The sequence below is a fragment of the Ambystoma mexicanum genome, chromosome 11 (genome assembly GCF_040938575.1).
Source record: "Ambystoma mexicanum isolate Mex_15411 chromosome 11, UKY_AmexF1_1, whole genome shotgun sequence".
Classification (NCBI taxonomy): domain Eukaryota; kingdom Metazoa; phylum Chordata; class Amphibia; order Caudata; family Ambystomatidae; genus Ambystoma; species Ambystoma mexicanum.
Genome location: NC_090934.1, coordinates 946935248 through 947511963, shown reverse-complemented (window position 1 = coordinate 947511963; position 576716 = coordinate 946935248). Strand labels below are relative to the sequence as shown.

Here is a 576716-nt window from a genome sequence, read left to right as displayed (position 1 = left end):
AGATTGCGGCATGTGCCAATATATATATATATATTTCTGAGGCTTGTGGAATCTGCTTAGATCACATGCTGTGCATAGGCCGACATCTAGTGGAAGCTGCGGAGTATTACAGTTTGTTTTTCGAAACTCGAAAATGGGCGTCGACACAGGGCGTGCCAGTAATACTATCCCTAGTGTGACGTCCACTGTACCCAAGATCCCTCACGCGTCTAGGATCCTCAGATTGTTTTTTTCCGCCATACTGGTCGGAAGCATCTTGCGGAGTCCCCTGGCCTTAGCCATACTTTTGCTAAAATTTAAAAAATATTAATCTATTGACATCCTTCCCCACCCCAACGTCGAACTTCGACACTCGACGCCGGCTGGAGAAGAAATCGACCGTCGGCTGCTGCACAACGGATTTGGGCCTCGGAAGGCCGCTGGCCTCGGCCCGGGCCTGGTAGGCCGCTGGCCTCGGCCCTGCAAGTAGGGAGAGTGGGGGGTGGTTCATACTCTACACTCTTGGTATATAGGTACACCTTATACATTTCCTACACTTAACAGCCCGCTGCCTCAAGGTGCGTATGGAGGGTACCCCTTTTCAATTCTGCCCCAAGTGCAACCGCAAATACCCTTGGGTCGACAGGCACGCCACGTGCAATCTCTGCTTGCCGAGGGACCACCCCGAAGCGAACTGCAGAGCGTGTAGTAGGTTTAAACATAAGACACTTAAGGACCGTTTGACGAAGCGTTGGGCCCACCACGCCAGGCAGGCGGCCATGGCAGCGGAGGGTGCCTTCAGCGATGGCAGCGACGCCGTACTTTCGGACGGCGAGGGCATTACGGCGTCGAAAGACAGGCGAGCGCAGGTCCCCGACCTCGGAAGGTCGTCCGGCAGGGCGGCTATGGGGAAGACCCCCGGCAACGCAAGCGCTTCACATACTACAGACACTAAACACACTAAGTCCAACCGAGACTCAACGACGTCGAGTTCTCGGAAAGAGGCACAGACAGAACGGTCCGATTCGGTGTCCTCTGGGCGCTCTCGATCAAGATCGCCGCATGACTCCAGGCAATCATCTACTCTTGCCAAGAGTGCCTCGCTCCCTAGGCTAACAGAAGTTCGATCGTCGGAAGACGAAGACGACTTCCACCCCCAGGCCGCGCTCCAGGAGGCGGAGCCCGCAATTAAAGACGGCGAGGCCCCACGTTCGAAGGACAGGGACACCTCTCCCGATCCTCGACGCCAGGCGTCGAAAAACTCCGGAGCCACTAAGGGGCAGGGAAAACATTTTTCTACGCACGTGGAGGGGGGAAAACAGCAGAAGAAACTACCTTTACATTCTTCCACACCTGTGAAACACTCCACCCCTCCTAAACAGACAGACAAGCCCAGGTCTGCTGATAGTTCCACAACCAGCAAAGATAAACCCCATAGACTTGCTGAGAGAGTCATTCCCAGTTCCAAAAAATGGTCCAGTGAAGACATAGATAGAGTCATGTCAAGAATGTCTTCTTTGGCTGATTTTTATGATAAAAATCCAGAACATTTCCTCTCGTATGATCCTCAAGGGGCCACACCCTCAGGCTCTACTGATCCTATCCCCCCGAGTAAGAAAGCCCGGTTTGAAACCCCGATGAGGTCTGAACCCTTCGAGGTACAACCTTACGCAACACCATACTCACGGTATCAAGGAGAGGCTTCCTTTTGTGGAGACCAAGAATTTGGTATGATAGAAGAACAAACCGGGACGGGCTACTATGGGGATGATGAGGACCAGGAAGAAGAAGAGGATGACCCGGAAACATACAGAGTAGATTCCCCGGTAGGGAACGAAGCCCCGGTTACCGACTCCCCGGTCGATAACCAGCCCCTCCTAAATGAGGTTCTCGCTCGCGCAGCAGAACATTTCCACATTGACACCCACGGTGTACAGGAGGAAAGGGACTTTGCAGAAGAGTTAGTGGGAGAAAGGAGGCCGGTTGCCCAGACCATCCCTATCCTTAAATCCATTCAGCGGAGAATAGATCCGTCCCTGGTGAACCCAAACCTCACCAGAGCAGTCAATCCCAGGGTTGAAAAACTTTTCAGGGCAGCTCAGTCTGACCCTCTCTATATAAGAGGACATCTGAAGCCAGACTCCCTAGTTGTTACCAACACTCGTAAGAGGGCTGGAACACCCTTGTCTTCGTCAGAAGCTCCTCCCGACAAGGAGAGCAAGAAACTATACGGTTTCGGCAGGAAGGTAGCCTCAACGTCCGCCTATCAAGCAAGGATTGCTAACTCCACCACCCTGTTGGCCAGCTACAACTGCCATCAGTGGGAAGAAGTCGCGGCTCTCATAGCCTCTGCTCCTGAACCGTTAAAGGGCCAATTAGCTCGGATTTCCGCAGAGGGTAGAGCCGTGTCTGGTTGCATTTTGAAAGCAACCTTTGACGCCGCGGATAACGCGGGCAGATTGATAGCAGAAGGTACTGTTATCAAGAGACATGCGTGGTTAAGGTAGTCTGGTTTTAAGGCAGAAACTCAGGCATCATTGTTAGACAAACCGGTGGAAGCCGATCTGTTGTTTGGTAAGGCGGTCGAAGACGCACTGAAAAATGCCAAGGACGAATACGAGACACTCAAATCCCTTGGCCAGTTAACCAATAAACCCCCTAACCAGAGAGGGAATAGTAATTTTCGTCGCCCACGCGGCCAAAATTCCCAGAGAGGATCTAACTATTCCCAGGGGCAGGGTACACAGTGGAACAACAACCAACAGTCTACCCGGGGTTACAGCAGAGGTAATAGGAGAGGTCGTGGTAAAGGCAGAGGCAGCCCCAGCAAGGGAGGCGGCACGCCTCCACCAAAGCAGTGATGCTCAGTTCAGGGTCCCTTCTCACGCAACCCCAGTAGGGGGATGCATTTCAAACTTCACCCAAGCTTGGGAAGGGATCACATCAGACAGATGGGTGCTGTCAACAGTATCCACGGGATATTGTATAGAGCTACTGCAGCGTCCCCGGAACCATCCTCCACGACAAAGAGTACACTCCTTAGAACATCAGAAGATTCTCCTCGAGGAGATCGCCATTCTTCTACAAAAGGACGCGATAGAACTCGTCCCGGGACACCAGGTAAACAAGGGTATTTATTCAACTTACTTCCTTGTGCCAAAGAAAGACTTGACAATGCGCCCAGTATTGGACTTACGGCCTGCCAACAAGTATGTCAAGCCCCAAAAATTTCGTATGACCACGCTACAAGAGGTAATCCCCCTCCTAAAAAAGGGGGATTACATGGCAACTTTGGATATGAAAGATGCTTATTTTCATATTTCCATGTTCCCAGCGCACAGAAAGTACTTGCGCTTCAAGGTGGACAGTCGGCACTACCAATTCAAGGTACTGCCCTTCGGGATAGCTTCAGCACCAAGGGTATTCACCAAGGTACTGCCGGTGGCGGCTGCACACCTACGCAGGGAGGCAATCCCAGTGTACCCTTATCTGGACGACTGGCTCATAACGGGGGAAACCCCAGGAATTTGCAGGACAAACATTCAAAGGACTATCGACCTCCTCCACGAGTTAGGCTTCTCAATCAACGAGAAGAAGTCAAGCCTGGTGCCAAGCACCTCAAAACAATTCCTAGGAGCAATCCTGGATACCCAGCAGGGGTTGACCTTTCCTTCATAAGAAAGAATCGGAATATACTACTGCAAATTCCACATTATCAGTCCGGTCAACAAATAACGGTACGCAAAGCAATGCGTTTACTGGGCATGATGGCGTCATGCATTTATCTGGTCCCCCACGCGTGCCTGCGCATGCGTCCCATGCAGGAATGGTTGGCGAAACAGTGGTCTCAGGCAAGTGGTCAGTGGGACGATCTAGTGGTCGTTTCGCCAACACTGGTTCAAAGCCTTCACTGGTGGACAAGAGAAAATCTCGCACAGGGGAAACCCTTTTACGATCCCGAGGTACAGGCAGTAGTCACTACAGATGCATGTCTGACGGGGTGGGGAGCTCACCATCTCCACCACCCAGCTCAGGGTCTCTGGTCTCACTCAGTGGCCAAGGACCACATCAACCTGCTAGAGCTTCTGGCAGTATTCAGAGCGCTTCAGGCGTTCGAGCCCCACCTACTAAACCTGTCAGTGCAAATCCGGACGGACAGCACTACAGCCATGTTCTACCTGAACAAGCAAGGAGGGACTCGCTCGCCAAATCTGTCAAAGCTTGCCCAGAAAATCTGGATATGGGCACTCAGACGGAACATCTTCCTGTCATCACAACATGTTCCAGGGGAGCTCAATTCCCTAGCAGATGCTCTGAGCAGAGACTCCCTCCCAGAGGAACACGAATGGGTCCTTCACAGAGAGGTCGTAGAAGATCTCTTCTCTCAGTGGGGTTTCCCCACTATAGACTTATTCGCCACAAGCGAAATCAGACAATGCCCAGGATTTGCATCCAGGTTCCCCCAACCAGACTCCCATGGGAACGCCCTGTGGATGAACTGGTCAGGGATGTTTGCGTACGCTTTTCCACCAACTCCTCTCATCAGGAAAGTGGTGAACAAGATGAACAGAGAATCGATGACGCTCGTCCTAGTTGCTCCCATGTGGGCAAGACAACCCTGGTTCCCACACCTACGCAGGATGGCGGTGTGCGAGCCCATCAAACTTCCAGCCTGGTACAACCTACTGTCCCAGCACCAAGGTCAAACAGTGCACCAGCAACCCAACTCAATGAACCTGGCCGCATGGCTCCTGAGGTCATAGAGTTTGGACACCTCAATTTGCCACAGAGGTGTATGGACATCCTAAAGGAATCTAGGAAACCAAACACAAGGCACTGTTACTTTGACAAGTGGAAGAGGTTCGTTATCTGGTGCCAGAGTAGACAAATCAACCCAGTTGATTGCACTCCTTCCACTATTGTTACATACATGCTCCACCTGCTAGATGCAGGATTGGTTTTTAACTCACTGAAAGTACACCTGGCAGCCCTCTCGGCTTACACCACTTCCCATAGCAAGGTGTTGTGGTGGAAAGTACCAGTAGTTAAAGCCTTCATGGAAGGAGTAAAGAGACTTCACCCTCCTATTTCAAACCCACCGCCAGGGTGGGACCTTAATGTGGTGCTAGCCAAGCTCATGGGCCCCCCTTTCGAACCCATGCATAAAAGCAGTCTCAAACACCTGACTTATAAAACGGCCTTCTTAGTAGCTATTACTTCTATAAGAAGGGTCAGTGAAATTCAGGCTCTGTCAGTGCAGGATCCCTTCTTTACTATCCATAAAGACAAACTGGTTTTACGCACACACCCTAGGTTCTCACCTAAATTTATATCCAAATTCCATGTAAACCAGTCCATCGAGCTTCCGGCTTTCTTCCAGAACCCGCAAAGCTCGGCTGAGGTGAAACTACACACCCTAGATGTGCGTAGGGCGGTCCTCTACTATGTAAATAAAACAAGACCGCTAAGGAAAACAGATCAACTGTTTGTCTCCGTAGCTACAGGCAGAGAGGGGGATTGCGTCTCTAAAGGTGCCATCTCGAAGTGGATTATTAACTGTATCCAGCTGTGTTACTCACTCTCTGGAAAGACTCTGCCTTTTACGCCAAGGGCCCACTCTACTAGAGGCATTGGGGCCACTCTGGCTTTCATTGCAAATGTTCCCCTTGACACCATTTGCAAAGCAGCTACTTGGAGCTCTATTCACACTTTTACTCAGCATTACTGCATTGACACCCATTCCAAGGCAGATACACAAGTGGGACAAGCGGTTCTAAGACACTTATTTGCTCATGGCCCTTCTCACATCCCACCTCCTTCTTCTGGTACTGCTCGCTAATCTATGCACAGCATGTGATCTAAGCAGATTCCACAAGCCTCAGAAGGGATACATTACTCACCGTAATCGTATTTCTGATGCTTGTATCTGCTTAGATTCACATGCGACCCACCCTTCCTCCCCTCCGAGAGAAGGCGCATGATTGCTTGTAGTCTTACCTTTCTGTCTATCTGCTTGGATTATCTTTACTCACGCTACTCCTCATGCTACCTCATGTCAGAAAAAATACAATCTGAGGATCCTAGACGCGAGAGGGATCTTGGGTACAGTGGACGTCACACTAGGGATAGTATTACTGGCACGCCCTGTGTCGACGCCCATTTTCGAGTTTCGAAAAACAAACTGTAATACTCCACAGCTTCCACTAGATGTCGGCCTATGCACAGCATGTGAATCTAAGCAGATACAAGCATCAGAAATACGATTACGGTGAGTAATGTATCCCATATATATATAAGTGAATGAACTATGGACAATTCCACTACGCATTTTAGCAGAGCTGGGCCAGAAAAGGAAGGCTTTTCCAGTGTGTCCCAGTTGAAAAAGCAATCGACTTAAAGAAGTGAATCAAAGAAGGGCGAGGCTGGAACAGCCCCAAGAAGCCAAAGCCGCTCTGGGCCGGAATGATCAGACGTTAGCTACAAATGTGTGAAAGAACAAACTCCTGTTGAAAAGACGTCAGAGGTTCATTAAATAATAGTATTTTAAATGCACCAAAAGCTCAAAACCATGGTCTTCAGTCGCATGGAGGGCTGAAATGGACAATCGTGATGTGCTACGCCTACGCAAGGAGATAGAGTATGCTATACTCCCTTTTATTCTCAGGCATTAAGAACAAACTCAAGGCCAATCTTCAAAGGGCTAATTGACTGGCAGACAGCAGTGTGATGATGGAAAGAATACTAACTGGTGTGAAGCTATGGTCAAGACCAACCCACCAGCACCTGGAGGCCAGCTTGCGTACCGCTGGCGTATGTGGAAAAGTACTGGCGGATGTAAGGGTGCACCAATTATAGAGGGCCACGTAGTAAAGAGCCCTATAGTTTGTGTAACCAATGGGACGTTGTGTATTTGATGACATTCATAGTGACCTGTTTGAGGGGAGGGCTTAGTTGCCCCACCTGATACTAGAGATCCTATCACTCTCTTAGACAAGTATAGAATTTATACCTAGATGGTCCCTTAAACCCAATCACTTTCTACAATAGGTTTTTTAATTTTCCACGTAGGATGACGTTAGTAACCACGTAGAATGATGTCAGCAACAACAAGTTTTTGCTATATAAGATGCTTTTTTATAAGATTGAGAGAGAGCGAGACGATCGAACGAATTGTCGATGTTCGTTGTAACTCCCTGTTTTAGACAATTGCATATAAAACACCTTTGATTTGCCAACTTCCTGAGTTAGTTTGATTATTGATAATTGAGTATCTTCTGCATCCCCATCCATCTCAAAGTATTGCTACCTCATCTTAAAGGGCTGGGTCGAGAACCCTGCTTTACATGGTAGCAGAGAGATGATGTTTAAAGAACCGTCGACCTAGTAAGCTTTGGGGTCCGGGTAATATCAGACGTCCTCCGCCATTTAGCTGAAAGGACATGAAGCTCCCTGTAGATAGCAGTAATTAATTTAAAGAATCTTGCAAGTGCAAGTGGGACGGGTCCCTCAGATTCATACGGAATCCCGTCCGGGTTTCTACAGGAAGTTGAGCCGACGGAAGGCTGAAGTGACTGGTTGAGGAGGCGACGATCCCGAGAGTCGGAAGTTGAAAATGCGAATGGTGAGCAGACTGAGTAAGGTGGCAAAACCCGAATGGGCAGTGAGTGGAGAGAGTGATAAGGGAAAATAAGTAACTGAGGGTGCTTGGGGTGATTAGCGCAAGACGATGAGCGTCAAGTTGTTAAGTAATTGACTTGAGATGACGAACATCAAGTTAATAGATGGATAGTTTCAGACAATGACTGTTGAGGTATTAAGTAAATTGACTTGAGACGAGGATCGTCAAGCAATTAAAGAACTGTGAGACAAGGAGCGTCACAGTTAGGTTAAGCCCAGAATCCTGCGTCATAGGGACATTAGAAGGGGTTGTATCCAAAGTCCCGAAAGTGGATGACGTAGACCACGGACAATTTAAAGATTGTCTAAAGGAAACGACTTACACTCTGTCAGAGTATTTTATCAGGGGCAAGGATAATCACAAAGAACATGAGTAGGGAGTAGTCACGAGGAGCTTAGACTGAGATATACATAGGCCGGCCAAGTCTTTCAGTTCGTCTGTTTCTTTTATGTATTGTATAATGTGTATGTGATAAAGGGATTGTGAAAAATGTAAGAGATGTGGAAAGAAAACACAGAGATTTGGAAATTAATTATTTATTTTATTAATTGAACTGATGATGTTTAGTGAATAAGTAGATTGAAATAGAACGTGATATAAAAGGCTTGGAGCTGCGACGGTTGGTGCACGCTCATATTGTGTTATTTTTCGGAAACATATTTATAAAGTGTAAAAACAACGGTAAGTATTGACAGTCAAGTGAGATGAGTCAAAATGGAGGATATTACTCTACTTATACATCTATGCAAGCAGTTGCCAAAACACACACAATCTTAAACAGTACAGTGCGGAATTGGTTAAGGGCATGGCAGATGATATGTTCATGCCATAGCCACAAGGGGGGGGATCACTATCAAAGGCAGTTTTAAAACACATGACGACATATTTCTACACAGCATACACGGGACAAAATTTAGAAAAGAGGCTAGCGAGCTTAGAACTCTGGAAAATGTATCAGAAGGAAAGAGAACAGCCACCTCCTGAAGACTGGATGCTTAACCAGTGCAAAGAAGGGGGGGAGGAGCCTTCTGCTCCCCCGTTGCGCCTGAAGTAAATGGCGATAGTATGAAGGATGATGGACTGTACCCATTAAGAGAGCTTAAGGCAGCAATAGGGTACAGCAATCCGGCATTTGAGTCGCCTGCGCATAGCAGCAACGAGAGTCTAGAAAAGACTCCAGAAAGAGATGTGATCCCTAAGGTCCCACGGGACAAGGAGAGAAGTGACTGACCAAGTACATCCTTAGACATAGGGCGGGAAATAAAGAGATGGAAAGCAGAGAAAGATAAGACTGACGAGATAGTGCTCATACAGAAGGAATGGATGGGTGGTTAGACTTTGCTCAAACTTGATGGAAAGAGCATTGAGGAAGTAAGGCAAAGGGAAGATCGAGCTGAGCAAGATAAAAAGACAGAGAATGAGAGGAACGATTGAAAGGAGATGAGGCTAGAAGAAAGGATAGACAAAGACAGGAACAGCTGTATCAAGAGGAGCAGCTCAGAAAGCAGGAAAGAGCAGAAGAGCAAAGGAAATATGATAACAAGCAGAGAGCAATTAAAGAACAGGACAACCTAGAAAGAAACAGAGAGAAATAGGAAGAGCAGAAATTAAGAGATAAAAGAATGCAAAGACACAGAGATGAAGAAATACATAGGGCAAACGAGAGAAGAGAGGTGAAAAGACAGGAAGAGGAAAGGGTAAGAGAAGAAGCAAGGAAATGAAGAGAACTTGACGAAGAAAAAGAATGGAGGAGAAGGCAAGAGGCACGCAACATTGATCACATAGAGGAAGAATTCATGGAGCCTCATCCAGTAGTAGCATGGAAAGACATAGAATAATTCTTCCCGACACATCAGCCAATACCAGGTCCGTTTAGAGCAAATCTAGAGGATGCGTTCAATATTAGAAGCATGGGGGGACAAAATCGATAAGGTCTATCATGAGATGAAAGCCCAGAAAGAAAGGTGATCGACTTGAAAGTATGCAGTTGCACAGCAAGGAGGGAAGTTTGTACAATCTCGAGCATAGAGCGTTGTCTTTGGGCAGGCTAACTCTCAATAGAGATGAGAAGTAGGGAAGTCACACGAGTTGGGGACTGGATATGTCAGATGAGGACACAGAAACCTTCTGTGGGGAGGAGCGAGATAATGCATGTGGTCCTGAAGGATGTTCTCCGACGGACAGAGAAGTAAGATGGTCAGATCTAGACCTACATTTCAGATGTCAGAACCTCTGGTGTGGCTAGATCTACCCAGAGGGCGATCCATAGTGAGAGGGAGGACTCGTCACCTTATGTGAGCAGGTTAAGCTCGCTACCGGGAAGAAGGCGGTGCAGAACCATTGTCCCTTCTATGGACAGACGATGGGGGCTAAATGTGAATTTGGGATCTTGCAGTTTCCTTTGTTAGAAAAGGGAGGGGCCAGACCACAGTATATACCAAGGCCACAGATGGATAAGGATAATTTAAGGTGTAAACTTCTGAGTTTAACTTCCAGTGTTGAGAAATTGATACATGAATTGGAGAAAATGACAGGAGGAAACACGTTAGCCATAGGAGACATTAAAGGTCTTCTAGCCGCTATCTATGGGGAAAGAGCTGACGTTTGGTCGAGAGCTTTATACGCAAGTGTCACTGCGCAGAACACTACTCACGATGGAGCACTGTTTAATAATTGTAGAGCGGCAGTCTGGAAAGTGCTTAGAGTGCAATATCCATATACGTCAGATATGGGAGCTATAATGGCACAAAAGATGAAGGAAGGGGAAGATCTTCTTGTTTACATTCAGAATTTGCAGGAGGAATGGAGTTTGGAAACTTGGGAACCGTGGGGGAAATCTATACCTGTATTCTACCATATATTATGCCAAGGGCTGCCAGATCAAGTGCAGAAACGGCTCAAGAAGTTGGTGGGTATGGAGGCAAAACCATGGTCAGAAATACAGCTGACTATTGCGCATTATTGCCGATTGCTGCAGGAGAAAAAACAAAGGAAAGATGATGGTAGGAAAGATGAAGAAGCAAAGTTAGTGCAGAAGAAACTGCCAAAATACACCATAGATGGGGCGATGTTGACTAGCTGAAAAGGGCCAAGTTTGCAGCAAAAAGCAGGCATGCCACAGGGGAATAACGAAGGGCAGTTTGATCAAGGTAATAATGGGTTCGTACCATGTGGTGGGGAGGTTACCGAGGAAGAGGCTTCCAGAATAATCAAGGAGGCTTTCAGAATAATCAGGGAAATTTCCAGAATAATCAAAGTGGGTTTCAGGATACGCAGAAGGATAGCCAAGGCATGCAGGGAGGGCAAGTTAGGATTCTTCCTCCTGTATGGTGGACATGCAGAACGACAGGGCATATAGCGCGCATGTGTGAGAGTCAAGGGTATGTGCAAAATGGGCGGTTCTCAAGAGGGGGGACCACTTATCCGCCTGCATATAGCCAGCAAAGTAGGGACAGGTTTGCCCAAAATCAGACAGTGCAGCAAGCACAAGCGCCGAGAATACAACAGGCTTTGCAACTACAGCAAGCACCATTGAACCCGCCACAAGGACAGTCACAGCACGCACCCATGCAGATACAGCAAGGCCCAAACACGGGACAGCTAATGACTCCCAGGATAGGAGGTGTCACCGTTGAGGGAGGGAATACTTTCACGGGCACAGGAATAAGCATGTACCCACAATAGGACAGCTCACTGGGTGACTTGATGTGTTCAGTGCTATCTGTGACTCCCAATCCTCAAGAGGAACCAAGGGGTGACATCACTATAGGAGGCAAATCGTTTTATTTTTTGGTAGATACAGGTGCAACACGTTCATGTATACGAGAGGGGAAATTTACAATATCTGGAAATGCCATAAGTGCTCAAGGTTTCATAGGAGCTACAAGTAGAGTTCCTTTCACTGAAAGATTGCCAGTCTCTATAAGAGAATGTGATATGTCTGTGCCATTATTGTATTGAAGGCAGACACCAGTTAATATACTAGGTTTAGATTTAATGACAAAGTTAAACATGATGATTTTGTTTACTGATGAAGGCATAGTGTGTTCAACGCCAGGAATGCATTATTCAAACGTGAGTGAATTTATCATGGCATTTACATGGCAAATGGCCATACTAGGGGTACCGTTAGAACCAGAGGTCTTTCACTATGGGGTACGCATTTTGTTAACATGGCTACCTGGTTTAGTGGGTAAGACTGTGAGAATACCTGATGAGTTTTTATTCAGGCGAGGGATACCTATGGATGAAGCGGGGGGTGAGTCTATCCCTTAGAGTGACAAGCAGCTATAGTGCCAGGAGAAATAGCTTTGCTTGATGGAGTTGATAATGAAGGCAGAAGATGGAGCACAGTCATTGCCATTGGAGAGGGATACAGACTGACTGACGTCACTGACGAGGATATGTTTAGGGATCACTAGTCAGATGACGAAGTAGTATTTGAAATAAGTATCACTTATTGGGTGAGGGTAAGACGTGAGGTTCCTCAGAGGATGATGATAGCATGGCAACGCCCTGCATTTTTTTATGAAGACATGGCATAAGTGCCAGTTTCATCATGGACTACAGACCCGTATGATGTAGGCCTAATAAAAGGGGTTGGAGAAGTTAAGATTAAACTGAAGCCAGGAGCAATTTTGCTCCGAGCACAACAGTATCCCATGTCTCGAGAGGTAGACGAGGGTATTTTCAAGATGATATCCTCCATGATGGACCAAGGCATCTTAGTGACGCCAGAGTCACCATGTAATACCGCAGTGTATCCGATTAAAAAATCTAAAGGGGGGTTGTGGTGTTTAATTCAGGACATGCGCCCAATTAATCAGATTGTAGAAGCCCAGTTTCTCTAGTTCCTAATCCGGTGAACATCTTGTGTAGTATCCCTGTTGAGGCACGATATTTCACTGTGATTGACTTGAAAAATGCATTTTTCTCAATTCCATTGCAAAAGGATTCTCAAGATCTGACGTCAATTCTCGTTCAGACAGACTAAGTTAAAAAGCACAAGATCCATGATGTTTTTTGTTGAAAATGTTTTGTTGGCTATTTTGGAAAAACCTAAGGGTACTTTGACGTCTCAAAGGGCTTCAGCCAATGAGGATGTCATATCGAATCCAGCGATCAAAATAGTCAGATTTAGAATAGTGAATCCTGCCATGTTTGTAGCAGAACCACTGATGGGAGACGAACATGCACATGATTGTTTGAATTATGAGGAATTCTATAATGAGATCCGAGAGTGAAGGATTATGTTTTAGCAGCTGGAGAAATCCTTTTTATTGACTGTTCTTCAAAAATTGATCAAAATGATGGGCAAAGATATCCAGGTGCCGCTGTGGTAAAGCACAGGGCCAATGGGGAGTTTGAAGTATTGATAAGTGCACGACTACCATCTCACTTTTCAGCACAGGCTGCAGAATTAGTGGCTCTGATGTTCACACTTGAGAAAAACGCAGACCAGGAAGTGATTGTGTTCAGTGACTCTGCCTATGTGACATCGACAGTACACGCAGGGTTAGCACGTTGGAAAAGCAGGGGCTACCTCCGAGCGGATGGCACTCCAGTGCAGCATGCCACTTTATTGGACAGACTTATTAGAGCACTACAGCTCCGAATAGCCATCGCGGTCATCAAATGTGTAGCTCACACTAAGAGAACAGACTGTATTTCACAGGAAAATCAAGCCGCAGATGAAGAAGCAAAACGAGTTTTCAGAAGATAAACTTTAATGCACCTGATGTTAATGAAAGAATGGTGGTGATGGTGATGACAGTTTGTCTAAAACTCAATTGATGGAAATTCAAGGGGAAGCACCATCACAGAATGAGAAAGATCTTTGGTCCCGTAGGGGGTGTTCTTTAACCCCTTCCGAAGTATTATGGCGACAGGGAAGCACTGGCAAACCAGTGATGCTTGTAGCCTTATTAAGGGTGTAGCTGGAAACAGTGCTACCCTGGGCATGTCACTAGAGAAAGCTTCACAGCTACTATTGCGGAGGACTGGTTTGTACCAAACCTGCTAGAACACGTTACATCTTATATATTGAACTGCATCGTATGTCAAAAGTTTACTGCTGGGCACACACTGCGTACAGTTAGAGTAGTTATCCTGCGACCTAATAGTCCCTTTCAGCATTTAGACATCGACTATGTTGATATGCTGCAAGTATGTAGTGGATATAGGTATATGATAGTGGTGGTGTGCCCCTTTTCGAGATGGATCGAAGCAGGTCCATGTACACACGCTGAAGCCACTTGCGCTGCAAAGTTTTTAGTTTGATAAGTCTTTCCTAGATGGGGAGTATGTGAGGTGCTGCGATCCGACAATGGGCCCCATTGTGTTAATGAAGTATTTCAACAGATCAGCTTATTGCTTAGCATAAAAACATATGTTTTCTTCTGCTTATCACCCGCAAGCGAACCGGGTATGTGAGAGACTCAACGTTCTTCTCAAAGAACGAATCGCTAAACACAAATTGTCACTGAAGAAGGGATGGCTGTATTGCCTGCCCCTTGCATTATATGCATTAAGAAATCAACCTGGGTTGGACCAACACCACACACCACATGAGTTAGCAACAGAGAGGCGAATGAGTACGCCCCTGTCTCCTCCATCGAAGAGTAGAAGTGATGCCCAGACGACTGCAGAATTGTTAGGAAATTAGTTATGTAGGTATTTGACATGAATGACCGCTAGTATCTCTGTCATTTCAGATCAACTCAAGCGTAAGGCGTGTTGGTCTCAGGACACAGATGAAGAGCATTCAACATCCGGATGTAAAGAACTATTACCTATACCCACATTATTTATTGGAGACCCAGTCCTAGCACGCAACTTCACATGGAACAGGCACAAGCCCCTCTTAGTGGTCCCTTTGTAGTTGAGACTATCACTCCCTCATCAGTAAAAGTCCAAGAAAGGCGTACCTGGATACACCTGGGTGATGTGAAGCTGTATGGTGGTGAGACCGATCCACTCCCACCCGTTTATTCAGAAGCAAGACAAGATGAAGTAGTTCAGCAGGTGCAGACTCGATCGATGACGAGGAAGAAGGATGCTAAGATTGCTGATTAAATAAATGCAGGCATGCATTTGGACTGTGGCTCACCCCGGACACACTTTATGGATATTTTAGCAGGAGTGCAAATGTAAAAGGTTCTCGAGCCAAAGGAATCTTTGAATTGCACTTTAGAAAGTGTTAATGTGCTAAAAATGCCAAATCTTGACTTTGAGTTCGACGATTGGAAAAAGGAGCAGTTTCCTGATTCATTCCTCACTGAATTTCTCTTTGGTTAGACTCATGGTTCTATCTAATGTCGATACACATAGACTACTTATCACTATCTTTGTTTACATACTTCAAGTCTATTCTGCTCTTGTTTGGCGTAATACTAACATTTGCGTGTTTCTGCAAGATCCTTAGAATCACCCTGCTATTAGAAGGTTACTTATGGAGATAATGGAGCAGATCTGGCAGCTACCTGAGCATTTGACAAAGCTGCCTGATTAAAAAGGTTGTTCCCTCCTTAAAAGTAGTATACAGGCACAATGTGGACTGTTGAGAATAATGCAGTTCTAGAAAGTGAGCAAACTCGACGACCTGTGGAGAAATGCCAATGATGGGGTCTCATGTATTGGTGTATAATATATACATGCTCAACATTTATCATTGTTTTTCTTATTTTGCTAATCCACACTGTCTACTTTGTTGGTCCCAAAAATGTAGGAGTCCCTTTGATTCTTCCCACTCCAGTGACTTATGCAGAAGTATCTGTTCCAAAGAGACCAAGGCCATATGTAATTATCACCAGTAACACATGTTAATACGCCCATTTCTCTGACAAGTGTTCCTATGATTCCCCCGGTAGGATGGTCCGTTTTTGATATACTCCATGACCTTTATGCACAAGCTCATTTTGCAAGAAAGAGACCCAAACAGTACAGCACATTTGGGGAATGACATGTGGTATCAGCACGTGAAAGAGGTGGGAAAAAGTACCTCTGAGGAGAGTTGCTTTGTGTGTGCTCCCGTACCTTATGCTATGGGGAAGTCCAAGATATTCATAGCTATAGAAATAGAAGTCCAGACAGCTCATTGCCTGACTCACCTTGCACTTTGCCATACAAGAGGTCAGTTCCAGGGTCGAACAGCTTCCTTTGTTATGGGTGACTGAATGGTCAGCTCCAGAAGAAGATGATTATGTTCATGATTTGGAGAAAAGAGCAAGAGCACACACCAAAGATCATGTGATAAGATACAAACAGCCTGGAATGAAGGGAGCAGGAACCTGGTGGGAAATATATAAAAAGCTCAATTGCCAAGGAAAGAATGATGAAGAAATACAAAGATGCAAGGAGAGAGGCCAGATGTAAATCTGGGGAACAGTACTTTCTCCAGATGGATGGGAAGAATGCATAGTTGCATGCAGAGCTGTGGCAGTAACAGGACATCACAAACCAGTTATAGATTGTGTGGAAAAGGGATGCAAACCTCTCTGGCCGCAAGCTTGCAAAGTTGATGACATGGGTGGAAGACAAAGGAGGCCCGTTGCAGATAGTGTCTCTGGCTTGTGCAGAGCTATGCTTCAGAAACAATGGCACAAGAAAAGTCAGAGATAATTTGCAGTGTTGTCGAATCTTCGATGTACCAGGAATGAAGATTGGAACAGTAGTGATAATGGACCACTACTGGGCCTGTGGATCCAGAGCACATATGAAGCTACCCAACGACTTTGCGGGGGGCGGGGGCTATGTCCAATAGTACTTGTCCATGTTCCAGCGTTGGTGATTCCGAAGAGTGACCTGAACATTGGAGAGTTTCCAAAAGAAGATGCTCACCTGAGAAAAAGGCGATCAGTTGGATTCCTCAATCGAACAAAAAGAGAGAACAACTTTTCAGCTAAATCAATAGAAGCTTTCAATGACATTCCGTATCAACACAGGTTGTTCAGCCAGACTTCAGCGATATTCCTGACAATCTTCATGCCAGGCATCTAGACGATGGCGAAGGCCAGATGGTTACAGTTAACCAGATGGGAGCTCCGGCAGACGATCAACACTACCATAAAGGGATTCAACGCTATCAAGGAAGTGCTGAGAGCCATAAGACAGATTACTCTTCAGAATAGATATGTCCTGGACATGATTACAGCTATGGATAGAGGTGTTTGTGCCAAAATCAGAGAATCATGTTGCACATTCATACCTTCTCACGATAAAGAGAATGGGACCTTGCCAGAGGCCATAACGATGCTGACGAAATTGCACATCAAGATGGAAGATGAAGTGGGAGATATTGCAGATGACAGCTGGTCTGCATCAATCTTCTCATGGGTTCAACAATGGATGGCGAACATCTTCAAGTTCCTTGGAGCCTTGTTGGTGATGATCATGTTTGGATTCTGTGCGATCAGTATAAAAATCACACAGTGCAAGAAGACAGCAAAGAAAGCAACAGGAATGAAGATCATGATCAATGGCGAGACAGGGTTTGGACACAAAGAGCCGACAGATGAAGAAATCACAGACTATATAAAGGCCAGTATTCATGCACCTGAGGTAACAAAGTTCCTGCATCCGAGAAACCACAAGAAGTATGTGGGAAGATGGATCTTGGAGATTGGTCAATTAATCAACCAGTGTGGGGAGTGTAGAGGAGGAGCCAAGTGCCTCTACCGGAAGTCACGCCCCATTTTGCATATATTTTTGCAGCCGTAAATTGCGACATGCGCAACACCAGTGATGGTACCTATACCGCGAAGAGTACTTGAAACAAGGTATCCAATGAGAAAACCCTACATGATGTATCCGCAGAGAAATTACAGTCTTCAGAAGGAGATACCGGATGAGTGAAAGAGAAGACTGGTGACGTCACATGAAGCAGAAATGACGCACCCAGAAGAGATGCCAATGAAGAAGGTGAATGAATCTGATGGCGAAGTAAAGAATTGAGCAACATTTCATGAGCAAAATGAAGATTGCACGTGCGGAGAGCACTGAAGAAAATGCAATGTCGTTTCATAATTGTACAGATACAGTAACGCGAGCAGACTAAGCAATCATAAGGCTGGCTATACGAAGTGAATAGACTAAAGGCGGTGCCGCAAATATATATATAAGTGTGTATAAAATCTGGATGTTCCACGACACATTTTAGCAAACTTGGACCCTGTGAATAGAAGGGCTGAAAGTGTAGTGCAGTTGAAGAAAACACCTGACTGCGAAGGAAGATTCGAGAATGTTTGTCTTGCCCAGTATCAAGGGTTGGGGCAGCCAAGAAACTGGTTATCTGTTTGAGACAATACAATAAACGTGAGAACCGAGCCGAGCTCCTGTTGTGGTGTGATGGAAAAACACTAGAAGAGTGTTACGCTCACCTGGACCCCACAGGGGTGTCGATTGGACCCGGACAGCTCCGGTCTCCTTCAACGTGATGCATAGTGCAGAGATGACTGTCTGGACTGGCCCGCCTAGTCTTGTCTGCTGGACCCGAAGAAGTATTTTCCTGCAAGTAGAGACCGGGATTAACCACCTGTGGGTTTTAGTGATGGCCTCCCATCTGTTCTCGCTCTCCCCCACTAATCACCTCCGATATCCCCTTAGTAACCTCACCTTATGTTCGTAAAAGATGAGCTCTCCATCCTGCGTGTCTTGCAGGGGCACGTAGATACCATTTACTTCACTGGTTTGAAGGCGTTGGGAGAGTTCCGGTAAGTATTGACTCTGAAGTCCCTGGCGGGATTGGTAAGTATCAAGTTCAAAGAGTTCAATGTGCCCGATGTTCACTCTTGTCCCCTTCCTTCCTTAAGTTGCAACTGAGTTCGTGAGAAGAAGGTCTCGTAGCTGCTGCTGGCGTTCAGGTAAGAGTCTGTGTTACCCAACGCTGTCCGGTAACTATTGCATGCGTTAACGTGTTGTTTTTCTCCCTCTTTACAGATGCGGCATATGAAAATGTGGAGAGTTATGGAATAATACCGCCGGTGGTAAGTCTATAGTGGTGAGAGGTTGTATTTGTTGATTCCCTTGGCTCACCTTGTTTTTTCTTGTGTCCCCTAGGTGTCGGATTACGGCAAAGAAATGATCGAGACAGTGCCAGATCGAAAGATGCTGTGAGAACTGGTGAGTATGGAGCCGTGCTGGAGCTGGCGAAGCGACGCGTGCAGGACTGATGTACTTTCCAGGTCCGGAGATGAAATGGTTCCGGAATTAGGTAAGGAATTTAAAATAAGTTTGTTTTCTAACCTTGTCCTTTTCTTCTTCTTTATTCTAGGAGCTCCGGATTCGAGGCAGGCGTGGCAGAAGACTGGATGCTGGCTGCAGGCACGCGGGCGTGGCAGAAGACTGGATGATGGCTGCAGGCATGGTGAGCGTCACGCTGCTGGATGCAGAATAACGCGAAGCATGTGCTGCTGTTCGGGTGTGGTTTAAATAGCCTCCAAAGTAGTTCCAGGTAAGAAGTTCCCTAGAGCCACGCCCGATTAAAAAATAGTCCCTGTAACAAAATAGTCCCATCCAGGCCTCATGTAGGCTTGGACTCTTTTGCAGCATGGTCTGCATCAGGTAAGTAAAGTCTATGAGCCTGGCACCTATGGCACCAGGACTGAACCCAGACAGCCCCTAGCCGGGGCTGCTGAGGTTTAAACAAATGTCTGGATGCCTGGTCCCGGAGCTGAGGGCCTTGGTCCTGATGCCCGGGAGTAGGCATCATGACAGCACTCCCCCCCAAGGCCCCACCCAAAGTTGTTCTTCCCCCTGGCCCCGGTTTGTCTGGGAAGTTCCGATGGAATCTTTTCACCAACCGAGGTGCATGAACATGGTCATTAGGCTCCCATGATCTTTCTTGTGGTCCGTAGCCCTTCCAATCGATCAAATAAAAAAGTTTTGATTTAATCATCTTGGAGTCCAGGATATTTTTTACCTCAAATTCAGGTTCTCCATCTATCAAGATGGGGTCAGGTGGTTTGGTTAATCTTGTCCCTGGTTGAACTGGTTTTAGAAGTGAAAAATGAAAGACAGGATGAATTTGCATATTAGTGGGTAATTCCAATTTGACGGCCACCGGGTTGATAATGGCCTTAATGGTGTAAGGTCCCAAATATCTAGGATTAAAAGTCTGAGTTCCCTTCAGAGGTATATGTTTTGTAGCCAGCCAAACTTGATCCCCAATCTGGTATTGTGGAGTTTCACCTCTATGTTGATCAGCATTTTTCTTGTATTTCTCTTTTGCTTGTTTCAAATGTTCTGTGGCTTCCTTAAAGGCTTGTGTAATAGTAGAGTGCAAATGACTAACTGCAGGCATTTCTAAGTGCTGAGGCGAATCGAGTTCTGAGGTTCGAGGGTGATGTCCATATATGGTATAAAAAGGGCTTTGTCCGGTTCCTGAATGTACAGAGTTATTGTATGTGTACTCGGAAATCCATAAAATATCTTTCTAATTGCTTTCGGTCTGGTGTAGCATGCAGCGTAGGTACTGTTCAAGGGTCTGGTTGGTCCTTTCCGTCTGACCATCGGTCTGGAGATGGTGACTTGTTGATACCCTCACGTCGATTTGTGCCAGTTGACATTTCTTCCAAAAATGCGAGATGAATTGACTACCTCGGTCAGAAACCAATACGGAAGGGAATCCGTGTAATCGAACAATGTTTTCGAGGAACTCCTTGGCCAGAATCGAAGCAGAAGGTAACCCCTTTAAAGGAATAAAGTGGGCCATCTTGGAAAAAAGATCGACAATAACTAGGATGGTGTTAAATCCATTACATGGAGGTAGATCTGTAATAAAGTCTAAAGACAAGGTGTGCCATGGTGTAGGTGGAATATCCAAAGGTTGTAAAAGACCAGCAGGTTTTTTCTTCTGGCTTTTGTTTTGGGCGCAAATGCCACAAGACATCACAAATGACTTTACATATTTTCGCCAAGTGGGCCACCAGAACTGTCTCTCAATTTTCGCTTCAGTTTTTGCGATACCTGGGTGCCCTTACATCAGGGTGTCATGGTAATTGGAGATGACTAGTTCTTGTATTTCCTTGTGTGGTAGAAATAGTCGTCCTTGATAGTAAGGTAGGTCATTGACGACTGAGTAGTCCGGGCCTTTCTTTACCCAGTCCTGCAGGGTTGCTGGATCGAGGAGTTGTTGGATTTTTGAATAAATATCTTCTAGTGTTTGTAGAGTAGATATGCCAAGAATTCTTTGCTCGGGAATTATTGGCACCGGTTCCGGGTTTGCATATGCTTCTCCCATCCCTATTCGGGATAAGGCATCTGCTTTGCCATTTTTGCAGCCTGGTCGATAAGTGATCACGAAATCGAATTCGGCAAAGAACAATGCCCATCGAAGTTGTCACGATGATTGGGCTTTGGCTGTTTTTAAATACTGCAGGTTCCCGTGATCGGTGATTATGGTAATAGTATGCCTGGCACCAAGAAGATAGTGCCGCCAAGCCTTAAAGGCGGATTTGATGGCTAATAGCTCTTTATCGGTAACCGCATAGTTTAACTCAGGTGCTGAGAACTTTCTGGACCAAAACGCTACTGGGTGAAGTTGACCGGTTTCAGGATCCTTCTGGGATAGTACAGCTCCCATGGCTAAACTGGATGCATCAGTTTCTACTATGTATGGAAGCACAGGGCGTGGATGCTTTAAGACAGGTGCTGATGTGAATTTCACTTTCAGCTCTTGGAAGGCCTTTTCAGCCTCTTCGGGCCACAAGAAGCGTTTGTTTTTTCGCAAAAGTGCTGTGATGGGGTGTACAACATGGGAGAAGTCCGGAATGAATCTGCGGTAGAAATTAGCAAATCCGAGCATGCTTTGTACCCCTTTGACTGAACTGGGTGATGGCCACTTGAGAATTGTGTCCACCTTTCGAGAGTCCATTCGGACTCCTTTTGGAGTCAGGATAAATCCAAGAAATTCAACTTCCGTAGCGTGAAAAACACATTTTTCCAATTTTGCATATAACTTGTGCTGGTGTAGTTTCTCAAGGACTGCACGCACGTGCTTAACATGGTCTGATTCTGAGGAGGAGTACACTAGAATATCATCTATGTATACGACAACACAGACGTCAATGAGTTCACGAAGGACATCGTTCATAAAATACTGGAAGGCTGCTGGTGCATTGCACAACCTGAAGGGCATCACCTGATATTCGAATAATCCGTACTTAGTGCGAAAGGCAGTCTTCCATTCGTCGCCTTTCTTGACACGTACCAGATGATATGCCCCTCAGAGATCTAACTTAGTGTAGATACAAGCATCCTTTACTTGCTCTAGTAATTTGGGGATCAGAGGCAATGGGTATCGTTTTTTTACCGTAATCTGATTTAATGCGCGGTAATCTATACACGTTCTAAGGTCACCTTCCTTTTTTGGCACGAAGAATAAAGCTGAGGATGCAGGAGACTTGGAAGGACGAATAAAGCCATTAGCAAGGTATTGGTCCAAGTATTGCCGTAGGTGACGATTTTCAGGTTCCGTGAGGGCGTAGATTCTACTGCATGGGGTTGTGCACCGGGTAGGAGGTCGATTTGACAATCGTATGATCTGTGAGGAGGTAATGTATTGGCCTGTTCTTTTTGAAAAACATCCTGAAATTCTTGGTATTCCTGAGGTAACTGCACGATTGGGTTGACGACTGTAGCCAGGCCTTTGTTCAAAGTTTTCTCCGGGTAAAAGGTGTGTGCACAATCCGGGAAGGTTATTCTCTTCTCTCGCCAATCTATACAAGGATTATGTGTTTCCAACCATGACATCCCCAGTATTATCTTGAACTGTGGGGCTTTGATTAGATCAAACACAATAGTCTCTCGATGCCCATCTTGACTGAACAGTGTCATCTCTGTAGTGGAATGAGTTACAGGCCCCGAGGCAATCTCAGTTCCATCAACTGTGGTGATGACATCCGAACTGGTCTTTTTGCAAAGAGGTAGATTCATCCTTGACACCAATTCGTGGTCCATACAGTTTCCTACGGCCCGCTATCTATTTATGCCCTTACTGCGTGCATACATGATGGCTGCATGGGATCAAGTAGGACCATTGGGATGATCAGATGCGAGGTCTGAGTGTCCTTCTTTAAGCTCGGCAAGCGGACCTCTATGCTTGTCGGGCATAGTTGTTTCCGGAATCAGGCTCTATGTGGCTTTTATCAGCAACTCCTACCACCTTCTTGGGTGGTTTTGTAGGGCAATCCCGTAGAAAATGTCCTGAGATTCCACAGTACAGACACAACTGCATCTGTCGTCTTCTTTCTCTTTCCTTTTGAGTCAAGGGTCCTTTAACCCCCCCGATCTGCATAGGTTCAGATGCATCTGTTCCTTTGGGGGCAACGTTGGGTTTAACCAATACAGGGTTCTCGAACTTAGCTCGATGAGTCTTTCGGTTCTGAAGTCGGTGGTCTAGCTGGACCACTAAGTCTATAAATTCTGTGCAATCCTGAGGTGGGTTCACAACTTGAGCCAAGACATCTTTGAGTTCTCCTCGAAGTCCACGATGAAACAATGTAATTCGTTTTTCCTCTGGCCACCCGGTTTCCACCACCAACCTATTGAAGGTTGCAATATAGGTTAGCAGATCCTGGTTACCTTGTCGTAAGGATAAAAGTTCATTGTCCAGGGCTTGACCCTGTGAGTGTCTGGTGAATAGTTTTTCCATGCTCCTTTGAAAACCCTGAAAATCCTGGAGAAGAGGATCATCCTGGTTGACTAATGGAATGGACCAATCTGCTGCGCTGCCACTAAGATATGACAATACAAAGGCTACTTTGGCTTGGTCATTTGGAAATGCTCCCGGTTTGCATAAAAAGTGCAAGCGGCATTGGGTCATAAACACGCGAGCCTTTTGGGGTCCCCAGCAAAGCGTTCGGGTGGAGCTAACGGAATATTTCCTGGTAAAACCACTTGCACTGGATTGCTTTATGAAACAGGGGTTGGGTTTCCCCCATATCCAGGTAGGGGCGTTTGCCCAGCTTGGTTTTGCAGTAGTTGCCTAGCCAGATCATCCGTGCGCTCCTTTGAGACAATCAGTTCTCTCCATAGGGCATTAGTCTCTTGGCGAGCGGCATGTACTTCCGCCCTAAATTCCCCCAATAATTGGGCCAGTTGGTCGGTTTCCGAGGTTTCCATAACACCCGGGTGGGTATTTGTTGAGAGGCTTCGCATTCTGTTACGCTCACCTGGACCCCACAGGGGTGTCGATTGGACCCGGACAGCTGCGGCCTCCTTCAACGTGATGCGTAGTGCAGAGATGACTGTCTGGACTGGCCCGCCTAGTCTTGTCTGCTGGACCCGAAGAAGTATTTTCCTGCAAGTAGAGACCGGGATTAACCACCTGTGGGTTTTAGTGATGGCCTCCCATCTGTTCTCGCTCTCCCCCACTAATCACCTCCGATATCCCCTTAGTAACCTCACCTTATGTTCGGAAAAGATGAGCTCTCCATCCTGCGTGTCTTGCAGGGGTGCGTAGATACCAGTTACTTCACTGGTTTGAAGGCATTGGGAGAGTTCCGGTAAGTATTGACCCTGAAGCCCTTGGCGGGATTGGTAAGTATCAAGTTCAAAGAGTTCAATGTGCCCGATGTTCACTCTTGTCCCCTTCCTTCCTGAAGTTGCAACTGAGTTCGTGAGAAGAAGGTCTCGTAGCTGCTGCTGGTGTTCAGGTAAGAGTCTGTGTTACCCAACGCTGTCCGGTAACTATTGCATGCGTTAACGTGTTGTTTTTCTCCCTCTTTACAGATGCGGCATATGAAAATGTGGAGTTATGGAATAATACCGCCGGTGGTAAGTCTATGGTGGTAAGAGGTTGTATTTGTTGATTCCCTTGGCTCACCTTGTTTTTTTCTTGTGTCCCCTAGGTGTCGGATTACGGCGAAGAAATGATGGAGACAGTGCCAGATCGAAAGATGCTGTGAGAACTGGTGAGTATGGCGCCGTGCTGGAGCTGGCGAAGCGACGCATGCAGGACTGATGTACTTTCCAGGTCCGGAGATGAAATGGTTCCGGAATTAGGTGAGGAATTTGAAATAAGTTCGTTTTCTAACCTTGTCCTTTTCTTCTTCTTTATTCTAGGAGCTCCGGATTCGAGGCGGGCGTGGCAGAAGACTGGATGCTGGCTGCAGGCACGCGGGCGTGGCAGAAGACTGGATGCTGGCTGCAGGCACGGTGAGCGTCACGCTGCTGGATGCAGAATAACACGAAGCATGTGCTGCTGTTCGGGTGTGGTTTAAATAGCCTCCAAAGTAGTTCCAGGTAAGAAGTTTCCTAGAGCCACGCCCGAGTAAAAAATAGTCCCTGTAACAAAATAGTCCCATCCAGGCCTCATGTAGGCTTGGACTCTTTTGCAGCATGGTCTGCATCAGGTAAGTAAAGTCTATGAGCCTGGCGCCTATGGCACCAGGACTGATTTCTATGATGAGCCTGGCGCCTAAGGCGCCAGGACTGAACCCAGACAGCCCCTAGCCGGGGCTGCTGAGGTTTAAACAAATGTCTGGATGCCTGCTCCCGGAGCTGAGGGCCTTGGTCCTGATGCCCGGGGGTAGGCATCATGACAAAGAGCCAGGTTTTATTCATTTAATAGTATTAAATAAATAGACTTTGGGGAAGCTACACCGAGACCAGAAGATAAGGCCATGCTCACACTCCCTTTTATTCTCAGGCACAGTGATCCTTGCAAGGCCGAGTTCAAATAACTAATTGAATGGCAGACAGCAGGAGTGATGATGGTTGTTGAGCTAATTGGGTGGGGAGGCATGGCCAAGACAACCCTCCAGCACCTGGGGTTCCAGCTTGCGTGCTACTAATGCGTGAAATATTCTAGAAGGGTACAATCATACCAACCAATTGTAGAGGGCCATGTAGCAGAGAGCCCTATAGTTTGAAAACCAATGAAACGTTGTGTATTAGTATGACACAGAAGATGACTTGCACTAGGGGTGGCCATAGCTGTCCACCTGACCTCAGAGACCCAATCACAGTCCAGTCCCCCATAGAAAGTATACGTAGATGTTCTGCTTAAGCCTATCACATCCCCTAGTAGGTTTTCTTATCTTGCCACGTAGTATGGCGTCAATTGTACAAGTTTTTACTATAAATGTGTGTTTTTTCATGTGAATCATTGAAAGAGAGAGAATACTTGTGCGGCGTCCGTTGTACTCCCTGTTTTAGACAACTGCAATTAAAAACAGTTGTGTTTTGCCAACTTCCTGAGTCGGTCTGATTATTGATGTATGAGTAAGATCTGCATCCCCATCTGTCTCAGATAGTTACCTCATTTTAAAGGGCCTATGGGTTCACCAGCAACAAAATCCCTTTACCGCTGCCATTGGAATAGATTTCGAAGCTTGTACAGGGAAAAGAAACTAGGTGCTTTCTCATGTAAATTTCCCCAGGTTGATTTTTCCTACTTCATTTGACCCATTCTGGGTTGCAAGTAGCCACAGTGAAGGGCTATTTAGCAGCCCTTTCAATCTTCAAAAGATCTCCGGATGAGGGATCATATTTCAAAGTACCGATTGTGACATAATTTCTGAAAGGCTTAACAAATGTGTTCCCGCCTATTCCCTTCATCGTGTCATCATGGGATCTAAACCTGGTACTAAGAGGTCTTATGGGAGCTCTCTTTTAGCCCTTATATTCGTGCCCTGTAAGGATGCTCACCATAAAAAACTGCCTTTTTAGTGGTGATCACATCTGCCCATAGGGTAAGTGAGCTACAGGCTCTATCTTTCAAACAACCTTTCACAACCTTCTCCAAGAATAAGGTAGTTTTAAGGATTAAGTCATCTTTCTTGCCTAAGGTTGTGTCAGAGTGTCATTTTGCACGACGTATATCACTACCATCTTTTTATCCTCCTCCTCATCCGTCAGTTTCTATATCACAAGGACTGCAAATATTCACTAAGATGATCAGCTTTTTATTGGTTATGCTGGTCATAGGTTAGGATTAGCTGTCACAAAACAAACCATCTCTAAATGGATTGTTATGTGCATAACCGAGTGTTACTCATTTGCTGGCAAGGATTCACCCGAAGGTCTAAGAGCGCATTCTACTAGAGGAGTGGCTGCTTCATCGGCTCTTGAAAGTGGTGTACCATTGAGGGACATTTGCAGAACGGCAACATGGAAGTCCCTGCACACATTTAGTAAATTCTACTGTGTAGATTCTTTTTCAGGAGAGGAAGCCAAATTTGGCAAAGCTGTCCTCCACAACATTAACAAATAAAGTAAATTCTTAGCACCCTCTGCCAAACTCAAACTGCTTTGGGAGTCTATCAGAGATGAGGAATACGTGGGATAACACAATCCATTCGAAGAAAAAGTTACTTAACCCTGGTAACGTTGTTTCGACTGGATGTTCCACCCACGTATTCCTCATCGCCCTCCGATCCATACCCTCTTGCCTAGAACTTCTGTGTCTTACACCTTCCTTTCTCGCGACGTCAAGACTATCTCCTCCTGGAACACAGCATGCTACTTAAGGAGGGGAAAAACTAAGAACTGAGGTAACGGTCAGTGCGCGTGTCAATATATATCTGCGTCAACGCCAGGAAGTACACTACGGAGGCCATCTAGGACCAACATTTTACCCTGCATGACGCTCGACCCAGTGAAAGAAAATTCCAAAGCAAGCTGCAAGCAGACTTGAATATCAAAGATGAGCAATACCTGGGAGGAACATCCAGCTGAAAGAATGTTACCAGGGGTAAGTAACTTGTTCTTCTGCCTAATAGTACCCCTACAGCATCCTTGCATCTTGATTTAGGCCGGACCAGTATGAAGCATATTATGAAAATAAGACCGGTTTACTACTGTATAAGACTTTGACCCAGCTCAGCCTTGATTACATATTGTTGTGCCATTTAAAACTGATTAGCCTGTGAGGGGGCATGCTCTTTTGTCTGATTTTGCAATGTCAAAGATGTTTGCATAGACTTAGCTTTTGAAACATTATGGTCGCAGACAGAATTAATTAATATTGAATCTAGTAGGTTACTCAGGAACATCAGAATTTAATACTACAGTAATTATTAATACGTTGATAAATACCAAAACTGGTAAATAATACTGCAACTGCAAAATGTTCCTTGGAATTGAACATTATTTTGAACAGATCCAACCCCCACAGTCAAGTGGATTGTATTTGAAATTCAGGCTGGTCATTTTACTGACTGCCACTTTTACAAATAACTCTGGGAATTGAAATAACAAGCACTGTTTATTCTGTAAAACCTGTAGTAAAAGCGTGGCCCACTTTTTAATTCAATGTCCCCTTTATGTGAACATAAAGAGATCAAATTTAAGAATTTGCTTGCTAAATTACAATGTAATAAATGTAATGGACGTTATTATGTAAGTATAGGATGTAATCTATACCAGTTTCAAACTACATATGGAGAGCATGGATTTTAAGAAGTCCGATTTTAAAACTGGAACATAATCCTGTTTTCCAGGAATAATAACTTCCTTTGTACCAAAATGGAAACATCAATTATTGACTTTTCAAATATTTTGGATATGCTGTTAAATATTTATATTGTATATTAACTGCACTATTCCTAAAATGTTTGGCTTGCTGTAAAGTTGGAATTACTCGATGTGATTTTTGATTCATAATGGTATGCTTATTGTTGTATGCTTGAACGCATTTATGTTTTTATTGAGCCAAATCTGAATAAAGCTGTGCATGATGATGAACATAATTAACTCTTCTAAGTGAATATTCCCTTCTGCCACTGTGTTAATAGTAGCCACCAGGATAGCTTGAGTCCTAGGGGTATATAAAATGATTTAGGCTGTAACTGCAGCGTTTAATGCATCTCACAAAATAGCCATGGAAGTAGAGCTCACATATAATTGAATAACTTCCACAAATCACTGCAAAACTTCCCCAAATCACTTAGTGAAACATCTCTCAGAATATTAATTTTTTAGAAGGCCAAGATCAAATTGCCATGTAGGGGTCTTACGTTGGATGTAGCTAGAGAAACAAATATAAATCAAAGCGTGCTCTGCAAGAGCAAAGGGAACAATATCCAATGTCACCACATCTGACATCAATTTAGCCAAGATTAAAAAATAGTGCAGGAATACTTTAATTGTTTCATTAAAATAGTCATATGATGATGTACCAGTGTGCTGCTATCAGAATAAATCTTTATAGTGCAGTGACGATATTGTTAATACAACCCCATACTACATAGGGTCTTTAAGATTGTTATGAAACAATGTATCCACCATAGTGTCTAAAGGCAAATTGTGTACCAGGAACTACTACCATTTCGACCAATACGTGTTCAGATGTGCTTGGATTATCTGCATTATGCCCATTTACTAACTTGTCTGTTGACAATTGTTCCCCGTTGCCCACTTTCTTGATGCATGCTAGAACTCAAACAACCCTTTGGCACAATCTTGGGCTATGATTTGGGATGTCTGAGTGGAAGAGGAGGCCTTATATCCAAGCCTTCTGTGTTTGCCCTAAACTGACATGCTCACCTGAGGTCCTATTAGGTTTAGTATCTCTAGAATTGTAGCCCAAGTGGGCATTAGGGATCAATATATTTTATGGATGCCTACTCTACCTACTCCATTACGCGCTCAGAGTCAGGTGGAACCATCAGGCCACTGAAGACAAGATTACAGTGATTCAAGCTGAGGTTAACATTCTGCAAGAGGGTTTGATGAAGACCACTGAAGCAAAGCAAAACGATGTTTATTTATTGTTTGGAGCACATGTGTCTCAAACAGAAACATTTACAGAGCTTCAAACTGGGGGTTGTACAGCCCTGCCTCTAGATAGCTGACACATGACCTGGGGGGTGGTCGGGTAGAAGCAGTACATAGACCTGGGATGGGAGGGACGATAGGGGTTAGTTGACAGTAAGTGTAATGGTGGTAAGTAGCAAGAATGGGGCAAGAGTGAGGGTGCTTCTTCAAGGTACAAAAGGTGGCGCGTGAGTTCTGATTTGAATGTGTTAGTGTTGATGTTATTTCTAATATCAGGAGGGAGTTATAGTGGATGAGTAAGGAAGTAAAAGGAACAGAAGCGAGAGGGTGCTGTCATGATTCCTGCCCCCAGACCCCTGGCATATCAGGCTGGAGCAAGGTCACGATCACCTAGTCTGCCTCTAAGGGCCTCTCCATCTCCCCAGAGACCTACCTGGACTCAGACTTGGTGCCTTTGGCACCAAGCCCACACACAGTCCTGAGATCCACTTAGCATTGGACTTGCAATGTATTATGGGCCAATGGATGCCCCCATGTAATTCAGTTCCTTGAACTGGATGAGCAGTCTAGTCTTTCGGGTGTGGCTCAGCCCAGGGATAGTTGGGATACCTACAGAATATTTAAACCACACCCAGCCTGAGAAACATGCTTTGTGTTTCCCTGTACCTGCAGCGTGACACTCACCGTGCTCAGATCTCCTAAAGAGGCCCACTTCTTTCTTCAGCGCCAGCGCACCTGCAAGAACAAGAACATTGTTAGCAATACTCACCTTGAAGAGCATCCAACTTCTGTCCGGCTCTTCCCAGTCTTGCGGATTCCTACGGCAGAGTCATCTCTATCTCGGCACGCCGCGCCCTACGAAAAAGGGAGAAGAATAGAAGAAAAGACATTAGTAAGCATTCAGCAATACGAATTTGCAAAGAGAGTTTGATCCTTACCTGAACTCCCTTCGATCGGACAACTTCTGCTCCGGAGCATTCCGCCAATCTGAAAAAGGGGAAAAGACACATCAGGTTACCGCAGAAACATTTAAGAGGCGCCGCACATCGCGCTTTCTCATCGCCGCTCATCTCCTCAGCTCGCTTCCATGCTGGGTTACTGCAGCACCTGAAAGGACACGGAAAAGTCGAACATTGGTTAGTGCGAAGGAAGCCAATAAGCATCACGCTCCGCAATCCTACTTACCTCAGCAGCGCGTCAGCATCCTCAAGACCTTCACCACCTAAGGAAAGAAAGACACAGTATTAAAGGGACTAGAGCCATCAGAACTTTCGTAAGGCTCATTCCATTTACCGGCCGGGCTGAAGTCGCAGCAAGCCCCGTCCGCCGGGCCCGTGCCAGTGAAGCAACTAGGTACCCTCCAGCCCGCATCACCCAATGCACCCCTGCACCGAAGGCAGGACGGAGAGCGCCCCACATCAAAAAAACAAGGTGAGGAGAGAACCGGGGGAAGGTTGGGACCCACGGAAGAAAGGGGGCCAGACAAGCAAGACCAATACAGAATTGACCTCTGGTAATATTGTGTTTCAGGCCCAGTGCTTGGTTGAGCAAAGTCCAGGAAAGGGTTTGAAGTGGTTGGAAGTCTGGACCGGCTGAGTAGCGTCCCCGTGGATATCAGGTGAGCGTTACAGGTGCACAGGGCAGGTGGGGGACAGATTGATAAAGGATAGTGCCAGAATATAGTGTTCAAGGAGGAGAGTAGTGGGACATTGATGAGAAGAGGCAGTGGTTTAGGAGCAAGGCCATGAATAGATTTGTGGGTGAGAAAGAAATGTTTGAGGGCTCAGGTGTGCATGGAAATCCAGCTGCCATGAGGATAGAGGGGAGAGGTAGGGGAGGGTGTGTGTATGGAAAGGTTAGCGATTTTGTATAGGAGAGAAAAGGAGCAGTATGGTATGTTAAAGAGGAGATAAAGCAGTAGTTTAGGCGGCTGAGAATCAGGGTGCATATAAGTGAGGAGACAGTGGTTCTTGAATTAAGGAGATTGATCTCGATGGCAGTTGCTCTGGAGGTGATGAAGTGCTGGAGCTTGAGATAGTTGGCAAAGATGATCTGAAGGTTTTGGTTTTAGGAGACGGTGTGAGGAGGGCAGGGGGAAAGAAATCGGAAGGAGGAAAAGGAAGGGTGTTACCAGCATGCAGGTCAGTGACTTTGGTTTTGTAAGAGTTGAGAATAATAGAGTGAAAAGCCGTCAATGAATGGGTGGCAGAGATAGACAGTTGGAAATTCTGAATGAGAGGTCAGGAGTAGAGGAGGGAAGAAAAAAAATATTTGTGTATTGTCTGAGAATTTTGGGAGTTAAGCTTCATGGCGACTTTCACCAAATAATGATTCTGTAGCAAGGTAATGAGATTCCAAGGCTGCAATATGAACTGGAACATTTATAAAATCATTTATACACAAAGATCGGGGAGCCCCTCTACCGAGAACAAACACTTCCAAATAACCTGTTTTCTGGGTAGGTTCCCAATCGGGAGTGGAGGAGGGACGACCGGGTCTACAACCACGTTGTAGCTCACTGTATCTTTCACAGAGGAGAAATATTAATTTGCATACCAGTCTGGTTCAACCCAACAGGACAGTCAAGCACCAAAGGCAATTCTCCTCTGAACAAGAGTACCAACAGCACATGTGAAGGGGGCCGTGAGCTGAATCGTAGTTGTAGATCCTCTTCAGTGGGAGAAATTCCATAGAACAGGGTATTTGACTAATCTTTGTTCTCAGTAGAGGGGCTTCCACTCCCTTGTTTAATTTGTAAAACTTGGGGTTTCACCCTAACTAACCCAGAGCAATTCAGACGTGGACCTCTTGCTCACTGTGCCTCAGAGAGGCTCAGCTTCATCTCACTGAGGAGGTCGAACAAGGCCGAAAATACACATCTGGGGGTTGCTAATGGTACTTTGTTCAGAGGAGAATTGCTTAGCATTTTGGTGCCGGGCGGTCCTTGTGGATGGGACCAGACAGATATATGCAAATGGTTATTTCTCCTCTGTGAAGGGTGCATTGAGCTAAAACGTGGTTGCATTATTATTCCTATTACTATGGTATTTATTGGGTGTGGACCTAGCTTTGAGAAGGAACGGAGCACTTTACAGAGGTAGGTCTCCTGAGTGGGAGAAATTCCATAGAACTGGGTACTTGACCCATGTTCATTCTCAGTAGAGGGGCTCCCACACCCTTGTTTAATTTAGAAAATCACTCTAGAAGAAAAGAGCCTCCACTTGACTGGTGTCTCAGACAGCAAGCAGAGTAATGTGATTATTTAGGAATGTCAAGTGATTAAGGAATGTGTTAAGATACTCCTAATTTGCTGGCTAACTAGGTATTAGCATAATTGACCTAAAACAGTTGACCTAAAACATTTGATTGAATTTCATTGACCTTTTTTTCGGTCAAATTTAATTAAATATATATTTGTGGGTGGGTAAGGGTATAGATTAGGTTTAGGGGAAGTGGGCGGGGGATTTGTGGGGGGTTTCCCCAGCTTTTTAGACCAAAAAAAGGGTCAAATAAATTAGATCAAACGTGATTAGGTCAAATGTTTTAGGTCAAATAGACCCAAACTGGCTAACTATTCTATTAACTTTAATGCTGATAGTAAATTGGTACATCACGATTAAATGAGGCTGAATATTCAGCATTCGAAATCCAAAAGAAGCTTGGTATATATTCAAACCTTCAACATTCCAAAGATGACCCTACAGGGTGGTGAAACAGGAAGGACTGATTCAACCTTAGGACTTTTCTTACATCATCTGCCTAGATAAAGCAATGAGATCTTTGGGCAAATCCTGAGTTGAGCAGTGATTTTTATTAGTGCAGACTGTTGGGCCTTGTTGTTCACTATAGCTTCCTGAAAGGCTAATTATTTTATTTAAAGGAGAGACTAAGGTTCTACATAACTGATCAGTAGCTCTATCACATCTGACTAAATGTTTAGGGTGTTGATGGTTGGGGGCAAAGGAGCTGGATTTGGTGGGTTAAATTGGTGGAAGGTGCAGAGTTGTTTTTTCCTCTATCCCTTTCTGCTTTGGGAAAAATGTCCTGTCTTTTTAATGTCTTCTTGCTTTTTGGGCTTCAGTGGATGCAACAATGGTGCACTAGGGCAGAGGGTGGCTTTACAAAGATGTGCAGGTGGGAGTTTCAATGGTGGCAGGAAGGTGAGGTGGAGGGATGGGACATTTCTTATGAGGACTTTTCTCAGTCTTTATCTTCTTCTTAAGTAATGCAGTCTGGTTTTACCCTACTCTAAGATGTTCTCTTTTTCTGCTGGATAATTACACTTTGGAATAGCAGTAACCCAGACACTTTTCATTAACAATGGGAGATTTTTTTAGGATAACATTGTTTATTTGGATGATATTGGGACAAGTTATACATGTATCTATTTCTAGCCCTCTTGCAGTGGAAATATAAAAATGGTCTTAACAGCTGCACAAACGTTTTTACACCTGTTTTCAGGGTTAGTGGGGTGGGAGTTGTAGGCCCTGGGCTGCAGTGTGGGTGTTCAGGGATGCTGGATTGCACCCTCAAAATTGAACCACAAAATGTTGCAGGCCACTGAAATTTTGAACCAGTTAATGTTGTGGCCATGGACATATATATATAGAAATACAAAATAAAGCATATAGACAACTCATTCACACAAAATACTATGATGAACTTAGTGATTACACACTGGAGTACGTAAAAGTCCTCGAACAAATGGTCAGGTGCATACCCAAAGATATCGGTGAACATATTGGAAAGTCTCTCATACCTGGCAAACCAACTCCTGGGACATTCAAGAAGCTGCTGAAGATTCACAAACTATATAATCCACACTTCCTGATCATCTCTGGCAATACTTAATTAACCTAACTGATACCCAGAAACCTTGAGTCTATCATGAAACCTCTGCCAGTGGGCACAAAATGTGTTGTACAGGCACACCACATTTACCCAGTACGATTCAGGAGTTATGGTTTGTACCACCTAAAGTGTTCCTGGCAACATTTTATGTCCCCTCACTCTAATCCAAAATTCCACATGAAGATAGAATAGCAACTTGCCAAAGATTTCTGCAAACGACCACCAAGATAGACAAGGAAAGCACTTCCTACAAAACGCTGGAATGGCCATGGACGTGAAAATGGTGACTCAATATGGGGGAGACCATGATGAAGAGTTCTTACAACAACAATATCATAAACCTAGATTGACAACATTTTCATGATTTGGACAGAAGGAGAAGATTCTCTGAAATAATTCCATGAATCAATCAATAGCTTCCACTTCCACATTAAAATCACCATGATCCATTCTAAGACGACAATACACTTTCTGGATACCATTATCTCTGTGAGAAGGAGTAGCCAGCTCGAAACACCTGCATACAGGAACACTCATGGGCAGGAACAAGTCATTTAGCATTTGGTTTTACATTTGAAAACCTTAAGCTTATATCAGGTAACAGCGTAAAAACAAAAACACACACTTTCAATTAGGAAGCAAGAAAAAGCAACAAAATAAGAAAAGAAAAAAAGAAAAAATTAGAAAGATGAAAGAATGAGAAATCTATACAAATGTATAAGTATACCCTTAATGAGAAAAGAAAAAAAGTATCATCTTCTCCATTGATAAAATCAAAATCAAGAGTCTTCATGCAATATTTCTTTCAGATATCCTAAGACAGTGACAGTCATAGTAATGCTTTCCCCGTACAAGATGGATGCCCACCATTCGTCAGCCCTTCTAGTTGTAAGTTTCTTACACAAATTACCCATCCATCTTTCTCTCTGAGAGTTCAAACGGGGGCAAGACATGATTAGGTGCTGTAGGGTTTCCTTTTGACCTTCACACCATCGACATGCATAAACTCTCTGTTCTTTTGGTTTTCTTGCTTCCAGTACTTCCTTAGTAGCTATTAAGTTCATCCTCAGTCTCACAAACTCCCTTCTACGGATGCTGCAGGGGAATTTTTCAGGTACTCCTGAGGATTTCCTCTTGCCCTATGGTTAGGGTCTTTCTGACCATATAACTTTAAAGATCTAACGTTCTTTCTGGTATAAATCCAATCCAAATCCAGCAGTTTTCTTGCACTTTAACTGGCTTTGTCGTTAGAATTTCTTCTGAGGTGTTCAGTTCTTCCAGGATGGCAAGCCAGGAGTTTTTCCAGCTATTTAGCCCATGGTCCGATTCTTGCGTAGAGCCTGATTCAAAACCCTAGGTCCTCCCTCTCGACTGTTCAGGAGACATTTACGGAAGAAGGCCACAGTTTTCCAATGAAAGATTGACCAGAGTGAATTCAGGCCAACTTCTTCTCTTGTTAAGTCAATGGGAGTACAAGCAGGAAGAGCCAACACCTGTCTCCAGTAGATTCCCTCCAGTTTTGTCCAGAGGTCTTTTGGTAATAATAGCATTGTTTCAGAACCATAAGTGATGATAGGCACGACTTTCATAGTGTAAAAGTCAATGGGCCTCATTACAAATCTCCCAGTATGGAAACAACGGTGGAGGTAAACCCGCCGCTACTGTTGTTTCCATGCCGGGCGATCACAACTCCTGCAGGCGGGAGGTGATGTTCCCGACCAGGTCTGACCTGGCAGGTTTAACACCGCCCGCCTGCAGGCGGACGAGGAAACACCGGCAGCATTACGAGATGCTGCCGGTGTTTCCATGATCCCCATTCCCATTGAGTCCCATAGGACGCAATGGGAATGGGGATTAACACCATTGCGCCTCCGTGATTCCCGGAGTGTAATGCCCCGATAATTCCGGGAATCACAGAGGCGGAATGGTAATACAAGTCCGGCGGTAACCAGGCGGTTTTACCGCCGCGGTTACCGCCGGACTCGTAATGAGGCCCAATGACTGGTTGAAGTGTGAACTTACAAAATCATCTCACAATTATTTTGGCCTGGGAAGTAAGATTTCTCATTTGTAATCTTAGTCTGTTCTCGTGGGGGGCCTCCACTGCACTGTTGCTGATACAAATCTCCAAATACACAAGGCTTGGTACTTCTACAATGTTTTCACCTTTGAGGAACCATGCTTGTTTCCCAGATGGTTTATGCGCGTTTCTCCCCGAAAATGTCAAGATTTTAGTTTTTGCAACATTGACTTTTAGGCTGTTGTCCTGCATATATCTCTCTAGAGCATCCAGCTGCCTCTGTATGCCGATTCTAGTTTGATCAAGCAAGATCAGGTCGTCTGCATGAAGCAGACGACCCACTGCAGTCCCGGCCAGTCTAGGTGGAAACATATTTGCCTTCTCGAAGGCTAATGGTGTGTCTGAAATAAAAGGATTGAAAAGAATAGGGGCTAATATGCAGCCTTGTTTAAGTTCTTTTGATGTTGCTATCGGTTCAGTAAGGGTTCCTTTTTTATCCAATTTTACACACATGGTGGTATTAGTGTGCAGGACAATCAATGCTTCTCTCAAGTCTTCAGGACATTTCAATTTTTTTAGCTTTGACCATAATTTGGATCTCTCAATTACGTTAAGTGCTTTTGCAAGATCGACTCATGCCATATAGACCTTCGTCTTGGCTTTCACTTTCACATTTTCCTTAATGAGATTTATCAAAAAGAGATTTAAGGCAGTTCCTATCCCAGTTTCAAAGCCCACTTGCCACTCATCAAATTGGCCAATGTTCATCCTCCAAGAATCGAAAGCCCTCAGGATCAAGGCACCAAAGATCTTACCCATAACGTCAAGAAGGGTGATAAGCCAATAATTCGATGGATCAGACCTATCGCTCCTCTTGAATATGGGCACAACAATCAAAGTGCTCCAAGAGGGAGGGATCTTCTTGGTTTTCTTTATTGTAGTGAACAAGCTGTGCATAACCTCAGTCCATCCATCCAGGTCCTTTCTAAGATCGTAGTTAGACAGGCCGTCAGACCCTGGGGCCCTTGAATTACTGGCTGATACAATCAGATCCTTGATTTCGGCTTTATCCGTCGAGAATGACCATGGAATGTTGGATAGACAAAGCTGAAGCCCTGTGGTATAATCAGATTTAAACATGGTCTCAAAATGCTTCTTCCATAAAACTGGAGATACTCCATTTAGCATTAAAGAATTTTGTGGGGCGTTCATGTTGCTTACATTTTCCATATTCCAGTGGTGTTTTTTGTAACAATTAAGCTTACCATTTTTTGGGCATCTCTTTGGAGTAAAAGCCAAGATCTGTCATTTACAGCCAAGCAATGGGGTACCAATGCATTTGCTACAATACATAGTCAAAGAACAAGCAACTCGCTGCACTGCACACATCATTTCTGCAAAAAGGCATTTTCAGCCTGACAGATTGACAGGGAGTTTTATCGTTAATTTAACTACATTAAATGAAACATATTTATATTGCGCTGACAACCTGGGGAGGTATCTAAGCGCATTACCAAGACCCTTAGGTTTAGGGATAAAACAAAAAATAGACGACAGAGGAGCAATAATGTAACATCATAGGTTAGTACTGCAGTGAAGAGGTTAAAATGGATAAAGATAGATACCGCTCAGTTCTTGAAGTGAAAGGTTTTGAGTTTTCTTCTATAAGAGAGTAAAGTATTACTTGTATGAATCTCTTAAGGGCAGTGAATTCTACAGCAATGCAGCTATAACCTGAAAGGAAAGAGCCAAGGCCCCTTGAACATATCCAGAGATGCCCCTTGAAAGGTTTGTGTGCACTCAGAACTAAAACATGAGGCCCTGAGAGGGAGGGGCAGCTTTTGTCCTCCTCCCACAGGGTCTTCGAATATGCTCCAGTAGCATTGGGGTATATTATACGTTCTTCCTTTTCCAGCACTCTTCTTGCCTTTCTAGGGATGCTGGTGGGGTGAGATGCCCTTTCAGAGCAGGCTGGGCGTTCATGGATGCTGGATTGCACCCCCGATTTCGACTCACAACCTTTTGCAGGTCACTCAACTTTTGAACTAGTAATCTGTGAAATGTTGCAGGCCACATTTTGGTCGATTGCACACCCTTACGTTTAAGGAGGTAAAAAACCTTGTGCATGTGCTGCAGAGTCCAAATTGACATTTGATCACCGTAAATAGTTTCTGACAAACCTGGTGGAATTGGTGATCTCTTCTTCTTTGATATTCTTCAGCTGAAAAAATATTCATGATATATGTTTCCATATTTTTTTCCAAAATGTTGTCCTTGATATTTGTTCTAGCAGTTTCTAAAATCATTAATTGCATCTTTCATGGTCTATTTTGGGATATGCTATTTTAAGACACACAAGCAACCAATCATTTTCACAAAAGTACATACCCTTACTTGATATTTTTGCTTTACTACTGGCATAACAAATGAAACCACTTAACCATAATTGATTTTTCCAGCTATTTTAATAGTCATTCCCTTTGAAGGCATTTGCTCTGTTTGGGTATTGCTTCCAGACCAAATAAATGACATGGGTTTTTGTTTTATAAAAAAAAGATGCCTATTGTTGTGTACGTGGTACACGAAGCGCGCATGCGCGGCCCAGCGGGCCGGCGCATGCGCGTTGGTTAATAAAGGCGGTGCCCGGCAGTTCACGCCGGAGCACCGGAACGAGCAGACGTCTCCGGCGTGTGTTCTTGCGCGCCCGCCTACGCGCGCTGGTACCCTGACCCTGGGAGGCCCGCACACCACCACGGGGCTTCCCCCAGGGTACAACACTGGCGACGAGGAGGTACGGACGGCTTCCGTGCTCCGACAGCCTCGGAGAGACGGAAAGCTCTTCCGTATTACGGACCCGCGGAGTGCCGGCGGCCATTTTGATTTCGCTCGCTCCTCTCTTCACACGTAGCGGCAGTGGTTGCGGCCCGAAAGGGTGCTCGTGCGCCACCTACCAGCTGTGTTTGGAGGACACAGACAATTTTTGGAAACCCCACAGTCCTGCAGGCGCAGGGCTGTGGCATTTAAGAAAGAAGTGGGTTTCTACACCCCAACACTACTACGAGCCCAGGACAAGCCGCCCTTCTCTCTAAGAAAGATAACTGTGAGTACGTGACGCAGAAATGGGTGAAGAGACTGACGATGAGGGTGCCGCTGCCCCAATCCCACGCAGATCTCACAGCTCCCTAGCCCCCATGCCTGAATTCGATACTACTGTCCCCCCTTCCAAGCTGGGCCCGAAGTGGCTACTATGGGTCAAGAGGCTAGATATGTTCTTCAGGGCATCGGGGGTGAACGACGATGACACCAAAATCGCGACTATGATCTACTCGGCAGGCTCAGAAGTCCACAAGATCTACGACTCCCTCGTCATCCCTGTGGTCACGTATGACGCAGTCAAGCAGGCACTCAAAGACCACTTTCTCCCCATGGCTAACGTGGATTTCGATAGATTTGTCATGGGCGCCGAAAGACAACTAGACGACGAGCCCCTAGACAAATCCTGTGCCCGTCTGAGACACCTGGCGACCTCCTGCAGATGGGTCGATGAGGAAGAAATGGTCCGCAACCAGCTACTGCAGGGGTGCAGCTCCGGCAAACTTCGAAGGCAAGTACTGAGAGAACCTGGTCTGACCCTCCAGCAAATTTTGGACCTGGGAAGAGCACATGAGCTGGCGGAAGCCAGAGGTGCGAAAATGGACGCTGCCACGCGACCGAAGAATGACGAAGACGCATTTGCTGTGGGACGGTCAGCAGCGGGAAGGTCAAAATGGGCGTCGAGAAGGCCTGATACCCCGCCCACGCCAGGCAACGCCTCATCGTGCTCCTACTGTGGGTATGACCTCCCCCACGGAGGTGAATGCCCGGCAAAGTTGAGAACGTGCGGCCGGTGCGGCACACCGGGGCACTATGCTAGGATGTGCCGGGCTGCCGCCCCTGTTGCGGCGGGAAGAGGACCGGAGAGAGTTGGACGAGGAGGTGCTCGCAGAGTGAGAGGCATCTCTTCGATCGATCAGGGTCTGCAAGACCTGGACATCGCAGAAGAGGAGGAGGAGGAGGAAGAGATTTTCCTCATCTCCAGCATTGTAAAAGGTCCTGGCACGAGGCGCCAACCCACATGCACTGTCAACATCGATGACGTCCCCACCCCCATTCTCATAGACACTGGGGCTTCGGTCTGTGTGCTAACCACCAAACATTATGAGGCCCTGCCAGGCCCGCCGGAGCTGTCAGCGTCCATGGCGCGAATATATGCGTTCGGTGGGGAAACACCCCTACCCATCCAAGGTGTGTTCGTAGCCCCGGTTTCTCATGGACAAAACACCATCAAAGCAAGGTTCTTTGTCACCAGCGTCAGCCCACATTCCCTGTTGAGCTGTGCGGCATCAGAAGCACTCGACATTGTCCACTTCACGTTTGGAGTATACCACGCCGATCTGAAAAGCATGCTACACAGGTTTGAAACTCTCTTCAAGGGCATTGGAAAGCTGAACGCAGAGCCCATTCGCCTACACATCGACAAGTCCGTAAGGCCGACAGCCCTCAAACATCGCCGGATTCCTTTTCACTTAAGAGCCCAAGTGGAGGAGGAGTTGCAACAGCTGGTCGACCGGGACATCATTGAAAGAGTGGAAGGCCCCACCCCGTGGGTTTCGCCCATCGTAGTAGCCCCAAAGCCGAAACAGCCAAGGGCAGTACGCATCTGCGTGGACATGAGACTCCCAAATGCCGCCATCAAAAGGGAGCGTCACCTCACACCCACTCTAGATGGCATCGTCGGAGAACTCCAAGGTGCCAAAGTCTTCTTCAAACTGGACCTCAGGTCTGGGTACCACCAGTTAGAGCTGCACCCCGAGTCGAGGTACATTACAACATTCACTACTCGCGAGGGGTTGTACCAGTACAAGAGACTAAACTTCGGAATCTCGTCCGCGGCGGAGGTCTTCCAAAATGCCATCAGAGGAGCCCTGTCCGGACTGAAAGGTGTCATTAACATGTCCGATGACATCTTAGTCTTCGCCAGGTCGGAAATTGAACACCTCAAACGGCTAGAGAACACTTTTGAGAGACTACAGGCGGTGGGTCTGACCCTGCACCAAGAAAAGTGCAAATTCCTAAAGGACCGACTGGAATTCTTTGGGTTCACCTTCCATGCGGGGGGCATATCCCCGGACCCTGGAAAAGTAAAAGACATAAGAGATGCGCCTCCACCCACATCACCGGCGGAGGTCCGGAGCTTTTTAGGGATGGTCAACTACTGCGGCCGTTTCATCAAGGACCTGGCCTCTCTGTCGGAACCACTGAGGGCACTTACCAGGAACGATGTGGCTTGGCAGTGGACTGAGATTGAACAACGATCCTTCAAAGCCATCAAAGAGGCCCTGTCAGAGCAGGAGACAATGGCCTATTTCAACCCCAGCCGGGAATCGGAGATTGTGGTCGATGCTAGCCCGGTGGGACTGGGGGCAGTCCTCATGCAGGCTGACGAACGAGGGGTCATGAGGCCCATAGCATATGCCAGCAAAGCCCTCACCGACACAGAAAGGAGATATTCCCAGATAGAAAGGGAAGCCCTCGCCATCCTGTGGGGGTGCAAACACTTTAGAATTTACATCCTCGGCAAACCTGTCGTCGTGATAACGGACCACAAACCCCTGATTCCTATCCTGTCAGGAACGTCATCCAAGCCGCCTCCCCGCATCGAAAGATGGATGCTATCCCTCATTGAATACGGCGTCAAGCTAGCATAACGCCCAGGCACCCATAACCCAGCTGACTACCTTTCTCGTCACCCAGGCACGAGGGATATCCAGAGTCCCGTGGAGATAACAGACGCCGGGGACGCCGTACATCTCGTCATTGAATCAGCCCTGCCAGTGGCCTTATCGAGACAGGACATTGCGGATGACTCAAACTCCGACGAGGCGTTCCTAAGAGTGAAAAGGGCGGTGGCCACAGGAGAGTGGCGGGACATCCTTTTGAACAATGCCAGGAGGAACCCAGAGGTACAAAGGGACCTACAACTGCTGTGGAAAGCTCGACACGAGCTCTTGGTGTCCACGGACGGCCTGTTGCTGCGAGGGCACCAGAGCGTGATCCCCAGGTCGTTGGTCATGAGAGTCCTCCAGTTGGCCCACACAGGGCACCAAGGCATGGCCAAGATGAAGGCACGCCTCAGGCTGAAGGTCTGGTTTCCCGATCTGGAGCACAGGGTGGCCGAGTTCGTGAGGACCTGCATTCCCTGCCAGGCCACGAGTCCTGTAGAAAGAGGCCCACCCATTCAGGCCATGGAACGGAGCGACGTGCCATGGGGAACGGTGCATGCAGATTTCGGCTCGACCGGAAGAGGCCTGTATTTCCTGGTGGTCACAGACCAGTGGTCGAGGTATCCGGAAGTGGAACTCGTGGAATCCACCGCCAGTGATCACACCATCCTGGCGATGGACAAAATTTTCGCCACCCATGGGTTCCCATTTGAGATCTGCTCAGACAATGGAGCGCCGTTCCAAGGACAGCAGTTTGCCAGATACTGCGAGGAACGAGGCATCAAGCACCGGAAGGTAACCCCGCTATGGCCAAGGGCCAATGGAGTGGTTGAGCGATTCATGCGGATACTAAACAAAATTTTTCGTATTTCTGTCAATGGGGGGGAGGACCTACGACACAACCTAATTGACTTCCTTCGTGAGTACCGGTCCACCCCACATCGATCGACCGGAATCGCACCCGCCGAGGCGCTGTTCAGGCGAATACCCAGAGGGCTGATACCCGAAGCGGGAGACCGACGTCCAGGAGTGATCGATAGCGCACGGGTGACAGCAGATAGAGCAGCGAGAAACGAGAACGAAACAACAAGGCGGAGGCTGCCGGAAAAAGAGATAGCGGTAGGAGACACCGTCCTAGCCCGGAACAGGAAACCGGAAGGAAAACTCTCGATGACTTACGAAACCCAACCAATGAGAGTAACTCATGTCAAAGGGTCAATGGTCACAGCTGCGAATGCGCGAGGCACGGTAACCAGAAACGTATCCTTCTTCAAGCGCATAGGACCCGTGGCAGCGGAGGAAGAAACCAATCCTGACCAAAGACAAGCAGTGGAGGTGCCGCATGAAGGCGGTGAGCCGCCCGAGGACCCCGGGGGACCAGAGAACCTTGAGAGAGGTTCGCCCAGGTACCCGCGCAGGGAAGGACGTCGTCCACCGCAAAGATTCCAAGATTTCATCATGGACTCAGCAGCATGAGTAACAAAACCTGTTAAGTACAGTTTGATTTGAGCCACGTTGGCTCCCCTGTTTAATGTGTTTGTTGTTTGGGGGGAAAAGGAGGGATGTTGTGTACGTGGTACACGAAGCGTGCATGCGCGGCCCAGCGGGCCGGCGCTTGCGCGTTGGTTAATAAAGGCGGTGCCCGGCAGTTCGCGCCGACGTCTCCGGCGTGTGTTCTTGCGCGCCCGCCTACGCGGGCTGGTACCCTGACCCTGGGAGGCCCGCACACCACCACGGGGCTTCCCCCAGGGTACAACACCTATATGGCTTGTTTGAGGAGTCCCATTCAAAGGCCAGACACCATTCCATTCAGTGATGGTAATTTTCGTGATCATCCTAAATTGCATGGCGGGGATCAGTTCTAGCTGTTTCTAAAATCATTAATTACATCTTTCATGGTCTATTTTGGGATATGCTATTTTAAGACACACAAGCAACCAATCATTTTCACAAAAGTACATACCCTTACTTGATATTTTTGCTTTACTACTGGCATAACAAATGAAACCACTTAACCATAATTGATTTTTGCAGCTATTTTAATAGTCAATCCCTTTGAAGGCATTTGCTCTGTTTGGGTATTGCTTCCAACTGACCAAATAAATGACATGGGTTTTTGTTTTATAAAAAAAAAGATGCCTATATGGCTTGTTTGAGGAGTCCCATTCAAAGGCCAGACACCATTCCATTCAGTGATGGTAATTTTCGTGATCATCCTAAATTGCATGGCGGGGATCAGTTTGCACTTAAGTGCAAAAGTTCCCCTTCATGCCATTTGAAACTTTTCCAATACATAGTGGAAAAGTAATAAGAAAAGCATAGGAGACATAATTTTTCCAAGTCCCCAGGTTTGGAAAATAGGTGTAAAGACAGGCTTTAAACATTAACACCAGTTTTTACACCTTTTATCGGATGTGGAGGATTTTCTTTTTGTTTTGAAGAGCAGTGGGGACGCGAAACAGCGTAGCCCTGCCCATCATGTTTCAAAGCAGCACATGGTAATGCAAACATATATTTTCATACCCACGTTAAACCAATGGATTCCTTGGCATTCGTTTTTTTTTTCTCGGACAGTTGATGGTAAACCCATGCAATCCACATTGTTTACCAAATTGCCCCAGTTACATTTTGAAAGATGCTTTTGCGTTTTACATTTTCATCTGCAAGATCTCAAAGATATGTGCCACCCACAACCAAGGTCATATTCATAACTCTGAAAAAAGGCTGGCATGTGATTTAGGGGTCGATTCATGCAGCAAACGTGCGCCGAAAATCCCAGCGCAAGCAGGCGCAAGGTAGCGCAAGCGCGAGAAACGCAGCGCACGCGCACGTGTGCGATGCAAGGAAGACGCTGCGCGTGTTTCCCGCTGTCCGTGCGCCCAATCCAGCCATGGCGCACTCAGGCATACACGGCGTGCGCTACGCGCACAGCAAAAGCGCACATAGCGCGGCGCACACAACCAAAGTGGGCGGAACAGTGGGTGTAACACGCGGAATGGGGAATAACGCGTGAAAAAGAAGGTGTAACTGGGGAAGTACTGCAGGGAACTACACGGAACGCCCACACGCACGCGAACAACCCGTATTCATGGATTCGAATACGGGAAACCCGCGCACGGCAAAAGACGCACACAGGCGTCAACGCGTCCGCCACACGAAGGCAGGCGGAAGCATCCCCGCGCACAGTATAAAAGTGCGTGCAAACAACAAACACGTATTTACAGCTACGATGAATGCCCCATTTGTCGCAGCACTGATCGTGGGACACCGCAGGAGGAGGAGAATAGCCAGGGCACGCATTTTCGCACCATGGACAAGCCTTTTTGGGATGCCTGACGACCAGGTCTATGGCAGGTATAGGTTTCCACCCCACATCATCCTAGACCTGGTCAGGGAGTGGGAAGATGACCTTACATCCCCCACCCTTTGCTCCCAAGCATTGAGCCCCTTCGAGAAGCTGCTCAATGTCCTGCATTTTTTGGCCACTGGGTCATTTCAGCGGACTACTGCCATAGTGGGGGGGGTCTCACAGGCCACGCAGTCACGCTGCCTACACCAGGTACTGGCAATCATGACAGCGCGCCCCTCAGTCCGCAGGCACATATACATGCCCAGAACACCCGCAGAAAGGCAGGCCGTTGTCCTTGGTTTTTTCAGGGTGGCACACTTCCCCAAAGTGCTCGGTGCCATAGATTGCACCCATGTGGCCCTACGTCCACCTAGGGCCACTGAGCACATCTACCGAAACCGCAAGCACTAGCATTCCATCAATGTACAGGTGGTATGCGATGCAAAGGGAATCATCACCTCTGTCTATGCAAACTACCCTGGCTCCACCCATGACAGTTTCATATACAGAATGTCCGCCCTGAGCCGGGCCCTGGAAGCTGGGCAGCATGGCGACACATGGCTCCTAGGTGAGTACAAATGCCCTTGCACATGCATGCATGTCACACACACACACACAAATAAACAAACCCCAATAATCACAACCATTTACACCTCCCCAGGGGACAGTGCCTACCCTCTGAGCAACCACATGATGACGTCAATCCGGAACCCCACCACACTACCCCAGGTAAGATACAACGCTGCCCATATTGCAACCAGGGCCATAGTGGAGCGCACATTCGGAGTGCTCAAGTCACGTTTCCGCTCCCTTGACCGCTCTGGCGGGCAGCTACTCTATGCACCACCAGTAGTGTGCAGGATCATTGTGGCAGCATGTGTCCTGCACAATGTTGCAACACGGCAGGGCGTCCCGGTGGACATGGTGGTGCCCCCACATCCCCAACCACAGGCACAGGCGCTGCCCATGGGAGGGGACAGGGCACGTGGCGAGGAAGCCCGGACCCAGCTTGTGGCCATCCATCTTTCTCTCTGAGAGTTCAAACGGGGGCAAGACATGATTAGGTGCTGTAGGGTTTCCTTTTGACCTTCACACCATCGACATGCATAAACTCTCTGTTCTTTTGGTTTTCTTGCTTCCAGTACTTCCTTAGTAGATATTAAGTTCATCCTCAGTCTCATAAACTCCCTTCTACGGATGCTGCAGGGGAATTTTTCAGGTACTCCTGAGGATTTCCTCTTGCCCTATGGTTAGGGTCTTTCTGACCATATAACTTTAAAGATCTAACGTTCTTTCTGGTATAAATCCAATCCAAATCCAGCAGTTTTCTTGCACTTTAACTGGCTTTGTCGTTAGGATTTCTTCTGAGGTGTTCAGTTCTTCCAGGATGGCAAGCCAGGAGTTTTTCCAGCTATTTAGCCCATGGTCCGATTCTTGCGTAGAGCCTGATTCAAAACCCTAGGTCCTCCCTCTCGACTGTTCAGGAGACATTTACGGAAGAAGGCCACAGTTTTCCAATGAAAGATTGACCAGAGTGAATTCAGGCCAACTTCTTCTCTTGTTAAGTCAATGGGAGTACAAGCAGGAAGAGCCAACACCTGCCTCCAGTAGATTCCCTCCAGTTTTGTCCAGAGGTCTTTTGGTAATAATAGCATTGTTTCAGAACCATAAGTGATGATAGGCACGACTTTCATAGTGTAAAAGTCAATGGGCCTCATTACAAATCTCCCAGTATGGAAACAACGGTGGAGGTAAACCCGCCGCTACCGTTGTTTCCATGCCGGGCGATCACAACTCCTGCAGGCGGGAGGTGATGTTCCCGACCAGGTCTGACCTGGCAGGTTTAACACCGCCCGCCTGCAGGCGGACGAGGAAACACCGGCAGGATTACGAGATGCTGCCGGTGTTTCCATGATCCCCATTCCCATTGAGTCCCATAGGACGCAATGGGAATGGGGATTAACACCATTCCGCCTCCGTGATTCCCGGAAAACCGGGGTTGTAATGCCCCGATAATTCCGGGAATCACGGAGGCGGAATGGTAATACGAGTCCGGCGGTAACCAGGTGGTTTTACCGCCGCGGTTACCGCCGGACTCGTAATGAGGTCCAATGACTGGTTGAAGTGTGAACTTACAAAATCTTCTCACAATTATTTTGGCCTGGGAAGTAAGATTTCTCATTTGTAATCTTAGTCTGTTCTCGTGGGGGGCCTCCACTGCACTGTTGCTGATACAAATCTCCAAATACACAAGGCTTGGTACTTCTACAATGTTTTCACCTTTGAGGAACCATGCTTGTTTCCCAGATGGTTTATGCGCGTTTCTCCCCGAAAATGTCATGATTTTAGTTTTTGCAACATTGACTTTTAGGCTGTTGTCCTGCATATATCTCTCTAGAGCATCCAGCTGCCTCTGTATGCCGATTATAGTTTGATCAAGCAAGATCAGGTCGTCTGCATGAAGCAGACGACCTACTGCAGTCCCGGCCAGTCTAGGTGGAAACATATTTGCCTTCTCGAAGGCTAATGGTGTGTCTGAAATAAAAGGATTGAAAAGAATAGGGGCTAATATGCAGCCTTGTTTAAGTTCTTTTGATGTTGCTATCGGTTCAGTAAGGGTTCCTTTTTTATCCAATTTGACACACATGGTGGTATTAGTGCGCAGGACAATCAATGCTTCTCTCAAGTCTTCAGGACATTTCAATTTTTTTAGCTTTGACCATAATTTGGATCTCTCAATTACGTTAAGTGCTTTTGCAAGATCGACTCATGCCATATAGACCTTCGTCTTGGGTTTCACTTTCACATTTTCCTTAATGAGATTTATCAAAAAGAGATTTAAGGCAGTTCCTATCCCAGTTTCAAAGCCCACTTGCCACTCATCAAATTGGCCAATGTTCATCCTCCAAGAATCGAAAGCCCTCAGGATCAAGGCACCAAAGATCTTACCCATAACGTCAAGAAGGGTGATAAGCCAATAATTCGATGGATCAGACCTATCGCTCCTCTTGAATATGGGCACAACAATCAAAGTGCTCCAAGAGGGAGGGATCTTCTTGGTTTTCTTTATTGTAGTGAACAAGCTGTGCATAACCTCAGTCCATCCATCCAGGTCCTTTCTAAGATCGTAGTTAGACAGGCCGTCAGACCCTGGGGCCCTTGAATTACTGGCGGATACAATCAGATCCTTGATTTCGGCTTTATCCGTCGAGAATGACCATGGAATGTTGGATAGACAAAGCCGAAGCCCTGTGGTATAATCAGATTTAAACATGGTCTCAAAATGCTTCTTCCATAAAACTGGAGATACTCCATTTAGCATTAAAGAATTTTGTGGGGCGTTCATGTTGCTTAAATTTTCCATATTCCAGTGGTGTTTTTTGTAACAATTAAGCTTACCATTTTTTGGGCATCTCTTTGGAGTAAAAGCCAAGATCTGTCATTTACAGCCAAGCAATGGGGTACCAATGCATTTGCTACAATACATAGTCAAAGAACAAGCAACTCGCTGCACTGCACACATCATTTCTGCAAAAAGGCATTTTCAGCCTGACAGATTGACAGGGAGTTTTATCGTTAATTTAACTAAATTAAATGAAACGTATTTATATTGCGCTGACAACCTGGGGATGTATCTAAGCGCATTACCAAGACCCTTAGGTTTAGGGATAAAACAAAAAATAGACGACAGAGGGGCAAGAATGTAACATCATAGGTTAGTACTGCAGTGAAGAGGTTAAAATGGATAAAGATAGATACCGCTCAGTTCTTGAAGTGAAAGGTTTTGAGTTTTCTTCTATAAGAGAGTAAAGTATTACTTGTATGAATCTCTTAAGGGCAGTGAATTCTACAGCAATGCAGCTATAACCTGAAAGGAAAGAGCCAAGGCCCCTTGAACATATCCAGAGATGCCCCTTGAAAGGTTTGTGTGCACTCAGAACTAAAACATGAGGCCCTGAGAGGGAGGGGCAGCTCTTGTCCTCCTCCCACAGGGTCTTCGAACATGCTCCAGTGGCATTGGGGTATATTATACGTTCTTCCTTTTCCAGCACTCTTCTTGCCTTTCTAGGGATGCTGGTGGGGTGAGATGCCCTTTCAGAGCAGACTGGGCGTTCATGGATGCTGGATTGCACCCCCGATTTCGATTCACAACCTTTTGCAGGTCACTCAACTTTTGAACTAGTAATCTGTGAAATGTTGCAGGCCACATTTTGGTCGATTGCACACCCTTACGTTTAAGGAGGTAAAAAACCTTGTGCATGTGCTGCAGAGTCCAAATTGACATTTGATCACCGTAAATAGTTTCTGACAAACCTGGTGGAATTGGTGATCTCTTCTTCTTTGATATTCTTCAGCTGAAAAAATATTCATGATATATGTTTCCATATTTTTTTCCAAAATGTTGTCCTTGATATTTGTTCTAGCTGTTTCTAAAATCATTAATTACATCTTTCATGGTCTATTTTGGGATATGCTATTTTAAGACACACAAGCAACCAATCATTTTCACAAAAGTACATACCCTTACTTGATATTTTTGCTTTACTACTGGCATAACAAATGAAACCACTTAACCATAATTGATTTTTGCAGCTATTTTAATAGTCATTCCCTTTGAAGGCATTTGCTCTGTTTGGGTATTGCTTCCAACTGACCAAATAAATGACATGGGTTTTTGTTTTATAAAAAAAAAGATGCCTATATGGCTTGTTTGAGGAGTCCCATTCAAAGGCCAGACACCATTCCATTCAGTGATGGTAATTTTCGTGATCATCCTAAATTGCATGGCGGGGATCAGTTTGCACTTAAGTGCAAAAGTTCCCCTTCATGCCATTTGAAACTTTTCCAATACATAGTGGAAAAGTAATAAGAAAAGCATAGGAGGCATAATTTTTCCAAGTCCCCAGGTTTGGAAAATAGGTGTAAAGACAGGCTTTAAACATTAACACCAGTTTTTACACCTTTTATCGGATGTGGAGGATTTTCTTTTTGTTTTGAAGAGCAGTGGGGACGCGAAACAGCGTAGCCCTGCCCATCATGTTTCAAAGCAGCACATGGTAATGCAAACATATATTTTCATACCCACGTTAAACCAATGGATTCCTTGGCATTCGTTTTTTTTTTCTCGGACAGTTGATGGTAAACCCATGCAATCCACATTGTTTACCAAATTACCCCAGTTACATTTTGAAAGATGCTTTTGCGTTTTACATTTTCATCTGCAAGATCTCAAAGATATGTGCCACCCACAACCAAGGTCATATTCATAACTCTGAAAAAAGGCTGGCATGTGATTTAGGGGTCGATTCATGCAGCAAACGTGCGCCGAAAATCCCAGCGCAAGCAGGCGCAAGGTAGCGCAAGCGCGAGAAACGCAGCGCACGCGCACGTGTGCGATGCAAGGAAGACGCTGCGCGTTTTTCCCGCTGTCCGTGCGCCCAATCCAGCCATGGCACACGCAGGCATACACGGCGTGCGCTACGCGCACAGCAAAAGCGCACATAGCGCGGCGCACACAACCAAAGTGGGCGGAACAGTGGGCGTAACACGCGGAATGGGGAATAACGCGTGAAAAAGAAGGTGTAACTGGGGAAGTACTGCAGGGAACTACACGGAACGCCCACACGCACGCGAACAACCCGTATTCATGGATTCGAATACGGGAAACCCGCGCACGGCAAAAGACGCACACAGGCGTCAACGCGTCCGCCACACGAAGGCAGGCGGAAGCGTCCCCGCGCACAGTATAAACGTGCGCGCAAACAACAAACACGTATATACAGCTACGATGAATGCCCCATTTGTCGCAGCACTGATCGTGGGACACCGCAGGAGGAGAAGAATAGCCAGGGCACGCATTTTCACACCATGGACAAGCCTTTTTGGGATGCCTGACGACCAGGTCTATGGCAGGTATAGGTTTCCACCCCACATCATCCTAGACCTGGTCAGGGAGTGGGAAGATGACCTTACACCCCCCACCCTTTGCTCCCAAGCATTGAGCCCCTTGGAGAAGCTGCTCAATGTCCTGCATTTTTTGGCCACTGGGTCATTTCAGCGGACTACTGCCATAGTGGGGGGGGTCTCACAGGCCACGCAGTCACGCTGCCTACACCAGGTACTGGCAATCATGACAGCGCGCCCCTCAGTCCGCAGGCACATATACATGCCCAGAACACCCGCAGAAAGGCAGGCCGTTGTCCTGGGTTTTTTCAGAGTGGCACACTTCCCCAAAGTGCTCGGTGCCATAGATTGCACCCATGTGGCCCTACGTCCACCTAGGGCCACTGAGCACATCTACCGAAACCGCAAGCACTAGCATTCCATCAATGTACAGGTGGTATGCGATGCAAAGGGAATCATCACCTCTGTCTATGCAAACTACCCTGGCTCCACCCATGACAATTTCATATACAGAATGTCCGCCCTGAGCCGGGCCCTGGAAGCTGGGCAGCATGGCGACACATGGCTTCTAGGTGAGTACAAATGCCCTTGCACATGCATGCATGTCACACACACACACACAAATAAACAAACCCCAATAATCACAACCATTTACACCTCCCCAGGGGACAGTGCCTACCCTCTGAGCAACCACATGATGACGTCAATCCGGAACCCCACCACACTACTCCAGGTAAGATACAACGCCGCCCATATTGCAACCAGGGCCATAGTGGAGCGCACATTCGGAGTGCTCAAGTCACGTTTCCGCTCCCTTGACCGCTCTGGCGGGCAGCTACTCTATGCACCACCAGTAGTGTGCAGGATCATTGTGGCAGCATGTGTCCTGCACAATGTTGCAACATGGCAGGGCGTCCCGGTGGACATGGTGGTGCCCCCACATCCCCAACCACAGGCACAGGCGCTGCCCATGGGAGGGGACATGGCACGTGGCGAGGAAGCCCGGACCCAGCTTGTGGCCACATTTTTCACCTAAACTCCCACCCCTGCGGAGTGCACACAGGCCTGGCACATACCAGGTGACAATCGATGATGACAAAGAGACAGTCAACTGTCACAACCCTACCACCCTGAGATAGTTGCCATGGAAGTGCCACATTGTCTGCATCCCTAGCTACTTAAACACAAGCTATCCTGTGTGACCAAAAGGCACACATATGACATGACATGATATGGCCTATACACAAGTATTTCAAGGTGCGATGAGGCAGGGAGGGGGGAACAAGGGAAGACAGACAACAGTACTACTAGGCCAGGTGTCATTTAGATTGTGCAAGTGCAGGGGTAGGGGGAAGGGAAAAGTGCAAGGGGAAGGGGGGGGGGGAGTGCAGTACAGGGTAAGTAGACCAAAAAACAAATACATAGGCCAGCTGGTGGCAACTGCAAAGGTAAGTGCAGACAAGTGCTGGGAAGGGGGGGCTGTAGGGATAGAGAGACAGTACCGCAGTGCAGGGGTTGCCAGGGAGGCAGTGCAAGTGGAGAGTGGCTGGGCCAGGGACCGAGGTCGGTGAGAGTGGCCCAGTTGCAGATCCAGTGCAGTTCCAGTGAAGAATTTTGCAAGGGAGAGGCAGAGAGAAAGCAGAAGCAAAGAGGAAGGTCTTGAGGTGCTTCCCGAACCGGAGATGGTTCTCCTCAAGTTCCAGTGAGGCAGGAAGGCTGTTCCAGAGGGAGGGCCCTGCCGCGGAGAGAGATCTACCCCCAGCTAGTTGCTTTGAGAAGCGGATGACCCTGACATGCAAGGTGTGAATCACACACACCTGCAAAACAGGCCATGGCCATCACTGTTATGTCACTCAAACCCTCCCAAACCACAACATGACATGGCAAGCAATACTCATACACCAACACAGTAACAATAAGGTACACATTGCCATGTCCAAAATGTACAGTGCCATCAGACAATGATGCCTGACCTGGAATCAGATGAAATGACTGACCAACAACCTCCCACCCAAAATAAGTCATTTCCAAATGCATTACAAGAGTTGTAGACGTAACATAACAATGGATGACTGTCTACATGCACATTGTGCATTGCAAAATCAACACTGCAGCTTCTGTGTGCTGTGTCCTACTCCTGCAACACACTGCTCAGCGCACAGCACAGTGAACAGCCATTGTGTGTGATGCACACCCTGAGCATCACATCTAAGCGACAGACCACATCAAAAAGCAAATTAGGCATGTACAGGATCCATAATTGGTCACAGAACATGTGCTGCAGGGACACAGTGGGCACCAGAAGGCAAACAGTGTACACGTGGATATGCAAGGGTGGTAGTACATGTACTGCATCAGAGTGCAAGTGTGTGGGTCAGCAAGGACATGCACTCAACATATGCATGTGCAATCAAGTGACCATCAGTGTTCTCTACACATCACATGTGAACATTCACCATGTGTACACCCCAGCATGTCAAACCACAACTATCCCCTCGCACCTGAAAGGTAAACACAACACATGAACAGGCATTGATCAGCAGAACACAACATGTACATAGGATACCACCATTACAATGTCAGGGTTCCCATCACACTGCAGGGCAAGGCAACTATCAACAACAACCCCCCCCTCACAAATGACCATGGCCCACTGAACAACTGCACCTGGGTCATAGAGCCTTCAACCCTCAATTCCACCTGGCCACAGGATCACCTTTACCCTTCGTCACCATCTCCCACCTTGTGTGTAAAAAGGTGCCTGCACCCTCAGAATCCACACTCATTTCCAAAATCACAAAATCCAAGGCATAAAAACGAACCAGAACACCCTCCAGTAGATGACTTGACGTAGCAGTACCTCACAAAGGCCAAGTACTACCACAATGATGCAACAACCAAGGTAGCACAGTAAAACAATGTCACAACAGGACGTGAACCATGTGTGGTACATAACATAGAATGATACACCATGAACGGATGTGTACTGTCACAGGTCCCGTGTACAGGCGCGGGAATGTCACGAAACAACCACCCCCACCATGTCCCGGGTGCCTGCAAGGTCAAACGCACACAGGCCCCTGAGACCCTGGTGGGGAAGGAGGTTCAGGGATATGCAGTCGGCACACTGGATAACTGGAATGAGTGGCAGGAGAGGGGAGGAGGAATGACTCATGAAAGTAGGGAATGCACGAAAATGTACTACCTGCATGAACACATACACAATCCAAACAAACTTGGACATCATTGTCATGGCCTTCTGTAGTCCAGGCTTAGGAGTGGCACGAAACAACCACCCCCTCTAGGGTTTTGGCGCCTGCAAGTTTGGGGCTTACACAGGCATCCGCAACCCCAGCGGGGAAAGAGGGTTAGGGAACGTTGTTTGGATAGGTACTGGAAGCAGGAACACCGGGTAGAGGGTACAGGGTTCAAAATTGCATAGGATTCCGGGTGATTAGGGGGAAAAAAACATACCAAATTGAATTACACATACATCCATGCATTAGTGCACTCCCCAGCAAGCCTATGCAGAGCAGTCTGAAAGAAAAACAACAAGACACTTAGCTCTGGTTTTGAGTGCTGGCCTCCTGCCTGCGCACTCTCAGGTCCGGTTACAGGAGCACTGTAATGCTGCAAAGAGGGCCACAGTCAACAACCTGTACGTGCCAATTACACAAAAACACACCACCAAACATGCCCCATAGCAACAAACTACTCTACAAACAGACAATCTGGTGTAGATGCTTCGTACCCATATATAACATTACCCCTGTGATGGGTCATACACAGTCAATGCAGTAAGTCAGCCGCCGGTGGGTGCGTGGCAAATGGAACACCAATGTGTCACAATTCACACAACATGCAATGTTCCCTGGGTAAGCAGACATACCCATATAGCAAGCCATGACTTCAGAGCAAGTTGTGTACCACAATGACCGAAACAAAGTTGGCAGTGCATTTATCATAATGTACATGGAAATGAAATGCACTGCACCCAAGTATGTCCCTTGCTGTATGTCCCTGTGAGCTGCCCCTTTCCATGTCTCGGAAGGCTACATGGTTGATACAAGTGCCTCGATGGACCTTGGTGTACCGGAGGGTATGTGCCACTGCCCCTGCAGGTGTCCCAGACAACCTTACAATCAACAGCCATCAGTCCACCAACACATCTGAGCTGCATTGTGTGCTTCAACACCAATATTCGTCCAAGCTCACCCTCAGTGCTGTGACTAAGACTGCATGTGCAACTCGCCTGGTGCAAGCTTTGCTGTGTTGTGGCCCCCCTGTGCTGCTCACCTTGCCTGGAGTTCCTTGGAACACGTCAGCAGTTCTAGGATGTAGGTCTGCAATCCCTGTGCCTCTGCTTGTGCACACATGTGCATGTGGGCACCAACAAACGTGTCCAGAATTCCGTCGTCCAATGGGCCATGTCTGCTGGCAAAGGTGCTCTGGAGGCTCATCCCCCTGCAGAAAGGGCATGAAACACATGATTAATGCTTCAAAGTCATCTGTGTGTGTCTCTTCAGGCATCTCATTACTTGACCATGTCAGAGAGTCACATCATAAATCACACCATCAGTCTGTCTTTCACATCCAAAGTGTGGAACACTATCTACAGCATGAATTGCAACAAGCATGTGTACAGTAAAAATAAGAAACATACTACACAATGCATAGCAATGAATGTACACATTAATCATGAAACACCCCATCTAGCAAAAGCTGAACAGTGGACAATAACACCTAAATCATCCCCACTAGGGGTGTAAACACAAGTCACACAGCACCAGACATGCCACAGATATGACAGTCCAAAGCCCTTGTGTAAAAGGTTGTGACACCGAACCATCCTTGCGAGCCCATGGATAAGGGAGGCAGGAGTGGCATATGTGAGTCAAGGACCCCAAGCAGCAAACACATACACAAGACAAGCCTGAAGGGCCCAGCTGGAACAGACAGTGGATGCCTTCAAAAGCCACAAAGCACTGCACCGTCACATGAAAGCACAATAGACAAGCAATTTTAAACTGTATTAACTAATTACACTAACTATGGAAAACCTACATTACCTAATTAAACTAACTATCAAACAGAAACTTAACTAACTAAACTAAAAGAAAAATCAAAAATGGCCACATCCGACCCGGGGGGGAGGGGAGGCACCCAGGAGGGGGGAGGTACAGGGTGCTGCTCAACATCCACATGCGATGATGCTGAGCCAAAAAAAAAACCTCCATGGGCTCAACGCCTGCACAGCCCGACCTATGTGGGAGATAGATGGTCGTCCGAGTCTGGCTCATCCTGTAAAGGAGGACGTGGCACAGTAGCCTGGCCACGCCTAGCCGCAGCTTGCCCCTCGTCGGCAGCAAGTCTGCCGGACGGGTGAGCCTGGTTCTGTGTGGCGATGTGACGTAGGTCTGCATGCAGAACCTCACGTGATACACGTGCTTCCTCTTGCAAGGTAGCACGTGTAACACGGAGTTCCTCCTGCAAGGCCTGGCTGGACAACCGCTGCACCTCCCGGCAAGCCTGTAGCTCAGCCGAGATGGTACGCTCAAGCTGTGCAAACCTCTCCTCTGCCTGCTGCCTCTGGGACATCATAAGGACACCCAGAGTGGATCTGAGGGAAGCATACTCCTCCCTCAGGGCATCAATGTGCGCCTCTGCGTGAGCAGCAATTGCTTGACGCAGAGACGACATTTCAGCCTGGCGTGCCCTGTCTGAGGCCGCCATGCCCAGCCTGAGCGAGCGGGCCGTGGACCGTGCCGCCTGCTGCTGGAGAAGCACCTGCCTAGCAGGGGGGAGCACAGATCGGGCCACACGCTCCAGGCTCTCAGCGATGTTCTCCATTGCTGCCCCTGCCGTTCTGAATTGGCAGTCATGTCTTGCTCCCACTCAGTATACTGCGTTTGCGCACGGCGACCGCGTTGCCGGGCTTGACCCCTGCGGGACCCAAGGACCGGGGGTCCTCGCTGTGTTGGCACCGCCCGCGGCTGCACGACTACATGCCCCCGTCGACGTGATGTCCCAGGCACATCAGTGACTGGTGTGGAGGGTGACCCTGCGTCCCGATCCACCACGGGCGGAGGAACCAAGACTGTCTGATCCCTCAGTGCAGGTGTCGCAGACAGAGGAGTGTTCACATCAGAATCACTCACCCCTGACACATGGACTTGATGCTCATCCAACTCAACATGGACGTCAGAGTCGTCATCAAGGCTGGACTCATAGGCAGCCAGAGACAAGATGGACTGTAGCACTTGGGGGTTTTCGTGGCCTACCACCCCACGACCCCCACTAGTGCCGGGTTGATGTAGTGGTAACAACCCTGTGTCTGGCATGACAACACCATCCACTGCCTCCATTGCGTCATCACCTGAAAAATAGAGAGAAAAAAGGTCACTACACATGTCAGAAGCACACAACACACACACACACCGACAGCAAACGCATCAGGCAGACATGTGACATACAACATATAACCTGGCATGCATGCTGGGTCAACTTTGAATTGCTTCTGTGATCAGACCTGTTGAAAGGTGGCAGTTTCCATGGAAGTGGGTCTATGCAGTGCAGAAAATGTGTACGCCACTCACTACCTACATGTACAAGGACTCCATGGTGTGTGCCAGGAAATGTGAAGGCAGTCCAATGTCAAATTCAGACATCACGTGCATTGTGCATTCAATGTGTACCATATCTAGAAGCCAAGCACCCCTCCACCCCAGTACCAAAGCAGGGATGCCTAGCATGGTATCAAAAGGCTGACCATACACCTGTGTATTGACAGGCAGTGTTGACTGGCATCAACAGCTTAAGGTGATTCAAGTGACAACACTGCAAATGATGCTGTGACAGTAAGCAGGACACATGATGAAAACTCTGGATTCCGCCCATGTGTGAAGAAGACACAACAACAGTTGGACAGAGTCATTGGCCATTGAACAGGCTGAGGCCTGTGAGCCACACAGATTGTCAGACCCTAAACATGTGTGCAACGCAGGACTGAGCCACAGTTGACATGGGAAGGCTGATGAGATGGCAGGCAATGTATGTAACCAAGGACTTGTATTACAGTGATCATCCAGTCAAGGACACATAGGGGCATGCGTGCAATGCACATGGAGCATGAATGGGCACTCATGTCCCTGCGGGACATCTGACCTATGCACAGTACAAGTGAGATACCCTGCATCAAGTACTAAGGCTGTACCACATGGCATATGTTTGGCAGATTCTACGCTGGAAGTTAGCATCTACACAGGACGCATGAACAAGAAAGTACACATTGGCAAGATTGAAGAACACCAGTGCAAAGGTGGAACTGGGGTGCAGAGTGGCAGAGGAGGGGCAAGGGAGCATGCCTACATGGAGTCCCCGCATGCAGGCAGAGGAGACATGCATGACGGAAGCATTGCATTACTTGCACATCAGAACCATGTACACGTCACATGTAGTGGCAATCATGCACAACACATCCCACAAGTGAAACACACACGTCCTCAACAAACACGCATCAACACTCACTGGACTGGGCATCAAAGTCCAGCATCTCTCCCACTCCTTCGACCAATTCAGGTGGTATGAACTCCGCAACTAGTGCCTCATGCGGAGTGAGCTCTTCCTCCTCTGGTGCAGGCCCACCGCCAGTCACCAGAGTCAAGTTGTAATTAGAGGCACGCTTAGCCTTAGTGCTGCGTTTGATGTCATTCCAACGCTTTTTGCACTCTTGCGCCGTGCGCACCTCATGGCCGAATGAACTGACATGTTCCGCAACATGCTTCCAGTGGGTGTCACGTTGGGCAGCCGTAGTCTGACTATTGGCACCCACTAGCATGTCACGGCTGTGGCCCCGCACGTAGTCCACGAGGAAGTCCAGTTCCTGCTTGCAGAAAGGCTTCTTCCTCGACGTGCAGGAGGTCGTGGCTGTGTGTGGGGTCCCAGCCTGTGCTGCAGGTGCAACCTTCCTCCTCTTGGACTGTGGCGCAGACCCTGGCTGGCTAATGCCGCCCTGACTAGTATGGCCAGTGGGTTTGGTGGATTGAGCCAAGGGAGTGGCAGGTGGAGGGACGACCAAAGGCCTGACTTGTGTCAGTGGCAGCTGGATGCCCACTAATGGACCCTGGGCAGCAACATCAGCTGTGGCAGAGTCATTGACCGCAACGGTCCTGGTTGGCAGACTCACAACCGAGGTGTTGTTGGGTGCATCTGCCCCTGCACTTGCCAACACCCGGCTGTTCGGGGCAGCAGATGACATGACTGCCCCAGGGACACGTGTCTTGGTCTGAGCAGCCCGGCCTGCCCCTATGGTTTCCCTCCTGGCCTGTTGGAGATCTACCAAGGGTTCCTCAAGTGCCAACGCAGCCTGTGCTGGCAGACCCTGAGCCTGGGTGGCGGTGTCCACAGCTGCACCTGCAGCTACCACTACCCTTGGACCCGTGGCAGTCGATGGAACGGACTGCCCGGTCACACGGGCGCCAGTGCCAGATGCAGAAGCTGCATCCCCCGGAACCACCGGGGGTGGTGGCATGACCGCACCGACACTTGGCACAACATTGTGCTCAAGTGCCGCACCCCTGCCTCTTCCCCCTCTGTGGCCGCCCTGGACACGCTGGAGTCCCCCTACTCCCTGGTCACCACGGCCACGTCCCCGACCACGCCCGCCACGAGGAGGACGCCCAGCTGAGGCGCCCCTCACCTTTGGTGGCCTCCCAACCATGGCACAGATGTAGTAGTGCCGGCACAGATGGAGTGGTGCCAATGGGAGGTGTACACCACAATTGACCTGGGCAATTGGTGTGAAGGGGGTGGGAAGCAAGATGTTAACAGCCCCCCTGCATCTGCAAGGCTGTATGTGACCCCGGTGATGTAGTGACGGGTCACGCAACGCTCAGGCACCCCAAAACTGCAGTAAAACCGTGCACGCAACCCTGCAGCCTACGTGCATGGATTCAACCTCCTGCAGTACGCGGTGGCACCCAGTAACACGAATAACGCGTACGCGTGGGACACGCAGGCTACTATGACATCGAAAATGGGTGCGATACACAGGGGCACCCGCAGTGGGAAAAAGAGCGTGTGCGACTCACCGTCTGACTAGCGCGATGCAGAAAAACACGCGTAGCCAATACCCCCGCCAAAAGACGAGATACGTCCTTGATAGCTGTGAAGTTGTGATGGCGCGCGAAACAACAGGAAGCAGCAACACACGTCGGTCTCCACGAAAGGCACGTACAGCGAACTGCTGGGCCCGCTCACCTTTAACCCGTGCTGAGGGAAACGCCCGCGCGCGTCACGTCACTTACGCGCATGGGCCCTTTCCTCGGATTACACGCGGACGTGCAGTTTTTCACGCGCGCTGAAATGCCCATGCACGCCTGTGCGCGTCACGTCACAGGGGCGCTTGCGCTTGAGGGGCCTTCTGTCCAATGAAATTGCGTATGCGTGCAGACGCGCTTACGCGCTAAGGGCATTTCCTCGAATTACACGCTGACGTGCAGAATTTTCACTTGCCAAATCACTCCGTTTCAAGCTGGCCACGCGTAAGCACACGGAAGACCACGCTCCTGCCTAGAAGGCCAAATTACTGCCCCCCAGAGCCCCGAGCACGCTCCCACCTGCCATCTGCTGCTGCCTGACTGCCTGCTGCCCACGTGCCCTGCCATTTGCTGCCTGCACATCAGCCAGGGGTGCTGTTGCTGTGACCACCCCTGCCGGAACCGAAGACTCCCGACTGGGATTCCATCGCTCCACAGCCCAGCCCCAGGACCCAGTTGCCCACCCACTCCTGCCTCTGGGGTTGTCATGTCGGGCACTGCAACATCTGGCACCACTGACAACCCCCGGCCAGAGAGGCAGAGGGGCACCAGCTTCAGTGCCAGGGAAGTTGGTGTCCTGGTGGAGCAAGTCCTGGGGCAGTATGATGCCCTCTTCGGAAGTTCCTGCGCCGACAAGGAAGGACGGACTCGGATCTGGACTGCCATTGTGGCTGCCATCAACGCGGAGGGGGTGGCAGTCCGCGACTTACAACATGTCAAGAAGCGCTGGGAGGACTTCAGGTCCAGGACCCTGAACAAGGCTCGGTGCCTCTTGAAGGCAGCGGATGCTAAGGGGCACCGGGGCCACTTGTCGGAAGATCAGATGAGGGTCCTGGAACGCATATCCCCAGCGCTCCACGTCCAGGTCCTTGAGAGGCAGACCCGTCTGGAGTCGAGCGGTAAGTGTACATGCATCATGATTGTGAGCTGTGCGTGTGGTGATGTTTCAGTAGTGTGCAGGTTGCACATCTGTTTGTATGGGGTCGAGTATGGGTGGGGGTGTACAGGGCCGTGAGGCTAACACATGCGAGGGCTGTAATGTGTGAGACATGGATGGTGCTTGTGTGTGTAGGCTTGCATGCCAAATGCAGTTGTGTGGGCACACATGTTTGGATGAATGTGTATGTAAGTTGACATGTTCGTGATGTCACGCATGTATGTTGTTTTCAGCTGCATGTATCAGCACTGTGTACATGTGCATTTGTGTGTATTTGACAAGGGTGCAACAGTGATGCAACATGGATGCATGTGACAGCGGGATGTGGAAGCCTGATTGGCAGATGTGACATGGATGCCCATCTGAACACTGTGACACTTGGCAGAGGTGTACACATGCATGCAAGTGTGGTGGTGTGTGTACATGTGTAGTGCACTCCCTGTGTTGCATGTGATGTCTGGCTCAGCTTTGCCTGCTCATGCTGTATGTGTATGGATGGTGCTGGCAGTTGCGATATGGCTGTGGTATGGCTCATGTGTGCGAGTTGAAATGACATGTGTGTTGGGGATTGTGATGGCATGTCTGAGGTTTGCCAATGCCACTCATGTACAACTGTCATGTGTGTATGTGTCCATTGTACAGTGCCCTGATGCCTGTGTTTTATTTCTCCCTGTCTGCAGCGTCAACTGATGAAGAGGGGGGAGAAGGTGCTGTGGAGCACAGCGGCGGGGATCCCACCGCCAGCCGGAGACGCAAGGCCCGGCTCCCCTCCCATGTTGTGATCTCGTCGGGGAGTGAGGAGTCCGGTGCCGCGTCCCAGGCCGAAGCTGCCGGGGGGAGGTCCAAGAGGCGGAGGTTGGAGTTGGACTCCTCGGCAGCAGAAGGGGCAGCTGGGACCCCACAGGGCCCAATGGGTGAATTTATTTTTAAATGTCTTTATTGGCATTTGTGAGTAAGCTTGTACAAGGATAAGATTCTGAAAGCAGTTACATTCAAAATGCAATAACTGGCGTAAATGTGATATGGTGATCAGCTTATAACCAACGACAAAACTATTAATAAAGAACAAACAAACTAAGGAAGAAAGGGAAAAGAAGAGAAAAGAAATAACAATAACAGTAACAGTGACTGTCCCAACTCTCGGTGTGGTTTCTTAATCAATGTCGCCAGGTTCGGGGAGTGGGTCCGGAGGCGGGTATCGGCTTTGCTCCCTCAGTACAGTTGCTGGGTGGAGCCCTTGGGTGTGGTGGGCTAATCTGTAGTGTCTGTTGCTTTCTAGGATGCAAGGGGGGTGGGTTCAAGGAGGTTTGTAGCTCGTTGCAAAGACCATGTCTCTAAGGAGGGCTTTCCAGGCCTCCAGCACATTGCTCACATCGTCGCCGCCACATTTGTTTCCCTCCTCCCAGGCTACAGTCTCAGCCGTAGTCCATCTTTCCATTTCCCTGATCCAGGGGTCATACCTGGGGCCCGCTGGGGCCTTCCAGGCCATGGCAATTGTTCTCTTAACTAGAAGGCAGGCCATATCCATAAGCTTCGTCAAGTGTTTGATTTTACCAAGTCTCGGATAGGTGCCCAGTAGGCACTCCTTGGGTGTCCACTCGTAAGTTTCTAGGCCAGCATTCCTGCAGGTCCGTTCAGCGGCCTGCCAGAGTTTCTGAGATTTGGAACAGGTCCAAAACATGTGAATCATGTCCGCCAGGTCTGAGGAGCACCAGGGGCACCTTGAGTCCGCTTTGTTGTTGAACGTGGATATCCGGTGAGGGGTCATATACGTTCTGTAGAGTACGTTCAGTTGGATCAGTCTAAACCTGGCGTTTCTGGATACCTCCTTTGGATATATCAGGGCTCTCGCCCATTCGGCCTCTGTGATTTCAGTCCGGAGGTCTGCCTCCCATTTTACCTTCAGCCGGGCGCTCTTTGGGTTGGGTCGATCGTTCAGTTGAGTGTACAACCTGGACGTCGGTCTCCATCCGTCACCAACGTCATACATTTCTCTCAGGAGGGGGTGAGTTTCTGGTTCCTCAGGCCATGCGACCCAGTTCTTTCTGGCCACATGTCTCACTTTTTGGTACCAGAGGAAATGGCCCAGTGGTAGTCCATCTCCTTCTCGAAGCGACTCGAAGTCCCTGAAGAGGCCATCATGAAACATGTCCCCCCATGTGTAGAGACCATGGTTCTCCCATCTCCTCATAGTTGCCAGGTCGGTGGAGGTTTTGCAGACATCCGTCATCATGGGGGTGTCGGGTGTATAAGAGCGTTGCAGGCCCGCCATGGATCTCACCTTGTTCCATACCCGCCTTCCAACCTCTAGTATAGTGGGTGGGTTGGGGGGTCCAAGTCGGGGGTTCCAGAGTAGCTCCTTGGGATACAGCGGTGAAGAGGAGTGGGATAGAAGTTCTAGCTCAGCTGAAGGTTCATCTGAGAGCCATTTTGCCAGGTGTGTCGACTGAGCCGCCAGAAAGTATCTCTGGAAGTCGGGGAGCTGAATGCCGCCCTCTGCGTAAGGGAGTGTGAGGGTATTCAGTGTGAGTCGGTGCCGGGCTCGTCCCCAGAGGAAGTCCCTGATCAGAGAGTCGAGTGTCCTGAAAAAGGGTGGGGGAATGTAATACACCACGTTGGTGAAATAGTAGAGGAACCTGGGGAGGATTATCATTTTAGCTATCGCCGCCCTCCCCATCATGGAGAGCGGGAGCTTTGACCAGAACTGTATGGATCTCCGCACTCCGCCCATTGCGGCCTCCGTGTTGGCTTTGTGGGTGGATATTGGTGAATGTGTGATGTTGAGGCCTAGGTATCGAAAAGTGTCCACCTGCCAACGGATCCCGATCTCAGGAAGCTCCTCCTCAGGTTTATTTTTCAGTCTTGCTAGTGGGAACGCGCAAGACTTCTGCCTGCTAAATCTTATCCCCGAGTATCTTGCAAAGTTGTCCAGAACATCCAATACAATCGGGGCATTCTCCAAGGGGTCGCGCAGGTATAGGAGGACGTCGTCGGCATATAACGAGATGATGTTGTCTGATCCTCCAATGCTGATGCCAGCGTCAAAGAACTGCTTCCTGAAGTATATTGCCACCGGCTCCAGGCCTAGAATGTACAGCATTGGAGACAGTGGGCATCCCTGTCTGGTACCCCTCTGGATGGGCCAGGCCCTCGATATCATGACACCCGTTTTAACTCTTGCCAATGGGTCGCTGTACAGGACCTCTATCCAGCGGATGAAGTGTTCGCCAAGTCCGAACTCCCTCAGGGTTTCGATCAGCCACTCCCAGTAAATAGAGTCAAAGGCTTTTATGGCATCCAGTGAGAGTACTGCTAGATCTTCCTCGCTTTCGGACGTCTGTGAAATGATATGTTGGAGCCTCCTGAGATTGGCGGAGGTGTTACGCCCCGGAACGAAGCCATTCTGGTCCTCATGTACCAGGGAACCGATCACCCTCGAGAGCCTTTTGGCCAATATGGTCGTCAATATTTTGCCGTCGTAGTTTAGGAGCGCCAGTGGGCGATATGAGTCACATCTATCGGCTGGTTTGCCTGGCTTGAGCATCGGGACGATGAGGGTTTCTCTCATAGTGTTAGGGAGAGTGCCCGACTCGTATGCCTCCGTATATACTGCGTGTAGTATAGGAGAGGTGATCTCCTCGTAGGCCTTGTAGAATTCTGGGATGAGTCCATCTGTGCCAGGAGCCTTGCCTGTGGAGAGGGATCTGATTGCATCTGTGATGTCCTCCACCGTAATAGGCTCCCCAAGTTTGTCCTGTTGTTCCTGGCTCAGCCTAGGCAGTCCCACCTCAGCCAGCGTATCCTTTATATCTGCTATGGGGACCTTCGTCTCATGAGTGTATAGGTCGTTATAGAATTCCGTGAAGGTATCATTAATCTCTTGTCGTGTTCTGCAGGTCTTTTCGTTCGTATCTTTGATCTCCTTGAGGGCCTGTCTCGGGTGCTCTTTCCTGCATAGCCATGCGAGTATTCTGCCCGGTTTGTCAGCTTCCCTGTGGGCCTTCGAGGTGCGCACAGAGAAGTCAAACTTCGAGAGTCTTTCCCATGCCTCCCTGCAATCCTCTCTGATCAGTTTCAGTTCAGCCTCCCTTTCGGTGGTTGGTGGGGCGCCACTTTCAAGTCGCTTTATTCTCTCCTCCACGACCTCCAGTTCTCTCCTCAGTTGTCGCCTGATCCCGCCCGCCTCGGCGATTATCTCCCCCCTTGTCACTACTTTCAGCGCCTCCCAAAGCGTGCTCCACTTCTCGACCGAACCCTTATTTATCGCTAAATATTCTTCCAGCTTTTCTCTTAGGGTTTCCTTGAATGCTGGGTCGGTCAAGGCATCTGATGGCATGCGCCACGTCGGGATGGGGGGGCGGGGGCCCTTGAGGGAGAGCTGCAACAGCAAGGGGGAGTGATCAGATATTGTTCTGCCCATGTATTCTGCCAATTCAACTTGCGGGGTTAGTTCGTTGGCGATGAAGAAGTAGTCCAGTCTCGTGTGGAGGCTATGGGGAGCCGAGTAGAATGAATATGATCTATCCGAGGGGTGGAGGTCTCTCCAAATGTCCGTCAGGTGTAGGTCTGCCACCATCCTGGGGAGGGCCCCAGGAGAGGCGCTATGGGGCATGCGTGGAGCTGTCGATCTGTCCAGTTCCGGGTTCATAATAGAGTTGAAGTCCCCCCCCCATATGAACGTATACTCTCGGTAGTGCAGCAATTTTGCGCATAGGTCCTTGATGTGTGAGGGTATATTGTGCTGGGGAAAATACGAGTTTACTATACACAGGGGAGTGTTCTCAAGCATGCCCCACACTATTGCATACCTGCCCTCTTTATCCAGCTCCGTTCCCATTTGTTGAAATGGTGTGTCCGGGCTCACCCATGTATAGACTCCTCTTGCGTACTTTGAGAAGGATGCGCCGCTACCCTGGCCTCCCCAGTATTTCAGGATTTTGTCTGTGGCCTCCAAGGTGAGATGTGTTTCTTGCAGGAGGGCCAATGATATTTTTTTCCTCTTTAGATAAGAAAAAATCCGGTTTCTTCTTATGTATGTTCCCATCCCTCTAACGTTCCATGTAATTAGCTTGAGTCTTGCTGCCATTGCATAAGTGGGTTCCTCGATGAGGGGAGTGCCACCCCTTCTCCCAGTGTTGCATGAGCCGTATTGTAGGGTGGGTGATGAGCCATTTGTGTGGGGTGGGTAGGCCCGCCTAGGCCCAGGAAATCTTTATTCATCCGGGTTGGGACAGTCATAACAATAACAACTTGGAACAAGTAACTAAAACTAATGCACCCAGCTTCAGCCACCGGGGTGGAGTGCTCGGGGGCCCTCGCGCCGTCCGACCTAGTCCAGGTCTCTGGCGCGAGTGGTTGTGTGCAGGAAAGAGGTCTGCACTGGTCAACGGTGGGTCCGTGGTCTGTGTCCATGGGCGGGAGGTCGAGTGAGCCCGCAGTCATTTAGCGTTCTGATGTGGTAGTTTTTCTTCAGTATTGGTATAGCCTCGGTTCGGTTTGGAGTATAATACCAAAGAAATGGGTGCTCCAGCCGCGTTAGTATGCGGTCAGCTTTTTGGGCGTGCTAAGTGCGTTCCTCTAGCGTGGTTTCTTTGGGAGCCTCAGCAAGGTTATTGTGTTCCATCCACATAGTGGCCGCTTCTGGTGATTCCAAGAATATTGCCCGCCCATTGTGGATTACTTTTAGTCGTGATGGATAGAGCAGCATGTATTTTATGTTCAGTGTCCTCAGCTGGGCCTTGATGGGGACAAAGGAATTCCTTGCTCTCTGCACCGATTGGGTATAGTCGGGGTAGATGGTAATCTTTGAGTCACCCCGCTCGATTATACCTCCTTCCCTCGAGAATTTCAGGATCACCTCTCGGTCGCGGAAATTGAGGACCTTGGCGATGATGGGGCGGGGGTAGGATCCAGGCGGGGGGCGCTTCTGGAGGGATCTATGAGCTCTTTCAATGGCGAATCCCTGCGAGAGTTTCGACACCCCTACTTCCTGCTGTATCAGGGACTCCACATAAGCCGTCGGGTCCATGGTCTCCGACCCCTCCGGTACGCCCAGGATCCTGATATTGTTCCGTCTGGCCCGACCCTCTGCTTCTTCGGATCTCGCCTCCAAGAAGTGCACTTTCCGTTTGAGGTCCGCTACCTCTTTCTGTAGAGACGTCGTCTCATCTGAGATGTCCTTCTGGGAGGATTCGACTATGGTGACGCGCTCCGTTAAGTTGCGGGCATCTTGCCTGATAAGTTGTATGTCCGTCTTAACCTCCCCGATTTTCGTATCGATGAATGTCCTCAGGGCCGCGATCGCCTCAAGCACTTGATTATGTCTGGTCTCATCCCCAGGGGCATCTTGTGCTGGTGAGGTCTTCGGTGTGGATTGAGCAGCAGGCTTGGATGTTACAAAGGGGTCCAGAGTAGCGTGCTTGGCTTTGTTCCTCGCGGCAGCCATCTTGCCTCTTTGATGCCGTCGCCACCCTCTCCCCCGTGTCTATCGGCCGCGTAGCGATCTTCCTCCTGGCCCTTCTTGGCTGCTGCACCGGGTCCTGACGGTGCCCTCGAGTGGCCCGAGCCGGGGTGCACTCGACTGCAGGGAGGGACTGCTCGAGTCAGCGAGTCGCTGGCTCCCGGATTCAGTGCGAGCCGCTGGGTTATCAACGTGAGGCGGCCGCCATCTTGTGTGCCTCGCCCGGGAAGAAGGGGGAGCCAGCGCCGGGTCGCGGTAGAAGCTTCTCAGGCCCCGATTTTCGTCGGGGTTGGGTGGAAGACAAGGTCTCCCGCTTCGGCCGCCGGTGGATCTCCTCGGATGCGGTGTCTGTGGGCTGAATCACCTTGAAAAGGATCGGACTGCTGCGGCCCAGACGGAGCTCAGGGAACTCGCGTCCTCACTCCGTGGACATCAGGCCACGCCCCCGGGCCCAATGGGTGAAGATGGCACAGAGTCATCCAGGTTGGTGGGGGTTTGGTGGAGGAGGAGGCCGTGCAATCAACAGAGACGGGGTCTGGATGTGGGGATTCCACTGGTGCTAGTGGTGCAGTGCAGGACCAGGGACAGGAGGCAGCACAGGCCGCCGCGGAGGTGCCTGTGTGCAATCCTGTCCCTGATCCTGTCCCTGCATCATCTTGCACCAGCAGGGATGCCTACGTCCAGACCCGTTTTCAGGCAGGGGATGAGCTCACGACAACTGGCCTTCCTCTGCCTGGGGACGTGGCTATCCGGGTCCGGATTGAGCCTGTCCTGACTGGTGTGGCGTTGCGTCAACGGGCCATGCGAGGTGACCTGCAGTCTTTTCATGAGGAGACTGCACATCATCTCGAATGGCTCGTTGACCGCGTCGGCCTACTGGGACAGGTCACCCAAGCCGGATTCCTCCGTTTGATGGGGCTTGCTGCGACCCCCTCCTCAACTGAACCCCCTATGCGCCAGTCGTCCTCCGTGCCATCTTCCCACCCATCAGTCACCTGGGTGCCCTGTGGAGCTGCCTCTGGCGGTGCGGCCAGGCTGGTGGAGGAGGCATCCCTGCCACAGTCGGGAGTCGGACGTCCAGCAGGGGTGGCCACATCAACGACTGCACCCCAGCCAGCGGAGGATGTGCAGGCAGCAGGAGGCAGTGCACGGGCAGAGGCACAGCAGCAGCAGCAACGTGGTGGGAGCCATGAAGGCTCAGGGCCTTCAACATCGGAGGAGCAGGCATCGGCCTGAGGGCAGGAGGACCCAGGACAGAAAGTGTCTTCCGTGTGGCAGCGGTTGGGCCACGCCATAGATGCGGAGCGGCAGCGGGCGGAAGAGGCACGGCTCACGATGGTCAGGGCGGAGAACTCCATGCGGAAGGCCCTGAGGCGGGTCGAGTGCCTTGAGGCAATCCGCAGGGGGTTGGAGGTGGACAAGTCGACGGGACATTGAGCAGGAGTTCGATGATGCCCTGGCCCAGGACATCCAAAAGTGAGCCGTCGGACTAGCCTGCTGCCCTTGTACATAGTTATGTAGTTAGTGTTAGGTTTCCTTTGTTTTTGAATTTTTTTTGGACCTTTTGGACAATGGGCCACATTTTTGTATATAGTTTTTTTTTATTAGTTAGTGTTGTTAGATAGGTTTCATTTCTTTTGTTGGGATAATGGACCCTGGCTTGTTCATCTGTACATAGTTCACTGTTGGATTTTCTTTTTATTTTGCAATTTACCCATGGAGCAATGGCTTTCAATTATAATTTTCCATTGGATTTTCTTTTGTGGAATGTGACTTTGGACACCATTCCTTTGGATTATGATTTTTGGTTTTGCTTTTTTTCACGGACATGCTTCTTTTCATTTTTTTACATTCCCATTTCTGTTTGTTTATTTTTGATTCAATTTATGTTTCCTTTAATACATATTTTTGATCAAACTTCAATGTGTAGTATCATCTTATTGGTTTCATGCATATCATGATATGGGTTTTGAGATTCACTGACACCCATTGGGTGTATGTGAGGGGCATGTGTTTGTTTCCAAACTTGCAATTGGTGTTCTATCATGTTATTGCCATTTCTAAGTGGGTGGATGCAATACTCGGGTGGGTGTTTTGCATTTGGAGGCTGACCATAGAGACCAGGGATCTAGATTGTGATGACATGTTGGCTGGGGAACATGAGTTGGGGGTGCAGGGGAACATGAGTTGGACACGAGTTGGGGCCTGCTGGCAGGTGCCCCACAGTGCTGGGGCGTGGGGGTGCAGGGGAACATGAGTTGGACATGAGTGGGGGCCTGCTGGCAGGTGCCCCACAGTGCTGGGGGGTGGGGGTGCAGGGGAACATGAGTTGGACATGAGTGGGGGCCTGCTGGCAGGTGCCCCACAGTGCTGGGGGGTGGGGGTGCAGGGGAACATGAGTTGGACATGAGTGGGGGCCTGCTGGCAGGTGCCCCACAGTGCTGGTGGGTGGGGGTGCAGGGGAACATGAGTTGGACATGAGTGGGGGCCTGCTGGCAGGTGCCCCACAGTGCTGGGGGGTGGGGGTGGTGGTAGACATGGGCGGGGGCCTGGTGGAGGCTGCCCCTGCACTGCTGTGGGGTGGGGGTGATAGGGGACATGAGTGGGGGCCTGGTGGAGGCTGCCCCTGGTGGCTGGGGGTAGGGGTGATGGGAGACATGGGTGGGGGCCTGGTGGAGGCTGCCCCTGCACTGCTGGGGTGTGGGGGTGATGGGAGACATGGGTGGGGGCCTCGTGGAGGGTGCCCCTGCACTGCTGGGGGGTGGGGGTGGTGGTAGACATGGGTGGGGGCCTGGTGGAGGCTGCCCCTGCACTGCTGGGGGGGTGGGGGTGATAGGGGACATGGGTGGGGGCCTGGTGGAGGCTGCCCCTGGTGGCTGGGGGGTGGGGGTGATGGGAGACATGAGTGGGGGCCTGGTGGAGGCTGCCCCTGCACTGCTGGGGGGTGGGGGTGGTGGTAGACATGGGTGGGGGCCTGGTGGAGGGTGCACCACAGTGCTGGGGGGTGGGGGTGCAGGGGAACATGAGTTGCACATGAGTTGGGGCCTGCTGGCAGGTGCCCCACAGTGCTGGGGGGTGGGGGTGCGGGGGAACATGAGTTGGACATGAGTGGGGGCCTGCTGGCAGGTGCCCCACAGTGCTGGGGGGTGGGGGTGATGGGAGACATGGGTGGGGGCCTGGTGGAGGCTGCCCCTGCACTGCTGGGGGGTGGGGGTGATGGGAGACATGAGTGGGGGCCTGGTGGAGGCTGCCCCTGCACTGCTGGGGGGTGGGGGTGGTGGAGACATGGGTGGGGGCCTGGTGGAGGCTGCCCCTGCACTGCTGGGGGGTGGGGGTGATGGGAGACATGAGTGGGGGCCTGGTGGAGGCTGCCCCTGCACTGCTGGGGGGTGGGGGTGGTGGAGACATGGGTGGGGGCCTGGTGGAGGCTGCCCCTGGTGGCTGGGGGTGCAGGGGGACATGCGTTGGTGGGCAGTAGTGCAAGGTGACATGTGGGTTGGCTGAAGGGCATGGCCATGGTGGATGGGGTGCCTGCAGGACATGTGCAGGGTATGCCCCTGTGGTGTGGGCCACCTGCAGGGGCCGTGGAGGGTGTAGAGGGAACACCTGGGAGGACCCACACGTGCAATTCACGTGTGGTGCTCCCCGCGCACCCCTGTAATACACGTACCCTGATGGAATCGCGTGTGATACTTTCCGCGCACCCCTGAAATACACGTACCCTGCTGATTTTGCGTGTGATACTTCCCGTGCACCCCTGGAATACACTTACCCTGCTGTTTTTGTGTGTGATACTTCCCGCGCACCCCTGGAATACACGTACCCTGATGGAATCGCGTGTGATACTTCCTGCGCACCCCTGGAATACACGTACCCTGCTGATGTCGCGTGTGAAACTTCCCGCGCACCCCGAAATACACGTAGCCAGGACATTTGCGTGTGGAACTTCCCGCGCACCCCTGATATACACGTACCCTGCTGATATCGCGTGTGAAACTTCCCGCGCACCCCAAGATACACGTAGCCAGGACATTCGCGTGTGGAACTTCCAGCGCACCCCTGGAATACACGTACCCTGCTGATATTGCATGTGAAACTTCCCGCGCACCCCGAAATACACGTAGCCAGGACATTCGTGTGTGGAACTTCCCGCGCACCCCTGATATACACGTACCCTGCTGATGTCGCGTGTGAAACTTCCCGCGCACCCCGAAATACATGTAGCCAGGACATTCGTGTGTGGAACTTACCGCGCACCCCTGATATACACGTACCCTGCTGATGTCGCGTGTGAAACTTCCCGCGCACCCCGAAATACACGTACCCAGGACATTCGCGTGTGGAACTTCCCGCGCACCCCTGATATACACGTACCCTGCTGATGTCGCGTGTGAAACTTCCCGCGCACCCCGAAATACACGTACCCAGGACATTCGCATGTGGAACTTCCCGCGCACCCCTGATATACACGTACCCTGCTGATATCGCGTGTGAAACTTCCCGCGCACCCCAAGATACACGTAGCCAGGACATTCGCGTGTGGAACTTCCAGCGCACCCCTGGAATACACGTACCCTGCTGATATCGCGTGTGAAACTTCCCGCGCACCCCAAGATACACGTAGCCAGGACATTCGCATGTGGAACTTCCAGCGCACCCCTGGAATACACGTACCCTGCTGATATTGCGTGTGAAACTTCCCGCGCACCCTGAAATACACGTAGCCAGGACATTCGCGTGTGGAACTTCCAGCGCACCCCTGAAATACACGTACCCAGCTGAAATGACGTGAGGTACTTCCCGCGCACCCCAGTGATACACGTAGCCCGCTTGCCGTGCTGGTACAGGGTTAGCGCAGCCCTTTGCGCTGGATTGGGGATTTTGATGGCTTTTCCCTGCGCGAGAGGCGTTCTTGGGGGCGTAACTGGCACTGCTGCAGGGTCGCTGCGCCACTGTGCGCCACGGCTGGTTTTGGTAGCTGGAATCCATGAATACGCTGTGCGCGGAAATGGATTTTAGCGCACGCGGCTGGCGCAGGGATTCGCACGCGCACACTGTGCGTCAGCCGCATGCGCCACTTGTGCGCTAAATTCTATGAATTACCCCCTTAGAGTCAGAGACAAATACTCCACCTGTAGAGAGCGTATCATGTTTCTGTGCAGGGCTGGGGAAGGGAGCGTAAAGTCCATTCCGCCTCATACCCCAACTCAGTCCAGAAAATATTCCAGTAGCTTTGCCTGCATTTAATTTTGAAGCGGGAAGAGAGGCTCGAATGCCTATGGATTCTGCCTGCTTTTTAGCCAAGTGAAAAACAGGTTTAATCTGTAGCGGTTAGCTTTAATGCTGCCCACCATGTATGTACATGGCAGCCGGCATTACCACTAGTTTCCAATAGTTACGGATGGACAAATACGCAGCACCCCAACTCAGGACCATGCAGATTCCCAGGAACCTTAACACCACTAACTTAAAACAGTCGCAATTGCACTTAGAAGAAAGTGGACACGCAAGCGCAAATATCCTAGGTACTCTATGTGCCACTTACCCCTCATGTAAAATTAGGGTCAAAGTTTATATAGCACTGCAAACATATTGATTTTCCTAAACCTGGACATTGACTTACTTATTTTGTATACATAAAATCAACCCACAAAAGCGAGGATGTTCTGAACAAGATGTGTGCTGAAGTGTTACTCGGTCCTCTTGTCTAGCTGTTGGATATACGTTTGCATTTTGTAAGGTGCTTTAAACTCGTTTCTTGTAAACATCAACAATCTTATTAAGCGAACCTCATATGCCCTGTCTAAAAACATGAAGAGCATCAATGGCCAATTTGAGGATACAAAAGACCAAGGGAGTAGATATTTATTTTGTAAGATGTATACGCTCAGAAACCATGAATGAGTCTTTGTTGGGGTATGGGAGTATCACCCCTAGCAGGAGTTATTCTGTTTGTGTTACACTATAGAAAACGAGCCTGCCCTGCTTCCTTTTTGTGCCCAGTGTTCTTGCAGTAATAGAAGTGGGCTAACTCTTCTACTTATAGGAAGCAGATGCCATGAAAGAGTTAAGGGGTACCCCCCTGCAGGTAAGAAGAGGAAGATTGCCTTTGCAACCACATCTTATGCACAAAGACCTATAGGATTTCAATGCATCCTGTTGCAAGGAAGGTGGAGACACAGCAGAGATAAGTTCAGGAACATGTGAATCACCCTTGAACCAACCTCAGTGGAGGGTCAACTTCCAAATATCACAGGTTACAGGTGGAATCTTCCTCCCATCTGCCGGTCCAGTATCATGCTAGTGATCTGGTTGAGAGACCACCAGAATACATTTAACAGGTTACACTACAAACATCCCTACCCTATGCATAAGGACAATGAAACTTAGAAATACATATTGTCACTTGTTGGTTTTGTAGCATGTGTTGTGTGTTGACTAGTTTCAGTAGTGAAATGTCCTGTATATTTTATTTTGCAAGACTTTAGTGTTGTCAAGACTAATTCTATAGTCTGACTAGTTAGTTTGAAGGTAGAAAAACCTATACAGAAGGAAGAATAACACACTGCCCCTTTACTACTTTGTTCGTAGTACAATATGTTCCCACCTTTTGTTGAAAGAAACAGCACCGGAGCTTTTACAAGTAAAGCCCAGATGAATGGTACAGCGTTTTCATCTGTGTTCCTCTGTGTTAAACCACTGTTTAAAAACGATTGTGGGTGGTGACTTTCCTTAATTCATTGGTGGATATGATCACAGCATTTTGTGATGCTGGAGTGACACGCTTCACGTCCTCCATACTCAAGTGGTCATTGTAGAGCCCCATATGGATGCCGCTCACAACAGCACTTTTAGAGCTGCATGTCATGTCGCTCAATTGGGAACGGGTTTTTCCAAACATTTCTCTTTTCAAACATTTATTTTTTAACTCCAAACATTTAATTTAGTACCAGACACTGATCAGGTGGCTGGTACTAAATTAAAGGTTGTGCCAGAATATTCAGGCATATGGTAAAATTAAGAGGTGACTGAGGGGATCATTGAAAAACCCTGAGACTGAAAATTCCCTAACAATTGGAAGGAAATCTATTGTCATATACTGGCTGCATTTGAGAATCGTAGCCATTTTGTATGCCTTGCACTTGATATCATGATCTACCGTGGGCTGTAGAACAGTTAAAGTGCATCAGAGTTTCTAGATGGTTTTCACTGAAGAAGATGAGGATGTCCTCTCTGAAGTTTGCAGGTGTGGCGTCGGTTCCCCTCATGAGTCGGAGCCTGATAGACAACAGTGCAAATGATAGCGCACACAACATAGTTCTGATTTGGTTCTGGTAAATTCACTTTCCAGGAGCTTGCTGTAGTCTAGTCATTGTGGGATGTCGCTGTATATGGGGAAGTGTTTGTGATCTGCCATTGGTTTCTTTAGTAAGACTGTGTATATTGCATATTTGTTTAGTTGGTTTAGTTGTGGAGCTAAAGGGTGGAGAAATAAAGCATCCAGAGCCTGCCCATCGGAGGTCTGGTTAAATCTTTAGAGGATTACTTTGAAGGCTAATCATAGGCAAGGCTCTAAAAGCAGGTGAGAGATGTCGGTTTAGTTTGCGTCCAGTACTTTGTCATGATCCAAAGGAAGAATGGGTAAAAAAAGGACATTGGGCCTCATTATAAGATTGCAGGTCCGGTAACTACGGTATCGGTAAGCATGCCGGTACTGTAGTTCCCAGACCAGCAAACTATGAGTTCTGCTTGCGGGTGCCATTGCGGCCGCAAGGACTGGTCTGGCGGCTGTATTGGCACCTGCTGTTAAGGAAAGCGTCACAAGGGCGCTGCGTACCTGTTTGTCCGGTTGAGGGCCTTGAGGAAGATGCCAGACTGTCAGAAAGTCCTGTAGAGATGATGTGGATGATGCGGGAAACCATCCCAACTCCTGCCCGAATGGAACCGGGTTGGAGGTGAACCAGCTCCCAATGCCACGGCTGCGCTTTCCCCTGATTTACGTGACGTCAGGACAGTGCAAGCACTGACAGGGGAAGCGTATTCTGTAGACAGTTCAGGGTTCCACTGTAGCCATTCAGGGTTCCACTGTAGAGAACAGAATCTGGATGATGCAGGGACCGTCGACCAGATGTGGTAAAGTGTAGAACCCAAAGCGCAGTGTAACAAGGCAGAAGGAGGCAGAGCAGGCAGTTAGGCAGGGATGTTAAAGATGGAACAGAATAATACCAAGGGCCAGCTCTGAAAGATGGAATTGGAGGGGAACCACCCCAAGACAGGATAAGTATCTGGGACAGGGGCAACCAGGAGGGGAGCCCTTCCCCAGGACAAGGTGGAAGGAGGAAGTCAGGACAGCACAGCCAACAGGAAGAATAACCCAGGAAACCAGGAATCAGGCAACAGGTAAGACAGGAGCACTAGGAACCGGCGTGGACACGATCTGAATCAAACCGCGTTGATAGGGCTACCAACACCTGGGAGGTTTGAAACGCAAGCCGTGCTGTCTCCTAGGCATTGGTATGCCCAGAGAGAGGCTTGGACCGCAGGTCCGTTCACACGAGCGCCCCGTGCACTGCGCATGTGCGGAGAGCGGGACACGGCCGCCCGCGCATGCGTAGTCAAGTGCACACGGATAACCCGGAAGCACCCGGGACCAAAGACAACCCAGGAGCCCCCAAACGGAAGCGCGGGTACATCCGCCAGGATGGGGCACACTGTCTCTGGCAGGAGGACCCCAAACCCAAGGTAAGCGGCGTGACACTATGCCACCTCCCAGAAAGACCCGGGGCCCCAGGCTTCCACGGATAATGAAGGAAAAAATCACAGACAAGACGGGGTGCATGCACATGACAGCCCGGCTCCCAGGTGCGATCATAAGCAGGGTACCCTTTCCAATCTACCAAAAACTGGTGCACACCCCGACGAATCCGTGAATCACATATTTCCTGTACTTCAAACTCAGGGACCCCCCTCACCTGAACGGAGGAGGGACGAGGACAGGAGCGCCCAAAGACATCCTTCACAAACAGTTTCAAAAGGGAGATATGAAATACTGGATGCACTCGCCAAGATTGGGGTAACACTAACCAAAAAGCCACTGAGGACAAGCATTTGGAAATCTTGAAAGGCCCATAGAATCGGGGTGCTAGTTTAGTGGGCAAATTACATACTGGCAAGTTCTTGGATGACAACCAAACTAAATCACCTACTTGGAAATCTGGTCTGCGGTCCGCCTGCCTTTTCATGCGCTCTCGTGCCTCTGCCAGGGTACTGCGTGCCAAGTCGTGTTGCTTCTGGATGTTGATGACCAACTGATCGGCAGACGGGACAGCGCTGGGTAGTACAGGACGAAAAGGAACCAGTTTAGGATATTGTCCGGCAGAGCAGTAAAAGGGACTGACACCGGTGGCGGCATGAGTGGCATTGTTATAGGAAACCTCAGCCAGATCTAGATGCTTCTTTCAGTTGGATTGAGTGGCATTGGCATAGCAACGCAGGTACTGCTCCAGGGTCTGGTTAGTTCTCTCTGTCTGACCGTTGGTGTGCGGCTGATAACCAGAACTCAAAGCCCTGTGGATTCCAAGATGACTGCACAACTGATGCCAAATGAAGAGAGAAACTGGGATCCACGATCAGAGATGATCTTCTCTGGCAACCCATGTAACCGGTAGATGTTATGTAAAAACGCCAGAGACATCTGGGAGGAGGTGGGAATCTTATGAAACGGAATAAAGTGCACATACTTGGAGAAACAGTCCACTACCACAATGATGCAAGTGTAGCCCTCCGAAGGTGGAAGCTCGACAATGAAATCTGTGGCAATGGTGTGCCATGGGTAGGGGTGGTGTTTCGATAGAAATAGTCCCAAAGGCTTTCTCCTGGGTGTCTTGGTCTGAGCGCAGATAGGACAACTCTCCACGTATTGTTTAGCCTCCTTTGCCCAACCGTGCCACCAGAATTGTCTGGAGACCAGCTCCTGTGTAGCCTTGATGCCATGATGGCCCCCAACTTGCGAATCATGGAATCCGTGTAGTATGTTCAACCGAAGGGAGCTTGTGGGCATTTACAATCGATTAAAAAAGAACAGGAAACTATTGCGTTCTGTGATTTGTGGTAGTTTCATAAGGTTACCTCGATCTGGGTCGACCAGAGTTTCTTTGAAGATCTTCTGCAGGTGAGGAGAAATTGTCAGTAGAAAATGTTTCGGAGAAATCAATGGGGTGTTTAAAATGGTATCTTCATCTTCTTTCTCCAGAGAGCGGGATAAGGCATCAGCCTTCAGATTCTGAGCACTGGGAATGTAAGTAATGCTGAAGTCGTAATGGGAAAAGAACAAAGCCCATCGGGCTTGTCGAGCGGTGCGACACTGCAAAGATCGCAAAAACTGTAAATTGCGATGATCCGTACGTACTTCTACGGGGAAACGTCCACCGAGCAAATGGTGCCTCCATTCCTCAAATGCCATTTTGATGCCCAGAAGCTCCCTTTCAATAACTGCGTAATTCACTGGGAGTGAGTTTTCGTGAAAAATAGGCCAGAGGGTGTTCTTCGCCGGATACAGGATGTTTCTGTAGGAGAACGTCACCAACAGCGAAGTTGGAGGCGTCAGCCTCAACGATGTATGGCATCTCATCGTTGGGATGACGTAGAACGGGAGCTGTACTGAAAGCCGTTTTCAAAGAGTCAAAAGCTGAGGAAGCCTGTAGATCCCAAAGGAATGGTATCTTGACACTGGTCAAATGCGTTAATGGGGCCGCGACACGTGAAAAATGTGGAATGAAGCACCGATAAAAATTGGCGGACCTCAAGAATCGCTGAAGAGACTTTAAATCGTGAGGTTGTTTCCAGTTTCGGATTGCTTGAACCTTATCGGAGTCCATGTGTATGCCTGCATTGCTGATCACGTATCCCAAGAATTCTATATCTTTCTGATGAAAAGAACATTTCTCGGCCTTGGCGAACAGTTAATTTTGCGACAGACGTTGAAGTACCTCTCGGACATGTGAGACATGTTCCTCCTGATCATTGGAAAAGACAAGGATATCATCCAGGTAGACTCAGACCTAGCTACCAATCAAGTCGCTTAAGATGTGGTCCATAAACTGTTGGAAGACGGCCGGGGCATTACACAACCCGAAGGGCATTACCCTGTATTCGTAATGCCCAAATGGAGTCTTAAAGCCCGTCTTCCACTCATCACCCTCTTTAATCCTGACCAGATGGTAGGCTCCGCGGGGATCTAATTTGGTGAAGAATTTGGCTGATCGTAAGGACTCCATGATGTTCCGAATCGATGGTAACGGGTATCTGTCCTTAAGGGAGATGTCATTCAGTTGGCGATAATCGATACATGGCCGTATGGTGCCTTCTTTCTTCTTCACAAAAAATAGCGGGAATCCCGCTGGGGATTTGGAAGGCACAATGTATCCTTTCTTAACACAATCATCTAGATAGTCCCGAAGTACTTGTCTTTCGGACTGTGTCAAGGCATATACCTTCCCATGGGGAATCACCGCACCTGGAATCAGATCAACGGAACAATCAAAGGATCTGTGAGGTGGAAGGGGTATGTCTCTGGGCTCTGAAAATCCAGTACTTAGGTCTGCATACACGTGGAATCTGAGACAAAGAACACAGACCAGATGAGTCCCTTCCAGATGTAAGAGGTGTTGAGGTTGGTGAATCCAAAGACGTTCCGGAACTGCAATAATTCTGAAGGCAAAGAGCAGAGGTAAATACTAGAGTACGGGTCTCCCAATTGATTGTGGGATTGTGTCGCAGGAGCCATGGTAATCCCAACACCACCTGATATGAAGGCGACTTGATTACGTCAAGAGCTATTCTTTCCACATGTCCCTCAATTCGTAGTAGCATGCCGACAGTATGTAATCGTATTGGGCCTGAAGCTAAAGGAGTACCATCAATAACTTCCACAGGCATTGCGGTTCTTCTGGAAAGCAATGGTATCCCGCTGTTGGTGGCGAAATCCTCATCAATATAATTACCTGAAGCCCCACAATCCAATAACCCATGGATATCGACTGCCTTATCAAGCCACTTCAACTTGATTTTCAAGACCATCAAGACAGCTGGCTGCATAGGTGGGAGCGAAGAACTGGAACAGGAAAGGTCTGGAAGCATGAAAGGAACTGTCATAGCCTTTCCGGTACACGACAGGTCTCCTAGTTTCCCCCTTTCTTGATAGGATGCAGAGAGCAGATACCCAGATAGTGACCAGCAGCTCTGCAGTATAAGCACAGTCGCCGACTTCTCCTGCGCTTCTTCTCTTCTTCAGATAAAGGACCTCTTACTGCACCCAATTGCATAGGCTCAGGAGTAGAATCTGAAGGTGCTGGCATACTAGTCGGTATATTTGGCGGTCTGGGATACGCCTTCTCAAACCGACGTCTCTCACCTCTTCTCTCGGCCAATCTCTGGTCAATCCTCAATACTTGTTCAATAAGCTTCTGGAGATTTTCGGGTCCTGGAATGTGTAACAACTCGTCCTTGTATTCCTCTCTTAATCCCCTGCGGAACAAGGTCTTCTGTGTTATCCCAGGCCATTGGGAATCAGTTGCCAGTTGGCGGAAACGACCAATATACGTGATTATATCGTTATTGGCCTGTTGAATATCCATCAGTTGGTTTTGCGCTGCAGAGGCCAGATTAGGAGACTGAAATACTTCCAGGAAAGCCTTTTCAAAGGCCACGAAATCACTGAGTATGGGACTATTAGTAACAACCAGGGATGTAGCCCAAGCAAGAGCATTTCCAGACAGATTGCCAAGTATGTAACCAATCTTAGCCTTATCATTGTTGAAATGTGTTGACCGATAGAGGAAATGTATCCGACAATGATTACAGAATTCACCCACACGTCTGGGGTCACAATCAAACTTGATCGGTGCTGTGCGAGCCATGGTGCTTTTGGACTGAGGAGCAGCTCCAATGTTCTGCGTCACCATTTGGCGTAATGTTACATTCTCCTAGTGAAGTGCAGTCATCTCAGCACGAAGGGCTTGAATCTCATTACGAAGACCCTAATCCTCTTCCATTTCAGAGTCTGAAAGCATGCATTTTAATCTGTTAAGGAAAGCGTCACGAGGGCGCTGCGTACCTGTTTGTCTGGCTGAGGGCCTCGAGGAAGATGCCAGACTGTCAGAAAGTCCTGTAGAGATGATGTGGATGATGCGGGAAACCAGCCCAACTCCTGCCCGAATGGGAACCGGGTTGGAAGTTAACCAGCTCCCAACGCCACGGGTGCACTTTCCCCTGATTTACATGACGTCAGGACAGTGCAAGCACTGACAGGGGAAGCGTGTCCTGCAGACAGTTCAAGGTTCCACTGTAGACAGTTCAGGGCTCCACTGTAGACAGTTCAGGGTTCCACTGTAGACAACAGGATCCGGATGATGGAGGAACCGTCGACCAGATGTGGTAAAGTGTAGAACCCAAAAGGCAGTGTAACAAGGCAGACAGAGGCAGAGCAGGCAGGAAGGGGATGTTAAATATGGAACATAATAATTCCAAGTGTCAGCTCTGAAAGATGGAATTGGAGGGGAACCACCCCAAGACAGCATAAGTATCTGGGACAGTGGTAACCAGGAGGGGAACCTAACCCCAGGACAAGAAGGAAGGAGGAAGTCAGGACAGCACAGCCAACAGGAAAAATAACCCAGGAAACCAGGAAGAACAGGAATCACTTGAAACACTTGTGTATAGGCGCGTTACAAATGCCATGTCATATCAATCAGGCAACAGGTAAGGCAGGAGCACTAGGAACCGGCGTGGACACGATCTGAATCAAACCGCATTGAGACGCGGTTTGATAGAATGGCCGGGCTCCTTAAATAGGGCTACCAACACCTGGGAGGCTTGAAACGCAAGCTGTTCTGTCTCCCAGGCGTTGGTATGCCCAGAGAGAGGCCCGGACCGCAGGTCCGTTCACCCCGAGCGCCCAGTGCACTGCGCATGCGCGGAAAGCGGGACACAGCAGCCCGCACATGCGCAGTCCAGTGCGCACGGAGAACCCGGAAGCACCCGGGACCAAAGACAACCCAGGACCCCTCAAACGGAAGCGTAGGTACATCCGCCAGGATGGGGTATGCTGTCTCTGGGAGGAGGATCCCAAACCCAAGGTAAGCAGCATGACACCCGCGAGCAGAGCATGTCGGATGCACCAGCACCGTTCATTACGGTGCCGGTGCATCCGGCTTCCCCATACCCATTGAGCCCTATAGGGCTCAAATGGCAATGGGGAAGAATATTTTCCGGCGCCCAGGAATGGCCAAATACCGGGTCCAGCAAGGCCATAAAGACCCAGTAATTGTCCATTCCTGGGTGCCGTAAAAAAAAAAAATACCGCCGGCAGCGGTGCCTGTACTACAGGCACCGCTACCGACAGCCTCGGAATGAGGCCCATAACTGCTTAACGTGTTGTGATGTGGGTTAAGGGGAATGTTTGCTGCCAATGGCTCCCTGATTTCTGATATATTTTCATGGCTAAATGATTGGAAGACTGATTCTAGAATCCGACAGTGGCAAGGATGGCAAAAGAGCTCCTGACCAACTTTCTGAAAGTTTCAGATAAGATATGCCCAGCTATTATGTGGCCTGCAGTTCAGGATTTAAAGAGACATTACTCATAAAAGTCCTAAGGGTTACTGAAAGGAATAGAATGAAAGGAGAGTGTATTTTGTGATGGCAAACTTACAGAAATGGTGAGACAAAATCATTCAGACATGTCAGGTATCAAAACCCGGATGAGTACATGAATACAGCAGTGGATGCTCAGTTGTTTGAGCTTGAAGCTGCTCAACTGAAAGAGGCTCATTGCAGTTTTTCAGAATATGAGCAGTCTTGTTGAAAGAACAGCCTCTGGATTTTGGGATTCCCAGAAGGGGTAGAGAGCAGGAATGTCTTTGAATTTCCAGAGAAATTTGTGTCTTAGATGGTACGGCTTCCTGGATGTTGGATTAGGTCAGAGACTAAGATAACTCTGTCAAAAAACAGATAGACGCGTCATCCATGGTGCCGGCCCCTCCTCCATATCACCGAAATTAGAGAAGCGTAGCAGTCCTGACAACTGGGCCCCTACCCCGCCATACTGCAGACACAAAAAGTGTTATTCACTGAGACGACCCTATCGGCCTTACCGATCGAAGAAGAGATAAGCCTACAAGATCTGTCATACATGGACATGTTGTAACCGAAGAATGACAAAAGCAAGTGATGTCACTGTAGTATTTTTATAATAGAGAAACACTGTGGTATATTTATATTAATATTAATTATAATTATATTAATTATATTAATTACTGGGGTTTATTTACAAATATAAGGAGCCCCCGGTTGGAGCAGCTTCTCATTTCACAGCGCGTCGCGTATGATTCTGAAACGCATACCGTTCCAGAATCATACACGGATTCCAGAATTGTACATAAACAACACGCGCATCATAACAGGGGATAACTATGTACATGCAGAGCATTGCATATTATAACATCTCCCTTTCATAAAGAATAACATGACATATTTTGTACCTAATAGGAAAACATGTTAATATGAACTGTAGTTAGAAAATGAAAAATTATAAACTATAAACATGTGACACAGATTGTGTTATAACAAACAGTTTGTAAACTTCCAAACTTGAACAGATATCTTGCATAGAAAAAGGATATGGTCACTGGAACAACGACTTCACTTGATTCGGAACCCAAACGCCATAGAGTCAATAATACACAAATTCCTGCATGCGGTTCCGAACAATTCTTCTGTTCCTTGATGAAGATACATCATTATTCTCAATAAACTAATCCTCAGTACAGTCTCTGTCTTGTGCAATCATATTGTCATCCCTTGAAGACACACATTTATTCCCTGGATTTTCTGTAGTGTTATTTTTACTTGTACATACAATGTCATTACAAGACCACTTCTTGCCATCCTCTAGAATGACTAACTTTCTTGAACATTTCATCACTTTTTGGGGATCTCGGAACTTTGACTCCCGTTTCAATACCCTCCTTGGTTCCTTAATTCTAATCCAATCTCTTTGTTGAATCTTGCTTTCTGTCACATGGTTTTGCTTGTCATAGTATTTCTTGTATTCTTCTTGTTTTTTCTTAACTCTCTTTACAAGTTTTTCCATATTTATATCCTTGTTTTTTTCATAATCAACCAAGCAGCTCTGAGCCTATTTGTGGCCAACCTTCCCCTCATCAAAGTGAAAGGTTTAGCCTCTGTTGTAGAATGTGGGGTAACTTGGTATGTGTTTAATGCTTCCTTGAGTGTATCTTTCCATGGTAACTTATTGATGATTGCCAGTTGAATGATTCCTTTTATAAAACGGTTCATCCTTTCCATTAATCCGTTACCCATTGGATGATACAGTGCTGTGGTTCTGTGTTGGATAGCTCGCTCTTTTAAAACATTCTGCATCTCTTCCGATAGAAATTGCACTCCGTTGTCTGATATTAATTCTTGTGGATCACCTTCTCTGCTGAAAATTTCTTCCAGAAACATCATTACTTTCAGAATAGTAACTGTGTCCTCCACTATTCCACATTCTACCCATTTAGAGGTATAGTCCACCAATACTATGAAATATATCTTGTGAGACTCCAGCATTTCATATGGACCAGATATGTCGATAGCCAGTTTAGTCCATACTGACATAGGTATTTCGACAGGTTGCAACAGTGTAGTGTGGGTCATTTTACCTTTATCACTTACAGCACATGCTGAACATTCTTTTACCATATCTTCTAATTCACTACACATATTGGGCCACCAATAAGCCTCTCTCACTCTTCCTTAAGTAAGGCTTCTCCCTACGTGACCCTCATGAGCAATCTCCATCATTCTCCCCCTTAGTTTTAAAGGTGGTACTATTCGATTTCCACGGTAAACACACGTGTTATCACTGGAAATTTCATCCTTGATCTTTTCTCATAGTTTGATACACTCATCCACGTTTATCCACCCATTCTCAACTGCTCTTCTCAACTGACTTTGTTCGATATCTTCCTCCACCGCCTTGACCCATTCATCCTTGGAGAACCCAGGATGAATATGTGCTATAATACACTCCATGTCTTGATCTTCAGATAATTCTTCATTATCTGCGTGAACGTTTTCATCCGCATTACATGGTACATGAGAAAAACAGTCAGCTACTACATTGGTCTTTCCAGGGGTGTATTTCCCTTGAACATTATATTGCATGATGATCAAAATCCACCTTCTTATACGCGGAGATGTTAGATGAGGATTCTTCGAATTTAACGCATGAATGAGTGGTTTATGATCTGTTTTGAGATCTACAGGAATGCCCCAAATAAGTCCTTTAAAATGTTCCAAAATCCATTTGACTCCTAATGCTTCTCGCTCAATTGTAGAATAGTTCCTCTCTGCTCCTCTTAACATTCTGGAGGCAAAAGCAATCGGAACAACCACACCTCCTTGTACTTGCTCCAATACTCCCCCTAGACCGACACTACTGGCATCAACGTGAATCATAGTCTTGGCACTGTAATCAAACATCTTAAGAGTAGGTGCCTTATTGATTGACATCTTGATATCATTGAACTCCTTGCAATCTTCCGACCATGCAAACCCTGTTCCTTTGCACATCAAACTTCTCATTTGTTTTGTCTTGTCAGCATAATGATCTACAATTTTGAATAATATTCCGCTAGATCCGAAAAACTTCTCAGCTGGTCTTTGTTAACTAGATCTGGAATCTTCAAAATGGTGTCCACCAAACTTTTTGGGGGTTTTATGCCATCAAAATGTATGCGATGGCCCAGATAGGTTACTTCTTTCTTTTTAATCTTACATTTTTAAATTTTAAGAGTGAGTCCTTTTTGTTGAATAACCTGCAAAACGCCCAACACTTTTGCGTCATGTTCATCTTCCGACATAGCAGACACCAGTATGTCATCTTGGAAATAGTATACCCCTTGGAGTCCATTAAACAGGTGCTGCATTAACCTCTGGAACACAGCTGCAGCTGATGCCAGCCCAAATGACATCCTCTTATACCTGAAAGCTCCCAGCGGAGTAATGAAAGATGTAAGATGTCTGGATTCCTCCTCCAATACCACTTGATGATAAGCGGAAGACAGATCTAAGGTTGTAAAAAACTTTGCTGGTTGCATTGTGGTGAGCATTTCCCCAATGTTGGGTAACGGGTGTCGATCAACCCAAATGCTATTGTTTAAGTCTCTCAAATTGATGCACGTTCTGATTGACCCATTTGGTTTTTGTACAATCACAATAGGTGATAACCATTCCGAGCTCTCAAAGGTTCTATTATATCTTGCTCGCATAGTCTCATTAACTCCTTTTGCAATGTACCCATGGTGCCAATCGGAATGTTTCTTACTTTGTGGACAACTGGTTTGGCACCTCTCTTGAGTACAATGCAATTTTTGAATCCTTTTAACATTCCAATATTATCATTGAATACCTTTGGGAAACTTCTAGCTAAATTCTCTGAAGAGTCACAACTGTTTTCAGAAATACTTAATATGGGTACACTTTCACCTGGATGTATTCTGATTGTCAATGTCGCTTGTTCCCACCATCCGACAATAGAAAATCCATTCTCAGTGACATACAGCCTGCAAAAAGTTCTCCTATCCTCAAAGTCTGAATGTACCCATGTTTAACCTATAATGTTGATAGGTGTCTTGCCGTAGCCAGTTGCTCTTACTTTCGTGAGTTGCAAATCCTCCATTTTCCCTTTCAAAACCTGGATAAACGTTTCCACATCCACCATCGTATACGGGGATCCAGTATCCACAGTTACTTGCAATGGTATTCCATTGATACACATGGATACCCATGGGCCCACACTACCATCTGTCGGCGTGAAAGCCAAAATATGTACCTCTTCTTCAACACCATCTGTAATTGCTAATAAATTACTTGGACCTGGACCACCAACGTCCTGTAATGCTTTGATGCTCAACACACTATTTCTCCCAAAACGACCACCATTTCTCTGTAGAGTGCTCATAGGCTGTGAAAATGATCTGCCTCTTCCTCTGGTATTCCGGCACACTTTACCAAAATGTCCAACTTGGCCACATTTGTAGCATTCCACATAATTAGCAGGACAATCTTTTTCTACATTTGCATGTCTGTACCACCCACATTTGTAACATCTACCTTGTGACCTGTACGTTGTTCCTCTATCTTTCCTGGATTTCATACCAAAATCATTCTTTGTAATTTTTTTTACAATGGCTATTAAAGCCTCCTCGTCTTTGTCATGCTCTTCTACATGTGAATCCTGTACTGACTTTACTTCACAAAATTCTGGCTTATTTTGTACTTCCTTCATACATTTCTCTCCTAATTCTATTGATCTTGATATCTCAATGGCTTGTTCCAACGTGGGATCTTTCGCTTGCCACAAACGCTGCTGAATGCGAGGATCTGCCACATGTAAGACTGGTTGATCTCTCATATATTCATTTGCCACTCCAGTGAAATTGCATGTTGATATAAGACCAATAAGACCACGTAATGCAGCCATGTAATTGTCCACACTCTCCCCTTTGTTTTGTTTCCTTGAGAAAAATCTGTATCGCTCCAAAACAATATTGGTTTTATTACCAAAATGTCTGGTAACTTTGTCATTGCAGTTTCATATTTTCTCGCAGTGCTGAAAGAAGAGTAACCAGAGCAATCACCATCATCTACCAAATCTGGCAATTTCCTAAAAATCCTCAAAGCTTCTGCACCCACACAATTCAACAGTGTGGCCTCTCTCTGTCATCATTAAGCTTGGCCCCTCCAATTGCCCGCAGGTACACTTGAAAACTATCTTGCCATTGTTCCCAGGAACATATTGGGTTGCCAGGATGTGCCAAAAATTGTATAGGAGCTGGAATATTTTGCATTGTGCAGTATAATATAACTGTCCTCCACGAGAGAAAAATGTTTTCCTTTATTTTTTTTATTTTTTTTAAATGGAGATGGCATGTTCAGAGAGTTCTGCAATTTTCACCTCCAAAAGCAACCTGGTGATGTAATTAAGGCTGCTGGATATGAATAATGTCTTTCTCCAAAGTTGCTTTGTTGGTTTGTTCCAAACGTAGCATAAATATATTTGTAATCGGTCATCTCTGTAATGTTATAACCTCATGCATGCAAGTCTGTGATATAACAACTCATAACAACACAATGGCCCTCATTACGAGGTTGGAGGTAACCATGCCGCATTTAGTGGCATGGTTGCCTCCTTACCGCATACCGGGCCCGGGTTCCTCAAATGAGGACTTACCAGGCCATCCCAACCTTGGCAGACCCGGTAGTTCCTCGTCTGAGGAACCCGGACCCGGTCCGTCCCCATTACCATTCGAGCCCCCATAGGGCTCAATGGGAATGGGGAAGGAGCTAACAACGGGCCTGTTTTTAATGGGCCCGTTGTTAGCTCCCTGGTCTCCTTGTGGGACCCGGTAAGGACGCCTGGTTTTACCAGGCGCCCATTGCGGGTCCCGCGAGGAGGACTCGTAATAGGGCGGAATGGGTTTACCAGCACCGGCACCATTACCGGTGCCGGTAAACCCATTCCGCCAACTTCGTAATGAGGGCCAATGTCTTCCTTAATTAAATGTTTCGTCCGTTTGTTATGACTTTGTTTTGTTCATTTGTTATTACTTTGCATTTACTCCTTTTCCTTTATCATGAAACGTGGGTGGGTAAGCAGTCATTACATTAAATTCAACACGGAGTAGCAACCGGTCGAATTGTCAATATCCAAATAAATGTTTTGGTATGAGTTACGTGTAGCAATTCGTAAACTACATTGTCATGGCAATGTAACGATGCAACCCCAAGATGGCGGCACGTATTTCACGTAGACAGGTGCTTTACTCAGTACCATTGGCCCTTCAGCTCGCGCACATCAGTATGATGCTCTTTGACTGTTATAGAAGGTATTTCACACCATCTGCTTCTAAATCCTGACGATAAATGTTACCTTGTGTCTCTTGTTCACTTTAACACTTGGATGTGTTTATGAGTACACTTCAGCAGACCTGAAAACTTTGTTCCACCCACCGCGGCCAGGGACTCCTTCTAAAGGAAACTTCCTCGTTGCCAATTGTAGTATTTTTTATAATAGAGAAACGTGGTGGTATATTTATATTAATAACTGGGGCTTATTTACAAATATAAGGAGCCCCCGTTTGGAGCAGCTTCTCATTTCACAGCGTTCGCGTATGATTCTGAAACACATACCGTTCCAGAATCATACACGGATTCCAGAATTGTACATAAACAACATGCGCATCATAACAGTGGATAACTATGTACATGCAGAGCATTGCATATTATAACAGTCATCCCACTTCTGACACATGTAAACGCATGAGACACAGAGCAGAGATGCATACATCACAAAGTTACACGAACATTAGGTCAACCTGCATTTATACATGAAGAACGTACATTGCACTCAATAGACGCTAGAAACACGTACTCCAATATATCCGCTGTAACACAGGATGCATAAAAACACATATAATGTTTGCTTAATGCAGAAGAGCAACAGTGAAAAGCAGACGTTTTGGATAAAATTAACGGCACTGACACACTCAAATGAATGGGAGCGCTTGAAGGACCATCAAAGCTGCAGGAAAGGCAAACCTGCTGAATTTGATAAACAAGCACAGAAATGAGCAGATGTAACGCTCACCTGATTCCCACGGAGGCGCTGACCCAAACTGGACTGCTACAGTTGCTTCTATGACTATGATGAGGCGTAGAACTCGGAAGACGCTCTGGGCAGGACCTCCGAATATTGACTGTCTGGCTTGTAAGGTGAGTTTTCTGCAGGTGGAAGAAAAAGGGGTAATTACAAGCTGGTTGGATAAGTTCTCCCACCAATCTTCTGCTTTTCCCACTTCTTGGTTCTCGACTGGTCTCCACGAACTCTCACCTTTGGTTTAGTAAAGCCGAGCTCTCCATCCTGCTTCTGGTGCAGGGGCGCGTGGAATCCAGTTACGTCACTGGATGATTTCAGTGTTTAGGCTCAGTGTCCTTTTGTGGCTTGTAATAGTCCTTCAGGTGCCGAGGAGCTGTTGGCGATACCACCACTGCTGTGCAAGAAGAGGCTCGTGAGTATAGAAGATCTGAGGCCGCTTCTGAAGGAGCACCCTTTTATAATGTCCTTTTCTGTCTTTCAGGTGCCGAGATGCTGTGGGCGATGCCGCCGCTGTTGCACGTGCGGTGGCACGTATGTATAACTGAATTGTGGCCGTTTCCAAATGGGCGCCTCTGATAATGTCTTTTCCTTCCTTTCAGGTGCCGAAATGCTGAGGGCGATGCTGCCGCTGCTGCGCGTGAAGAAGCGCGTAAGTATTACTGAATTGTGGCCACTTCAAAATGGGCACCTCTAATAATGTCTTTTCCTTTCTTTCAGATGCCGAAATACTGAGGGCGATGCTGCCGCTGCTGCGCGTGAAGAAGCGCGTAAGTATAACTGAGTTGCAAACCCTTCGGCTCGGACACCACTAACAATGTCTTTTGTCTTCCAGGTGCTGGGATGCTGCCGAAGCGAAGGCCGCGGTGAACTCCGGTGTGATCACGGATGGATAAGGTAAGCGAGCGCAGCTGCGAGCGTGTTGCCCATTTTCTAACCTTATGTCTTTATTTGCAGGTTGTCGGAGACTGGACTCTTGTGGCTGAATTCTGGTGAGTAGATGTTCCTGTGCCTTTTCTTCATCCACAGGTTGCTGCTCGAGAAGCTGAGGGTGTGTCTGGACCTGGAATGCAAGAGCCGACTCGGTGAGCGTCCTGCTGCTGTTGCAGAATAACGCGAAGCACGTGAATTCTATCGGGCGTGGTTTAAATAGTGGAGAAGTGCTTTGGTGCGTATTCTTCCTCCAGCCTCACCCAGGTAAGAAAAGAGTTCCTGTAACAGAGGATTGGTCCCTCCCAGCCAGTGGCTGGGACTTCACCCAGCTTGGATTGTTCTAGGTGAGTATGCAGCATGGTCTGCCACAGGTAAGTCCACCCAATCACTACTGCACACTTTAAGAATATGAGCCCGGCGCCCATGGCGCCGGGACTGTGGTTCCTTATGAGCCTGGCGCCAGAGGCGCCAGGACATGGTCCAAAGGGCCCCTGTAGGGGTCTGCTGGAACCGGGGGTGTGGATGATGAGCCTGCTTCCGGGGACGCTGGGCCAGTCTTGGCTCCTCGGGAGTAGCGCTCATGACAGCACCCCCCCTCAAGGCCCCTCCCAAACTTGTCCTCCCCGGGGGTTTTGGTTTATCGTGAAAGGTTCGGTGGAATTTCCTGACTAGACGAGGAGCATGGACGTAGTCATAGGGTTCCCAGGATCTTTCCTGGGGTCCGTAGCCTTTCCAGTCGATTAGGTAGAATAGTTTTGATTTGATGATCTTGGAGTCCAAAATGTTTTTAACTTCAAATTCGGGCTCTCCATTCACCTGAATGGGTTCTGGAGGTCTGGTCAGTCTGGTTCCAGGTTGCATGGGTTTCAAAAGAGATACGTGAAACACAGGATGTATTCTCATATGGGTTGGCAAATCTAATTTAACGGCCACTGGATTAATTATGGCCGTAATTGAATATGGTCCCAGGTATTTGGGGTTGAAGGTGCAAGGTCCTTTTAGCGATAAATGTTTGGTGGACAACCAGACTTGATCCCCAACCTGGTATTGAGGGGCATCACTTTGGTGTTGGTCTGCTCCTTTTTTGTACCTTTCTTTAGCTTGTTGTAGATGTGCAGTCGCTTCCTTGAAAGCTTGGGTAATAACAGAGTGCAACTGATCTACGGCGGGTGTTCCAAGATCTTGAGGTGGGTCGAGGTTGGAGGTTCGAGGATGAATTCCATACAAGATGTAGAAGGGACTCTTCCCGGTTCCCGAATGAACTGAATTGTTGTATGCATATTCAGCTATCCAAAGGATGTCCTTCCAGTTGCTTTCAGACTGTTGTAGCATGCATCGTAAATATTGTTCGAGAGTCTGGTTTGTTGTCTCGGTTTGCCCGTCGGTCTGGGGGTGATGGCTGGTTGAAAGTCTTACATCGATTTGAGCTGACCGACAACAACTACGCCAAAAGTGAGAAATAAACTGGCTTCCTCTATCAGAGATTAGTACCGACGGGAAGCCGTGTAACCGGACAATGTTTTCAAGGAATTCTCTGGCTAGTACTGAAGCTGAAGGTAAGCCTTTTAGCGGAATGAAGTGGGCCATTTTAGAAAACAAATCCACAATAACGAGAATAGTGTTGTACCCGGAACAAGAGGGTAAGTCTGTGATGAAGTCCATGGAAAGGTATGCCAGGGACACGGTGGAATGTCTAATGGTTGCAGAAGACCAGCCGGCCTTTTCTCTTGACCCTTGTTTTGAGCACACACACCACAGGACATCACAAATTCTTTTATGTCTTTTCTCCATGAAGGCCACCAGAAGCGTCTCTTCACTTTTTCTGTGGTTTTGGCGATGCCAGGGTGACCCTCCATTAATGAATCATGATAACAGGAGATTACCTGTTTTTGTAAATCGGCGTGTGGTAGGAATAATCGTCCTTGGAAATAAGGCAAGTCATTGTTTACGGTGAAGTTCTCTCCTCTTTGTAACCAGCTCTGTAAGTCTGATGGGGTCACAAGTTGTTTAGTTTTTGCCTCAATATCCTCGATGGATTGCGAAGAAATCAGACCCAAAATCCTTTGTTCAGGAATTATTGGTACAGGTTCGGGATTGACAACGTTATCTCCCATTCCAATTCGGGAAAGAGCATCCGCTTTGCCGTTCTTGTTGCCCGGGCGGTAAGTGATCACGAAGTCAAATTCAGCAAAGAATAGAGCCCAGCAAAGCTGTCTGGAGGATTGAGCTTTGGCGGTTTTCAGATACTGTAGATTTCGATGATCGGTGATCACCGTAACGGTGTGTTTGGCCCCGAGGAGATAATGCCGCCAGGCCTTAAAGGCGGATTTAATAGCTAAAAGCTCTTTGTCCGTGATGGTGTAATTAATCTCAGGCGCCGAGAACTTTCGAGACCAAAACGCCACAGGATGCAGTTGGTTAGTCTCTGGATCCCTTTGTGATAGAACTGCTCCCATTGCTAAGCTGGAGGCGTCGGTTTCAACGATGTAAGGGAGATCCGGGCGTGGGTGTTTCAGTATTGGCGCCGAGGTGAACTTGGCCTTTAGCTTTTGGAAGGCTTGTTCAGCTTCTGCAGACCATTCAAAGCGCTTATTTTTTCTTAAGAGGGATGTGATGGGTTGTACCACTCGTGAAAACTCTGGAATAAATCTGCGGTAAAAATTGGCAAAGCCTAGCATGCTTTGAACGCCTTTCATGGAAGTAGGAGATGGCCATTTGAGGATTGCGTCAACTTTTCTCGAGTCCATGTGGACTCCTTTGGGTGTCAGAATAAATCCCAGAAATTCGACCTCGGTGACATGAAAGGCACATTTCTCGAGCTTGGCAAAGAGTTTATGTTGGCGAAGTTTTTCAAGGACCGCCCTAACATGATTTCGATGATCAGCTTCCGAAGATGAGTACACAAGAATGTCATCTATGTAGACGACAACACAGACATCAATGAGCTCTCTGAGGACGTCATTCATGAAATATTGGAAGGCGGCCGGCGCATTGCATAGTCCGAAGGGCATCACTTGGTATTCAAATAGCCCATACTTAGTGCAAAATGCCGTCTTCCATTCATCACCTTCCTTGATCCGTACCAAATGATAAGTTCCCCGGAGATCAAGCTTGGTATAAATACAGGCGTTTTTCACCTGGTCGAGGAGTTCCGGGATCAGAGGTAAGGGGTATCTGTTTTTTACTGTTATCTGATTCAGAGCACGGTAATCAATACAGGTTCTGAGGTCACCTTCTTTTTTTGGTACGAAGAACAGAGCCGAGGATGCAGGAGACTTTGACGGACGGATAAAGCCATTGGCCAGGTACTGGTCTAAATACTGTCGCAGATGAAGGTTCTCAGGCTCGGTGAGGGCGTAAATCCTACTGCAAGGGGGAGTTGCACCGGGTAGCAGATCTATCTGACAATCGTATGATCTGTGAGGTGGCAAGGTGTTAGCCTGTTCCTTTTGAAAAACATCTTGGAACTCTCGATACTCTTGAGGTAATTGTGGACCGTCAGTCGTTGCTGACGCTAGGCCAATGCTGGGTCGTGGATAGCAGGTTGGTGCACACTCAGGGAACATTATCGTCTTTGCTAGCCAATCAATCTGAGGGTTGTGTTTCTCCAACCAAGGGATTCCTAGGATTACTTGGAATTGAGGAGCCTTGATCACGTCGAACACAATTACCTCCCGATGCCCGTCTTGGCCTAGTAACGTCACTTCAGCAGTGGTATGGGTTACCGGTCCGGAGGCGATTTCGGTCCCATCCACCGTGGTAATGACGTCTTTAACCGCCTTTGGACAAAGAGGTAGGTTCATCCTGGAAGCCAATTCGCGGTCCATGTAATTTCCTATTGCTCCACTATCAATGTATGCCTTAATAGCATGCAAACGTTCTGGTTGCTTTGGGTTTACGAGGACCATAGGCATTATGAAGTGCGAGGTCAAAGAACTTGTTTTTAAGCTCGGCAAGCGGACCTCTACACTTGTCGGGCGAGGTCGTTTCCCAGCTCAGGCTTTTCAGAGTTCTTGTCAGAAGCTCCTACTGTCTTCTTAGGTGGTTTTACCGGGCAATCTCGAAGAAAATGTCCAGAGTTTCCACAATAGAGGCACAATTGCATTTGTCGTCTTCTGTCACGCTCTTTCTGGGTTAAGGGACTCTTTACGGCCCCAATCTGCATAGGTTCAACGGTGTCGACCCCTTTGGCGTTTCTTTGTGTTTTCGTGAATACTCGGGTTTCAAACCTGGATCGGTCCGCCTTTCTGTTTTGGAGCCTATGATCCAATTGGACCACCAAATCAATATATTCCGAACAGTCCTGAGGAGGATTCACGACCTGGGCAAGGACGTCTTTAAGTTCACCACGCAGACCTCTGTGAAATAGCGTGATCCTTTTATCCTTGGGCCATCTAGTTTCCACGATTAACCTATTAAAAGATGCAATGTAGGCTAAGAGGTCCTGGTTGCCCTGTCGCAGGGAGAGGAGTTTGTTGTCCAGGGCCTGCCCTTGGGAATGTCTTGCAAAAAGTCTCTCCATACTCGCCTGGAAGGCTGAGAAGTTCCGAAGAATTGGGTCATCCTGTGTAACCAGAGGGATCGACCAATCAGCGGCGCTGCCGCTAAGTTACGAAAGTACAAAGGCTACCCTGGTCTGGTCAGTTGGAAAGGCTGCGGGTCTACAAAGAAAGTGCAGTCGGCATTGATTTATAAACACTGCAAATCTTTTAGGGTCACCAGAAAAGCGTTCAGGTGGTGCCAATGGCACATTTCCAGGTAGGTTGATTTGAACGGGATTGGTTGAAGTAACTGGGGTATAATTCCCCCCTGAGTTAGGTAGAGGAGTTTGCCCCGCTTGACTCTGTAATAACTGTCTGGCGAGATCGTCAGTTCGTTCTTTTGACATTATCAATTCCCTCTTAAGGGCGTTAGTTTCCTGGCGAGCAGCATGGACTTCAGCTCTTAATTCCCCCAACAACTGGGCCAATTGGTCTGTGTCGGAAGTTTCCATAGCGCCTGGGTAGGAGATTATGGGTAGGCTTCGCGTTCTGTAACGCTCACCTGATTCCCACGGAGGCGCTGACCCAAACTGGACTGCTACAGTTGCTTCTATGACTATGATGAGGCGTAGAACTCAGAAGACGCTCTGGGCAGGACCTCCGAATATTGACTGTCTGGCTTGTAAGGTGAGTTTTCTGCAGGTGGAAGAAAAAGGGGTAATTACAAGCTGGTTGGATAAGTTCTCCCACCAATCTTCTGCTTTTCCCACTTCTTGGTTCTCGACTGGTCTCCACAAACTCTCACCTTTGGTTTAGTAAAGCCGAGCTCTCCATCCTGCTTCTGGTGCAGGGGCGCGTGGAATCCAGTTACGTCACTGGATGATTTCAGTGTTTAGGCTCAGTGTCCTTTTGTGGCTTGTAATAGTCCTTCAGGTGCCGAGGAGCTGTTGACGACACCACCACTGCTGTGCAAGAAGAGGCTCGTGAGTATAGAAGATCTGAGGCCGCTTCTGAAGGAGCACCCTTTTATAATGTCCTTTTCTGTCTTTCAGGTGCCGAGATGCTGTGGGCGATGCCGCCGCTGTTGCACGTGCGGTGGCACGTAAGTATAACTGAATTGTGGCCGTTTCCAAATGGGCGCCTCTGATAATGTCTTTTCCTTCCTTTCAGGTGCCGAAATGCTGAGGGCGATGCTGCCGCTGCTGCGCGTGAAGAAGCGCGTAAGTATTACTGAATTGTGGCCACTTCAAAATGGGCACCTCTAATAATGTCTTTTCCTTTCTTTCAGATGCCGAAATGCTGAGGGCGATGCTGCCGTTGCTGCGCGTGAAGAAGCGCGTAAGTATAACTGAGTTGCGAACCCTTCGGCTCGGACACCACTAACAATGTCTTTTGTCTTCCAGGTGCTAGGATGCTGCCGAAGCGAAGGCCGCGGTGAACTCCGGTGTGATCACGGATGGATAAGGTAAGCGAGCGCAGCTGCGAGCGTGTTGCCCGTTTTCTAACCTTATGTCTTTATTTGCAGGTTGTCGGAGACTGGACTCTTGTGGCTGAATTCTGGTGAGTAGATGTTCCTGTGCCTTTTCTTCATCCACAGGTTGCTGCTCGAGAAGCTGAGGGTGTGTCTGGACCTGGAATGCAGGAGCCGACTCGGTGAGCGTCCTGCTGCTGTTGCAGAATAACGCGAAGCACGTGAATTCTATCGGGCGTGGTTTAAATAGTGGAGAAGTGCTTTGGTGCGTATTCTTCCTCCAGCCTCACCCCGGTAAGAAAAGAGTTCCTGTAACAGAGGATTGGTCCCTCCCAGCCAGTGGCTGGGACTTCACCCAGCTTGGATTGTTCTAGGTGAGTATGCAGCATGGTCTGCCACAGGTAAGTCCACCCAATCACTACTGCACACTTTAAGAATATGAGCCCGGCGCCCATGGCGCCGGGACTGTGGTTCCTTATGAGCCTGGCGCCAGAGGCACCAGGACATGGTCCAAAGGGCCCCTGTAGGGGTCTGCTGGAACCGGGGGTGTGGATGATGAGCCTGCTTCCGGGGACGCTGGGCCAGTCTTGGCTCCTCGGGAGTAGCGCTCATGACAGCAGATTGAACAGTAGCTGCCCAGTGCACCAAGGTTACCGAGAACTTAGGGAGGGTCTGAATGTTGCAGAGAAGGTACCAGATAAGGATTCCCAAGGCGCAAGGGGTATACTCCCAAATTAATTAAAAGTCAGAACAAACACAATCAACTATCACAAGCCAGGTGCAGGATAATCCGAAGTCAGAAGGCTCCATGAAAAATAAGCTCAAGAATGACCCCAGTGGTAGAGGAGACCATAACACCTGCATGAATATTAGCTAAAATACTCATAAATACAGGGTAACAGCATTCTTAACGCGGTCTTCTCACATGTGACCCATAATTCAAGAACACTGTCTATTCATTAGCACCGGAACCAGAGAAACCAAGACCTTCATCCCCTCCGAATTCTCAGAATAAAAAATAGAAGATAGGACCCAGTTCAAAGCTAAAAGCCCTGACTCATAGCCTAGGAAATCAGAGATGGTGGGTTACAATGGGGAAAGGCGGCACCTGGATGTCCTCCCTCTGCCATAAAATATTGCTCATGTGCTGATGACCTGCCAGACCATCAAGGTTGGCGAAGCCAAAGATAAGCAATCATTGCTCTCAAATGATGTTTTTTAACAAAGTTGCATTAGCCAATCAAGTAGTATAGAGATGACCTATACTCACCCATATCAATTTAGAGGTGGTCCCGGGTGGAATCATCAGATAACCAATCGGAATATAGACCCATACAGATTATAAACTTATATGATACCTTCAACCCAATCCCACCTTCCCGTAGGTTTTACTAACTCAGATAACGTTGTGATGTCAGAAGTGACGTATTTTTGCCTTTTAGAAGTTAGAGACCCCTGAGACTTGTGTGCTTAACTGCTTCCCCTGTTTTACAATTGTTCAATAAAACAGGCCTTTGTCACTTACTCTGACTCTCCGTTTTTGGGACCGGGGTTTCCCGGCCTACTTGGTCTGCGCATGGCTGAAATTTTGGGCCCTACATTACAACTCATTGTCAGATTTCGGCACTATCCAATTGAAGAATTGTTATTAAAGAAGATCTGATGATTCAATAGTTATTTTTTTTTGCCGGAATACTGCCAAGACATCATGGAAAAGCAGAGGGATGGTTTGTAGTATGTGGAGTCTGCCTGGCAAAAAACATCTCAATTACTAAATCATCTTCCTTGCAATCTTGTAAACTGTTTGTGAGAGGGTTACTCACAGCGTTAAAGACTTTCAAAGTCAGAGCTGTGGCTTTTGAGCTCTGCATTTTTGGAGACCCAAACCAGCAAGTATGGAGCAAAGTCAGAAGCTACCCCTTCTACATCTACTCCTACGTTACTATCTAAAGAAATCTCTAAATCTAAAGTAAAGGACCCCAAGGATAGATATGTAGTAACCTGCCTCGGATATTTGTGTCACAAAGTTTGACAGAGGGATTCCTGTTAGAAATATGTTTGTTTTGTTCACCAGTCTGATTTCTTATTTTAAAATCTCTTGATTGAGTCAAGTTACACTGACCATTTCTGATATTCTTTACAATGTCTATCTACCTACGTTTGCTGACTAGGCCATGATGCGTTAATTACATTGAAACGAGATTTGGGAACTCCAGTGGGATCAATTTCAATCAAGAGTCAGGAGTGCTTGTAGGGCTGTTCTGGCTGTAGCTGTAGCAGAGCATGGTTAATGGCTCTGCTATTGTAAAACCAAAGTTTGACAAAGGGATTCCTGATAAGAATATGTTCTGTTCACCACTGTAATTTCTTCTTTTAAAATCTCTTGATTGAGCCAAGTTACACTGCCGGAATACTGCCAAGACATCATGGACAAGCAGAGGGATGGTTTGTGATATGTGGAGTCTGCCTGGCAAAAACATCTCAATTACTATATCATCTTCCTTGCAATCTTGTAAACTGATTGTGAGAGGGTTATTCACAGCTTTAAAGACTTTCAAAGTCAGAGCTGTGGCTTTTGAGCTCTGCATTTTTGGGGACCCAAACCAGCAAGTATGGAGCAAAGTCAGAAGCCACCCCTTCTACATCTACTCCTACGTTACTATCTGAAGAAATCTCTAGATCTAAAGTAAAGGACCCCAAGGATAGATATGTAGTAACCTGCCTCTGATATTTGTGTCACAAAGTTTGACAGAGGGATTCTGTTAGAAATATATTTGTTCTGTTCACCAGTCTAATTTCTTATTTTAAAATCTCTTGAGTGAGCCAAGTTACATTGACCATTTCTGATATTCTTTACAATGTCTATCTACCTACATTTGCTGACTAAGCCATGCTGCATTAATTACATTGAAATGAGATTTGGGAACTCTAGTGGGATCAATTTCAATCAAAAGGCAGGAGTGCTAGTAGCGCTGTTCTGGCTGCAGCTGTAGCAGAGCACGGTTAATGGCTCTGCTATTGTAAGACCAAAGTTTGACAGAGGGATTCCTGATAGGAATATGTTTGTTCTGTTCACCACTCTAATTTCTTCTTTTAAAATCTCTTGATTGAGCCAAGGTACACAGACCATTTCTGATATTCTTTTAAATGTGTATCTACCTATGTTTGCTGACTAGGCCATGCTGCGTTAATTACATTGAAACGGGATTTGGGAACTCCAGTGGGATCAATTTCCCATCAAAAGCCAGGAGTGCTTGTGGCCCTGTTCCGGTTGTAGCTGTAGCAGAGCATGGTTAATGGCTCTGCAATTGTAAGACCAACAAAACTCAAACCCACCATCTCATTGTAACCTGCTAGCTCTTGATGCATATGGATAGAAGGCCTTAAACTCTCCAAGTGGTCTGCAGTCCACCATGATATCAAGTGAGAAAGTTGGTCCGGTGCATGGGGAAGTCCTGCGAGATGCTGAGGCAGGGGGAAGTCTGGTTGCGGAGCTTTGGACATAGCATGACCTGCCTGTCTGTTCCCAACAATGCAGAGATCAAAACACACTGTGGCAATTGTTTCTTCAGCGTGGATTTGCAGAAATGGTGTGCGAAGGAAAGTGTCATGCAGCTAATCATTGGACCATTCCTCCTCAAGGTTGCTTTATTCATGTGTGAAATAGTAAGGTGATGACAAAGCGGTGTGTCAGGCTTGTTAATTTCAGATTTTTCACAAATTGTTCTAGCCTAAGTGGATACCATAGAGCCCTCCTATAATAATAGGTGGCAGATGTTACTTTGAAGGAGAGGTTTGATTTGAAAGGCACATATGACATTACTTATGTCATGGTGTGTCAGTATGCTGTTGTATTGCTAGAAATCACCCCTCCCCCTAGTAACTTGTCTTTGATGATAAAAAAAAGGAGTATTGTTCCCCTCCCTGTGGTAGTCAGACTGTAGTATGTTGGAACAGAGAGTGTGAATTATGGCAATGCAAAGAGGATGGCAAAAACAAGTAAAGAGTTTGCAGTCGGAGAGAACAGATGCAGCAGGGGGAATGATGTTTTACTGGTAGTAAAGATGAATTTTAGTCCAAAATAGGGGACCTTAATTCTAGAGAGAAGCAATGTAAAAATGTAGGTGTTCTGATAACATATGCATTGTGGGTCCAAGGCAGCTTCGTAATAAACGGATCTGTGTGATTTAGTCGAAATAAATTGGTTAAGGCAGATTTTTTTTTTTTTTTTTATTGTGACATTTCAACGCAAATGTATGCACGGGAGACCCCCCAGAACCCTGCCCACTTCCACATTTTGCATTATCCTAATCCACCCCCCAAACCCACATTTGCATTGAAATTTGTTGAAAGAAATCCAACAAATTGTCCTTCGATTAATTCTGCTGCGGCAGAAACTACCTATCCCTAATAGATAGGTATTTCAATGTAGCGTTGGGACTCTCTCTCTCGTCTCCCTGGGATGCACACCCTAGCCCAGGCGACCAAAACCCATGGTGAGTACTACTGATTAGTAACCCCAACAGTTTAACCACTATTTTTATGCTGAGGTGGTTTCCCTGAATGCAGGTTCACTGACTCCCTCAGGAAATCCCTAGCTGTCCCTGCTCTAGCCTTGCTAAGTATTCTACAGGGAGTTGGGAATAGTGCCTGTGCTTACTCTGTTGGATCCTCCGAAGACCAGTCACACTTACTCTCATCGTGCCCTTCTACTGTGCCTCTTTCTCCTGTTCTCGACTTCTGTCCCTTCAATTTTTCCTTCAGCATTCCTCCTGCTTCTTCCCTTTTGTTAACTCTTCTCCTCTCACTTTCCTACTACCACTCCTCCTCCTCCTCTACTACTACTCCTCCTCTCACCATACTGCTACTCCTCTCATACAGATACTACTCCTCCAACATGTCTACTGCCCCTGCCACTACCATCACTATTTTCCTCCCACCACGTCTCTCCTCCTCCCATTACGCCCCTCGGACTACTACCATTACTCTCATCCTCTTGCTACTACTCTCCTCCCACTACTACCACTACTCTCTTCCCACTTCTCCCACTCCACTAGACATACCCCCTCCTTGCACCTAGTACCATTCAATTTGCATTCACTCATTTCATTAACTTTTATTCACCTGCCATACACACACAGACACTTACTCTACAGTACCCTAGCACTAACTAAGCCAATAACTCACCTCTCTCCAATAAATGCCTCCACACTTCGCTGTGCCTTCCTTCCGCCTGCTGTTCTCTTGGTCCAGCTCCACCTCCACTGCTGACCTCACCCGGATAACTCACACTTCCTGTTTCCATGCCCTTGCTTTCATTTCCCTCCCTCTGCACTGACTGGTCAGCTTTCCCTACCCAATCCTGATCTAGCTCCCACTCCTGGGAGGGAGCTGCATGTGCAAGGGGAAGTCTTTACAAGGAGGATAAGCCCAGTGCTTAAGGCATTACATTAAAATAAAAGCTTTTAATAGGAGCTAAACCCTGCACACTTTCTCCACACAGGCTTGCCGCATAACAAATGTCCTGGCAGCCTGGTACAGGCAATGTTTGAGTATGTGTTTCAGGGATCCCTGGTAAAGCAAGTTCTCGAAGGCTGGCCCGGATCTGCACTAACAATCCTTTTGTGATCTAGGGAGATGTTTCTGGCAGCCCTTCTCTGTTTCCCTGAACTTTGAGTAGGGCCGGAGCTTTCTCCAGCGATTCTCTCTCTCCCTTGTCGAGCAGCTCATCATTGACTCGGCTGTACTTAGGTCTCTTCGGTGCCGCAGCTGCCCCTACTGTCCAACACTGCTGTGACGTCTGGTAAGCAGTTGATCTTCGTGTTTGGAGTTTCTCTTCCATGTTGGTAATCTTTGCAAATTTAAGAAAACACTGGCATGCATTTTGGCAACAAGGTACGACATGAAACAAAGGTTTACTGACAACATATAAAATAGCACCAGGGGAAGGAGTAAGGGTAGGGTCGCCGCCAAGTTGTCATCCCCATCAGTGCCAAAACTGGCTCTGGACTGCTTTGTGTTGAGCCTCCCCTCTTGACAATACCAGGATATTGGCCTCGTCACAGCATGTCTATTTATTGTACTACAGGTCAAATTCCGGAATGATAATTATGACAATGCCAAGCCACATCCCAAAAGTGGCCTTCTCAAAGAGTAGGAGATATACAAAATGTAATGTATTTTGTAACACAAGGCAAGGAAATGAGATAGACAAACTTGTAAGGTAAAATATGAACAGCCTGATACCAAGACATAATGGAAATGTTGCGTAAATATTCCTTGTTCGTATAATGATGAGTTGTAATTTGTTTCCATGAGGAAAAGGGCCAAATATCAATATGGAGATGTAAAGATTGTGCGGTTCTATGGCTGGCATGCTGCTTAAGGAGGCAGATATTAAAGCATATAAAAGATAACTCATGGGGAATCTAGCATCAAAGCCCCAACCCAGATAAAGGCATTAATAATCCTTCATCCAGAATGTATCTCTCTCTTTTATCAACTGGCACTTTAAAGGTGTGAGTAGCCTAAGATGGCTGCACGATAAGGCATCTAAAATGGAGATGCAGATTAATAATAATCTTATCTCAGAACTAGGTTAAATAGCAAAGGTTATGATCCCTCTAAAGAGATCCAACCTCAAATCATATTCACTTCTTTGAAAGGTCGAAAGGGTCTGGATGAAAGCCCAGCAACGGGGCCTGTCCTCAATAAAGTTAAAATTGCATGCTGAAACACATGAAGTGTGTGGGCGTGGGGGATTACTGCAGACTACCGATCTTCTAAGGATGGTGATGCAGAGTAGCCCCTTGGTGCTGGCTAATGAAATTGACCACTAGCATTTAATGGAATTTTATGATGCTATGACTCTTGGCATGTCCTCTGCAATACTGTACAAAATGTGGGAACTCTCACGTAAGTTTTCAAGTTACTTTCACCTGTGAGTGTATTGAGTGAAGCAGATTGCGGAATGAGTGTGCAGTTCGAGGCATTTTGGTGGGCATGCTTGGTTCGGGACACAGTTTCCTCACGGACTCCTTTGACGGTTGCACTTACCAGACTGAAGAGGAACAGGACAGCTCAGAGCACTGCGGAGAGTGCGACACAATTATGCAGTTTTGTGTCTGGAGGAGAGAGCGAAGGTGGGGGTGGTCTCATACTTGCTTTGCACTTGCATATTATATAATTTGCGAAGTAAGACCTTCCCAGGAAATAGTATTAACAGCACTATTTATCGTTTCTGCGTTTAATACATCACAGCTGCAAGGCTCTCCCATTGGTGAACTGAACTCAACCGCTGAAGTGTTGAAAGCACTGGGTAGTCCTCCACTCCACAAAGAGTTGACAAACTGGCTAATATTGATCTACAGCCTGTCCACCAGAACATCAACACTATGCCACAGCCAAATTCCAAAGCTTGCAACAATAAGACTGCCAACAAGATGACCCTAGGGACAAAAATCACAGACTTGTATCCAACGGCTGGCACTAGCACGGATAATAGGAGGCCTAATAAATCACATACTCAGGAAGATGTGGAAATAAACCTCATTAATGACTTGAGCTTACTGCAATTTGATGCGTCAATCAATAATGTTAATGATCCTTCCCCTGATTTACCAGTGGCAAAACCGTGCACTCCTGGTATTTCTGCAGAAGGTTCTGATGCATTACAATATTTTATAACAGAACAGAATTCTATGGATGAGGCAGCCTCCTCATCTCCTAGCAATCATTTGTTGTCCTTTACGTCACATCACACTTTACGTGACCTTGATGATAAAATCAAGCTTAATGATCAATCCCTCTATTTCTGCACTTAACATGGTACTGAGCTCATTTGTGAATGTGTAGGGTAACATCAGTACCGATGTCAAATCTCACACCATTGCGTTAAGTGAAATAAAACTGCTACTGAAAACTCGGGAAGCCATGTTTTTCTTGAAAACGAATTGTATGGTTGCAGATATTAAACAAATCACAGTTAAAGTGTGTGAAACACCGACAACCACAACAGAACTATAGAGAGCTGCCACCAAGTCCAACGATAAATCTTTGGCTACAACTTTAGCAGTTACAAGTACTAATCATTAGTCATCTTATTTTAACAACAGAAACCACAGTACAAGTTTAGAAAACGATCAGAAATCAGATCGAGGAAAGGTCTGCTCTAGGAAGTACTCTAGGTAGTTCATACGTTCATTACACCTCATAGAGGAGGCAGCAGCTGAGGTGATTCAGCCTGGGCAAAATGAGACCATTGCTAATGTCCTGGAAGGCAAAGACGTCCATAATAGGTTGAATACTAGGAAAAAGACAACTAAGCAGGAAGGTCGCAAGATACAGACACTGAACCAGCGATCATACTCACTTGAAAAAGAAGGTCCTGAAAATCATGAGCTCAGAAAGGCTTTTTGGAGGGACTGACATTTCCTCTGAATCCCTATCAGTTCAGACACAAACCTATTCTGTACACAGTTTTTGAGTCAACAAGAGGTGCTTTCTCTATCCATATTATGGCATGAAAATAAAACCCAGGGAAGACCGGACACCCCAGCCAAGAACAATAATACTGATAGTCAAAAACCACAAGAAGAATACAGACACACAAATCAACTTTTGCTAGAATTTGGGTTCAAAGCAGTCATCAAACAGTCAATAAACGTTCAAACATATTAAAACGATTTCATGAAATCCCTTGTTTGCGACCGATTGTGTCTAATTAATTCATTTTATTGATGCGAGTAGTACCGATATTGTTACCCTTAGGATTCCTTCTAAAGAGTTTTTCAAAATGTTGCTGGATGAAGTTGTAGCTTTTAGGCAAATGGGATATGACCTTGCCCCATATTATGAAAAAGGTTTTTCCTACTCTTTGTCCAATCCTCTTGACCAACAGTCAGCCTTTAAGTCTGCAGCTACTGAATTGCAAAAATTCGATGTTATGGCCTTTCCTTGGCTCAGTGGATTGTTTAATTGTTTAACTCAAGAGTCACAGCCAAATCTTTGGAAGTGGATTGGTCGTGGCTACCAAACTGGAACTGGTCTTTTGGAAACACTTTACACAAAGAAACAAAACAATGTTACTATTATCTCATGATATGTGAGAGTATATAATGATATAATATTATAATCTTGTAACTAATAAGAAGACGTGTCAGAATCTAACTAATCTAACTAGCTTTTCTATCCTATTTTTATAGGATGTTTGGTCATCAGAAATTGGCAGTACGACCTAAGTGGGTAGGCCGTAGGGCGGACTTATTATCGCTGATAAAAAACAGCTTGGCAATTAATTTGGAATTAATCTCAAATAACCACTATGGGGTTTTGGCTGTCCAGATCCAGGTGTATGAGCATCTTGATAAGAAACATTATTTTAATTAATATCTATTGGAACCCCTCACATTCCAATTGAGAGGTTTTTACTGAGAAGGTATCACCTATTCTTTAAATGTTTACACATGTCCTAATTAATTGGGATATGCTAGTGGCAGGGGACTTCAATTGCCCTTGTAAAATGAACTTAGTAGGTGCTAAAAATCCATATGGTGAGAAGTGGACAAATCTGCTTCACGGATGGGGTGTCCAAATGCTAAGTGGTAATATAAAGGGTGATATACTGAGAAAAAACACATGCACAAGACATAGAGAACATTCTGGCTCCTACATCAATTACATTTGTATGACTGCACTTATTTTTAGACAATGCGTAAACTTTTGTATTCAGGAAACAGATCTAATCGATCATGACATGTTGGTCAAATGTTTAAATTTTATGTTGCCGGGCAATGCATACTCTAAATTAGTAAACCTACCAGTATCTCTTAAACTGAATCGCATTATTTGGCATGTAACAAATACAAACGCTCTTAACTGCTGTCTTAAATGATTTTTCAATTCTACCATTTTAGCTGACAAAATGGAGGAATTTACCTCGGCCAAATTCTCTGATTTCATTCTAAATAATATAAAAGAGCTCTCAATTAAAATGGGTAATTATAAAAATAAGAACTTATCAATACGATGAGTCCTATGAAATGAAAAAGCGAGAACTCTGGTTAGAACTGAGATATGTGTTTTTGGGCAACAGGGTAGTGGTAGCTTCTCTGTGCTGCTCTGTCATCACTGGGAGTGAAAGGGTTCTGTTCCCCCCTCTACACCCCACTCAGTTGATTTGGTGACTCCACCTTACTACATAACACCTGAGACACACTCGGTCGATGTTTGAGACTTCCAGCCCCAAGAATGGTGAAGATTCACCTGTCTGAAAATAGACCAGTGACGGCGGTGTTTCCAAGCCGTCTCCCAGTTCCAGCCAGAGTGCAGGCAAGACTGTGACGTGTCCAGGGGGCTGTGGGTGAACGGCTCGCCCTCCCTACGTGACTTACAAGGGAATCTCCAGCTCCAGACCTTTGGAGCCCCCCCAGCCCGGCAGAAGCCCCCTCTCCCAGGATCCCACGAACGGAGACGGTGGGTGAGACCCCCTGGGGTGCTGAGACAGTGAAGGACCTGCACCACTTCTGAGGGCCGATGCCGGTGGATTGTGGACCCTCCGGGCAGAGACACGGCTGGAGGAGCGGCGGGTGAGTGATAAGGCACCCCCACTCTACTGGCAGACTGGCAGACCCGCCCCCACTCAGGTCCACGAGAAGATGGGCCGGAGCAGGCTAGTACCATCCGAGCCCTGTCGGGGTAAAGTGTGAAGACCCAGGCCACCCAAGAACTGTAAAGCGGCCGTGGCAGGGCCTCAGCGAAGTGATAGGAGCAGGCCCAATGCCCACGCCTGAGGTAAGAGGGCCTACCAATACCCCCTTCACGCATGTGTAGGAGAGGACCTAGTCCCATTTTGGGAATTCGGGGATCGACGATGTGGAACACTGGCAGAAGTGGCCCCGGAGGGACAGTGGCACAGGAACAGGGGTACCGCAGTGCATTGTCTGGAAGAAGTTGGTTGACCTAGCACGGTCAGGGGAGGGGCAGAGGGAGCGCTGCACCTCGCTCCTCACACACCTGAGCTGGGGAGAGAATGTTTTACCTCTGCATGAAAGCAGAGGTTTGTTGGTGATCCCGACAAGGCCCCCGGGCATACCCCGGGGTAAATGCAGGTGGAGGAAGACATCTACGTGCAAAGGTGTAACTATAGAAAGCCTGGTTAACGTATCAGATGAAGTAACCCCACCACATTAGGTCTCCACAGAACTCCAGCAGGTCCAGAACCCAGGTGTGAGCTTACCCTGGCCCCCCTTAAGAAGTAGTGCCTGAAACCCCTTTGGCCGGCTCAGATGAGCTGGAGGGAGGCCCTGCAGAAATTTGGTTTCCAAGAAAACCCGAGAGACCAGGAGATGTGACCTCCCACGAGATGGTAGATCAGGCGGATGATACCATGTCGATGAAAAAGGACATTGCTGCGCTGATGCAAGAGATCAGAGATATGCGGGCCGACAAAGGTCACAAACTGGATAAGTTGGAACATAGAGTGGACAAGATGGAAGATAGAATACAGGGTTTGGAATTCAACCAATCCTCTGGATATATTGGAAGCACAGATTGATACCAGACTGTCTGCCCTTGAGAAGAGGGACGAGGAGAAAGCCATCAAAATGGAGGATTTTGGGTACAGGGAGCAGAGGAACAACCTTAGGTTTTTTGGTCTTCTGGAGGTGGAGGGGGAGTCGGAGCGAGACATTTGTCGCGCTGTCAAAGGCATTGTCCGCTTATTGTTTGAGGATGGGGTGACAAACGAGGAGCCCACCATAGCCAGAGCCCACAAGGCTGGAGGTAGAGCTGGTGGGCCGCACTCCATCCTTGATGGCCTCCACTACTACGCATAAAAAGTAAACAACTTAGAAGAAGCCAGGAAGTCCACCTCTATCACCTATAATAATGTAGTGATTACGATTTTTTCAGGACCTCTACTCGTTCACCCTGTCCAGAATGCAGATGTGTGCCCCGCTGATGCAGTGGCTAAGACAGAAGGGCATACGGTATCGTTGGGGCATCCCCTTTTTACTAACTTTTGAGTACATGGGTCATCAATCTAAGTTGGTCTCTGAGGAAGACATCAAAGGAGCGATCCAGGAACATGTGAACATGCCGAGCATACAGAGACAGCTTCTGAAGAAGCCACTGAAGGGAGAGCAGGGAAGGGGCCATCGAGGGACAGGCGACGTGTCCTTGGCTCGAGGAAATGTAAGAAATTGAACACACCCGCCTCCCCATAGGGGCCCTTAATATAATCTTTGGATTGTTCTTGTCATTAAAAATCCCATGGAGTATTTAGGAGGTTTGGCTGGGGGGGGATCAGGCGGGTTAGTGGTTCGGTCAGGTACCAGAACCGGTAGTGATTCCTGGCTGGAGGCCTGGGGAGGCGGATGTTAACAGGGTAGTTGGCGAAGGGAGTTGGGAGGGTTGCGGGGGAGAAGGTGTGGAAGGGGGGTTTAGTGGAGTTACAGGGTTTTTTGACCAAGGAGGGTCAACAAGTTGGTACCGGGTTGAGTCGGGTAGTCAACAAGAGCAAGAAAATTGTAGAGAGTAGAGACATATATGATGAGGTTGGTCCCCGGGGATGGCTAATTCCCTGATAGCATTGACAATTGAGTCCCTGAACACGAGGGGTATCAACTCCCCAACGAAAAGGCCTATTGTGCTACGTGAATATTCCCCGGGCATAACTTGACCTGTTCTTCCCACAAGAAACACATTGGCTGAGGAGGAGGGAGCCTGGTTTTAGGTCCACAATGATAGAGGGAGTCCATTATGCACCATTCACGGCAAAGAAGTGCGGAGTGGCGGTCATACTATCCCGGCAAATAGCTTTAGGGTGGAGAGGGAGCTCCAGGATCTGGCGGGCAGGTTCTTGTTCTTGAGGGGCACGTTTCATGGGAAAGCACTGACTGTGGGCAAGGTGTACACTCCAAATGACGGACAGGTAGCCTTTTGGGAAGGGGTAAAGGACAGACTGATATCTTTCTGGCAGAAATGGGTCATGGCTCTGTACGCCACGCCGTTCGCACGAGTACAGGTCAATGGTTGTCTTACAGAAGCATTTCTCCTGTCAAGGGGTACGAGGCAGGGTTGCCTGTTGTCCCCACTGCTGTATGCTTTAACCCTGGAGCCCTTAGCTATCACTATTTGCCAACACTCTGGGATCTGTGGTATCAAGAGTGGGGAAGTGGAATTTAAGATTTCTTTGTTTGCCGACAATATTCTCTGTTATTTGAGCGACATGGAATCATTGCTCCCAAAGTTGTTGGCGCTCATTCGACAATTTGGTATTTTCTCAGGTTTGAAGATGGACACCCCTAAATCGTCCATAATAACATTGAAAGGGCGGGATCCTGTTTAGAGGGTAGAAGGCGGATAGACCAGATAGGTGTGGAGGAGGAAGCTATCCGATACCTAGGAATAGTGTTGCCACGAGAGCTGGGTAGGTTAGCAAAAGATAATTTCGGTCCCCTGATGATGGCTGTTAAGCGGGACTTGCAGAGGTGGGGTTTGATGGTCCTATTGGTATCCGGTAATATTATCCCCATATATATGGTTGCCACATATATTCGCCGGGAAAAGGCCATGGCAACTTTATATATGGTGACCATATATATGGGGTCAAGGGAAGCGGGGTGAAGGGGGTGTCCCCTGCTCCCCTTTAAAAAAAAAAAGGTTTTGGGGATTGCGGGGTTGTCCCCCGCATGTTCAATGTGATAATGTCCCTGCACTCCACAGCCATTTTTTGGCGACATTTTTGTCAGACGACATTTTTGCAGGGACATTATCACATGGAATCATCCTATCGTGGTACAGGCGGATGACGGCGGTGAAGCAGAATGTTCTACCCCGGTTCATGTATCTTTTTGTGGCCCTTCCAACAATTCTACAGGGCTGCAACTTTAAGGATCTACATTCTAAGTTGTCAAGGTTTGTTTGGCAGAACGGATGCCCCAGAATTGCAAGGACCACCCTCTCTCTTCCAAGGGCACAGGGGGGTTTTGGTTACCCGGACGTTTTCCTGTACTACCTAGCAGCCCGAGTCTTAGTGGAGCACATGAGAGACGATCTGGGTATGTTTTGACGTACCTGGAGGACATAGATACCCATTCGAGGAAAGTACGCAACCTGCTATGGGTTCCCCCAGGATGCTACCTAGTGGGCTGCAAAATCATCCCACATTAAGGGTCCTTTGGCACCTGTGGAAACAGGGAGACTTCATGGTAAAATTGTCGTATTGGCCTTCTCCCATTATGTCAATCTGGGGTCCAGTGCTGGACCTTGGATCTAGAGGCTTCAGGAAGGCACAGGCCTGGTTGGATGCAGGATTGAAGAGAGCGGGGAGCTTTTTGGAGAAGGGAGTTTCCTGGATTATGAGTCGATCACTGAAGTCATGGTTAGGGACTCGATTCCAGTGTTCGACTACCTTCGGCTCAAAGGAGTCCTTACGGATCAGAAGTGGGGGTCTAACCTGGGGAGGTCGTTTACGCCTTCGATAGACGACTCAAGCTCCCAGAAAGGTATTATGTTGAGGCTTTGTGGGGCGTTGATCATTGCGGATAGGGAAAGTAGGCAGAACTACAAGAAATACTGGGATTGACTGAACAGCGAGGAGGTCTCAGAAGAACAGTGGGCTAGAATTTTTAAAATCTCATTCCAAGGGATCCTATTTAATGCATCATTCAAACATAATGTTAAGATGCTTCACAGTTGGCACTGAGACCCTCTGAAGATTTCAAAGATGCTTGTGGGGGCCTCCCCGATGTGCCCGAAGGGATGTGGGGAGGTGGGGCCATTGGCCCACATGTGGTGGCAATGTCCAAAATTGCAGCGTTTTTGGCAGGATCTATTGAAATGGATTGCAGAAGTAACAGGAGAGCTTCTTCCGCTGTATCCCCTCCAGATGCTATTGGGGTTGCCTCCACCAGATAAAGACCTGTTTATAAACAGCCCTACTCGACCATAAAAATCAAATGGATGATGCAAGAGACTCAGGTAAACCTGCTCTACTCCTACTCCTAGAGCTCTCTGCAGCATTTGATCTTGTTGATCACAATGTCCTTTGCCACCACCTCACCTCGACAGCCAACTTGTCACCCAATGCCACCGCCTGGATCACATTCTTCTTACAAGGTAGGACCATACAAGTCTTCTCCGACCTAGCCTCCACTTCACATACCGTCATCCTATGCAGCGTGCCACAAGGTTCTTGCAACTCGCCCGCCTTCTGCAATATTTTGCAAGACCCCTCTTCCACATCCTGAACTCATTAGGTATCTCCTACACTAACTACGTGGACGATACTCAAGTACATCGAAAAAAGGGGCTCCTGGTTATGGTCCTGTTCTACCCAGGTGGGTGAATACTTAAAACAAACAAGTGAACAGGGTCACTGCACCCACACAACTACACTCCTGTTGGTTTTCACACACTAGACTTGATTGTTTTACTTAAGAGATTTTATCCATAACATAAAATATTTCAGGACACTTATCAATTCACAAAAACAGTATCTGCACGTTATACAATGGTGTTAACCCAAGATGCCTTAGATCACAATACATCGACACTACCAAACAAGCCTGGATGGCCATGAACGGTCTGTGCCTGACCAGTGACAAGATCGAGCTTCTCCTGATAGGGTCCACTGAAACCCTTAAGAATCTCAATACTCAATTCAGCCACTTCACCATTGATAACATCAAAATCCCAGGCTCAGAATCAGTGAAAACCCTTGGAGTATACCTGGACGCAAACCTTTCCATAACTAGAGAAGTCAATGCCATCACCTCTGCCACGGCATAACACCCCAAACTTTAAAACGCATCTAGACCATTCTTATCCAAGGACAATTGCATTACCATTGTCCCCCCGAACCTGTCCCAAAGAATACGCTTGGTGGCAACCACAAGACCGATCAGAACTCCTTATTTGAACATGCTCACAGTGCCCAAAATCAAGCGAGTCAGAGCAGGAGCCGCCAATTTCCCCTACCTAGCTGCCCTGCAATGGAATGCCCTTCCACCACCCTTAACAGCTGAAAACTCACACATGGCCTTGTTAAGGATTTCAATCAGGCGACACGCACACTGTGGTCTCGGCCTAGTATGTAGCGCCTAACTGAGATTCTTTTCTCCTTATTTATGTGGATTCAATTTTGGGATGATACACCACTCATATCACACCTCCTTTTCAAATACCCCGGGTCACAATGGACCATGAACCAGGCTGATTGGTCAAATGCAATATTTATTTATTCATTTAAAATTCAAAATAAATCACACACTTTTAATATAGGGCAGCAATCACCAATGGAGTGATAGTTACAAATGAGAATTTGAGCAATGCACTGGGTTTGACTTTTTAGTGGAGTAGTTACACAGCAGAGCTGAATAGGAGCACTTTTAATTTAGGACAGATAGCACATAAGTTAGGATTTCCCCCTGCAAAGTTCCCTCAACCCACAAATAATCAATTCTGAATGGATATAAGGAAGCAGCGGGTGATCAGGAATAAGATGCTGAAAACAGAATCCAAATCTGACCTTCCCTGCCCAAATAAGAATGAAAAATGGATTTGGAACCCTTGCAATGTTAAAAAGGACACTTGGAGATGGATGAATAGAATAATGAATATGTGCAAAAATCTTGAAACAAATACAGTTCTTCACTAAAGCAACAATGTAAAGGTACTAACAATCACAAGCAATTGTTTTTAGGTAGGGAGATAGATATATATGACATGTATACTATGGAAGTGAAGGTACGTCTCTAGCTGGTAAATTGAATGAGTTATGCAAGATCTAAGAAAGTGCACTTTGAGTAAATGAAGGCACGAAAAAGAAAGAAAATCAGTTGTGACAAGAATAGTTTTACTCTACACTAGATTATTCAGGCTAGGCCACCAAAAAGGGACATAGTGAGCTCCAGGGTTAATTTACGAGTTCAACCCTCTCGTCCCTGCGCCCACCCTGGTGGAACCAGTCCGATCACTCGAAATAGGATTAATGGCTTAGGATTCCACAAGAGAAATTACTAAAGAGCTGGTGCTAGCACTAGAAATCAAGGGCAGGGTTGCAAGAATGATTGTGACAGTTTGAACAAGGTATCAGGATAAGGATAGGGTGACTTAGAGAGTGGGAGGAGAATGAAGACCAGATAGGCTATGGGTTTAGATGGGGTGGCAACTGATACTCACAATCCACATTTTAGTTTCTGAATTTTGGACAGTCAACGGTTCTGGTCACTACACAGCAGGGCGCCTGGCAAACAGCTGGACAGTTCTGGTTACCGGGTAGGACTTCTGGACTGGCAATTCTGGTCACTGGATACCATAGGTCATCAGGGTAGCAGGATTGCAGCAGCATGCAGCGAGTGACAGGAAGCCAAGCTGGATCAGGATGCCAAAGGTACCACAGTTTTCCCATTGTTAATGGGAAATGTAGTAGTTTTTTTAAATATTGGAGGCCTTGCTTGTAATGGGATCAGCACTGCTTGGGTTTTGCAGTGGGTCCTGGAGTAGGATCAGCAATGCTTGGCCTTGTAGTTGGAGTCAGGATCAGTAAGATGACGGGTACAGGAATGCAGCGCAGGAAATCAGGAAGAGTGTGTGTCTAGAGTCTTGTCAGGGACCCTTATTTATAGTGCATAATGACATCATCAAAGTATAGGCTGGGCAGAGTTAACCAAGCACGCCCCTGAACTATTTGGATTGGGTAGGGGTGCTAGTCTCCACCTTGCTCTGAACTGGTTGGATTTCCAAGGGAATAAAGTCAGGTTTATGAGGTGAATTTTACAATGTCCAAAAACTCCCACATTTACTTTACTTAAAATCCGATTTTCCCAAAAACATACATTTACACCATTGCAATCGCTTGGCAAATTATATACACAGGTTACATATTTTGTGCAGCACATATCCGTCCAATCCCCCAGTCTGTGAGACCTTGTTTCGTCCTTCTGACACATTTTGGTAATTTTGAACATGAAAGATTCGGCCTAAAATTCTACAACTTTATACACAGATGCGGGTTATCCCAAGGAGTGTTTGTACAACATGTTATGTTTGTAACATTGATACTTTTCGATTTATCCTCAATACTTTGCCCTTTCTGTCCCCGAGGTATCAGTGACTTCTACCACGTTTCTAACGAAAGCACAAGAAAATCACTTTTAAATTGCAACATTTTTACAATTTCTCAAATTCTTGCTGCAAAGATAGAAGTCTTTAAAGTTTATTCCTGAAATAGTCTTTGGAACCAAATTGCAGTGCCTTTGTTCCTGGTTCCATGTTTTTTCTTTAACTTCAACTGCTGCCAACTGTCATTTCCTTCAGAGCATGGTGGGGGTTTCTAACTTAATTGAAGTTATATTGCCCTCTTCACACCTCAGACTTCCTTCCCTGGGAGCTTCATTGTTTGGATCCCAGCAGAGACAAAAGCCTGTTCAACCCCGTAATTATCAGGGGATTGTCAGTATCTGCTGAGAGAGAGCCCTCCTTTTGGTGCCACCCCTCCAAGCAGAAAACCTGTTTTTCAACTTGCAGCTCCAGCCACCATATTTTTAACCTTTTAATTTCTGATCTTAGATCCAGAATTAAAGCAAGCCGGTTGCATAAAATAACCCGTGTTATATAGTCTCACCATCAACAAATTCCTTCATATTGCCAAAGGCTGGCAGGCTTTCATTCAACAGTGTACTGTTCCAACACAGGGGCATTTGTTATTCTTTATTTTACAAAAGCCCATTTTTTACACGTGGTGCAGCTGGCCTTTTCTTCTTGAATACAACTTTTCATCTCCAGCAGCTTGACACACTATTTTGCAGCTATAGTTATTCTCTTGAATGCTGGAGTTGGTCTGCAGCACAGATACGTTGACACAGATATGGCTTAGCTAGTTAGTCTCTCTCTGAACAGCTGAGTTTTGGATACTTTTGCAAAGAAAATGAACGTGTTTCCTGTGTAAGTAAAAGTAAAGTTCCTGGTTGTTTTTTTTTTTTTAGAGTTGGTTTGACTGGGCTTGTCAATTCAGAATCAATGCTGGTTTCGCTGAGGCACAGTGAAACACACAGGGCTTGGTAGGGCTTTTTAATCACAGTGGCTTTAAGAAACAAAGGGAATTAGCGTCACAGGAGCATTTTTTTTAATGGTGAAAAAGGGTTTCTTTTCAATGGAGATTTCGGCTTTTGCAGCAAGCAACGCTACTTTTTCCACTTTCTTCCTTTTATTTATGTCGGAACACACTGGCAATCTCCTTCAATGTGTACCCTTTGTTCCATCCGGCCCGATGTGTGCTTGGCAGGAAGGTGCAGCCATTTTTTTTGTTGCTGCAAAATGCAGTTTTGAGCCATGGCGCTCACTTGAGCCAGCGCAACCATTTTGTGGTCTCTGAGCAACTGCAGTTTTCTGTGGTGGGGCAATGCTGTTGAGTGGGTCAATATATCCCACACATCCCCCCGACTTCTCCTGGACTTCCAAGTCGAGGGAGAGTCGGGCGAGTGGGATTTCTCCATGGGACACCACAGGATCAGGCAGGTAGGAGTCCTTCTTCCATCAGAGAACGGTGTGGCCAGATCCTCTGGTTCTCTCTGATCAGAAAGTGGAACGACACCCCCTGCTTTCCCTGGTATCTTCCTTTCATAGTGTTGAGCGACACCCCCCGGATCTCTTTTGGTTTCTCCTTTCCAGGTTGTCGGGGAGGTCCTCCTTGGACTTTAGATAGGCGGAACCGGTACAAATCTATGACAGAGAACACAAACCGGTTACAACAATTTCCCACTCACTGCCCACCAATTGGGTTACACAGGCATTCAATAATAATAATTGATAATGAAGAAATTAATCTGTTACATAATCATATTTATGTTATGCTATGTTAACAAATTTATATTGCGCACCTGGTACCCGAAGGCTAATGGGCGCAGACTAACAAACACAAAACATACAAAAAATAAGCAGAATAATTATCTAGACCTAGTAACCCTAAAGGGGTTTAGGCAAAGAGCAATGTTTTCAGTTTCTTTTTAAAGAGTTCAGTTGAGGCCAGCGTTCTTAATGCCGTGGGAAGGGCATTCCATGCGATGGGTGCTGCAACTTCAAATGATCCCTGCCTTGTTTTGTTATTCTTATGCCTAGGAACACTAAGTGTGTTGGAATAGTCGGATCTAAGAGACCTACCCTTATCCTTCGCGACTATAGCCTCCTGCAAATATGAAGGCATTTTTCCAACAATACATTTTTGGGGGATGAGCAGAAGCCTAAAATGAATTCTTTTTCCCACCGGCAGCCAATGAAGACTCCTTCTGGCATCTGATACATGATCTCTTTTACTCAAACCCTTAACTATTCTCGCAGCCCCATTATAACTCCAATCGACTCCCTTCTGGTTCTTCTTTTCCTTATTCTCATGTTTCCGATGTCTCCTCTGTTTGATTCTCTCTGGGCTCCTCAATTTGTTGCAAAGTGTGCCTAGGGTGACAACTCCTTAGCTGATTAATATTTCTCTTCTGTCAATTTGCCTTTGGGGATGCAGATTCTGTAGGCGACAGGTGAGATTTTGTCTACAATTTCAAAAGGTCCTCGCCAGCTAGGCAAAAATGTGTACTCTTTGGTCTGGTTCCTTTGGAAATTGTACAAGTAGACCCTGTCTCCTACTTGGTATTCCTTTTTGGCTGTTTTTAGATCATACCGAGTCTTAATCCCCTCTGCAGATCTTTCTAGATTCCGCTGAGTGTACGCAACAGCATGTTGAAGGTGTTTTCTTAGGTACTCAACATACTCATGAGTTGTAGAGGCGTTAATCAGTGTCTTCTCCCGTGTTCTATAGAGCAGATGCTGAGGTAGCACCATCCTTCGTCCAGTCATCAGCTGAAATGGAGACATCTTAGTTGCAGAAGAAGGTGTAGATCTGATGGCCATCAGGACAAGCGGTAATCGGATGTCCCATCTAGCCCAGAATCTTCCACAAACTTTTTTAGAATGCTCACAATAGTTTTATTGTAGAGGACGGCGGTATGCAATGTGAAGTTTCCTTTTTATCCCAAGTATCTCCCACATCTTTGTCATCACTTCGCTGGTGAAGTGACTACCTCAGTCTGACTCGATCCTTTGGGGTAGGCCAAAATGCGAGAAGATGTGATTGATCATCAGGGCAGCTGCTGTTTATGCCTTGCAATTTGGGGCTGGGAGACATTCCACCCATTTTGTAAACAAGCATGTCACGGTTTACATGTACTTGCTCCCCCTAGAGGAGCGAATCACGGGCCCAATGAAATCTACTTGTAAATCTGACCAAGGCAGTGTCATCCCCCTCTTCTGGAGGGGAGCTCGGTGTGTGAGTGAAGTTGGCTGAAATTGTGCACACACAAGACACCCCTTCAAGTATTGGTCGAGGTCCTGCCCCATGTGTGGCCAGTATGCAACCTCTCGCAAGATTTCTAAAGTAATGTGAAAGCCTGGATGACCGGCTGTGGCCACATCATGGGTGTGACTTAGCAACAGGCTTCGGAATGAGGTAGGGACCACCCACAGGTCACAGCCAGATATGGATCTCCTTACCAACAAACCAACTTGGATTCAGAACATTTTTGGACATTTCATCAACACTCTGAGGTCCTCTTTCCCAATGTAATCGGTATCCGTCAGGGGGAAATTCTCCGGGTCCTCAATGGTAGGAGCACGAATCCACGTAAACTGTGGGGATTCCCTCGCACTAGTCTTCTTTATAGACTTTGTGCAAGGAATTCAGGTACGCCTGCATGTTGTCCTGGATTGTAAAACTTTAGTCCTCGAGACAGTTTTCTCAATCATGCAAGTCAGCCAGACCTTGCGCGAGGGGACTCTTCTTGTTTTGGCCATATCTGACCTCCACAGGAAAGTCTTGCATTACAGAATCCAGGAAGTAATTCTCGAATTACTTACATTTCCGGCCCGGATTCTGTCGCTTTGGAGATATTGCAAAGGCTGGCGGGGAGTCTCCACTATGATGTGTTCCCCCTGGATAAACGGTCAGTAAGTTTTTCAATGCCCACACCATTGCCAGGAGTGCCTTCTCACAATCGTTGAATTTTTCCTCCACAGAGGATAATGTCTTGCTTGCATAGGAGATGACTTTATTGACCATGTCATGCTTTTGATATAATACTGCTGTCAAGCATGTATTAGAGAACCTGAAGAACTCCTTGTTTTTGACAGGGTAAGCTAGACAAGGCGCTTGTGAGAGGCTTCTTTTGAGTTGCTTTACTGCCTCAGCTTGTTCTGCACCCCACTCCCACTTGACCCCCCCTTCAACAGATGGATCAGGGGTCTTGTGATCTCTGCGTAATCCTCAATGAACTTCCTACTGTAATTAGTCAGTCCAAGGATGCTTCTTAGCTCATGCTTAGTTGTGGGGTCTTTCAGTTTTAGGAGTCCTTCCACTTTCTTTTCCTGGGGACAGAGACCCTCAGGAGTTAGTTCCCAGGAAGTTGACATGGGTTCTGCACCACTGTGCCTTTCGAAAGGAGAGTTTTGCTCCGGCAACCCTCAACTGTGTCAGAACATAACGGATTTCCACTATGTGTTCCTCCACAGTTAAGCTTTTTATTAAGACATCATCCACATAGGCCAGGATACCCCTTTCACCCAAGTCGGGCATGGTCTTATGTAGGAAGATGTTGAATTCATTGCCGGAGTTGATGTATGCGAAGGGAATCCAGGTCCAGTTGTACTGCTGCCCCCCGAAGGTAAAGGCCAGCTTTTATTGATCCTCCCTACTGACAGGCACGGTCCAGTACCCATTGGTCAGGTCAATGGCAGTGTATAACTTTGACCCCTGGATCGCGGGCCAGCCCATGGTCAATGTAGGGGAGAGGCCATCGGGACAGGTGGATCAGTTTATTTAGCTCCCTAAGGTCGGCACAGAGTCTCCATTAGCCATTTGTTTTAAAATCCCCAGCACCGGATTATTAAAGGTGCTGTGGACAGGCCAAATCATCCCACGGGACTCAAGGTTTTTGATTATTTCTGTGAGGGACTATTGCTTCTCAAACACTGGAGTCATTCCAGGGTCCGTGGCAATTGTTGTATGGATTTCGGTGCGACCATAGTCATACCATAGTCATACTAGTCCACCGCAAAGAGATCTTGAAAATCTAAGAAAACCTGATTCAACTTTTGCTTTTGTTCCGGATTCTGACTTGCTCTTCAACCATTTGCCTTAAGACTGGAAAGACCTCCGGTTTTGCTAACTCAGCGGCCTCCTCCAGTTGGGTGGAGAGGTCCCTGGTGAGAGTATTGAACCGGACAGAGGGTTTCAGGTAGGCGAGGCTGTAATTGGGGACCTGGAAGCTCACCTCATCCTGCCTGATGTCACAAGTCACCTCTTCCTCCCAGTAAGGGCAGGAAAAGTACACCTGGAAATTCCCCCCTTGCCGGGTGAAGATCCTGTCTGGTGGTAAATCAGTGTCACTATCACTGTCAAAACAGTTATTGGGGATTGGTCCTATAAGTTCATTACCTAGATCGATGGAAAAAGGTCATCATCAACCACCATTCCAATAATGGTGCCTGCGCCCAGAGTGATACTCCTAAGGTCGCTATTATCCATCAATATTTGAATGGTTTTGCGTTCTACATTGACAAATGGTGTTGGGTTTAACCCCAACCCCTGCTGTTGTAAATGGGAATCGAGGTGTACATATGGGTCCGGATTTTGCAGTTTCTCTCCTCTTTTAATTTTTTATTCAAGTGGAAATAGTCGGGTTCGTCCTGGGATGGTGACCTCCTCTCCAATTTGAATCTCATCTGCCTACGGCAGCAGATGGACTGACCGAAATGCTTTTTTTGAATCATCAAAATCCATGGGATCACCTCCTAGTAGGGACCAGGCTTTGTAATTGATCAGGTCCAAATTAATGGCAAACCGATTGAGAATGTCACTGCCTAAATCGAATGCAGCAGGGACATCTCGCACAACCCAAGAATTATGTACTATGCTTTTGTTTCCGATAGAGATTTTGAGCATACACCCGCAAGGCAGGAGATGTTTGGAATTTGGAGTTTCCAGGCCCATTTCCCACTTATCAATCAATTTAAATGTGGGAATGGCTGGATCTTTTGGGAGCTGTCGGAACATGGCTTCGCTGATGAAGCTTTTACCTTTGTTCATGCACACTTGTGCGAGAACAGATTCCTTCCCCTCATTTGACTGAATAGGGATGAATAACTGTTCTCTAATTTTCTGAATGTCAGCTAAACTTTGAGCTGGTTTCTCATCACTTTTGGCTATGGAATTGGGATTTTCAGATTGTGAATTGGTATAAAGGTATTTCCTTCCAGTGTGGAATGCCACTTGAGACTGGATGGAAGGTTGATTTTCAGGAAAGGAGAGGAGTTCCCTTCACCAGTTTGTTGTCGTACAGAAATTACTGTCACGTCAGGTATTTGGTTATTCTAGAAATTAAACTCAATATGATCAAGTTTTCATTCAACCATGTGGCATGTGCCATTTAAACTAACATGGTTGACACTCTGTTTCAATTTTATTGGCCTGTTAGTCTGAGTCCAGAGGACCTTGTTCACACAGTCTATTAGGGGGGACAACCTTCGCAAGATGTCATTCCCTAGTAGACAGGGTGTGCCCTCTGGAGTCACGACTATGACAGGGTGTTTCACCTTATGTCGCCCAATTTTCATTTCCAAATCCGCAGTCCCCTCAACAGGAATTTCATTCCCATCCAAGTTCTGGAGTTGTCCAGGAGGACGGGTGAGAGGGATCTGGTATCTCTCCCCACTTCCTGAATTTATCTTATCAAAAGTCCTTTTTGACAGAAGAGTGGCTTGGGATCCAGTGTCCACCAGTGCCAAAATTGTTCATTGCCCCTGCACCTGGACCGTGGCATAAAGTCTACCCTCCTTTTCCTGCAGGGGGCAAAGGTGATGTGCATTTTGGGCAAGTTGGGTGGTCAATTTCCGTATTTTGGACTCCGCGACAGGGTGTTAGGACACCACCTTCACTTACCGTTGGGCGGTCCTTGGGGGGCTGCCTTGGCGCCAGGCGCCGCTGGGGATTGTATCCTCGCTACCGTTGGTGGGGGCTGCAGGGATATGGGGCATCTTCTCGCCGGGCCCTGACTGGCGCGCATGCACAGTCGAGCAACGGCGCGAGGCTTGCGTTACAGGCCTCGCTTCCGGCTTCCACGCATGCGCAGTCGGGTGACGGCGCGAGGCTTGCGTTGCAAGCCTCGCTTTCACACCAGGGGCACGTTCCAGGAGGCGTTGCCTGTCTAGCCTCGCTTTTGTGAGGATTTCCTCATTAGCGGTCGGGTCGGAAGCCAGTCGCGTCTCAACACGGCTTGGTTCCCGACCCACCGCTTCGCTCCTGAAGTTTCTGCCTGCCAGAACCTTGTCCTTACCTGTCTGCCTGTTTGTGTCCTTCCCCGTAGCCTCTGGATAGGCCCTGTTCTGCCTCTGTACCTCCCTTCCTTGATCTGCCTTGTTCCTCCTGTCCCTGCCTCCTTTCTGCCCTGTTCCCTTTGCTAGTTCTCCCCTTTGGTTCCCTGCCTGGGTCCTGTCCCCTCCTCTGTTGACCAACCAAGGGGCCCTCCATTTTTCACTGCCTGATCCCGTCTGCTTCCTCCTGGCCAGTACCTTCCCTGGTTGGATCATTCGTCCTTCCTGTTGCCAGCATCAGTTTTCCTCCAACTATTGCATCAGAAGCTGGACCAATTTCTACCTGCTCAAGTGGACATTTGGACGGCCTTCCCTATCAGTGCTTGCACTGTTCTGGCGCCACATTAATCCCCGGGGAAGTGCCTTGACTGTGGCGTCAGGAGTTAGTTCCCCTTCAACCCTGTGCCCGTAGGGCGGGAGTGGAGCTGGCTTCTGGCGTTACCATTCTTCGGACCAACGTCAATTGACTGCCTGGCATCTCCACAACGCGCATCCTCTGGAAGATCAGGTACGCCACATCCCAGGGACACACATCTTGACAGATTGAGACGCCTTACTACCAGCCCAGAACTGGAGATGGACGACGTCCAGGAACTCCGAGAAGAAATGAGGGCCCTGAGACTAGAGATGACTGCACTACGTCAAGAGAATGTGGCTTTGCGGCAGATGGTCGCTCAAGGAACCGGCAGTCCATCCCAAGCAGAGGCTGCCGTGGCCCATACAGTGCCACAGAAATTTGACGGCGATCCGAGGCGTGTGGCAGAATTCTGTAATCAGTGTAAGATACATTTCCTGTTTCGTTCCTCCCAATTCAGCCAAGATAAGGCTAAGATCGGCTACATCCTCGGAAACCTGACCGGGAACGCCTTGGCCTGGGTAACACCCTTGGTCGCTGCTAACAGTCCTATCCTAAGTGATTTCGGTGCCTTCGAGAAGGTGTTCTTGGAGGTTTTTCAGTCACCTAATCTGGCGGCCACAGCACAGAACCAATTGGTGGATCTGAAACAAGGATCAAGCGACATTATTACGTACATTAGTTGTTTTCGCCAGATTACTGCTGATTCACTATGGCCAGAAATAACCCAGAAGACATTATTCCGACGAGGATTAAGAGAAGAGTATAAGGATGAATTACTGCACATACCGGAACCCGATACCTTACAAGCTCTTCTGGACCAAGTCCTCCGGATTAATCACCGACTGACGGAACGCAAGGGTGAGAGGCGGCGATACGAAAGAACAATCCCAAGACCACAGTCAATACCGATTGGGATACCAGGTACCATTGAGACCGGTCCGGAACCGATGCAACTGGGTGCCATGAGAGGGCCACTGACTGAAGCTGAGAAGAAGCGCAGAAGAGATCAACGTCTGTGTTTGTATTGTGGGGGTGATGGACACTTCCTGGGTACCTGTCCTCGGCGACCCTTGAGAAAGTCGGAAAACTAAAGGACCTGTCGTGTATTGGGAAAGTTACGACGGGCCTTACATCCGCAACAGTCCTTCCTGACTCTGAGGTCATCCTGCAACCCATGCAGCCCGCGGTCTTGATGGTATTAAATCTCAAGGTGGCCTGGCAGAGTAAGTCTGTGGACACATTCGGTCTCGTGGATTGTGGGGCCTCTGGAAACTATCTGGATGGGGATTTCACGATGAGGAACAGCATACCCCTTCACACCAAAGAACATGCCTCATTAGTAGAAGTAATAGACGGAACTCCACTGGCTTCGGGACCTATTCGTCAACACTCAGGTCCTCTACAACTCCGGATCAACGGCACCAGGAACTCATATCGTTGGATGTAATAAGGTCTCCAACATATCCCATTGTTCTTGGATTACCTTGGTTGCTGAAGCATAATCCTAAAATCGACTGGGGAACACGGACTCTGACGTTTGACTCCGCTCTCTGTGCCAGAGATTGCGCTACTACAAGGAACATCCCAAGATCCCTGACAGCCACTGTAAACATGGAAGGTAACGGAATACCTAGGGTTTGCTTATTGGAATCCGTCCCATCTGAATACGTGGCATTCCGCGATGTGTTCTCGGAACCTGGGGATATACCACTACCTCCCCATAGGTCTTGTGACTGTTCCATCAAACTTTTACCTGATTCAGTCATCCCACATGGGAAGGTGTATTCTTTAACCCCTAAGGAGAGAGAAGCATTACAGGAATATCTGGAAGAATGTTTACGTAAGGGATATATTGCTCCCTCCAAGTCCCCGGCTGGATTCCTGCTGTTTTTCTTTAAGAAGAAGGAAGGATCCCTACGCCCCTGTGTGGATTACAGACAACTGAACGACATCACACGGAAGGACAGGTACCCCCTTCCTTTGATCCGAGACATCATTGAATCCCTTCGCTCAGCTTGTATCTTCTCCAAACTGGATCTCCGAGGAGCGTACCATTTGGTTCGAATAAAACCCGGAGATGAATGGAAGACGGCCTTTAAGACACCAAAGGGCATTACGAATACCGGGTTATGCCGTTCGGCCTGTGTAATGCTCCAGCTGTCTTCCAACGATTCATGGATGAGATCTTTGCAGACCTGATCGGAGTCACCGTATGGGTTTACCTGGATGACATCTTGATTTTCTCCTCGTGCCAAGAGGACCACGTCTCTCATGTGAAGGAAGTACTCAGTCGACTGTCCTCAAACCATCTTTATGCCAAAGCAGAGAAATGCCTATTCCATCAAGACAATATCGAGTTCCTCGGTTATGTAATCAATGACTCCGGAATTCAGATGGATCCCGCTAAGGTACAAGCTATACTGGACTGGAGGCAACCCCATGACGTGAAGTCCTTACAACGTTTCTTGGGTTTTGTCAACTTTTATCGACGGTTCATCCCTCATTTTTCCCAGTTGTCGGTTCCTCTAACACATTTAACAAGAGCAAGGTGCCATTTGTTTGGAAAACCGAGGCCACGACCGCATTCAGACGCCTTGAGGAAGCTTTTAGCACTTCTCCTATCCTACACCATCCAGATGAACTAAAACCATTCATTGTTGAGGCCGATGTGTCCAATTTCACCATTGGGTCCGTTCTATTACAAAAGGATCAAGGATCGGGAACGGAATTCCCAGTGGCGTACTACTCCCGCAAGTTAAGTGCCAGCGAACGTAACTATGCAGTTGTCGAGAAGGAGCTCCTGGCTATTAAGGCGGCATTCGAGGAATGGCAACATCATTTATTCGGCGGAAGGTATTCAGTAGAGGTCCGCACTGATCACTGCAGCTTGCAATATCTCCATTCCTTACAGTGTCAGACTTCTCGCCAGGCTAGGTGGGCCTTCTTTTTCTCACACTACGATTTCACCATTACTTATATACCTAGTTCCCAGAATCAGAAAGCGGACGCACTTTCCCGCTCGCTTGAGGATAACGTCGAACATGACTATTCGGATCAATCTTTAATTTCCTCAAAGCATTTCTTGTCTTACATCTCACCTTTCCTGGATTCCATAGCTCAAGGGACCTTGGCTAGCCCTGAACGGAGAACCCTGCTAAAACAACCACAAATTAAGGAAAAGGACGGTATGCTGTAATATGAAAACCGGTTGTTCATTCCCACCGCTTCATTACGGACTGCTATCCTACAAGGATTCCATGATTCCAAGCTCGGAGGACATCGGGGAATACGGGCCACCCAGGAACTGATAGCAAGGCAATTCTTGTGGCCAGGGTGGGCCAACCAGATCAGACAGTATGTGGACAGCTGCCCAATCTGTGCCCAGATTAAGATACCACGAAGAAAACCCCTGGGACTATTGAAACCCCTTGAAAGCCCACCATATCCTTGGCATACCATAGCCACAGACTTCATCGTCGATCTTCCTCCATCTGAAGGCAATACTTGCATCATGGTCGTCATAGACTGTTTTACCAAGATGGCACATTTCATTCCGTTTTCAGGAATCCCTACTGCGGTCCAAATGGCCCAGGCTTTCCTTCACAATATCTATCGTTTGCATGGACTTCCTGAAAAGATCATCTCCGACCGTGGATCACAGTATATATCATCCTTTTGGAGTCAACTATGCCACCATCTCGACGTCCAACGAGCCCTTAGTTCTGGCTACCACCCACAGACCAATGGCCAGACAGAGCGTACCAACCAAACGCTAGAACAGTACTTACGCTGCTATGCTAATACCACTCAAACCAATTGGTCAGCCCATCTGGACCAAGCCGAGGTGGCATACAACAACGCTGTACATTCGGCTACCGGAATGAGTCCTTACCAATGTTCGTACGGATTTCATCCCAAACTTTTCCCGTTTGGACCAGTCCAGTCCAGTACCGTGCCTTCCGCTGATGAACTCGTATCCAGGATCTAGAAAACACATGCCCAGGCTACTAGGGTTGTTGCCGAGGCTCGTGAGCGCATGAGGGATCAGGCAGACAGACTACGGAGTCCCGAACCCGCTCTTTTGGTGGGGAATTGGGTTTGGCTCTCTTCTAAGAACCTACCAGTCCGTAACTTGCCCACTAAACTTGCTCCCCGTTACTTTGGGCCTTTTCTGATCACGAAACGGATCTCATCAGTGGCATTTCAGTTGCAGTTGCCGTCGTCTTGGCGGATACATCCTGTTTTTCATGTTTCTTTATTGAAACCTTACCTCCGAGATCCCTATGGTCGTTCAGGGTCTCGTCCCTCTGCTATTGATGTGGATGGCGTGCCAGAATTCGAGGTTCAGGAGATTTGTGATTCGCGGATCCGGCGGGGTGTGTTTCAATTTTTGGTGGACTGGAAGGACTATCCTGCTTCTGATCGTACCTGGGAGCCTCGGAGGAATGTACACGCACCCCGTCTGGTCCGCAAATTCTTTCTTCGCCATCCCTGGAAACCTGGGGCTCCTGGCCTTTCTGGGAGGGGGCATAGTGTTAGGACACCACCTTCACTTACCGTTGGGCGGTCCTTGGGGCTGCCTTGGCGCCAGGCGCCGCTGGGGATTGTATCCTCGCTACCGTTGGTGGGGGCTGCAGGGATATGGGGCATCTTCTCGCCGGGCCCTGACTGGCGCGCATGCACGGTCGAGCAACGGCGCGAGGCTTGCGTTGCAGGCCTCGCTTCCGGCTTCCGCGCATGTGCAGTCGGGTGACGGCGCGAGGCTTCGCTTTCGCACCGGGGGCACGTTCCAGGAGGCGTTGCCTGTCTGGCCTCGCTTTCGCGAGGACTTCCTCATTAGCGGTCGGGTCGGGAGCCAGTCGCGTCTCAACGTGGCTTGGTTCCCGACCCACTGCTTCGCTCCTGAAGTTTCTGCCTGCCAGAACCTTGTCCTTACCTGTCTGCCTGTTTGTGTCCTTCCCCGTAGCCTCTGGGTAGGCCCTGTTCTGCCTCTGTACCTCCCTGTCTTGATCTGCCTTGTTCCTCCTGTCCCTGCCTCCTTTCTGCCCTGTTCCCTTTGCTAGTTCTCCCCTTTGGTTCCCTGCCTGGGCCCTGTCCCCTCCTCTGTTGACCAACCAAGGGGCCCTCCGTTTTTCACTGCCTGATCCCGTCTGCTTCCTCCTGGCCAGTACCTTCCCTGGTTGGATCATTCGTCCTTCCTGTTGCCAGCATCAGTTTTCCTCCAACTACTGCATCAGAAGCTGGACCAATTTCTACCTGCTCAAGTGGACATTTGGACGGCCTTCCCTATCAGTGCTTGCACTGTTCTGGCGCCACATTAATCCCCGGGGAAGTGCCTTGACTGTGGCGTCAGGAGTTAGTTCCCCTTCAACCCTGTGCCCGTAGGGCGGGAGTGGAGCTGGCTTCTGGCGTTACCATTCTTCGGACCAACGTCAATTGACAGCCTGGCATCTCCACAACGCGCATCCTCTGGAAGATCAGGTACGCCACGTCCCAGGGACGCACATCTTGACACAGGGGTAGTTTGGGAATCTGAAAGAAAGATTTTGCACTCTGAGATTTGAGGAGTTTCAGGCTCCTCCTTTTCTGCTTCTGGGCTGCACCCCCCCCCCCCTTTTTGGAGAGAGCCACCAGAATTGCTTTGGGAAGTTTCAGAACCCTCTTTTAATATTATGTCGTCTTGATGCTCATTTTGGGTTTCTAGGATCGGCGATTCAGAGTCAGTCCCCACTCCCCCCCAGTCTTCATCTAGATCTCTTGGGACCCATTTTTCTTTGGGAGGAGTCCCCCCGACTCTGAAGGAGAAGATCTTTTTCTCAGGATCCTCTAAGGACTCTTCCCCTTCAAATTGAAGGACACTAACCTCCTCCACAAACTGGGTCTTTTTAAGTTCTTTATTTCTCCTACCCACCCTCCTTGGGTAGCAGGTTTTTGGGGGCAGGAGATTTTTGTTTCCGGTTCCTGGGTGTCCAGGGGCTTTTCACGAGTAAGGAAGGAAGCTTCCTCTAGGGCTTTACACACCCCTCCCCCTGTGCTTCCTCCTCTGGAACCGGTGAGTTGTCAGGGTTCTCGCCCCGTCATTGTTCTGGGGTGCCAGATCCTTGGTTTGTGGGGTTCTGAGCCGCCATGTTTGTCTGAGGGTTCTGTTGCATTCTCAACATGCGACCCAGATCGTGGGTTAGGTTCTGGACCTGGCGCTCCAGTTGGGATACCTGTTCCTGCTGGTATGGGGGTTTCTGGTCAACCCTAGGTGGATCACAGGAATGGTAGCTTTCCCTTCTCCCATAGTACCATGGATATTGCGAATTTCGGTAACCCTCCACCCTTGGCCTCCCCTCTCACGGATTGGGTTTTCTAGGTCCCTGAAAGCTGTAAATGAAAGGAAGGTTGTCCTGCAGGTTGGGGTTTTGTGGGTATCGGGAAAGAAACTTAACCAAACATTTGGGGAATTCCTGCCCTCCTGAGGGAAGTTAGGACGGAAGTGTCCCAGGGCAGCACTTAGCTGGTTGGATCCCCCCTGGGCCGGGGGAGTCCATACAACCCCAGGATGGGTCTGTTGCCCTTGTATCGGGGCTGAAATAATCAGGGGAGTTAGGGGCCCCATTAGTGGGATTACCTCCCTGACTGCCACCTGTTTGTGACTGGCCAGAAGGCCTTCTGGGTATTTGATTTTGCTGACTTTGGGCAGGAGTGTTTTTAGGCTTACCCATCTCTAGGTCTAAAATGGGGGCAACCTTTACCTCTGCCACCTTAGCAGCAGCAGGGGTGTTGGCTGGCTTGGGGTTTTTGTTCAGATTTTTATTTTCTGCAGGTTTTTGGACCTCATAAATGTGGGTCGCCTGCTCTATGACCCAGTCCAGAGTTCTTTTCTTGTGGAAGTCCCTCACCAGCTGGGTCATAATATACTTGGGGAGTGTATGAAAGATGGTGGTTACAAACTCCCTTCTATTTGTGCGCACCCTCTTAGTTGTCTGTGCAAAGGCGCGCTTGAGCTCATGCACAAACTCTCGTGGGGCCTGGTCTTCCCCGCACTGCAGATTGTAGCTGCTTTGCGAGCCCCCAGTGGGTTTCTGTGGGCAGAAAAGTGTTTCAAGATGGCCGCCCTGTAGGTGGGCCATCTTGAGTGGTTCTGCTCCTCCAGTCCCGCAAAGAAAATGGAGTATTTAGGGGAAAATGTCCATTTTACAAACTCTATACAGTTTTTGTTGTCTTTCATATGAAAAGTGTCCATCATCTGCTCATAGAGCTCCAGGTGTTCCCAAACAGAATATTTCACATTTTTATGGTAGGGGGTTATGACACTCCTAAGGGCCTTAATTTGCCTAATGGGGTCTTTGGTCATAACTCGCTTGAGTTGTTTGCCTTCTTTGGCTTAGTCACCCGAGTCCACTCGTTCTCAGACTCCGAGGCGCTACTAGTTGAGGCCCCTTCATGATCATCTAGGCTCTCCCAGATTCTCTGAGCTTGAGAGGGGCTCACAGAATGGTGGGGCCTAGTTTCCCCACACCTGTGGGGCACAGGAGAGTAGTCTTCTTGACTTCTCCCTACTCCCAGGGTTGGCAAAGTATTCACGCCACTGCCCTAATTGGGTAGAGGTCTTCAGGATGCTCTTTTTGGGCCTCATTTCATCGGGTTTTTAATTAAATTGGACCAACTAGTCCCTTGGAAAGTATTGTTTCGGTGGATATAAATCCCTGACCCTCCCCTCATAGGAGACTTCCTTGTCAGAGACATCAGCCTGAATGTTATCTATACAGGGACGCCCGTCCATCAATTTCTAGGGGGCACTGATCTGTTATTTTCATCATGCTTGGTCTCTAGAATTCTGCCGGCCTGATGGTTTCATGTGAACCGGTAGACATGAAGCTGGTAGTGTTCACAGTATCAAATGGGTTGGAGTCCTTAGCATAGCGGTCCTTATACTATGATCAGGGGTTACCCTGTCCCTCTCTACCTGTTCGGGGTCCCTCCAGTTAAGATTAAATCTAGCACCCTCTTTCTCAAACCTTACTAGTTTCTCCTTTTCAGCCCCTGCTTCTAGATAAGAAGCAAAGATCTGAGCTTTTTGTTCAGCGATCAAGGTTTACTGGCCTCTATGACCCGCTCTTGCGCGGCCACTTGTTTATTGAGCTCATCATTCTTTTCGAAGAGAGCCTCATTGTCTTGCTGCACTTCCTGTATGGTCTGGGAATACTGAGACAATTTCTGCTGCAGAAGACTCACCTCCTGAGTTTTAGCAAATTTGGTCTGGGTGTTCTCTTCCAGAGCACCCTCTACCTGTCTGGTGTGCTCCAGTAGCTTCCCATACTCTGTTTTCAGTTCATTTAGCTCCTGAAGGGCTAACTCTATTCCCTTTAAGTCGGTTTTTAACTTGCTCATTTCCTGGCCTAAGGCGTCTTTCTCTTGATTTAGGATGCCCCTCTGTTCAGCCAGGCCATCTCTTTGTTTTTTGATGGCATTGGATTTCTGGTGCTCCTGATCAAATTCTGCTTGAGAGTGGAGGTCTCTCATGATTAATTTATTATTTTCCTCTTTCAATTTGTCTGTCTGGTCTGATAGGGTAACCATCTGCTCTGCGCAGGCTCTATTAAAATGTATTTGTTGATTTATTTTCTCTTTTCCTTTCACTCCTCTTTAAATGCATCTAATTGGGTCTCTTGATCTGCATTATTGTGCTGTTGGAGAGCCAAATCCTCTTTTCATTTTATAATGTAGTTTGCAGATTCTACCTCCAACTCTTGGCTCTTTTGTAATGTTTGTTGTGTTCCGGTTAAACTTAAATCAATCTGGATTTTATTTAATAGTTCAGATTGATTCTGCGCTATAGTTGCATTTTCCTCCTGCTTTTCCCGAATCACTCCCGTGTGGAGATACAGGTAGGCCGTGATTCTGGCAATTTTGACATGCTCCTCTTTAATTTTTGGGGTCATATATAGCTCGCTCAGAGGTTGGTGTAACAGGCCACCGTCCTGCCATGTATCCAGGTCCATGGTGGTGACCTGTTGGGTTATTTCTTGTAGCCAGACTTTTTCATCCTGTTCTGGCCACTCACCTCTGACAAATAACTTGTGCAGAATGTGTTCCCTAGCCATATTAATTTCTACTACTGTCATTTTGGACATGTTCTTTATTTATTTATGTATGGGTAACCTGTATTCTATTGCTTTTTTTATTTTTTTGGGGTTGATTTAGCCTTAATTTTAGACACAGGCCTGGTACTTAGAGTATTTGTTTTGGGAGGCGCTTGTACAGTGTAACCCAGTATTCCAACCACACAAAGTATTACTCCCTTGCACGTTAGTCTGCTGTGTCTGTCAAGGGTGGCAACCAAAAACCCAAATCCCGTATTACGAGCCCCCAGGTTTGTTAAGGATTTCATACAGGCGACACGCACACTGTGGTCTCGGCCTAGTATGTAGCGCCTAACTGAGATGCTTTTCTCCTTATTTTTCTGGATTCAATTTTGGGATGATACACCACTCATATCACACCCCCTTTTCAAATACCCCATGTCACAATGGACCATAAACCAGGCTGGTTGGTCAAATGCAATATTTATTTATTTATTTAAATTGCTAAAGAAATCACACACTTTTAATATAGGGCAGCAATCACCAATGGAGTGATAGTTAGAAATGAGAATGTGAGCAAACCACTGGGTTTGACTTTTTAGTGGAGTAGTTACACAGCACAGCAGAATCGGAGCACTTTTAATTTAGGACAGATAGCACTCAAGTTAGGATTTCCCCCTGCAAAGTTCCCTCAACCCATAAATAGTCAATTCTGAATGGATATAAGAAAGCAGCAGGTGATCAGGAATAAGAAGCTGAAAACGGAATCCAAATCCCCCCTTCCGTCCCCAAATAAGAGTGAAAAACGCATTTGGAACCATTTAAAAGGACACTCGGAGGTGAATAGAATAATGAATGTGTGTAAAAATCTTGAAACAAATACAGTTCTTCACTAAAGCTACAATGTAAAGGTACTAAAAACCACACGCAATGAATTAGCAAGAGCATACAGTTCGAAAAATGAATTTAAAACAGTTGACAATCAAAATGACACGTTGGAAACTGCAAATATTTCCATTTTCCGTGTGAATTTACTAAAACGGTTTCTTTGAAAAACGGGTGAAATATTGCGGTTTCTAGGTAGGCGGATAGATATATATCACAGGTATACTATGGAAGTGAAAGTAAGACTCTCGCTGGTAAATTGAATGAGTTATGCAAGATCTAAGAAGGTGCACTTTGAGTAATTGAAGGTGCGAAAAGGAAGGAAAATCAGTTGTGACAAGAATAGTTTTACTCGACACTAGAGTGTTCAGGCTAGGCCACCAAGAAGGAACACAGTAAGCTCCAGGGTTGATTCACGCGTTCAACCCTCTCGCCCCTGCGCCCACCCTGGTGGAACCAGTCTGATCACTCGAAATAGGATTAATGGTTTAGGATTTCACAAGACAAATTACTAAAGAGATGGTACTAGCACTAGAAATCAAGGGCAGGGTTGCAAGAATAATTTTGACATTTTGAACAAGGTATCAGGATAAGGATAGCGTGACTTAGAGAGTGGGTTGAGAACAAAGACCAGATAGTCTATGGCTTTAGATGGGGTGGCAATTGATACTCACAGTCCACCTTTTAGTTTTTGGATTTTGTACAGTCAACGGTTCTGGTCACTACACAGCAGGGCACCTGGCAAACAGCTGGGCAGTTCTGGTTACCGGGTAGCACTTCTGGACTGGCAATTCTGGTCACTGGATACCATAGGTCATCAGGGTAGCAGGATTGCAGCAGCATGCAGTGAGTGGCAGTAAGCCAAGCTGGATCAGGATGCCAAATGTACCACAGTTTTCCCCCTGTTAATGGGAAATTTAGTGTTTTTTTATATTGGAGGCCTTGCTGGTAGTGGGATCAGCACTGCTTGAGTTTTGCAGTGGCCCTGGAGTAGGATCAGCAATGCTTGGCCTTGTAGTTGGAGTCGGGATCATGAAGATGACGGGTACAAGAACGCAATGCAGGAAATCAGGAAGAGTGTGTGTCTAAAGTCTAGTCAGGGACCCTTATTTATAGTGCATAATGACATCATCAAAGTATAGGCTGGGCAGGGTTAACCAAGCATGCCCCTAAACTACTTGGATTGGACAGGGGTGCTAGTCTCCGCCTTGCTCTCAACTGGTTGGATTTCCAAGGGAATGATGTCAGGTTTATGAAGTGTGTTTTACAATGTCCAAAAACTCCCACATTTACTTTACTTAAAATCCGATTTTGCCAAAAACATATTTCGAGTGGATTGTGTCTTCCAACGTATTCCTCATCTTTGATGTATTCCATCCAGCTTTGCTGCTTTTCGGAATTTTTTTCAGCAGAGGGTGCTGTGCGTCGATGTCTTCGAGTCGATGGTCCCTCGAAGGCCTCCGTCGAGGGTGACGTCATCGGGTGTATAAGTAGCAAGGGCGGTGCCCTTTGTCCTCAGTTCCGTTTTTCCGCAGTGTACGTTGCTTCGGAGAATCAGCGCGCCTCGACTTCTGTGAGAATAGCAAATATAACGAATATGTCTTCGTCATCGACGCCGACCACGACCCCGAAATCGGGTTTCAAAAAATGTAAATCGTGCGGCTCGAAAATGTCGATTACCGACCTGCACCGAGAATGTTTATGGTGCCTTGGAGAGGGCCACGACATGGAAGCCTGCATGAAGTGTCAATCGATGACGGGAAAAGCCTTGCGAGAGAGGAGGGGAAAACTGCAGGTAGGTCGAAAATCCGACCGAAAATCCTCTAGCGTTGAGTCGAGGTCCCGTGAGGAGAAATCTCCTCGATGCGAAAGGCATCGGTCGGGGTCCCGAAGTGATTCCCATCACTCGTCGTCTTCGTCAAAAAAATCGAAGAAACGACGCCATAGATCCCCCTCCACTTCTTCTTCGGACGAATCTACAAAAATGATGAAATGTCCCACAAAACATTCATCATCCGAAGAATGGGAAGCTTTTAGGATGAAAATGTTGGAGGTTTTTGACAAAGCGAAGCCTCGGTCCGCGCCTTCCTCGGAAGCTGGCCGGGAGCACCATCGCTCCGACACTCACGCGCCCTCGAGCCTGGGTGGTCGAAAGAGGAAGGCTAGAGAACCTTCTAGGACACCGAGCGGCCGCTCGAGTCGAGTCGACCGATCGAGGTCACCGACGCCGTCCGTGACGATCATACCTCAAAGGGCAAGTCCTTGAAAAGTGCCTCGACGCCCTCGAAGTCGACGCCCTTGAAGTCGGATAATATGTCGAAGTTGTCGATGCCTTTGTCGACATCGACGCCGAAGCCCTCGACGCCGAAACCTCCAGCTCGACAAGATCAGCTGGAAAGAGACAAAGAAAAGACAAAAGCACCTGGGTCACATTCAGGACCCAGTAGCACTCCTCCTATACCAACACCAGAAAAGGTTTTTAAGCCTTTACCTAGAAAGGAGTTCTTCAAATCCTTGACCTCAATTTTTGAGGAACAAGAGAAGTCTGATGAAGAAAATGTTCCCTTTGGCCTTGAATATGGTACTCCAAATGTTCCTGAATGCCTGATTTCAGAGGAAAGCAGGATGAAGGATTTAGTAGAAACATTACACAATGCAAGTGGTATTGATACGTCCCCAGAGAACGAATTTGGCAGACCAGAGCCAGGTGAACATGCTCATCCATCATATCGTCAATTAATGAATAAGGTTGTGGATTATTTGGGCTGGGCCAAACCTACAGTCCAATTTGTTCAAGATGATTTTACAGACATATTGGACCATGGTCCTACTGAAGACCCAATTCTACCTTTCCATGTAGCCTTAAAAAATAGGGTGGCCAAAAATTGGGAGATACCGAATTCTATTCCTCCAGTGAATAAATCCCTTACCTCAAAATACCGCCCTGCCAGTAGCGACCCCAGCGATCTGTCTAAGCATCCCTCTCCAGAAAGTTTAGTTATACAGGCAGCCACAGCTTCAAACAAACTTGCGTACCCGTCTATCCCTCCAGACAGGGACGATAAGCGTGTGGATTGCTGGGCAAGGAAGGTATTTTCAGCCGGGAGCATGGCATTAAACTCAGCCAACTCCACCTGTGCCTTGGCAAAGTTTTCGTACACTCTTTGGGAATGTATTGCAATGGCGGCGGAGCATATACCAGAAGGGGAAGAAAGGGAAGCATTCCTAGCCATTGTTAGGGATGGAAAGGAAGCTATGCAGGAATACCTTGAATCTGGTTTGGACACTGTTGATAGTGTGAGCAGGTCCATGGCCACTAGCACAGTAATGCATAGATTTGCATGGCTAAGGAAGTCAAGTTTTGCACCGGACGTGCAGAACAGTCTCCTGAACATGTCCTTTGATGGGTCTCACCTTTTTGGCAACAAGGCTGACGAGAGCCTTGAGAGGTTGCAGACCTCAAAAGCAGCGGCCAAATCTTTAGGAGCTGCTATTAGGCAACCTCAGCCTTTTTGTGCGCAAGGGCAATCATGGAGGGGACGATCCTATCGTTATTACACCTCATACGGGAAGACGAGAGGAATGGCCAGTCAAAGGGGCCAAAGAAAGGCCACTCGCAGTGGACGAGCAAGACGTGCGAAGCCAGCTCCAGCTACAGCCTCTTTGCCATCAGCGGCTGCAGCAGCCGCCACAAAACCACTTTGAGGACTTGCATCACAAGAGACCGGTGGGAGGCAGGCTGTCACAGCATCTGCAAGAATGGCGAGCCATTACTTCAGATGTTTGGGCCTTAGAAATAATAGCCCAAGGTTACTGCCTTCCTTTTCTAACGCAACCTCAAAGCAATCCACCAGGGAGACACCCATTGAAGTCTTCGGATCCGCTCCTACAGCAGGAAATTCTAACCCTGCTGGAGAAAGGTGCTATAGAACCAGTACCTGCAGCGGAAAGGAACAAGGGATGGTACTCCCCATATTTTTTTATCCCCAAAAAGGACGGAGGATTGAGACCCATCTTGGACTTGAGAAACTTAAACAAGTTCCTCAGGAAGGATAAGTTCAAGATGGTTACCCTTTCTCAGATCCTTCAGGCCCTCCAACTTCAGGACTGGTTGGTGTCATTGGACCTCTAGGATGTTTATTTTCATGTGCCGATTCATCTCAAGCACAGGAAATACCTGAGGTTCGTAGTTGGCGACTCACACTATCAGTTTCGAGTCCTGCCATTCGGGCAGACCTCCGCCCCGAGGTTCTTCACCAAGTTAATGGTAGTGGTGGCAGCGCACCTCAGGAGAGGGGGGATTCATGTCTACCCCTACCTGGACGATTGGTTGATCAGGGCACGTTCTGCCGAACAAGCACTGGATCATCTGAAAGTCACCTGCCACTTCCTCCACAAACTGGGCTTCTCCCTCAATTTCAAGAAGTCCCAAATGACACCTTCCCAACAGCTTCAGTACATAGGAGCTGTATTGGACACATCCTTGGGAAAGAGCTCGCCTCCCAAGTCGAGGGCTCAAGACATTCTTCAGATGGTTTCCAAATTCCAGAATGCCCAAAATATCCAGGCTTACGACTTTTTAAGGTTGCTCGGCCTCATGGCATCCTGCATCTTCCTGGTGCCAGAGGCACGCTTGAGAATGAGATCCCTTCAGTGGGCGTTAAAGACTCAATGGTCCCAGTTCTCAGGTCAAATGACGGATCTTCTCCAGATTCCGAACAAGGTTCGACAGGACCTTGCATGGTGAACTTGTACAGAGAACATCCTAAAAGGGGAACCTTTTTGGCAACCATGGCCGGAGATCACAGTAGTGACGGACGCCTCACTCAACGGGTGGGGAGCTCACGCCAACGATCTGACAATCAGCGCTTGTTGGTCTCCATCGGAGTCCAAACTGCACATCAATCTTTTGGAGCTGAGAGCAATCAGACTAGTGCTGAAGGCTTTCCTACCATCTGTCAGAGGGAAGAATGTCCTGATAATGACAGACAACATAGTGGCCATGCATTATCTAAACAAAAAAGGAGGTGTAGGGTCACTACCTCTGTGCAGAGAGGCAATGCAACTCTGGTATTGGGCAAATTCAAGAAGGAATCTTTTTAACGGCAGTTCATCTAGCCGGGGAAGAGAATATGATGGCAGATGCTCTGAGCAGGCAGAGCACAGTGTCCCACGAATGGGAACTGGCTCAGGAAGTCATTCTAGAGATCTTCGCCCTTTGGGGAACCCCTCAGGTAGACTTATTTGCGACCGGTACCAACCGAAAGTGCAAAAAGTATTGCTCAAGGGAATTTCCCCCGAGAGGAGTCCTAGGGGACGCGTTTGTGGGGGAGTGGAACTTCCCACTACTGTATGCATTCCCTCCAATCCCCGTCATTCCTCAGGGCATCAGGAGGTTGAGACAGTTCGGGAGCCGTATGATCCTAATTGCCTCGGATTGGGCTAGGAGAACGTGGTACCCGGACCTTCTAGACATGTCCATCTGTCCTCCAATACGTCTTCCTCAGAGAGAGAACCTTCTCTCTCAAATGGAAGATCAGGTTCTCCACCCAAAGGTCAAAATGCTCAACCTTCATGCTTGGTATCTGAAAGGCTGAGATACAGGGATTGGAACCTTCCAGATGACGTTATGGAGGTGATGCTTTCGGCAAGAAGACCAGCTACAAAGTCTCTATACCGTTGACGTTGGAAAATGTTTTGCAACTGGTGCAGAGAAAGGAATGTCGATCCTTTTCTATGTTCTATCCCGGAAGTACTATCTTTCCTTCTGAACCTAGCGCATAGAGGTCTAAATATTGGAACAATAAAAGGTTACCTTGCAGCGCTTTCCATCTTCAAGCGCTCGTCGGAAGAATGCTCCTATTTCAAAATTCCTTTGATAACACAATTCTTAAAAGGACTCACTAATGTGTTTCCTCCTCACCCATTTCAAGTACCGATTTGGGATCTCAATTTGGTCTTAAAATTCTCGATGTGTGCTCCTTTTGAACCGCTGTACACGTGTCCATTGAGATTGCTAACATGGAAAACTGCCTTTCTAGTTGCCTTAACATCTGCAAGAAGAGTGAGCGAATTGCAGGCACTGTCTTCTGGGCCACCCTATACTGTGTTCCATAAGGACAGAGTTGTTTTGAAGGTCAAACCCTCTTTTTTGCCAAAAGTGATATCTGAGTTTCACTTAAATCAAAAAATTGTGTTACAGACTTTCTATCCTCCACCCCTTTCTAGTAAGGAGGAGGAAAGACTCCACAGATTGGATCCAAAAAGAGCTTTAAGCTTTTATATCGCTAGACTATCTAGGCTTAGATTGGTTAACCAACTGTTTATTGGCTACACGGGAAAAAGATTGGGTCAATCAGTAACAAAACAGACCATATCCCGTTGGATTGTCCTTTGCATTTCAGAATGCTACAGACTGGCGGGGAAAGTCCCACCAGAAGGTTTAAGGGCTCATTCCACCAGGGGCATTGCTTCGTCTGCAGCCCTGCAAAGAGGTGTTCCTATAAAGTCCATTTGTGAAGCAGCGACTTGGTCATCGCTGCATACTTTTTCAAAATTCTACAACCTAGATGCTTCCCAATCTGAAGGTTTGAATTTTGGCAGAGCAGTCCTGTACTCGGCCATATTAAAAAAATATATATATATCTAATCCCTCCTCCATAAGGATTGTCCTTACTGCTTTGGGAGGACACAATCCACTCGAAGAACAAGTTACTTACCAACTGGTAATGTTCTTTCGATTGGATGTTCCTCCAACGTATTCCTCATCGCCCTCCCAGCCTACACCTCTGTAGATTTTTCCGGGTTATTGCCCTCTCAAATCTCGCAAGGCTGATACCTGTCTGCCGGCACAATCTACACAGTACAAGATCGAAGATAAAAAGGGGAAAAACAGAACTGAGGCCAACGGGCGCCGCGTGTGCTACTTATACACCCAATGACGTCACCCTCGACAGAGGCCTTCGAGGGACCATCAACTCGACGACATCGACGCACGGCGCCCTCTGCCGAAAACATTTCCAAAGAGCAGCAAAGCTGGATGGAATACATCAAAGATGAGGAATACGTTGGAGAAACATCCAATCGAAAGAACGTTACCAGCTGGTAAGTAACTTGTTCATTTACACCATTGCAATCTTTTGGCAAATTATATACATGGGTTACATATTTTGTGCAGCACATAGCCGTCCAATCCTCCAGTCTGTGGGACCTTGTTTCGCCCTTCTGACACATTTTGGTAATTTTGAGCATGAAAGATTTGGCCTAAAATTCCACAACTTTATACACAGATGCGGATTATCCCAAGGAATGCCTGTACACAATTGTATGTTTGCAACATTGATACTTTTCGATTTATCCTCAATACATTGCCCTTTCTGTCCCCAAGGTATCAGTGACTTCTAGCACGTCTCTAAAGAAAGCACAAGAAAATCACTTTTAAACTGCAACATTTTCACAATTTTTCAAAGTCTTGCTGCAAAGACAGAAGTCTTTAAAGTTTATTCCTGAAATAGTCTTTGGGACCAAATGGCAGTCTCTTTGTTCCTGGTTCCATTTTTTTTTCTTTAACTTCAACTGCTGCCAACTGTCATTCCTTCAGAGCACGGTGGGGGTTTCACCCTTGATTGAAGTGATATTGCCCTCTTCACACCTCAGACTTCCTTCCCTGGGAGCTTCATTGTTTGGGTCCCAGCAGAGACAAAAGTCTGTTCAACCCTGTAATTATCAGGGGGTTGTCAGTATCTGCTGAGAGAGAGCCATCCTTTTGGTGCCTTTTAATTTCTGATCTTAGATCCAGAATTAAAGCAAACTGGTTGCATAAAATAACCCATTTTATATAGTCTCACCATCAACAAACCCCTTCATATTGCCAAAGACTGGCAGGCTTTCATTCACCAGTGTACTGTTCCAACACACAGGCACTTGTTTTTCTTTATTTTGCAAAAGCCCATTTTATTTACACGTGGTGTAGCTGGCCTTTCCTTCTTGAATACAACTTTTCATCTCCAGCAGCTTGACACACTGTCTGTAGCTATAGTTATTCTCTTTAATGCTGCAGTTGGTCTGCAGCACAGATACATTGACACAGATATGGCTCAGCTAGTTAGAGTCTCTCTCTGAACAGCTGACTTTTGGATACTTTTGCAAAGAAAATGAACGCGTTCCCAATGTAAGTAAAAGTAAAGTTACTGGTTGATTTTCTTTTTAGAGTTGGTTTGACTGGGCTTGTCAATTCAGAATCATGCCTGGTTTTGCTGAGGCACAGTGAACCACACAGGGCCTGGTAGGTCTTTTTTAATCACAGTGGCTTTAAGAAAAAGATGGACTTAGCATCACAGCAGCATTTTTTTATTAATGGTGAAAAAGGTTTTCTTTTCAATGGAGATTTTGGGTTTTGCAGCAAGCAATGCTGCTTTTTCCACTTTTTTCCTTTTATTTATGTCGGAAAACACACTGGCAATCTCCTTCAATGTGCCCCTTTGTTCCATCCGGCCTGATGTGCGCTTTGAAGGACGGTGCAGCCATTTTTGTTGTTGCTGCAAAACACAGTTTTGAGCCATGGTGCTCACAGGAGCCAGTGCAACCATTCTGTGGTCTCTGCGCAATTGCAGCTTGGTGATGTGGGGCAATGCTGTTGAGTTGGTCAATATATCCCACAGCCTTCCGCAGAGCAGTCAAGACGTTACTGTTCATCTAACCATCCATCTATGCAATGCTGTTATAATCTCCTGCCTGTAATATATATTGCCTGCCTATAATGTATATGCATCTAACCTGTACCTACCCCGAAGGCCACTCATATGCCTTGTGTAACTAAGCTTGATGCCCAAGGGATGTTTGCGTGCTATATAAATATAAACAAGAAAATAAATAAATACCCCAGAATGTGGGAAGCTATGCTTAGGGCTTGCCCGGTGGCAGTGGCACAGAAATGGAAAAGCTTCAACCTTCCAGGTTATGAAGATTGGACATGCAAATTGAGAGAAATGTTCATGATGGAAATGTTGACGGCCCTAGTTCATGGCCAAGTGGGATCTTTCAGGGAGGAATGGGGACCAGTTTTGCAGAAGTGGGGCTAGAATGAGCGTTGATTCTTGGGGAAGAGGCTGGAGGGTTTTAGGGGAGGAGAAGGGAATAGGAGGGGTGAATTGGGCAAGGAGACATTAGACCGGGAGTTATAGGAGGGACCCATTTAGGCGAGCTTTGTTTGGTAGGGATGGGGATGGATAGACCTTCCGGGGTATTTTAGACAGTTATGAAAACAATAGCTCTCCACTGTTTGCATCAGAGCGATGTCTAACCCGTGTCACCGGGGTTATTAAGTGGTTAAAATTATTATGTTTTCGGTGGGGGTTAGAGTGAGTTGAAAAAAAGTTGTTTGGTAATTAGAAGTTGGAAGAAGATTGTGTACGGTTTTGATGTCTACCTCAATAAACACATCATTAAAAAATTAATTGAGATATGTTAAAAATCCATAATTTCCATACAATACAAAGATTACAGAGACGCCCTTATTAGGTCAACGCTGTAAGAATTGGCTTAAAAGTCGTCGCCATCTTTTCCTGCAGAAGAATGAAGAAGTAATGTTATAAATCATTCTAAGGAAAAAATCCTGCAATTTCTGGAACCTTATCAATAAGATAGGACAGAATCAAGCTGTAACCCAACCTCTGTGGAAGCATGGCCAAAGCACTTTTTAGAATTGTATAAGCTCTCAAATTAACAGTGTGATCTCCCTTTGATAACATCAAAGTGGGCTTTCAACTTTATTTGGAAGATATTGCATAGCATATTAGAACATTGTCTAATTCTATAGCAGCAGGGCCAAATGGGCTTAGCAATTATGTTTTTAAAAATGCCCCAGATTTATGGGCATCTATTTTGTTTGTTCTACTCAACAAGACCATGAGAGAAAGACCCTCCTTCGCTGTTTGCTGTGTGCATTGACCTGTCATTGATGATTGATACGGTAAACAGATCTCTTCTCTGGAATGAGCTTAAGAATTTTACCTAGCATTCATGTTCATCTGAATTCGGACACAACAGGGCACCCCATCTAAGGAGTTTCCCACATTAAGAGGTCTTTATGTATCTGATGCCGGGGACTGCTTGTCTAGAGCTTCTTTTATTGCCCCTCGTTTGGAACCTCTGAGGGTCTGCTAGATAGCTTATGTGGATGATGTTATTGTTTTGAATCACACTCACATGGGCCTACACCATTTGATCATTTCCTTCCACCTATAAACAAATGATTTTATGATTAATTCTATTAAAACAAAAATAATTTGACTTTCTAAAACTAATAAGAGAACATATGGGTTTACCTTGAAAATTGGTACGTGCTCGCTGCAAACTGTTAATGAATGAAAATCTCTGGGCCTTGATCTTGAAGAAATTCCTAATAAAAATGCCATTATGACAAAGTTGAAGGAGAAGCCAATACTATTTAGCTCCTAAATGAAACGCATCAACAGGACATATGACAGATGTTCAATAGTTCCACTGGTTAAAGTGCAAAGTAATTCCATCCCCAATGTATGAGTTGAAAGTTGTACATCTGGCAGGTGATCTGAGACTTTGTAAAATAGAAGGTCTTATATGGAGAAAAAAAACTTTAGCTATGCCTAATTGGGTTCCAATTCACATTACTAGGTATGAATATGTCTTCTGTCCTTAAAAGGTTGGCTCGAATGGAAAAATATGCAAATCTATAAAAATATCGAACCCCCGCAGCACTTCATTTGTAGATCTTAAAATAATAATCCATGAGCACAGGATCGGGGTGATTAGAAATTATGTAAATACATGTAAATCTAGATTATTGTCAATTTGCCTACCATCAAAAGCACTGGTGAAACGTTATACTGAAGTGAAAAGAAAGCTCTTTGAAAAGAACTGGTATGAAACAATTAACAGTGATAAATATTAATTGTTTCAGAATTGCACTTTGGGAGAGAAAAGTTTGGAATCTTTCCACGATATTTCCCAAAATTCCAAACGCATACTGGAGAATACATTTTCTCTGTTTCAGGATGAATTTGTTGCCCACTGGAGAAATTAATAGTATTTGCAAAAAACCAATCACACTGACTGCTACGTGCTTCTATTGTAAACATGGAGAACCACTCATAACAGGTAAGTACGATAGAGGGGGGTATCATATTGTTCTCTTGCGAGAATCTCACTTATTGTCTGAAGATAGCAAGAATTCTCAAGTTGCTTTGCTTCTAAATCTCCAGGTGGGAGGAGGGCTACATTATTTCAAGACGGTCTTTGCTTCTCAGTGTGCTGGTGATACTTAATGAAGAAGCTAGGATTGTATTGCAAAGGTTGAAGTAAGTAAGTGTATAGGTAGAGTACATGGTGCCATTACAAAATCTAATAAGTTCTTTGAAAACGATCCTAAAGCATCAAGAAAAGGAGATCTTTAGGGGAAGGTGGAGCTCAATACCTTTTTGGATAGAAAACTGTGTAAAGTAAATAATGCTTACCATGCATAAAGCTAAACCCATCATACACGTCAATGCATGGTTTTCTCCAGACCTCCAGGCCCTATGTTCCAACAAATGACATGCCAAAGCTGTGTGGAAAAAAAATCCAGATAATCACAACAAACTAGCCTTTCATAAGATTGCAAAAAAATACAAACACGCAGGGATGTCATTTGGGGGTCGCAATTGTGACCCCCTGAGGTCTCCCTTGCTACCCCTGTGGTCTCCCTTGCTACCCCTAAAAAAAAACAGTTTTTCTTTTTTCTTTTTTTTATGTAAGCTCCTGGGCTGGCTGTGGCCAGCACCATGAGGCTCTTTGTTTCTGGAGTTACTGGCTTTCTTGTTAAGGCCTCTTAAAAAAAACAGGGAGTTGTACAAGTGTAACACTTTGAGAAGTGACCCTAAATAAGAAAGAATATGAATAACAAATAATTTGTCTTTCTGGAATTCTATACAATAATTGGTAGACTCATTAAAGGTTTATTTCAGGCACCCTTCAGGGGGTGAGTCACTAATTGAGTCTGTTCTTACACACCTCAACTCAGCCTTTCATCCTTCTGAGGTCGATAAATGAGTACCAACACAGGTTGGGTGATATTGTATGTATATTTGTTCTATATAAAGCGCTTAAGCGTAAGTGCTTTATAATAACACATCATTATCATTTGACTTTGGACGTCTGCTTCCATTCACAGTAACTTGGTAATAAGAGCCTATACACACTATTAACGATACAGATGGTGATCCATTCTTGTATGAAATGTATATCACATTAAAGTGATATTGTAACTATATTTTTTCGTTGTGTACTTAGGAACAAGGCTAAGTGATGCCCTTTCTTGTTTTGTCAAGGGGTGAAAGGTTGTGTTCCATGGCTTCCTGTGATGTCACTTCGGGGTTGGGTAGAATGATATCACTTCTTGTGATGTCATCAGAGGTCAAGGGTCTTGTGAAGTCACTTCCGCCACTCCCGGCATTTTGGTGAAATGACATCCCTGCAAACACGCCATCATCTCAGCCAAATCACTAGTTTACAGCACGAGAATAAAGATTTTCCATAATAACTTACTAGAAAGTCTTAATTCTATTAAAGACTCGGAGGCGAGCATTATGCTTCTCTTTCTTTTATTTGACAATAAAGAAAAGAGCTCAGCAGCAAGATATTTGTGCACCAAAAGTGAGTGTGCCATGAGTAATGTGCAGAAAAACAGGTGCACCAAATATATATAATAAACAGCAATATAACAGTAATATACCAGTAATATTTTACCATAAAAGGTAAGAGTCTCTGAAGAAAACTACATTTTCCAGGGAGCTTGTCTCCAGTTCATTTTGAGTCCATCAACACGTGACCTAGTCCACCAATAGTAGTTCAGATCCCCTGCATAAACAGTCCTAAACATGATGACACTTCCTCTTTCTGGGCTGCGAACTTAGCTGTCCATAGTAGGAGATAATTGTAGCTAACTTGAAGAAGAAGAACTTGTGTCGGGCCGTGATCAGGTGGACTTGTCTGCAGGCGCTGTCAAGAAAAAGGAACATTTTAGTCTCTTGTATATGACAACCCTAGATCCCTTATCAGGGTGGGAGAAAATCTTGGGAGTTTTAGGGTACATGTAAATTTCAGAACATTAATCTTTTCATTACATTTTTAATTAACATCAGGTAACGTTGTTATTTTCTCGCCAGGTGGGATAATGCTCGCCTCCGAGTCTTTAATAGAATTAAGACTTTCTAGTAAGTTATTATGGAAAATCTTTATTCTATGTCAAGACCGGAGGCTCCATTTATGCTTGTTTAAAACTTACTTACCACAATAGATGCCGGCTGATCTACTGGCTTTAGGTAGAATTGTTTGAAAACTGATTCACTTGCCCAGTCTGCCATCCTCATGATGTCTTCTAGGCGAACTCCAGCCTGAAATGCTTTAGAGGCCATGGCTCCTCTAACTGAGTGGGCTCCGAAATGCTTGGTGTCTATCCCTGCTTGAGCTAGCGTCCACCGGACCCAACGTGCTAACGTCGGTGCTGATACTGCTTTGTGCGGTTTACGCAGAGCGATCAGTAGCTGCCCGTTAGGGGGGGGGGTTCTGAGTGGAGCTGTCTTTTCTTCGTAGACTTTCAAGCATTTAACCAAGCAGAGCTTCGGTTGATCTCTAAAGGCGGGATAGGAAATCACCATGGAATTGCACTTTGTTCTTCTATGAATATGGAATACAATGCCATCAGGAGAAAAGGTTCTGCCTGCTAGATCTAGAGCTCGGATGTCTGAGACTCTCCTGCAGGAGACCAAGCAGAGTAGAGTAGTGAGTTTGCCAGATAGGGCTGTACGCGATAGTTCTTTGTTATTAGGCCATGCCAGAAAAAGGTTCAGTTCTTTATTAATGTCCCAAAGCTTGTCATAGCGAGCTGGAGGTGGGACGGTAAGCCTTACACCCTTGAGCAACCTGCAGACGAGGTGGTGTTCTCCTGCTGGTACTCCTTGGATAAGGTCATGACCTGCGGAAATTGCTGAACGGTAGGCGTTCACAGACCTGTAGGCGAGCCCTTTTTCCGGTAGGGATGCTAGAAAATTCAAAATCTCTTCTATAGGTGCTGAAATTGTATGTAATCCTTTCTCATAACACCAGGAGCTCCAGATGCTCCAAGAGTTGGAGTATCTCTTCCGGGTACTAGGAGCCCAGCTCTCTTCGATAAGGTTGATCGCTTTGTGAGACATGCCTGGGACTCTCCATCTTGACCTGAAATCCTCCAGGCTGCTAAGGTCAGAGATCTGTTGAGGAGGAGAGGATGACGTTGACCTGATGGATCTAATAGGAGATCCGGAAACTGGGGTAGTAGGATTGGAGAATCCGTAGAAAGTTCCAGAAGAACTGGATACCAAGTCTGAGATGTCCAGACCAGCGCTATAAGGATCAGATTTGCACGCTCCTGACGGGCCTTCGCTAGGGTCCTCGCTATCATAGTGAAAGGAGGAAAGGCATACAGTATTCCCTGGGACCATGACTGTAGGAATGCGTCTGTTGCAGCTGCTGCTGGGTCCGGCCTCCAGCTGTAGAACGCTGGTAGTTGGGAGTTGAGTCTGGAAGCAAAGAGGTCTATGGACATCGGACCCCAGATCTCCTGAAGGCGGAGGAAAATCTCTCTGTTGATTCTCCAATCGCTGTAATCTGTCGAGTGGCGTGAGTACCAGTCCGCTACTGCATTTGAGAGGCCGGGAAGGTACTCCGCTGTAACTGAAATCTGGTGATCCAGACAGAAATGCCAGAAGTCTTTGGCTAATTCTGCTAGGGGTCTCGACTTGGTGCCGCCCAGATGGTTGATGTATCTTACCGCTGAGATGTTGTCCATCTTTAGTAAAATACAGCAACTCGCTTTGTCTTTGGCAAAAGAGCGCACTGCAAAGGAACCTGCAAGAAGCTCTAGACAATTGATATGAAGGTCCAGCTCCTGTGGGGACCAAGTCCCTCCCGTGGCTATGGGACCGCATCTCGCTCCCCAACCGGAGCGACTGGCATCCGACTCGATAATAATATCTGGAGCGGAGCCGAAGATGGCTCTGCCGTTCCAGGCTTCCATGTGAGAGAGCCACCAGTTGAGCTCTGTCCTCGCTTGAGGAGACAGTGTCAGGAGTTGAGAATAAGAAAGGTTTCTCCTTAAGTGTTGGCCTTTTAATCTTTGCAGCTCTCGATAGTGAAGAGGGCCGGGAAATATTGCTTGGATGGAAGATGAAAGTAGCCCTATCACTCTTGCTAGTTCTCAAAGGGAGAACATGTTCTTCTGTAAGAGTCTGCGTATTTCTCTTTTGGTAGAGTGAATCTTGGCTGATGGGAGTCGAAGCTGTGAATTCTGTGTATCCACTATGAATCCTAGAAATTCCATATTTCTGGATGGAAGTAGAACTGACTTCTCACAGTTTATAAGAAAACCTAGGCTGTGCAGCAAGTTTATTGCCAGTTGGGTTTGTTTCTGAACTAACTCCTGTGATTGAGCCATGAAAATAATGTTGTCTAGATAAATTATGAGACGAACACCTTTCTCTCTTAATCGAGCTACTACAGGTCTTAAGAGTTTGGTGAATACCCAAGGCGCTGAAGAGAGTCCGAATGGGAGACTTGTGAATTCCCAATCTCGGTTTCTCCAGGAGAATCTGAGGTAACTGATGTGTGTTTGATGAATCAGTACTGCGAGGTAAGCGTCTTTTAAGTCTAGGCGCATAAGCCAGTCGTTCGGTCTGAGAAGATCTCTGAGCATGTGTATACCTTCCATTTTTAAATGGCGGTAAAGGATGAACTCGTTGAGTGCTCTGAGGTTTATGACTGGGCGCACTTTTTGCTTTTCTGTGTTCTCTTCCTCCCAGGAGGGGAGGTCCCTCTGAAATGCTCCTCCATAGTATCTAGACGATTTTGTATGGGAATGAGCATATCCGTTACAGCTTTCTTAACACTGGTCTCCACAGAGGATCCCAGAACCTTCTGAAAACTATTAGCCATTGCCACTTCATCTATGTAGCAGTGATCTCCCTCAGCCTCAGTCCAAGCCTGATCTGATTGAGGCGAGTACTGTTCTGCCGTTATAAAATAAATGCACCTTACACACTTTTTTTTCTTTTCTGGGCTTCCGAACGCCTTCTCTCACTGCCCAGTAATGTTATTTCAGTTCAGCTTTGTAATTGTTCTTAAATGCTGAATAGAGAATTTCTTTGCTATATGCGCGGTGAAAAATCAGTGAGAAGAAACGGTCGCTCTTGTCTGAGGAGAGATTCCGTCACTCGACCTGCAAGAACCGTTATATTATAACGGGCATGCGCTCTCGAGCGCCGGAATGTAGAAGAAAGGACCCGGAGAGCAGGAGCTCCCCTGGCGGCCTGCATGCGGTGCAGCGTGGTCCGACTCTGCCGCGCCGGATCCCCAGTACCTCAGGAGCGCAACGACGTTGTGGCGAAGCCGGCACGAGCCGCCGGCGAATCCGCTGGATGAGCGGAATAAATAACTGATCAGTTGTGACCGTGTGAAGCGGTCTCCGAGGTCAGAGCACTGACGTCAGAGCCCAACATAAAAGTACAAATTATTATTATTATACATATTTTTTTTTAAATCAATATTGAAAGTAAAATTCGTATAAGTCTATAACTATGCAGTAAACATATTATGACATTTTGTAACGTTATCTTCTAAATTATAAAATCATGACGTAAGCAGTGCTAAACATGAAGTACTTATCTCTTGCTCTGAGCAGCAAAGAAAGAGGAAGTGTCATCTTGTTTAGGACTGTTTATGCAGGGGATATGAACTACTATTGGTGGACTAGGTCACGTGTTGATGGACTCAAAATGAACTGGAGACAAGCTACCTGGGAAATGTAGTTTTCTTCAGAGACTCTTACCTTTTATGTTAAGATATTACGGTTATATTACTGTTATATTGCTATATTTATTATATATATTTGGTGCACCTGTTTTTCTGCACATTACTCATGGCACACTCACTTTTGGTGCACAAATATCTTGCTGCTGAGCTCTTTTCTTTATTGTCAAATAAAAGAAAGAGAAGCATAATGGGAGCCTCCGGTCTTGACATAGATTCGCTATCGCTGCCACCAACAATCAGGAAATATTCTGCATCCTTAGAGAATGAGAAACACCAGCCTCCCCCTTCCATCATTGAGAAAGACGAGCCATGGTTTACCAGTATCCAATCGGCCATGAAGGCCAAAATTCACCTTTTACAGGACAAAATCACCCTGAAACAAAACCTCATCAAGGTTAAAGTTCCCATTTCAGGTACCGCCTCACCTCCCCATGCTAAGAGTCCATCCTCCAATCTATTTCACTTCAGGGAAATCACAGTAGAAGAAACAACTAATATCATCTGGAAGTTGAAACCATCTAGATGTAAAGCCGACACCTGCCCTGCAACTATTCTCTAGGACTGCTCAGACATCTTAGCCTCATTCATCAAATATTTCTTCAATGTCTCCTTCTCAGCAAATTATGTCCCCTCTAGCTTGAAAGAATCCTGGGCCCTCCCATTACTAAAAAAAAAAACACTTAGATCCTACAGCCCTTAACAACTACCTCCCAATTACTACAGTACTGTTCCTGCTAAAGAGGCTGGACCGAGCAGCTTACAACCAGAATCAAATCAAGTCTTCCTCGAATCAAATCAAATACGAGGGAAATGCCAATCTGGCTTTAGACCCAGCCATGGAACCGAATCGGCCCTGCTAGACTTGAAAAATCAATTAGATCGTTTCAGAGATGAAGACAAGGAAGCATTACTCCTTCCCCTTGAACTATCGGCTGCTTTTGACTTGGTGGGCCACAGAACCTTTTGCCACCACCTCACAACAGCAGCTAACTTCTCCAATGATGCTATGACCTGGATTTCCTCCTTCCACAAAGGCAGATCTTCAAGAATTTTCTCAGACCTGGCTAACGCTCCACCCAAACTCATTCCTTGCGAAGTCCCAGGGACTTGCGTCTCCCCACCTTGTACAATATTTTCACCAAACCCCTGTTCGGCCTCCAAATTACGCGATGACATGCAAATCCTTCTACCGTTATCTGGCTCACACGAAAAAGACTCCACGCTGATCAACAAAATCTACTTCACCATCCCGTCTTGGATGGCCATGAACAATTTATGTCTAAATGATAACACAGAGATCCTGATAGTAAGATCGTCTAGGATGGTAAAAAAACTACCCACATCCTATTCATCATTCTTGATCGATGGCATCAAAATCACGGTGTCAGCCTCGGTAAAAACAATGGCAGTGCACCTCAATGCTACCTTAACAATTAAATGCCATTGCCTCATTGACTGCGTACAAGGCAATACCTTATACCGTCGAGCTGTCTGGCCACTGCGAAATCGATAATCGGAGTGAGACTCAACTACTGCAATGTACTCTTTGCAGGCACTGCCAAGAAAAACATTTGGAAAATGCAGATACTTTAAAACGACGTATTACGGTCGGTGCTTAGCATCTCCAAAAAAGACCACATCTCTGCAGCAAGAAAACAGGTGGACTGGCTCCCCATAAAAGAAATGATTAACTTAAAAATCCTTACCATCACCCACAAATGCCATCACAACACAGCACCTGAATATCTGGTCCAAAGAATTGTAAAGGCTATCCCTACAAAACTGGTAAGAGCTCCCTACGCCCATCGGATTATGCCACCGAAAAACAAGCCTCCCAGAGGAGTGGGGTTGAGCTTCCCGTCTGTAGCTGCATCCCAATGGAACCCCCTCCCACCTGTGCTACGAGCAGAGACTTCACATTGGGCCTTCAGAAAAACATTAAAAACCTTCCTCTTTACCTGACAGTGACTTGACAATTTCTGGACCCTAGAAGCAACAAGTCCCTCACTTCTCTTTTCTTTGCACTTCTCTCTATCCTTTGTAAAAATCCGCTTTCTTATGTCTTATTTATATGTTCTTCCTCTGGCAAGTATATGTATCATGTAACATATTCGCAGCAGCACATTCATACCCACGGGCTTAGGCGCTTTACAAATGCAAATAAATAAAAATAAATAAATAAATGCTGGCATTTTTGATGAAAACACCAATGTGGAGTTACAAAATGTGCTGCGTCAATGGAATGTAAACAATGTTTGGTGCACCTGTCATCCCTATGAGTGGGACACTCTTTTTATCCTCACTCCCTTCATGCCTTCAGGAAATATATTGTCATATTGAGTATAAACTAGCTTCGGAGACAACGAGTCAAAATTATGGGTGGAAAGATTATTCAGCCTACGAAATAAAGTGGCTAGAATAGGGTCCCTTAAACTACAGGTTAAGAATGCTGAGACTGGTGATATGAGGGACAGGAATGCGCTGTGTGTAAAAGACCCTCACCCATGCCTTGGCTTCCTTTTTTACCACATTGTGCGATATTGGGGTTCTCTCTGAAAATGCTCTTTTTCTGTACCCTACCTCTGTGCCTTTTTGTGCCAGATTGGTGAGGTTAAACACTAATCTTTTTTTTCCAATTTGTCTTTTTACTGAAATCTCGATGAGCAATTTACAGATCAACATTCAAGCACGTCAAATATTATAAGTGGTGCATCGAACTTTTATTTCTGAATATGTCAAACCGAACTAGACCACCTCAAAGAATATGAAGAGAAAATACGAGAAAAGGAGAACAAAAAAATACATTTTGAAATATTTCACAGAAATGAGAGCCGTGTTATTGCACTGAACACCCTGCACATTTGACCCCCACGTGTCTCCTCCTGTGAGACTCCAGCCTGCTCCCCGCCAATTGATCTTGATCATTACAGCCCCATCGCCCCCACTCTTGGCCACCCCATGGTCAACTCAGGGAGAAATATTTCATGAGTTGCGGCTGAAAGAACATGTGCTCTTTATCCCAGATAAAATCCAGGAAAGGGGACCAGGTCCGGGAGAATTTTGACATTTGTCTGATAGGAGCGCTTATCATTTCTCCATCGCTATAGTTTCCCCTATTTTCACCCACCAGTATGAAATCCATGGGCCTTCTGGGCTCTTCCAGAAGTCAGCATGATTAAATCTTGCGACCATCAACAGGTGTGATATGAGGTCTGCTTTAGGGTCGTGCCATCCTCTAGGACCTCCTCCAGGAGCAAAGTTAGCGGACATATTTGGAGCAGAGTGACTGTGATGTCTTTCATTTTGGAGTAAATCTCCTGCAAATAAGTCTGCATAGTCGGGCAGTGCCACCACATATGCGCTAAGTCTCAAAGTTGTCCGCAACCGTGCCAACAGCGGTCTGAGTAATCTGGGCAGATTGCATGCACTCTTTGAGGGGTCATATACCATCTAAAACTTATTTTAAGGGCTCCTTCTTTAGTTAGGGTGCAACAGGTGTTCCTATGCACTTGGGCTTCTGGAATGTCCATACCTTGCTCCCTTTCCTAGCGCATCATGCATTGGAGCTTTTCCCCTGACAAAGCATATTCTAGTAGGCGATAGCAGGTGGAAACCTTACACAACTCTTGCCCCTCTACAATTTCTAGCTCTATCCCTGTCAGGGAGTGACACCCAGCCTGTTTACTTGAGTTGTGGGATACCCAGTACTAAAGCTGTGCATAGCGATAGTGCTCTACCTGTGTCAAACTAAATCTCTCTTTGCTTTTAGTGAAAGTGAGCGGCACCCCTTCTTTATGCAGGTCTCTCAATCTCAAGGTTCCTTGGGATTCCCACTTTGTAAATGCTCTGCTTTCCATATCCAGTGAGAGCGCCAGGTTATGGATTGCCGGAGAAAGGGGGCCCAACCCCGACAAAGCCCCGCTGAGCACATGCCCTATCCCAAAGTTGTAAATCAGGGCACGTGGTTTGTAGGAGGCCTTGCTGAAAGGGTCTAGCCTCTCTGTGGAGGAAGGGGAGGTGAGCCAACTGGAAAGGTGTACAGGCCTGCTCTATCTCCTTCCATTTCGGGGTCCTCTCCTCTGATGCCCAATCCAGCATCAGGGTGATCGGAGTAGCCCGAAAATATCTCTGAATGGACAGTACTCCAAGCCAACCCAAGCCCTTAGACCTGAGAAGAAGCTTGCAAGGAATTATCGGGGGTCTCCAATGCCAGATGAATTGCTCTAAAGCCTTCTGTAAATCAAGTAGGTCTCTCTCTGGGATAAGGATGGGCAATGCCTGGAAGATGTAGAGGAGCTTTGGAAGTAAGGTCTTTTTGACCGCATTGATCTTACCCAACCACAAGTTTTCTTGCATGTCCCACTGCTGCACACTCTCTTTGGCTAGGGATGTTGGCCTTCAGGAGAGAGTTGTAATTTGACGTGATGTGGACACCCAGGTATGTGAATTCTCTACTAGCCCAACGAAAGGGGAAGCTATTCTTCAGGGTGTTTAAGACTTCAGAGGGTATGGTGATAGACAGTCCCACAGATTTCCCATGATTGATAGTGAACCCTGATACCAAGGCAAATTGATCCAATAGCTCCAGAAGTACTGACAAGGAAGATCGAGAATCCCAGAGGAAGCATAAAACATCATCGGCATACAGTGCCACCTTGTGGGTACTCCCTCTAATGGTGAACCCTGAGATGCAGGGTTTGAGGCAAATCCTTTGCACCACTGGTTCCATTGCTAGTGCAAACACCAGGAGGGGTGTAAGGGGGCAGCCATGTCTTGTACCCTTGCCCTTGGGAAGCAGCAGAGACCACAGAGCTTACTTTGAGTCGAGAGGTGGGGATCTGAAAATCGCTATGACCAGTTTGGAGAAAGTCGGGCCAAAACCGTAAGCAGTAGTTTTAAATAGTCCCAAGCCATGCAATCAAGCAGAAGGTGTGCGTCTAGTGAGAGGAGAAATAATCTCCCTGGGATCTGGGGGGCCAAGGTGATAAGGTCCACCCACGCCAAATGTTGTCATGGGATCCGCTATTTTTTATAAAGCACGTCTGATCACTATTAATTATATGTGGCAGAACCTAACCTATCAGGGAGGCAAACATTTTACTGTATGGCTTGGCGTCGTTATTTAAGAGGGGTATGGGGTGGTAAAAAGTGCTATATAAAATCAAAGCTGTGTTGGTGTGTGTCTCTATGTGGGGGGTAGTGGGATAGGAGGTTGGGGGGTGCTTTCCTCCCCCAGGAGAGTCACTTCACCATTGCCTCTTCTGCTTGTTCCCTTATTCATCTGAAATGAAACTGCTGCTCCTTCACGGATGAGTTTTTCTGCGTTTGCCAGTGTGTGTGTGTTCTAACCCTTCTCTCAACCCCCTGTAATGTTTTGAGTCCTCTTCTGCCAAAATTGCTCGCTCCTACCGTCACTGCCTTCTGCGCAGATCATGTGTTGGGCTTGGTGTATCAGAGTGTTTGTTAGAAATGCACAGCTATCCCCATGCACCCATCAGTGTCCCAGACAATAGCAATGAATCATTAGAGTGGTCATTGTCTGGGATAAAAAGCTGATTATCCTTTTTTTTAAAAAATACTCTTCTTATTGACATTTTGTAATAAGAACACGCCGTCAACATAACAGTGTGACGGTTTCAGCAACTTAACCCCCCCCCAAACAACACATTGCAGTATATTGGTGCAGTACACTTCGTCCTCTCGTTTCTCTTGTCCTTGTGCCACTGAGTGTGCGCTGTTTGCGGCTGTTGATTCTACTAATTGTAACGTTGCCGTGGGCAAGCTGTGGTGGAAGGGCATGTGCTGACCTTAGTTGTTCTCCCTTCTTGGCGGGCTCGTGTGAGGAGGTATTGTGTGTAGGGACCCCAGATGTCTTTCAGTTGGACTGTGGGTGCGCTAGCCGCCCATATTCTGTCTCCATTTCGTTGCAGTATAGAATGTCCGCCCGCCATTGCCCCATTTTGGGAACCTGTGTGCTGCCCCACACCATTGCCACACGTCTTTTTGCTAGGATTAGTAATAGCCCTGCTAATTTCCTAGTATGTTTTAGTATACCCCAGCAGTGCAATCATTGATGTTGGTTCTACGTCCTCCCCCACTATCGAAGACCTGTGACCAGAACTGTCTCACCCTTGGGCCTCCCCATGCCATGTGTAGAAAGTCTGCCAGAGATGTTGTACATCGCTGGCAATGTGCAGAAGTATGTGGGAAGAACTTATGTATCATGGCTGGAGTGTAGTAGCACTGATGTAGGCATTTAAAATGGATGAGCTTATACCTGGTATTCAGTCAAACAACTTTATTCGGCCGAAAAAGGCCATCAAAGTACAACCTACAAATACAGTTATAAAACTAAAAATAGACACTAATACATAATAACAAAAACACAGCAAAGAAGGGACAACTGAGCATTGCAAAAGACCGCCCCCCTAATGATGGCCTCCAAACGGATTAGTAAACCAGTGGTGAGGTCCCGCCCGCCCCTAACCCCTGGTAATTCCTAGACCGCCTCAGACCCAAGGTGGTCAGGTTTGCCCCTGACAGGGGCTTGTTGCCAAGGGTGTCCACAGAGTGCCACATGTGGGCGTGAATGGGAGATGAACCTGCTGTGATGCCACTTTTCCATGACTGCCCGTGGCCATTACACTTTTCCAAGACGGCCCTTGCCATTTGGCTGTCCCCAAAGACTAATTTAATAGTATCCAACTTTCCTGAGCAGTTGGGCAGTCTGATACACTCCAACAAAAAGCCCCCGGACACAAACCCACATTCCCCCACTGTCCGCAGCCAATGAAGACATTTGTTCCGAAGGGCATCCCTTGGTTCTCTTGAATCGTTGGATAGTTTTGGGACACCATGGAGGAACACCCTATAGCTACTGCAACCTTTACGTAAATGGTGCCCAGAAATAGGCTTAAACAGGCAGGCGTTGGGGCATCGGCCTCCCTCCCCACTGGGCGTGATGGGCCCTGGGCTCTCCTAACGGGTTTCCGCAATGGTGAGGGCTCGGTCCCCAAGTCTGTACATCCGGTGCTGGACTCCCTTTGTTCGGGGGATGCTGGGGGGAGGGCCGCCTCTGGACGGCTCCTCAGAGAAGGGGGAGGCCTAGCCACATAGGCATGGGGCAGTCCAGGGTACGAGGAGTGTGTTCCTTTTACAAAGCCAAGAGTCGGTCACCCTGGGCCGACCCCTGAAGAACCCATTCTTTCCCTTCCCACGCCTCCTTCCCCCTTGTCCCCCAACAACCCCTTAATTAGGACAAGAAGAAGGTTTTTGACCTTAGCCAGCTCAGGGAGCAGGAGGTGACAGGGACAACTTAGCGGCTTGGTGGAGTCGATGGAGGGTGGAACTGAAGGGGAGTGTTCTCCTTTATTGGGGGGTTTGGAAGACTGAAGAGGGCTAAGACAAAACAGAGCTAGCCCCAAGCATATGCTGGCTCCCAAGGCTAGATGGAAAGCCGGACTTCACCTCCACGCCCGGCCCCAAACCATCAACAGCCACACCTCCGACATCCAAAGTCATGGGCACGGGAGGCGGACATGAGTATACTTCGGGAAGAACCAGTGACGGGTGCAGAACTTGGGTAACAGGACCTGGGCCAGAAGTTGGGTGAAGGGGGGCCAGTTCCAGAAAGGGAGTGCTGCAGGGGGCCAAGGGTGGGACCAGCAGGTTCAGCGGCACAAGGGCAGGACCACCAGCCGGACCACTGGTCAACTTCAATATGCCCATTGAGATTCTCTCACAGCCATTAGCCAGGTTATTCAGAAGATCAGCAAAGGCAACACAGTCAAAGCCCCCACCGGGAGTAAGCAGGTTTATGGGAGATGCAGGACCCTCCCGGGCGGAACATGCCGAGCTGTTGGTTGAGGGAGGGGGCAACATGGTGCCGCAAGTCCCAGGGGGCCGAGATAAAGGGCCTGCCAACAGGCTGTAGATAGGGGCGTGTAGAGGTATAGGCTCCCCAGAGGCTCCTTCTAAGACACTCTTTATCCCACAGGCAATGGCCAAAGGTGCTCCACTCCAACAGAGGCTCCCGTTACACGCTCCGTTTCCCTGCGCAGCCCCCAGAGCCGTGCACTGCAAGCCCCTTTTCATTCTTCTTCCCACAATAGGTTTGCGATCAGCCTGAGGGACCGGGGTACCTTGAAGTTTCGAAAGAAGGGTAGATTGCAGCAGATGGTGGGGGGAGAAAGGGGAAGAGATTTCTCCTTCGTCCGAGGCTCCTAGAGTGGGGTCCCTAGGAGGGCCAACCATCATGTGAATTGGATAGTGGAAAGCCCTGCGTGACCGTCCCAAGAAGAACAGAAAGGTTCCAAGAGGTCTAGGGCATTCAAAGTTTGTTTCGTTGTTGTACAGCTCCCCCAACACTGAGGCTCACCTGAGGCTCACCACAAAGTGAAGTCCAATCCAATCCAGGCCAGTCCAGTCCCGTGGGTCAGGTCCCCCACGGAGCCGCTAACACCCCCAGCGGGCGCCCTTTCCCCGCAGGCTTCACCCGTTCGGGCTGGGGTCCGCGGCGGAAGTAGGTGAGGGGGGGCGTGGCCAGAAGTACAGCGTCTCTCCAGGGACAATGGAAGCAGCAGCAGGCCGCCAACACCCCGCGCCCTTTCCCCGCGGGCTTCACCCGTTCGGGCTGGGGTCCGCGGCGGAAGTAGGTGAGGGGGGCGTGGCCAGAAGTACAGCGTCCCTCCAAGGACAATGGAAGCGGCAGCGGGCCGCCAACACCCCGCGGGCTTCACCCATTCGGGCTGGGGTCCGCGGCAGAAGTAGGTGAGGGGGGCGTGGCCAGAAGTACAGCGTCCCTCCAGGGACAATGGAAGTGGCAGCGGGCCGCCAACACCTGGTATTAAGAGCCGCCCTCCTAATTTCCCTACAGCAATATTCCCATGTCTCGTCTGTCACCACGCTTCCGAACATTTGTTCCCATTTGGCACGGCACGAGACATCTCCCCCGGTTCTGGAGTCCATGCATTTATTATACAAAGTGGACACCACTTTATTGTCTTCATTTCTTGAAAGTATGTAGGCTAGTATGGGGGGCGTTACGGGTTCAGCAGGCTGTTCATCAGGATTTTAACATTGGGCGAGGTGTAGAGCAGCTGAATCATAGCGATATATCCCTCCCCCACCCCCATTCTGCAGAGTACCGTGGATTCGCTTTTGTGGCATCTAGCAGTGCTGCTACTACGGACTCATCCTGTCGGATAGCTGCCTTTAGCCCAAACATTCTGCGGAGCCCGCAGGAGGTGGATCTACCCGGAATGAACCCAGACTGGTCCGCCTTGACGCACCTGTGCATTAGCGGGGCCGGCCTAGATGCTAACATTTTGGCCAACACCTTATTTTATCCATGTTTATAAGTGATATTGGGCGGTAAGAGGAGCATACCTCTGGGGATCTTTTCTGGCTTCAGGAGAACCACCACCACTGCTTCCCGCAGCGAGTTCGGCAGGTGGCCGGACTCTAGACTTTGTGGATACACCTCTAGTAGGTGAGGGGCTAGTTAAGCAGCAAAACATTTGTAGAATTCTGCTGTGTAGCCATCTGGGCCCGGGGCCTTCCCGAGGATCTATTAGAAATCCCATCTGTCACCCCTTTTATCTTCCTTTGGACAGCGTTGTTGCAAGCAGGAATGCCGCCCCAGTCAAAGTGCCATTTTGGTGTTCCTCTGCCCCTTACTATGATGCCAAAAAAGATCGTTTAATTGCCAATTTGGCAACGTTCTCTTATTGCACTCTTAGCGACATTGAGAAAGGCCTCATAACCATCCAGATTGTGCACAAAGCATGCACACCCCTGGCTTTAGAGCATGTTCACTGGCATCTCTTGTTGAGAGTCTGCTCTTGCAATGAAAGCAGAGTCGGATTATGGGTGCAGCATGTCTACTCAAATGTGGTTTAAGCGCCTGCGTGCCTATGCTATAGTAGATGTGCCACTCTGAGGCTACTACGGTGGTGATTTGGCACAGTATACATTAATTTACATTTCTGTTCCTGTGATCTCTGTGCAAACAGCAGGCCACATTTTGGAACCCTAAAAGGTTCTCTCAGATTCTCGAATTTGTTAGGTTAATGAAATGTAATCTAATGCGTTGGTCAATCGAAAGATTGTGGAAGCAAGCGCTCATAAAAAAGTCAGTACGTGATTATGAAATAATGTTTTAGTTCCTGCATCAGGTGAACTGAAGGATAACTCAAGTGTCAAATATACGTTGAGATCTTTGGCCTGATGTCAAGGCTTTGTTCTTGAATGTAACCCGTGGATTGGCTGGCACTGGAGGAGGAGAAAGCCAAGGCAGAGGTGTGCATCTGAGCACTCGCCTCTCCAGCACTGATGGCCTACAGCCAGCACACCCCTCTATAAAACCACAGGTGGACTGCTCTCGCCTCACACACACACACTCCAGGGTGGCACTGCATGTAAGCAAAGTCTGGCGATCATGGCTTTGGGCGAGTGCATCCTGGTGCAACTCTGCCTCCTTCTGGGAGTGGTCCTTCTGCAGAACTCTGGTAAGGAACTATCCAGCCTTTGTATTTACCTGTGTGCAGTAGCAGTCAAGGACAGTCTTCAAACACACCTATCTCACTGTCAGACATCACTGGCATTTTTCTTTCCCCAGTAGCAAAATTAAAGAAATGTACCCTTTGTCGTACTTCTCTTCTTCTACTTCTTGCATCAGTGCCAATTGTTTCTTAAGATCACAGCCCATAAAATAGTTCACCGTGACTTACACCTCATGAATCTTTTGATTTTCATTACAGATGATTTGCAAACGATGTATGTATGCCTTCGTGTGCAGCAGCATCACTTTCTAAGTAGCAATGAGAGCCATTCAAATTATTTACAGCACCCATTTTAATTAATTGGTGTAATGGGCAGCTTCCTTCATTCGATTTCATTCTCGTGTTTCGTTTACATTAGAAATAATTTTCTAAATTCCATCTCTAATGTTCACATAGTGTAGTATGGCATCTGGAGAGTCGAGGGATCTCACACACTACATCTACAATACACTCCCGACCACAAAATATTCCACATCCGCACGTAAGGTCCTGCCTACAATGCTTCTGTGCAAGCCCACAGAGCTACAATCCCACCCTCCCCTCTCTCTCTCGCTCGCTCTCTCTCTGTCTCTCCTTCTCTCACTCTGTCTCTCACACACTCTCTCAAACAGACTCTCCTCTGCAAAGCCAGTTCAGTCAGTGGTCGAGGATCATGGGATTTGCAGTCCAAAATATCTGGAGACCCCATACTGAATAGCCACCCACTGTTACTCAATCTAGAACACTGTCACGGTTTATTGTCTTACTTTATAAAACTAGTGATCACAAATACAGTGAAAGTCATATAAACAAGAAGGGGTGCGGTAGCTAGGCATCATTTAATTTCAAAAGTGAACAGCGTAGACGTTCCAAAAGTTTAGATGAGACATCAGATAGCTCATGCAAGATTCATGGGGACTTTCAAGGCACTATCTAGTGAAACATAAAGCAGTTTCCTACTTGCAGGCTATCATTAACAGTCAATCAAGCAATCAAATACGCTTTCATTTCACATCAAAAAAGCATGTAAAATCAAAGTAATAAATATACTGCTTTCACCACATCAAAATGTATGATGGCTTAATTAACAATGTCGCTTAAATAATACTGACTACACACGATTTAAGAACTTTCCTCTACGCTTTCAAGCTTTGTAAAACATTGGGAAACAGCCAAAACAACAGTAGAGTAGCATAAATATTTATAAAATCTCACAGCAACTAGAACAGTTGACAATTGTTGGGGGGATTTTAAAGTTCAATAGATGGAAAGATCACGGGGAATGAGGATGAGAATGAAGAGGTGGCATATGAGATCCCAGAGCCCTTGATGATATAACCCACTACATGTGATGGGGATTTTATTCTGTGCCAGATAGTAAAGGAAAGAGGGTCTGGGACAATGAATGGCAGGAACAAACTTGAAAAGCTGGAGCTTTATACGTTTACCAATGGCAGACATCGTAGTACTCTCGATTTCTTATTTATACCTATTGATTGCTGGACGTTTGTAGAAGCATTTGAAGTGTTAAACAATTTTGAAAGGGATCATGACCCTCTTTCCTCTCTGTGGATATGGCCAGCCCGAGTGAAAAGAAACATATACAATTTAAGTCTAACAATTAGAGTTAAACCCCTAATAGATCTTGGCTAAACCAAGAGTGCAAAGAGAAGAGAAGAATGCTTATCGGTGCCTTGAAGGAAAGTTCTAGTTCACCTTGCCCAAAGAAGATACGATATTTAAGAAGGGAATACAAGAGAGCTTTAAGTGCACAGAAGCGTGAACGTACTGATGGAAATTGGGAGATGTTTGTAGCTGCTGCAAAAATAAACTAAAATAAATTATACTGGGAAATCGTTGCAGATAGTAGTCAATGCCATGCGGGTCGATAACTGAGGCAGTTTATTAAATAAATAAATAAAAATTACTCATGTGACAGGGAAAGAGTGGATTTCATTTTGTAATCATTTGTATTGCCCTAAGAGCATTTTGTTCTTGCAGAATATGAATGCCGCTAAGGAGTATAAAGTTGAGTCTGGTATTAGAAACGTAATGTTAGCCTTGGACAAAAGCACCTTGGTAAAAGTAAAGGCCTTGATGGGGTTCCTGTTGATTTATTCAAGTCTTTCATGGATCTTTAGATTCCCCTACTTGCCGTGGCATTCAATGCGCGATTATGCTGATGCTGATTATAAAAAAGCTGATGAAGCAAATCCTAAGTCCTATCGCTCAGTCACCTTGTTAGATGGTACTTCGAAATTCTTCTCCAGAATAATCCACAATAGGGTGCTGGGCGGAGTTATTGAGCATTTACTGATGGCAATACACATCTGGGCTGTAGGGAGGGTGTGGATGCGGCCTTCAGGTTGTTAACCTCTTCTTGATAGTGTCGAGACATCTCCATGGAATCAGTGTGCATATCTACGTGGCCTTTACAGATCTGTCATCTACTTTGAACCACGTGGACAGACACACCTTATGGGTCAGACCTGGGCATACCTACCTTTCTTCTCACTATACTGATAGCATTACATACTGTAGCCGTGGCCTGAGTGAGATTTCTGTACTTGGGTGAAATCCTGGAAGAATTTAGGGTGAACAAGGGGGTGCGCCAGTACTGTGTCCTAACCCCCTTCTTGTTCCACCTGTATCTGAATTCCCTAAACGAGCACCTTGAACAGTGTGCACTGGATGCCCCATGCATGGGGGCAGACCTAGACCTATACCTGCCCTAAACTACCCAGACAGTGTGCACTCGAAGCTGAGAAGCCCTGCAAGCTTTGGCTGATGCATATACTCAGTACATGGACCAACGAGGGCTTAAAGTCAACATCAATACATCCAATATTATATGTGTATTTAGGCATAAGTCCACCTGAAAAACAATAATATTAAACAGGTATCTTTTAGCAGAATGTGCCAAATATTATTAAGGAATTTGTTTGAATAGGACCCTTACATGGACAAAGCATATTTATAAGCAGAAGACGAAAATTCTCCAAGTTAATGGCGGAATTTCTCAGTTAACAAACAACATACGACGAGAAGCTATTGAACACCTGATGCCCCTTTACAAAGCAAAGACAGTTTGTTGAACCAAACAATTTACAAAAAGGCAAAAATGTGTTTTCCTATCGAATCCTGGGTGTTCCACGTAATACATGATGAAACTGTGTACACACTGAGCTGAGGCTGATATATATATATATATATATTACATGGCCTGCGGTAGCGGCCGTGTAGTTATGGTTAAGTTGCTCATCTCATAAGAAGAGCACTTTTTGGGCGGCTTATAACTTCGCTGCCCCTGGACGAATCCTCACCAAACTTTGCAAAAAAGTTATATGGCCCATTCTGAATTCTTTTGCAAAGTTTGGTGAGGTTTGGTCAAGGGGGGGGGGGACAAAGTTATAGGGGAGGGTCCCAAAACGTATTTTTTCCCATAGACATAATGGGAAAAAACATTGCTCACGCCTACAGCCCAAACTGCTGGACGGATTTTCACCAAATTTGCGGCAGGAGCTGCGGCTTGGTCCCGAAAGCGTGCTTTTGTTAATTTGGTGTAAATCCGTCCAGTAGTTTTTTTTAAAACGACCAAAATGTAAGGGAAAACTATTTGTGATATCTATGTCCGGTCCACGGACTCACTTCCCTGTTCGGTCCGCGGACTGGCCTCTGATTGGCTGTACTGTCCGCGGACTGGCCAGAAAAGTTTGCAGACTTTCACGTGGCCCGCGGACATCGGGACGCGGTCGCTGATTGGGTGGTGGGAAAACATGAATTGCGTCGGTTTTCCTGAAACGCTCGCGATCTTGGATTTGCGGACTTCTTTGGGGTCCGCGAACAGCGAGGTGAAAACATTTTTTAAAAGCAGCATTTCACATGTCAAACTCAACAAACAATCTCTGGGGATGTGGGGCGGATGAGGATTGGATTGGATATGGCCATAAGAAGCAATAAAACGGGTTGTTTCACCTCCCGAAAGTCGGCGAACACTCCAGTTGTCCTGGGGCAGTCCTGTGGTGTTTGCGGACACATCAGATGTCCTAGGACATCTGTTAGGACATCTGTTCATATTTCTGCATTACAGGGTTGGGGAAAAGCAGTTTTTGGATGGCTTATAACTTTTGCGCCACTCAATGAAACTGCATGTAATTTTGCAATTTTATTCTAGAACTAATCCTGAATGGTTTTGCAACGTTTTGTGGGATTCTGTCAAGAGGGGGCAAAATTAGAAGGGGGGTCCCAAAATAGTGTAAAGGCATATAAATGTGGTGTCATTTGACAAATCTGCGCAACATTTGGCATAACGTATTTGGATCTAGATATAAATGGTTTTCTAAAGTTTGGTGGGATTTTCTCAAGTGGGGTCTAAGTTATATGGCTATTGTATGTACATACATTTTGACACTTTAAAAAAAATAAAACGGGCGGATTTCGAGCAAACTCGTGAGGAGCATTGGCAAGGACATTAAAGCATGGTTTTGCAATGTGCCCGTGTTTTATTTTTTGACAAGTGTAATAATGTAGGTACAAAAAATAGTTATATGCCTTTGGTGACTGAGGTATATGGCCGTGGGCAGTAGTCAGATTGTCTGGATCATGGCATAAGGTCATGACGCGGACAATCTGGCTACTGGCCATTACCGCTAGGGATGAAAAATGGTGTTAAAGTGGCTATGTCTACCCCGGACTGGCTACTTGGTAAAGTTATTCGAAGGTAGAATAGGTTTGAAAGGGAAAAAAGTGCTTGTGGTAATTGTTCATAGGGTTTTGCAGGCTGCCATGGCAAGGGAAGAGTGGCTGTGTATGGAGCCCCGCCTTCTCTTTCTATGTTGGCTGTCTTGGAAAAGGATTTTCCTTCCTTCTTACAGCGGGACGCCACAGGCGTCCCGCTATAGGAAGAAAAATCTATGTTTTAGCACCTTGGGTTCCCACTTTGGGAACCAGGGGTGCTAATGGCCTTTATCCCCCATTTCAGGGGCTGCAATGGACGATAATGGTCCGTGGCCCTCCTTATTTATTTCTTCATTTATAATGCACCAATGCCCTCAGACATCAGGCTGTGTGGTTACAGTATTTGTCGAGGAAGTTGAAGTGGAGGAAGACAGCTTACTACTTGCTGAGAAAGGAATAACCTTCTGAGAGCATTGCAGTCATTGGATTTGGTCTGGCGGCGCATTGAAGTGGTCCCGTAGGAGAACTGTCCAGGTAGTCTGCGAATGAGTAAAACACTCAGTGCATTTCACTTTGGTAGCTTTAGCCTTTGGTACACTCCCAACAGTAGCAAAGAACTGGCACACCCATGATTCGACCTTGGTGCTAGAAGTAGGCACTTCTTCTACCTCGTCTTCTTGGTCCTCTTCATTGTCTTTGAAAGTACTGCGCTTTTTTTGTTGTGAAGGTCCTCCTGCTGGAGGTGGTGGTGGCTCTTGGGGAGAAGGGATGGCAATAACTGATGCCATATTTAAGATAAATAGCAGTTTTGATAAAATTCTTCCAAGTATGTACTGTGTACTAGATTGGTAATGGATAATGAGTACGAAAAGGTGTAGAAGGTGTGCAAGGGAAATTTTGAAGTGGAAAGTTCCTAGATCAGTAGAAAATGCAGTTCCGAACTGTCCACGAAGGATGGATCTTATTGTGAAGTGCGGACGGGTTCTCGGACACACCATCATGCCACGCGCCAGTGTATGGTCATGTGGCCCTGTCCAGAAGGTCCGCAATGAAGTGAAGGCGAGCATCCCCAGATAGCACGATCCTCCCCACAATGAGAGACAATAATGGATTCTCCCAGGATGGGAATAAGGCCAGGACAAAGTGCGGGTGAGCTTAAATGGGAGTTTATCAATCAGAATAGGGCATGCAAAGAACTCTGCAAACTCCGAGAGCGCTCTGTCTGACAATAGCAAAGACAGGCGTATATATTTACAAAAAGCGTCATAAGAACCTACATGCTATAGGGGGCACAGGTTCGTGGGGATTGGGTGGCGACGAATAGCTATAGGTGCTGCTGCGATGTGGTTTGCCGTGGCTGGAGGACGTCACTGGTTACCCTCGTGGGTTGGGCTGGGCCTGGCAGGTCAGCTGGGCTCATCCGGACGGTGTTGTTGTGCCAACCGTGACCAGTGTCAGAGATGAATGTCCTTCCTGACTTTCTGCCCTAGGGCCACGCACAACACAGTCATTCAACATTGCAATATTATCTTCCCTGGTAAATCTTACAATAGGTTATTCTACAGGTTAATGCAACACAGGAGGAATGCACCTAGAGGGGGGTCTTGTGGCGATACATCAATACATGGTTACCATCGTCCTGTTGACCGGGTATCATAGGTCGCGGGGTTGGGTCTCAGGGCATGGGACAGGCGGTCCGCGTTATCATGTCTCGTTAGAAGTCATTATGGATGTGTTCCTGTAGTGTTGCCATAATATTGGGTGTCCTAATTTTACAGGGGCCATTAACCTAAGGTGAGCTGGTGGGTCGTGGAGCTTAAGAAAGGGCGCCTTTGGATCTGTGTTCTAAGGCCGGGGTTTACTGCTGGGTTGTAAATAATTCAGGTGGCAGGCCGTGGCCTTGGGTGCTGCGGGGGAATGTGAATGTTTGAAGCGGCTCCAGCCGAATTGGGGGAGGTGGAGCAGGGCAGCACAGGCCTCTGCTTTTTCGTCTGGCAGGCTTCATTGGGGGGAAGGGGGGATGGCTTTGCATGTGCTCACAAAGGTATTTTCCTCGTGTGTTGCAGATTTAGGTGGAACAGACATAAACATTCATATAATATACAATACTCATTCAGTCTTTTCAAAGCTCACGTTTTTGACATTGCTAGTGCCATCCATATGGCCAATTCGAACATATTACTTATACGCTAAGGTTTTAACAACTACAACATTTTGTTATATGTCTATGCATGTGCGGTAAGTGAGGTAGTAGTAAGGTTGGTGGAGCACGCAGGAACAACCCGCCAATGAGACTGGCGGCAGTGGCACATGGTGAGCTTGGACATACATATGGTGCATTTCCGTGCACCCCTTACCTGAGCTCTCAATATGGTTGCATTTGTCTTCCTTCGCACTCTAGCAGCATCAGTTCATTTATGGCGCGGGACCGTGGGGTGCAGTCTTCTTGATGAAACACATAACACGAAAAACCCCCGGGACACTTTTACTATTTGTGCATAGTTACAGGGATGTGGGTGCTTCATCCCTGATGTCATATAAACACACATTCTGCCATTTTTATGGAGTTTACTGGTTTTTAGTCAGAGGGGCCGTGGAGAGAAAAGTTTCACCATAGGTGGTTTGCTCATTAGTATTTGGGGACTCTGTTTTTGTCAGGGGACCGTTTTACAGTTCTTTTCCACCCAGGCCCTGCTGGCCGGGTCATGCTGGAAACAGCGATACACTGCGGAAGGTGAAATGTTACAGTGTTGGTATCTAACACTAGCTCATGTCCGTCTGTTCGTGGGAACGGGCTCTCAGCGGATCTGCCAGAGAGCTGCGGCCACAGGGATAATTGAAACTCTCCACGGGTGGGGGCTGCGCTGCGGTGCACAGGGCTCAAACCCTCTTTATTTCACAAAATGGTTTCCAGGGCCTAACTAAATTCAGCAGGTTTGGTCAATGTCGTCAGCCAGTGGCCCACCCACCACCTGGGCCCTGGTGGCAGGGAGGACCCCTGACGAGCCATGGACTTCACCGGGGGAGAGGATGCAAGGGAGGGGGGTCTCTTGGACCAATCCTCCCATACAGAAGTCAGCTGTTCGTAGATGTCTACGGATGCAAAATTAGTTGAAATAGTTGCAAAAAGTGTATAGAAGTGTTAAAAATGATTCTAGAAGGTGGGAAATGGCAGAGTTTTGAGGTGACACTTTGTAAATTGGACACAAATATTGTTATATTTGGTAAGTATGATATTAGTAAGTTGTAGGAAAATAGCATGCACTTGTAAAAACCCATGAAATTCACTGAAAAAACGTTGTTAAAGGGACATTATTGTTAAGTTGCACTAATAAAAACCTATGAAATTCAATGTAAAAACTTTGTTAAAGGGATGTTATGGTTAAGTTGCACTAATAAAAACCTATGGAATTCAATGAAAAAACTTTGTTAAAGGGATGTTGCGGTTAAGTTGCACTAATAAAAACCTAAGAAATTCAGTAAAAAACGTTGTTAAAGGGAGGTTATGCTTAAGTTGCACTAATAAAAACCCATGAATTTCAGTAAAAAATTCGATTTTACATTTTACTTGTAACCATAACGTCCTTTTAACAACGTTTTTTTACTGAATATATATATATATATATATACATATATATATATATATATATATATACACATACAAACCCATGGCCTTCTGGCACGCAGTGCAGACAAAAGAGGAGGCTCACCTTACACAATCACTACTGAAAGAGGTCCTTAACAAAGGTTATACATCTAAATCACGTTGATTACATTAAATTAAATGGCGTGAATTTAATTGGCAGAATGTTGTGGTTTGATCATCCAGAAAGTATCCCCAGATGGAGAAAAAAGTAATTGCAGAATGGAATGTTTGCTCTTCATAGGGAATGGGATTATCACGGGAGCCTTCAATAAGGGCTTATTTGCCTATTACCACCAAAGGAGGGCATGGCTCCATATTTACCCATCGTCACTGACAATAAGCCATTGAGTTTTTTCTGAATTGTACAAGGTTAGGTCTACTACCATTGAAACCTGATGGGGAAGGGTGGGCCAGAACTAATCCACTGGAGACTTGGTGCAGTTGCAAGCAGAGAAATATGTAGTCCTTTCTGCACTGCTTACTAATTGCCTTCAAAATCCTGAGATCTTGTTTTTTAATCCCCTCATGGAGGTAAAGTGGCATCCGTAGGTGCAGGCTAGCATTATTATTTAACAAGAGACTGGAGAGGAGTGGGCACCATCTTATCAAGTATACAATACGTTTCAATATAGTGATGTACGTTTGCAGGTGCTAGTGAGCGAAGGAACCCTTGCTCAGGGTTGATACATGACATGAGAACTACAGACTATAGGAATGTTCCTACGGTGATGGCTGAACTCTTAAAGGTAAAAACCTTGCAATGATTCACCAAATGTTTCCTTGTCTGATTATATGAAACAGCAATAGAATAATGTAACAGAAATGATAGTGGAAAAAGCTCTTTAATCAACAATCAGGCATACAATATAAGAGCCAATGCATTTCACACCTCACAGGGTCCTTCGTGGGGGCAATGACTGAGGAAACTAAGGAAGAAAGATGATACTTAGAATAGAGGATTAGTCATGGAATGTTACAGACTTGATGGTCGTGCAGAGTAAGGATACCTCCGTCCCCAAGTACCGCACAGACAACACCAGAAATACTGCCTGTGCGGTCTTTGAGGCCACAGGTGAAGTGGTTCGTAGGCCTGGACTCGGGAACCGCCGGAAAAGGACCCCTCGAACGCTGTAAGGCAATAGGTTATAGGATAAGCACAAAGCAGTTGGCAAGAGTAGAACCCCAGGGAAATGATCCTAAATGGCTTACCTAATGTGTTGGCAAAGACGTCCAATAACAGCAGGGAGGCGTAGGGAATTCCCCAAGTGATTGAGGGCAGATGGTGGGTATGCAGACAGGCAAACGCCCAGCGTGAAGGCCAGAGGCCAAGAATCCAGGACAAGAAACAAATCCGTGAGGCAAACCAGGGACAGTCCAAGGGTCAGGCAGCGAGAAAACCAACAGTTCCAAAACGAGGTAACAAAGGGCAAAGGCACTAGGAATCCAATGTAGTAAGGTAGTCCGGCAACTGGTGATCCAAAGTCAATACTTGGGCAAGGCAAAGGCAATCCGTGGTACAGGAAACGTGGTCGAGAAAAATCCGTAGAGTCAACAATGAAACGAGCGTCACGGAATCCAGGTGGAAACAGCTGTGAAGCGACGCTCATTGACTTCCGGACACTTTTATCCAAGGAAGGCGTATCACGTGATGGGGATGACAGAGATCACGTGATACGGAAGTATTGCTGCAATGGAAATGGAGAGTCACGTGACGCGTGACGCGCGGATCCTCCGAGGTCCATTCAGGGCACCCTGGTGACATGGAAGCCTCCAGTGTAGCTGCCAGGAGCGGGAGGGAAAGTAAGTGCCAGGTGTATGGGAAAACCCCCGGGTATGATGACTGAATGGGCGCCTGAATATGCGTGCAATCGGGTGTGTATGTGAGCGAGTGGGACGGCAAGAGGCCGAGGGTGGGGGCGTGGCAACCGCGGAGGGGTTGTTAGGTGTAGGAGACGTAACATGGAAACAGGGGGGAAAAAAAGAGAAATGAAGAAAAGTAAAGCCAAACCTGGCCTGTGATGACAGAAACCACCAATAAAAACACCAAAACCAATGACCTTATAAAGATAAGAAAACAAAAAGAAATTGGAAAGTGATTAAAAAAAATAGATGTAAAAAATCATCTATTATAAGAAACGGCAGCATAGCAATGTTTTGCAAAAATAACATACCTTTCACTTAATGAAGAGGTGCACCGAAATGGTCACCTGGCTGCACCAGTCCACGTAATAAGCAGAGATCCAACTCTGCAAAAAATACAAAAGGCAAAAATTGTTGCAAAGAAATTGCACAAAGGAATGAGCAGTACATGAAGGAAAGCACGACTCCCCTTTTGTAATGCATACTGTACTCACCTAATGCAGGCTTAGAGCGACATCCTCATGCCCTCAGTAAACTCGGCCTCCTTACCATAATCTGTAAATAACAGGGCATTAAGTACAGTATGAAAATGAATCGTCAACATGTTGGAAGACTGCGCTTGATGATGTCACTGCATAATGGCCATGTGATGCTGAATCTCTGATGTCATCACGTGAAGGCGTGATGACATAGAAAAGTCTGCAGTTTGTACTGTTCAAGGTAGCCCAATATAATGAACTGGAGTGTTGTAAATAAAAAGGTCATCAAAACATATAAAAGTAGAATTTGTAAATAATAATACAACATTTAAAAAGAAGAAACAAAGGATACAAATTGAAAAAATTGAGAAAATTAAAATAGAAATAAAGATTAAATGAGTGTAGCAGAGAAGGGGGAAGGAAAAAAATGTGAAATTCAAAACACGTTAAAAAAGATGGAAAAAGGGAAAAAAGTCAAAAAAGAAAAAGAAAAATACGAAAGTACGTAGATGCATAAAAACTAAACAGATCACAAAAACATATGAGGACATCAAAAAGACTAGAGTTATGCACTTTAAAAATGATAGATGATGAAACGTCAGGAGATTTAGAGAAATGGAAGATCATGAATGAAATAAACTAGCTAAAATCAAACTAAATGTTGCAAGATATGGTAGCGATAAATGTGATGCATGTGGCAGTTATAGATCATTGTGTAGGTCATACATCACTGAATCAAGATATGTGTGACAACTAGTCATTGTGAAGCCTGTACAATAACAATGAGCAGATCAAGTCTGAATGGGATACTGAACATGGTTGGCAAGGATTTTCACAAGTACCCAATGCTAGAGAAAACAGTGTAAACATTAAATCAGGATTAACATAACTATTGGTCGTAGTGAAATATTTATTTATTTATATTATTTATATTGCACAGTAAACAAAAAGCCGTTAGGCGTAGGGGTGCCTGGATAAGATAGAACATTAAGTGCAAATCAGTACTGCGACTCAGGGGGAGAGCCAGGGTCAAGAGAGAGGCAAGAATGGTTTAGTTAAACAGAGCCATTTTAGGTGCTCGTTTGAAGGCAATAAAAGAGAAACAAGCTGTCAGGTCATGGGAAATGCATTCCACATTTTGGGAACTCCATAGGGAAAGGACCCTTGGGCAACAGTGGACAACCTTGCCCATGGTGTATCCAAAGAGCAGGCATTCTTGGATCTTAACACTCTACGGGCCGGTAGCCATGTTATATAGTTTGACAGATATTTGGGGCTTAAACCATGTAGGCACTTGTTTGTGATACACTGAACTCTGAAATAGATTCTGCTGCTAATCGGGAGCCAGTGAAGAGCTGAGCGAGCTACAGACACATGATCTGATCTGCAGAGTCCCTCTACGATACAAACAGCATTGTTCTGAACAACCTACAACCACATCACTTTGCCCATTAGGAGGCTAGAGCAGTAATCAGGTTTGGCTCCTATTATGGCTTGCGCGATGGTAGCAAAATTGGTAGGATTTAAGAAAGGTCTTAGCTGGGCAAGCGATTTGAGCTGGTAAGAAGGAGTTGAACCAATACCATTAACATTAAGATTGGCATGAGAACCAAGCAAATCTCAAATCTCTAGATCGTCTGTGATTCCCAGCATAATTGTCAGCGGCCTGTGCACCAGGTGAAAAGGAATGTTGTGTGATGATGCTATATCTACTGCATAGATCACGCTTGTAATGGCCCCAATTTCAACCCCCAAAGGACCTTTCATGAAACATTGTGATACAGGGGCGAATAATCGGCAAGAGTCCCCACCCCCAACCTATACTCCTAGGTCTGAAGAGGGGGTGATGGGGCTTTTGATCCCCCGGGATGGTGGAGTGGACTGTATAAGTGAGAGAGCAGGAGCCTTTGACTAACACTTCACTTGCTCTTACCCCCTGCCCCTCTTTGTGGGGTCTGTTCTACCTCTCCCTCATCTTCCTGGAAGTCTGAGACTCAGCTTCCTCAATCGACCTCTCTCTCTCTCTAGGCCTACTCCTATGCTCTTGGCATTCCACGAGACTGAGAAGGACAACGAAGACTGGGAATTTGAAGAAGACGCTGAATATCTGGAGGTGGTTTTTAATCGCCCTGATTCACCAGAGTATGCAGTGTTGGGTCCCTCAGGAACATCCTCAAAACCAGATTGGTGGCTGACATTGCCGACTTGAGCTTCACCAGACAGAGACAACATAGATTGAGTGATCTAGCAAGTTCTTGCTGTCCAACACTGAAATCTTGGGATGTCCTAGAGTCCCTAGGAAGGGGAACGAACCCTCTAGCATAGAGGAGTACACCTTCAGTAGTCCTGTTACAGGACAAAGTTGAGGGGAAGACCATCGACCAGCTTCTGGGACCTAGTCCACCTATAATATTCCCTCATCCAAATATCGATTTCACTCAATCGATAGCCACCATGCAGGACCTGGTGCTGCTATCAGCTGATGCCCCCTCCCTCCCGTACTCTGAATGAGGATTCAAATCGTTCTGTGGCCCCCTTCTCAGATTCCGGAGGTAGCACCTCCTCAGGGAGATTAAGAGATAAGAGAAGATCGTCAAACAACCTTTGGGCCTGGGGTTGGGTTCGATCACGTCCACCTACAGAATTTAATGATGGTGGCTTTGAACATTACCATCAATCCCTTCAAAAAGCTATACGAGTCTCTAAATGAGACATTAAAGGATCAGGCTTCGCTCATAGGAACAATGCACAGCAAGCTTCCCTTCTTAGAATCCTTTGCTGGGGCTGTTCAGTCAAGATTAGATAAAGAAGCTGAACTCTCAGCACAATTGCGGTCTAGGCTTTTTGACTTGGCAAGAGGAGTGGAGTGGGAGAAAACTACCGTACTGACTGAAATCTTAGATCTACTTAAATGGACGAAGAGCCACAGGAGCAGTCACAGATCAGAAGACAGAGGAACATCTACCAAAAAAGCTTCACCTGACAGCCCAAAGACAAAACCCCTGGCAAGGGCGCTTAGAGAAGTAAGGACAATGACATTGCTTAATGAAACCTGCTACCATTTCATTCTGCGGCTTCTGATGCACCCTTGGAGAGCCAGGGTATGGTCTTTGGGAAACTATATTCTGCATTTAAAAAAACAGGTCTCCTTGAAGAAGGATGTAAACAGATGTCCAAACAACAAACGCTAAGGAAATCCAAACACCTTTCAATGCCTACAAAAGGCAAATCGAATGGCACCAGAGCTTTTCTGTGAAAACTTACACTGGTAGACGCTGATCATACGGAACCAGGTCCTCCTAAAGGCCCTGTTAAAAGGACTGTGACCCAGGGCCCAGCCTTAGAGGCTATTGATGGACCAGACCCTAAGGATGAAAACATGCTCATACTCATGAAACTGTAAGCTTACTCAGATGCTGCGAACGAAGCATCACTGGAAAATAACGATCTTACTTTTGTGGTTGAGAAACCGGGTCCTGAAAGTGGGGAAGCACAGTTGGAAGGTAGCCATCACCACGCCCCACATTCCGATATAAGAGAACAATCCTTGAATGGGTAATATGGATCCACTGTTCACCAAACCTCAATTCATAGATCAAAGCTTCTTCAAGACTGTAGCCTTTGTGAGTGAAAAACATTTGGATTGAGTGGTATTGCATCTAAATTCAATACTGGGGAAGAAAGACATCTTGGAGGCATCCCCTGATTTCTTACATCTGGGCTTCGAACTGACTGACGGGTATCTACAAAAGTCCAACATATTGCGGAATCCAGCATTCGAGCAAAGGCCCCGCAGATCGAAATTTCCTACCTCAAAGGCCTTCCAATCCAATCCTGCGCAGTACCGAAAACAACCAACAATACGAGGTAGCCGAGATTTGGATCTTCCCAGTTAAAACCAGGAACAGACAACTTCTTCATCCAAACAAGTCTCATTCGACAACACAAATGCAGCGGAAAGTAGAGTCAGGATGAGAGAAGCAAGAAATGGCACCTCTGTTCCATCAGCAGATTGGTCATGGCTAGCTGGAACATTGGCCCTGAAAAAGAACCTTTAGCTCCCTGAGTGTCTACCCTCTTATTCCTTAAGCATAGCATTGTGGAATACCAGTGGTTTTGGGCACCTCTTTATGAAAGGAGACTTGGCTACTTTAAACTGTGACATTATATGCCTCCAGGAAACGTCGCAATGCACTGAGCCGATCTGTGAAGGGTTCAAAGTATGCCTTAATTCAGCTTTGATAAGGAAAATAGGACTACCATCTGCGGGTCTATTGACTTTAGTAAAAGTTGGACCAAGTCTCAAAATTGTGGACACAAGCAATCAATCCTAGTCCCTATGTGCAGATGGTATTTCTCGATTGGGAGATGTTCCATTGTTGTTAGTGATGTTTAATGTGTATTGGAATCCGGCAGGGTTTGGGGTTGAGGTGTTTGTGGAGCTAATCATGGGTTTAATGGGCAACTGTTTGGTTGATTTAAAATCTCCCCTTTTTTTGATATGTGGAGATTTGTCAGATGCTTAGATAAATCAGGGGCTAAACTTCAGTGGGACTCCTTGCAGAAAAAAAGCAGCCCTGTGGATCTCTGAGTTGAAGGAGCGAGGCGTTTGTATGGTTAATGGCTCTCTGAGAGGTGACATTCCGGTTAGAGCAACTTGAGCGCATAGGCCTCAGAAAGCCCACTTGGATTATTATTTTGCATCAGCTGGCCTTTTTAAATACTTGCACTCTCTGAATGTCACACCTACGGCCAATAGTGATCATTCCATTCTATGCCTTTGCTTTAAAGAGCAGGAAGGGGTGGCAAATAAGAGAACGGGGAGAGCCGTTCAAACAAACCAGGGGAGAAACCGATTGCGAATTTGCGCGGATGAGGTACCAGAGATCAAACCCTGCTATAAAAATGCCCTATCCTCAAAATCTCTGGGCATTGACTACTGCTGCATCCTTTTGAGCTTCCAAGTAACCCCAACGATTGGAAGCAATTCCACATTTAAGAGGCTCCACTACCCTAATGAAGATGTGAAAATGGCAAAAGAAAATCTTACAACTGATTTGCGGGATATAGATCGTCTTGTAACGGGTGACAAGGTCGCTCTAAAATAGAAGCACAAACAGCAATGCAGAAACTGGTTGCTTACAACAAAGGCACACCGCTTTCAAGCAGATGCCGAAGTCATCATGAAAATTATAGCTAACAAGAACACGCGCAATCTTTGGGCTCTGCCCAATAATAACACCACATACCAACTGGTCGACGATGATTCCTCCCGTCCCTGAAAGGGTCTCGATTGAGCTCTTCTCTGGACTCTTCTCGTCTCCTTCAGAAACGAGCATAGTCAATACAATCTCCTCCACCATGCCCTGGTCTATTGAGTTTACACAGGAGGATATTGTTGTAGAAATACAAAAACCGAATTCCTTGCGAGTAGCGGTCCCTGACGGTTTGCATAACGAAATGCTGAAACGCAACCCTGAGGACTGAGCAGATTTTTGTTGGGTACTTTTCAACCAAGTCTTAATAGCTAGTGAGGATCCCTCCTCATGGAAGGCAGCAATAATAGTCCCTATTTATAAGAATCATGGAAGGCAGCAATAATAGTCCCTACTTATAAGAAAGGGGACAGAGACAACCCGAAAAACTATGGACCTATTGCCTTACTGGATACGCTTGGAAAGATCTTTGCGTCCATTTTGTTGGGACATCTGAAGAAGTGGATCTGGCCACCGTGCTAAAAGACAGACGGGGTTTGTCTCTGGGCTTGGCATCAGTCTAAACCTATTTTTGCTAAACATCTTGAAATTGAGGGCCTGTAGGTCAAAGCAGAAGGTTTATTTAGACTTTATTGACCTGGAGCAGACCTTCCACTCCATCAGTAGACAAAGACTTTAGGAGAAACTATCCAACTGGCATTGCCCTCGGGATTTGCTAGAGGCAATAAAGAACCTGTATTTGTCAACCTCAATTCAAATTAGGATGTCCGGTGTGGGGAGCCTAACAAGCTCCATTGACACCGCTAGAGGCCTGAAACAGGGCTGTCCCCTGGCTCCAGAATTATTTAATCTGTATCTATCGGACATGGAACAGAGCCAGCAAGAGGTTAACGCCTTTCCCCCAAAAATGTATTGCCACCAGATCCTGTGGGTCTTATACGCAGATTATTTGGTTTTGATCGAATACACTCCAGCAGGACTCCAAAGATGATTAAATCAACTCGAGAGATACCTGAAAGTGAACACTTTGAGGGCGAACATAAATAAAACCAAAATAATGGTTCTTCCAAAACCAGGTACAAGAAATAAGTCCAAGTTTACTTGGACAGTGAATTCAGAAATAATTTAAACTGTAGACTCCATGATCTACTTGGGTGTCCCCTTTAATTGTAGTGTAGTCGAAAAACCATGGGTGCAGGGTTTAAGATTAAAATGCTTGAGGCTTGCAGCCCAAATAAGGAGAATAAACAGCAAATTCACAATCAAACCGCTAGTCTGTTTTTATAGGCTTAAAGTGGCACCCATACTAATATATGGTGCTGAATCTGCCCCAAATCTGCCGGAGGAGGTTTAAGTTGAATTGGAGGGTCTCTTCTGGAGGAAGGTATTGAGCTTACCACAATCTTTACCCATTTTCTTATCCGATTTGAATTTGGCCTCCAATCTCTTAGTTCAATGATTGATTGGCGCTCGCTGAGTATGTTCTCGAAATGCATGATTGAGGGGAAGGCCCCTCCAATTCGACATTTTTTACAAAGGGGGCTGTAAAGGGGTGAATTGATAGTGGATGTCTGGAAATCCTCCTGTAGAGATCGGCTTGAGAAGCTGGATCTAACGGAGGAGGTTCTTAACACAAATCCGGACAAAGTGAAACTGCAGGTAAAACAAATGGACTAGATTACTACTCTTTCACAAAGAAGCTCCTATGGGCTACCATTGAACCTGGGACATGAAGGAAGACCACTGAACCGCCTGCCGAGATATCTAATAAAATTCCTGAGTAAACACTATAGCGATTTATTCATGAGATTACGACTAAGCATTCTCCCTACTAGAGAAGATCTAAGCAATAGGCGACAGATTCCTATCAACAAATCGTTCTGTAGATTCTGCAAGAATCAAGAAATAGTGGAAACCTCCCAACATTTATTGAATGAATGTCAAACTTTGAAGGCAGTAAGAAGGCAATACATGAGTGAAACAGCCAAGTGCTGTAAAACTTTATCATGTCAGGAGTGGTGGGATATGTTCATTTTGGGAGAAAATACCTCCATGGCGCTAGCTGCAATGACATTTATGAAGGTTGTATTGGACTTGGAAAGGGGCCGCTGAGAGGTGGGGAATTGATTACAGTCTCCTTTCTTAAGTATGGAGGTGATCTTTGAGAGACGTTAGGTACATCTTATTGATTCCGCATTCCCTCCTGGTCATTGCTGCTGTTCCTTCCTTTTTAAGAGATGTATGAGGAAATGTAATGTAATGTTGGAGATGAAATGTCTTGTTTTGGTTATGTAAGGTTTGAAATAAACCAAATATTTTTTAAAAAAAACAACTTAGACATGGCTGCTTACTTGGGCCTTCATGTTCAGTTCTTAGTCAAAAGTAACTCCTAATGTCTTGATTTTAGTTTGAGTAGGGATGGTACAGCCTGCAATGTTAAAGCTTAGATATTGTGGGCCTAACTTTCATAGCTGCGCAGGGCTACCCATTACCATCAGCTCCAATTTCGAATCATTAAGAGCCACGCCGTTTGTATGCATCCAAGTTTGGAATTGTCCATAAGTAGCATTGATGCAAAGTAAGTCAGTAGCCAGTAGCCTGCTTCGCAGCAAGGAGGATCAGGCATTCAGTATCGTCGGCATAATTAGCGTACAAAATGGGTTCCCTGTCCAGTTGTTCAAATAATGGAATTATAAGTATGTTGAACAATGTGGGCAATACACATGACCCCTGTGGGACTCCACATGTTACTGAGAATTCCTCAGCCATGGCGTCTTTAAAAAGACATTGGCCTTGCGATACAAGAGGAATGATTTTATCCATTCAGTTGCTGATGGAGAAAAAGGAGGCAGTATGCTGAAGACGATCTGCGAGTATGGCATGGTCCACCAGATGAAATGCTGCAGATAAATCCAGTGATACAAGCAATGCCAGATTGCCCTTTTCAAAAGATTTGAAGACGTTATTTTTCAAATCTAATAAGGTGGATTTGGTGCTGTTTGCACTCCTGAAACCTGATTGTTTCTCTCCTATGATCTTGTGTTTCAAGAGGAACTCCTCCTGTATCTGGGCCATCTTGTCAAGGATTTTCAAGACATAGGGCACGTGGTAATGTGCCTTTAATTACCCGGTACATTGAGGTCCAGTGAGGGCTTTTTGATCAATGGAGAAACCCATGCTTTTTAAATTTATTTTTATTTAAACTTTATTGGCATTTAAATTAACATAAGAGATAGAAAAAAAGGTTACACAGCCACATTGTAAGTCTCCTGCTTCACATAATACCTGCTAATGCTTACAACTTAACTGTTCTAATAGATATGTTTTAACTAACAACCCCTCCCCCCATCCTTTTCCCGATCCGACTAGTGTTCAACTTTTAGTCACATATTATACACTTCCCAGTTTTCTTTATGCAGATCTTCATAGTCCAGTTCCAATATAGGTATGAGTCCTCCCGTTATCCTCATATGGGGTATTCCTCCCCCTCGAATCCCTATTCCCCTTATATGCATCCATAACCTCATTTTATATATGGCGAACTAAAGTCCGCCCAGTCTGCCTCACTCGACCCGCGGTCCCCAGGAAGTGCTGCTGTTATTCTTTCCATCACATATATATTTCGGGTTACATTAACCCACTCCCTCTTTCCTGGAAGATGAAATCCTGTTCACAGTGTCACCAAGCATGCCCTTCCCACCAGGAGAAGGTTGTGTGCCAACCGTGGCACCCGAATATATATTCCCCCTCCCCTTCCTCCAACCCAAAAAGGACAAGAATGGGAGTTTTCACTCTATGAACCCCTTCCAGTTCTCTGATCCAGACCAAAACTTCATCCCAATAGGACTGGACCTCAGAGCATTCCCACCACATATGCCAATAGTCGGCTCTCAAACCACAATCATGCCAGCACATTGGGCTCACATCCTGATACATCCTTTTTTTTTAAAAGTTGTATTTATAAACTTGGCGATTTACAGTTACAACCAGGAGGAGATATCACATCAACAATGATCATATACATCAGCATCATTGGCATCAGTGCAGTCTACATCACATATAAGGGGGCTGAAGCAGCTACAGTAAACAGAGATCATTAGCAATGGCACTCACTCATTTCTTCTCGGGCTTGGTAGGAGCGGGAGTCGCCCCAACTATCATGGGGCCTGGCTGTGGCAGGAAGAGTGTGGGCATAGAAATCCTCGTTCTCTTGGGCCCAAGTCAGCGCTTTTAACCATTCGCTCTCTGTGGGGGGCTTTTATTTTTCCAATGGAGGAGTATCGTTCTTTTGGCTATCATGCAACCAACATTAGCGAAGGCCTGGTCATTTTTACCCAGGGCACCGGACCACAGACCAAACAAAGCACCTAGCACCTAGGGAATAGATCTGCCAGTGCTCTGTATCCCAGTGCCTCCCATCGGGTTTGTGTCGCCTTGTCGCGCAGTGGCAGTAGCCCTGGGAAATTCCAGATTGGGAGCCATTTGTAGAATGGGTGTACCGCCCCTACATGGCAAAAGATCAGTTGCCAGGTCTTCAGTGTGGAGGCAACTGGATCCAGCTGGGAGTTTGTACCAACGGCCTAGTACGAGGGTCTTGAGGTTGGTGCGTCCAGCCAAAGATTCTAGTTTAACATGTGGGGGAGGGTGCTCCACTATATACCAGTGTGAAGTGTATTGCACCTGGGAGGACATCCAGTATATTTCAATGTGCGGTGCCGAAAAATCCCCCCTATCATAAGGGACAGTCAATTCGGTCTATTTCTTTCGGACCGCCCCGGAGTGCCATAGGAACTGAGCGAAGAGTGAGTGCAGTTTGGTGAAGTAAGATTTACCAGGCCGGACTGGGATATTGGAGAAAACAGAGCAGTTTAGGTAACAGTGTCATTTTTATGAGTGAGAGCTTGGCCGAGGTGGACAAAGGGAGATTTTGCCACTTGCACATTTTGTTCTCGCCCACAGCTGCGGTGGTGTCATAGTTGTTTTTCAGTAGTGTTGGGCGAGTCCTGGATATGGTCACCCCCAGATATTTTATATGGTCAGCCAACCAGCGCATCGGGAAGAGGCCCCGGTATTCGGGGGTGTTGTCTGTGAGCAGAAATATTTCCGATTTGGAGAGGTTAATTGTGAACCCGGAGAATTGACCAATGTGAACTATGTCTTGTAGTATGGGATCTAGGTTAATGTGTGGATCCCGGACGTATAGCAGAACGTCATCGGCGTATAGAGAAACAATCTCTGGTCGGCTAATTAGACAGAGGCCTCGCTGTCCATGTCACTCTCTGACGAAATCTGCCATGAGCTCAATAGCCAGGGCAAATAGGATGGGGGAGAAGGGGCATTCCTGACAGGTGTCTCTGCTCAGTTGAATTTGTTCAGAGAAAAAAAGAGTTAACCAACACTCTAGCAACTGGCTGTGTGTATAGTCATGGAATATAACGTATCATGTTTGGGCCAATACCCATCTTCTCCAGGACCACCCACAAGTATTCCTAGGGCACCATGTCAAAGGCTTTTTGCGCATCGATGGTTACCGCCACTGCCTGAGACTGGGGGTCCAAACGCACCAAAACATTAAATAGTCTCCTGATGTTAAGAGAAGTGGACCTCCCAGGAATTAACTTAACCCGGCTTCATAGGGATGGATCAGATGTGGCATCAGGGGAAGTAGGCGATTAGCAAGTATTTTGGCAAAGATTTTTGTATCGCAGTTCATGAGGGACAGGGGTCTCTAGGAGCCACAGAGGTCGCTGGGTTTATCTTGCTTGAGTATTATTGTAATCACTGCTTCCCGGAGTGAAGCGGGGAGTAGCTCAACCCACAAGGATTCCTCCCACACCTTATGAAGGATGGGGCCCAACTCCTCTGCGTATTCATGATAGAATTCTGCAGTGAGCCCGTCCAGACCAGGAGCTTTTCCTTTGGGCAGGCCGGAGAGTACCCCCATAATTTCCTCTAGTGAGATGGGGGATTCCAGTGCCTCCCTGTTTTTGGGGTTGAGCTGTGACATAGGTATGCCCTCCAGTGCGCGTGTACGGCCTGGATGTCCTGGGGTGGTCCCGTAGTGTACAGGTTGTAGTAAAAATCCCAGAACGCCCTCGCCACCACAGTGTCCGCCCATACAAGTTCCCTCTTCCCATTAAGTATAGATTCCATGTGGGATCACCCTTTTAACGCCTGTACCAATTTGGCCAGAGTTCTACCAGGCCTATCCCCTTCCCCATATCTCCTGGCAGCCACGGGACGGGGGAGGTAGTGGACCTTGCGCGCTGCATGTGTTTCATATGTTTCTAGTTCCGATCAAATTTGCAGCAGAATTTTGGGCCGGGGGATTGGGCATATTCAGTTTCCAGTTTCTTGAGGGAAGTTTCAGATTTCTCCAGGTCTCTCCGTATGCACTTGTGGACCCTGGCATCCCTGGATATCGCCATCCCTCTGATGAACACCTTGAAGGCTTGCCATCTAATTCCGTGTGAAGTATCTCCTGCAATGTTACTGGTGAAAAAGTTATCAATGTCTGTTTTGATGTCTGCAAGGAAAACTATGTCTGCAAGTGCAGCAGACTTAAACCTCCGGGGGTAGGTGCCCTGCCTACCCTCCATCTGTAGTGTCAGGAATATCGGGGAGTGGTCTTAGAGCATGCAGGGTCTAATATCTGAATCTGTGACTCTCCCTATTATTGAACTGGATATTAAGAACATGTCGATTTGGGAGGACATATCGTGCACAGAAGAGTAGAAGGTATAGTCTCTTGTGTGTGTGTGCATAATACACCAGGGGTCACATAGGTGTAGTGATAGCATGAGAGAGTGTAGCTGCTGGCAGCCCTTGATTGGGGTCTAGGGGTCAGGTTAGTTTTGTCAAGTGCGTGGTTCAATATCAGATTCATGTCCCGTCCCAGATCACAGGCACACCCACATATACAGACAATAGTTGCTCCAGCGCTTCAAAGAACTCTGGGGAGTCCACATTTGGGCAGTAAGTGTTGACTAACACCATTTCCATGCCCTCCAGTACACAATGTAACACCACGTATGTCCCTTCGGGATCTATATGAGACTTTTTTACAACAAGTCTAAAGTTTTTATGCACCAAGGTTACAACGCCCCGAAATTGGGAAGAGAAGGTTGTGACATATCTGTCGGGTCCCCAGCTAGGGGGCCATGCTGCGGCAAATTGTTTCCTTGTCGTATATTTCTTGCAAGAGCAACACGTTTGTCTTGTGTCGCATAGCATACGATATGATCTTGCGAGTTTTAACAACATTCCCCAGCCCCCTAACATTCCAACTCTGAAACATTATTTGCTGTGCCATATTCTGTGTGACTTTTCAATGTGTGCCAAATATGATGTACTAACCCTCCAAGCTTTGATTAGTGAGGCCTCCCCTCCAGAGCACCCAAACGCCAACTGTTTTAAAGTTTTCCCCCAACAACTTCCAGGGGCAGTGCCAAGTGCGCCATTGCGGCCACCTGGCCTCTACCCGGTAACGCCCGAACAGATACCATACTCCCCCTTCCCCTCCCCCACTGCTATCCCCAACCTAGCAGTGCCACGACCCACCTCAACCTCCCTATCCCTCCACTTGCGGCCCAAATGGGACCTGAGGACCGCTTAACCTTAAACTCAAACATTGCAACTGCAAGGGGGTATGCCATTGCCACAACAACAAACAACAATACAGGGGTTGGACACCCAGAACTGTAGCATGAAATGGCGGCGGTTACTTTAGTGTGCCACTATCGGCTCGTAGCAGTGGAATAATCTGATAGCTGAATCCAGACCATGTGAACCAGTCATCCTCAGTTCGGTAGGTTGTCCTCCATCAGGTTAGCTGTTGTGCCTCTATAAATTTCACAGCTTCACTCGGTACAGTGAAGAAGTAGAGGCTGTCTCGAAAATTGAGCTTCAGGCGAGCTGGAAATAGCATGGCATATTGTATATTTCTCTCTCTGAGCATCTTTTTCACCCCGATGAATTGGCGTTGTTCCTGTTGCACCCCGGTGGAAAAGTCTGGGAAGATCCTGATGGTCTGGGATCCTAGCCTTACCTCCCCCTTTTCACGTGCCAGCCTGAGAAACTGATCTTTGTCTCGGAAACTCAAAATGTTCCCAATTATGGGCCTGGGGTAGTCGCCCGGCTTGGGGTGGGGGGCCAGGGCCCGGTGGGTGCGCTCAACCTCAAAGAAGGGGGAGAGGTCAGGGTTCCCCAAAAGGTCTTTAGGTAGGTTCTCAGTGGCCAGTTCCATTTTCCCTTTGAGTGCGTCTTGGGGAACTCCGACTATACAGATGTTTTTACTCTGTGAGCAGGATTCGAGGTCGTTGCACTTGTGCTTAACAAACTTCATGTCACGCATAAGGTTTGCCACTGTATCTTGAAGGGCATGCAGCCCATACTCATTAGCCCCTATCCTGGTTTCAGCCTCAGTGATGCGGGCGCACTCGTGAGCCAGTTATGACAACAGTGATGCCACGTTTGCATTCATGTTAACAAGGTTTTCATGGCTAGCCGCAAAGTTTTTCCCCATAGCCTCCATCATGTTGGTAAAATCAGGGGGCAGGGTGGAGATTGGCATGGATGGCTCACCTTGTGCAAGTGTCGGGAGGCCCCGTTTGGACCTTGGTGTTGACATGGTGAATTTGTCCATGACACCAGTTTTCCTCCCCCCTTGGCGCCCTTAGTCATGGATTGGAGTCAGGGTCCCTTAACCCTCTCCCTTCCAATGGATGCCATTGGTAGTTCAAACTGGTGGGGGAAGGTAGGGCCGGGCAAGTGTTGTAGGGCACAGCTCACTGTGAGAGAGGTCCAGCCTCTGGGGCAAGGGGTTACTTTAGTGCTGACGGGATCAGGATACATGTGAACTCCAATTCCTGCAGACGTCGTCCGTGGGCACGATGGGCAGGGCGCTGGTATGAGATTAGTTGAGATCCACAGGTCTTCACGTTGTGGTCTAGTAGGAGCAGACTGTCCCACTAGGGGTTCCTTGCGTGCTCTTCGTTGATGAACTGTGAGGTGGTTCTTCTAGGGGGGAACCGGTTCCAGTAGGGCCAGTGGAAAGAGGACCCCCCAAAAGGGGAGAGCACCCGTGGGATGCTGGAACCGTCAACCAGGCATCCTATAATGGGGCTGCCCCCGCAGTGCAATAGCCCAGATGCACTCAGCTAGCCCCCCATCACTTGAGAGGATGTCTAGCTCTTAGCTCCGGTCGGAGAACGCTTGGTTCAGGGCCGGGTGGGGAGAGGTGGTTTGAGCTGGTACTGTGATGTGGGCCGGTCTAGATGGGGCTAAGCAGGGGTGATAGAGGGGTGAGTGAACTGGCTCACCTTGTGTGTTTCAGCAGTATAGTGGGCCCGGGTCCTCCCACCATCGAAGACTGTAGATGGTGGTTGTAGCTGCGTGGATTAGCACCAGCGAGAGTGCCGCGTTGTAGGGTGCAAAGAGTGGCGCTGCAATTCATTGTGGAGCTAGCTGGTAGGCACTGAGAGGGCGCACTCGCACTGCGGTCTCGTATTTGGTGCAACTTGATGCAGACCACATCTCGTATCCACCCCCGCCTGCGGTAGCCCAGGTTCCGCACAAGCAGTGGCCTGGGGAAGCAAACAGGCCCGGTCGGGCCTCTGTTGGAGGAGTGATGTGGACCATTGAGGTGGCTGGCCCGGAGCATCAGTGGGGCCCAGGACACAAAAGTGCTGCACAGGAGAACTTTCGTTAGGCGGGAGCCGGGGCCCAGGCGAGCAGCGTCGGTGTAAAAGCACCCATCTTGTTATCGGGGTATGGAGGCCCGCACTCAAGGGCCTGTCCCTGCCAGGAACCAGCGACACGAAGAGCACGGGCCAGGGGGTGCTGGAGCCCAACCCGCATCTCAACGGGGTGCACGTGGCCGCAGGAGGCCAGGGCCGGGCGGGATTCGTTGGGTTAATCCTTTGGGCTCAGTGCTGAGTCGTGGGTCTTAGAGCCCAATGTTCTCGGCCCCTCGGCTTCACCCAGAGGTCCCGCGCTGCCCCCACGGGGTGTCCGGCAAGGCAGGAGTGTATGCCACGGGTCACAAGGCGCCGGCCTCGGAGCGTGTAGTTGGGAGATCCCCCCAGCGGTGGTGGCAGGCAGGAGGCCGCAGCTATGCCGGTAGGAGGCAGAATCCACAGTGTGTGGCGCAGGAGGAGCTCCGAGCGAGACTCTGTTGCGGCACAGCACATATAGAGACAGCACTCGGCTTGGAGGGCCCCCAGGAGGTCAAAAGTCGGGTCACCGATGCCCCACTGTTTCATGAGCCAGATGAGGAATTTTGAGGGCTGGAGCCACAGGAAAACCACCACCTTTGTCGGATAATGTTTGCTTGTGATGCGTAGCTGATAAGCTAGGCAGACATTTTCCACGCTGCTCAACAGCGCCCCCCATCCTGATACATCCTTGACAACTTCACCGGGTCACACTGCCATCTGTGTAATAGTTTTACTGCGTGTAGCTTATATTGGCAGGAGACAGAGGTTTTGAAGGCCCTCCAGCACATCCTGAGCCATGTTTGTGGATCCAGCTCCACCCCCATATGTCTTTCCCATTTTCTCCTCAACCCATCCACCGTCCACTTCCCTGTGTCCACCAGGGCCTTATACATCACCCAATCAGTCCCTTGGACTCTATAAGTGTGTCCAGTAGTTTCTCAAAGGGGTGAGCTCCCTCTGTATCTTACGTTTCCAAGCCTCCCTGGTCAAGTCCCCCTTAAGCTACAGGTACGTATCACCAGGGCCTCCTCCAATTCCAATATCGTGATAAACCTCCCTCACTTCCACATTTGTCCAATCCTTTCTAGGCCTTCCTCGTACCATTCCTGGAATGTTGAGGGGTCTGTGAATTTGTCCCGAACTCCCGGCACCCACAGATGCCCTAAAGTCGAGGGCCACGTTGTCACACCGGACATCCATTTACCCTGTCTCCAGATGTTCCACATAGTGCCCAGGATTGGGTGCTCACGTATCCTATGCATTAACTTAGCCCTGGGCACCCATAGCCATTCTCCCACCATTGCAGATCTCAAATAATGATTGTCGAGTCCCACCCATTGTTGATCTTTCTGCCCTCTGAGATGAGGGATCAATACTCTTAGCTGAGTGGCCTTGTAATATAAATATATTTCGAATGGATTGTGTCCTCCCACGTATTCCTCATTTTATGATTTTTGTATCTCGCCAGCTTTGCTGCTTCGGAAAAAAAAAAAAGATTCTCGGCAGAACCTCTGTTGAACCTGATTGGGGGCGTACATTGTGGCAAATGTGAACCTGACTCCACTGATCAGACCCAAGATCAAGGCTGCTCTTCCCTCAACGTCTGACCACACCTTTGTAACCTCCATTCGAATGGATTGTGTCCTCCCACGTATTCCTTAACTTTGATATTTCCAATATCCCAGCTTTGCTACCTCAGAAATTCTTTTTCCAGCAGGGGGTGCTGTGCGTCAATGTCTGTCAAGTCGATGTCCCTCGGAGGACTCCGTCTCGACTGTGACGTCACTGCAGGTATATGTATCACACGCAGCGCCCGTTGGTCTCAATTCCGTTTTTCTGCGCTTTCAGCTTTGGATGCATAACGCCTCGTTCCTGACAGGAATATTTGCGAAATCTTCTTTGAAATTTCTTCAAAATCATCACCATCTCGAGTTTGATGCAAAATGGCTTCATTTTTGGCCATTGTCCACTCCTCCATCCGGTTTCAAGACGTACTGTGACTGTGGTGCAAAGATGTCCGTGATGGACCCTCACCTGTGGTACCTGGGGTCGAATCATCCATCTTCGGGGTGCGAGGACTGCCTGTCTATGATGGCCAAAGCCTTGAGAGAGCGTAGAGGGAAGCTTGTGGCAGGTAAGACCCAAAAATCCCCTTCTACTCCATCTAAACAAAAAACCTCAGACGAGTCGAGGACAGTTTCTCCTCATCAAAAGAGGTCCAAACGCTCCCATTCATGAAGTGGTTCACACTATTCGTCGACTTTGAGGCATAGTAAGAAAAGGCACCATAGGACGCCATCTTCTTCATCATCTAGTTCACCCAAACTGGTCATTTGCCCCACAAAATCTAGTTCACCGGCCCAGTGGGAGGAGTTTAGCCTCTGAATGTTAAGGGTTTTCGAGAAGGCGGCCTTGCCCACCTCGACAACACCCAAAGCCGATGCTCCGGTCGAAAGACCTCAGAAGTACACGAGCTGTGCATTTTCTGACCCGGCCGCCAAGTCTCCTCGAGAGCGATCCCATCCCTCGAGTCGAGAAAAAGTCTCCTCAAAGACTAAACCACTGACGTCATCGACGTTGAAGGAGTCACACTATAACAGGACCGAAAAGTGCATCATCGACGCCATCGGCGGCGATATCAGTGGAGAAGCCGTCGACGCCTCGAGTGTCGACCTCCTCGGCGCCACATGTGCTGATTCCATCAACACAATCGTCAAAGCCATCGACGCATTTGTCGATGCCATCAACGTCGACAATTTCAACATTTTTGGCTCCTGCGACAACTAACATAATGTCAACTTCAGTTGAAAAAACGTATACTCCTCTACCACGTTCAGACTTCTTCAAATCCTTCTCTTCAATATATGAAGATGCAGAGGAGTCCTCTGATGAAGAAAGACCCTTTGGACTACAATATGGGACACCATCAGTGCCTTAGGAGCTCATATCAGGACTCACGCATGAAAAAATTACAGCTAAATACAGAGTTTCTAGCTCTGACCCTTTTTACCTCTCCAAGCACCCAACTCCAGAAAGCCTTGTCGTCAGGCAGCCCCTTGCACAGGTGGACAAAATGCCTACCCTAACATACGTTAGGATAGAGATGATAAACGTTATGATGACATGGCCAAAAAGTTTTTCCGTCCGGCATTATGGCTTTCAAATCTGGCAATGCTACGTGCACGCTAGCGAGATTCACACACACCATTTGGGAGTGTATTTCTATGGCGGCTGACCATATCCCAGAGGGGGAGGAGTGAGATGGTTTCCTTAACATCGTCAAGCATGGGAAAGACGCAATGTGCGAATCCCTCCAGACTGGTCTCGACTCTGTAGCCAGTATCAGCAGAGCTATGGCGGCTAGTACAGTGATATGCAGATTTGCTTGGTTGTGAAAATCAGGATTTGCCCCAGACGTACAATCCGGGCTTCTCAACATGCCCTTTGACAGTACGCATTTATTTGGAAACAAAGCTGATGAAAGTTTGGAGAAGCTGCAAACTTCCAAGGTGGCATCATAATCCCTTGGAGCTGCAATAAGACAAACTCCAAACCGCCCCACAGGTACGCCGTGGAAGGGTAGGTCCTTTCGTCATTACTCCATATTTGGAAGAGGCAAAGGACAGCCAGCTCAAAGAGGACAAAGACGATTCCCCCGTGGTGGACAGGGGAAGAAATACTAAGGCCGCAACTGCAGTGGCTACCTTACCTACAGCCACTGCGTCAGCCGCTCCAAAACATCTCTGAGGTCTTCATTCACAAGACTGCAGTAGGAGGCAGGTTGTCACAGCATCTGACAGAATGGCAGGCCATTACTTCAGATGCTTGGGCATTGGAAACAGTTGCCCAAGGTTACTGCAACCTTTCCTGCAAAAACCTCAGAGTCATCCACCAGGGAACAACTCTTTGAAGGTTCCAGATCCACTCCTTATGCAGGAGATTGTAACCCTGCTAGAGAAAGGTGCTATAGAAATGGGTACTTCCCATATTTTCTAATTCCCAAGAAGGACAGAGGATTGAGACCTACCTTGTACTTAAGAGACTTGAACAAGTTCCTCAGGAAGGACAAGTTCAAGATGGTAACCCTTTTCTCAGATCCTTCAGGTCCTCCAGCTTCAGGATTGAATGGTATCATTGGACCTCTTGGATGCTTACTTTCATGTGCCGATCCATCACAAGCACAGACAGTACATGAGGTTCGCTGTTGGTGGTTCTCATTATCGGTTTCGGGTTCTGTCATTTGGGCTGACCTCCGCCCCAATGGTTTTTAACAAGCTAATGGTGGTAGTGGCAGCGAGTCTCGGGAGAGGGGGATTCACGTCTACACCAACCTGGACGATTTGCTGATCAGGGCCAGTTCCCCAGAACAGGCCCTGGAACATCTCAGGTACACCTGTCACTCCCTTCACAGGCTGGGCTTGTCCCTCAACTTCAAGATGTCCCACATGATACCATCACAAAGACTCCAGTTCATCGACTCCACCAGAGGTGAGGACACAAGACATTCTAAAGATGTTGACAAAATTCCAGAATGCCCAATATCTACCGGCCTTCGATTTTCTGAGGTTGCTCGGTCTCATGCTATCCTGCATTTTTCTGGTGCCAGAGGCTCGCCTGAGAATGAGACCTCTCCAGTGGGCTCTCAGGACCCAGTGGTCACAATTTTTAGGAAGGATGTCAGATCTCCTACAAATCCCAAACAGGGTCTCACTGGATCTTCAGTAGTGTTCCTGTCGGGAGAACATGTTCAAAGGAGAACATTTTTGGCAACCATGGCCGGAGATAACAGTAGTGACGGGCGTCTCACTCACGGGATGGGGAGCCCATACCAACAATTTGACCATCACCGGTCGTTGGTCTCCATCGGACTCCAAACTACATATCAACCTTTTAGAGCTGAGGGCATCCAGACTAGCGCTGAAGGCCTTTTTGCCCTTTGTAGAGGGAATGAATGTCCTGATAATGATGGACAACACAGTGGCCATGTACTACCTCAACAAGAGAGGAGGTGTAGGGTCACTACCACTGTGCAGAGAGGCAATGCAGCTCTGGTTTTGGGCAATAGAAAAAGGAATCTCTATGCCGGCAGTTCACCTAGCCGGAGAGGAGAACACGGCAGCGGACGCTCTAAGCAGGCAGAGCACAATCTCCCACGAGTGGGAAATAGCTCACTAAATTCTTCAGGAGATCTTCACCCTTTGGGGAACCCCTCAGTTAGATCTGTTCACGACCAGTGCCAACATGAAGTGCAAACTGTACTGCTCATAGGAATTTCCCCCAAGAAGAGCTCTAGGAGACCATTCCTTCCTGTGGTAATCAGGAAGTTGAGAAGGTTCAGGAAATCCATGATTCTAGTTGCCCCGGACTGGGCCAGGAGGACGTGGCACCCGGACCTTCTGGACATGTTCATCTGCCCTTAGATGCGTCTTCCGCAACAAGAGGACCTTCTCTCGCTAGAGGAGGGTCGGGTTCTCCATCCGGATATCAGGACTCTCAGCCTTCACGCATGGTTTCTGAGTGGCTGAGATACAAGGATTGGGACCTCCCGGACGACGTAAGATAAGAATGTTGACCCTTTCTCATGTAATACACCAATGGTGTTATGCTTTCTATTACATCTGGCAAGTATGGGGCTCCAGATTGGTACCATGAAGGGGTATCTGCCAGACCTTTCTATTTTTAAGCACACTTCAGAGGAAGTCTTCTACTTTAAGATTCCTTTAGTAGTAACATGTTTAAAGGGACTGATAAATGTTTACCTGCCAATCCAGTTACTATGGTATCTCAACTTGGTGTTAAACTACTTGATGGAAGCTCCTCTCGACCCTCTACATTCTTGTCCATTAAGACTTGTAACTCTGAAAACTGTCTTTTTAGTGGCAATAACATAAGACCGAAGGATGAGTAAGCTACAGGCTTTATCCTGCAAGCCTCATCATACTGTTTTTCAAAAAGACAGAGTGCTACTAAAAGTGAAGCCTCGTTTTCTCCCCAAAATTGTTTCCCAGTTTCATATTACTCAAAAAATAACGTTACCATCTTTTTATCCTCCACATCCAGGTAAGGAAAGACGAAAGACTTCACAGACATGACCCTAGACGTGCACTAAGCTTTTACATCTCCAGATTGGCAAAATTATGGCAGGATGACGAGTTATTTGTGGTCTATTTGGGTCACAAATTAGACCTGGCCATTACCAAGCAAACTATATCCAGATGGATTATACTAACAATATCGTAGTGTTACAAACTGGCAGGTAAAGCCCCTCCAGAACATCTAAGAGCTCATTCGGCCAGAGGCATTGCAACTTTGTCTGCCTTGCAGAGGGGAGTTCCGATAAAAGATATATGTGCAGCTGCCACATGGTCGTCTGTGCACACCTTTACTGAACATTACATTTTAGACTCCTCCTCGAGCCAAGATTCTGCTTTTGAAAAAGTGGTATTGCACTCAGTGCATACATAACCACAATAATTTCTACTCGCACCTCCAAATTGCGTAAACTGCTTTGGGAGTGTATCAAAGATAAGGAATACATGCGAGGACACAATCCATTCGAAGAACAAGTTACTTACCCATGGTAACGTTCATTCAACTGGATGTTCCTCTCATGTATTCCTTATTGCCCCTCCCAACCTACCCCACAGTAGAATTTCCTTTGCAGTTGCAGTCTACATTCTCTCAAGGGCAGTAACCGTCGAACACAAGGTAAAGCTCCACTCGTTAAAACGGAACTGAGGTCAACGGGCGCTGCGCGTGTTACATATACCTGCGGTGACGTTGACGTCGAGACAGAGGCCTCCGAAGGGACATCTGTCAGAACGCCAATTCCTACTACACGTTCTCGCGTACCCGACAGACTTACGGGAGTCAAAATAGCTAGGAACAGCAACAAGCGCTTCCATTCCTCTAAAGGCTTGTTTCGAAGGCATTGGGGGTTGCCATGGCAACGATGGCCACTACTACGTCTGCAGTCACGTGTTGCTCCGGTTTCCCGGTCACGTGACTCCCGCGTTGTGGTCACGCAATTTTAAGTCCGCCCAGTTCGCTGTTTCGGTGCTTCTGATTGTTTTCCTTGGATTACTACAGTGGCGCTTGATATTTTGGATCTTGTCCCTTCTTGACCTCTGGCCTGTCTATTGGATTTTGCTCTTGTCTTGCCCTCGGTACTTCTGCTTCGAACTTCAGCTACGAACTCCTGCTACGACCCGGACTTCCTTTTGACTTCGATTCTTGTCTCATGCTTTGTTTTGTCTGATTACCTGATTCTGACCCGGAACTCTTGGATCCTTCATCCTAGGCGTACGCGTGCCGGCGGGAATAGGAGACAAGTGCTGGACTAGAGACTGCCTGTAGCACTTCTGGGATTCTTCACTCTAGACGTACGCGTGCCGGCGGGAATAGGATACGAGTGCTGGACTAGAGACTGCCTATAGCACTTCTGGGATTTCCTAAACTGTCCAGGCGTACGCGTGCCGGCGGGAATAGGACTTGTACCGGACTGAGGATTTCTTCAACACCGTGAGTCTGGGCTTCATCCTACTTTCCTCGTTGCTTCCCGTCTCACGGATATACAAGTAAGAGTCCTTATTTCCTGTTCATTTTCCAGTTATTGGTTCTTTTTGCCTTTCCTTGTCTTATATAGTTCTTGTATCTTTACAGAGGCATTCTACTTCCAATCTGTTGTCGTTTTCTTGTCGGGATGTACCTTACCCTACTGACAATCAGTGAGTTGTCAGTCTTGTGAAATTACAATTCATCGGGAAGGAACTTGCAGTCATCAGGAGTTCCAGAGGGTCCTGTTCATTCTTCAAACATCTTTCAACCAATTGACCGCTCAGACTGTTTTTATACTCAACTGAGTGTTACATTGGTGGGAAGAATATACTACTGCACTACGGGTTCAACAGCTTCTCTTCGGTCACCAGGCGCTTTACCCTGTTTAGGTTCAGTGTTCTGACAGAATCAGAAGCCAATAAAATGGACACAGCCAATGATCCTTTGGCTACCTTGGTTCAATTAGTGGCTGATTTACGTGCTGACATGCAAACTGCCCATGATGCTACTCATCGCCGCATTGATGATATTCAAGCGGGATTAAGGGTTAGCGCCATTGAACCTCCATCAGTTGCAGTGGCTTCTGGGTCTGGTACGGCTGGTGCTCAGGCCAGGGCAGACCCGGTTCCGGTAGTTATGACACAATTCCCGTTGGCTCCTCCTGAACGTTTCTTGGGCGATCCAAAAACCTTCAGAACGTTCATCAATCAATGCAGACTGCATTTTCTTTGTAGACCAACATCATTTCCCGATTCAACCACTAAGGCCGCCTTTATATTATCTAACCTAGGGGGTACTGCTGCAGTCTGGGCGAATCCTCTCTTGGAGCAAGGTAGTCATTTGTTATTTGACTGTGACGCTCTCATAGAGGCGCTTACCAGAGTTTTTGACACCCGATACAAATCTCAGGCAACTGATTTGGAGTTATTGAATTTACAGCAAGGCGATTCTACTCTCTTGACGTATCTGGCTAAGTTTAACCAATTGGTTGCTGAAACCAACTGGCCAGACGAGAAGAAGGCAGCCTTGTTTTATAAGGGTTTGTCGGATTCCCTCAAAGATGTCATTGCTACGGCACCTGTGGTCCCCGTCTCCTTTCCTGACTTTTTGGATCTAGTTCTTCAGATCGATGCCCGTAAAGCAGAAAGGAAGGGGGAAAAGAGGATTTTGCCCCCGGTCCCTGTTAGTCTGACAAGTTCGGCTTCAGGGAATGGGGAACCCATGCAAATAGGGGCGATAAGAGGACCATTATCTAGCGAAGAAAGAGAGAAGCGTAAAAGGAACAAGTTATGCTTTTATTGTGGTTCTTCTGGTCATTTTTTGAGTCTATGTCCCAAGAAACCCGCGAAGTCGGGAAACTCCAAAGCCCGACAATAGAGGGAGCCCCTATGTCGAGCATTGATCTTCCGGGCTCCAAATTCTCAGTTCCTTTCACTATTAAGGTCGTTGTTGCTTCTCCGGACGGCGAAACCTGGTCCTCTGAAGCGGTTTTGGATTCTGGGGCTACTGGAAATTATGTTGATCTCCAGTATGTGAAAGACTGGAACATTCCCCTGGTACCAAAGGAACAACCCGAGGTGGTCAACGCAGTTGATGGTACCACACTACTCTCAGGGTTGGTAACGGAGTCGACAGTGCCCCTGAATTTACTCATAGACGGCTGTCATAGCGAAGTCATTTCATTCGATGTCATTACTGCACCTCAATTTCGACTAATTCTGGGTCTACCATGGCTTCGGCTCCATAACCCCTCGGTAGATTGGGTTGCAGGGTCTGTCTCGTTTACCTCAACTTATTGTTCAGGACATTGTGGCCCAACGACTCAAGAGAAAAACAACCCCTGTCAAGCCTTATTGGAATCTGTTTCAATGGTAGGGGGTATTGTCAATACTATTTTACCCCCAGAATACAAGTCTTTCGCAGATGTCTTTGACAAAGGTGAGGCAGAAAGGTTACCGCCTCATCGTATTTATGACTGTCCCATAGACCTTAAGGAGGGAGCTAGGATCCCCTCTGGGAGGATTTACTCTCTTACTTTAAAGGAAGATGCAGTTTTGAAGGAGTATTTGGACAAGGCTTTGGCTTCTGGTTTCATTCGCCCCTCCCGTTCTCCTGCTGCATCTCCCCTGTTCTTTGTTCCGAAAAAAGAGGGGGACCTGAGACCATGTATAGATTATCGGGACCTGAATGCAGTCACAATACGGAATCAGTATCCCATACCACTGATTTCAGTACTTTTGGATCAGCTAGGCTCTTCAGTGATATACACCAAATTGGACCTCAGGGGTGCGTATAATCTAGTGAGGATAAGAGAGGGGGACGAATGGAAGACGGCATTCAAAACCAGATACGGCCTCTTTGAATATCTGGTCATGCCGTTTGGGCTATGTAATGCCCCTGCCACATTTCAACATTTCATCAATGACGTTTTTCAGGACATGATTGATCGGTTTGTGATCGTCTATTTAGACGATATCTTGATATATTCCCCTTCTCTTGAACTACACCGTCAACATGTTACTGAAGTACTACAACGTCTGCGTAAGAATAAACTATACGCAAAACTAGAGAAGTGTATTTTTCATACTACTTCAGTTGAATTCCTGGGCTATGACATTACTAACCAGGGTGTTCAGATGAGCCAAACCAAGGTCAAGGCTGTATTGGAATGGCCCGTCCCAGGTACACTAAAAGCTTTGCAGTCATTTTTGGGGTTCGCAAACTTTTATCGGCGGTTCATCAGGCACTTCTCTAGCATTGTGGCTCCACTTACTGCTATAACAAGCAATAAGCATCCGTTTCAATGGAATCCCGAAGCACAGAAATCATTTGAGACTCTCAAGGAAGCCTTTACTTCAGCTCCCGTACTTCAACATCCTAATGTCAAACAACCGTTTGTTGTAGAGGCCGATGCGTCTGACGTGGCAGTAGGGGCAGTTCTCTCCCAGTTTTGTCCTGACACAGGGATCCTCCATCCTGTCGCGTATCATTCACGCAAGCTTACTCCGTATGAGGTAAACTACACCATTACCGAACGTGAACTGCTATCTGTCCGGGAGGCTTTTACAGTTTGGAGACATCATCTCTTGGGAGCAGAGACTCCGATTCAAGTATTCACTGATCACAGAAACCTACTGGCCCTTCAATCATTGAAATGCACCACAGCGCGCCATGCACATTGGCATGAGTTCTTCTCTATGTACAACTTTGTATTGACCTACCGTCCGGGGACGTTGCACTCCAAGGCAGACGCCCTGTCAAGACTTTATGAAGACCCCGTGCATCGGCCACAGGAGGGTCGACTACTCTTGCCCAACCAGGTCGTGTGTGGCTGCACATTGCAACCATCCCTGAAGACAGCCATTCAGCAATGGGTCTCAGAAAAACATCCTGAATTGGAGGATCTTAATCTGGATATTATTCAGTCCTTGCCATACGTTCAAGGTAAAATCTATATACCTGACTCTCATACCCGCAGGATTGCCATGTCTTGGTGTCATGACTCCATGTTGGCCGCACACCCCGGTCATCGTAAGACTTTGGAGTTACTCAAGCGCTGGTGCTGGTGGCCTTTCATGTCAAAAGACATTGTGCTGTACATCGCAAACTGCGCAGTTTGCGCTCAATGTAAAACCGTCCCGGCCAAACCAATGGGTCTTCTACAACCCCTGCCAGTACCTGCTAAACCCTGGGCCATGCTTTCCATGGATTTCGTAGTGGAACTACCTTTGATTGGTGGATTTGATACTATTTGGGTGGTAGTCGACAGTTTTACTAAGTTGGCCCTTTTTGTGCCTTGTCGGGGTCTTCCATCCGCTACTACTCTGGCGGACCTGTTTTTACGCAATGTCTTCCGCTTCTTTGGTCTTCCTGAGATCATAATAACTGACAGGGGTGCGCAATTTACCTCTCGTTTTTGGAAACATCTTACACAGTCCATGGGTATTGACGAGAGGTATTCTACGGCTTACCATCCACAAACTGATGGCCAAACCGAGCGACTCAATGCCACCATGGAACAATACTTGAGATGTCTTATTCTACAACACCAAGAAACCTGGCTCTCCGTATTGCCTATGGCAGAGTTCGCTTATAATAATTCTGCGCATTCTTCTACGGGGGTCTCTCCTTTCTATGCCATGTATGGACAACACCCACGCTCTCTACCCTTGGATTTTTGTATATCCTCGGATTGTCCAGCGGTCCAATCTTGTCTTAGGGACCTGACATCGTTGCGTAAGAGCGTTATGGAACACTTAATACATGCGCAGGAACAGGCTAAGAAGTATGCCGATCGCCATCGCCAGCCAGCACCGCAGTATACTACAGGTATGCGTGTTTGGCTTTCTACCAAGAATCTCAGTATTCCAGGTCGTAAAACCCTGTTACCTCGCTTTGTGGGTCCTTATGTTGTTAAGGAGGTGATTAATCCCCTTGTGGTCAAGTTGGAATTGCCTCCTACTTGGAAAATACATCCCGTTTTCCACGTGTCTTTGGTCAAACCATGTTCTGAGCAGGTGAGGTTACCTATCCGTCCCCCCCCCCTGTTGGTACAAGGGGTGGAGGAATATGAGGTTAATGCTATTTTGGATACTAAACTATCACGTGGTGTACGTTTGTTTTTGGTAGATTGGAAGGGTTACGGTCCGGAGGATCGCACTTGGGAACCTGAGTCCAACATCCATGCACCCGTGCTATTATCCCAGTTTCTAGCATCTCAAGGTCTCGGGGGACCTTTGGGGGAGGATACTGTCAGAACGCCAATTCCTACTACACGTTCTCGCGTACCCGACAGACTTACGGGAGTCAAAATAGCTAGGAACAGCAACAAGCGCTTCCATTCCTCTAAAGGCTTGTTTCGAAGGCATTGGGGGTTGCCATGGCGACGATGGCCACTACTACGTCTGCAGTCACGTGTTGCTCCGGTTTCCCGGTCACGTGACTCCCGCGTTGTGGTCACGCAATTTTAAGTCCGCCCAGTTCGCTGTTTCGGTGCTTCTGATTGTTTTCCTTGGATTACTACAGTGGCGTTTGATATTTTGGATCTTGTCCCTTCTTGACCTCTGGCCTGTCTATTGGATTTTGCTCTTGTCTTGCCCTCGGTACTTCTGCTTCGAACTTCAGCTACGAACTCCTGCTACGACCCGGACTTCCTTTTGACTTCGATTCTTGTCTCATGCTTTGTTTTGTCTGATTACCTGATTCTGACCCGGAACTCTTGGATCCTTCATCCTAGGCGTACGCGTGCCGGCGGGAATAGGAGACAAGTGCTGGACTAGAGACTGCCTGTAGCACTTCTGGGATTCTTCACTCTAGACGTACGCGTGCCGGCGGGAATAGGATACGAGTGCTGGACTAGAGACTGCCTATAGCACTTCTGGGATTTCCTAAACTGTCCAGGCGTACGCGTGCCGGCGGGAATAGGACTTGTACCGGACTGAGAATTTCTTCAACACCGTGAGTCTGGGCTTCATCCTACTTTCCTCGTTGCTTCCCGTCTCACGGATATACAAGTAAGAGTCCTTATTTCCTGTTCATTTTCCAGTTATTGGTTCTTTTTGCCTTTCCTTGTCTTATATAGTTCTTGTATCTTTACAGAGGCATTCTACTTCCAATCTGTTGTCGTTTTCTTGTCGGGATGTACCTTACCCTACTGACAATCAGTGAGTTGTCAGTCTTGTGAAATTACAATTCATCGGGAAGGAACTTGCAGTCATCAGGAGTTCCAGAGGGTCCTGTTCATTCTTCAAACATCTTTCAACCAATTGACCGCTCAGACTGTTTTTATACTCAACTGAGTGTTACATTGGTGGGAAGAATATACTACTGCACTACGGGTTCAACAGCTTCTCTTCGGTCACCAGGCGCTTTACCCTGTTTAGGTTCAGTGTTCTGACAACATCGACTCGACAGACATCGACGCACAGCCTCCCCTGCTGGAAAAAAAATTCTGAGGCAGCAAAGCTGGGATATTGAAAATATCAAAGATAAGGAATACGTAGGAGGAACATCCAGTCGAAAGAACGTTACAATAGGTAAGTAACTTGTTCATCTGAGCCCTCTATGGACCAAAATCCCCACCTGCCTTTCTCGTTATCCCCGAGCTCCAATATTGTCCCCCCACCAGACCACACTGGATCCTTCGTTCTTCACCCCTCAGGTATTGTGTCTCCTGGAGGAATAGGACATCAATCCCAGATCTTCTAAATTCCATCGTGACAAGGGACTGCTTAGTCTGGGAGTTTAGCCCCTTCACATTTGACGTACATACCCTCAGGCTTTCCCCCTGTTTGCCTTTGAATCAGCCATACTCTCATCTTATTTTCACCCTCCTTAACTACAGGGGAGTTGCCCCACCCTATTGCACCTGACCAGCACAGGAGTCTGCGTTTATCCTTGTCGTATCAGGAAATACCAAAGCCTCCTTAACTCTCAAGAACCCCTTGCTGTCATAGTCATCGGGCCAAGGACACAAACATTAAAGGGCCACATACACAGGGGGCCCGGATGGACACAGTCCTGGCGCATTTGGCCCTAGGCTCATGAATGAAAGTAAGCAAGAACATTTTATTTGGGACAAGAATGCTTTTATTTGGGATATAACACCTCATTTTGGGTGCACGGTGCATTTAACATGGGAACTTCCATCACTAAAGCAGCCCCATGTGTACTCTTGGGTGTGACTGCTGCTGCTACTGGGTTGCTTTGCACGTGCTGACTCTCTAGGAGTGGCATGGTGTGGCTGGCAGGCCAGGCCTAGTGGGCGTGCCCACGATCGCAGCTATATAAGCTGCTCCGATCCCCGAGGCAGACGCTTTGCGTTATTCTGCACTTCCATGCAGCGTAACGCTCACCGTCGCCTGGGATTAAACTTACCTTTGGAAAACCTGTTTCCTGCTTTCATACTTACTACCTGGGGAACCTGCTCTCACCTGTGCGCATCTTTGTTGATCCTGACATTCTTCTTCAAATCTTCCGGAACGCTGACATCTTCTTCTTGGCACCGCAGTTCATCTTCAAGCCTTCCAGAACGCTGACATCTTCATACTGGCACTGCAGCTCATCTTCAAATCTTCTGGGACGCTGAAATCTTCATGTTGGCACCGCAACACGATGCGCTTCTTCAGCTACAGCAGCACCCGCAAGTAAAACGAAAGGCAAGGTTAGACACTTAAAAGACAATCAGTTTAAGGTTGCGCTACCACCGAATCTCTAGGTTTGCCTTAAACCATCACTCACTTGTTGTCAGACATTGCGGTTTCATCCATCTTCCTCCTGGTCGCATCCCGCGCCTCCACAACTGCTTTTGGGCCTCATTTCCATCTATTGGGAAGAAAGCAGAAGAGAAAACGTTATTCAGTAATTAACAGTAATATTGAGAGCAATAATACCAAGACAGAAAACGAGAAGAGGCAAAGAGAAAACAGAAAGGGAAAGAGACAAGAGGAGAAGCATAGTTGCAGCTGGACTGGACTATTACTTACCAGGGATCAGTGAAGGAACTAGATCCCATCGACAAGTGCCCGTGCCAGAAGTAGCAGGACGGAGAGCTTACCATCAATAATTAACAGGTTAGCCTTATGGGCCGGTACATGCCCACAGAAATCGTACCTTGGGTAGAAGGGTTTGAGAGGTACAATAGTCACCGATCCGCGCACTCACGTTTTCTCATATCCACGCAGGAGCAGTGTCACCAATTGCTGCCGCTCACAGCTTATCCGCATAGGGAAAGACCTGATGGGGGTGATGTAACTCCGGGTAGGGCTGCGACCATGCCCCAACGCCTCCGCAGAGACCAGGTGACCATAACACTTCCCCTTCCTCTGCTGCCCCCTCCCCTTAGGCACCCGGCCCTCTTCCAGTTACTGTCACTAGAAAAGTACTGAACCACCAGCCCGGCCTGAAACCAAGGCCACAGCTCATGACCCCTCATACCAGAGTGCCCCCACTCATGCCCCTACCCCAACTAGTATTAAAAAAATATAAACCACAGCTGCCCACAGACCCCATAATCCCCACATACCCATATGTCATAGTGAAATCCATGAACCTGAACCCCCAGCTTCTGACTCCCCCACTCCAACACCAGGCCAAATGACCCTACAAACTCATCAAGCAACTACGACCAGTTTAGTTCCACAGTGCGTAATGTGTTCAGGGCGTGCCAGCCGCGGGAGTATTCAGCTTCTGGAACTTCCTTGATCCAGCAACACGCTTCTTTCTCTGGCCCTTGATACGCCATTGTCTGTCCGCACCACTTTCACCTTGAGAGCCGAAGCCCCCTCGTCTCCCACCAGCAGCTCCCCAATCATTATGTTTATCTCTTCCTCCGAGACAAGTCTGTACTTCAGGCCCTCCAGTTCAAAGGAAATAGAGAACGGGAATCCCCACCTGTACCAATCTCATTTCTCATGCAGCCATTTCTTCAGTGGGAAACAAATTGTTCTCTTTGTGAGAGTCGGGGAGGACATGTCCTGAAAAATTGTGATCCTAGCGGCACCCATCTTTACTGGCCTTTTAGCCTTTGCTCTTTCCAAGATTCTGAGTTTATCCGGACAATTGTGAAAATGGGCCAGGACTGACCTCGGTCCTCTCCCCGAAACCCTGGCTCTGTGAACCCTCTCAATTTTAGTATTATCAATAGAGTCATCATCAAAGAGGAGCTTAGTAATGTCATGTATAATCCTCCTAAGGGTCCTATCCAATTCACCTTCCTCCTCCGGTATCCCGAAGAAGCATAGGTTATTTCTCATGATTCTTGAAATTGTCCATCTTCAAGACCATCTCCGCTTCTCTTCGGTCTATTTCTCCCAACCTTACATCCATTTGGGTCTCAAGAGTGTCCAATCGGTTATTCTCAACCGCCTGGAGTCTCTCCTCCATCTTGTCCATTCTCACGTTGATCCTATCCACCATGCCTTCAATATCTGCCCTCATACTCCTGATTTCATCGAGAAGGGAAGCCACATCTCCATTGGTTGCCATTGAGTCTTCTCCCCCATTCCCCATCCTCTGTGATTCGGGACAAGCCATGGGATCCGGTCTGCCTGTTTATGCAAATTTGACCAGCTTTGATTTGGCTTCCATGAACCCTTGAGCCCAGTTGGGGGTCTCTGATGGGGTACAACCCCTTCCTCCTAGTTTCCACCAATGGATGTAATTTGTCCGGGCCCTCCTCTGTGCACAGAGGCCCCTTCACTGGGAGATTGTCCGCATGTATACCGTCCAAAGTGAGTGCTTCTCAATGCTATGTGCAGTGAGGGTTACAGCCCACGTCCCGCGGATGAGGCGGGCACACGCCCCGTATTCGGGGTTCTCCACCGACCCCCAGATGTGGAGATGTAGCCTGGGGCACCTCCGCCCCACGATGACTCGGCACCCTTCACTATTCGGGGGCTCTGTCCTGAGCGTCACTCCAGCTCCCAGACTGTGCTCTGTCGACCAATTACGCTACCTTTACACCCTGGACACTGCAGAAGCGGGACCCATCCAGGGTCCCCTCTCCCGGGAGGCAGGCAAACGCCCCACGACTGGGGGCCCCCACCTCGCCAGCTATGCCTCCTCTTTTGGGCCCAGTTTAAAATCACCTACAGGACCCCTGGTGCAGCCCGCACCCCCACCGTCAGCATCCGTACCCATTCTCCATCTACTGGTCCAGGCCTTCCCTACACTACCAGTGGCTGCTCCAGAAGGTCACCTCTACTGCTCCGTTGCTGCCCTCAGCAGTCCATTCAGGTCCTTGAGGACATCTCTCCTCACCTTAACACAGGGCCCCGGGAGGCGGGCACACGGACCTTTATAGGGGGCCCTCAGCTCTGTGATTTTTATCTTGTGGGGTTGGCCCTTGTCCCACTTCTCGGGCCCCAGTGAGCGTTCGGGCCTGGTCACCCACACCGCAGGCTACTGCCAATGCCTAATTTAATCCTGTATGCCTGATCACAGTCACCTCAGGCAGGAAGAGTGTAAAATGCGCTCTGTGGCCCTGTGAGGCCTCGTGGTCTACCCCCACTGGATCCGGGTGCCTTTCCAACGCCCCCTGGTTCCGCTCAGGCCCTCCTCACCCAACTTCTAGGCCTAGTCTGCACCTGCCACTCCAGGCCCCTCCAATGCTACTGACAGTTGCCACCAGCAGGTCCTCCAGCCGTCTCCTCGCAGCCGTTAGCAGTCCGTTCAGGCCCTAAGGGCCATCTCACCCTTCCAGGTTGTGGGGGCGGATCAGTGAGGCCTCCCCGACCTCACCTTACCCCCTCCTGCTCCTCTCCGGGCTACCCAGTTACTGGGGTACCTGTATTTAATCCCACAGGAGGTGCAGCTACTGACCTGACTCCTATGGCAAGGCACCTATGCCCTGCGCGCCTCACATTCATTGCACTCCGGCCGGTGGGTGTCCCCTGCACATGTGACTGGCAGGCTGCCTGGAGGGCACTAGTGCCCCCGGTCCGCTCACTGTTGTGCAAGGCACTTCTGGCTTCCGTGAGGGCCTTCCTGTAGGCCGGCCCTCGGCCCCGAGTGGGCAGTCTCATTGGGGGCTGCCGGCGCCCGACTCCCAGCCGGCAGCCACAAAGGCACAGGAGCGGCGGCTTTGCTTGTCTCCTCCTTCGTGGGGCGTTCCCCGGTCCCTCTCCCAGCCTCGTGTCTGCACTGGGGTGGAGGGAGGAGAGTCCCGGGCAGAGCGGGCCTTCAAGCACCGCCTCAGAGCTTCCGTCCCCGGCCGACTGTGGAGGAAAGCACTTTTGCTTTCACTCTCTCCCGCAACACACTGGAACTGGGCCGATACCAGGTCAATCGTCTCAGTTTTTCGGGCTGGATGCACCCCAGGGGGTCACCAATCCCCTTCAGTAGGTGAATCTCACTAGGGGGGCGCAAGTTGGGGCACACCTACGTTCCCGCAGCATGGGTGATGGAGAGAAACGCTCAGCCATCCTCCATCCGCGCCCCCTGGTGGGCAGTCCAACCCATGCTTTTTTAATACAAAGTGGAACACAATTTCCTTTGAAAGAGGCATTTATGAATTTGTTAATAAGCGAGATCAGCTCTGGGGCACAAGCTTTCACTGTAAGTGCTGGGCAACAATCGCCTTTACAATTTGTAGGCTTGAGTCTTTTAATGATGTCTATGACTTGGTCTTCATCAACCAGCTAAAATTCAAATATGTAACAAAGTAGGTAAAATTAGAATGTGGTACAAAACCTGTCAAGCAGGAATGATCACATATGATTAGTGTTAGAGAAAGCAGTGTCGAAATAGGTTTTCGTTCATGCTCCCTGGGTTAAGGGTATCAAGTTTGTTTATCCAAAATGCTTTTCTTTGCACAGGCTTCCTATGAATGTCTCCAGAAAAACAGTTCTTATCAATCACCCCAGGAATCTGAAAACGTGCTTAAGCAATCGAATGACAATGCTAATTGAAGTGTTGTGCAATTGATGAATTGGGATTGTGTTTCTAATGCATTACTTGTACTATTTCCAGCAGATTCTTGCTTTCCTGGATGTCTATCCAACATAATAAAGACCACATGAACAGCAAATTCAATAAACAAAATGTTCAGAATGGCATGTGGCAACATGTCATAAGGTTATCTTTTCACCTGTCTTGGGATGGAACACAATACCCTCCCCTTATAACATTGTTGCCGTTCCTGCAATGTAAGCATGGGTATGTTCCAGCCCGGAGGGAGTTAATATTTTTATGTGGCATGTCATCATTCTCGACCAAAAGATCCTGTACATTGCTACTGCGTTTATATGCGAAAACAACGGGGCGAGGGAGTGAGGTTTTGAACAAATCTTTAGTTCTAGTGTCATTCCAAAATATATCCCAATGTTTCAATGTGCTTCTTTTAATGGAGTCGCTCTGTACGGATAACTTAGATATGAATACCAGAGCTGGCTGTGATTTGCTTTTCTCCTCCTATGTAAGGGATTATCTTGCTTTATCAGAAAAGTGTTGTTCTGCTTTGTTTTATTTTCCACAGCTTTATTTCTTACCCATTTGGTTCACATCTACTTTACCTGGTATGCCTTTGCTATGCTTTAAGTTGCAGCCTTAAGCATCTGAGCCAGGCTACAGACAGCGGCGGGTAACAGGTCTTTGCATCAAATTCTTTTCCATTTAACTTTTTTGCATCAAGGGTTTTGCCATGAAAAAATATGCATCAACTGCATGTTTTTGACGGGTAAAGGGTTATTTTTTTTGTGGTGGGTTTTAACGGGTAAAAATTGGCGGAATGGGGGGCGAACCCCCCAAAAAATAAAAACATGAATTCGATGCAAATTTTTTCGTTGCAAAAAATTCAATGGAAATGTCCCCCAATGCAAAAAATTCGATGCAGAGACCATAAACCACAGCGACACTCACTTCAGCTCATGATGTGAGGGTCGCTGTCTGCTGCTTTATGCTCCAGTGAGAAATGTGTAAAGTCGAGGGACTGGCACACATGTATAGAAGATGGTATTTGTAAATTAATAGTTTATTTACGGGTTCTTTATCTGATTATAACGTATTTAATCAGTAGGTTATCAATTATCGTTTTAAGTTGTGAATACTAGTGATTTTAAATTCTAAAATGTTTGTGTTAATTGTCCTGGATATATGGCGGTGGTTGCGTTGTACTGGTGTTGGTTCAAACTTTATTTATTGGTGTTTTTTTATGTATTTGCTTTTAAAGTATTTCCAGTAGTAACAATAAAAACTATCTGTGCTTCATTCAAATATCTAATTTCATGAATATTTAAACATGTCTTAAGTTTGTCGACAAAGACTGTCATGCAAAGGGAAAATAAAAAGAAAGTGTTACAGAGTTTATCGTTTACATTGGTTGTACTTATGCACAGATTTCCATTAGTGGCTGCCAACTATATCTTAGTTGTCTTATTTCATTCTCAAAAAGCATAAATACGATTATACAAGGCATGACACGATGTGCCTGCAAATTCTAAATAGCAGCATTGCTGAATGTCACCCATCATTCTCACCGTTACTCCCAAAAGGAATGAAAGGACTTACTTTCTGTTGTCCTGCTACCATAGCCGCGGCCATGATGAAAGGGCAGGCTCACTAATCTGCAGGAAGCGTTTGTACATTACATTTACAACATGCTTGGATGAATGGATAGATTCGGGTGAATCTCTTTCAACTTAACACGCAAGATCTTGTGAATAAATAAATCTGTTGTGCCCCTTAGTTAGGCCTCCTGCACAGCCCCAAAACACAATACACAGGAGCCATGGTCACACATAACCTTCCCTTTATTGCTCGTTCATCGTAACTGCTTTCACTGTTCCGTGGCCCCTCCCTTTCCTCCGGCTTCCCGCACAACACAGGGATTGCCCATTTCACACTGCAGGGCAGAGGCGTTGTTAGGGGAGGCGGGCGAGGGGCCTATAGCCCCGAGTCTTTTGGTTGTAGCCCCAGATAGAAGCTCAGGTGCTACAACCAAAAGGCTATAGCTAGCCCCAAATCTCGACAGTCCCGGCATTGGTTTAGCCCCTGATCTTTTCCAAACCTAGCAACACCCCTGCTGCAGGGTGTGCCTGTGATTCCCCTCTTTAGCAGCCAACCATGCCTTTGAAGTATAAAACAATATTAGGACAGTAAAAACGCTTCTGAGCATCCCTAAGATTCTGGAGAAAAATTGTGATCAACCCAACTACAGACCTTCTATTTATAAATATTTGTCAATGTGCTGAAGGGCATAATTTAAAGCATGTTTTAAACAAGCATTAGCAAAGCCAGTAGGTTTGTCCCTGTAAATGTAGAGGTTACGTTTTTTTTGTAATGCCACTATTAAGAAGCGCTTTTCTCGTATTACATTTGCCAATGCAAGGCTATTGGCTTTTCCAATTCTGTTATTGTAGGCTTGCAGCTGAAGACTATTCTGAATGCTTCCACTTCTTGTTCCAGATTGCCAACATCACCATTTGCTCTGTAGCCGTATTTACGTTTTAATTTATCTAACCAGCAGCCATTGTGTACGCTCCAGAATCCAGCCAGGTTTCAGTTGCATAACCATGAAGCTATGTTATTTGGATTAAACACTGCTGCTCTTTTCGTGTTATATTTTTCACACAGGATGGAATGCGAAGGGTTGAATGGAGAGAGGCGAATGAATGGACGGTTGTGTGATAGAGATAAGAGAATAAGCATGGTCACCATATGTTTGACACGTTTAATTTATAGTGTAATGTATGCCAATTCTGTCTACTTTTGAAAAGCTTGTTTGGTACAATACATTAACAAGAAATATCACTTGCTGCTTGAACAAAATGGATGCACACATAGCGCCTCCCCTCCCAGCAGCATGAAAACACACATCACACAAAACCCCTCCTAGAGATTAAAATAACACATAGATTCATTCACTATACTGCATCATTACTTAACATGGCGCAGCTCAAAGGCTCCACGCACAAGTAAAATGCACACTAAATAGAAACATAATGGAGCTGACACACACACACAAGCAAACAACATGAACTACAATTCCACGATGACATCTGTGAAAATACTGTTTTTGTTACGAACCAATGTGCAAATGAAAGGCCTGCTCTGCATCATGTAGTTGCAATTTATTATGGATTGGGAGTGGTGTTATTATATTAGTTAATCATACTCACAGTGTAGTAGTAATATCTTCTGCACAATGTCTGTCACTATTACAGTGCATTCACCATGATGCACTTTTCAGACATCATAGAGCAGGTGACTGATCAGTTGTTCCTCTCACATATTTCTGTAAGAGCCCTGACAGAGAGCTAAGGCTCTCTTTACTCAGACCTAAAAAAGATGTGTAGTCCAGGTGGCCTGCTGAGAAACAGCTTGGGCACTTTCTTCAACGTGCAGGGCATTCATCACAACACTCAACGATGCACCATTTTGGGCAAATAAGTTACAGACTACCCCAAAAAGTACTGGGTTCCTTCAGCATTGAGCCTGTGGTGGGAGCAAGCTCCATTCCCTGAACTCCAGGTCAATACACCACTGTGTTGCAAGGGCTCTAACTCGAACTTTAGAAAACGTTCTTGCATGTTTGTAGGGAGGTGAATTTTACATTTCGTTTACCCAAAAAATGATTTGTCCATTCTCTTTTAGAATTCTCCATCTTGTGCCATTTTGGTGGTCATGGTTTTAAGTGACCAAAAAAATAATGAAGTCCCAAAACCTACCACATATCCTAATAATCATTTCTGTTTTTGTTTCTTAGATAAACAAACCATGTAATCTAATTTTGATATCACGCGTCCAAAGCAAATGTCTTGCGGGCACATATACACAAGCTGCAAAAATAATGTTGCTTATATTTTCTGGACAAAAAATATATTTCTGAGTGCTTAAGCATATTGTTTGCAACCGGGGTATACTCATAGCTATTTTGGGGCTATGGATTTAGATGGCCAAAAATATTAGCTCGAAACCTGCAATACGACCTACACATACTTCCAAATCACTGAAAATCTTTGGCTAAAAAAATTAAGTTGCAACATTCTACATAGCACAAGGTCACACACAATACACATGATAATGTTCATGATGCCTTTGCCCACAATGTATGCCAGTATTCTTTCAATGTAACAATAAATGTTATGCTGGCTGTGCCCAGTAATGCTACTGTAAGAAAACATATCTTTTTTTTTATATTTTTTTTATTTTATACGGTTTATACAAACCTTTAAAAACAAAAAACAAAAGATAACGACAACCCCAAGAGAGGCCAATGAAACAACACGCAACCCAACTGACCTCAAATTAAACCCCATCCATATATAACTTCAATCTCCTGTGATTAATCCTTTTGCTGTTGCGAATTATCATCATTACATAGAAAATAAAAGTGATTCCTCCTTGGAGTGTCATTGAATCTAGGGTTCTGAGACCGCTGGTACCAAGTCTGTTTTTAGACGTTTATTCAGTTCGTCGAGAAATGTTATTAAAGCAAACATCAGCGGACGGTTTGATCCTTCGAATATCCCTTTCCACCAGTCATCCGCACACCTAACATATCTATGCTGGCTGTGCCAATATATGCAAGTAGCCCCATATAATTACAAACTCATGTTGTCTTTGCCTATGATACCAGTAATGTGATGTTAACAAAACATGTCCATGTTGACTGCTTCCATATATGCTACTATTGCTATGTTAAGTAAACTCATATTGGCATTCCAGAAAATGACACTGTAAGGAACCGCGTCTGTGCTGGCTGTGCCAATATATGTAATACACCCGATGTAATTACAAGCTGCCTTTGCTCATAATACCAGTCATGCACTGTAGGAAGACATGTTCATTCTGGCTACACCCGTATATGCCAATATTGTCATGTGAGAACACTTGCATTTGGTCTATCCAAAATGCACTAATGCCACTGTAAGAAAACCTGACCATCCTGGTAGTGTTAGTATATTTAAGTAGCCCCAAGTATTTAAAAACTCATACTGTTTTTTTAGGACACTGGTAATCTGGAATAAAACACACTTATGTTGGCTTATCTCATCTCTGCCAGTATTTCTATGTAAAAACACCCAAAATGCCACAGCATGCCCATGCTAGCTGCAAGTAGTGCCAGGTAATTACAAACTCATATTGCTTTTCCTAATAACACCAGTAATGTGTTGTAAGAAGATATCTGCATGCTGGCTGTACCCATACATTACAGTATTCCAACTCATCTATGCTTTCCCCATAATGCACTGTCACTGAAAGGAAAATATGTCCAGCTGGCCCAAGTTCCAGCACCAGCCAGGAGCTCATTGTTTCCCCTCTTCACCAAGCCCCACCGCAATCGAACAGCCTTCAAACACACACTTCTGTCATTCGCTCATATGAGCACACATGCATACTCCCACATGCCTATTCACAAACACACACAACCCTCCCATGCATAAAGATATGCACACATATATTCCCCAAACACCAAATAAACATACATGCAACATTTTCAGCATGTATTTGCTGATTGCCGGGACTGGGTTTGTGGACTCCCATGCCACATAATCACCCAGTTGACCCGTCTCAGCCATTGAGCCTCATTGGCCTGTACCAACTGTCAATTAGGGAAGCATTGTTTTTTATTTGTATGTTAAGTTTTCACATTATTCACAAACAAATATAATTAAAAAGACATCAAGTCTAAAAGTTTGACAAAATCGTCCAGCACAAAATTACACAATAAATATATTACAAGAAAAAAACAATTAGAGAGACATTCGGCATCATCACGAGTTGGGCAGTATCCGGGCGCATATACCGCAAGCGTTATTTGCGTTAACGCCGTGAGTTGTCGTGCAAACAACGCCCCATCACGAGTCAGTGGGCACGGCCCGGGCATTAACGCAAATGCTGTTTGGCAGTAATAGTGTCTGAAAACCTGAAAACACAGCGAACATTGCGTTAGCACCAGAGGCTAGCGCTATTAGCGCAGCATGAAATGCGTCACCAACGGAATGGGAAACAAAGCAGTGGCCATTTTGGAAATCATAATCCACCTAAAATCAGAGCCCCTGGAAGCCATCGACTGCAACAAATTGCAGATAATGTCCCAGGAGCTTGTGAGGGGCAAGTCTGCCCTGGTTAGGCTGCGCAAGCCCAGGTTCTTGGACTCTGAAGTCACAATACTGGCAGAGGAGGTGATTTCTCACCAGGATGAACTCTATGGACCCCAACAGAAAAAGATTGGGTCACATCGGCATAACTGCATCTGAGCAGACATCAGCAAGAAGGTCACTGTGGCGGGCCGTGTCCCCAGGGATGGTGAGGACTGCTGCAAGCGAATTAAGGACCTGCGGGATGACAAGAAGGCAGGCCATCCCTATTCGTGCCCAGATGCGCCTCCACCAGCACCACCACCCCGCGAAGGGCCTGACAGGACACGCCAAGGCGGAGGACCCACCCCACTGCAGCAGTGTCACACCACCTCAGTGCACACAAGCCACCAGGGGCTCACCACCTCTGCGCACACAAGTCACCAGGGGCTCACTACTTTGGTGCACACAAGCCACCAGGGCCACCTCACCAAGCCCGTCCTAAGCCACTGGGGGCTCACAGGATGTGGAAGTTGCCACGAGTGCAACCACCCCAGAAGAGGGTGCATCATCCAGTGAAGCGCAGCATGCTGTATCTGTCTTAAGACAAATACACAGTCCAGTGCAGCAAATGGTCACACCCGAAGGGACCCCTGAGCATGTGGAGACTTACAGCCACAGTTTACAGCCACAGTCCACATGTCTGTGCACGCCGCCACCGTGCACACACACCAGTGGCGGATGAGGACACACCGTCATATGTGTCATCTGATGGCAGACCCTCCATCCATGACAGCCCCACCAGACAGCCCAGCACCTCCAGCGACAGCAGCCCACAAAACCGTGCAACCCTGCCCGGCACAGCAGCCCCACAACACTGCACAGCCCTGCCTGGAACAGCAGCCCTACAACACCGCGCAGACCTGCCCGGCACAGCAGCCCCGCACGGGACACAGGAACAGGTCCCGCCAACGCTGTCATGGCATGCTTGGATGTGATGGAGGCACACCCGAGGTGGATCGAGGGCATGGCCAGCGAACAGAACTGCCACATCAAGGTCATCAGCAGTGCAATTAGGGGGCGGCCAAGACCATGCCGCGTGACAGTGCACAAACACATAAGGTCGTGGAGGCATGCACTGCGGCCCTCACAGTGTTTGGCCAGCGGGTCCGCGAACTGTGTGAGGGGCAATCTGCACATGCAGAACAGATGCGTGCGGCGAACAATCTGCTTCACCAGCAGCTGCATTTGACTGCATTAATGCCATCCACCTCAACCACCCCCACAGAGGGCTCCCTACAGGGGTCACTGAGGTGTAGGTAACTGCATCATTTGCAACGCCGCTCACCTGAAGGCGGTGCACTTGGGAAGCGTCAATGTACATGTTAGATGAACAATGCACTGTTGGCCTGAGGGCCGGGCACATGGAGCAATTTGCACTGTGTGGGGGGATGGGGAATCTGTGCTGGGGAGTTGGTGGGGGAAGTGGGGTATGTGTACTGGGGAGTAGGTGGGGGGGTATGTGTGCTGGGGAGTTGGTGGGGGAGAGGGTTAGTTCCACTTTCATTAAAGTCTGTTCAAACATGACATAAAGCAAGGACATTCATGATTGTGTACACGTGTTCTTTATTTTACAAGTGTTGTTCGTGGTATATGCCCATTCACCATGTTAGAAGAAATTGTCAATCAATGCCTGTCTGGCCAACTTCCCCTCCCTCACCCCATCCCTGTGTGCAATAGCCCCAACACCAGGCACATAGTCATTGTCACTCCCATCCCCTGGGGTTTGCCCGTCTGCGTCAGGGGGTAGTGGCACATTCCTACGGCAGCAGATGTTGTGCAGCATAGCACAAGTGAGTACAATCTTGTCAACTTTTTCTAGCAAATACATTTGTGGCCCTCAACTATGGGCCAGGCACCTGAATTGTGCCGTCAGCAATCCAAATGTCCTTTCTAGACATATGCATTTCCTACTGTGGGCATTGTTGTATGCATGCTCTGCTGGAGTTTGTGGATTCCGCACAGGGGTCATCAGCCAGGTGAGCTGCGGGTATCCTTAATCACCTGTATGGGATGAAATCAAATGAGAACATGAGGCCTAGGTCAATGGGTGTGCAAGGACTAAGCATCAATACACTATGCTCCTTGGCCCTCTTTGTGTGCAACAGGAACATGCAATGTGATTGGCTGATGATACATCCATCATCTTTCAGACCACGCATAATCTGACCTGTACATGCACCCTGTGTGATTGAGAGGGCTGTCCTGTCACAGATTACATTTGGCTGCACATGGGATGACTGAAGTTGCACCGGTGAATGATGTCCTATGTGAATGGGATTGTGTGTGACACTCATGCTCAGTACTCAGAATATGTTGTATTCATGTTCCATGGGTTTGCTCTGCAATGTGTGCCATGTCATTTGTAGCCCACGTTCTACCTACATCGCTCCCTGGGTGTGATTGGCACAGTGGTGCATCCATACCCTGAGGATGAGGTTCCCATCATGCCTGGCTGTTCAGGGCCAGTAGTGATTTGTATTTGGATGTGGCCGTCTCAGTGGATGGTGGAGATTTAGCTACAACGGCACCAGTTTTTGTTTTGTTTCTCATGCAAGTAAATGTGCATTCATGGGTCACTCTCTCAGGGATGTTCATGTTCGGGTTTCATCCTGATCATCTACAGTGGTTTAGAGGATGGGTATTGCATTCCTTTCACTTTGCATTCCTGTGTGGTGCCCTGGGTGAGGTTACTCTTGGGTGTCAGGGTGTAAAGCAGCACTGCAAAACAGACAAGGTGCAATCTGGTTGTTGTGGTCCCATGTGTTATGGTGTTTCAAGAAGTATGTGGCCATCACCTTGTGTGGGTCCAGGTGTGGTGGCCGTTTGTAGGTGACCTTGTGTGCCACACATATATTGTACTGGTGCTGTGATGGTGCCGGCTATTGCTCCTTTTAGCATGCAAGGCTTCCTGTGGCTCTGCCTCCCCCCCTTCATTTATTGTACTTTGGCATGCATTTCAGGCAGGGTTTGTACTCACCCACTATCCATGCGCGTTGTCCTCTGTGCATCTCCATGTAGGCTGGCGTTGTGCTGTTGTGCAGCACCGTGGAGTCGTGGGTGGATCCAGGGTAACGAGTGCAGCAGTGGCTGATGGTCAGGTCTGGGCTACAGGTCATCTGTATGTTCAATGAATGGAAATGTTTCCTATTCCGGTACGCTGCCTCATGGTCCGGGGGTGCAACCAGTGCAACATGTGTGCAGTCTAGGGCAGCAATCACACTGGGCACTTGTGCAATCGCATAGAACTGTGCCTTAAGTTCATTCACCTGTGCCTGGGTGGTAGGCAATGCCATGTGTTGGTTCACATGGCGCAGCAGTGCATCCAGGCACTGGCCCAGGACTGCACTAAATGTGGACTGGGCCATGCCATGCATCATAGCAACTGTGTGCTGGAAGCTGCCCATCCCAAGGTATTGCAGGACTGACACGAGCTTCACGAGTGGGGCACAGCTTTGCTGATGGCAATCCTGCTACCAATTTCCCCTTGGATTGTGTCCAGCAACTGTGTGATGGTAGCCCTGTCCAGCCTGTACTCTGCTACCAACTGGTCATCAGTCAGGGCCCAGGGGGATGGCCTGACCCTGGGGATGGCTACACGCCTTACTTGGGCTTGTCTCCTCCTCCTCCTGCTCCTCCTCCTCATCCCCCACCCCCTGTGCTCCCTGTGCCCTGGGCTGGTTGTCATTCCTCTGTAGCTCCAGGCGCAGCATGTAGAGGTCCCTGTCAAAGCTCCCTGCTCCAAATATCAACATGGTGTTGGGAAGTGTGTTTGGGGCCTGGGTGGGACTTTTGTAGGCCTCTTGTGTGCATTGTTTGCACCTGTGGCGTTATTGCTCTCACCTCCCTGCTCCTAATGGTAACATGGTGTTGGGAAGTGTGTTTGGGGCCCGGGTGGGTCTTTTGTACGCCTATTGTGTGCATTGTTTGCACCTGTGGCTTTATTGCGCTCACCTCCCTGCTCCTAATGGCAACATGGTGTTAGGAAGTGTGTTTGGGGCCTGTGTGAGTCTTCTGTAGGCCTCTTGTGTGCATTGTTTGCACCTGTGGCTTTATTGCGCTCACCTCCCTGCTCCTAATGGCAACATGGTGTTGGGAAGTGTGTTTGGGACCTGTGTGAGTCTTTTGTAGGCCTCTCGTGTGCATTGTTTGCACCTGTGGCTTTGTTACTCTCACATGTGTTATTTTACCTGCAGCAGGCGGCCGGGGGTATTTCCAGTGCTATTAGCGCTGGTTTTCCTGTGCTAGTACCGCCGATACTGTTCTTGTGATAGTTCTATGATAGCGTGTTGTGCTGTCTGCGCTATAACAGCCGGGACAATTACAGCTGGCTGTAATAGTGCCCAACTGGGAATACGGCCGGCTGGATTGCAGTCGTGATCTGGCGGAGCGGTATTGGTGGTGCTAATACCGTTGCCGTGGATTTAAGGGCTACCGCCCAACTCGTGATGAGGCCCATTGTAAGTTATGACATTTTTCACAGGCAAAGAGAGGTAGAAGGGCCGACCAGCCTCTTAAAAGAAGCATGTACTATTTCAGTGCAGAACACAGAACACTGCACAAAACAAGACTAAATGTGCTTGGAGTGGCACACACTCCTGCTCAACAATTACCTGCGTGTGGCCACCAGTCACCACATAACGGTGAGATTCCTGATTGTAGCGGGGCTGGATAGCTAAGTGAAACGGAAAGATTTAAGTTTTGTCTTTAAGTCACTTTGTTCATTTAGAGGGCGAAGAAATGCTTCTACTATGCGTTTTGAGTCACCCTCTTTAACTTTAACTGATGCTCTAGTTTTGATCAGATGGGGCAGCGGTATGCACCCATCACAGAAACATACTTGCTCGAACATCCTATAGATGAACACTCCACAGTGGCCACGTCAGCCAGCACAACACACTTGGAATGGAGTGTATCCTCCCACGTATTCCTCATCTTTGATATTCGATATTCGATATCCTGCTTCGGCAAAGAAATTTCAGCAGAGGGCCTGTGTGTCGATGCAGTCGACTCAGTGTCCCTCGAGGGCCTGTGTCTCCAGGATGATGTCATCGAAGGTATATATGGCAGGTCCAGCACCCATTGGCCGTTTTTCTGAGTAAGCTAACGCTTTGAGAAACTATGGCGCGCTTCTTTTTGTTCTTCGCGATAATGTCTTCTCCCTCGACACTTACTTCCCCGAAGGCCGCGTTCAAGAAGTGTCAGGACTGTGATTCAAAGATGTCGTTAACCAACCCACACCGAGTTTGTCTGTGGTGTCTCCGGGCGGAGCATATGAGACCTCAGCCTGCTCCAAGTGCCTGTCAATGACCGGAAAGGCTCTGAAGGAGCGAAAGGGGAAATAGGCTTTAGGTAAAAACCCCAAAAAATCCCCATCGACTACCCCGCCGAAGAAACCTTCGTCTGACTTGCCGAGAGGTGACTCTCCTCGAAGGAAGAAGGTTAAAATATCAAGGTCGAGGAGTGGCTCCCACCACTCCTCATTGTCATCGAGGTAGTCGAAAAATAGGTCACCTCCTTCGACTTTGTCCTCAGGCACCTCGCATTAGAGGGTATCTTGTCCCACGAATGGGAAGCATTTAGATCTGAAATACTAAAAATATTTAAAAAACAAAAACCCTTGGCAAGCCATGCTCCTACTGCGCCTTCCAAGTAAGCCGGTAAGGAAAGGGCTCAAACCAAATTCTGCGCGCCCACTAGCCCGGGACGAAGGCCAGATCCTCATCGAGAGCCGTCGAGGCCTCCACGTAATGACAAGTCATCGAAGGATCCTTCGAGCCCTAAGTCTAAACAAAAGTCAAGGACGTCGGCACCATTGACGCCATCGACGCCAGCTGCCCCCTCGACATCAGCGGCACCATCGATGCAAGCTGCGCCATCAACACCAGCCGCGCCATCGATGCTGGCTGCGCCCTCAATGCCAGCCGTACCATCGACGCAAACCGCGCCATCTAAACCAATGGCGCCATCAAAGCTGAAAAAGATTTTGACTCCTTGAGCGTCAAGTTCACAGTTTCTTAAGCCTTCGATGCCTATCCCAGACAAGACCTATATTGCTTTTCCAAGGAAAGGTTATTTCAATTCTCTCATCCCAATTTATGTGGAAAATGAGCCATCATACAATCATGCGCCTTTTGGTCCTCAATTTGGTAAACCAAATGTGCCTGAAAGCTTTATTTCGGAAGAGTCTAGATTGAAAGATCTTTATGATAATTTACAAACGGCCAGTGGGGTAAACACCTCATCAGAGCTGGATTTTGCTAGACCTGAAGCTGGTGAGCATGCAGATGCTTCATCTAGACAACTAATGTCTAAAGTTGTAGACTATATCGGGTGGAGTAGGCCTAGCCTACCCTTTGAACGGGATGATCTGACAGACATACTTGATAAGGGTCCACAAATGGATAATATTTTTTCAATTCATATCGCTCTCCAAAAAAAGGTGGTGGCAAATTGGGAGACGCCAGAGACTAATCCGGCAGTAAACAAAAACCTGACCAAAAAATACTGCCCTTCCAGTAGTGACCCCGACTACTTGTCTAAACACCCCACTCCAGAGAATCTGGTGGTACAGGCAGCTACCGCAACCCCCAAGCAGGCAGCCTATCCAACTATCACTCCAGATAGGGATGACAAGAGAGTAGATCGATGGGCAAGAAAAGTACTCTCTGCCGGGAGCATGGCTCTTAAATCAGCCATCTCCACATGTGCCCTAGCAAAAATCACTCTATGGGACTGTATTTCCATGGTGGCAGAGCACATTCCCGATGGGGAAGAAAGAGACAAGTTCCTGGCTATTGTTAGAGACTGCAAGGAAGCCATGTGTGAGTCTCTTCAATCTGGTCTGGATTCTGCTGACAGCATCAGCGGAGCCATGGCAACAAGCACCGTAATAGGCAGATGTGCGTGGTTGGGGAAGTCGGGATTTGCGCCGGATATGCAATCCAGACTCCTCAACATGCCTTTTGACGCGTCTCACCTTTTTGGCAACAAGGCTGATGAAAGCCTTGAGAAGTTTCAGACCTCAAAGGTGGCAGCCAAATCCTTAGGTGCCTCTATTAGGCAGCCTCAGCCTTTTCACCCCATGGACAGCCTTGGACGGGTAGATCTTTTCGGTACTACTCCTCAGTTGGAAGAGCTAGAGGAATGGCTGGACAAAGAGGCCAAAGAAGATTCCCTCATGGTGGACGAGGGAGAGGTGCGAAGCCTGCTCAAGCAGCGGCATCCTTACCACCAGCCACTGCATCAGCAGCCTCAAAACCTCTCTGGGTTCTTGAGTCACACCAGTGGGAGGCATACTGTCTCAGCATCTGAAAGAATGACGAGACATTACTTCAGATGCTTGAGCATTGGAAACCATATCCCACAGTTACTGCCTTCCTTTCATTCAGAGACCTCAGAACCATCCACCCGGGATCCACTCTTTGAGGGTTCCAGATCCGCTCCTTGTGCAGGACATTTTGACCCTGCTAGAGGAAGGCGCTATAGAACCGTTGCCTGTAGCGAAGAGGAACAAGGGATGGTACTTTCCATATTTCCTAATACTCTTGAGAACACTTTCTCAGATCCTTCAGGCCCTCCAACTTCAGGATTGGATGGTGTCATTGGACCTTCAGTAGACATATTTTCATGTGCCAATCCATCTCAAGCACAGAAAATACCTGAGGTTCGCCGTTGACGGTTCTCATTATCAGTTTCAAGTTCTGCCATTCGGGCTAACCTCCGCCCAAAGGGTTTTCACCAATCTGATGGCAGTGGTGGCAGCGAGTTTCAGGAGAGGGGGGATTCGCATCTACCCCTACCTGGATGATTGGCTGATCAGGGTGTGGTCTCCCGAACAAGTCCTGGATCATCTCAATGTCACCTGCCACTCTCTTCCCAGACTGGACTTCTCCCTCAATTACAAGAAGTCCCATATGACACCTTCTCAAAAGCTCCAGTTCATCAGAGATGTACTGAATACATCCTTGGGAAAGAACTCGCCACCCGAGGTGAGGGATCAAGACATTCTACAAATTTCAGAGTGCCCAGCATCTTCCGGCCTTCGATTTTTTGAGGTTGCACTGCCAGAGGCTCACCTGAGAATGAGATCCCTCCAATGGGCCCTCAGGACACAATGTTCCCAGTTCTCGGGAAACATGTCAGACCTACTTCAGTTTCCAAGCAGGTTCGCACAGGATCACCTGTGGTGGGCATGCGAGGATAACATTCTGAAGGGAGAACCCTTTTGGCAACCATGGCTGAGAGATAACACTAGTGACCGATGCCTCACTCACGGGGTGGAGAGCCCACGCCAACGATCTGACATTCAGCAGCGGTTGGTCTCCATCGGTGTTCAAACTACACATCAATCTTTTGGAGCTGAGGGCAATCAGACTTGCGCTGAAGGCTTTTCTGCCCTCTTTACGGTGGCCATGTACTACCTCAACACGAGAGGAGGTGTAGGGTCACTACCACTGTGCAGAGAGGCAATGAAGCTCTGGTACTGGGCAATTGAAGAAAGAATCTCTCTATCAGCAGTTCACCTAGAGAAGAGAAGAGAACATGGCGGTGGACGCTCTGAGCAGGCAGAGCACAGTCTCCCACAAGTGAGAACTAGCTCAGGAAGTCCTTCAAGAGATCTTCACCCTTTGACAAACCCCTCAAGTGGATCTCCTTGCAACCAGTGGCAACCGGAAGAGCGAACTGTACTGCTCCAGGGAATTTCCTCCAAGAGGAGCTCTAGGGGATGCGTTCGTAGTGGAGTGGGAGTATCCACTCATGTACGCATTTCCTCCAGTCTCCGTCATTCCTCATGTGATCAGGAGGTTGAGAAAGTTTGGGAAACACATGATCCTAATTCCCCTGGATTGGGCCAGGACGACGTGGTACCCGGACCTTCTGGACATGTCCATCTGCCCTCCAATACGTCTTCTCCTAATAGAGGAACTTCTCTCACGAGAGGAGGGTCGGGTTCTTCATCCAGAGGTCAAGTAACTCAGCCTTCACACATGGTTTCTGAAAGGCTGAGATAAAAGGATTGGGACCTCCTGGATGACTTAAATGGAGATTTTGCTTTCGGGCCAGAATGCCAGCAACAAAATCGTTGTACCGTTGCTGTTGGAACAAATTCTGCAGCTAGTGCGGATGTAGATGCTTTTCTTTGCAAAACACCGGAAGTGTCATCTTTTCTACTATCCTTAGCCAATCTGGGGCTCCAGGTTGGAACAACTAAGGGCTATTTAGCAGCGCTAACCATCTTTAAGCGCTCGTCAGAAGAATTTTCATATTTTGAAATCCCACTGATGATACAATTTCTAAAGGGACGGACCAATGTGTTCCCCCCATCTCCTTTGCAGGTTCCAATTTGGGACCTTAATCTGGTACTAAAATTTCTAATGTGTGCACCCTTTGAACCTTTACATTCATGCCCATTAAGGTTGTTAACAATTAAAACCATTCTCTTGGTAGCATTAACCTCAGCCCGTAGAGTGAGTGAATTGCAGGCACTATCATTCAAGCCACCCTTTACTATCTTCCACAAGGATAGGGTTGCTCTGAGGGTTATGCCTTCATTTTTACCCAAAATCATTTCTGATTTTCATGTAGGGCAGAACATTGTATTGCCCACTTTCTATCCTCCACCTCATCCTGGCAAAGAGGTGGAGAGATCACACAGATTGGATCCACACACAGCTTCGAGCTTTTACATATCTGGACTATCCAAACTTTGTATTGACTATCAGCTTTTTATAGGCTATACATGTCACAAACTGGGTCAGGCTGTGACAAAACAGACCTTATCCAGGTGGATCATTCTGGCAATTTCAGAAAGCTGCAAAGGAGGGTACCAATCACAAACAAGTGTGAGGCAGCAACATGGTCTACTATTCACACGTTCACAAAGCATTACTGTCTTCCCTCAGTCTGGATGGAAGCTTTGGGAAAGATGTCCTCCATTCGGTTCATGAAAACCATTGAAAACTAAATTCTTACTCCCGCCACCAAAACATACCCTGCTTTGGGAGTCTATCAAAGATGAGGAATACGGGGGAGGCCACAATCCATTCGAAGAACAAGTTACTTACCCCGGTAACGTTCTTTCAACTGGATGTTGCCTCCCACGTATTCCTCATAGCCCTCCCAGCCTACCCTACAGTAGAATTTCCCATGCTAATACAGCATTCGCTTCTTCAAAGTTTAGTACGGTCAAACCCGTGGTTATGCGGGTAGTTTCTACTGTAAGAAAAACAGAACAGATGTGAACGGGCTCTGCGCGTGCCATTTATACCTTCAATGACATCATCCTTGAGACGGATGCCCTTGAGGGACATAAAGTCGACTGCATCGACACACAGCTCCCTGTGCCGCAAAAGAAATTCCGAAGCAGCTTAAGCTGAATATCGAATATCAAAGATGACAAATACGTGGTAGGAACATCCACTCGAAAGAACGTTACCAGGGGTAAGTAACTTGTTCATATCTACTCCACTGACACCCATGGGACATGAATGATCCCATGCATGTAACAGACGAGGATCATGGCAAAGGGATCACTGTGATCATGGCCAGTGCAACAGCTTGAGGGTTGAACAAATAATTCAAACCAAATGACTATTTATTTTATTCTTAGTGCATAAGGCATTAGGGTTGACTGACTCATCGCTGATGAAGATGGAAATGGTGGGAAAATAGTAGAGAAACCAAGCAGACACTAAACTTCCTTTAGGAGCATTGCCTCAGTCCTTTCTCCTCTCTCTTATTCTGAGGCCGCCTCCCAAGTGGCACCGAACAGTCACTCATATTGTTCGGGATTTGAAAGTGTCCCAAGCACTTCTTTCTTGGCTCATGCTCGGGTCTCTGAATTATTCTGTGGGTCATCCTGGACTTTGCTACCAGACATCGCAGACCAGCACCCTTAGGTTGTCTAGTGCGGGCCAATGTCAGATGTGGCATCAACAGTAGAGCATCCACAGTACTTCAGTCATCCCCTCCATTAGTTCTCAGAAAATGCCCCCTCTCAACTTGCTCTCACAAGGTGACCCTGTCTAATGCTCTTGTCTCTGGTTTGACTCTGGCGCTTATTTCAGCCACTCTTTACCAGCTTGGGAGCACCCTCCTAAAGAGTTGGAGGCCTCGGGTCTCTAGTCTCCTGCTTATAGCCTCCTTACTCCAACTACAATTCCTGGTACCACTCCTTTAGTATTTCTTTCACTCTTCCCAGTCCTTCGTTTCCTTCTCTCCTCTGTTTGTCCACCTCGTCTCTTTTATGCTAGTATTTTTCCTTCTCTCTCTGCCCTCTGCCCTCATTAGCCTTCTTTCCTCTGTTCTCCTTCCTCTGTGAACAGCTGTTTGTCTTTCACCTTCCACTCCCTTTGGTGGACTCCTTCTTCAACTTCCCCTTTCCTTAGGTGTTCTACATCCTTCTCTTATTGTTGGTTTCTCTCACCCACCTCCTCTTTTAGTTTCTCGTCCTCCTCTCTGTCCTCACTTGCCCTTCCCTCTCTCACTTCTAGTAATCAGTCTTCTTCTCCTTGCCTTCTCCTTTGATGCTCCTAGGTCACTTCTTCCTCTCTTCCCTCTTTGCTTTATTTCCAACTCCTCTTCCTATCTTCTATCTATTTGACCATTGAGGTTTCAAAAACACAGCGCTCAGGAGACTGTGGACAACCAGGGGCCGCAGGTTTCCTCAACTTGGGAGTTGGGAGGGTGGGGGGGCGCTTGTACCTCGTGTCTCCACAGAAAGCAGCTTCATCAAGACAATTCTTGCAGGAGTGCAGCTCCGTCTTATTTCTGGACCAATTCCGTCCCTGCTCGTGTTCCAATCCGTCCACTAATTTCCACACCACGCATTTGGCTAGCTCTTCTTTTATCTCCAAGCTGCGATGGCGATTGTCCCTGTGAGTGTGAAATTCGTAGCAGCTGTGTGTGGGGCGGAGCAGGCTTTGTGATTGCTATGCAGCTCTGCAAACTACAGTTTCCCCATGTGAGTTGGATTGTGAAACAGACCACGCTGAATGCAACGAGGGTAGGTAATTGCCGGGATACAGAAAATTTGTCTTAACTGCCTAATGCCAGGATCATAGCCAAGGGATTGGTGCAGATTGCCTTAAATTGGATTGAGTGCTACAGGTCCCAACTAGGCAGTCAAGCCGGCACTGCAGTTCTACGTTTGGTAGTTGTGAATTGACTTAGATGGGTGGTGTGCTCTGTTGAGTCATGTATGTTTTTCGTGTAAAGCACTATTCTTAATAGGGAGCCTTACCCATCCGATGATATATTTTCTTGTCCTCTCTACATTAACACAATCTTCCCTGGTTTTCTGCAGGTTGAGCTTCCAAAGTACCTCTCAAGCCACACTAGTGTATCTGTCTCTCACTGCCGGCTGCCACTTAGTACTGACAATAAGCAGCTAATGGAGCACCCTCATTGCAAGCACATTTGCAGAATTGCCCGAATCACTCATCTTTCTACTGTATGTTCCTGTAGTTCTTGCTGCAGGTGTGGTATCTGCAGATTCATATCCTCTTTGCCAACCCAGCCTCCCATCCTTCCGAGGTCATCAAATGAGCACCAGTTTCAGTAGGGAAATATTAACCACATACAAAATGTTTTAAAGAGCTTTGGCGAATGCACTATATAAATAACAGATTATTGTTTTTCTATGTGGACCATGGTGGGGTCTTGGAGATGTGTGAGAAACCTGACATATGGGGATGGGGCAGAGGCCTTGGAAATTCCCTGTATATTGCTTCCCAGCCTCCATCTCCCAACCTCTATCTACTGACCTTGTCACCCAGCATACCCCTGCCTAAAGCCAACTCCTTGAAAGCTAACTACCATACAGAATCCAGGGCCTTCCAATCACCATGGATCCTAACACCTTCTCATGAAACTAGCCTCTCACTCTTTCTCCACTAACCACTTCCACCACTCTTCTTGTAGCATCCAGTGCCAAGAGGCCACCAGGAAGTGATAGAAGCTGCATTTAACAAGGTCCAGTTACTTCACAAAGCATCTTAAATCTTCTTTGTGTTACTAAGGTGGTACCATCATTATCTGATGCACTTTACTAATCACTTCATTTAAAATGTCATTCTCAGAACCAAAGGGATTGGTGCAGATCACCTTATATTTTCTTGAGTGCTACAGATCCAAACTAGGTAGTCAGGCTGGCAGCGCAGTTCTACGTTCGCTTGTGGTGATTTGGCTTAGATGGGTGGTGGGTGCTCCTGTTCAGTTGAGTCAATTATGTTTTTCTTGTATAGGTCTACTCCTAATAGATTCCATGCTTCTCCAATTTCCATAAGAATTGTGTTCGGCAAGATTATCTGCACTATGAAGCGTCCACTGAATTTCAATATCGAGTCCTTGGGTTTGTTTTTCAGTTTTATTTTGTATCCAATTTCACCCCTAGAAGTTGTGGCGTCTGGGGGCATTGCTGATATTCTATGCTGCAGTGTTTTGTATTTGTTTCTTCTTAACCTTGTTCTTTGCAGCTTTATAGCATATATTGTGATCGTGTAGCCCTGTATGACCCCATGCATGGCTTCATTTTGTGTTCACTGGGGAATCTCTCAACGGGGCAAATGGTATGACTCCAGCAATGAGGTTGACTTCTGGTCTGTAAGCTGCTCTGCGATAGTCACTCCCAGGCACACTGGCTGGTTCTAGTGACTCTTTTATGAGCCTCTTGTTTACCATTGCAATTTCCTTTTGGGTGATTCTTCGCAGCTGCTTTGTTTTATCCATGGATATTTCAAATAGGCAGTTATGTCTGTGGTTCTAAATTGTACCCAATTGTTTGATGCAAAGTATTGGTAGAAATCTTCCCTTTGGAATACTGCTGTCATTGCAGCAATAGTGGTTGACTGTGTTATTGTTTTTCCCTGCAGACAATGAGCCGCCATGCAGTTTGAGGTGTAGACGGCGAGTACACTTGCATATCTTTGCTTAGCATCCATGTAGTGTAAAGGACCCATGAAATCTAAGTATATGTGGTTAACCACCTGTCTCCTTCACGGCATGTGGCACGCGTGCCAGTGTTTCTTTCTACATCAGTTTCCATGGCCAGCCATCAGTGCTCGTCTGTGAGGCATCTCTGGGGAGAGTGATGTCCAGGTGACGTTAATTTGCCAGTAAAATGGGAGTCGATATAGGGATGCCAGAGGAATGACTTCCCACTCTCGGATGGGATTCATCCAATATTTCTGGTAGGACTTTTCGCTATGCTCAGTGGCCTAGGTCTAGGTTCTCCTAAGTAACCCACCTGTTTCCTGTGTTTGGTTTGGAGCTGTAATCGGGCAGTGGGGGAGCAGATAGGCTTCTGTGCCCTCTTCCAACAGTTGCACCTCACAGATGCTGGCATTTGTGTTGAGAAACTAATCTTGATTGGTGGCAATGACTCACTCATGCTTACCCCAGTCCTTTGCTGACTCCATGGGTGGGCTTCAGAGGAGGCTATCTGCCTTTTGTGTCACTCTACCCTGGAAGATAGTCAGCTTGGGATTCTTGTAATTTAGACATGAGTGTCGACAGTCAGGAGGATACTTTCCTTGTGGCACAATGAATTAGTGTGTGACACTAGTGACACTAGTACTTAAGGAAGTAGAAACCTGGGCCGCAGAAAATCAGATATTACATCATGCACATACTGGTTTTAGACCTGGGGTGAGCACAACCCACAACATTCGGGTTCTTGATCAGCTGATCCATAATACCACCAGTAGCAAGGAGATTACCCTGTATATTGCCTTCATAGACTTCAGCAGTGCTTTTGACCTGGTGGTGCGTGATATCTTGTGGACAAAACTCAGAGCCATGAATTGTCCGGCCTAGTTAATTCATATACTAATTGCACTTCATAGTAATACCTCTGAGAAGGTTCGCCTCAATGATAATGGAGAAGTGTCGACTACGATCTATACTAACATAGGGGTAAAGCAGGGTTGCGTAACGGCCCCCATGCTGTATAACTTCTATATTGCAGACTTGCTAGTGAGTATGGCTTTAAAATCCCACTGTCCACCTAAATTGGGTGATATCCCTATCTTTGGCATGCTCTATGCCGACGATTTAAATGTATTTGATCGTACACTAACGGGCATAACGAGCATGCTAAATGAGCTGGCAGTCTATACTTCCCAGTTAGGTCTGATTATCAACCTTGAGAAGACCAAAATAATGGTGATAGCTAGAAAAGGCCCTAGTCGCTCCAGTAGTGACACCAAATTGGGGACCATTGCAGTGGTAGATTCTTATCCATACCTATGGTTGGACTTTAAAGACATAATTTGGCATAAAAAACGATGAGCCAAGCTACTTACATTACAAGCATGTAAATTTGGGAAGGGATCGGCTGGCCTTAGTATGTCAGGAATCTTAAAACTCTGCCAACAGTGTTTTGTCCCTGCCATCCTTTATGGCTTCGAGGCACTGGCCATGCAGGATTTGAAGTGGTTGAATATTTTGGAGGGGCACTACTGGCGTACTGTGCTGTGATTAGGTCCTTCCTGCTCTGTACAGTATTTATGCCTGGAGTTGGGGCTTATCTCTCTGAAAGGCATGGGCCAACGCGCAAGAGGTGCTTTTTATATTAAAGCGTGTGCAGACCCCAGGTGCAAATTACTGAGGCTGGCGGGGTTAATTATGAGGTGGAGAAACACCCTTGGGGTCTCAACTTTAAAGAGCTAAATGAGTCCCTGTTTAAGGAGATTGGGTGGTCGTATGAGGTTGCGTCTGCCCTATATTCACCAGAAAAAATAGTTTGAGGTAAAATTGAACAGATGGGATTGGAGTATGAACGCTATCCATCTGGCCAAGCTGAGTGGGTATGAGGCAATATCCCATGTAACGTATAAATATCGAAAACCCCAACCTTACTTGCTTTTGTGCCCGGCACCAGAGGTGAGGCATTTCCTACTAAGGCTTCAGACTAACCAGCTCCCGGTTTTGGCAATCATTGGGGCCCATATGAAGGTACCGATTGAGGCTAGACATTGTCGGATATGCCAGGCCTTGGGAGTACTGGAAACTACCAGACATGTCTTAACTCTTTGCCCAAAACTGGGCCCAACATATATGTGTGCATTTGGGAAATGGGTACATCATTATGAGGCCACAACAGAGGAAGCCTTTTGGGATAGTTGCCTTAACCCCAAGTCTGTGGGTCTCCAACTTGCTCTTTTTAGGGTGTGGTCACATGTTAAAACCTTACTACCGGACGCATCATGATCACGGTAGGTGGGTTCACTCTTTATGCACTTCAGCGCTCACATATTGTATTTCTGTGCATATATACATTTTACTTATGCTTTGTTTCTATTTGTATATATAGAATTTAATCTTGCTTGGGTTTGGTGTATTGCTTAATTGACTAATGGTGTTGTATTGTATTATGATGTATTATTAGACCTGTTGAGGTAGTATTTGATCTTTATGATTGCTATTTGTGTTTTATGTTTTGTATGATCTATGAGATATATACGTTGTATAAAATCCTAAATGTAGGATTCAATCAAAATAAAGTATTATTGTTATATTATGCGAATAAATGACCTGTGATCAGTCTATTGGCTAAACTCAGTGCCTTATATGTAAGTCCGGAAGCCTTTTGGGATAGTTGCCTTAACCCCAAGTCTGTAGGTGTAACGCTCACCTGATTCCCGCAGAGGCGCCGGTCTTGACTGGGTGAATGCCGTATCTTCAAAGGTGATGTGTAACACACGGTTGGCTCTTTGGGCTGGACCTCTGTGCACTGTATGTCTGACTCGAAGAGTAAGATGTCTGCAGATAGAAAATATGGGATTAATGAACTGGGGTTATTGGGTGCCTCTCTCCTCTTCCCTTTCTCTTCTCCTGTAGAACCCCAAAGGTTAACACCCTCACCTTAGGTAAGTGAACGCCGAGCTCTCCATCTGCCTCGGGGCAGAGTGCCGTAACCAGTTTCTACACTGGATAAGGGTGCAGGCCTCTTGACCTCAGAGGACTGCTGTCCGTCGTTAACTGCACGAACGGTAAGTTCTGGGCACTTCAAATGTCTTAAAAGTCTTTTGTAATGATATCTCTTGTTTTGCAGGGTTCCGGCGAAGGCGGATGGCGGGCTGATGAGAGTTGAGGATCAAACCCGCGTGAGGAATCGAAGCGCCTGGAAGCACGTAAGTAAGCGCTTGTAGCCTGCTTCACGATGCGCACTAACTGTCCCTTTTATCTTGCAGGTACAAGTTCGGAGCTTTAGAGAAGCTGAAGGGTGCTGGAATACCCACTGGATTCGGCGTGGGAAGGAGTAATGGCACGTGAGTAATAAAGTTGCCCAATGTCTTTAAACGCACCTTCTTTTGTCTTTCAGATGCGGGATGCAGCGCCGAAGGCCTCCGGAGCGTGCGAAGAGCTGGTAAGCTTTTGTCTTTCAGATGCTGGAATGCAGTGCGAAGACCTCCGGAGCATGCGAAGAGTAGGTAAGCCTTTGTCTTTCAGATGCCGGAATGCAGCGCGAGGCGTTGGTGACAGCCGATGGACGAGGTAAGAGATGCGCTGCCACTGAAGACCGTAGTGCTAACCTGTTCTTTCTTTGTCTTTACAGGTGCTGCTGAAGACTGGATTCCAGGATGGTAAGCCTTTGTTCCCTTAGGCCCAGGATCAGAAGCAGAAGACACGATGAGCGTTCTGCTGCAGAGAATGCAGAATAACGCAAAGCAAGATTCATCCATCGGGTGTGGTTTAAATAGCCTCCTGTAGTGCTTAGGTGTCTCCTTCCACAGCCACGCCTAGGTAAGAAAAGAGTTCCTGCTTTCCAGAAGAGTTCCAGTGTTCTGAACCTAGGGAGTGGCTCCTGCCCCACCCAACAGGAAAAGTAGTCCCAAACAGAAGAGGATCAGGGGTTCAATTGGCAGGTAAGTAAGCAGCATGGTCTGCTGCAGGTAAGTCCACCCAAGCATTATGAGCCCGGCGCTTCCAGCGCTGGGACTGGGCATCTTTATGAGCCTGGTGCCACTGGCGCCAGGACAGGGTCCAAAAGGTCCCAATTGGGACTGGCTGGCACTCGGAACCGGGGTTATGGGTCTGCTTCCAAGGGAGTCGGGCAAGTCCTGATCTTTTGGAAGCAGAGATCATGACAGTAGGTCTCCAACTTGCTCTTTTTAGGGTGTGGTCACATGTTAAAACCCTACTACCGGACGCATCATGATCACGATAGGTGGGTTCACGCTTTATGCACTTCAGCGCTCACTTATTGTATTTCTGTGCATATATACATTTTACTTATGCTTTGTTTCTATTTGTATATATTGAATTTAATCTTGCTTGGGTTTGGTGTATTGCTTAATTGACTAATGATGTTGTATTGTATTATGATGTATTATTAGACATGTTGAGGTAGTATTTGATCTTTATGATTGCTATTTGTGTTTTATGTTTTGTATGATCTATGAGATACATACGTTGTATAAAATCCTAAATGTAGGATTCAATCAAAATAAAGTATTATTGTTATATTATGCGAATAAATGGCCTGTGATCAGTCTATTGGCTAAGCTCAGTGCCTTATATGTAAGTCCGAAAATGTTCAGTGGCCCAAGCACATTCTAGCATTTAACCCTGAAATCATTACTCGAGCTGCAAAGGCTACTAATGTTTCTATTTGCATCATAACTGCCCTCAGCCCAGACGCACTGTCATCAACTGCTTCAATCATGACTTTATGATGTCAAGTTTGATATCACTAAACAGAGTATGACAGTCTACCCTGCACTGAAAAAGAACATCTTCTTATAAGAAGGTCTGTAATTTTTCTATATGTAGCAAACCTTCTGCACGAACTTCGAATAGCACTATGTGAGCCAGCACAGCTGATCTTTCAAAGTAGTGCAATACAGCGCATCAGCCCCAAAGCTGATATTTCGAACCACAGGTACTCGAAGTACCTAGAATTGATCTTTGCACAGGGTCATTCTGCTGTCGGGAATGCTCTTCAGAGCTTGCCCAAGCGTGAACATGTGGATGTCTTCAGATGTACATTACATGAGGATGGCCTCTTGGGAATTGATGCCATTCTGTATGCCCTTGAGGGGGTGAGTGATTAGCTGTAGAAACACAGAGGCCATAGAGGGCGGGGCGTACAACGTCCTGGTGTATTGGTAGACCAGTTCAGAGGTAACAAATGCTGCTAAATCGTTACACTCACCATGAAGATGTAGTTCAGTTTTAAGCACTTTTTTAATGAAGCTTGATAAATAACTTGGCGTTATTGAGGAATAAGTCCTTCTCAGTAATATTTATCAAAACACAGCTGTCTTCCTAGGCTCCAGGGGCAGTGGCATCTGGAATGTTGTGGTGAAAAGGTGCTGCTCGCATTGATTTAGCTGAAGAGACGTAAGTTTACATTAACATTCTAAAGCTTGCATCTTTCACTTGATCAGAAGAAAGTGAGGCTTGTTTGTGGTTGGGTCAGATACTGTGCTTCCAGTGAGCAAAGGCTTATACCCCATTACATATATTTTGTGATGTGTAATATGGAGCCCAAAGGACTCTATGCAGAAGGTGTAGACTGCCTTTTTGACAGACCAGCATGGTGTAGGAAGCCTGCACGCAGATTACAGGAAATAGAGATATGAGACGGATGTATGCAGTTTTGCATGTATGTATGTGAGGGGTTAGCTGTGAGTGCGTGTAAATTGGGGTTTTCTTAGAGTATAGATGCAGTATATGTAATGAGGGGCAAAGCCAACCCCAAATGTGTTCTTACAGTGAAAATGCTGTCATATATTGTGGGGACCTACATCCTGAATATGTTTTGGAAAATGCTTTTGCATGCCTTGTGTAAATTAGTATCTTTAACTTCTTACTGTACAAAACAGATTTAATTTTTTTTTGGACTTTTTACCATATTGTCCCTGCAAAGGGTACCGAAAATGCAACGAAACCCATTATTTAAAAAATAAAAAAAATCTCAGTGGAAAACCCCCGAAACTCTTTTGGTAAATGTGTGCTCCTTCGCTGTTGTCGCACTCATGACTGGGAAATATTTACAATGCCCCATTGACAAAAATCTCCAACCACCACTGTCCAAAGGTGATGTGAGGAGGAAACAGTGATTCTTCTTGTGTGGGAAATGTTGAGAAGCGTACAACTTTAGGCACAATAGTGTTATCTCTCCTGGAATTTGCCACGGTCTTCGCCTGGGTTCCTTCCTGGGAGATCACACAGAAGAGTCTGTTCCCTTTGTTTTATTCAGAGTCCATTTGAGGCATGGTGCCAGTCATTTCAGTAGCCTCATCATCACCACCTAGCTCCACGGTCATGGGGCGTCTGGCTTTCACAACTTTAGAAAAAAAGTTGTCCCCCTTCCCTCAGTTCATCCACTCTTTACCATGCGCTGAAGTTTCCATGTGTTTTTACAACCCAATTTTTACAGCAGAATTCTTACTATGCTTTTTTTATCCACATTTTCACTGAATTACATCCGCAGCCCCACGTTAACCACTGACCACACCCTCTACATTTCCCAAACCAGCATCTGTTTAAAAAAAAAATACTCAGTGAATTTCATCAGTGAATATTCTGCACTGAAAATATGGGCAGTGAATATTCAACGATCAAATAAGTGCACAGTGCTGAACATTGTGATTTGCTTTGCGTGAGCGACTTCCACATCTTTTGCATTCTCTCATATTTTCTCTGTATTGATTTCTGCGGTCACTTCTCCTCTTAAACTCTACATTGTATTTTCTTTCATCTGCCTGGTTTTTATCATTCTCTCTGTTCTTGCTCTCGGCACCTACTTCTTCTTTGCACCCAATAAACGGATTGTTCCACTGTTTTAGTTAGCAACGGTGAGGGTTTCATTAAGAGACGATCTCATCTCTAACACGGGGCTTTTGTGTGAAAGTTTAATGTAACGTACCTGGATCAGTGCCTCTTATATAAGCAATGTTGTTTTGTTGTTATAAACGCCATATAAACATAAGACACTGAAAAAATAATAACAAACACAAATTAAGTCCGAACTAGCAGCCAAGATTTTGAAATCAGTAGCAAGAAACATACTTGCTTGCACAATGGAGCTGTGCTGCTAGTGTAGAGGTTGCGGCCATTGTGCGCTGGCAGAGGACCACGGCTCCCATTAAGGACACCCTAGCACCTGCACACAACCAGGCCCTTCTCTGCCTTTCTCTTTCTAGAACTTTCAGTGCATGGAGGTGAAGGGGTGTGCCAGGACTGACCTGGGGAGGCAATTTGAGGTGCGGAGGGCAATGGGGGAGGAGCAAGGTTCTTTTAAATGAGCGCCACTCTCAAAGATAGCCTCTTCATTTTTTTTTTAGCTTTGTTCCTGCCTTTTTTAATCCTCCCACCCACCCAGTAAGCGATTCCAATTGCAGAAGGTTGTGATGGCGGAAATACATGAGACCCCCTTGTAGAAGAGAGAAGGAGACTAAAGTGTAGAATCTGCTTAATCTCACATGGTTGTGGGTGTGTGGTGGCCTGGGTGTTAGGTGAAGTTGTCCATGGTCATGGTTTTTCCCCATGTGAACATTTGATTGTAAGCGAGATGGTATGTGGACTTATGTGGTAGTTGCTGTGATTGTTTCCGGATGTGGTCACAGCCATTGCGCCAATGAAATGATGATGCTTTGTTTTGAGTAAGGGGATCCTATTATCTTGTATATACTGTATTTATTCCTATGTCTGTTTTATCCCATGCTTTGTCTAAAGATTAGCCATGCGTCACATTTAGATAGAATTGTGAAGATTAGCCATGCATCACATTTAGAAAGAATTGTGAAGAATAGCCATGAGCCACATTTCGAGAAAAACCTTGAGAGTACTCAATTTACTAACCAGCCGACTCCTACTCCCCTCCTAAACACATCCCTTGTACCATACACAGTGGCAGAGCCCGGGGGTAGTGCAAGGGGGTGGCCACCCCCTCTGGTTCCCCCCTGGTGCCCAGTGCGTGCCCTGTATACCCCCCAGCCTCTCGTGGGTGTCATATTATCCACCCCCCAACCCCAAAAGCTGCCTCCGGTACTTACTATATACACTCATGGGCTAGCCAAACTACACACAAACACACACCCAACATAACTAACACTTGCATACAACAGCAATCCCAGGAACTGGACCTTACCCCTATGGACACAGCAAGCCAGTGTGCAAAACCATAACCTTAAACACCAGCCAATGTACACATAAAATACACAAACACACACCCAACATAACAGACATTCACATACAACAAATAACCCATGCACTGGGCCTCACCCTTACGGATACAACAAGCCAGTTCACACAAACAACCCATCTGCAATCAAACACACACAGACACCAGACACCAGTTTCTCATGGTTCTGGACCTATCCTATCACTCTACCCTCACTAACCAACCACGTCCTCTTTTTGCAGAGCCACATGAGCTCCTGGACACTGCCACTGGGTGGTAGCGATGCGCGGTATAAGTCAACATAACATAACATTGAGTGTTTTTCTGTGGAGCCGGTGATGGCCTCTTGCTTCACTTATGTGCATTGTGCATGACTCCTCAAATCGCGTCAAGTTGTTGCAAAATGGTTGATGGATTTGGTGGCTGTTTGCATTCTCGTATAGAACGTTTGACCATCGAACACGTTAATAATCTTCTTTTGAAAGCAGCTTTGCAACCCGCCCATGTCTTCTTGAAATGCAAGTTTATTGTCAATGCCAGCAGCCTCCTTGGCTACAGGAGCTACATCAGGGCAAAAAGTCTCTGCCATTCACAAACACGGCACGTTGTTGGTTGGTAGAGTATGTTTCTTCCCATCTTTTGCCTTCAGTCACATGACTAATCTGGAATTGTACTGAGAATAAGGCACTGGAGGTGTCCCAGGGATTTGGAGGAAGAGCAAAGGCAGGGCCAACTCTTGCATGATTGGAGTGAGAAAGGTGCTCCAGCACTGACAGGACAGAGGGGTGTTGCTAGGTCTGGAAAATATCCGGGGACACGCTAATGTCAGGATTGTCGGGCCTAGCTAGCCTTTTGGCTGTAGCCTCTGAATTTCTATCCGGGGCTACAACCCAAATATTCTGCGCCTCGTTTGTGTGGTAACCTCTTTTATTTCACAATTTTCTCATAACAAAAGTGTTGGGCTTGATAAAAATGTGTAATATGGGTAACATTGTAAATTCACTTGTTCACTGTGCCTTACCCGCGCATTTATTTCCTTCATTATACACCAGCAAGCATAATTGCTGTTGGCACCTGCCTGGAGCACGCGCTTGGATCTCTGCTCACCAGCCTCTTTTGCCTGCCTTTACACATGCCTCTCCCCACTGTTGCTCTCTGAGCATGCTGAAGGCACTGGAAGAGGGAGGGCGAGTGGTATAGGGTTTGGGGTGGGAGGGTGGAGGCCTGGGGTAAATGGGGAAGCAAAGTGAACTTGCTGCAAGGTATGACGACATCTCTCTGTGTTGTGACTAAAGCATGACCTCTGCTGTCACGTGTTAGTGTCCAAGTGATCACAGCACGTCGCTAGAAAAGACGGTTGTGATCACGTGTTATTGGTTAATAAAAGAGCTGTGTGGTTTTCCGATTGGGAGTTGCTAATACTCCATTGCTGGCTCTGTGTGTGTTTATTGTGTGGCATCACAGGAAAATACAAAACATACAAACAGCACAACATGGAAAGATGTTGAAATGTTAAACATGTATAATTCTGAATGCTAACACCAAATTGTCGGCAGATACTGTGTGATGGTGTTACACTCTGCCACTTGCTTTCACAGCGGTTCACCTAAGGTTTGTCCCGGCAAGAGTGCAGGAGAGAGTCACGCAGCTGTCAGGTCAGTGGATTGGTCAGAGTGCTTTCAAAGTAATCACCTTCCAGTCAACTATACAGACAGGCTAATTAATGTGTTGCATGCTTTGTCCTGCAGCCTGCCTTAGAGTCCCATAAATTACTTGCCACTGTAAAAAGCAGTAGGATCTGTCACTGAAATCTGTAGGCGGTAGGGCTGCTTCAAAAGCAGTAGCCTAGTGCCTAAATCTGTAGGGTTGGCAAGTATGGTGTGCCGGTCTCCCTGGTCGACAGGCTCTGCTTGGCTCCCCGTGATGAGGGGCTCCCTGCGCAGGTGGAGTCCTGCAACTCAGCCGGTCCTTCCCGGTGCGTGAACTGGCAGCGCTTCCTGGAGGAGGCGTGGCAGTGTTCCAGCGTTGCTGGCCGAATCGGCAGTCTTCCCATCGTCATTGCATGGATACCCGGTGAGTGGAGGAAGGGGGTCGGGCACTTAAAAAAAAAAAAGAAGACGGCAGTAGCGGAACCCGCGGTCCGCCGTCAAAATGGGCTGCAGTTGTTTGCATCCCGCGCACTCCTGCCTCGGCAGTCATCCCAGCAGTGGAGCGCAGGTAGGAGAGAGACCAGCAGCAGATGGATTTCCCACCACGGCTCTCGATCTGAAAGTGCTTATGTGGTGGGGTGAGGAGTAGGAACAAATAACAAAAAAAACAAGCACACACCTGAGGAATATAGGGGCAGCCGATCAGCGGAAAAGCGCCAACCCAGCATAGGGGCATGGTGAATACCAGCCCAAAAGCCCCAACCCTGCACCATCAGAGGGGCCCAGCACCAGTGACCACCAGCTATCGGGGTCAGCAAAAGAGACCCAGCACCATTGTCCATCTGTGTAGGGCAGCACCCAAACACAGTGTCCACCTTTGCCGTGGCCCACAGGTGGGTGCTCGTGCGGCAGGGGTTACAAGAGCTCCTGAAGGAGCGCGCCTGCACAATAGTATGATCCGCAGGGGCCCATCAAGATGCAGGATTCCATGTTTGCCAGCAGTGGCAGAGAGGCTGATGCCCAAAGGGCGTGGCTCACAACACCAGCATGCCTCAATTTCCTGACACCAAGCCCAAGCCTGAGGGGCTCTGCACTGCCCGCAGGCACGTCGTTCCACAGTCAACCAATGCCAGAATTCGACATGAAAGCAAACCTGCGTCTATCAACCCAAGTTGGACACATTGGCTGGAGAGGCTAGACATGTTCTTTGAAGTGGCCGAAATAACAAACAATGAGAAAAAGAAGACACTCCTACTGTTCTATGCAGGGTGTGAGGTCCACAAGATGAGCAGAGTGCTGGCGCCGGGTGATGGGTCGTACCGGGCGGCGGGGAGGGTACTATCCAACTACTTTGCCCCAATGGTCAATATTGAGTACGAACGGTTCCAGCTCCGACAGACTGTGAAGGAGTCCACTGAATCAATTGATATTTCTACACCTGGTTTCTACAGCTAGCAGCGACATGTGCATTTGTCGATAAAGAAGGAGAGTTGAGGGGCCAGGTAATTCAAACATGTTGGCCCAACAAGCGGCGCACGCAGATCCTGAAGGAGCCAGTAATCCCACTAGTGCGAATCTGGAACTTGCAAGAGCCCAGGAGCTGACCGAGGTGCGGTCGACCCAGATGACATGGTAATGAAAGGGGTGCAAGTGGAGGAGGTATCCGTCAGGACACAGGGATGGAAGACCGCTCCGGTGACAGGGGTCGGAAGTGGAGCCACACCCAGAAGAGCAAGGGTGAGGCGCCCCAGAGATTGTGTGAGTTCTGTGGAGGGGGGCGGGTTGCAGCATACAGGGCAGTGTCCAGCGGTGGGGGGACAGTGTGGATGGTGCCACAAGGCAGAACACTCCTCCAAGTTCTGCAGGGCCTCCCGGGCATAAATTACCCAGACCAGTGAGCCTGAGCCGTGGAGAAACAGGCGTGCCAAAATAGCCACCAACGTGGCGCTCATTGTTGAAGAGGCCAACTGTGATGCTGGAAATGCATTGGAGAGACAGGGCCTCCGTATCCTTGTCCTTTACTGCTGTTTATCGTGTGTTCTGTCGTGTTTTCTGCACAGGAGTTTATGTGGGACTCCTGGCGGTGCAGCTCTCTCTTTTGGTTTGGTGTACAGTGTGAGAACCACCCACGCCAAACTTGGTAATGCCTGAGTTCAGTTGATCGCGTAGTGTAGCCGTAGAAACCTTCCAGACAATGCAACTCCCAATAGTACAAAGGGACTATATTGGAAGGGGAATTGCCCAGAAGATTATATGAGTCGGAACACAGCTACGAAGAGAATCCTTCTGGGCAAGGATAGCAAATCAGGCAGGACAGAGGGCCAGGATACCCAGGACATCAGTTTTGGTGTTTGACGGGTAATATTCTTGTCGTAGAAAAGAAGATGAAAGGAAGTTCGTCCGATGATGCTGGTTCCAGTGACAGGGACAATCCAACCTATACCTATACCCGCCGGCACGCGGACGCCTAATAAACAATGTCCTTGAAGGATCCGAGTTTCTTGATGTGTTCCGATAGAAAAGTGGAGGGTCCGAATAACAAAGTTCCGAGAGTCACAGTTCCGAGAAATACAATAATCCGAGACGCCAAATCTTGAAATGCCAGGCAAAAGAAGGGTCGTACGTTCCGAGGTCAAGTAAACAGGTAAATCCAATACAAGGTTTAGGGGAAGTTCAATATCAATCCGTGAAACAAAACAGGGTCCAATAGGCCAAACAAGGTAAACCGTAGAGAGCTCCAAAAATAGTAAATTCAGAAGCAGCGTTCCGAATGCCGGGCGGAGATTTAAACCAATCACGTGACCCTGCGGGGAACGTTGCCATGACGTAACCGTGCACGAACGTACTCAGGCAACCAACGTTTCCACGGCAACCCCCAGCGTTGTCGGATACTCTGGAAACGCTTCGGCTCCGTGTGTTTAGGAATTGTGGTACGTGTAGTCTTGACGTAACGCTGGACGGAACGGGGAGCAGACGCTGGTTTCTTGACAGTATCCTTCCCCAAAGATGCCCTCACTCCCCGAGAGGCCAAGAATCGAGCCAAGAGGACCGGAGCATGAACATTGGATTCAGGCTCCCAAGTACGATCCTCGGGTCCATAACCCTTCCAGTCAATAAGGAAATAACGTATACCTCGGGAAACCTTAGTGTCTAGAATAGCCTTCACCTCATACTCCTCCTCCCCCCGTATATTGACCAGAGGTGGACGTACTGGGAGCCTGGTCCCCTCCGAACAGGGCTTCAGTAGAGATACATGAAAAACCGGATGGATCTTCCAAGTATTCGGTAGTTCCAGTCTCATGGCAGAACGATTGACAACATCCTTGACAGGAAAAGGACCAACATATTTGGGTTTCAAACAACTCCTCATAGGAATACGGAGTTGTTTAGTGGAAAGCCAGACCAACATACCCGGGTGGTAATCGGGCGCAGGAGACCTATGCCGGTCAGCGTACTCCTTGGAACGATCCTGAGCTTCCTTCAAACGGGAATGAACATGTTGGTGTAGAGAAGTAATATCCCTAAGACTGTCTTGGACCGCGGGATTGTCTGACAAGACTGGAAGATCCAATGGCAGAGAACGGGGATGACAACCATACAAGGCAAAGAAAGGAGTAGTACCTGTGGAAGTGTGAACGGAGTTGTTGTACGCAAATTCGGCAGTTGCCAACGCCGACAACCAGGATTCCTGATGCTGCATAGTTAGACAGCGTAGATACTGCTCAAGCGTAGCATTCAACCGTTCCGTCTGACCGTCCGTTTCCGGATGATAAGCAGTGGAATACCTCGCATCAACACCCAGGGACATAGTAAGATGCTTCCAAAAACGCGAGGTGAACTGCGAGCCTCTGTCCGATATTATGACATCAGGAAGGCCGAAACGGCGGAAAACATGGCGAAGAAACAGATCCGCCAGAACCGGTGCCGTAGGCAAACCTTGACATGGAACAAACACGGCCAGTTTGGAAAAATAATCGATTATCACCCATATGGTGTCAAAACCCTGAATGGAAGGGAGTTCGGTGATGAAATCCATAGATATCATGGTCCATGGTTTGCTTGGAACCGGAAGAGGACACAATAAACCCACAGGTTTCGTGGTTGAGGACTTACACTGGGCACAAATAGCGCAGGTGGAGACGTAATCCGAGACATCTTTCTGCATCGACGGCCACCAACACCATCTCTTGAGTTGTTCCAGAGTTTTGCGCACCCCAGAATGGGCTGACACCAAAGAATCATGACCCCACCTTAAAGCTGTTCGTCTGGAGTCGACATCTGGAAGATACAGACGACCATTAACATAAGGCATAGAGTTAATTATGGTCATATTCAGATTCTCAATCTCCGGAGGATTCCCCGAAACCCATTCTCTAATGGATTCCTTCAATGGAGTCTTCAAGGTACAGGAGCATATTACCTGATTTGGTAACAACAGTCCACCGAAATCCTTGGGAGAGGAGTCATCCCCATACCTCCAAGAAAGTGCGTCTGCTTTGGAATGTAGGGCCCCAGGACGATACGTGATCTGGAAATTGAATTGTGAAAAGAACTCATGCCACCTGGCATGCCTGGCTGTGGTGCATTTCACTGACTGCATGGCAAGAAGATTGCGATGATCAGTGTAAACTTTAACTGGAACAGCAGTACCCAGAAGATGATGTCGCCACACCTTAAATGCATCACGTACAGACAATAATTCTCGCTCAGTAACAGTGTATCTTGTTTCATATTTGGAAAGCTTCCTGGAATGAAATGCCACAGGATGAAGAAAACCTGTGTCCTTGCAATACTGAGACAACACTGCCCCAACCGCTTGATCCGAGGCATCAGCCTCCACATAGAATGGTTGCATAGATTCGGGATGCTGGAGGACTGGCGCAGAGGTGAACGCGATCTTGAGATCGTCAAAAGCTCTTTGTGCTTCCGCCGTCCACTTGAATCCATTCTTAGGACTTGTAAGGGCAGTCAAAGTGACAACAATAGCAGAGAATGAGCGAATGAAACGTCTATAAAAATTTGCAAACCCTAAAAAAGACTGCAAGGACTTGATAGATGTAGGAGCAGGCCAGTCCAAAACAGCCCTTACTTTGGAATCGCTCATACCGACTCCCTGGTTCGTGATATCGTATCCCAGGAATTCCACATGCTGGACATGGAAGATACACTTCTCTAGCTTGGCATAAAGATGATTATCTCGGAGCCTTTGTAGCACCGTGGAAACGTGTTGAACATGGGTTTCATAGTCTGGTGAGTAGATCAGAATATCATCAAGATATACAATGACATAGTGGTCGAGTAGGTCACTGAAAACATCATTGATAAAGTATTGGAATGTAGCCGGGGCATTGCTCAAACCAAAAGGCATGACCAAATACTCATACAGGCCGTACCTGGTTTTAAACGCCGTCTTCCACTCGTCACCCTTCCGTATTCTGACCAAATTATAAGCGCCCGCAAATCCAACTTGGTGAAGATGGAAGAAGAACCCAATTGATCAAGAAGAACCGAGATGAGTGGAATTGGGTATTGATTACGGATGGTGACAGCATTCAATGCACGGTAGTCGATGCAAGGGCGCAAATCGCCTTCTTTCTTTGGAACAAAAAAAAGAGGCGATGCCGCCGGAGAACGCGATGGCCTGATAAAGCCAGAAGCCAAAGATTTGTCCAGATACTCCTTGAGCACCAAATCCTCCTTGTGGGTTAAGGAATAGACACGACCAGATGGTATAACAGCATTAGGAACCAAATCAATAGGACAGTCATACTGTCGATGTGGTGGTAGAATCTCAGCACCTCTCTTGTCAAATACGTCCTTAAAGTCTCGGTACTCCCCAGGTAACACCGAGTTCTTGACTGCTCCAATGACCAGAGCGGATTCCAAGAGATGTGTACTGGGTCCCACAGATGAGGATCCTGATGTCCCACAAGAAGTAGCACAGTAATCAGAATGAAAAGAAACCGTCCCTTTAACCCAATCCACTAACGGATTGTGTTTCCTTAGCCAGGGCAACCCAAGGATTAACTTAAACTGAGGTGCTGTAATGACGTCAAAGGTTATGGTCTCGGTATGCCCAGGGGACGTAGTCATGAAAAGATCCACCGTTTGTTCCGTAACCAGACCAGATAACAAGGTTGTACCGTCAACGGCGTTGACCAACTCAGGAGAAGACTTGGGAACCAGAGGAATACCATGATCCTTAACAAACTGGGTATCGGCATAATTCCCAGTGGCCCCTGAATCCAATACAGCGTCCGCCGTGCAAGAAACAACGGAAGGAGCGCAAACACCAACCGTTATGGGAAACAACACCGTGAGATCAGAGCCCGTATTCAAGGGTCTCGACAATGGGGCTCTCTCTATTGCTGAGCTTTGGAGTTTCCCGGTTTTCGTGGTTTTCTGGGGCACTGTCGCAGGAAATGCTCCGAGGAACCACAGTAATAACATAAATTGTTCTTTCTACGGTTCTCTCTTTCCTCAGACGAGAGCGGAGCCCTGAGGGTACCTATCTGCATAGGTTCAGGCGTAGCATGGCTCTGATCAGCAGCTACTGGCGTAGGATAGGGAACCAGACTCTTTTCCCCTTTGCGTTCTGCTCTCCTGGCATCAATCTGAAGAACTAGATCAACTAACTCCGAAAAACCAGTAGGAATCACTGGGACAGTGGACAAAACATCCTTGAGAGAGTCAGAAAGCCCTTTGTAAAACAGAGCCCCTTTCTTTGCCTCGGGCCAATCCGTCTCCGCCACCAGTTGGTTAAACTTGGCTAGGTAGGACAACAGGGACAAGTCCTTCTGTTGTAAAGAGAGTAATTCCAAATCCGAGGCTTGGGATTTATATCGTGTGTCAAAGACACGGGACATAGCAGAGATGAGAGCATCACAGTCGTACAAAAGATGGCTCCCTTGTTCCAGTAATGGATTTGCCCAGACCGCTGCCGTACCCCCAAGGTAGGATAACACAAACGCCGCCTTGGTAGTGGCATCGGAGAAAGACGTAGGACGGTACAAAAAATGCAGCCTACATTGGTTGATGAAAGTGCGGAACGTCTTGGGATCCCCCATGAAACGTTCCGGAGGGGCCAAGGGAAACTGGGCCGTCATGTACACAGGTGCATTATCTTGTCGAGGAACGCCAGCTCCAAGGGCAGAACCAGAAGGAGAGGCGCTAACACCGCCACCCGCCTGCAAACCGGCCTGAAGGGCGTCGATCCGACGCTGGGTGGCATCATGAGCCGCAGTCATGTCTGCGCGTAAACCAGCAACCAACTGAACCAAAGCTGCCAATGGATCATCGGCAGTGTCCATGGTAATGGATATATGGCTTCTGAATATGTGAGAACCACCCACGCCAAACTTGGTAATGCCTGAGTTCAGTTGATCGCGTAGTGTAGCCGTAGAAACCTTCCAGACAATGCAACTCCCAATAGTACAAAGGGACTATATTGGAAGGGGAATTGCCCAGAAGATTATATGAGTCGGAACACAGCTACGAAGAGAATCCTTCTGGGCAAGGATAGCAAATCAGGCAGGACAGAGGGCCAGGATACCCAGGACATCAGTTTTGGTGTTTGACGGGTAATATTCTTGTCGTAGAAAAGAAGATGAAAGGAAGTTCGTCCGATGATGCTGGTTCCAGTGACAGGGACAATCCAACCTATACCTATACCCGCCGGCACGCGGACGCCTAATAAACAATGTCCTTGAAGGATCCGAGTTTCTTGATGTGTTCCGATAGAAAAGTGGAGGGTCCGAATAACAAAGTTCCGAGAGTCACAGTTCCAAGAAATACAATAATCCGAGACGCCAAATCTTGAAATGCCAGGCAAAAGACGGGTCGTACGTTCCGAGGTCAAGTAAACAGGTAAATCCAATACAAGGTTTAGGGGAAGTTCAATATCAATCCGTGAAACAAAACAGGGTCCAATAGGCCAAACAAGGTAAACCGTAGAGAGCTCCAAAAATAGTAAATTCAGAAGCAGCGTTCCGAATGCCGGGCGGAGATTTAAACCAATCACGTGACCCTGCGGGGAACGTTGCCATGACGTAACCGTGCACGAACGTACTCAGGCAACCAACGTTTCCACGGCAACCCCCAGCGTTGTCGGATACTCTGGAAACGCTTCGGCTCCGTGTGTTTAGGAATTGTGGTACGTGTAGTCTTGACGTAACGCTGGACGGAACGGGGAGCAGACGCTGGTTTCTTGACATACAGACCCATGGGATACCCTTATGGCACCCATGGGTGGGGGTACAACCCTGTGCCCCTAGTGTATATTTTTGGGCACCTGGGTGTGGCCCACAGAGCAGGGTATGGGCTGGTGGCAGCTCCATGCTGAATTTGACAGGTGCCCTGAGTATCCTCCATTTTGGGATACCTAGGCCCTGCCATTGGAATCAGTTGATTCCTGATAGGAAACGAGATGGCCCCTGTGGCCTCTTGATTCCTATTGCCTATTACCATGTTTTCCCAAAGTTCTGGGAAGCCCTGACTCTGTCCCTTCCCCCTGACCGGCTGGTGGGTGGAAGTTCCATATATGGTGTTGTTGTGAAGTCCAGGCCAGACTGGCAGGAGCCTTCCCAGTGACTGTATGTTGTGGGTACACCCTGTGGATGGGACCTGGGTGAATGGAGTGTGTGATGAATACGCATTCTGTGCTGTGGGTGTCTAGTATCTGGTGTTTGACACAATGACTGAGACAGCCCTGCCCGAAACTGGCATTAATGCAGTGTGGAGTGTTGAATGGCTGGGTAATTGTCCCAAAACACATAACTTGTTGTGAGTGTCTGGAGAGGAGTGAATGGCCTGAATGCACTATGCACCTGATTGGATGCCTGCCTGCATGAATGCTCTTCTGACCAATTAGTTGCCTGAGTGTGACCCAGCAGAATGAATGGGAGATCAACTAGTTTATCTGGGGGCATCTCACTGCTAGAATTCGTGTTCAGAAGCTGAAGTCCACTACGAAGAGTAACTGGAGTAAACCTGAAGCTTGACCTTGAAGCCCTGCTGGACGAGAAGAATTGCTGTTGCTCTCCTTCACAATCTGAAAGCTGCTATGTCTCCAAGGACTGACCCAGAGAGGACCTGGTAAGGCGCCCTCTTCCCGAGCTACGAGGGACCATCGTGCACCAGCTGACCTTTGCCAAAGCTCCCTGGTAGACAGACCTACGACAGGCTGCCAACCGGAGACAGGGACTGCCACGGAATCCCAAAGAGAATCGCCCGGACTGTTGTCAGCCACTGTCGACGACCACCGTTGCCGACTGGAGCCACTGTGCTCCCGTTTTCCTAAGAACTTCATTCATTTCGCATCTGCATCGCCGCCTGCTTTATCCCGCTGGAGAAAGCCCGACCGTTGACGCGCCGAGGAGCATCCGCCGGTGGGTTTCCTGCCACCTAAAGACCACAGAGGCGCCGAGGACTTGTCGCCCTTGCTGGGCCACAGCTCTTCATCATCTCTTTGCGGTCCAGAACTATCGTCACTGAAGTGCCCCGCATGCCTCTTCCTTGCAGGACGCCAACGCTCCATCGTCGACAAGCACCACTAGGAACGAAGCTGCCACTTCAGCACCGTAGTTCACCCTGTCCTCCATCGTACGTTGGACGACCCGTGACTCCTGCCTTAAAGAGAGGGCACTCAAGAAGGGCCGTCGATTTCCTGTCGGTGAACGCTACAATTCCAGGTACATTGGGGCTGTAGAACTATTGTAGAAGGAAATAAGACTCATAGAACAATATACGGACTGTGCTTGTGCTATATCTTCATCTTACAGGTTGCCCAGGTGGGGGGGATCTCCACACAGAACTGTGTCTAGTGGTACAGGGCCAGCTTTCTGCCAATTGTTCAACCATTTTGCTTTCCTTCCTCTCTCTACTGCTGGTTTCCTCTTTATTGGTCTGTGTGACATTTTGATAGTATAGTTGATGCACTTTAATGAGATCTGATAATATTTGTGGTACCACTGTAGAACTGTATATATTTACCATTGTTTATTTTCTGAGCACAAAGTGAGTTATTGTGATAGTGTACATAACCTTGAATATTAATTATATAAAGACTGTGTTTTAACCAATACAGTGTGTGGACATTCCTTTGTAAGGGCTTGGGGACTACACTGTACTTAAGAACCGGCCTGCATCACCTCCTGAGAAGCTAGGCCTTGATTGCTCGACCACAATACCAATAATAGAGAATCTTGGCTGGGCTCCTCTGTGCCATCTAGAGAGCAGAAGTACAGACACCCCCCTCCAGTCTTTACACTGGCCGGAGGAGGAGGCAGGAGAATGCAGAAACGAGGACGGAGTGGTAAGCCCTAGTTGAGTATGAATACGATATGATATATGTCATTTATAACGTGCCTGTACACAAGTGTTTCTAGGTGTAACAAGACACGTGAGGGAAGACAGAGGGAGGACTAGACAAACAATCTTACTAGGCCTTGTGTCATTCAGATCGTGCAAGCGCGAGAATGAGAAGTGCAAGGTGAGATGGAAGGGGGAGTTCAAGGGAGAGGGGAGGGGCAAACAGGACAGCAATGCTCTGAGTAAGTGCAGCCAGGGCATCGCGGTTCTGGGTAGTGCAAGGAGAACAAGGGACTGTAGGGTTACAGTTACAGCCCCTAAGTGCCTCAGAGGCAGTGCAAGGGTGACTGATTAAGAAAGTGCCTGGTATCCAGTGAGACTCTGAGGGTAGCCTTGCAACCAGTCAGTACAGCACCTTACAATTACTGTGGATTGATACTTAAATCCGTGCGCTATTCCCCAACCTATTTACAAAATTGCACAAGCTAAACATCAGCAGCGGGAGTCTCGCAATCTGAGAACCCTCCACATGGGTTCACACTGTAGTGAAAATAAATCAAATGTTGCAATACTTTCTCAGCGCTTGATACTAATATTCACAAATTACTTGTTTACACTATGCACATCCATATGCAGATAGCATAAAAATAATGATAGTCCACACTGTGTGTTCAATCCAATGTTGTCTTTATGTTGAAATTATATAGTTTGTGATTTGTGTCACCAATAGTCGACACGTGTTTCGACCGTTGTGGTCGTTCTCAAGGCTATATTGGTACAATTCGCCATAATCAAATGCACAATGATTCACAATAAAATAGACAAAACATTATATTTCATGTAATCAAAAAATATTGAAAATAAAAACATACCACACAGGTTGAAGTAGGTTTCGAGAGATGCAAGCAACCATGGAAATTCAGAATAGAGAAAAAACAAATATTTGATTATCATACACATTATCATACCTTATGAATAATATGAGAAAACTTGATGCATTCAAAATCTATTTACAATGATGAAAGTCAAAAAGGGAAAGAGGGGTGGGGACACCCAATTGCTACTATGTAGAATGGATTGAACTATATGGATTTGCATAGCGTAAACAAGTAATTTGTGAATATTACTATCATGCGCGGAGAAAGTATCGCAATATTTGATTTATTTTCAGTCAGTACAGCAGATAGGTAGGCCAGCAGGGGAGGGAGAGAGAGAGAGAAAGTAGAGCAAAAGAGTCAAGTTTTGCGATGCTTCCAGAACTTGAGGCAGTGGAGTAACTTTGTTGAAAATGTTGGGGGGACATTGAAAGTAAGCGTCCCCCACCAGGCAGTAGCCCCTCTCAGTGAGAGGCAATAAAGGACACACCCCAGGACGGAATGAGACCAGGACCAAGTGCGGGTGAAGTAAAAGGGTTTTTATATAAATTGGTATAGGGCATGCAAAGGACTCTGCAAGCTCCGAGAGCGCTCTGTCTGACAATAGCTAAGACAGTCATATTTATTACAAAAATACATCATGCATCCTGTAAGCTATAGGGGGCACAGAGTCTCAGGGATTGGGTGGCGTTGACTAAACTATAGGCGATGTATCGAAGAGCTGCTCCAGGATTGGTGGACATCTGCGTGGTGCCAACGTGGGGTGGACGGGTCAGCTGGGCTCGTAGGAGTGGAGCTGCCAGGCCGTACGCGGTCTGTGTCGATGATTGGTGGCTGCACTAACACTTTGCCCTTGTGGCCACACACACTCATCACTTTATACAATTCCAGTTGTCCTGCAAATCCTACAATATGTTAATCTAGGTCAAGTGGGAGACAAGAAAGACAGCATGCAATGTGAAGCTTCACCAATACATCAGTATACAATTACTCTTGGCCTAATGACCCGGTCTCATAAATCCAGGTGTCTTGTCAGAGGGCACGGGGTAAGCTGCCTTGTCATTCTATTCTGTTAGATGTGGTGAGGGATTGTTTTACGACATGTTAGTACAGGGGTGAATAACTGTCTCTATGGCCTGTTAACTTGGGGTGAACTGGAGTACTATTGGATCAGAAAGGGCACTTATCTGGCCCCTCAAAGGAGGTGGGATTTAGGACCAGGTAGCACATAATTCACTTGGCCAAGCCATGGCAGCCTCTGACATGGGGGAGGTAAATACTTGAAGCGGGTCCAGCAGAAATGTGGGGAGGCGAGGCTGTGCTGTTCGAAACACCAGCAAGCCCTGGCGGGAAGAGGGGGAGATGGCCTTGTAACTCCAAGCGATTCTCTATTCACTGGGCTGCACAATATACCATAAGAGGGGATAGATGTTACATTAATAGCATTAGGATGATTACATGTTTCTATCTTTTACAAATTCATATATTTCTTCATTCATAACAATGGAGGTTGGCAGTAGCACACGCAATACATAACGTTAGTTAACACATACTGATAATTCATAGGACAGACAGACGAATAACAAACGTGAGGTAGCGTCCGGTTGGATTGGGTACTCGGGAGCATGGAAGCAATATGTTCGTTTACATTTTTGTTTACAGCAAAAACTAGCTCAACATCCTTGAGGACCGTCATCCACTTTTAAAACGTATTTCACTACATTATACACAAACATTCCATGTATTGCTTTTCGCTTTATCCTTTGTACATTAGCAGCAATCATAAGTTAGCACAAGGTGGGATCTATCGAGAGCTTACATTAGACCTTCAGGGCACATGGTGTCGTGCGGCGGGCGGGGGTCATCCTCGCTTTAATAACTTTATAAGTTTTATCCCTTTCCAACACCCATTTTAGCATTTGCAAACAACCCTGTGAACTGTTGGGGTTTGGTATGTGTAGTTAGCACTTCATGTGGGGGATCTGGGCAGGGGTTCATGGAGGGAGGTCATGGACACCATATATTTTAAATGTTGGGGGTTAGATGCAGGGTTGGGGCTTGTTTGACTGGGATGGTTCTTGTTATTTTCCAGACTCCGGCTACAAGTCAGGTCACTTCTAGGGCAGTGATGTACTGCGGAAGGTAAACGATACAGTGTTTGTTCTGATACTTGTTCGTGTCTGGTTGCTCGTGAGAATGGGCCTTCAGCGGATCTGCCATGGGGTGGAGGTGCGGGGGAAGTGCATGGCTCTCTGTGCGCGGTTAGCGGGGGCCAAGCTACAGCTTTCGCATGCAAGCTATTTCGCTTGGGCTTTGGTCAGTACGTCTATAATGGAGTCTTAACGTTTTCAAAATGGCATCTATAGTAGGTTACACTACGGGGCGCGTGGCCTTACGTGTCGACCAGCAGCCACCCTGCCTCCCGGACCCAGGTGCATGGGGGGCGCGCCATAAGCCTCACGGAGGTGGGCAATGTGGGGGAGCGGGTCCTACAGAACTATCCTCCCATACAACATGACAACTGAAGGAGAGGGTTGGGGTGAAGGGAGGGCGGTGGCTCTGAGGGATCGTTTCGGCCAAATTGTTAAAATAAATTTGTTCCAATGGTAAATTTGACTGAATTCGGTCACCACCATTAGTTCGAAGCCAAAGATACCGAACATGAAGAGCAGTGGTTGCAGGGGTGACCCCCTCAGCCCATGTTCGATATTTTTGGCTTTGGCGGTTGCTGCGGTGTCCCCCGCTTCCTTAGCATTGGTGGCAGGGGAACCAACAAAAAAAAAAGAAGAAAGGGGACGCTGTAGCATCAGATCCAACCAGGGACATCATTTCACCAAAATGCCTGGGTTAGCGGAAGTGACATCACACGACCTTGACCTCTGATGACACCAAAGGAACTGATGTCATTTGACCCCACCCCGAAGTGACATCACGGGAAGCAATTAAACACGACCTGTCACCCCTTCACAAAACAGAAAGTGGCATCACATATCATTGTTCCTAAGTAAACTATGAAAAATATGGTTACTTTTTCACTAATATGATATGATATGGCATTTAAAACATGCCTATACAGAAGTGTTTCAAGGCACGGATGTGATCTTCATTTCATACAAGAATGGACCACCATATGTATCGTTAATATCAGTGTGTATAGGCCCATATTACCAAATTACTGTGCATGCAAGCAGACATCCAAGGCCAAATGATAATGATGTGTTATTATAAAGAACTTAAGCTTAAGTGCTTTATATAGAACTAATATACATACAATATCACCCAGCCTGTGTTGGTACTCCTTTATCAACCTCAGGTGGATGAAAGGCTGAGTTGGCCTTGCCGGGATTCAAACCTGCAACCTGCAGATCACACACATTCCAGCAGCGAGCACTAAACCCACTGAGCTATCTTACCAGCTATGTAAACTGAGCAATCACATGTCTGAAGGTTCTCAAAGTCAGAAGCAAATTACACACTGTAGTGGGTACCATTAAACTGGTAACTGAGTTTTAACAGCAGGCCAGTTCATCTGCAGGTCTGGTGCAAAGTTGGCTGCATGTCAAGCCTGCATGGATCTACTTTTCAGGCTTCAGAGATTGGCAAAATAGGGAAAGCAGAACACTCAACATGGCATCCCATACTCTGGGCACTCATTACCTCATACATGCAAACAAACATACTGAATAGCATGCCATGTATATAGGAAAGAGACACATTACAACAAAGCATTAATTGTGGCTCTCTTCTGCTATGGTTATTTTTGACCTGCCTTGAGGCCAGCGAGATTTATTAGTTCGGTGAGAGTGAGAGAGAGACAGAGACAGAGAAAGAGAGAGCAAGAAAGAGAGAAAGAGCGATTTAGAGGAGAGACAGGCAGTGAGAGAGTGATGGTGGGAGATAAAGTGATACAATTCAGAGAAATGTTCTGATAGGCTTTAATTAACCTGCAGACTACACTATGAGAATGCCTGGTTTACATCATCATCCGTCATTGCAAGGTACAGTTGCTATACTCATTGGGCCTGATTTTCAAAGAATTGCTCTAGACAAAACCAGGAGGTCTCCGTGAATATCTAAAATGTGCACTTGTTACAAACTACCTTCTACCTGATAAAAAAAAAAAACTACAACTAAAACACATGTGGTGATGCCTGGAGTATCTGACAGGTTGTCACACGCAAATACAATTCACAATATTTGCTCAAGAGCATCTCAGAGATGAGCTCTGGTTTTGCTGTGGGTTTGGGCTTTCTGAATAAGGAATAAAGTTGCAGGTGCAGATCTGATATGTTCATGGGCATGGCCTCGATTGTCCCTGTGCATACCTTTGAGAGTCAGGCCATTATCTTTTGAAGCAATACAAATACATTGGCTTGCTGAGTTCAACTATGCATTGAATTATCTGCGTCCTCTCATGGCATTTGCCAACATTAAATCCTTGCGTTTAAAAACGTTTTGCTTTTTTTAACTAGTATTTTGCTGTTTTCAACAGGGGTCTGTCCCCTGTTGAAAACAACAAACTGTTTCTTAAAGGAATACTACCTAAACCCATGCCCCATTCCAGAGGTTGCAGGAGGTCGGCAGAAGTTGCAACTGTGACCACAGACGTCACACTTGCAACACCCAAATGACGTCCCTGGATCCGACCCACGTTACAGAAATGGATCTGACGCTGAAGATGAAGATTACAGGAGCGGCAGCGGATGGCGAAAAGGGAAGTGGGGAGTGTTTATGGGTGTACTGGCGGTTTGAGGGGACATGGGTTTGGTTTTTTGTACCGAGGTATTTCCGCCGTGATTTTGAACGTCGGTCAAACAACCTAAATCCCTGAGGCATAACATTAAACTACTACACCACAAGAGCCCATTGCTGGCACTCTTTAAAATTCAATTGGGCCCCCACACATCTTCAGCCAGCCTGACATGCACCCAGTGACACAACATAACATTCACAAACTTAATTCCACTAGAACATACAAACAATGCATTATTTATCATTCATTCAGACACAAAAGCCAACACACATATGCTTGTACACACTCTCACTCACACACAAATGCACCCAGCACCTCCACTGACATACACTGTGTGCACACAACATTTATATGTACATTTAGAATAACACATGGAAACAGTGGTGCAACGTCCATTGAGCAGACCAGACTTTATCACCCCTTGATAACTGAAATTGTGTGCTATGTTGACTTGACCTAGCTGAACTATAAAGCCATGGCCAAAAGGAGCAGATTCACTGGAATGTCAGCAATTTGCCTGATTTTTCATTCATTGAAAGGCGGAAACCATTGGTCAATGCAGTGCAGAGGGTGACCAAGTATAATTGGTAGATTTTTAAATACCATATATCTCCAAACTTGAGTTCTGCACAGCACCTTATATGTCTACGTGCCCATAGATTTTTTCTACACGATTCTGACTGATTAAAATTAAGGTATGTTTTCCTGTGTTCAAATGGCTCCAAGCAGTGGAGTACTTATTGGGAGAGTTGCAAGGGAGAGGTCAAGCTGTCCCCCCATAGCTCTTTTAAGAGCCAGACCAGGACATTTGTCATTGGGACACCTCTCCCATTCGGCACCTCAAAGAGGGTGCCCAACGGCAAAAGTGTCCCATTGGCAGGACAATGGGCCTCATTATAAGTTTGCCGGTCCGTATAGTAACGGCGCCGGTAAGCTACCTGGGCCGTTACTACCGGACCGGCAATCTGCTCGCGGGTGCCTTTTCGCCTGCCAGATCTGACCTGGCGGGTGCCTTTTTTCGCCAGCCAGGTCTGACCTGGCGGGCGTACTGGCACCCGCGAGTAGAGCATGTCGGATGCACTGGCACCATTCACAAATGTTGCCGGTGCATCCGGCTTCCCCATCCCCATTGAGCCTCATGGGGCGCCCAGATAAAAAATTATACCGGCGGCAGCCGTGCCGGTTTTACCAGCACAGCTACCGCGAGTATCATAACGAGGCCAAATGTGTGCTGAGTAAATTCCTGCTCAGCACGCTCATTGTCTTGGCAGCAGGACACCTTACCCGTTCCGAATTGTAGAGGTGCCCTGCAGCCAAGACAATGTGCCAAGGAGCGCCGGACAGCAAAGGGTCCTCCCGTTGTTCTTTATCATTAGAGTCTTACAATGTGAGCCATTAGGCACTGGCGGGTGGGAGGGGGGGTACTATTAGCAGGGACTTTTGTCCCTTTAGAAATGTGAATGGGAGGGAGTGATCAAAAGTGATAAGGGTGCATAATGTTGCATGCTTTATGAAATAATGACTGTAGCTTTAAAACCCAAGAAGGATTTGTTAGGCTCACATTAATCTGCATGATGCTATTGTGACTTTGCATGCAGAATTGGGAGAATAAAACTAAAGCCATACTCCCATTGCTCAACATATTTCTATGACAATGTATATAGTGTATGGTTAGTTTTCTATGAAAGGCACGTTTATTATGTAATGTGGTTTGCTTCCAGTGCATTGCTATAAATAATTATATGTTATATGTATTATATAAATAATAAGCACATGAAATGTAAAGCAAAACCTTAATAAATATCTATATCAACTAAGCCTGGAAAGATGTGCACAGTCGCTTCAGTTGTTCACATCCCAGTTTCACCATTTAACCAAGTGTGTGATCCTGAGCAAATTATTTAATCACATTGTGCCTTATCTGCAGCTCTTTAAGTGACTATAGAGTTACTCCGCATATTACAAAAGTGCAATTTAGGTATTTTGCACCAGAAAGTTATTTGTCACTTGACTTATTTATGGCATCTTATTCTAAAGTCACTTCCATGGTGCCTCCAAGTATCAAAGAGTGATAATGCGACTTGCAATGTCCTTTTCTGTGAAGTCACTTCTGTTGGTGCAATACATATGCTAATTAGGAAATTTGCATGTATTTTGACTCAGAGGGCTTGAACAGAGCTCCCCAACAAACATACACAAACACTATTAATTATTATGATTTTTTTTAAAGTACCTTTGCTCTGCTTTCAAATGCTGCCCGGGCCACGTCTCATGTTACACCGACCTAGCCACTTCGCACTCACGCGCCTCCAGACAGAAACCAGGAAGCTGAATAAGCTTTCAAGTTCCTGTCTGTGTGTCGCACGAACACAAAGCCGGAAAGCGATGCTCTGTGCCGCTGGCCTCCGGAAGTGCTGCTGCTAGAGTGACAGCACTGGCGCCAGGCCCTGCAACACCCAGTTCAGCACCCTGGCTGCTGACTTTGAGTCAGGCCAGCCAGGGTGAGGGACTGAGCCATGCAGGGCATCCCAGCTCTGAATGTGTTGCAGTGCAGCTGCCAGGCATCTCAGAATTATGTAATGAGACAGCGCAAGCCTTGCTGAGCACCCCAGCCGGGCTCGCGCTGTCCAATTACATAATTGATTATTGCGGCCCCCTGCCCTCCCTCCAAAAGATGGGGGGGACAAAAAGACATGCCAGAGAAGTTGGGGGGAGGACAAAACCCCCTGTCCCCGCTATTATTACGCCCATGACTTCAGGTGGTCCAGCTCAGGTATGAGAGGGGAATGGAGGCCATTCCAGGGGGAGGCACCTGCAGAGGGGAGACATTTACCCCCCACTCTCTGTCTGGAGAAGCGTCTAACCCTTAGAGAGTTGGAGGTAGCTGAGCGAAGGGTTCGAAATGGAAGGTATTTTGGCCGAGAGCGTTGGATGGAGTGCAGGTGCTAACCCCAGAAAGCCTTGTGGATAATGCAAAGGGTCTTGAACTTGATACTTGATCCTTGCAGCCACCGGTACCCAGTGGAGAGATTTCAGGGCTGGAGAGATACAGTCCCTGGACTTGAGGCCAAGGATAAGTCTTGTAGTCATGTTCTAGATTAGTTGCAGAGGGCAGAGAGTAGAGGAAGGCAGATTGAGAAAGAGGCTGTTGCTGTAGTCCAGCCTAGAGAGAACAAGGGCTCTGAAGAAAGACAGCTTCTGGGGGAAACAGAGAAAGGGCAGAGTCCCTTTCAGGAGATGTAGCTGGTAGTGATGCAGCTGGTAGTGGGACTTTTTGGCGTCGTTCGAGATGTGAGGAGAGAAAGAGAGAGTGGAGTTGAAGATGACACAAAGGTTTTTTGCCTCGCAGGAAGGCGAAGGAAGAGGGCCAAAGGTGGCCGACCAGAGGGACATAGGGAAAGCAGGGGCAGTGGTCACAATAAGGAGGATCTCTATGACATCCAAGATGTGTTCTTCCTGTCAGAGCAGGAGCCGATATCATGACCAAGCGACCTATGGGCGGCAGAGCGAAAAAGGCAGAAGAGGGCCCAGATGGCCTGAGCCCGCCAGCGCAGGAAAGCCAGTCACCAGGGCTAGCTGCGCAAAGGAACTCTGAGCAAGGTCTTGTTGAAGTTATTGTGATTATACCCTTGGCATGGGACGTTGTGACTAACGCACGACCTGTGCTGTCACGTGTTAGTGTCCAAGTGATCACAGCACGTAGCTCGAAAGGAGGGTTGTGATCACGTATTATTGGTTAATAAAAAAGCTGTGTGGTTTCCCGCACGCCAGTTGCTGATACTCCATTGCTGGCTATGCATGTGTTTGTTGTGTGGCATGTTTGAGCACGGCTTGTCCTCCCAGGAGCCTTTAACTCTCTGTAACATTTGACAAAGAAGCAGGATTTCTTATGTTACATGCCAGCTTTATCCATTCCGTAGGGAGACACTAGTGCATTTATGGTTTTAACTTTGCATTCTGGGACTCGTAGTCCTGGATTTCCCCTTTATAAACCCAGGACCACAAGTCCCAGAATGCAAAGTTCAAACTTGGATTGGACTAGCGTTTCCCGATTGGAATAGTAACGTTGCCATGCATGTGTTATTTGTATTTGGCACCATCAGCAACACCAACAAAAGCCCATCCCTTGCTGTCCACCTCAAACCCAACATAACACAACCCCAAGAACAGATCACGCAAACGAAAGAGCTCGAAGTGCTTTGATACACAATAATATAACTACTATGCAAATAAAAAAATGTATCTAATCACACCAAATATGTATTTGTGAATTCCTTGTCAAATCGAGTCAATTCAAACTGCGACCATAAATTGATCAGATGGAAAATAAAGCAACTATTCTAACTGGGGCATGGATCTCTTGTTTTTCGGCAGTGCAAGCCAACACCTGCTACAATTCTTTGTCCGTAGGGAAGGAGATGCATCATCTACTGTATTGGCACAGAGCTCTTGACCTACCAGGTGAGTCTGCCGGCAGGCACTGCTTTTTGGGCTTCCTGTGTCGCATTGTTTGTATCCAGGGTTTTCCAGGAGACTAATCAAGGGTTTGCCCTCTGTGACAGAGAGGTCTTTTTGGGAGGGCAAAAGGGGCACTGATTGAAATAATCCAGTTCCCATTCGTCACCAAATTTAAATAATAGCACATGTCAGGATATTTAATGGCATGCTGCTGCGGCTCCAAGCCTATTGCCTGTCTGTTGTTGACAAGTACATTCTGCTCTGATGAATTCATCCTGTAATGCTGTCTGTGTTCAGTGGTATTCATAGTTTGTGCGTTCTTTACGGCACAACTCCTGTAGCATTCTCACCTTTCTGTGGGAATTATATTGAAGATTTGTAACAGCCAAAGTTTAAATGCATTTTGGAAAATGTGAATGCTGCACTGGTTCAGAAGTTAGCTCAGTGGTTTAAGCACTCATTGCAGAGATCTGTGTTCATATGCAAGATTGCATTAGCAAATTCCAGCAAGAATGACTCTGCCTTTGCTATGTCAGAAGATGATAAACCTGCATGCATATGTACTTTATTTTGTAGCACAACAGGTGCTCTTATCAGCAATGTGTCTGCATCAGATAGTGGTTGCTATAAAAACTAACATAGCATCCATCAATATGGTGAAGGTGTATAAATGAGTTTGTTGAGATGTGGAGATGTAAACCCTATGCCATCGACTCCAATCATGCACATAAATGGGGTGATTATCAAAGAATTGCGCAAATGAAAGGAGCGCAGAGAATGCACACCTTTCATTTGCGGTATTTTTTTAGAAATGCACAGGTCACCTTATTCTCAAAGGTGACCTGCACATTTCAGAAGGGGCTGTACAGTGGCACAAAGATACACTGTCCAGCCACTTTGCTTACATTAGTTGTGGCGCAAAGTGCACTGCCACACTTCAAAAACATATCAAGTCAGAAATCACCCTGCCAGGATTTGCACCTCTCCGTGCACCTGTTCTGAAAAGGCACCGGGGGAAGACCTAAGTTTCTGGGCATTTCTAAGCACAGCCTTGTTTGTGAATTCTGGAAGCGCTTTTAAATGGCCAGAAACACTCCCTTATTCGAACAAACGTGCAAAGGGGGGAAAAGGGCATCTGAATGAGTGCACTTAAAATGCGCTCATTCAGATGCCCTCTGTGAATTGGGCTGCCACTTTTATTGGTGCAAACGAGGCGATGTGCTAACTCATCTCCTCACTTCCGCCGAAAATGTTTTGGAGAATTTGTCCCAAAGCGTTAGAATGAGAGGTGATTAGGTATCCAAATTCAAGACTGTGGGGCCAAAACATTCGTGCTTGTATCCTCGCTTTGCCAGCAGACAATACAGTGATCCTGGTCAAATCATCTTATATTACTAACATTAATTACTATGCTGTTTTTTTCTGAAAAGGTTGACCTTCTCACATGCTGGTGGCATTGTTTAACCATTGTCTGATCTTTCTTTTTATGTAGGCCTTTTGAGTGGAAGGGGTTCTAGACAGAAGCGAGCAGACCAGATATTGCAAGGCTCTGGCAAGCATCTTTTAAGGTTGGCTCATTAGACAAAAAGCAACGTGGAGGGGGCCCCCAAAGGTGTCCATGTCCTGGGCCCCAAAAGTGCTTAAGATGGTCCTGCTCTGTGACGGTACACAGTCTTTTCACTGACATGTTTTTCGTCGAGAGATCTTTCAATTAAAAATATTAATTGAAATATTTTTTCATCGAAAAATTCTTTCACTGACCTTTGTGAACCAGCGTTGAATGGGAGATCGACAGTGGGATGACGGCGTGGTCATACCAGTTGAGTGAGATATGGTCTGCACAGGTGATGAGGTGGCATGCTGATGTGGTTTTCATGTTTTTTGAGGTAGGCCTTTATACAAGGTAATGTGGCAGGGTAGAGGGGTTAGCACAGGCACCTGACTATGTCCACCAAAAGCAGAGAAATCAGGCCATAGCAGGATTTTCCTGAAAAAGGGCGGGGCATGTTTTTCCCTCCTGAGAAGAAAATGGGAAAAATAAAAGGGCTGGCCAAGGTGGCAGAGTGCAGAAAGAATAGTGGTTATACAGAGATGCACTACAAAAATAATGTTGCAGTAAGATGGCCGTGATCCCTCACAAGGTCTTTCCAGCACCAAGACTTTCGTAGCTCTTCAACATCAGCTGGAGGGAGAAGGGCACAGCAGAAATCACCACCCTCTTCAGTGTAGTCGCTGCAGTACACACCATTAACCAAAGGCTCATGGTCCAGTCCACAGATGGATGAAAGGAACCAGATTGGATTGGCTGGACGAAAAATTCTTTCACTGAAGTTTTTATCGAAAATATATGTATATATGTTTGGGTGGGATAAATGGTTACATTTTGAAAACAGGGTTTTGGGGGCCCTCCAATAAAAAAAATATTTGGGAATGTTGGGTAGTATTTAAGGGCGCGAAACAGATGTTTGGGGGGATCTACAGTTAAAAATAAAAGTTGGTACACAGGGTTTCGGAGAATAGTGTTAATGATCTACATTGGATGAAACATTTTTCTGTGAAAAATTCCTTAGATGAAAAAAATACTTTGAAAAAACATGTAACCCTTTGTGACCAGATGAAGTTTGTTTGCAATGTTTCGCTAAATGCAGACAAACAGCTGACGCAAAAGAAAGCATTGGATTCTCCCAAGAATTGAGGTAGGCCGTGGGCATGAGTTGGACAGCAGAGCTTTTCCTCAGTGTACAAGACCTTAAAGAGTCATGAGACCATAGTTACTCATTATGCAGCCCCACACCAGGTTTTTAAATTTCAACTCCCATCAGCCCTAGCCAGAATAGTCAGTGATGAAGGATCGTGGGAGGTGTAGTCCAAAACATCCAGGCATTCACGTCAGCTCAGTGTCATGGTCCGATAAATGTTGTCAACAATTTGATTAACTTTAATGCTATTTTTACACAACGTTTACACTCTCCATGCTGCCAATCTGCAATGCGATTGGCCTGCAATGAATGAGTGACATCATAGAGCTCCAGACAGAAATACCTATTTTTCTTTTTTTCCCTTTTTAGTAATAAATACCGACAAAGCAGATTGATTTCCGTCTGAATTTATGTGTAAAAATCAGTAAAAACCGAAAACTAGAAGTCTTAGTTATAACATGGTTTAATGTAACAGTAGACTTGTCTGGGGTGACACATATCAGAGATCAGACATGCTCGACCAGTACAGGAAAGCTACCCCTGGTTTACACAGATCTGACACCAGGCATAAGCCTCCGGTTACACACACATCATACAGGCCCAGCCCCTAGATTTTGGAACTATACCTGACGTTACACAGATCACAAAGATTTCGGTATTGGACGCCAGATTCTTTAATTGAGTTATTTGTGGTTTAAAAATCCAACACAACGATTTCATCAGGTTTTCTCTGCTGCAGGCTTATGCCTTTGTAATAAGAGCTAACATGCAGGTCACCAAATGTATTTAGTCGTCACTCTTCCTATCAGCAGGCCCATCACTCAAGTTACATATGTCTTCCGTACCGATGGACTGAGTTATTACCTGGGTCACACAAGCCAGAGACATGCACCTCCGACCACAGAGATATTCCTCAAGCTAAAAATATGTCAGCCAACTCATGCTCGAGACAGAATAAGTGACCCCCTGTTTTGACTTACTTGTGCCAGATGGACTTCTACTAGTAGTCATTTAGACGTGCCAACTCCCACACTGAGGCATGTTTTTCTCTTCACAAATAATTTGCATAATATTGAGGGCAGATTCCTGACATGACAACTCCAGAAAGTACTCCGTTTTCTACACGATTGCTCTATGTATAGCACAGTATGGGGCTCATGCAGTTACACACGACATGCATCAGTGACATACATGGGTTCTTCCTTTTAGCTCTATTTTTCACTTCTTTTTTTAAAAAAGCATTTATTTCCAGATATTCAGAATAAATACATATAAATGGCACATCTTTACAAACAAATCATCACTAAAACAACAGAATATTAAACTTAGTAAAGCAGAACTATGTACATTAATAGTAAATACACTCTAAAAAGCCCCTCCCCTCCACCAACCCCTCTCAGGTCCATAACCATATAAAAAAAAGTCTAGTACAAAAGCATGAACTTCCTCCAAATCTTGTCAAAAAGAGAGAATTTCCTTTCCCTCCTCTATATAGTTTTCTCCATCTCCGCCAGTTCATGCATTTCATCAATCCAAACATCAATTTACGGTGCAACAGCAGATTTCCAACTAGTTAGAATCAATTTCTACCCATCATCGCACCTCGAACTAACCATTTCTTCTGACAAGTATTCAATTCCTCAAGTAATTCATCACCTCCCAATATCAGAGCCTTAAAATCAATTTTCTCTGCTAGTACCTGCTCGCAAATTACACCCAATTCCAACCAAAAACCTTGCACCCTCACTCAATCCCACATCATGTGTTCCAAAGTCCCAACTTGATGCATAGAACCCCAGCAGTCACTGGTGTCGGAAAGTCCTCTCTTCCACAATCGCTCAGGGGTCCAGTAAAACCTGTTTAAAATTTTAATCTGTCAGGACCTTTCACCTAGGCTTAAGGAGCAAAGTTTTACATTTTTACACATTCTCAACCAAAGCTCAGTCGAAATATCACATCCAATTCTCCGACTCCACTCATCTCTCAGCAAAACATTCTCCTTATATTCAGCAACAATCTGACGATATACCCTGCTGGCCAAGCCCCCTTCACCCTGTTTTGATTTAGTAGTGAAACATTCCATATTTAACCCAACGCTTATCTCTACTTCCCGAATTGGTGTCCTGAGCTTCTGATAATCCGAGTTCGAAAAACCAATGATTTTCCAATTTTCCTTAACATCCCTGGCCGTCAGCCATTTCCCATTTTTGAAAAGGTCAGCAATCCACCTTATCCCACCCAGGAACCATTCAGGCCAGAATATAGTCTTTCCATCACCCTTGATTCCGGGATTCAACCACACCGTTGCCCCTGCATTCTTAAGAGCATCAACCTTCAGAAGTTCAGAGTTTCTTCCAAGAGCTCCTTAAAAATGTGGTCGTCTGGGTCCTTCACACAATCAGGTCTCATTATAGTTGACAGTACAGCCCTTGGCGACAAAAGCCCATTGTTCACTTCTCATGGTCATGAATACCCAATCGCTGACTTGGGGGTTGTGCTTTCGCTCCATGATGGAACTCACTTGGCACAGGTTTAACATTCCGGTTTACGTTCCTAAATGCATTTCTTTGGTCATGACTTACCAGTAAGAGATATTTCCCTTCCCAACTTGCTCCTGGCTCTGAGTGTGTGCATGGCGCACAAGCGAGCATTCAAACCTGAAAACCCCATGGGCTAAGGGGAGCATTTTGGGGGCTGTATGCTTCCATCAGTCAAACCATCATCCCCAATCATAGTACAGATCGCACCCTCCTTGAAGTCCCGGGTCCAGGCTAATCTGTGGGCATTAGGTACGCTGAGCCCAAGGCTTGTCTTTAGAAATGTGAGCATCATTGATACAAAAATACATTTGAATACATTAAAGAAATCAAAGAAATCATCACAGCTGGACTGCCATACATTTATTTTTCAAACAAATATCCAGGCTGGGATGGGTGGCGGGATGGCAGATTGATAAGATACAGACAGATATCGAGAACAACTATAGTAGTGGAGGAGGTTGTGGCTGCTTTAGAGTAAGGCCCTTTGTGTGCAGTGTTCCTGGAAGTTCACCTATCAGTTGTGAACGTACATTGTGTGCATACCGTGTGCTAGGACACCACGAGAAGTGTGTTCTCTATGGCATCTGCCAAGCCATGCTTAAGCACATCCTTTGCTTGCACTGTCCATCACACTGGGTGCCTCTTGGTCTTAATAGATTATTTGCTGTATACATTAGGAGAAAGCACTGTACCTGTGAGTAAGCTGATAATTACACAAAGATATACGCCTGTGCTCACTGCAATGCGTGAAGGAATGTCACAGAAGACACTGTGGCCTGGGCATTATAATTATTTATTTATTTTATCACCACATGCCACAGGTCGCTGCCAGTAACATACTCCTGTAGTTAGTCCAGCTCGCTGGGTATTAAGCCGAAAGGCAGTAGTGAAAGGATCTGACCTCTTTGCCTGTTTATTTTTTTTTTTTGCTTGCCCTCCTTGCCCCTTTCACTAGATGGCAGTCATTATCACTATCCAATTACTTTACCTTCACTTCCCACTACTTGTATAATCACCAGCCAACCGTCAATAAACCATCTCTGATCTTTAACCATTCACTAGCTTATCATATTGATCAACAGTGTCGTATTATTTAACCGTGATGGAAGGTACTGATCTATTAATTACATTGGAGTTGAGCAGCTGAGTTGGGCAGTCATTGCAGTCTGTGCAGTTGAGAAGGCGAGACTGGCCTCGACATTACTTGTCCCCGATGCAAGAGTTTAAACAAACCACTTGCGTGCGAGTAGACTGCAGGAGCTGATACGAACACTAGCAGAGAGCTCTTAAGCCGTTAACGCTCATGGCATCGAGTGGATCCTGCACTTACCCCCAGGTGAAACTTTGGGATGAAGCTGCACCACCGCCCGCTTCCATAAGCTTTCGTGAGGTGAGCACTCCTCCCACCAGTGACCGAGAGATAAACAACGTTTTTGACACTGATAGTGCGCTTCTTGATAGAGCTTCGGTAATGCCAGAAAAAACTGAAGTAACTGCATTATCCGTGCAGGGAGAGGGAGAGTTTGTCGGCACTTTAATATCAACAGCATTTATGGAAACAAGGGTAAGTAGGGGACCCACAGACGCTATGGAGACAGCCATCACGCAGTTGACAAGGTTCTGCTTTGACATGGAGGTGGCTCTCAACTCGATGAGCTCAATAAAAATGGACGTGAGTACCGTATTTAATGGAGAACATTTAATGATAACATACCATGTTATCACAACCTTTTAACCCCTGCAGTTTATGCACGTAGGGGAACTTATGGAGAGGACTGGTATGTAATCAAATTAAACTTTTTACCTGGAATAGGACTGTGCCTTCATGTAATACATCTTTGGCTGGCCTGAATCGCCAAAATATAAGCGTTTTAATAAGCCTGATCAGATCCTTAACCGGATGAGTACTCATTTTGAACATGATTCAGATCTGAATACCTTGGAGGGCCAGCACTCGACTTTGACGGCATAACTATCGCGTGATATAGCCAAAATGAAAACAATAGCATTGCAAAGGAGACTGAGTGATTCCATAAATGGTAACCGCTCGATCCCGATTAATTCAGGCACGGTTGACCTTCTCTCAAAGCCTGGCCTCACATCTAATAGAAGGTATGCCAAAAGAGGGCGCAATAGTAGTTCCAATAAAGTTCGAACTTAACCCTCAACAGAACCCTTCTTATAATGAAAAACAAGGGGGGTTCTATGAGTCCCTCTACTGGCACAAACACGGCCCATTGACCTGTTCTTGGGTGGATGGCTCCCGGGAGAGTCACAACCAAGTCCTTAGCTCACTATCCCTTTCACAGTGGAGGGCAGTCCAGCACCGAAATGCTAGGCAATTCTCGTCTGAACAAGAGTACCAACTGCAACCTCAGACACATGTTTTGGCCTAGTCAGGCCTCATCAATGAGGTGGAGTTCTGCCTCTCTAAGAACAGTGAGCAAGGGGTCCACGTCTGGATTCTCTTGATAATTTAGGGTGAGACCTAGCGTTACTTAATATTCAAAACAAGGGGGTTTCTGTGAGTCCCTCTACTGGCACAAACACAGACCATTGACCTGTTCTTAGGTGGATGGCCCCCGGGAGAGTCTCAACCAAGTCTTTAGCTCACAGTCTCTTTTACAAAGGACAAATGTCCCTGCATATCAGTATTTGTCCTGCCAAAGGGCATCCAGCACCGAAATGCTAGGCAGTTCTCCTCTGAACAAGAGTACCAACAGCAACCCCAGACACGTGTTTCGGCCTAGTCAAATCTCATCACTGAGGTGGAGCTGTGCCTCTCTGAGCACAGTGAGCAATACACATATACAATCCGTAGGACTCTTCCAAGATCGTAGTTTCCCCCACAGTTTCTTCCTGCTGACACTGTCGAAAGCTTGCTCCAAATCGATGAACACCAAGTAGATTTTAGTTTTTGTCTTGATCGCTCTTAATTTTAACAGATTTAGCAGGCAGAGGTTGAGGTTTTTGCCAACACCCTTAACAAAACCAGATTGTCTAGGATCCAAACTTCCCCCTTCAGGCGCCCAGGACTCTAGATGGCGTAGTAGGACTGCTGGAAATATATTTCTAATAATGTCCAGGATGGTGATTGGACGATAGTTTCTAGAATCTTCCCCGTCGGCCTTCTTGAACACTGGGATAATTATTATTATTTTTAAATGTATAGAGCGTGCTACAGCCCGCAGGCATCGAGGCGCTGAACAAGAAAGTGTACGTAAGTGTATACATAGAGAACATGAGGTGCTTAGTTGCAGAATCATAACATGATTACATCTGCCGTTAGCGAGCAGGCCGAAGTCAAGCAGGAGGGCAGACAAACAGCCTGGTTTTGATGGCTTTGCGGAAGGCCAGGTGAGAGTCGATCGCCCTGAGGTACGTGGGTGTTGTTCAACTTATACTTGTCATACATGGGTGACAGCCAGAAAGCAATAAAAGCTTTTCCTCCAAAAATATATGAATGGCCTATTCCGTGGATCCTATATGCTGATGATCTGGTCATGATTGACCAGACATCAATAGGATTACAGCGAAGATTAAACCATCTTGAAATATACATTGGAAAGAACGATCTTTGAATCAACTTAAAAAAGACCAAAATAATGGTGTTAACTAATGCACAGAGTAAGCAAAAGGCAAGATTTAAGTGGTATGTGGGCAAAGACAAATTGTCCCGGGTTGATTTGTTCATTTACTTGGGTGTTCCTATTAATTGCAGTTTTAATGAGAAAGGATGGATGCTGTCATTGAGATCAAAATGTAAAATCCTGGAGGCCACCAGGGGGCGCAGGCGTGATGGCTGCCTGATCGTTTGGCTCCCCTGAAGCCCCGAGAGATTTGTGGAGTAAACTGCGATAAAAGGAACGTTATCCTCCGACAAAGGGCTGAATCCAGGTGGAGGAAATCCTGGGGACTCCAGCGATACCTTCCCGAGCTCTGGGGGTGCCCGGGTCCCCGAGATATTCGACTTGGAGCTTCCACGCTCCCCCTTCCCCCTCCAGGCCCGTGCCGCGCACGAGGTGAAGCTCCGTGGCCGGGCCCCTCCTCCCCACGGATGGGCGCTGCGCCTGGATCAATCTGAGGAAGAGACACCCTCCGCCTCTGCCGGCATCGCTGAAAGCTCGTGGGAGCCCCTCGGAGACCGGAGCCCTCGTCCGACGAGCCCACCTTCAGCTCCCGCTGCGGCAGTTTTGGACGACAGTACGCCCCGGGCCTCCGCGGCCGGACCCCGGCCTGCCGCACACACGTCTGTGTATTTCCACACGGGCCATCGCAGGAGCTCGCCCGGGCCCCCTCCTCTCCTCGCCCCTCCGGCGGTGGGGAACATCTTTGCAACAACTACCATAAGGACTCCCCCCGGCTGCTGCTGCGACACAACCCTCAGAGGCCTACACCTAATAGGCCCGGGCCGACGCGGAAGCGCACCTGGGCCCCTCTGCGGCGTGCCGGGCCCATCGTGGGGTTCACCACCCTATTTAGGGGCCTACTACTTGCCATCCACAGCGACTACCGGCGACCTTTGAACGCACCCACCGGCCCCACGTCGGAGTAACCGTGAGTACTGGCTGTCGGGGGGGGGGGGTTGGGGCCCACCTACGCCAACCTCCGACATGAACACCATGCAGAACAATATCCAGACATCAATCTAGACGAAATCAGGGGGATGAGAACGGACATGGGAGCCAAGCTGGCTGACCTCACCGCCAAGGTCTCCACGTTGGAGGACAGAATGGAGGGGTAGAGAATAACCAGGCGTCCACCGTCTTCTTGGAGACTCAGATGGAGACAAGGTTTAAAGAGATGCAGCGACGCGAGGGGGAACTCCGCCTCAAAGTGGATGACATGGAAAATCGGGAACAGAGATGTAACTTGCGATTCTTCGGCCTGACGGAGGTGGAGGGAGAGACCCAGACCGGCCTGGAGGGCAAAGTGCAGGAGATCATCAGACTTGTCTTGGGAATTGACTCCGGGGAAACCATCCTGATTGAGAGGGTTCATCGAGCTGGCGGAGGCGGTAGGGGCCCACGCTCCGTGCTTGCGAAGTTCCACTATTACAGAGACAAAGCAAAAATACTTGAAAGAGCTAGAACCCTAAGAGAGATACAATACGACAACTCCAGGGTGGCAATCTACCAGGACCTATCCGCCCTCATGCTACAAATGAGGAAAAAATGCGGTCCGATCACTAGGTGGCTGCAGGAGAAGGGGGTCCGGTACTGCTGGGGACACCCATTCTACCTATCCTTTGAATGGCAAGGGGAAAACTTTCAGCTCGTTACAGAAGAGGACATCCAGAGAGGCATCGACAAACTGATCGGGGTCCCCCCCGCGCCCTCGGGGGAGAACGGCGGATCCGACGGAGGCCCGAGCCGTGCCCCACGGGGCCCTGACCTCGGCCAGGGGAAACCCAAAGTGAAGGGCACCTGGAAATTCAGAAAAACCAGGCACCCCTCGGAGGGACATGGAGAACCCGCATGATTATCGGACAGAGGAGAAGTTAAAAGGAATGCAGTGCCGATCTGTTGTGGTTCATTCGCTCACTCGCCCTCCGTGGCCGTTTGACGAATTGAGGAGAAACATTTGTTCCACTTTTGTTGATGCCAAGGTCTGCGCGATGGATCCGAATGATTAAGAGGGAAGGGGAAAAAGTAAAGAAATGTGATGTTATTGTATTGTATTGCATTCGCCCGCTGGGCCCTCGTGGGCCCCTCCATGTTTGGGGGCGTGTTATGTTGTATTGTGATGTTGCCACAGGTGGCGAGGCTTATGCCGAAATGAGTGGTGGTGTTCTCGTTTGTCAGAAGGTGGCCAGGTGCGTCCCCCGAGACCTTTCGAAAACCCCCCCGATTCACACTGGAAGCTAGTTCATGGTTGGACCCAGCCCCTATGCGACACAAGACACGCAGCGGGAGTAGAGGGGGCTTGGGCGGTGGAGGTCTTGTAGAAGGATTGGACTCTGACTAAACCTGTAAAATGTTCCTATAGGTATAACCTGGAGGGTACGATCCACACTATTTCTCTCTCGGGGCCCGGGCAGCGGCCCTGGTGGTTCGTTGACTAAACCCGATGTATGTCGGGCGATGGGGACGGACGCCTACCAAAATGGGTAAGGGAAATGGGGAACCGGGGAGGGTGGAGGGGAGGGGCGAGGGGAAAGAAATAGGGAACGCCATGCCATGGTTCTGGGGTTCAAGTCTACGGATGATATAACGGGGGCACTCGCTGAGGCTTTACAGGGCAAGGATAGCGACGACCATGGTTGAAGGTCGGATCGGTACGCTCAACGTGAAAGGTCTCAACTCGCAAAACAAGCGGTCTCTCACAAGTAACTTATTCCGCAAACAGAAATTACTGGCCCTCTTCATACAAGAAACCCACTATAGAAGGGGGGCCGAGTCAACGATCAAAGGAAAGGAGATAGGTAGAAACTTCTGGGCCTCGCACAAATCCTCAAGGAAGGAGGGAGTGGGTATCCTCTTGGGTAAATCGCTGCATCTCACTGATGTAGAGACGAAAAGGGGCTTTGGAGGTAGATTTCTTGCGATCAAGGGGTCAGCCCAAGGCACACGAGTCACACTAGCCACCCTGTACGCGCCCAACGCCGGCCAAGTCAAGTTTATCCACAAGGTTCTTGGGGTCATGGACGGGTGGGCCGAGGGGGCCACAATCCTGGGCGGAGACTTCAATCTCATTACAGAACCCCATCTTGACTGGTGGTCAGCCAAAGGGATGGGACCAAAAGCCCCCACAAAAGATAATCTCGCCCTGAGGGACCTCCTACAAGAGTACTACTGGTTTGACGTATAGCGCAAATTCTGGCAAACCCCTGGGAGTTACACGTTCTTCTTCCCTCCCCACCAAACATATACCAGAATTGATTTGCTGCTGGTGTCGGAGGAGGGAGGGGGAGAGGTTGGAAACCCCACAGTTGAATCTGTGACCTGGTCGGATCATGAACTCCTCGTTATGGAATGGCGGTTGCAAGCCACCGTGAAATCACGTAGGTGGCGCTGTAACGACACCCTCATGAGGGACCAGGTGTTCAGGGAATTCCTTAAGAACGAAATAGAAGCCTTCTTCATATCAAACGACACAGGGGAAGTCCGAATGGTTACAGTTTGGGAGGCAGCGAAGGCCACCTTCAGGGGTCTCCTCATCGCAGAGGGTTCGAGCAAGAAGCGAGAGAGGGCCCTGATAGAATCCAGAATCCGGGAAGACCTGCGGGCCATGAGGGCACAGCTCACCAAGGGAAACATAGACCGCGAAAACCTCCTGAGTGAAATGAGAGAGAAGAGACAAGCTCTGCATACAATCCTGATTGGAGAGGTAGTTAAAAAAATGAGATACAGGAAGCAGAGATACTATGAGAGGGGCGACAGGGTTGGAACTCTTCTGGCACATAGGCTGAGGGGAAACAGGGCAGGCAGACACATAGAAAAGGTGAAGGACGGGGCGGGTAAGGCCCAGATAAAAACTGAACACATAGCCGAATCATTCGCGCCCTTCTATAAGGCCCTCTACACTAAACAAGAGGGTGAATCACTGGATGAAATTCGAAAATATCTTGAAGACTACCTCCTACCCAAGCTCACAGACCTAGAGAGGGAGACACTAGACAAGGAGATAACAGAGGAGGAGGTGGAAGAGGCCATCAAAAAGCTTAAAATAGGCAAGACCCCGGGAGAAGATGAGTACACAGCGGATTTCTATAAACAATTCCAGTCCGAACTAACCCAACCACTGACCAAATTATTTAACCAAATCAAAACCTTAGAAACCATTCCACTGACATTCCTGCAGGCCATAATCACAGTTATCCCTAAGCCGGGCAGAGAACCAGCGGAGTGTGGCTCATACAGGCCCATCTCGCTCCTGAACACAGATGCCAAGATCTTCACCAGGATCCTGGCGACACGTCTAGAAAGGTGTCTCCCCCGACTGATCCATCCCGATCAGGTAGGCTTTGTAGAAAATAGACAAGGAGCAGACAGCATGCGCAAAACCCTGCACATACTGAGCTCAAATGGAGTGAAATCTGACAGTGCCCTTCTCTTGTCTCTAGAAGCGGAGAAGGCGTTTGACAGGGTGAGCTGGGCCTTCATGGAGGGGGTTCTGTCGTCCTTGGGGATGGGACCCAGGTGGCGGGGATGGATGACGGCCCTTTACTCCCGCCCTTCCGCTAAAGTGGTGGTCAATGGAGGAGAGTCGGAGTCCTTTCCTTTAGAGAGAGGCGCAAGACAGGGATGCCCACTGTCTCCCCTCATATACGCCCTGGTGATGGATCCCTGGGCTATAGCAATCAAGACTAACGATCAGATCTAGGGTGTTAAAATAGGGGGAACTGACTACAAAATAACCCTGTTTGCCGACGATGTCCTCCTGTAACTCTCTAAACCATCCCAATCAGTCCCAGAGGTGTTGAATAGTCTAGAGCGATATGGTTCCCTGGCAGGCTATAAGGCCAACGTAGATAAATCAGTGGCTTTCCCGGCAGGCCACCTCATCAAGACCGAGAGACAATACATCGATAACCTTCCGTTTTGTAAACAAACAGAGGGACTCTCTCACCTGGGGATCCAAATTCCACCACACCTAGAAGATCTCTTTAAGGTAAACTACCCGCCCCTATGGAGGTCGATCAAACACGACCTGGGACGCTGGTCAAAATCCAGCCTCTCATGGATGGCTCGCCTCAACTCCATCAAAATGGTAATCCTCCCCAAATTCTTATATCTGTTTCAAATGCTGCCAACCCAGATACCGAACTAATTTCTCCTAGAGATCAAGCGGGCCCTTCTCCGCTATCTATGGGCCGGTAAATCCCACAGGATTGCTTATGACACTCTCACAAGACCCAAGGATGAGGGTGGAGTTAATTTCCCAGATCTAAACACTTATTATAAGGAGTCACAATTGCGCGTCCTTGTTGATCACTTGACAACTGGCCCAAAGAAACAATGGGTAACACTGGATAACACACTCTTCTCGCCGGTCACATTGGACGAGTGGCTATGGGTCCCCAAGACATCTATCCCGAGAAGGGTATTAAAACATCCAGTGTTGGGAGTGCTGTGGTCTATTTGGAAGGAGGGGGTTACCTAAGATAACTCACAACGTGGCCCTCACCTTTAAGCTGCATCTGGGCTCTGCCACTTTGGGAAGGGATCAACGAACCACTAGCCTTCCAGCAATGGTACGAGGTGGGTCTTTGTAGGGCCGGACAGCTTTGGGTGGATGGGGTGTTTATATCTCTAGGTGACCTGAAGGACGCTCTGGGCCTCCCTAACCTCTCCCCCTTTCGATACCTACAGCTTAAGGGTGCCCTTACAGAGAGCAGATGGGGTGACACACTGAGGCGGGACCTAACCGATTTTGAGAAATTCCTCATAACACACAAAGGTACCAAGGGAGTGATATCGCGGCTTTATAGCTTTTTGTTGTTCTCTACCCCACGGGACCCCCCATCTTCCCAAGTACAATGGGGGAAGGACTTAGGCACCCCCATAACGGAAAAAAGATGGACCAAGATTTGTAGGCAGGCACACCGTTCCACAACTGCACCCCAATACCGCCACCAGGCCCTGAAGTTGATACACAGATGGCACTACCCCACACAGAGGATAGCCAGAATGAGAAAAGGTTACGACCCCCACTGCTGGAAATGCCACGTTGAAAAGGGGCATTATGTCCATATGTGGTGGAAGTGCCAGGTGGCACAGACCTACTGGAGTGAGGTCCTGTCATGGATAAGAGGAGTAGACGGAATGGTGAGAACTCTGTACCCCTGGCTGGTGTTGTTCGGCATCGAGGTTTAGAGGGGCCCCAAGGTGAAATACGACCACATGTTGCAGGTCATGTTGGTCGCGGCAAGATGCTGCTGGGCCCAAAAATGGAAATCACCCCGACCTCCTGGGGAGGGGGAGTGGGTAGCGAAAACACAGGCAATCTATGATATGGAGTATCTAACCCACCTGATCGATGAATCCAAATCTAACATCGAGGCCCTATGGCTGCCATTTTTTGATAAATATGGGAAAATAGCCTGAGGCACAAGTAATCAGCTCAGACGGTCCTCTTATTGGGAACAATACTATCGGGGCAACCCCCTTGGAGTGGGAAGAGATCGATTGTTACAGGAAATGTGACTTTTATATGTTGGCCCTTGTTTTTTGAGCACCGTCTTTCTTTCGGAAGCAACCCTATGCTCGTATTGCATCTTCAGACGATGTGCTGGACCCTGTTGTTCTTATCGAACATTAAACCATGGGATGGGGGGGGGTGGGTGTGGGAGGTGGGGTCGGGGGGGGGGGAGTTGTGACCTCACTTTGATATATACCAATGCTCGCATTAATTTTGAATTATGTCATAATTGTAAAACTTCAATAAAACCAAATTTTCAACAAAAAAAATCCTGACACCCCGAGCCTTGGTGCTGCACAAGAAGTATGGTAAGTTTACAATGTGCTAGATTGTAACCTTGTGTAAACAGAAGGTGATCCTGATTTTGACCTATGGAGTTGAAGCGGCTTTGAACCTCCCGTGTCAATTTTGGGAGATTCTTGAGGGTGACTTTTGGAAAAGGGTACTCCATCTTCCTAATAGTTTACCGATGACACTAGTTAGGTACATAATAGGCATGCAATCACTCCATTCTATCATTTTATGAACATATTTGGCTTTGTTTCGTAAGTGTGTTATGCTAGATAAACTCCCTCATTTTGAGATCCTAAGAAATGGGGATAATCGGAGAAGCAAATGGCTTCTTGACACCTGGAAATTGAAGTGCAGAAATTGGTTAAATAGCTTAAATTTGTCTGTGGAGGTACTAATGATAAATCCTGAGAAGGTTCAAAATAAAATATTGAGACAAGATTGGATAAATACACAGGACAAAAGGAGTACATATAGATTATCGTTGAATTTGGTACTTGAAAGGAGAGCTATCAACCAACTGCCGGTATATGTATCTAAGTTCTCATGTCCTCATTTGCGGGATCTATTTATGCGACTACATCTAAATCTACTGCCTACCAGAGAGGTGTTAAGTGTATAGAAGCAGATAGAGAAGTCTGAATCGTATTGTAGATTCTGTCAAAAGGGAGAATTGATTGAATCTTCAAAACATCTAGTTGTATAATGCAATGGCCTAACATCTTTAAGAACTAACTATCTAGGTGACATTGGCAAACATTTTAAAACCTTGTCGGTGGAAGATTGGTGGAGTATGTTCATAATTGGGGAGAACCCCTGCATGATTTTTGTTGTGATGAACTTCCTGGATGAAATTTGTGTGTTTAAGGTGTAAATGTTTTTGACCTTTTTTTATCTTTGATGATATTGTTAGTATTTTGAGATTAACTGCTGGACCTCCTGATCGCTTTTGACCCATCACCTGATACACCATTCCCATCCACTCCCAAACTATCATTCCAGCCACACTCTCCCTCCCTTTCTCATGAGGATGCCATCCATACCATGGCGTCTTCCCTCACTTCATTGATATCCTTTGCATCTTTCCGAAAATGTTCCCCAACTGCTCTTTCCCCCAAAACACTACTAGACCAAAAATATCCATCCCCTTGGATACTCTTTTCCGGCTCTCCTCTGCCCTCTCTGTCATGACCTGGCGAAATTGCCCCTTCTGGACCTCATGGTCATTGTCACGAAGGGCTTGTACTCCTTCTAGCTTTCACGTCGTGGCACGTACTATAAATTTGTCACGCCCCTGCGGGTCCACGCGTCTCAACGCTATCTTCGGTAGTGACCCGACGTGTGTTTACTCTCTACATTGGTTTCCTTTGATCCTCTTACTTCCTTCCTTGCCTTTTATCCTTTTCCTGGATTTCCCCCTACTTACTCGTTCATCGCTATCCTGGATACCCTGGAACCACCAACTTCCCGGAACTCTGAACGCGTCCTGCAACCTGACGAGGCTCGGGCGAGCCTATTCAAGACCCGAACCATCCACAGGAATGTCCTGCGGCCGAACAAGGGAGATCCCGATCACAGGTGAGACGGGGGGAGATTTACGACACTCTCCTCCTCATTTTCCTCTTCTGAATCACTCTGCAATTAGTCTTCTTTCATCATGGAGCACTTTGTCTCGATCGACATTACCTCTGCCATGGACATCACTGAAACCTGCATCACCCAATGACACTGTCACTCTTGCTGCACTTATACAGTTTATGATATTTTCTCTCAATCCACCAAACTGTCCAAATTAGGTGGAGGGGGCTACCTCATGACCAGTATAACCTGCACATGTGCCCCTCTCCTGCAACCTGACTTTCTTTTCTCCTCATTTGAAACAATGCTTTCCAACACCTAGCTTCTACTCCTCATCACCCTACTTTGTGAGGAAGATATTGTGCTAATGGGGTTTCAATCCCCCTAAACATCTCCAGTGACCATCACCACAAACTAGACTGTACCCTTGCTGACCACTCCCAGGTTTCGCTTCCCAACCTACCATTGCTTGACCTAGACACCTGCCTTTACATCATCATCATTTCCTCATCCTTCTCCCCCACATAACTCAACATCACCCATGCCCTTTACCCACTCCATTTCCCACTTCACTGTTGTAATGACTCCCCCACTCTCCTTTGCCATCACTTATGCCACCGCTCAAATTGCATTTACACCTAACTTGACTTCCAGACTAACTGAAGTCAAGTCCTCTATCCTAGGTTTATCTCAACTCAGGCCCACTCTATTAAGCAGGCTTTTCCTGGCTTAATCTCTGCCCTAGCATCTGCTTTTAACAATCACTGCCTATCTCATGCCTGTACCATGTCTCATTCCCGACCTCAGCTTTGATCAAAGCATGAAATTTCACATTTACCACTGTTGTAAGTCCTGCTATCCCGATCTCCACATCTCATGCATGATTTGCCTGCCTACCCTCGCAATAGCACTTGGCTCTGCCATACCCACCTACTCCACAATCCCTATGTTCCACACCCTGCAAGCTCTCCTCCAGCTGTCAGGCTTCCACCTTTTCTGCCAGCAACATTAAACTACACTTCTCTTCCAAAATCAACAAAATCAAAGACCCACTCACAGCCCTCTTAACCCCTCCCTCTTCTTTGCAGCCTCTCCTGCCCCCTACTACATCTGTTCTCCAGACCTGCTCCCTTCATTTGCACAATCAACCCATCCTCTGCTGCTATAGGACCATTTGCAGCACAGATGTTGAAAGGGTTCTATGTGATATTTCCGGATATTCATGGTCGCACGCAAAAAAGACTCATTCCTTTTTGGCTAATATGGTGCATCCTTCAATATTTGGAATTATCACTATTTTGAGGGGTTTCACCCTCCGGAAAACCCCTAACCACTGATCGCCCACACGCTCACACTTTTTAGTTTATGCGGTTTCACCCGCCTACCCTCCTTTGGGTCCCCCGACCCATCCCGCCATTACTAATCCTATTCCACCTCCTCCGTCCATAACTCAGTCATAGACACACACACAAGCACAAACAAAATGCCATACTTACCCACTTGAACGATCTCAATGCAATATTATTTATTCAAAACTTTTTAATTTTCAAGAAATTAAAAATGTGATTTTCACTCAGAACCGGCCAAAGAGCCATTACATATCATCATCTTTAACTTTTCCCCTTTCTTTAATATCTGTCTAGCTCTCTGCTGACACCAGTAACGCAGCCAACAATTGGCCTGTCTCTCTCATCCCTCATTTCTCCAAAATGTTGGTACGTGCTTGTACAACAGAATCACTGACAACCTGGAGACCAATTACCTATCTGGTGTGACTCCCTTGTATCTGCTTTTTTCAGACGATACTCCACAAAAACTGCATTGATGCATGTCTCCATTTTTCTCACCACTACTCACCATTCCTGATTCTCCTCTACTAACATTCTCCATGATCTATCTGTAGCCGTTGATTCTGTCAATGACTCTATCCTCCTTCTCACTCTCTCCAACATAAGCAATCAGGTTGTGGTACTCAATGGGATTGTCTCCTTTTGAGCTGATCTTTGTCCATCTCATGGAACTCTGGAATTTGATCTTTCCTAGATTCACATTCTTGAATATTCCCTGTCATCAGACTGGGAATCCTCTGTAAATTAAACAATTATAAACACATAGGGCCTGTGTAGACTCTCACTGGTACAGTCCCTCCGCCTCCTTTGGTCCTTTTGGACCCTAACCAATGAGGTGGCAGGGTTTAAGCTCCACCCCAGTCAGCCATCTTTAGATGTTTCACTGTTGTCTTACAGAACAGGGGAATTATTTTCGGCCCTCAGAGTTTTGTTCATTTTTACCACATAAAATCATCTTTTTCTCTACTTAGACTACTTTTTTCCTTTCATTGGGACTGTGCCTTCACTGGCTTGGTGTTCCTGAGCTCAGGTCACTTTTTCTTCCATCCAAAACGTTGAGTGTTGGTCTTCTGGATGTCACCACATGGCAGAGACTGAAATGCAGGCTGCCAGGGGAAGACCTCCCTCTTCAGGGACTGCAGCAAATGTGGCCGGAGGGTAATCTTTATTAGAGACCCTCACAAATGTTCTATTTATTCCCTAAACATTCACAAAATGAATTCCTGCAAAATGTGTCAGACCTTCTCCACAAAGACTCTGGAGGACAGATGTAGAAGACTCCTGCTACATCTAGAAAAAAGGCAAATGTCATCTGAAGAAGAATCTGCAAAAATTGCACCTTCAACTTCCAACAGGCAGACTGAGAAGCAAGCTCTAAAGAGGAGAGTTTCATCAAACGGAATCTCCACCCCCCACCAAGGCAAATAAGAAGCGTGAAACATCCATTCTGGGGTCAGAAAAGGTTTCCAAAGGTCTGCAAAAGGAAGATCCTCATATAAAACCTAAAGACTTTAAATCTTCCTCTTCGTCAGCGGAGCGGTCGTCCACGGGGGCACCGCCCATACCTAAACACACCTCACCGTATACTAGCAGCCTTCCGCTGTCCAAAATGCCTGCACCGTCAACAGAAAAATCGTTGTCGACCAAGAAATTCTTTTCCTTCTCGACGAAAAGATCATTGCAGAAGGAGTCGCTGACAAAGCACTTATCCACAAAGCATGCGTCCTCGAAGCACTCGTCAACAAAGACATCATCGTCGGCGGAAACCCTGTCAATGGGCAGCGGACATCGTCGAGGACCCTTCTGTGCAAGTACTACAGTTAGAGGATGAACTAGTGACACTAGAATCACAGACTCTGCAACTAAGGTGCTTGGAAGGCACAGCACAGCTGTCCCCTATAACAGAGATGGCATAATTGCCCGACATCATCCTACAGGAGGAGTTCTCAGAGGGGCTGGAGCCACAGCCAGTGCAGCCTAAGGAGCACAGTCTACACAGGCAACCAGTCATGGAGGACACAGCAGATCCTTTCGACCCGGCTCTGATGCATTTCATGCACAGAATAATGGAAGAGGATACAGAGGGCAATACTGCTTGCTACCTAACCAGGTCAAGAGGGCATACCTTCATGAAGCAGATCTCTTTAGCAGGCTGTGCTAGAAGTAGTTCCCCCAGGGCCCGCATCCCACAAAATTCGCCACCTAGACAGCCATCAACGTCTGTCAGTAAACACCAGAGGCAGCGACCGCATTACAGTGGGTCACCCAGAACTCACAGAAGGAGACATCTCCCTCCCACCATGGTCCTCGTCTTAAAGGACTACAGAATCCAGAGCGCCATCTGTCATCATGACCGCATAATGGCCTGACGACCCTACGGATGAATCGAGGGAAGCGGATGATCCTTTTAGGTAGTTTTCAGATAAAGAGACACATCGTAAAGAACCAGAGGAGGGTTAATTAACACAAGATACACCCGACAGAGACCCAGACGATTGGGAATCAGTCATCATTACTAAAGCAGAAGAAGCGCGACTCACCAGGGGTCCTCCCCTCCGGATGATAGTGTCTCGTTTCACTCCACTATCACAAAGTCGGCTACCGTTTTTGAAAATTCAGATAGCTTCAGAAGAAAAGGCATCAGTCATTTATAAACATTGGGGCAAGAGGCGCCAGGCAGTAACCACAATCCCAATTTTGGGCACACTTTGGGAAGCAGGCTGCACTGGTGGCAATGCCAGAGAATAAATATAAAGCTCTCGAGTCCTAAGCCTGACTCCGTACTCACAGTTGCAGCGAGAAAAAGACTGCAAAACCCAGCCTCTCCTCTCACAGCTCTGCCTGAGAAGGAGCAACACAAACAAGAGGAAATGGGGAGAATGGTCTCAGAAGCAGCTTCATTGGTTGTAAGAGCTGGTAACGCCATGGCAATGATGGCCAGGTAGGACAGAGAACTTTGGCTCTGCATATCACGCTTTGTGAAGCACCTGCTAGGTGGGTTCCAGCAGGAGGCTAAGGCCATAGTTGCAGGCTGTCTCGGACCACATGATAGACACCTCAGTGGATGCAGCCCATTGCAGCTTTAGACAAATGGCACATGGCACTGTCTTGTGACATCAGGCCTGGATGAAAGCCACTAACTTTAGACCAGAAGTACAAGCTCAGATTTTAGACATACGGTTTGAAGGCCATGAACTATTTGGAAAGAAAATCGACGACCACTTGAAAGGCATCAAGTCAGACACGAACACTAATAGAGCCATCAGTTCCCTAAGAGACAAAGAGAAGGAGCGCCGCCCCTTTCGCTCCTTTCGAGGCTCCAGTTCAAAATACAGATCGTACAGTAGATCCTTTCAAGGGCATGCACCATCATCAGGCTCCTACCAAACGGGAGGCAAATACCAGCAGATTTCCACAAGGTATCAGAACCAAAGAGGCAACAGGGTGTCTAGACAGGGCAGAAGCCAGGCCAAGAAAAATGGGCTCCGGGTCTTTGATGCTGGAAATGCATTGGAGGGACAGGGCCTCCCTGTCCTTGTCCTGTAGTCCTTTTTCATTGTGTTCTGTGTTGTTTTCTGGCCCGGAGTCCATGTTGGACTCCTGACAGTACAGCTCTTCCTGTTTTTGTTTTGGTGTACAGACCCATGGGATCCCCTTATGGCACCCATGGGTGGGGGTACAACCCGGTTACCCTAGTGTATGTTTTTGGGCACCTGTGGGTGGCCCACAGAGCAGGGTATGGGCTGGTGGCAGCTCCATGCTGAATTTGACAGGTGCTTTGAGTATCCTCCATTTTGGGATACCCAGGCCCTGCCATTGGAATCAGTTGATTCCTGATAGGAAACAAGATGGCCCCTGTGGCCTCTTGCTTTCTATTGCCTGTTACCTTGTTTTCCCAAAGTCCTGGGAAGTCCTGACTCTGTCCCTTTGCCCTGACTGACTGTTGGGTGGAAGTTCCATATATGGTGTTGTTGTGAAGTCCAATCCAGACTGGCTGGAGCCTTCCCAGTGACTGTATGTTGTGGGTACACCCTGTGGGTGGGACCTGGGTGAATTGAGTGTGTGACCAATATGAACTTCTCGTTGTGGCTGTCTGGTTTCTGGTATGAGAGACAAAGACTGAAACATCCCTGCCCGAAACTGGTCTGAATGCAGTGTGTAATGTTGAATGGCTGGGTACTTGTCCCAATCCACATTCCTTGTTGTGAGTGTCTGAGAGGGAGGAGGATGGCCTGAATGCACTGTGTGCCTGATTGGCTGACTGACTGCATGAATGCCCTTCTGTATGATTGGCTACTGAGTGTGACCCAGCAGTGTGGATGAGAGACAGAATAGTATATCTGGGGACCTCTCACCAATGGAAATTGTTCAGAAGCTGTGTCTACACTTGAAGAGTTACTGGAACCGCTGATCCTCGATGCCTAGCTGGAAGAAGAAGACTTGCTGTTGCATTTGCTTCGACCTGATCTGAAAGCTGCCGAATTCGTCGAAGACTGATCTGAGAGAGGACCTGGTAAGGCACCCTCTTCCCGTGCTCCGAGGGACAATCGAGCACCGCTAACCTTCGCCGAATCTCCCTGGAAGTCAGACCCTCGAAAGGCTGCCGACGGGAGACGGGAACCGCTTAGGAGAACGAAGTGAAGTACCCGGACTTCGCCGCTGACGAAGTCCATTGCCGTCGACCAGGGTTCGCAGGTTTGTGTAACCGCTGGAGGCCCGTCGAAGTTGTGTTGCCCCAGAAGAGGGGAATGCTTGACGCGGTGCCGCCGCCGACTGGAGCCGCCCGCTCCTTTGCCTAAGAACATTTGAGTCAAAGGACTCCCTTGTCCGCACCGACAACCGCTTTATCCTGCCGAAGAGAGCCAAGGCTGCCGACACACTGATGAGAATCCGCCGGTGGGTTTCCCGCCACCTGAAGGCCACAAAGACTTCAACGACTCGACGGCCTTGCTGGGCCACAGTTCTTCTGAAACTCTTTGCGGTCCAGAACTATCAAACGCTGAGGTGCCCCGGACACCTCATCCTCGCAGGACGTCGCCGACGAGCACCGCCTGGATCGACGCCGTCGTCTCGGCACCTTCGAACTTCTCATTGATGCTGTCGACGCCAAGTTCACTTTCTTCGACGCCTCTCGACGATCCGTGACTCCTGCTTGAAAGGGGGTTACTCAAGAAGGATCCATCAATGCTTCTTCATAGAACTCTGCTCCACCAGGTACATTGGTTGGCATACAATTTGAGAGAGTGGGCATCGACATTGTCGGTCCCCTGGACCCTCCCACTTCAGGTAGACATTGGTTCATCCTGGTCTTGGTAGATCATGCCACCAGGTACCCTGAGGCTATACCCCTTCGGACTGTAACTGCCAAGGTGGTTGTCAGGGCTCTCCTGGGCATTTTCACCCGTGTTGGATTCCCTAAGGAGGTTGTCTCCGACAGAGGATCCAACTTCATGTCTAGTTACATGAAAACCATGTGGAAAGAGTGCGGGGTAACCTATAAGTTCTCCACCTCTTACAATCCCCAGACTAATGGTCTGGTTGAGAGATTTAATACAACTCTCAAGGGCATGATAGGTGCTTTGGAAGAGCCCCTAAGGAAGAAATGGGATCTCCTCCTGCCATGCCTGCTGTTTGCTTACAGAGCGGTACCACAAGAGGGTGTTGGTTTCAGCCCCTTTGAGTTACTCTTTGGACATCCAGTGAGGGGGACCCTCGCCTTGATCAGAGATGGCTTGGAAACCACCACTCCAGGTCCCGCCAAGCAAGTAGGGGACTATGTGTTAGGCCTCAGACGGAGGATGACACAGATGATGGGTCAGGCAACAGCGAATCTCAATGCCAGCCAGGAATTGAACAAGTACTGGCATGACCTTTGCATCGCAAGTGGATTGGACTCCGGGACAGGAGGTCCTCGTGATGGAGCCTACCAAGCCTAAAGCTTTGGCAGACAAGTGGATGGGACCCTTCAGGATCATCTCCAAGATGGGCAAAGTCAATTATCTGGTTGACATGGGAATGCCAGGGGTAGCCCCCCAGGTATTCCATGTTAACAGGCTCAAGCCTTTCCAAAGGCGAGCAGAAGTCGCATGTCTCTTGCTAGCTTCAGAGCAAGAAGATGATGAGAGTGAGCCCCTTCCTGATTTGCTGTTTAGCATCCCTCAGGATGGCTCAGTGGAGGGAGTACATCTCTCCCCAGATTTGACAACAGAGCAGCAGAGGGCCTGCAGGGCTTTGCTCCAGCAATACACCTCTCTATTTTCGCTGACACCAGGCCTTACACCGTGGTTTGTTTGTTTATTTTATTTATAAAGCGCTCCGGACCCGGGAGTAAATGGGCGCTGGTACATGTTACAAAGCACAATACATGGTAATTAACAGTGATACTTTTAGCAAAAGTTATATACAGAGAGTACAGGCCATGGCCAATGAAGACATAACTGGTACATGTACAATATATACAGATAGTAACTGTGTCTAACATACTAATTGACTTTGTGTCTAACATACTACATACATGGTGTAAGCACGAGATTGACACTGGTGACAGTGTGCCTGTCAAAAGCAGGAGCTACCGTATGTCAGATAATGTTAAGAACCACATCCAGGCTGAGGTCACCAAGATGTTGGATCTGGGTGTTATTGAACCCTCAACCAGTCCCTGGTACAGTCCCGTGGTCCTTGTCCCCAAGGCAGGTTCCCAGGCAGGTACCAAGGATAGGAGGTTCTGTGTGGACTACAGAGGTGTCAATGCCGTCACCATAACGTACGCGCACCCATTGCCCAGGGCTGATGAGCTCGTGGACACCATGGGTGCTGCCAAATTTGTGAGCACCTTTGACCTCACCTCAGGCTATTGGCAAATAGCTCTGACGGACCATGCCAAGGAAAAGGTGACATTCTCAACACCAGAGGGACTCTACCAGTTTAGGGTTATGCCTTTTGGGTTGAAGAATGCCCCTGCCACCTTCCAGAGATTGGTCAACCATGCGCTCAGTGGGCTGGAAGCCTTTTGTGTGGCTTACTTATACGACATTGCCGTCTACAGTTCCACTTGGGAAGAGCATTTGACACATCTGGATAAGGTGTTGCAGGCCTTGGAAAGGGCTAACCTCACTATCAAGGCCACCAAGCGCCAGATAGCTCAGGGGAAAGTCACATATCTTGAGGTAGGATGGGGTCAAATCCAACCTCTCCCCAGTAAGGTACAGGATGTACAGGACTGGGAGACTCCCACTACTCAAACCCAGGTGAGAGTCTTTTTGGGCCTCACTGGGTATTATCGCAATTTCATGGCGGACTATGGAACCATAGCTGCACCCCTGCCAGCTCTGACTTCAGCCAAACCACCTAGGAAGGTTAATTGGACTGAAGACTGTCAGAGGGCCTTTGATGGCTTGAAAGAAAGTCTGTGTAGGGCACCTGTGTTGTGTGCGCCTGACTACAGCCGACCCTTTATCGTCCAGACAGATACCTGCGACACCAGAATTGGAGCTGTCTTGTCCCAGTTATATGACAAACGGAGGGAACATCCTATCATCTTCATCAGTAGACAACTCAAGGGTAGAGAATTTAGGTGGGCTACTGTTGAGAAGGAATGTTTCAGTATAGTTTGGAGCCTTGGGTGTTTTAGGCCCTGCCTTACGGGGTCTACCTTCAAGGTCCAAACAGATCATAAGCCGCTGAAGTGGCTTATGCAGATGGAGGGTGAAACCCTGAAACTGCCCAGGTGGTCCATTTGCCTGCAAGGGCTAGACTTCACCATAGAGTATAGACCAGGGAAGAGTCACGATAATGCAGATGGCCTTTCCAGAAGGTATGTTGACTGTCTGGATGAGGATGCCTATCCCGTGGGAGATTTGGCACCCTAACCTCAGTCTGGGGGGGCGACTGTGATGCTGGAAATGCATTGGAGGGTGTCCTGTGGTCCTTTTTCATTGTGTTATGTGTTGTTTTCTGCCCAGGAGTCCATGTGGGACTCCTGGCAGTGCAGCTCTTCCTGTTTTTGGTTTGGTGTACCGACCCATGGGATCCCCTTATGGCACCCATGGGTGGGTGTACAACCCTGTACCCCTAGTGTATGTTTTTGGGCACCTGTAGGTGGCCCACAGAGCAGGGTATAGGCTGGTAACAGCTCCATGCTGAATTTGACAGGTGCTCTGAGTATCCTCCATTTTGGGATACCCAGGCCCTGCCATTGGAATCAGTTGATTCCTGATAGGAAACAAGATGGCCCCTGTGGCCTCTTGCTTTCTATTGCCTGTTACCTTGTTTTCCCAAAGTCATGGGAAGCCCTGACTCTGTCCCTTCGCCCTGACTGACGGACTGTTGGGTGGAAGTTCCATATATGGTGTTGTTGTGAAGTCCAGTCCAGACTGGCTGGAACCTTCCCACTGACTGTATGTTGTGGGTACACCCTATGGGTGGGACCTGGGTGAATTGAGTGTGTGACCAATATGCACTTCTTGTTTTGGCTGTCTGGTTTCTAGTATGAGAGACAAAGACTGAGACAGCCCTGCCCAAAACTGGCCTGAATGCAGTGTGTAATGTTGAATGGCTGGGTACTTGTCCCAATCCACATTCCTTGTTGTGAGTGTGTGAGAGGGAGGAGGATGGCCTGAATGCACTGTGTGCCTGATTGGCTGACTGACTGCATGAATGCCCTTCTGTATGATTGGCTGCTGAGTGTGACCCAGCAGTGTGGATGAGAGACAGAATAGTATATCTGGGGACCTCTCACCACTGGAAATTGTTCAGAAGCTGTGTCTACACTTGAAGAGTAACCGGAACTGCTGATCCTCGACGCCCAGCTGGAAGAAGAAGACTTGCTGTTGCATTTGCTTCGACCTGATCTGAAAGCTGCCAAATTCGTCGAAGACTGATCCGAGAGAGGACCTGGTAAGGCGCCCTCTTCTCATGCTCCGAGGGACCATCGAGCACCGCTAACCTTTGCCGAGGCTCCTTTAAGTCAGACCCTCGAAAGGCTGCTGACTGGAGACGAGCACCGCTGAGGAGAACGAAGTGAAGCACCCTGACTTCACCGCTGTCGAAGTCCATTGCCGTCGACCAGGGTTCGCAAGTTTGTGTAACCGCTGGAGGCCCGTCAAAGTTGTGTTGCCCCAGGGGACCGCTTGACGCCATGCCGCCGACGACCCGAGCCGCCCGCTTCTTTGCCTAAGAACATTTGAATCGAAGGACTCCCTTGTCCGCACCGATGACCACTTTTGCTGGGCCACAGTTCTTCTGAAACTCTTTACGGTCCAGAACTATTAAACGCCGAGGTGCCCCCCACACCTCATCCTCGCAGGACGTCGCCGACGAGCAACGCCTGGATCGACGCCGTGGTCTCGGCACCCTCGAACTCCTCATCGATGCCTGTCAACGGCAAGTTCATTTTCTTCAACGCCTCTCGACGATCCATGACTCCTGCTTGAAAGGGGGTCACTCAACTAGGATCCATTGACGCTTCTTCGAAGAACTCTGCTCCACCAGGTACATTGGGGGGGTAAAAACATTATAGGAGGAAATAAGACTATTGTGCAATATATGGACTGGGCTTGTGCTATATCTTTATTTTACAGGTTGCCCAGGTGGGGGGATCTCCACACAGAACTGTGTTTAGGTAACTGACTCTGTATTCTGCCTATTGTTTCAATCATCTTGCTTTCCCTCCTCTCTCTATTGCTGGTTTTCTTGTTATTGATCTGTGTGACATTCTAACAGTATAGTTGATGCACTTTAATGAGATCTGATAATATTGGTGGTACCACTATAGAATTGTATATATTTACCATTGTTGATTTCTGAGTACAAAGTGTGTTATTGTGATAGTGTACATACCTTTGAATATTAATTATATAAAGACTGTGTTTTTAGTAATACAGTGTGTGGACATTCTTTTGTGGGGGCTTGGGGACTACACTGTACTTAAGAACCAGCCTGCATCACCTCCTGAGAAGCTAGGCCTTCATTGCTCGACTACGTTACCAATAATAGAGAATCTTGGCTGGGGTCCTCTGTGCCTCTCCTCTACCATATAGAGAGCAAAAGTATAGACACCCCCCTCCAGTCTTTACAGGGACAACGCGCCACCTGCATTGCACCCGGCTGGGAGGAGACATATCCCAACACCTGGGACAATGGGGCACCATTACATCAGACAAGTGGGTACAACAGATGGTAAAAGGGGGCCACACCATAGACTTCATACAGCGACTTCCATTGCGACCTCCTCGAACAAGGAACAAGAAACACACACCTGATGCCACAATTACGGGCAGAGATAGACAAACTAATGCAAGAGACTGCAATAGAGCGGGTCCTGATCCAACAAACAGGGAAGGGTTTTTACTCACACTTCCTCCTTATAAGGGAAAAGAATAGACAGTGGCGCCCAATATTGGAATTAAGGGCCCTCAACAAATTTGTTAATCGCCTCAAATTCAAAATGGCTTCTCTCCAGCTGGTCCTCCCATGTCTAAAGAAGGGCGACTTCCTGGCCACATTAGATGTAGAAGACACCTCCATTTTCCCATATATCCCCCCCCAACGGCAGATCCTTTGTCTCTCTGTCAGCAAACAACACTTCCAATTCAAGATGCTACCCTTCAGTCTCACGTCAGCACAGAGAGTCTTCACAAAATGTCTAGCTCCAGTTGCCGCTCATCTCAGATGATTGGATGTACAAGTATTTTGATACCCAGATAACTGGCTTATAAAGAGGGTTTCAGAGGCAGTGGAAAGAACGGCAATCCTACTTCAAAACCTAGGGATCTCGATCAACAAAGACAAGTCCTCTCCTGTACCAGCTCAAACAGCCAGCCATCTTCCTTGAGGAAGATTTAGATACTCGAGTCCCAAGGGGTTGTCCTTCTCCAGACAGGGTGAGGACTATGCAAAGTCTCAATGCATGGTTCCAAGGGAGAACCAGCTCCACTGTAAGGCAATACAAATCCCTTCTGGGGATGATGTCCTCCTGTATCTTCCTTGTGCCCAATTGCAGACTGAAGATGAGACCACTCCAGGAGGAGCTGGACAAGCAATGGGTCCAACACAGCGGAACATGGGAGGACATTGTGCACCTCATGCCAATTGTCCACAAGACTTTGAAATGGTGGGCCAAGGACACCAATCTGCCACAGGGTATGCCTTTCCAGATACCCACTTCTACTCTACTCTTAAAGACGGATGCCTCACTGTCGGGATGGGGAGCCCACTTATGCGATCTACAGGCCAGCAGGGTGTGGTCAAAAGCAGAACCCTGCCTGCCCATAAATGTGCTGGAACTCAGGGCCATCTGATGGGCACTGAGATCTTTCTTGCCAGTTCTCATCGGACAGGCGGTGACGGTGCAGACGGACAAAACCACGTCTATGCACTACACATACAAACAAGGGGGTACGAAATCCAGCATCCTGTCGCTAGAAGCGCGAAGACTCTGGAATGGGGTCTTGCAGCACAGGATCCACATGAGGGCAGAATATCTTCCCAGTAAGGAAATCATACTGGCAGACAAGTTCAGCAAGCAATTCCTGCAACACCACTAATGGGAATTGAGGAACCAGGATCTGGACAAGCTGTTCTGCAGGAGGGGGAATTCCGAGATAGACCTATATACAACATTTGTAAACACAAAATGCAATCAGTTTGCTTCTAGATACCCAGAGACTTACTCCGTGGGGGATGCATTCTCAGTGGACTGGAGGGGGAAGTTCCTTTACAGCTTCCAACCAACACCTTTAATTCTGCGTGTGCTCTGCAGAATGAACACACCCTTGCACCATGATCATGATAGCCTTGACATGTGCACGTCAGATATGGTACACTGCACTCTTTCAACTAGCACATGAGAACCCCATCTTTCTCCAACCACATCCACACCTACTGTCGCAGCACAAGGACAAGCTGCTCCACCAAGACCCTGTCAGTCTGTCTCTCTGGGGCTGGCTCCTCAGCAGGGAAAATTCCAGGGATGATGTCATGGCCACAGGCCCCAGAACATAAAAACCACACCATCTAGTGATGGGGGCAATGGGTCACTTGACTTACTTATGTCCCTTTGGGACCTCTAAACACAGGGGCCCTGGCTGGACTCAGTCCTGGCGCCTTTGGCGCCAGGCTCATATAGAGATGTGAGCAGGAACACTTTATTTCAGTGCAGGAGTGCTTTTACTTTATTTCATTGCAGGAGTGCTTTTATTTTACAAGAATTTTCAAGGAGCTGAAAGCCTTTATTCCAGAGAACATTCTCATCTGCTGACTCATCTGGTGTGGCTCCCTAGGCCTGGTCTTCATGTGCTGACTCATCGGGTGTGGCAGGGTGTGGCAGGCAGGCTGAACCTGGTAGGCGTGGCTTCAGAAGCTCAGCTATATAAGCTGCTCCATACTTAAGGTCGGTACTTCATGTTACTGTGCACTCGCATGCAATGTGACGCTCACCGCCGCTTGGACCAGGTTACTTTCCTTTGAAACCAGGCATACTCACCTCCAGGAAACCGGTGCTTCATCGCTTCATCTGCAGACTCATCTCCTGACATCCAGTGATCTTGATCCTGACACCGCAGCACCGCACTCTGCATCCACGAACTCGGACCCTGTGAAGAAGAAGAAAGACAAGGTTAGAACATCCATCCTAGGGCCGAGACACATTTGAACCCTGTGCGCCCCCTAGTTAACAACTTACCAGCTACCGTAACGCTGCAGCTTCGTTCCTCATTCCCTCCGGCTGTTGCCTCGAACTCCGCAGCTTCTGCCGGGCCGGCAACCTCACCTGCGAGGAAAGAAAGCAAAAGAGCAAACATCAAAAGTGGAACGGACAGCAATACAAGACAACAAACTTTAAAATACAACAAAAACAGATGAGGAAAGACAAAGGCAAACAGGAACACATACCTGAAGTATAGTGGCTTAGTCGCAGCAGGATTGGACTACCACGTACAAGCGACCAGTGAAGGAACTCAGTCCAGATCATACAAGCGACCCTGCCAGAAGCAGCAGGATGGAGGGCTCACCAAAACTAATCAACAGGTGAGCTTTTCAGGGACAGCACATCCCCGGGAACCACGGTTTGGGAGAAGTGGTCTGGAAGGGGATCAGGCGCACAAGCTGGCATACTCACGCCCTCTATTCCCCACGCAGGAGCAGTCCCAAGCAGAATCACCTTTACTACCAGTCACCACATAAGCGCAGAGGGCGAAGTCGGACCCAAGCAACCTCACCGCCGGGAGGGCTGCAACCGTGCCCCAACGCCTCTGCAGAGACCAGGTGAGCGTAACAGAACGCAAAGCCTCTTTGAATCTCTGCCGGGCGTTCTGGAAACTTCTGAAACGGACCAGTTGGCCCGATTACTGGGAGAGTTACGGGCTGAAGTTCATGCCTCAAAACAGGAAACCAATGCCCTAAGGAGGGATCTAATTGTGAACCGGGAGTGGACAGATGAACTAGCAAGTCAAATGCTCCAGGCACAGGCAGGCCAGGTCCCACTGCCGGGGTATGCCCCTCCTGCCGCGTCGCCACATCCCACGTCAGCACAGGCGGTTCTTCCAGGGGGGTTCCCCTGGCCCCACCAGAATGCTTCACAGGCGATCCGAAAAAGTATGCTATCTTTATGAATCAATGTTGCCTACATTTCTTGTGCAGACCTGGGGCATTCCCCAACGATCAAGCGAGAGTGGCATTTGTACTCTCATATTTGGGAGGTAGTGCAGCGGACTGGTCAATACCCTTGGTAAACCAGTATGAACAGAGAAACTATTTGCACGGCATACTCAAGGACGGGCTCTAACAATGAACTGTTATCACTACGGCAGGGTAATTAAGACCTACTAACATATATCGCTTCCTTCAATCGTCTGATAGCACAAACTAACTGGCCAGAGTAGATAAGAACTACGCTCTTTTAGCGAGGCTTGCAAGGGGAACTTAAGGACATATTAGCACAAGCAGTAAATCCCCCGGAAAGATGTGCTGAATACATCTAGCTCGATCACAGATTGCAGGATTGGACCCCGTGAGAGTCAAACCAAATCACACAATCAGTCCGAGCCAATACAAATCGGAGGCATGTGGAGCCCACTCACCAAGGCAGAAAGGGAGAAAAGGAGACAGCAGCTTTGTTTGTACTGTGGTAAGGCAGGTTACTATCTCTGAGAATGGTCGGTGAGACCACCAGGGAAAGCAGTTGGAGCAACTGACAAGGGTGAAGAAGAACAGGACTTGGGAAACTCCAATGCCCGGCAAGCATAGGGGTCCACTTGTCGAGCAGTGAAAAGGAACCTATACAGACCTCACATCTAGTGATCCTTGTGTTCCTGGTAAACCACAAGCAACTGTCGTAAATACATGTTTTGAAGGCATACATTGACAGTGGGGCTGTGGGAAATTACATGGACCAAGATCTGGCTACCCGGATAGACCTTCCTCTCTGATGGAAGCAAGTTAAGGAAAACGTCATAGCAGTTGATGGATCTCAGCTATCATCCGGCCCAGTGATGCATTACACCGAGAAGGTCATGCTTCTGTGTCAGGACGGTCACCAAGAGGACATCAACTTCGATCTTATTGGGGCTCCTCAGTTCCAGGTGATATTGGGAATGCCCTGGCTGGTGACCCACAATCCCAAGATTGACTGGCGTAAACGAGTTCGGACCTTTCCCCAAGGCTGTGCTGAAACCTGTTATAGCAAGGGATTCTCATTAAAAGGTCTTACCAATCCAGGTTCGTCAAAGAAAGAAACCATACTGGGCCTCACCACTTCACCACCACCTGAATACCTGGATTACCAAGATGTCTTTCAAAATGAGCAAGCAAACACCCTACCTCCGCACAGACTGTATGACTGCCAAATTGATCTGGTACCTGGAGCTACAGTTCCCTGCAGCCGGATTTACGCCCTAACAGAACAGGAAAACCAGCATCTAAAAACATACCTCGATCAGTATCTGGCAAATGGCTTCATTCGTCCGTCCAAGTCCCCTGCATCCTCGCTCCCCTTTTTTCTTGCCTAGAAAGGTGGGAGACCTGAGAACTTGCATTGACTACAGAGCACTTAACCAGATCACGGTAAAAAACTGGTACCCATTACCACTTATCCCAGAGCTCTTGGATCAATTAAAAAACGCTCCGATATATACAAAACTAGATTTACGGGGGGCCTACCATCTAGTAAGAGTCAAAAAAGAAGAGAAGTGGAAGACGCCCTTTCGCACAAAATATGGCTTTTATGAATATCAGGTTATGCCCTTTCGACTATGTAATGCCCCGGCCGTGTTCCAATTTGTCATGAATTACGTGCTTTGCGAACTGTTGGATGTCTGCGCTCTTGTCTATATTGATGACATCTATTCGACCACCAAGGATGACCACGTCAACCATTTCCGGGAGGTTTTGGAGAAACTGCAGCAACACCGGCTATATGCCACATTGGAGAAATGCTTCTTTCATGTGACAGAGGTAGAATTCCTCAGCTTTATTCTCACACCACGGGGCGTACACATGGACACGCGCAAGGTAAACTCTGTCCTTAACTGGCCCTCACCGACATCCATAAATGGAGTACAGTATCGCCAGTTCATTCCCGGGTTCTCCCAGATCGTCCACCCAATCACCTCTTTACTATGGAAAAATAAACAATTTAATTTGTCTGCAGTGGCAGAGAGAGCCTTCCAAGAACTAAAACAAGCATTTACCACAGCACCAATTCTACGCCATCCTCGACCAGAACTACCATACGTGGTTGAAACTGATGCTTCCAACATAGCAATGGGAGCAGTCCTGTCACAACGAGACCCCGAAACAGGTCAGTTGTATCCCGTGGCATTCTGGTCTCGTAAGTTTTCAGGCCCTGAATTGAATTATGCAATCACTGATAAAGAACTGCTAGCAACTGTACACCTGCCGGGTAGAGAAGTTTTCCGGCTCAGACTCTGCTTCAACCTTACCAGCGACTCCCACTGCCTTTTTAGGTGGCTTTACTGGGCACTCTCGATGAAAATGGCTGGCTGACCTGCAATACAAACACAGTTATTGTTGTCTTCTCCTATCTCTTTCAGCCTTGGATAATGGCCCACGCACTCCTCTGATGTGCATGGGTTCTGACACGTCGGTGGTCTTGGAGGTATTTTCCTTGGGGCGTACAAATACCCTTGAATCGATTCTAGCACGATCAGCCTTATGGTTCTGCAGTCTGTGATCAAGCTGGACCACCAAGTCTATGTACTCGGCGCAGTCTCTGGCGGGTTAACCACTTGAGCTAAAACGTCCTTTAACTCCCCTCTCAGGCCGCGGTAAAACAGCGTTGTTCGTTTGTCGTCCGGCCAATAAGTTTCCACAACCAGTCTGTTGAAGGTCGCAATGTAAGTTAGCAGATCCTGGTTGCCTTTACACAAAGACAAAAGCTCATTGTCCAATGCCTGACCTTGGCAGCGCCGGGCAAACAGCTTCTCCATATCCAATTGGAATCTTTGGAAGTCTCTCAAGATGGGATCATCCCAACTGACCAGCGGTACCGACCAGTCAGCAGCACTGCCACTAAGATATGAAAGTACAAAGGCCACTTTGGACTGGTTGTTTGGAAAGGCTCCTGGCCTGCATAAGAAGTGTAGACGGCACTGATTCATAAAAACCGCATACCTTTTTGGATCTCCAGCGAATCGTTCTGGGGGTGCCAAAGCTATAGCTCCTGGGAGGTCCACCTGAACTGGGTTGCTTGATGCAGGGGGTACCGTTGACCCCACTCCAGGTAGCAGCGTTTGCCGCGCCTGTGACAGGAGCAACTGTCTGGCGAGATCATCGGTGCGGTCCTTTGCTAAAATCAGTTCCCTTCGTAAGGCATTGGTTTCCTGCCTAGCCGAATGTACCTCGGCCCTGAGTTCCCCCAAAAGCGGAGCTAGCTGATCCGTTTCCAAGGTTTTCATAGCGCCCAGGTAGAGAATTTGTGTAAGGCTTTGCGTTCTGTCACGCTCACCTGGTCTCCACGGGGGCGTGCTCGTGTGCGAAGGATGATGTCTGCACTGGTGTTGTTCTGCTTAATGAGGGCCTGCTTGCGTCTTCCCTTCTGTCTTGCCTCAGGAGATGTTCGTCGTTGAAACAAGATATTAGCCAACTGTGTGGAACTGGTTTTGGTTTTCACCTCCTTCCGTGTTATCCTTCTCTTTCCCTGGCTCACCTTGTCTATTATATGGGTGAGCTCTCCGTCCTGCACACTCTCTGGCAGGGGCGCGGTTACTCAGTAGTTCCAGGATCGAGTTACTTCACTGATCCGATGGAGGTTGCTGAAATGGATGGACCGGAGTAAGCAGGTAAGTCTCTATTCCAATAACTCCTTGAAATAGCTGCCTTAAGTCCTTGCATGCAAGATATCTAATGTTCGTTTTTTTGTCTTTCAGGTGCGGCACAGAAGCGGCTTTCGGATGATGGATGACTCTTCTGACAATGATGTGCAGGATTCTTGCCGGTAAGTTGAGCGCTGTGCGAGATGCGCTAATAGTTCGCTTTATTTTAGCCTTCTTGTGTGCGACTAACCTGCTTTGTCTTTTCTGTTGGGCAGGTGCAGCGCTTTTCCAGGAAGAAGATGGAAGGTCCGACTGACGGTGTCGAGATGCGGTGTGATGCAGAATGATGGAGAACTGCTCGCTGGAGTTCCTTGAGGAGGCCGAGTCAGGTGCGTCGCTACCCGAGAGTGTACCTTCTGTTCTGATCTTCCACAGATGTGGCAGCCCCTGGATAAGCGTAAAGGCGAGGTCCGGATGTTCTGCAGGTAAGGCCTTCAATGCGTGAATAACTCTTGTTCTTCTATTTTCACAGGTGCCGATGGATAGAAGACTCTGGACGGGCGTGGCAGAAAGGAAGCAAGAACTGACACGGTGAGCGTTACGCTGCAGGAGTGCAGATTAACGCGAAGCGTGTTCAGTTTGCAAGGTGCAGTTTAAATAGCCTTGCAAGTAGTTCCAGGAGAATAGTCCCCTTCATCGTATCCTGTCTCAGGAAAAGTAGTCCCAAGCCACACCCTGTACTGAATGGCTCAGCATCTCAGAGCCAAATAAAGGAACCATGTATTTAACGCTTACCATGAGCCTGGCGCCAGCAGCGCCAGGACTGAGCACAGGTGAGCCTAGCTGGGGCCTGGGAAGTCCCAAAGGAAGCCAGAGTCTGGGCTGGGCTCGCGGGTTTCAGGGTTTTGGGGGCATGCACCATGACAGTAATACCCAGGTAAATGAGGATTCCCATCCTGATGACGGGGAATATTAATAGCATGTAAATCCATGAAAGATACAATGTTGGAGAAGGATGACAGACTAAGGGAATACAAGTTAATTTCAAAACAATGGTAACACAGCTGTCAAAATATATCAACCCTCTGAGCAGATACACTCATTCAGCCCTGGTGAGGATTCGATCTGTAAAGGGAATTCCCAATAAGTCTCTGTTTTGCAGGCTTTTTGCATGGTCTCATCTTCGTCAGCGTTTCTTAATTGTCACCAACACAAAGTATTGGAACATATCTACCAACTGACTCACCCATTCATCTGCACACCCACTTAGCCATTCAGTGACTCACTCACCCTCTGAACAAGCTATCTGCCCAATTATTTATCAATAACCCACCATAAACCCACCCATCAATTACCCCAAACACTTATCTACCTACTCATCCATCCATCTCAACCATCCATTCAACGATCCTCCCAACCATCGATCCATCCGTTCACCAATTCACCCAACTCACACACCCATCCATTCAGTCTTTCCGATTTCAACCCACTCACCAATTGGGCACTCACCTATGCACCAACCACTTCCCAGCATCCACCCACTCTTTCAAACACTCATCCAATGAGCAATCTTACCATTCCCCCATTTACCTTCTCAACTATTGACCCAATCTCCTATCAAACCACATATTCTCTCATTGCCTCACTCATCCATCCAGCCACCCCTAATTCACCCACTTAGCCATCCATCCAATCACCCTTCTGCACACTCAGTCATACATTCACTCAACCACCCAATCATCTTTTGCATCACACACACACACACACACACACACACCCTCCCCCCTATTCAACCACTCATCTACTAACCCCCACACTTCCAGCATTGGATCTTTCCTAGATTTACATGCAGTAAATATTCCCTGTCGTCAGGCTGGGAATCCTCGGTTAATGTTTGATTCCAAGAAGAACTACATTTTATAGCCTAACACCCTTGTTATGGGTGCTCTTGGTCCCAAACAATGGGACCTCGAGTAACTGTAGACTAGACCCTCCTCTTCCCTTCACATTCTAACCGAGTGTTCAGTTGAGGGAGTCCTCAGTTTCAACACTGTTAGTGCAAACAAGCTATTTTCTTCTAAATATCAACCCAAAAGACTTTCTTATCAAGGAAAACCAATCTAGCCCTCAAAGAGGAAAGATTAAAAGGTGATAAGGTTGTTCTGTTCTCCGTGGGATGGAGGGCAAAAGGAGACCCCTCTTCAGGCACTTGTGGCCTTAAGAATATTTATGAATAGGACAAGCACTCCGACTGTATTTACTGTCTATACCCACATCACACTGTGGAGGACTGCACTATCTGCAGTGGTCTTAGTTCCAAGACCCTTAAAGATAGGCATTGACGACTATTATGTTGGTTAAATGAGGGAAATGATCCCGAATACCCCTCTGACGTCGAGCCGACCAGAAGCATCTGAAGCATGGCTACTCCTGCCGGAAAAAGTCCACGTTCGGAGAGGGCCGAGTCGGAGGAACGGCTGGGTAAATAGCGCAAAAGATCCTTCGTCTACGAGCTGTCACTGGGGGAAAGATCGGAAGGTACAGGTGACCTGACATTGCCCGCAAAAAAACGACTGTCACCAGCGAAGAAGTTGTCGTAGGGGGCAGGGCACCAAGGCCATAGTTCAAGATCAGGGAGCGAGAGGATAAAATCCATTCCTCATAGGACGTTGACAGCCCCTTCAAAGCTGCTTAAACGCAGCGGTAAATTGGCTAATGAGGAGCAAAGGGCGCATAAGCGACCACCGTCCATGGAAGGAGAGCAGAGATCATCGAAGGACCGAACCCCTCACCCGTCCGCTACGCCCACCGCAAATGCGGGCGACCACAAAAGCTTCTTCGTTGGCCAAAGCCATCTCAGCGACGGCATCTCAGAAACTGAGCACACCTGCGGAGGACCCTTCCTCCAAGCACAAATCCACCTAGCCCACGGACCCGCCTTCAAAGCACAAGACCACCTTGTTGATGACCTCTCCAAAATCTAGCCCGTCAATGGCGATACATCGTACCCCTTCAAAAGAGCACAAGACTACCTCGTCGACGTCATCTCAGAAGTCGGGCTCATCTACAACTAAAATACATAAGTCCCACTTACAAAAATCATGCTCGTCAACAGGGAAATCAAGCTCGTCGACTCAAAAACATACGTCATTGAAGAAGGGCTCTTAGGAGGCAGAGGCGGACACTCCCCCGGCCCATAAAAGGAGCAAAGACACCCTGTCAATGATGCCCTCAGCAACGACCCAGCTGTTGGCAGACCTGTTGACAGAGGAGCAACAGCAACAACTCCCACAAGAAGAGCAACCAACGGTCTTGGAGGACAACCCACAACCACCGGTCTCGCAGGTGTCTCCAATTCAATATACAGAGATCATGCCAGAGGACATCTTACAACATCATACCGATTCTGAGGTGCAACACCAACAATCGGACTCGAAGACAAAGCCTCATCCAAACCATCTACACCGGGGTAGCATATTCAAGGCGACCTCCACAAAGGGGGAGTTTCTCCACTGCACCAAGCAGGAGACGACTTCCATAGAAGGAGAAGCTCTCCACCGCACCAAGCACAGCAAGAGGTGACCCCAGGTCCATTCGGGGGACACTCCCCCCAACACATACAGTTCCAGCAAGGAGAAATAAGGCTGATGCTCGCTAACCTGCAGCCCCTACAGTCTATACAAGTCCTCTCATCACTACAAAGGGTCATCACCCAACTGGACACAGCACTGACAAGACCAGGGGCTCCAGCCTTGCCACCCCTACCCTCCCGTTCACAAAAGTCTCCTTCCAGGCCAACGTCGGCATCAAGGGAAAGGTCGACAAGGTCCTCGCCTTCAAGGGCTACATCCACTTCACAGACAAGGTCAATGCACTCTTCCAATGGACGATCGCAACCGCAGTCTTTCCCTCCATCACCACCACCGTCTCCGAGACTAAGGCTGATCCGGAGAAACAGAAGCAATTCTCTGGTCCACTTCCGTCATCCCGCAAGAGAACCCATACACCGTCTCAATCGGTGTTGGAGGAAGAACTAACTGGTACAGATACAGACCAACCCCAGGACAACATGTCCTCCTGGAGTAGTTCTAAGAAGGCAGGCTTGGCTCCGCTGCACCGACTTCCGGCCAGACATACAACTCAAAGTGGTAGACATGACATTCGAAGGGGAGGAGCTAATCAGTCCAAAAATTGTTGAGGCCCTAAAGGTGATAAAACGGATACCGACACGGTCAGATGGCTAACATCCCTACAGAACCAACGCAATTTTAGTCAATTCAGGATGCGTCTGGCAGAACATCAACAGCTTCCTCCTACAAGGGTTGACAGGTCAATAAGGGTTCAACGTATTACTCACAGGGGTACAAAAGATCGTACCAGGGGTATTACAAGTCAAAGGACTTCCGCCAGGCCCAGTGCCGTAAACAACCAATCGGATCCCAAAGGGGGTGGCAGGGAAACGCCCAACAATGACAATCATACAAACGGCGCACTGGGCGGGATCTCCAGAATTGCCCTGGGACGCAATAACAGACAGGTGGGTGCTCGATGTGGTCCACTACGGACACCTTTTAGAATTCAAACGAGCTCCACCCCCATACAACCAAACCCTCAACCGCAGGCGCATAAGGCGGCACTCCTGCAGGTGATCCAGCTCATGCTACAAAAAAGAGCCATAGAAAAGGTCCCCAGAAAATCAAAGGGAAAGGCAGTGTACTCCCGATACTTCATAGTCCGCAAACCGGACAGAAAATGGAGGCCCATTCTGGACCTCAGAAAGCTAAACAAGTTCATAAAACGGCAAACGTTTACAACAGGGGTCTCCAACCTTTTCGTTGGCAAGAGCTACTTGTAGTTAATAGCCAATAGGCGGGAGCTACTAAGGTGGTGATATCCATGAGTATGAGAATTTTGACCAAGATGTTTTTGGGCAGTTTATTTGCTCTTCATATAGAAAAGGAATACTGTATGTATTTATTGAGATATTAATATATCAATAACTTCAAAAACATGTTTATTTTATTATTTGTTATTAGATGCTGTTTCCTCAAAAATTGTTAAGCATATCACAAGTAGGAAACTAATCCGGATATTCAATGGAAGGCTTTACCTGCATGCTATCCACCAGTGCCCAGTAATCTGGTGTAATGCTTGAAAAAGGAACAGCACTCAGATGCTGTCAGACAGGATCAAGGTTTTGATTTCAGGAAGTTCATCTGAAAAAGTCAGATTCAAAGAGACGGGCAATCACATTGGCTGATAGTGCAGATACCTTTTTAGCCATAGTGATTGCACACCCAACATAGCAGACATACATTCAGGACAATTTTTAAACTTGCTTACAACAGACTCAGCCATGGGAGTCGCTGTGCCCTTCACAACTGCACCATCTGTAAAAGAGAATTTAAGGACACTTAGTTCCAACTATCGTTTCATAAAACATCTCACATGTTTTTTAAGTCCTGGTATTGCTTTTACATTCATGTTTAGTTTTTTAATGTAAGTGGACAAGCACCAGAATGCAGTGCATCTAGTAGTGTTCCATGTTTAATTAAATGTAAAATTGCAGCTATCGCTTACATTCCTGTTTTGGGACATCCATAGAGGTGGGCTCATCCTTATCACGCCATATTCCATCCTAAGCTTTAAAACAGTTTTGGTACTAGAGCTTTAAATCCGAGAACTCAATATCTGAAAATATAAAAAATAATTCAGTTTTACCATAAACACGCAAAGCGAGATGTACCTTTTTTATTGCAAGCTGGGACTCACACGGATTGTTATTTTTCTATGCACACACACAAACACGCGTGCTGAGAAAGCGATTACAGCTGTTTCTTTATTTTCCCCATTCTGATTGAAAGCCTACAATTACCAGCATGCAAAGTAATGCTAGCTGAAATACATCTAAAGAAACACAGTAAGACTGAAACAATCACAGACCAAGCTTTTTTTGCACATCATGCAGATGTATGCACCCATCCCCTTTCTAATCCACCATCATTTGCACCTCTTGGTGACAATGGCCACAACACACATTTCCCATTTACATTTGTTATTGATAGTTAACCCCCTGTTGGGACGCTACCCAAGCCCTTCAAGCCCAGATGTAGCCCCTCCTCTCACTGTGCATGCAGCTTTTGACTGTTTACAGGAAGAGGAGTGAGAGGGGACAGGCGAAAGGTCCCAGGGACTTCAGACATCAAAATAAACACACAGGGCTAATTTTGGTGTATGATCAAAGAGCTACTGGGAAGCCTCAGGCGAGCTACCAGTAGCTCACGAGCTACTGGTTGGAGACCACTGGTTTACAATGATCACATTACAACAGGTCATAGATGCTATGCAGCACCACAACTTCCTAGCATCCCTGGACATCCTGGACGCATATTTCAGCATACCCATTCATCTGGGCACTGAAAATTCCTCAGATTCTTCGTTGGAAATCAGCACTACCAATTCAGCGTCCTAACATTTGGACTGAAGTCAGCACCACGCACCTTTACAAAGTGCCTTGCCCAAGTGACGACCAGCCTGCAGAAACAAGGGCACCGTGTCTACCCTTCTTTGGACAGCTGGCTCGTACGATCTCCATCCAGGGAGAGAGCGCTACAGTAGTCAGCGGCGACAGTGGACTGACTGCAAACTCTGGGTTTCTCCATTAATTACAAAAAATTCTCCTTACGGCCGTCTAAGAAGCTCATTTTCATAGGGGCAGAATTCTCCACAAACAAGCCAAAAGTGCACCCATCCAGGGACAGGAGAAACACCCTCAATGCTCAGCTGCAATCCTTTAAACCGAACAAAATCAAAACAGTGCGACGATGCATGCAACTACTCAGAACAATGGCATTGTGCATCTTATTAATCCCACACTGCAAGCTGCACATGAGGCCAATGCAGAAGTTCCTCGCTGCCAGCTGGTCACAAACCAAGGGGTTATGTGGAGACAAGGTTCAGATACTTCCCCGACTGCACTCACATATCCAGTGTTGGGCAGCGAAATCCAACTTCAGCAGAGGGAAGACTTTCCAGGACCCTACTCTCACCCAGACACTGGTGACAGACACATCCCTACAGGGAGGGGGCACTCACTTGGACCAGCTACACATCAAGGGTCTGTGGATGCCCCAGGAGACATCCCTACACATAAACATGCTCAAACTGAAAGCGGTTCGTTGGGCACTCAAGTCCTTTCTCACGGTACTACAAAATCAAACAGTCAAGGTCATCACGGACAATACCACCACAATGTATTTATTACCTGTGAAAGCATGGGGGTACCAGTTCCAAAACATTTTTCAGAGAGGCACAGCTCACATGGCACTGGGCCATAGCCCACAATATCAGCATCCAGGCATTTCACCTGCCAGGGATGTACAACCAGACGGCAGACAGCCTCAGCACACAGCTATCCCAGAACCACGAATGGGAGCTCAATCAAACGTCACTCTAAATTACTCTTTCGCCGCTGGGGTCAGCCGACGGTAGATCTATTTGCCACGTTCCAGAACAAGAAATGTGCAAGGTTCACCAGCAGGACACCGCAGGAGGTATCTAAGGGAAACACGTTCACTTTTCCATGGGATGGCATATTTGCATACGCGTTCCCACCATTCCCAATCATACGGAGAACACTGATGAAAATCAAGAAGTACACCTGCAAAGTGATTCTGATCACCCTATACTGGCCTCGCCAGACCTGGTTCTCTGAAGTAATCCAATTGACAGCAGACAATCCTGTCCGACTCAGGAATCAATAAGACCTGATAACACAGGGAAAGGGGAAGATTCTGCACCACAATCTTCAATAGTTGCGCCTGACAGCGTGGCTCCTGACATCGCAGAGTTTGGAGGTCTAAACCTCCCCTAGGACTGCAGAGAGGTACTAGAGGCAGCGAGGGCTCCCTCCACCAACAAGTTGTACCACCTGAAGTGGAAGCGTTTCTGCAACTGATGCGAAGCACCAGAAGAACACCAGCAAGGAATCATAAGCCCATTTCAAATAACACCGGAACAAGTCCTCCCATATCTACTAGGCCTAACCAAACAGGGATTATCATATAACTCCATTAAGGTGCACTTGGCCGCCATCTCAAGGTACACCAGGAAGAACAAAGGCAGGTCCCTATGTGGGCCAGGGCTTGTAAAACATGTTATCAAAGGCCTCTTCAGCAATGTCCCTCCATGGACGAAACTCTCACCAGAGTGGAGCCTCAACACAGTACTGTCGGGGTTAATGCATAACCATTTGAGCCCATGGCCTCGGCTCCATTAAGTTTCCTATCCGTCTTCGGAGGATAGCTCAGGGGCAACATGCTTGTTCTGGAAACAAGGTGACACGGAGCAACACAGGTTCGATCCCTGGGTCCGCGCTTAGAAACCTCTGGGTATTAAGCGCATTATAAATGACCTATCATATCATATCCTGGAAGCTTTCATTCCTAGTGGCTACCACATCTGCAAGGAGAGTGTCCGAACAGCAGTCCCCTGCAGTCAATCACCCATACTTGAGGTTCCAAAGGGACAGGGTGCATTCATGACCAACCCGTGGTTCATTCCCAAAGTACACTCAGAATTCCCTAAAAATTCAGTCATATCCCGGCCAGCATTCTTCAGCAAGTCTTCATCACCGGCGGAAGTTGCGCTGCATTCGCTCAACCTTAAGCAAGCGTTAAAGTACTATATAGACAGAACACAGTCATTCAGGCATTTCACGCAACTGCTCGTGGCATATGAACAGGCAAGGAAATGCAATGCTATCTCCAAGCAGAGCATAGCGAGAGGGATATCGTCGGCCATAGTTTACTGCCCTAAATCCACAGGAAAGCCCCTCCGCCCCCCCCTCATGCACACTCGACAAGAGCAACAACGGCTTTGGCGGCTAGGTGGTCAAGAGTACCGATCACTGATATCTGCCAAGCAACCACCTGGGCGGTGCCACCTACATTCACAAGGCACTACTGCCTGGAGAAACAACATGCTGAGGAAGTGGGAACGGGAAGAGCAGTCCTGCAGTGCCTGTTCCAGTAAGGTAGGCTCCTCGGATATGTGATAAAGTTGGGTGCTATAGGCTTTTTGTTCCTACCAGTCACCTCCTATATCTCTGTACTGCTGCATAATCTATTCACAGAATGTGAATCTATGAAAGATCCAATGCTGGAGAAGGAGTAGTTTCTTACCTGTAACTCCTGTTCTCCAGCATTGGTATCTTTCATAGATTCACGTGTGCCCTCCTTCCACCCCATCAGGGGAAACATCCCATGCACCCCAGGGACTTCCGGTTCCACAGTGTTAGAATGTGAAGGGAAGACGAGGGTCTAGTCTACAGTTACACGAGGTCCCATTGGTTGGGACCAAAAGCACCCATAACAATGGTGTTAGGCTATCAAATGTATTTCTTCTTGCCTAGGGCAATGGGAATCAATAATTAACCGAGAATTCCCAGCCTGACGACGGGGAATATTCACAGCATGTGAATCTATGAAAGGTTCCAATGCTGGAGAACAGGAGTTACAGGTAAGAAACGACCCCTTCTGATTCACCTCAACATATTTTTACTTTTTTTTATTGTGATATTGGATCTCTATGGTAGTGGCCTTGAGAAGTGGAAATAGCCTCATGGAGCCAGTATCTGCCTTGCCAATCCTAAAGCTAAATTGAACAATCACTCAGCGGGCATGTAACAACAAAAATACACACATTCAGACAATGACTCAAACATTGCGACCGTATGCAGTGATAATGTGGGCAGCCCTGCCCTGTTGACTCTTGGATCCAGGAACTCTAGGAATACATCTGATGAATCCAGTAATGTGCATAATGTGAATGAAGCATCTGTGAATGAAGCATCTGAAGTGTCTACTACTCACGTGTCAAACGTTCATGTGGAGGGTGATTGTTCTTGACCTATTATAGACAATTCCTCCAGTTCCTTGACACATGTTGATTTGGAGGATTTATTACACTGTGAGGACACCAATTTTATTCTCTGAGGTCTCTATATTAGCCCCTGTTGTGCTTTCTGAACTAGGAAAACATGTCCGTCTGTCATTGGGGCCACCTAGTTCCTGTTCTATGTTACCACCAGCCTTTGACAACGTCTGCTTACACAATCACCTGCCCTCTCAGCCAATTAGTTCTGGGGGTGTGCTCCAAGAGAATTAAATAACACACTGTTCTTTTTCTGGTTCTCCAGACCAACAATCTAATCACTCCCTGCAAGACCCATGTGTAAAGGGTCCACTACAGTCTGGAGAGCCCAGAGATCCATTTGATCGATCAGAGTAACATTTAGTGGTGCAGTATATAGGTGTATTACTTTCAACTCCTCATAAATCCAATATTCACCAACAAGATACTTCACCCACTGACATATATTTCTTCCCTGTTCTTAACAGGATTCTCAATTTGTTGGACAAGGGTCATGATACCACCCAATTTGTGAATTGAATCTGTCATTGAAGGAGCTACAGGCAACGATTAACTTGTTGGAGGGATTCATCTTGGCTTGTGGCTATAAAATTGTCAACAGTCAGGAGGAATTTTCACCCAAAAGCCTGCATAGTAAAATCAGTGTATTGCCAGACTGGATGTGGGAGTGATAGGGGCCATCCGTCATCACTCTTACCTCCCATCATGAAGCAGGTTTTGGGTGATTGAGATGCTCACACCAAGTTATTAAAGGGTTCCAATTAGGTGCTGGATTCAGGCATGGATTCAGGTTTGATATGATATGATATGATAGTTTATTTATATAGCGCCTATACACATAGTTTTTCAAAGCGCTTTAAGGCAAGGGAGGGAACAAGGGAAAATACAATGACATTCTTACAGGCCATGAACAGTAAGGATGTGAAATTAACTATCGTACTCGGCCTGACGACATTTCAGATAGTGCAAGAGCTAAGACATAGATAAGGAAGGGAGGGGGAGAGTGGGAAGGAAATGGAAAAAGACAGGCGACTACCGTACTAGGCCTGATGACATTTCTGGTAGAGCCAGAGAAAAACAAAAGGTGAGGGAGAGGGGTGCAGAAAAGGAGGGGAGGAACAAAACGAGAGACTATCATACTAGACCTGACAACATTTCAGATAGTGCTCTGGTGGGGTGGGGGGGGTGGGAGGGAAAACAATAAGTAAGGGGAGGAGGACGAGGTTGCTATCATACTAGGTCCAGGGACAATTATGATAGAGTAAGTGCATAGAAGAGAGGGGAGGAGGGGAGGAGATAGGAGAAGGGAGAAAGGGAGAGGAGGAGAGAACAGAGAGTAAGCAGTCAAAAGAGTGGAGAAACAAGAGGGGAGAGCAAATACAATTGCAGAGGTCAGTGGTAACAAATAATGTTGCAAGCCAGGATACAAGATGAAGATGGAAACAGCATGATTCAGGGCCACCATGAGTACAAGATGAAAAGGAAGTCCAGCATGAGAGTTGAGAAAGGGTGACGCGCCAGGAATCAGTGAAGTCTGTAAAAGTCAAATCCAGAATTGGCCACAAGACGGTGATGGTGAAACCCGAATGTATCAGGACAGATTCCTACAGAAGTAGGCTGGAGGGGGGAGGGGGAGGATGGTAGAAGAATCAAGCAAAACAGGCAACAAATGCATGCGGAAAGGGGGTGCACAAGGGAACATCAAGGGGGGACCAGAGGGGGTGGGGATGGCCTTTGGGGACAGGGTGTAAACACATGTTGGTGCATGCTCACCTGCTGTCTGAGCAGGGGTTTGGGCCCTGGGTCCTTCTGGTCCGAACAGATCCAAACAGGAATTGCCCTTTTCTTCGTCTGCCCTTCGATTCAGACTTGGAATTTAATTGTGGCATAGACCCCCCTGTCCCCCAACCTCACACATTATCAAGAAATCTGTGACATTGCAGTCTCCAATTTTTCTAAAATATCTTTATTTGCGAAGAATGTGCAGAGTCTTATGGCTAGACTAGATGGAGGATTTTCTGATCAATTGTCTAAGGTGAATTGTACTGTTAATCATTCTGAGTTTGCCATCTCTGAGCCTAATAGCCCGACACCCTTTGTAGACTGTATGGTGAAGGATCATGAAATGCTTGAGATAGATTCTATAGCACCCTCAAACAAGGCTCAAGAGGAGTTATTCCAACCATCTGCATCTGCGTTTTGTCTTCCAAAAGCATTCAGTCTAAGGAGAATACAGCTGAGAGGAAAGCAAATAGGAAATCTGAGAAAAACAATGGTTAAAAAAATATATATATATGCAGTCGACAAAAATACATGGGCATAATTCTTCACTTAAATCACACGAAATCGGCCTATGGAGGATGCTATCATAGATCTGAACTCCCCAAGTAACACTATGAACTTTGACCTAAAGGTAGAGGGTAAGTCCAAGGGGATAGCTTCCATTAAAGACCAAATATTAAAGAGTTGCAACCTCCTATAGCAGAAAAGATTTCTGTGCTGATCAAGGCCCCAGTTGCACAAAAAAACAACTAGCTTCATTACCACAAATACTATCGGTTGGGTCGCTCCAAACTAAATTGACTGATTTCTTTCCAATTACTGAAAACAATCATAAAGGTTTGGGTAGTAAACCAATGTTGTCAACTTAAGCAGCTGTTCATTCCGCTCTGGCTCCTCCATTGAAAGTGCCAGCCTTGGGCAGCTCTGGGCCGATTACTACTCTCCCTTTTATGGATGCAGTGGTTTCTGTAACACTTGAAGTAACCCCCTAACAAAAGATCAGAACCTGACTAGTAAGGGGCCTTAATGTTCTAAGTATCTGGGATGAGATAACTGATCTAAAAAGCAATCGTTCTCTCAGACTAAACAGATCAAAGCTGCTGGACCTATTTAAATCAATGCTGGTGCTAAGATCTATCGACTCTGAGGATATTGAGTGGATTACCCTACCAGTAATCAATAATTCTCCAGCATTGGATCTTTCATGGATTCACATGCTTAGAATATTCCCCGTCGTCAGGCTGGGAATCCCCGGTACATTATATAGACCCTTTCCCGTGGGAAAACTTTTTCGACGCTTATGCGTCCTATCCACCTCGTTTTGTATCATGCGTGCCCGCGCCGTCAGGACGCCATGATATAAATACAGGACCCGCCCCCGCGCTCCCTCAGATTTCAACCGTCTTTCAAAGTAGTGGGATCCTCGTGGTTACTACTAGTCGAAATTAGGTTGTATTTTCGCTTCGGCGACGTTACATTCTGGAACAAATATGTCCGGAAAAGCTTTATTTCGTCCTTGTGCGACATGTGGACTCAAAAAAGTCTATGAAGGTGATGCCCACATGGATTGTATCTACTGTCTCCACCCGCACCACACGGCGGATACATGCGAGATATGCCAGGGTTTCTCCCAAAAAACCCTTAAAGACCGGAAAAGAAGGTTGGTCGACTGGCTTAACGACGGAGCGGGTGCCTATCCGGCATCAGAAGTTGGCTCCACGGCCTCCAGGAGCAAGTCGGAACCTCCCTCGAAGAAGGTGCGGCCTGTCGAAAAACGCCCTGCGGACAAGCATACGGGGAAGCATGCTGGGTCTTCCTCATCACACAAAAAGTCCTCCTCCTCCTCATCCTCTAAGACGGAGAGGCAAGCGGCATCACAATCCTCCTCAGGGGACCGTCCTAGGTCTTCCGTGAGTCGAGACTCTTCAGCAGGGAAGTCGGCAACGAAATCAACTACGAAGTCTAAAGGCTCGGTGCCGGCTACTTGCTTGTCGACCCCGGTGTCGCTGACGATGCCTATTACTATTCAGGCAGCAGCGGTGGGGATTCCTTCGTCGACGGTGACTCAATCTATGGCCTGGCAGCCAGAGGTGTGTGACCCGGCCCCCCCTGAGGTCCTACTGCAGCCAGACACGGCCTTGTCGGCGTCGTCGGTGGAAGGAGAATGTGGCATGGTTATGCAGCCGTCGGACTTGGGCTTACGGCCTTCCAATACGTCGACGACGAGTGCGAGTGGGGGTGTGGTCCCTCTATCCTCGACGTTGCTGACCGCCCAGACGGTTTTGTCTCTGGATGTGCTTAATACACTTCAGAAGCTCCTGCAGCGTCTGGATACGCAGATCCCTCAGCCGGGCACTTCATCGTCGATATTTTCTGCACCTTCCGTCGACGAACAAGCTCAAGCAGTTCGCTCGACGACCAAAAGCCCGTCGGCCTCCCAGGCGGTGAAGGATCGTCCTCGAGCGCAGGAGGAGGGTGAGCTATCGGAGTCCGATTCTATACGAGGTGACTCAGGGTCGGACATTTCCCTGTCACCGTCGAGAGACCCAACATGGAATTCGGATGTAGAGGTAGAGTCTACGAGGAGCCAGGCACAACCATCTCCTCCGGATGATGTGGGAGCCTTCCATGCAATGATGGGAAAAGCGTGTTCCGAGTTCGGCTTAATTCCTGAGGAGCAAAAGAAAGACTGTTTTCTTTTTGATCACATGGGTCAAAGGAGGAAATCGGTATTTGCCATCCCAATCCTGGACCACGTGTGGCAAGAAGGCCTCAAGACGATGCGTCATCCGTTCTCGGAACCGGCTATTAAGGGGCGTATTGAGAAAAAGTTTAAAGCTCCGGAGTCCACTCCAAAATGTCTAACGTCACAGCCTCTGTCAGACTCTGTGGTATCGGCGGCAGCGGCTAGGAAGGCCAGAGTACAGCAAAAATGTTCAACCCCACCAGAAAGCGAGGCCAGGAGGCAGGACGCCTTTGGAAAAAAGGTGCTCTCAGTCGGCGCCACGACGGTAAGAGCAGCCAACTCCTTGGCGATTGTATCACGATACGATAGGGAGATGTGGCATAAACTAGCCCCTATCCTAGAACATCTGCCGGAAGAACATCGAAAAGCAGCCATGTTGCTAGTACGTGATGGTGAGGAGGCCTCGAACCACGCAATTAATATTGCGGTGGACCTAGCAGAGTCTGGTTTCAAACAAATCAATCATGGCGTAGTACTACGTCGACAAGCGTGGCTCAAATGTACTACTTTCAGACCTGAAGTCCAGTACAAAGTCCTAGACATGCCATGTGAAGGAGAACATCTGTTTGGAGACAAGGTAGATGAAGCCTTGAAGGGGATGAAAGAAGACACGGATACCGCTAGGTCTCTCGGCGCCCTCCAGACAGGTAGAAGTTTTCGCTCTTTTCGCCCCTTCAGGGGTGCTTCCGGAAACTCCCGCTTTGGAGCCTCTAGGGACCGTGGATTTAACAGGCCCTCATACTCCTCACAAGGTTACAGACGTGCATCCCAGTCGGCACGTAGAGGCAGAGATTATCAAGCCTCCAGACGACGCGGCTCGGGTCCCTCGTCGACGAAGGACAAGCAAACCAGCAAACAATGACGGCCTTCGGAACGTCCTGGGGGGTCGAGTCTCTCATCATATCGACCAATGGAAATGCATCACCACAGATCGATGGGTTCTGGACACGATTCGCATGGGTCATGCGCTGCAATTCAAAAACAAGCCTCCAAGTCTTCCGCCAGTGTTTTCGGCCCAGCCCCACCTTCGAGTTCTAAGACAAGAGGTGGCGCTTATGCTGCAAAAAGGAGCGGTAGAACGGGTTCCTGTGGCACAGGAAGGACAAGGGGTTTATTCCCGGTTCTTCGTTGTCAAGAAGCCAAATGGAAAATGGAGGCCCATTCTCGACCTGAGGGTACTCAACAAATGGCTAAGGAGCTCAAAATTCAAAATGCTAAAGCTCCAGGAGGTTATCAGGTCAGTGCAACCCATGGATTATCTGTCGTCGCTAGACCTTCAAGACGCATATTTTCATATCCCAATATGTCCACGACACAGGAGATATTTAAGGTTCGTCGTCGGGCGAAAGCATTTTCAGTTCAAGGTCCTCCCGTTCGGTCTCAAGTCCTCCCCCAGGACGTTCACCAAGTGTTTGGCCCCTATAGCGGCCCATTTAAGGAAGGACGGTCACCATGTCTATCCCTATCTAGACGACTGGCTGGTCAGAGGTTCGTCCATGGAACAAACACGAAACAGTCTGGGGGCCACGATGTCCCTCTTACAGGAACTGGGCTTCGCGATAAACTTCAGCAAGTCCTCCGTAGAGCCTTCGAGGACCTTGGTCTTTCTAGGAGCGGAGTTTCATACGCACACAAGCCTTGTAAGACCATCCAACGAAAGAATACAGAAGCTACAAAGCAAGGCGTCGGAATGGAGATGCGGTACCAGGGTGTTGGTGCGCAAATACATGTCCCTGCTAGGGACCATGTCATCCTGCATTCCGTTGATAAACAACTGCCGTCTGTTTATGAGGCCTTGCCAGGAATTTCTAGCGGACCGTTGGGCGCAGAGCCAAGGTCGCTGGTCCGACAGACTGGTCATCGACGAACAACTGGTACAAGCACTCCGTTGGTGGAGAGTTTCTACTCATTTAACGAAAGGAATGCCTCTGGTGGAACCGGAGTTCCAGAAGACGGTGGTGACGGATGCATCGCTGAGCGGATGGGGAGCTCATCTGGATACGTTACAGGTACAAGGCCGGTGGTCGTTACAAGAGTCCTCCCTGCTAGAACTGAGAGCAGTGCGGTGGGCTCTAAAATCTTTTCTTCCTCAATTGAGAGACTCTGTGGTGCGTGTAATGACGGACAACACGACTACAATGTTTTACCTAAGGAAACAAGGAGGAACACGTTCCAGGTCCCTGTCGATGGAGGCACAGAAAATCTGGCATTGGGCCCTGCAACACAACATGCTAATCTTGGCGTTCCACTTGCCAGGTGTGAGAAATGTGGAGGCCGATGCCCTCAGCAGGGAAATGAACGAAGTTCACGAATGGGTGCTGAACGACCAGCAACTACAACATGTATTCAAGAAGTGGGGACATCCTTCCATCGATCTGTTCGCGACGAAGGACAACAGGAAATGCCCGCAGTATGCAAGCAGATGGCCTCAGCAGGGCTCACTGGGGGATGCGTTCTCCTTCCCATGGACGAACAAATTCCTGTATGCATTCCCTCCATTTCCTCTTATCTGGAGGACGTTGCAATGGATCCTCAAGTACCCATGTCGGGTGATTCTGGTGGCCTCGTATTGGGCCAGACAGGTGTGGTTTTCAGACCTGCTGCACATAGCAGCGGCGGAGCCAATGAGGTTCAGGAAGATCCCCAACCTTCTGTCTCGACAGGAGGGTACCGTTTGGCATCACGACCCGGACAGCCTCAAGTTGACGGCCTGGCTCCTGACTTCGCCGAATTTGGTCAGCTAACGATTCCGGAGGAGTGTCGTCGTATTCTGCAAGCGGCAAGAGCACCTTCCACAAACACTTCATACTCGTACAAATGGAGGAGTTTCTGTCAGTGGTGTGTGGATCAACCAGGTTTCGTTCCGCAGTCGATTACGCCGGAACAGCTCCTTCCATACTTGCTGTTCTTAGCTCAAAAGGGCTTATCGGTGTCGTCGATAAAAGTACACCTGGCCGCCATCTCCAGGTTTACACGTCAACGACATTCTGCACCATTATTCAGCGACCGCCTGATTAAGCACTTCCTTAAAGGTTTGTTTAGGAGTTTCCTTACCGAGAAGAGATTTCCTCCGGTGTGGAGCCTCAATCTGGTGTTAGCGTCTCTTATGAAACCTCCTTTTGAACCAATGTCATCATCGTCTCTAAAGTTTTTGTCGTGGAAATTGGCCTTCCTGGTGGCCATCACTTCAGCCCGACGTATTTCGGAAATCCAAGCTCTAATGGTAGACCCACCATACTTAAGATTTTTCAAGAACAAGGTGGTCCTTGCCACTAACCCACAGTTCATACCGAAAGCTCCTTCAGTGTTCCATAAACATTCCTCTATTGTCTTACCTACGTTTTTTCCAGAGCCATGCTCGGGAGCGCAGCGCACGTTACACACATTAGACGTGAAAAGGGCTCTCAAGTTTTATCTTCATCGCACGCAACCTTTCAGGGAAACGAGGCAATTGTTCGTGGCCTATGGTTTGGGTGCTAAAGGCAAAGCCATTTCAAAGCAAGGACTGTCAAGATGGGTATCGTCTACCATTTCGTACTGCCATTCCAAGGCTGGGAAGCCTCTTCTGCGACGCCCAAGAGCTCATTCAACTAGAGCGGCGGCATCGTCGACGGCGCTGTGGTCTGGAGTCCCTCTGGGGGACATCTGCATGGCGGCTACCTGGGCGGCTACACATACTTTTACCCGCCATTACTGCCTGTCACAACAACATGCCGAAGATACTCGGATGGGACAGGCGGTGCTTCGGCACCTATTCCAATAAGGTAAGCCCCGGTTGAGGGGTTAGATCTTGTTGCAATTATGATTGAATATTGTTCGTTTTCTATGTTAACAATTGCTGATGGGTACACGACCATAGGGAACGGGCATTGTGAGGAAAGTATGTGAGTTTGCATGCACGCCTCCTCTTTTCGGGATGGTACTGCTATGTAATCTATTCTAAGCATGTGAATCCATGAAAGATCCAATGCTGGAGAAGGGAATAGTTTCTTACCTGTAACTCCATTTCTCCAGCATTGGTATCTTTCATGGATTCACATGCGCCCGCCGGCCTCCCCTGGGCATGCAAACTGGTTCCTCCACTACTTTGGGGGCCGAAATCTGAGGGAGCGCGGGGGCGGGTCCTATATTTATATCATGGCGTCCTGACGGCGCGGGCACGCATGATACAAAACGAGGTGGATAGGACGCATAAGCGTCGAAAAAGTTTTCCTACGGGAAAGGGTCTATATAATGTACCGGGGATTCCCAGCCTGACGAGGGGGAATATTCTAAGCATGTGAATCCATGAAAGATAACAATGCTGGAGAAATGGAGTTACAGGTAAGAAACTATTCCCTAATCGCGTGTTATGCTGTGTTCAATCAGAGATGATCGTAAATCTTATCTTTGAACAGCGCTGTGATTTACTGTCTTTGGGTCATGAACTGCATGCTATTGATTCAATTGAAGATGGGACAAGATTTGTATCTTACTGTACACAACCTTCAAGGACGTGCAGTCAGGTAACTCTGCCTCTCTAATGGTAACTCAATGATGGCTCAGCAGCCAGGTTTGCCAAAGGAAGCCCAGGACTGGTCTTGGACTGAGGCTGCTTTAAAAACTTTTTCCGCTACTAAGCAGGGTTTGTCGCATCCCTAGCCTTCGGTCCATTGGAATTCTTTCATCAAATGCATGTGTGTTGAGCAATCTCAATAGATGGTTTTACGATGCTGAATCTTTAAACAAATGTCAGTTTCTCATGTTTCAGGAGACGATGACCTGCTCTCACTTTATTCTCAAAGGCAATTCGACTTTTACCAGCCCTGCGATCACAGCTAATCTAGGACGACCTAGTGGTGGGTTGGAAATTTCCATTGACATAAACCTACAGATAGTTACTGAATTGGTACATTCATCTCATGGTCTTTTGGCGGTTAGTGTTAAATCCTTAGAGGAAAAGTGGGCATTGCTGCTTGAAAATCTCTATTGGAATCCAGCCAAACATTTATCAGAATAATGTCATCAAAATCGATTGGAGAAATTGATGATTGCATGTCCTGGATACTTTGTTATTCATGGGGGCGACTTTAACTGTGATTGTTTTATGGGATCCAAGCATATCTCTGATACCATATAATTTTCTTTAACTTCCGTGAGTGAACAAAGAGGCATAATTTGGGATGAGTTTCTCTCTAATTGGGATCTTCAAGAGATGGAGGTAGCCCCAGGCTCTGGCACAGAGACACCTTTTCCTCAAGGATTGATTACTTCTACATTTCTTCTGTACTCAAGAGGATTTGTGAAGCAGTGAATTGATGGGATCCACGGTTTGGTGATCATCTGATTTTTGGCCTGCAAAGTTAATATAGGGATACCAGTCTATGAAATTGATCATTCACTGACTCTTTTATCCTTTGATCAAACAAGGCTATTGCTGAAATGAAGAATTACCTGATCAATTCACTCGTTCTTTAAAAAAGGAGGTTGAGCAATCAGAGCTCTTGTACAACACAAATTTGAATTCTTATGAGAGGGAGGCAACTTTGACTGAGTTGATTATGCTCTGTTTAAAGTGGACTGCCAGATCTACTATGGCTGCTCTGGAGAGTTCCTATAAACATAAATTTGATGCCAGTGTTGTTGCCTCTACAAAATTGAAAAATAAGAACATTAGAGATTTAAAGAGACAAAATCAAAAATAAATCACAAAATGCTAAAAGTTAAGCCTACTTCTGTGAGATGCTTAAGAATTCCATAAAATCCCTTAAGTATTGACAGGTATAATAGAGAAAAATCAGATAATGTTGCGACATCTCTGTGATAATAAGATGGTATCCTTTTGGTCTACTATCAATAAAGCTGTAGGTAGTTTGCAAGGTGCTATTGAATCTGTAGTATATGAGGATGGATGGGTTGAGTTCTACACTTCCAAATACAGATTGCAGAGAAAGTTCTTAGATCTGACGGACCCACCTATGGGAACCTGTATTTGAGGTAATTGCACTTGGGATGAGGAGGACATCAGATGGGCTATATCTAAATTTAATCCATCCGGAGATTCAGGACCTGACGGTATTCCTTTGCTGATTTTGAACAATGACCCAGTGTTATGGCCCTCAATCTTGAAGATCAAATGTGATCATATATTTAGGTGCAAATCTATTCCAGCATCTTGGGCACAATCACACATAATTCCCATCTTTAAAAAGGGGATCCCCAAGATGCCTCAGGCCAATAGCTCTTATTGATGCATCCTGAAAGGTATTTGCCCTGCTGGTTCTTAGGGAACTTGAAATTATTCTGCGGCAGTCAGCTATTCTTTCAAGGTCTCGGGGTGGCTTTAGGAAGAATATGGGGACACGGTTAAACACCACCATATTGGATCATCTCTTGTATAATGTAAAACACAGTCAATCTGGTCCAATTTATATGGCATCCTTGGGCATGTCATCAGTGTTTGATTCTGTCTTCAGATCTGTTCTGTGTAATAGATTAGTGAGGTTTAAAATCCCCTTAGAACTAATACAATTTATGGCTCTCTTACATAAAAATACAACATTTTGGATCAGGATCTCTAAAGAGGGAGCACTTACAAGATCTATTCCAACTTTCACCTGAGTGAAACAGGGCTGTATTTTAGCATCAACCTTGTTTAATCTGTATCGTAGCGATATTGAAGTACATCAGTGCGGCAAGGCAAGTCAAGGTGTCATTGGTTTGCCTTTGTCGATGACCTAATTTTTTTGAGAATGCAGCTTTTGGTCTCAAATTCAAACTGAATCTTTTTCTTCAATATGCATTAACCAATAATTTGCAAGTGAATGCTCTCAAATCCAAAATAGTTGTATTTCCTAAAGCTCAAAAGTTTTAAACTATATCGTGGAGCATTGGAAAAGATTGAATAGAAATTTGGGCTACAATCTTACTAATGCATCGTCTGTAAGTATGTGGAAGAATTATTTACTAGTAAAGCTCTGACCTCTAACATCACATATGAAATGCTTATATGCTAGCTTGTGTACATTTTCGCTACTTCCACTCTTAAACCATTATTTGATGAAGATTGAGCCTATTTTGTTGTATAGCTTAGATATATGCTTACTTGACTTGGGCCTGAACTATCTACAGGGACGGGTTTGGAAAGAGTTTCTTTGTCTCGCCAAATCGATGCCAAATGCTATCATGAGGCATGAATTGAGACTAATCTCTTTGCATAATAGATATCGTTGGAGGCAACTCTCTAACTTTGTAAAATGTGTAGTTCCTCCACGTAATTCTCTATATGCTCACTTGAGTTCAATGATGGTAGATGCTTGCCCTACTTCAGCTATGTATATAGAAAGAAGATCCTTTTACTTCTCAATTAAATCAACTTTACTGAAGAAGTACTCATCAATCGTCCAGGTAATGTAAAAAAAAGTTTAAATCTGGCTGGCGATGCACAGTTGACCCCATAGGGACATATAACTCATTTAGAGAATATGCTGAGTTCCCTGCGGTAAAGTGTCAAATGAACACTTACTTGATATGCTTCCCATGTAACAAGGCACTAGCTCTTTACATACAATTTTGTCTAAATCAATTTGCCACTAGAGAACATACTTACAAGGTGGACCTCTTTACTGGACCTCTTTACGATTTATATATTTCTACAGATTGTCTATTCTGTCAAAAACCAAAATGTCTTGAGACATTACGACATTAGATACTCAACTGTCTGTATTTTAGTCATAGTAGGCTTACATTTTTTAATCCTGAAATATATTTAGAGGTAAAAAATGCGCAAGATCTTCTCTGGTGTAGATTGATGTGGGGGTGAGAACACTGCTCTGATTTTATCTCAATATCGCTTTCTACATTTTATTGAGTCACAGATCAAGGGGTTGCAAAAGAATTTGATGAATGGATTTATCTAGACTTCTTCCTTTATGTGTTTCCATTTAATAGTTGATCAAATTGTTTTTATTGATATGTTCTGATAGAACACTTTTGTATTCACACTGTTCTTAATCTAATTTATGAAATTGTAATTGTGATTCTTTTGTTCCTGCTTCATTGGTTTTGAAATTTTGTAAATGTTTCAAATAAACCATATACAATAAAAAAAAGAAAGAAAATAAAAATCAGTGTTTTTTATCAGCCATCACATGAACAATAGAAATGTACACGACCAATTTATATACAGCTGTATGAGTTTGTTACAATTATTAATTCATCTTTTATGGTGTGCTTAACACTGGAGACCAGTCTCCAAGTGCAGAACGTGATGCTTTCTCTTGCTTCCAAAACAAATTACGTTGCCTCTGGGCTATCCCCTCTACCCAATAAAGGGACATTTTGGTTAGTGAAAGGTTTCCTGATCGAGGTCTCTAAGGGGAACCTCAAAGTGAAGTCATTCCATGATGGTCACAGAGTTTGTGAGACGATGTTTCATCCAGTGAAGTATATCTTGTGCAAGGGAATGAATTCTGTAGAAAATAATATAACACTAAAGAGAAAGGGCTACAAATCCAACAGATACTAATCAACTGCAATTAATTCACAGGTGGACTGGCCGATGACAACCAAGATGTATGTATCACATGGGGAAATTTCCAATACAGGAATTTCAATGGTGAAATCTTCAAATTCATGGGGACCTGTACTTACGCCTTTGCTTACGACTGCTCCTCCAACGACATGGATTTCAACATAGAACTCAAACGCTTCCCTGACAGCACTATCAGAAGCATCTTCATAAAGATCTCAGAAGTTCTCATAAGGATTCACAATTTTATCCCTTATGTAAACGATGTGCCGTAAGTTTAAAGATTTGTATTACACGTGTGATGATGTGTGATGGTGTCAGATCTGCTATCCAACACTTGCTTAGTGTAGGTATCATAAAATGATTAGCTTACCTCCAACTAAAAGCAGCTCCATGTACATATCAGGCAGGAGTTATACCAAGCTTCTGATGTTCCCTGATCAGGAATGCATGGGTTGGAGGGAAATCGAGATATTTGATTACCAGCTAGAGCTTCTGAAATTGCAATCAATCTTTTGCCTACAAACTCATCTTCATAACAGGTGAGCCTAAAGTCTATATGGGCACAGTTCTCTGACTATTCCATTGTTCTGTCCCCTCTGCTGTACCCTTCTACCATTCTGCCTCTTATCAACAGCTCGTGTCCTTCTAAACTAGTCCCATCATTACAAGCCCTACTCAGTAGGTGCTTGCCTATTCGTACATCCACTGATTGCCCTTCTCCTTCCCAAGACCTTTCTGGAGGGATGGGGCATTCCTTCAAGGACTGCCTCTCTTCCCTTCTCTTTTACATGTTCACCTCCCCCAAGCACTCACTTGCAAAGGTCCAACTCCCTCATACCTTTTTTCTTTGGTATGGCGAGGACTACCCATCTTCCTGCAATCCTCTCCACCCTAATGCCTCCTTCACTGACTGTGCTGCCCAACTCCTCTTCCATTTTTTCATCCTCATTGTGGTCTGTGATTTTAACCGCAAGGTTGCCTTTAACAGCTTATTCATTCTAGTGTTGTCCTCTCCAACTTCAGACACTCCACTTCCTTCAGCTCACTACCAGCAAACCCAACTTCTAAGTTCACACTCTTGCCATTACTGTAGCACTCAAAGACTACATCAAGCCCATCAACCCATTGATGAGGCTTGGGCTAACCACCTTGATATCTCATTCAGCCTTTCTGTTCCTGCTGGGCACTTCTAGAGCTACATTGTGACCTATCTTGAATCTTTAAAAGTGTGACTTCTCAAGCCCTGAAATTTAACATATTCAATCTTCTCAAAATTAAATTCATAGGCCCCTTGAGCATCCTTCCTAAGTTTTTGGGAAGTCCAAAGTGGCATAACAACCATAGTGACTGCCCCCAAATCTCTATAAACTGTTCTTTTACATGTTTCATATTTTATTGTGCAAAACAGAATTGTAGATGCATTGTAATAATCATACGTATAAAACGAAATAAATTGATTTTTTTTAAAAGTTTTAGTGTAGTAACTTTTTTTTTTAGCACCGTTTAATTTTATGGTACACTCAACTCCTACAAATTTCCACAATATAAAAATGGGTCTCCATTCCAGTTATACGCAAAAAGTAATGAAAACTTAAATTGCTGAGTTGAACACTATGTCAAAACTCAAAGGGAACTGGCGGACCTAACTCATACATTTATCTACTACCAGTTCCATCCCTCCTACATGACCAGTGCTTGCTGAGAAACAAATTAAGCCCTGCAATATGGTATCTCCTGTGAGGATGCCCTTCCCACGTGGCTGTTCACTGGATGGGCAACAGCAGCAGCTTCAGTAAAATCACTGGTCACTTAATGCTCCCTTTCCATGCTCGTTTACACAGCGGGACTGCCCAGAGCTACAGTTTTTGCGTAATCAAGTGTACTATTCCGCTGTATTGCAACCCTACTAGACTGCAAAAACCTCCCTGAAGCTTTCAAATCAATGCCTTCAAGGTTAACCCTTCCCATATCCTGGTAAGGCTATGAATGGAATTTGCATGTTAGAATTTCTGCTGACATGGCAATGTTCCTTTTAAAGCTAAACACCGATGGAGGGATTGCTAGTGTCACCAATAATTTCATTTCAAGCTGGGTTAAGTGCTTTCCAATCCCTTATCTGTTAATGGCACTGTTCTCTAAATGGAGAACAAGAGGTTCTGCACTAGGCCTACCGCAGAAAGCCCCAGTCCATTGATAGACCTTTGTTTGCACTTGAGGTGCCTGCCATGAAAAGGAAAATACCTGGGGGGGGAAATGGAGAATGTCCTTTTACAGGTCAAGGAAGTGTCAGTGCCTCAGAAAGAAGAAAATCATCATCAATGGTGAGGGAATAGATGCAGTTCTTTTGCCATCAATAACTGCATGCGCTACTGATTCACCTTGACTTGTGATGCTTTGTCCAGCACTGCAGCAGCCATTAACCCATTCCAAGATTGCCACTGGCTTCTTCATGCTTTCTCTGTAGCCTGACCTGGCCCCCTGACTTGGCCCCCTGAACAATTGGTTGGACTGGGAGGCGGGGCCCTTTGTTCAAAGGCCCATTTCTGGCCCCAGGCCCTCCATTGTACTCCTGCTCCTGCACCCTACTGGCCTCGCGCTGCCCGCGAGCGCTTTCATGATTGGATCAGCTGTTCTTATTCTTGGCTTCCTGCCTCGCGCTCTCCGCACGAATTCTCTACTTGGATCAGCTGTGCTGGCAAGGTTTACCGGCCCTCGCGGTCTCAGCGCGCACTTTCAACTTGATCAACTGTGTTTTGGAAAGTTTCCTGCCTCGCGCTCTCCGCGCGCCTCCCCTACTTTGATCAGCTGTGTTTGGCAAGGCATCCGGGCCTCTAGCTCCCATAGCACACCTTCATCTTGATCAGCTGTGCCTTTGAACAGCTTCCTGATTTCGCGCTCGCAACGCGCACTCATTTGAAATTGGATCAGCTGATCCTGATGACCCTGACAATGATCCTGCAGCGGAGCTACTCATAACCAGGTAAGCCTTGTGGCAATACCACAGCCCCCTTCTCGTTTTCCCTGTGAGCAGTTAATGGGCAGAATTGAGAAGTTTTGCTTTTTTCAGTGTGCACATTTTAAACGCAGCCGCTTGCCTATGAAACGCACGTGTGTAGAAGCATTTATTTTTTGCCATCAATAAATGTGTGTGCTTCTGATTCTGCATGACTTTTGATGCTTTGTCCAGCACTGCAGCAGCCATTAACCCATTCCAGGATGGCAGCTGGCTTCTTCATGCTGTCTCTGTAGCCTGGCCATTGGCTACCTCTTTTTTCTCATCTACCAATTGGTTGGACCAGGAGGTTGAAGACAACCCTTTGTTCATAGGCCCATTTCTAAGGCCATTGTCTGCTCCCTATATGCTACTGGGTCGCTTCATGATTCTACTACCACAACTTGGCCTTCCTGGGGCTGCTACCTCACTCAGCTATGAAACTCAACTACCAAGACTCTCTTACTTCCCTCACCCTGGGTTAGTTCCCTCCTTCTGTTTGCCCTTTCTTTCCCTTCTTGGACCTTCACTCTCCCCTCTGCCTGTTCCAACTGGTCTCCCTGTTATGCTCTCTAATGCTCTTGTTTCAGTACTCAGCTCTACCCTCTAATTCATACCTCATTTCCTTACCTATGGTGCCTTAGTATTTGCCTTTGAAAGTCAAATGTGGGTGTGTTTTTCATTTAACTTTGAATGTCAAATTTGGGTGCGTTTTTCATTTAACTTTGAAAGCCAAATTTGGGTGTGTTTTTCATTTAACTTTGAAACTCAAACCTGTGGTGTTTTTATTTTACTTTGGGCCAAAATTGTAACCTGCTAGTCCAGTGACTGTTTCATACTGCTGAACTAGCATAATTCTCCCATTGCCTCCTCTCTCTACTCTACCATGGCGCTATCTGTTTCTCCTATCTACTCCAACTGCTTCTCTACTAACTATCCCTCCCTTCTCACTAAGTCTGGTAAGAAGAAATTTAAAAAGGATATCTTGGCATCCAACCCGGATCTCCCCATTACTGATGCCTATTCCAGCGCCTCTGCCAGACAAACCCTCACTGACATCCTCTTTGTCGTTCCTTCGCTAGATCGATGGACACTTCATATGATCTCTGAGCTCTGTCCTGTGTCCTCCTCTCCCATTAATGGTGGCACCCGCTGGGAAGTCCTCATGGATTCTTTCGACTCCTACAGAGTCATCATTAATGTCTACCTAAATGACACTGTCATGGTGCAAGGCCTGAAGGCCAATCTCCTCCTCTTTGATAGGCGGTTCCCTTGCCTCATCAACTTCCTTTCATCTCCAGCTCTGTGATGAGCATTGACACTCTCCTCCCTGATGGCTACAAGATCCTCTCCGCCCCCAGATCCACCCGGCCCGGAGAAGGTGTAGCCCTGATCTTCCCTGGGTGGATTCCTGCCTCTGTCATCCCCCTCAGACTTACTCCTCTTCCGAATGCCTTGTGTGCAGGCTCTCTCTCTCCTAGCCACTCTACTGGCCCCCTGTTCAAATGACCGCTTTTCTCTCTGATTGGGCAGATCTCTCCTCCTCCCTCCTGGCCTTTACCACTCCTCCTACTTGGTGACCTCAACATCCATCTTGATTCTCACTGTTCCTCCTCTGTGCTTTTTCGTGAACTCTGCGATTCACTCTCGCTCTCTATCCTCCCCTCTGGCCGACTCACTCTGCTGGTCACACACTTGATGTCTTGATCTCCTCTGGTCCCCCCCCCTCTCTATTCCCCTCACCACTCCTCTCTCCTGGAGTTATCATTGCCTCCTCTTCTCTCATCTCTCCATCTCCTCCTCCCAAGTTAAGCCTACCCCAAGACTGCCCATTAAGTGTGTATCAGTCGAGGTTTTCGCTGCCACCTTCTCCCACCCTCCACCCCGAGCTGACTCACACCCTGACACAGCCCTGTCCGTTCTCTACTCCTCTATTTCTGCTACTTTTTATGCTTTTGCCCCTGTCATGAGGATCTGTTTGAAGTCCAAAGCCAAGTTCAATTTTTGGTCTGACTCTGACCTAGCTACACTTAAACGTAAGTGTAGGGCGGCTGAGAGGAAATGAAGGGCTTCTTGTTCATCCTCTGACAAACTGGCCTATTGCCTGCTCCAAAGGCAATACCAAATCTCTGTCTGCACCAAGAAGAGAGTTCACGTTCAAGCCCGTGTCTGTGCGGCATATAACAACTCGGCTGAACTTTTTAAAATCTGTAAGGAGCTGGCCAACCCTGCTGCAGTCTCCACGCCTCTTCTTGGCTCCCAGTCTGTTTGCATTGCATTTGCCTCTCACTTTATCTCTAAAACCCAAGACATCTTGTCTACCCTCTCCTCTTCCTCCCGCCTCTCCCCACGCCATCTCTGCTTGCTGACCCTTCTTCAGCTACTCCCCACCCTCTTTCTCCTCCTTTCCTCTTTTCTCCCCTGATGAGGTCGCTAGACAAGTCCGATCTATTAAAGCCTCATCAAAACAGGTCCATCCCTGTTCCTCTAAAACCATTATGGACCACATTGATACCCTCTGTAGATTTTTGTAACTTCTCCTTTGCCTCAGAATCTTTCCCCTCCCCTCTGAAGTACTCCCTTGTGGATCCTCTCCTCAAGAAACCCCCAACTGTTCCTTCTTGTCCGGCTAACTATCGCCCAATTTCCATTACTCCCTTTTTGGGTAAACTCCTGGAAAAGCTGGCCACCTCTCAGCTTAACCTTCATTCCGATTCTGTGGTCTCTCTCCATGACCACCAATCTGGTTTTGGAGCTGCCAGAAGCACGGAAACTGCTCTCCTCAACATCTGTGAAGATCTGCTCTCCAACCTTGACTCTAACATTCCAGCTGTCCTCATCCTACTTGATCTCTCCTCTGCCTTCGACACGGTCAACCATACCTGCTCAACCGTCTCTGTGACAACCTGGGTATCACCGATCAGGCTCTGGCCTGGCTGACCTCTTTCCTCTCTGATCGACCCTCCCAGGTACAACTTCGGTCCTTCCTATCATCTATCTCCTTCTCTACCTGTGGTGTTCCCCAGGGGTCTAACCTCTCGCCCTGGCTTTTCAATGTATTTGTCAAAACTCTTGCCTACTGCATTTCCATTTTCTGCTCACATTTCCAGTGTTATGCTGATGACACTCTTTCAGGTTTCCCTCGGCCACCTCCTCTTCCTTCCTCATCTCTGATTGCCTAATCGCCATTCAAAATTGGTGTGCCGCCAACGATCTTTGTCTAAATGCGAACAGTTGGTGCTGAGTCTCGAGAGTCTGCTGTGTGCTGAGAGCAGACCCTGTCCTCCCTCTACTTCCATTGAAATTTGGAATCTTTGTCCATAAGAACCTCAGCAACCCGCGGAGCGGCGCAGAGTCGGTGCTGAGTCTCGAGAGTCTGCTGTGTGCTGAGAGCAGACCCTGTCCTCTCTCTACTTCCATCGACATTTGGAATCTTTGTCCATAAGAATCTCAGCAACCCGCAGAGCGGCGCAAAGTCGGTGCTGAGCCTCGAGAGTCTCTGGAGGCTTGTGAGGCTCTCGAGGCTCTACTCACCTTCAACATGTCCCAGGAAAAGGGTAAAGAACGCAGGATGCGACAGCCGCTCACACGCCTGCAACTTCGACGTGACTACAAGACTACGAGGGAAGCCATGGTCAGAGCACTCCACAGGTAAAAGAAACAGGTAGTGAAAGTGATAAACCACAAACAAGACTTGAACGTTTTACTTTTGTTTTGATTCCCGCTGCTGTCAATCACATGAATAATCAAAGCCGTTCGGCTGTACAGAATTTGGTCACTGCGAGTGGGATGATAAACAGTAACGTTCAATCTCATAGCTCGCGCCCCACTAACCACGACCCTAATGTTGCTGAGCGACAAGAGAGCAATCATCAGCACGAATGTGAGAGTGCGTGTGGAGGGCATGAGAACAAAAATGAAATAATCCGAATATGTGAGCGAATGCTTGAGCTTGGAGTCATACTAAACACCACTACTGATAGTACGACTCTAGCCAGCGTCATTATGACACCAAAATTCAAAGAGACCCTAATTCACTAGTTTTTCCTCGATTACGTTTTCTTGCATGGGTGAAATTATGCAATCTTCAAATAGCTGAAGCACGGAAGTATGATTCTCTAAAAAGTCGAATGCAGCGCCTAACATCAGAAAGCACAGGTGCTTGGATCGAAAGCGACAATTTCTCAATAAAATGTGACTTACCAAAAGAACTCCCTTATAGTAAAAGTGTTATCAAGTCTAGCAACACTGAGTTACAGAGCGATGTCGTCGTGCCCTTGATTAACAAACAACCAGATTCACTGACTGAATGCTGGAATGACATGGGTGAAACAGGTGGCGTGTTTTCCCCAACTGGAGAAAATCAAAGTCCGCTTGTTGGTGCTAGTGTGTATGCATCAGAGCAAGCAAAAAAGTTAGACATAAACAAAGAAAGTGAATGTAAGGATCTAAGTTCAAACAAACTGCGAGATTCTATAGCAGTGGTAAACAAACTCCTAAAAGATTTGACAAAAATGAATGGCGACCTAAACTCCAAAGCATCGACAAATGACTCTTCTACATGTAGTAACGGTGAAAGTCAAAGCACTTCAAACGAGCTGAAAACAACCTCACTGCCTCATAGTCCCACTATGGAGGCGCTCAGCCCGGGGCCTAAAGGGTTGCCTGGAGCGCAAAAGCGCCGTCGTTTGAACTCAAGCCCCTTTCTGGAGGTGATGTGCTCCCAAAAGTGGAAACATGATCTAAACCAGATTCCAAAAATAAGGGAATTCGTGAGCAAAAAGAATTTGGTCAGTCCCCAACTTCATTTTGCCAATGATTCACAAGAGCAGCCTCAAGATGCCTCGTCTATATCTTCTTCATCTGACGAATCCTCGCTTGATTCATCTATAATGGATCGCCAATATCCCAAAATAAGACACCATCAAAACAAAGCACAGTGTAATCAGAACTGTAAAAAAAAAAAACCTCTCTCAAAATCTTATAAAAGAGGTACTAAATGATCTTAGGTCATATATAATGTCATCATTGACTATTGCCATAGCGCCTATGATGAAATTATATGAACAACTAAATGAAAACACAAAAGATCTATCAACACTATCTGCATTGATGAACACAAAATTGGTATGCGGTGAACCCAACAACAGCACTGCAAGATACAAAATATGGGACAATATAAGCAGAATAGATGGAGCATTGAAAGAGCTCGCTGACCAAAAAAGGAATAACAGCGAAGACAAGAGGCTGCTGGCTGAGGTTGCCAGAGAAGCTTCGGGGCTTCTCAAACAAAATCAAAGTACACATAATGCAAGCAATATGGAGTTTATTGCAAACCCGCACTACAAGGAATAAAATGCAAACAAAAACATAGCAAACATGACAAGTGACATTCATATTGTCGAAAATAACTTCATTGAGAAAGAAAATGCGATGACAACTGCTGATGCTGTAACGCCTGAAGAGGAAGTAATCGATTTGGAAGATCTCACGGACACTCAAGAAACGCATCTTGCGCCCTTGATCTCTGAGAATGCACATGCAAAGCGTGCACAGAAAATTCGATATACAAATGAAGGAGAAGTCTTGATTTCCCTAAAACCAACAATGTCCGCAAACAGTGAAGGTCTGATTGGCAATCCAGACCTCAACAAACAGCTGAAGATAAGGACAAAACATTTTCAATTTTTCAAAAGAACAGTATGACGGCAAATAAGTTGACGCAAGAAAAAAAAGAAAAAAAATCAAAAATGTACAAGGAAGAGAAACAACTTGAAAATTCCTTAGAAATCTAAAAGCAGTGAATGTATTTGTCAACTCTGAAAGATTGTGTGAGAAGCCTAAACGAGATGAACAAACAGCAAAGCAAATAGTTGAGGTTCAGGCTCCTGTGGATCAAATACAAATAGAAAATCCAAATGATCTATTGAACTTGTCCACATATGAAGATGAAATTGACTCAGGTGACACCCAGGAAGAGTGGAAAAATGAGCTCCTGGAATCTCCAGCTGTCATTCCAAAATTTGATAATAGTGCAAAAACAGAGACTTCGACAAATAATGAAAGTAATGCCCCAGTTCAAGAAAGAATCTGCAAGCTAATATTACCATTGGAGAATCACAAGTCACCAAAACCATTAGCAGAAGAGGACAAGTTTTTGACCATGGACGAGAAAAGAAAATGATTGGCAATGATAACCAAGGAAAAAGCCCCAACAACGGATAAGTGCACAACGAGATTGGATGGGTGAGAGCAATCCCTTGAATTATCAGCCATTAGTGAAATGAAACACAATTCTAACTCAATTGAACCCAAACAATTTAATCCAAAAACCCATAATTCGACAAACAAGAGCAATAAAGTCGAAGCAAATAGAGGGCCTACAAAGCAGACGCAAAATAAACCCCTCAAACAACATCTCAAAACGGCTAAATACCGATTGGTCCTTGAAAGAATTCTGACAGCTAAAGATGATTTAATTCTCAACCGGAATAACATCCTTCATTTATTACATCACGTACCTGGTCTAAGATCCATCGAATCCAGCGACATCCAAACTGTAGAATTCATAGATGAACGTCACAACGATCGAGCACATCTTCACATTGATTCTAGGCTGATATGTGACTTACTAATAAAGGCTGTCCCCTTTATTCTATCCTTGGGGTTTGATATTCATGAAGAATCAGATGAATATATTGAAAAAACGACAGCCAGACATGATGCTTCTCCCAGCCAAAGAGATAGACGCAGATGTGCTGTGTTATACAGTAAACAACTACAAATAGAGCCAAATAGGACTGCAATTGGGAACGAAAATGATACAGGATATATGCAACCATTTGCGATCGAAGTTGACAAAAGCTCAAACAAATTGATCCCGGGCGAACAAATCAAGATCACTTTTAGGTGCAAACAGAACCCAGAGAACCAAAAGGAGAACCAATCGAATGCAACTAGTTCAGCAGAACTGCCGACACAGTGGAACTGGTTAGCTTGTGTTTTGGGAGGGCAGAAGAGCTAATGCCAAAAAAAGCAAGAAAGCTGTGAGTTTAACGGTCTATCCTGGAACACCAGAGGATTTAAGCATCTATTCAGAGACTGCTCAAAATGGATAGAAGATCTAACCATCATATATGCCTTCAGGAAACATGGATGGCCAGCTGCCCAATCTCAGAGGATTTTGAGATATCAATTAATCCTGCCATAATGAGAAAAAAAGGGCGTCCATCTGCAGGGCTGATGACGATGATTAAAAAAAAATTGGGGTGGAAAACTATTTCATCAAGTAATCACTCCGCATTCATACAGCATACAATCATAAAATCTACAGGCAGTAGGACCAAAAAGGAAAATCAACTTGACTTAATAAACGCATACTGGCATCATGCCCTGGCAGGTACAACTAAATTCATAACGACAATCTGTGAAATTGTTGATGATATAAACAGTGAGCAAGAAGCACCAAACATCATTCTTTGTGGGGATCTTAACTTAGAGTGCCTAAAAACAAACAATGGTTGGAACAACACAAAGATAGGCTCCCAAAAATTGGCAGCCAGATGGTCTACTGCAATGGACGATAGAAACTTAACAATGTTAAATGGCAACATCAAGGGTGACATCCCTGCTCACACAACGTGGAGCGATAAGAAGTCGATTTCAACTATAGACGACTTCTATGTTTCGAATAATCTTACACGACTAACTAACTCGCTCGAAATTACAAAGACGCAGATGAGCGATCAGAGCCAACTTAAACTATCTCTCACATATGATGAAAGTGTAAAGGCTGATTGCTGGAATCAGAGCGTCATGGTGAAACCAAGTAGGAGTCGCTTGAAGATAAATGCCAATGAGGCAAAAGCTGTTGTAAACGCATATGCTAAACACTCAAGCAGCCATCAGTCATCAGAAGTGGGGCACTCTCATCTATTGCAGCAGTACATACACCAGAACAACAGCTTAAAAAAGGGAGTTTTTAGACCTCAGCACCAGCACTTCTTTTTACGATACAGAACTTGTAAAAAGAAGACAAAAACTGTGCAAGGAATTGAGACTACTTACAGCCTCTACCAGTAAGGAACAAAAATTACCCGAAAAAAATGCAAACAGAAATATAAAAATTGGCTAATCTCCCATAAGATAATCCTCCAGCAAAGAGATGCAGAGACAATGATGCGTAGCCTGACAAACAACAACTCGCAAGAGTTTTGGAAATTAATAAATCAGAACAGCTGTGAACAACAAGCCATACAAACCAACACGGTAACAGAAGCTCAGTGGGTGCTGCACTTTACAAAAGTTTACGAAGAAAAAGAAACCACAGCTGATCCTGCCTTTCCAAAACTAACACATTGGAACATTCAGTTCGATGAAGAGGACATTTTTCAAAGCATCATTAGGTGCAGTTCATCACGGGCACCGTGTCCTGATGGCTTGACAAATTACAACCTAAAACAGAATCCTAAAGAGTGGGCGTCCTTGTGTTTCAACCTCTTTACAACCATAGCCCGTAAAAAGACAACACCTGCTTCCTGGAAGAGTGCGATCGTTGTCCCAATATTCAAAAAAGGAAATCGGGCCGACCCGAAAAACTATAGACCTATCACACTCCTGGATGTTCTAGGCAAGATTTTTGCGACGCAATTACAGAAACACCTATTAAACTGGACAAGAACAAGTGAACATCAAGACCCCCATCAGACGGGCTTTGTGAAAGGAGTAGGATGTGGTCTAAACCTGCTCACCCTCAATGTTCTAAAAATGGCAGCCATCAGTACCGAACAGAACATATATCTTGCGTTTATAGATCTATCGCAAGCTTTTGATAGTATCGACAGAGAGCTGCTGTGGCAAAAGCTAATTGCATGGAAAGGTCTGGAAAGTTTAATCATGGCAATAAAAGAACTGCATACCAACACATCCATAAGAGTGAGATTGACCCAGAAGGGCACCTTATCAGATCCTATACATACAGGTCGAGGAGTCAAACAAGGTTTCCCCCTGGCGTCTCTAATCTTCAACCTTTTCATCTCCGACATTGGTGAAGCATATGTAGGAGTCAAAGTTTTTCCACCTAAGATCAACGGCAAAGAAATAAATTGGCTTCTCTACGCGGACGATCTCGTCCTGGTGGACCTAACACTGATTGAATTACAGCCAAATCTAAATATTCTGCAACAGTAAATATGGCAAAATGGACTATGTGTAAACACTAATAAATCGGAAATATTGATCTTGCAAAATCTACAAAAGTCCAAGATTACGTCAGCATTAAAAAAGTTCACCTGGAAAATTGGAACAGACTCCATCAAAATAGTAATTCAAACCATATACTTAGGAATGTTCATCAGCTCTAATATTAACGATGCCCCATTTGTCCAAAGAACAGAGGACAAATGTAAACAGCTTACAGTCAAAGCTTGCCTATTAAACAAAAAGTATGGGAAATTTTCCATAATACCAGTGTTGAAATGCTACAAACAGAAGGCTGTTCCAGCCTTAAGACATGGTGCTGGGGCTGCCTTTGGCTGCAAACCGGAATTCTGGTCATCACTAGAACATGAATTCTGGTCAAGAGGGTTGTGGCTGCCTAAGGGCGTACCAACTGCATGCATACGAAATGAACTGGGCTTAATATCTATTAACGCAAGAATATCATGGATTACCTTAAATGAATATTGTAAAATGAAGATGCAGCAGTCGGCGCCCCAATACGCAATTTTGCAAGATCTAGACACTGGAAATCATTTGAATATTCTCACTATATGGGCAAAACGCAGCGACAAAATCTTGACTGACATAAGCACCGATTTTCTTACTTTGGAAAAATACCCAAATAAAGTCAAAACCATGCTGTGGACCCAAGACTGGATTGACACCATCGACAACATAGAGCTATGAACTCAGTGCCCGTTGAAGCAAAAAGATACAACATGGCAGAACATTACCTTGAAAAATTCCCTGGGAAAGCTCCTAGACTTATCTATCTAAAATTCCGGCTAAAGCAGCTGCCAACGAGGGAAAAATTACATTTCTGGTCAAAAGTAAAGTCTGTAATTTCGTCATGCCGCTTGTGTAAAAATCCAAGTGAAACTCTGAAACATCTAACTTTAAAGTGCTCGGGTCTAGCTCAAGAAGGAAATCTGTACTTCTCCAAATATGTAGTTATGGGACCATCGTTAGACACAGAAGAGTGGTGTAGAAACTTGTATAGTGACTCAGATCCAAAACTAACAGTTGAATTGACCTTTTTCCTAGAAAAGATAGTAGAAAAATTAAGAAATAATCCATGAAAAACTCAATGTTGGACATACTAATTAGGTAGCTCACTATCAAGTTGTCAATGATGGTCGCAGGTTTAACAGATAAGAATGTTTTAAAAATAGACAAGATCTTGTCTATGTATTGCTCGTCTTTTTTTTTAAAGGTTTGTAACAAACCAATAAAAATATATATTTTTTTAAAAATGCGAACAGGACTGAGATCCTCCTCATCGGTACACCTTCACCATCCTTTCCCCTCACTCTCTGGCCGGCCTCACTTGGCCCTCCTACCTGCGAGGCTAAGAACCTCAGGGTCATCTTTGACTTCACACTTTCCTTCTCCGCCCACATCTCTGACGTCTCTAAAAAGTCAAACTTCTTACTGAACCTCCTCAGAGGTACTCTGCCTTTCCTCTCCTTCCCTTAGAAGCTCACTGTCTCCCAAGATCTGGTTCTCTCTAGGTTGGACTATTGTAACAGCCTCTTTCTAAATCTACCTGCCTCCACTCTCTGCCCTTTACAACTAATCCAGACCAGGACTGCGAGACGTGTCCTTGGCCTCAAGCCCTGGGATCGTATCTCTTCAGCTCTGAAATCCCTTCATTGGCTCCCAGTGGATGCAAGGATTACATTTAAAACCGTCTGCATTGTCCACAAGGCTTTCTGGGGCCTGGGTCCAAAATACCTTCAACAATAATCCCTCTGTAAATACATCCCCTCTTGAGCCATTCGCTCCTCTACCTCTAAGTCCCTTAGGGTCAGTCATTTTTCAAAGAAACGAGCTGGGGGGAGATCTCTGTCTTTGGCTGGGGCTTCCTTTTGGAACAGCCTCCTTGCCACCCTGAAACTTGAGGAGAACCATCTCCGGTTCCGGAAGCACCTCAAGACCTTCCTCTTTGCTTCTGCCTTTGCACTTCTTCTCCCCTGCTGATCTGTTTTCTCTCTTTGCACTGTGCACCTGGCCACCCTCTGTCCTCCGGGCCCAGGTACCCGCTCACCCTGCCACCCTCCTGCACATCCTCTTCACTGCAGTCTGTTTCTGTACCCATACAGTCCCCCACCCACTTTTCTTCTGCATTCATCAGATATTCCCTATAGACCTAACCTAGCCTTTGCCACTTGCTGGCTTGACTACCACTGTTTATCGACTTTATTTATTTTACTTATTAGTATTTATTTTGTCTCTCCTCTGTTCTGCACTTTCCACTCCTCCCCCCTTGCATGCACTTCCCCCCTTTTCTCTTTCCCATGCACTTGTGTGTTCTCAATGTCACTGGGCCTAGTAAGATCATTGTTTTTGTTCTCCCCTGCCCCCCCCCCCCTGTGCCTGGTCGTGCTCTGAAACACTTGTGTACGAGCGTGATATAAAATATCATCTCATATCAGTTCAATTGCCATCAAAACACTCAATTTTATGTCATTAACAGCAATGAACCTTAAGAATATGGCATGGCAAAGGGCTCTTTTAGAGCAAAGCTTTTCTTTCAGCCTGTCAATCCTGATGACATTAATCAAATCGTAAATTGTCTCAAAGCCATCAATTGTCCTGGAGATCCTTTCCCTACTGTAGTCATCAATGATTGCGTTCAACTAATAGCTTCCCTGATTATTGATATAGTGAATCTATCCTTTACAGAAGGTATTATCCCTGAGAAGCTCAAAAAAGACCAAGATCACTCATTTATTAAAGAAACCTCCTCAGAATATAGTCACATGCTCTAGTTACAGACCTTTACATAATGTCCCATTCTTGTTAAAGATTGTGTACAAGCCGGGCTCTCTACAATTGAAGTCCTATGTGGAAGAGAATACCTTGTTAGGGGGCAAGTAATCGAGCGTTAGGCACGAGAGAGGAACTGAGACAGCATGCTTGAATGTGAAAGAAAATTATTTCCAACTTTTGGAGACTGATGTATCTGCTGTCTTAATGATTCTGGACCAATTGGCTACTTGTGTTACAGTTGATCACCAAAAGATGTTGAAACGGCTTGCATCAGAAATTAATGTCACTGCTAGCACTAGGGACTGGTTCGACTCCTGTATTTATAACATGACTTACACGGTAAAGATAGATGAGTAGAATATTACTCTACCATGCAGGAATATGCAGACTCCCAGGGGTCCTGTCTCTCTCCTACCTTGTTTAACATCTATATGAAGCATGTGCATGACTTGTTACAAAGGAAACATGTGACATTTCATAGTTATGGTGATGATACTCAATTTGTGGTGTAAAATTCAAGAAAAGACGGAAGAAAATTTGAGCCACACCCAAGTACTCTTTGACATTATTGAGGTCTGGATGAAAAAAAAAAAAGAAATTCTCTTTTTTATCAATGGAGCATGTTAAAGCTAAGGTAGACATGTTGCATTCCTTTTGCAGAGTCAAGGATTTGTACTCAGATTGATATAAAAAGTCTGGGAGTTATGGTTGAAATTAATCTTTCTATGTCAGGACCTTGGTTTCCACCGGTTTATAGTCATAAAGTCGAATTAAATAATGTCAAAAGTCATAAAGTCGAAAAAATAATGTTATATTATGAAATGAAAAAATAATGTATGTTTTTTATTCGAAATGGGGGGGTTTCCCCTGACCCCCCCTTTTTTAATTTTTATTTTGTTTTGACCTTGTTTTTTACATGCGGAATCCAAAAAAACATTGAATTTTTTTTTTTGACATTAACTTTTCGACTTTTTTGTAATTCGACATTATTTTTTCGACATTATGACTGCACACCGTTTCCAGCTAATGCTGCCTGCGACAAATTCACCCTCTTCTATCTGAATCTGATTGTGCCACAATAGTTTGTACCATATTCAGTGTAAAAATAGACTATTGCGACGTCTTTCTTTTAGGGGTTAATAAGAGCTTACCTAGCCAGCTTCAAGTCCTTCAGAACACAGCAGGTAGGAATGATACATTGACCCCTCAGTGGCCTCACTGATATACTGTTCTGTGGACATTGCACTTGCTCCAGGTGGGTGCTCAAATAATTTTTAAGGCTTTAAATGAAGAGCCTAGAATTCTGTATGGTCCGGGACCTGTTTGTTTCACAGACAAGGTTGAATGGTATCATCCTCAAAATAATCTACGCTCCAGTGCTAAAGGCTTGTTAGCTACATCAATGCTTTTCTTTGGAATTCCCTGTGGGAATTGTAAAATTGACCATCTGCTAAAGTTTCAAAAGCGGGTGAAGATCATTCTCTTCCAGTATACATTAAATAATTCTGCCGCCATAGGATGTTGAGCCTTATGGCGTTAGTTAGCTTTGCAATACACTTAGAGCGGTTTTCCAGTTTCTGTATAGCTGTATAATATAATATCAGGTTTTGTGCTTGACAGTGTCTCTTTCCTCTCTCTTCCATTACCGTAAAACGAGTACAGTTGTGAGTGGCATTGGAAGAGTATATGTTTTTTTTTTTTTTTACAAAGTTCTCTTCCTTGCTCTAAGATTAGGAGATGGGGTGACCTGGATAAGAGGTACCACCACCGATTTAGGGATGCAGGACCCAGGGACATGTAGGGAGGATGCTCTAGTCGACCATACCCTTTCCTGGTTGTGTGGCAGGGACTTGCTACTGGGTGTCACCGCTGATGCACTCTGTCAGTTTAAGGTTCTCCAACATATTAAGCACACATATTGACATTGGACCAGTTGCGCAGGGCAGCGTATGTCACAGAAACATATAACTTAATATGATACAAGCCTGGCTAGTGTTTGTAAATCCCATGCACAGTCAGTCCTGTTCCTGTGCACAGGGACTCGTGAACTAGACAGAATCATGGGGCCTGCATCTCAGTATGATTCACAGCACGGCATGCGCGCACAATTTTTCCAAGCTATTGGCACAGCCTAGGCTTGCAAGTGGGAGGTGCACAGCAAATATGGTAGTCTGAAAACGGCTGTGCAATTTAAACGAACGAATTCCATTCTCTAAAACAAAGTCCATACAACTGAGCATGGTCAAATAGGAAAGATCCGGGTAGACAGGGACAGGCCCATATAAAACAGGAAGGGAGTTTTTAGAAGTGACTAGTATCAGTATTAACTTTATTCGGACATAGGGCCATCAAAGTACAACATAAACATAATACATTACAAAACTACATTTACATTGGCTTAAACTGCCATCCCACTTCCGGGATGTGAGAAAGCAATGTCACCAAATGAAGACGGCCCCAGGCCTAGTCTGTTATCAGCAACTCGGGAGGATAGCTCAGGGGCAACATGCTCGCCTTGGAAGCAAGACGACACAGTGCAACACAGGTTCGATACCCGGGTCCACGCTGAAAAACCTCTGGGTATTAAGGGCTTTATAAATAACATATCATATCATAACCCCTGCATCCGTGGGGGACCAGTCAGTTGGCCGTGTGGGCTGCCATCCCACTTTCATTATGAACCCCCCAGATCTTTTTCCCAGTGGGACTATATTAGCTCCAGAGAGCAAGGGATGCAGGGATATCGCGCCCTGAAACACTTGTGTATAGGCACGTTATAAATGCAATATCATATCATTTCATATCTTGTTTCAATGGGAGAAGCCTTATTGAGGTAGGGGAGGGAACTCATTACAGTTGTACTACATGATGACAGACATTGTCTCGTGGCCATTCCCAGTATTCCAGTGGCCATCCTTTCATCCCTTAGATCAATGCATATGGTGTCAGAGGAACACCCCCCCATTGTGATGAGACCTTCCACAGCTTATGATATCGTGTTGGACTAAGGAGCAGCATTCACAAACGGTTTGAAGTCACTGGGGATGTATGTTGATTAAGGAGTCCCAAGATTTGGGCTGGTCGCAAGTGCTGCTAGGGACTCAATGCAGGAATTTCTGCCCTGCCCCACGCAGGCCTCTTGTGTGTTCGTACATCTGGGCTCAGTTTGTTTGGGGTCTGAGGCCATTATGACTGATATTATTAGGGGCCAGTATGGGTACTGCATAGCCTGCCCCTCTGCGTTGATTACCACCCCAAGACGTGCTTCTCAAGCCCCGGTCTGCCTGCCCGTATGTGGCCTGTGATGGAGTTTGGACAAACTTGTGCTGCTGGTTAGGGATTTCAGGACAAGTGGTGGGATCAACTCGCAGCAGGGACGCCTTCTCTGGTGGAGAAATGTGGGCACTTATAATTTCCATCGAGTTTCGATCAGTGTGCTGGATGTCGTGGGGTTTCATAGAAAATGTCTCAGGGGGCCTGGTGCAGTCCTCAATACTTAATTGTCGATCCACCGTAGCTCTACCTCCCTGACATTTTTCCAAAATAGACCATAACAGCTTCTTTAAGCCTGCCAGTTCACTTAGTACCAGGTTGCATTTGCACCCCATTGAGGGGCCTTTGTTGACTTGGGCCGAGAGGGGGGTGGATGAGGCCAATATTCCAATGGGGGCTGGTGTGTTTAGAGATTTGGCATTCAACTGATGACCATTATTGACACGCATGCCCTGCGCCTCGACATTGAGGACTTTGGACTCACTTATTGATAAAGTGCGTGGAATGGGCCTGAGTTACAAGACCCCTCCACCCTGTTCCCTCTTTGTCGGGGAACCAGACACTACATCCCTGGGTGCATAATCATTTCCCCCATCATCTCCACCATCAGAGCCAAATATTATCAGATTTGGGACATCACTTCCCTCAGTGTTAAAAGAAGTAGGCATGTTTCGGGCTTCAGCAAGTTTCTGTGGCTATAGAGATAGGAGTAGCAGGCTCATAATCCCCTAAATTGACCTAACAGGGATCGGGCTCTCCTTTGCTCACTAATTCCTCCGAGATGGTGCAGTGGTTGTCCCCTTCATGTATGTCAGTGGGCTTGCCCCCCATGACATCCAAAGTACTCCCCAAAAGTGATTAATTTCCTTTATTAACTGGTATGCATCACCTGAGAACTTAATGGGGCTGTGAGGCTCCACCTTGCGATCAGTGCCTGGTACATAGGTCGGCGCCTGGCTTTACTTTTTTACAGTTAATATTTTCCTCTTGGGTTGATTGAGCATCGGGAACCTGCGTGGGGATAAGAGGGGTGGGGCAACCATATGATCCGTTTCAGTCATAGTTGACATGGTGGAATGGGTGAGTTACTACAACAGGGACGATTGCTCCACATTGATTCAGGCAGTTCAAATGTCCCCGCCCCTATCGCTTCTCCTTACTTTAGCTGCACAGAATCTCCCCCACTTTCCTTGTTTGACCGATATGCTGGAAGATCACAATCACAGGGTGCTCCCTGCCCCCCCTTCCCTGTGGGCGCCTAACAGCCTGCGGGAGCCCAACACCCACGCCCTTGTCTCGGGGGCTTCACCCTGGCGGGCCGGGACCAGAGCAGAAGAAGTTGGAGCATGTCTACAGGCAATCCCGGTATAGCAACCCTCATGGGCCAAAACACAGCAGTATCCAAAGGCTGGAGCCCTACAGTGATTGGGAATCTAGAAGGAGTAGTGATGAGAAGGAGAATAGTGTAGGTGGGTGAAGCAGAGAGGAGGAGACTGGTCTCAAGATGGCTGGAGGAGATATGAGGAGGCTAACTGGAGAAAGAGAGAATTAGGTGTTAAGAAGACGAGGAGGCAGAGACAGAGAAGTGGAAGGAGATTTGAGATATCGGGTAGAGAGAGGGAGAATATGAAGTAGTAGAAGGTGAACTTGGACCCCAGGGGGTGCTTAAATCAATAACACGTCATACTCAGGATGGGATGCAGAATAATTCTTACACCAAATAATAAGACCGACTCAGGAAGTTGGCAAAAATTCTCTCCTAACTGTTTTATTTTCAATGATCTAAAACAGGGAGTTACAACGGACATCAACCGACGTCGCATAGCATTCTCTCAACGCATTTCATAAAAAATTATTCTCATCATACCTGACGTCATACTACATGTCAAGCTAAGAAAAGCCTACAGCGGGTTGTGATTGTCTAAAGGGGAACATCTAAGTATACTTTCTGTAAAGGGACGTGTTGTGATTGGGTCTCTACAGTCAGGTAGACAACTTATGCCCACCCCTAGTGAAAGTCATCTTCAACAGTTATTAAGTACATGGTACACCATTGGCTATCAAACTATAAGTCCCTTTGTTATATGGCCCTCTACAATTGGTTGGCACGCTTGTACCCTTCTGGAACATTCCGCACACTAGCAGGACATAAACTGGTACCCCAGGTGTCAGTGGGTGGACTTGACCGTGTCTTCCCCACTCAATTAGCCCAACATGTCTCATCGCTCATGCTGTCTGCCATTCGGATTGTCTTTGAACTTGTCCTTGCAAAGTATCCTTGCTCCTGAGAATAAAAGGGAGTATAGGCACACTCTTATCATAGTTCAGGTCTGCATGCCCAAATCCTACTCCCATCCTTGATTCACGTGACAGGTGACTGTATTTTTGCCTGTTTTATCAGCATTTAAGTGTCAAACTAATAATCTTGGCACTCATGGTGTTCTTTCTTGCACCTTAACAAGAGCTGATTCAGCTTCTCACGTTCACTGTTCTTCAAGGATAGATAACCGGTTCTTGGCCGCTCCATCCTTTGACACCAGGCCACACAGCTATTTCAGGCCTTTCCTCGATCTTCAGCTGCTTTCTTACTGCGACACAGCTTTCCGATCCTTCTTTATTCACGGGTCTGAGCTTACTAAATGTGTGACACCGATGTCCAGATTCTATATAATGGCGGCACCACCTGCAGTCTATTCACTACGTATAGCTTTATGATCCTTTATGATCACTTAGTCTACTTGCGTTGCTCCATCTGTACAGTTATAAAACGGCTTGTTTTTTTCTGCAGTGCTCTTCACACATGCAATCTTCATTCCGCATATGAAAGTTTACTTGATTCTTTACTTCGTAATCAGATTCTATAAGGTGTATGCATCTTCTTCTTCGACCACGCTTCACAGTGCGTCACGCTCATTTCTTGTGATGTCACCAGCCTCTTTTTCTCTCATCTTCATATTCCTTCGGGATCTCCTCCAAGAGATTATCATCTCTACAGGGATACATCATATAGGGTTTTCTCAGTGGATACCTCTTCTCGAATACTCTCTGTGGAATAGGCACAATAACAGGTGATGTGCATGTCGCAATCTCTGGCTTCCAGCATATAGGAAGGATGGGGGCGGGACTTCCTGCGGAGGCATTCAGCTGCTCCTCTACACTCCCCCCTCTGGTTGATTCATCGACCACTCCTTCATCAGTCTTCACAGCTTGGTATCCTCTCTTGAAGAAGTGCTTCTTTGGACTCCAGATCTTCATCACTCCCTTCAAGGACCCTGTTGATTTTCCATGTTCATCAACACTCCAGGTCATGTAGCTGCACTGTCCATTTGGGCTACAATAGATCCATTGTCCCACATTCTTCTTATGGTTGTTTGGATAAAGGAACTTTGTTCCCTCAGGTGCTACAATGCTGGCCTCTATATGTTTTGATCTGAAATGAGAGAGATACTAGCAGTCATACATGTCAAATAATCACGTAACTCATTTCCTAAAATGTTTGCTGTACTCTGGGCATCACTTCTACTCCTTGATGGAGGAGTGAAAGGTGTTCTCATTTGCCTTCCTGTCACTAGTTTGTGGGGTGTGAGGTGGTGGTCCGAACCAGGCTGATTCCTTAGGGCATATAAAGCTAAGGGCAGGCAATATAGCCATCCCTTTTTCAGCGTTAGCTTGCCAATCCTTTCTTTAAGGAGGCCGGTGAATATCTCACATATCCCGTTCGCTTGCGGGTACTAAGCAGAAGAAAATGTGTGCTTAACATTCAATAATAATGCTATTTGTTCAAATACGTCATTAACAAAATGTGGCCCATTATCGGATCTCAGCACTTCACACACTCCCCATCTCGGGAAGACTTCACATACTAAAAATGTTTCTGCGCAAGTGGCGTCAGTGTGTGTACATGGACCTGCTTCAATCCACCTGGAGAAGTATCAGGTCCCAGCGCTGAAATCCTGCAGGAGCAGACGAATTGCCCACCAGATCCCCGTACTAGTACACCCAACAGGTGATCTGAACGGCTATTGAGTTGACCAGACCGGGAGAAAGGGGATATGGAGAAAATAACAAACGGTCAGGCGTCCTCTGGTTCCCTTCAACTCCAACTCGACTCTGTACTCTGGGAATCCTGTAAATACACACCATTCATTTAACATCAGACCTTAAAACTCTATACTTGGGAAAAAATAAATATACACTTCTTTCCCTTAATCCTTCTGTTACGTGACTGCCTCTGCTAGAGGCAACGTTTAATGAAGTATTACTCTCTTTATTTTGCAGTTGTAGTTCCCTCTGCTTTTTCAATAGTCTTTCTCAGCCACTGCTACTCAGTTACTTCAATACTTCAAACCTTTACAGGAAGTCTCTAAGTTCATTTGTTTCTGAGAACTTGACTTCTATAAAGATGTAGCCATTGTCAAGTCTTTTCTTTTATCTGAAAGTCTTTCAAAACTCAACTAAACTTTGTTCACAACATTTGACTTTTCTTTTAAAGAAATGTTAAACTGTGTTTCTTCTGAAAACTCTACTCCTTATCAGTCCTGAGAACGTATGAACGCTCCGTTACTCACTGTCTGTTCCTTTTGACTGCAGTTGCAGAACACACGCAATAACAGCTGACTTTCTGCTTTGAAAATAAAGAGAAAATCTTTTTCGATCCGACGCCTTAGCTGATTCTCTTCTCCACGCCAAACATTGTGTTTATTCGACTTTCGTACCGCGCCTGAATACGTGTGAGAAATGCTTCACCTCACACAAGCCACGCGTGCACACCATCCAATCACCCCAGCTGTTATTTACTCGACGCAACTCAGCTGATTCAATATGTTAATGCAGCTCTCTCGTTTCACAGGCACGCAATCTCATGCCGCTAGGTCCTCTCCTCTAATGAGACTCTATATGCGATGCAAGCAACAAAAGGCACATTGCAATGCTTTTAAAACGCACATGCTATTTAGAGCTCAGTTACTCAAACTCTTCTAAAGTTGGCACGCGCAGTGGAATTCCACAGGTGTTCCAATGATATTATTTACAATTTAAAAAGCTGAACTTCAAATTAAACAACAACGTGAAGATAACTTTCTCCTGAGTTCTTCTACAAATCTTCATACAATTTCTGTACATATAATTTCCTTTTGACAACTGTTAGAACTTGTTCATTTTTTCTGTCACTTATCTGAATAAATCCTTTGGCACTTCCTGATGGATATCTTCTTGATCTGTGATTTCTTTACTCTGATTTCTATAGTCTTCTCAGGAGGTCTTGAGCGCTGTGACCACTTCTTAACAGGTCTTGAATGAAAGGCAGTTTAGAACCTCTCCTGAGGTTCCAAACTGCACCACAATGGTCTTTAGCCAATCATTGCTGAGCAGGAGGGTCACCATCTTGGAATGGGACAATGGCAGCTGACTAAGATGATGGCTAAGGAAATAGTATGGACTCAACCTGAAACACTACTACTAATGCTCCCGATTGCCCAGTGACCTGACAAGAAGGGACACACCACCACTATCAGATACCTGTATCCACTACAAACTTGCAGCATATGAATATAATCAATATGTAAATGCTGAAAAGGACCATTCGGTCAAGGACTTACTCCTCTAATCATTCACAGTGTATGCCCAGCTGTAAACATTTGACATACGATGCAGTTCACGGCATAAAATTCAACATGTTCTAACATATTTGGAGTAAACCAATCTTCCGCAATAGTTGCAGCAAGACTTTCCCTAGTTTAGTGCGCAGGGTAGTGCAGCTGCTAACAATGCTACTGACATCACCAGCTTTCCAGTGCTATCCTGTCGCCATAATGCTTCAGTGGGGGATAAAGAACACCCCCTTTGCTTCCACAATTCCTCCTCTTCCTGTGGTGCACTTCCTTTAATCTCCATTAATTGGGTTCTACCCTTGTCAGCCTCTCAAGACATGGGGTACTGTCTTGCTCGAGGTAAAATTGCTCCTGGTTTCAACTTTATTTTGACTTTCCCTACCCCTTTTAACAGACCTACGTCATAAGGGCCTGTAGTCCATAGGACGCTTGGCAACATCTCTACGTCTTTGTCAAAAAATGCTGGATGCTGCCGCATTATCGCCATTCGCTGTGGGATTTCCCTTTTCTCTATTTTTATCCAATATGTAATGCTCATAAAGAACACCACTTCATAGTCTGTCGGATCATCTCTAAACATGTCATCATCAGTAATGTCAGCCTATACCCTTCTTCAATAGCTTTCACTGTTCTCCATGGTCTACCTCGTCATCTGCTCCTTCAAGCATTGCCATTTCCCTTCGTACTATGGCTGAATTCGTCAGGTATTCTCAGTCTTCCCCACTAAGCCATGTAGCCATGTCCTCAGAATGCTCACCGCATAAAGGAAAATCTCTGGCTCTATTGGAACGCCTTGAAGACCCACTTGCCCTGTGAATGCCAATATAAATTCGCCCACATTCATGGATTGTATTCCAGGAGTGGAACACTCAATACCTTCGTCAGTAATAGAAATTGTCATGTTAAGTTTTGTCATCAAATCTCTTCCCAAAATGTTAACTGGTGTCTATAGGGAATACAACAATGGAACAGACATGTCACACTCTCCTATATAGAGACTGGTAATTCGTCAGTAAAAGGAACTCGACTTGTAGCTCCAGAGAACCCTCGAGCATTCATGGCATTTCCTGACATTGGACATTTTCCCTCTTGTATACATGAACGAGTAGCCCCAGTGTCTACTAAAAAATAAAACGATTTGCCTCCTATCGTCACATCGACCCTTGGATCCTCTTGTGGGTCTGGTGTCACTGATAGTACTGAACACATCAAGTTGCCCTGTGAGATGTCCCATTGTGGATACATGCATACCCCTGCACCCGTGAAAGGATTTCCTCACACTACAGCAACACACCCTACTCTAGGTGTCAATAATTGTCCCATGTTTGCATACTGCTTTGTCTGCATGGGGGCGTGCTGCGACTGCACTTGCAGTGTATTAATTTGTGCTTGCTGTGGTTGCTGTGCTTGTTGTATTTGCAGTGTCTGTGTTTGGTACACTGTCTGATCTTGGGCAAACCCTTCCCTAGCTTGTGAGCTATTTGCTGGAGGATAAATTGTCCCCCCTCTTGAGAATTGACCATTCTGTACATTCCCTTGGCTCCCATATATGCGCAATGTGCCCTGTCATCCCACAAGTCCAACATACGGGCGGAGCCCTTATAATTAGTCCCCCTTGGGTGAACCCTCCTTGTGCATTCTGATTCTCATTCTGTGCGTTCTGAAACCCACCTTGATTGTTTTGGAATCCACCCCTTCCTCTGTCGCCCATGCCTCTACCTCGTGGTACAAACTCATTCCCACCTTGGTCCATCGGGAACTGATTATTCGCCTGCGACGTACCTGCTGCTTGCTGTACTCCCAGTCCTTCTCTGCTTGTCAGTACTGCCCCTTCGAAGGGATTGTGTCCTCCGATGTATTCCTTATCTTAGATAGATATCTCTTTCCAGCTTTGCTGGCCTCAGACATTTTTTCTCTAGAGGGCGCTGCGCGTCGGCGTCCGCCGAGTCGATGTCCCTCGACAGCCGCCGTATCAACGTCAACGTCATCCTGCCTATAAAGGCCGCGCGCAGCGTCCGTTGCTCAGTTCCGTTTTTCCGCGCTTACTCAGTGCCTCGGAATATCGTTGCTCAGTTTCGTAGAGAATTAATCCAATTTCCTCGAGATATTCGATCCATACTCGATGGCTTCCTCGTCGGAACCGACGACCCCTCGGTCCAGCTTTAAAAAATGCAGAGACTGTGGAAAAAAGATGTCGCTGACTGACCCTCACAGAGTTTGTCTGTGGTGTTTGGGAGCTGACCACCATTGTTCGGAGTGCGAGGACTGTATGTCCATGACAGCTAAGGCCCTGAAGGAGCGTAGGGGGAAGCTGGAAAAGGGTAAGACTTCTAAAGCTTCTTCTTCCTCGACGAAGTCGAGACATTCGTCTCCTCGTCACCATTCGCGCTCCAGGTCTCGAAGCGGGTCCCATCACTCCTCGAGATCGAAGCACTCGAAGAGGAGACGTCAAATATCCCCTTCTTCGTCCTCCTCTTCCTCTGTTTCACCTAAGAGAATCCCTTGCCCCACGAAACATAGTTCCTGGGCTGAATGGGAGGAATTCCGAAAAAATATGATGAGCGTCTACGAGAAAGCAGCCTCGACCCCCTCGAAGACTGCCGAGAGCGATGCTCTGGTCGAAAGACCCGAAGGTCCAAAACGCTGCGAGTCGCAGTACCCGGCGAAGGAAGCTTCTTGAGCGTGTCACGAACCCTCGAGTAAAGCTAAGACCTCGAATCCTTCTTCGAAGGTTCCGTCGACGCCGTCGACGAAGGTTCCGTCAACGCCGAGGTCGGTGTCTTCGATGCCGTTGTCGAAGGGACCTTCGACACACGGGTCTGTCGACTCGACGCCATCCTCAACCCCGGCGTCGACGCCAAGGAAAGTCACGGCGCACCCAGTGGCTATTCCCAGGTCTTCGATGACGATGTCGTCTAGATTGTCGACATCCTCAAGCAGAATTCCAATTCTATCGAGGACCTCGAGGCCTCCGCCTTTGTTTTCGACGCCACGTTCGAAGCCTTCGACGTCGGCGTCGACGACATCAACGTTTTCGAGGCCGATTACAACAAGTTTGGCACCCTCTTCCTTGGAGATGGGTTTCACACTCTTTGTGAGTTCAGACCAATTGAGAACAATGTCCTCAATTATGGAAGAGGGAGAACTATCTGACCAAGAAGAGACATTTGAGTTGCAGGGATCTGCAACCCCAGTTCAAGAGGAGTTATCCTCAGAGGAACGCAGATTAAAGGAACTCCATGATTCCTTACATGAGGCAAGTGGTTTAGACACTTCCCCTGAGGTGGAGTTCGCTAGGCCAGACCCGGGGGAGCATGCTGAAACCCCTTATAGAGCCTTAATGGCCAGGATCACAGAATTTATGGGGTGGTCAACACCTTCACAGGCTTTCCAACAGGATGACCTCACGAATATTCTTGATAAAGGTCCACAGGAGGATCCTGTAGTACCTTTTCATAAAGCTCTTCAAAGAAAAATCATGACGAACTGGGAAACCCCAGATGTCGTCCCGGCAGTAAATAAAAAACTGTCTACTAAATACAGGGTATCTTCTGCAGACCCGGAGTTTTTGTCCAAACACCCATCCCCAGAAAGTCTGGTGGTGCAGGCAGCATCTTCTACTGACATCAAGACTGCTTACCCTACCGCCCCACAGGACAGGGACGATAAAAAATATGATGCTATGGCTAAGAAAGTCTTTTCGGCATGTAGCATGGCGTTAAAATCTATTAATGCTACTTGCACCCTTGCTAGATTTAGCCATACACTTTGTGAGTGTGCTTCTACAGCGGCTGACTGCATCCCGGAGGGAGAAGAAAGGGAGGCGTTCCTAAATATCATACAGGACGGTAAAGACGCTATGTGCGAATCCCTCCAGACGGGCATTGATTCGGCTGACAGTATCAGCAGAGCAATGGCGGCAAGTACAACAACCAGGAGATTTGCTTGGTTGAGAAAGTCTGGTTTTGCCCCAGATGTGCAAGCCAGGCTCTTGAACATGCCATTTGATGGCTCTTCTTTGTTTGGGAAAAAGGCGGATGACAGTTTAGAAAAACTGCAAACATCAAAGGCAGCAGCAAAATCCCTAGGCGCTGCAATCCGTCAGACACCTTTTCGTCCCACAGGAACCTCTGCGAGAAAGCAAGTCCTTTTGCTTCTACTCCACATTCGGAAGAGGTAGAGGAGGACCGGCTCAAAGGGGACAAAGAAGAACTACCCGAGGTGGACGGGGTAGATATTCAAAAGCCGCAGCAACAGCAGGTGCCTCTTTACCATCGGAATCTGCATCAGCCGCCCCAAAACCATTCTGAGGACTTCCCTCACAAGACACCTGTAGGAGGCAGGTTAACTCAACATCTGGCGGAATGGCAGGCTATCACGTCAGATGCTTGGGCATTGGAGACAGTTGCACAAGGTTACTGCCTGCCACTCCTACACATACCTCAGAGTCATCCACCGGGGATCAGCTCTCAAAAAGCTCCAGATCCGCTCCTCTTGCAGGAAATTTTAGACCTGCTAGAGAAAGGTGCCATAAAACCGGTACCTGTAGCGGAGAGGAACAGGGGCTGGTACTCCCCTTACTTTCTCATTCCAAAGTAAGACGGAGGACTGATACCCATCTTGGACTTGCGAGAATTGAACAAATTCCTCAGGAAAGACAAATTCAAGATGGTAACTCTTTCTCAGATCCTTCAGGCCCTTCAGTTCCAGGACTGGTTGGTATCTCTGGACCTTCAGGACGCTTATTTCCATGTGCCAATCCATCTCAAACACAGGAAATACCTGAGGCTCGCAATTGGCAACTCTCCTTATCAATTTCGAGTGCTGCCATTTGGGCTGACCTCCGCCCCGAGGGTCTTCACCAAGTTAATGTCGATAGTGGCTGCAAGTCTAAGGAGGGAAGGGATTCACGTCTACCCCTACCTGGACGATTGGTTGATCAGAGCTGTATCTTCGGAACAAGCTCAGATCCAGCTAGATCATGTTTGCCACTCCCTTCACAGACTGGGCTTCTCCCTAAATTTAAAGAAGTCACAAATGATACCATCGCAGAGACTCCAGTTCATCGGAGCGATCCTGGACACTTCCCTGGGAAAAGCCTCGCCACCAGAGGTGAGGGCTCAAGATATTCTACAGATGGTTACCAAGTTTCAAAATGCCCAGCGTCTCCCAGCCTTCGACTTTTTTGAGGTTGCTAGGCCTCATGGCATCCTGCATTTTCCTAGTGCCAGAGGCTCGCCTGAGAATGAGATCCCTCCAGTGGGCACTGAGAACTCAGTGGTCACAATTCTCAGGGAGAATGACAGATCTTCTTCAGGTTCCCGACAGGGTGGCTCGAGACCTTCAGTGGTGGGCCTGTCAGGAGAACATTCTGAAAGGAGAGCAGTTTTGGCAACCCTGGCCGGAGATAACAGTAGTCATGGATGCCTCACTCACAGGGTGGGGAGCCCACGCCAACGACTTGACCATCAGCGGTCGTTGGTCTCCATCGGAGTCCAGACTACATATCAACCTGTTAGAGCTGAGGGCCATCAGACTTACGCTGAAGGCTTTTCTGCCATCTGTACAAGGAAAGAATGTCCTGATAATGACGGACAACACAGTGGCCATGCATTACCTCAACAAAAGAGGAGGCGTAGGATCACTACCTCTATGCAGAGAGGCGATGCAGCTCTGGTTTTGGGCAATCCAAGAAGGAATCTCTCTATCGGCAGTTCACCTAGCCGGAGAGAAGAACTTGACAGCGGACACTCTGAGCAGGCAGAGCACAGTCTCCCACGAGTGGGAACTAGCTCAGGAAGTCCTTCAAGAGATCTTCGCCCTTTGGGGAACCCCTCAGGTGGATCTGTTCGCTACCAGTGTCAACAGGAAGTGCAATCTGTTCTGTTCAAGGGAATTTCCCCCGAGAGGAGCTCTGGGAGACGCGCTCATAGTGGACTGGGAGTTTCCGCTTCTGTATGCGTTTCCACCGGTCCCTGTCATTCCTCAAATGATCAGGAGGTTGAGAAGATTCCAGAAAACCATGATCCTAATTGCCCCGGATTGGGCCAGGAGAACGTGGTACCCGGACCTTCTAGACTTGTCCATCTGCCCTCCAATTCGACTTCCACTCAGAGAGAATCTGCTCTCACAGAAGGGAGGTCAGGTTCTCCATCCAGACATCAAAACCCTCAACCTTCACGCTTGGCTTCTGAAAGGCTGAGGTACAAGGATTGGGACCTCCCTGATGATGTTATGGAGGTGTTGCTTTCGGCAAGAAGGCCAGCAACAAAATCTTTATACCGCTGCCGTTGGAACAGATTTTGCAGCTGGTGTAGAGAAAAGAATATCGATCCCTTTTCATGTGGTACACCAATGGTTTTGTCCTTCCTACTTTATTTAGCGAATTCAGGCCTTCAAGTTGGCACCATCAAGGGCTATCTCGCAGCGCTATCCATCTTTAAGCGCACTGCGGAAGAACCATCCTATTTCAAGTTACCCTTGGTAATACAGTTTTGAAAAAGGGGTTAACTAACGTTTATCCCCCAAGACCATTCCAGGTTCCCCTATGGGATTTAAACTTAGTCCTAACTTTCCTGATGGGCACACCTTTCGAACCACTCCACTCTTGTTCGTTAAGATTTCTTACCCTTAAGACTGTTTTATTAATAGCACTTACATCTGCTAGAAGGGTGAGCGAGTTACAAGCTCTTTCTTGTAAACCCCCTCATACAATCTTTCACAAAGACAAAGTTGTTCTGCAAGTGAAGCCTAATTTCCTCCCAAAGGTGGTTTCTGAATTTCATATCACTCAGAAGATTACCCTTCCATCTTTCTATCCTCCTCCTCATCCGGGAAAAGAGGAAGAGAGGTTACACAGGCTGGACCCAACAAGGGCTTTAAGTTTTTACATTAGTAGACTGGCTAGGATAAGACAAGCAGACCAGCTGTTTGTAGGCTACGCAGGTCACAAGCTGGGGTTACCGATAACTAAGCAGACCATTTCCAGATGGATCATTTTAGCCATTTTGGAATGTTATAAACTGGCAGGAAAAGAGCCCCCTCAAAATCTTAGGGCTCATTCGACCAGAGGTATCGCAGCTTCATCGGCCCTCAAAAGAGGAGTGCCGGTTAGAGACATATGTGGTGCTGCCACATGGTCGTCCGTCCATACCTTTACACGGTTTTACAACTTGGATTCCTCCTCCAGTCAAGAGACTAGGTTTGGAAGGGCAGTATTGCACTCTATTCATCAATAAGAGGAAGAATGAAGTCAGTACTCCCACCTCCAATAACAGAATACTGCTATGGGAGCCTATCTAAGATAAGGAATACGTCGGAGGGCACAATCCCTTCGAAGAACAAGTTACTTCTTACCTTGTAACGTTCTTTCGATGGGATGTTCCTCCGACGTATTCCTTATCGACCCTCCCATCCATCCCCGCAGTACTACTTCCCTTGTTGTTGCAGCTTACGCTCCTTCAGGGTGATTAGTCTAGTCCAGAAAGAATTATTGTGGGCTACAAAACGGAACTGAGCAACGGACGCTGCGCGCGGCCTTAATAGGCAGGATGACGTCGACGTCGATACGGCGGCTGTCGAGGGACATCGACTCGGCGGACGCCAACGCGCAGCACCCTCTAGAGAAAAAATTTCCGAGGCCAGCAAAGCTGGAAAGAGATATCTATCTAAGATAAGGAATACGTCGGAGGAACATCCCATCGAAAGAACGTTACAAGGTAAGAAGTAACTTGTTCTTCTATGGCATATTTTGACAATTTCTTCTGTACTAGTTTAGCTTCCTCGTTTCCTAGCTCCTTCGCTCTTCTTGTTTTTCTCCTGCAACAGCCGACAGTGATGCACTATTGTCAACTGTATTTGTGCCTATGGCTTTGCTTCCATTTCCACTTGATCTTTCATTTGCCTCTGCACTTGCTTGGGCAACCCTTGACATAAAATGTGGTAAAATAATGTCACTGTTTTTTCCCACGGTTCCCTAATTTCAAGAGTCCAGCGCTCTTGAATGTCCTGAAAGTAAGCAAGAGGGTCTTCATCTTCTTTCATTTTACGTGTGATGATTGCACCCATGTCTGACGATTCAGAATACTGTACCCTGAGAGCCCTCCAGACATCTGCTCTGCAATTATTAAACAGCGCTGCATTGTGTGCTTTGTTCTGTGCTGTCACACTCGAATAGCCTGCTCTCTTCCATATGTCATCTGATCTTTCCCCAAGAATGGCTGCTAAGAGAGCCTTAATGCCCCCTATTGCTAGCGTGTTTCCTCCTGTTATTTTTTCCAATTCATAAATCCATTTTCCCTCAAACTCGGGAGCTTGCATCTTAAATTATCCTTGTCCATCTTGGCCATGGAATATACTGTGGTCTTGCTCCTCCCCCTTTTTCCAATAAGGGAAACTGCATAAATACTAACCCGCAGTCTGCTCCCATCATCTGCTCCTACCGTCTGCCTATCCACAGTAGGGACAATGGTTTATGACCGCCTCCTCCCTGGCAACGATCTTAACCTTATCACATATGGCATCGCTCATGCCGCCTGCCATTCGTATTGTCTTTGCAATTGTCCTTCAAAGTATCCTCGCTCCTGAGAATAAAAGGGAGTATACGCACACTCTTATGATAGTTCAGGTCTGCATGCCCAAATCCTATTTCCATCCTTGTCTCTCGTGACAGGGGACTGTATCTTGGCCTGTTTTGTAGCATTTAATTGTCTTGAATTAATAATCATGGTACTCATGGTGTTCTTTCTTGCACCTTAGCAGAGGCTGATTCTTCTTCTCACGTTCACTGTTCTTCAAGGATAGATAACCGGTTCTTGGCCACTCCATCCTTTGACACCAGGCCAGACAGCTATTTCAGGCCTTTCCTCGATATTCAGCTGCTTACTTACTGCGACACAGCTTTATGATCCTTCTTTCTTCACGGGTCTGAGCTTACTAAATGTGTCACACCGATGTCCAGATTCTATATAATGGCGGCGCCGCCTGCAGTCGTTCACTACGTATAGTTAGCCTTTATGATCACTTAGTCTACTTGCGTTGCTGCATCTGTACAGGTATAAAACGGCTTGTATTTTCTGCAGTGCTGTTCACACGTGCAATCTTCATTTGGCATATGAAAGTTTACTCGATTCTTTACTTCATCGTCAGATTCTATAAGGTCTATGCATCTTCTTCTTTGACCACTCTTCCCAGTGTGTCACGCTCATTTCTTGTGTCCTTTCTAGCCTCTCTTTCTCTCATCTTCATATTCCTTCGGGGATCTCCTTCAAGAGATTATAATCTCTATGGGGATACATCATATAGGGTTTTCTCACTGGATACCTCTTCTCGAAGACTCTCCATGTACTAGGCACAATCACGGGTGTCGTGCATGTCGCGATCTCTGGCTCCCAGCATATAGGAAGATGGGGGCGGGACTTCCTGCAGAGGCATTCAGCTGCTTCTCTACATGCTACATCTGATTGAGAGGTAGTGAGACATCATTGGAAATTGGTGAGACATCAGGAGAAGGTGGTGAGTTATCAGCAGGACACAGTCATGAAATATCAGAAGGCAATGAAGAGCTTTCAGAAGAAAGAGTTGGTGAGACATCAGGTAGAGGTGATGAGATCTCAGGAGAAAGAGGTTCTGAGACACCAATAGGAGTTGGTATGGTAACAGTATGAAGAGGTAGGAACACAGGAGTAGGTGGCAAGACATCAGGAGGAGGTACTGGCGGACCAAAAGGAGGAGGTGAAACAGAAGGGGTGGTGAGACAACAAGAAGTGGGTGCCAGAGATAAAGATGAAGAAGTGAGAAGATAACAATAATATGATGATGACATATAGGTTTTAAAAGGGTGGTGGTAGGACAAAAAAGGTATACTTTGGATGAGGGAAGACTGGTCACTATGTGTGGTGTGAATTACAGGGTCACAGTGCAAACATATTTTGGATGCAGGGGCTACAACATCAGGCATGTTTTTTGATAGGTACATGATGCCGTGTATGTTTTGTTTGGTGTGCACTATTGTAAATGAATTCTGCAGTCTTATTTACAGGTCCATGTTATGATTCAAGAACTGAACATTCAAATGTGCCTCATATTACCTACAAAATTATCAATATGCGTTCCTTTTCCTCTAGGGTTGAAATGCCTTTCAGTGAGCTTGGAATCCAGATAAAAAAAGATGGAAAGTCAATAATAGTCACGGCTCAGGTGGGCTTCGTACTTACTTTCCGCCGGAATGATCGACTCGAGGTAAGAGCTTTGGAAAAAAGACTAGGATCCCATTGAACTATGAATAGCATCTCCATGACTAGGGAAACAAATGCAAAACCTTGAGTAGTCCAGGCAAACATGGAAATTGTCCTGTGTAGTGCATGTGTGATCAGGATAGTTTCATGGTGGCTGCAAGGAAAAGGTAAGGATACAATGGTTAGCCGCAAAGTTATAGGTACAAACTATTGATAGTGCCTGACCGGGGAATAAAAAGAGGTTGAGGCACCTAAATGTGTGAGGAGTATTTTCAAACTTGTTAGGGTTTAGGCAACAAAATGCTTGAGGTGCTTTGTGGGAAAATGGTTGGCAGTGGTGCATTTCGTAGCATATTGGGCCATTAACATTAGACAAGCCTGCCAGATGCACAGTGAATTAATTTGTCAAACTGGTCCAAACAGACCATAAAAACCTTTCTACACTAGCTTGTGTGCCTGTCCTACGTGACTCAGCAAACTAATCAACATTAGCATTACATTGGTGGGGAGGTAGTTGGATGATTAGTCTCTGGGGGTTTGCAGTAACAGAGATTGTGACGAATTGGGTTCTGCTTTGCAGCAGTACAAGCATAGGCGTTGCTAGGGGGGGCTGAGGGGGCTATAGCCCTGGGTGTTTTGGTTGTAGCCCCTAATAGAAGCTCATGTGTTACAAACAAAAAGGCTAGCTAGCCCCCAGTCCCGACAGTCCCATAATTAGCATAGCCCCAGATCTTTTCCAGACCTAGCTACGCCCCCGAGTACAAGGATGAGTAGGGGTAAATTGGCCCACTCATAAAGGTAGAACAGGGACAGTTAAGAGATATACCTCCTTTGCCTTTTGCGGTAACGTGGCCAAGGGAAGGCTTTGCTCTTAAGAGAAGTGTGAAGGTGAACCAGTCATGACCCAAACAACACAGTATTACAGTCCAAAATAAAGGGAATTTCCAATCATGGTTCTATAAAAATATATATACGTACACCATCTGCACGTAGAACGAATGGAAAATACTGTACAAAAACCCAACCCGAAGGAAGAACAAAGAAGCTGTCTAGGGTGGAGGGTCTCCGAAAGAGATCAAAGAGGAGGCCCCAGCCCTACAGGTTCCTGTCCCGCCACTTTGCAGGCTACACTCGGCTGACCAGAATGCACATTGCCTTCCGCAGCAGAGCTGACTCAATGGGGGGCTTTTTTTAAATGCTGCCCCTGTGCCACAGGGACTTGGCTGTCTCTGTGGCTGTCACGTGGGCATATCGTGCCTTTGAACTTGCTCTGTGCCACAAGTGTAGCAGGCGGTGCGTATCAGGCTAGAGATGCGGCAGAGCACGAGTGCACTATGCTTTTGGTATGAAGTCAACGGAAAGGGGATTAGCAGATTACCCATTTTGAAGACTGAATTACCCTCATAATTCTATTTGTTAATAACAATAAATAAAAGCCAGGGCTTTGCACTCTTGCCAGGTGGCAATTTCTCACAGAAATATAACAACTTTAATATATTAAAGACAATACACACATCTGCTACTAAGCATTTCTTTGTTTTTAAAAACATCTTTATTTATAGATTTTAAGTGAGACATGGGTGACAGCACAGATAATCTATACAGGCGTGAACGGATACCATAAAACTTTTATAAACAAAGGCACATAATGGATGAACTTGTGTGCATAGGATTGCTGTACACTGTCATGAACATTTCAACTGGCGGCGGGCAAGTCCATTCCCATTCTTCAAGTAGAGCTAGATATTTATATAGCTTGGGCTTGTGTGCTCTGTGATAGGTCTCTTGTGTGTAGTCTATAAAGGGAAGCCAGATTGCCACTGTGAAAAAACAGAGGGTGTTTCACAACCTAGTCCATGGGGATCCCGTTCCTCAGGTGGCCAAGGAAAGGCCATCGCTTTTGGATCCTGACCCTGGGGGTGGACAAGCGAGGGAGGATCACCTGGGTAGTTGGTCCTTGGGGAGTGGGGTAGAAGCACCTGATGGTGAGACATGGTATCCCCCTTTTTCCACAACCCATATAACCCTTTTCCTGGCTTATTTTATGGGAAACTACAACTCCCATAATTCCTCCCCACTTTACCTTGACAAATGTACTGCACCAAGGAAGGTGAGGAATGAGGTTAGAAGGATTAACTCTCCAGACTTGCATTGGCTCTGTCCCTGTAATGAGGTCAGGCAGAGTCAGGCACATAATCCTAACAATATACACCTGCCACTTATTAGCACTCCCTGTGAAGATAAAAGGTGGCACGCACAGGCACACTTTAAGCGAGGCTGGACACGAGAAGGAACAGCTCATCCGAGGCTGATGCAAACCAGACTGTGCAAGGCCAACAGGCTGATCAACAGTGGAGAGGATCGAGAGAAAGCCAAGCAAAGTTTCCATGCTTTGGGAAGGCAGTGAGCATTCGAAAATCAAAGTCGAGTGGGCGGAGGAAAGAAACCTTCAAGTTGCCAGAAAGCAGCATGCAACCCTCCTGGGTGAACGGCAGAGTTGGGGAGGACCAGAAGAGGCATTGGTAACGGCCTTGATCTGCAGGAAAGAGATGAAAGAAATCCAATTAACATAGCCAGTGAGTTTTCAATGGAAACAAAAGTCTGGTTGGTGTTAAAGGGAATATGACTGTAATTTGAAAGTTGAAGGTTGCACGTATGCCGATGAAACGCACATGAAGAGAACAATTGTTGAAAGACAAGGATACTAAGTAGCAGAGTAGTCCTGCAAGATGAACTCGCACATTTGAAAGCCTGTGAAATGTTTTGGGATTTTGAAAGACATTGCAAGTGGAGATCAAATGAAGCCGGGATAAGGAAAGAATGTTGAATAAGAACAGTGGAACATTTATGAACTGTGGAATATGCTAGGAGGCCTGAAGTAAAATATAAGAGCTGTGGAAAAAGGCCAAGCAGGCAAGTGAAAGAGAATAAGAACTGCAATAGGCATTGGTGCGGCAAGAGGAAATTGTGAATTGAAGAATTATTGAAAGAGAGGTTGAAGTGGTCATGCAGAGGTCTATGTAAATTCCTTGCAGTCTCAAAAGTCTTCGACAGAGAACGGATATGTGAGATAAAACATGGGGAAGGGAAGCCCCATGAAGGAGAGACAAGCTCAAGCCCGGCAGAGGGGGACCTGTGCAGAACTGTAAGAGATTGTGTGATAAAGTGAAAAAAAAAACAGGCTTGAACCCGGCAGAGGGAAGCATGTGCAGAACTGTGAGAAGTTGAAAATATATGAGCTGAGTATTGATGACAAGGCGGGTGAAGCATAAAGAAGTGATTGAACTACCAGAAATCGAAAGCCTAGGATTGAACTGTTGAATTGTACCAGTAAGCCAAAGGATGCAAGACCGACAGAACTGTGCCATCCACCCCTCCTTTGATTGTTGAGTGACTCTCTAGACCCCATGGGGTTGAACCTGGGAAGGGAGTTGATGCTGAAGCCGTTCTGACATTTCCTTTTCAAACACTATTTTCATTTTGTATTCCTTAGCACATTTGTTATTCTAAGAAGGAGTGCAAGATTAGGGTTAGGTCTTCTTAGTATAGCCCTTATTATTTTAACCAGACTGACTTGGATGTTCTTGTTATTGTTTAATGGTCGATATTACTCCCATTTTAGAGTAAGTGCCAGTTAGGAATTCTACCATCCCAATGTAAAGTGTAAATAAAGGTTTTTGAAACGTGTATCTATTGCGTCTGTGTCTACTAATGATAACATGCCTTCCTCACATATGGTGTCAGAGGTGGGATTTGACTCAATTGAAACAAATTTGGGAACCCTAAAGTTTCAGAAACTAAGTGGTAGAGCCTCAAAGCCCACTGAGCCACAAAAGGTTCTATGGGATTTGACATCTGCAGTAGTAGGGAAGTATCCATCCCTCCAGGGAAAAGGAGTATGATTCCCACTGAATTAGTTCTTATACCTCCCCCTGGATGCTACATCATACTAGCTCCCAAATCTGGTTTAGCTTGGCAATTCTGACTGGATGTACTCGCAGAAGGTATTGATCTGGATTTCAGGGGAGATGCGAAAGTACTTTTGCGTAATCATAGGGAGACATCATTTGACATACATCCTGGGGATAAAATAGCATAAGGGATTCTTGAAAGGGGTTTATTATCCCAGTTAAAAGAGGAGACAGAACAGGAAGTGACAGAGAAGGGAAGTCTAGGTTTTGGGGAGGCTGATGAGAGACTAAACATCAATACTAACCATGATGATGAACCAATTGTGCTGCCAGATTTAGCTTTTGCTCAGAGAAATGACCCAGTATGATATGATATGGCATTTATAACAAGCCTATACACAAGTGTTTCAAGGCGCGAACACAAGTGTTTCAAGGTGCCCCTTATTACTAGCAGAAGCTCTCCTATAGGTAATCCCGGAGTCTGGTGGCAGTAATAAAGGAGGTACCTTCTTTCTGTAAAACAAGGACTGCTATATTGTAGAGAAACCTCAGGGGAAGGGACATGTAAAACCCAGTTGGTAATTCCAAAAACCCATCGGAAAATAGTCCTTGAAATTGCCTACTCACATTTAACTGGGGGACATCTAGGACAAGTTAAAACTCAAGCCCATATTAGTGAAAGTTTTATTGGCCAGGAATATATGCCGACCTTAAATAATGTGTACAGACATGTGAGATATGTCAAAAGACCAGCACAAATATTCCTCCACCTGCCTCTTTAAATCCACTACCTATAATAGAAGTCCCATTCTCCCGAATAGGGATGGACATCAATGGGCCCCTTGAAACCTCTTAACTGGACAATAAGTTTGTCTTAGTGATTTTTGATTACGCTACCAGGTATCCTGAGGCCTTCCCCATGAGTTATTACTCAGTACGATCTAGCAAATACTAAAACACCTGCTACTATTTTTTTCCTGGGTCGGGTTCCCAAAAGAAACTTGAACAGATTAAGGAACACATGTTATGAGTAAGCTCATGGGAGAAGTTAAATAGTTACTACACATCACAACATCACGACATTAAGAATCTTCAAACAGACGGATTGGTAGAGCGATTTAATAAGACCCTGAAGACCATTCTAAGAAAGTTAGTTGATGAAGGCGAGAAAGATTGGGATCCCATGATTCCATGGGCCTTGTTTGCTGTGAGAAAAAACCCTCAAGTATCTACCGGATTTACCCCCTTTGAGCTATTGTATGGCAGAGAGCCAAGAGATGTCTTGGACATGCTCAGGGAAACATGGGATGGCAGGGAGGATACTCCAATAGCACTGTCTCAAACCACAAATCAGTTACGAGAACATATGAACCTAGACTGGTCTTTAGCCCATACCCACATGGAGAAAGCTCAGTGCCAACCCAAAGCTTTCATATGATAAGAAAGTAAGTCTAAGAAAATGTTCAGTAGTCAAAAAGTTCTGTTTCTCTTGCCACCTTTGCAGAATAAGTTAACCTCGAAGTGGCATGGCCCTTATGAGGTATTGGAACAGGAAGGAACATGCAATTACAAAGTAGCCCAACCAGACATACGCCAAAAGACTCATATCTATCAGGTCAACCTTCTAAAAGCGTGGAAAGAGAATCCAGAGTTCTCCCATACTCCCATATTCTCTTGTTCGGCAGCCCAAGAAATTGATAATGTAGAGTTAATGCCTCAAGAACTCCCCCATGAAAAGCAAGAAAATGTAACTGGACTTGTTTCCGCATTTCCTGGTGTATCTTGGGACTCCAGAGGCAAAGAAAAAGATCATTATTGAAGAAGAGGAGAATATATTCAAAGCTAATGTTATCGAGCCTTCTTCAAGTCATTGGTCATCTCCCATTGTATGGTGTGACAAAACCAGACCAAACTTGGAGATTTTGAATAGATTTTAGGCAGGTCAAAGCTATTTCAGCCTCTGATGCATATCCCATGCCTCTTATAGAGGACCTGCTAGACAATCTAGGAAGTGCAGTTTTCCTGTCAACATAGACTTAAGTAAGGGATCCTGGCAGGTTCCTTTACATGGCCCAGACAATGAAACAAACATCCTTTTCAACACTGATATGACTTTTCCAATTCAATGTCTTACCCTTTGGTGTACACAGTGTACCAGTGATTTTCCAAAGACTAATGAATGGGATTTTACGGCCCTATTTTGATTTCTGCAGGGCATATAGTGATGATATTATTATTTACAGCCCAACATGGGAAGACCATCTTTATCATTTCTATACCATTATGAGAGCCCAACGAAAAGCCGGGCTGACAGCTAACATACAAAAATGTAGATTAGCTCAATCGGCTGTGAAATATTAAGGCTTTTTTGTAGGAAATGGTAGTATGCAGCCTCAGCAATAAAAAGTAAAAGTCGTTCTAAATGCACCAACACTTAAGACCAAACGAGACCACTGGAGCATTTTTTGGTTTAATTGGATACTATCGCATATTTGTCTCTAATTTCTCAGAAAAAACATCTTGTCTAACTGACAAGCTAAAAAACGCTGGACCGCAAAATATTTGTTAGACTGATAAGGATAAAGTATGTTATAATAATTTAAAACACACTTTATGTCGGAATTCCATATTGAAAGTGGCAGATTTCTCAAAAACATTATACCTCAGACTAACGCCTCTCTGACTGGATTGGGGGCTGTATTATCCCAAGTATGCTACAGCTTAGAAAACCTTATATTATTTGCCTGCCACAAGCTATTTCCCAGAGATAGAAACTATTCAGTGTTAGAATTACAAGCGTTAGCTATCAAATTAACCATGCCTTTACCTTAAATATTACCTCTTGGGAAGATAATTAATTTTGGTTATTGACCATTCTCCCCTTGTCTGAATAGGTCAGCAAAAAGAATGTAACCCACATGTTATGCAATGGTTTCTGAATTTACAGCCATGATGTTTCACAGTGGAACACTGGAAAGGCAAAGATCAGAGCAAAGTGGATTTCCTTTCACGGTACTCCTGTGAAACAGATTCATTCACATCTCATAGGGGAAGGGTATGTGAAAAACCAGAGGGTGTTTCACAACCTAGTCCCCGGGGATCCCGTACTCAGGTGACCAGGGAAAGGCCATTGCTTTTGGATCCCGACCCTGGGGGTGGACAAGCAAGGGAGGATCACCTGGGTAGTGGGTCCTTGCGGAGTAGGGGAGAAGCACCCGATGGTGAGACATGGTATCCCCCTTTTTCCACAACCATTTACCCTTTTCTCTGCTTATTTTATGGGAAACTACAACTCCCATAATTCCTCCCCACTTTACCTTGACAAATGTACTGCACCAAGGAAGGTGATGAATGAGGTTAGAAGGATTAACTCTGCAGACCTGCATTGGCTCTGTCCCTGTAATGAGACCAGGCAGAGTCAGGCACTTAACCCTAACAATGTGCACCTGCCACTTATTGGCAAACCCTGTGAACATACAAAGTGGCGTGAAACAGGCACATGTTGAGCGAGGCTGGGTACGAGAAGGAACAGCTCTTCTGAGGCTGATGCAAACCAGGCTTTGGAAGGTGGAAGGCCAACGGGTTGATCAACATTTGAGAGGATCAAGAGAAAGCCAGGCAAGAAATTTGAAAATGTATGAACTGTGGAATATGCCAGGAGGGCAAAAGTAAAATATAAGAACTTTGGAAAAAAATCATGTAGGCAAGTGAAAGAGAATAAGAACTACAAGTACCAAGTGGCATTAGTGGTGCAAGAGTACATTGTGAATTGAAGGATTGTTGAAAGAGAGGTTGAAGTGGTCATGCAGAGGTCTATGTAAATTCCTTGCAGTCTCGAAAGTCTTCGACAGAGAAAGAATATGTGACATAAAACGCGGGGAAGGGAACCGCCATGAAGGAGAGATAGACTCAAGCCTGGCAGAGAGAAGCCTGTGAAGAACTGGAAGAGATTGTGTGATAAAGTGAAACAAAACAGGCTTGAGTTGAGAATATTTGAGCTCAGTATTAATGACAAGGCAGGCGAAGCATAAAGATGTGATTGAACTACCAGAAATTGAAAGCCTTAAGATTGAACTGTTGAATTGTACCAGTAAGCCAAAGTGTGCAAGACTGACAGAACTGTGCCATCTACCCATCCTTTGTTTTTTGAGTGACTCTCTAGATCCCGTGGGGTTGAATCTGGGAAAGGGAGCTGGTGCTGAAGCTATTCTGACATTTCCCTTTGAGACACTATGTTCATTTTGTATTCCCTTAGCACATTGTTTATTCTAATAAGGAGAGCAAGGTTAGGTTTTCTTAGTATAGGCCTTTTTATTTTGACCAGACTGACTTGGACATTTTTGTTATTGTTTAATGGTCGAGATTACTCCCATGTTAGAGTTAAGGCCAGTTAGAAATTATACCGTCCCAATCAAAAGTGTAAATAAAGGTTTTCGAAACCTGTATCCATTGTGTCTGTGTCTACTATTGATACCATGCCTTCCTCACATCACGCAAGAGGATTACCTCCCTTCTGTCAGGGCTGTTATTTTCTCAGAAGCCAACATCTCCCATAGCTTCCCCCACCACATGCCTAGCACTGGCTCGTCTACCACTTTCCAGTTGCTGGCTAGGGCAATCTTGGCTGCGAGAAGAAGGTGAGTGAGAAGCCTACCCTGGTGGCCAGTGATAGGATAAAACCTGTCGCCGCAATTTCCCAACAGAATGATCAAGCGGTCCAAGCGCAAGTCAATTGCTAACATGGATCTCATATGTGGGAATACCTCCTTCCAATAAGATCGGATTCAGGGCATCGCCACCACATGTGGAAGTAGGCACGGCCTTCTTTGTAGCCTCTCAACAGTTCTCAGGGTATGAGGGGGCCATGTGGTGGAGTCTACCTGGGGCGTAATACCATTAGTAGCAAAGTTTAAGTTGGCACTCCTTATCCTTGGTGCACCTAGAGGCCTTATGGTTGCATTTCCAGAAATGACACCAAGAGTCCTCACCTAAGGCCACATCCAAATCCCTCTCCCAACCTGAAATACATTGCAAACGTTCCTAGGGGTCGAAACGATCCTGTAGATTATACAGACCTCAAACTCTGTCATTAGATTTGCTCACCAAACAAGTAAGTTCTAAAGCATTTAGGTCTCTGGTACCTCTCTGCCGAATTATCAGATGACAACCCCAGTGGCGCAACTGAAGGTACCTTTATCCTTTCCTCCTCCTGTAATGTGAATTGCTTAAATTCCTCGAAAGTGAGCAGAACTGTGAGTTTACTCATGCCACTGGCGGTCGAAGCTGCAAATGTTGCTGCGTGTTTGCCCGGAGTAAACTCATGGTTGTTGACCACGGGTGTTAGGTAAGATTTCCACAGAGCTGGTAAAACTTCCTTTGCTGGTTCAACTCCAGAACTTTTTGCTTTACTAGTGGGATATTTTTCATTAATACCTCAGTGAGTGGGAACCTTTTTCCACACTCACATGTCTTTAACTGTTTTTATGGGTGTCATTTTTAAGATTCTCCATAGAGTCTTTTTAAAGTTATTATGTCTAACAACTTATTGGCAATAAGTGCCTGTTGTTGCTGGGTTGCCCTAGGGGCTCCCCATTTAACTTTCTTGTGCTAACCTTGAGTGAACTACAGTTCCCAAGGGTAGAAAGGATCTTTGGATCCCTTTTACATTTTATTCTGTAAAACCAGCACCCCCCACCTTATGTGGAGTGCTGGGGAGATACAATGCATCCCCTTTCACATTAAAACTGTAACAATTCTGTTACAGTGACAAGCTTACCTTTAATGGCTGGTGGCAGTGATACCTTTTACTAATTTGGTGCACCTTTACCGTGGGCTGTAATCACAGCTGCAGTAAAGGCACCTAAGGGTGCTCATTTTACCAAAATGGCCCCTGTCTTCTTTTTCTGCCATTGTAGTGTTTCTTGTCGTTTCTTGTTCCTTCCCCTGACATCCAGGGTGGGAAATTCCTTTGCTTGAGTTTTGCCTTTGGCGGGAGTCCCCTGGACACCCCGCCCAGGCTCCAGTCAGTCTGTAAGCACAGGAAGTGGGGGAGGAGTCCAAAACTTCCCCCTCCTTTGTCTTATGCCTTCCTTCAACTGGGCCAAATCCCAGTGGGGGGTTGGCTGTCCTGATTGGACAGCCAAACGCCCCTTTCTTGTAAAATGCGGGGAGAGAATGCAGAGGTTGTGCTGTAGTTCCTGATAAATACTGGAAACCTGGAGGCTGAAGTCATATCGGCCACTGGAACAGAAAACCGAAGAGGATGACAAAGGAAAAGCGGCGGGCATGATTTCCAGCGACCGAGAGAGCCTACTGTGTAATTGGAGCTTGCTGCAGCCCTTTCTTCCGATCGACTTGGGGTCTCCGAAAACAATGACCCGAACCCAGAGCCTGGTGAGACCTACTATACTCAAGACGACCTGCATTTTGAGCCATCCCACGGGTTGCTGCGACCTTGCGTTCTTGCAATATCCCATACCCTGGGACCTCCAGCTACTGTGCGGTGTACGGTCTTCCGAATTCCGAATCTCGCTGAAACTTCGTGGGCATCCTGGTGTATCTCCGGAGACACGAATCGAGTCCGAAAAGTCCCCTCACAAGAGTTCTGGACCTTTGTAACGATGAAAATTCATCGCGATTTTCTGTCTTCTTCTGTGCTCCTTGAAAAGGCGCCAAACCTGCAGAACCGCATTCAGCCGCGTGAGAAATCGTGCGTAGAGCCTTCTTCATTGATCCCTGCTGCAAAGTCCCTTCTGAGGTCTTGTGTTCAGTCTCCAGGACAAGGAATGCACTGACCGGGTATTTGGCTGCAGTCCCTGAAGTTCTCCTGCTGCAAGCTCTTCTTCATTGCTGAGGTACTGTGTTGGCTTGGGTATATACTTACCTTAAGCCTGTTGGGATTTCTGCGTAGCTTTGGGGTGTCTTCTGTGATTGGGAGGTCCCTCATCCAGTACACCCAGTCCTACTGCTAGAATCCTGCTGGGGTGTCTTCTCCGAAGCCCCCAGACCCTCTTCTAACCCTAGAAGTAAAGGTCTCACCTGTTTGCCCAGTTTTCCTAAGGAACTCTGACTTTTGCTACTAAAGAACTTATTCTAACACTGCCTGTTGGTCACTAGTCCTAGTGACCCCCCTTCTGCCACTGAGAACACTCATGCTCAGAAGCGTTGCTAGCGGGGGGCTAAGGGGGCTATAGCCCCTGGTCTTTTGGTTATAGTCCCAGATAGAATCTCAGGAGCTACAACCAAAAGGCTAGTCTAGCCCCGAGTCCCAACAGTTCTGACATTAGCATAGCCTCGGGTCTTTTCCAGACCTGGCAACACCCCTGCTCATGCTCTAAGGGAAAGACTTTGAAGGGATTGGGACTTCTGCCTAGAAAAGAAATCAAGTGTTTTACTTACTTGTAAAGAGTTGGTGGGTAACTGTAATTCTCAGAGTGAACAGTTACAAAAATTCTTACGGATCTTGAATGTGTGATGCACTATTCTTAAAAGTATGGTTAACATCTTTTCCTCCTTAGCCACTGTTTTGCCAGTCTAAAAGAAAGTAGATGTAAAGGTATTTTACTCTCCTGTGATTAGGTTGTGCCTCTTTACAAAAGTAATGTGTTGGTTCCACCAGATTATTCCTGTAGGGTAATTGTATGAGAGTCCTCCAACTGTTGGTACCACCAGGGTAGTCCTGTTAGGATAACTGTATGAGTGCCCCCAACTGGGTCTTGCTTCCCCTGACTTGCTGCTAGCCTGTCCTTAATAAGTCTACATTAGGTTGTTGCCTATCTAGAATAACTATTCAGTAAAGTGTGACATTGGGTTTTACTTTCCCCTTCATTGTGACGTTAAAGTAAGTGGGTTTTACTTACCTTGTGTTAGATTTGTGACATCCAAAACAAGTTACCAGAGTTACTGCTTATCTCAATCTAGGCTTCCCTGATTTCCAAATCATCTGTACTTGTATATTACATCCTTAGGTTTTACTCACCTGGTATAAACTGTGTGTTATGACAAAAGTAGTTATAGGTTTTTACTCACCTGGTATAAGTGTTTCACTATTCACCAAAAGTATATTGTCCAGTTGACTGTTTGTGATTTTTTCCAAGAGTCAATGTACAACTGGAAGGGCCTACTGTCCTTGTATTACCAAAAGTAATCTAAGAGTAACCATTGGTCTTTTACTCCCAAAGAATAGGCTTGGCCTGTACTAAATGTGTATAACAGGGTTTTGACTTCCCTAGAACTGTTAGGTGTTCCAAATGAGGTTTATACTTGGGTCTGTGTGCTTTCAAGTATAGTGTTGTGTTTTATATTGTGATTTCATATAATGTGTTAGTACGTATTTAACCCCTAGATTTATCTGGGCCTACCTGTATTTAAATAAATCCTTTATTTTTACAATACATAGTGTTTCAGTGTTTTTTTGGATCATTTGTATTACAATTTCATTTGTACTGTATTTACTGCCCTCTCTCCCTCCTAAAATAAGCCTGGCTGTTCTGTCTACGCTACCCCGAACTCAGGTGGTACAGCCTTATACTAAGAGTGGAGTCTTGTACTGCCTCAGTAGAATGGTTTTACGAAGCCCTTAGTTGGACTTCAGAAAAACTGTCCTAACAACGGGTGATAGTGGGCCCAGGCCCGTGGGACTGTTCCACCTTTTAGTTGCAAGGTTCCAGCATGCGAGTGTGTGAAGTGTCGAGGAGAGAAGTGTGGGTCTGAACGAGGTGCCGCTCAGTTTAACAAACAGCAGCTGTTTCAGGGGCATTGGGGATGCTTTCTATTCAATCGGTGCCCATCGCGGGTTCCCCCAGACTGTCCCCATGTAAAGATATGTAAGAGTTGGAAGGCCAGGTAATATCGGTTGATGTCGGTGACCCCCAATCCACCAAAATACTCTTTGCGCAGTAGGAATCTTTTAGGTACTCTCGGCTTGCGTTTTGCCAAATGTAAACCAGAAATGTTCCCTTGTAACTCCTGCAATTTTTTAATTGGGACAGTGGTAGGGAGGGCCAAGAAGTGGTAAATGAGCCTTGGAACAATGGTCATTTCAACTGCCGTTACACACCCAAGCCACAAGGTTGTTTGCTTATGCCATTGGTTCAGGTCCGATTCCACCCGCATAAGTAGAGGGAAAGTTGGCTTACTAAAGTGATTTGATGGAGATTGGGATGTTTATGCCAAGGTATTCGATATGCTCTTGCTTCCATTTAATCGGGCAGGTGTCAGCAAGCATTTCAATATCCATGGGTACCAATGCGACACCAGACCGAGGGATTTTGTGTAATTGACTGCAAACCCAGAGGTTCGGTCAAAGTCCTCAGGTTCGACCATCAAGGCCAGAATTGAGTGCTGCACCTCCGTCAAAGAGAGCAAGATGCTGTCAGCGTACAAGGATGTTTTATGCTCCTGACCCCGACAAGAGATACCCCTAATGTCTCTATCATTATGTACACGGGCTGCCAGGGGTTCGATAGAGAGTACGAACAGAAGAGGGTACAGGTGGCACCCTTGTTTTGAGCCTCTGCTGACTTTTATTAGGGGGTGGACCTGCCGTTAAGTAAAGCCCCGGTCATTGGGGCCGAGTATATGGCCAGAACCAACTGTCGGAATTTCGGTCCGAGGCCCAAATTTTCGAGGACAGCTGCAAGGTTAAGACCAGTCCAGCCGGTCCAAAGCCTTGTGAGCATTGAGGGCTAAGAGGCCGGCCTTCACCTTCTTACTGACCGCTATGTCTACCAATTTGAGGGCACTCCGGATGTTAGCCTGGAAGGATGGGCGAGGGATAAAACCAGTCTGGTTTGAATGGATCAGGGTTGGCAGAACCATCATCAACCGCGTGGCAAAGGCTTTGGAATATAGATTAGCGTCTATATTGATGGGGGTAATGGGATGAAATGAGTCGAGGAGGTGGGCTCTTTATTAGATTTCCCAATCAAAATTTGGGAGATTTCAAACATTGTGGGCACAACCGTGCCAACCTCAGGGAAAGAGTTAAAATGTTGGGTCAGGTGAGGGGACAGGATTTCACAGTAGGCCTTGTGAAAATCCGAGGTGAATCCATCTGGCCCCGGGGCCCTGTTTTTCAGGGATTTGATGGCCGCTGTGACCTGCGCAACTGATATCGGCTGTTCCAAGTTATATGACCTGAGTGGGAGGAAGGGCTGGGAAGGTGATGGACCCCAGACAGTTCCCCAGGTGTCCGTGCTCAGTAGGGAGGCCAATGCTGCATCCATGTGATATTTCTGGGCCCAGTTTAGTTTATCCTCCTATGTGAGGAGGAGCCCCCCTTCGTCATCAAGTAAGACTTGAACATTATTGCGGGCTCTAAGCTTAAACAATGAAAGGACAAATATCTTATTGGCTTTGTTCCCTCTGGTGTAGTAATACTGTTTGACCTTAAGAAGGGCCTGGATCGTACGTTCGGCTAGGTGGGCATTAAGTTTAGACCTAGCTACGTTTAGGAGGTGTCTTGCCCTGAGGGAGCCTGAGAGCTTGTGTGTGGTCTCCTGTTACAGGTTCTCTTTCTCTAGGTCCCCCCGCAAGTGGGTTCTGGCTTTCGTGTAGGAAGAGGTCAGGCTTATGATTTCCCCCCTAGCCAATGCCTTTGTGGCTTCCCACACAGTAGCTAAGGGCAAGTCTTCAGTGAGAATTCTTTTGAAGTAAGTGGTGATAGTTGTCCCAATCTCATGTTATATAGCTTCCAGGGTCTGTGGGTTGGGGAGGGAGACCAGAAATCGAGAGGGAGAGTGAGACCAGCACGTGGTCTGAAACAGAGACCGCATGAATATTACCCTCAGGGATGGAGGGGGATAGGGAGGTGTAGGCCAGGAGCATGTCAATATGGGAGTAACCCGTGTAGTCTCTGGCGTCGAATTCCGTAGGCTGCAGATAGCCACTAACCGCAGCTCACGCAGGAGACGCATGCGTGCCAGCGAGTTCCTATAATCAATCCTAGTGGCCAGGAGAGTTTTATCTAACTGGGGACAGGTGCCACATTGAAGTCCCCGCCTATGACAATGGCGCCTTCAGCAAAGACAAGCACTTTGTTTAAGAGGCCCTGCAGAAAAAAGTCCCATCAGTCACTGGGGGAATGTACAGTAATGAACATAAAAGCGTTGCCCAAGAAGCTGCCCTTGACCCCTAGATATCTCCCATTAGGATCACGCAGGATCACAGTATTAATTAAAGGAGTGGTTTTGTTGAATAGAATGGCTACACCTCTTCTGTTCGCTCCACTAGTCACGAAAAACCCTGGCGAGAAGCAGGCATATGTGAATCTCTTTTCATCAGCTTTCAAAAGGTGAATCTCCTGTAGGAAGACCACTGTGGGGGAGAAGTCGCCCAGCTTTGCCAATACCGATCCGCACTTGACAGGCGAGTTCAGGCCCTGGATGTTCCAGGTGATCATGGACAGTGTGCAATCCTGTGAATCAATAGCAGTGTTAGCCATCTGGCTCGCAAGACAAACCCATTAACCAGCTATCCGCTACGCCAATTTCCCCAAAGATCCCAGAAGTGCTGTCTGTCCTCTGTCCTGAAAAGTGTCCCATCCCAGGTTCCCACCCCCAACACCCCCAACAAAAACTTCCAACCGAACCTCAGTAACATCAGTAAATCGGGTTGTTAAGCGACCATTGAACCAGTACGGGGAACCTGTAACAGCGAGTAGCCTGTCACATATGCATTAAACTATAACCATGGCTGCATCCCCTGACTAAGAGAAGCCAGCACAGAGCCCATTAGGGTAACAGGGTCTCGCCTGTCCATGGATGTAGGTTGGCAGGAGCAGTCAGACACCTTGGCTGCCAGTCCCCAGTCCATGTGCGGTCACCCTGGGGCCTTCGACTCTTTCTTCTTCAGGCCCCTTCCTACTTTAGTTCAGGGGCCCACCCTGGCTCCTACTCTAGATGACGGATCCGGGTCCAGCTCTGCCGGCGGACCGGCTGTGTCAGGAAAGAGAATTTGTTTGGCGTCCTACATCGTTGAGACAGACCAGGAACGGTTCCGGTAGGTGAAGTGGAGGCGCGTGGTATATCATCTGTAATGCACATCTTTCTTGCAGAGCCATTCCGTTAGAGCTTGGAGTGCTTTGCGCTTCAACAAGGTTATGCCTGCTAAATCTTGGTAGAGGACCAGGGTGGATCCACGGGTTCAGGTTAAGAATGTTCTCCTTCATTTTCTAAAAGTCAACACTCGTGAGGACATCAGGGATAAAGTCGCGCCACTTGGGGCCCATCAGCCGGACTCAATGTGTTCTGTCTGGGGCATCCAAGATCTGGTGGAAAATATCTGTTATGTAGGCCTCCAGATCACGGTCAGGTATTTCAGAGGGACCCCCTTAATTTAAATATTGTTGCATCAAAAACGATTCTCTGAGTCTTTGTACTTGTCCCCCAGATAGGTCACCTTGTCCTCAAGTGCTTCCATGCTTTGGGCCCACTTGCTCCTTTTGTAGGATTGTTCGCATAGAGTGGTTTCAACTTCTTCTATTCTCCTTTCAGCTTCGGACAGGCGTTTGTCAATGGCTCACACCTTCCCTGCCATCTCCGCCAGGCTACCTTGAATGTCCTTCCAATTCTCAGTTAGCCACTGCAGCAGATCATCTTTTCTGGCCAGTTGTGAGTTGGGTACCTAGGTTGCTTCTCCCCCCGTGGACCTGAGCCACTGTTATACCCTCTTTCCTGCCCGTCCTGGATCTGCAACAGGGATGCAATGTCTGAGGATTTCTGGGGTTTCCCGGATTTTGCCATGGCACAAGGGTAGCCTCCAGGCTGCGAGCTGTAGAAGGCCATGGATTTGAGGTGTGTTGCACCAGTGAGTTAATCAGGGACCCCGAGGTGACAGCTGTTGAATGACACCGCACCCCTGAGTTTCGAGTGAGCTTTGGACGCTCGCTGGGTGAGATTCACCCAATCAGAGCGGGGTGATGGTGCAGGAATAGCAATCCGGCAGCCGGGCATGCAGTGGACCATCCTGAGCCCAGCTGGCCCTTAGGGCTGTCCGTTGAGACCCATCTCAGGGCAAGGGACGTCTCATTAGGCGTGCAAGCCTGGCCGCTTGACTCGAGCGCTTTTTGGGCTGACCCCCCGCTGCTGGAGTAGCAATGCAGACACTTCAGGATCAAGGGGTATGCAAGGCCAGCCCCTTGACTCTTGCATAAGTTGGGCTAACCAGCCTTTACTGCATCATTGACTGGAGCAAGCCCAGCAGTACAGCCAGGAATTGTGCTGGGCACCCGGGCACTCCTGGCAGGCCCCCTGCGTTGGCCTATCTCGTTCTAGAAGGGCGCACACCAGGCAGCACCCCGGCTCTGGTAGGTGTCAAAGACCTGCTTCAGGGACAGGGCTCCCGCCCCACGCTGTGCAGTGTTCGGGTGGTGGAACAGCAGAGGGCTCTCCCTCCAGGCCTCCCGGCCTTTGTACCCTGCAGGGGATTGTTGAAGGGGCCCTCTCTCCAAGCAGGACCGGACGAAGAGCAGCCTGCTTCAATGAGGTGCCACAGGCAGTGCAGATGCCTCAAATGCTGGCATCCCTCGGAGAACACAGGAGCCCGCAAGGCCTCCGTGCTAAATCTGATCCTGCATGTAATGGCCCTCAGGTGTGGGGGTGGGACAGGAGCTCAGTAGAGGCGCTCACTGTATGCAAAGGTCAGTGGGTGCATTGAGGAGCCACGTCATCTCGGGCTCGTCCCCACAGTACTCTGGGGTCACGTAGCAGCGGTGTGACATGAAAGGGAGGGAGGACCAGGTGCTTCCTTCGTCGCCGCCAGCCCCCAGGATCCATGTGATACCTTGGCGGCCTCAGCCTCCCAGGCCCCAGGTGTGCCAGCCTGAGCGCGGTTTGGGCGGAGGCCTCACTGCAGGCTTATCCGGGCCGAGCCCATCCACTGCACTCCACTAGACGAAACTCAGGCCTCAGGCTCAGAGGGGGCTCACACACGCCTGTGGTGTGTCAAAAAGTAGAACATGGTCAGTCAAAGGAATTCTCAGGCATATGTCTCCCCGTTTCTACAGGAGACACTACAGCGCCATGCTGCTGCACCGCATGTCAGGCCACGCCCCCCTACTAAAACATTTCAGCACACAAGATACTGCAGTACCCCATTTCAAAGTGAACTATGACGTATGGCTCCTGTAAGTATGGGTTACCCACAGCTCCTTGGCGGTATCATAACTCATCAGTGGGGCAGACAGGGTGTGGCATGAGGGGTCAAGGCCTACGCTCCAGGCCCTAACCTGCAGTTTTGGCCACACAGACTTGATTTACTGTGGTGTGTTGAGGCCTTTAAAGTAGTAAAACTCACTGGATATGATCTCAGGTTTTTTCAACCCTGTTGCAAAATGAACACTTAGTCATAGTTTATTCCAGGCTTCTTTAGGTTTATTCCAGCGGCATGCACTCATTCAGCTCTGTGGATGAACTGACTTTCATGGAACACACATGCCTCTGACATGCCCAGCGTTCCATGCATCCTCCCATTTGTGACATCATTCACTCAACCAAGCACACAATCCTTCAGGATACAACAACATTGCTTTCTGGTAATTGTGGACTTCTATTTATAAAACTGTTCAGGAGTACACAATGACATATGCTAACAATGTCAGGATCTACAGAACATGATATGAGAGCTCTCAGCATATTTTTAATGAACAAGAGTATGATTGAAATTCTTGCTAGACCCTTGTGACTTGTGTGGCTTACTATTTCTTAGCATGCCCTGTTAATTAAACCTGTTTTAGTTTGTTCTTGTGGCCTCAGTTTGCTCCCTCAATACCAGAAAACTAGTTATCAGAATGAACTAACACTCAATTATTACAGGCACAGTCATCCTACAAACTGTAACAAATCTGGGCTATTTGTCTCTTTTCCTCGGGGGGGTGACCCCCTTTGAGGCTAGGGAGGTGAGCCCTCTAAGCAAGACACACCCTAAGGGTCAGGGAAAGTGGGATCTCACTGGGAGTGTATCCTCTCCAGGGGACAAGGACTCCCATTCCTATAAGGAACTTAATATCAAGAATACACTGTTTGTGTATATGAGAATACAAAAGACTGATGTAACGCGGTTTTGAATCCAATAAATTGTGTCATTGGTCAACCTCCTTGGCTTTGGGTAATGCTGGACTCCCCTTGAACTTAACAGTCAAAGAGGAACGACACGCCTCTTTCAAATACGGTGGCGGTAATAAAGAGACGAGGAACCTTCAATGGAGGAGAAAGGATGCTTCGCAGAGTTGAGCCTCTGACGTGAGAATGTCATGGGCTTGGGGGGAGCCATGCCTCACCACTGAGCCAGTGGTAGCATTCAGGAAGAGAGGGAGCAAGGAAGGATGCCGGCAGGCTGGTACCGAGAGTGGCAAGCCTGCCATGACCAAAACAGGGACGGAGGTAATGTCTTTCCCTGTGGCGTGACTGCGCTGCAGCTGTGGTGGGTCTGGGGCACGGAGAACTACACAGAAACCAGTGTCACATGGAGGAATTAATCCTCTGATCTGAATACCAGGAAGGAGACTGCTGAGATGCGCTGAGTCTAGAAAGCACAAACTGGCATAGCAGAGAAGCTGAAGAGTAGACCAAACGAAAACCACCAGGCTGAGACGCAAACCCGCTGGAGCAGACCTGATAACAGAGGTACCAGGGTTGCCCAGGGTAGAGGGAGGCGAGTGGAAGGTAGAGAGCAGGGAGCCAGAACAGGGTTACGGGAGCCCTAGAAACTAGAGTCCTGAACATTGGCCACGGCCAAAGAGATCACCCAAGCTAGGGAATTGGAGGGGTCAGAAGAACCCTGTTGAAACAAGTGATATGTTACATTATCTGAGTAGAAACAAACATGGAGGGATCAAACAAGCAAAGCAGAATCCCAGAGGAAAACAACCAAACTGGTGGAAAAAGGATGAAGACAACATCCCTCTGTTAAAAGGATATAAGACTTTGGATTTATATCAAGACTTGCAACTTTTCCTAAAGAAGTTAAAGAGTGAGTTGAAGAGTCTTCTTTGTTGAACGGACATTGAACATTTTATTTGGAAATGAGAATAATATCCCGGGAGATATTATCAAAACCTGAGACGGACAAAATCTGAGTCAGAAGCGTAGTGCTCTAGTTTAATTTATGTTGTTTTTCCACAGCGGTAGGGCCAGATAGCGATTAGGGTTTTGGACTAAGGACTACTTTTTATTTTGACAAAAATACAAGTTCCCTTAACTTAGTGTTGTAGGCACGGAGATCCCTCTTAGCAATAGGGATAGTTAGGCATTTTCCTTTTTAGTTTAATGAACACACTTGAAATGTCTTCCTTGAGTCTGACTCCTACTTCTGTTTCGCCACAATACTCAGTAAACACTGTACTCCTAGGTCCTGTCTCCTTTCCTGCATACTTTTGGGACATTCCTAGGTGGCAATGCAATGTAGACCTCCCAACCACCACACCTACCGCTAAGAAGCAACTATCATACAAGTGCCACACCAGCTGCACACATATTCGGTGCACCCACGCACCTTATGACTCTCACTCTCTACTGACTTGAACTGTGGGTCCCGAGGGCGTTCAACCTACCAGTGCTTTGAGATCATGAGTAACATAGCATAATATTCCGTCCAGTGGGACGGGACCAGAGCACTTTTGTAAAAAGCATCAAATTGAAAAATGTGTCCTCCTTCTCTTTTTACGCAGGGTACCGCACGTGGCCGTAACCCCACCTTCCTTAGCTACACCCCACGCATCGCCATTCAGTCCTTTTCTCTACGCAGCCGGGGCTGGACGCACTTGCATTACTGTAAAGACATTTTTCTTCTTTCCATTGTCCTTCGCTCCTGCTCCGGTTCTGCGGTCGCGTAGTTCTCCGTCTATGCCGGATCGTTTGGGATTTGTCTCTTGTTCCTCTTGCGAATGTCATTTCGCTAGGGCGGATCCCCATTCTCTCAGTTTGGAGTGTCTGGGACCGGATCACCATTGGGACTTGTGTTTCTACTGTGACTCCCTTTCAGTCCGGGCACTTCAGTGTCGTCTTCATTGGTGAGAGGAAGTCTTCCAGCACGTCCCTCCACCGCATTTTCAACTCTTCATCGATGGGAAGAAGAGACGCACAATAAGTTGTTTACTTTTTAGGGGGACTCCTTCCCGGGTCCTCCAGGTCTGGGAGGGGCTTCAAGAGCTCTGCTACCAGGGTTTCTACTGAGGTGCCTTGCAGGCCTAATAGGCCCACCAGGGCTTTCTCTGAGGGTTCCCGTGAGGGGCCTGCGGACACCGGATTAAAATCTGAGGTTCACCAATCATGTGCTAATAGTCAGCCCAATACTTCTGAGGTGTTGGGTACCGGAGTTTGCTCTGAGGTCTCTTTGTCTGGAGCTTCCCATGCAGATACCAGGGTGGACCCTGAGGCCTTTGTTGAAGCTTTCTGTACCGAACCACGGTTCAAGGCCCATCTCGGGGGAGCTGTGCAGACCGGACTCTGTTCCGAGGTTCCTCTCTTTGAGGCTGAGGTGTGTACTAACAGAACTGAGAGACCTGTTAGGGTCTTGTCTGTAAGGTGGATACCTCAACATTCCCGTGCTCGCAGTGATACCGGTTCTGTTGAGGGGGCAATGGGAGATGTCTTTGACCGTATCTCCTCTGTTACCGGCTTTGCTGAGGTTCCTCTCTTGGAGGCTAATTCAAGGGGCCACGTCAGATGTCCAGTAAACATCCGAGGCCCCATAGTACCGGCTCTGCAGAGTATCCTTGTGTCAGGGCTAAAGTTTTGATCAAGTCTCCTGACCAGTCTGTGGAGCTGCCTGCCTCATCCACACATGTGAAGCAGTTCTCCTCAGATGTTAACAAAATGGCGGGCCTTCCAGCGTGGTCTACGGCAGCCATCTTGGATTCTTCCCTTACACCCACGCTATCAACGGCGCGGGGGCTGGGAACCTTCTGTTTGTTGGACAACCTTTTCCACAGGATAGTGTGAATCCGTTCCGCCCCTCTTATGACTGGCGCGCTCGGATGCCATTACCGCATACAGTCTTGCTTCCTCCTGCTTCTGCCCCAGTAGACCCGGTTGTTGGCGGGCCCTCTTGTCAGCTTTCCTCATTACGTTTGTGGGGGTATGCCCCTTATGAGCGGCATCTGCCCACTCCAGTGCCTAAAACTTTGCCAGAGGATGCCTTTTTTGGGACGTTTCAGAGTTTTATGAACTCTGACCCTATGAGGGAGTACTTTAAGGGTCTTTTTATGGAAATCTGCCCTCCGGTGCCGCCTCTACCTCCCGGCCCACCTCCACCTCTCCCGCCTCTGCCTCCTTTGTCTCCGGTTGACAAGGCTCCAGCAGAGAGAGATGTCAATTTGACGCCAGTTGCATCTCGACCGTCTGATCCTGACACACTGGACGACCCTCAGGCAGATCAGGATTGTGAGGAGCAGCCACGCTCTGTCAGAGCATTCCATGACCGGGTCCTGGACATGATGTCTCGCCTTGACATACCACTTCCTGAGGCACCCACTCCGCAGGAAGGGGTGCTTTCGGGAGCGCTCACATTGTCTCCACAGGAGCGCACCAGCCTGTTCTTTCAGAGGGACGTTCTGGCCGAGGCATGCAAGATCTGGGATAAACCCCACACTGGGCTGCATATTAATAAGAGAATTGACGGCCGTTACAGGCTTCACACCTCCGAGGAAGTGGCCTTGGCGTCATGTCCGCTTCCTTCCTCAACAGTGCTAGCGGCCGCCACTCTGCAACCCAAGCTGGCCTCTGCGATCTCTGCAGCTGCGGCTCATGTTCTAGCCAAGGAAGATAAATTGCTCGATTCCTTGGGCAAGAAGGTTTTTGCCAATTCGGTACTGCAATTGCGTCAGGCTAATGCACAGCTCATTTTGCCGGCGGCGAATATGAAACTGTGGAGGGATTTCCAGGAGTCAATTCCTGTGGACAGACTGGAAGACTTTAAGGGCGGTTTGTCAGACGCCAGGGTGCAGGATATGCTGGAGGCTGCTGCGCACCATGTTGATACCTCAGCTCGAGGTCTTATGCCGGGGGTAGACACCTCTCGTCAACCTTGGCTTCATGGAACAAAGTTTTCGAAGGAGGTCCAAGATAAAGTCTGGACCTGCCTTTTGACGGCAAAGAGTTGTTTCATTCCTCAACGGATGACGAGCTCACAAAGACTAAGACGAGCACTCAAACTGCCAAGTCTCTGTCGGTGCTAGTGAAGGCCCCAGTCAAAGCTCAGAGATCTGGATCCCAGTCTCGGTCCTTCTCAGGCTTCAGAGGATTCCAAGACCGCAGGTCACGCAGAGCTGATCCTCCGACAGGTAGCTCCCGTCGGAGACAGCAACAGGGTTGATTTTTCATTCGGTGTTCAGCCTCCTCTTCGGGGACAGGTAGTCTCTCCGCCGAAAACTCTGCAAAATTATATATTTTGCTGCTCGCACGAGACTCCGGTGGGAGGACGGCTTTCATCTCATCTGGAGGCGTGGCAGACCATCACCGAAGACCGGTGGGTTTTGTCCATCGCTCGGGCGGGCTTCAGCTTGCTTCCACTTTTCATTCAGTCAGAGAGCATGTCGGCCTGGTGGTTCTGGAGGCTTCTAGGCCTCATGGCCTTTTGCGTGCTTGCTCTTACCCTTGCACGTCTCAAGATGAGACGCACGCAGATGGCTCTTCGGAGCTCCTGGCTTCAGGCAGTGGACCTGGACGCCAATATGATTCCGGTTCCGCCCTACATGATGACAAATCTCCTATGGTGGTCATCTTCCAGCAATCTGTCGGTGGCTGCTCCTTTTCAGGAGCTCGGCCCTTAAACAACCATACCGACTGTGATGCTGGAAATGCATCGAAGGGACAGGGCCTCCGTATCCTTGTCCTTTACTGCCTTTTATCGTGTGTTCTGTCATGTTTTTCGCACAGGAGTCCATGTGGGACTCCTGGCGGTGCAGCTCTCTCCTTTGGTTTGGTGAACAGACCCATGGGATACCCTTATGGCACCCATGGGTGGGGGTACATCCCTGTGCCCCTAGTGTATGTTTTTGGGCACATGTGGATGGCCCACAGGCTGGTGGCAGCTCCATGCTGAATTTGATAGGTGCTCTGAGTATCCTCCATTTTGGGATACCCAGGCCCTGCCATTGGAATCAGTTGATTCCTGATAGGAAACAAGATGGCCCCCGTGGCCTCTTGCTTTCTATTGCCTGTTAACTTGTTTTCCCAAAGTCCTGGGAAGCCCTGACTCTGTCCCTTCCCCCTGACCGGCTGTTGAGTGGAAGTTCTATATGTGGTGTTGTTGTGAAGTCCAGGCCAGACTGGCTGGAGTCTTCCCAGTGACTGTATGTTGTGGGTACACCCTGTGGGTGGGACCTGGGTGAATGGAGTGTGTGACGAATACCCATTCTGTGTTGTGGGTGTCTAGTATCTGGTATTTGACACAATGACTGAGACAGCCCTGCCTGAAACTGGTATGAATGCAGTGTGGAGTGTTGAATGGCTGGGTACTTGTCCCAAAACACATAACTTGTTGTGAGTCTCTGGAGAGGAGTGAATGGCCTGAATGCAATATGCACCTGATTGGATGACTGCCTGCATGAATGCCCTTCTGACTGATTGGTTGCCTGAGTGTGACCCAGCAGAATGAATGGGAGATCAACTGGTATATCTGGGGGCCTCTCACTGCTAGAATTCGTGTTCAGAAGCTGAAGTCCACTACGACGAGTAACTGGAGTAACTGAAGCTTGACGTTGAAGCCCTGCTGGACGAGAAGAATTGCTGTTGCTCTCCTTCACAATCTGAAAGCTGCTGTGCCTCCAAGAACTGACCCAGAGAGAACCTGGTAAGGCGCCCTCTTCCCGAGCTACGAGGGACCATTGTGCACCAGCTTACCTTTGCCAAGGCTCCCTGGTAGACAGACCTTCAACAGGCTGCCGACCCTAGACGGGGACTGCTGCGGAATCCCAAGGAGAAGTACCCGGACTGTTGTCTGCCACTGTCGACGACTGCCGTCGCCGACCGGAGCCGCCGTGCTCCCGTTTGCCTAAGAACTTCATTTGATCCAAGGACGCTCTTGTCCGCATCGTCGCCACTGTATACTGCTGGAGAAGGCCTGACCATCAACGCGCTGAGGAGCATCCGCCGGTGGGTTTCCTGCCACCCAAAGACCACAGAGACACCAACGACTCGACGCCCTTGCTGGGCCACAGTTCTTCAAACTCTTTGCGGTCCAGAACTCTCGACACTGAGGTGCCCCGCACGCCTCTTCTTCCTGGCAGGACATTTACGCTTCCCCGTCAATGAGCACCGCTGGGAACGAAGCTGCCACTTCTCCGTTGTAGCTCACCCTGTTCTCCGTTGGACGTTCGACAACCCGTGACTCCTGCCTTAAAGGGAGGCACTCAAGAAGGGCCGTCGATTCCATGCCGAGGAACTCTACAACGCCAGGTACTTTGGGGTTGAAGAACTATTGGGAAGTCTATTTTGAACAATATATGAACTGGGCTTGTATCTTTATTCTACAGGTTGCCCAGGTGGGGGGATCTCCACAGAGAGCTGTGTTTAACGGTAGCGACCAGTATTCTGCCAATTGTTCAACCCTCTTGCTTTCCTTCCTCTCTCTACTGCTGATTTCCTCTTTATTGATCTGTGACATTTTGACAGTATAGTTGATTCACTTTAATGAGATCTGATAATATTTGTGGTACCACTGTAGAACTGTATATAGTTACCATTGTTGATAGTGTACATAACCTTGAATATTAATTATATAAAGACGTGGTTGTTGGGGACTACACTGTACTTAAGAACCAGCCTGCATCACCTCTTGAGAAGCTAGGCCTTGATTGCTCGACCACGTACCAATAATAGAGAATCTTGGCTGGGGTCCTCTGTGCCTCTCCTCTGCCATATAGAGATCAGAAGTACAGACACCCCCCTCCAGTCTTTACACTGGTGGCAGCAGTGGGATGCTTATGGTTTTAAGAATCAGTGTATAACCATGCCACTTACAAAATATCTGCACTTTGTTAAATTGAGGTTTAGTTCTGTACAAGATAACTGCATTGCAAGCAATGGAATCTATTGCGAATGGTATATTGACTCGGATGAGCTTAGAGGCTCTCCACAGTGCTTGTGAAGCCAGGGAGTTAGACTTAGTGGATAAGTCTAGGGCTGAGCTGATAGCTGCCCTGGTGGACTACCAGACTGATTGTGAAACTCTTGAAGGGGGGGATGCAACCAATGAGGACTCAACCCCGAGGGTTGTCGCCGAATCTGATTATGGGAATGCCACCATTCCTGCTGCCTTTGTTCCAAACCCCAGCACTTCCTTGGAGCTTGAGTTATTCAGGATGAAATTGGCCTTTGAATATCGCAAGTTGGAAATAGATGCTGAGCTTAAGAAAGAGGAGTTGGCACAGCAAGTGGAACTCAAGAATAGGGATCTTGAACTCATGTCAGCGAATCCAGTTAGAGAAAGCTTGAGTGGAGACTTCAGCTAAACCAGTTGAGAGTGTGTCAGGTCCACAGCAACCAAGTTTATGAAGGATTTGGTTGGTGTGTATACGGAGGGTTTTGATATCCTCCAATGGATTGTGCAATTCATGATGTTGATAAGAGGGATTAGGCTAAGTGTTTGTTAAGCAAAGTGCCTCAAACTGCATATGACTGTATTCTGAAACTGAGTGTGGAAGAAAGGGGTCATTATGAGGGCATGAAGTCTGCATTAATTGCCAAGTTTGGCAAGACACCTACCCAATACCTTAAACGGTTCAGGGATTTTAAGAAACGAGAGAATGTGTCTTGGATTGACTGGGTGAGTGCTGCGCACATGAAGATGATGGGGTGGATTGATGGTTACAAAGTGAAAACGTTTGTTGAATTGTCCCACCTTTTGTTTTTGAGCATTTTTAGGAAGCCTGTTCACCAGAGCTGCGTCAATATGTAGCTGACCAGAATATTTCGAACCCCTTTAAACTGGCTAGGTGGGCTGACAAGTGGGTCTCCCACCGGGTGTCCCCTAAGGACTCCAGTGGGAAGGACAAGGACAAAGAAAAGGGGACCTCTCAGAAAGCTGAGGAGTCCCTGAAGCAATCACAGTCGGGTAAACCAAAACCTTGCTCTCCTAAGACCCAAAAACCTAGTGGGGATAAGTCTGTTGAGAGTGGGAATAAGAGTAGTGGTCCGCCTGCTGCAAAGCATGGTCTCAGTGGCTCTAGTACCGTACCCCGCACTCCTGCCACTTGTTGGGATTGTGGGGCTCTGAACCACCGAAGGGGTGACCCCAAGTGTAAGGGTAAGGCACTTGGAGTCCAGGCTGTCAGCCTGACCTACCCCTACTCCGTACCTGAGGTGGAGGCCACTGTCCTCCCCTTCTCTACTGGGATCACCTTCGGTGCTCCGGTAGAGATTTCCTTAGTGTCCCTTGGGGGACCAGTACGCAGAAGTACTGGCGACTATCCCACAGAACACTCATAGGTTTTTGAGAAGTGTCCTCTTGAATGGCCAGCCTTCTACTGGTTTGAGAGACACTGGGGCAAGCATGACAGTGGTGGACAGGACCCTGCTCAAGCCAGAGGACTATGTAGGTGCTCCTCTGAGAACCACCAGGTTAGCTAGTGGGCCTCCCAAATTATCGCTTGTAGCCCTAGTCAACATTACAATTGGAGACAAGACAGCAAAGCTTCCGGTCCTGGTTCAGGACAACGTGCCTTCGAAAATGTTGTTGGGAAACGATTTGGCCGAGTTGGGGATGATCACGGATGGGCTGCTGTGGCAGTCACCCGATCGCAGGTCACACAGGGTCCGGCCGCGAGCCCGGCACCCTCACTGACGAGGAAACCCAAGGCACAAAGGAAATGGAAGAGTAAGAAGGCCACCTCTGTGAAGGGAGCCCCTGCTCTTCCTGCTGTTCTGACAGCACCCATTGGGATCCATGCTCCAGACAAGCTGGGTCCAGTGGTGAATCCCGTCTCAACTCCTGTGGGAGAAGAGCCAGAAGACTTTCTTGTGGTAGAGGCTCTCAACCTGGAGGATCATCCCGAATTTCAATGCTTGTTAGCTGAAGGGGTTAGCTGAAGGGGGACCCTCCCGGGCGGACTTCTGTAAGGGACAGAGAGAGTGCCACTCTCTCTCGAGGGCCTGAGGAAACAGGCCCTGTCCCAGGCACAAGGAGAAGTGCCTAGGACATTCTGGATTTATTGGGAGGGTGAGCTCCTTGTTAGTGAGCCCACTAAGCCTGAACCTGGTGCCCTCAAGAGGTTGGTGGTACCCCAGGTTTACAGGCCCTTCCTTCTGCATTTGGCGCATGAGGTGCCCTTAGCTGGTCATCTTGGTACCAAGAAGACTAAGCAGAGGCTCTCTGCCCATTTCTACTGGCCCCGGATGGGAGTAGAAGTGGAGTCCCATTGCAGGACCTGCCCAACTGGTCAGTTGTCTGGCAAGACTGGAGGCAGTGTCATTGCCCCACTGCAACCATTGCCAGTGGTTGGCACACCATTTGAGAGGGTGGGCATCGACATTGTCGGTCCCCTTGACCCTCCCACTTCAGGTGGACATCGGTTCATCCTGGTCTTGGTTGATCATGCCACCAGGTACCCTGAGGCTATACCCCTTTGGACTTTTACTGCGAAGGTGGTTGCCAGGGCTCTCCTGGGCATTTTCACCCATCTTGGATTCCCTAAGGAGGTTGTCTCTGACACAGGATCCAACTTCATGTCTAGTTACATGAAAACCATGTGGAAAGAGTGTGGGGTAACCTTCAAGTTCTCCACCTCTTACCATCTCCAGACCAATGGTCTGGTTGAGAGATTTAATAAAACTCTCAGAGGCATGCTAGGTGCTTTGGAAAAGCTCCTAAGGAGGAAATGGGATCTCCTCCTGCCATGCCTGCTGTTTGCTTACAGAGAGGTACCTCAAGAGGGTGTTGGTTTTAGCCCCTTTGAGTTACTCTTTGGACATCCCATGAGGGGGCCCCTTGCCTTAATCAGAGAAGGTTTGGAGGCCACTCCTGCTGGTCCCGCCAAGCAAGTGGGGGACTATGTGTTAGGCCTCAGACGGAGGATGACACAGATGATGGTCAGGCAACAGCGAATCTCAAGGCCAGCCAGGAATTGATTAAGTACTGGCATGACCTTAAAGCATCGCAAGTGGATTGGACTCCGGGACAGGAGGTCCTCGTGATGGAGTCTACCAAGCCTCGAGCTTTGGCAGATAAATGGACTGGACCCCTCAGGATAATCTCCAAGATGGGCGAAGTCAATTATCTGGTTGACATGGGAGCCCTGGGGTAGCCCCTCAGGTATTCCATGTTAACAGGCTCAAGCCTTTCCGCGGGCGTGCAGAAGTCTCATGTCTCTTGCTAGCTTCAGAGCAAGAAGAGGATGAGAGTGAGCCCCTTCCTGACTTGCTGCATAGCAACACTCAGGATGGCTCAGTGGAGGGAGTACATCTCTCTCCAGATCTGACGACAGAGCAGGAGAGGGCCTGCAGGGCTTTGCTCCGGCAGTATGCCTCTCTGTTTTCACTGACACCAGGCCTTACACTGTGGTGTAGGCACAAAAGTGACACTGGTGGCAGTGTGCCTGTCAAAAGCAGGTGCTACCGTATGTCAGATACAGTTAAGAACCACATCCAGGCTGAGGTCCCCAAGATGTTGGATCTGGGTGTTTTTGAACCCTCAACCAGTCCCTGGTCCAGTCCAGTGGTCCTTGTCCCCAAGGCAAATTCCCGGGCAGGTACCAAGGATTGGAGGTTCTGTGTGGACTACCGAGGTGTCAATGCCTTCACCAAAACCGACACGCACCCATTGTCCAGGGCTGATGAGCTCGTGGACACCATGTCATGAACTTTAGATCACGCCCCTTTTGGACCTCCTGGTCCTTGTCTCAACAGGGCTTACATTCCGTACTACTTCCAACATGCGCGTCCAGAGCGGAAGCCCTTGCTCGCTCCATGCGCTGAATGCGGCGTGATCTATTTATAGACCACGCCTTCCGCAGTTCCGTACGTCTCAATGCTATTGCAGAGTAGCCCAGACGTGTGATCGTAGCTCGCGGTATTGTTTCCTTTGTCCCAGCTATAACCCGCTCCTGTCCCTTTCCCCCTTCCTGGCTCCGAGCATTTCTAGCCTTTCCCAGACTCCCAGATTCCTGGACTACGCGCTCCCGGAACTAAACGCAACCTGGAACCAGACGAGACCCGAGCAGCGCTGTTCAAGACCAGGAGCGTTCGCAAGAAGGCAGCGATCGAAGACACCGGCAAACTCCAGACCCAGGTGAGAAGGGGGGAACTCCTTGACAGTTTGAGACGCCACCCGATCCAACCTAAAACGAGATGGAAGCCGCCGTGCAGGACTTAATGCGACGCATGCAAGAATTATCAACCGAGGTTCTTATCCCGGGATTCTGCTACAAAGGAGGGCGTCCTGTTGGGCGGTATTGTTAACAAGTATGATGGTTCGGCAAAAACACTTCGCGGATTCCTGGATTCATGCCTGGTCCCCTTTACCTTTAATCGCTATTATTTCTCGACTTGGGTTTCATTATATCCCACCTTTCCGGCAACACCTTAACTTGGGCAACACCCCTTTTTTAACTCCGGCGATGCTCTCCTAGACGACTATGATGGGTTCATACAGGCCCTTAAAGGCATGTTTGACCGGCCAGAGCAGGTCTATACTGCCCAAGAACGCTTGCTGGACTTTCAACAGGGCTCCCAAGATATGCTCACTTATGTGACCAGATTTAAACAATTGGCTAAGGAAGCAGAATGGTCCTCTGAGGCTAGTTTTACCCTGTTCAGGAGAGACCTAAACGATGAGATCAAGGATGAACTGGTCAGGGTGGCCAGACCAAATTCATTCCAGGCACTAATGGACCTGGCCTTGCAAATAGACTTCTGCATACCGAAAGGAAGGCTGAAAGAAAGAAATCCAAGGTAAACCCACCCAAGACCTCCTTTGAGAGTACAGCCAGAACGGACGCAAACCCAAGTCCAGCCCCAGAACCTGAACCCATGCAAATTGGAGCCTTTCGTGGACCCATACCACCTCAAGAAAGATTGAGAAGGATCCATACAGGTTTGTGTATGTATTGTGCTTCAGACAAACATTTGGTCAGGGAATGTCCTCTGGCACCTCCTCGGCGTTCGGGAAACGCCAGCTCCCGATCTTAAATGGAGCAGAGATTCGGGAGAGAGATGTTTGCTCCACATCAATTCCATCCTTGAACTCTCCTGGACAAAACAGTTTGGTGATACTACAGGCCTTCATGTCGCCCTCCAAAGACAAGACTTATCCCATTCTGGCCTTGGTGGACTGCGGAGCTATGGGAATTTTCATTGATCAAGACTGGGTGGTTAGTCATCATATTCCGTACGAGACACGAAACACCATGCAGCCGGTGGAAGCAATTGACGGAAGACCCCTCTCTTCAGTGCCCATAAGCCTGCAGACTAAAGAGATCCAACTTTCCATAAACCATCATCAAGAGCGGATTACATTCGACATCATTAAGTCAGCCCATTACCCCATGGTTTTGGGAATGCCCTGGTTACAAAAGCACAATCTGTATATCATTTGGACAGCAGGATCATTATTCCTGGGATCAGAGTTCTGTATGTCCCACTGCCTAACCCTGGACCCCTCCTCTGTAACTTCTAAAGAACCACCAAGAGACCAAGAAACACCACTCATGGTTTCCAATATTATACAAGTTCCGGATGGCCTATCAGGGATATGCTGATGTATTTTCTACTGCCATAGTCCAAGCCTTACGCCCTCACAGGCCCGAAGACTGTGCCACAGATACGAAACCCTCAGCTGTAATTCCCTTCGGCAGAATGTTCATTCTTTCCGAACCCGAGAAAAAGGCCCTTCGGGAATACCTAGATACTAATCTTGAAAACGGCACCATAAAACCCTCGAAATCTCCAGCGGGTGCTTCGTTGTTTTTCGTTCCCATGAAGGATACCAAGGAACTGAGACCTTGCCTCGACTATACAGGCTTAAATCAATGCACCCTCAAGGATCGGTACCCACTGCCCCTGATCTCGGATATCCTGGAAGCTGTTAGACGAGCCGTAATATTCACCAAATTGGATCCCAGGGGTGCCTACCATTTGATCCGTATCCGGGAAGGAGACGAGTGGAAGACTGCTTTTAGAACACCCTTTGGCCACAACGAGTACCTGGTCATGCCCTTTGGACTAGCCAATGCCCCAGCAGTATTCCAACTTTTTATGGATAGGGTGTTCTCTGATATGTTGTTTCTCTTCGTCATTGTCTATCTGGACGAGATATTGATTTTTTCCAAAGACCCTCTGAAGCATGAAGGACATGTTAAGGCAATTCTACAAAGACTCCGGGAACATCACCTCTTAGCCAAGCCTGAGAAATGTTTGTTTCACGTTACCTCCGTGCACTATCTGGGATTTATCCTTAGTCCAGAGGGGATTGGCATGGACCCTTCAAAAGTAAAGGCCATTCTCGCCTGGCCTATTCCCACGTCCGTGAAACAAATTCAATCCTTCCTAGGACTAGCCAATTTCTACCGAAAGTTCATAGCCACCTTTTCCGAGATTGTACAACCCATAGTGGCTCTGCTAAAGAAGGACACCCCATTTGTCTGGTCAACATTACAAGAAACTGCATTTCAGCGTTTAAAGACCGAGTTCACACAAGTTCCCATTTTGGCTCAAACCGATACAAGTCGACCCTTTTCAGTGGAAACGGATGCCTCTAATTACGCTATAGGAGCAGTGTTGAAGCAGAAGATGGAGGACGATTTGGAACACCCTGTTGCTTATCTTTCAAGAACCTTAACTCCTAGTGAAGCACACTACTCCGTCCTGGAAAAGGAACTCTTAGCCATTCGCCAAGCCTTCACTGAATGGCGACACCTACTTCTGGGAGCCAGACATCCTGTCCAAGTCCGTACTGATCATCGAAACCTTCAGATTCTACAGTCTCTGGAGTGCAGGAACAGTCGTCAGGCATGTTGGGCCTACTTTTTTGCCCAGTACCAATTCCACATTACCCATGTCCCTGGATCACAGAACCTGATCGCTGATGCCTTGTCTCGTCGTCCTGACTACGTGACCACTGAAGATAAGGCATTTCCTAAAATGTTCTCTCCCACGATCTTCGTAGCCCAAGCAGTTGATCTCCTGGAAGAAGTCCGATCGCAAACTCAATCCTCGGAAATATGGAAGGACATCTCAACATGAAATCACTGGAAATTAAGAGCCAAGGAAGGCTACTTATTCAAGGACAATGCTTTACTCATTCCTACACGGAAGTTGCAGCAAAAAATAATAAACCTTTGTCATGACACACTCCATTCCGGGCACCGAGGTATCACCAACACCCTCCGACTTATACAGAGACAGTTCTGGTGGCCTAAGATGAAGTCCGATGTACAGCAATGCATCCAGGCTTGTATAACCTGTGCCCAAAATAAACATGATAACAAAAGACCGGCGGATCTTCTTCTTCAGCCCACTCTATCCTCTAAACCATGGGAAATCATTGCTACAGACTTCATAGTGGAGTTGCCACCTTCCCGAGGATATACTACCATCATGGTCACCATAGATTTGTTTACCCATATGGCCCATTTTACGCCACTGATGAAACTACCCTCCTCTTCAGAGCTAGCTGGAATATTTCTGGAACACATATTCCGACTACATGGGCTTCCTTCCAAGATCATATCTGACCGGGGTCCCCAATAAATTTCACAATTCTGGAAACACCTCTGTCGGGTACTAGGAATCCAACGTGCCCTCTCTTCAGGATATCACCCCCAAACCAACGGAGCCACAGAACGTGCAAATCAGACCCTGGAACAATACCGCTGATGTTTCGCCACCAAGGTCCAGGATGACTGGTCTCTCCTGATACCCGTTGCGGAATTCGCTTACAACAACTCCGAACACTCAGCGCTACAGACCAGCCCCTTTTATTGTAGCCAGGGGTTCCATCCATCGGTCTTACCCTCGGTTCTTCATTACCCTACACCAGTACCTACTGTTGACTTCTGGATCGAAACTCTTATCAACATTCACCGGGAGGCTAAAGAACACTTAGAGAAAGCCAGATTACAGACCAAAAGGTATGCGGATTCCAAGAGAAGACCAGGTCCTTCCTATACGGTCGGTGACCGAGTTTGGTTGTCATCAAAACATATTCCCCCGACACTTGCGACCAAACAAGCTGGCTCCCCGCTACTATGGTCCATTTCCCTTCAAGGAGATTATCAATCCTGTCTCATATCGAATCAAGCTTCCTGACTCCTGGAAAAGAATTCATCCAGTTTTTCACACATCCCAATTGAAGCCCTACATCCAATCCTCTCGAAAATCCAGTAGACCTCCTCCTCTACTGGTTGACAACCAACTGGAATATGAGGTGTCCCGGATTTGTGACTCCAGGTATAAGCGGGGCCATCTTCAATACCTAGTGGAGTGAAAAGGATATCCTCCTAGCGAAAGGACCTGGGAACCTGTTTCAAATATCAAGGCTCCTCGGTTGCTCAGAAGATTTCACCTAATACACCCGGGCAAACCTGGAGGAAAAGGCCTTCGGAGGAGGCATGCTGTCATGAACTTCAGATCACGCCCCTTTTGGACCTCCTGGTCCTTGTCTCAACGGGGCTTACATTCCGTACTACTTCCAACATGGCCGTCCAGAGCTGAAGCCCTTGCTCGCTCCATGCGCTGAACGCGGCGTGATCTATTTATAGACCACGCCTTCTGCGGCTCCGCGCGTCTCAATGCTATTGCAGAGTAGCCCAGACGTGTGATCGTAGCTCGCGGTATTGTTTCCTTTGTCCCAGTGCTATTACCCGCTCCTGTCCCTTTCCCCCTTCCTGGCTCCAAGAATTTCTAGCCTTTCCCAGACTCCCGGATTCCTGGACTACGCGCTCCCGGAACTAAACGCAACCTGGAACCAGACGAGACCCGAGCAGCGCTGTTCAAGACCAGGAGCGTTCGCAAGAAGGCAGCGATCGAAGACACCGGCAAACTCCGGACCCAGGTGAGAAGGGGGGAACTCCTTGACACACCAAAGGTGCTGCCAAATTTGTGAGTACCTTTGACCTTACCTCAGGCTATTGGCAAATAGCTCTGACGGACCATGCCAAGGAAAAGACGGCGTTCTCAATACCAGAGGAACTCTACCAGTTTAGGGTCATGTCTTTTTGGTTGAAGAATGCCCCTGCCACTTTCCAGAGATTGGTCAATTATGCGCTCAGCGGGCTGGAGGCCTCTTGCGTAGCCTACCTAGACGACATTGCTGTCTACAGTTCCACCTGGGAAGAGCATTCGACACACCTGGATAAGGTGTTGCAGGCCTTGAAAATGGCTAACCTCACTATCAAGGCCACCAAGTGCCAGATAGCTCAGGGGAAAGTCACATATCTTGGTCATGAGGTAGGAGGGGGTCAAATCCAACCTCTCCCCAGTAAGGTACAGGATGTATGTGACTGGGAGACTCCCACTACTCAAACCCAGGTGAGAGCCTTTTTGGGCCTCACTGGGTACTATCGCAATTTCATGGCAGACTATGGAACCATAGCTGCACCCCTAACAGCTCTGACTTCACCCAAACAACCTAGGAAGGTTAATTGGACTGAAGACTGTCAGAGGGCCTTTGATGGCTTGAAAGAAAGTCTGTATAGGGCACCTGTGTTGTGTGCGCCTGACTTCAGCTGACCCTTTATCGTCCAGACGGATGCCTGCGACACTGGTATTGGAGCTGTCTTGTCCCAGTTAGATGACAAAGGAAGAGAACATCCTATCATATTCATCAGTAGACAACTCAGGGGTAGAGCACTTAGGTGGACTACTGTTGAAAAGGAATGTTTTAGTATCGTTTGGAGCCTTAGGCGTTTTAGGCCCTACCTTACAGGGTCTACCTTCAAGGTCCAAACAGATCATAAGCCCCGTAAGTGGCTTATGCAGATGAAGGATGAAAACCCGAAACTGCTCAGGTGGTCCATTAGTCTGCAAGGGCTAGACTTCACCATAGAGCACAGACCAGGGAAGAGTCATGATGGCCTTTCCCGAAGGAATGTTGACCGTCTGGATGAGGGTGTCTATCTCGTGGGAGATTAGACACCCTAACCTCAGTCTGGGGGGGGGGGACTGTGATGCTGCAAATGCATCGGAGGGACAAGTCCTCTGTATCCTTGTCCTTTACTGCTTTTTATCGTGTGTTCTGTCATGTTTTTCGTGCAGGAGTTCATGTGGGACTCCTGGATGTGCAGCTCTCTCTTTTGGTTTGGTGAACAGACCCATTGGATACCCTTTTGGCACCCATGGGTGGGGGTACAACCCTGTGCTCCTAGTGTATGTTTTTGGGCACCTGTGGGTGGCCCACAGAGCAGGGTATTGGCTGGTGGCAGCTCCATGCTGAATTTGATAGGTGCTCTGAGTATCCTCCATTTTGGCCTACCCAGGCCCTGCCATTGGAATCAGTTGATTCCTGGTAGGAAACAAGAGGGCCCCCGTGGCTTATTGCTTTCTATTGCCTGTTACCTTGTTTTCCCAAAGTCCTGGGAAGCCCTGACTCTGTCCCTTCCCCCTGACCGGCTGTTGCGTGGAAGTTTCATATATGGTGTTGTTGTGAAGTCCAGGCCAGACTGGCTGGAGCCTTCCCAGTGATTGTATGTTGTGGGTTCACCCTGTGGGTGCGACCTGGGTGAATGGAGTGTGTGACGAATACGCATTCTGTGTTGTGGGTGTCTAGTATCTGGTTTTTGACACAATGACTGAGACAGCCCTGCCCGAAACTGGTATGAATGCAGGTTGGAGTGTTGAATGGCTGGGTACTTGTCCCAATACACATAACTTGTTGTGAGTGTCTGGAGGGGAGTGAATGGCCTGAATGCACTATGCACCTGATTGGATGCCTGCCTGCATGAATGCCCTTCTGACAGATTGGTTGCCTGAGTGTGACCCAGCAGAATGAATGGGAGATCAACTAGTATATCTGGGGGCCTCTCACTGCTAGAATTTGTGTTCAGAAGCTGAAGTCCACTACGACGAGTAAATGGAGTAACTGAAGCTGGACCTTGAAGCCCTGCTGGACGATAAGAATTGCTGTTGCTCTCCTTCAAAATCTGAAAGCTGCTTTGCCTCCAAGGACTGACCCAGAGAGGAGCTGGTAAGGCGCCCTCTTCCCGAGCTACGAGGGACAATCATGCACCAGCTGACCTTTGCCAAGGCTCCCTGGTAGACAGACCTTCGACAGGCTGCCGACCCGAGACAGGGACTGCTGCGGAATCCCAAGGAGAAGCGCCCGGACTGTTGTCCGCCACTGTCGCCGACTTCCGTCGCTGTCCGGAGCCGCCGTGCTCCTGTTTGCCTAAGAACTTCATTTGATCGAAGGACGCTCTCGTCTGCATCGTCGCTGCTGTAACCTGCTGGAGAAGGCCTGACCGTCGACGCGTCGAGGAGCATCCGCCGGTGGGTTTCCTGCCACCCAAAGACCACAGAGACGCCGACGACTCAACGCCCTTGCTGGGCCACAGTTCTTCAAACTCTTTGCGGTCCAGAACTATCGACACCGAGGTTCCCCACACGCCTCTTCCTGGCAGGATGTTTACGCTTCTGTAACGCTCACCTGATTCCCGTAGAGGCGCCGGTCTTGACTGGGCGTATACCGTATCTTCAAAGGTGATGTGTAACACACGGCTGGCTCTTTGGGCTGGACCTCTGTGCACTGTATGTCTGACTCGAAGGGTAAGATGTCTGCAGATAGAAAATATGGGATTAAGGAACTGGGTTATTGAATGTCTCTCTCTTCTTCCCTTTCTCTTCTCCTGTAGAACCCCAAAGGTTAACGCTCTCACCTTAGGTAAGTGAACGCCGTGCTCTCCATCTGCCTCGGGGCAGGGTGCTGTAACCAGTTTCTTCACTGGATAAGGGGAGCAGGCCTCTTGACTTCAGAGGACTGCTGTCCGTCGTTTACTGCACGAACGGTAAGTTTCGAGTAATTCTAATGTCTTTAAAGTCTTTAGTAATGATGTTTCTTGTTTTGCAGGGTTCCGGCGATGGCGGATGACGGGCTGAAGTGAGTTGAAGATGGAGTCCGTGTGATGAATAGAAGCGCCTGGAAGCACGTAAGTAAGTGCTTGTTGCCTGCTTCACGATGCGCTCTAACTGTCTTTTTATTTTGCAGGTACAAGTTCGGAGCGGCTGCAGGGTGCCGGAATACCCACTGGGTTAGATGTGGAGAGGAGTAATGGCACGTGAGTATTAAAGTTCCCCAATGTCTTTAAACGCACCTTGTTTTGTCTTTCAGATGCGGGATGCAGCGCCGAAGGCCTCCGGAGCGTGCGAAGAGTTGGTAAGCTTTTGTCTTTCAGATGCCGGAATGCAGTGTGAAGACCTCCGGAGCGCACGAAGAGTAGGTAAGCCTTTGTCTTTCAGATGCCGGAATGCAGCGCGAGGCGTTGGTGACAGCCGATGGACCAGGTAAGTGAAGAGCTGTCACTGAAGACCGTAATGCTAACCTGTTCTTTCTTGTCTTTATAGGTGTTGCTGAAGACTGGATTCAGGATGGTAAGCCTTTTTCCTTAGGCCCAGGATCAGATGCAGAAGACACGATGAGCGTTCTGCTGCAGAGGATGCAGAATAACGCAAAGCAAGATTCATCCATCGGGTGTGGTTTAAATAGCCTCCTGTAGTGCTTAGGTGTCTCCTTCCACAGCCACGCCTAGGTAAGAAAAGAGTTCCTGCTTTCCAGAAGAGTTCCAGTGTTCTGAATCTAGGGAGTGGCTCCTGCCCCACCCAACAGGAAAAGTAGTTCCAAACAGAAGAGGATCAGAGGCTCAACTGGCAGGCAAGTAAGCAGCATGGTCTGCTGCAGGTAAGTTCACCCAAGCATTATGAGCCCGGCGCTTCCAGCGCTGGGACTGGGCATATTTATGAGCCTGGTGCCACTGGCGCCAGGACTGGGTCCAAAAGGTCCCAATTGGGACTGGTTGGCACTCGGAACCTGGGTTATGGATCTGCTTCCAAGGGAGTTGGGAAAACCCTGACCTTTTGGAAGCAGAGATCATGACAGTACCCCCCCTCAAGGCCCCTCCCAAACCGGGCTTCTCCGGGGGTTTTGGCTTGTCAGGAAATGTTCGGTGAAATCTTTTGATTAGGCGAGGAGCGTGGACATATTCAGCAGGTACCCAGGATCTCTCTTGGGGGCCATAGCCTTTCCAGTCAATTAGGTAAAATAGTTTAGATTTGGAGATCTTGGAGTCCAGAATGCTTTTGACTTCAAACTCGAGTTCTCCATCAACTAGGATAGGTTTTGGAGATTTAGTTAGTCGGGTTTGAGGTTGCACGGGTTTTAATAGAGAGACGTGGAAGACCGGATGTATCTTCATGTGCGGGGGCAAGTCCAACTTGACCGCTACTGGGTTTACTATGGTAGTGATGGAATAGGGACCAAGGTATCTTGGGTTGAATGTGCGTGGCCCTTTTAGAGGTAGATATTTGGTGGATAACCAGACTTGATCCCCTACTTGATATTGAGGGGCTTCCTTCCAATGTTGATCTGCTCCTTTCTTGTATTGTTCTTTAGCCCTTTGAAGGTGAGAAACAGCTTCCTTAAAGGCTTGGGTGATTGTAGAATGCAGGTAGTCTACTGCTGGTGTTTCAAGATCTTGGAGGGGATCCAACTCCGAGGTTCGAGGGTGACTGCCGTACAAAAGAAAAAACGGGGTTTTCCCAGTTCCCGAATGGACAGAGTTATTGTAGGCATATTCGGCTATCCAAAGGATGTCTTTCCAAGGTTTTTCAGTTTGTTGCAGCATGCAGCGTAAATACTGTTCCAGAGTTTGATTGGTCCTCTCGGTTTGTCCGTCGGTCTGAGGGTGGTGACTGGTCGATAGTCTCACATCAATTTGAGCCGACCGACAGCAACTTCGCCAAAAATGAGAAATAAATTGACTACCTCGATCCGAAATTAGAACCGAAGGAAAACCGTGCAGTCGGACGAGGTTTTCGAGAAATTCTCGGGCCAGAGTTGCTGCTGTTGGCAAGCCTTTGAGCGGAATGAAATGCGCCATCTTGGAGAATAAGTCCACGATTACTAGAATCGTAGTGTATCCGGAGCATGGAGGTAGATCGGTGATGAAGTCCATAGAAAGCGTATGCCAAGGGCGAGGTGGGATGTCAATAGGGCGTAAGAGGCCTGCTGGTCTTTCCTTTTGACTCTTGTTTTGGGCGCATACTCCACAGGACATTATAAAGTCTCTGATATCTTTTTTCCAAGACGGCCACCAGAAGTAGCGCTTGATCTTTTCTGAGGTCTTGGCCATACCGGGATGTCCTTCCATTAAAGAATCGTGATAACAAGAGATTACTTTTTTCTGTAAATCTGTGCTGGGTAGGTATAATCGTACTTGGAAATACAATAAGTTGTCCTTTACTGCAAAGTCCTTTCCCTGCAGATGCCAATTCTGTATGTCTGCTGGAGTTACAAGTTGCCTGGCTTTATCCTTAACTTCCTCTATGGATTCTGTGGCGATTACACCCAGAATTCTTTGTTCGGGAATGATTGGTACAGGTTTAGGGTTGATCAAGTGTTCTTCCACTCCCATCCGAGAAAGGGCATCAGCTTTACCGTTCTTTGTACCAGGTCGATAGGTAATTATGAAGTCAAACTCGGCAAAGAATAATGCCCAACGGAGTTGTCTAGAGGATTGGGCTTTTGCGGTTTTCAAATATTGCAGGTTTCGGTGATCCGTAATCACAGTAACGGTGTGTCGGGCCCCCAGCAGATAATGCCGCCAAGCCTTAAAGGCAGACTTGATAGCCAGAAGTTCCTTGTCAGTAATCGTGTAATTGATTTCAGGAGGCGAGAATTTGCGGGACCAAAATGCCACGGGATGCAACTGATTGGTTACCGGGTCCTTTTGTGATAGAACTGCCCCCATGGCAAGGCTTGAAGCATCAGTTTCCACGATGTAGGGGAGTTCGGGGCGAGGGTGTTTTAAGATTGGTGCAGAGATAAATTTAGTCTTCAAATCCTGGAAAGCTTGTTCCGCCTCGGTAGACCATTCAAAACGTTTGTTTTTCTTTAACAAGGCAGTGATGGGCTGGACTATTCGAGAGAATTCGGGGATAAACCTGCGGTAAAAGTTAGCGAAGCCTAACATGCTTTGCACACCTTTTACGGAGGATGGTGATGGCCATTTGAGAACTGCATCGACCTTCTTTGAATCCATACGCACTCTGCCAGGTGATAATATGAATCCCAAGAATTCAACTTCAGTCATGTTGAAAACACATTTTTCCAACTTAGCGAAAAGTTTGTGTTGACGCAATCTTTCGAGGACCATTTTCACGTGTTTCCGATGTTCAGATTCCGATACAGAATAAACGAGGATGTCGTCAATGTAAACAACAACACACACATCTATGAGCTCTCTGAGGACATCGTTCATAAAATATTGAAAGGCGGCCGGGGCATTGCAAAGTCCGAAGGGCATGACCTGATATTCAAATAGCCCATACTTGGTGCGGAAGGCCGTCTTCCATTCATCGCCCTCTTTTACTCGTACCAAGTGGTAAGCTCCTCTAAGATCCAGCTTTGTATATATGCATGCTTTTCTGACTTGGTCCAGGAGTTCAGGGATCAAAGGTAACGGATATCTATTCTTAACGGTGATCTGGTTCAGGGAGCGATAATCTATACAAGTTCTAAGGTCTCCTTCCTTTTTTGGAACGAAGAACAAAGCTGAAGAAGCAGGGGACTTGGAAGGACGAATAAACCCATTTGCCAGGTATTGATCCAGGTATTGTCGAAGGTGAAGGTTCTCAGGCTCGGTGAGGGCATAAATTCTACTACAAGGAGGAGTAGATCCAGGTATCAGGTCTATCTGGCAGTCATAAGACCTATGAGGAGGTAGAGAGTTAGCCTGATCCTTCCGGAAAACATCTTGGTATTCTAGGTATTCGGGAGGTAACTGGGGAGTCTCTGAAGAAATTGCTGCCAGTGCAACACCAGGTGGAGGGTGACAAGTAGAGACACATTCTGGAAACTGGACCGTTCTTGCTCGCCAATCGATCAGAGGATTGTGTTTCTCTAACCAAGGTATTCCTAGAATAATCTGAAACTGAGGGGCCTTGATCACATCGAACACGATCTTCTCATGGTGTCCATCTTGACTTACTAGCGTCACCTCTTGAGTGGTATGCGTTACTGGCCCGGAGGCTATCTCCGTACCATCCACCGTAGTAATGACGTCCTTTACAGCCTTGGGACAAAGAGTTAGATTCATCCTCAAAACCATTTCATGATCCACATAATTGCAGATGGCACCGCTGTCGACGTAAGCTTCAATTGCATGTAATCGATCCGGATTATCAGGGCTAATGAGGACCATAGGTATCACGAAATGCGAGGTCACGGAACTGGTTTTCACGCTCGGCAAGAGGACCTCTATTCTTGTCGGGCGAGGTCGTTTCCCTGCTCAGAGTTTGTAACTTTGGTAACTGCAGCTCCTACTGCCTTCTTGGCAGGTTTCACCGGACAGTCTCGAAGAAAGTGCCCTGAGTTTCCGCAATAGAGGCATAATTGCAACTGTTTTCTCCTTTCCCGCTCCTTTTGTGTTAGAGGACCTTTCAGACCCCCTATTTGCATGGGTTCCCCGGAGTCTACTCCTTTGGAAGGAGTTGGCGGTTTGGAAAATACTCGAGCATCAAACTTGGAACGATCGGCCTTCCTGTTCTGCAGTCTGTGATCTATTTGAACGACTAAGTCTATATAGTCCGAACAATCTTGTGGGGGATTCACTACTTGGGCTAACACATCTTTGAGCTCTCCACGTAGACCTCTATAAAACAGCGTAATCCTTTTGTCCTCAGGCCATTGAGTTTCCACTATCAGTCTGTTGAAAGATGCAATATAAGCCAAAAGGTCTTGATTACCTTGTCGCAACGAAAGAAGCTCATTGTCCAAGGCCTGCCCCTGTGAATGTCTTGCGAACAGTTTTTCCATACTGAGCTGAAAAGCTTGAAAATCATGGAGGACCGGATCATCTTGATTTACTAGAGGGATCGACCAGTCTGCCGCATTGCCACTAAGGTACGAAAGCACGAAAGCTACTTTAGCTTGATCAGTTGGAAAGGCTGCTGGCCGGCATAAGAAATGCAACCGGCACTGATTGATAAATACTGCAAACCTCTTTGGGTCACCAGAAAATCGTTCGGGCGGAGCCAGAGGTACATTCCCAGGTAGGTTGATCTGCACTGGATTCATAGAGGATGTAGAAGGAAGATTTCCCCCAGATGCGGGTAACGGGGTCTGTCCGGCTTGTGACTGTAGCAATTGTCTAGCGAGATCATCTGTTCGCTCCTTGGAAATAATCAGTTCCCTTCTTAGAGCGTTCGTTTCCTGACGGGCTGCATGCACTTCTGCCCTTAGTTCCCCAAGTAACTGGGCTAGCTGGTCGGTATCCGAGGTTTCCATAGCGCCTGGACGGGAGTTTTGTGGTAGGCTTTGCGTTCTGTAACGCTCACCTGATTCCCGTAGAGGCACCGGTCTTGACTGGGCGTATACCGTATCTTCAAAGGTGATGTGTAACACACGGCTGGCTCTTTGGGCTGGACCTCTGTGCACTGTATATCTGACTCGAAGGGTAAGATGTCTGCAGATAGAAAATATGGGATTAAGGAACTGGGTTATTGAATGTCTCTCTCTTCTTCCCTTTCTCTTCTCCTGTAGAACCCCAAAGGTTAACGCTCTCACCTTAGGTAAGTGAACGCCGTGCTCTCCATCTGCCTCGGGGCAGGGTGCTGTAACCAGTTTCTTCACTGGATAAGGGGAGCAGGCCTCTTGACTTCAGAGGACTGCTGTCCGTCGTTTACTGCACGAACGGTAAGTTTCGAGTAATTCTAATGTCTTTAAAGTCTTTAGTAATGATGTTTCTTGTTTTGCAGAGTTCCGGCGATGGCGGATGACGGGCTGAAGTGAGTTGAAGATGGAGCCCGTGTGATGAATAGAAGCGCCTGGAAGCACGTAAGTAAGCGCTTGTTGCCTGCTTCACGATGCGCTGTAACTGTCTTTTTATTTTGCAGGTACAAGTTCGGAGCGGCTGCAGGGTGCCGGAATACCCACTGGGTTAGATGTGGAGAGGAGTAATGGCACGTGAGTATTAAAGTTCCCCAATGTCTTTAAACGCACCTTGTTTTGTCTTTCAGATGCGGGATGCAGCGCCGAAGGCCTCCGGAGCGTGCGAAGAGTTGGTAAGCTTTTGTCTTTCAGATGCCGGAATGCAGTGTGAAGACCTCCGGAGCGCACGAAGAGTAGGTAAGCCTTTGTCTTTCAGATGCCGGAATGCAGCGCGAGGCGTTAGTGACAGCCGATGGACCAGGTAAGTGAAGAGCTGTCACTGAAGACCGTAATGCTAACCTGTTCTTTCTTGTCTTTATAGGTGTTGCTGAAGACTGGATTCAGGATGGTAAGCCTTTTTCCTTAGGCCCAGGATCAGATGCAGAAGACACGATGAGCGTTCTGCTGCAGAGGATGCAGAATAATGCAAAGCAAGATTCATCCATCGGGTGTGGTTTAAATAGCCTCCTGTAGTGCTTAGGTGTCTCCTTCCACAGCCACGCCTAGGTAAGAAAAGAGTTCCTGCTTTCCAGAAGAGTTCCAGTGTTCTGAATCTAGGGAGTGGCTCCTGCCCCACCCAACAGGAAAAGTAGTTCCAAACAGAAGAGGATCAGAGGCTCAACTGGCAGGCAAGTAAGCAGCATGGTCTGCTGCAGGTAAGTCCACCCAAGCATTATGAGCCCGGCGCTTCCAGCGCTGGGACTGGGCATATTTATGAGCCTGGTGCCACTGGCGCCAGGACTGGGTCCAAAAGGTCCCAATTGGGACTGGTTGGCACTCGGAACCTGGGTTATGGATCTGCTTCCAAGGGAGTTGGGAAAACCCTGACCTTTTGGAAGCAGAGATCATGACAGCTTCCCTGTCAACAAGCACCGCTAGGAACGAAGCTGCCACTTCACCGTCGTAGCTCACCCTGTTCTCCGTCGGTCGATTCCCCGCCGAGGAACGCTACAATGCCAGGTACTTTGGGGTTGCAGAACTATTGGGAAGTCTATTGTGAACAATATATGGACTGGGCTTGTATCTTTATTCTACAGGTCGCCCAGGTGGGGGGATCTCCACACAGAACTGTGTTTAACGGTAGCAACTAGTATTCTGTCAATTGTTCAACCGTCTTGCTTTCCTTCCTCTTTCTACTGCTTGTTTCCTCTTTATTGATCTGTGTGACATTTTGACAGTATAGTTGATGCACTTTAATGAGATCTGATAATATTTGTGGTACCACTGTATAACTGTGTATAGTTACCATTGTTGATTTTCTGAGCACAAAGTGAGTTATTGTGATAGTGTACATAACCTTGAATATTAATTATAAAAAGACTGTGTTTTAACCGATACAGTGTGCGGACATTTCTTTGTGGGTGCTTGGGGACTACACTGTACTTAAGAAGCAGTCTGCATCACCTCCTGAGAAACTAGGTCTTTATTGCTCGACCACGTACCAATAATAGAGAATCTTGGCTGGGGTCCTCTGTGCCTCTCCTCTGCCATATAGAGAGCAGAAGTACAGACATCCCCTCCAGTCTTTACAACGACGGACTCCTCCCTTTTGGGGTGGGATGCGACGTTAGATCATCTTCCTGTTTTCGACCTTTGGTCGCCACAGGACAGACAATTTCACATAAATTATCTGGAGCTTCTGGCGATTTTCCTGGCGCTCAAAGCTTTCAAGCCGATTATTGTGAACAAAGTGGTCCGCATCCGCACAGACAATACGGTATCCATGTTTTACATCAACAAGTGGGGGTACCAGTTCACCTCCCCTTGTAGATCTAACCATTCAGATATGAGAATGGGCCATTCAGCATGGTGTTTGGCTGCTGGCTGTACACATTCTGTGGCACCCCTCCCCACAATCATTCAGCTTGGCGGCCTTGTGCCTGAGTTCAACTTGTCAGCTTGGCTGGGGTCCTCTGTGCCTCTCCTCTGCCATATAGAGAGCAGAAGTACAGACATCCCCTCCAGTCTTTACAACGACGGACTCCTCCCTTTTGGGGTGGGATGCGACGTTAGATCATCTTCCTGTTTTCGACCTTTGGTCGCCACAGGACAGACAATTTCACAGAAATTATCTGGAGCTTCTGGCGATTTTCCTGGCGCTCAAAGCTTTCAAGCCGATTATTGTGAACAAAGTGGTCCGCATCCGCACAGACAATACGGTATCCATGTTTTACATCAACAAGTGGGGGTACCAGTTCACCTCCCCTTGTAGATCTAACCATTCAGATATGAGAATGGGCCATTCAGCATGGTGTTTGGCTGCTGGCTGTACACATTCTGTGGCACCCCTCCCCACAATCATTCAGCTTGGCGGCCTTGTGCCTGAGTTCAACTTGTCAGCGGATAATATGCGTATTATCCAGGTGGCTAGGAAACCTTCGACATGGTGTCAATATAGGAGCAAATGACTCCAGTTCTGTCACTGGTATTTATCGCTGCTTACCTGTCCGCGGAAACTTGCTCTTTTTCATTGACAAACCCTGTCATTAAAAAGAACTTTGCAGGTCTATTGCATCTTTATCCAACTGTGCGCAACCCACATCCTAAGTGGGAGTTGAATGTGGTCCTCACTGCCTTATGCCATAAGCCTTTTGAGCCCAATGGCTACGGTGGCCTTGAAGTTCCTTTTGTGGAAAATGGCTTTTCTGATTGCAGTGACTTCAGCAAGGCGAGTAAGTGAGCTTCAGGCCTTGTCTGTAGAACATCCATTCCTCACCTTTCATAAGGATATGATTGTCCAAGGGTGGTAGCCGACTTTCATTTGAACCACTCTATTTCTTTACCTGTCATCTTTCGAGACCCGGCCTCAGACACCAAGAGGGTATTGCACGATTTGGATGTCAGACGAGCTCTTAAGTTTTATTTGGACAGACCATCTAAACTTAGGAACTCTTCCCAGCTTTTTGTGACCTTCGGAGATCCGAAAGGAAAGCAGGCCTCGAAAGCAACTATCTTCCGATGGATTGCTTCCTGTATCTCAGAGGCGGATGCCGTTCAGGGCCTTCAGTCTCCAAAAGGAATTCATGCCCATCTTGTGCGGGGCAAGGCGGCTGCCGTTGCCTTCCAGAAATATGTTCCCTGGGAAACCATTGCCAGAGCAGCTACGTGGGCTTCCCCATCACCTTTTTGTAAGCATTAGTGCTTAGATCTAAGTTCCAGAGCCAATGCTCAATTTGGTCAGGCTGTTCTTAAGAACCTCTTTCAGTAAGGGAGTTCCATCCACCCGTTTTTCCTGTGAGGAGTGCTTGGTAATCTCCCAAAAGTATGGAGGAAAGAGGACGGAACGTAGGAGTATAACAAAGTTACTCACCATAGTGACTATCTTACTCCTAGTCCAAGGCCTCTGATATGAAGGATTTCATTTGGCGGTAATACATTTAGGGCCTCATTACGACCCTGGCGGAGTGGGTTTACGCCAGCGTTATTCGCGGCGGACCCGTCCGCCCTACTACGAGTTCCCGTAGCGCCATGGAGCGTTTTCCGCCTGGTTTTTCCGGGCGGAGAAATCCCTGGCGCTACGGGACCTTGTTGTTAATTACGCCACCGTATTTTACGGTGGCGCAATTAACGCCTTCCCCACTCCCATTATACCCTATGGGGCAAAAATGGGAATGGGGAAGGGTAAAATGGGGAATGGGGATTTACCGCCCTGCCAAGGTCGGAATGGGGCGGTAAATCCGCCAACCCCCATGGCGCTATCGGCAGCTTTCCGCCGTGCTCCATGGTGCATATTGCGCCACGATTTCCGCCAGGGTCGTAATGAGGGCCTTAGTCTTGCTCTTAGGAAGATCTGTCTTAGTGATCTGCTGGGGTATTTTTTGTAGATTTCCGCTAAGTCGTTTAATTTCCTTGGAAGTAGTGGCAAGTGACTTAGGAGTTTATTCTTTTCCGCCTTCTCCAGGGTGTCTATCCAATCAAGTTCCTCTAGTTTTTTTTTATTCTAAGAGGATTTTGGATTAAATCGTCCTGTGTGAAAGCAATTGACTTCAGTTGTTCTTTTTTTTGGCTGCCCATAGTGTCATCATTTTGGATCCGCCTGTCTCGATTTCTGTGCATATCAGTTTGTACAGGGGCGATGCCTCTGGTAACAGAATTTTCCTGTACAGTGACATGCTGCTATTTGCCACTGTTGCTTTTAAGGAGATGAGCCCCAACTCTCTCCTAATTGCCAGTAGTGAAGTTGATTTAGGGAAAGACAGCACAGATCTCCAGAAGAAACCTTCAATATTTTGCCAGATCATCTCTGGTATCATTGGCATTGCCTCAGCGCCGTAGATCAGACACAGGACGACTTTCGCTTTGTAGTACTTCAGTACGGGCATCAAGGAAAAGCGTCTGAATTTGTTATCCAACATGCGGGCTTGTGTTGTCAATGAGCGAGCCTTTGTCCAGATGAATCTTTGCATGCTCACTTCTAGTCGAGTATTGTCCAGCATGACCCTGAGGTATTTGAATTCTGACACTATTTTGATTTTTGTATTTTCTAGTTGCCAAGATGTAGAATTTGCCCGTTTTGTCATCATCTCCATGATCATTACCTTTTGTTTTATTGATTTGCAGCTTGTTGCTACCAATGTAGTCTGATAGGGTGGCTAGTTGACGCTGAAGACCGATCGGTGTTTGGTCCAGCAAGGTGATGTCATCAGCGTAGAGAATTCTAGGGACTGGAATCCCCCCAATTTTTGGTGGAAATGCTTTCACAGCTTCAGTTGAGTCTTTATAGTCTCCTATGAAGGCTGTGAACAGTGCCGGCGCCAGGGGGCATCCTTGCTTCACCCCTCTTTTTATCGGGATTTCATCCAATAAGGTACCATTTCTGTTCAACTTCACTCGCATTGATGTTCCTGAGTGAAGGGCTTTTATGGGCTCTAGGATCTTCTTTGGACAGTTTCCTGCCAAAAGTTTGGTCCATAACGGTGATCTATCCACCTTATCAAATGCCTGGGTGAGATCTATAAACGCTAGGTACGTCTTTGTGGACCCCTCTTGTGTTTTATTTTTCAGAATACTCAGGATCATGATGTTGACGATGGCCGCTGAATTTTTCCAAAAGTCGGCTTGAAAGGGGCTATCAAGGGGGGCGGACTTGGCCCAAGCTTGGAATTCCTACAGTAGAAGCATGCCAAACACTTTTTTAATAGTGTCAAGGGGAGCGATGGGTCGATAGTTTTGCGGGTCTGTCCTATCGTCCTTTTTAAAAATTGGGACCACCACTGATGGAGTCCATGACATTGGGAGTGCTCTTGCAGTCCTTGTCGTTCGAAAGGTCAGTCCAGGGAGCTTCGAACTCGATGGCGTCATTGGGCCCAGATTCAGCTGAGCCGCTGAAGAGGTCCGTAAAATGAGCTTACAGCTGGCTTCACTCACAGAATTCGACTGAGATGGTTCGGTGTGCGCTTTCGATGTCTTGATTAAGGTCCAGAGGTCTTCAGCATTCTTGCACCCCAGTTTCTTCAGCATCGCTTCGGAGTCTCTTTGATAGAGGGAGATACAATGGTTCCTCAGCCATGCTTTGTAGGACTTGGCTTTTTTTCTGAGCTCCATTAGAGCCAACAGTGAGTTCCTTTTTTTGCTTTTCTTCTTAGGCATCTTAAAAGGGGCTCTTTTTGCAACCAGCTGCTTGTCGTATTGATGCGAACTTGAGTCCCTCAGTGCAGGTTTTTTCCTTGTCCCTGTTTTATACGGGCTCAGTAGCGGTTGATAATCTGGTTCTGTTGGAGCGTTCGGATAGTTGCCAACCAGCTGCCTTTGGTAGTTGAAAGTTAGAGCTTTTATTCTGGTGGCTGTGAGGTTGAGCCGATTCTCTTGGATGTTACTCTGAGTGAGTGGGTTCGCAAATGCGGGTCCCATGGCTTGGAATCGCCCAAGTCGCTTTCAACAAATTATGATCGCTTGCAGCGGTCTCAATGACTTCGAAGGAAGTTGCCAGCTTCAACATGTTGTCTGACGCAAAGATGTAATCGATTGTTGCACTTGAAGTATCTCTTTCCTACATTGGCCAGCGATCTGAGTTGGGGAAAGCCTGGGCAAAGTTGTAACAACCCTGTGACTCCATCAGCTCCAACCATCCAGCTCCTCTTCGTTCAGCTGGCGTTTTTCCTTGCTTCTGCACCTCTGAAGATAGAGGGCACCTGGCATTCAGGTCTCTGCAGATTATGATATGTGCCACTTCTGTTACTGCATTTAGGTCGTTGAGTACTTTCTCGATGTTTTTTAAGAATCGCTCGTCTGATATGGTTTGGGGATTCCAGTAGACATTAATAATTGCTACCGGTAACTCCTTTGCAAGGTTTGTTATGAGATCCATGACGGTCCAGCTTGTCAGCACTGCCAGATGGTTTAAGGAGACCGACAATGTCCTTTGGATGCTGATTCTGCTTCCTAAGCGGACCGCCAGTAGTATTCCGGCCGATGGACGGCCCAAGGCACTTTTTTTTGCTGGAGAGATTTCAATGCAAAAGCCGTTGAGATGTGGTTTTTCTATTAAGCACTTTTCTTGCAGGGCCAGAATGTCAAAGTTACTCAGATTAATGCCACCCTTTTTTGTCAAATGTTGATATCCCTGCGTGTACCACGAGGGCAAATGTAATGTAGTGGCAGACTGGGTGAGGTCTTCTGACGTCCCCGACGATAGCGCCTCGCTGTCATGGGTGGCGAGTTGCTATTTCTTGGTATAAGACAATTGTGTTTTTGGCAGCCAAGCCCAAAGTTGTTTCATTGACGAAAGGTGGATTGTTTTTGCGGCAGGCTTTTGTGAATTAGCTGGGGTGGTGCCTGGTAGGTCTCGAAATTTTACTGTAGACGCGTCAGCTGTTGTCGAGAAGGCCCCATTTTCAGGACTCTGGTTAGTTGGCGGGGCGTTGTTGGAGCTCTCGGTGACGAGTTTCTAGTCTTCCTGTCCACCTTGAGTTCTTTCATCGTTAACAAGGTAGAGTTTCTGTTTCCATTTGGCTTGAGATCTGAAAGCTTGACCATGTGTCGAGGCAATCTCTTGGTGTTATACAGGTCTTCCGTTTTGGTCTTATAATGGCTGTTTTCAGATGTATGCTCAGGCCTGTAACCCCTCAAGGTCTGTGTATGGCTGGCATTTGCCAATATTGAGAAGTGGAAGCCGCAATGTGACAGCTCCTTCAATGCTTTTTTGATGGAAGGGGGCATGGCGGCAGATTTTATGTGGATGTAAGCCTTTGCGATCGCCCCTCTGTGGTATGGTTCGACTCGTGTCTAGTCCTCTGATTTCAAACATTTCAAAGTGGTGATTTTGCTGAAAATGTTCCTCACTGTTCTTCTGTTGAGAATGATGTTCGCGTGGTTCTTAGAGGATTGTTCTAATTTCAAGGTTAATGTTGCTGAAATGTGCCTGCTCCTGCCCGGTTTGTATCGCCTGTCTCGATCCGTTGGTGTGTCTGTCATCCGGTCCAGTATAAGACAATTGTGTTTTTGGCAGCAAGCCCAAAGTTGTTTCATTGACGAAAGGTGGATTGTTTTTGCGGCAGGCTTTTGTGAATTAGCTGGGGTGGTGCCTGGTAGTTCTCGAAATTTTACTGTAGACCCATCAGCTGTTGTCGAGAAGGCCCCGTTTTCAGGACTCTGGTTAGTTGGCGGGGGTGTTGTTGGAGCTCTCGTTGACGAGTTTCTAGTCTTCCTGTACACCTTGAGTTCTTTCATCGTTAACAAGTTAGAGTTTCTGTTACCATTTGGCTTGAGATCTGAAGGATTGACCATGTGTCGAGGCAATCTATTGGTGTTATACAGGTCTTCCGTTTTGGTCTTGTAATGGCTGTTTACAGATGTATGCTCAGGCCTGTAACCCCTGGCGGTTGGTGTATGGCTGGCATTTGCCAATATTGACAAGTGGAAGCCGCAATGTGACAGCTCCTCCAATGCTTTTTTGATGGAAGGGGGCATGGCGGCAGATCTTATGTGGATGTAAGCCTTCGAAATCGCCCCTCTGTGGTATGGTTCGACTCGTGTGTAGTCCTCTGATTTAAAAACATTTCAAAGTGGTGATTTTGCTGAAAATGTTCCTCACTGTTCTTCTGTTGAGAATGATGTTCGCGTGGTTCCGAGAGGATTGTTCTAATTTCAAGGTTAATGTTGCCGAAATGTGCCTGCTCTTGCCTTGTCTATATCGCCTGTCTTGATCCGTTGGTGTGTCTGTCATCCGGTCCAGTTCTTGCGGACAGCCCTCGGACCGTCCAGAGATGTGAGTTTGTGAATGCTCTCGGTTGGAGATGTTCTCTATGACTTTGTCTTTTTGATTATCGAGCTTTCTGTATGCTTCTTTTTCTCTTCGGTCGAAACGTCTAGGCCATTTTACCGCCGAAGCTCGGTAGTCTCTGTTGCTCTTTCTCCCACTGTTTTCTCGAATTCTTTGGAGAGTTATCCTGAGGTTTCATTTGTCTCTCTAAACTGTGTGTTTTTTCTGTTTTTCTGTTTTTTATTCAGGGAATTTGTGTTTCTGTATTACCTTTTTTTTGCTCTGAGGACTGTCTTGGGCTTCTTCGGGATCACAGTGTAGATGTTGCGAGATGTTCATGGAGGCCCGGTCTGCCAGAAATTGGTCTGCCGTACTGGGGGATTTTGTAGCGGATTGCCGCTTCCTTTCTTCCGTTGTAGACCTTTTTTGATCAACCCTGGTTTGCGGTGTTTCTTTCCTTTTCGAAAGTTCCTTAACTGTTCTAGGTGTTGTTGCCAACATGGAGGCATCCACATAGCTTGGCTCCTTGGAACCAAGCTATGCGGTATAGTCTTTTGGATGTGGTAGCCTAGGAACTACTTTACCTGGACTACTTTCTTGAAGCTATTTAAACCACACCCAACTTGGATAACACACTTCGCGTTACTTTGCAATCCTGCAACGTGACACTCATCGTGTTCAGCTGTACCCGCAAACCTCGGAAGAACAGCATCTGTAAAGAGACAAAAGGACATCGTTAACAGCAGCAGCTTACCTGTAATTTCACCGTTAGCTGCCCACAGCTCCTGCAAACAGCATCCTAGGATCAGCGCGTCTCCCGGACCGGTGGATCTGCAAAAAAGGAAGAAACAAGACATTAGACACTTTTACAACATAACAAATTGTGCCGAAAAGCTTACCTCACAAGTCGCCCCTCGACCAGCATCGCCTCGGGATTTCATACACCGGGTGAGCACCGCAGTCTATGGGAAAGAAAAGACAACAGGTTAGCAAAGGCAAGGCATCATAGCGCTGCGCATAGCGCCTACTTGCCGCATCAAGGCGCTCTTAATACGCTATCATTTACCGGCGAGACCCAATTCAGCCACTGCATCACATTGGACTTCCGCGCACCTAAGGAAGAGAAAAAGACATTATTTAAACAAAGAAAGGCATGCAAGAATAACAACAATATACAACAGCAATAAGACCTACCTGAAAGACTCAAAACGGGCCGGCATCAGTGAAGTAACTAGATCGCATTTGCCCACAAAGGACAACGCGCCCCTGCCAAGAAGGCAGGACGGAGAGCACACCTGAGTTAACAACAAGGTGAGGAGAGGTCCAGAGGGGCTGCAGGCATACGGGGTGGTGAGGGGTTGCTTACCCCAGTTGCCCAGTCTTGAACATTGGCCACCTGTATTCCAGGCAGAACTTCCCCGCTGGTTACACCTGGGAACCGCAGAGAAGGATACCAGAGTCCCTACGGCTGGGTGGCGTCCCTGTGGATACCATGTGAGCGTAAACGAACGCGAAGACTGCCAAACCAATCCACCTGGGCGCCATGGAGACATTAGAATTAGACCAATTGGCCCAATTGTTAGGAGAACTTTGTGCCAAGGTTCATTCTGCCCGACAAGAGACTAACGCTCTCCGGAGAGACTTACTAGTGACTAAAGAGCGCACTGAAGAAATTAGCAGGCAATACTTGCAATCACAAGCAGGACAGACGCCTCCACCTGGAAACAACCCAACGATGCAAAATCTTACCATGCCATCCACTACCACTACTAGTCCGGTACAAATCATGTTACCGGGAACAGTTCCTTTGGCTCCACCAGAGAGATTTGCAGGGGATCCATGGAAATACGCAGCTTTTATGAATCAGTGTCGCCTTCATTTTCTTTGCAGACCTGGAGCATACCCAAATGACCAAGCTCGGGTAGCCTTTGTTTTATCATACCTGAGTGGTAGCGCAGCAGATTGGTCGGTACCATTGGTGACCCATGATGATCCTTTATTACATGACTTTGGGGGATTTCAGAGGGAAATGGAAAAACTTTTTGCTCGCCATACCGGAGAACAAGCAGTGGACAATGAACTCCTTTCCCTCCGACAGGGGAATCAAGACTTGTTAACGTATATTGCTACTTTTAACAGATTGGTTGCTGAAGCTAGGTGGCCTGAAAACAAAAGAACCATGTTGTTTCATCGGGGCTTACGAGGCGAATTAAAAGACATTCTAGCTCAAGTGGTTGATCCTCCTAGAGACTGTTCTGAATTCATAGATTTGGTCGTAAAACTAGACCACCGGTTGCAAGACCGAAAAGCAGACCGTTCCAAATTAGACCCTCGGGCTGTGTATGTTCGATCTAGAGACAACGTAACTCGAGTGCAAGAAAATACTGTGGAGACATGCAAATCGGAGGGGTAAGACCTCCACTAACAAAACAAGAGCGAGATAAAAGGAGACAACAACAACTATGTCTGTATTGCAGAAAACCAGGGCATTTCCTTAAGGACTGCCCAGTGAAACCTCCAAAGAAAATCATCCGGGCCACGGAAAAAGATGAAGAGAAGGAATATAAGTCTGAAAACTACCCAGCTCGGCAAACGTAGAGGTCAGTTTGTCGAGTGAGAGAAAAGAGCGACCGACCTCACACTTTGCAATACCGGTGATCTTAATTAATAATTAACGGTCGTCAAGAATTAATTCCGTTGAGCTGTTGGGAATTATATAGATCAAGACAGGGCTGCAGAGATGGGGCTTCCCCTATGTTCCAAGCCAACTACAGACAAGGTGACTATGGTGGATGGGACAAAAATCGATTCCGGACCGGTAACGCAATGCACAGCCGAGATAACCTTGCTGTGCCGGGACGGACATCAGGAACTTATTTCATTCGATCTCATCAAGACACCTCAATTCCGGCTCATACTAGGGATGCCATGGTTACTCGCTCACAACCCTTTGATTGACTGGCGGGCAAAGAAATTAACCTTCCCCAGCGACTGCTCCCCAGCCTGTTATTATCAAGAACAGAAACCTGCTTTCAGTATCTTAACGACTCCCGGAGCGACAGCATTAACCCTGGGAGTAACTAATACCTTGCCTGAGGAATACCATGATTTCCAGGATGTATTCCAGAAGGACCAAGCAAACACGCTGCCGCCGCACAGGCCCTATGACTGTCAGATCGACTTTGTTCCAGGTGCTCAAGTCCCTTGCAGTAGAATCTATGCTCTTACGGAACCTGAACACCTTCATCTGAAGTCTTATTTAGACCAGTACCTTGCAATCAGATTCATCCGTCCATCAAAGTCCCCTGCAGCCAGTCCTTTGTTCTTCGTACCGAAAAAAGAAGGGGACTTAAGAACCTGTATTGACTACCGCGCATTAAACTAGATCACCGTGAAGAACCGGTACCCCTTGCCACTTATCCCTGAAATGCTGGACCAGGTCAAAGATGCCCAGATTTATACCAAATTGGACCTTCGAGGAGCGTACCACCTGGTCCGGGTCAGAAGCGGAGACAAATGGAAAACTGCTTTCTGTACCAAATACGGTTTGTACGAATATCAAGTCATGCCCTTTGGGTTATGCAAGTCTCCCACAGCATTTCAATATTTCATGAATGACGTCTTGAGAGAGTTAATTGATGTATGCCCCCTATTGTACATACTTGATTTCCTAGTGTACTCAACCTCAAAACAGGATCATATCAAGCACGTCCGTTCAGTCCTCACCAAGCTCCATGAACATCGTTTATATGCAAAACTTGAAAAGTGTTTTTTTCATGTCACCGAAGTTGAGTTTCTGGGTTTTATTCTTACTCCAGGAGGCATCAGAATGGACCTGCACAAAGTAGACGCTGTTTTGAAATGGCCATCACCAAAGTCAGTAAAAGGGGTACAAAGCACGTTGGGCTTTGCAAACTTCTATTGCCGCTTCATACCAGACTTCTCTCAGGTCGTACACCCGATCACTGTATTGCTACGAAAAAACAACAAAAAATTTGCCTGGACCGAAGAAGCAGAAAAAGCTTTTCAGGAACTGAAGAAAAGGTTCACCTCCGCGCCAATCCTGCGACATCCTCGCCCAGATCTTCCTTATATCGTGTAAACGGACGCCTCCAGTGTAGCAATGGGAGCTGTCCTCTCACAAAGAGATCCAGAAACCGACAAGCTACATCTCTTGGCCTTCTGGTGGAAAAAATTCTCACCTCTGGAGATTAATTACACCATCACGGACAAAGAACTCTTGGCGATCAAATCCGCCTTTAAAGCCTGGCGGCACTACCTTCTGGGGGCCAGACACACCATTACAGTTATCACAGACCACCGAAACCTGCAATATCTTAAAACAGCTAAAACCCAGTCTTCACGCCAATTGCGGTGGGCCCTTTTCTTCTCCGAATATGATTATGTCATCACATTTCACCCAGGGGTCAAGAATGGAAAAGCTGACACACTCTCTCGTATAGACACTGGTGACATAGTATATACAACCCCAGACCCAATCCCCATCATACCGGAAGACAAACTCTTGGGCCTCACTACGGCCGTAACCCAAGTAGAACTGAGAAACGAGATTCAACAAACCATGAATCCAGATACTTTCCTTGCATGGCAAGCGCAGGGGGAACAACATTCCATCAAAGATCACTTATCCTTTTTTAAGGATCGTCTGTACGTACCCACTAAGGACTTACAACAACAAATCATTTCAGGTTATCACGATTCTCTGATCGAAGGGCACCCTGGAATCACCAAGACTCTTGCCAAGGTAAAACAGAACTTCAGGTTGCCTGCCTGGCGTAAAGATGTCATCCAATAAATTCAATCCTGCGGAGTCTGCGTACTAAATAAGTCGCAAAAACAAAAACCATCCGGTCTTCTGCAACCTTTGGACATTCCTCCCACTCCATGGCAAACTCTTTCCCTCGACTTCATCACTGACCTACCTCCCAGTCAAGGGTTTAACACCATTCTTGTAGTCGTGGACTTATTCTCAAGGATGGCACACTTTATTCCGCTCAAAGTCCTCCCTGAAGCATCCACTTTAGCCAAGGTGTTCCTGGATGGTATTATTAAACTACATGGCTTCCCATCAGTCCTGATCTACGATCGAGGTAGCCAGTTCGTCTCCAACTTCTGGAGAAAGTGTTGTTCAATGGCGCAAATTGACGTCCGACTATCCACTAGCCATCATCCCCAAACGGACGGTCAGACCGAGAGGACCAATCAGACCCTCGAGCAATACCTACGGTGCATGTTGCACCATGAACTAAGAGACTAGAAAGACTTACTATGGATAGCCGAGTACGCATATAATAATTCCTTGCATTCCACTACCGGACAAACACCCTTTTATACCCTTTATGGTAGACAGCCACGTACCTCAGAACTGGATCTCCCAACCAGTTTGGAAATTCCAGCAGTAAAAACCCTTCACACCAACATCACTCAAGCTTTCAAAAAGGCCAAAGAACATCTTATTCTCACCAAAGAGAAGCAAAAGCAATTTGCCGACCAACACCGGAAAAAAGCCCCTGACTATCAGGTAGGAGACAAGGTTTGGCTGGCCGCCAGATTTGTACCCATCAAGGGAACCCGGACCTTTCAACCCAGGTATTTAGAGACTTACACCATCAAGGCAATTATTAATCCAGCAGCCGTCAAACTAGATTTACCACCTAACCTACAAATCCATCCGGTATTTCATGTGTCCCTTTTAAAACCAATGAAGCCCGGCACACGGATTGGGACACCACCAAAACCCATACTTATTGACGGAGAACCAGAATTCGAAGTCAGAGGCATCCTGGATTCCAAGTATTCAAGGGGCAAGTTATACTATCTAGTTGATTGGAAAGGATTTGGACCCCAAGATCGATCCTGGGAACCCTGTGAAAACATTCATGCACCACGTCTGATCAAAAAATATCATCGAAACTTTCCAACTAAACCTTGGCCGGACAGAAGGAACATCTTGAGAGGGGCCTTGGGGGGGAGTGCTGTCACGACCCACATCCAGAAACCCCCTGGCAAGCCCATGGGCCAGGAGGGGTCTTGGCTCGGGTCTCCAACAAACTTAGGCATCCTTTACCTAGGCCCTCTTGGGGCCAGGCTCATACTTAATAAAGACTTGTGTTTAGGGAACTACTTTATTTCAAGTGCCAGCCAACATGGAGGCATCCACATAGCTTGGCTCCTTGGAACCAGGCTATGCGGTATAGTGTTTTGGGTATGGTAGCCTAGGGACTACTTTACATGGACTACTTTCTTGAAGCTATTTAAACCACACCCGACTTGGATAACACGCTTTGCGTTACTTTGCAATCTTGCAACGTGACGCTCATCGTGTTCAGCTGTACCCGCGAACCTCGGAAGAACAGCATCTGTAAAGAGACAGAAGGACATTGTTAACAGCAGTTTACCTGTAATTTCATTGTTAGCTGCCCACAGCTCCTGCGGACAGCATCCTAGGATCGGCGCGTCTCCCAGACCGGCGGATCTGCAAAAAAGGAAGAAACAAGACATTAGACACTTTTGCAACATAACGAATTGTGCGGAAAAGCTTACCTCGCAAGTCGCCCCTCGACCAGCATCGCTTTCATACACCGGGTGAGCACCGCAATCTATGGGAAACAAAAGATAACAGGTTAGCAAAGGCAAGGCATCATAGCGATGCGCATAGCGCCTACTTGCCGCATCAAGGCGCTCTTAATACGCCATCATTTACCGGCGAGACCCAATTCAGCCAGTGCATCACATTGGACTTTCATGCACCTAAGGAAGAGAAAAAGACATTATTTAAACCACGAAATGCATGCAAGAATAACAACAATATACAACAGCAATAAGACCTACCTGAAAGACTCAAAACGGGCCGGCATCAGTGAAGTAACTAGATCGCATTCACCCTCAAAGGACAACGCGCCCCTGCCAAGAAGGCAGGACGGAGGTCCAGAGGGGTTGCAGGCATACGGGGTGGTGGGGAGTAGCTTACCCAAGTTGCCCAGTCTTGAACATTGCCCACCTGTATTCCAGGCAGAACTTCCCCGCTGGTTACACCTGGGAACCGCAGAGAAGGATACCAGAGTCCCTACGGCTGGGTGGCATCCCCGTGGATACCAGGTGAGCCTAACATGTGGTGCCTTTTCTTGGTGAACTTTTGTTGAAGAAGAAGACCTCCGCTAATATGGAGCTTCCTCCAGGGTTATTGCCTTGTTGGGAATTGAATATGCTGAAGTTTTCCAAGTTCAAGTCCTTGCTTAACGCAGTCTTGGGCTTTTCCTGCTCAGTTTGGGTGCTCTGGGTGGTATAGGTCCTCATTTTTGGTTTCCCTTTTTTATTGCTGGAGTTCAGGAAGTTTATTAGACCCTCAGAGTCAGTGTCTTTATTTGTTCGAATGTTGGTGTCTTTGTTGAGGGCGGTTGTTTTTTGTTCCATCGCTAAGATACACCCTTCTAGGTATATCAGTTTGGTATGCATCATCGCTGCCATCGTGGAATGGTCTTTCAGGTTGTCGTTTATTGCCTCATATAGTTTACAGAAAGGGGCCAACGTGATGGTAATAACTAACATGATCGTAGTCATGTCGAGTTGTTTTGTCAGAGTCTCCTTTTGAAGTGGAGGCCAATGGTCGCAGTGACTCTGACGCCTCTGTGATGTATTCAGGAATAGGTCCTGGTTGGGCACCCGTATTGGTGACTGATGTTTAGGACAATTTCTACTGCTCCTACGAGAAGGTATTAGATTTTCACTGAGGTCTCTTGCCCACACTTGACTTTGGGGGCTCATGTTGTCTCTAGACTTTTGCGGGTCCCCTTCCATTGATTGAGGTTCTTTTCTGCTTGAAGCTGGGCATAAAAGCCCTTCATTTGAGTCCGACTGTTCTTCGACTCTCTTTTTGGGAGATGGCAATATTTGTGGTTGCAGCTCTTGAATGATTGGATCTTGAACAGTTCTGGAGTTCTCTGGGGTATTATCGAGTGACTGGTCCTTTGAGAGCCTTTCTTCAGCATTTGAGCTCTCTTCTATGTCCAGACTAGGTAAGTTTGTTGTCGCAACTGAGGATTTCCCCTTGTTTCCCAGACTGCCTCGAGCCACAGCTGGTACCGTCACCTTGCTAGGAGGCAATACCATTAGTGCTGGTGTGAGCTCTGAGAAGACGCCGGTTTTCTGGATTTTTATAGCTAGTGGGGGCTCCTTGATGGCGTCTAGAATCTCAGCGTCAGAGAGTTCATCTAAGTGATCATGGTTCCTCTTCCCATGTTTCTTAAAGAAGTCTTTCAGGGAGCTGCGCTGCACTATTTTTGAAAATAATTTTTTCGACGTTGATGTTTGTGGTTTTCTTTGCTTTGTACCCCGCTGATGGGCAATTTTTTTTTACCATGCACAAGGGGGGGGCGTGTGTATATGGTTTTTCTGGAGACATGTCTTCACTTTGCGGCAGTTCTTTAGCGTTGCCGATTTCCACGGCTTGATAGGCTGTTGTTTTCGTCAACAAGTGTGACCGATCTGTAGCGTGATTTTTTGGTTGTGCCGTGCTTCCAACTGCGCCGCTGTTTTAGCTCGGCATGGAGAGATAGACCGCCTTGATCCTGGGCTGTGGAATGCCGGATTGTTGCATGTGACTCACGTTGTTCAAGTTTCCGGCTGGCGGAATTTCATAGGCAGAATTCTGCTTCCTTGGGGGACTACTCGCCACCTCAGTCCTCAGGGTGGCGGCAGCCGGTGTAGGGGCTACGCCAACGGCCCGAATCGGCAAACTGTCATTTGTAGAGGAACTTTTGTCAGTGTGTCGTATGTCTTTGCAATGGTTTTCTACAGGGCCGCAGATCATTTGTTTTGGGCTTCCATTTAACTGCACTAGGGTGTGCTTTGTATGTTCGATGGTGACAAAAAGAGTGCTTCTACGCTATGCGAGGGTGGCCGTTCACAGAACCTCGGAGGCGCCGACTGCAGGCGGCTTCTGCCTAAAGTCGGACCCGCCGGCGATTCTTTGCTTCCCATTGGAGCCTTGGAGCTTCGGAGGCACCGTTTCTCGCCGTCTCCTTCCAATAGCGTATTCGTGGAGGGGCTGGTCGCGGGAGGAGGCATGTCTGTTCATCCTGCATGCCTGACAAGGACTACAAAGACTGCTCCTACCTCTGCGACTGGCTCCGCGGCCGCTTTGCGGCCTGAGGCAATACTTATGGGTCCTCCTAAAAGAATCAATGGAACCAGTAGACAGACTGACGGTCTCAGGAAACTGGAGCACGCAGAAGGTAGCAGACTACAAAGACTGCTCCTACCTCTACGACTAGCTCTGCGGCCTGAGGCAATACTTATGGGTCCTCCCACAAGAATCAATGGGACCAGTAGACAGACTGAGGGTCTCAGGAAACTGGAGCACGCAGAAGGTAGCGGACTGTAAAGACTGCTCCTACCTCTGAGACTAGCTGTCACAAATTATCAGAAAACTCTGGACAGCAGAAGGCGCTCTGTGACATATGGTGCAGCAGTAAACCAGCTCTTATGTGTCGCAAGTATGACATTTTTTACTGTTCAGCAATCAAAAACCAAACACAGAATTAGCCCAAGTTGCTGCCTCGCTGATGACCTCCCAAGAGGAATGCCTCTGGAAAGCCACTGCCATAGTCTTAACCCACACCGCATGTCCATGAATACCTGCTGGAACCTTTTTCTTTATTGCTCTATATGCCTCTGATGGAAGCCTTGGACGCTTGAGCCCCTAGAGTGGAGCTCCCAAACGTGACAAACAACTCCCCCGACTTTCGGAATTGTCTTTAGTGTGAGAGGTAGAACTTAGGCACCCTCCTCAGATCTAGCAAATTCAGTGACCTCTCCAACTCTGACTGCGGGTTGGAGAAGAAAACCGGCAACCAAATCTCGTGGTTCAAGTGGAAGGGGGAGACCATCTTCGGTAAAAACCTAGGGTGAGTTCAGAGGATCACCTTATCCTTCTGTAAAACAGTGAATGTCTCATAAACTGAGAGGGCTTGGATCTCAGTGACCCTCTGCGCAGATGTTAGCGCTTACGTTGCAAAGCTGATAATACTACATTTAAATCCCAGATGGGATGAGGCTGGTGTACTGGCAGAAACAATCTTGACAAACCTTTAAGGTGAGCTTTGATCACTGTTATGGCAGCTGAGAAGACCCCCTCCTCAAAATTCTTATAGGCACCTGTGTCCACCAAATAAATGTGGCATGTGTCCACTTGGACCCCTGCCTCTGCAAGATAGGCAGTGAAATACAGAACATTGTCCAATGAGTAGGTAAGCAGGTCTTGCCTTTTGCCCTGCGACCAATGACAGAATCAGGTCCACTTACTCTTTAATTGCCCTCTGGGGGAAGCCTTCCTGCCCTGATGGATAATGCCAGTTACGGATATCTGAAAAACCTGCAACCTTTACTGATTAGCCTGGCGGCTGAGAGCGCTAGCCGGCCTGGTTCCGGGTGTACTAATGCCCCCCGTTGTTGTGTGAGGAATTCCTGGGCATGAACCGGCAGGGGTATGGGGCCCAGTTTTTCCAACTGTGGCAGGTTTTGTGAACGATACCCTCGAAGACCACTGAGGAGCTATGAGGATCAATCTGCACCCCACCAACATCCTGAACTTGCAGATGAGTTTCTGAAGCATTGGAGTGGGAGGGAAGGCATAGCAACTGAGGTTGTCCCAACTGATCTGCAATGCATCCCCTACCGAACCGAGCCCCTGTACCGGCCAGGATGCAAACTTATGACATTTTGGCATTGTGCTGGGAGGCAAAAACATTGCCAAAAGAACGGCCCCATCTCTTGTTGTGTAATTCCCATTTGTAAGTATTGAAGCTCAGCCTGCTCAACCTGTCTGCTTCTATTTTACTGTTCCCAGTGAGATGGACCGCTTTGATCCAGATATTGTGCGATAAGACCCGTTCCCAGATTTCGACTGCTAACATGCAGAGCATCCTGGCTTCGATTTGCCTTTGCTTGTTCAGGTAGAACATTGTCATTGAGTTGTTGGTCCTAACCAGCACCGCCTCGCCCCTGATTAGTGACTGAAAAGATTTGAGAGCTAAACCGTCTATCCTGAGTTCCAAAATATTGATGTGACAACCTGCCTCCGCTTTGCTTCAAGAGCTGTGAATGAAATGGGCGTCCAAGGTTGCACCCCACCCCTGGATGGACAAATCTATTGTCACCACTAGAGAGAGCTCCAGGGACGTCTGGGAGACCCCCTGATGAAGCGTAGAAGGAATAAAGTTTGTCTGACTGGGACCCGGTCTCCTGGTCCCACCCAGAGGCCAGATGAAGTTGAATATGTCTCATCTTGAGCCGGCGTGCTGAATCACAGGACGCACATGGCCATCAGCCCTAGGGAGTGCTGAAACCACTGTGCTGACATAATGTTTAGGAAGTGATGGGCCACTCTTTTGACTGCCTTCAGCCTTTCGTCTGTAGGGTAGACTCACTGAACCACCGTGTCCCACCTGATTCCCAGAAAAAGGAGGTTCTGTGAGGGCGCTAGCTGTGACTTCTTCAGATTTAGCAAGAAGCCCAACCAGTGAAGGGATGTATGTGATTATCTGGAGAAAAAAAAGACTGAAGCCAAAAATAGCAATTTTCTTTTTGTGTGCACATTTCCTTGCAATTATATGAGGGGGAGAACCTCTGCAGGCACCCCTATAGTCCCCATACATTATTTATTACCCTAACCCACACCCCCACCAATAATTGCATCGAAATGCGCAGTAATAAATTCGGCATTTCCGGCCTCAGCATTTTTTGCTGTGAAATTATGGGGTGATAACCTGGTGAAGCAGGTCTGCCAGTCTCTGACACAAGTGTCACGCCCCCTCCGGAGAACTTGCCCTCACCAGCCAGTCATCAAGATATGGGTAAAGGTGATGACCCTCCAGTCTGAGAAGGACGGCCACTGTATTCATCAGTTTGGTGAAGACTCGAGAGGCTGAATTGAGGCCAAACGACAGCACCCTGTATTAAAAGTTGTAGTCCATAATTGTGAACCACGGAAATGTCCTGTGTGGCTAGACAATGAGGACATGAAGGTACACATCTTTGAGATCTAAGGAAGACATCCGGTCTCCTGCACAAAGCAACTCTGGTGGCATTACAATCTTAAACTGTTAAAGTGGGAGGGAGACATTGAGAAAGGAGAGATCCAGAACTACCCTCAGGCCGGGTTGTTTTGGGGTATTGAAAAACTCTGGAATAGTACCCTGAGCCCCTCTCTTGAAAAGGCACGGGTTCCACTGCATGCATGCTCAAGAGCTGAAGATCTCTCTTACTAATGCGGGGGAGCAAATTTGAATCAGCAGCGGTGAATGGGTGGTTGGAAGTGGGCGTCTGAACCCCGTTGACACTATAGTCAGGATCCATAGATTTTCAAAATATCGCTGCTAGCTGTCTAGAAAAAAGAGTCCGCCCTTCCCCAACTGGAGAGCTGTAGTCCCTGACCTGCACTTGATTCTTTTTTGTTGTCTGAGGCAGGTGCATAGGAGGGGGAATAAACCCCCCCTTGTAGTGCACTGCCGCTTCCTCCTGTGTGTGCTTGGGGACCTGTCAGGTTGATGGGCCTCCCTAACCTGGAAGCCCTTGAATACCCCAAATGCTCTAGACTATTGGTCAGATCTGCCTTGGCTTTGGGTGAACGGCTTGGTCCCTGGTTTGTGAGGATAGACAGAGACTTAACCGTTTGAGTTGATGTTTTTTCTTTGTCAGTTCATAGTCTGTGGATTATGAAGCGGTGAATGGGTGGTTGGAAGTGGGCGTCTGAACCCCGTTGACACTATAGTCAGGATCCATAGATTTTCAAAATATCGCTGCTAGCTGTCTAGAAAAAAGAGTCCGCCCTTCCCCAACTGGAGAGCTGTAGTCCCCGACCTGCACTTGATTCTTTTTTGTTGTCTGAGGCAGGTGCATAGGAGGGGGAATAAACCCCCCCTTGTAGTGCACTGCCGCTTCCTCCTGTGTGTGCTTGGGGACCTGTCAGGTTGATGGGCCTCCCTAACCTGGAAGCCCTTGAATCCCCCAAATGCTCTAGACTATTGGTCAGATCTGCCTTGGCTTTGGGTGAACGGCTTGGTCCCTGGTTTGTGAGGATAGACAGAGACTTAACCGTTTGAGTTGATGTTTTTTCTTCGTCAATTCATAGTCTGTGGATTAAGGAATGAAACAGTTCCGTGCCCTCGAACGGCAGGTTGAGTATTCTGACCTGAACATCTGCAGAAAACCTTGTGGCATGCATCCAAGTGGTTCTGCGCATATCCACCCCCACACAGATGCCCATGCTAGCTGTGTCTATTTGTGAGACTGTAGACTACAGGAGGTCTTGCACTAATAATCTTAGCATCTGCTAACATGGCTTTAAAAGAAGCCTGTTTCTCCAGTGGTAAATCATGTTGAAACTCACTGATCTCCCTCCACAACTTTTGGTTTGCTGCTTCCAACATGACATCAGTGTTGTCCTGTTTGAGATGGAGGTCCGCATTGCGGTAAACCTTCCTGCCGAAGGTTTCCAACAGCTTGTCTTCCTTCGACAAGCAACTGGACTTGGAGGCCACAGTTTAGGAACTGGATAGCTTGGAATAGATGGACGTTGCTGCCACCACAAAAGAGTGTTGCTGGGGATGTGCTGAAAGCAATACCTGATCACTTTCGAGTTGTCTAAAGTGTGCATCCAACCTTAATTCCTCAGTAACCTTAGCTTGGTCTGCATAGCTACTATCTGAGCTCTGCACAGATCTATATTTCAGTAAATTCAGCATTTGGAGTTCTTATGAAGCCTTGATGCCTTTCATTTACTTAGAAAAGTACTGCGGCTTCCATTTTGGAAAAGATGGCTGCCCATTACTGTTGTGTTTCTAGGTTAGTGAGCTATATAGGCGTGTTGTTTATGTTGCATTCAGCGTATATATTGCTTGTGTTAGTATTCTTCATGTCTTATGGATGCAATGTTAATATTTTTTGTGTATAAATGCATATTTGACCTAGTGTTTCCCTTCTTGATGTTGTATGCACATTTGATTTGTGTCCAATGCATGCACATGTAAGTTTGTTTATTCTTGCTATCTTTAGCTTAGATAGTGCACATATGCTGCTATACCTGTCTGGGATATGGGTAGTACGGTTTCCCAGTGAGTATGGTTTCTCACCTGGGCGGTATTGGTCTGGGGGGAGGGGCAGAAGATATGGATGACGCATTCATCTGCCTCTCAACACCGCGCCCCCGCACACTATTCATATTTAAAGGGGAAACTCATGTTTTCGCTGCCAACGTTTCCAGTACATTCCCATTTCGGGGGACACCCATACAGGATAGAGGAAAGGGGACGGGACGTATGAGTATTTATTTAGGATTAATAGTACTGCCATTAGGGACGTACATGTTGAAACAAAGGATGATGGTTGCAATGATGAGAGGTATCGAGAGGGACTACCATTGGTGGAAAGTCTGTATTATGTACCAATCAGATCATATGCCGATGCAGGGGTAGCGGAAGAGGAGGAATGGAGAACAGATAAGGAGCAGGGAGATGAGATGCCGTCCTGGGTGATAGCAACAGTAGAGAAGTTTGTGGGGTCCAAGACTCAGGGCACAACCAGACTGTATGGTGGTGGTGAAGGAGAAGCGAGTGTGAAAAAAGTTACCGGCTAAGCATATGGGAACAGTTTCCATTGTTACATAAAGGTCCTGGTAGGGCACAGTACATGCCCTGGCCACACATGAGTAGACATATCTTGATAAAGGCAATGCCATCACTTGCAGCAGGAGCAGGAAGGTGGATATATGCACTTGAAAAACAGACTGCAGGCATTTCATTAGTGGTAGGATACATGAAATGTTTGTTTGCTGAGTTATTGGGAGATCAAGCGGCTGATATTTGGTCAACAGCAGGGAATTCAGGGGTACGAATGGGTGATGACAACCATGATGGGGCACGCTTTAACGATTGTCATGCTGAAGTGGGGTCGGCTCTAAGAGCAGCATATCCTGATACATCGGCTATACATACAATTATGGCGCGTACTATGAAGACAGAGACACAGCAGAATACATACTCCAGATCCGGGAGATGTGGAGGGCAGAGACAGGAGAACCATGGATAAGACTATAGCAATAGTCTATCATATGTTAAAGAAAGGACTTCCAAAAGAGGTACAGAAAAACTTGTAAAAGGTAGTAGGGATTGAGGCGAAGGGTTGGGCAGTGATTCAGGCAATCATAGTGGTGTCATCCCAGCTTCTCTCAAGTATGCTTTGGTGATCCATATTTTGAAAGAACCCTCAGTTGATCCCTCGGTGCTTGCTATTTTCTGTCCTATCTCTTTATTTCCATTCTTGAACAAGTTGCTGGAATCACTGGTCTGTCCTCTTCTTACATCTTTTCTGGAGAAATCCTCTTTTTTCTACTCATGTTAGTCTGGGTTTCGGCCAGGTCATAGCACGGAGGGGGTCCTGGTTTCAGTGGTGCACGACCTCCCTCGACTGCATGATCAAGGTGGCACAGGGGCAGTGATACTGCTTGACCTGTCTCCCATCTTTGATACCATCACAATGTCTTGCTGAGCCACCTCTGCTGGGGCCAGTCTCTCAGGAGTGGTGCTGTCCTGGTTCACTTCTTTTCTATCTGATAATCCTCAGTCTCTTTTTCTTCCACCTTTCCAGTCGACCTCTATTGAACTTTCCTATGGTGTCCCTCAAGACTTTGCCATCTCCTCGGTTATGTTTAATGTCTACATCCAGCCTCTCGCTAAGCTTATTGTCTCCCACTGCTTCACTTGGTACACCTCTCTCCTTTTAGCTCTTCGGAGCATGGATGACTATATGTCATTTAGGAGATCCCTGAAAACGTATCTCTTCTAGCTCTTTTTTTCTACTTATTTAAGTTGGCTCCAAGATGCCTTTGGGTGAACGCTTCGCTTTATAATTGAAGAAAATAGAAATAGTACATCATTGCAGGCGAATGCAGGAGAAAGAGAACAAAGTAGTGGACAATGCGCAGAAGGCTGAAGCAAAGTTAGTACAGTATAAATTAGTCAAGTTGAGCATAGAAGGAGCAGTAATTATGGGCATGGCTGTAAGGCAGGTAGACCTGGGAATGGCGCTGGTGGAACTGAGAATGGTACCGGAGTGGACAGGAGGGTATCAAGGCTATCCAGACAACAGAGATTATCAGAGAGATTATCAAGCAGGGTATTGGGGAGGCTCCCAAAGAGAGAAGGGGGATTCCAATGAGGGCAAGGAGGTAGAGAAGGAGAATTTGGAGGGATGGGGCTGAGATTCGGGGGACCAGGACAGTGTTGGTCATGTGGGAGAATGGGCCATTTTGCAAGAGAGTGTAGGAGCAGGCAAGTAGCCGCGTATGTTCCCCAGTGCATATCCCAGCCGTCACAAATCCACAGCAGTATGGAATGTTGTCTCTAAGTGCCCCATATGGTGCAGTGCCAACGCAGGTGCCCCAGTAGGCCCAACAGTCCCAGTATCAATATCAGGCCCCAGTACCATCACAGATGCAATCTCCAGCGCCCAATAGAACGCCAGTCTATGCACAGCAGCAGTCACAACAGCCAGCACCACAAGTGTAGGACAAAAATGCTTTGCCGCATGGCACAGTGATACTGTATACAGGGGCGAGTGTGGTGGGCGGTAACCCCTTTGTATTCCCAGGGTCAAACACATATCCAGATAAGGACAGCCCACAGAGAGCTATGAACGACATGGAGTGTACTCAAAATGCGCAAATAGACTTGAGTCACAGTAACCAATACTAAAAAGTCAAATTAAGAATCAGTATCAAACTCAAAATAATAGGTAAATCCATTGAAATTGTGAAGAAGAGATTTTAATTCGAATACAGCCGACACGTGTTTCGACCACTGCGTCGTTATCAAGGCTGGCATCAATAAAACAACAATTTTTGCATCAATATCACAAAATATTATGGTATTAAGTGCAGCATTGTTCCAAAATGTTGGTATGTATAGATGTGTTCCAACGACAAATCATAAGTGACACAATCCAGTATTGTGTATTTCAGAAGGAAACATTGATCAGCAAAAGAGAACATAATATACAATTTTAGATTTCATCAGATCAAATATACATACCCAAATTAGGGACACGGACAATCAAGGAGGGCAAATACAGGAGATAGGGAATAAGAGATAACATTTGTTTGGCGTAAGTAAAGGACTAGACATTTTTAGAAACTAGATTCACTATTGTGTTCATAGAAATAAATGAAAGCTAGTTGTGTGACTAGGAGCAAAAAGGGCAGCTCGTTCCTCTTCTCTGTTTTTCAGGTAATTTTCCATTTGGCCTATGCCAGTAAATATGGGCTTATTTGTATGAAGTTAAACAGCACCACAAGTTAGTAAGAGTACAAATAACATAGACTGGGGGATAACTTGCATGGTGCGCTCAACTTTCTGTAGTCTTGTCTGTATGCAGCAAAGAGTACACAAAAGCTTCCCCTCGGTACCTCTAAAATAATAAGCTATGAAAGACGTGGAGTGTACTCAAAATGCGCAAATAGGCCCTCATTACAAGTCAGGCGTTAAGGGTTTAACGGCGCCGTCGGCGCCGTTAACCCTTAACGCCTGATTCACACTTTAACGCCTGCTTTTTGTAGGCGTTAAAGTCCAAGGCGCTAAGCGACATTGGTGCTAATTACGGCACCGTAATTTACGGTGCCGTAATTAGCGCCTTCCCCATCCCCATTCTGCCCTATGGGGCAAAAATGCGAATGGGGAAGAGCAAATGGTGAATGGGGAATTACCGCCCCACTCACCTTGGAATGGGGCGGTAATTCCGCCATCCACCATGGCGGAATCCGGCATGGACCATGGTGCTAATAGCACCATGGTCCACCGCCTGACTTGTAATGAGGGCCATAGACTTGAGTCACAGTAACCAATACTAAAAAGTCAAATTAAGAATCAGTATCAAACTCAAAATCACATTGATAGGGAAAGCCATATATAGACTATACATTTAGAGATCACTCTGCATCATTCTTTATCCACGTAGAAATGCTAAAAGAATTTCTTAGATTTACCTTGAACAACAATATTTTTTTGTTTAATGACAGATTTTACACACAGCAGAAGGGTGTGGCAATGGGGGCAAAATATGCACCCTCCCTTGCCAACCTTTTCATGTCTTACTATGAAGATCAGCACGTCTTCAGTAAAAATCCACAATCTAAGAATTTAGTATTGTGGAAACGTTATATTGATGATGTGCTCATAATATGAAATGGTTCTACTGACGATTTTTATTCTCTAGGGATACATCTCAATAACAACACATTTGGAATCAAACTGACTGGTGAATGTAATAGCACATCCATTAACTTCTTGGATCTGACCATATATATTTCGCAAGGGAAAATAGAGACTAAGACTTTCCGTAAACCTACGGAAGTCAACAGTACCCTACATGCAGCCAGCTACCACCGCAAAACTACCATTAAGAACATCCCGGCCGGTGAATTTTACCGGGCACGTCGTAACTGTAGTACTGAGCCACATTTCTCTCAGGAAAGCAATCTCATCACCACAAGATTTAGAGAAAGGGGGTACTCTGATGATGTTATAGCTGGAGCACGCACCAGAATAGCCAGAAAGTTGAGAGAAGACATGCTTAAAGCGAAAAATTCTAGCAGAACATTGTGTCTACCAAGGAAACAAATAGATATCATCACAAGATAGTCTTCCAATGCACATAAGGCATACAATATAGTGAAGAAACATTGGGATCTACTGAAACTGGACAGTGATATCTCACCATTCTTGAGGGAGAAACCATCCAGGGCACAAACATTGAAAAATAGACATTGCCCTTCATATTTAGCAAGGCCCAAATATAAAGGTTCGGAATGGTTGAAAGCTACCAAAGGTTTCCACAAATGTGCCACCTGTTCTGTTTCCGGACACCACGGAATTCTTAACCCAACAGGGCATCAGAACTAGAATCTCAGACTTTATCAACTGCAGGACTAAGTATGTAGTCTATGCTATTGAATGTGTGTATCAGAAAGTGTATGTGGGTAGCACGATTATACAGCTACGTACCCGCATGCGCGAACATTTAAGTAGTCTCAGAAAACAGGACCATTTACCACCATTGGCCATTCACTGGCAGGAAAAACACCAAATGGATAATGTTGACAATATTAGATTCATTGGCCTCAAGAAGGCAACTATTGGTAAAAGAGGAGGAGATCTTAAGCTTAAGTTGAGACAATTGGAGGCCAAGATGATATGTAATTTACGCTGTGTCCAACTAGGTTTGAACACGGATAATGAGATGTATGTTTTTCTGTGACTCTGTTTTACACTTTGATTGACTGAAAATTACTGGATGAGTTTGTGCTGTTATCATCTTCTAGCACTCAGCCTTATTGAGATCCATAATTTCACCCATGTGGCTTCATTAATATGGATAGCACATATATTTATGAACTTCTGTGGTTTTTGGCCAACAATTTTTCCTCCATCAATACTATCTATACTACCATTATGTGGTATTCCAATGTCGATTCACTGCATTTATAGCTAATATTCTTTGCATTACTTGTAACAGGGTTATGTTTTGTTTAATCCCCCGGTATTCTGTGATACTACTGGATTGGGTATACATATTCTGCATTAGGTTTCCAGCATCAATTATGATGGTGCATTGCATCTATATAGTTCAAGATTAACATTTAGGTTAGCTCCCCTCAAAGTTTGAAAGAACATTACGATCTGGCACACTTACATTTTTTGCTATAACCAAACTCTTTTAGGTATCATGAGGATTAGTATTTCAATACCATTCTATTATATAGAATGCTTACAAATGCCCTATACACTATTCATTTACATATATCTTTTTTTTACAAATCAATCATTTATGCCCAACAATTAGAAGTCTTTATTTACAAGTTTGTTCGACACGTGCGTGACGTCACAGGTGAAATGCGCATGCGCGTGACTTCACGTGCTGCCATTACGCATGCGCGTGATGTCGTGGCATTGCGCGTGACGTCAGACGCGGTAGCGTCGCTTTGTTTCTACATGGACAGCAGTGCCGAGCGTACACGCTCGCTACTGGCTGACACTCTGGGATTTACCCCGTCAAATTTTACTCTTGAGGTAAGACACACTACATTATTATGGTTAATAAATACTCCTATAGACAACTATTTATGGACTATTGTCTTATCACCAAAAGATTATGTCAACGCATGTCACAGTCAATTTGTAGGTATTGGCACCTCTGAATTAATAAAAAAGATGTCTGAAACTTAATGACAAGAAACTGTGCCATCACTCAGTATTTACTCAGGTGAGAACCAGTTTTGTCTCATATAACCAGTATCCCTACATCTGCTCGTACTTATTTTTCCATATTTAGTGGAATGTGTATGTTTCTGCCGGCAGGCGTTACATGTAGTATTTTTGACCTTCTTCATTGATATCCAAGCAGTGACTGCAGGTGATTGACGACTAAGTGTCCTTACGACTCTGCAACATTTTCTGCAGCGCTATACTCATTATTTCACCTTCAGAATACATTTAACATATTAGGGTAAGAAAACACACTCCATATATTATATATATATTTACTAATTCGTAACGCTCAATATTTGATGTTCAATTGAGTATCTCCATACATTTCCCCTTGTAGAAATTACCATACTTCGTCGGACTGGTGAGTTACCAGCATTTGAAAATGTACATTAACCATTATTAACACACAAAGCACTTTAGAGTTATATAATGGGTCTCAATAATGCTCATGAAACTAGACACTCGTGTGGGAATTGCACTTATTGTTCATTGTTACTGGCTCAAGTCACACGAATAGCTTTAATTTATTTCTATGAACAGAATAGTGAATCTAGTTTCTAAAAACGTCTAGTCCTTTACTTACGCCAAACTAATTTTATCTCTTATTCCCTATCTCCTGTATTTGCCCTCCTTTATTGTCCCTGTGCCTAATTTGGGTATCTATATTTGATCTGATGAAATCTAAAATTGTATATTATGTTCTCTTTTGCTGATCAATGTTTCCTTCTGAAATACACAATACTGGATTGTGTCACTTATGATTTGTCATTGGAACACATCTATACATACCAACATTTTGGAACAATGCTGCACTTAATACCATAATATTTTGTGATATTGATGAAAAAATTGTTGTTGTTTTATTGATGACAGCCTTGATAACGACCCAGTGGTCGAAACGCGTGTCGGCTGTATTCGAATTAAAATCTCTTCTTCACAATTTCAATGGCTTTAACTATCAATGTGATTTTGAGTTTGATACTGATTCTTAATTTGACTTTTTAGTATTGGTTACTGTGACGCAAGTCTATTTTTCGCATTTTGAGTACACTCCACGTCTTTCATAGCTTATTATTTTAGAGGTTCTGATGGGAACCTTTTGTGTACTCTTTGCTGTATACAGACAAGACTACAGAAAGTTGAGCGCACCACGCAAGTTATCCCCCCAATCTGTGTTATTTTTACAGCCCACAGAGAGCTCTGATGTGTCCCAGTCCTATCAGTCACTGCTGACCTGGAAGAGGAACCCCTGGTAGGTGTGGACATAGGCAAAAACTCCTTTGTTTTCATGGTTGACACAGGTGCAACAAAATCATGTATAAAGGAAGGGTGTTTCCCCTTATCAGGAAAGGTAATAGACATGCACGGATTCTGTGGTGTAATACATGTGATTCCATTTACAGAAGACCTACCCTTTCAGCTCTGCTGCTGTTTTCAACTGCAACACCTGTGAACTTGTTAGGCAGGGATCTGTTAAGCAAGCTGTATATGACAATTTTATTCATGAAAGAAAGGATAGTGTTCTTCACACAAAGAATTTGTTATCCTAGGGTCCTGGTGATAACATGAACATTGTACAGTGATGGTGCAACTAGAAGAATACCGTTGCAATCTGATTTGTTTCTGTATGGAGCAATCGTTTTGTTGAGCTGAGTGCCAGGTATCAGAAACCAGCCATAGAGAGTACTGTCAGAATTCCTGTTTAGGCCAGCGATGCCCCAAGATCATGCTCTGGGTACCATTATCATGTTAGATTTGGAGGGGGTGCTGGTTGTGGATTTTAAGATAATGCTCATGTGCACTGACGAAGCGGGAGATGAGTGGCATACAGTTGTGTGTATTGACCCTGCTCAACCACTCAGCGCAGTTTCAGGTGGACAGCTGGCTGAGGAAGCTGGCAATGATGGTGAAATGATCCTGGAGGTTTGTATCCCATGTACAATAATGATTCAGCATAGGAATGTTCCTCGTCCCATTCTCATTGTCATGTCCATGCCTGCATATTTGCAGGAAGATTTGTGAAAAATCCCTAGCACTTTATGAATAGATAACCTCCATGATATAGGGCTCTTGAAGAGCATAGGAGCTGTACTATCAAGTTGAAGCAGGTAGCAGTGTTACCCAGAGTGCGACAGTATCCATTGTCAAGAGAAGCAGATAAGGGAATACACAAGATAATTGTTGCGCTATGGCAGCAGGGCATCATAGCGCACTAAGAATCCCTGTGTAACACAGCAAAATACCCTGTTAAAGAAGCAAAAGGGTCACATTGGAGAATGATACAGGGCTTGTGCCCATTGAATGACTTTAATAATGAGTTCCCAGTTGTACCGAACCCTGCCACGATTCTCTGTAATATACCAACAGAGGTCACGCACTTTACTGTTACTGATTTGAAAAATGTATTCTTTTCCATTGTATTTCACCCCGATTCTCAACATCACACTGCATTTACCTATCACGGGCAAAGATTCCAACACACCAGACTTCCTCAGGAGTACTGTGAGTCCCCCAGCATTTTTAATAGAATAATACACATGGATTTGGGCAATATACATGCAAAGAGTACAGTCAATCAGTATGTAGATGACCTCCTAGTGTACAGCACAACAGAGGACCTTTGTAGAGCAGATTCAATTATATTACTGACACTGCTTGCAGAAAAAGGATACAAGTAGATAAGAACAAAATGCAAAACTGTCAGAAAGAGGTGGTGTGTTTGGGACAAATATTATCATCAGCAGGGAAAAGAGTAACTCCGGAAAGAGCAGCTGCAGCAATGAAGACAACACAGCCAACTATGTTTAAAGAAACACAACAGTTTTGGGGTTTGTGTAACTAGGGCATGGATTTTTGACTATTCTAGTTACACAAACCCTCTACTGCAGGGACTCAAAGAAGCACAGAGAAGGAAAGGGTCACTCACATTGACAGGAGAAATGATAACACATTTGCAGGAAATCAAAAATGCCATATGTAATGCACCAGTACTAGCAACTCCTCATTACAAGAAAGAATGTTATTTGTTCTCACACTCCAATGGACAAGTAATGACTGCTGCATTGTCTCGGCAAACATCCCTAGTCCAGAAACCCAGAATATATTCCAGTGGCACATTAGATTCAGTGATGCAGGGTCAATTTCCTTGTGAACAGACAATGGCCGCTGCAGCTTTTGCCACTGAAAATTCCTCAACAATCACTATAGGGTGCTCAGTGACATTATAAGTAAAGTACGCAGTGTTTGCAAATTCTTGAGCAATCTAAATCCACTCTAACCACTCAATGGGCAAATGCATATGAAGTAATTTTGTCAAGCCCATACATTCACATTGTGAGATGCTGCACAGTAAACCCTTCCACGTTTATTGCAATACCTGTTAAGAAAGGTGAGGAAGTGCATGATCGCGTTACCTATGAAGGTCCTGAAGATTTAATACGAGCAAGGGAGAATGCACTTGAGGAAGGGGAGGTCCTCTTCATTGATGAGTCATCAACAATTAATCAGGACACTGGCCAGAGACATACAGGTGCAGCAGTGGTTTACCTTGTAGATGTGGAATATGAGGTTGTAGTTCCGAAAAGATTACCAACACACTAATCAGCTCAGGCAGCGGAACTGATTGTATTAATTGAAGCATCAGAAGCATCCCAAGGATGCTTAGTGACCATATCTTCGTGTTCTGCGCACGTGACCATCACCGTACTTTCGGGGTTGTGTAGATGGAAAAGTAGGGGATTTCTGAGGTCCGACATCTCACCTGTACAGCAGGCAGCCTTACTGGAAATATTAATGTATGCCCTGTCCCGCCCAACACTAGTTGCAGTGTTTAAATTCACCACCCACACCCAAAATACAGACCCTGTTTCTTTTGGCAATGACGCAGCAGATAAGGCTGCCAAAGAAGCGGTGTATCACAGTAACGCTGATGTCACTGCATATCCTGGGGTGGCAAACAAACAGTAGCAGCTAGCAATCCCATATGCAATTAATAGACCTACAAGGACAGGCGCTGCACAAAGAGAAGGAGCTTTGGGCCAAAAGGGGGTGCTCATAGTCACCGACTGATTTGATACAGAGACAGTAAATTACAGGTACATTAGTAATTCCACAGGAATTGCTTATGGTTGCTTTTGAACAACTGCACTACCCAGCACAGGTTTCAAAACAGCACAATTCTGCAGATATCCAGGCGGACTAGTTTGTCCCCAATCTGCAGGAATACGTCAACACATTTGTGGCAAATTGCACCAGGTGTCATCTTTACAACACTGGCCAGACTCTCACGATGTTGTGTTGCGCATTGCCCCATACCACAGGGCTTTTCAGGGAACTCCACGTTGATTATGTGACAATGCTTGACAAGTGTAGTAATGACAGTTACCTTATTGTTGTAGTATGTCTGTTTTCCCATTGGATTAAGTCTGGTCCTTGCACACAACCTGAAGCAAAATCAGCAGCTACATTTCTGGTATGGAAGGTGTTTCCTCGCTAAGGGGCATGCAAGGTCCTAAAATCTGATAATGGAACTCACTTTTTAAACAAATTGTTTAAAGAGATTGCATCCCTATTGGGGGTACGGCACTTACTGTGCTTGATATATCATCCTCAGGCCAACAAGGTTGTAGAATAAATTAACGGGATATTGAAGAGTAAACTGTCTAAGATATGCATAACATCAGGGAGGAACTGGCTGCACTATCTCGCTTTGGCTTTTTTTAGCCTGAGGATGCAGCACAGTCAAGATCACCACTTGTCCCCGCACAAGATAGTGACAGGGAGAAGAATGCACATACCTCTCACAGCTACACGCACAGCATCAGATGCTCACAAGGCAGCAGGAGTTTTGGGGGAGGAGTTTCAAGGGTATTTGAGGTAGCTAACAAAAAGTATAAAGGTTTTGTCTTGGTTCACTGATCTGATGTTCGGAAAGCACCCAGCACTGCACCACCTTATCACGAGAATGAACACATCACTGAGTGATATTAAAGTATATTTTGCAGCACGTAACCTTATGATACTGCAGTTGATCAATCCGTATACTATAATGAAGAGTTTGCATTTTTCTGCATGCTTGTCTGTTTTTTCTCTCCCTCTGCAGGTACAGCACTACAAGTGTTGTGTAATATATATGTTATGTTATATATGTTGTTTTCTTTTTGTATGTATAGTGTTTTTGTGTGGTTATTTTATATGGTTGGGGCATATAAATGGGTGATATGGGAACGAAACATGTTTCTTTGGGGATGACACATACCAGGAGGGTAACTGAGACAGAGATAGAATATAATCAATATAAAGGGGTAATACTTGACACTCTGACGGATGTGTACCACCCCGAATTGGAAAACATGTGTTATAATTACGTGCGCGAAGTGGGGAGGGAGAGGTCAAACGAGAGCTGCTATGTATGTTCTTTGACACCTCATGCGACAGGCGCACCAAAGTTGTTTATACCTCAAGAAATGCCCCCTCTCATAACCCAGTGTTTGGTACACTTGGCCCTGTCCAGAGTACAAAGTCTTTTCCAAGGGCACATGGTCCAAGCGGCAATAATGGACAGAGATGATGAAGAATGTGCCAAGAAGAAAGAACAAGCTTGTTGTAAAATAAGACCATTGCTGACAATGGACGGAGCATTGTTTATAGACAATAGATGGGTGGCGGGAGAAGTGAGCTGTGCAACAGGGACTTATTGGGATTTTCGGAAGATGTAGTGGCACACATTAATAAGAACTGTGGCAGGAAATGGGGAAATTACGTGCCAAAATTGACATGGATCGAGTTATGTGAAACACCAGCAGAATTACAGAGGCCAGCAGAGTATTCCCTTTGATTCAGAGGAAATGGCACTATACCTATAGGAACAAACATTTGTTGTAATAAGACACACTTCAAACCTGACCTGACTGAAGGCACATCAGCGTTAATGGATGTCTACTGGGTGTGTGGACAATACTTGTACCTACACCTCCCTCCATCATGAAGGGGCATATGTTCACTCACCACTTTGCACTCATCAGTTCTGGTAGTTCTTGATGCCCATTTGACTCGTATAAATGTCCCACCCCCAGAACCAACTAAACCCCTATCTGACAAGCATGCCCGTCGCTCACTGGAGCTTCGTCAACAGAAAAGATAGAATTTTCTGTCTAAAGGGGATCCCAGATCAATATACATTATTTACTAAAACCAAGACTCTTTTCCCTTTCCCCCTGGTGCCAGACCGCAGCAAGTGCCAAGTGGCTGCAGATCACCAGGTGGGAGATGCAAGGCATAAATTCATTTTCAAAAATTGATTAGCAGATCTTGCTCATTAACATGTTCTTGATTAGCAAACAAACCTATTTCATTAGCAATTTTGTACTGATATTTTTAATGCCACCAGACGGTATTTGTACCCAAGACAATGAGCAACAATATTGCATTTTTGTGTACTGCTGCAGACATTAGTGGGATGAGTATAAATGTAAAGGTTAGCTGTCTGAATGGACACAAATAAATAGATATGATAAAAAGGCTCTGAAAACCTGTGCAGCTGGGTGCATTCCATATTGCACCGGGTAGTGTCCCGTAAATTGTATGCTTTTCCCATCTTTTGCTGTGTAAGGAAGAAGTTCCGAAGTTTTGTAAAACAAAATGTTCACAATGTTAAAGGAAAGTTATAGCCTGAGACCAAGTACGTTGTATGGTTTTGTGGCAGGCATGGTAATTGTCAATGTCAGGTGGACAAGATGGCCCTTGCCTGTCATGGATATCCACTGTTTTCAATGTACCGTTAAATACCACTTTATGTGGATGACAGGGACTCTAAAGGTCCTAAAGCCCAAGCAAGGGAGGTTCAAGCGAAGAATTCAAACCATGCGCACCCATAGCATAGCAGTATTTATCGCTATTAGAAGTTGGAGCCCCATCTGGTGTGCTGATTCTTTTTTGTTCGTTTTTAAGGGAACCAGGTTTTGTGCAATTCATGCTTCGCTTAAAAAGAAATGGTTTGAAATAGCTGTAAAGTTGCTGGTTGCAATCCTAGTTCCAATCTTGGTTTTTCTGCTTGTGCTTTTTTTGTTTGTGTCAGATTGATTATTTTTACCATTTGGGTTTTGGATTGCTAGTCTCTTTAAAGGAAGGCGCTGTGAGGCCCTTCCCAAGTGCGAGGCCCGGGGCAGTTTACACCCTCTGTCTCACCCTCATGACAGCCCTGAAGAGGGGCTCGTGTTCATCCGAGCCGTAACCTGATTGAAAGGCGTAAAAGTCTTGAATAAGGCTTTTACACCTTCCAATCACACCACGACTCATTTTTAAGCATTTGTATGGTGTAGAGGAGGGACTGAGCGTACCTTGCGTTTTGTCGCTCCCTTCCTCTCTGACATGCAAATGCTCCAGCATCGGCACTGGCGTGTATTTTCATGCCATCGCAGATGCTGGAGATCCCTATGGGGTCCGCATGCTTTATGCACCAGCAGTGGTGTCCCGATGTGGTCAATTAAAATGAAACCCTCCCCGATATGCTTGCATGTCCGGGAGGGTTTAATTTCAACTGGCAGCATTGCTTACCATGCACCATGCACGCGCATGGTAAGCAGGGTTTCCAGTTGAAATTAAACCCTCACCAATGTGCTTGCATGTCGGGAAGGGTTTAAATTCATTTGTGAGCACCTGGCACGTGGCGCACACATACAAAAGTAAAGGCTGCTTGGCATGCCAGCATGCCAGGCAGTGTTTACTCACTTTGCACTGCAAATGTGAAGGGCAAAATGAAGTGCACACGCTTGTATGCCGCCCTTTGCCCTTTACATTTGTACCCCTCAGTGCAAATGATGAAAATGTGGCGACGGGAGGCCGTTTACGTTACAGGGTAAACGTAACCGCTCCCCACCTTCAAATTACTCATTTGTAGAAAATGAGCTGACTCTCACAGTCAATGACTGACTCCTATAGAAGTGCTTTCCTTAGAGCTCAGCCTGGGCTTGTTCCTTGTTGTGATTGTTCCTGTGAAGAGTTAAAACGGTTGTGGCCCGCTCCCGGACCACCGGAGCGGGCCACTTCTGATGTCGGGATCATCCGACAGGGATGTCAGTACTGTGCTCATGCAGAGGATGTTGAGCAGAGATCACCCTGCTTTCTCCGGATCACTGGAGATACCCACATGGGCTGGAGGCACCCAGCTCACAGCAGCCCTGGCTCTGGGGGCACCCAAGCTGGGGTTGCCCATGCAGCCGTGGTCACACGGCCAGAACCATGATGTGGGACGGAGTTGCCCAGCAGGGGCGCCGTCCCAGTGCAGGGCCCCGCCATTGGGCCTGATGCACTCGGTGCAGCACCAGCATGGTGCTGTAAAAGACGACACCGGAGCCAAACAAAATAACTACACACCCCAATAATACTTATACCAACCACTAATCTACACACACCTATGGACCCATGTCACCCGGGGTAGGAGTCAGGGGTAGTGAGCAGCAGGTGAAACGGAACCTCCACCCACACGCACATCCTGTATTAACCTGGGTGAGTGGATGTTGCTCCACTGACACACCACCATCTCTCATAGCTGGCACCCCACACCCTGAAAACCACAAATGTAATAAACAGTTACACACAATACTTCGGCTGGGCCAGTTCAGGTCCGTGGGCCACCAGTTAGATTTTCATCGAAGACTCTTCCAGACAGTTCGGGGTTCATGGACCGTTAAAGCCACACCTAGGGATGCCAGGGGCCACCTCGGCTCAGTCTCTAGACACTGGGGGGAAGGGTTGACTGTGGCAAGGTGCTGGAATGATGGCAAGATGATTGGTGCCTCTCTTCACTTCTCCCCAATGCGTGGGGTGTTGCTGGTCACTGTTGGCAGCAGAGGGCGCACAAACACTCGCAAGAGCTGCAACCCGCCACTACTCCTCCGGTCCCCTTACGAATCAGCGTCGCCTGGCTCTGGGGTGGTGACCGCATGTTTAGTGCACTGGTGTGGGCCTGCTGGGGCATGGGCAGTCCGTGCCTTTCCTCCACTGTGCATGCCCATGGTACTGCTCCTGGCTGAAGTCTGCGTTCACCACTGCATGAGACTCGATTTTGCCCAGCTAGCTGATCCTTCAATGAGGGCGCACAAGCGCTCTGTTAGGGAGCCGCTACCCCGTTGTTGGGCGAGCAATGCAGTCCTCTCCACTTGGTGAACGTGAAGGCCTTTTCCTGCTGGTCCCTCCTGATGGGCTTGCCAGGACCACCCCCTTTCGATCCTGCACCACCCCTTTAATATCTGGAACTTCAGGGCCGATGGGCACACAGGACAGTTCTTCATAAGCCATGCCCTGGGTGCAGACTTCCACCTTTGCTCTTTCCATCCTGTGAGCCACTGCTCCTCCCCCTTGCTGAGATGGGGAAGACAGAGTATTCTGGCTTCGGGGCTCTTCGAGCACGACTTTCATTGACCTGGGGCTAGGGTGGCCAACTCTTTGATAGTATTTCACAGGACACTTGCCCACGAGGTGACAATTACGTCACAACGTCATTCACGTTTGGCCCACCCCTTTTTAAATGTACATTTTTTTAATGGCTCTTAATTCCTGGCTTAATTGAAATGCAAATGGTTTCTCTTTGGGAGGTGATGGTCAAGTTTTTTAACTGCAAACATGACCATCACGACCCCAGGAACAAACCATTAGCATTTGAATTAAGCCAGGTGTCCGAGCGTTACGCTCGACCAGGCTGTGGGCTCAAAAGGAGCCAGGGCTGCAGTGCCGCCCAGGGAAGAAAGCAGCAAGCGGCAGCGCCATGCTGTGTCCATAGCCACTTCAGTTTGCAGAGGGGCTGTGCGGGAGGCAGGTTGTCCTGACGAAAGTCGGGACAATCTGCGTCCTGCACAGCCACTCTGCAAACATCTGGACAGAGTCCCTAATTGCGGGACAATCCTGCGAAGTCCGGGACAGTTGGCCACCCTACCTGGGGCTGGAACCTCACCTGATGGATGCTGGTGGCTGACAAGAAAGGCCAATGTGGTTGCTTGGAACACCTCCAGCCTCACCTGAAGGATGCTGGTGGACTTACGAGAAAGGCCAAAGCGGCTGCTTGGAACACCTCCAGCCTCACCTAAAGGATGCTGGTGGGCTTATGAGAAAGGTCAATGTGGCTGCTTGGAACACCTCCCCTGCGCCCAGCATCCATTCTCACCTCCATTGTTCGATCATCTTCACATCGGACCGGCCTATTGAACCTGTGACCACGCCCCTTTTCTATCGCAGCAGGGGCTGCATCAGCTGTTGGATCTTTGTTGATCGGCCACCTCTACCGTGGCCAATGCGCCTCCTTCTTGCGTGCACCAGGCGGCCCGTGTCACCTGAACACGGGGCCCTGGGCCACCCACAGCCTCCAAGCACAGACGGGCCTCCAGCAGCCTTCATATGCACACGGGCCCAGACAGCCTTCGTCGCCATTGTTGTGGCCCGCTCCCGGACCACCGGAACGGGCCACTTCTGATGCCGGGATCATCTGACAGGGATGTCAGTGTGTCATGATTCCTGCACCTCATGTCCCCAGCCCTCCAAGATGTCAGGCTGGAGCCAGGCCACAATCACCTACATGGCCCTCAAGGGCCTCTCCATCCCTCCAAAGACCCACTTGGAGTGAGACTTGCCGCTTGTGGCACCAGACTCACTCACTCCCATAGAATAACATTGGGGATTGGACTTGTAGTGCATTGATGGGGACAAGATGGATGCCCCCACATATTTCGGTTCCCAGAACTGCATGTGCAGTCTAGTGTTTTGGGTGTGGTTCAGCCCAGAGACACCTGGGATACCCAGAGACTATTTAAGCCACGCCCAGGCTGAGAAATATGATTTGTGTTTTCTGCACCTGCAGCGTGACACTCCCCGTGTTTTGGATCGGTCTCCAGTAGGCCTGCATCTTTCTAGTGCGCTCAGCTCCTGCAAGAACAAGAACACCGTTAGGAACAGCCTTACCTTGCGGTGCTTCTGCCCATCATTCATTGCTTCTTCTGTTCGGCGGGCATCTTCGGCGGTGTCATTCCCATCCCGGCCCGCCGCTTCCTAAGGAAAAGGGAAAGAACAGAAAAAAGGCATTAGTAAGCATTCAGCAAATCTTCGCTTATTTTTAAAGACTATACGAGCTTCAAACGCTTACCTGAATCCCAGCCACTGGGGGGGAACTCTGTCTCCGGAACTTCTCATCCATCTGCAAGAGGGAAAAGACACTCCAGGTTAGCGTGGAAACATCTAGAGGCGCTGCATACCGCACTTACTCACTGCATTTCTTCTTCATAACCGGCATCCACGCTGAAAACATTGCGGCATCTAAAAGACACAGAAAAAGAACTCAGTTCAATACAAATACGAAAGTGTCGCATCGCGCTCTCACTCACCTTCAGTGCTACTCATCTCAGCAGCATGTCGCCATCCCCGGACACCGGCCATCATCTAAGGAAGGAAAGGAACAAAGTTAGAGAACTGTTCAAAAGACTCATTATAATTACCTGCCGGACACTTGCCAGTGAAGTAACTAGGCAGCAACGAGCCCGCATCAATCAACGCGCCCCTGCGCTGAAAGCAGGACGGAAAGCACACTTTCCAAGAAAACAAGGTGAGCTGTGGATCAAAGGGAAGGGTTGGACCCCGGGGAAGAAGGAGTTCAAGCACACGGAGACAATAGGGATTTCAACTCTACCAATCCTGTGTTTCAGGCCCAGTCTCCAGTCGAGTAGACTCCAGGGAAGGGTTTGAGGTCGTAAGAGGTCAGAACAGGCTGAGTGACGTCCCCATAGATACCAGGTGAGCATTACAGAACACAAAGCCTCACATCAAAATCCACCTGGGCGTCATGGAAACGTCAGAAACCGACCAGTTAGCCCACATGTTGGGGCAGCTACGTTCCAAAGTACATGCAGCCAGGCAGGAGACCAACACCCTGAGGAGAGAGCTGATGGAAGCCAAAGAACGCACTGATGATTTAAGCCGGCAACTTCTCCAGTCACAAGCAGGGCATGCACCATTGGCGGGAAGCTTGCCCTCGATGCCAGCACCATCAGCCAATCCTGTTCAGATAACCTTTCCTGGGGCAGTTCCCTTGGCCCCGCCCAAACGATTTACGGGGGATCCCAAGAGGTTTGCAACGTTCATGAACCAGTGCCTCCTGCACTTCCTTTGTAGACCAGGGGCCTTTCCGAATGACCAATCACAGGTCGCTTTTGTGCTATCCTACCTGAGTGGTAGCGCCGCAGACTGGTCTTTACCCTTTGTGGCCCAAGACGATCCTTTGCTGCATGACTTCAGGGGCTTTCAGCAGGAGATGGAAAAGCTGTTCGCCCGTCGTACTCATGGGCAGGCATTAGACAACGAACTTCTGTCCCTACGCCAAGGGACTCAAGACCTATTATCATACATAGCCACGTTCAATAGACTCGTAGTTGAAGCAGAATAGCCAGTGGAGAAGAGAACCACGTTATTTCATCAGGGGTTGCGAGGGGAGCTCAAGGATGTTCTCGCACAAGAAGTGAACCCCCCGAAAGACTGCTCAGAATTCATTGACCTTGTTGTTCATCTGGATCATAGGTTGCAGGACCAAAGAGCAGATCGAACCAGACCGGACCCTCGCCCTATGTATGTGCGTTCAAAGGACAATATTGCCTGCACAACGGAAGGTTCAGGAGAACCAATGCAAATCGGGGGGGGTCAGATCCCCCTTGACTAAAGCGGAAAGGGATAAAAGGAGACAGCAGCAGTTATGTCTGTACTGTGGAAGGTCAGGTCATTTCCTTAAAGAGTGCCCTGTGAAGCCACCGAGGAGGACGGTAGGGGCCATGGACAAGGAAGATACCATCAAGGAATCGGAAAACTCCCCAGCCCGACAAGTGTAGGGGTCCACTTGTCGAGCGAAGAAAGTAAACTACAGACCTCCCATTTTGCACTATGTGTGGTCTTGATCAATCACCAACAACCATCTCGGATGCACGCAGTAAGAGCATACATTGATAGTGGAGCCGTTGGGAATTACATCGTCCAGGATCTTGCGGCAAAGATGGGGCTTCCGTTACGCCCTAAATCAACCACCCACACTGTTACTATTGTCGATGGCACGAAAATAGCTTCTGGTCTAGTATCCCAATGCACTGCAGCTTTAACCCTTCTGTGCCAGGATGGGCACCAAGAATCTATTGTTTTCAACCACAATAAGGCACCACAGTTCCGGTTGATTTTTGGAATGCCATGGTTGGTAGCTCACAATCCTCGAATCGATTGGTGAGCAAAAGAATTGGCCTTTCCCGAGACTTGCACCCACACATGTTATTGCCAAGAGAAACAACCAATAGACACCAGAACCTCCACGCTTGCGACTGTGGCAATCGGCACCCTACCTAGTGAATACCAGGACTTTCAAGATGTCTTTCAGAAAGAACAGGCTAATACCCTGCCACCGCAAAGACCATACGATTGCCAAATCGACCTGATACCCGGCGCACAAATCCCTTATGGGCGAATGTACGCACTCACAGAACCAGAAAACCAGCACCTGAAGGCCTATCTTGACCAATACCTGGCCAACGGGTTCCTCCATCCCTCGAAGTCTGCAGCAGCCAGTCCTCTATTCTTTATACCAAAAAAGGAGGGGGACTTGAGAATGTGAATCGACTATCGCGCACTGAACCAGATTACCGTAAAACAACGCTACCCCCTGCCACTGATCCCTGAATTGCTTGATCAAGTCAAAGATGCCCAAATCTACACAAAACTGGACCTGAGGGGGGCATATCACCTTGTTCACGTAAAACAGGGGGACAAATGGAAAACCTCTTTTCGCACCAAATACGGCTTGTACGAATATCAAGTATTGCCCTTTGGCCTTTGCAACGCGCTTGCAGCATTTCAATACTTCATGAACATTGTCCTACGGGAATTGATTGATGTCTGTGCTCTAGTGTACATCGACGATATTCTAGTATATTCCGCATCAAAGCAGGACCACGGTAAACACGTCCGATCCATATTGGAGAAACTCTGTCAACACCAGTTCTACGCCAAGCTCGAAAAGTGCTCATTCCACGTCTCCAAGGTGGAATTCCTGGGCTTTATTCTCAGCCCGAATGGAATACGAATGGATGTACACAAGGTAGATGCTATCCTGAACTGGCCATCCCCAAATTCATTCAAGGGGGTTCAAAGTTTGCTGGGTTTTGCAAACTTCTACCCCCGGTTCATCCCAGGATTTTCACAAATCTTGCATCCCATCACTTCATTGCTAAGGAAAAGCAACAAAAAGTTCCAGTAGACAACAGAAGCCGAGGAAGCTTTCCAGGAATTCAAAGCAAGATTCACATCTGCCCCAATCTTACGCCACCCTTGCCCTGATCTCCCATACCTGGTGGAAACGGATGCCTCAAGCATGGCTATGAGAGCCGTTCTCTCACAAAAGGACCCCGAAACGGGCCAGTTACACCCTGTTGCCTTCTGGTCGCGTAAATTCACACACCCTGAACTCAATTACGCTATCACAGACAAAGAACTCCTGGCCATTAAGTCAGCCTTTAAGGCATGGCGGCACTACCACTTGGGTGCCAGACACACAATCACCGTAATAACTGACCATCGGAACCTCCAGTACCCAAAAACAGCAAAGGCCCAATCTTCACGACAACTACGTTGGGCTCTTGTTTTTGCTGAATATGACTACATGATTACATTTCAACCAGGGGTGAAAAACGGGAAGGCCGATGCCCTTTCCCGTATGGGGGTGGAAGAGCAAGGGTATCAGACCCCTGACCCAATAGCAATCATCCCGAGTGACAAGCTCCTAGGAATCACAGCAACCATAACTCAGAAAGAATTACATCAAGAAATCCAAAACCTGATGAGTCCGGAGCAATTACAAGCGTGGAGTGCACAATGAGAACATTACATGATAAAAGATCAGTTGCCCTACTTCAGGAATCGTTTATTCTTACCAAACCAAGAACTACGAGAACAAGTCATGTCCGGTTATCATGATTCCTTGATCGAGGGCCACCCCGGAATCGCTAAAACCCTAGCCAAGGTAAAACGAAATTATTGGTGGCCCACGTGGCGTAAAGACATTATCCAATTCATCCTATCTTGTGGAGTGTGTGCTCAAAACAAGTCATCCAAGCAGAAACCGGCTGGGCTATTACAACCATTGGAAATTCCACCAGCACCCTGGCACACGTTGTCCCTCGATTTTATTACTGACTTACCACCCAGTCAATGGTTTAACACTATTCTTGTGGTCATGGACCTATTTTCAAAAATGGCACATTTCATTCCTCTTAAGGGGGTCCCAAATGCTTCCACTCTGGCAAAGGTATTTGTTGAAGGCATCGTACGGCTCCATGGGTTTCCTTCAGTTTTAGTCTCAGACCGAAGTACTCAATTCGTATCTAACTTCTGGAGAAAATGCTGCTCTATGGCCCAGATCGACATCCGGCTATCCACCAGTCACCATCCCCAAACGGATGGTCAGACTGAGAGGACAAATCAGACGCTCGAGCAGTATATGCGTTGCATGTTACACCAAGCTGAAGGAAGCTGGTTCGACCTATTATGGATAGCTGAATATGCTTATAATAATTCTCTACACACCAGCACTGGGCAGACACCCTTTTATACCATGTATGGCAGGCACCCACGTACTTCTGAGTTGGACGTTCCTACAACCCTGGAAATGCCAGCAGTCAAAACCTTGCACACGACCATTTCTCAAACCTTTAAAAGGGCAGCTGAACATGTACTTCAAGCTAAGAATCGCCAAAAGACGTTTTCTGATCAACACCGAGCAAAGGCCCCCAACTACCAAGTGGGAGACAAAGTCTGGCTGGCGTCTAAACACGTGTCCATTAAAGGAACCCGAACTTTCCGACCAAGATACCTGGGTCCATTCACCGTCACCTCTGTGATAAATCCTGTGGCGGTCAGGCTAGCTTTGCCGTCAAACATGCAGATTCATCCTGTGTTCCACGTGTCTCTCCTTAAACCTGTTCAACCTGGGACCCAGGTAGCAACGCCACCGCATCCAGTAGTAGTCGCCGGGGAGCCAGAATTCGAAGTCAAGGACATCCTGGATTCAAAGTACGTCAGATCCAAATTATACTACTTAGTAGACTGGAAGGGGTATGGTCCACAAGACAGGACGTGGGAGCCTTGTGAGTACATCCATGCACCTCGCTTGCTTAGACAATTTCATCAAAACCATCCAAACAAACCAGGACCAGACAGGAGAGGGGCACTCGGGGGGAGTGCTGTCATGATTCCTGCCCATCATGTTCCCAGCCCTCCAAGATGTCAGGCTGGAGCCAGGCCACGATCACCTACATGGCCCTCAAGGGCCTCTCCATCCCTCCAAAGACCCACTTGGAGTGAGACTTGCCGCTTGTGGCACCAGACTCACTCACTCCCATAGAATAACATTGGGGATTGGACTTGTAGTGCATTGATGGGGACAAGATGGATGCCCCCACATATTTCGGTTCCCAGAACTGCATGTGCAGTCTAGTGTTTTGGGTGTGGTTCAGCCCAGAGACACCTGGGATACCCAGAGACTATTTAAGCCACGCCCAGGCTGAGAAATATGATTTGTGTTTTCTGCACCTGCAGCGTGACACTCACCGTGTTCGGATCGGTCTCCAGTAGGCCTGCATCTTTCTTCTGCGCTCAGCTCCTGCAAGAACAAGAACACTGTTAGGAATAGCCTTACCTTGCGGCGCTTCTGCCCATCATATATCGCTTCTTCTGTTCTGCGGGCATCTTCGGCAGTGTCATTCCCATCCCGGCACGCCGCTTCCTAAGGAAAAGGTAAAAGAACAGATAAAAGGCATTAGTAAGCATTCAGCAAATCTTCGCTTATTTTTAAAGACTGTACGAGCTTCAAACGCTTACCTGAATCCCAGCCGCTCTGGGGGAACTCTGTCTCCAGAACTTCTCATCCATCTGCAAGAGGGAAAAGACACTCCAGGTTAGCGTGGAAATATCTAGAGGCGCTGCATACCGCGCTTACTCACTGCATTTCTTCTTCATAACCGGCATCCACGCTGAAAACGTCGCGGCACGTAAAAGACACAGAAAAAGAACTCAGTTCAATACAAATACGAAAGGGTTGCATCGCCCATCGCGCTCTCACTCACCTTCAGCGCTACTCATCTCAGCAACACGTCGCCATCCCCGGACGCCGGCCATCATCTAAGGAAGGAAAGGAACGAAGTTAGAGAACTGTTCAAAAGACTCATTATACTTACCTGCCGGACTCTTGCCAGTGAAGTAACTAGGCAGCAACGAGCCCGCATCAATCAACGCGCCCCTGCGCTGAAAGCAGGACGGAGAGCACACTTTCCAAGAAAACAAGGTGAGCTGTGGATCAAAGGGAAGTGTTGGACCCCGGGGAAGAAGGGGTTCAAGCACACGGAGACAATAGGGAGTTAAACTCTACCAATCCTGTGTTTCCGGCCCAGTCTCCAGTCGAGTAGACTCCAGGGAAGGGTTTGAGGTCGTAAGAGGTCAGAACAGGCTGAGTGACATCCCAGTGGATACCAGGTGAGCGTTACACAGTGCTGCGTTCATGCAGCGGATGTTGAGCAGGGATCATCCTGCTTTCTCCAGATCACCGGAGATACCCATGTGGGCTGGGGGCACCCAGCTCACAGCAGGCCCGGCTCTGGGGGCACCCAGGCCGGGGTTGCCCATGCAGCTGTGGTCACACAGCCAGAACCATGACGCAGGGCCGCGTTGCCCAGCAGGGGAGCCGTCCCAGTGCAGGGCCCCGCCATTGGGCTCGATGCACTCGGTGCAGCACCAGCATGGTGCTGTAAAAGACGACACCGGAGCCAGATCTTCCTTGGACTGACAAGCTGGAAACGGCTCGTCACATTTATTATGTTGGTCACATGGTTAGCACCATGTGACCATTACACCCATCCTGGGAGCTACCATGCTCCCAGGATGGGTGACACACAACAGAAACGAGGCCACGTGTATTCTAGGAGTCTGGAAGGTTCTTTTCTGGACTGGGGGACTCAGTGTGCCTCTGAGCAGTGAGACAGCCAAGGTGGATGCAGCGCTAGATCTTTTAGGAAGAGGTAGAAGGATGCTAACAATGCGATTTAGGGTCTGTACACACACATTTACACACACATAAACACATACTTTTACACCAACATACGGCTATATGCAAGGTGGGGCAAAGTTAGGTGAAAAGACGCTGTTTATCATTTATGTGAAGAACCATGGAAAGGAAGAGCCAGGTAGATGGGGCTCCACATAAAATCAGACCCTCAAAGTTGTTTTGGAAACGTGTTAAAAGCAGCAAGTGTTTCACCCCATTGCATAGTGGACCTAGGTTTGTTGAGTGCAGAGTTTATTTTTTTGACACACTATATTTAGAGGTTGCATTTCTGCCCGTTTACTGTAACAACTTAACTTAAATTGGGTGGAGGGACTGTGCTAATTAAATGGAACAGTTCCTTACTTACAAAGTTGTGTGCTTAATGGGAAACATTGGCGTTCTTCACATTGGCTTCTGTGAACTAAGCAACCGGTTCGCTGCACCCAAGTATCATGTTGTGCATAGATAGGTATCCAAGCAGATTAATGTGCCCGGTGAGAACAGAGCATCCTGTAAGTACTTCATTTTCTTGCTGCCACCTCTCTTGAGATGACCACGTCCAGAGTCCTAATAAATGGGCAGGGGCCACAAATCTGGCTGGTGGGGTTATCCCCATAAATTCCTGTATCTGTGCCTCGCACTGTGGACCAAATGGAAAAATGTAAACTTTCCGGAGGATTTTGATGCCTACACTTCCCCAAAAGAAAGGATTAAAAACTGTTTCGAATTGGCACACATTTCTTAACTCCAGGTAGAGCGCAGGGCTTTGATAGTCATAGTTACTACACCGTAAGCACACCATATGTTGTTGGTCCCATTTTTAAATTGGTAACAGTGAGGGGATTCCAAACTACAGATCATGGTGTACAAGTTCTCCCTTTAAAAAATATCTAGCACAATTTGTATGCTCCCTGAAGTCTGTGCTGCCAATCACAGAGCATGTTTGTGTCTTTAGTGCGTTGTTTTCCTCTCCGTCGATTTACCTGCATAGATCTTTAGCATGCTCCCTTTAACGTGCTGTGCCCAGGCCATATTCTTTTACCTTGAATGGAGACTGAGAGTCCCTCTCTTAGCCCCTTATCCTACTCACTTTGTACCCTGCTGTCCCATTCCCCACCACCTTTCTAACTTTCTCCTCCCTTCCCTCCACCTCTCTGCCCCTTGCCAGTCCCCTTCCAAAATCTTACCCATTGCAGCCCATAAAGAACCAGACGGAAAAGCCAGCAAGTTAAACACACACATGCACAGAGCCTACTCTTAATTCCAAAGTAATATATTTTAATTGATGTTGGCTAGACAATGGAATGCCCCCCTGATGGGAATTGAACTGTGCCCTTCCGGTTAGATTCGAAAATGCTATTCGGCAAAAAAGCTTTATAAAATAGTGTTTGCTCAAGCACACTTACGGTCAATCTAGGTTTATCACTGAGGATGATGATATGAGGATGAGGATCACTGTCTCCAGAGCTCTGGTTCTCTCTAGGCTGGACTACTCCAACAGCCTCCGAAATCTGCCTGCTTCTACTCTGTCCTCTGCAATTCATCCAGAACAGGACTGTGAGACTTGCCCTTGGCCTCAAGCCCAGGGATCGTATCTCTCCAGCACTGAAATATCTGCATTGGCTCCCAGTGGCTCTGATGATTAAGTCCAAGACCCTCTGCATTGTCCACAAGGCCTTCTGGGGCCTGGGGCCTCAATACCTCCAACTCTCACTTCGTAAATACCTTCCTACTGAAACTCTTCGCTCCTCCACCTCCAACTCCCTCAGGGTCAGTCGCTTCTCAAGCAACAAGTTGGTGGTAGATCGCTTTTTTCGGCTGGGGCATCCCTCTGAAACAGCTTTGCTGCCTCTCTGAAACGTGAGGAAAACCATCTCCGGTTCCGGAAGCACCCCAAGATCTTCCTCTTTGCTTCTGCCTTCTCTCTTCCTCTCCCCTGCAGATTTCCTGTCTGAATCCACACTGGTCACCTGGGTACCCTCTGACCTCGGGCTCAGGTCCCTGCCCACCCAGTTGCACACCCACACTGCCCCCCCGGCAACCTTTGCACTTGGGTCTGTATCTGTTACCCTACAGTCCCCCTACCTGCACATTTGGAGACCTGCTGCCTGCACTTACTCTTGCACCTGCCATTCGTTGGCCGCACTTCTTGTTATCGTTGATCACAAGTACAGCACTGCACCCTCTCCTTTCCCTTCGCACTTTTCCCCTCCCCTCTGCACTTGGCGATCTCAATGTCACTTGGCCTAGTAAGATTGTTGTCTCTGTCCTCCCTTTGTTCCCCCTCCCCTGCCTCTTCGTGCCTTGAAACCCTTGTGTATAGGTGCGTTATAGATGCCATATCATATCATACACAAGTGTTCCACACATATATCCTTTGGTCCTCATTCACGATACCTCCTCTGCATCGACGCATGGATGTCATTTGGGGGTTACCAGGGGTCGCAATTTGCAACCCCTGGGCACCCCCTGTGACCGGAATTGTCTAAAACAACAAAAAGAAATTTTCTTTGGGGAAAAAAAAGGAAGCTCCTAGTGTAGCGGGGGCCCCTGCAGGCCCCGTGGTACAGGCCCCCCCACCACACTATGTCTGGGGGGTCCCCAGTCCAGTTCACACCCATCAGAGTGAAGGCTGGGCTGGGTAGGCGCTCAGTAGGGTGGTAGGCGTTGGAGCTGACCATGAAATGTGGCACGTCACATGCCACGTTCAGCTTCAACCCCTTCTGCCATGGCTTCCTCGCAGCTCACATACAGGAACCAGGAAGCTCTCGCAGCTTCCTGGTTCCTGTTTGTGAGCAGCACAGAGGAGCCGAAGGTGACCTGGAAGGACGGACCAAAGCTGCAAGAAAAGGGTAAGAAGGCTTTAAAAAAAAATATGATGTGTATTTTGCATGTGTGAAGTCTGTGTCAGATGTATGTATGTAAATGATGGGTGAATGAGTATTAATTTACTAATTGGCTGCAGGTGTAGGTTAAGTGTTTGCCTTGCCTGACTTGCCTGGCCATAATTAAGTAAATCAATGGGACATGCTTGACCTTCAGGGCCCTTCTTCGTCCCAGTACTTCAATGGGAAAAGGAGGCAATATTCACAGCTCCTAGTTGTTTCTTCCTTGTATCAGTATTGTCATGCATCTTAAAGGGGAGAGAAGTGGAACACTTTTATCGTGACCCCTAAAGGTTGGGGGAAGATTAGCTTGGTTATCCTGAGGATAAGAGGGATACTGCAATTTCTTCCCATGTATCTCATCCCTACCCTTTCTCTTCCTTTGTTTAACATGTCTGGTGCAATACGGTCTCCTACCCTTCTCAAAACCCATGGAACTAGATGAACTCTATTCCATGACCTTTTCCGGGATTGGGGTTCCTTTCAGATAGGAGGATATGGAATACTGTGTCTCGCCTATGGGCATCTCCTCTCCAATCCCCAAGGACCCTCCATCCAGGTGATCCTGCCTTGCTTGTCTGTCCATCCCCAGAGGCAGGATCCAAAAGCAATGGCCTTTCCCTGGCCACCCACACAGAGGATCCCAGGAGAGTAGACATAAGAAGACCCTCAGGTTTCTCACAATGTGCAGAGAATGCAATGAGTGGATGTAAGAGAAGGTGTGAGTGACTGGTGGGTGAATGAGTATGAATGTGATGGTGTTTTTTTAATGTTCTGGGTGGGTGTGTGTCTGTGTAGAGAATGCAATGAGTGGATGTAAGAGAAGTTGAGAGTGAGTGAATGGTGGGTGAATGAGTATGAATGTGATGGTGTGTTTTCGAATGTTCTGGGTGGGTGTGTGCCTGTGTAGAGAATGCAATGAGTGGATGTAAGAGAAGTTGAGAGTGAGTGAATGGTGGGTGAATGAGTATGAATGTGGTAGTGTGTGTTTGAATTTTGTGGTTGGGTAAGGTGTGTGAATGAATGTGAGAGGGGATGTATGTGTGACTGGTGGGTGAAGGGGGATGTATGTCTGCACGCGTGTTTAAGGCCCGGGAGAATTGGAATCACTAGAGCATTTTTTGACACATCCTCTATTGATTTTGCATGTTGTACTGGTATTTTTGGGCAAAGCCAAGTTCATGTGTGTCATTATCTGGCTAGACTGGCATTTCGGTGCAGTCAGTCTAGCCATTGCTTACCTTGGGATGACATGTATTACTCAGCATCTTTAAAAAAGCAATCATGATAAGTAGTGTTACCTCACTAGACTGATGTTTTTATTAACTGAGCATCTATGATGAATCAAGCATGATAAGTGGTTTTATGAGTCTGGACTGGTTTACGTTGGAACCAGTTTGGACAGGTTTTCATATTGTGACATGTCACTTTTAATGGCCAAGCCAATGGGAGTATGTTCTTGAATATGAGTACTGGCATATATTGGCAGAGCTAGTTCTGTGCCCAGTGCCACTTATGATACTATACAAAAACATCTTAAATTGAACATGAGTATGGTCTTAAATGGGAGTGCTAGCATATGTTGATGGAGCCAGCATGGAAATGTATTGATACAACCAGCATGAAAATGTTTTTTTATACTGGCATATATTGAAGGGACCAGCATGATAATGCATTGGGAAATACCCTGTGCACTTTTGGTGATTTGCATCTATTGTGCGTTTTTCATGATTCACCCGACACTCTCTAAAACCGATTGTTGGCCTTTTACCCAAATTTTTGGCCTTTTACCCACATTTTTCCAGAAAGTGTGCTGTGTAATGCACCATTTTAACCCATTGTTCAAATCATGTTCTCGGGAGGGGGAAGAATGCCCCCTGATCCCCCACAACCCATTTTCATTAGTTCGGGCTCCCTCGCTACGCTCGGTTGCATTCGTATACTTGTGGCAAATATTTACACCCTCCAAAAAACAGCTCAACAGCCACCAATGGTGGCTGGTACATTTGTGGACCTAGCACCACCCCCTTCTTTCTACGCTTCGTGAAACATTTAAGCTTTGATTCAAAAACTTATTTTCTTTCACTCGCAGTAGTGCATGCCCCTGCAGCAGCATAATCATCATGGACATTGCGCACACGTGGTGGTCCGGGCCTGGCCCGGGGTGTGTCGTGCCCAGTGCTTTGGTAAGGAGCTTGGGGGGGTGACAAAGGGGTAGTGTTCAGTGTGCACCTTGAAGTCTGCCAGTGAGTCCCCAGTTGAGAAGCAACAGTGTTTTCAATTTAAAATAACTGCGTGGTACCACAGATTTATGTGTGCTGCAATGATATTACATTAAATGGTAGGGGCTTTTTGAGTCCTCTGACACCCAGTATTACGCTTAGATAAATTAAAAAATACTATGGGAGGTCTTGGGTACATTGAAAGAATCTTTCCCCGGTATTATACTCCAGCAAAAATAACATTATCAGGTGCACTCCCCTGTGTGCATGCAGACCAGTCTAATAGGTTTTTTCTATCATATTGGTAGCTGACTCATAGATACATTTATAACCAGGGAATTTTGTTGATACTAAATCCTGGTCAATTATTTAAGTTTCAGGCCTTGTTCGTGCAGCATTTTTTGCTCATGGGTAAACAGCAGTGCACGCCTCCCCAGGTCAGTGCTTTTTTGGATTGTTTAACACAGCAACGCCACAGATAATGAGTACTACTGTGCCCATTGATCCATAGATGTTTCAGTTTCATACACTAGCTGTAGCCTACATTTGAGATTTCGGTTACCCTGTTACAAGTACTGCATTATGTATGTCGTACATATAGACCCCACGTCGAATCTGGAAAATGACATTCCCCAAATGTGTGATCGTAGACAAATCACGCCTCCCTCTGTGCCTCGTTTCTTATATCTGGCTGAAATCAGAGCGCCTGGAAACACGGGTGCTAGACGCATCTGAAAAATATGAAGGTCGTTTGCCATCACCTCCCGTGATGTCGCGGGGTCGGATCAAATAATATCACTTCTTGTGATGTCATCGGGGGTCCACAACCCCTAGCATTTTGGCGTTGTCTCCATGTTTCCATGTGTATACATATTTAGTTTTCTCTTCCATTCATGACATGGACACCTTGAAGAGAGGTAGCTGACTTAATTCAGTATGTTAGCGCCAGCCAATGGTCCAAGCGGCCCCAGACAGCTTCAATGACATGTCCACATGGTAGAGGTTGCGTGAGGTAGTAGGACACGAATTTACCAAAGGACGGCTGAGTCACATGTAGACAATGCAAGAAGAAAGAACGTGGCTCTGAGAAAAATCAACGTACCTTGAACTTTCCTTGAGTCAGGTACTTGGTACACATTTTTCTGTTTCTCTCTCTCCCCCCGTCCCCTCCCTCTCTCTCCCTCTCTCTCTCTCTCTCTCTCTCTCTCTCTCTCTCTCTCTCTGTGTATCTCTGTCTCTTTAACTCTCACTCTCTCTGTCTCTCGCCCTCTTTTTCTCTGGTATGGGCCAGCGGATATAATGGAAGAGCCCTCACCTTGAAGACCAAAGACTTACAGGTCACTTTTGTATTCGATACTTGAGAGGAATCCAGTCAGACAGAAAATAGGGAGAAACCCAGAAGAGAAAACAAACACCAAAGATCGGGCACCGTCAGACGCTATTGTTACATGTATATATAGAAATCTCACGTTTTTCTTGGAATGCTGGCTAGCTAAGGAAGAGCTGGATCTTACAGGGAATATTCCCGTCTATACTTTGTGTAGGAAGAACCGAACATCCTTTTTAAGGCGACGGCAGCACAGGTTATGACATATAACTTGGCAGAAGGGTTTGCTGTGCTTATGAGAACAACCTTTTCCTTGATTGCAACTACAAACGTTTATTATTGTGAGTTTGTGGGTGCATGTGGCTTTCATCTCATAGGAACTTTAGTAAGAATTTCCCTTTCTCCCACCTTTAAGCACATCCAGCCCTAAAGGGGCGCTGTCAGTGTGTGGCAGTGTCCCTAATGTGTAATCTCTACTATGGTGCATGTCAAGAGCAAAACATAACAGTAATTAAACAGAATAGATGGCATGTCAATTTGTCCCGATAGAACGCAAGTCACAAGTACAAACCATTGAAGGGGTTGATGTAGAACCTTTGAGCTCTGGATCTATTACTGCCCAAACCAAGGATTCTGAAAGCCTAACCTGAGACCTAACCCGCACTGTGCACTTTCCAGTGATATTAAGAATACCCTGAACTGGAGGGTAGGTACTTTTTCTTTAGGGTCCGAATTTTGTGTTCAACATTGCTTCACAGAAGACAGAATGCCCGAAGACAATCCATCCGAGAGTGTGACTCTGGCTAACATCAACATCCTTCCTCCTGAATATGGACATTTTTTTTTTTTAGAGGAATCAGAGGCCACATTACCTCCCCATGGGAACAAGGATTATTCATTAGACCTCAATACCATTTGGGAGAATGTATGTATTGTCTGAAAAAGAGGCCTTGCAGGAGTATCTGGAAACAAATCTAAATAATGGTCTTATCACAGAATCTAAAGCACCAGAAGGGGCCTTGCTCTTTTTTGCACAACAAAAGGGAAACCACTGAGCTGAGGCCATGTCTAGATTTCCGTGGCTTGAACAAGATTGTTTGCAAGGATACGTTCCCCCTCCCTTTAATCAGGGACATAATTGAAGCAGTAAGATGAGGCACAATTTTCTCTAAACTGGATCTGGGTGGTGCATACTCCTTATTCGCATCAAATCTGGCGACAAGTGGAAGACTTGGTTTCGCACACCATTCAGTTTATTTGAATGTTGTGTGATGCTCTTTAGTTTGGCAAACTAACCACCAGTGTTTCAGAGGTTCATGGACAGAGTATTGTGTGATCTCCTGTATACATCTGTTCTCCAGCATGGGGTCTGGCATGGATTCACATGCTCGTGAATATTCGCTGTCTTCAGGCCGGGAATCCTCAGTAAAAGAAAAAACTTTCACTTTCACTTCAAAACTGTATTTCTCCTCTAAACCAATCACTGTCCTCTGGGCCATACTGCCCCCATCCATTGACAGTCCTCTCCCTAAGCCCCTCCTCTGGCAGCCATCTTAAGATTTTTACCGCACACTTCAGCGTTGGGAGTTCCTGAGTTTGCTCTCCAGGTGTTTTTGACCAACAAAGTTATATTTTTGTTTCAAAGAAGCCCGTGTGCTCTTTTCTTCATCTGCCGACAGCGTGGACCCGTTGTCGGTGAAGTCCTGCACCCCTGAAGTGCGAAGATCATTGAAGATTCTACAAGGCCTTCGGGCCTACTTCGCGCCATCCGACCATGACGGAGGAGAAAAAGGAGACAAGGTCCCTTTTCAGGCCCTGCACCAAATTCGGGCTACGGAATGCATTTGAAGAGGACAAGCACCTTCGATGCCTCTGCTGCCTACATAGACCACAAGGAGGTAGAGTGCCAGATATGCCTCAGTTTCTCCAGGAAAACAATGAAGGACAGGTGTAGTAGGCTGGTGGCATGGCTTGATGCCAAGGCCTCTGACCCATGGTCCAAGCAGGGGCATGCCTCACCCAAGACTGGTCGTCCGAGGAGTGATCTTCTAAGTCCTTTGCGGGCACTTCATCCGTGGGGGACCCAAGATAAGGCTATGAGCCGCAAGTCCAAGTCCACCTTGTTCTCCGCGGAAGTGGTCCCAAAGTGTATAGGGCACCATCAGCAACACCTTCCATCTCCATTGCCAAACACATTTATTTATTTATTGCATTTGGTTGTACACCCAAACCCTTGGGTATCCCGGCGTAATTTACATATATCTTCGTTTTCAAATCCGGGTTACATACATTTTAGATTGCAGCAGTATTACAGGCATATATAAATATATTCTATCATATGACATAGCAATGACCTAGTGTTGCTCGGGATTTACCGTCTTGAGGTAAAGAGCATTTGAGGGAGTTTTAGTACTTGTTGAACAACCAGGTTTTGAGTTGTTTTTTGAACTTAGGTAGCGAGGTTTCATTAGATAGATGGGGTGGGTGGGAGTTCCAGATGCGGGGGCCTGCAATGGTGAAGCTGGCTTTACCTGCTCTTGTGGTAGTGAAGCGGGGTATGTGCAGCTGGATATTTGCATTGGATCTGAGAGATCTAGGTGGGGCTTTGCGTGCAATGCAACTGTTGAGGTAGGTGGGGGCAGTGTCAGATAGACATTCGTGGGTGATGATGAGTGTTTTATGGAGGATTCTAGACGGTACTGGGAGCCAGTGTGCATCTCTTCTATGTTGTGTGATGTGTTCTCTTCTCTTAATGCCCAAAGCAGCTCTGAGGGGTTTGTTTTGTAGGAGCTGGAGTTTAGTTAGATTTTTTTTTAGAAGTACCTAACAGTAAGATGTTACAGTAGTCTACTTTTGTTAAGATGAGGGGTCTATCAAGTGTCAAGCAATTGACAGATGATAGGAGAGGCCTGCTAAGTGTGATGAGTTTAGCGGTGTAGGCTGTTGAAGAGGCGAGGGCGCTAATGTGATTGTTCATAGTGAGATTCGAGTCAAGGTACACTCCCAGTGTTTTGACTTTATGGGAGATGTTAATGGGTGTGCCATCAATCATTATAGTGGTGTAGTCTGGGTGGAGTTTGCTGAGTTTGTTTGGGGAGCCAACTATGAGAATCTCAGTTTTGTCTCCATTAAGACAGAGGCTGTTATATGCCATCCAGTTTGGATGTGTGAGTAAATTGTGTTGATGGTGGCCATGTCTTGGTCCAAGTTGCCTGTTATGGGAATAAGGATTTGTGTGTCGTCAGCAAAGTTTGTGTAGATTACTCCCATGGCATCTAGTGCTGCGAAGAGTAACTTAGTGTAGGCATTGTACAGGGTGGGGGAGAGACAGGATCCTTGTGGTACACCTAGTGGAACTGGGATGGGGTCTGCTGCAACTTCCCCTACAGAAACTCTTGAAGTGCGGTCAGAGAGGAAGAATTTTATCCAAGTGGTGGCCTTATGTGAAAAGTGGAAGTTAGTGGATAGAGTTTGGCAAAGTTTGTCATGGTCGACCAGGTCAAAAGCTGCTGACAGGTCTAGGAGTAGTAGGATGCACAGTTTGCCGGAGTCCCTGGTAGCATCCATCTGGTTTTTAAGGTTTAGCAGGGCAGTCTCTGTACTGTGGTTGGGGCGGAAACCTGATTGTATTTCCCCTAGTAGGTGATTATGTTCAAGTCGGTGTTGTACTCGGGAATAGGCTATTTTGTCCATGACTTTGAGGTGGAAGGGTACTGTTATTATTGGCCTGTAATTGATTGGGACTCTAGGGTCTAGCAATGTTTTTTTAAGTAATGGTGTGACCCAGGCTGCCTTAATGGAGGCTGGTATTTCGCTGGAATTGAAGGATTCATTCACAAAATTGGTGATGGTGGGTGCTGGTATAGTGGCGCAGTCTTTGACTACTTTAGTTGGGGTGCTGTCGCCTTTGCAGTTTGAGGGCTTGAGTGACGCTATTGTTTTAAGGACTTGCTCAATGATGACTTGTATGAAGTGAAATTCTTGTACATCAGAGCTGGTGGTGATAGTCAAAGGGTGGGGGGGGCGTGGTGGTAAGATCTAGTCGTTTTTTTTTTTGAGGCTATTTTGTTTTGGAGTGTGGTCACTTTAAAGGATAGGGCGTCCTGAATGGTGGTGCACCAGGCTTTACTAGGAACTATGGGGCTGGTGGGAAGAATGGGTGCTTCTAGTTCTCTGATTATGGTAAATAGTTCTTTGGTGTTGGAGGCTGCGGCTGCTATGCGGTCATTGAGAGATTCCGCTTTGTGGGAGAGTACACTGAGTTTGTAGGCTTTGGATAGTTTTTGTAGTTTGGTTAGTAGTTCTGGTGAGTTATTTTTTCTGGTTAGATGTTCTAATGCTCTTTTTTCTCTACTGAGTTCTATGAGTTCATTATTAAAACAAGGGGTGCTGCGTTTAGCTTTGGGCACTTTGGTTTTGAGCGGGGCTACTTCATCAACCGCTGATTTTAGACATTGGTGATAGTGCTTAGCAATACTTTCTGGGCTGGTATTGCCCTGAGGTTTGGAGCTGAGTAGATTGTTGAGAACTGGGTTTAAATTTTCTGGGGTGAGCTTACACGTATTTCTGACCTGTATGGGTGGTAGTTTGCAACTTATGGTTTTGTGGTCAGTATCTAGCTTTATTAGGAATTTGATTCGGCAGTGGTCGGTCCATTGTAGTTGGAGGACACCTGTTATAGTTACTGTAGTATTAAGGGTGAGAATCCAGTCGAGGATTCTTCCTTTGGAATGGGTGGGGGTGTTAACTATTTGAGAAAATTGCTTCTCCTGGAATGCCTTTTTGCAGGCTGCAGCTTTGCTGTCTGCAGGGTCATCATAACCTAGGTTAAAGTCTCCAAGGAGGATGCATTTTGTTTTGGGTTTGAGTAGTGGATTGATTAGTAGTGGTAAGTCTAGTTCTGGCTTACTTGGGCTGCTGGGTGTTCTGTAAACTATGAGGAAGTTAATGGTTTCTTGATGGTTAACGGCTAGTTTGAGGGAGAGAGTTCCATAGCCACTGAGTGCTTCCATTTTACATTCCCTAAAAAGTAGTGAGGTTTTGTGGATGATGGCTACTGAAGGGTGTAGTCGGTAGGGACGGCTAATGTAATCTGAGGACCTGATGCAGCATGTGGCCAGGTTTCCGTAAGCACCAGCATGTCTAGTTTGAACTCTAATATGGAGTTGTGTATCTCAATTGCATGTGCTCCAAGGGATCTTACATTTAGTTGGGCTCCTAGTTGGAGTTGTCTAGTTTTGATGGCGATGAGGGGTTGGGTCAAGTGGACATGGGAGATGGTGGTTTTGAGGTTGGGCTGGTGTAGGGGGGTTCTTTAGGGGTGATAATTTGTTGAGGAGTGGTGACAGTATTTTCCAGGGTTTCGTAGATTTTAGGTGTCATAGTGGTAGTGAGATTGTGTGAGGGGTGAAGGTTGTTGATGAGGAGGTGCTATAAATGGGTGCGTCCTGAGAGTCTGGAGTTTCTTTTGAAAGTAGTGGTGGATCTTGTTTGGGTGATAGTATGTGTGGTTCTTGATGCTAAGCGTGTGCGTCGGGTGTTGCCTAGAATGGGTTGTGTTTTGTCAGGCGGTTGATATGTAGTCGGAAATGCTGTTTGTTTGGGGAGGAAAGGCGTGGGACAGGGCAGAGAGTGATGCCTGGGGCAATGGAGCCGGGCCAGGCCTGTCTTGTAAAATATGAATGCGTCTTTAGAGCAGGTTGTGTTGTGACGAGGGGTATGTGTTTGGAGACCACAATTAGTGGTGGCAGGTTTAGGAGTGGAGGTGTTAGTGGGCATGATTTGATGGGAGGTGGTTCTGATTAGAAGGTGGGTAAGAAAGCTGAGGATGGTGGGGATGCTATAGCTCAGGGATGGGGCTCGCCTAGGTGTGTGACTACCTCTGTTGTGCAGAGGTTTGAGAGTCTGGGGGTGGTGGTTGCCTGTGTGTGGTGCTTCGTGGGTTTGCATTTAGACAGACGTAGTGTAGAGGTACTAGTAGTGACAGCCCTGCACTGGGCTAGTGACCCTGTGCTAGAGGCTGGTGTAGGGTCACAATGAGGTGTTATCAAGGTATTGGACCGTGAGTGGCGGAGCAAGCCTAATGTTAAGTAATACTTTGGGATTGGGGGTCACTTTACATGCTATACATTCATTACTAATGTAGTGATCAGGCAGTGCAATCATGCATACATTTGACAGTTGCATTAAGTTTTACACAAAGTAAAATCAACATTATGAGCCTCTTTCCAGTCCAGTTCCTCTTCGAAGAGTAAGTCATCTACCCTGGCTAAACTATGTGAGAAATCGAGAAGCCGCAGATGGAGGAGAAGAAGGCTGAACAGCCCAAGCAGGCTCAACTGGCACAGGCTAAGACCTTGTCGGCGACTCCGTCAATGACTGTTACTGCCACGACAGCTAAAGGCGCTGATCCTGCAAGGGTAGCCCCCACGGCTAAGTAAGTGTCCCTACCCCCAAGGCACAACACCACCACAGTGACTTTGACAAAGTCTGCAGGTGCGTCAGAAGGGCTGAAACCGGCTCAGGCCCTGGTTCAAGACCCTCAGGGTGGAAAAATGTTTGGGTGAGGAGGCCCTGAAACAGCCCTCCCGGGCCGTCCTTGTATACGGTTCACGAGGATGTTGAAGAGGAGGATGATGGCGACGACAGCGCAGGGCCTAGTTTTCCTGTTCTGCCTTCTCAGCCGAGGGACATTTCCTTGGATATTCTGTCGACACTACACACCTTGGTGTCAGAGATCCAGATGAGGATGCCTCCGTCTGCGGTACCTGTGGTCCCACAGGTCCCCAATCAGCCTCCATCGAAGAAGAGGAAGCGGCATCTGATGCCCCCGTTTCAGCCTCCCCCGCCACATCATGTCCCTTCTCCCCTGGCAGACCCAGATACGGGTATGCGAACGGATACGGCCACGACGAAGGATGATGACGAAGACATTGTCACAGCGGATGTTGAATCACCACATTTGGATGCTCCACACAGGGTGTCCCCACTGGATGAGGTGGGATCGCTCCACTCCATGATCGCCAGGACCTCCGAGCTATTCCAACTGGTGTCCGAGGAAACCCAAAAGGAGGGCTTCTTGTATCAAAGGCGCAAGGCCAAAAGGAAGACGATCATGGCGGTTCCTTTTCTGGACGATGTCTGGGAGGAGGGCCTGGCCCTCATGAATAACCCTTGACCGGCTCCAGCCAAGTGGGATAGGCTGGAGAAGAAATATAGGGTGCCAGACTCCACACCCAAATGCCTGAGGTCTCAGCCATTGCCATATTCAGTGGAATTGGCGGCCGCAAGGAAACAGTTGACCAACCTGTCCTCATCGTCTACGTCCCACCGGACAGCGAGGGCAAAAGGATGGATGCCATGGGGAAGAAGATGATTTACACCGCAGCGTCCACTATCAAGGCAGCCAAGACACTGGCGATCCAGACCAGGTACAACAGGGAGTTGTGTTACAAGCTGGGGCCGATTCTGTAGTTCCTCCCAGATGATAAAAAGATGGAGGCCATCGCTCTCTTCCAGGAAGAGGAAGTGCGTCAGATCCCGCCATCACAGTGGCATTTGATGTCGCCGACACAGGGTTCTGACAGATGGGGAATGGTATCTGACTTTGTCGCCAAGGTTGGATGAAAGCCATGAATTTCCGTCAGAAGGTCCAAGCGAAGGTGCTGGACATGCCCTTCAACTGAGAGAATCTGTTTGGGAAGGTCATCGATGAGTCCCTCCAGACCATCAAAACGGATACAGAGACGCCCTGTTCCCTGGGCACTCTCCAGCAGCACTGCTTGTCTTTTCGCTCCTCCAGGGGAAAGTTGAGCAGGTCTTCAAAAGGTTTCTCCACATCGTACTGACAGAGGCTGTTCCAAGGCCTATGGTAGCAGAGCAAACAAAAACTTGTGGGGCATGAGACTGGAACCCTTGGCGCTTGTCGGGTCTGTGACCTTCTTATAAGATGATTAAATATACGTTTAAATTGCAACTGAGGTAACAGTAAAGTGTAACTGCAGCAGGTAGTTGTGTCAAACCGGATTCTCTGCCCATGGAGTCCAAAAGAGACTAACAATTCAAGGAATTACACAACCACACTGTGCAAATACAATTGATGGAAATTCAATCAGATTTAATGGGATTGAAACAGCCGACATGTGTTTCGACCACAGGTCTTCTTCCAGGCTGTACGTGCTTCCTGTATTGACACCCCACTTTTGGGAAATACAGTCTGAATGCTATGAGCTGAATTACACTGCAAGTGCAAAACAAACCTCTCCTGTCTCACGCCAATAGCCCACATGCAAACACAAACTTTCAAAGGCGGGATCAGAGGACAGCATCGCCATCGCCCGCATGGCAGGACGCTGGTGCCGAAGCAAGCCTGAACCGACTGGGACGTCAGGGCCCCACTCGTGCACCCCTGTGGGAGGCCGGCTGATGCGGTTCGTCAGCGAGTGGAGAAAGATAACCACCGACACATGGGTGCTGGACGCTGTTGCCCAGAGACACACCCTGGAGTTCCAATGCAGCTGTTCCCGGATCCCTCTAGTTACCCGTCACAAGCAGCACAACCCTCAGCTCCTGGAAGAGGTACGGGCAATGCTGCAAAAAGGGGCGATAGAGCTAGTTCCCAAACGGCACCGGGGGTCCGGAGTCTATTCCAGATACTTTCTGATCAGAAAGAAGACAGGGGGGTGGAGGCCCATCCTAGACCTACGACATCTGAACCAATAATTGAATTCAAACAAGTTCAGGATGTGCACTTTGCAACACGTTCTCAGCCAACTGGAAAAAGGAGACTTCTTGACGTTGTTGGACCTGGAGGATGCCTACTTCCACACCCCCATTCACAAGAAACATGAGAAGTTTCTACGTTTCATAGTGCAGGCACAGCACTACCAATTCAAGCCTCTACCTTTCGGCTTGAATTCGGCCCCCTGGGTGTTCATGAAAGCCTGGTACCAGTGGCGGCCCATGTACGTCTACAGGGCATACATGTATACCCGTACCTGGACGAGTGGCTGATTCGCGCCCGCTCGCAGGAGCTGGCCGACAGATACACAGAGACAACCATCTGGCTTCTGACAGATCTGGGATTCTCTGTCAACTAGGCAAAGTCCTGCTTAACGCCATCACAGAACGCACTGTTCCTAGGCGCCAGGCTCGATTCGGTGTCTTGCCTGGCTACATCCTCAGAGGAGAGAATAGCAGCAATTCTAGGAAAGGTGCAACGGCTGTCGTCGACGAGGACAGCCACGGTGCGGGCCATCAAGTCGTTACTGGGCATGATGTCATCCTGCATCTATCTTGTCCGGCTCTGCAGGTTGCAAATGCGACCCCTACAGGAATTCCTGGACGCCCGCTGGATACAGGTGTCCGTAAGCTTCACGGACCAAATCTCTCTCAACGATGAATTCCGTCGGGCGATAAGATGGCAGGGCGTCCGCTCCAACATCACCCAAGGCACAGGATTTCAAAACCTCCACCCCACACCAGGAGACGGTCACCATGGATACCTTCATGGAAGTCTGGGGAGCGCACACCAGACGTCTGCGCGCCAGAGGCCTGTGGCTCCCGGAGGAGAAGGATCTTCATATGAACATCATGGAGCTAAGGGCCCCCAAAGCGCAGTTCCCTGCTCAAGGAATCACTCGATCCCAAGTGCTCTGCAAGGAAGTGCAGAAATTGTGCAGCTGGGCCATTAGACAGGGGATGTTCCCTGTCCCTTTCCACCTGGCGGGAGTTAAAAGCACCATTGCAGACTCCATGAGCAGGGAACTGCGCTTTTGCCACGAGTGGTAGCTTCATCAGGATCAGGTGCACCACCTATTCGTCAAATGGGGCAGACCCCAGATCGATCTATTTGCGACGGCAGCAACCACCAAGTGGCAGAGGTTTGCCAGCAGATTCCACCAACCGAGGAGTCTGGGGAATGCGTTCTCCTTCCCGTGGGAAGGGCTGTTCCTGTACGCGTTCCCTCGTTTCCCTCTCCTACTACGAGTCATCATCACATTCAGACAGTGTTCATGCAAATGATGCTCATCGCACCGGCGTGGCCGAGGCAGATTTGGTATCTGGACCTTCTCAGCCTGTCACCGTCACCGCCGGTCAAGCTGCCAGTGGTTCCGAATTTTCTCACCAGAGAAGGAGGCGCAATCCTCCATCACAACCCAGGACCACTGAACCTAAGTGCTTGGCTCCTGCAGCAATAGAGTTTGGAAGATATGAGTTGCCTGCAGACTGCAGGGAGGTCCTCGCCAAGGCTAGAGCATCATCGACTGAAGTGCTACTGTCACAAGTGGAAGCATTTCGCTACGTGGTGCCGGTCTCAGAAGATTACCCCTGTGGAGTCATGGCCCCACAGGTCCTTCCTATCATTGGCCAAGGCTGGACTGGTGCATGCTTCCATCAAAGTACATCTGGCAACTATCTTCCAGGTCACCAGGAAGATCTTCACTTTGGTCCCACCGAATCGTCAAGGAATTTCTCAAAGGACTTTTCCGATCTTTCCCACTCGCAAAGGCTCCTGCCCCAGCGTGGGAACTCAACGTGGTTCTGTCACAGGCAGAAGGGCCTTGCATTCACTGGACGTTGCCCATGCCCTGAAGTTCTACTTAACACGCACAAAGAGTTTTCGGAAGACCTCACAACTGTTTGTGAACCTTGGTCTTGTGAACCCTGGGAAGGCCTTGTCCAAGGCTTCCATTTCAAGGTGGCTCTCCGGTTGCATCACGCACTGTCATCGGTTGGTGGACTGACCGCTGCCTGGCTGTTCGAGAGCCCACTCCACCAGAGCGATCGCTGCGACAATGGTGTTCCTGTCTGATGCGCACCTGATGGACATCTGCAGGGCTGCGACATGGAGGTCCACGCACACCTTCACGAAGTTCTACTGCGTCAGCAGGGATTCCAGGGAGGAGTCCAGAGTCGGCCAGCCAGTGCTATGCAAGCTGCTCGCTTCAGGTGTGTCTCTTCCAGGGTTAAGTGTTGGTGAATTCTGTTGAGCCTTGCTACCTCCCGTGGTTGTGTAATGTGTACTGCTGAGTATTTGTTATTCATGAGCATGTGAATCCATGCTAGGTCCTATGCTGGAGAAGGTTTAAGTTACTTAGCTGTAACTTTTGTTCTCCAGCATCGGTCTGGCATGGATTCATATGCGAACCCTCACTCCTTCCGCTCCGTGGCACTTCTTGGTCATACTGCCACTTTACATGCTTACCAAATCTGAAGATGGCTACCAGAGGAGGGGCTTAGGGAGAGGCCTGTCATTGGATGGGGGCAGTATGACTCAGAGGACTGTGATTGGTTTAGAGGAGAAATACAGTTTTTAAGTGCAAGTGAAACTGTTATTCATTTTACAGAGGATTCCTAGCCTGACGACGGGGACTATTCATGAGCATGTGAATCCATGCCAGACCCGTGCTCGAGAACAATAGTTACAGGTAAGTAACTTAAACCTTATTGTCTATTCAGATGATATTTTGATATGCTCCTAACACCTTTGCAGAACACCACCATGTCACCAAAGTCTTCACACATCTCCAAGATCATCATTTTAAGGCTAAGCTGGAGAAATGCACCTTCAATGCACCCTCTATCGCATATTTAAGTTACACCCTGTCCTCAGTTGGCATTGCTATGGATGCATGCAGGACTGATGCCATTTTAGCATGGCAATCAAGTTCTACAGTCAGACAGGTACAACAGTATATTGGGCAGGAATTGGAGTGCGCGCCTCACCCCTCTTTTGTTTTTACATGTAATCTGTGGAGATCTGGACTCCAGAGGCTGCAGCACCGGGAATATTTTGCCCTACAGTGGAGAACCATAGTTATGGTTTCCCCCCCTCCCCCTGCTAAGGGTAAGATGTGTTCTCCTGGAGGGGAGTCATTTCTTGGTCACCTGAACTGAACAAATGTTTTCACTACAGCTCACATAATCCTTAGAGACTGCATTAGCAATTTAATTGGATTCCCCTGAAAAGCAAGGCAGCACAGCCTCCCTGAAGAGTGTTGGGACACAAAAGAGCTAGGAGGAGGAGAACAGCAGTACAAATGCAGCAGAAGGGATCCAACCCTGTGAACATTTTGGCAACAATTGGGATCTAACCAAGTGAATTGGACACTTTTGGGATTTAACCCAGTTATACAAAAATAATAAAAATTCTTTCTTCAGGTAGTATATTGGCCAGGAATTGGAGTGCGCGCCTCACCCCCTTTTGTTTTTACATGTAATCTGTGGAGATCCGGACTCCAGAGACTGCAGCACTGGGGATATTTTGCCCTACAGTGGAGAATCATAGTTAAGAATTTCCCCCCTCCCCCTGCTAAGGGTAAGATGTGTGCTCCTGGAGGGGAGTCTTTCCTTGGTCACCTGAACTGAACAAATGTTTTCACTACAGCTCCCATAATCCTTAGGGACTGCATTAGCAATTTAATTGGATTCACCTGAAAAGAAAGGCAACACAGCATCCCTGAAGAGTGTTGGGACAGGAAAGAGCTAGGAGGAGGAGAACAGCAGCACAAATGCAGCAGAAGCGATTCAACCCTGTGACCATTTTTGGCAACAATTGGGATCTAACCCAGTGAATTGGACACTTTCGGGATTTAGCCCAGTACATTTTGTTCTTTCTTCAGGTAGTATATTGGCCAGGAATTGGAGTACGCGCCTCAACCCCCTTTTGTTTTTACATGTAATCTGTGGAGATCCGGACTCCAGAGGCTGCAGCACTGGGGATATTTTGCCCTACAGTGGAGAACCATAGTTATGGTTTCCCCTCGTCCCCCTGCTAAGGGTAAGATGTGTGCTCCTAGAGGGGAGTCTTTCCTTGGTCACCTGAACTGAAATTTTTTTTTCACTACAGCTCTCATAATCTTTAGAGACTGAATTAGCAATTTAATTGGATTCACCTGAAAAGAAAGGCAACACAGCCTCCCTGAAGACTGTTGGGACACGAAAGCAATAGGAGGAGGAGAACAGCAGTACAAATGCAGCAGAAGAGATTCAATCCTGTGAACATTTTTGGCAACAATTGGGATCTAACCCAGTGAATTGGACACTTTTGGGATTTAACCCAGTAAATGTTTTTCTTTCCTCAGGTAGTATATTGGCCAGGAATGTGTTTTTACATCTTTATTTACAGGTTACAAGACATTCTGGAAAGCAAACACAGTCATTCTGCCTTCTCCTTTTTATATAGGCATTTTTGAATGATGCAACACCCTCATGCAAATTCAGAGCATACATCTTATCGGTCCTTTTAGCAAGAGAAAAGCCCTCGCTATGTTTTGATTGGGTGGCTTATCTGTAACTCACCAAGCCCACATTAGTTCATAGTTGGCAAACACTTGCTGACTGACGGACAGACTGATAAGCTTATTTTAGACCCAGCCAAACACAATTACACATCCTTCAACTCCTGCCAGAAACAATTATCATCACCTCACTTGTTAGTTTTTATCTTCTCTTCGAGGTTCTGCCTGGTTTTAGTGTCTCATACCATGGAGAAATAAATATAAGCTCAATTATGTTGCCAAGTAATGCAGCTGTTCTGTTAAATTGGTCTTCAAAAGTACATCATGCCCTTTCTCATTATGGGCCTTGTCTGTTTTTCCTGCCAAGTTCCATATTTAAACTCCCAGACATGCTTATCTTACAATGAAATACTGCCAAAGAACATTCTTTTATCAACATGAGTCAGGAGTTCCACACCTGCCCGTAAGACACCATTTTGTGCTTTGGCATCTATTTTGAAACATATTCCAATCTACCATTGTGCTACCATGTGGGGAGTCATTATTTACTTATAAGTATTGCTCATTTTGTATCTCTTTTTCAGAATATATTTTTACATATTCATGATAAGTGTAAGAAAGTTTAGATTGAAGAAATTCAGCATCTCCATGATGCATGGCACGGTGACCAGTACATAAAATCTTAAAATTCTCCCGGTTTATGACAGGAAGCGAGTGAAGGCGCAGAAGGAGATCATGAGAGTGAGCCAGTCTGGGAGCATTTAGGGCAAGTCTGGCTGCTGCGTTCTGAAGAATCTGAAGGCGTTGAAGTAACGCCTCTGGCTGACCAAGATAGATTCTATTGCAGTAATCTATTGATCCCATAATGGAAGCAATCACAATTTTCACCCTAGCATCATTTTGGAGAATGGGGAGAACCTTCTTCACATTTTTTGTTTGGCAAAACCTGTTTGGCAAACAGAAGAGATTTGTGCTTCTCTGGAGCCAGAGGCCATGATTTTTATACCTAGGCTCTTGACTGTGGTAGAGGGTTCCGGACAGGGGCCGAGAGATAATGGCCAGTATTCTGAGGTCCAGCAGGGACCAGCAGAGACTTGGCCAACTACCAGTACCTCAATCTTCTCTCTGTTTAGTTTGAGTCAGTTGTTGGCCATCCAGGTCCCTACTGCCAAGAGCCACTCTCTCAGCATTTGGGGAGGATTTTCCTTGGAGGCAATTATACAGAAGAGAATCTAGGTATCATCAGCATAGGTGAGAAAATGCACACCATAGCTTGAGATGAGTTTGGCCAATGCAACCTTATATAAGTTAAAGAGTAATGGGGAAAGAGCCGAGCCTTGTGGAACTCCACAGTCAAGCACCATAGGAGGTGAGGTGAAAGGGGGAAGGGACACCGTCTGTGTCTTATCAGAGAGAAAAGAAGAAAACCATTTCAAAGGGACACCTAAGATTCCAACATCAGAGAGGCACTGAAGTAGTCTCTGATGGTCAACTTTGTCAAAGGCTGCAGAGAGATCGATCAAAAGAAGAACACTCATCTCTCTGCAGTTTTGCAATATCGCAATATCATCATGAAGTGTAGCCATCACAGACTCAGTGCCCGTCCCTCGGCGAAAGCCGGCCTAGCTAGGATGGAGAATGTGATTGGTCTCAAAGTAGGCCGAGAGCTGAGGGGTGACAATAGCCTCTAGCAACTTCATCATAGCAGGGAGAAGAGAGAATGAGCAATAATTTTCTGCCACTGCCGTGTCCAGATGTTTTCTTTTAGCAGTGGAGAGTTCATGGCATGTTTAGCTTAGGAATAGATCCAATGGTGCATGAGTATTCAAGTGCTTCAGTGAGGAGGGGAACAAGATGCTCAGAAAGATCGTAGAGAATAAAGAGCGGAATAGGGTCGGCCATAGATGCAGATGTGAGTTAGATAGGGCAGCTGTGACCATGGTTTCCGCACATGTCAAAAAATGGAACGTGCAAGAGAATTGTTCCATCAAACAGATAGGTGGGTCAGTAGTACTTAGAGAAGTAGATCTTTCCGCGCATATCTTTTCATGTATAATGCATATCTTTTCTTGAAAAAAAGAGGCAATGTGATCACAATGGGCTTGAGTATGTGAAGCCATGGAAGGAGGCTGAACAGGAGTGGATAATTCTTTGGCTGCTTGAAAGCGCTCTTTAGATGTACTAGCAGCGTTCAAAATATGATTGGCATAGTAATGGGCATTGGCTATTTTTATATAGCTATGATAAGTGTTCCGTGATTGTTTGTAGGCCAATTTTGTGGAGGAGTCCAGCAAAAGGCACCATTTTTGTTCAAAACAACAGCACTTTTGCTTCAACAGCCTCAGCTCCGAGGAGTACCAGGGGGCTGAGGCCACAGTACGAGTAGGAAGTAGCTGAGAGGGAGCCAGGGTGTCAGCCGTATGCTTTAGGGCTGCCACTAACCCTTGTTCCTACTCTGTTGAGTTACTGTATCAATGGAATCAAAAACAGAGTCAATAGAAACCTTTGACCAGCGACATTGAAATTTCATTGGAGGGTTAGATTTACCTTTAAGTTGAATGCGAGGAAGAGCAAATGGGATAAGATAATGAACCGACCAAAGCACAGGTAATGGACCAAATGCTTGTAAGTCAGGCATATTAGAAAAAATCAGATCAACCAGATTGCCACCTACGTGCATGGCACTGTGATTACAAAGGGAGAAGACGTAGTCTGCAAGTGAAAAGATAAGTTTGCAAGCTTGAGGTTCAGATCGCTGATTACGGTGGAGATTTAAATCTCCAAGTATAGCTATCTTGGGATAGAATAGGGCTAGATCAACTACAGCTTGCACATATCCAGCCACAAACTGATTGGTGGCATAGCTTGTAGGGCGATAAACAATAAGAAAATAAACAGAGCTTTCCAAGGAAACCTGCATTTTAATGAAGAGTAACTCACACGTGAGTTTATGAGCCAATTGTATTATCTGACAAGTGAACATTTTCTTAATTACAAGGGCAACTCCACCTCAAACTTTGTGGGTTTGCCAGTCCAATTGAAAAATAGCAAAGTTAGCAGGGAGCATCTGAATAATGTTGGTAACGGGATGAGTGTTGAACCAAGTTTCAGTGATACATAGCACATCCGGTACATGTTTCTGAAGTTTAACAGATTTCATCCCGATGGGCCACCGCGGATCGGGCATTAATCAGAAGACTCTTTAAGAGAGGGGGAGGACTGTCCGCCTTCTTCCGGAAGACGGTATCATGCTGACATAAAAAAACAGGAGGCCAGAGCAATTTTGCAGGGCGAGGGTTATTATTTTATCATGTGTTTAGGTAGTACTGGCATGAGGGAGGCCAATACTTCTCTTAGTCACTGCCCAAAGCCCGAATGGTCCCGGACGGGCACAGATGGGCTTGCCTTAAGCGCGCCTTTGGTGCGCTGATGGCACACCCGCTGCGCCCGTCCACTGCGTGGGCTTTCTCTCTGGTACATAAATGCCAGAGGGATCATAAGTGAGGCGAAGCACCGCCTAGTTAATGAACAAAGAAGGCGGACTGGCCAGAGTGCAGGGAAGGTACTGATTGAAGGGCATTGATATGCCTATCATGGTATCTGTACTCAGTTTGAGGGGGGAGGGTCTGGCACCCCTACACACACCTCCCTCTGGTTGGTATTCGACCACTGTTCAATACACAGCCACTAAACCCAGTGTCCCCTCCTCCCCCATATACAGTGTAGCTATAGATCCCTATCTCAGTCACCCCCCTCAATGTGGTGCTTTATCTCAACATCGGAGGTTTCATAAAAGACATTTCTAAGGAATCAACAGTGTCTTCAATCATATTGTACTCTTCTAATCTAAGACATATATGTATCTCCTTTTGTCAAATGACCATTGCAACCGGTTAACCCTCTTTGAATCTTTGTATGTGTGTATCCTCAAAGAATAACTTTGTTTGCTCCTGTCTGGATCCCATCCCCATTACCCAATTAAATATAAACAAAACATGCACAAGTGATTTCAGCCACCACGAGAGTCGGGAGAGATCCTTCCTTGAAGGAACCCACCAGCCCATTTTCTCCTGCTCCATCCACATGCAACATTTCACTGGTTACATCCACGTTTTCCTTTCCTCCCACACCACACTTCCTTGTTTCCTGCCCTTTCCCATATACATTTTAATTTTGTGAGCGTTTGCCATCAACACATCTTCACCCGATTCATCTTTTTTTCCTTATTCCGTGTCCAAGGACCTTCTTTATTTTTAGTCCATTTGTTTTATTTGTCCTTTCGCGGCTTTGCAGCAAGTTCACGGGCCCCTTAATTCACAGACCAGTCCTTTTGTATTCACTTGGTTCTGTTTCTGACCACAAAGAACTTGAGCTTTCAATCTTCTTTATTCACATAGAATAGTGAAGGGGGGGGGGGGCATTCGATTGTTTCTGGATAACACAAAGATGGGGGAGTCTCATAGGGAAAAAACAGTTTCGAAGATAGTTGCAAATGGCCATCTGGTTGGGTCCCTCAAAGCCCTTTTCACGCTGGGCTTTTCTCCCTGCTCGCAGAATCGATTGCAGTCACTCACCTGGTGTGCAGGTACCTCCCGTCCATCTGTAATATAAAAAATAATGATTTTCTCAAAAAATAAGTGTATCTTTATCATCAATACTGCCTCCTCAAACCCAAAACCTTAGAATACTCATGTACTTCCTTTAAACATTTCTACCTCCTAAAAACAATCACTACTGCTTTTCTCTTTTTCTAACATAATGGGATGGCTGCTTCCTTCTCCCTTTTCGGCATATCTTAGTATCATCTATGCTTCATACATATTGGCTGATACCAGGGTTTGGCTACGACCCGAGACCATAACGCATATATCTATTTGACTTTTTCTGGGGCTTTTTTCTTTGCAACAATGTTAAATAGCAAAGGAAACATTTGCTCTGTTGCTGTCATTCTTCACATCATAGAATCATACAGTTTTCTTCTTTATGATAAAAATAATAAAAGACAAAACAGACAACATTACAAATCCAAAACACTTTTTCGAAAAAAGGATGTGTTTTCTTCAGTAGCTCCCTGTCTTTATTCTTGGTGCATCCGTAGCTGAAGAAGAAGACGCTGGTATGGGTTCCTGTTACCTGTAGAAAACCGAAATAGAGGCAAAGTCATGTTTAAGCTGGCAAAGTGATCAGTTATTTCCTCAAGGTAGACCTTTGCTTCTTTCTCTTGATGTGTTACTGAGGTCATCTCTTCTGCATTCTTAGCTCACAAAAATTCAGATTCGCTTTTCTGAAAAACAAAACCTGTTGGTACACATTTCATTTCTTTTGAATTTTCCATACGTATATTGACAGGCCTGTATTTAGTCTTTTCTGCTATGCTGAAAATGTTCTCTGTACTTTTGAATTCCTCCTCCTGATGGCATGGGACCGTGGTCTCTTCTCTCTTGGCTGTGTTTATTCTGTTGAGACATAATTAACATTTTTTGTTGCCCTTCCTACACTAATCTTGCCTGCCCCTGTTATTTGGACCCCAGCACTGATTCTATTAAGTGTGGACATAGAAATACATTGTTTTGCCTATCCTTAATATTTCATGCATTTGGCAAATGCTCATATTTGGCATTTCGCAATCAACAGAATTACAAAAAGGTTACTCTACCTTCTATCCAAAGGTTTCCTTCATTCTCGTCGTTAAATATGGCCATACTTGCATATATATGCTATTCTGTGCTCACACGTGTTTGCACCTTTCCTGGGAAAATGCTACCTATTCAAAAGGACTGTATCCCTTACTGCCTTTTTTCTGTACTCACCTGGGTCTTCATATGCCTAAAAATGATCAATAAGGTTTGCTCACACACTTACTGTGTCAACTGGTGCTTACCTTTTCATTCTCTTCTTGTCCACTAGTTACTTTTGTCATAATGTTCTCTTCTCATTATATTGCTATACTCCACTAAGGCCATATAGACATCCTTTTGTGCTCTAAAAGTTACAATGTTTTTCATCTTTAAAACATGAATCATCATCTTCATATAAACATAAACAATATTCTTGTTACTTACTCTCGTATGTTCTTTTGTGCCGTTCTACTAAAAGTTCACTCATAGTGTTAGATCAATCTTGGCCATCCATACCTTTTTGGCCTTTCATTAATCGCATTTTATTTTCATCAAATATTTTATACTGATCTATTGAAACAAGCACCATCCATTGTGCTCATTGTTTGCAATTCTGTATATCTTATCCAGACCTTTCTCCATCACCCTTGTGTCACAATGCTACTCTTTTTTCCTTTATTTATACCTTCGGTCAACTTGTGTTTTTTGCTGCTTTAATATCCACTCACCCATTCGTTATTTATTTATTTCTCCCCTGAATCGACGTCAATTTTTTTAGTTTTGAACTTCTTACTTCAGCACTTTTAGCTTTAACTGTTTATGATTATCTTACATTAATTAGTCTAACTGTAACACAAACCTCTCATTTTTTTTAACATACTTATAATCCCTTACATGTGTGTACCTTTTATTGTATTCCTCTATTGCTTTCAATAGACCTATGTAATGAGGACCTATAGTACACAGGACACTTGGCACTCTCTCCAAGTCTTCTTGAAAATTTCCTGGGTGCTGCCGCATTATTTCCATACGCTGTGAGATTTCCCTTTTCTCTATTTTTATCCAGCATGTGATGCACATAAAAACACCACTTCATCATTCTCAAAACATGTAATCGTCAGTAATGTCATTCAACCTGTATCCTTGGTCAGAGCTATTACTGTCCTCCATGGTCTACCCTCATCATCCATTCCTTTAAGTATTGCCATTTCCCTTTGTACTATGGCTGCTTCCAACTCTAGAGGGGTTATCTGTTCCCCCTCTTTGTCCATGGGTATCTATGGGCTGAGCAAAAACTCATCAGGTATCCTCACAGCCCATTCCCACTAAGCCAGGTAGCCATGTTAATAGAATGTTCACCCTATAATAGGAAAACCTCTGACTCAACTGGAACATCTCGCAAATCCACTTCCCCTGTGAATGCCAGTATATATTCACCTGTGTTTAAATAGTGTATTCCAAAAGTGGAACACACTATCCCTTGGTCAGTAAATAAAATCATCATGTTAAATTTTGTCAGCCAATCCCTTCCTAAAATATTAACTGGTGTCTGTCGCAAATATAACAAAGGATCAGTTATGTCCCACACTTCTATAGTTTAGTTTAGTTTGGTTTATTATTTATATAGCGCACAAAGCTCAAAGGCATTTAGGCGCTTTCACTTAAGAATATGGTTACATTAAGTGCAGTAAGCAGACAGGTTACAAAATTACATCACAGGCAAACATTAGGCCTGGATAGTGCAATTAAATACATACTTGGAAAAAGCTTGCCGCTGCTGCGGCGAACTACATCAAGGTACATATGAGGGACATAGTAGGTGCATAGAATATGTACTTAGGAAAGTTTGCCTCTTGTTGCGGGGAACTACATCAAGGTACATATGAGGGACATAGTAGGTTTGTTTGTTTGTTTATTCATTTGTAGTGCGCGCCAGACCCAGAGGTATCAGGCTGGAGGAAATTACAGGGATATGCAAAGCTTGGGTTACAAGAAGTAGCAGATCAGCAAAATTACAGGCACAGAAAATCTTCTGATGAGAATGCCCCTTCCTCCGTACCCATGGCACACCGTAACTCTTGACTTCATCGTTGAATGACCTGTAATCAATAACATGTCTACCATCCTGGTTGTTGTTGATGTCTTCACTAAAATGGCATGCTTCATCCCCTGTCAGGATATTCCTTCTGCCACTCGTCTGGCAGCCTTATTTTTTGATCATGTGGTACGGTTCTTTGGACTCCCTACGGTGATGATCCCTGATCGTGGCTCACACCTCTCGTTGTTGGCAGGCCTTGACGCGGTCGTTATGGGTTGATGCATGTCTTTCTTCAGCATCCTCAGACCGACGGACAAACGGAGCGCACCAACGCTACTTTAGAACAATACCTCCGTTGTCTATGCTTGCAACACCAGGCAAACTGGCTTTCAGTACTTGGGGCAGCCGAATTTGCCTATGACAATTCAAGGCATTCTTCTATAGGTTGTTCACCGTTTTATGCACTATACGGTCAACACCCTCACTCTCTTCCGCCTGTATTGCCCCCTCTGGAAAGGGTTCCTGCAGCTCAAGATATACGGGACTCTCTAGTCTCAGTTCGTAAATCAATCTCTCATCACCTGTTCACGGCCCAATCACGGGCTAAAGTTCAAGCCGATAGACACCGCTCTGCGGCTCCCTCTTATCGCCCTGGCGACAGTGTGTGGCTCGCTACAAAACACCTTTCCATACATGGTAACCGCAAATTGTTGCCCTGTTTTGTGGGCCCTTATAAAAACATGCGTTGCCTCAATCCAGTGGCTATGCGGTTGGGTATACCGGCGCGTTGAAGAATACATCCTGTATTCCATGTGTCCCTGCTCCGACCTTGTACTCTGTGACTCGTCTTCCCATCTCCCCTTCTCCTATTCCCGTACAGGGTGAAGAGGAATACGAAGTTCAGGCTGTTTTGGATACCTGTCTTCGCTGGGGCAGGAGGTTCTACCTGGTGGACTGGAAGGGATACGGCCCGGAGGAAAGATCTTGAGAACCTGCCTCTCATTTGCACACTCCTCGCCTTTTGCATCAGTTTTGGCTACTCCGCTCCCGGTGTCCCCAGGGTGGCCGCTCTTTGCGGGGGGCTACTGTCATGCCCCGTGCCGTCTTTCCTATGACTAATAGGAAGACTTGGAAATTACCCTGGCTCTTTGCGCAACAACATCACAGAATAAACTACATCTCCCAGCATTCCAGGAAAAAGAGAGGTCACGTGATTTGACGACAACTTCGGCATCCCTCTGCATCGTTATATGCAGCTCTGGGACAACGCTTGGGTGCTCCTTAACAAGTGCTTTTCAGGCTGTTAAGTCACATTCTGATTATTCTGTTATCCTGTCATCTGAATCCTGCTTATTGTTCTTTTGACTATACTTTGTGGATTACCCTTTTCTGTTTCCTGACGCCTGATTCCCTCCTCTTCTACTGCTTACCTGGTTATCGGAACTTGGTGCTCTCAACAGATTGTGTTTTTGTCCATTCCTCGATTGGATTGCTATTGCCTCCTTGAACTTGTACTCCACGATACTCATTAATTCATTGAGTTCTGGTTCAAAATTATATTTCCAAAAGGGTCAGAGTCAGCCCTGGCTCACTTTCAGGCATATTAAAAAAAAAGATGAATATTTCAAAACTGCACAAATGAATCACTGAACTTATTCCTTGCATACTTATACATATATCAGCTTTGGCCTTACTGATTGTCACTTGTTTCAATCATATTTTCATGACTCTTTATATACGTTCCTGTTTCAATGTGAATACACATACATATGTTTTCCTAATTTATCCATGGCTTCGCTAGTGTTTCATAAAAAATATTATCAATAGCATATTGCTGCTTCTTTGTGCAAACTGGTTCAGCTACAGTGCTTTGACTCACAAGGTCATATCATGTTTTCAATTTACGAACAGCTGTTTTTTCTACAACTTATTAATCATTCTCTTGGCTCCGTCAACTCTTAACTCTAGCTTTGAAAAGAAGCACTGGCTACTTTCAGAAGCACGGTTTTTGAAACATTAATCTCATTGTGCATTGCCAGCGCTAGCTGTTTATCAGCTGTGCACCTTGTCAAAAGTGGCTATATCTCTGACTTGATGCATTTTTTAAACATGACATGTACCAGATTACCTTCATTTGCTCAACCAGGAAGGGAACCTACTGTCAAATTTTGAGTCATAACTCAATTTAATAACTTTTTTTTTGCGACTACGCACTTCCCTTTCTGAAGCAAAACTGATTTCTCCCACATTTCTTATCTTACTTTTTCTTCGTTTGTATGATGCGCTTGGCGGTTTTCTATCATTGAAAACTTTAAAGCTCATTAAGAGTTTTATCTATATAAGTATATAAAATGTAACCCTCTATCTGCCTTCACTCGCTCGCCTCAAAGCTGCAAAATAGTCAACATTTTTAACTGCATCTTATTATTTTTCCAGATTTATTTCTCCATAACATCTCTGACAACAAATATGAGTGCACCCCATTAATAGCTTGCTGAAACCTCTAATTTCAGTAGCCTATCTATTCTTTTGATTTGTGCCAATCACCTTCCTAGACAGATAATATAACTTCTTAACTTTGTTGCAACTTTTTTACAACTCATTGTCGCTCTTCTACACCTTAATTACAAACAGACACATAAACAGACAGACAGACTAGTCGACTTTTAAATCATGGTGATCACCCTAATCATCTTGCCCCCAATAATACCCTGACCACAGAATTTAGCTCGTCTTCATGCAGACCTGTCCTGCACGCAGCCTAGTTTACTCCGATTGGAGTGCGAGACAACCTCAACTGACCCCCTTGGGTCAGGTTTTTCTGGGCACTTCTCTCTCTTCTCTCTTCACACAATATTCTCTTTATCTTTACATAATATTTCCCATTACTTTCTAAATTACCACAATCCACTTAATATATACATAACATGTTTCATTTTTCCTTTGTCTCTGTCCCCCACAATACATTCCATAATTCACAGATGCCAAGTGTGCAATGCTGACAGTCATGGGGAGACCCCTCTGACAAAATGAGGACACACTGTAGATTTGTTTACTTACCCTGTCATTTCCCCCAGGCATCTCCCCACCTCTGTCAGCATATCAACATGAAGCCTGGGTCCTTGTCCCTGAAAAAGATTTTTAGAGTCACTTTGTGTGGTCACCAAGTGTACATGAGGGTCCTTTTCCATCCCATCAAGCTTTCTGGCATCTTTCAATTCTGACTCTACAGAACAAAGGAACAGACCCCCGGGTGAGATTCACAGACATCTTTACTTGCAGGTTACAAGACATTCAGGAAAGCACACACAGCCATTTTGCCTTCCCCTTCCTGTATAGGCTTTTCTGAATGATGCAACACCCTCATGCAAATTCAGAGCATATATCTGATAGGTCCTTTTAGCCAGAGAAAAACCCTCATCTTTTGATTGGGTGGCTTATCTGTAACTCACCAAGCCCACATTAGTTCATAGTTGGCAAACGCTTGCTGACTGACGCATTGACTAATAATCTTATTTTAGAAACAGCCAAACACAATTACACATCATTCAACTCCTGCCAAAAAACAATTATAATCACCTCACTTGTCAGTTTTTATCTACTCTTCGAGGTTCTGCCAAATTTTAGTCAGTGTCCCCCTACCATGGATAAATAAATATAAGCTCAATTATGTTGCCAAGTAATGCAGCTGTTCTGTTAAATTGGTCTTCAAAGGTACATCATGCCCTTTCCCATTATGCGCCTTGTCTGGTTTTCCTGCCAAGTTCCAAATTTAACCTCCCATGCTTATTTTACAATGAAATGCTGTCACAGAACATTCTTCTATAAGCATGAGACGGGAGTTCCACACCTGCCCTTAAGGCACCATTTTGTGCTTTGGCATGAATTTTTAAACATATTCCAATCTACCACTGTGCTACCATAGGGGAGTTCATTATTTACTTTTAAGCATTTCTCATTTTGTATCTCTTTTTCAGCATATATTTTGACACAATATCGATATGTGTGTAATACTTGAGGCACTCTTCACTTCCTGGGTCATTCTAACCCAAATATGCACAGTGCCGCAAACATTTTTTATCTTCAAATAAAAGCACTATAATTCCGATTTCTGCAATACTGGAACCATTGATCTGCCTATCATGTTATCTGTACCCAATTTTAGGGGCGAGGGGTTTGGCACCCCTATACAGTTTAATCATTCTTGTTGGGATGAAATTGTCTCCCTATATCAAGGTAATGTACCCACAGAGCAAGATCATTATAGGCTATAGCAGAAACTACTTGCACAGAGTTGTGGTGGCCGTAGCTTTGTTGTGGTAGTCGTCCAAGGTGTTATTACAATTTCTGCATCTTTTAGTCAACACAGTTTGTTCACTGCCTGGTCATACTTATTAAACACTATTATTTATTGGCCAGGCATGCTGCCCTGTAGAATGAGAAGTCTGTAATCTTTGTTATGTTGTCTGTGTTTGTGTCTAAAACTGTGCATTTACTTTGTTCTGGTTTGCAACGTTTTCTTTTTTAAATAGCACGATGAGTCATAAAAGTGCCCGCTTAGTTGGTTCTTATGTTATTGGAATTGCCTGTGTGCAGGTGTGCCTCGTGTGGGGAAATCACACCTGGGAGTGTTGATCCCTATGACAAAGTGTCTTGTCTGTGTCTGGGGGTATGGATTTGGGGTAATACGGTCCAGGTTCACAACACTCCTTGTGATGCTGGGCCTCGAGGAAGTACATGGGAGAATGCTCTGATCACCCCACCTGGTCTTAGTTCTAAGGCAGAGGACTCCCATAAGCTGTGTACCTTCAACATCCTGGCCTCTTTAAGATAATTTCCCCAGACAATAGTAAAATAGATGTAATCCTATGATGTACACGAGTGACAGTTAAAGTGAACTTTTTTAGTTTCAAGGACAAACTGTGGAGGGTACACAGGTGGGACCCATGATAGAACCTAATATAGCAAATACATATGTACAGGATTTTGAGAATAAGTACATCTATCCGATATACAATGTGTATCAACAAAATTTGATTTTGGAGAAGCGTTATATAGATGAACTGTTGGTCGAATGGGACAGTACCTGTGATGAGGATGTAAGTTTGGTTAGATGGCTGAATGTCCATGATCCACAATTTAAATTCACACACACCATAAGTGATAGTGAGATACAGTTTGTAGACATCACTATATACGGAGAGCAAGTTCTTTAAAGGTTAAGATGTCACAAAATCCACAAGGAGTAATTCTTTTTTGAGTTTTCAAAGCTTTCTTCCCAAATCCCTCAGAGAAAACCTCCCTTTTTGGGAATTTTTTGACAGTTATGGAGGAACAGTACAGATTGAGCACATTTCTAAAGGGCGGCAGATGAGCTGTCAAACGTTAAAACAGAAATGTTATCTGAGTAAGATCACAAGAAACACTTGCAAGAGATCCAGAAATATTTCAGAGGGAGGTACAGTGAGAGAAACAAAATAGTTCCACAACAGAGGAGAGAATGCGTGTCAACTTTCTCAAATGTAACCCTTAGATTAGTGAAGGTGATAAGGAAACAATAGCACCTCCTTTAGAAGGGAGTAAGTAATCATAGACTGCCATTATTCACATATCTCCAGGTTCTACGTGTTTGAAAGACTGTATTTTTTGTGTGCAATTTTGGCCGACCTGAATTCAACCCACTTTTTTTTGTTATGTGGGGGTTCCCCATACCCTCCCTTCTTTTCCCCATGCCCCCATCCTCTCAACATTCCCCGTCACCACCTTACCCGTAAATGCAAATATATATGTATATGTAATTGGTCTATTCCACCAAAAATGCACAAACAGATTGCAGACTTTCAAATAAAAGTCTTTAGAAACACGTATTACAAAAAAAGAAAGAACATTAGGAACGTACTGGTTAGAGTCAATTCCAGTGCCAGGAAGACTGTTAGGCTGCACACATTACCTATGCTGGTCTTTCCTATGCTGTATGTACCCTGACAAGACGTTCTACCGAGGTGAACATAGGGTTGGAATTATTGTAGGAGCAGAGTCAACATACAGACTGGAATACATCTTTGGCAGTCTATATGATCATGTGTATGTGTAAGACCACCCGACCAATATGAACATCGATCTCTGAGCATAGTAGCTGTATAAGGAAAGGAAATATAACATTGCTATTGTTGGCTCACTTTGCTTGAAGAAATCATGATTGAATTGACAGTCTTTATGAGCATCACAGACAGCACAGCAGGAAACAGACTGCATTTTTATGACCAAAGTTTAATATTTATGACACAGTGACACATTAGGGGCTTGAATGAGGGCATATAGCTGTCCTTTTTCTGATGTGTCTTAGATTACATACCTGGCTTAGTATTTTAGACAATGGCACAGGCATAAGAATATAGAGTGAGAACTGTTTTCTGCCAATCCCCATGGATGGGTTTGACCTACCCCAGATAACCTCTTGGCTTAATTGTTCTACCTGTTATGGTTGGGAGACAAATGAACTGTGCAGTGTAGATTATCCAGCAGATGCGCTGACAAAAATTAATTTGAAACAATATTACTTTTTCAATTTTTGTATTTACATGTACAAAAGATTCAAAATAGATTTTACAAATTTAAACTAGCTCTATTTGTGTCTCTTTTAAATATACTGATGGGGTTTTGTAAAAAACTTCTAAAAATGAATCTTTTATTCACACATGCATTTTTGAACTAACAGTATTGTCCTCCCTGTTAGTTCTAAAACGTATGAATGGGCTGTATGAGGAGGATGAAACAAGATCTTATAAAAGCGTTGTATAGACGATATAAAAGCGATGTATAGACGAAAGGATATTTAAGAGGATAAACTATACCTTATCAATAGTGAGTTTGCCCAGTTACACACTGAATTTTGATCTGTTTGAAAAAAAAAGATAAAAATGAATTACAAGTTAATTAAACAGCAACATGGAAGATGATAATTGAATAATGAACAATATCATTAACTAATTAATGTGGAGTTCACCTTACACAAATGCATAAATGAAGAATACATTATGGAGACACATAAGTGAAAATAAAAACTATATCAACAAAAGAACAGTGTATAACAAATTAATAGGTTTATGATTTTTTTACAAAATGCCAGAAGTCAATATTTAAGAGCCAAAAATATTTTTGTTTGTGTATGATTCCACGAAAGATATATATTCTATGTATCTTTTATACATTTGAATAAAAAAATGTTTTTGTCGGCGCATTAGCATTTCCACAAACCAATTCTGCTGTTAATTTATGAAGGCTGGGCACATATAATCTCAATGAAGATGCTTGCTTGCATTTGGACCACCTACATTTGGACAAATCTACAGCATTGTTTAGGCATGGATGGCTACCCATGGCCTCTGCCTGGTCGATAACAAAACAGAGCTCCTTGCCCTGGGATCTGAATCTCTTCTTACCAGACTTGGCCCTGATTACTCGTCATTTATCATCGATGGGAACTCTATTAAGGTTGCCAAAGAGGTAAAAACTCTAGGTTTTGACTTAGATTCCACCCTAACATTCACTAAACAGGAAACACTAAAGCTTCTTCTACAGCATATACATGCAAACAAATTAGAGCTGGTAAACAGTTCCTCTCATCCAACAGTTGCATGATCCTACCCAGAGCCCTTATTTTATCTAAATTTGAATACTGCAACTCCTTATACATTGGTGCCAACAAATACATCATTAATAAAATATAGATACTCCAAAATAAGGCCCTAAGAGCTGCTCTCAGTATCTCAAGGAAAGAACATATTTCTGAAACAAGAAGGAAATATAAATGACTATCCACACATGAGAAAATCAAACTAAAAACAGCATCCCTTATCCATAAATGCCTAAACAATAAAGCACCACTCTACCTGATAGAAAGAATCTCTAGAAAAACCTCTAGCCAACTCCAACAGGTGCTCCGCTTTAAATTATCCACCATTGGAAGCACTAGCTTCCCAGTCAAAGCAGCTCAACTGTGGAATTCACTACCTACCCTACTTAGAATGGACCAAACCTTCACCAAATTCAGGCAAAATCTGATCAAATGGCTCCTAGAGAATGATGATAAAGGAGCCCTCAGAATATGACTACATCTGTAAATAACTTTGCATGTATCCTTTTGTATATAGATTGCGTGTATATTCTTTACCTTTGTTTTATTTTATGTAATTGTATATCCTATACCTGTTAGATTAGATGTTATTATACACCATTGTACCCATTGTAACCTATGTACTAAGCTGTATGACTTCTTACCTCCTCCGCCCTGATACCCTCGGGTCTGGCGTGCATAATAAATAAATAAACAAACAAACAAACATCTGCCTATGACAAAATAAAATTAGGTTATCCAGCAGGTTTCTATTAGTTACATACAAGAAATGTGAACACTGAAATATAGGATCTATTCTTTTAGATAAGTGGGTTTAGATCTGTTTTTTTTCACATCGCTGAGTCTGACTTTTGATATTTGCTCATTAGATCTAGTCATCTTCAAGATGGCCACCCTTCGTGTTTAGGAGCAGTAAAAAGTAATTTACCTGCATACCTTAGTTTAATTCTTGAGCATGAACAGGGGTGTCCATGATCATTTCTGGAAACACTCCGGTGCCAGTATGTCCAGGGTAGTCAATTTCCAGTTTCTAAAATTCAGCAGAAAATGCAATAAGAATGGATGTAGCATTTGAGTTGGAATGCTATTCATGAACTGCATTGCTGTGGTCCTGATAGGACAGTGCAAGCATCAGTGAAAAATCTCTAGATGATTTCTTTTGTAATCTCCATAAGACATCAGAGGTTGCATTTGGTTTCAGTTGCATTAGTTACACCCCATTGAACTCCCAATATCCGCTTCAGGTAAATGGAACATGTTACATTTAAAAAAGATTCTGCTAACGTCTAGTGATCAGTTGTTACTAAAGAGGTGTCTTTCTGGCTCATGCTACCGGATTATTTTCAAGTAGGATTTGCCATCTGCCCTGTTCTTTTAAGCTTGTTTTTTAACTGTGGGTACCAATAGAGATATTGAAATGTTCCCCCACATCAATTTCAGGTTCTTCTGTCACTAGTTGAGTAGCCCTAGCCCTGCTATTCTTCCTGGTGATGTGGAGTACTCAGCCGCAATCTTCCTGTCTAATGTAAGCATATCATGCTGGTAAACATGTCAGTAAATCCTGTGGCAAGTTGAACCAGTGATAGGATTAGGCTATGGCACAAGTGTGGACTGGCAGGAAATGTGAGATATTACTTTACAATTGGTTCCTAGAAGCTTTAAAAACATGATTTGTATTAACTTCTTCTATTGACATCCTTAGCAGAGTAATCATTGAACATTCTCATGTGGCTCCCTTTTATTTTAGTTCTCTTGCTGCTCTGTTCCCCTCGAAGATGGCCTCCTTATGTTGAAATTTCAGGACCCTGACTTTTCCCCATGTTTAGCTTAGGATTGGGGGAATATGGATCAACAATTAAAGCCCCTTGGGTTTTACGATATAGGGGAGGGCTGTGAATATTCTGATAAGGAATGAGACCAAATTCTGTCCTTCATTTCTTGAGATTTCCAACATGTACATTTTGTTCCGCTTGGTCCTCTGCCTTAGCACTAAGGGGTTATGGTTCTCTGAGATGGCAAGCTCGTTGAAAATACACCTAAGTATCATCAATGAAGCACACACAAGGTTCTGGTTTTGATTAGTTGCATAGCCAGAAAATCTAATTTCCTGAGTCTGTCAAAGAGATTGGTTACAAGCTATGACAGACCCCAAAAAGTAGTCTATTATCTGGGCTTAATGATGGCAAACCTTCACCAATCAACCTGAGGTCTATCTCTGGGGCCCATTGTAATTCCCACCTAAGAATAATCAATTTTCATTAGAGGAGGAGGCACAGTCAGGTGACGAGGTGCCAGGGATAGGTAATCCAAACAACATATTGCATGACAAGGAAACCAATCCATACTGTGCAGCTGGGGTGCTCTGGGGCAGTTGTCTAAAACCTCAGTTACCTCACCCCAACTACAGCTGTGTGGCCGCCCCAACTACAACTGTTTGAAACCTAAGTTCACAATTGAGCAGTCCTGTGGGATTCTTTGCATTGTAGAACAATCTAGAACAAGGCAGGGAGGCTCCACCATGTCATTGCCCCTTCCTGCTCCCCTTCTGCAATAACCACAGTTCCAGGCTAGGGCACACCTGGAGATACAAAGAGGTGTAGTGTATAAGAAAACAGAGTTACTAAATCTATCCAACAGAGACAGGAGGTCAGAAGTAATGAGATGTTTATATTTAAAATGATGGGCTAAGGTAGCACAGTTTGTGCAGGGAAAAGTGCAGTTTCAATGGAGTAAGAAGACTGTACTGTAGATTAAGGTGAAGATAAAAAAGGAGTTGAAGTTTTAGATTGTGTAGAGCTCAAAATGGACAACATTTTCAAGAGAACGTAGGAACATCATTGGACAGCAATTTTCATAGATCAAACAGAGATTTTTGGAGGAAAGGCAAGATGGTGAATTGCTTCAAGGAAACAGAGTTAGAGTGTTTTGAGAATCAGTAAGTGCAGCTGTTCGAGATCACAGCATCAACATGACCGTAGATTAGTCTCTCGATCATCCCTGTGCCTCAAATCTTCTCATCTCTTGGTTTCTGATGCCATGATGTCAGAAATGGTGAACATGCACTTTTCATGTGTTATTAATAGAAACAAAAATTGCTTGTTGTTACGCCATATCATTTGCTGAACTCAATATAGATAATGCCACAACGTCAAGTGGGGATTGTGATTATATTTTCAACACCTTTTTTTACACATCGGATTCCAGGTAGATCAGCCAGCAGGACTGAGCTGAGCTTGTGGAGTTTTGTGAAAGGATGTGAAAGGAGCAAGCAGATAACAAGCACTAAGACAGGAAATAATAGGAGAAGAAAGTAATTCATAGACTTGATTACGATCAATGATGAGTGAGGAATGAGAGATGGCATCGCCCACTGAATTAGCGTGTAGTGATGGTGAACACATCAGAAATACGACAAGAAATTATTTAATTAACGGGATGTAGTTTCAGGCGAGGCTTATAAGGAAAACAGGAAACATGAGTTGTGATCTTTCGCTGGTAGAGGAAGACACCACATTCTGAGGATATTGGGATGGAGGAAACGGTTATGTCAACAGATGACCCACTGGTATGATATGATAGGTTATTTATAACACGCTTAATACCCAGAGGTTTCTAAGCGCGGACCCAGGGATCGAACCTGTGTTGCTCCGTGCCGTCTTGTTTCCAAGTCGAGCACGCTGCTGCTGAGCTATCATCCTGGGGAATAAAAATGTATGGTCGGTATCTGATAAAGGTGTAAAGAGTGGGAAACATGATGATGGGGCATGTCTACAAAGAGGTTTAAGTTGCCAAGAAAAAACAGAAACATATAATGAGGAAAAGCATTAGTAAGAAGAAATTGATCTGGGTTACAATACAAGAAGAGACAGGGACCTGCAGGATGATATACCATCAAAAAAACAAGATGCTAGTGATGAGTCCTGGTGCAAAAGTGGCAATGAATGGATATTAAAGAATGAAGTGAAATTGAGACATCTTTGGAAACACATAGGGAGATAAACTATCCCAGTTCCATCACGCATTGTTTTAGCCTTTTGAATGTCAACAAGCACGTGCATATTCGAATATAATGATGTTACATTTTTGTATTTCTTTCAGCTGAAACTAGATGAGAAATATGTTAACAGGACCTGTGGTTTATGTGGACATTTTACTGGGATTCCCAGTTCTGGTGAGTTCATTTCAAGTGATAATGGCTTTGAGGCAGGGAGAGTTGCATGTAATGAGTCTGTTAACATCACCCATACTGCATTGCGACCGGATTAACAAATGCTGCCACCTACACCCATCTCTTGCGTGAATATTAGACTGAGGGGCGGTTTGAAAGCCTATGTTCATTAATTTGGTAATTCATAGATGCTACTTTGCAAGTTTATGAGCCTGAACTATCAAAGGCAAAGAAATAGCCTTACCATCAACATTTCCAATGAACAATGCTGTTAGCAAATGCCGAAATGAGGCGGAGGTCAAAGGTCACACATCATTCCAATCAAATTGGTCATTCTTGGTGAAGTATTATTGCTGTGTAATGTATATGTACTTGTATTTGTATTTATTAGCTATGTGCATATCACATCTACCAGAAACTCAACAGGAACAATACAGAACATTGACAATTCCCATTACAGAGTGCTCCACAATGGTAATAGTAAAAGTAATTATGGCGAGAGGACCAGTTGAGAGTACATTGGTTCATTGAACTGGGGCAATATGGAACAACATATACATTGCCAAACGTTAATTACAGTTATGCGCCAGTGTTTGCAGTGATATACCAATGAAAAAAGGGAGGTTCAAGGGGCAATGGTGTAATGCCACATGAAAGTAAGGGGTGTCATTTCCAGTAAGAGGTATTTTTGAGAGCCGATTTGAATCCCAACACTGTGTTGATATCTTTTCATGGTTGGGGCTTGGTAGTTTCAGTTGAAAGGTGTCTCAGGTGAAATGTAGCAGAAACAGCAGGCAACACAGAGTAGGCGGGGTCAGTTAAGTATTGTTCCAGATTGTAAAGTGTATGAAGGATAGCTGGAGTTAGCCAGACAGTGGGGGGATCTATACATCATTGTATTTATAGAGAAGACATTTTAAAAGGGATTGGTTGTATATGGTCACCCATCAAGCACATGGGAGATGGCTAGAGGTGCTATTTAGGATTTATTGACGGCAATTACCAAAGTTCAGTACTATGTTGATAGGAGCAAAAGAGTAACAGGAAGGGCTCAGGAGGAGTCTGCAATTGTAGCCAAGTTGACTGGAAACAAAGGTAGGAATCAAACATTGAGTGTATTAGTAGGGAATTCTGGGCAGATTTTCCATTTGTTCATTAGGGTTAATCCAAACAGCCATAGCAGAATAGTTGATAAATTGCTGTAGCTTCAGGTGACTGTCGAAAAGGGCTCCAAGGCTGCAAGCCTTTTGGGATGCGTAAGAAAATGATCTGGTGACTAGGTTGAGGGGAAGGGCTATTGTTGCAGAGTGGAAGAAGAACGTTGGTGTTTTAGAAGAATTCAGCATGCGATCCACTATAGAGAGGCGAAGAGACAGCTGGATATACACGATGATAGCTCAGTGGTGAAGAAAAGCAACAAAACATGCCTTGAGTGTAACTTAAGGAGATAATGTTTGCTGAAGGGAGCTGTACAGGGTGAACAGAAGAGCACCACAAACTGGCCTTGTGAGAGTCAGCAGGAGAGAGGGAGTGGAGGTGCAAGTGTTTCACAGGATAGAAACAAATCAGACTGGGAGGTAGGAAATCCAGTCGAGCACTGACTTGTGAGTGCCTATTTTGGAGACGACCAAAAGGAGGGTGAGTGTGAGACAGCATCAGCGGTGGCAGAAAGATCAAGGGTTACAAGAACACAAGATTTATGTGTGGTGAGCAATAGTGAGAAAGTTGTAGATGTGAATGAGTGCAGTCGTCTTGCAGTGCTTGCTACGAAATCCAGAAGTGTGTTTCATAAGTCATTGATCTCAAAGAAGTCAGTGGCTCAGTTGAACATGAACCCTATCAAGATTTGGGAGTACTGGGGAAGGAGAGGAGCGAGACAGGCCAATAGTTGTCTTGTGTGTTAGAGTTGGCAAAGGGCTGAATTAGAAAAGGCAGGACAGCTGCAGCGTTATACAGTCAAGAAAGATCTTGATTGAAAAAGGAATGTTTAATTTGCTCAAGGGCTTTGCTTATCTGTGACACAAAGGACAACAATGGAATGTATCACACTTCCTTTTGCAGCTTCTTAATGAATATTATCAATACCATAGTTATCAATGCAGGTTTTTTTTCCAGTTGCTGGGCATATGCATTTCCATGCTCATGGAGTGGAATTCCATTTCTGACAAAGTAAGCACCCCCAATCATGGGCCCTTTATCACAAGGGCTGGGCGGGCCATTCAGATGTAAAAGCAGTGTACTACCAATGCCTTCGACAAAACTGAATCTACCCCTCTGCCTGTACTGGGTGGACGGCTACAATGCCTTTTGCTTCTCCACCAATTGTTTAACCATGTCCTCCCCATGGCACGAATAACTTAGAACTCAGAATGGCAGTCAAATATGTAAGCATTTGATGTGCATCCCTGCTTTCCATTAACTCTTCTACACTTGGTGTCATGCCACAATTGTCAAAGATGATACTGCAGATGAGCACATCCCATCAACAATTGATGTCTACCAGAAATCGCACCTGTGTTCAATGAGGTACAGCAGGTGTAAACAGCCATCCTCATTTCATACCATATCAACCAAATAGTGAACAGCCTTCAAGCGGGATTGTACAGTGTAACCAACATATGTTTTGAAATGTAAATGAAATGTAAGTACAGAAATGCTTTGCTTTACTGCTGCATTCATTGTTTAGTAGGGCACCCTGGAGGATGTTGGCAAACATGCAAGCATTAAGTCCATTAAGCCGATTATCAAAAAGGAGGGGACAGTTTCAAAATCAAACAGCCTATAATGTTTTGTCGTGGCAAACTAGATTTCCCAATGTCCTGCTACTCTATCACGTTTATCATATGAATAGATAGGTGGAGAGGAAGGAAGTCTGAGAACGCTGCCATGCTAAAATAGTTCATTCGGGCAAGCAACTGGAGCTTAAGGAAAACCACAGGTTAATACCGAGTTGCTGGAGCACGTCTCTAACACCTGCAGGCTCCTGATGAGATGTCCCTTTTTTCAGTGTCCACCAAGTCAGCCTCCGGCATGGAAGCATCAACCTTTTCAGTTGCTTCCATCCCTTTTTAACCAAAAAGATGGACAAATCACATGCCAATCAGGCAGCTCTGAATGCCTAGTTGAGATTACATGCACATTTTACTGTTAGAACATTTTTTGTTACGCCTTCTCTTTCCCCATTCTGGTGTTTCTTCCCCCACTCTGGGGCTCTCCCCTTCCTCACTCCCCACTCTGGGGTTTATCCTTTCTTTCTCTACTCTGGGGCTTTCTGCTTTCACTCTCCTCACTCCGGGGCTTCTTTATTCTCTACCCACTTCAGGGTTGTCTTTTTTCTCTCTCCCCACTCTGGGGCTTCTTCATTCTCTCTCCACTCGGGGCCCTCCGAGTTACTCCGTTCTCATTCTCATGGTTGCTCTCGACTGTTCTGGCTGCAGTCTCCTAGTGCACTCTACGGACCGGAAAGCCAGGTCTGGCGTTCTTTGTTTCTGATCAGAAACACCTCCTCTGGGTGCTTTGGCACAGTTTAAATCCATGGACTTCGAAGAGACTCCCCCCTGATTGGTTCTTTAAATGATGCTCCTCTAAGGGGCCAAGCTACTCACCTTTGCACTGTCTTCCAGGGAGATTGGGCACAGCAATCATTCATTATTAAATGGTTTATAGGATTATCATACGCTCTAGACCCAAAATACCCCATAAAGCTGTTAGTGTCTGGGGGATGGATGGTGACTCACACCATTCTCTGGGGTTTTTCCCTAAGAGGAGTCACGTCCAGAGTGATCCCACTTACCATGTCCCATAGGTGTAGTGAGCTCATCTCCCTAGTCCCAAACGGGATGGTTCCCCCTTGGGGAGCGGAGACACTTGCCTTGAATTTGTTGCAGTATCCTACGTAATCTGCCATTATCACCGTTCCAGCCTTCCTTCTTACAGTCCATATTGACTCAAGTTGTAGCAAACAGTACCTAAGGAATATCTAAGGAATACATCTACTAGACCTGAACAGATCACACTGGAGATTTGCATAACTGCACACACATTATCTCTATATTCTAGTTTGTACAATTCTGGATCTGAATTCTGGTCACATTGTGCCACCAATCACCAACTTGTAATTCCGAATGAATGTGTGAGGGTTGCCACATGTGGCCATATCATAACTGTCTCTGCTGGGTACTGTGAGGAACCAGGAATGAGACTCAGACACAGCAGACTCATTATGATTGATATAGACTTTTGTTAAAGAATAGAAGGGTTGGAAAATGCCTCACTATCCCTAATCGAAGAGATATTTCCCTACCTCAAACAAATACTAAGGGTCTATCAGATGTCAAGCTGTCCATAGCAAAATGTCCTCTGTCCGAAACTCCTATCCTAGCCCTAACATTCTAAGAATGAACTACAAGTTGCTAAGGGTATGTCTCTGGAATTGAAAGTGCACAAATGTTCAAGTTCAACAAAAAGTATAACTCCAACAAAATGTTCCAAGTGGCTGATATTCACAGTTCCAGGGAATAACTCCCTTCCCGAGTTTCCATGCAGCAAAACAAAAGATTTCAAAAGATTAAGCAAGTTCTTAGTAGCACAAAAGGATGGCTTCCTCATCTGGACATCACAATTCACTCCAGGGGAAATTACTCCCTTCCCCAGACTTTTAATATTGTTCAAAATCCTAAGGGCATGGCTTTTCTTGGGATTATCCTTCTCACACAATACATCTTGCGTGCGGGTCCCAGACTTGCAAAACACCTGTATACTCCTCTGCCAGGTTCTTTATTACCATTCTTTCACACAAATTGGGTGCAGGTCTGAGACTCGCAGGGCACCTGGCACCTGCCAGGTTGATTTGTACAGTTCCTTATGGGTGCAAGTCCAAGACCTGCAGCTCCCCTGCCATGACATGGGGTTTGTACACTTTCTTTCTCAGATAGTGCAAGGGGTATGGGTCTTCCCCAAGCTACTTCATGGCAAAGTACTGCAGCTATGAAGATGACATTGATTCCTTTGAGGATTACTCTCCCCCTTTCTTTCAGCAATCAATTCACTCTCTCAGGGTCTCTTTGCCTTATGTTTGGTGTTCCCTTCTTCCCTCTGGGTTTTACGACAACATCTTTAGTCTTTCATTCCATTCGCATTTGCTCAGGTACTCGCCTCGGTATCTGCAGGACTTGAGCAGCTTTCCCTAGTCTCGCTCCTTTCACTGGAACAAAGCCTGTCCTGGCTTCCAGTTCCAGCTGCAACTTCCTTCTTCGCCAGGCAGTTCCATGATCGACCAGCACCGTGTCCATCTGTAGTCAGTCTGAAGCTCCCCTGCTCACTTCTGTCCTCACTGGCAACTCTCTGCAGCCATGACCTTCGACCCCTTCTGCATCACAGGTCTCCTGACAGGCCAGGATTGCTTTGGTCGGCTCCCTCTCTCGCCGTCTCCACTCACCTCCCTTCAGAGTTCTCTCCCAGATAGGGACGCTGTTTTCTGCTTGCTATCACCTGCGTTTTACAAAACCTTTGAATACGACTCTTGGAAAAGGAAGCTCTCTCTCTCTCTCTCTCTCTCTCTGCAGCTGATGGGTATTTAACCATCCTGCTACTATGTAGCTCCCGCCAATAACTAGAACGCAGCGCAAGCTTCCTGGTTTTAGTAATGTTTATCACTCCAGTATTCTTTCTCATCTCAGTTCTTTGGTTAGGCCGGGGTTGTACGTGGCTCTTCCTTTTCTCAGAAGTTCCACAGAGAAGGGAGTTGTTGTTCAGATCAGCCGTACTCTTACTTGTCACATACTTTTCCTTGTCTGCGATAAAAGAGAGGTTCGAGTTATTTAACTAGTCCAACTTAAGCTGATTATCAACATTACAAACACTGGACGGTGAAGAATGACTACAACAATAATATAAATGTTTACCCTCAGGACGTTCTGGTGTCATGCTACAATAGGCCATGGAGACTTGGGGAATTTCAGGGTTAAAGTTATCCCCTGAGTGAAAAGGGGCATACCATGTCTCATGTGGCGAGTCCCTCCTACTCCTATCAGGGTCATCTCCCCTCAAGCAGTCCCCCCGCAGATAGCAACTCCAAGGGTCAGGATCAGGTAGCTTCTGCCTTTCTCTGGCCACATAGGGAGAGACTTTCCCTGGGAAAGGAGATGACATTGCCATATTCATCAAAACACCATTTGGGCATTTGCCAACAAGACTGCCATTTCTTTGGTGGTACCTCCCTGGATGGATGCTGGTACAGCAGCAGGACTCCTTAAAATCCACATGGTTTGAAGACAATAAAGCAAATCCATTTGCTTCATGCAGTGGAAGTAGAATTTGTTCTATTATCTGGACCCTGAATGGTGACAAATAAGGCCTCTGATTGAGGATACACTGATGTCATCTCTTTGTAGACTTTAATAGCTAGAGCTATGTGCAAGGATGGTAGTCTTTAATCCGTAGGATGATGTGACTCTAGATAAAAAAAACGGGAAGGATCACCTTCTAGTTAACATAGAACTCCAGGCAAACATTTGGAAGAAAGCTTGGGCCTGTTCGTAAAAAATGCCCAGGTGCATGGTAAAACAAAGTTACATTTTATAAATAAGGAAGGTACGCTTGTCAGCAATACACCTGGCCGAGATAATGGCTGCCAAGAAAATGACCTATTAGGAAACAAACTGTATCTCCACTCCCCCCTATGGTTCAAACGGAAAACCTTTCAGATGTTTGAGAGTCAACGTGCACACACAGGAATCACCAGTGGCTTCCCTGCAGCGAATGAAAAGGCACGTCCTCTGACTCGGCATTGCCGAACTTTAGGGATTGCCCTCAAATTAGCACTACCTGAATGGAGTGCTCGCCCAGGCATATAAGGGTGAAATTTATCGTGCAGATAGTGAGCCCCTTGGCTGTAGAAAGCTCGATGAACCAGGCATAAGGATTTACACTTAATCATCTGGGCCACAGGAAGCCAATGAAGAGCCCAGAGTACGGAACTGATATGCACTCCATAGGGAGAGTTTGTGGCTACCTGAGCTGCCAGATTTTGCAACAGCTGCAGGCAATGTATGGTGCCTGACAGATGAGCCAGGTAGAGGGTGTTGCAATAGTCAATGCAGCTGGTGATCAGAGATGATACTACTAATGGCTGCAAATTATTGAGGAGGAAAGAGAGTACTTTCCTAATGTCCAGTTTTGCACATCGCACTCACGTGGGGAGTCATCGATAGAGAGGATGTCAAAAGAATCCCCAAATTCCCCATGACCGTCACAGGAATAGGAAGATCACCCAGGGTGGGGGGCCAGAATGCACAGGCCCACATAGCCAAACCAGAAGGGGGACCCACCCCCATGACTTCCGTCTTGTCCCAGTTCAGTTTAAGCCAATTCACATTCATCCACCCACCAGCCCCCACACAGCCGCCATGCATTCACCAGCTCAGAGTACACCCCATCCTGGTCCATATCTAATCGAACCAGAATCTGGGTGTCGTCGGCATAGGAGTAGCATCAGAAACCATGGGAGCGGATGAGGCGAAGCACCGGCTGATCACAGTTATTAAAGAGCAAAGGGGACAGGGCAGGGCCCTGAGTAACACCACAGGAAAGTGTACAGAGAGAAGAGCGAAAAGAAGAAAGGGATAGCAACTGTGTTCTGTCTGTTAGAAAGTAGATGAACCAGGCCAGGACGTGCTCAGCGAGGCCAGCTGATGCTAACTGGAACAACAGGATGGAGTGATCGACAGTGTCGAAGGCTGCAGACAGATCTAGAAGTATCAAGGCCCCCATCCCGGTCCTCCAGTATTGTCAGATCATTGACCAAGGCCACCAGGACACTCTCCGTACCACGCACTGGTTGTTAGGCAGAATCCTATGCAGTTCCCTTAGGGAGCACTACAGAAGATTAGGACTACGGGTATATGCAATAAATCCCCTTTGGTATCAGTCTGTACCACACAGATTTAGTTGGTAGCTTTGGCTGAGCAGTCAGACTTATCTCAAGAGGGAGATGAGCAGTATTCAGGGTTTACACAATAGGACTACAGCACTATGGGACAAGGAAACACTGACCAAAGCTTTGTATCAAAAAGAATATATATATTTATTTTACACACTCTTAACTCAACACACAAATTACTATCATTAAAGCAAGTTAAAACAGTCAAGGAAAGTATACACAACTCCCTATTTAAATTGTAGACAAGTTTGAGCAAGAGTGAAAACTGAGCAAAATGTCACAGTGTAAACCAAGCCCTAATGGCACTCTAACAATTTCTTCAGAGGGAGGGAAAGGTCAAGTTATACAGGGTTAGACTCCTAAACACACCAGCAACACTTCCCAATCGGATTGTGAACAAGTTAGGCAAGGTAGTACTTTAGCATCAACAATACCTAGGTGAAAACCGAGCAAAATGTCACTTCAACAATATATAAAGGGGAAGGAAAGGTGTTTATAAGAGTTTAGGTGCACCAACACATTTCTTGATGAAAAGCAATCTAGAGAAGGCAGTTGTAACAGAATTAGTCAGAGTCAATAGGCCTGTGCCAGTGTCAGTGGTACGAGGCAAAGTGCCCAGGTTCAAACGGTTCTAGTAGATGCAGTCAAGTCTTTGTTTAACGGTTGACAAGGAGGGTGCAGAAGGTAAAAAGACAATGTTAGATGATAGGGACGGCCAGCCCAGAAGGTAAGTAAAGGATTTAAAGCACCTTTAGCATTACCCAACGAAACGGGAGGCCTGGCGGAACAATGTACCTTAAAAGTGGAAGAGGCTCCGGCGGTGGTGGTAGTTCCTGGCAGTTCCTGCAGTTCGGGAGATCCAACAGAGGAAGAGAGGCTCTCGTCGTGAAGGAAGGTTCGAGTCACTGCACTGCCCAGGGAAGAAGCCGGCCGCGGTGATGCCAAAACGGAATAAAAGGTACACTCCTTTAAATCACGGTCGTGGTGGACGGGTGCCTGGCTATCCGGTCTCCTAGTGCTTGGCACTGGCGATTCGACCAAGGCAGGTCCGGAAAGACGATTGGCAAACTGGTTGGCCCCACCAGTTCAAGGGAAGAAGGCTCTTCCAGGTGAAGATCTTCTCTTGTCGTGGGACAAAAGTGGTGAGGATCTGCAGCAGGGCTTCACCAGTGTTTCAGTCGCTGCAGATGTCTTCGTCTTCTCTCCTCTTTGGATTTCTCAGGTCCAGTGGCAACGTCTTGTCCTCCAGTCCTCAGATCCCTGCTTTTATGCAGAAAACCCCCCATTCATACAGCCTAGCTGTCACTCACACAGCGGGGTGGTTATCCTGGCCGGATAACCCCCCAGCCTATCAGGGCAGAGTGCAATTTGGGTTGCTTAGGCGACCCTGTCTAGGGTGCCTACTCCCCCTCCCACACATCCTGTCTACCCCAGACTCACTGGCGCCTGAAGGGGGGCTTCTGTCCGAAGCCCGCCAAAAGGACGAACAAAGGGCCACGACCTTGGTTTGGATTACAGAGAGCGACACAAGAAAGAAATATTATCAAAGACCTGGAGAAAAAAAAAACACCGAAGTAAAGTTAATAAAAAGCAGTATGTTAAAGGCTATCATAAAAAGTGGTAGCCTCGAAAAATGGGAAAATCCCATAGGAAAATATTTGTGGTTGAATATAAATGGTAGTAACCACTCCCACCAGCCAGAAACTTTGGAGAGGGGGACTGGACAGTACCCTCTCAAAAATGAACACCAGGGAAAAACTACTAACCCTTCCCAGTACCTCCATAGTAAGATGGGTTGTGCTGGTTTTGTTCATAATTATTGATTAGCAAAGTCAATGGTAACTTTGCATGCCCTGGGAGACAGTAGTCATTCCCAGGGTATGCACAGGGACGTCATTTCACCAAAATGCCAGGGGTAGCGGAAGTGACATCACACGACCCTTGACCCCCTGGTGACATCACAGGAAGTGGTGTCATTTGACCCCACCCCCGAAGTGATATTGTGGGGTGCGATAGAATGCGACCTTTCACCCGTTGACAAAACAGCAAGTGCTATCACATAGCATTGTACACTACAAAAAATATGGTTACGATATCGCTATAATGTGATGTACATTTCATACAAGAATGGATCGCCATATGTATCGTTAAGATCAGTGTATATAGGCCCATATTACCAAATTACTGTGAATGCAAGCAGACGTCCATGACCAAATGATAATGATGTGTTATTATATAGCACTTACGCTTAAGCGCTTTATATAGAAATAATATACACCCAATATCACCCAACCTGTGTTGGTACTCATTTATCGACCTCAGAAGGATTAAAGGCTGAGTTGAGGCGTTTAAGAACAGACTAAATCAGTGACTCACCCCCTGAAGTGTGCCTGAAATAAACCTTTAATGAGTCTAGCAATTATTGTATAGAATTCCAGAAAAACAAATTATTTGGTATTCCTAATCTTTCTTATTTAGGGTCAGTGAAAATGTTAGACTTGTGTCACTGCTTTTCTTCTTCTTCTTTTTTTTAAGGGTCTTTAACAAGAAAGCCAGCCACTCCAGAAATAAAGAAATAAAGAGCCACATGGTGCTGGCCACAGCCCATGAGCTTACATTCCAAAGAAAAAAAAAATCTCTTTTTTTCTATTTTTTTCTAGAGGTCGCAAGGGTGACCACAGAGGTTGCAAGGGAGACCTCAGAGGTTGCACTTGCGACCTCTGGTGACCCCCAAATGACGTCCCTGGGTATGGAGTCTATGTTTGGGGGTCACTATGACACCCCTGTGTTACTGCACTGAGGGTGCTGTGTAACACACATGAATAAGATGATACCTATAGGGTTGAGAAAATCCCCATAGACCATAAGCACAAAAATAGCCTCAAATACACATCGAAAATGTGCCTAAGAGTGGGAAAAAGAGTCTCACTCTTAGCAGGAGAAATAAATAAACCCTGGAAATCCAGCAAAGCTGCTGGGGGACTCTATAGGTAAGGGAAATTAGCCTTAATAAGAGAATTCTCTCTAACACCCCCCCCCACTAAGGGATAGGAGGTTCTAATCCAGTCCTGGATGAGTCTCTTACCTCTAGTCGGTTAAAAACATCCTAGAGAGACCATCAGCATTTTGGTGGTGACATCCTGACCTGTGCTCAATGGTAAAATCAAACCCTTGGAGGCAGAATGACCATCTTAATAGCTTTTGAGTTTTCCCCTTTCATTTGCATCAACCATCTCAAGGGTTGGTGGTCAGTCTGAATAATAAAAGTAGATCCATACAGGTATGGTCTAACCTTCTTCAGGGACCACACAATGGCAAAACACTCTCTCTCAATGGTTGCCCACCTTATTTCCGGTTCCTTCAGTTTCCTACTGATGAAGCAAACGGGGTGTTCCCTACCTTTCTCATCCAGTTGACTAAGGACTACACCTATACCTGTATTGGAAGCATCTATATGCACAATGAAGTGTTGGTGGTAGTCAGGAGCTCCTAGAACTGGAGCTTGACAAAGGGCTCTTTTCAGGTTTTCAAAGGCCTGATTGCACTCCTGATTCCACTTGACCTTTTTTGGGAATTCTGGAGAGGAGATCACATTCAGCAGAGAAGCTATGGTCCCATACCTCTCTATGAAATTCCTGTAGTACCCACTGAGGCCTAAAAAGGCTCTCACCTGGGTTTGAGTAGAGGGGGTTGTTCAATTTTGCACAGCTTCTATCTTGCTGGGCAATGGCCTCATTGCACCACCTCCTACCTTATGACCAAGGTAGACCACTTTACTCTGACCAATTTGACATTTGCTTGCCTTTATGGTCAGCTGGGCCTGTTCAAGAGCCTGCAAAACATATCCTAGGTGGTCAACATGTTCTTTCCAGGTAGGGCTGAACACTGCAATGTCATCCAAGTATGCCATGCAGAAGTCCTCCATCCCATTCAGAACCTGATTAACCATCCTTTGGAATGTAGCAGGTGCATTCTTTAATCCAAAAGGCATAACCTTAAATTGGCATAAGTCAGCTCAGCTGGGGTGGAGAATGCAGTTTTCTCCTTGGCATGGTCTGTCAGGGCTATTTGCCAATAGCCTGATGTGAGATCAAATGTGCTGAGGTACTTGGCTGAACTAAGTCTATCCACCAGCTCATCTGTCCTTGGCAAAGGGTGGGCATCAGTCTTGGTGACTGCATTTAGAGCTCTATGGTCCACACAGAATCTCAATTCCTTGGATCCTGCCTTTGGTACTAACACAACTGGGCTAGGCCATGGACTAGTAGAGGGTTCTATTACCCCGAGATCAAGCATCTTGTTCACCTCTCCTTTGATGTGAGTTCTTACATTCTCTGGCATTCTGTAACCCCTGCTTTTGACAGGTAAACAGTCACTAGTGTTGATATCATGCTGGCCCCAAGGGGACAAGCCTGGTGAAAGTGAGAACAGATGGGCAAATTGATTCAACAAAACTTTGCATTCCTCCTGTTGTTCAGAAGTCAGATCAGAAGAGAGATTAACTTCTTCTATTTTCTCATCTAAAGGTTTTCCTCTGAGTAGGTCAGGCAGAGGTTCACTCTCCTCCTCCTCTTGAGCTGAAGCTAGAAGCAAAGCTCCCACTTCTGGTCTCGAGACATAAGCCTTCAAACGGTTAGTGTGAAAGACTCTGGGAGCCTCCGTAGGATTGCCTAAGTCTACCAGATAGTTCACCTCTCCACGTTTTCCCACAATCTTGAAGGGTCCTATCCACTTGTCCTGCAAGGCCCTCTGCCTTGTTGGCACCATAACAAGAACTAGCTGGCCTTGAGCGAACTCAACCATGTTGGCCTTCTGGTCATGCCAATGCTTAACCAGAGCCTGACCTGCTTTCAAGTTGTCACTTGCTTCAGCCATCACGTGTGACATTCTCCTCCGGAGTCCTATCACATAGTCAGTCACTCTGACTGGCTTGGGAGAAGGAGCACTCTCCAACCCCTCCTTAATCAGGGCCAATGGACCTCTGACTGGATGGCCATAGAGAAGTTCAAAGGGACTGTAACCCACTTCCTCCTGTGGGACTTCTCTATATGCAAAGAGAAGGCATGGCAGTAGACGATCCCACTTTCTAAAGCTCCTATCATGCTCTTCGTGGTTCTGTTGAACCTTTCTACCAACCCATTTGTCTCAGGGTGGTAGGCGGTAGAGAACTTGTATTTAACTCTACAGTGTTTCCACATGGCCTTCATGTAGTGGGACATAAAATTTGACCCCCTGTCAGATATTACCTCCTTAGGAAACCCAACCCTGGTAAAAATACCAAGGAGTGCCTTAGCCACAGCCTGGGCTGTAACAGTCCTCATAGGAATAGCTTCAGGGTACCTAGTAGCATGGTCTACTACAACCAGTATAAACCTGTTGCCTGAAGAGGTTGGAGGGTCAAGAGGACCGACAATGTCGATTCCCACCCTCTCAAATGGTACTCCCACCACAGGGAGAGGTACTAAAGGTGCCACGTTCTTGGAGCCACTCTTACCAGAAGTTTGGCAGGTGTGGCAACTCTTGCAATAGTTATCTACCTCAGCCCCCATTTTAGGCCAATATAAGTAGAGGGAGAGGCTTTCCTTGGTCTTCTTGAAACACAAGTGACCAGCCAAAGGTATCTCCTGGGCTAGTTGCAAGAATTGGAGTCTGTTCTCTTGGGGCACGACAAGTCTTTTGTAGTCTCCAGGGGTTGACTGAGTCGGTTCACTGTAGAAGAGGCCATCTTCCCAATGCACCCTATACTTCCCAGGCTCTTGCCCTTTAAGCTGAGAAGGTGCCTGGTGGGAATACCTTCCAGATTTGGACATTCCCTTTGCCCCCTACTGGAGTCTGCCCTGGTGGATCCACCTTCTGCCAATAAACCCTGCAGCTCAGGATGGTCCACAGGGTCCAGATTTCCAATAAGATCCTGGCCTTCTACTAGATATGAATCCTCAGGCTCTAGTTCAACCACACATGGTTGTACCTCACTCTCAGCCTCAGCTGGAGGAAGAGTCACAAGTGTGACTTTGGACAACCTAGGGGATGTCCTGGTTGGAAGCACAGGAGTGCTTCCTGCTGGTTTCTTCTTAGAAGTCTTGGGTTTCCCCTTTGCTTCTGGTTGCTCAGAAATAACAGTTAGTAACTCCAGTGGAGTAGGAGTAATTTCTTTTTCTATCATCTCCTCAGGAGAGCCCCTCAAGGTCCACCCCCTTGCAGGTCTGGTAAACTCCTGTAATCTCTTACTAGGAGGTCTGGGGTACTTGACACTACTCCAAGATCTTTTAGGTCATTTCCCAACAGAACACTTCCAGGTACTTCAGCTTGCACACTAACAGGTATCCTGACAGTCATGTCATTACACTGGATGAGAGCTGGTAACTGGGGAAGCATCTGTACAGGCCCTCCAGCTAACTTGGTGAGGCATTTGGGTGCCTTAGCAACATCCTCCACCTTGAAAAAAGATTTGTCCACCACATTTATGCTGGCTCCAGTGTCTCTAATGGCAGGGGTCTCCTGACCATTCACTAGGACACTGTCCTTATAATACTCTTTAGTATTATTTGGGGTAGAATTATAGAAATCTAAATTATGTTGTTCCCACAACCCCAAGGACACTGAAGAAACACTAGCTGAGACTCTTATGGGGTCTTCAGGTAGTAGTTGAAAGTTTCCACTGGCCATTTGTACTTCCTCCTCAGGAGCAAAGGCTAAGGAGACAGTGTGGACCCCTGAAGGTTTACCCTTACATCTGGGAAACCCTTTCACATGGTCAGTTGAACCACAAACATAACATTTCCCAAATGTTTTTATGAATGGTGGCTTGTTCTGACCTCCTTCTGGTCTGGGACCTGGTCTGGGACCAGAAGGTACACTAGCCTCATTCGGTTTCCCTTGTGGCTTACCCTTAGAGTTTTGTTTGTGGCCCTCTTTGGAATTGGAATTATTGGAATTCTGTTTGTTGTCTTTCTTAGGCTGATTTCCGTCATCCTTTTTCTGAGTGACCCCAGAATCCTTGTGAGTAGCCTTGTTGGCAACCCACAAGTCAGCAGCCTTAGATAGTTTCTTGGAATCTATTTCCTTTGAATCAGCCAAGTGCTGTCTGAGGTCAGGAGAGCAGGCATCATAGATAGACTCCAACATGACAACATTTTTCATTCCTTCATAAGTGTTCACTCTGTAACCCTTAATCCCTCCCTCTAAGTTTTTCAAACACTCACTCACCCAGGTAGCCCAAGTGGTACCATCATGCTTTTTGAGGGTCCTAAACCTCTTAAGGTACTGGGAAGGGGTCTTCCCAAATCTAGCAATTAAAGCTAGCTTCACACATTCATAATCCATCCTATCGACCTCCCCCAACTCCATTACCACACTAGATGCATCAGGGGGGAGCCTACAGAATAACCAGGGAAGCAACTGATTCCCTGTGATTTCTTGGAGCCCATGATTGTACTCTAAAATAGCTAACCAATCTAACACATCCAACTTAGGTTCATTCATACCCACAATCTCTTTAGGCATCCGGGGTCTCTTTGGAGTGGAAGATCTAGAGGATCCGGGGAGAGAAGAATTTTCCACAGACAATCATCTCAAACTCATGATTGAGCTCCATTTCTCTGAGCCTTGGTTCCTGGTGCTTCTGTTCAGATAGGACACTAATTATTTTGAATTCAAGTTCAAGCCTCATTTTTTTCTAGTGAGATAAACTCAGGACTTAATGTGGGACCTGACAAAGGTCCAGTAGCCAAGGCTTGAGGCCTTTGAGCAGGTAGAGTGCCAGTGGTGGTTACATGGTCAGCCTCCTCTTCCTCATCTGTCTCAACAATAACATCATAAACATTATCATCCTCAATATTTGCTACCGTTGCTGGAGGAGTGGGCCCTACAGCCCCACTCTCCAGACTTTGTTTCTCTAACAATCTTTCTATCAACTCTGATTTCTTGCCTTTGACAGGAAGACTTTTCTGTCTACACAGATCCCTTAAATAATCAGCAGGATTTACAAGGAGGGTCTCCTGGCTATAGCTTTCCATATTTGACTTGATTTTTAAAATAAACTTTTAGTGATTGTTAAGCCTTGTGGTTAGTTGAACCAAGGTACTAGCAGCACTCTAAAATGTAAACTCAATATTTTATCCTCACCGCTGCCACCAGTGTTAGGCAGAATCCTATGCAGTTCCCTTAGGGACCACTACAGAAGATTAGGACTACAGGTATATGCAATAAATCCCCTTTGGTATCAGTCTGTACGACACAGATTTAGTTGGTAGCTGTGGCTGAGCAGTCAGATTTATCTCAAGAGGGAGATGAGCAGTATTCAGGGTTTACAGAATAGGACTACAGAACTATGGGACAAGGAAACACTGACCAAAGCTTTGTATCAAAAAGAATATATATTTCGAGTGGATTGTGTCCTCCACCGTATTCCTCATCTTAGATGTATTCCATCCAGCTTTGCTGCTCTTCGGAAATTTTTTCGACAGAGGGCGCCGTGCGTCAATGTCATCGAGTCAATGGTCCTTCGAAGGCCTCCATCGAGGGTGACGTCATCAAGTGCATAAGTAGCACGCCCGGCGCCCGTTGGCCTCAGTTCCGTTTTTCCGCAGTATACGTTGCTTCGGACATTCGGCGCGCCTCGAGTTCTGTGAAGAATATATAATACAAACGAAATATGTCCTCGTCATCGACGCCGACCACGACCCCGAGATCGGGATTCAAAAAGTGCAAGTCGTGCGGATCAAAAATGTCGATCACGGACACGCACCGAGAGTGTTTGTGGTGCCTCGGAGAAGCACACGACATGGAGGCCTGTACGAAGTGTCAGGCGATGGCCGGGAAGGCCTTGCGAGAAAGGAGAGGAAAGCTACAGGTAGGTCAAAAAACCGATCGTAAAGCCTCTAGCGTCGAGTCGAGATCCTGTGAGGAGAAATCTCCTCGACGCGAAAGGCATCGATCCAGGTCCTGTAGCGATTCCCATCGCTCGTCATCTTCGCCAAAAAAATCGAAGAAACAACACCATAGGTCTCCCTCCACCTCGTCGTAAGACGAGTCTCCGAAAAGGATGAAATGCCCCACAAAACATTCGTCTTCCGAAGAGTGGGAAGCATTCAGGCTCAAAATGATACAGGTGTTTGAGAAAGCGAAGCCTCGGTCCACGCCTTCTTAGGAAGCCGGCCGGGAGCGTCATCACTCCGACACTCGCGCGCCCTCGAGCCCGGGTGATCGAAAAAAGAAGGATAGGGAACCTTCCAGGACGCTGAGCAAAAAACGCTCGAGTCGAGTCGACCGTTCGAGGTCACCAACGCCGTCCGAGACCCATCACACCTCGAAGGGAAAATCTTCGAAGACCGCCTCGACGCCCTCGAAGCAGACCCTGTCGACGACTACTATGTCGTCGACACCGTCGACGCCCTTATCGACGTCGACGCTGAAACCCTCAGTGCCAAAGGCTCCAGTCAAGCCAGGAAACCCAGAAAAAGACAAGGATAAGGTTACAAAACCTGTAATATCCTCAGAGCCCGGTACTACACCTCTTCCTCCTCCTCTCCCAGAGAAGGTTTTCAAGCCTCTCCCCAGGAAGGAGTTTTTCAAATCCCTGACCTCAATTTTTGAGGAGCAAGAGAGGTCTGATGAGGAAAATGTACCTTTTGGGCTAGAATATGGCACCCCAAATGTCCCAGAATGCTTGATCTCAGAGGAAAGCAGAATGAGGGATTTGGTGGAATCTTTAAACAATGCAAGTGGCATTGACACATCTCCTGAGAATGACTTTGGCAGACCAGAACCAGGAGAGCATGCCAGTCCATCATACCGTCAATTAATGAAGAAGGTAGTAGATTACTTAGGATGGGCTAGACCACCAGCCCAATTCATCCACGATGATTTAACAGAAATATTGGACCATGGTCCCAACAAAGACCCAGTACTACCCTTTCATGTAGCCTTGCAAAACAGGTTTTGGCCAAGAATTGGGAAACTCCAGATTTTATTCCTCCGGTAAATAAATCCCTCACCTCAAAATACCGCCCGGCCAGTAGCGACCCCGATTCCCGAGAGTCTGGTCATACAGGCAGCCACAGCTTCTAACAAACTTGCGTACCCTTCTATCCCTCCAGACAGGGATGATAAGCGTGTGGATGGCTGGGCACGGAAGGTATTTTCAGCTGGGAGTATGTCTTTAAAATCTGCCAATTCCACATGTGACTTGGCAACATTTTCGTACACTCTGTGGGAGTGCATCACAATGGTGGCGGAGCACATACCAGAAAGGGTAGAACGGGAAGGGTTCCTAGCCATCGTTAGAGACGGAAAGGAAGCCATGCAGGTATCCCTTCAATCTGGATTGGGCACTGCGGATAGTTTAAGCAGGTCCATGGGCAGTAGCACGGTAATGCGCAGATTTCCGTGGTTACGGAAGTCGGGTTTTGCACCGGATGTACAGAACCGCCTTCTGAACATACCTTTTGACGGGTCTCACCTTTTTGGCAACAAGGCTGACGAGAGCCTTGAGAGGTTGCAGACCTCAAAAGCAGCTGCCACATCTTTAGGAGCTGCTATTGGGCAACCTCAGCCTTTTCGTGCGCAAGGACAATCGTGGAGGGGACGATCCTATCATTACTACACCTCATATGGAAAGGCGAGATGAATGGCCAGTCAAAGGGGCCAGAAAAAGGCCATTCGCGGTGGACGAGGAAAGCGTGCAAAGCCAGCTCCAGCTGCAGTCTTTCTGCCATCAGCGGCTGCAAAATCCGCCACAAAACCACTTTGAGGACTTGTATCACAAAACACATGTAGGAGGCAGGCTGTCACAGCATCTGCAAGAATGGCGAGCCATTACTTCAGATGTTTGGGCTCTAGAAATAATAGCCCATGGCTACTGCCTTCCTTTTCTAACGCAACCTCAAAGCAATCCACCAGGGAGACAACCGTTGAAGTCTTCGAACCCGCTCCTACAGCAGGAAGTTCTAAACCTGCTGGACAAAGGTGCTATAGAACCAGTACCTGCAGCAGAGAGGAACAAGGGATGGTACTCCCCGTATTTTTTGATCCCCAAAAAGGACGGAGGACTGAGACCCATCTTGGACTTAAGAAACTTGAACAAGTTCCTCAGGAAGTACAAGTTCAAGATGGTTACCCTTTCTCAGATCCTTCAGGCCCTTCAACTTCAGGACTGGTTGGTGTCATTGGACCTCCAGGATGCTTATTTTCATGTGCCGATTCATCTCAAGCACAGAAAATACCTGAGGTTCGTAGTTGGCGACTCACACTATCAGTTTTGAGTCCTGCCATTCGGATTGACCTCCGCCCCGAAGGTCTTCACCAAGTTAATGGTAGTGGTGGCAGCGCACCTCAGGAGAGGGGGGAATTATGTCTACCCCTACCTGGAGGATTGGTTGATCAGGGCGCGTTCTGCCGAGCAAGCACTGGATCATCTGAAAGTCACCTGCCACTTCCTCCACAGACTGGGCTTCTCCCTCAATTTCAAGAAGTCGCAAATGACACCTTCCCAACTGCCTCAGTACATAGGAGCTGTATTAGACACATCCTTGGGAAAGAGCTTGCCTCCCAAGTCGAGTGCTCAAGACATTCTTCAGATGGTTTCCAAATTCCAAAATGCCCAAAATCCCCAGGCTTGCAAGTTTTTAAGGTTTCTCGGCCTCATGGCATCCTGCATCTTCCTGGTGCCAGAGGCATGCTTGAGGATGAGATCCCTTCAATGGGCTCTAAAGACTCAGTGGTCCCAGTTCTCTGGTCAAATGACGGATCTTCTTCAGATTCCGAACAAGGTCCGACAAGATCTTCGATGGTGGACCTGTACAGAGAACATCCTAAAAGGAGAACCTTTTTGGCAACCATGGCCGGAGATCACAGTAGTGACAGAAGCCTCACTCATGGGGTGGGGAGCTCATGCCAACGATCTGACAATCAACGGTCGTTGGTCTCCATCGGAGTCCAAACTACATATCAACCTTTTAGAGCTGAGGGCAATCAGACTAGCGCTGAAGGCCTTCCTGCCATCTGTCAGGGGAAAGAATGTCCTGATAATGACGGACAATACAGTGGCCATGCATTACCTAAAGAAAAGAGGAGGTGTGGGGTCGCTACCTCTGTGCAGAGAGGCAATGCAGCACCGGTATGGGGCAATTCAGGAGGGAATCTCTTTAACAGCAATTCATCTAGCCGGGGAAGAGAATATGACGGCAGATGCTCTGAGCAGGCAGAGAACGGTGTACCATGAATGGGAACTGGCTCAGGAAGTCATTCAAGAGATCCTCGCCCTTTGGGGAACCCCTCAAATAGACCTATATGCAACCGCTATCAACCGAAAATGCAAAAGGTATTGCTCAAGGGAATTTCCCCCGAGAGGAGCCCTGGGGGATGCGTTCGTTGTGGAGTGGAATTTCCCACTATTGTATGCGTTCCCTCCGATTCCCGTCATTCCTCAGGTCATCAGGAGGCTGAGACGCTTCGGGAGCCGCATGATCCTAATTGCCCCGGATTGGGCCAGGAGAACGTGGTACCCGGACCTTCTAGACATGTTCATCTGTCCTCCAGTACGTCTTCCTCAGAGAGAGAACCTTCTCTCTCAAATGGAAGGTCAGGTTCTCCATCCAGAGGTCAAAATGCTCAACCTTCATGCTTGATATCTGAAAGGCTGAGATACAGGGATTGGAACCTTCCAGATGATGTTATGGAGGTGTTGCTTTCGGCAAGAAGGCCAGCAACAAAGTCTCTATACCGTTGCCGTTGGAAAAAGTTTTGCAACTGGTTCAGAGAAAAGAATGTCAATCCTTTTCTATGTTCTATTCCGGAAGTACTATCTTTCCTTCTGACCCTAGCACATAGAGGTCTGAATATTGGAACAATAAAAGGTTACCTTGCGGCGCTTTCCATTTTCAAGCGCTCGTCGGAAGAATGCTCCTACTTCAAAATTCCTTTGATAATACAATTCTTAAAAGGACTCACTAATGTGTTTCCTCTCACCCATTTCAAGTACCGATTTGGGATCTCAATTTAGTCCTAAAATTCTTAATGTATGCTCCTTTTGAGCCTATGCACACGTTTCCATTAAGATTACTAACATGGAAAACTGCCTTCTTAGTTGCTTTAACATCAGCAAGAGTGAGCGAATTGCAGGCACTGTCTTCTGGGCCACCCTATACTGTGTTCCATAAGGACAGAGTTGTGTTGAGGGTTAAACCATAATTTTTACAGAAAGTAATATCTTTTCATTTAAGTCAGAAAATTGTTTTACCCGCATTCTATCCTCCACCCCATCCTTCTAAGGAGGAGGAAAGATTACACAGGTTGGACCCAAAAAGCGCTTTAAGCTTTTACATCTCTAGGCTTTCCAGACTTAGAGTGGACAACCAGCTGTTTATAGGTTACAACGGAAGGAAACTGGGTCAATCGGTGACAAAACAGACAATTTCATGCTGGATCGTGCTTTGCATTTCAGAATGCTACAGACTAGCACAAAAAGACCCACCAGAAGGGTTAAGGGCTCATTCCACCAGAGGCATCGCCTCTTCGACAGCCCTTCAAAGAGGTGTTCCAATAAGGTCCATTTGCGAAGCAGCAACTTCGTCTTCACTACACACCTTTTCAAAATTCTATAGCCTGGGTGCTTCCCAGTCTAAGGAGCTGACTTTAGGAAAAGCAGTGCTTTATTCCGCCGTCTAAGGGCATTGAAAAAATCTAACCCCTCCTCCAGAGAAATTATACAAAATACTGCTTTGGGAGTCTATCTAAGATGAGAAATACATTGGAGGACACAATCCACTCGAAGAACAAGTTACTTACCAACTGGTAACGTTCTTTCGATTGGATGTTCCTCCAACGTATTCCTCATCGCCCTTCCAGCCTACCCCTCTGTAGATTTTTCTGGGTTATTGCCATCTCAAATCTCGCAAGGCTGATACCTGTCTGCCGGCAAAATCTACAAAGTACAAGATCAAACATAAAAAGGGGAAAACCATAGCGTGGGCACCCCAGTGCCTTGTCCTCCCCCCATCCTCCATGCCCCGGCCCCTCACTCCCCCCCCTCTCCTTCCCTCATGCAACCCGGCATATGTCATACATCACATGTTGGAAAAAATAACTCAGACACCTTGTAAAGTTGGAAGATTAAAATGTCTCAGCAGCTTTATTTTGCATAAAGTCGTGGAGTTATCTTACAGGCGATCCGTAATTCACCACCACAGGTACTACTCTGTGTGCGGCTACCTAGGTATCCCTTGCCCCCCCCCCCCTCTCCCTTACCGTCCTCGTCCGGTGGACGCCTCAGGTTGAGCCCGGCCCTTGCTAATAACCTCTCTCTCCCCCTGGCCGTTTGTAGATTTCCCATGACTGACTTTTGCCATATGCCCCCCCTTTTGCTCTAGGTCTTTGTTGGGAATGCCCTGCCCCCCCTCCTACCCCGACACTTGCCCCGTGTCCTGGGTCTGGGTCTAGAAAAAACAGGCAGCCACGCGGTGCCTCGCTAGTGTTCAGGTTCCTATACGGGCACCACCACAAGTGCCCCAACGCTACACATATCCCACATCCGTCGTTAAGGCCAACACCGCCCTCCGGTGTCAGCCCACACCTTTCTGCCTGCCTATATGGTCATCGCTTTGCGATGCCCGTCTATTTTGAGTCCTTTCTACTCTACTCTGTCCCCCCCTTCGTCCCCCAATTGCCGCTTGTACTGGAAGCCCAATCCTATCTATGCTGCCCCCCCATGTCACCCTTCCGTCTTGCTGAGCCCCTAAGAACTTCCCAGTTCCCTCACCCCCAAGGCCTCCCTGTGAAGTCTGGCCCAGTGCCCCCCTGCCAGCGTAATATCTCTTCCGGATACCCTATCCCTTCTCCTTCCTTCCTTTCCCAAGCTTGCTCCTCCACTCACCAGGTCCCCAGTTTTTTGGGTCCCGCCAAACCCCCCCTCCCTGTCGTTTCTGCCCCTCCATATCCTAGCTCCATTCCCCCCCAGAGGCAGACTTCCCAGCCCTGTTCTTCCGTACCCCGTCTCCTGTCCCCCAGCTTTTCGTCCTTACTCCCCCCCCCTTATTCCTTGGGACTGGCTTCCTCCCCCCTGTTCCCTCTATTCGCCTTGCCGCCCTGTCTTGGATCCCCCACCTCCCTCCCCCTCATGCCCCCCTCCTTCTGTGAAGACTTCCCCTTGCTGTTATTTTGTCACCCGTACCTGAGCCCCCGTAGTCTCCTCTTGCTCCCCCCCCGACCGACTTCCCTTGATGGCCTTGTTTGTGAGTTTGTTATTCGTCCCCCCCCCCCGCAATTTTGGGCTTGGAATTGGCTCCCAAGTCCCCTACATCCCTCCCCTTTTTCCCAGGGCCTCCCCCGAGCCTATTACTCTTGGGGCGCCGTAAATCTAATCTGTTGGCTGATCATACCCCTATGGGTCTGCCAGTGCTTCGTTAAAGGGATCGCAATGTAACTCCGCTGGGCGACCTGTAAAACAAAAGACAATTCATTACAAACATTTTGTTTTTTGGGAGGGTGGGTGGGAAACAAAATCCACGATCCGGTGAGGCAGGAAACCGAGGGAGAATGTGTTAGTGTCTAGAAAAGCCCGTCCCTTTATGGGGCCTGCTTCTCCCTCGGTTCCCTGCCCAGCCCCTCGCGTTTCGCGCGCCCCCGTCCGCTTCCGGGGGCGGGCTAACATGTTCCTCCCCCATCCCCACCCCCTGACCTGGTTGAGTAGTGGGGGAGGAGGTCGGCTGGGCAACCCCCACTAAGGGGCGGCGCCCGCCATGCCACCTTCGCTGGCGTGTTCGCCCGCCAGAACTGAGGCCAACGGGCGCAGCGCGTGCTACTTATACACCCGATGATGTCACCCTTGACGGAGGCCTTCAAGGGACCATCGACTCGACGACATTGACGCACGGCGCCCTCTGCCGAAAAGATTTCTGAAGAGCAGCAAAGCTGGATGGAATACATCTAAGATGAGGAATACGTTGGAGGAACATCCAATCGAAAGAACATTACCAGTTGGTAAGTAACTTGTTCATTTATTTTACACACACTTAACTCAACGCTCGCCTGACTTCCCCATGCCGGGCGCGACGCGGCCTGAAAGCGAGGCTGAGCCTCGATCTGGGCATTACTAAGCCCTTTGCTTCCGCCGGCAGGCGGATACGCCGGCCCACACGAAGGCCATACAAAGGCCCTGTTCGGCGCATGGGAGGCGTGGCCTACTCTGATTACGCCTGCTCCCTAAATGCTGCAAGGACCTTTGCCCACGGCCTGACGGTCCCACACTACCATGGTAAGCCCAGGAGCTTTTCCTCATTACATCTCTTAAAGGGGAACCATCATTTTGACATTTGACACTGGTAACTTGCAAGCTCACGCTAATCTATGCCCATTTTGCACCATGCAACCTAGTCATTGCCTATGCTAATCTATGCCCACTGTGCACTATGCAACCTAGTCATTGCCTATGCTAATCTATGCCCACTGTGCACTATGCAACCTAGTCATTGCCTATGCTAATCTATGCCCACTGTGCACTATGCAACCTAGTCATTGCCTATGCTAATCTATGCCCACTGTGCACTATGCAACCTAGTCATTGCCTATGCTAATCTATGCCCACTGTGCACTATGCAACCTAGTCATTGCCTATGCTAATCTATGCCCACTGTGCACTATGCAACCTAGTCATTGCCTATGCTAATCTATGCCCACTGTGCACTATGCAACCTAGTCATTGCCTATGCTAATCTATGCCCACTGTGCACTATGCAACCTAGTCATTGCCTATGCTAATCTATGCCCACTGTGCACTATGCAACCTAGTCATTGCCTATGCTAATCTATGCCCACTGTGCACTATGCAACCTAGTCATTGCCTATGCTAATCTATGCCCACTGTGCACTATGCAACCTAGTCATTGCCTATGCTAATCTATGCCCACTGTGCACTATGCAACCTAGTCATTGCCTATGCTAATCTATGCCCACTGTGCACTATGTAACCTAGTCATTGCCTATGCTAATCTATGCCCACCGTGCCCGGCGTATCCAGCTCCACATCATGAGTATCATACCTTGCAGCCTGCTACTGTACCTATCTGCAATTATTCTCTACTATAGAGAGGACAGTAGCCTCCCTACTATGCCCACAAGGCCCCTAAATTCCACCATGACTACTGACATCAGTATGGAACACCCAGATCTGAATCCCCTATCCGAGTTTCTCAGCAACCCATGTAGTCTACTCTGTCGAAACTCTAGGCTTAGAGCTAGACTCTCGAAACTATATGAGCCTCTGACTAGAACCCTACCACCTAACAACAAAAGATCTTACACCCAGAAGCCCAACACCAACGCCCCCCCAAAAAATAGGAGACTTCTTCCCACTACCCAGACCAAAACTGTACCACCTCACCCGTCAAACTACCTACTCAAAGGTGGACTAATAAATGCAAGATCCCTGATAGCACATGCCACAGACATCTGTGATCTGATAGTGCTCGACAATCTGGACTTCATCGCCATCACTGAGTCCTGGCTGCACAACGCAGCAGGACCCCTACTCTCCTTAGCCATCCCAGAAGACTTTACCATATTCAGGCAAGATAGAAACAATACGCGCGGCGGTGGTATTGCCATCATCGCAAAGACCAGCTTAAATATGAGAATCTCACCCACAACAGCAGCTGATTCATGTGAATCACTTTCCATCAAACTTCCACTAGCTAGCTCCCAAACCATGACGATCCACCTTATCTACAGACCACCTGGTCCCTTAGGGTCCTTCGAGGAGGATCTCCATAATCTACTTTCCAACAACCTTAAAACTTCTTCACAACTACTTGTCCTAGGAGACTTCAATCTGGGCTTCAACGACCCTTTAGATAGAAATGCCACCATCATTGCCAACTCCCTCTCTAATCTGGGCATGACGCAAAGAACTCTTGAACCCACACATAACAAGGGAAGAATCCTTGATTGGCTAGTAGATTACAATTGCACTGCCAATATCAAAGCTATTATCCCTCAACCTTGGACAGACCACTTCTTCCTGTCATTTGAACTATCTACCTCCAGACCACCTCCACCAGCCTCCATTACGGCCCCGCCTTGCCCAACAAGAAACAAAAAGAGCATCACCAGAGACAAAGTGATCCCAGCCATTCTACCTACACTCAACGGATTAGCAGATCATCTAGACCCAGAAACACTTGTCAACGAATACAACAAAATTATGCTAACCACCCTTGACAACATCGCACCCTTGAAACTCAGAAAAAGTAAACCCAAATCTCACCTAAATAAATGGTTTACCCCCGAACTAAAGGATTTGCGACTACTTAAGAGGAGCTGCGAAACAGCATGGAGACTCACCCCCTCAGTAGACCACAAAATGAAACTAACAGAAATCTCCTCCCAATATAAAAAAGAAATCCATCTGGCCAAACAGAACTCCTTTAATAAGCGGATCTCCAGCGCCAATTCAAGCATGAGGGAACTATTCACCATCCTCAAAGAACTAGAGTCACCCATCCCCATTCCGGATACATGCACCAAAGATAAAACTTGGTGCTCCAACATTCAGCTAGCCCTATCCAATAAAATCTCCCTACTCCAAACGAAAATAACCAAAAAGAAAGCTTCCCTTACTCATCACTCCAAGACTCACAACCTCATCACAGTCACTACCCCAAAGACCCAGGACACAGCCACACGGTTCATGTTTTCCAAAACATCGATTCTTGAGGTGGAGAAAGTCATCCTCTCCCTTAAGCCGTCTAACTGCCAGGGCGATTCTTGCCCTGCCCAGCTTATAAAAGACGCAGCTAGAGATCTCTCCCCGTTTATTGCCAAACTCGTCAACTCCTCATTCTCGTCCGGCACAGTACCCACCAATTTAAAACAATCCTGGGTACTACCTTTGCTCAAAAAGCAAACATTAGACCCCCTTATACCCACTAACTACCGCCCCATTACAACAGTCCCCTTCCTGCTCAAAATTCTGGATAAGATCGCCTACAATCAAATCCAAAGTTTCCTGGAACAACACAAACTCTTAGGAGAGCGCCAATCAGGATTCCGCCCACAACATGGTACTGAGACTGCCCTTATCGACCTAAAGGCACAAATAGATGAAATAAGAGACAAAGGCAAAATGGCTCTCCTCTTGCTGCTGGACCTCTCGGCGGCATTCGACCTTGTAGACCATGGGGTACTTTGCAGCCATTTAGACTCAGCCGCACATTTCTCCAAGGAGGCCATATCTTGGATTGAATCCTTCCTTAGTGACAGGACCATGAGGGTGTTCTCCCCTTCAGCAGCGGCGGACCCAATCCCCATCCGATGTGGAGTCCCTCAGGGCTCATGCGTCTCCCCGACTCTCTACAACATATTCACTAAGCCCCTTTTTGATGATCTGGACCATCTTGGTATCACCTACACCAACTATGCAGATGATACCCAGATTCTCCTCCCACTTTCCGGGGACTACAACAAGGATTTGGCCTTGGTGAATAGGGTGTACATCATCGTCCAGGCATGGATGGCAACCCACGGACTATGCCTGAACGATGACAAAACAGAGCTGCTCATCCTAGGGACACATTCTAATATGAAGAAACTCAGTCAGGACTATACCTCATTTGAAATTGACGGGAACATTATCAAGGTTTCCAAAGATGTGAAGACACTTGGCTTCTATCTGGATGCCACCCTCTCTTTTGACAAGCAGGTGAAGTCATTGGCATCTGCCACCGCCCACACATGCAAGCTCATTAGAGCAGGCAAGCATTTTCTCTCCGATAACAACTGCCTTATCTTAGCGAGAGCATTAATCCTTTCGAGGCTTGAATATTGTAATGCCCTCTACATCGGAGCAAACAAATCCATCACCCACCGACTCCAAATTCTTCAAAACAATGCCCTACGAGCTGCCCTTGGTGTACCCAAAAGATCACATATCTCAAACATCAGGCGCCAAAACAATTGGTTGTCCTCCCAAAACAAAATCCACCTTAAAGTAGCATCCCTGGTTCATAAAGCCCTGAACAATGCAGCACCAAGCTATCTCTGCAATAAACTCACTAAAAGAAATCATTTACGCCCTGCCAGAACTGCTAATGCCAACAGCCTCAACATTCCCAGATTCAGGTTATCTAAGGCGGGGGGCAGTAGCTTCTCGGTGCAAGCAGCTCAATTATGGAACTCATTGCCTAATCCTCTACGCGAGGCACAGCCCTTCCCTAAATTCAGAATTAACTACATCAATCTGCTAAGGACTACCAATGAATAGCCTATCGGCGCCCACTTATCCCCCACCCCACCCTAGAATATACACTTCATTATGATCCTATGGTCCCACTCACTTTGCCCACCTGACCATTGAGCTTTCGCCCATACAGTACCTGTACATAGACTGTCTTGATCATATTTTGTATTTATTCTGCATGTAAATCGCAACTGCTGCCTTCCTGTGATATTTTGCAGTCTATATTTTGTATTTTGTATTTGTACAGTGTATATATCCCATGACCCCACCCTGCAACTTAAGCTTCGCATTTTCTGTACTGCTGCGCCCGGATACCTGCGGGTCTGGTGCGCATTATAAGTGAATAAAACAAACAAACAAACAAACAAACAAATTACTATCACTAAAACAAGTTAAAACAGTCAAGGAAAGTATACACAACTCCCTATTTAAATTGCAGACAAGTTTGAGCAAGAGTGAAAACTGAGCAAAATGGCACAGTGTAAACCAAGCAGAAATGGCACCCCAACAATTTCTTAAGAGGGAGGGAAAGGTCAAGTTATACAGGGTTAGACTCCTAAACACACCGGCAACACTTCCCAATCGGATTGTGAACAAGTTAGTACTTTAGCATTAACAATACTTAGGTGAAAACTGAGCAAATCGGCACTTCAGCAATATATAAAGGGGAAGGAAAGGTGGTTATAAGAGTTTAGGTGCACCAACACATTTCTTGATGAAAAGCAATCTAGAGAAGGCAGTTGTAATAGAATTAGCCAGAGTCAACAGGCCTGTGCCAGTGTCAGTGGTACGAGGCAAAGTGCCCAGGTTCAAACGGTTCTAGTAGCTGCAGTCAAGTCTTTGTTTAACGGTTGAAAAGGAGGGTGCAGAAGGTAAAAAGACAATGTTAGATGATAGGGACGGCCACCCCAGAAGGTAAGTAAAGGATTTAAAACACCTTTAGCAATACCCAACGAAACAGGAGGCCTGGCGCACAATGTACCTTAAAAGTGGAAGAGGCTCCGACGGTGGCGGTAGTTCCTGGCAGTTCGGTAGATCCAGCAGAAGAAGAGAGGCTCTCGTCGTGGAGGAAGGTTCGAGTCACTGCACTGCCCAGGGAAGAAGCCGGCCGCGGTGATGCCAAAACGGAATAAATGGTACGCTCTAAATCGCGGTCGTGGTGGACGGGTGCCTGGCTATCCGGTCTCCTAGTGCTTGGCACTGCCGATTCGACCAAGGCAGGTCCAGGAAGGTGATTGGCGAACTGGTTGGCCCCACCAGTTCAAGGGAAGAAGGCTCTTCCAGGTGAAGATCTTCTCTTGTCGTTGGAGAAAAGTGGTGAGGATCTGCAGCAGGGCTTCACCTGTGGTTCAGTCGCTGCAGATGTCTTCGGCTTCTCTCCTCTTTGGATTTCTCAGGACAAGTGGCAATGTCTTGTCCTCCAGTCCTCAGATCCCTGCTTTTATGCAGAAAACCCTCCATTCATACAGCCTAGCTGTCACTCACACAGCGGGGTGGTTATCCTGGCGGGATAACCCACCAGCCTATCAGGGCAGAGTGCAACTTGGGTTGGTTAGGCGACCCTGTCCAGGGTGCCTACTCCCCCTCCCACACATCCTGTCTAACCCAGACTCACTGGCGCTTGAAGGAGGGCTTCTGTCCAGAAGCCTCCAAAAGGACGAACAAAGGGCCCCGACCTTGGTTTGGATTACAGAGAGCGACACGAGAAAGAAATATTGTCAAAGATATCGCCCAAAAAAAAAACTCTGGAGTAAAGTTAATAAAAAGATAAATCAGCGGTATGTTAAAGGCTATCATAAAAAGTGGTAGCCTCGAACAATGGGAAAATCCCATAGGAAAATATTTGCGGTCAAATATAAATGGTAGTAACCACTGCCACCAGCCAGAAACTTTGGAGAGAGGGACTGGACAGTACCCTCCTGAAAAGGAACACCAGGGAAAAACTATTAACACTTCCCAGTACCTCCATAGTAAGATGGGTTGTACTGGTTTTGTTCATAATTATTGATTAGCAAAGTCAATGGTAACTGTGCATGCCCTGGGAGACAGTAGACAGTGCCAGGGTATGGAGTCTATGTTTGGGGGTCACTATGACACCCCTGTGTTACTGCACGGAGGGTGCTGTGTAACACACATGAATAAGATGATACCTATGGGGGTGAGAAAAACCCCATAGACCATAAGCACAAAAATACCCTCAAATACACATCAAAAATATGCCTAAGAGTGGGAAAAAGAGTCTCACTCTTAGCAGGAGAAAGAATTAAACCCTCGAAATCCAGCAAAGCTGCTGGGGGACTCTATAGGTAAGGGAAATTAGCCATACTAAGAGAATTCTCCCTAACACTAGTCAAAACACAAATTGAAAGGAGTCAAAGAATTTAGATGTTTCCAGAAAAGAAGTTAGGAGACGAGAAACCAGGGACTTGAGCAATTTCATGAAGAATGGGAGAAGAGAAATAGGATGAACATTAGCCAACACCGAAGCATCCAGTGATGGTTTCTTCAGGAGGGGAATAACTGTGGCTTGTTTCAATTCAGCAGAAATTGAACCGAATTGACAGGCAGTATTCCCAGCTTCCGTAAACCAAGAGATCATGCCTGGGTAGACAGCTTTAAGAGTGGCCAAAGGGATCAGAACTGATGGGCGGCAGACTTAAGTGAAGCAATAGTCTGCAAGACCTCATCAATAGAGAATTTGGGAAACTGAGCCTAGACGCTCACAGAAGTAGCTCTATTTCTAGAAGAGGAGGGGATAGCCCTATTTAAATTCCTGACGTGCATGGTCATTGAAAGAAAGAATTTGGAAAGAGTCACATAGTGTTTGTGTTGGTAGGACTCTCGGGGAAAAGCAAGTGGTAGAAGAAAATGATTTCACCACTGAGAAAAGTTCTTTCGACTGGTTGAGGTCCAACTCCACCCTCTGAGTGAAAAAAGCTGTCTTAGCCATCCGGATCTCATGGTGGTATCTATTAACAAGTTGTCGAAAAGACGCCATCTCAATGAGGCTATAAGAGCCACGCAACTTACGCTCTGCCTGCCTCACTTGCAGGTGTGTATTTTTAAGTTGGTTGGTAAACCAAGGCTCAGAGCGACATCTCTGTGCTTGGGTAAGTTTGAGTGGGGCTATTTGATTAGCCACATCATTAAGGATCACTGAAAGAGAAGAACGGTTGATATCTGAAGTGCCCCTGTATCTATCTAAGGTCAGGGACAACAAAATATTATGGTCTACATGACGCCAATTATGTCTATGAAGGTGATCAGTGTTGCCTTCATAGAGGCAACACGCCCTAGTACCTTAAAAGGTATCAGGTTATGGTCAGACCATAGCATCTGTTTCCCTGAGGCAACATAAATATTAGCTTCTGGTGAAAAAATAAGATCAAGTATGCACCCTTGATTGTGGGTAGATTCCTGCACTGATTGAAGTAAAAACAAATCCAGCATGGCCTCAGAAGATTGGTCCAATGCGGGAAGCAGTGGCAGATTAAATCTCATGTTAAAATCCCCCAGCACCACTATTGATGGGTCTGCATAGTTCAGAATCAAGCAAACCCTTCATTTATTTCCAATTTTGGTGTTCCATTGGACTCCTTTGGGAAAGGTTTATCACTGCATGTGGTAATATTCCATCGGGTATTGCTTTTGTGTCGAGGAACTTTTCTCGAAACCAAAGCAGGCGGTTATGATGAGTTTCAGTTGTGAAACTCTGAGTTAGGCCGAATGGTTAAACAACTGCTATTCTGCAATACGAGATATTTTACTAATGAGTCGAATGGAAGGATCCACACCCCCAAAGTATGATGCTGGATGGCTAAATGCTTTCATTATTGCTACCAACTGCAGTATTGAAAGTCCCAAATTAAAGTCACTGAATGCAAACCTAATAATACACCAGCTGTTTGCTAAATGTGGTGACTTCCCACTATTAGCACTGTAGAAGTGAGGTCCCAAAGAGAAATCTGAGACAAATACACAATTACTAAATTTTGTCCAACCACTCTCTCCTCTCTCCCAACATTGACCTCCCTGGTCCCTCCGCCCTCACTGCCAGTCTCCTTCTCCGTCCTTCGACCAATGAAGCGCGTGTCAGTCGCTGCATTTGCCTCTTTCTTCATCCCTCCTCCCCCCCTTCATTGGACTCTCCTTCTCACTCTGTTCTAGCTAACCTCCATCTCTCTATCTCTAACACCCTAGACATCCTTGCCCCCGTCATGAGGATCCACATGAAGCCTGCCTCCAAATCCAACTCTTGGTATGATTCTGACTTGGCAGCTTTGAAACGCAAGTGCAAAGCTGCAGAGCGGAAGTTGCAGGCATTTAGGTCACACTCTGACAAACCGGCCTGACGCCGACTCCAAAGGCAATATCATCTCATCATCTGCTCCAAGTCCAAGCCCACATATCTGGAGCCACCAATAACACAGCTGAGCTCTTTAAAATCTGCAAGGAACTTGCCAATCCTACTGCAGTCTCCTCCTCTCCTCCTCCCTTCCAAGCCCTCTGCACTGCACTTGCCTCCCACATCTTCAGAATTCTGGACATCCTGTCCTCTCTGTCAACTGCAAACTCACCCCCACCTCTCTTGCCTTCATTAGCCCTCCTCTTCCCCCATACTCTCCTCCTTCTCCCCCATTGCACCAGATGAGATCTCTAGAGTTGTGCGCTCTATGAAAGTCTCCTCAAACAGGTGCTCCTCTGCTACTCCATAATGATCAAGGACATCGCCTCTCTCTTCCCAGCCTTGGCTGACCTCTGCAACCACTCCTTTGCCAATGGCTCCTTCCCACAACCCCTTTAGCACTCTCTTGTACACCATCTCCTAAAAAATCCATCTGCTGATCCTTCTTGCCGGGCTAATTATCACCCTGTCTCTATCACCCGCTTTTTGGGCAAATTCATAGAGAAGCTGGTCATCCCCCAACTGACTCTCCACCCCAAAATGGCTGGCTGCCTCCATGACCACTAGTCTTTTTTCAGTGCATCCAGAGGCACAGAAACTGCTCACCTGAATACCTGTGAAGACCTGCTCTCTAACCTGGACTCAAACACTCCCTGATCTTTTTTCTGCCTTTGACACAGTCAACCACCCCATCCTCATAAACCATCTCCATGATACCCTAGGCATCACAGACAGGGCACTGGCATGGCTGACCTCCTTCCTTTCAAACAGACGCTCCCAAGTGCAAATGGGTACTTTTCTCTCCTCCACCTCACTCTCTACATGCGGCGTCCCTCAGGGCTCTAGCCTATTGCCATGGCTCTTCAAAATCTACCTGGCCCATCTGGCCCACTTGATCGCCACCTTCTCCCCTCATTTCCAGTTTTATGTACATGACACATAGCTCTCCTTCAAGCTGCCATCCTCTACCTCTTCCCCCTCCTCCCTCATCCCTGACCGCCTGACTGCTATTCAGGCATGGTGCTCTGCCAATGATCTCTGCTTTAATGTCAGTAAGACGGAGATCCTTTTCATTGGAACACCTGCTGCTTCTTTGCCCCCTACTGCCTGGCCAGCCTCCTTGGGTCCCCTGCCATCACCCATTTGTGAGGCAAAAAACCTTGGGATCATCTTTGATTCCTCTCTCTCCTTCCCTCCACACATCACGGACATTGCCAAGAAGTCCAACTTCCAGCTCCACCTCCTCATGGGCATTCTACCTTTCCTCACCTTCACCCAGAAGCTCAATGTCTCCAGAGCCCTGGTTCTCTCTAGGTTGGACTACTGCAACAGCCTCTTCCTCAATCTGCCTCTTTCCCCCCTTCGCCTCCTTCAACTAATCCAGAATAGGATTGCAAGTCTTTTCCATGGCCTCAAGTCCAAGGACTGCATCTCCCCAGTCCTAAAATCTCCCCACTGGCCCCCAGTGACCGCAAGGATCAAATTCAAGACCTTTTGCATCATACACAAGGCTGTCTGGAGCCTGGGACCTCTCGACATCCAGCTTTCCCTCCCTAAACACCTCCCTGACAGAGTCCTTCAGTCCTCTTTCTCCAACTCTCTGCAGATCAAACGTTTCTCCAAGCAGAGAGTTGGAGGTAGGTCCCTTTCCTTGGCTGGTTCCTCCCCCTGGAACAGCCTCCCTGCCCCACTCGGACTTGAGCCAGATCTCCTTAAGTTTCATAAACTTCTCAAGACCTTCCTTTTCTCCCCCTCCTTCCTGCTCTCCCTCCCATGCTAATGCTCCCTCTGCCGCTGCAACTCGGGCCAGGTACCTTCAGAGTCATACATGGGCCAGACCACCCCCCCCCCCCCACACCCGTCCAGTATCCTCAGACTCCCTTCCGCAGACTAGCCCTAACCTGGTCCTCCCTGTCCACTGCACTCATTTTCCCTCCCACCTCTGCTCCCCCTGGCACTTGCACCTTGGCCCCCCAGCACTTGCCCACCCCGCTCCCTTTGGGAGCTCCACTCCTGCACTTCACCCGTTACCACCCCCCTGCACTTACCACTACCACTTTGTCTTGCACTTGCACGGTAGGATTGGTACAAGGCGAATATAACAGTTTTTTGTTGTTTTACTTCTTCCCCATGTTCCCCCCTCCCCTACTTGTCTTGTGGCGGCTAGAAACACTTGTGTATAGGCGCCATACAAATGTCCAATAAATAAATAAATAAATAAATAAAAAGAGGCATACACCGTGCAAGAAAAAGCACAGCTTTATTGTTCAAGTCATCTGGGAGAAAACCAGACAGCTTGTAGGAACTGAACTTGAACACATTTTCTAAACCCCGCCCATCCGGGTTACAATATTTATGTGACACAATCAAACATTAGCATAATTCACAGTAGCAAACAATTTTGGGGCAGGTTTAATACAAGATTGGATGCTCGTCACTGAGCCCCCAAAGAATCCTATGCATTGTGCATTCTGAGTGGATAAAACATTTCCTGGAACAAAAACCATAACACCCCTTCATGACGTCATGACATTAAACATCCCACCCCACAATGACATCAGCATTTGCTGACTAACAGAAAACTCTGAATTCGGATTGGCTGGCACAGTTCATTATACAGGTGGATAAACTGATGAAAGCTAATTGGACCCATGTGCCTGGAGACAGGTCAGGCGAGAGCATCCCACAGAGCCTGACCAATTATATTGCGGGTGACCATCAGCAAGGTCAGGAACATGGTTGCAGCTCCTCGAACATCCAATCCTTACCCCCTGATTGGTTTCCTTCATCCCTCGCCCACTGCACCTGCTCCGCACACTAGCTCCACAACTTCATTTTCACAACATGCTGCCACCTTAAGTAAATAAATACTTAAGTAAATAAAAAACTTGCCAGGCAGCACTGCTGGAAACCAAATTCTCCCCGTTTTGTATTTGTTTATTCGCCGCACTGGACATTGCGCATGCCCATAAGAAACCTTCTTTGCTACAACTCAATTGGACACGTCACTATCTGGCACCTTCCTCACATCATAACCTTGGCTACTCAAATGATTCTCTGCCCAGCAGCAGGAACACAATGAATTGAATGCAATTGATTAATTGATGGCGTAGGTCTTGCTCACTGCTACATCTAACAACTATACTTACTACAGCTGTATCTACCTAATACCTCTAACCCTTCCTACCTACCTCTATATACTAATATATGTGTGTTAAAAGAGCGTGCTAAAAAGAAACTAAAAAGATATGCCTGTTTTACAAAACCTAGAACGAAAAAGCTTTGCTACACATTTGGTGCTCGATAACAGAAAAATAAAGAGGAAATGCTCCGCTGAAAGTGGTCTATATAAGAAAGTAAAGAGGAAGAAAGCACAGAGAAAATGCTTTGCTTCATTTGCGCTTTTCTCTGCAGCACCCATGGATGCCCTCTTGCTCCCTAAAGCACATAGCTTCCTTCCTAATGCAACACAATTTATATAGCTACACAAGTCCACCCTATGGGCCCTTTACCTACACATATATTCTAAAACAACTACCCTGTGAAGGGTATCATTTTGCGTATGTGTTTTTCTGTGCAGCGCCAGCTCCCTGATGAGCGCCACAACTATCTGTACATTAAATACGCTGTGACATATCCCCAAACCTGTGATCCTTGCATCACCACGTCACTCCCGTAGCTTGTAGGTGCGCCCCCCTGTGAGACGTTATATCTACCTCTTTACAGCACACTGGTTTGAAAAAGATGACCAGTGATGCCTGTGTGCTTCCAAGTTAGATGGCTGACATGACTTCTGGACTTCTCTACCAACATCTGCATATATGTCTAAACCAAGCAGTTCCCTTAATTCAACTTCTAGGCGGTCACCTCTAGACAAATTTTCATTGATACCTGCAGGACAAGAAACCGCAGAGGCATGAGATCCAGTGTGAGTTGAAATGGTGTACTGAAGTCCGAGCCATCAAGAGTGGAAACCATGACATCCTCGTCTAATGTGTGCCTATGAATACAACTTTGCATTCCTTTGCATAACTCCCTTTGCCAGCAGGGGGGGTGGTAGACAGTTCAAAGTAAACGTGCTGGCCAAAGGGCTGAGAGCATCCGCCATCCATGCCACGTGACCTGGATGAGGAAATGCAGACCAAGTAAGGAAGGAATGCGCTATAGTGGTCTATGGCCTGGCTTCCGACATCCCATGAATGTACCCTTCCCTGAGAATCTTCAGCCAAGTAATCAAGAGCATTGCCAGGAAGTTGAGAAGGTGAGATCTTATTTCTCCTTGCATGTTGAGATATGCCTTGTCCACCTAATTGTCTTAACTAGAATGTATTTGCCTTTCAACTCCATTTGGAAATGTTGCAGAGCTCTGAGGTTTGCAGACAACTCCCTTCAGTATTTTGCATTTCATCCCTTGGTTTAGAGGGGGGGCCTCTGCTCCAATAGGGTGGAAAAATACATGCTGACAGTGACTGAGAGTGGATGGCGAGAGGCCATTGTAGTAGAATGCCTAATCTAACAACACTGCAATCTCAAAATCTCTTTTCCTCCAGCTGCCAACTAGGAACTGTTCTGTGCTAGAGCTCATTTGAAAGCTTTGATAAGGGACTAACGGATGAGGCCACACACAAGACCCTAGGACGAGGGAACACTCACTATGCAAAAAAAAAAATGTGTTGCCTTACAGTTAGAGCTGGGTGCATCATCTATCAGGCTAGGGTTCAACGGTTATCAAAAGAAAGATGCATTGTCCAACAATTATGTATTATTTATTTCATTCTTTTTTTGAGCATGCTAGAGATCTTAAATGGAGGACAAGGTTGTGCTTCTCCCAGTCTTTCGAAGAAACTTGCGTTGCGTGTTACAGAGGCAGCCCCATGAGTCGCCATCACCATCGATCCTTACACTGCCACCACAACCCAGGGACTCGGCTCGTAGGTCAGCGACAGCTTCCCGTGTGGATGGCGATTCCTGACCAATACCTCATCACCTGGGACAAACTGTTGGTGTCGAAGTCCTCTTCGTATGTTCTCATGCTCAGTCCTTGCTTGCTTCTCCCTTTCCACCTGCTCATTGTTAATGACAGGGGGCTCAAGCTCGCCCACATCCAGTAAAAGGCCTCTTGGGCACCGCCTGAACATTGCCTCAGTCGGCAACACCCTCGTGGATGTGTGTGGGGTAGCCCGATGTTCCCATAGGAACTTGTAGAAGGCCCTCTGCAAACTTTGACCCTGGCCCTGAGCAATTTGAAAGACCTTATTCAAAGTCCTCATCAGGTGTTCCCCCTCGCCATTCAACCTGGGTTACAGCGGCGTGATCTTCCGATGGTGGACCCCATACTCCTCCATCATGTGGGCAAAGCACTCACCCTGGAAAGGCACCCCATTGTCCGAGCACAGCACCTCAGGCAGTCCATGGGTCGCAGAGATCTTCTCAGCTGCAACAGCAACATTCTCAAACACCACCGATTCCACAAACTCCACCTCCGGGTATCTGGATCACTCATCCACAATCACAAGAAAATGTGTGTCCCACCCTGTGGACCCAAAGTCAGCATGGACCACTTCCCAGGGCTTTGTGCCCTGCTCAATGTTTTCTGTGATGGGTTCCCTCTGAGCTGATGATGCCACCTGGCATCACTAACAGGCAGCTATGAACTTCTCAACCCGCCTCTCAAGATCAGGGAACAACACCTTTTGGCGCAGCCGGGCCTTCATTATGGCAGTGCCCTGATGTCCTTGGTGTGCCAGTTCAATCACCTGTGAGAGCTTTACTTGTGGGACCACAGTTCGGTCACTCGGAGCAGTAGACCAGCCTTAGAGAATGCCAGCTCATCCTTGCCTCTCTATAGTTGTTCTAACGTTGCCTTGGCCTCCTAAGTCATTAGCGCCAATGTGTCCAACACAGACCTCCATGAGCCATGCTGGAGGGCAGCTTTGAGGATGCCGAAGCACTCATCTTCCGCAGCCGCTTGTTCCAGTTCGGAAATCGGCACCAAGTTTGGTGTGGTCGCCTCCACTACCAGCCAGACATGCTCATCTGCCTCCTCCTCAATGATGTTCTGTGGCCCTTCCGGTTCTCCCCTCAGGTGTCTTGAGAGGCTGCATTGCTGTTACCTTGCTGGTACACTAGGGATACCCCGTACTCCAGCAGGGCTAGAATCCACCGCTCGATCCTTGCCAGTGGCTTAGAGGACGACCCAGCCAGTATGGACAAAAGTGGCTTATGATCAGTGACCGCTGTTACTGACCTCCCCAACACATACAGCCGGAAGTGGCGACAGCCAAATAGGACTGCCAGGGTCTCTCGCTCGATCTGAGAGTACCTCTGCACCGTCTCAGACAGGGCTTTGCTGGCGTAAGCGACAGGGTGGGTCTCTGAGTTTGCATCGACCTGAGTGAGCATAGAACCCAGTCCGAATGGGCTGGCATCCACCAAGATCTCAGTCTGGAGTGACAGATCAAAGAAAGCCATTGTGCCTCCGCCGTCAGGGCCCCCTTCACGTCCTCAAACGCAGTTTGCTCCAGCGGCCCCCTACTGCCATGTGATGCCAGCGGCCCCCTACTGCCATGTGACGTCTTTCTTTGTCAGGGCTCACAGCAGCTCCGATCGGGAAGCAAGGTTCCTGATGAACTGGCCACAACATGTGACCATCCCCAGAAAACTGCGAACTTCAGAGACATTCTCTGGAGGTCGAGCCTAAACAATGTCCTTTACCTTCCTGGGGTCAGGTGACACACCCCCTTCTTTAAAGACAAAGCCGAATAACTCAGTTTCAGTCCTCAGGAACTCACACTTGTCCCGGTGTAATGTTAAACCCAGAGACTGGAGCTGCTCAAAAGTATTGGCAAGCCAGCCGAAGATCTTCTGCCTCCGACCGAGTAAACACCAAAATATCATCACTGATGTTCAATACTCCAGCCAGATCAGCCAGGGCACCCCGGATGATGTTCTGGAAGACCTCTGCCGCCGATGACACCCCAAAGCTCAAGCATTGTGAGCGGTAAAGGCCATGATGAGTGTTAAATGTGGTAATGTACCGCGACTCTGGGTGTAACCTCACCTGATGATATCCAGCCCTCAAGTTCAGCTTTGAGAAGAAACGGGCCTCTTGCAACTCAGCGATTATGTCATCTATTGTTGGTGTCAGGTGGCGTTCCCGTTTGATGGCTTTTGTCGGAAGCTGCATGCCCACACACATCCGTACTGAGTCTTGCTGTTTCGGTTTCCTCGCAATGACAATCGGAGAGACCCACAGTGTCGGATCTTCCACCTTCTCAATGATGTCCAGTTTGACAAGGCTGTCCAGCTCTTTATCAACCAAGTCCCTGAGGTGGAACGGGACCTGGCAATGCTTCAGTGCAATCGGTTGAATGGATTCATCGAAGTGGAGCCTCACTGGATCACCTGCCATGCTCCCAGTGCCCTCAAACAGACGACTGTACTTCGCCAGCAGCTCCTGTACATCCTCCACATCCACAGAGTAGGCAAAACTGACAATGGCCACAAACGCACCATCCAACGGCTGCCCCCACCAAATGTAAAGATGCATGCTTTGGGAGTTACTAGCCTCGGTGAACATTCCATGCCGTCATAGTGCTCTCGGGCCATTACGTTCACTGAAGCCCCTGTGTCGACCAGCACCGGAACCGATGATTCGCTGACCCTCACCAAGCACCTCAGCTGTCTCCTGTTTTTGGAGCTAAGAATGCCCACACTGGACACAAAGAATACATTTTCCTTTTCCTCCAGAGGGGCACTGTCTTCCCCCTGATCTACTTGGGCCACGTTGGGCGGGCGTTGTTGCCAGAAGAATCCTGCTCTGACAGGCCCCCTAGGGACCACGACCAGCGGCCAAGCCCTGCACATCCGGGCATAGTGATCCGACGCCCCACAGCGGCCACATGACTTCCCCAGCTCAGGGCACTCAGCAGGGTGCGGTAGATCATATCCGCACTTCATACATGAGTCCATTGTCCTGGTGCCCGGTCACGCTGGTCTCCACCTGGGCGTCTAGCCAGCCAGGCACTGTGACTATGAAGATCCCCTCCGAGGCACGCTACTCGCAACGGTCCCAGACCCTTCTTTTGTGACTCTCCCTTCTTTTAGCTCTCCCGCCAACGGTCCTGGCTTCCCCAACCTCTACGAAAGGCTAATCAGTGAGCTTTGGTAGTCTGCGGGTGCTCTTTGACTTTGTGGGCACCTTCTGCTTGTTCCAGGGACTGCAGTGGCTCTGCAGCGGATTCCTTTTTTCTTGGCTGCTCGTCGCGGCCTGACCATGTGCTCCAGCCTTCTCGTTTGACTGGTTGCCCAGGCATCTGCCTCCCTCTGTCTTCGGACCAGTGCAGACTGGCTAAGGTTGCCTCTGCCGACGGGCAAACGTCCCCCTCTCGGTACTCTCGGCATCCCAGCTCCTCCAGCGCAGTTCAAATCTCCTGCTTCCTCTTGGGAGGGTCTCACAAAGGTCTCTACAAAGTCCTTCTTCCCTTTTTATGTTCCATTCAGATTTGCTTGACACGAATTGACTAGGGCGATTGTACTTGTTTGGTGGAGTATTCCACATTACTCTGCACTTCTTCCTCGTCCCAGTATTACAGTCATCCCTGTATTCAATGTACTTCCTCGTCTCAGATGTTCTTGGGGATGGGATGTTTTCTACTTTACAAGAATAGATAGGAATGTGGGTATATGAGGTATCCTGCATGGGCTAATAGGGTGAGGAAGGCTGTGGTGCAGTGGGACCATACCATGTTCTCCTTGGCTTGTCCTTCCTTGTCCCATAGGTTTGGTACACTCCCATGTGATCCTCCCACGGTACACCACCCCCAGGGGAACTATTGAACTGTGGCCTCACCACCCTGACCCCATGGGAAGGGTCCCCTCTGTGGAAGAAGGAAGACATCCAACGATTTGTCACAATACGGGTCATTAATTCTATGCAAGCACGTGTCATTTGGGTGCCAACAAGTGCCCATTGTGTTTGGCCAATAGAGAATGTTGGGATAGTGGTTTGTGCAATGGAAATCAATTTGGTGATCAACTATGGAAGGATAGATCAAATGGAGATCTGATATGTTGCACAACATTGACAACAGGATTGGATGTAGGCCCACAGCCCTATGGTAAATATCAAGGACTGTGAGAAGATTGTTCAACACAGAAAAAAGATCAATGGCCATTTAGAGGCAAAATATTCCTGACAAGGATTGAACCATCATGTGTTGACCCTCACTCGTTATCAGTGATAGAAAGTGGCCAGCAATTCCTAATCAGGCGTTGGGGCCACTTTGTGGCGATCGAGCCCAGGCAACAATTTCAATTAAAATTTGAAAATAGTGATTTTGCAGAACCTTAATGCTGAGATTTGACTAAGTAATAACCCATGTACTGCTCTTATTACAGGCGATTACAAAAAGGACCTTGTCTTCAGCGACCTGAAAATATTGGCACCTAATGAAATATGTCCTGATCCTGTGCCTGTCTACGAAAGCTGCAGTGAAACTGTAAGAGCTATGATTGTTCACTTCACATGTTTCCCTCAGAGACGAGGATGTTCGGAATATTTCAAATAGGTGTTCTTGCATTGTACCTTAGTAATCATATGTACATACCTTTCTAAGGTATCTGCTGTTAGCCCTCTATTTGTCATGTTCAGGCTTCTACAACCTTAGTATGACCCCCGTTGAACTACTCTTACACTGCAGCCCTGCTCTTCCTTTGTTCCCACTGTTGTTGCTGTACACAGAAGACCATCTTTCCCCCACGATAACAGTTGCCTGATTCCTAGTTCTTGGGTTTCATGAGTTGCTGGGTTTGAGTGCAGGTGGTATATGACTGTTTAACTGTGCATTGTTTTGGCTAATTTCAAAATCCTTTTTCCCTCTCAACACACGTCCAAAAAGGACATCAAACGTGGGTTTATGGGCTATCGGATGGAATCATTGCTGGCGTCAGGTTTGCCACTTGAAGGATAGTAGCAGGAGTGTTTCTGCTGTGTGTGGTAAGTCAGAATCAGGACACGCCAACTCATTATAGGTTTGGCGATAAACTTTTTTTAATTCAGAAAAACATCCTACTCTATCCCCTTCATTCAAAAAACGTCCTACTCTATACCTAGCGCTCTGTTCCCTATACTTTATCCCCTTGTGGGGGCCTAAGTCTCTCAGCAATACTTGGGCTATTTTCTGCTCTTCCCGCTCTCGTGCTCTTCGAGCTCCCAGACCCTTGTTGTATTGTGTTTATCTTAACCCTATTCTCACAACGGCTGAGCCCACTAAGGGGTAATGGACCTTCCTACTAAGTGGGAATGCGTGTATCAGGTAAACCAAAAAAAGGTCCATAAGTAAATGTCACTACTAATGTCCTCATTTAACTCTTGGGTGAGCTTTGACACAAATAATAGCCCTCCCCATTGTTGTCAATCTCTTACAAAACTAAAATTCTGTCTTATTATACAATTAATAAAAACAATGATATTCCACACTACACTTCAATATAGACATTATTTAACAAACCAACATCAAATTTTACATCAGTTAGTATACAACTGATACACAATTATGTACTTAATGCATTGATTTACAAGTCGCTGTGACCTAGTTCCTCATAGCGTTGGTCACCCAGACTCATTTGTCACACTATGTTTATTTTAGCCCAACTTATATAAGTGTCTGTCCTATATGGCTTCACTCTGCCGGACATTCATCAGGGGCAGAAAATGTGTGCATCATGCAGTGGCTTGAGATGGATTCCACTGCTCTATCTCCCTTGTCCTCCTGATGATCCCTATATGGATAAAGACACAACTAAAATATTCTTATATGGTCTTATGACTAGATCTGTCACAAAATGCCCCTAGCACCAATGTTCACAGGTTTGATATTCAAAAAACTACCTCAGTGGTGTAGCTGAGTCTAATACTTTCAACCACAATGCAACCGTTTGTGTTGCTTTAGCTGTCTTTCCTGAACGGATGACTATCAGCTTATCCTCATTCCCCTCAATTTAGAAGGCAAAAAAACACCCACTTACAAAGTTGCACTTTAAAGGCTAGTAGTTTAAACAGCCCCCCAAATGTCTCAATTTCTAATAGTATCTCTCCCTCATCTTACCTCATGCAATGATGGGGGGTTCTTGTACTCTATGGGAAAAGACAAAACATAGGGCATGATGTATTACCACTGGGCCTATCAAATATGACTCTTCCTAAACATAGTTTACATCTTAATGCAAGAACTTATAACTCTTACTTGGTGGAGTATATGGAATGGTCTGTCCCCCAAATCACGATGTGAGTATCCTCTTGTTGGATACTTCTTGTTTGAACTTCCAATCTTTGGAGCTGCAGAAAGTATATATGTTGAGGCAGCTGTAATGAAACTATGTCTCATAATGTTTGCATCAAACTTTCACTGACCATAACTGTATTAACTTACTTAAGTGTATCACTCTCTCATCTCAACAAGTTCTCATGGAAGGTCCTATGTTGTTAGCCCCACCACTGTTCAGCAAATTCTTGACCTTTAACACGCCACATTATTTTAGATAACACCTTATTCATGAAGTAGGGAAGGAGCTGAATCCCTCTAACCCCTTATAATATGCTTAAATAGGGGAGATGGCAGCGCCAGGCTCTGTAAGCTCCTGGCCTGGAGGGAGCAGCATTGCTTGGGCTTCCTCTCTGCCCAGTGTTTGTTTGTTTGTTTGTTTGTTTGTTTGTTTATTTATAATGCGCACCAGACCCGTAGGTAAAAGGGCGCAGCAATAAGAAGGTGCAAAGCTTACAAGGTTACAAGTTGTTTCACATTCTGACACATTATACATTATATTTACAACAATGAGAAGGGTTACAACATGTTTCAAAAAGATAAGACGATGTAGCCGTATCTCACAATATAGCAACAAATATACAAGTTCAAGCAAATTAGGTTCTCTGGTTCACTAGACTGTGAGAGGGGACTACGGCAGCCCCAGTGTGCAAACTATAAGAGTAAGGTTAGTAGTCAGTTGATTTGAGCCAGTTGATATAATTCTTTCTGAAATGTGGATATGGTTGGTCTACTCTGAGCTCGTGGGGCAAAGAGTTCCAGATTTTGGCCGCCTTCACTGGAAAGCTGTTACCGCCAATTTTAGTGAGTCTAAATCTAGTTACCGTAAGGCAGTTGGTATTGTCAATTCTTGTTGGTCTGTTGGAGGTTCTTCTAGTTAGTATGTCTATTAGGTAGCTAGGGGCCGCATTATTTAGTGCTTTGTGGGTGAGGGAGACCATTTTTAACAGTATTTTGTTATGGGTCGTCAGCCAGTTATGATGTCGTCTGATCGACGAGATATGTACTCTTTTATTTAAGCCTAGTGCAGCTCTTAAGGCATTATTTTGAAGGACTTGTAGCATTTGGATAATAGCTTTGTTAGCACCACTATAGAGGGCATTGCAATAATGTAGCCTGGAGAGTATTAGTGCTCTCGCCAGGATTATGCAACTGTCGTTGGAGAGGAATGGCTTACCAGTTCTGATAAGCTTACAAGTGTAAGCAGTGGTAGAGGCCTGGGATTTCACTTGTTTGTCGAAGGACAAAGTTGAGTCAAGGTAGAAACCAAGGGTTTTTACCTCCTTTATAACTCTGATGGTGTTGCCGTCGATGATAAATGAAGAGTATTCTTGGCCTGGTTTATTGATGTTAGTGTGAGTACCCAGGATGATCAGCTCTGCCTTATCATCATTCAGGCATAGACCATGGGTTGCCTGGATGATGAGATAGACCCTATACACCAACGCCAGGTCCGCACTGTGATCCCTTGAAAGAGGGAGGAGAATCTGTGTATCATCAGCATAGTTAGTCTATGTGGTATCCAGAAGGTCCGGATCATCGAATATTGGTTTGGTGCATATGTTGTATAGGGTAGGAGAGACACAGGAGCCCTGGGTTACACCACACTGGATGGGAGTGGGGTCCGCTGCCGCCGATTGGGAAAACATCCTCATTGTCCTCTCGCTCAGGAAGGATTCTATCCATCTGATAGCTTCAGTAGAAAAGTGAGCTGCTCAGTCCAGGTGTCTACATAGGACCTTGTGATCCACCAGGTCAAATGCAGCTGAGAGATCAAGTAATAGGAGAAGAACTGTCTTCCCTTTATCTCTCAGCTCATCAACCTGTGTTTTTAGGTCGATCAAGGCAGTTTCTGTCCCATGTAATGGACGAAAACCAGACTGTGCTCCTTGTCAACTGTGTGGGATGTCTCCCTTGCTCCACCTTCCAGTGGGTCGAGCCCTGCTCTTTAGTCTTGGCTCCACAGTCTAGCGAGTCTGACTCCAGCTCACTCTCTCACTATTCTTCGTGCTAGTGAGACACTCCTCTTATGTCAGTCTCTAATAAGGGAGGGAGCCAACCATTGGTTCTGTGAGGACAACAGCAATGGGTCAGAAGCTAAGCCATGAACAATATTCTTACAATGTCTTGAGGTTGTTCCCAAATAGCAATTAAACACATTGGCATTCTGCGGAAGGGGAGAACGGTTCACATCCCTACTTAGGGTCGGCCTCTCCTCCTAAGGTGGTCACCCCCAGTGGAATGCTGCTTTCCCTGCCCCCTAAGGGTTTTGCTGCTTAGCGGGCCCAACACCTAGCCCCAATGGGGATGACTCCCCATTGGGGACAGGGAATGAATTCCCTGGATTTGTCACATGTGCCATTTTGACTATTTGGCTAATGTGGATGAAGAGATTGGGCCTCATTACGACCCTGGCGCTAAGTGTTTAACGGCGCCGTAAAAGGCTGCGGCGCCGTTAAACACTTAGCGCCTTACTACGAGGTCCCTTTGCAGGACCTGACCTTAACGGATGGTCTAGACCAGCCGTTAAAGTAGGGACCCGCAAAGGGACCTTGGTGCTAAGTACGGTACCGGAATTTGTGGTACCGTACTTAGCGCCCTCCCCATTCCCATAGAGCCCTATGGGGCGAAAATGGGAATGGGGAAGGGCCATGGTTCAATGGGGAATTACCGCCCCTCCAACCTTGGAATGGGGTGGTAATTCCCCATTGAACCATGGCAGACTCGGTACAACACCGGCACCAACCATGGTGCTAATAGCGCCATGGTTTAGCGCCGGTGTTGTAATGAGGGCCATTATGTTAAAGCATCAGTTAATTTTGCATACAGTATAAAATGAAGGCTTGCAGTCTTTTGATTGTTGCATTCACCCTTGCTTTTCCTTTACTTTTATTATTAAATTGGTTATTGTGGTGCAGTGTTACAATATGGACTCATCACAAGTTGGGCAGTGCGGTAAAAATGTGGCAGTAATAGAGTTACCATCGCATGACCGCACCGCCCGATTACAAGTTTGGGGGAAAGTTGGAGTATTCACCTCCAGCTCTGAACTAGAGGTAAATGTGCTGACTTTCCGGCCCTTTTTGGCTCAATTATCGCAGCGCACTTTCCACCACATTATTTGCGCTGAAAATGCCCCAGGGGATTTACACTGCTACTACCACTTGTAATCCGGCAGTAATACCACCGGACCAAGTGGCAGTAACAGTAATTGCATTGGGCGGTATTCTGGCAGATTTACCACCGAGATACCGCCCAACTTACAAAGGCTTTGTAAGGAATTAATGCAAATTTAATTAAAAAAGAAAGACGTGCCTGTACACTAGCCACCCTTTGAGTTCCTTCAGGTTGATATCAGGCCTTTCTTTTTCCTGTGTACAAGGAACATGTTTCTTAGGAAGGCTATTGCTGCCTTGTCACTGTGGTCTATCGCGCTTTTGCTCGCTAGTTGTGCTAACTCCCTTTCTAGGAGATCGGAACCTCGTGTGCTAGCGTGTATCAGTTTGGCCTGGCTCGCTGTACTGGCAGTGCCACAAACTCTAGCTGAAAACCTGCTACTGTCTGTTGCAGCCATAAATTGCTTGAAAGCATTTGCAATTTCTTTAAGCATAACAATATCCTGGCTTCAACGGGAGGGTAGGTTATTGTACTTCTCACCTCATTGAGTTCCCGGGTGATGGTAATAACCTTGTCCTCTGCGTCCTTGGTTGCTGAGCCATCACTCTGGGAAGAACACGTCTGGTTGGCGGGACTCCCAAGAATGGGCTCTTGGGTTCCAAGGCCTCCTTTGTAAGTGGAAGCGACTGGACGCACAACTTCTGCTGTGACCGGTCCCGGACAAAAACTCTTGATGGGAAAACCTTTTTAATGGATGTTTGCGCTTTCTCGAGGGCCGTGTACGTGCCCACAAATCTGTCCATCTCTTTTGCAAATGCCTCACCAAATAGAAGCCGTTGAGTGGCTTTGTCTGCCTCATAGGACGCCAGATCCCCTAGTTTCAAATCTATTTTCAATAGTAGGCCTCTCCTCCGCTCAGATGACAGGGCACAATTTGCATTCCCTAGGAGGCACACTGAGTTGGCTAGGGTGTCTGGGTCCACAGGCTCCCTTGTATCCTTAGCTCTTTCCGCTAGGTCTATGATCTTATCAATGGGGCCCGCCATATCGAAGACCTTCTCCTGGCAACCCTTCCAGGCTTGATACATGCCCTTTCTAAGATCTTGGGGGGCTTTGGATATGAATGTAATCATTTTCGAGTCTAGTTCTGTTGTCTGCACCACTTTATCGGGTAACTCCGGCCTGGGACACTCTGAGTGCATCTGTAGTCTCACCTCCTTCTCAATTGGCTTGCATAGCCTTTGGGTCATATATATTGCTACCCTGGGTGGCGGCAGCCCAATCGTTCGATCTCGGATGTTTTATTGACTCGGGGTCAAACATGACGGTCAATTCTTCTTTGGGCTCCTCCAAATGCTTCTCCTTTAATTTTCTCATCTCACTCTTTGATTTCTGGGTGGATCTAGAGTTGGAAACTATGGACTCTGGTAAGGTGCCATCATCCCCTATATTTTGCGCACCTGGGGAAGGGGGCAGGAGACTCGAAATGGTTGAACGCATCATGAAGGTGTCTTTCAGCTTTTCGAATGCATCGACAGCCTCAGGAGGCTTCTTTCCGTCCTTGTCATGACCCGGGGGAGTCGAAGGTTTTTTTTCATTTACAGGTCTGGTCTCTCGCCTTATTAGTTGCCTTAGTGGTAGGCTGTTCGGAGGACGTGCTAATTACCACATCAGGGCCTTTCTTCTTAAGGCCATCCCCAATTAAGTACTCCAGGGCTTCCAACCTGTCCTAAAGTGGGTGCACCTCTTGGGGAAACTGCGTTGGCCATGGAATCTCCCAGAACCCTTTTGAAACAAAATGTTAGTTCTGAATCTTCTTTGGAGAGCACCTGGTCCTGGATCCCCTATCTCCCGTCATCTGAATCCATTCTAGAGAGTCTTTATCACTGGTGCCTGAGTGCCTGGACAGAGATGGATGAATGGCACGTCCTCTTGGGGGATATGTAATTATTTAATGTCCACAGCCTCCTGACCTCAATTGGTTGTATATTGCGCCTGGAAAAGTGGAGCTCAGTGCACAGGATTAATGTTGGTCCTGCTGCAGTACTGCTCTGCACTGTTGCTGCTGCCCAGAGCTGATTGACATTCTTATTGCTCCCTCTGCATCAGGAGCTTGTCTGGCCGTGTTACTTTTGGCCCACTTTAGCGCTGGATTTCCTTGGCTGCCTGTAGAAATAACTTGCCTCCCACAAGCCTCTGTGTACTTGACCGTGTTTAATCACATACTAATACAGAAGCGCTGTCAAAACAGGGCTTCTGGAGCCCGCGCACCATCTTGGAACGTGGCCCGAGAATCGGGACATGTTCTGTTCGTGGTACGGAGTGGGGAATAATTGCAGGTTTAAAGAAAAGCACCTTAGCACGTGCTTATGCGTGCGAAAGCTCCTTGGGCTCGCGCACTGGATGTGTTCTTGCTGAGAGCATCTGCGTGGCCGTACCGAAGCCGGAAAAGGCCTCGCTCAGCCGCAGGACCACAGAGCAGTGAACCGGCCTCTCCAAGCACAGCCTGGTGCCCTAAAGTGAGTTAGAAACTCATGGGTCCGGCGGCGCTTCAGAAAATATGAGTTCTGCCGGTTTCGGTGAGATAAATCTGAATGCTGCTTTGTCGCAAGATATTCAATACAGTACACAGAAACAACATTAATAAATTCAATACGGTGCATGCCAAAACATTCTTGCTATTCTTATATACATGCTGTACATATTCTAATCAGTTATATAACGTAACTTCACTCAGAAAAAAACCTCCTTAACTGTAGCCAGACAGATATGCTACTTATCTTTTGGAAGAGCAGAAAAAGAAGCGGAAAGGACCTGGGCAGGGAGTGGCTTATGGGACTCAGGGACAGGATACAGACATGAGACTACCAGAGGCGCTGGGGCTCATGGGATGTGATATTTTGGATGGTGTTTCTGTTTTGAAGTTAAAAAAGAAAATATAAAAACATTTTTATTAAAGAAATGCCAAGATTTAAATCTGCTGGAAGAGTAGAAATAAAGGAAGTTAAAGCATAATGCTTGCCTCCGGTCTTGACATGGAATTGCCTTCTAGTAAAACGGTCACATCCATGAAAAGACAGACGTGATGCAGAGCTGGTTATCATTTAGGGTATACGTGAAGGCAGTGGTCGGGGTCAGTAATTACCAGGTGGTTCTTGAATACTGAGACCCCCTGGCAATGCTTTCCACAGTCCCTATGCAATGATCAGTTGCCCAAAGACAAGATTTTGAAAAAGCAGACAAGTTTTATTGGAGAAGGCACACTATGACACAGACGATAGCCAGTGTTTAGAAAACCTCTGATCCTCATCGGTTAGCTGTCAAATGCTCAGGTACTTATCTGCCATGAGACTTTCAGGACCCTCTGCTACTCCCAGGCTAGAACAACCATTGGGGAGTCACCTGCCGTCCACAACTCCTGGAGTCAGTCCTCTTAGCCAAACCCACAGAAAACATCCAGGCTTCTTGTCTAGGAGGCAATACGGACAGTACAGGGTCAATGGTCACAGCGGTTGTGGCTCTACAATCCATGATGAACAGGAATGTACACTTCACAGCAGAATTGGGACTCTCAGCAGCAACCTTATTTCATAACTCCCATAGCTCAAAGATGTTCTTGCTTACCTGTAGAGCCAACTCCAGAGATGCATTGATTCTTGCTGGGCCGGCATATCTTCATGTTCAACATTGTTAAGAAGGATTTTTAGAATCTGTCCTAGTGGACAGATTTTGGGAGGCCACCCTAGTTATGATGAACAAGGAGCTCTGAGAGGTTAGCCAAAACCCAATCAAGGTAGAGTGGTGAGCAGTGAAGGCTTAGTCCCAGGAGAGTGCGAGTGGGGCCAGGGGCCCTCAATGAGTCCACAAAGATTAGCACACAATAATTCAATATAGACAGACAGTTATACAAATACAGGTATGTATTTTAGGCCTTCAGAACACACTTAAAAATTAAACTAGAAGGTCGTACTATCATACAGTACTCTATAATACAAATATATACAATCACCAGTATGTTTACTTAATTTACTTCATCAAATAACTCAACCAAACAATGCAGGTAAGTAATGCAGGTGCAGGAGTATGATGGGAACCAGCGATAAGCACAATATCCTAACTTTAGAAGTCCAAAACCTAAGATAAATGAGGCCTTGTGCCTAAAAGTCACAGGGTCCAACACAATGTTTCTCATTGGTATGAGTACTCTGTAAAAAGGATTCAATGGGCTTGTGGTGGTGATTAGTTTCAAACTATTTAAAGGTTCTACACCAATTTACCCAATGATAGGTAAGTTCTCTACCTTCATCCACCCCCAGTGCTAACCCAGGGGCAGGATACCCAAACCAATTTCGGTGATCAGAGGTGAGTGGAGGTAATATAGGAGACAAATAGGGCTTGTTTCCAATGTTGACATATGGAGGACGGGGGTAGACAGGTACACTGATGCTTACTTACCCCAGACTCTGATTTTCCCAGATGTCTTTGTGGATCATCTGGGGGCTCGATCCTCTACCCATTGTTCCATTGAGAGGTGCCCAGGAGTTGTGGGCTCCAGGATTCTTCCACTTAGGTGCAAAAGCAAGATGCAACCCTTGTCGGTGAATCCAATTATACAGGCCTTCTTAGGACATTTCACGGGATGAGGAAGGCAAATTCCTGCAACGATCACTGGTTGCAGGTGACGACAGGCGTCCTTCCAGTCGCAGTCACAAGAGCTCCTCCAGGACAGGTTAGCTTGAAGATAGGAAGCTGGAATTAGTGGAGAAGGTGACTTGTGGGACAAGCTAGCGACCACCAAAGTTCCGAACTCGGTCGTGAAATGGTGACGCTTCTGGCGGGTTAGGTCATGAGATAGCTATCCAGTCCACGGGCAGTCCAGATGCGCTTCCTAAGGTTCCGAAGGGGTGGATGCTCGACAAGGCATTGTGACTAGTTCAAGGGCTAAAGCACTGCTTAGGGCCTTCAGGGATGAGGTAGAGGAGCACAGCTTTATCTGGCTGGACTCTGGAAGGGAGGCTGGGCCACTTCAGGGGTCGTCTTCAGATCTTCAGCGCTCTGCTCTTCTTAGAGGGATTCTTGGGTCCAACAGAGATCTGAAGAATAACTGCACAGTTCCTCCTTTTAGCCACAATCCGAGCTGGAAGCAAGTCCAAGCCCACCAATAGTAAGGATCTGCACCATTCAAACAACCAGTAGTTGTCCAAGCACGGACAACTACTGGTTTCAAGTCCACACCAGAAGCAGACTTTCTGGCACCAAGCATGTCGACTGGGACTAGACAGTCCCAGCCACCTAACTGGGCCATACAAACAAAGGCCCACTAGCCCGCAAAAGCAGCAATTTTCCCAGGGTAATTATCATATTACTAACGCTAAAAATAAGATCTGCCCTTAAATGCAGTTAGGTCTGCCTGATGCGTCGTACAAATGAATCAAAATCAAATGAAAGGCGTGGCCTTATAAGCAAACCACAATATGGCCAAAGAACACGCGAACATTTCGTGGCATGTCCATTTTAGGGCACTAGCCACGTTTAGTAGCCATACATGGTAAACCCAAATGTGCACACCAAAAATAATGGAAAAACCATACATGTGTAACTGCTGCCATCAGCTTGTCTTTATGCACATATAAAAGTAACCAAAAATCCTATTTTAAAAAGCTAGGGTGATACAAGAGTACCCCCTGTAAGGTGCTGTGTGCAATTGTAAAAATACAAGTTTTCAAAACAGAAGCAAAGATTCCCAGTACTGATAGTCTGAAGGACTGATCAGTTTCCCTATAACATGTGAGGAAAAGGCAAGGGAAGTGAAGCTGAAGGTTTTACTCTCCTTCAAAAATTCACGACCGCTCTGGTATTACCCCTGAGGGCTCGGGAGCGATGGGAGGCTGATCTTGGTGCTACACTGGATGATGCCCGATGATCCCGCTGGTGCCACCTGACGAAGGAGGTGTCCCTCAGTGCTAAACACAGGCTTATGCAATTCAGAGTGCTCAATAAACTTCATAACACCCCCGCCAAGATCGCCAGGTTTGCCCCACTTACGTCTAGTGCTTGTGTCAAGTGCAATGCGGAGAACACAGATGCATACCATATGTATTGGGACTGCCCCGAGATTTAGATTCTGGCGGGAGGTTGCGGTGGTACTTCACACATGCACAGGAGTCCCACCACATTTAACATTGCCTAAATATCTGTTTGGGGACATAGGTAAGATTACTATAAAGCTTAGACGTCTCTTTAATCTGGACTGCCTGCGAGCTAAAAAGTGTATCCTACTGAAATGAAAATCTAGAACGACACCGGACGTGCAAATGTGGACCTCTGAAATCACCTATGCCAACGAATGTGAGGAGACCTATGAAATGAAATGAAATTTTATTTATATCGCGCTCGTACACAAGTGTTTCAGAGCGCGACCAGGCAAAAAGGGAGGGGAACAAGGGAGAGAAAAAACAGGAAAAAAACAGCGATCTTACTAGGCCCAGTGACATTTAAGAAAGCGCAATTGCATGGGAAAGGAAAATGGGGGAAAAGTGCGAAGCAAAGGAGAGAAAAACAAATAAATATTAAATAGAATAAATAATAAATAAGGGCTTTAAACCATTGTAGTGCAGCCAGCAAGTGGCAGGTGAAAGTTAGTCAGAAAGGTATATCTGATAAGTTCAGATGAAACGTGGGAGGGGGACTGTATGGGTACAGATACAGAACCCTAGTGCAGATGGTGGCCTGGAGGCAGTGCAGGAGGGTGGCAGGGTGAGCAGATACCTGGGCCCGAAAGAACAGAGGGTGGCCAGGTGCACAATGCCATGAGAAGAAACAGATCAACAGGGGAGAAGGGGGGCAAAGGCAGAGGCAAAGAGGAAGGTCTTGAGAAGTTTCCGAAACCGAAGATGTTTTTCCTCAAGTTTCAAGGTGGCCGGGAGGCTGTTCCAAAGGGAGGCACCAGGCGAAGACAGAGATCTACCCCCAGCTCGTTTTTTTGCAAAACGACTAACCCTGAGAGAGTTAGAAGTAGAGGATCGAAAGGCTCGAGAGGGGAGGTATTTACGGAGGGATAGTTGAAGGTATATTGGACCCAGGCCCCAGAAAGCCTTGTGGACAATGCAGAGGGTTTTAAATGTAATCCTTGCATCCACTGGGAGCCAATGAAGGGATTTCAAGGCTGGAGAGATACGATCCCAGGGTTTGAGGCCAAGGACAAGTCTCGCAGTCCTCTTCTGGATTAGCTGTAGAGGGCGGAGAGTGGAGGCAGGTAGATTTAGGAAGAGGCTGTTACAGTAATCCAGTTTGGAAAGAACCAGAGCTTGGGAGACCATGAGCTTTTGAGGGAAGGAGAGGAAAGGTAGAGTACCTGTAAGGAGGTGAAGTAAAAAGTTAGATTTTTTGGAGACATCAGAGATGTGTGCGGAGAAGGAAAGTGTAGAGTCAAAGATAACCCCAAGGTTCTTAGCCGCGCAAGTGGGGGTGGGAGGAGGGCCAAGCGAGGCCGGCCAGAGAGTGAGAGGAAAGGATGGAGATAGTGTACCAATAAGGAGGATCTCAGTCTTATTGGCATTTAGACATAGATCATTGGCGGCACACCAATTTTGAATGGCGTTAAGACAATCTGAAAGGAGGGAAGGAGAGGAGGAAGCTGAGGGAAGCCTGAAAATGAGTTGGGTGTCGTCAGCATAGCACTGGAAAGTTGAGCAGAACATTGAGATGCAGTCAGCGAGAGTTGCCAGGTATTGGTTGAAAAGCCAAGGCGAGAGAATAGACCCCTGGGGAACACCACATGTGGAGAGGGAGATAGAAGATAGGAAGGACCCAAGTTGTACCTGGGAGGGTCGATCAGAGAGAAAAGAGGTCAGCCAGGCCAGAGCCTGATCAGTGATGCCGAGGTTGTCACAAAGACGATTGAGCAGGGTGGTATGGTGGACCCTATCAAACGCAGAGGAGAGGTCAAGTAGGAAGAGGACAGAGGGAATGTTAGAATCGAGGTTGGAGAGCAGGTTTTCACAGATGTTTTCACGGTGAAACGGCCTACAGCTTGGTGTCACTGGTGACACCAAGCTGTAGGCCAAAGAACATATGGGGACCATTCTGTGAATACCTATCTGAACAGAGCCCTTAATACCGATGTCTAAGCATGAATGTTGTGGAATGTGTTAAAGATGCACTAATGTTATATTCATGTTTTTGACTGCATTTCTTCCTGGTCAGCTATTCATGTGAACAGGGGGGGTTGACTGTTCTGTCGTGATATTTGTAATTCATTGCACTGTACAAATAAAGTTACAAAAAAGTCAGGCCAGGATAAAAACAGAGCAAAAAGAATGGGGTTCCATAGGAAATTATGGAGTAAAAGTTGCAAAAAGAAAAGCTTTTCTAACATTCACGCCCCACCCTCAGCCCATTGACAGAAGAATCTAACTCAGCCGTGGATGGGGTTCCTGTTCCAGTCGGTCATACATCCTGGACAGCCCATCAGCACTGCTATGTTGTGCACCTGGCTTATGCTCAATGGTGAAGTCAAAGCCTTGTAGACTTATGAACCACCTGAGTCAGTTAGGATCATCTCCTTTCATGCTTATTAGCCACTTTAGGGGATTGTGGACACTCTGCACAGTGAAGTGAGTTCCAAACAGGTAGGGTCTCAGCTTCCTAAAGGCCCACACAATGGAGAAGCACTCCTTCTCCCTAGCTGCTAATCCAAGCTCTCTGTCCACAAGCTGGCGACTAATAAAACATATAGGATGTTCCTAGCCTTTGTCATCCAACTGAGAGAGGACAGCAACTATCCCAACATCATAGGCATCTGTCTGCACAAGAAAAGGTCTTTGGTAATCAGGTGCCCTTCTTCTCCCCCAGAAAACCTACACACTTGCCTGCACAGACCCTACCAGACTGCAACGCCTCTGATCCCGAACAATTGCTCCCAAACCCCAACCTCGCACTGATGCTCAAAGATCCCCATAAACAACCAGGCCTACTTCCTACCCCACCTCCACCCAAAAGAAAACTGGTGTTCCCTTGTACAATCAACCCAGGCAAACAAAACCCTCAACCTCAGAGACAAAACTATTCCCAAGAAATCTCTGCTCCCCACCAGAAAATCAGATATCCCCATAGCCATCACCCCGACTACCTCTTTTCCATTTCTCCACTGTCTTGCTGACGGATGTGCTCCCCACCATCCAATGCCTCAAATCTTCCAATTGCAAAGGCAACATCTGCCCAGCCCACCTCATCAAGATGTGAGCCTCTTTCAACTCTGATAGAGTGCACAACTCCATAAAAGAAGCCTGCGTCACAGCGCTCTTGTAAAAACCCTCCCTCAACCCCACCCTTCCTAGTACCGTCCAATCACGACTGTGCCCTGCCTCTTGAAAATACTCAACCGCACCACTTACTCCCAACTCCAAACCCATCTAGAAACCCACAATTTACTTGCCACTCACCAGTCCGGATTTAGGCACAGGCACAGCACATAATCTGCCCTCCTCGACTATACAAATTCAGCTTGATCACATCCATGACACGGGTGATCTCGCCATCCTCTTCCTACTGGACCTCTCAGCGGTCTTTCATCACGTCATCCACAATATCCTATGTCACCACCTCACTGTCACCTTCAACTTCTCCCTTGAAGCGGCCAACTGGATCAAGTCCTTCCTGAGTGAACAAACCTCTAGGATCTTCGCAGGACTGAAGCAGCCAACCCCATCCCCTTCTCCTATGGGGTCCCACAAGGGTCCTGCCTTTCACCTATATTGTACAATATGTACACCAAGCCAGTCTTTGACCACCTGGACAGCCTAAACATCCCATATGCAAATGTTGCCAACGATACAGAGGTACTCCTTAAACTCACAGGCAACCATGAACTTGACTCTGCTAATATCAACTGTATCTACAGCATCATACACGCCTGGATGGCTAACCAACATCTCTGTCTGAATGACGACAAGATGGAGCTGCATAATTTCGGCTCTCCGCACCGCCTCAATCACCTTGACCCTGCTTTCACCTTCTTTCGCATCGATGGAAACATCACCCCAGTATCAACCCATGCCAAAACGCTAGTGGTCTATCTCGACTCAGAGCTAAACATGCATAAACATGTCAATGCTGTAGACTCATCTGCTGCTTACTCCACTAAACTTATTAACCTATCCAGAAAGTTCCTTACCCCCCACAACTGCCTCACGCTGGCCAATGCCATTATTGGCAGCAAATTAGATTACCTCCATGTCATCCTCGCAGGAACCTCCACAAAGAAACCTTTATAAACTCCATCTGATCCAAGACAACGCCCTCAGGGCAGTGTGGGGCCTGAAACAATCGGATCATACCTCCCTAATGAGGCGCGAAGCACACTGGCTACTGATTAAGGCACGCATTGAGTTTGAAATCTTATCCACCAATCATCGCTGCCTCCACAACACTGCCCCTCCATATCTCAACCACCGAAATCTCAAAAAAGTCCAACCTGCGCAGCCTGCGATCGCCCTCCACATCATTAATTACCTCTAGATTCATCAGAAAAAGTGCTGGAGGAACCAGCTTCAACGTTATCGCTCCCACTCTCTGGAACACGCTCCAGTCCTCTATCCAAGATTGACCATCCTACTCGATCCTTTGCAAAAAAAGTAAAAACTGCACTGTTTAACAAATACGCCTAAACTACTGCCTGAAATGTAGTGCCTGTAATCAAAACTGTACCTTGTAATCCTGTACCTGTCACAATCCATAGAATGTAATGTATTCTTAACTAGCACTGTGACAACACGGGTCCTAGACGCTATCAATAAACAAAAAAAATACGTTTGGTGGCATCCCGCCGTTAAATCCGGTGGGATAACACCAAATGACAACAACACCAAATGGTAATAGCATTCCTGCATCTTTGGGCCTCATTACAACTCAGGCGTTAAGGGTTAACGCCGTCGTTAACCCTTAACCCTTAACGCCTGATTCCGATTTTTAACGGCTGCTTTTAGCTTTTAGGAAATGGAGATTTACCGCCCCACTCACCTTGGAATGGGGCGGTAAATCCGCCATCCACCATGGTGTAAACGTAGTTTTCACGTGGCGGAAAGTGTTGTTAATCCCCATTCCACGGAGTCCAATAGGACTTCATGTGGGGATTGCCGGTATTATCGGCACGAGTATTACCAGCTGTGTTTTGCCAGTGGGGTGCCTGACTTACCTCCAGCTCTGGGCTGGAGGTAAATCAGGCCCCAAACCGGCAAATGTGTGGTTTGCCTGTGCGGAAACGTGCTGGTAAACATTATTACCGACGCGTTATTTCTGTACCTGCAAACATATAATGAGGTACACTATTAAGAGAAGATCTATGGACACAGTGGCCCACTATCCATTAGCGGAAGTATGATGGTTTACCCTTCATGCATTTCCAGGGAGACACAAATGTCTCAAATGGCACAGGGCAGCCACAGTGCATCTATCACACACACGAGTGAGGTGCCCTGGTGCATTTGTAGCGCCCTCTATTTATATGTGCCCTCATGGTGCCAAACCTTGTGGTATCTACTAAATCTGTTTTGCTGTGAGGTAAATTGGTGTCCAGAGCTCTTTGAAACTGAGCCTGTGTATCTCACACTAATAATACATATATTTATGTTTATGTAGTTATGGTATAGTGCTGAATTAAAAAAAGAAAACACATCTAATAATAAATCTAATTTGGGCAATTCCACTGATATTACAGCAAAAAGATGTCTTTCTCCATGCTCTAATAAAAAGTCTGTGATGTTAGTTATGATATGCCCATCTACATGTAGCTCGCCCTCAATAGGGGACTGCGAACTCTCTCCGTGAATTAACTGAGACTTTGTGTTGTTTATCAAAGGGCCGTACTTGTGAGGATATACTGACAGGCCCTGCCTTTGAGAAGTGCAATGAAATGCTGAGGGTCAATGCTTACATCGCCGCCTGCATCGAGGATCTGTGCACCTGCAAAGAGCAGCCGGTCACCTCGTGCCTGTGTGGTACCGTCTCAGAATACTCCCAGGCCTGCGCCAGTGCTGGAGGCACACCGGGCAACTGGAGGAAACCGGACCTGTGCCGTGAGTATCGTTGAATGACGAACCCCCTGCAGATGAAATGCCCTTGCACTAGACCCTAGCATCGCTCCTCAGCGGACATGTGAAGAGGGCCGCAAGAGGAACGCTCTTGGTCCTTCAACAAAGCACTAATACTGTTTTCTAAGTGTGTCTGCAGGGCCAGGAGTATGTAGGAAGCTTCAGAGAAGATGTTTATAATCTTAGTAGAAAATAAGCAGTTCAGAGACTGGCCTAAAGGAATGCTAGCTATTTCCAGAGAGGCCAGAGAGCCAACATCACACAAGTAAGACCCATGCATCTTTTGTTTTTGTGTTTATTTATTGAAGTTTGGATGTCATTTCGACCATGATTGACATCCGTAGGAAGCCATAGAGAAGACAAAGGCAGTCTGAGGATAGTGCACCTTAATAATAGATAAAGGGTATCTGGAAATGATAAGCCACTTGGTAAGGAGGGCAGACAATGGGATACAGAAACCAGTGACATTGACAACCAAGCTGGCATATTAATACACTTAGTACATGCCTAGTGCCACAAAATATGATACTAGTATATTCCCATATTTATAGCTGAGCAGGTGAATAAAGTAGTGTGGTAGGGGTGGACTGGGGTAAGTTGGCGGCGTGCCTTCGCGCAAGTGGAGAGTTGCAGGTAGTGGGGCAAGTAAGAAGAAGGACCAGGTGCAGAGAAATGTGTGTTTACAGTAAGGATCTGGGCTGCTGGCAGCATGTTGAGAAGATGTTTTTAGGAAAATTACTGATGCTAAAATGGCAGATTAAAGTGTATTTGTTCCGGTGGTTACAGTGTCTGCACCACATGCGTTTAATGCCAACCCATAAGGTTCATCCTTGGTGTGCCTGGGATACAGTGTGACATGGCTCTGGGTAGCAGTGGGCAGGCCAAGAAATATGTAGCCATTGCTAAACCACAGCAAAGCCGGACGTCTAAGAGCTAAACCACAATCCGAGTGCAACATAGCTTGATATTCTGGAAATATCACAATGACGTAATAAGCATGTTGTATTTATCATCACCATAGTATACTACAAGAAAAAAAGTTATTTACAAGCAAAACTGGTCCAATTAACGCACTTCATTACCATTAACCATTTGCAACGAGAAAACATGAGTTCATAGCGAAACACTGTCTTCATGAGCTCTGGCTCCCTTCTTGTATTAAACAGGGTGCCATGTGTACTTATTGTTGCGTGGTTGAATCCAATTGTACATCAAAGCATAATCAATTACACTTACCGAGCCCTTGTATGTAGCAGACTTGCGCTTGGACTGAGTCTCAGTGATTTATGTCACATTCCAGCTTTGTAGGGACAGATGCTATTTTCTTAGAGTTAATTACACTTCCTAAAACTCCACCTGAAAATGACTGAATGTCTTTCTCTGGTGCACCTTTGCAGCTTTGTAATCCTGCTTGAGATTGTTTATGGTACTGTAAAGATCTGAGTGAAAAGCGGTGACAAATGTCTTCCCTGTATCAACTCAGTTTGCACCCATTTATGTCTATGAAAACACTCACCTAACGACCAATCTAACAGCGAGCCAAATCCAAATTAATATTTAGAAGGGTCACTGTAGGAAATGAGTGATTGAAGGGTCATTTAGCTAAAAATGAATCAAGACCCCTCATATGGCCCTCCGCACGAGGGAAAGATGAGGGCTATGGTCAAAGGATCTTCATTTCATCTTCAACAGGTTCAAATACATGTAGAAAGCGGGGACAGCAGCAGAGCCATTGGAAAAAAGTCATGTATTTAATAAATAGTAGATGTGACACAATAAAACTTGTTTTAGTTACAATCATAACTATGCTATATAATAGAAAGGACACTTTTTAATTATCCAGATAGTACAATAAGAGTGTTATGGATTTGCACAGTTGTACACAGCAGTCACACAGACTGATGGGTTATGGGTGATAGGATAATATCACTGTGGAAAATGTGGCCTTTCTAGATTGACATCTTAGATAATGTTTACAGTGTCTTTCACTGATGGGTGGTGGATGGTAGATATGTTGTACCTTTTTCATCTTCACAGCCTTGCACATGCCTGCCCGTTATATTCTTTCCCCAGTTTCCCTATGCGCAGTTTACTCTGACTCTTTCATGCAATAGTAAAACGGATATTAGATTGGATGCCATGAAAACAAGCATTGGCAAAGCCAACCCTTCTGGCTTTGTGTAAGCATGGGATAGGCATTTGCCCGGCACTGCCATAAAGGAACTACCTGGTCATAAAAAGGCAACAGCCGGACAATTGTGCGATTAACTGAGCAGATGATAGCAGTTCCTGGCAAATCCCTATCTAATACATATACACGAGTCCCAACTGTGTGCTATGTCATTGCTTGTTTTTAACAGCACTTAATGGCAAGGGACATATATAAATCAAGTGACTGAAGGCACACTCAGTTAAGACATTTTTGTTACGCCGGTAGAACGTTTACAACTGGAATTAGGCCATTGGATTCTTAATAGAGCTAAACGAACTCCCAGGAGGATGTGTTTTGTGTGGGGAAGGGTAGACGGCGGGTGGGAATGGCAATAAGGATTAGCATTGCCATGGGCAGTCAATGGGCAGGTAAATAATCAAACCACACCCACAATCCTTCTGACTTGTCATCTCTCTTCTAGCAGAACGCCAATGCAATCGGTTTGGCTTATAGATGGCGCTGCAGCAAATGATGCAATTCTTTCATTTGCGTTAATTTCAGAAATATGCAGGTCACCTTTTTTTTCAAAGTTGGCCTGCGCATTTCATGGGGGCTGGACAGCAGGGCAGAAGATGCTCTGGGTAGCCCCTTGAATACATTAGTGTCGGGATGTATTACAAGCTCTGCATTTCACAGTGATACGCCAATAAGGTTCCCGTCACTGTGAAATGCAGTAAAAAGGAAACATTGGGGTTAAAGGCTAGAGATGCAGGTTGGAGAGCAACAGTTCCCACTGCTGCTCTCTTGCTTCAAAGAAAATGCTTGAAAGGTTCAGAAATTGCCCTCCCATGCATTGTGCCGTCCCCTACACATAGTCCAAACAGGAACAGGGAATCTCACTTTTGGACTTGGAATGCACATTGAAATGTGCAAGAATGTCTCCTTCTAAATGTAACTGTGCAAAGGTAGGTGAAAGAGCTTTTGAATGTCTGCATCTCAGATGATTTCGGGTGTCCTTTAGAGATTGGTGGGCCACTTTTATTGGTGCAAGTGATGAGATGGCCCTTTATCTTTCTCTGTGCAGTAGTCCATTTCTCTTGCAAAATTGGTTGTGCATAAAACACCATTATAAATGATACGTGCTATCTATCAGATTATTAAATAATGGGACCTCTGTTCTGGCTGGAGAATGTTTAATGGTGGTGCAGATTTCACTGTTGCTCTATGCTGGAGTCTCATTACTTATATTGTATTGTATTTATTTATATAGCGCGCCAAGCCCTGAGGCAACTGGGCACATTACTTAGGTACATATGAAGGTACATTATTTACAGTTACAGGCATATATGATATGTTCAGGCTCACTGATGCAAAACGTGATTTATAATTGCAATTTGGGGAGACTGAATGTCTATGGACAAGGGTTCCAAACTCTGAACAAGCTGAAAGGCTGTGCCTCAAATATTATTGCAATTATTATTGACAGAATAATTATACTCAGCCCCACCGTCTAACTTTTTAGGCCACAGCCCTATTGGGGCACTTTAGGAACTGCTCTCCTTTTGCATTGCATTATGCAACGTTTTTACCCCCAATTGTTTTACCGCCACTTTGTTTACCAATTTTCACAATTTATGTACTGATTTTCAGCTGTACAATTTAGGGGGACACCCTCTGGAGAACGCTGTTAACCATGAACTACTCCAACTCTATACACTCATTACCCCCTTGCCTGAAATAACCAACAGTTTCTCTTCATTTTTATATATTCAGTGAATTTCATTGCAATGAATATTCTGCACTGAAAAATATATGCAGTGAATATTCTGTAATGAAATCTGTGGGCACCCAATGGACTACATAGGAGGCTGAAGACCCTTTTTGTCCTTTTTTACCTTAATTCTATAGGATGGTTTTGTCTGAAAGAATGGTCAGTTTAATGCAGGTAACGAGTCCTAAACCAGATATAATATATCTATAGGTTCAGGCTATACCCTTAATGCTGGTGAATAGGAGGAATGTATACTATTAAATAAAGATTTTGATGGCCACCTTATGATTCACAAAATTGATCCAATGTATAAATCCTTGCAATAGAAAGCTTCAGGAGGTCAGCTCCCAGCTCCACGTGATACCACTACATTCATTGCCAAAGGGGCTGATACAGCGGCTTCAGCGCATTCAAAACCTTGCAGCTCGGGTGGCAAAGGCACGCCCTTTGGGGCCCACATCTCCCCAGTGCTCCGATCCCTTCACTAGCTCCCGGTTGCTCAACGTTTCAGATTCAAAGCGCTATGCATTGTTCATCAGGCGCTGCATGACCAGGGGCAGAATTTCTTAGAGTAAAGTTTACCCGCTACTGTCCTGTGCGCTGCCTACACACTGCCTCTGCTGATCGACTTTGTGTGCCCTCCTTCCTGCCATGTGCCGATTGGAGGCTGTGCTTTTTCTATAGTAGCAGCTCTGCTCTGGAATCAACTCCCAATAGCTATAAAAAAAGATTTCTTAGTCCGGCCTTTAGGAAGGCTGCTAAGACCTTTCTGTTCAAAACATAGTGGGCCTCATTAGGACTCGGGCGTTAAGGGGTTAACGGTACTGTAAAAAGCTGCGGCGCTGTTAACCCCTTGACGCCTTACTACGAGGTCCCTTTGCGGCTCCCGACCTGAACGGCTGGCCTGAAACCAGCCGTTAAAGTAGGTACCCGCAAAGGGACCTTGATGGCAATTACGGTACTGCAATTTGCGGTACCGTAATTGCCGCCTTCCCCATTCCCATTGAGCCCTATGGGGCAGAAATGGGCATGGGGAAGGGCCATGGAGAAAGGGGGAATTACCGCCCCGCCAACCTTGGATTGGGGTGTAATTCCCCCTTTCTCCATGGCGGACTCCGGCATGGACCATGGTGCTAATAGCACCATGTTTTAGCGCCGGAGTCCTAATGAGGGCCAGTTTCTTTGTTATGGCTTGCCTCGTCCTCTAGCGCCAAGATACCTTAGGGTGACCTTGCGCTGTAGAAGTTTCTTTAACATAACATTATGCTGTCCAGAAAGCTCAGTGAGTTAAGCACCCATTGCTGGTATCCTGGCTGGGACTGGGCTATAAGGCAATGACTGAAGGGTTGGTCCAATAGCCAGTGATAGTTGGTTTAGATGACTAGTGTGGGTCACTTAAATTAATTAGTGTGGTGGACATCATGTAGCTTTGGCCCATTTAACTGGCCCAAAGTGCTGAAAAATGCATAATATTCCTTGAAAAGTCTGAAAGTTGGGCCTAGAATTAAGTAACACTACTGTGGTTAGAACATGCGGCCATGGGGTAGAATATCCCAATAAGGGTGATGAGAACGCAAGCAGCACCTAGCGACTCCATCTTGCCCCTTCCTGCGGCCCCACGCAGTTGTTTGTGTTACAGCAGGACGACACATGCCATTGCAGTCTGATGTTCTCGCTTCCTTCTTCTGCCCATTGTTCCTTTCAGTAACAAGGAGAGGGCAAGCATCAGCCCCTCCCCCCTCAGGCTTTCTCTTTTTAGTCTGGCATACCATACCCTACGCAGACATGGGCACTGGTTGGTTTAACTCTGCCAGCCAGCCTGGTGGTACTTGGCTCTTAGATGGGACCAGGACTGGGAGTGTCCTGAGAGAGAAGGGGTTAGGGGAACTAATGTCTTGCAGTGTGCCCTGCCCTCTGTGGGCCCAAACTGTGCTTAACGACTAGAAAACCTGAGTGTTTGGACCACATTTGCAGCTACACTCTATCCTCCACATATAAACTGTAAATATGTAACACCTCAATGTTACCCAGGCAGGTACGGAGCTGTAAAGTAATGTACACTCCTTGAAAACAATGTGAGAGTCTGGCACCATGTGTTGTATTTCAAGGAATACACTTGTGCTATCTTTCATGACCTGTAAATGAGAGACCGGTATCTTTTCTCCTAACTTTATTAACCTCTTGCTTATAAACATGTAGTATGTGTTTGGGGCAGGTGCTACAACCTATATTAGGATGCTACCCTCATACTATCTCCCCACCTATATCTCTTCAATCTTAATTACTTGCTGACTCCCGATGTCCTGGATGCCATCCAAGACACAACACAGAGTCCCACAATAGGAACTGTGCAGCTCTGTTTTAATGTCTGTTGTAGAAACGGCGCATCTATGTTGAGCCCTAAAATACATCTAGGACATGCCCAGTTCTATCCCTATCGAAGTGAAAATGTTCTTATTGGTCAGACTGGGTGTTTAGACAGTGGTAATTGGCATTGTCAGGTCCATTATACTCATGGATCCATCCCATTGACCCAATTTCCCTATCAACAGTGTGATGCCCCTTCAGACACACTGTCACCCTTGGTTGGGCCCATTAGGAGTTACAGGGCTATGCATGGCTTGAGCTAGGCATGTAAAGTCAAGCAGGACTATGCTCGATTACAGGGAGAGGATCCATATTTACAGGGCCAGAGCATAGCTCAGTTGGCTAAAACCTGAAGCACAGGAAGCTCTCCTCTACCACACACCTACTCCGGGCCAGGTTTGACCACTGAGTACCTTGTTTTATTATTTTAACACAATTTGTAGCGTGCATGTTCACCCGGAGGCATGTTCACAGCACAACCACAGCTATCCCCGGACTAACAGAAAAGCACAGTTTTTAACAGGCGACGGAAAAGCAAATAATTCTCGGTCAGCCTCATTTGTAGTGAGAGACTGTTCCATAGTTTACTAGCAGCCATCAAGAAGGCCCGGCCACCCATTCGCTGAAGGCAAAACTTGGGGACCTGAACCAGATTATCAATACTGGATCGCAAAGTCCGATAGGGTATATACGGTTTGAACTTATCCTGAAGAAAGTCAGCACCCATCTGGTAGTAGGCCGGTGGACAAGGCAGAGAGATTTAAAATCTATTCTTTGTTTGACCAGTAGCCAGTGCAGACGACACATCACTGGACTGATATGAGAGCCATATGGTGTAGCAGTGGCTGCCCAGGCAGCCAGGTTCTGTAGCAACTGAAGACAGTGAATTAGGCCAGATGGCTGGGCCAAATACAAGGCATTGCAATAATCGAGCCTACTAGAAATAAAAGAGGCAACAACCAGAGGGCTAAGAGAGTGGGGGGAGGGCAAGACCTTCTGAAGGACCCTCAGTAAACCTGCGGGCCATAGACAGAGACACAGACCCCACGGTTCTTCACAACCATCACTGAGGTAAGGAACACCCAGTGAAGAAAGCCAAAAAGACGAAGACCAGGAGCCAAAATCAGGAGTGCCTACCGCCAGTACCTCTGTCTTGTCCCCATTAAGTTTAAGCCAGTTGCCACTCATCCAAACTCCCACGGCCGACAGGCTGTCATGCAGATGATACAACACCTCACTCCAGATTAAATCTAATCATACCAGGATTTGAGTGTCGTCAACATATGAGTAACACCTAAAGCCGTAGGAGCGGATGAGGCCAACCAGAGGCTGGATGTAGATGTTGAATAAGTACTCTCTTTCTGGCCACTCTGTGCAGTAAAATGATATTACTGCATTACTGCTCTCTTGCATGCTGTTTTTCAGTCCATCAGTCATTCTTGTCTGGAGCCATGGGACGGCCACCTGAACATACCTCCAACAAATCCCTCAACACGCCCTATGTGTGTCTGGTCCTCCTTTTAATAGGGGTAGGGAGTAAATAACATGTGGCTACATGGGAAACTGCTTGAAACACAGTCTCCAAGGGTGGCACGAGGTAGCCACACTACAACATTAGCCCTTCTGAACCTTCCTGTCCTTTTCCAAAAAAAACATTGTGGTCTTTGTAGTCTAAGGCAACAATGCCGCCGTACAGTAGTCTCACAGCATGGCATGCACTTAAACCCTTGCAACTTTCCTTCAGTCATGGCATTAGTTGTGTCACATGTCCTGCAAACACTTTAATTTGGAACCAGGAAAACAATCTGCCCATGCCAGCTGCCAGACCATCATCTACTTACCATAGAGTGGTGTTACCATACTGCTCTTTTTGTAGTAATAGAAACACTTCAAAAGCTTATTAGGATGGTGTTCTGTCTGCATTAGTGCACAGATTAACATGTTCTACATTACATTACCTCCCGGTACTAGCAGCATTTGTAATGCCATAAAATAACCTGTGCCACCCACTGTAAATATCAGGCAGTTACAAAGCGCAGAGGAGAAAGGCACTAATGTCTGCCCAATATTACAATGTTGGGAGTTAAGGATATACTGGGATTTACAGCTGGAATTGCCCCACAGTGACGTATGCATCCTCTGCTTAAGCAATAATAACCCTCTGCTTAAAGCAATATGGCTCAAGGGAGAGGGCAGAGCCAGGTAAGTATGGACCAGGAGGAGCAGGGTCCGCAGGCAAGGCCATATGCCCTCCTCTGCATGCTTGTCAGTTGCGGCCCTGGTCAATATGCACCCTATTGAACCCTCTCAGTCTGAGCAATATGACAATTGGCCACCTATTTTACTGGGAAGTGTACAATGGCAATGCAAGAGCAGGCAAGCTCCTCCACAGCAGGCGGCTGTCAATGGATCTGGTCGAGCAGGGCCTAGGTCAGGTCAGATATGTGGCATGAGGTCTGACTGCAAACTAGCAGGCATGGTCTTCAGCAAGCACTGCTGCTTATTGGCACACTGCCTTGCCTGAAGCCTCTAGCCTCATCCCTGACTCCTGCACCTCTCCACCAAGTACTAGCTCCATATCAATATCACATGGAGAGAAGCATGAGTCTCTCTGGCCCTGAGTGAGTATGCCCCTTCCGCCTGGCTATTGCAAGGTGCTGACATTTCCCTCAATGAGAAAGGAACATCAGAGTGTCTCTGTGAGTCGATAGGAAGAAAAGACTCCGTACAGTCACATATCTATGAGAATTGCTTTGCAGGGATGTAAAGCTAGTTATGCATCTCACTGACAGATAATGACCGGAGAGCATCCAAACAGAATGTTCCTTTTTGGTATTGACTGTTGGGGTGGTTTATAGTATTTTATAACTATAGGGATGATCTGAGAAATGTTAGTTGTCAAACCATCCATGTGATCAGGCGGATCTGTGCTTCCACTGCCTCACTTTTGACAGTGCTGCCATTGATTGCTGCCCTGCTCCGCTGCCTGGGGGTGATCCTTTGCAGCTTCATGCCTCAGCTACAGGATCTGCATGACCTTTGTATTATTTTGCACAGCTATCGATGTGTGACCTTCCCCCTTGCGGTATAGGACCTGCTTGAGGCGTCCTGACCCACAGCACACAGCTACCAGGAATAGGTGCAGTGGCACGTTTGATTTATCGCCTTCTACACTGCTAGCAGTGGCAGCAAGTTGAGCGATGAGGGAGGTTATTGCTGAGACACAAAGCAGCATGTAGTAATTATGCCATGAGAAACATGGCAGGTCGATTCGCCTAAACAAACATTCCTTTACACCTGACTTTTGCATGTTTCAAAATAAAATATGTGAAAGATTAGAAGTTTATCTTGGCAGCGCATCACACCGTTTAGCAAGATTAAAGTATCCTGTCCAAATCTCCATCTTCCTGTAATGATGTGCCAGCAGCACACTAACATCTTGGAAGGAAATGCATCATATAACAGACACTTAAAGCACAATCTCAACTCCCTCTGTACAAGAGCCCTTTCAAAGTAGAATAATTCGTGCAGCACTACCAAAAACATACCAAACAAGCCTGTGCCCGTTTACCAGAAGCTGAGGTGCCTCTCCCCCAACCGCGGTACCATCCTTACTTATAGTCAGATGATGAAAGAAAATGGCTGCCCTGGGGTAAACACACACAGACTAGGACCACACACATCATACTGTCATCACTCACAATACAGCCAAGCAGGTGCTGCTTACATCAAAACGTAATTATTACATTGTTTATTTTAAATACAAAATACATTAAAATGTGCGATATAACTTCAAAGCAGCAAATATTTTTAAAAGCATCAATAAAGTCAAATAACCTTTTCTTAACATTAAAATATGGCAGCCGCCATTTTGGAAGTAACAATGGCTGTCAAATTCAGCACACAATACACATGCAGCCAAAGAGTGCAAAAAGAAGTGTGGCTTGGTGTGGGTGGGAATGGGAGGAAAATCATATAGATTTCACTTAGAGATGGGCGTTTGGTGTGAGATGGGTTGGACACATAGCCGAACAACACAAATCCATCCTCATATGTCATCTGCATTGAAAAGCATTAGAGGCTCTCATTCAAAGCCCCTTTTTGAAGCTCTTAGTTTAAAGCTCTTATTTTAGTGATAATAGTTTCGGTTTAAACGTAGCACTTTCAGCGCCACCTAATAGCCCAAATTAAAAAGGGAGCTTGTGTTGGACAGAAAGGTGCTTGTACAAAGCACGATGCATGCAATCGATGAGTTCTGCTACCGTCTTTCCAAGAAAAAGATTTTTTAAGTGTTTTTTTTAACCGACAATAGACTGTTTGCTTCACTTTATTTCACATTTAATGCACTGATCTTTCAAAAAGAGGTTTTCATCCACACGTTTTTTATGATCGAGTGCACAATTATTGACTTCTGTGGGCTTCCTCTTGTGTTTACCTAAGTGAGCGAGCACTGCTAGGAGCACCAGTGACCCTAGTGCCATTACAAGACAAGTGAACACACCGCACTGACAGAACTCACTGTACAATCGAACCTTCATTTTGTTTTTCAACAAATATGTATGTCTGTCTTAATGTCCTCATTTTCTTCTCAGTCTCTGGCCCCAACATATTTGTCTCTCCCTTATCTGTTCTCCCCCCTTCCCTTTTCCTCATCTTACTCTGCCCATCCTTTTCCATCCAAAGATCTTTTTCTTGCCAAATTATCTCCTCGTCTGCCTCTTTTGTGCCTCCTCCGAGCTCCCACCTCTTGCAAGGACTGCACACTTAATGTTTGGCTCACCCCTTTCTTTCAGAGGGTCTAGAGCTGAGCTAAAGCCAGACATTTGTCTTGAGACAGTCTAAAGCCCATATCGGCTGCCCTCCTCTGGCTCTGGGGACAAGAGCATCATTTGTGTAAATCTTTGTGTCGGTAGTACTGAAGGTTTGCTTGAGTTTCTTCTGAAACCACCACTTCCTAGGCTCACCCCTTACTTTGTCCTTTTGCAAAATCCGGCAATGGGATCTGGACTTTCCTGATATTCCCAGGACTTAAAAATAGGGGCAGCCCCAATGAAAATGGTTGTCTATAATCTTCACAGAGACCAATCCCGTGTATCCCTAGAATGGCCCACTATTTCTTGGTCCCAAGGTATGGCCTACAGAATCCCCATCAATCTGTTGGGTTAACCTGAGGGATGTCTTTGCTCTGCACTGCACTAATGTTAAACCTTGATTGTAGGCTCCAGCATACAGATCCAACAGTAAGTAGGTCACACAGTCTCATACAAAACATTCATGCATGGACCCGGGTAAGTTATGCCACAATCCCAAAGTGAATTTGTAATTCCATCTAAATATCGGGATTGGTGTTGGGGCTGGAGGCAATGAGGGGTGGCAGTGGTAGATTATGGTCTTCCCCTTTTCACCATAATGTCCCCCTCACTACCCACATCTCACCCATCCACTAGCCTGCCCCACAGCAATGCCCCACAAACCGACAACCCCTCTAAAATGCTGTGTCCGACCTTCTCCATTACAACCCCTCCATTGTCCTCAGGGGTACCCACCAGAAGACAATACTTACTGAATTTACCACGTTGAACCTAGCTACGAAGAACCCCCTGTCCCCCAGTCATCTGAAGAGAAAAAATTAAAAATCCAATAAAAGGAATGGATTTTTGTTTTCTACATTCTCTGCTTCTGTAATGAAAAGAGCTCAGTCAGGACCCCTATCCCTAATTTTGGAGGTCCAATGGGAAGTCCACCCCCTAATGATAGTCCCTTCACCACTCCCCTGGATGTAGGCATTCTTCTGGCCCTTTTTAGAAATTGAAAGGCAAAGGAAAAAAATTGCCTCATGGGCCCAAGTCATATTTTAGAATAAACATCTTCATTTTTAGAATTCAGACACTTTATAGAAATAGTGTGTGTTCTTTTGACATGGATCCGGCCACATTCTTAAAAAATGTTCGTGAAGACTGATTTACAAAAACAATGTTTTTGTTGTACATTATTATCTTTAGATATTGAGCTGGCACAGCGTATTTAAAGTACTGTACTTCCAATTTGATCTATCAAAGACTGATAGTAATGCAATGTAAGTGGGGCGCAGACCCACAAAGAAGTGCCTCCATACTTGGCACTCAAATTTATGAAGCTGAACGAAAAGACCTAGACTCAATACCCTTCAGTGTAGGTTGCACACCCTAACGACCACTATGTGGTTAACTCTCGCATTCGTAAACAGTTTTTGATATTTGTTGTGGTTTGTTTTCTATGTTGACAAAAGTTGATGAGAAGGGCGAGCGATTTTGTATCCTTTTATTTATTCAAAATGATAGTGCAGATGCTTGGTCAGATCAACGCATTTCGGACCGAACTGGTCCTTCTTCAGGGTCTATATTTCTCATCTGATAACAGTCGAACAATAATGTGTATAATTATATTGCAATATCCAGGTGCTTGTTAAACCGCACAAGTACATTTTCAGCATTAGTTATTGACTTTTCTGTCACACAGGACCCCGACGCGCACTCGTTTTTGCCCTCGCCATGGCAACCTGAATGTTTATCTGCAACTCGCAGCATCGCAAGCGCTGTTTCTTCGAGCAGCATTGCACGATCAAGGAAACTTTTGCTAATTCGTCCTATACGATCTCGATACTGATCTGAACAGAATGTTTCTTTGTCACACGTCCACTTTACTACTGTGATACTGATATTAGGTATACTTCTTATATAGACTACGAGCGAGTGAGTCATTTCACTGCACATTATCCGTGCGCCTGACCTGCAGGTTAGTGATCTTATCTGGTCCATCTGGACCGCTACACACGGTGTCTGCGCATGGGTGTTAGTGATAGCATACATTAGATTCGGTACACATTAGTTTCACATGAGCACACTACCCAACAACGACATTCGAGAACCAGTAGCTTTAGCATATTTAAGGCAGTGGTACCAATTTTGTGTTCAAGTCCCTAAAAGCGAAATACTTAAGCAACAATGGTAATGATGAAAGAGTGTGTTCAGAAAACAGGAAAGGATGCAGTGTATTGCAATAGTTGTTTTGCTAATCGTACTTGTTTATCTTTTTTTCTTATGTTTGTTGTACATTATGTCAGACATAAGTAATTCCTATGTCTTGTCACAATGTACTCCTGAAAACTGCATTCACAGAGAAACAAACCAGGTGTAATTTACCATTGGTGGGAAAGACACGTAAGTGGAACTGGATTCACAAATAAGGCTACTTGCACCTAAAATGTGTGGTCTGAAACTGAATACTTTGCTCCACATCATGTTCAGGGACATCAATTCACCAAAATGCCTGGGGTAGCAGAAGTGACACCACAGACCTGATGACATCACAGGAAGTGATATCACTTGACCTTTAACCCAAATGGCATCAGTTCCTCTTTAACCCTGATGATATCACCGGAAGTGGCTTGCGGGCGTAAGAAAAAGTACATAAACGTAAACATTTTAAAATATCAAATAGGTACTAAAGCAGACAAGAATATTTTAGATACCAACCACATTTTAAAAAGAGCGCTGCCTTCAAATGCCATGGATGGGGTCATGAAATTACAGTGTTAGTTAGACCCAATAGAACAACAAAGGCCGAGCAACTGCCATAGATATGTCACTTTAGCATTGTATGGCTAGTTACTTCAATATTATGCCAATTATAGCTGCATGTCAGGTATTGTCATTAGCTGCTGCGATAATACAGTATCCAAAAATCCAAGTCACTACAGTGCACTATTATTGCTTTAATTATATGCATTAATGCTTTAATTAATGATGATTTGTTATTTGTATAGCGTTCTCGCCAAAGCACTGTACAAAGCACATATTTACATACAGTTAATATCCCAACCAAAGTTGGGACTCATTTATGACCCTCGTAAGAATGAAAGGCTGCTTTGAACTTGCCAGGATTTGAACCTGCGACCTGCAGATCATTTAACATGATTGCTTTATCAGAAATGCCCAGCACAAAATGTCAAGCTACAGTAAGAAATAGCCAGTCGCTTCACCTCTTTACCAGGGGTCAAAGAGCCAGTGCCAGGGGTTGCACTGGAGTTGCCGGGGGTTGTGGCTGCGACCCCTAGACACCCCCAAATGGCCTTCTGGATTATTTTATTTTGTCTATGCCATACAGTTACAAAATTTAAGATGTTTCAATAAATATGTGTTTACTGCTCCAAAATATTTTGACACCACATAGTTCCTCCTACTCCATATATCCAACACATTTATATGAGCTTTCAAACCTTACATCCAACGTTTTTGCCTCAGTGCAACTTAAGTGTGTTCATAAACGTTTCTTAGAAAAGTTTGAAGTTTTGCGAAGACACGTAAATGTACACGTTTGTGGGCGTCTTTCCCATTTAGCTCCCCTCATTGAGGACACACTGGCCCTTATTCTGAGTATGGTGGTAGTCATGGCGCTATTTGCGCCATGACTGCCTCCCATACCGGTACCGACTCTGGTTTGGTTCAATGGGGACTTACCGGTCCATTCCGACCTTGGAGGGACCGGTAAGTCCCCATTTACCAAACCATTCCCCATTCCCATTTGAGCCCCCATAGGGCTCAATGGGAATGGGGAGGGCGCAAATAACGGGCTGGCGTATGCCAAGCCCGTTATTTGCGCCTGTCAGACCAGGCGTTAAGGAAGGGACCCGCTAAGGGACCTCATAGTAATGCAGTAAGGGATTACCGGCACCGGTCTCCTTACCGGTGCCCGGTATCCCTTACCGCTCTACTTGGAATGAGGGCCACAGTTTTTGTGTTCTCTAATAAGTTCTAAATGCGTACGTTATGCAACTATGCATACCTTACACCAAAAAATTTACCAATAGAAAAGTTGGCAAACTGTCTCCCATCCCAATAAGGGCCTAATTCACAGAAGCGTTTTATAATGGCAAACCCCAATGGAAAACGCTCTGTGAATTAGGCCTTTATTGTTAGGAGGAATTAGTCACACTTTTAAATTGCCCCTATATACTGGGTCCTACAGGGGAGAGCCAGGCACTGCAGGGTAGTGGTTATCTTGGTCTTTCTCTTAGAAAGAGTTTCAAGGTTTTTGGTAGGGTTAGGATGTTCCAAGCCACAAGCAAGATGCAATGGCCATATGAGATGCGCTGCCCGTGCCATGAACCAATTTATTGATAGTGCATTCCCTCTAAAATATACCCCTCCATCATACTGCTAGAAATATGTGTTTCTTTCTATTTAGAAAGAGGACCAGGCAGGTCCCTAAAAATAAAAAATAATGGCCTGCCGGGGTCCAAGGGTGGCGGTTTTTGACGTTCTGCACGGTGTTTGCGTACCGCTCGGACACATTTCTGTTGCCCTCCTGCCGGCTGTAGGCTCTGGAGTCCGCTTTTTCCCTGTGATACTGGACGGGCCGATGGTCGAGGACGCAGGGCTGCAAGGAAGGTAATTTTCTTTTCTTGGAACACCCACTGCAAGTTCTGTGAACTGTGGACCTGTTTCTTTTACCTCCTGCCAACACCGCCTGAATTCAACCCAGCCCACCAATATTGCCTGCCTGGGTGCCTGTCAAATACCTTCAAGACCGGGGGTTGACTGACTGCTTTGAGAAGTGTACCTTTACTTCCTCACGGCCCCCCCTGCCCCATGCCGTTGTCTTCTGGCCAAGATAGGGGGGTGAACCATTCATCTCCAACTGCACCTACAATCTTCTACAGGCCCGAGCTTGGCCCGGGACCTGAACTAGGCGCCAAGAGGAAACTCTGTGCACTGAAAGGGGGAAAAATGGACACAACAGCCACCCTGGCTCTCACAGGAATCTCCAACAATGTTGAAGCCCCAATTGCCTTTGGTGACGCCCACATGCTGATCAATTAAATCCAGATGTTCTTGGGCAACCCAGTGGAGGGGGTCCGATTCCACCAGCCTTGTCAATGGACGTTTCTGCACCGGAACACCAACTGGGTCTTATATCTGCTCAGTCAGGAGCTAACAGCTCGACCCTGCTGGGCGAGAGGGAGGGAGAGAGGGGTCTCCTGCTAATCATCATATTGTGCAATCGATCCAGATTCAATTGACATCTAAGGAGGGACTTCCCTGCCCCACCAACCTAGAAGGTGCCCAATCTCCTAAGGACTAGGCTGTGAAGTAGAGCACCCATCCATGGACGATACCTGGCCAAGGCAATAACCGTTTTCCACGAATAGTAGATTATGCTGGGGTACACTATTTGTAATATGGCCCGCCGTTGCTGCTGATACGTTTTTCATCAAGTTCAGAAACCACCACAACTAATAAAATACTTCTAGAAATGCCTGAGAAATGATAACTTATTTTTTTGGTTTCGAAATGAGAAAAGATTAACGAGTTGCCTTCATTGTGGTAGGGGTTTTTATGCGGTTCTGTAAAAACTATGTGTCAATATCAAAAGCCCTGCGGTTGTTTATTCTAAAACGTGGAGACCCCAGCATAGGTTTTGTAGACCTCAAAGTCGAACACAAAATCTTCAATGTTCAAGAAATTACCATTTCTGCAGCTTGGAATCTGTTGTAGATTCACATGATGTGCATGGCCACCATCTAGTGGTTGGTGGTGTCCAGTCATTTGATCGAATACAAAGGATCGAATGACAAAAAGTTCGAGTCAAAAGGATCGAAAAACAATTTTTTTTAATGCATTTTTTTTAATGTTTCGTTTTTGTTTAAATTTAATATAGTTAAAAACATGTTTTTTTTTTAAAGAAAACAGGGGGTTGGAGGAAACCCCCCCCCCCATAAAAAAACATGAAACAAAATGCATTCGACCCTTTTTTTTCGGTCCTTTTGACTCGAAAAAATGCCATTCGATCCTTTGTATTTCGACCCTTTGACCTATAAACGTGGTTGGTCTGTAGTTTTGCAACATGTTGACGGTTTAGGTTTCTACAAGGGCATTCCTGGAATATGTCTGATTACCATGATGCGCTAGTAGGTTTGTTTTTTCTGCCATTGGTTTCGATCACGGAGAATGGGAGCAGAGAAAAGGAAGCTAGACAGGTCATAAAGAGAATAGTTATTGATTTTGTGAATTCACGCTCCCTTGTTTCTACTGTATCGGACTCATAACCGCTGCTTCCTGCGGATAAACAAGCACCGGCTCTGCAACTGATGTCTTCCAAGTGAACATCCAAATGTATGGACCTAGCTTGTAAGAAGTTTAAATCTAAGGCCGGAAGGGCAAGGAAGGACCAACACTGGACAGCTGTGTCAGGGAAGCAGGCATGTTAGACACCACTGCCTCGTCGGAGGTTACCTTCAGGATGGATGATTGGAGGCTGAAATGGCGCCGGAGCCAGAGAGTGGCTTTGAAGAGAGTGCCTCCCACTCTTAAGACTGCCCACATCGCTCCTGAAAAGAGACTCGCTGACATTTAAAAAAAAAAGTCTTTACACAATGCAAGATGGTAGATAGTGGCAAGCAAGAGGAGTACACACAAATGCAAGTAATGCATTGGTGAAAGAGGCCCCGAAAAAGCAGTTGGTTCCCCAAAAATTGGCGTCTTTGTTTGTATTTTCTTTTTTTCTTTTATTGGACATTTGTGTGATGTCGGGCATATTGATGGCTGAGGGCCCGACCTCAAGTGTAAGCCTGTCAAAGGCTGTGTGCGCTCTGCGTCGCTGCGCGCAAATAAACACTCAACCACTCGTTGCAGTGCATAAACCCGGACTGCCGTTCTAACGGCAGTTCCGGTGATTCCTTTATTTTCTGGATGTCACGTGGCCCGGAAGTATCCTGGCACGTGACACCACATTCCTCCCCAACTTGGAGATGTTTGTACAACAATTAACAAAACGTATATAACAGGTGTGGTGCATTCCAAACCTTCTGGACCTCATCTGGGCAGGGTCGCCTGCAGGTAGATTCCGTTCACCACATATCCTTGGAGGCGGGATGATGGTCTTGGCCACTCTCTCAGGTGGTACCGGGGATTTCCCCTCTCGGGATAGTCTGCTACAGGGGACCCGTGTCTGGTTCTATCTCCTTGCCGGTGGGGTGTCTCTGTATCTCGTGGTATATCATAGGTTCAGGGTGTCATCTGGTCTGTGGTGTGCAAGGTGTTGCAGACTCTTCCCTTGCGGCTGTCGGGCTTTCTTCCCACAGTCGGGTGGTTTCTTCCCGGAAATGTGATGCGTTCCTCGTCACTGTTTCGCTTCCTCTGGTGGCGGTAATCATGCTGTGGTTTGCGACACTGACTGTCCAAGGTTGGAATTCAAAGTTGAGGGACATCTTCTTGGGCGTGGTCTGGTTCTTGACAATGACAGTGTCTCCTGGTGTTAGATCTCGGTGGCTGGCCCGTCGAGTGATGCTCTCTTGTTCATTTCGCCTCGATCTCATGGCGTCTATAGCTGGGATGTCTGGTTCAGGGGCTACCCTCTGTGGGTGTATGGGGAGTTCTGCCTGTATGGGTACCCCAAACATGAGGGCAGCTGGGTTGATTCCTGTAGAGGAGTGTGGGGTCTGCCTATGGGTCCTCAGGAAGCAATAGACTGCCTTCAGCCAGGGATGTCCCCGTTCCTTGGCAATGCAGATAACTTTATTGAGTGACCCCATGAACCTTTCGGCGTCGCCGTTTGCTTGTGGCTATCCTGGGGTGATCCGTTTGTGTCTTACGTTTAGGTCTTTGAAGAACATGCGCAGCTCTTGGCTGGTGAACGGTGGTCCGTTGTCACTCTTGACTTTTGATAGGATTCCATGTGTTGCGAAAATCTTTTCCAATGTGAGGATCATTGTCTCTGCGTTGGTGGATGCTACGTGTTCTACTTCAGGATATCTACTGAATTTGTCGATCACAATGAGTAGGTATCCTTCGCCGGCGATTGTGCAGTGGTCCATGCTGACGGCTTCCCATCGCTGGTTGCTTCTTGGGGCGCTGATGATGGGTTCTGGGTGCTCAGCCCTCTGGCAGGCTGCACAGGACTCCACCAGCTCCACTACCCGTTGTTGTATGTTGGGCATCCACATCCTGGATTTCAGGTATGCCGTTGTCTTCACGATGCCCTGATGTCTGCTGTGGGCTAGCTCTAGTGATGCGGGTAGCACAATTTGGTGGCCTTTGAGGAGCACTCCTTCTGGGACGATTGAGAGCTTGTGTGGACCCCGAATAGTGCTCGAAGTTTCGTTTGAGCAGATGTGGTGTGTTGGGCCATGGAGGTGAGGACGTTTTTCCAGTTCTCCAGCATGGGGTCTGGCATGGATTCACATGCTCATGAATATTCCCCGTCATCAGGCTGGGAATCCTCGGTAAAGAAAAAATCAGTATCTGTTTCGTTTCTGATCTGTCTTTCTTAGTAGTAACTAATCACTGATCTCTGGTTCATACTGCCCCCAGCCAATGACTGCCCTCCCCCTAAGCCCCGCCTCTGGCAGCCATCCTCAGATTTTTACCGCACGCTCAAGTATTGGGAGTCCTCGTGTTTAGTTCTCGAGTTTTTTACTGCGTTTTCATGCTTTTTCAGGAGATTTTCTCATTTTTTCGGTTTAATCGAGCCTCAAGCTCCACCGTTTCTACTTCCGATAACAGGGACCCCTTTCGGAATTCTTCTACGCCCGTCAAGGGTGAAGTTTCCGTCGAGTTTATACTTCTTGGAGGTTTCCGGAAGATCTGCGGCCTACCTCAGCAGACATGGCCCAGGACAAGGGAAGCTCGACGCCCGGATCCAAGCTGTTCAGGTGCTGCCCTGGATGCGGATTACAGAACATTTTCAAGGAGGACGAGCATTTGCGATGTCTCTACTGCTTCCATGTGGGCAAGACGCACGTGGAGAAAGACTGTGCATTCTGCAAGAACCTTTCAGAACGGGCCAAACAAGATCGTCGTTCCCGCCTTGCCGCCTGGCTGGAGAAGGGCACAGCAGGTGAGAAGGCGAGGAAGAAGTCTGAGCGGGCTTCTAAGTCCTGTGAGGGCGCCCCAGCGACGGGGGCCCAACAGAAGGCCAAGCACTGCGAGTCCGTGGGCACCGGGAGCGCTGAAAGGTCGGGCTCTTCGGTTGCCAAGCAGGGCGCTACTTCCCCAGCACGTTCGACCACAAGCCAGCGCTCTGGTTCGGGGAAGAGGAAGTCCGAGAACCCGGGTAGGCCGCTGGAGCGGACCCGGTCGATCTCGAAGGAGGAGCAAGGCGCTGACCCTCCCCCCAAGGAGAAAGCCCAGGACGCACCTAAGGTGGTGAGGGCTTTGATCCACCCGGCAAAGGCCTCTACCGAAGTGGTCGCTGCGACCCTGGCGAAGCCGGCTGAGACTACGCCTGTGGAAACGCCCGCCGGGCCCAGAGTATCCCTGCCACCGCGGAGGGATTCCTCTTTCCAGCCCATCGCTAAGACGCCAGTGAAGCCCCCGGCTGAATAAGAGGGGGGGCCGGTGGACATTACAGACTCGGAATCAGCCTCTGAGGAGGAACTGGTGGAAACCGAGAAGGGCCTCAACGAAAGGTCCATAGGCGTCAACGAGGGGTCCTTAGGCCTCAACGATAGGTTCATAGGCCTCAACGAGAGGTTTGAGAAGGTTCGATCCCAGGGGTGGTCCCTGCTGACGTGATCGAAGATAGCGACGACGACGACGAACAGGGCCCAGTGGAACGGCCATCCGTCCGTCGCAGCCATTGCCCGAGCCCCAGGATAGCTCGGCGGCCATTTTGTTGGCAATCCAATCCTTATGCACTGAGATAAGGACGAGATTACCACGGACCCCGACGGAGGATCCAGAACCAGGCCCGTCGGGAAGCCCTCCGAACAAGCGGAGGAGAGTCCACCCCGCTCCGCCTTTCATGCCTGCGAGACCGGTGGATCCCTCATCCCCCTCGCCGGACCCTAGAGAGGATACGGCGACGGATACAGTGACAGGGACGGACAATGACGGCGGCGATGACACAGCAGACATCCCGTCGTCACCCCCCCGCAGGCGTCTCCAGCCGACGAAATTGGCTCTTTCCACGCCATGATAACCAGGGCATCCGAGCTCTTCCAGCTCTGCCCTGAAGAAGAGAAAAAGGAGGGTTTTCTGTACCAACGACGAGAGGCCAAGAGGAAGACAGTCCTCGCAGTGCCTTTACTCGACGACATCTGGGAGGAGGGGCTTGCTGTCCTCAAGAACCCTTCCACGACACTAGCCAAGAGGGACAGGTACGAGAAGAAGTACCGAGTCCCCGATGCCGACCCTTGTGCCTCAGGGCCCAGCCCACGCCGGACTCTGTCGTCTCGGCAGCGGCTAAGAAGAATGCAGCGGGTGCGGCAGCTTCAACTTCCACCTCCCCGCCGGACAGCGAGGGCAAGAAGTTGGACTCTATGGGATGACGAGTCATCTCGTCGGTGGCGATGACGATTAAGGCGGCCAATGCCTTAGCGATCGTGGCCCGCTACGACAGGGAGCTCTGGTTCAAGATAGCTCCACTACTAGACTTCCTGCCTGATAACAAAAGGGCAGAGGCCCTAGAAGTTCTGCAGGAAGGCGAGGTGGCATCGGATCACGCCATAACAGTGGCAACGGACATTGCCGATACCGGATTTCGCCAACTGGGCAACGGAGTTTGCCTCCGATGACGAGGATGGCTCAAGGCGACAGACTTTCGCCAGGACGTCCAGACCAGGGTGTTGGACATGCCGTTCGACGGCAACAACCTTTTTGGTAAAGCGGTGGATGAGTCCTTACAGGCCATCAAGACCGACTTGGAAACGGCCTGGGCCCTGGGGGTGCTTCAACAGCGGCTGCCCTTTCGGAGCTCCGGAGGCAGACAGGGTGCCTCCAAAGGATCCAGCGGTGGCTCCTCCACTTACCGCCAGGCAGCCTGCTCCTCTTCCCAGGAGGCCTACAGAGGTCGCAGCAAGCAAGGGGGATCCCGCCGCCGTCGCCAAGGAGTCCAAGGCGGCAAGGCCGCCTCCAAGCAAGACTGACCCGGCCGTGTTGTCGGGCCCCCACCGAAGCACCCCGGTGGGAGGCCGGCTGACGAAGTTCGTCAGCGTGTGGGAGTCCGTCTCAACCGACCGTTGGGTGTTGGACATCCTGGCCAACGGGCACTCGCTGGAATTCCAAAAGAAGTGCCCTCGCATTCCTCCCGTGGCCAGGAAGGAGAATCACGTCCCTCAACTGCTGTTGGAGGTAAAGGCGATACTCAAGAAAGGTGCCACGGGGCTCCGGAGTGTACTCAAGGTACTTCCTCGTCAAGAAGAAGACAGGCAGTTGGCGCCCCATCCTGGACCTGCGTCGCTAAAACAAGTATATCAAGGCACAGAAATTCAGGATGGTCACCCTCCAGCACGTGCTGGGACAGCTGGAGGAAGGCGGTTTCCTATCGTCTTTGGACCTGGAGGATGCTTACTTCCACATCCCTATTCTAAAAAGGCACAGGAAGTTCCTCAGGTTCGTGGTTCAGGGATGCCACTACCAATTCAGGGCCCTACCGTTCGGATTAAAGTCGGCACCCAGGGTTTTCACCAAGTGCCTGGCACCGGTGGCTGCGCGGCTGTGTCTGCAGGGGATCCACGTTTACCCCTACCTGGACGACTGGCTAATCCGGACAAGGACAAGGGAACTCGCCGTCGAACACACGGCGAGGACCGTCGGGTTGCTCAGGGAGCTGGGGTTCGCCATCAACTACCCCAAATCCCACCTGGTTCCATCGCAGATAGCACTGTTTCTGGGAGCGAAGCTCGATACAGTGGGGCAATTGGCCTCCCCTTCAGAGGAGAGGACCAAGACCATCCTGGGCAAGGTGCGGCACCTGCTAGCCACGGACGTGGCCAGGGTGAGGTCCATCAAGTCCCTCCTCGGGATGATGTCCTCATGCATCTACCTTGTACCTCTTTGCAGACTTCGGATGCGTCCGCTACAGGAGTTTCTCGACGCCCGCTGGCTCCAAGCGAGGGGCTGTTTCGAGGGCAGGATCCCTCTCGACGAGGAGTTCCGTCGGGCGATCTTATGGTGGGGCATCCGTGCTCACCTCACGACAGGCACGGAATTTCAAATCCCGGAGTTTCAGGAGACGGTGACAACGGACGCCTCTCTGGAGGGTTGGGGGGCCCACACCGGAGACCTCCACGCAAGAGGCCTTTGGCTCCCGGAGGAGAGGTCTCTCCACATCAACATTCTGGAGCTCCGAGCAGTGTTCTGGGCTCTCAAGTCGTTCCTTCCATCCCTCAAGGGCAAAGTGGTGAGGATCTTCACCGACAACACCACCACGATGTTCTATATACGGAAGCAAGGAGGCACCAGATCCCCAGCCCTATCCAAGGAGGCCCAGGATCTGTGGCACTAGGTGGTCGCCCAGGGGATGTTTCTGGTTCCCTTCCACGTGGCAGGAATAAAAAACACCATTGCGGACTCACTCAGCAGGGAGCTGCGCTCGTGCCACGAGTGGGAACTGCGCCAGGACCAAGTGGATTGACTCTTCCAACGATGGGGCAAACCCCAGATCAATCTGTTCACAACGGTGACGAACTCCAAGTGCCAGAGGTTCGCCAGCAGTTTCCCTCAGCCGAGGAGCATGGGCAATGCTTTCTCGTTCCCTTGGGGCGGCCTGTTTCTATACGTGTTCCCTCTGTTGCTGTTGCTGCTCCGCCTCATCAACCAGCTCAAGAAGTCCAGGTGCAGGATGATTCTCGTCGCACCGGCGTCGCCGAGGCAGATCTGGTTCCCGGACCTTCTGGACTTGTCAACGTCCCCACCAGTCAAGCTGCCGGCGGACGCAGATCTTCTCTCCAGAGAAGGAGGCGCCATTCTCCATCACGACCCACAGTCACTGAACTTGCAGGCCTGGCTCCTGCAGCACTAGAGTTTGGAGGGTACGATATCCCGGCTGATTGCAGAGAGGTTCTTGCAAAGGCCAGGGCGTCCTCGACTCTCAACTGTTACGGTCATAAGTGGAAGAGGTTCTCTGTCTGGTGCCGTGCACAGAAGATTAACCCTCTGCGGATTACGGCCCCTCAGTGCTGCCCTACCTTCTGTCGCTGGCCAAAGCTGGACTGGCTCACGCCTCCATAAAAATACATCTGGCTGCCATCTCCCGATACACCAGGACTACGGGACGGGCGTCCTTGTGGTCTCATCGCCTGGTAAAGGAATTCATGAAGGGACTATTCCGATCATTCCCACCGGTGAAGGCCCCTGCCCCTGCGTGGGAACTTAATGTGGTGCTGACCAGGCTCATGGGAGCCCCATTCGAGCCTATGCATTCGGCACCTTTGAAGTTCCTGTCATGGAAGACTGCGTTCCTCGTGGCCATCACCTCTGCACGACGAGTGGGAGAGATTCAGGCCCTATCTTGCAAGCCTCCATACTTGACTTTTCATGACACAAGGGTAGTGCTGAGGACGCACCCCTCCTTCATGCCCAAGGTGCCGTCGGACTTCCACCTCAACAAGCCCTTGGTGTTACCAGTTTTCTTCCCGTCGCCTTCGACGCCGGCCGTGAGGACTTTGCACTCGCTGGATGTAGCTAGAGCGCTGAAGTTCTACGTGGACTGCACGAAGAGTTTTCGGAAGACGTCACAACTGTTCGTGAACTTTGGGTCTGTGAATCAAGGGAAGGCTCTCTTGAAGACTCCCATTTCCAGATGGCTCTCTGGCTACATCATGCATTGTCACCGGTTGGCAAACCGACCGCTGCCCGGCCGTCCGAGAGCCCATTCGACCAGAGCGATCGCTGCTACCGCGGCGTTCCTGTCTGGTGTGCCCCTGCTGGACATCTGCTACGTGGAGGTCGACGCACACCTTCACAAGATTCTACTGCGTCGATCGGGACTCCAGGGAGGAGTCCAGGGTCGGCCAAGCAGTGCTGCGCAACCTGTTCGCTTAAGGTGAGCCTGGTGAGGAGGTAAGAGATGCTTAATGTTGAGTTGTTGTATTGCTTAATGTTGAGCCTGTTGCCACCTCCCGTGGTTGTGCATGTGTATACTGCTATGTACTCTTTTATTCATGAGCATGTGCATCCATGCCAGACCCCATGCTGGAGAAAGAACAAGTCACTTACCTGTAACTTTTGTTCTCCAGCATGAGTCTGGCATGGATTCAGATGCGAACCCTCCCACCTACCCCTCTGCGGCTCTTTACTTGGTCATACTGCCACTCGACGTGCTACCATATCTGAGGATGGCTGCCAGAGGCGGGGCTTAGGGAGATTGCAGTCATTGGCTGAGGCAGTATGACCCAGAGATCAGTGATTGGTTACTACTAAGAAAGATAGATGAGAAACGAAACTGATACTGATTTTTTCTTTACCGAGGATTCCCAGCCTGACGACAGGGAATATTCATGAGCATGTGAATCCATGCCAGACCCATGCTGGAGAACAACAGTTACAGGTAAGTAACTTGTTCCTTACCTGACTGGATAGCAGTGGTGGTGTGTGTTAGGATGGTGTCGGCCTCCGTCTCGCTTGTTACTTCTTGCAAGGTCAGGGCCTGTGGTCAGGCGCAGGCGATTACGTGGCATACGTGTTCATCTGTCTCTGTCATGTGGCGTTGTTCCTGATCTGTGGTGGGCCGTGGGTGATGGGACAGGTAGTCGGCTGGATTGTCTGTTCCTCGTCGGTAGTCCACCTCTATATTGTAGGGTTGTAGCTGTAGCATCCATTTTTCGATGCGTGCTGGGGGATGAGGTGCTGAGCCTCTGAATATTGGGATCAGAGGCTTGTGGTCCAAGAATACTTTGGGTTGCTTGCCTAATAGATACACCTTGAAGTGTCTGCATCCCCACAGGATGGTGAGGGCCTCTTTTTCTATGTGGGCATAGTTCTGCTCGGTTTTGGTGAGCGCCCGACTGGCAAACACGATGGGGTACACGTTTCCTTTGCTGTCCGTTTGGGTTAGTACTGCCCTTAGGCCGACCGGACTGGCATCAACTAAGAGCTTGGTGTGTCTTTCTATGTCGAAGAATGCTATGGTTGTGGAGGTCGATAGGGTGTTTTTGATTTGTTGGAAGGCTTGTTGGTGGATGGGTGTCCACTCCCACTTCTGATCTTTCCTTGTTAGTTCCCGGAGGGGGCTCGCGATGCTAGCGAGGTTGGGTATGAATCTCGCACAGTACATCGCCATCCCCATGAAGCTCCTCACCTCGGTGGCAGATTGTGGGGCTTTAGTGTTCTTGATATCGTTTACTTTGGAGGGGTCTGGCGATACTCCTTTCGCGTTGAATATGTAGCCGAAGAAGCATAGTTCTTCCTTTGCGAATTCGCACTTTTCTGCGTTTAGTGTCAAACCGGCCTCCTCTAGTCTGCAAAGGACTGCTGCTAGGCGTTTGTGGTGTTCCTTTTCATTGGATGCATATACGAGAATGTCATCACTGATGTTCGTTGTTCCCTCTAGACCAGAGAGGACTTTGCAGATTTCATGTTGGAATACTTCTGCGGCTGAGGAAATCCCAAAGTTTAGCCGTTTGTATCACCTCAGACCGAGATGAGAGGAGAATGTTGTGATGTATCTCGACTCCTTGGCTAGTCTGAGTTGGTGATATCCAGATCTAAGGTCGAGTTTGCTAAATATTGTTGCCCCTGTTCAGTCGACAATGAGTTCATTGTTGGGGTTATGTGGCGTTCTCTCACGATGGCCGCATTGGGGAGCCTCATGTCAATACAAATCCGTACCGCGTTGGGTTGTTTAGGTTTTTGAGCGACTACCATGGGGGACACCCACGGGGTTGGGCCTGATATTTTCTCAATTATTCCTGCTCCTTCCAGCTTGGCTAGCTCCTTTTCCACTGCTTCTCTCATGTGGAACAGTATCCGTCGGTGACGTACAGCTTTCGGCTCGATGGTGGTGTCTATGTGGAGCTTGATTCTTCGGCTTTTCAGGCATCCGATGCCTTGGAATATCTTCTGATGTTGTTCTAGGAGGTCGTCAAGCTCATTGTGTTGGACGCTGAAGGCGAAGTGTATTAGCTTCAGTTTTTCTGCTGTTTTTCATCTTAGTAGTGTTTTGCAGCCAGCGTCAACGACATACACAGGTGCCCGACATCTGGTGTCATTGTGTGAGAAGTCTGATTTGAAAGACCCTTGCACAGGCAAAGGTTTCTTGCATCCGTAGGCGTACAGTCGAACTTTTCTCCCATGGAGTTTAGGTTTTGGGCGAAGTTTACTGAATGCTGTTGTTGGCATTACATTTACTGTTGCACCGTGTCAATGACTACCCACAGGGGTTCTCCATCAGAGATGATTGTGCATGATGGTCTCTTTCGGTGTCGGGAACGACATGGTTCAACGGCTGAGATGAGGTGAGGTGTACACGATGTATTCATTTGCTCACTCTTTTCCGTTTGTCTTTGTCCCTTCTGTCGGGGATTCGCTGTCGTCACTGTCGTCGCTTTCGCTTGTGTCCGGGGATCTTTGGATATGGTCTACGGCTCTTCCTTTTCCTTTCCTGTTTGACTGATGAGGTGTTTCTCTGGGGGCAAACTTCTTCCGGCGCTCTTGTGTCTGTCGCGATGTTTGCTCCCTGTTGTTTCTGCTTGGCGGGTTTAGACAGACTGCTGCGTAGTGGTTGAGGCGGTTACATTTCTGGCATGTTGTTCCCCATGCGGGGCAGCACTCTCCTCTGTGCCATGGGCCGCCGCACCATTTGCAGGCATTTTCCCTCCCTTGTGGTGTTTGGGACTTAGAGGTGTTTCCTCTTCGCTCTTGCCTTTCACGGGTGTTCTGATGTTTTCATATGGCCGCATCGTCTTCCGTTGGCTTTCGGTTGTCAAGTGGAAGTCTTTGGATAGCTGCTTCGATTACTGCAACCTGGTCTTCCGTTTGCTCGCGAAGGCGCGCCATTTGTAGGATGCGGGATAGGCGTACGTTCTTCTCCGAGAGGATGGCCCTTCTTAGTTTTTCGGATGACACGCCGTTTATTATCTGGAGGCGGATGGCAAACTCTTCATTGGGAAATTCGCAGCCGACCGCCATTTCACGGAGGCGTGCGTGAAATTTGTCAACCGTTTCCTTTTCTCGCTGTCTGGTCATGCAGAAATGAAAATGTTCATAATCTGGGTTGAGGTCTGGTTTAAACATGTTTGTAAGTGCGTTCTTTCGCAGCATCATAATTGTTTGCGTCTCCGCGGTCTTGGATAGCGTTAAACAGGCGCAGGGCTGCTGATCCGATGTTGAGCAGGAGAAAAGTGCATTTCTTCTTCGCTACTGTGATTTCTCTCGCGTCGAGGTGCATTTCAAATTGTAGCCAGATCTCCCAGCGAATGGCTACTCCTATGGTGAATGAGTCGAAAGGTGGCATGAGTGTGGTGAGCGCTGGGTCGGGGTGATCTGGGGTGATACTTCTCCTGGTTGACGAGCTTGTGTTGGCCCTGGAGGGGCTTGTCTCCCTACTGGACATGTTGTGATTTTCGGGGTGAGGAGAGGGGCACAGTCAGAGTGCGTGCTTATTTGACTACATTCACCGGGTGTCCTGAGACTGCTGCCTGCTTGCATGAGTCGTGGCCTTAGTTTGTAGTGCTGTTCTCCGTTATCCTGGAGGTCTTCTTATATATATATTCCATATATGAGGTCTGGATTGTGGCTACCTGATGTTGTCCTTTTCTTTTCATTGGATTGAGTGTCCAAAAATGAAGAGGAATGTATTCCAGTCTTTGCATTCTTTGCGTGAGGCCCCTGGAACGTTGGGGGGCTGAAAGCGAGGCTTTGTTTCCTTGAGCAATGATTCACTGTGTATACAGAATGTTGGGGGGCTGAAAGCAAGGCTTTGTTTCCTTGAGCGATGATTCACCATGTACACAGAACGTTGGGGGCTGAAAACAAGGCTTTGTTTCCTTGAGCGATGATTCACCGTGTACACAGAACGTTGGGGGTGTGAGAGTGAGGGTCTGCTGCAGCGAGTGTTAATACGCGGCACAGTGAGATGCTGAATAGGCCTCTCACTCTCCCCTTGCTGCGCAGGGCTCATTTCTTTCCTTCGTCGCCAGTGTGATGTCGGGTATATTGATGGCTGAGGGCCCGACCTCAAGTGTAAGCCTGTCAAATGCTGTGTGCGCTGTGCATCGCTGCGCGCATATAAACACTCGACCACTCGTTGCAGTGCATAAACCCGGACTGCCATTCTAACGGCAGTGCCGGTGATTCCTTTATTTTCTGGATGTCACGTGACCCGGAAGTATCCTGGCACGTGACACCACAATTTGTAAGGCGTCTATTTACAAGTGTTTCCAGGCACAACAAGGCAAAGAGGATGTTGGGAGGGTGCAGGGGGGAGGGAGGAAGGGGGGAGAAAGAAAACAATAAACGGTCCTACTAGGCTTTGTGACATTCGGACTGTGCAAGTGCAGTGACAATAAGTGCAGGGGGAGGGGGTAGGTCAGGGCGGAAGGGCTGGCAAAAAGACAAAGGTGAAGGGGAGAGGTACCCTGGGAGTGGGTCTGGGCAAGCGCTGCAGGGAGCCCAGGAGGGCCAGGGGAGCAAGGGGTAGGGGTCAGCTAGTATGAGGACGGGTGAACCAGATTCAGGCTGGTTAGGGAAGGGTGTCCGAAGGCAAGTGCCGGTTAAGGAGTGCTGGGGTAATCTGGATGAGGAGGGCCTTTCCCCCCGTAGGACTCATGAGCGACCAGGCGCCAGTCACAGAGGCTAGGGGTGTTAGGGAGAATTCTCTCTTTAGGCTGAATTTCCTGACCTAGTGAGTCCCCCAGCAGCTTTGCTGGATTTCTGGAGTTTATTTTTTTCTCCTGCCAAGAGTGAGACTCTTTTTTCCCACTCTTGGACATAATTTATGGTGTTCCTTTGACTGTCAATGTGTTTTATGGGCTATGGGGTCCTTTACTCCATAGGGTCTCATGTGTTTTTTCATATGTGTGTTACACAGCACCCTCCGTGCCGTAACACAGGGGTGTCATAGTGACACCCCACCATAGACTCCATACCCTGGGACTGACTACTGTCTCCCAGGGCATGTAAAGTCACCATTGGCTTTACTAGTCCCAAATTATTAACAGAAACCGGTACAAGCCATCATATTGTGGACGTACTGGTCGGGGCAATTCGATTGCCCCGGGGTCTGTTAGTCGAGGGGGCACGTCTCCGTCCCCCCTGATTGAGTTTTGGCTGGTGGCAGTGGAAACTACTTTTTATATTCGACCGCGAATATATTCCTATGGGATTTTCCCATTGTTCGAGGCTACCAACTTTAATTATTTCATTCTCATAGCCTGGAACATACCTCCGGTTTATTTAATTAATATTAATTCGCCGGTTGGTATTTTTTGCCAGGACTCGATTCTAAAATGGCGTTTGTGTTCTCTTCTGTGACTCCAACCCAAGTCGAGCCCTTTGTTCCACTTTTTGGCGGGCTTCTCCACAGAAGCCTCCAAAAGTCCAAAAGTGGGGCCACTCTGTCTGGGTACCACAGGGGGTGCTGGAGGGGGTTTAGGCGCCCTGGACTGAGTTACCGGCTCACCACTTAGCATGTTTGATTGACAGCTAGGCTGAGTGAATGGGGGTGTGTTGCATAAAAGCAGGGCTTTGGGGACTGGAACTTCAGAAGTCGCAACAGGATCTGAGAATCCGTCGAGGGAGAAGCTGAGCCACCTACCACGACAACACCAACGGTGTAGACCTGCGGAACCGACTCACCACTTCCCGACGACAGAAAAGATCTCCCGGCTGGAGAGGCTTCTTCCCCTGACTGGTGGGCACAACCAGTTTACCTTCTTCTCTTCGCACCCCAGCCGGCTCGTGGTCGAATTGCCCGTGCCAAGCACCCCGGCAACCGGATAGCCACTTACCACTGGACCGCGAATAAAAGGACCGCTCCTTTTACCTGAGAACTCCGCGGCTGGTTTCTTCCCTGGCAGTGCAACGGACTCCTGTCTTCCTCCCCGACGAGATCCTCTCTTCCCCCGGACGAAGCCAGGCCTCCCTTTCTAAAGATTGCTACAAGGTAATAATAACCCCTTAACCTTCATGACTGGGCTGGCTACCTTGACCCTCTAACTGGTCCCTTTCTTTGGTCCAACTCCTTTTTGAACCTTTACGAGACTCTTGTGCACTGCAACCGTGTGACCTTGGACACATTTCGTTTTGATCCTCTTAAAGTGGATCCGGCCTACTGACTCTAAACTCACGGTGTTACTTTGCCTTCCTCTCTTGTTGTGTTCGTGAAAAAGTGTTGGGATCTGTTTCAATTTATTCTCTGTTTTTCTCTCCCTTTTAAAAACGAATTATTAGAGTGCCATCTATGTTAAGCGCCCACCGCTGTCTGAAAATAAGTGGGGCTTGACTTAAGACTTGTCTAATATTCTTCTAAGGGAGTGTATATCTTTTAGTGACCGTGTTTTTGAATTGCTTACTATTAGTGCCTGTGTGTTTTTCTAGATGTGGTTTTAAATAAATAATTATATCTCTTTTACACCAAGCCCTGGTCAGTGTTTACTTGTTCTACTGTGTTCTCTTGACCTATTGTGAATACTCTGTATACTGTCTAACTCTTCTTGAGGGAAGTCTGACTGCTCAGCCACAGCTACCAAGTGAATCTGTGCAGTACAGACTGCTACCAAGTGGGTTTACTGCCAAACACCTGTAGTCCTAAATCTTTTGCAGTGGTCCCAGAGGGAACTGCACAGGTTTCTGCCTAACAAGGGGATGTTTAGCAAGGGAGGGGGGAGGGAAGGAAGAGGAAAAAAAGGAGGGTCTTGGAAGTTTCCAGCACTTAAGGCGATCTGGCTCAAGTCTGAGAGGTACAGGGAGGCTGTTCCAGAGGGAGGCTCCTGCCGAATATCTACACAACTGACTCCAGCAGGGAGGTATTTAAGGAGAGAGAGTTGGATGTAGCAGTGTCTCAAGCCCCAGAAAGCCTTGTGGATGAATCAGACGGTCTTGAATTTGATCCTTGCAGCCACCGGGAACCAGTGGAGAGATTTTCGGGCTGGAGAGATGTGGTCCCTGGGCTTGAGGCCAAGGCTAAGTCTTGTAGCCCTATTCTGGATTAGTTGAAGAGGGCTAAGGGAGGGAATAGGCAGATTGAGGAAGAGGATGTTTTAGTAGTCCAGCCTAGACAGAACCAGAGCTCTGGAGACATTGATCTTCTGGGGAAAGGTGAGGAAAGAGAGACTGCCTCTGAGGAGGTGGAGCTCAAAGTTGGACTTCTTGCCAAGGTCCGTGATATGTGGAGAGAAGGAGAGAGCGGAGTCAAAGATGACCCCAAAGTTTTTTGCCCCACAAGTGAGTGAGGGGAGGGGGCCCAAGGAGGGCGGGCGGAGGATTGGAGGAAAACAGGGAGCAGGCGTCCCAATGAGAAGGATCTCGGTTTTACTGGCATTAAGGCAGAGATCATTAGCAGAGAACAATGCCTGAATAGCAGTCAGGCCGTCAGGCATGAGAGAGGAAGAAGAGAGGAAGGAGGGAAGGTTAGAGGAGAGCTCTGTGTCACCAGCATAACATTGAAAGTGAGGAGAGAAGGTGAAAATCAGGTGGGCCAGAGGGGCAAGGTTGATATTGAAGAGCCACAGCAATAGGACAGAGCCCTCATGGACCCTGCAGGTAGAGAGTGAGGTGGTGGGAGGACAAGGCCCAGTTGCACCTGAGAAGGTTGGTTAGAAAAGAAGGAGGTCAGCCAGGCCAGTGACCAGTCTGTGATTCCTAGGGTATCAGAGAGACGATTTATGAGGATGCCATGGTTAACAAGTGAAAGGCAGAGGAATGATTGAGAAGGATCAGATCAGAGGGAGTGTTGGAGTCAAGATTTGAGAGTAGGACTTCACGGGTGTTCAGGAGAGCAGTTTCTGTGCCTCTGGGTGCTCTGAAGCCAGACTGGTGGCTGCAGAGACAGCCAACGAATTCAGAGTGCTGGGTCAGTTGGGGGATGACCAACTTCTCCAGGAGTTTGTCCAGGAAAGGGGTGATGGAGATAGGGCGATAGTCGGCAGGAAGGGTCAGCAGACAGCTTCTTCAGGAGATGGTGCACAAGGGAGTGCTTGAGGGGTTGTGGGAAAGAGCCAGTGGCAAAGGAATGGTTACAGAGTCAGCCAAGGCAGAGGCAAGAGAGTAGATGTTGTCCTTGATAGTTCTGGAAGAGAAGGGGAGCACCTGTGTGGAGGAGACTTTCATAGAGCGGACCACTCTTAACACATGGTGCTGAAAAACATGACCCCCCCCTAAAGAAACAGCAGGTGTAAAATATATCCTGCCAAAAGACTGCAAAGGTCCAAAGACACAAAGGCACTGAAAGCAATTTCCACACCGAAAGTAGCAAGACTCTGAAAAGGGGTTAAGCTTCCAAACTTGATTCAACCAAAAAAAAAGATTTGGACAAAAAGGCAATTGACCTCTAATAAGGTGCATGGTGTTGTAGCCCATGTAACCGAAAGTTTACACGTCGCTTAACAGACCGACGCTCAAAGAAAAAGTTTTGGCTTTGACAGCCGTTATATACCAACACTGCACAGGGGTACACAGATGCAGACAGAATGTATAGTCATTCAATGCAAGGATGACTACCATGTGTGTACATTTCTTTTTTTTTATTGCTTTTATATAACCAACACATTACACCAATGTTACATACATATCAATTCAACATTTTCATGTAACCCCTCCCCCCAACTTCCCAACTTCCCTTTCACCCAGTCTACACATGTTAATATTGTACATTGAGTCCATAGTTTCGCCATTTATTCACCTTGCACCCTCTTATGTGGCCTCATCCTCACTTTGTGGGCTGAACAGTGACACGGTCAAAGCTATCCACTGCTGTATGTCTGTGCTTATATGTCATTTCTGTTCACGTAGCACATTCTCCCACACTCCCGTTTCAGCCGTCACCAATTTTTTCAAGTCCTCCCACAATCTGACAACACCAACACTCCGTCCCTTAGCATCTTTCCACCTCATGGCTATGCATTGCTTGGCCAGTATATACATTAAGCATTAAATTCACAGAACGTTTTCCAATGGGGGTGTGCCATTATAAAACGCTTCTGTGAATTAGGCCCTAAAACTTTAAGTTTATTCAATGTTTTGTTCTTCGAGCTCCTCTTGTACCTGCCCAATATGCATGCCTCTGGGGCCTGTATATCCAGATTTACTCTGCCTTTGCTGGCTTTATGTGCTAGCTGCTCCCAGAACCCTTGTATCACCCGGCATCCCCAGAACATATGAGTCATCCCTGCCCCCACATCCTTGCATTTGGGACATGCTTGTGTACTTGCGCCTTTCAACTTGGAAATTGCCTCAGGCGTAAGGTATGCTCTGTTGGTGGTATAGAAGTGTATCAGTTGCAATCAGGCGTTTCTGGAGACCTTTTTATGGTATTGAGATATGGCACCCCATTCTTTATCTTCAAAACCTTTACCCAGTTCGGCCTCCCATCTTCCCCTGCACTTTACCTCTTCCCTCGAGGTACTCCCGGATTATACTTCATAAATTCTAGAGATTTCATGTCTACCATGAGCGACACTAAGCAGACTCTCTACGTCCTCACACCCCATCTCCTCGCCGGTGACACTAGACCACCTCCTAGTAATCACTCCCAGCACTGCCCGTGTAGCAGAAATTGCCCTGCAGGTATGCCTGAAATCTACTGTAATTCCGCAAACGTCAGTAGCCCTTTTTCGTTACGTAGGTCCCCCCAATGTAGCCACCCTGCTGGATTCCCACCTGGTCCGCACCGTTGTGCTGCCCCATGCTTCACCCACCATAGTCGCCGCAATGGGGACCTGTGGAGAAACCGGATCTTCAAATCCCATGATCCCACAGGTCCTTTTCCAAATCTGGACTCCCAACCTCACTAGATATGGGTGCCCTTCACTTCTGTCCCAGGAATCCAAAGCACATAGGCACATAGGTACATAGGCACATAGGTACATATGTTTGATGGCCGGTTGAAGGAGTGTCATTTCTATCGTGATCTCATCTGCCATCCATTGCACCACGTGCCGCAATTGACATGCCAGGTAATATAATTCAAAGTTCGGTATTTTCAATCTCCCTTTTTTGTAGGGCCTCTGTAGCACATTTAGCGCTACTCTGTGTCTAACCCCCTGCCATAGGAACAGTCTACACAGTTTTTCAAGGTCTCAAAGGAATTTTCTCAGGATATTGAACAGGACGTTGCTGAAGCAATGCATAAGCCTAGGTAGTGCTACCATTTTTAGGAACGTAGCTCTCCCTGCCACGGACAACGGCAACCTGCCCCAAAAGTCCATCAACTTTTCCAACCCCTCTCTAGCTCGCGCCGTGTTTAGCGCGTGCTCTATCTTGGGGTCATGATGGATATTCATCCCTAGGTATCTAAAAGAGTCGGCGCACCACGGCAGGGGTAGAACTGGCAAAATTCTTCTTTACAACAGCCACCATCGCTGCCAGAGGGAAGAGGCATGACTTGCTTTTATTTATTCAGATCCCTCTAAACGCACTAAACCCGTCGAGCACCTCCAGCACATAAGGCAGGATGCTCTCTGGGTCCTTCAAATATAACAGCATATTGTCGGCATACATAGACAAAATATGTGGCACTCCATCTATTTCAATGCCTGCATCGCCATATTCCTGTCTCAAGTAGGCAGCTATAGGTTCGGCAGCAATAATATATAGCATTGGAGACAGGGGATAACTCTGTCTTGTTCCCCTGAACAACTGCCACTTATCTGAGCACATCTTCCCAGTTCGGACCCTAGCCATCGGAGCGGTATATATGAGCTAAACCAACTTCAAGTAGGCTGGTCCAATACCCATTTTTACCATGGTGACATACAACCAGTTCCAGCGGACTCACTCAAAGGCCTTTGTGGCATCTAGTGACGCCACTGCGCACTGCGCCTACTCTTCTCTAGTGCTATAGATAACGTGGTGTAATCTACGCAGGTTTTCAGAGATATTTCTATCTGCCATGTATCCTGTCTGATCCCGATGAATCAGTAAGGGATCACATTTCTGAGTCTGTTTGCCAGTAACACAGTAAGGATCTTACTATCTTGGTTGACCATGGACAGTGGTCTGTATGATCCGCAGTCCGTGCTATCTTTTTCAGGTTTCAAGAGTGGGATTATCACAGTTTCCCTCATGGTGTCCGGGAGGATCCCTTCTTCGTAAACTGCATTAAACACCTTGGCAAGGAGCAGCGCCAAGGCATCCTCATATCCTTTGTAGACCTCCCCTATCAGCCCGTTGGATCCCGGGGCCTTACCAGAGGGGAGCGTTCTGATGGTAGCTAGGACCTCTTCATGGGTGACAGACCCCTTTAGTAACTCAGACTGGTGCATTTCCAGTCTGGGTAATCTTATCGTGTCTAGAACATCCTCTATATCACTTTCGGCTGCTGACAGGGAGTCAGCATAGAGTGTCTGGTAATATTCAGAGAAGACTGCATTTATGCCCACTTGCGTGTTTACCACAGTATGGTCCGTGGCGAGGATAGAGCATATAGGGGTCTTGGGAACTTCCTGTTTGTATAGCCAAGCAAGCATCCTACCAGGTTTATCCCCCTATGCATGGGTCCTCTCCAAATATCGTGCGTAGTTGAGCTTTCCCAGCCTATCCCACTGTAATAAGCCTGCCTTTCGTAATTCGATCTTTCTCTTCATATTTTCCGGGTCAGCCCTTGCCTCCATCTCTAGGACACGCAATTCCTCCTCGATGCTTGTGAGGGTATTCACTATGGACTTCTGGACACCTCCCGAGGCCGCCATCATTTCCCCCTAACAACTACTTTGTTCACCTCCCAGACCGTGCCTACTTTCTTCACACTCCCCTTGTTTGTCGCTATACTGTCCCATGTACCTTTCTTTATTCGTTCGCGAAATGCTACGTCTAGCAGTGCTTCGCTTCTCAGTGTCCATGTGGGTATGGGTGATCTAGCGGCAGACACCGTCCATATAACAGTGAGTGGGGTGTGGTCTGACAGGACTCTCGCTAAGTATCTCACATCGGAAAACATCGACTCATGCTCCACCCCCACGAACATATGATCTATTCTAGTATGAACTTTGTGTGGGTCAGAGTAATAAGAATATTCTCTGCTATCCACGTGATGTTCCCTCCACAGTTCCTTCAGCTGGAGGTGCCGCAACAATGAGGATAGCACTTTGGCGGGTGGGGTCGGTCTTTTGTGTTTGTCATCCGATCGGTCCCTGGTGGGGTCGATGGTGCAATTGAAATCACCCCCTTCCCCCCCACAGCAATGGGCTATCCCTGTAAGGGCCTAGTCTTGTGTTCAGTGATCGGAAAAACCTGTGGCATCGTGATTCGGCGCATATGTGTTTACTATGCAAACCTCATGATTTTCCAACATCTCTTGTAATAATACCATCCTAACCTCATCATCAGTTTTGGTTGTAAGGACCGATCCAAATTAAGACCCCTCTTGTGCAGGGGGAATATGTGGAAACCACAAGTATACCTCCCCATGCTTTCGCCAGGTTCCGCTGTTATTGTGCATCCAGGTGGGCTTCCAGCAGTAGTACTATCCCCACTATATTTCTCTTGATATACATACTTACCCTACAGCGTTTAACATAACTGTTTAACCCCCTGACATTCCATGTCATAATCTTGACCGTTTCAGCCATTTCGTCTGCACATAACGTAGCCCAGGGTGTGTTAGGGCCCCCTCCCACCTCCTCCCCCATTTCCCCATAAACCCACCACCTCCCTCCCTTCCCCAACTGCAAACCAACCACACACATCACTTGTCCAGCAGAACAACCCCTGTTAAGACTTCCCCGTTTCCGCTCCATTTGACCCTGTCCTTTGACTAGTCTCCTGGTGCCCTACGGGCGGGCAAAATATAGTGCCCGAAACTACTTCTTGAGGGGGTGGTGGACGGATATCAGCATCCACTACTAGGAATCTGTGTCTTCCCTATATCGCTCCTGTGTTCCTTATCGGATCACGCTGCCACTATGTTATTAATACGACATTCACAATATGCAGCACTTGCTTAGCTCCACCTCGCAATATCAATTTCCCAATGTCTAATCATTAGTACCAGTCTCTGTGGTGATCACAGCATTCTTTAAGTCCTCTGACTCTGCTCCTCCGAGTCCAGTATCTGTACAGTGTCCATCCATTCCTGGGCCTCTGCTGCCGACTCGAAGAAGAGGGCTTTGTTGTTATAAAACACTTTCAGTTTTTCAGGTATATTAGCATATACCTCAGCACAGCGTTCTTCAGTCTCACCTTCATAGAAATTAATTGTGTGCGCCTCTTTTGGACTTGAAAAGTATAGTCCGGATAAACAGCGATCTTCGCTGAGTCTCTTTGGATCGTTCCTCCAGATTTAGAGAAGACCAGGATTTTTTCTCTGTCCTTATAGTTCAGCACCTTAGCAATAATTGGTCTGGGTGGATCTCCAATTTCCTGAATCAGTAGGTTCTCCACATAATTGGTGGGGTCCGCTCCCTCAATTCCCTCTGGTAGCCCAACAATTTGTATGTTGTTTCTGTGCGCCCTACCTTCCGCTTCCTCAGCCCTGTCTTCTTGTAACTTCACTTTCTGGATGAGGATGTCCACGTCTTTCGTCGTCTGCGTTCTCACCTCAGTGTTTTCCCGGACCTGTGCCTCTAGTTCATCCGTTCTTTCCACTATGGATCAGACATCTTGACGTAGCAGTCCCAAGTCGATAGCCAAAGCGTCTATCTTGTTCTCCAGAGTTGCCTGGAGCGCCAAGATGGCTTCTAGGATCTGTTGATTCCCTGGTTCCGCCGTGCTTCCAGATGTCGGGGCCTGGTCCTTCCCTTTATCTCTGTTGATTGTATCTGACCTGTGTGCCACACCTGACGTAAAGGTCTCCAGCGTTGTCTGTTTGTTTTTGGCCTGGTCACTTTTAGAAGACATCTTGCCCACTGTTGCCTCCAGGACGTCAATTGACTCTGGCCTCGCGGGGTGGTTTGTTGCTGGTGTGCTATATGATGCGTGGTCTTTCCGTAGCCTGGCGGGCAATGTGCAGGGTTCTTATATGTATCTCACTCCCCGCCTACCCTCAGTGGTGCTGTGTGCTCAACAATGGGGATGCCCTCCTTATCAGCACCTAGCCTTAGGGCGCATAGCTTGTTTGCACAGGAGTGTTATGGACAGAGTACCCCGACCTGTGCAATTAGTCTTTAATCACCTAATGCTCCAAGCCCATGCAGATGACTTTCAACCCGTGGGGATGCGTGTGTCCCAATGGGGCAGGTGCGTGTGTGCAGTCTGGTGTGTAAACTTTACTTCAGAGCGAGCGGCAATTCGACATCCAGCTGCTATGGAGACATGGGGCTGGTAGCCAGGTGGCTCACTTCACCGTTATCTCCTGCTACTCCCGCTGTGTTCCAGTGTGCATAGAAAGTACTCCCGTGAGGGCAGAAATGTCTGGTCCCTGGCCCAGTGTAGTGTTATTGGGGCTCCACCGGGGCCGCTTTGTTCTGGGCAGGCCCCCTAGGTGCTTAAGTGTGGGTCTCCAAGTCCTCAGCTGGGCAACCCCCAAACAGGAAGTGTGTAGAACCTCTGTCTTTAGTTCCCGCAGGTCTGGGGCACAATAACCTTACTTGTGTGGCTCAGAGGTGTATGCGCCACTGTCCGCATGCGTACTGGCTGTGGCGGTCCGGTGCATCATTGATCTTGGTGGCCCCCAGTGGGGCCGTGTTGGCTCTGGTTGGTCGCGCTCTCCAGCAGGGGGAACTGCTGTGGCTGAGGGCACCCTGGCACCTCGCTGTGCAGTGATTGCAATGACCATCTAACAGGGTGCTATGAGAGGAGGGGGGGAGCCCGCACACTATTTGAAAGGTAAGTTGGGTTTTTCTGGGCCTCCTCTAATTACCCCCAGCTCCTTACCACCGTCTTGCAAACCCAACCTGGTCCTTCACCTCTTTTTTGCTGCCACGCACCAACCTTCTCGTTGCAGGAGCCCAACGTCGGTGGTTCCACCCGTGTGTCTCTGCGGTTACACCGGGCCATCTCGCGCCTGTCAGTAGTCAGTGTTTATGGGTCTCCGCACTCACGTGTGGTGGCTTGGTGTCCGTGGGCTTCGGGGAAGCCGTATTTCATGGCCTCGCTGCATTCCGCAGCAGCTGGCCTTACCAGTGTGCCTTCTTGTGTGCAAGGGCGCCTCTACTCACAGCG

The 576716-nt window shown here is 47.0% G+C and overlaps 1 protein-coding gene across 1 annotated transcript; it reads left to right on the top strand.

Moving 5' to 3' along the window:
• Nucleotides 1-253637: 253637 nt before the first annotated feature.
• Nucleotides 253638-536412, top strand: LOC138505081 (mucin-2-like). The gene is made up of 7 exons (XM_069625399.1): nucleotides 253638-253857; nucleotides 254533-254619; nucleotides 313472-313724; nucleotides 347446-347560; nucleotides 477243-477315; nucleotides 519283-519383; nucleotides 536182-536412. The coding sequence occupies exons 1-7, from the start codon at nucleotides 253638-253640 to the stop codon at nucleotides 536410-536412; spliced, it is 1080 nt and encodes a 359-aa protein (XP_069481500.1).
• Nucleotides 536413-576716: the final 40304 nt, after the last annotated feature.

Excerpts from the sequence above, each read along its gene's own strand:
- LOC138505081 (XM_069625399.1), top strand. The coding sequence starts at position 253,638 with ATGACCAAGCGACCTATGGGCGGCAGAGCGAAAAAGGCAGAAGAGGGC. Across the intron at positions 253,858-254,532 it reads TGTCCAAGTGATCACAGCAC|TGCAAGCCAACACCTGCTAC; the intron begins GTAGCTCGAAAG and ends GTTTTTCGGCAG. Across the intron at positions 477,316-519,282 it reads TACTGGGATTCCCAGTTCTG|GCGATTACAAAAAGGACCTT; the intron begins GTGAGTTCATTT and ends CTCTTATTACAG.